General features: G+C 48.2%; 7 protein-coding genes and 1 long non-coding RNA gene across 37 annotated transcripts; 3 read left to right on the forward strand and 5 right to left on the reverse strand.

Annotated features, from left to right (window-relative positions):
* The first annotated feature begins 19668 nt into the window (after positions 1 to 19668).
* On the forward strand, positions 19669 to 49186 carry NUB1 (negative regulator of ubiquitin like proteins 1). Of its 3 annotated transcripts, none has more exons than XM_046669530.1 (15): positions 19669 to 19719; positions 22206 to 22323; positions 24396 to 24563; positions 25510 to 25568; positions 26562 to 26632; positions 29595 to 29777; positions 30452 to 30543; positions 32350 to 32456; positions 38182 to 38368; positions 39354 to 39461; positions 40217 to 40369; positions 44173 to 44319; positions 46533 to 46628; positions 47346 to 47523; positions 47762 to 49186. In XM_046669530.1, exons 2-15 carry the CDS (start codon positions 22207 to 22209, stop codon positions 47938 to 47940), a joined length of 1845 nt encoding a protein of 614 aa, XP_046525486.1. In that variant the 5' UTR covers positions 19669 to 19719; position 22206; the 3' UTR covers positions 47941 to 49186. The 3 variants fall into 3 exon arrangements, with proteins under 3 accessions (XP_046525486.1, XP_046525487.1, XP_046525489.1); XM_046669531.1 differs by lacking the exon at positions 19669 to 19719 and adding an exon at positions 19838 to 19953; XM_046669533.1 differs by lacking the exon at positions 19669 to 19719 and adding an exon at positions 19909 to 19928.
* A 2839-nt stretch (positions 49187 to 52025) lies between these two features.
* Positions 52026 to 76466, reverse strand: WDR86 (WD repeat domain 86). Of its 2 annotated transcripts, XM_046668843.1 has the most exons (7): positions 76199 to 76458; positions 75713 to 76001; positions 66841 to 66982; positions 62850 to 63270; positions 55815 to 55950; positions 52633 to 52736; positions 52026 to 52340 (listed from the first exon to the last, which is right to left on the reverse strand). In XM_046668843.1, the coding sequence occupies exons 2-7, from the start codon at positions 75936 to 75938 to the stop codon at positions 52170 to 52172; spliced, it is 1200 nt and encodes a 399-aa protein (XP_046524799.1). In that variant the 5' UTR covers positions 75939 to 76001; positions 76199 to 76458; the 3' UTR covers positions 52026 to 52169. The 2 variants fall into 2 exon arrangements, with proteins under 2 accessions (XP_046524799.1, XP_046524800.1); XM_046668844.1 differs by lacking the exon at positions 52026 to 52340 and having other exon boundaries at positions 52599 to 52736; positions 55815 to 56027; positions 76199 to 76466.
* A 17742-nt stretch (positions 76467 to 94208) lies between these two features.
* On the reverse strand, positions 94209 to 101776 carry CRYGN (crystallin gamma N). Its single transcript, XM_046670539.1, has 4 exons — positions 101756 to 101776; positions 99836 to 100084; positions 98032 to 98177; positions 94209 to 94369 (listed from the first exon to the last, which is right to left on the reverse strand). The coding sequence occupies exons 1-4, from the start codon at positions 101774 to 101776 to the stop codon at positions 94234 to 94236; spliced, it is 552 nt and encodes a 183-aa protein (XP_046526495.1). The 3' UTR covers positions 94209 to 94233.
* A 24254-nt stretch (positions 101777 to 126030) lies between these two features.
* On the reverse strand, positions 126031 to 170967 carry RHEB (Ras homolog, mTORC1 binding). 2 transcript variants are annotated; one of them, XM_046669602.1, is made up of 8 exons: positions 170533 to 170967; positions 146310 to 146381; positions 139533 to 139600; positions 133159 to 133241; positions 132460 to 132516; positions 132303 to 132350; positions 131428 to 131509; positions 126031 to 126532 (listed from the first exon to the last, which is right to left on the reverse strand). In XM_046669602.1, exons 1-8 carry the CDS (start codon positions 170582 to 170584, stop codon positions 126440 to 126442), a joined length of 555 nt encoding a protein of 184 aa, XP_046525558.1. In that variant the 5' UTR covers positions 170585 to 170967; the 3' UTR covers positions 126031 to 126439. The 2 variants fall into 2 exon arrangements, with proteins under 2 accessions (XP_046525558.1, XP_046525559.1); XM_046669603.1 differs by lacking the exon at positions 170533 to 170967 and adding an exon at positions 157948 to 157966.
* Positions 170968 to 187706: 16739 nt separating this feature from the next.
* Positions 187707 to 194162, reverse strand: LOC124243486 (uncharacterized). Its single transcript, XR_006889685.1, has 3 exons — positions 194102 to 194162; positions 193790 to 194001; positions 187707 to 192012 (listed from the first exon to the last, which is right to left on the reverse strand). It is a non-coding gene; the product is annotated as an uncharacterized LOC124243486 (long non-coding RNA).
* A 358-nt stretch (positions 194163 to 194520) lies between these two features.
* Positions 194521 to 480693, reverse strand: PRKAG2 (protein kinase AMP-activated non-catalytic subunit gamma 2). Of its 6 annotated transcripts, XM_046669514.1 has the most exons (17): positions 480575 to 480693; positions 479406 to 479922; positions 406890 to 406961; positions 399440 to 399719; positions 307925 to 308142; positions 266226 to 266295; positions 248708 to 248814; positions 225690 to 225771; positions 224530 to 224588; positions 216671 to 216716; positions 214902 to 214956; positions 213717 to 213843; positions 210802 to 210967; positions 210432 to 210469; positions 209090 to 209236; positions 198698 to 198791; positions 194521 to 195665 (listed from the first exon to the last, which is right to left on the reverse strand). In XM_046669514.1, the coding sequence occupies exons 2-17, from the start codon at positions 479517 to 479519 to the stop codon at positions 195634 to 195636; spliced, it is 1707 nt and encodes a 568-aa protein (XP_046525470.1). In that variant the 5' UTR covers positions 479520 to 479922; positions 480575 to 480693; the 3' UTR covers positions 194521 to 195633. The 6 variants fall into 6 exon arrangements, with proteins under 6 accessions (XP_046525470.1, XP_046525471.1, XP_046525469.1 ...); XM_046669515.1 differs by lacking the exon at positions 480575 to 480693 and having other exon boundaries at positions 248708 to 248811; positions 479406 to 480034; XM_046669513.1 differs by lacking the exon at positions 480575 to 480693 and having other exon boundaries at positions 479406 to 480033.
* LOC124243670 (uncharacterized) lies at positions 335153 to 365879 on the forward strand. Of its 21 annotated transcripts, none has more exons than XR_006889752.1 (8): positions 335153 to 335587; positions 339664 to 343038; positions 345819 to 347238; positions 347993 to 348173; positions 348468 to 348568; positions 349099 to 349203; positions 351046 to 351217; positions 352885 to 355046. XR_006889752.1 is itself a non-coding variant. In XM_046669519.1 (5 exons), exons 2-5 carry the CDS (start codon positions 348702 to 348704, stop codon positions 355034 to 355036), a joined length of 603 nt encoding a protein of 200 aa, XP_046525475.1. In that variant the 5' UTR covers positions 347529 to 348173; positions 348468 to 348701; the 3' UTR covers positions 355037 to 355046. The 21 variants fall into 21 exon arrangements, 1 of the variants encoding a protein (XP_046525475.1); XR_006889747.1 differs by lacking the exons at positions 351046 to 351217; positions 352885 to 355046 and adding exons at positions 361709 to 361900; positions 363421 to 365879 and having other exon boundaries at positions 335189 to 335587; positions 348468 to 348748; XR_006889746.1 differs by having other exon boundaries at positions 335190 to 335587; positions 348468 to 348748; positions 354874 to 355046.
* LOC124243421 (uncharacterized) lies at positions 479709 to 482630 on the forward strand. Its single transcript, XM_046668990.1, has 3 exons — positions 479709 to 479829; positions 479983 to 480789; positions 481481 to 482630. The coding sequence occupies exons 1-3, from the start codon at positions 479709 to 479711 to the stop codon at positions 481534 to 481536; spliced, it is 984 nt and encodes a 327-aa protein (XP_046524946.1). The 3' UTR covers positions 481537 to 482630.
* The last annotated feature ends 55170 nt before the right edge of the window (positions 482631 to 537800 follow it).

Consider the following 537800-nt stretch of genomic DNA (forward strand, 5'->3'; position numbering starts at 1 on the left):
CACAGCACCCTGGGCCGCCTGCTCGCAACCCGCACGCCCTGGCTGCATTGTGTCTTCTCAAGAAACCCAGCTGTCAAGAGGACAGATGAGTGAGCAAAAAGAGGCCAGGAGTGAGAGTGGCCAGTCTGACGTAATGAGAACATCCAAGGGCCATGCATTGAGTCTAGCATTTAGGATTGTCCCCTCGAAGACTCAGAGCTACCCTTGGTGCCACTGTCCCTGCCCCATAGGTAAAGATCTGTGCCCAGGAAAGGTGAGGCACCCTGCCCAAGGTCAGCTGGCTTGTCAGGCAGAGCTGGGCATCAACCCAGGTCTGTGGCCCAGCCCCGCTTTGGAGCCTCGTGCAGCGTTCTGATGCATATCAGGGACAATCGAACACTCCACACTTGCCTACATCTGCTTGTTGTCACACACACAGATTTCCTTGGAGTGACTGGCCATAAAATGGGAGAGCCATGAAGGGGTGGGACCCAAGGAAGGAGCAGAGGGTTTCCGCCGCTGCAGTCAGTCCAGGGAGGGTCAGCTCCAGGAGGGTGTCCAGAGGGGCAGCTCAGAGGAGGGATGGGCCTGTGGGTTCTTCCAGCACGTGGGACCAGCTGAGCAGAGCAAAGGTCCCAGGACTTAAGCCTTAAGAACTGCATTGAATTTATGGGACCGGACAGGACAGCCCCAGAAGGAACTAATCATCCATCATGCTCCCCTCACTGTCCACTGAACCGGAACTGTTTGGGACCAGGAGAGAGTGGTGCCAGAATGGGGAAGGTGTGGGCAGGACCAGGGCTCCCAGCCTGCCCCTCACGCGGTCCATCTCTCCCAACTCTGCACCACTCCACTGCGGGGCACCCCCTAGTTTGCTGTCCCATGCTGGGGGTGGGGGGAGGGGTGCTCTCGCCTCTCACCTGATCCTGGAGATTCCAGCCTCCACCTCGTGCCTCGGATTCCTGATCTAGAACCTGCGTTTGTTCAGCGTTTATGCTCATGACTTTGAGACTACGAATTTTTTTTTGGTTTCCTTATTTTATAAAGTTACCATTTGAGATATTTACAGATGAAACGATAGGCTGTCTGGGATTTGCTTTTAGAAATAAACAGGATGGTGGGGCATGGGTGGAGGTCTGCTTTTGTATGCCTTGAAAATTTTCCCCTGGAGATCCCGAGGCTGGGGCCTGAGATCCACACCTGGAGACCCGGCTGCTGGGTCCCCGACGCTGGGTGCGACCTGGGCACCCGTGGAGGGAGCGGCGGGAACGCGCGGGCTCTGGCGCCACCTGGCGGCCGTCGCGGGACTGACACCCTGTGGTGCTCCACGGCCTCTCCGGAGCACCCGCCGGGTAACCACCAACCGGGTGCTCCAAACCCGAGCCTGCCCCCCACGCCACGCCAGGCTCGGGCCCACTTTGTGCCGTCCTGACCCCTGGAAGCCGCTTCGGCACCTTAACCCTCCCAGGGCCCACCTCTGACCCTCACTCCCAACTCCCCATCGGAAGCCACGTGGCGCTGGCAGTGCTGGGTGTGAACGGCAGGAGACACTGGGTGACTGTGGGGTTCCATGTGCCACGCTTGCTCGGAGGCCCCCCTGAAGGTGGCGAATAGGCCCGGCCCACGCACACGGCACATCCAGTCAACTCCTTAGGGCCTCACTTTTTGTAATTTTACCAAAATTGCATACAAATAGTTATAGGAAATTTGTATGAAAAAGCAATTCCCACCACCCCACTTCCTGTTCTCCACGGTGATAGCTCTCAACTCTTCAGCTGATTCTCTTATGTATTTACCTCGTATCTCTCAACAGTAGATTTACATTCTTAGCGTTTCCATCTTCTGTGTTTTCTCCTGAGGATGGACGATGAGGATGGAGCTGCTCTTCACCCTTCACCCCCTTACACTTCCTGTCTCCTCATCCTCCCACTTATATCTTATTTGGGGTTGCATCAATTTTCAGAGTTTATGTTAATAAAATTAAGTAACTACTATTCACAGATGAGCCACAGTTATTTTTTCCTTTCTGCCACAACTTTCTATTTACTCTGGATTTAATAATTGTCTTGCATTTTCTTTTGTTTAGTCCTCCATACATTTATTAATAATTTATCACCGAATTCTTCTCCAATTGGGTAAATGTCCTTTTTTTAAGGTATGCTTTTTTCCCTGAGGAAGATTGGCCCTGAGCTAACATCTGTTGCCAATCTTCCTCTTCGCTTTTTTTTTTTCTCCCCAAAGCCCCAGTACATAGTTGTATATCAGAGCTGTAAGTCCTTCTACTTCTTCTATGTGGGATGCCGCCACAGCATGGCTTGATGAGCAGTGTGTAGGTCCGTGCCCAAGATCCGAACTGGTGAACCCCTTGCTGCCAAAGCAGAGCATGCAGACTTAATCACTATGCCACTGGGCCGGTCCCTAAATGTCCTTTTGATAAATTCAAATATGTTAAATCATTTATTAATTTTAGCATTAGAAGACTTCTTTCCCAGGGCCGCTGTCCTGCTTGGATGTAAACAGGTTCATATCTGCGTCTGTGGCTCAGCTGGCATCCTGGAGATGCCCTTCACTTCTCTCTTGGGTGTCAGCCTGTTTTCTCGACCCCTTTTCTTCTTGTCTCGTGCTCTATTCCCCCATTTTAACTGATTACATCCTCCAGTAGCTTCCCGAGAAAGCATGAGTGCGAGGTGCGCTCCCGAGACCTTGCACACCTCCGCGTCTGGTTTACCCCACCGCTCCATAGCTTAGCTGGGTAGAGAATTGTTTGGCACTCACTGTCCCGCAGAGTTTTGAAGGCGTTGCTGCGTCTAGTGTTGCTGATGAGGCGTCTGAAGCCATTCTGATCCGTGATCCTTCCTGCTGAATCTAGGTTTTTTTCCCCTTTGGAAGCTTTTAGAGTCTTCTCTTTATCTTTCATATCCTGAAAACTCATGACACTGTGCTTTTGCGTAGGTCTAATTTTACTTAGCACAGAACATTTAGGGCACCCTTTCAATATGCATTTCATCACCTTCAATCCTTAGAATTTAGGAGAGAAAATAAAAGTAGAGGATAAGTCCAGGATGTCCAAACTGGAGTTTTGGAAATAGGGAATAAAGACTATAACAGGAAGGAAGTTAATTTGTAAAATCACACAAACGATTTCCAGAACTGAATATCTCAAGTGTGCCGACTGGAAAGCCCTAGGGGGTGCTCAACCCATGAATGAAAAAAGGCCCAAGGCTAGGCACGTGCCAGTGACATTTCTTGGTTTGTATGTTTGAAGCTGCATTTAAATGTTGCATAGAAACCATCTGGACCTCAATATACAGTCCAGGCAATAAATGCTATGGCTGAATAGGGGAGAAATTGACGCTGTTTGGCTGCATGAAGATGTATCCAGGAAGGCTTCAGGGAGGAGGTGGAACTTGAGCTGGTTTGTGAGGGACAGGTGGACAGAGAGGAGGGCTAGACGTTCCACATCAGGGAAACTCTGAGCTTGTAATGAAGCTGTGGTGGGTATGTGTGTGTGTGCATGTGGGTGCGCGCATGTGCATGTGGGTGCACGCATGTGATTGTTCCCCGGTCAGGAGGCGGGGCTGGCTGGAGTATCAGATAAGGTTTCTTGCAGGCGAGGCGGGCCCCTATCTTGGAGGCTGGTCCTGATCCGGCTGTAGCGGAGCCCTGCTCCTTATCTGAGACTTCCCACAGAGAAAACAATGGCCTTGCTGTGTTCACCCTGAGCCCAGTCGCACCAAAGAGGCCCGGGCATCTGAGGCCTCCGGGTGAAGACCGATAAGCAGCTAAGTGTTCCTCTCGGGAGCTGAGGGGCGGTGGGTCCTGCTCGTGGAAGTTGCCTTGTGAGACTTCTCCACAACCCTCACTGCCGTCCCCATACAGTCAGATTCTTGGCACCGAGAGGGAGCTTAGTGTCACCCAGCCACCAAGCGGAAGCCAGATAGGAGACAGGATTTGCCCAAGGTCACATTGCTCATTAGTAACAGAGCTGGTTTAGAACCCAGAGCTCTTTTCTCCCACCCTGTGGTCACATCAGCAGAGGCAGCCTTTCATCCAAAGGTTGCCTGCCCTCACCTTCCTGGCCCTGGGGACATCAGAGTGTCCAGCTGGGGGAGGAGGGGACAGTGGGCGGCTGTTTGACTTCAGGATCTGCATTTAAGCTCACGATGAAGGTTTAAGTGCCAAGGGCGATTCCGTCCGCTCTGCACGTGTTCCAACCTGCCACCCCTCTGCGTGCTCACCACCGTGCTCCCCAGGTCGAGGTCAGGACGAGAGCCCCCAGCAGCCCTTGGCAAGCAGCCAACTCCTAGAGGAAACTGGAGCCAAATAAAACATGGGTTCGGTTCAGAAATGCCTCGGGCACTCAGTTTGCAGAAAGGTTGCTGGCAAGCAAGGGATGGTGGTGGCTCCCCTCTGAGGTTGGGGTCAGCTCCTTGAAGGCAGGGGCCGTATCCCCTCAGTGGCCAGCACAGTGCCTTATCTGTAGAACTTGGCAAGGACATTGGTGTAGAGTGGCCGCCTGCTATAGGTTGAACTGTGTCCCCTAAAGGATCCTGAAGTCCTCACCCCTAGTATCTGTGGATGTGGCCTTATTTGGAAACAGAGTGTTTGCAGATGATTAAGTTGGGATGAGGTCACTAGGGTTGGCCCTGATCCGATATGACAGGTGTCCTCATGCAAAGGAGGAAGTTGGACACAGAGAGAGAATGCCATGTGAAGACTGGACTTCTGCTACCACAAGCCATGGGACCCCCAGAAGCCAAGAGACAGGCCTGGAACAGGTCCTCCCTCGTGCCTTCAGAGGGAGCAGGGCCCTGCTGACACCTTGATCTCAGACTTCCAGCCCCTAGAACTGTGAGAGGAACAAATCTCTGCTGTTTAAGCCACTCAAGTTTGTGGTCTGCGTTAGGGCAGCCCCAGGACACTAAGGCATTGCCCCAAGCATCGCCTGATCTTTGCCTCCCGCCTGCTTGCTGATCTGTCTTCCCGTCTGTCTATGCCAGAGCTGTTTCTCAGCCCAGCCCTTAGGGAGCAGCGTCAGCGAGACGGGGGCCAGCATCCCCCTGGCCCACAAAATGCAAACGGGACCGGAGCTCTGGCCAGCCTCTCACACCTGTGGCTCCCAGAAGAGGGGCATCAGAAGAGGCCCAGAGGGACTGGCTCAGACAAGACACCACTCGCTGAGGGGGCCACAGCTGGTGGAAGAGGGCACGGGGCCCAGGGCCTGGGAAGCTTGGCTCTGTCACAGCAGTGGAGAGAGATCCTCCTAGCTGCCACCACTCAGGCTCCCACCTTTGAAAGGAAGGCCTGGTGCTTCTCAACAGCAGGCCCCGGGGCACACCCAGGTCAGGAGGGTATTTCTGGTTGTCACAAAAGCAGGAGCGCTTCTAGCATTGGCGGGCAGAGTGCCAAGTGCCTGTAGCAGACCAACGGGGAACCGGTCCTGGGGGAGTCCAACGACCACACCTCGGGAGTATGGGGCTGGGGGCATGGGGGTCCCGTCCTTCCTGGCTTGTGATTTGATCTCTAGCCACTTTCTTTTTTCGAGGGAGAACGAGTCATTCTTGCGCTCCCCAATCCCTGCTAATTTAACATCATTTGCATTTGCAGCATTTTAGGTTATTTAACTTGTAAATTTCCCTCAATAATTCCAGCTACATTACTTTCAGAGGCCTGATTGCAGTATTTAAATTTGTTAGTATTCCGCGCACCTCCCTCCGAGACGTGTGGGCGCAGCCGTCATCAGGGCAGCGGGGAAGCACCCGCGAGGCCCGGCGCCCTCCAGCCGCCGGTCCCGAGCCTCGGCTGGCTGGCACCCTCGGGAATTGCTCTGCTGCACAAAGGGGCTGCCACCGCGCCCCCGGCGGCCCGCGGCCCCTGTCCAGAATTGTCCATAAATGCGCAACTCCGCCCTCTACCCTCCTCCTCGGCTTAACACCCTCCCGGCGGACGCGCTCATCTTCCTCGTCTCAGTCACTCGTAGGAGATGTCACACGATCCCGCTTCTCAACTCCACGCGCTGAGGGGCTGGTTTTCCCCTTGGGTCCCCACCCCACCCCCAGAGTCACTGTCCACCTTCCTGGTCCTGCTCTGTGTTCCGGGGGCTGGTCCCTGGAGGCTGCAGCCGCAGCGGGAGCTCCGAGCGAGCGGAGGGGGAGGAGGTCTGAGGACGATGGTCCCTCCTCCCTTCTGGCTCTCCCTGGGCTCCACTCACACGATTGCCCTCCTTCAGGCCTGGCGGGTCGCAGTTCCCGCCATGGCTGCTCTTTTGGGGCGGCTTGTGGCCTTGACGCTGCCCACACCTCCGCAAGTTCCCCTCTGTTCCGGTTGTTGCGAAACGAACCGCCTGGAAACTTAGTTGGGATCATTTTACTGCGCTCCTGCGTTCTGTGGCTTAGGAATTCAGGCAGGCGAGGCAAAGAGGGGCGAGTGTCTCTGCTCCCCCACGTCCGGACCTCGGCGGAGGGACCGGCGGACTAGGTGATTGACGGCCCAGGGCTGGGGTCATTCGAGGCCCCTGGCTCACAGGTCTGACAGTTGAGACTGCTGTCACCAGAACGCCTGCACGTGGCCTCTTGGCGTGGTCGCTCTGCACGAGCTGACTGGCTTCCTCACAGCACGGTGGCCGCCTTCCAGGAGTGAGCGTCCCAGGAGAGCACGGTGGAAGGGCCTGCGTTTTTATGATCTCGCCTTGGAAGTCACATAGTGTCACCTCCACCATACGTTGCTGTTCAAGGCAGCTAGAACTGCTACTCAGCTGCCTCTGGAGACTGGCGGTAGAGCGCCTGGGCCGGATGAGTGTGCCTAGCCCCTCCTCCTTCAGTGACTAGCTCCCCAGCTGAGGTCCGGGGGAGCTGAGGCGAACTGGGGGCAGCTTCTCCATGTGCTAGTCCTGCAGGTTCCAGGGAGGCGGAAGGAGCGGGTGTGGCTTTGTGGGGGGGGGGGGGGGGGGGGGGGGGGGGAGGTGTGTGTGACTTTTGCCTGATAAAAGAGTTTCCGTAGGTTTATGAATATAGATATATTAAGATAGATGAAAACTTCAGACGCTGGGGAGATTCCTGAGTCCAACGGAGAGAGGATTAGTCCTGAAACCCAGAAAAAACTGCACTTCTGACTCGTCTGTAGCAGAGGAAGCTGGGGTGTGCCCTCTCCACATCCTTTCTGCGGAGTATACAGTGTACACATTCTTTTCCTTTTTTCATGGGAATGCTATGTTTGATAAAACTTGAATACTGCTATTTAACTGCAGTTTCAAAAATTGTTTTGGAACGTTTTAATTAAACAAGTGAGAAAGTATAGATTCTAGATTTTGGATGTATATAAAGGATACCTTGTTTTGTCATCTTTAAATTAAAATGAAAATTTGTGGAATCTGAAACAAAAAGCAATAAAGATGGGAGATGAAATCAATAGAAATTATTCTGAGTAAATTATTCTGAGAAGCAAATTGTAACAAAAAAATTTCATATCCCATAAAAAGCAGTAATTGATTCAGGGGAAGAGAGAAATTTTGAATAGAAGTAATGAATAGGTTTTTAGATTGTTTGCTAATCCAGTTAAAGACTCATGCGAGCACACTGGAAAAGGATGCAACTTGTTTGCTAATTTGACATGAGATGCTGACATTGACAAAGACAGAATAAAACTCGTAGATCTCCAACTCAGGGAGGCCCTTCATGACACCGTGACTAATAAATGTCACTCATCCAAAGAGTTTTTGAGATTAGTGACTGAGAAAAAAAACTTGAAATGCCCGGAAACCTTATAACTCATATGTGAAACTTGATAGAGATTTCCCCGAATGTGAAAATAATCCTTAAAATTTACAATAATTATTATCACCAGTGGGTTGTAAAGATGTGTTAGTTAGGGTACAATCAGGAGGTGGAAACCCCACAGCAATTTGAACAAGGAAGGTATAACATAAAGAATTAACTTGAACCAGGCACTGGAGTAATAAGGGATTGGCTAGGAAGAAGTCAAGAGGATTCCTAAAGAATTCAGGGACAGCAGATATGGGAGCAGCCATCACCCTGGGTGAGACAGGGCACGCACAGAAGAGGTCCCTCCGCAGGGCTGAGATCCAGACCTCAGTGGAGAGATCTTGGCCCTGACTCACTGCTCGCAAAGTCACCGAGGTGCCAGGTCAGCAGAACTTGCTGGAAATCTGTCCCCTGCTGTGTCAAAGGAGCCATCCACAGCGGGGGTGTCACGCCTCAGAACTTGCTGCAGAGCCACAGGAGAAAACACCAGGGGAACTTGTTCACGGGACAGCGCCTTATGGGCCCCAAACTCCAGTGAAGCCGCCCCCGGGGGTGCAAGGGAGCTCCAGGTTGCTGGGAATTGTTGCAGCTAGGTGCTGCAGAGGCCGCACGCGCTGCTGGAACTCTCACATGCTGCGAGCAGGAGCCAGGTGCTGCAGGATCCTCCTGTGCTCCAGGGGCCTGCCAGGAGGAACACCACGACCAGGAAGAGAAACCCTTCTCCCCGAGCGTCCCTCCAACGCCCTCTACCGACGAACCTTACCGTATAGCAGCTGGCACAAAACAGCTATTTCCAGGGTCCATTTTTATTACAGGAGAGCAGGCAAGAGAAGGGGTGTTAGGGGCTGAGATGCAATAAATTGATAATTGGCACAGAAGTTGAAAGAAACTTTTCTAAAATGATAAATCAGTAAATTTTTATCCACCATGCTAGAGGAAAGATTATCTTTCTGATTTCTCTAAGATTATTTGAAGAGTTACACAAAGAACGTGAAGTCAAAAACTGCAAGAAAAAAGTATTAGAGAGGTGTAGCAGTAGTTAATTAAGAAAAATATTTTATTTTTTGGATTTTATCGTTGCCATATTTTTCAGCTTTTAAAAATTTGTAACGTATTTTTCTCAGTATAAGGAAATATTTACTTTCATTCCTAGAATCATATTTGTAGTTATTGTGTTATTTTTCATAGAGGGGCTTCCCAAATTATATTAGCTTCAGGATCCCCAAGCCGGGAGCTGCCTCTGCTCATGGGACATCCTCCGTCCCAAACTTTTATGTGCTGCTTATCGTCTCAGTTTCCGTGTGAAACTTTCTTTGAATACTTTAGGCTAAACAGATACTCGCCCCCTTCTGGAACTACTCTCAGGACTTCTGACACAAGCTGTGTGGGATTTCCACCCCAAGTAGTTCTCCAATTCTCTCTGGACACCAACTGGGTCAATTCAATTCTGGCACTACCCACCCGAAGATGGGCTCTCACAGGCCAGGGGCTGGGCCACACCAGACCACTCCCCTCACTTCAGAGGCCGTCGAAAGTCTCGGTCATCACCTGTGCTTCTGACCAACAGCTGTAGATGGGGGGCTACCAAAACCCCCTCCTCTGGTTTAATAATTTGCTAGAATGAGTTACAGAACTCAGGAAAACAGCTTACTTCCTAGATTACCAGTTTATTACAAAGGGATACAACTCAGGACCGGTCGGATGGATGAGATGCACAGGGCAAGGTGTGTGGGAAGGGGCCTGGAACATCTGTGCCCTCTCCAGTGCCACCCTCCCAGCACCTCCACATGTTCAGCAACCTGGAAGCTCCCCGACCCCTTCAATTAAGGCTGTTCTTTTGGAGGCTTCATTACATAGGCAGGATTGATTAAATCACTGGGCATTAGTGATTAACTCTACCTCCAGCCCATCTTCCCTCCCTGGTGATGAGGGGGCTGAAATTTCCAACCCTCTAATCACATGGCTGGTTCTCCTGGAAACCAGCCCCCTCCTGAGGCTATCTAGGAGGCCCCAGTGCCCAGTCATCTCAGTAGCATACAAAAAGATGCTTATCATTTTGGAGATTTTAGGGTTTAGGATCTGGTACCATGAAATGGGAGCATAAACCAAGTATGTATTTCTTCTTTTCTTTTTCTTTTTTTTGGCTGAAGAAGATTAGCCCTGAGCTAATATCTGTGACAATCTTCCTCCACTTTACATGTGGGTTGCCACCACAGCATGGCTGACAAGTGGCGTAGGTCCACACCCAGGATCCAAACCCAAGAACCCAGGCAGCCGAAGTGGAGTGTGCCGAACTTAAGCACTACACCACGGGGCTGCCACCAAAATATGTATTTCTTAATATGTCTCAGGCACTTTTTTTTAATCTGTATGTTCATTTGGCATCTAGCCCATGCCACTGTCTATTTTTATTTAACTAAAATTCTCTCTAGCTTCCTTCAAAAGTGTCTCCTTTTCCTTGAATGATCAGAGAATTCTCTACCTCTGTCACAGCAGTGGTCACTTCCTACTTTGTACTATTGTTTGGATGGCAAACTCCTAGAGGCAAGAGGCCATGTCATATATATACATACACATATATTTGCACTTGATGCCTGGCAGCATTCGGTAAATGTTTGCATGAATTCAGATCCATCTGTGCCACCTCTTCTAGGTTATGAACTCCTTGAGGGCAGAGCCAGGGTTAAGGCTGGAGGAACTCAGAGAGGTCATCCAATCTAATGCCCGTGGACAGGTGGGAAGAACAAGGCCCATGGTGGCACAGGCCCTCAAGACCCTGGAGGGCAAAGCCACATGGGTGCCACGTTCAAGTCCAGTCCCTTTTCTACCCTTCTGTGTGTGTGTGTGTGTGTGTGTGTCTGAGTGTGTGTATGATAAAGGAGGAGGGTAGGATGGAGAGAGAAGGGGTGCCTGAACCCCTCTCCCTGGTGGCCGAGTCAGGCATGTTCGCCCCTCTCCCCACTCTTGGCACAGGAAAGTGTGTCGGGAGCACAGCCAAGAGGCTGCTCTTAAGCAACGGGAGTGGCTGGGGACGTGTAATCAAAGTCTCACAAAGGTCTGACAATCAGAAGAAGTCTAGGCCCAGGGTCCTGACACTGGTCTTAAAAGGGGAATTAATGAGTCAAAAGGAATGAACTCAAAACAAATTAATATTCTTCATTTTCCCTCAGATTGTTGTACCAATTTACACCCACACCAACAACCTATGAAGATGGGTACTTCCTAGTTCCTGCTGGCCTTGTCAGCCTTGGATATTGTCAAACCCATGCCAGCCTAATAACAGGGAATGACTTCTCATTGTGGTCACTTCTGTTTCTTGAGTTACTAGAGGTGGTGACTATCTTTTTAAATGTTTGTGGGTCATTTTGATTTTTCGTGTGTGAAATCCCGTGGTTGTTAGTCATTGCTGGGTTCCTCTTTTATTTAAGAACTTCTTTAAGCTTTTTAAAAGGGAGAAGTAGTGGGCAGACTCTCCTAGCTGATGGCAGCCCACCACTAGATCGTGGCAGATCACGCCTGCGCATAGTGGGTACTCGGTACGCTTGTGTCAAATGAAGGAGCGATCATCCAGGACTCCGCTTGTGAGGTGTGTATTGTGCTATTCTGTCCTGCTCTTTCCCCTCCCCACTGATTCTGGGCTTGGACTGAAATCTTCTCTTGCTTTTGTGGGGAGGGGAGCCAAGGTGGAGAGCGGACATGATATCCAATGAGAACAGGCGTCCAGAATCCTACTCAGCTCAAGTTTTCTAGTGAAGATCCTAGAAAATACGCCACGAAGGGTGGCTTGCAGAATATGGCACTTTCAGTTCTTGCCGGATGCTTCTCTTGAGCGGCGACCCAACTCAAATTCTGAATCTCACCACAAGAGGGAGCCCTAAACTCAGGATGATTCTGAAGTTTGGCAACACACTGTCTTCAGTGACCCCTCGCAATTTTCCATTTTCCACCTAAAATTTTTTTTCACCAGTTTAAATGGCTGCAAGGGATGCGACTCCCAGTTACTGTAGACGTTAATATATTTTAGAACAAAACTATTATGTGGCTCTTGGCTATGTATTCAGTGATATCTAAATACTGTAGCAATTTGATACCCCCATTTAGAAATACATAAATAAGTTCTTTAACCAGTCGTTTTTCTTCATAAATTTGTCTTCCCATCCACTTCTCTCATCTAGTTTTATCCTAATATGATATATGTTATGTTTGGGAGTCTTTTATGGATTATTCCTATCATACTTCTCAGCAACAAAAGTATAAATTGAAATTTAAGGAAATTTTATATCCTATAATCAGAAGTCTCCAGGTACTGAAAAGTTTCTTCTGGTCAGGGTATCACTGCCATTATTAGTAATGTATATTTGATTAAAGCAATATAAATATGTTGCCAGTTTTGGTAAATGGTAAACATAAAAAGTACGTTTTTATTGGAAATGCATCTCTTCATAAGGTAAATGAGGTTGTTTTATCTTCCAATCAGTTTATTTATCTCTGTGCTCAATAAGGCACATTATTAACATCAATTCCATTCCTTCTTTTTTTTATTGGTATAGATGCTGGTGGTGAGAAACTTTCACATAGATGAGTAAATCATGCTGACAATACGATCAATTCTTGCCATCCTGCCCTGGTTCTGTGTGGTCACGGTGGCATTAACATCCATGTCTTCCCCGGGCACTTAGGCTGCCAGCCTGTGGCCCTTCCCCACAGTGAGCTGCCTCATTTTGGGGAGAAATACTTCATACCACACAGTCAGTGCATGCTGTACTCATTAATTTGACAGTATGCAAAGAAACAGACCTCACAAAATGCTCAAACCCACTTTCCTGGGTAAAGTTTAGCTCAGCGGCCGCCATGGTTCCTTGCGCCGGTTGGTTCATGGGAATGTCTGTGCAGGCATCAGTCTTTTGCCTGAATCTCATTTCTGTTTTGATCCCCTATGCTGCCTCTACATGTCCTTGTTCCATAAATTAGCCTCTTTCTTAGCACCCACTAAAGTTTTCTTTTTCTCACTGGGAGACCAATCAGGCTGGTCACTTGTTGGAGCAATTTCACAAAATTCATTCTCCCTTTTTTTTTCTTTTTTTCCCCTGCTTTTTCTCCCCCAATCCCCCCAGTACATAGTTGTATATTTTTAGTTGTGGGTCCTCCTAGTTGTGGCATGTGGGATGCCCCCTCAACATGGCCTGATGAGCAGTGCCATATCCGCACCCAGGATCTAAACCTGCAAAACCCTGGGCCGCAGAAGGGGGAGCATGCGAACTTAACCACTCGGCCACGGGGCTGGCCCTCATTCTCCGTATTTCCACAAAAAGTGCACCTGTTGGTGTCAAAGCTCTGAACCATTGTCGAGTCAGCTGCACCACCATTTCATCTCTCTGTGCTCTGCTCTCCGAGCCTTACACTTTCTTAGTCATCCGTGCCTGTGCCTTCAATTTCCGAGTATGTATACAGATGTCTCATAGAGTTGCATCTCTAGCCAAGATCTCTCCTCTGTTATTCATATTCTTCCTAGACATCCCTCTTGGATGTCTCAAAGGCATCTCTAAACTTAAATCTAATATGTCCAAAATTGAACTTTTGAGTCCTTCCAAACCCCCTGCCTCCAAAGCACAAAAAAACAAAAAACAAGCTTGGTTCTCTTGTAAGGCCTCCTGTTCAGTGAATGGTGCTACTGTCTACCCAGCTGGAAATACAGGAGCAAGCTTGGCCCCTCTCTCCTCCCCACCTCCCATGGCCCATCCCAACCCCTGGAAGGTCTGATCTCTGGTTATCTCTTGGTTTGGCCTACTTTTCTGCATTCCTGCCACGCACACTAGTTCTTACCATCTCAGCAGCTTCCTGTTCCCAGGAACAATCCTTGCCATGCCCCTCAAGCCTTTGAATGTCCCTCCAACCCTGTCTGACACTATGTTCCCTTTGTTCTGTCTTTCCTCTGGTCACACTGTCTTACTCACCGTGCTCCCTCCGGCCACAGGCTGATCTCCTTGTCTGGAACGCACCTCCAGCCCTCTCTGCTTGGTTAACCTGCACTTACCCTTCAGACCTCTGCTCAAGCATGGCTTCCTTCCCCTGACCTCTTAGCAGGTCTGCTCATGCTATAGAGGCTGGAATGAAAGATGGTGGCTACTTGGCTCTCTTGCAGCTAGACATACCCATGGGAGACTTGGGCAGTAGACCCATGTTAAGTGGAAGTGTGCACAGGGAGATTGAAGCTTCTGGCAGGGCAGCACACACATGGAGTTCTTCTGGGGTGACCATGGTGGCATTTCTGTTGTCCAGTGTCATAGAGGCTAAGTGGCAGGTGACACTGGAAGCATTGTTTTCAGTGGAACAATTCTGTGATGGGATTGGGCATTTTCTTTGGTTGTGTCATTCCAGATTGCTTTATTTGTTCTAATCCTTGTTCTTTGACCCTCTTGAAGGTTCTAACAGTTACTAAATATACTTCAATAACCCCCTTCCTGTTTCCATCACCTAGAATGGATTCTGTGCTCTGCAACTAACTCCATTGGCACGAGAGTCATCAATGTCAAGATACTAATTAAAGCCAGGGGACTGGATAAAAACCTTTAATCAATGTCCTCTGAGTCCATGAATTCAGTTATATTGTCCACACGTGAAATGACACTAAGACACAATTTTAAAGTAGATAAAACTTGACTTCCCCATTCATCCAGGTGGTCATCAAATACTGTAAGTTATTTTCCCGTTCAAAGCATTTGCATCCAAATTTTTCTCTCTGTTAACTACTCTAAGCCAGGTTTGCATCTCTTTCTACCTGAGAAATTGCAATGACATGAGAGCCCTCTCTCCAGTCCTTCCTGCACCTTGTCATCAGATTGGTCTTACTTATGCCTGTTTCATCTTGCCACTCTTTTGCAGACAAAACAAACCAAACTTTCTGATCTCCTATAATATAAAGTCTAGATTTCTGTGGCTGTCACTCAGGAGTCGCTAGGATGGTCCCTCTCTGTCCTCTTGGACATCTCAGGGCTTGTTCTCTTCCTACCTCCTCTCCAGTCTGCTGGGCCTCTCCCACCTCGTTTACCTTCCACGTTGGGATTCTGAGGAAGTCTCTCATGGTCAGGGACAATCCCTTCCTGTCTGCTGCTGTCTTCAATCATGGGAAGGGCATACGTCAATAGGGATTTCTGTGCTCATGTCATGTGCCAGAAATAGATTCATCTTGAACCTTATGGAGCAATCAGAGGACAGAAACTTCTAGAAGAGCTCCTTAGGAATTATGGTAAATTAATCTGCTGTGTTCATCACTGTGCTAGGCACGGGTGGGAGAAATAGAAACTTAAGATATAGTCTATCTTCCCTCAAAGAGCTGATAATTTACTTGGGAAGATGAAAATTACACACACAAAGAGTCGCAAATAAAATAGTATAGAATCAAATCCAAAATCAGCCCTTATCATTGTTGCAAATTATTTCCCTATGTTTGCACCTTTTAATTTTTAAAACTAGAAGTGATATGTGTTTGTCTTCAAAATTAGAATACTCTGAAGTATATGGAGGGAAAGTGAAAGTCCTCATTTGCCCCCTTCTCAGTCCCTCTTAGTGAGCGTCATTCCAGCCTGTTCTCAGTGTTCTTGGAGATAAATATAGACATGTTTGTAAATGCACATACAAACACACAGGGTTTTAATGGGACTATACTAGACATATGGTTCTGCAACCTGCTTCTTACAATTTTATGCCTTCCCATGTCCTCATGCGTATAGATCTACCTCATTCTTTTTAATGGCTGAATAATATTCCATAGTAAGGACACACTACCACTTATTTAACCTTCCTTCTATTGATGGATATTTAGTATAGTTTCAATTTTTCCTTATTAAATTAGAGTCACATTGTATTAAAAATTATCTTGTGCAAATTCAACCATATGTTCTCAGCAAATAGCAAAAACAAACACAGGACCCATGAAGCAGCAAGAACAATGAGTAAGCATGAGTGGTTAAGAACACAGGCTCTGGAGCCAGACTGCTTGGGTTCACACCCTTCTCTGGCCCTTGCTAGCTATGTGATCTTGGGAAAATATTTAACATCTCTGCGCCTCACTTTCCTCATCTGGAAAATGGAGGTAACAATGGCGTCTATCTCATAGGGTCCTTATGAGGATTAAATGAATTAACACAAGCAACACGTTTAGAACAGTTCCTGACACATAGTGAGCGGTTAATAAATGTTAACTATCATTCTACTATCATTATTATTACTAACATATATCGAGCAGAAAGTATAGGGGAAAATTTATTAAATATGGCTAAAATTTATGAGTTGTTCAACATTACTTCAAAATTATTTTGGCTGAAAGAAGGGGATAGGATGTATCTACATTTTGGCATCTGCTGCTCAAGAGACACTGCAAAATATGGCAGACAGTCCGAGGAAGGCCATGACCCCTTTTCCTTGTGACTTTGCTTTTGAGCCAGGCAATGGTAAAATCACAAACAATCTTAATGGTCCCTATAAATCATGTGACTTGTGATAGAACAAAGTGTAATGGTATCTCGATGGACGCGTTTTCATGGACCCAGAGACCCTGGGCTAAGCCTGCCTGGTGCTTTGGTTCTCCCAGATTGTACCAGGCTTGCACCTGCTAATGCGGGGGCAGAGGTGACTCTTCTCAGCAAGGGCGAGGGTGTTGGTTGGTGGCCTAACCAGGAGGAGCAGAGACGGAAGTGAACAGGTAAACAAACCCTTGTTGCCAAGGGGGAAGTAAATATATCAGGTCTTGGGGCTGCCCCAGATCCTTCCAGTCTAGAGCTGTAGTCAAGTTTCCACGAGGTTCAGCTGCACCACTACGAGACCAGACACGTGGCTGAAGTTTCCACTGTTCCTATTCCCATTTGAACCCTCCATTATTTGAAATTCCTGCGTGAATCTGATCCTTGACCCCAAAGGGTCCAACTCAGACACAAGCAAACTGTTTCACGAAAAAGGAAATATAACCAGGAAGCAAACATGGGAAGGTGTTCACCCCGCTAGTATGAAACACATATTAACATCGCGAGAACTACAGAGTATCTCCTACTCACCCTGCTTGGTTTCTCTGTTCCTTCCACGGTCTTCTCATCCAGCTACGATGCTGAATAAAAGGACTATGTCTCCAAATGGGGTTATTAGTAAAATCGAAAACCTATCAGACTGAAAGTGTGAGTCATCATTCAAATTCCCCCAGAATTTCCTTTTATAACCACTCCCCAGAAATTCCTACTTATAAATAGAAAAATCAAGAATGAACTTTTTTCTTTTTAAATCCACTTCCCCATCTATAAAAAATTAGTTTACCGCACAGTTTAACCCAGTGCATGTATATTGTTCTGATCAAAGAACTGTAAATAAAGCTGAACTGCCAAACCTTGTTACTTTTCACTTTTCTGGCAAGAATTGGTAACAATCAGCATTAAATTTCACTGCCACGTGAAAGATGTTCAAAGATTTTCTGATTTTACTCCATCAGAAGTACAATCAGTTATGGAGAAGTTCCTGGAGTCTTTATCACCGCAAAACCCATAGCAACAAAAACACAAACACAGATTAGAAAGAATTTTTCACCTCAAGAAATGCAGTTGAAGCCACTAAATGTCAATGTTAGGAATAACAGAAAGGAGGCAGGTTAATAAAATACAGCAAGAATAATAAAAGTTGAATTATTGGGTCAAGGAGAACACGCATTTGGATTCTGATAGATACTGCCATATCGCCCTCCTCGGACGCGTGCACATTTAACCACCACGAGTAATGTACAGGGTGCCTATTTCCACACAGCCTTGCCGTCACAGTAGGTTATCAATTTTTTTTTCCAGTCTGATAGGTAAAAAGTGGTATCTTGGTATTTAATTTATATTTATCTCATTTTGAGTGACGTTAAGTAATTTTTCATAAGTTTATGAATCACTTATATTTCCTCTTCAGAGAATCATATTTTTATAGCCTTTGCCCAGTTTTCTATTTCAGTAGTTTTTTTTAAAAATCGAATTGTAAGAGCTCTTTATGTACTGAAGAGATTTGTCTTTGAAGAGATTGGCATGTCTTCCCCCGTTTTGCCATTTATCTTTTGCTCTGACTAAGAAGTTCATTTGGTCCAAGGTAAAGAGCTTTAATTTCAAAGATTTTCCAAGTGTTTGTGTACCGAAAGGAGGCTATCGAGATAGAAACTCTCATTTGGACAGACACAGAAATCAGCCAGCTCGTACGCACTGTGGGCTCCTGGGCGATGCCTGCAAGTCATGAGATGAGAAAAGTGGAACTGAAATTGCTCTGCTTAGTGTGTGCCGAGTCCTCCCGGGGATGGGCCGGGAACACTGGCAGACCTAGTGCCTTTGGGAACATGTCTCTCGTCCTTAAAATGGATTTAGGTGTATGTTCTGCCCAAGATTTACCAGCGGAGAATGGAACGGCACCAGGAGGAGGGGTCCTGCCTCACCTACCCTGGTAGAGGGCGTCCGAGGGCGTGAAAGCCCCTTTCATACTGTCTGCGGCAGGGCCCCGAGGTCTTATTCTAGACCCAATACATCCATTTTGGGAAATGTACTGCTGGTACTAATCGTGTCCCGGGGGTTGTCCTAGTGTAGTGAGAAGGACAAATCCTAGCGGAAGATTTTATCCATCAGGCCCTGGTGGGCAGCGTTACTGTTACTCCCGCAGAGACAGCACTCAGCAGCTTGAGCAGGTACCCCCAGGCACCGGTTGGAGCCGGCTGCCGCGTGCAGAACCTCTGTTCTCAGGCCTCGCCCCACGACAGCGCTAGAGCAGGTCCAAGGATGGGCTTTGGGATTTGGAAAGGATGGGCCGACAGTCTCAGGCGAGCAAACTCTCTGGGATCCGAGATGGACTCTTTCTGTCTTCCATTCCCGGGTCCGCCTGCCAAAGGCCGGTCTCCCCATCCCTCAAAGCTCCGCCAGAACCTGTGCTCAGCCACTGGGCTCCGCGCTCGTTCTCAGGGCAGTTCAGACTGCCTTTGGTTTTCATGCACACGAGTCTCACTTCTTCACCTAGACAGACAGACCCAGCCCAGACGGCAGGTTTGTTAGACTTTACCCAGCGCTGGGCGGAGTGCTGTGGAAGGAGGCGGATCTCCATAGATCTTGTAGACGCTGTGACGGATGCGAGGTAAGCAGGGCCAGCATCGGGGGAGAAGCGCGCGAGGGCAAGGGGCTGGGAAGTCGGGGAGAAGGAACCCAATTTCACCCTGAGGGGAGGCTGGTGGTGGGGTGATGGAGAGCGGGATAAAACCCCGGAGGTTTAGGGGGACAGCCGTGGTCCGGCCCAGACCGAGGGGCGGGTGTGGGAGCGGGACCCAGCTGTAGGAGGTCCGGACCTGCTCTCTGGGGGAAAGGGTCTTCCTGCCAGGTGCTTGGCCCCTTTCAAGGCTGTTGGAGAAACGAAGCCAGGCTCAGTTTCCTCCAAAGTCGGGCAAACTGGGCTGGACTAGTGGTTGGTCCCGCCTCGACACCGCCTCGAATCCCGCGGCCCGGGTCCCCGCAGCCGCCTGCCGGGGTCCTTCCCCAGCCCCGCCCCCCCGTCCTCCACAAGACCCCAGCCGCGGTCCATTCCCAGCCCCGCCCCCCGTCCCCTCAGACCCCAGCCAGGGTCCTCGCCAGCCCCGCCCCCCGTCCCCTCAGACCCCAGCCAGGGTCCTCGCCAGCCCTGCCCCACAACCCCACCACGTCTTAGCCCCGCCCCGTCCTCGCCCCACCCCTGCTCCGTCTTAGCCCCGCCCACACCCCAGTATCAGTCCCGCCCCGTCTTGGCCCCGCCCACACGCCTGCCCACCACACCGCCTTCTCCCCGCCCACGGCCCGCCCCCTGCTGGCCCCGCCCATAACCCTGTTTCCCCGTCGCGCGAGGGCGGTGCAGCGGCGGCGGGGGCGGGGCAGCCTCACCCGGAATGAAAACAAACGGTGGCCCCCGCCGCATCCGGGCACTCGGTGAGTCGCGACGGGCAGGAGCGGCGGTGGCGCAGGTGAGGAGACGGCGGCCGTGCGTCCAGTCCCCGAACCCGGGCTCACGACGCCGTCGGGCGCCCCAGTCCCCGGCACGACCCCGATGCCCCCCGGCCCGGGTCTGGCGCGGCTGCACTGGCGGGCGGTGGGCGCCCTGCAAGGAGGCTTGACTGGGCCGGGGGCGGCGGGCCGGGGCTTCGGGACACGCCGGCGGTTCATCAGGCCTTGGGTTTGCGCTGCGCTGGGCGGGGGAGGTGGGGTATTTTAAAAAGCTTGAGTATTGTTTGGGGGAGAGACAGAAATATATGTATATATTGAAATTAAGCCAATTAGCCAAGCGAAAAGCTTGAATCATAACACTGTTATTCCAGATATGCCATTTGGGATTTATTTGCAATCAAAGCCAGATTTTCTTTGCTATTTAAGGAGAAAACACGGTTGATTTTTCTCCAACCTTGACCAGCTGAGTCTATATTTCTCACCTCCTTCCTTTACTCTTGTTTTTTAATACAAGCGTCTTTTATTACTCTCCCAGAAAATTTAATGTATTTTGAATATATTTTTGTGTATATATATTTGAAAAGCTCTGGGTAAAGGTAGCCTAGATAATTCGTTACAGAAGTGAAAGTGAAATTTTTAAAGCGTGGTTCATAAGGTTTCACTTTCAGTTATGAGCTGTAATGGATTTTTTTCCTGTTGAGAAATAATTGACGTAGATCTCTGCGCTTTTTTTGGCTGTAATAAGGAACCTTGTATGGCAGGCAACTTTCAGTTCTCCAGTTAAAATTGAAGACTGATTTATTAAACTGTTTCCTTTTGGTTTGATTTAAAATACGTATTCTCGTTTATTCTGTTGTCTATAACTGAAGCTGTGTACTTTTCAAGACAGCAGTTTAATCTTTTTTTAAACATTGAGTCTTGCGTGATGTAGACCCTGCCCCCTGTAGGTTTGCTCCTGGGTGAGGCGTGGGCCCGGCGGCAGGTCTGTGAAGCCCTCTGGGCCTTGGGTCAGGCAGTGGCTCGGATGGGATCAGGGAGGGCAGGGCATTCAGCCTTCCAAATAGCGGTGCGTGGAATGATTCCCCGCCACTTCCCTCATATTTTATTTACAATTTCTGAAGATACATGAGAAGGGAACTAGCTTTGTGTAGTGGTTCTGTAAGTTCATTGGTTTGAAAAGCTAGTGCTCATAGTACTGATTTGCTTTTCTGTGTGAGAAGCTTTCGTTAGTACTTGGAAATCTGGAGTTCTTCCATGCCTCGCCTGGATGCACACAACCCCCTCCTTGATGTGTTTGTTGTTTCTTGCCCTTTCTCCTCCCTCTCCTGATTACCCTCTTTCTCGCCACGAAACTGATACAGAATGAACTTCCTTTTAAAATTCTTACTTGTAGAATACACTTAAATTATCAAACTTGACTTAAAAAACAGGTGAATTGGGTTGGGGGAGTGGGGTGGAATACAGGCCCTGCATAGAAAAAGGAAAGTTAGTTATCCAGGTTGTATTAACCCTTGTTTTTTCACCCTTTAGAACTTGTCTTCATCATTCAGAAGCTGATAACTTTTTACTTTTCTCACTACTTGTCTGGTCGGGCTGTACTACTCTTGTCAGCTGTTTCACGTCTCTAGCAGCCTCACCCGCCCCTTTGAATGGCTATGCTAGTGAGAGATGAGGAGAGAATTCCGTGGCTGGCGGGTATTCTTTGGGAGAGAGTAGTTACATACTCAGGACACACAAGCAGCAAAGGACTGCGCGGCAATGCAGAGTCTGATGTTGTCGGCAGCAGTCCCAGTGCTGGTTGTGGTGCTGCCTCATTTTGTGACCTTGGCTGAGTCGTTTGACAAACCTGGGGCCTGGGTGTTCTCACCTGTAAATGATGATCCAACCAGCGCCAGTGTTAGATTTGAATAGTATACATAGATCTGCCATTGTGCTGTTATCACAAAATACCACGCAAAACTTTTCTAGTAGTGTAAATGTTTTTAATTTTAAAAATTCAGATATAGAGAATATTTATTATTGATTGTTCACAGTTGAAGCTAGCGTTTCTTTATGTTAGCCTGCCAAGGTGGGTGGTGTTTTGTGTTAAACTAGCCAAAATACAAGAGAATTTCTAAGCTCTATGTTGACTTGCTTATAAAAGTTGACTACTTTAAGGATTCACCTTTTCTTTACCTTTTCTCTTAGATCAGAGAATAATAGCAGGTTAAGATATAGAAAAGTGTAATAAACTTTGCTACATACCAGCACTTTAAATATCTTTTTATGTAATACATAATATATAATTGAATAAATAATAAATATTTCAATATATATAGAAATATATATTTTAGAGAAGACTGGAGGTAGCTAAAATGTAATCTAAAAGTAATTTAGATTAAATTGGAGAACGAGCAGTGGAGGGGAGCTCAGCTTACTCTACAAGGCACATCAACGTGTTAGGTACGTTATAAAACACTTTGAAACGTGGGGTGGGGTGTCACTGATGGACTGTTTTGCTTTTAAGAATGGCGCAAAAGGAATATCTCCAAGCAAAATTGACCCAGTTTTTAAGGGAAGACAGAATTCAACTTTGGAAACCTCCATATACAGATGAAAATAAAGAAGTTGGTTTGGCGTTGAAGGTATTTTTCTTTTAAGACATAAATAATTAGCAGTGTTATATGTCTCCTTGGGAAATAAGATTCTGCAGTCACCGGAAATTGCCAGGCACAACCACGTAAACTTTCAGCATAACCAAAAAGCATTAGTAATAAGCAGGTACCCACTATTTACTGGGAGTTACAAGCTTATTTTTGTTTAGTAAGATTTTATGCATATGAGAATGTTATCTAATTTCTCAGGTATATACTGTTTTTAATACCTTCACAGTGTTGCGTAAAATTGTTAATCTGGGAATTAATTTTGGCCAGCTCGTGAGGCCAGTGAGTGGGTGTGCCGTGTGTGTGAGGGAGTGCCTGGGCAGCTCTCAGTGCTCCTTACTAGCATGGTCTGCTGTAACACGAGTGCCCCCCTGCCCCAGCTTTTTTTACGCTATGGCTATTTGTTCATTTTTTTCAAGATATATCTTTCTAATAATTAGTCCTCAGTTTTTTACAGCATCATAAGAAATGGCATTATTGTACGTAACTGAAATTTCTAGAAATTAACATTTGCCTGCTTTTTTAAGTAGAGAAACATTAGTCTTTTTGATAGACATCTGTTATATGGGAAGTACCCTAGCATGTACTTCTCTGCTTTCTCAGTCTGAGTATCCAGAGATAAATGATGTGACATTTATCAGGGACTAAGGATTGTCATGAGGGCATCACATTGTCCTGTGTTGTGGCACAATGATGCACTTGGGAGGTGACATACTGTATTAGGGTCTTAGAATTTCGCATCCTGTGTTCCTGACAGGCCTCACTTTTTAGTTTTTCCTACTCACCTTCTGACCTTTCTTCCTTTTTTTTTTTGCTTGTTATAATCTCTTTGGCTCAGAAACTAGATATGGCATAATAAGAAAGCTATTTCGTCTTTGTCCCCACTTCCTGGCACAGAGCTCCTAAAACCCTTGGAATTTCCCCAGTGGTGAGGGTGATAGGAGCATCTTTTGTTCTAATGAGGCAGTTCTTGGCAGTGGCTTCAGAATGGGGCTAGTCGCCAAAAAGATCAAACTCTTATTAGAAGCTTGAAACTTTCAGCCCTACCCTCCAGCCTTGGGGAGGGAAGAGGGCTGGAGCTTGAGTTAATCACCACTGGCCAGGGATTTAATTAGTCATGTCTACATAGTGGAACCTCCATAAACATCTGAAATGATGGGTTTCGGGGAGCTTCCAGGTTAGCAAACACATCTATATGCTGGGAGGGTGGTGCACGCCAACTTCACAGGGACAGAAGCTCCTGCACTCCGGACCCTTCCACACTCCACCTTCGATACCTCTTCATTGAGATGTTCATTTGTACCCTTTATAATAGACTGTAATCGTATGTATAGCATTTTCCTGAGTTGTGTTGAGTCGTTCTAGCATTTATTATTTTACAGCCAGTACCAGTGATTCAGAATTTTCCATTAAGGAAGTTATTTAAAGTCTAACCTGACGTGTTCTCACAAGTTAGAAAAATTAGAATGTTTTCTCTATTTTTTTTTTCTTATTTTCCCCTCCAATGTAGTTGATCAGTTCACTATTCTTTTTTTTTTTTTTTTTTTGAGGAAGATTGTCACTGAGCTAACATCTATGCCAGTCTTCCTCCACTTTATGTGGGATGCCACCACAGCATGGCTTGACAAGCAGTGCTAGGTCCGCACCCGGGATCTGAACCTGTGAACCCCGGGCCACTGAAGCAGAGTGCACAAACTTAACCACTACACCACTGGGCCAGCCCCTAGTTCATTATTCTTTAAAATAATTTTTTATGTATTGCAGTCACATAGGTCAAGCCCATCTTTCTTTTCCCTGTAGAATAATCCCAATTATTTTCACTTTTTCTCTTGCATCTGTTTTCCTGTCTTTTATTTGTTTCTATTTTTCCCTGGATCCTCTCTCCCCTCTATGCCCCTCCTGATGGTGAGCCGTCTGGATTTCGCTGTAATAGGGGTGACCGCCACTCACTGGAGTTCTCTGCTGTGGAGTCCTGCATGTGCTCTTCTGTATTTTGCCCCCTTTTTGTTGAGTTGGTACTACATTGATCTGTGTTTTCTGATTTTTCTTCATAGGATCTTGCTAAGAAGTACTCTGACAAGCTAGAATGTTGTGAAAATGAAGTAGAAAAGATAATGGAAGAAATACGTTGCAAAGCAATCGAGCGTGGCACAGGAAATGAACATTATAAAACGACAGGAATTGCTACAATTGAGGTATTTTTACCTCCACGAGTAAGAAAAGTGAGTAATTTCCCCAAATTTATGTAAGGCCTAATGTTTAGTTAATTTAGTGATGTGGTCAAATAAATTATGATTTTTCCTTAAAGCTACAATCCAAAGTTAAAGTTCTTTTAAGTTATTTTACATGTTGAACATTATCAACCGAAAAGTTAATTTTGTGGATTCTTAAACTGGAATATTTACAAGGTAGATTTGCGCCTCTTAGACCTCCAAAACTTTACAAAGCTGTGCGTCACATTTTTACCTTAAAAGAGTTTCAGTGAACATTTAGAAATATCGGGGAATGAGAGAGTACTTGAAGTTTTCTAAAACGGCGTGCAGCGGGAATGGAATTCGTCCCTTTTTCTGTGCTGGCGGAGGTCAGAGGCAGTGTGCATGTTCAGGCCTCTGCTTTGCCGTTAGCAGGGCCCTGGGAAACCAGACCGCCAGTCAGAGCGCAGTGTGATGGGTGAGTGTGGAGGGAGCAGTTTGCCTGGGCTCACAGGCCTCCTGGTGATCCCACGTTTCCTCCTAAGCCCAGCCAGAGGAGAATGAAGAGGCCCCAAAACCATGTCCCCCTTCTCCCTGCTCAGTGGGCATAGTGAAGAGGATGTCTCTTGCGCGCTGAGAGGGCCCCAGTGCTGGAGGTGGTGGGCCGGGTCGTTGCGTAGCATAGGCCGGTTCCACTGAATAAAGGCTTATGACAAACCCCTCTGAGCAGAGGCTGAAGCCCTTTTCTGGGACCTCACTGCGCTCCCGTGACTGCATGTGGCAGGTTATGTTCAATGATTTCTCCACCAGGCATGTGCAGTCTTAGTCCTTGAGCACAGAGAGACCTAAGTATTTACGTCATTTGATATCAACCTTTCTGATTTTATAGACAGGGTAATGACACTGTCTTTTGACTTTTGACACAAAAGTGTCAAATTCAAGTACATTTTATTTTATTTGTCTTATTTTTAAATAGGATAGAAAAAACCGGTTGGAGACCCGATTGCACATCACTGGCAGGGAACTGAGGTCTAAGTAAGTATCTGTGCCCTCCGCCCCGGGTGCCCTCGGCCCTGACGTTGGCCCCGTCGTCCTCCGTGGCTGTCCTGTGAGACAGAGGGCAGGTATTACTAGCCTCGTTTTGGGGAAGGGAAAACTGAGACGTGTTGAGGCTCACACTGGTAGTTAAGGGCAAAGTGAGAACTCAAGACTTGCACCACTCTTCTCCGTTTCCTGGTGTACTTGAGATCAGATGGGAACTGCGTGTCCACCACCTAACGGGAACTTGATACGTGTTTGAATCAATGCGTGAGTGATATAAATAGGAGACAGCCTGGCCTTCCCCAGATCAGTAGCTTTGACTTTTATTCCCTAGTGTACTAATAACGTGCTATGACATTCAGCAAAATGTTTTAGCGAATTTCTGGCTGTTGGCCCATCTGTAGAAAGAAAACATACCTGCCTGTCCCATACTAGTGAAATTCTAACTTTTGAGGCCTGGTTGGTTATTTTATCCACTTACACATTTTTAAATGGTAAGTGTTGTGAGTACCTCCAGGGCTAGACAGCCCACGTTTCTGAAGCTGATTTTCCTCATATTCTTCTTTGGTCTACATCAGGGCTGTTAGGGATGGATTCAGGAACGATTGTTCATTCAACACACGTGAGCAGAAGGTTGTACGGAACAGCCCCCTATTGTGGGCTCCTCCAAGGAGACCGCAGAAGGCATAGGAAATGGCTTTTCTCCTGACGTGCGGCTAGGGCCTTCCTGTCCACACGGGTACACCACGCCACTGGTCTCCACTTCATGAGGAAACAAGTAGTAAAACAGATAGTTTAAAAAAGGACATTGTCTCTTACACCATTTCAAACAACCGTCTGGTAAGCTTACTTTATTGTGGAGTGATGTTTGTGAGTCAGTAAATTGAAATACAGAGGGTTTCTGAGTAAAATGTATAAAATGGCTATCATGATTAACGAACAGTGACAAATTTGATTACCTACAGTTTTCATTGGTTTATTTTACAGAATAGCTGAAACCTTTGGATTTCAAGAAAGTTATATCAAAATTGTCATAAATAAGAAACAACTTCAACTAGGTATGTTATGGCAAAGTATGCAGAATTTTTAAATCAAGCTAATATAGAAATAATGACTTTGCATCTTTTTTTCCTCACTCTTCCTTTGTTCACAGATTTTAGTGGCTTTATTGCATATATAATCCAAAATCAGTTATTTTAGGGTTTAATAAAATAAAAATATAAAACAGAAAACAACTTTTCTAATAAATATTTTCTGTTTTGTGCTGGTAGGGGAGAAAGACACTCACTATAGGTCTGATAAAATGTGGCAGAATGGAAGTGTAGATGTGCTGAGTGAAACAGGAGTTCCAGTAAATTCTCCCTGAGGGAGAAGAGCTAATGCTGAGTGAGGACAGCAGGGAAGGCTGCTGTGGGAAGTGTTCCAGACCGAGAGAGCCTCATGTAGGAGCCCAGTGATGTGAATTTGAGGAATTGAAAATGGTCCAGTATGGCTAAGTGTGGAAACTGAGGAGAGGGTAGCGCTTTTTAAGGATGGAGGGCCAGACAGAGGCCACATTGTAAAGATTATAGCAGTGGTTCTCAGCCAGGGGCAATTTTGCCACCCAGGGGACATTTGGCAATGTCTGGAGACATTTTTGAGTGTTGTGGCTTGGTGGCAGGGCTAGGGGGGAGGTTGTGCTCCTGTCACTTAGTGGTTAGAGGCCAGGGGTGCTGCTGAACATCACGGAAGGCACAGAACAGCCCCCACAACAAAGACTTCCCCAGCCCACAGTGTCAGCAGTGCTGCTGTTGAGAAACCCCGGACTCTGTGAGCCTTATTCAGTATCAGAGCCTCTCTCCTAAGAGAAGTGGAGAGCCATTCTTGCTGGGGAGTGACACACAATGTGTCTGTGTTTTAAAGATCACTTGGCTGCTGTGGGGGAATGGATTTGAAGGAGGCATGAAAGGACTTGGGAGACCAGTTAGTTATTGCGGCAATTCAGGCAAATACTATAGTCTAATCAGTTTCCAGTAGGTTGGGGTGGCCTGGAGAATCAAGTTCACATCCAGCTGAGTGTAATGCAGCCTTCACAGCCTAGCCCTAGTCTTCCTTTGCAGCATCACCTCTAGCCGTTTCCCATTGTCTGTTATAGATGTCAGAGATATCTTTTCACTGTCATCTAATCTCTTGTTAATTCTGTTTGTGGTATCCTTCATTGAGCAGAAATACTTGATTTTGATGTTATCATATCCCTCAATTTTTCACTTCATCATTTGTGTTTTAGGAAGTTCTTTCCCTAACCACAGAGCCACATGCATAGGCTTCTGTGTTTTCTTCCTTTAGCTTAATCTGTATGAGTTCTTCAGTCTGTCCAGAGTCCCCCTTTATATATAAGGATCTGGCTTTATTTTTCATCCAATACCTCACTAAACTTGCTCTTTCCACAGTGCTATTTGGTGCCCCCTTTACGTATATATTCTTTCCGTTTACTTGTAGGTTTTTTCCTGGGCCAGAACCATAGAGTTGTGTTTTTTTAATTGAGATATAATTGACATATACTATTATATTTCAGGTATACAACATATGATTGAATATTTGTATATATTGCGAAACGATCACCACAATAAGTCTAGTTAACATTCATCACCATACATAGTTACAAAGTTGTTTTTTTCTTGTTATGAGAACTTTTAAGATCTACTCTCTTAGCAGCGTTCAAATATACAATACAATATTATTAACTACAGTCATATGCTGCGTAACAGCATTTCCGTCAATGATGGACTGCATATGCGATGGTGGTCCCATAAGATTAGTATCATATAGCCTAGGTGTGTAGTAAGCTGTACCATCTAGGTTTGTGTAAGTACACACTATGATGTTCATACAATGGCAGAATTGCCTAATGACTTGTTTCTCAGAACGTGTCCCCATCATTAAGTGACACGTGACTGTATAGTCACCATGCTGTGTATAATGTGCCCAGGACTTCTTATTTTTTATTTTTATATTTTATTTTATTTTTATTTTATAAATGAAAGTTTGCACCTTTTGACTGCCTTCACCCATAGAGTGTTTTATTTCTGTGGTTTTGTTATAGTTTTAAAATCTAGTAAGGCGAGTCCCTCTCTTGGCTCTTCTTTATCAAGGTGACTTGGCTGTTGGTGGGCCTTTATTTTTCTATATAAATGTTAGAATGATTTTCAAGTTTCTAAAAAAAAAATCAAACTAGAGTTTTCCAGAAATGTGTTCAAATTTGTACATTTATAATTCATAATACTGTTTTGCTATTTTTAAATCTGTTTGCATGGGTATTTACCCTTTTTCATTTTGGTTGTTGTCTGCATCTTTGACTTAATTTTTGTTAGGTTTGTATATTTGATTAATATTTTCACAGAGCCACCTGTTGATTTTGTTAATATTCTCTTTCATTGATTTCTGCCCTTATCTTTATTTCCATTTCATGCTTGAGGAAACTGGGTCCTAGAAGATAAGTAGTTTACTCAGGGCCACAGAGTTGAAAAGGGCGAGAACCCGAGGCCTTTGCTTTGAACTGTTACAGTAAGCTACCCGTCCCAGTGCCCTGCTGCACTGTGGCTTCTCGTCCACTGCTGTGAATGGGGCGTACTGTTTCTCGAGCTAGAGGGTAGGAAAATTCATGGATTATACTTTCTCATTTTCCTTTTATATTGCCTAGCACAGAGCTCTCCTTGTAGTAGATTCTCAAATATTTATTGCTTTGATTTGAGCTCTCCTGGTAGTAGATTCTCAAATATTTATTGCTTTGATTTGATCTTACAACGAGAATAAAGAAAACTGGAAAGGATAAATGTAGTCAGCTCTGTGTTCCACTGGCTGATTTTATCCACTGGTTAGCAGTAACAGTTACACAAGCGGATTTAAATGTATTCTTACTTTGTGGCATGGTGGTTCGTAAGTGCTAATACAGGTTTAAGAGTTCCATTTAACGTGGAGAATGGACTGTTACCCAGTAAATTTAGTAGCTTTTTTTATAATATGCATTTCTGATTTTTACAGGGAGAACACTTGAGGAACAAGGAGTGACACACAATGTCAAAGCTATGGTGCTCGAACTAAAACAGTCTGAAGAGGATACAAGAAAAAATGTCCAGGTTGAAGAAGACGAGCAAAATGAAGCCAAACTAAAAGAAAAAAGAATTCAGAGGACTAAGAGAGGACTGGAGATCCTGGCAGAGAGAGGTACACAGAGCTTTGAGCTTTCAGCTCACTCCAGGACTTAAGGTAGCAGCTGATCACGCCGTCGGGGGTGGGGGGGGGTGTCACATTTCTCATTGGCTTTCCTTCCCCAGCAGTCTAACTTTTTTTTTCCTTTTATTTATTTATTTATTTTAAATATTGGCACCTGAGCTAACAACTGTTGCCAATCTTCTTTTGTTTTTTTTTCCTTCCCAAAGCCCCCCAGTACATAAGTTGTATATGGTAGTTGTGAGTGCCTCTGGTTGTGCTATGTGGGATGCTGCCTCAGCATGGCCTGATGTGTGGTGCCATGTCCGCGCCCAGGATCCAAACCAGTAGAACTGTGGGCTGCTGAAGCAGAGTGTGCGAACTTAACCACTAGGCCACGGGGCTGGCCCTGTGTTTAACATTTTTAATGTCACCATCACTACTTTTTTTTTCTTCTTTTTCTTCTTCTTCTCCCCAAAGCCCCCCAGTACATAGTTGTATATTCTAGTTGTGAGTGCCCCTGGTTGTGCTATGTGGCACATCACCTCATCATGGCCTGATGAGCTGTGCCATGTCCGCGCCGAGGATCCAAACAGGCAAAACCCTGGGTCGCCAAAGCGGAGTGTGCAAACTTAACCACCCTACTTTTTGACATTGAATTAATGGAGTTCCTTTTGGTTTTGTTGCAGCTGAGATGGTGGTGGATCCAGAAACTACACCATACTTAGACATAGCTAACCAGACGGGCAGATCCATCAGAATACCTCCATCTGAAAGAAAAGTAAGTACTGTAAGAAATGTATGGCTTGTTCTTTGATTTGCTCTCAGAACAGAGGTTGTTTTCTGGTTATTTTATCTTGGAACATCGTAAGAGATTAGAAACAGTTTTTTGGGTTATTTTCCTTTTAAAGATTTTATTTTTCCTTTTTCTCCCCAAAGCCCCCCAGTACATAGTTGTATCTTTTTAGTTGTGGGTCCCTCTAGTTGTGGCATGTGTGACGCCACCTCAGCATGGCTTGATGAGTGGTGCCATGTCTGCATCCAGGATCCGAACCAGCAAAACCCTGGGCTGCCGAAGCAGAGCACACGAACTTAACCACTCGACCACGGGGCGGGCCCCAGAAACAGTTTTCTGTCTCCAGCTCATACACAGAGAGTGTAGCCACACAGTGGGAAGTTTATACAGCAGGCTCAGCTGGTGATTTTAGTGCCGTGGTACAAGATGGCACCACCCCACTGTCCTGTGGCAGTGACTGAACATTCCCAAGTGATGTGACGCTCTGCCTTCAGCATGAGTGGCTTCCTGCGGGAGTGGCTGTTTGGCGTGGTTTATTTTACTAGAGGGACATGTCCCCTAAAGATGGATCAGAACAGGCGCTGGGGGAACCATGTAGTTTGGGAAAAGGATGACAGGTGGTTCTGCTCTCTCTCCCCTGGCTCCGCATTCCCCCTCGTCCTGTTCTAGAATTTGGAAAAGGTAGGAGGTGGTTTTACCTTTGAATATGTCTAGGGGGTCTTTATAGAAGCACTTTACATCTTGGACCCTGAGATCAATCTCTGAGCTGGAGCCCAGTAGCTTCTTAAAATGAAAAGCTCTAATGACTATGGGTCAAGTTAATTTTAATTTTTCTGTCTTTAAAGGACAGTTTTGAGTAGGTTCCACTATATGAATTACTCTAAGGATTGAAGTTAAGTTTTAATAAGAGAATTTTGTAGCTATCAGTGGATTGATGTTTGTTTTTTTAAATGTTGGCGATTGTTTGCCCACTGCTCTCTTTTATTAAATGATGACATCCAGATCTTTTTGGAAAACTTTACAAAATGGAATTATATAAAAATTCAAATCTAGGGGGCTGGCTTGGTGGCATAGTGGTTAAGTTCACGTGCTGTGCTTCTGTGGCCCAGGATTTGCAGGTTTGGATCCCAGGTGCAGACCCACACACCACTCATCAAGCCATGCTGTGGTGGCCTCCCGCATACACAATAGAGGAAGATTGGCACCAATGTTAGCTCAGGGACAATCTTCCTCAAGCAAAAAGAGGAAGATTGGCAACAGCTGTTAGCTCAGGGCCAGTCTTCCTCACACAAAAAAAAATCTAATTTAAAAATATTAATGAACTTTAAAAAATTTTGAATCAGTTTTTAAAAATTATTTTGGAAATACTAAAGTTGACAAATACTTTAGAAAAAACTTGATTAAGAGTAGAAAGTAAAATGAATGCTCTTTTCAAAAAGGATACAAAGAATATAAGCATTACTGGCTGCTTTTTTTTTTTTAGTATGTTTAGTTTTACAGAATGCTAGAAATAGGTCCAAATCAGCAGACACTGAAATAACCTGGCGAAAACAGGGACAGGAGCTGGTTATGACCATGTCAGCACATTAAGCAGAGCGCTTGCTTTCCGTGTTTAGGTGAAATAAAGCTTTAATTATGTTTTTCTCAATTTTGGCTTTTAGATTTAGTTGTGACCTTATACTTTATTTCTTTTTTTTTTACTTTGATTTCTTTAGACTTAATATGTTTTTAATATGATTTGTTTTATTATAGTTTATAGTGATGTTTTTTTAAATCCTTATTTTTTCCTAGGCCCTTGTGTTAGCTATGGGATATCATGAGAAGGGCAGAGCTTTCCTGAAAAGAAAAGAATATGGAATAGCCTTGCCATGTTTGTTGGACGCTGACAGATATTTCTGGTAGGCACTTTTGTACTTGGTGAATACCAGTTTTAAGGAAGATGGCCCAAATTATACAAAGCACCCTCCCTCCCAACCCCCATACACTTCAGACTTCAGGTTTTCACTCAAGATGCTTAATGTAAAAGAGTAGTTACGGCGTAGACCAATTTGTGAGCTGTGTCTTCCCTTCATGTTTCTAATTGATCTCTCTTCCCCGGAAAGAATTTTATAAACATATGTGCTTATTTTTTTACAAGCATGTAGAATATCACGTCTGTTTTTGTAATGTGTTGTCAGACTGAACTATCCATCATAAAGTCCCCATCAGCTTTTCACTTAAAGGTTTTGGGGTGGACATTGCTGATCATTCTCGAAATCCATTGTTTCGTTAGCAGCTGCAAAATGGAGCTACTTTATTATTCCCTCTGCATTTATTGCTGGAATTCTTTTGAAAAGAATTCTTTTTCCTCATCAGCTCTTTGCTTATACTGAGGTGCAGTCTGCACAGAGAGACAGAATAAAATGCTTGGTTCTTTCTCCTTATTTTCTTACTTTCGGAATAAATGAATTGCTTCCTTGGCATCCTCCCAAGATGACATCACCAGTGAGGTTTCCTTTTCTTTTTTTTTTAAAGTATCAGTACGAGCTCATGGATTTTAACACATTTGACGTACTTCAAAACCCAGTGCTTAAATTGGCCATCTTCAGCCAGCAGGCAGGTCCTGCGTCCTTCTGACCTACTGCTAGTAGGCTCTGGTCTCTGGTGGCAAAAAGTGTTCCAGACTCATCTTGGACATTTCCTGCCCCAGCCCAGCAGTCCGCAGTTTCCCAGGGACTCCTGGTTCCTCTTCATGGGAAATGGCACAGGGAGCCTAAAATCCAGGCAATGAAATATTTGAAGAAGAGACATGATGTTTGCAAATAGTCAAAAGGAAACAACTTTGGTGTTATTTTTTTTTCCATTTCGGTAAATTCCTGAGGTATACTTCAAGAAGATAAATACAAATGTTGACAGTTTGATGACTGTATTGGCAGCTCCCTTGGATTTCAAGTAAACTAACTTAATCAAAAAGGGGCATTTATTGTCTCAAATATCTGGGAGGAGGGGGCAAAGCTGGAAGTAACTAGAACAAGGGCTTGGTGCCCTAGGGTTTTCTTACTCTGCCGCTTTGTTTCTGCTTCTTGCTGAATGTCGGTTTCATTCTCTGCTGCAGACAGCGCAGGCTGTGAGTTAGGTCCTTAAAATTCAGGTAAATTTCTCATTCCCTTCATAATTGTTTCTAATTTTTTATTTATAGTAAACTTTAAACATATGTAAAAAGACACTAATATAATGAATTCCCATATACTTATAATCGTGATTCTGCACTTATCAAGATATGGTTATGCTGGTTCATCTGTATGAGCCGTTCTCAGTTTTTTTTACTCTGGACAAATCCTCGAAATCATTTTCAGGTCTCAGGGAACCCCTGAATAGAAATAACTGTATCTTCAGTTCATGGTATGTTAATGTTCAGTAAGTAGTAGATATAATAATCCATTAATAATTGTCAGTACCTTTTTAAGTAGCAAGTGACATTTTTTCTGAGGATCTGTTTATTCAGGCCAACTTAGTTGTGTAAGTTTTATGTGAGTGCCCTCTCTTTGTCAGGATATCAGCTCTAAGGCAATCAGTAGTGGAGGGGGAAGAAACTTCAGTGGTTCTATTTCCTTTCCTACTTGATGTTTTTCTACTTTCTCCAAGTGGCTACAAGTTCAAGCACAACTTTCTGTTACACATCGAGGGGTATGGTATGGAGTATGACCAGGAGTAGTTTCTTTCCCTATTTAAAACTGAAAATGGGAGTTCTGCTTTTGGCCAAGAAGGAGTAACAAGGTCTGGATTTACTCTCTTACCTGAAACAACCAGAAAACTGGGCAAAATGTATGAAAATGTCGGTTATCTGACAATGCAGGACAGTTTCCCCTGATGTGGGGAAACAAACGAGGGGAGCCCTGTGATGGCCTCAGCTCACTGCCTGGAGAGAGCTTCCAGGCTGCGGTGCAGGGAGGAGAAACCCACGCAGAACCTCATGCCTCCCCTGAGCTGAAGAGACAGAGATAGGAATCTAGGGAGGCTGAAGCAGTGAGAGGGGTGCCCTGCCTGAGGGAGTGCATCGGAGAGTTTCAGGGGGTCCCCTGTGGCCCCTGAGTGATGATCAGCACAGGCATGGGGAAATCACCACCTGAGAGAAAAGAACAATCTTCAGAGTTCCCAGAGAGTCAAGAATAATTTCTGTTCCCACCAGCCAGAGTGGAAAACTTTGTGATCACAGGGCATTGGAAAGAGAATTCAAAAGGACATTGCCTCAGTAGTAAGACAAAATTAGTCCTAAAGGCTGCTCTGGTCCCACCTAACAAAGCTTAAGGGTAAGCCTTAAAAGGATCACACAGTTTTCAAGTAACACATTTTTAACTGCTTCCCAGAGCTCACCTGTATTTATAGCAATACAAAAATATCCAACATCCAATTAAAAATTAACAGGCATGCAAAAAAGCAAGAAAATATAACACATAATGAGGAGACAAATCAGTCAACAGAAACAGATCCAGAAGTGACACAGAAGATAAAATTAGTAGACAAGGACGTTAAGACAGTTCTAATGACCATGTTCTATATAGTCAAGAAGGTAGAGGAAGGGTGGAGTGTATATTTTTTTTTAATTAAAGATTTAATTTTTTTCCTTTTTCTCCCCAAAGCCCCCTGGTACATAGTTGTATATTCTTAGTTGTGGGTCCTTCTAGTTGTGGCACGTGGGACGCCGCCTCAGTGTGGCTTGATGAGCAGTGCCATGTCCACGCCCAGGATTCGAACTGACGAAACACTGGGCTGCCTGCAGCCAAGCGTGTGAACTTAACCACTCGGCCATGGGGCCGGCCCCGGGTGGAGCATGTTAAATAGAGACATGGAAGGTACACAAAAGACCCCACTGGAATTGAAGAGACGAACAATACAATGTCCAAGATGAAAAGCACACTGGGTGGGTGGGATTAACTGCAGATTAGACATAGCAGAAGAAAAGATTAATAAATGTGAAGACAAAGCAATAGAAATGATCCAACGTGAAACAGAAAAAAGACCCCCAAAAATGAAGAGAACATCCACAAGCTGTGGGACAACTTCAGACAGCCTAATATAAGTGTAATTGGAGTCCCTGAAAAAGGCAGGTGGGACAGAAAAAGTATCTGAAGAGGTAATGGCCAAAATTTTTCCCAGTTTGAGGAAAACTGTAAACCCCTAGATACAAGACCCTTAATGAACCTCGGAGTACAAGAAATATGGAAAAAAGAATACCAGGCACATTATCATACAATTCCTTAAAGCCAGTAATAAAACTAAAAATGACTTTTTAGCCACGCTTTCTTAAAAAGGAAAAAGGGGGGCCGGCCCCATGGCCAAGTGGTTAAGTTCACATGCTCTGCTTTGGCAGCCCAGGGTTTCACCGGTTTGCATCCTGCGCATGGACATGGTACCACTCATCATGCCATGCTGAGGCGGCGTTTCACATACCACAACTAGAAGAACCCACAACTAAAAGTATACAACTATGTACCTGGGGGCTTTGGGGAGAAAAAGGAAAAATAAAATCTTTAAAAAAAAAAAAGGAAATACTTAAGCTTAGCTTATCTTTCTTGAAATTAGTATCTTTATTTTATGTAAAGCTTTAAAACTCGTGAGGCAAATCTAATAAATTTCTGTTAAATGACTTAAGCCCAAATGGGATTTAATTTTTCTAAGGCTAGGTTGAGTAGCTTTTATTTAAATAAATGTACATTAATTAATGTTTTTAACTGAAAACTTATTGACTGTTGAATATTAAAGCTACTAAAACCATAAACCAAAGTAATATTAATAAAACAATACTCAAAGACACAATTTTATAAAAGGCTTTAAAAAAACCTTTTTTTCTGAGTGACATGATCAGCTTCAAATATAGCCCTAACAGTTTCAAATTATTATATACGAGTATTGATTTTGTAATCTCTCTTATAGGCCTATGTATGAATAAAAGTGTTATTTTTAAAACTAAAAGAATAAAACGTACCTCTTTAGCATGAGACCTGTGATTGGTTTTGGGGTTTTTTTTGCCTCACAAGTACTCAATTCTGGGTCAAACTTGTACCCATGATTTTATTTTTAACTGAAACGAGGCAATTTCTGGCCTGTTCTTGATGCTAACTGAACATGAATGAGCCTATTCACACATCTGAGACATTGAAAACTGTGGCAGATGTCCCTGCTTTCCTGTGAATGGCACGGTAGTCTTCTCTCACAGAAACAGGTGTCTAGCGATAGGTCAGTGAGCCTCACTTTGAGTGTGAGATCAGACCACAGTCCACAAGCTGCTTCCTCTTCCCTCGAAGTCAGGTTCTCAGGCTGAGCAAAAGATTCGGAGAAAGTGCTGCTACCCAGTCAGACACTGGTGTGTGTGCATGTGTGTCAAATATGGTGTATGTGTCATAAAACATTCACAAAGAAGAAAAATGTTGAAAGAGACAACAAATAAATATGAAAGTCCTTCTCTGATGTGTTTTCTTGTGCCCCGTGGATTGTCTCGTGCGAGCCCTGGAGTGCAGCCCTTCCACTCAGTGGACTGCTGCTGTAAGCGTCCGTGACACCACCAGATTTCTTTCGGTTTTTCTTTTTTTTCCCAAGCAGATTTTGATGGGCAAGATGGGAAGCTTGAGGGCATGTAGATTTTGTAATTTTATACAAGAGCAGTCTTATGTTTAGTAGAATGCCAATGAAGACAAACAGATGAGACCTTTAAAGTTTGTTAATGTATAAAATGCCTGGTTCCAAATGTTTTCCTTGCTTATTGAAGAGAGAGTTCAAACTTGAGACCTCTATTTGCATTATGAATTTCTAACAATCACAATTTAAAATCAAAATAAATAATGATGTTGACCATCTTTGTCAACATCCTGTTACCTTGTCTGTCTTTCCCTTTCTCTGGGCAGGGATTCAGCCTGCTGCCACAGCTACCAGGTAGCATTTAGCCTGCACTTTGGCCCCCATATCAGCTAGGCATTTAGAGTCTGGCATTTTCTGGATTGTTTTTCTTGCCTGCTTGAATGTAACTGGACATGAATGTCTTGTCAGAGTCCTCATCATTTAAGGCATTCATAGTAAGTAGTGATTTTTTTTGGGCGTATCTTTAAAGCATTGGTTTTCAACTTTGGCTATTCATTAAAATAACCTGGGGAGATTTTAGAAATACAAGGTCCAGGACCCACCTCCAGAGGTTTCTGTTAGAATTGATCCAAATGGGTCCCAGCATCAGTATTTCAAAAAAAAAAGAAAAGAAAAAGAAAAATTCCTCACATCCAGGTGATTCTAATTTGCAGTCGAGGTTGGAAACCACTGCTTTAAAGCATGGTCTCCCTCTGTTCGCTGAGGGGTTCTGATGCTGTGGCCCCGATTTCTATTTCCTCCTGAGCCTCTTTCCCGAAATAGCGGGGTGGGGGGTGTGTTTGTGTCCTGAGGCATATGATGTTAAACTGCTATCCCTGAGCCCTAACTGCTTTTTCCCCTGAATCTGAAGGATTCAGATTATAAATATGGCTCCCTTCATAAACATTGGTATCCCTGTTTAAGAGCAGTCTTTGGAAATACGCCAAAAACTGGAAAGGAATTCCAGTAATTCACAAAAAGCCTTTTAATGCTGCTTTTCAGTAATGTCATTTCCTTTCTCTCCACCAGTGAGTGTTGCCCAGAACTACTGGATACGGTAGATAACTATGCAGTGCTCCAGCTGGATATAGTGTGGTGTTACTTCCGCTTGGGACAACTGGAATGCCTTGATGATGCAGAAAAAAAATTAAACTTGGCCCAGAAATGCTTTAAAAATTGTTATGGAGAAAATCATCAGAGACTAGTCCACATAAAAGTATGTTACTGTAATTTGTTTTATGTATTATTGAGCCCATTTCTAGAATTTTAGTTTATTCCTGTTAAAGTATTTAGACTGCTGCCAAAAGTTGATTTTTTATAGTAGTATGTAATGTGCTCTTTTAAAGCTATATGTATATTTATTTTTTATATATATGTTTTATATATATATATATATATATATATATATATTTTTTTTTTTTTGGTGGGGAAGATTGTCCCTGAGCTAACACCTGTGCCAAACTTTATATGTGGGACGCCACCACATCATGGCTTGGTGAGCAGTGCTTGGTCCATACCCGGGATCCGAACCTGTTAACCCTAGTCTGCCAAAGCGGAGCACATGTACTTAGCCACTATGCCACCAGGCCAGCCCCTTTTTAAGCTGTATTTTAACAGGATTGTTAAACGTTTTATAAGTTGGGCTGTTACTTTGGTCTCTGCAGGGTTTAGCACAGAGGAACACTGCTCTCTAGTCCTAGAACCCCACTGATCAGTCTGACTGAGAGAGCTGGTGACTGTGTTTGTAGAGTCTAATAAAAGATTTAAATGTGGAGAACAGATATTGTGAACAGTAACAGTTCACATGAATGAGTCACAGCTCAAGAACCGTGATTTGAATAAGGATTTTTCTAAGGTGATTTCCACAAGTCATCAGAATTCTGCCTGGGAATTGCAAGGCAACACACGATACTCCTGCTTTGGGTTTTTGCATACTTTCCTCTATTTTGCATACTTCCCTCAAAAGGGCCACTGTCCTGGGGGTCTGGAGAGAGGTTTCTGACATTGTTTCTTCTCTGTGGGACAGGGATGTCATTCTACCCTGAGATCTTCACTTTTGCCGTCAGCAATAGTGAAGATATACACATTTTAGTAATGCCATTTTGCCCTTGGGGAGATGAAGGGAATTACAGGTGTGAGTAGTCAAGACCTATAATTAGAAATAAGACAGTTTTATCCCTTTTTTCCCCCAATAATTTTAGGGAAATTGTGGAAAAGAGAAGATACTGTTTTTAAGACTTTACTTGCTTCAGGGTATCCGAAATTATCTCAGTGGGAATGGTGAAGTGGCTTGTGACTATCTCAGTAAGGTAAGCAAATGCACACTCCAAAGTTGTAACCATTTGCACCTACTTTTTTTTTAAATCCCCAGAAGTTAAGTATTTTATAAACTCAGTAGTTAGTGACTTGTGAGGAACATGCCTCTCTCGCCCATTCCCTCTCCTGCACATGTACCATAAACGTATCTGTATTTGTTAGGGTTACAGGCAAGATGCTCAGAAAGGCAGGGACTTTGATTGACTGCAAGTTTCCCTGTCCCTCATCTAGTCGGCTAGAGGTGAGCGGGCCAGGGCAGGGGAGCCTCATGTGGCAGCCAAGGCAGCGCCTGTCAGTGCCTCTTCCAGTCAGCAGAGGGGGCAGGAGAGTCCAGGGTAAGCCTCTTCAGAGAGGAGACCCAGAAGTTGCGCCTGTCACTTCTGCGTGCCATTGGCCTAGACTTAACCACCTGGCTACACCCAGCTCAAGGGAGGGTGATAAATGCCGTGTGCACAGCTCAACCCTGGGGGATTTTACTAAAAAAAGGAGGAGATAACGGACACCAGCCCCTCCCGCAATGCTCAGCCTATTTTCTCATGTTATATTACATAAAGTCATGTGAGCAGAGAAAGTGGTGGCCGTTTGTGTTCGTACGAGTTGGTAATAGGTCACATTTAGAGTTTTTATCTAAAATCTGGCATGCCCTAATTCACATTGAGTACTGTCTAATTTTCCTTTGCCTTTAGCTTGGTGTTAAGCTTTAATGTTGCTATAGTTGCATGATTCTTATATTTTTCCCTGTCTATAGGCACATCAACTCTTTAAAGAGCTATATATCGATCCAACAAAAGTTGACAATTTGTTGCAGTTGGGATTTACTGCCCAGGAAGCCCGGCTTGGCCTGAGGGCATGTGACGGGAATGTGGATCACGCAGCCGCCCACATTACCAACCGCAGAGAGGTACCTTACCGTGGGCTCGGCGGCGCTTGTCAGCCTGTGCCTTTGAGTAGGTGTGCAATTTGAGGCAGAGCAGGCCTGTTTCTGAAGGGCCGTAGCTCTCGGATATGAAAGAACAGAAAAAGATAATTCCATAGTAGGTATTGACAACAAGGAACTCTCTATCACCTCAGACCGGGAAGTCAGGAGAAACTTGTCCCTTTTGATTGAGTCAGTTTTCAGACAGCACAATTTCCTTAGTTTTATTTCTTGCTATGGTGACAAGTAGTTTATAAGTTATCCAAGCAGTCTGCTTTCTCTTTTTTTTTACTATAGTATATTTCTAGAAACTGTTTTATAGGGGGTGTGTTTTCCCATAGGGCCATTGTTATAATTTGGGATGGCATTCTTGCCTAGAAACATGTCACATCATAGGAACAATTAACATTATATTATGAAAGTACAGGGACGAAACTATAGTCATTTAAAACAATTAGAAATAAGGGTTGGGGAGTGGGTGACATAGGGGAAGGGGATGAAGACGTACAGACTTCCAGTTATAAAATTAGTAAGTCGTGGGGATATAATGTACAGCACAGGGAATATAGTTGGTAATATTGTAATCACTTTGTATGGTGACTGATGGTAACTCGTCACAGTGATCATTTCATAACATATATAAATATCAGATCACGATGATGTGCGCCTGAAACTAATAGGACATTGTATGTCAGTTATACGTCAATAAAAAAATAAACATTTAGAAATAAGTACAGTAAAAAAACTTTACAATTTTGGAGTTAGAAGGAATCTTACCATGTCTAATATGCCTAGTTTTACAAAAGAGAAAACCGGGGCTCAGAGTTTTCTGGGGTCATGGGTCAAATCAGTGGTAAAATCTAAACTAAGACTGGTTTTCTCATGCACTTTCTATATTGCATATTCCATTGGAGAATAGCATTCTGATGAGTTTTTACAAAGGGTTCTGAAAAGCCAAGAGATTTATAAAGTGGTGAAAGGTACCACTTCACTTCCTAAATAGCAAAAATAAATGTTTTTAAAAAAATAGTGGAGTCGTATCAGACGTGCATTTAATGAATTAAGCTATAAGCCCTTGGGAAAAATAAAGGAAAAACAACTGTATATATAGTGCAGTTGACCCTGCTCACTCTTCACTCAGTGGGTGTGTGTTAGTTAGGATGCTTTTGGTTGAAAGCAACAAAACGCCCAATTCACACTGGCTGAAACACACAGGAAAAAGGGCGGGGGAGGAATTTACTGGCCTACCTACTTGTAAAGAGCCCAGAGGTGGGATGGATCTCAGGTGAGTTGATTCACTGGCTTCACCCTGTCCCTGAGTTCCTGGTGTCTGTCCGTCTGTCCCCTCTGTGTTATCACTGTCATCCCATCACACTAAGAATATGGGTCCTGGAATCCTCAGAGAAATCCTGAGCTGCTCGCTGACTGGCCCCCCTTGAGCCAGCCACTGTGGCCAAGGGAATGCCGAGACCTGATTCGACTGGTCGGCCCAGACACAGGGAGCCGGGTCAGCCTCCTGCACCTCAGGGAGGGCAGACCAGGGCCGTGTCCCATGGAGCATAAGCTCCCAGGAGTCTGCTGCCCTCTCAGTGCCCAGGCTCTGGGTTTGGGCCTCTCAACTGACCTGAGGGTAATGTGTAATTCCTAGAAGCTTGTCGTTTTTGTACATTGTGGCCCTGAGTGCAGACCAGATTCACATCTGGCCACAGAAACGGAGACTCAAGAAACCGAGATCACTTGCAGTGCTGGCGTCCTAAGAGGCTGCGAACCACAGCGTGGCAGCTGCTTCCTCAGGTTTTCACCGCTCATTTTGCCCATACGTAGCCGTTCACCCTGAGTTTAGGACATAATTCTCTCACGTAAGGTTTGATTCTACTGTACCCATGAAATACTTCAATGCAGTACTCACTGTCATTTCTTTGGCCTGTTGTATTTTTCTAATTCTTTCTAGTATAAAGAAAAGTATCAGAAAGTACTTTAATTTCCTCATGTTTATCTACATGACTAAAAGAAAACTGACTTAGACATTTGTAATTAAAGAAAAAGCATTCTTTGGGACTCCAGCGTGTCAGATCTGAATTAGAGAATGCCTGAAGCCTGTGACTGCTGGATGGCAGGGTCTTTCTCTGCTTGAATGTTTTGCATGTTTCTTAGCCTTTTGAAATATAAATGGAAGAAGCTGGAATTGAAAGCAGAGGATGGGCGGGGTAAAGGCATTTTACATGGGGTGCATGTGTGAATAAAAGTCGAAATGCGAGTGACACAGAATAATTTTGCTGGCCTGTGTGGCTGGAGTAGGTGAGGGCAGCTTGGAGGTGTGGGGGCCAGGGAGTTGGAGGCCTGCCTGTGAGAATAAGGCACTGGGCCCGCTTGGATCGAGGACGGGGCCGCTGTGGGTTTGGAGTAGGTGAGTGAGATGACCAAGCCTGTTGCCTGTGCAGAAGGGGTTGGCGGGGGGAGACTGGCCTAGGAGGCAGTTAGAGGATGTCAAGGAGGTAGAGACAAGGAGAAAGGCCTGTTGCAGATGAAGTGGCGGTGAAGGGCACTGGCTGGCAGAGCCACGATGCCATGGTCAGTCCGGGTTGCTCACTGGTAGGTTCTCCCATGTTGTGCACAGGAAGTTACGGTATAAGGAGCCCACAGCCCTGGAAAGGCTTTGGACAGTTACTCTGTTCTACCTAGTCCTGCTGCTGGCTCGGCATGTTTGGTTCCACGGAGACGATGGAAACTCACCTTTTCTTCCTAAGAGATGAGGCCACGTTCCTGCTATCAGAGTGCAGAAGGGGCACTTGTTATTTGGGCTGAGCCATGGAGGTAGGAATAGATATGGCAAAGGAGAAAAAGCTGTTTTCTTCACTCTTCTCACTGTGTCAGGGCAAGGACTGACCATCTCCGGAACTGTGCAGAAGCCCTTGTCCCAGCTCTGTCGGTGATGACTTTGGCCAGGTCATTTAACTTTCTTGAGAGATTTCTGTCTTCTCATTGGCAAAATGATGAGGTTGGATTAAATTAATGGTTTTTAAACTTGTTTTAGTGTAGTTGTTTTTTAAGCAGCAAAATTCCTTTTTTTAAATATTTGTTTTCAAAATAAATTCAGAACTCTCCTGGCTGGGGCTGGGATGGGAGAGGAGAGGAGACTAGAGCCGTCCACACCCCATCTCAGGCTCTTAGGGCACCACCAGACAGCCCCGAGACTCAGGCTTGAGAACCATGGGATTAAATGACCTTTGTCACCTGATGTTGAGCATTCTGGGAGTTTTAAACAGACTAATAGGCCCTAGAAGGCCCCTAAGTCTTTGCTTCCAGAGTGTGGTCAGTGGATCAGCAGCCTTCCCATCACCCAGGACCTACACACACACATTCAGAGTCACATTTTAGCAAGCTCCCAGGTGATTCATCAAAGGCCGAGAAGCCCTCCAACCCACGCAGGAAGCTCTTCGCCGTCCCTGGAAGAGGGCCCGTCCGCCTCCCTCTGGGACAGGCAGCCATGAGCTTGCTGGTGCTGATTGGCCTGTGCTGGGGCCGGGTGATGGTAAGTGTGAGGTGTTCCCTTCTCCACCTGGACTGAGGTCTCCAGCTCCCGCTGGTCTGACCCGGAGCAGCACCCCTGGTCTCTGCCCTGGGAGCCCTCATGCGCTTACTGGGGGAGACAGGTAGAGAGAGGCTCCCCTCTCTTCCTTTGTTTTTCACTTTGCCTGGCAACCCTGGGAATCCTTCAGAGCACAGATTGAGAAGGCTTTCTACACACTCTCAATTCCTAACTCAGTGACTTTGCTTTTTTCCTAAAGGAATTGGCCCAAATAAGGAAAGAGGAAAAAGAGAAGAAAAGACGCCGCCTAGAGAACATAAACTCTTTGAAAGGAATGGGCTACTCCACCCATGCAGCCAGGCAGGCTCTCCATCAGGCCAGCGGGAACCTGGACGAAGCGCTGAAGGTAACGGCTCCCTGCCGGGCCTCTTGGCCTGCCCTGAGCACCTGCCTCGGGCCCAGGGCCCCCCTTCGGTGAAGCTGCCCTCCAGAGGGTGTCCCTCCCTGGTGCACAGAGCCCCGCTCCTTGAATGAGGGCCTTCTTCCTCATTCCTGGTTTGGATCTAAGGGCCAGAGCTCTCTTGTTCTCCACCCAGTGACAGAGCTAGAATGATGGGCCCCACCTCGTGCCTGTCCACAAGCCAGCAGAGCCCGCAGGCAGAAGTTTGTGTGAGGTTTCTGTTTGCAATAGGAGTTTAACAGTAACATGGAAGAAGAAAATGGTGATTAAAGCTTTAGTATAACTTTCTCAAGTTAAAATGTTTTATTTGAATATCTAGTTTTATTTTATTTAGTCAGTAGTAGTACATATTGGCAAAGGGGCTTTTTAAAGAAATCCTCAGGGGACGGCCCCGTGGCCGAATGGTTAAGTTTGCGTGCTCTGCTTTGGCGGCCCAGGGTTGTGCCGGTTCGGATTCTGGGTGCAGACGTGGCACTGCTCATCAAACCATGCTGAGGCAGCGTCCCACATGCCACAACTAGAAGGACCCACAACTGAAAATACACAACTGTGTGCCAGGGGGCTTTGGGGAGAAAAAGGAAAAAATAAAATCTTAAAAAAAAAAAAAAATCCTCAGAAGTGACTAACCGGTTGGGATCCAGATGAGAAGGAACTGTACTTGGGTCCACTCCTTTCCAGTTTTTGTTCAAGCAGCAAATGGAATACTTAGTGGGGCAGGGGCCATGCTGAATCTCAGCAGGTGACTTGGGAGACACAACTTCCCGCAGGGAGACCCCCACACAGCCCTGTGGGGAGCAGGGCCTCCAGCTGAGTGGGGGACTCAGGAGCGGGTGGCAGATGGAGAGAAGCTCTTAGGCAGAGAGGCAGGGGCAGCGGGAAGGGCAGGAGTGAGCAGGACCTTGGGGAGCTGCCGGGGTTGTTGAGGCAGGGGCAGTGGGACGGGGCAGAGAATGGCCAGAGATGGGGCTGGACAGCTAGGCCAGGCCAGGTGGGCGGGGGTCATTTTGTTTGTTCTGCTGAGGAGTTCACGCTGGATCCTCCAGCCAGTGGGGGCTGCCCTACCTTTGCCTTTTATCCTCAAGACCTCCCATCCTGTTCCTTGGAAGTCCCCACAAGTCAGCACTTTTTATTTTTTTATTTTAAGGAAGATTAGCCCTGAGCTAACATCTGCTGCCAACCCTCTTTTTGCTGAGGAAGACTGGCCCTGAACTAACATCCGTTGCCCATCTTCCTCTACTTTATATGTGGGACGCCTGCCACAGCATGGCTTGCCAAGCAGTGCCATGTCCACACCCAGGATCCAAACCAGTGAACCCTGGGCCGCCAAAGCGGAACTTGCGAACTTAACCGCTGCGCCACCAGGCTGGCCCCAGCATTTTAAAATATATGTCCTTTTTGTTGTTGTTGGGGGATGAGGAAGATTATCCCTGAGCTAACATCTGTGCCACTCTTTCTCTATTTTGTATGTGGGACACCACCACAGTGTGGCTTGATGAGCAGTGTGTATGTCTGCGCCCAGGATCCGAACCTGCAAACCCTGGGCTACCAAAGTGGAATGTGTGAACCCAACCGCTATGCCACTGGGCTGGTCCCTGTATTTTTTAATTATAAAAATAGTACATAAATACATTCAACCAACATAGTAGTATTTAGTGTTTAAAGGGAGATGCCCTAAAAGGGTACTTTAAAGTTAACAGTAGGTACTGTGTGACAGAAATCAAAGGGCAAAAGAACTCCACTCTTCTTGACCTTTTAAATCCAGAGCATGACGCCTGCCAGAGAGAAATGACATTGGGCACTCTGCACTGCATAAGAAACCTTTCTGTGTCTAGCCTTTTGTGACCTGGTCCCCATTTTCTTGGAATCCTTCTGCCCTCGCTCTCATCCCTTCCTGCTTCCTCAGAAGCCGTCTTTGTGCCTGGCTCATCTTCACCCTTCAAACCTCAGCTTGGCTGTGACCTTTGGCAGGAAGCCTTCTCTGAACACCAGCCTCCTGGGCCCTAGCCTGGGTCCGGGTCCCTTTTCTCTGCTGCCCTAGCACCTTTTGCATAGTTCCCCAGTGTCCTACACTCATCTGTTTGCCTAGCACACACTGGGCGCTCAGTCTCTAAGTCAGCAGATGTTGGTGCTGAGTAAAGGGGATTCCTGTGTGTTTTTAGATTCTTGTCAGTAATCCTCAGATGTGGTGGTTAAATGATTCGGATCCTCAAACCAACAACTGTCAAGAAAGTCCTTCCCAGGAAAGTATCAACCAAGTAAGTGAAATGCACTGGCGCCCTCTCCACATGTGCAGCCTTGCGTGGGCTTGGGTGGGGAGACAAGGTTGGTGACATGACAGGGCTGAGTCCTTGGCTCCCTGGGTGCCTGGTGTGGCCCAGGCCTGGCCGTGGGGCCTCCGAGGCCCACACCGGTTGCAGCGGTGGGAGCAGAGCAGGAGGATTTCCTTCAAGAGTAGGAAGGAGGAGGAAGCAGCTGGAAGGTGTTGTTTCTTCAGGCTTTCCTCCTCTTTCATAGTCCACCACTTCAGGTACCCGTACTGGTTCTGTCAGCCCGTTTCTCCACCTGTGACCCAAAAGGATGTCACTGGTGACTCTGTCCACGTTTGCCCCCCTTCACATTAGTACACCTGGTGCGTGGTGGCCACTTAACTGATGGTACTGGTCACGAAGTTTGTATAGCACTTTGCTCTTGGCCCATGAGCTTACTGCCTTTCTAAGACGACTGGGCACTGACATAGTAGGCACAAGTCTTCCTCCATCCTGTCCAGGTCGCCTCATATGCCTGCTGGGGCTAAAGAGCGGTGTGTGTAAGAAGGCAGCGGTACATGCATGCCGGGGGTTTTAAAAACATACTCCCTCTAAGATAAGGCTGTCCAGCTGGGCATGCGGGGGACAGGCGTGTTGGACGTGTGTCAGCTCCGTGTAGCTGAAGTCCTTTGGCAGTGACCGCCACCTCCCTGTGTCCTCCCCTAGCTGGTGTACATGGGCTTTGAAGCGGTAGCGGCCGAAGCTGCCCTGAGGGTGTTCAGGGGAAACGTCCAGCTGGCAGCTCAGACCCTTGCCCACAATGGAGGAAGTCTTCCTCCCGACCTCCAGTTTTCGGCGGAAGATTCTTCATCAACGCCGTCCACGTCCCCTTCCGATTCTGCAGGTGGGTCTGAGGTGTCTGAATTCTGACCGAGAGCAGAGCATTCTGCTAAACCCGAAGCTGACCGGTGGGGGACGTGACTTCGCTTAGGCTGAAATGGGGACTGCGAAGGGCGGGCTCGGACAGTGTGGCCAGGGCAGGCACAGCCGAGGCTGACGCGGATCAGTGCTGTGTTTCTGTGGCTTTTTCTCCTTTTTCCGTTCTGTTCCCTGAACTCACTCATTACTCTCCTTTACTGCAGCTGCCTCTAGTGCCTCAACAGATGAAGATATGGAGACAGAGGCCGTCAATGAAATATTGGAAGATATTCCAGAACATGAAGAAGATTATCTTGACTCAACTCTGGAAGATGAAGAAATTCTTATTGCAGAGTACTTATGCTATGTAGAAAATATAAAGTCAGCAACCAAGAAAAACTAAATAATGAACAGAAAGAAGTACTAAGTTTCTGCTTATAAATCCTATCATTATGAAAAGCCTAATGCAGATCTTCTTTTTTTCTTCCTTTTTACCTGATTTTGCCCCAGTGCTGCTTGGGGCGGGCAGGGAACGGAGATGGACGAGGTCCTGAGAGGAGACGTCGGGTGGGAGCAGTGCTGGTCTCTAGGGGCCATCTGGGGGAAGGAGCCTTCTCTGGCCTGCTCTTGCTGCTTCCTGGCTGCCTTCAGATTCTGCGGCCCTAACTGTGCCCTCCCTGCTTGGATTTTCCACCCAGAAACGGGAAGGGCAGTTAGGTCTGAAAATAGGGTGGCCACTGGGGAAGGTCTCCAGGAAGAGAATGGAGAGGGAAGGCTCCCAATCTGGGTCCCCCTCTTTATCTTGCCCAGCTCTCCTGCCCCCCTGAGCCCACTGCTGATCGTTTCCTTCTTTCCATGATGCAGCTCTGCCTTCCTGCTTCACCTCTCTGCCCTGTCCCTGAAATGTCCTTTAAGTCTTCAGCCATTCCAAGCGTTCAGTGGGCCTCCCAGTGAGGCATCGGCTACAGCAGCCATACCAGATGGCGGCAGGCACCTTTAGCCTGAAACATCAGTGTTTTATGCTCTTAGTTTAGTGAAATGTGCACTCGAAATTCAGAATTTATATGTGCTCAGAATTCTTCTTTACAAAAATAAAATCTTTTATTAAATGGGAAAGTTAAATGCTAACCAAAGCAACTTATTTTTAATTAGCATTTTCAGACGCTATGCTGTCATATTAAACTCACTGCTGGCTAAGATACCTATCAGAGATTAAGATATATTTTCTCCAGATTTTTGTGGGGCTTTTTTGGTATATCTGTATTACAGAAGACTATTTCTAAAGGTATGTAGTTAGCCTCTTAATGGCTCAAATAACGGTTCTCATCGCACCACGCATTCCTCTGTAGATGTGCATTAAATGAACACCCATTCCAGACCAGGACACAGCTGGCAGCAGCCAGGTGCTGAATGAGTCAAGTGCCAGATGTTCCTGACACTTGCTGCCTTTCCAGGAGTCGCTGGAAGCTCCTGTGACTGAGGGAGGTGGTCACGTTGTTGCTGTCGAGGGACTGGCTGAAAGCCTTCGACGTCCTCACTAATCGTTTTCGTAAAGCTTGGACAGCAGTCCAGGGTGAATGGGTGGAAATCTTTTGTTGTCATTCTTTTAAGATGGATGATACAGACAGAAATAAACGGTGGAAAATATATTCAAAAGTTGTCAGCCTAACTTTGCAGTAAGTTATTCAGACTCCTCAGCGTTCGCCATGGTGAACATGCCTGGGTGGTCTAGAGGCCCACGTGGAGTTGAGACGCTGGCTTCCTTGGGTTCTCTGAGGAAATCCATGCATCGCCAGTTCTGTCAGGAGAAGGTAAGATCTGAAAAGCTGGCTGGGCGGGGGCAGGGAAGACCCAGCAAGGAGGGAGAGCGGGGGTCCTGCTCCCGGTGTGGGAAGTGGCTGACGGTGAGACGATGAGGGGGGTCTCTCAGCCTCGTTTGAGACCTTGTCAGACTCAGGTTTGGGGCCTGACTTGCGGTTTTTGGCTAACAAGTGACTGTCTGGGCTTGGGCCAGGCGTGGCTTCTAGCTTCCCATGTGCTTTTTAATGATCAGAAGCAAAGCCATGCCAGCAGGTTCCTGACTGTGCTCCATTTTCTCATGAAGAGATGCAGAGAAGCCAGTTCAGAGTTGGGGACAGTTCCGGTGTCCACTATCCATAGGCAGGGCCGCCCGCCTCGACGAGCTGGGAGCCGGCCGTGGTCCTACCTCTGCCTCTAGCTGGAAACTAGACAGGCAGAGGCTGTCACTCTCTGCTCTGGAGGGTAAGAAGAGAAGCAAAGGACATTTGTGACAAAATGCTGACAAACAGAAGGGAGTGAGGTGAGGCTGGGAAAATCAGAGGGGCCTTGGAGTGGCTCTCCTTGGAGAAGAGAACGTTCCAGACCTGGGACAAGTGAGGAGGTAACAGTGGGGTAGGACTGCCTGAGTGTGCCATATTCATAGGGTTCCGGGGGCTGTTCCAGACACACCAGAGGGTGTTTTTAGGGGAGGGGAATAAGGTTGAAGAAATTGCTGAGTCCAAGGACAGAGCACCCTGAGAGGCAGGCCAGGGGTCTAGATCTGAGTGGCAGAACACCAAGGCGCTGGAAAGTTCCAGGGAGGAGTGAGCTACAGATATCTGTAAGGTACGCGTGGTCAACCGGAGGCCTGGGAGCCTATGGCCGAAACGTGCTGCGCTCCATCGCGTCTGGTGCCGATGATGTTTCCCATGAAATTCTGCCTGCTTTTGGCTCGAGTGACACTGCTGTGTCCTGTCCCTGTTTTCCAGTCCATATGTCCTATAAGTACTTCCTGTCCCTTCTTCCCTAGCCAACAGAATGCCTTTGAAAATGTATTCTTGCCTTTGATAAATACAAACTTATTGGTCTGCTTTGTAGTCTCAACATCTAGCAAAGGCTTCTGTGTTGCTGAAATAAAAATTACCCAAAGGTATGCTGCTATATAAATGCTAAAGAGTGGTTTACCATTTCCTACTCTTTCTTTGGGGGGAGGCAGGCTGAAGATGAACGCAGCAGCCTGGTGTGGGTCCCGCACCCAGTGGCTGTTGCTCTGGGCATATTGTAACTTGTGTGTGTTTTCTTCTTTGTTGTGGTTGGAGGAGATGGGGGACCTAAGATGACATATGAGCAAGAACTGTTGAGGCAGGAATGCAGCATCAGCTGTCAGCGTCAATGGCGTCTGGTTACTCAAGTTGCCTCTGTCAGCAAAGCAGTCTGAGAAGGTGACTCTGTGCCTGCCCTCCCTGAAATGAGCATCAGCTTCCTGGGAAGCCCTTTTGGGGTGGGTGGGCCCTGGAGAAGAACCACTTGGAAGTGAGTGCTCCCAGCCCTGGCAGGCAGCCCATGTGGAACCCCACACCTGTACTGTGTGTTTGAGGCCCACCCAAAGAATGCTGAGTGGTGCGGTCTCTGCAGCTGCTTCTCCCCAGCAAGCCTGTTTTCCTGGGGAAGCCTGGGTTCCCAGGGTTTGGGGGTGTGGCCTAGAGCACAATCACAAAGGTCTGCATCCCTTCTTATCATCTCTGGTGCCAATACTGTACCTGTTCATCTCATCATGTACCTGAGGGGGAGCGATCCACCCATTAGGCTCGCCCTGGGCTCGGGGGCAGGCGCAACCTGCCCTGCAGCACATCTTGCTGATGAAACCTTTTGCATTAAGGCAATGGAGCGGCCACTTCTCTGAATCAAGGGCCCCCTCTGCACGGGGAGGTTTCTGTCCTTGGTGAGCTGCTGAGCTCTAAGGGCAGACACTATCTTCTGCAGTTTCTCCTCCTGCACCAGAGGCCAGCCAGGGCCTGGCACAGAGGGCACTGTGGACGCTGGCACCAGCCAAGGGCTGGAAGAGCACCCCCTTCAGGTAATGAGAGGAGTTACTGGGGCCGCTCCAGAGCTTGAGAGCCCGCAGCCATTAAGCTCCTCCTGACAAACACTCCAGCTGCTCTCGAGGGCAGGGCTGGGCTGACTCCTGTGTATGGGGCTAGGTGGCTACTGCTCTGGCCTTTCAACTCCAGACGTCAGAGAGGAGGCCCTCCTCCACTCATGCAGAAATGGGAGCTCCAAAGCAGGGGTAATGCATCTGCGCTGTCACCTAGACAGGCTGAAGAGCTGGTTCCTTGTTCCCCGGCCTCTTTCATGGCCCTCCCCACACGACTGACACTGGGGGGGCCATCAGGCCACAGCCCCTCGCTTTCATCCACGAGAAGAGGCAGGCCCAGGCCAGCTGTGAGGCCCCTGGTTCCTGGAATCCCTCCTCCCTCTGAGACTCAGTTTGCAGAACAAAAGACATATTCCAGAGCACTTTTAACGATGTGTATTTCGGGACAATTTGCCAAAATAACGACAATCTGCAGCTCAGCAGCTTTTTGAAGAAACGTCCCTGTTTTTTGTCAGCAGGAAACGCTTGTCTTCCGGGGACCTCGGGCGGTCGAGGCTGTGGGGCTGGACACCCTGAGAGCCGGGAGGGTCCCAGTGGGCCGGTGAGCAGGCCTGAGACAGGGTCGCTCTGGGGGTTCTCTGGCTGAAGAGGTTGGGGATGCAGAGGGGCGGGGTCGCAGCCTGGGCCGCCCCTCCCGCTCCGGCCATCCGGGCGGGCAGGGCGTGCTCCCTCCGGAGTCTGCCCGTCCGTCGGTGGGGTCAGGCCGGCTGCAGGGGCGCGGCGGCGGCGCAGCCCACCTTGTTGCTGAAGAGGCGCGAGAGGCTGCGCTTGGGGGCGGCGGGGCGCGGCGGGGCGCGCGGGAGCCCGCGCACGTCCCAGAGGCGCAGCGCGCCGTCGTGCGAGGCCGTGTAGAGCACCTGGCCGTGCACCTGCGGCGCGGAGCGGGGGCCGCGCTGCAGGGGACGCCGAGCTCTCCCCCGCCCCCAGCGCGTCACAGCAGCTGTCCCCAGTCCCAGGATTGGTACGCACAAGCCCTGCTCTGCCTCCAGCGGTCGCAGGCCCCGGGCATCGGCGTGAACATCCACTCCCTAGGCGTCTCACCCCAGAGACCTCGGGCTCGGGGAGGAGGCCCCGCCCCGCCCCTCCCCTCGAGGCAGACGGGCTCGCGCTCGCACACCCGACAAGCTCCCAGGGGCCCAGCGGACAGGCGGGAGCGCTTACCTGGATGCAGTTGATGATGAAGGCGTGCCCGCGGAACACCCTCTGTAGCGCTCCGGACTGGGCGTCGAAGGCGCGCGCGCGGGCGTCCCCGCTGCCTGTGAACACTGTGGACACACGGCGCCACTGGGCCTCCAGACCAGAGCCCTCTACCTTCTCCAGGACACCACAGGCCGGCGGGCACGGAGGGGCAAGGTGGAAGAGTGACCTGGGACGCCTCCGAGGCGGTCAACTCGCCTCACTGGGGCGTCATAAGGCTCAAATGGGAAATGGCAGGAGCCCCTTGAAAGGAGGGCGGCGGCACCCTCATTGTCTTACTACATTCTCGTGAGCTCAGGGTGACGAGTACAGGCGGCCCTGCGTAGCCGCAGCTGAGCTTTCACTGGGCTTCAGGGCTGCCTGCCCTGCCCTTCCAGGTGCTTCCATCCCTCCTGAGTACCGCCTGGGCCCAGGTTCCCACTCTCAGGCCGTATGGTATAAGCCTTTGAAGCTTGGCTTCTCTGCCGGTGTTTCTGGCAGCTCTGAAGCCGCTTTGGGGGGGGGGGGGGGGGGGTGATCCCTTCCCCCACCATCTTAGCAGCCTAGGGGGCAAGGGCCAACCAGAAACCCAGTCCTCCCAGCCCTCAGTAATGAACTTGGCCCTCCAAACAAAACCAGAGCCCCTGGGGCTCTGGGGCTCATCAGGCGCCCTGCCCAACCTCTCACAGCAGCAGGGCCCCAGATTCTGCCTCCCTTGGGCTTCTTCCTACTTTATAACTTAGTCCACGAGTTCTCAAACTCCAGTGTGCACACAACCACCAGGAGGGTTGTTCAGACACACAGTGCTGGGCCCACCTGAATTTCTGTGGAGGAGTCCGGGCTGGAGCCTGAGAACTGCCATTTCTAGTCAGTTCCAGGCAATGCTGGAGCCACTGCTCAGGGGCCACACTGAGAACACTGACCAGGGCCCTCCCTTGTGCACTTATGGTCTTGGCAGGTTTTCCCCGAAACCAGCCCTGACACTAGGGTTTGCATGCAAACAGTTACTTGGTTCGGCATTCCAGGAAGTGGGGAGAGAGACAGGAAGGAAGGACACCCATACAGGACATTGTTAGGCGGTGACTGCTGGGGGCCCTTGGGAGAAAGTGCAGACCACATCTTAGAGTTGTCAGAACCGGGAAGAAGGACACAGAGCTATTTATCAATCGACTCCCCTTAACCACTGGTTGAGGGCCTCTCTTATGGGTGTCAACTCCCAGCCCTCCTTTGACCTGCCCCTCCCAGGAAAAGGCCCTCGGGCAGGGGATCTCAGCTGCTGCAGCAAGAAGCACTCCTGAGCAGGGGACCCACAACATCTGCCACACCCACCCAGCAGCCTGAGCAGGAACAGCTGACACCCTCTGGGGCACCCTAGCCTCGGGGGATCTACTACTTATCCCCTTTCCTGCATCACCTGCCTACTCCCAGCCGGTCTGCAGAGCTACAGGTGAATGCGGCCCAGGAGAGGAAGTGTCATGTCAGGCCTCTTCAGCACCTTTCCTGCCTTCCCCTCACCAACTCTGTGTGGCTGCTGGGCATCTCGTGGGTGGGAAGCAGATCAGGAGTTAAGTTGGATCATCCTGTGGCCCTTGGCAAAGACCAAGAACCCAGTTCCTTACTAGCGGGCAGCAGGTAGGGTCTGTGGGATTCGCTGCAGTGGCAGGTTCCATCCCGGCTGCTGCCAAGGGGAGGCAGCCGAGGCAACATTCTTCTTTCTAGAGGTCTGCAACTTGGGAGCAGAGCCGTAATCACACTTACAGGTTTGGACACAGGAAGAAGGAAAAAATAACTTTCCTGTGTCAGACGCCTAAATCCCAAGGGCGTCTCAGGCTCTACTTTCAGAGATGCACACTCTCCCTTCATCTAACACCTGTGCCGTGAAGCCAACCTGGATTTCCCACTGCGACGACTCTGCCCCTCGTCTGCTCCCCCGCTCTAGCACTACAGATGACTCTCCGGCTCAGTTCCGGGTGGAGCCAGCTTCCTGCTGCTGTCAGGGTGTGTGTGTATGTGTGTGAAAGAGAGAGAGAGAGAGAACAGGGGGGAAGGGAGGGCTGATGGCAAAACAACATTGAGGATCATCCTGGGAAAGACGTTCAGGGCCCTGGGAGCCCCAGTGCCATGGAGGGGTGGCGAGGTTGGGGGGTTTGCTTCCCCGGAACAGTGTCTGTCTTCTGGGAGTCTCTAGGGTGTAAACATGTGGCAGACCAGCTGGACAGAGCCAGCGAAGCCCAGATGTGAGACAATTTGAGACCTGTGGGACAGCTTCTTGCCTCCCCAATAAATCATTCTGCTCTTCTTTCTTTCTAAAATAATCCTGATTAATCCTGGCTGCAATGTCCCCAGGTAAGAGATTGTATTATTATCTCTTGCAGGCAGTAGTCAGATGTATGCAGAAGTCTTTGGGTAGGGCTTCCAGGAAAGATCTTTAAAAGGCCTACTTAGCTAGGACATGCGTCCTTTTGCCCTTCCCTCCTCTTCTTCCTGCCTGCCTAAAAGATGCTATGATGGCTGGAGCTCTAGCAGCTTTCCTGAACCATGAGGCCCCGTTAAAGATAGAAGATATCTGCTGAGGATGATGGAGCAAAGTGATGGAAGGAAGCTGGGAGCCTGATAACTTTGTGGAGCCATCCATTCCAGCCTAGACTGCCAGTCTCTGAAATTCTTCTACCTGAGAGAAAAATAAACCACTCTCTCATTTAAACTACTGTTATCTGGGTTTTTTTCCTCCTATCTGTAGTCAAACCTAATGCCAGGTGAAGCCAAATCCACGTGGACTTCAAGTCTGGATGGAGTAAGTGACATCACTGTCTTACTTTGAGAACTAGAATGTGGCCCTGAGACATGCTCTTGACCTTAGGACCAGTGAACATTCAGGTCACTGCACATTCTTATGGGGCCAAGGTGGGGAGGAGCCCTCACACCCTTATTTGCCCTTCTTTGTAAATAACTGGAGGAACGTGTGCATGAAGGAGGCACAGCCACTGCCCCTGGGCCCTGACCTGCTGGGATGGCAGCGAGGCTCAAGGAGGGACTGGTCGAGTAAGAAGTAGAAAAGCAGAGCGGCCCTTTGCGGGGAGGATTTGGTGGGGGGCGAGGAGTGAAGGGGACAGGCAGCGACGGCGGGGCAGGGCAGGGTGGGGAGGGCCAGGAGCAGGGTCACTTACAGGTGCCCGCATGGTACTTGAGGGCGCTCACGCTGTGTCTGTGGGCCGCAAACGTGCGCACGCGCTCCCCGGTGTCTGCCAGCCAGCACTTGACCGTCCTGTCGGCGCTGCCCGAGTACACGTGCCGGTTCGCGAGCTGGGGGGCGGGGAGAGGGTCGGCACCAGACGTGGGTACGGCCGCAACCGGGCAGCTGGGCAGCTCCCCAAACCTCTCTGTGTGACGGGGAGGGGCATGGGCGGGGCTCAGGGGAGAAGCGGTGGATGAGCCCAACACGTCCCCCTGCGGCCCCCCACCCCCCAGCCCCCGCTGCCCATCCCTTCTCCGCAGGGCAGCGTGGGGTCAGGCAGAGCCGGCTGGACTGTCACCATGCTCTTGGCCAAGTCAGACTCTGCTCCTCAGCTACTTCACCTGTAGTTAAGGATCAGGCCAGCCACTTCCTCAGGGGAGACAGATCCCACCCGATGGCGTTCAGCACCACAGGAGCAAGGACCCCGGGGGCTGGCCGGATGGTGCTCAGCACCACAGAAACAAAGACCCCCGGGGCTGGCCAGCACTGACATCATTGCTGTCAGGTGTCTTTGGCAGCGCCCTACTCAAGAGGAGCTTGGCGGCCGGGAAGGCAACCGTGAATCCACCTACAGCCACCGCGAGACTGCACCAGTTGGTCCCTCGTGTTGTCCCGCCTGAAAAAAGGGCTTCCAGGGCAGGGCTTTCATGCTAGACTTCTGCTTGTGGAAGGGCAGAAAGAAGAAAGTTCTAGAAGTAAGCTGACTGGCTGTGGTATGTGTGAGGGCCCATCATGGGGTCCTGCGCCTGCCCCTGGGCTGCCCTGGTAGGGAGGGAGGAGGGCCCTGGGGACAGGCTCCCCTACTTCCCGCTCACCCAGCCAGCTGGAGGGGCGTTCACACCCTGCTGGGTGTCACAGGAGGTAAGGATAGGGCCCGGGGGAGAGAGAAGGGATTTGGGGGGCACCCCTCACAGGAGCGTCCCCGCCAAGATGGACAGTGTACTAGCCCGAGGGAAGAGCAAAGACTATTAGAGTAATTCCGCCAATTTCCCTAGAGAAACACCCTGCAGCCACGACAGCTCCCAGCCAGCACCTCTGGCTGGTGGAGGAGAAGACGAGAACCACAGGCCAGGCGGGGTGCGGTCCTCAGCTGCAGTTAGCTGGCTGATGACACAGGGCCTCCCTCTCTGCAGGGCCCGGGAAGACAAGGGCAGACTAGAAGCCTCAGAGAGAGCCATCTGTGACACTGCTGGGCCCCGGGGCCGCTGGAGGCTTAGAAAAGATGAGGCCCTTCTCCCAGGGGCAGCAGGTGGTGGGCCTAGAACCAGTCCAGGCTGTCCATCAGCATCCTTAATGCCCTCCTAGCTCAAGTACACACCTGCCCATCACAGTCACACTCTGAGCCACTTCCCACTGCAGTTCCTGTGGCTGACTCACTTTCCCCATAATATTTACCAGTTTAAATCCAAGAACAGGGCTACAATTAGCCCAGCTCATCTTTCCACCCCAGCCACAGCACAGGCCGAACTTGGCCTTGAGCTAATCCCTCTGGCAGAGGGGTGCAATCTTGAGGAACAGGTGCAGCCTCCTTGAGGCAGAGGCTGGGGGTGGTCTCCTGGGGATGGAGTGGGAGCCAGGCACGCCTGCCACCTCTCAGGCTCTGCCCTAATGTCCCACCAGGTTTATGACCAGCCCAGCCAGCAGGGCCTGGCTTCTGGCCTCTCTCGTTGGCAGTCCACTCCCCTGGGACAGGGACGCGTGTGACATCCACACACCTGAGGGGCTCCAGCAGGGTCCAGACCTCACTCAGTCCTCTCACCATCTGCACCACCCTCCAGGAGCTTGGTCCCCGGACATCGACGAGGGCAGGGGCAGAAAAGCCAGCAGGGCTTCCCAAGCCTGCTCCGCACTCCCCTACTCCACTCTCAGCCTTCCCAGCCCCTCCAGCCCAGTGCCCGGATGTGGCCTGGCTTCTCCAGGCTCACCTGTGTCCTCACACCTTCCTCCCCAGGTTTCTGACAAGTCCTGTTCTGCCCAGAAAGCTCTCCCACACTGATCCCCCCTCACGCTTCATGAGCAAGCCACCCCCCGGGTCTGCTCCTCATGCTGCCCCCAGCACTGTGTCTGCATCCTGCCCGCCAGGCTGACCGCTGTTGGCCCCAGTGTCTCCTGGCCGTGCCCCACCGTCATTCCTGGAGGCAGCCCCAGGCGTCCAGTGACCACGATTCCAAACCACCCGTTGAGAAGCGTGGACCTGTAACAAGGGGAGCGGGTGTGTGCGAGGCCAAGACCCCACTCCGGGGGCCACCCAAGCCACGCGGTCCCACAGCCCCGCCTCCACGCCGAGCATCCATGGTCGCCTCCTGCTCCCCCCGCGGCATGTCCTGGTGACGCAGGGCATGTCACACTGTGTTTAAAAAGTGAACAAGCAGCACACTTTCGAAGTACAAGCCCTGAGCCCGGAGGCTGAGGCACCGCTCCAAGCATGCTGTCCTTGGCCGGCTGAGGCCTCTGTTCGCTTTGGCCTGTTTCCTGGAGGGACGCCCATGGGGAGCAGCAGGGCGGCCAGGGAGGCCAGGGGAGGCCCAAGGCAGATGGGGAAAGCAGGACAGACCCCAACGGGAGCACATCACAAAGGCCAGTCCTGCAGGACGCCCTGCAGTCAAGGCAGCTCTGAGGGGACGGGGCTCCTGGGCCAGCTCCCTGCAGCGTGACCCATCCAGGCGCACGCCGGATAAGGCGGGCGGCCTGACTGTGCTGCCGAGGCCCCTGGGATGCGGGTCTCTCCCCTGTTCAGCTCAGCTCACGGCAGCCCATGCACCAGGGCAGGGAGGAGAAGCAGCTGGGCTGGGCTGTGAGCAGGGCTGGGCGCTGGACATTCTGGCTCCTGAGCCCAACTGTGGCAAGAGGCTCCCCCACTCCGGCATGGCACGGCCGGTCACACCCTTACACGCCGCTGGTTACAGGCACAGGCTACATGTTCGGTCCTGGGTTCAAATCCTGTCTCTGCCCCTTACCAGCTGTAACACTTTGGGCAAGCTGCTTACCCTCTCTGAGCCCCCATCTTCTCAAGTACAAAATGAAAAAAATCATCTCCCTAGAAGTGGCCATGAGGATAAATGCGATAATGCACACAGCCTGGTCCAACATGGGAGCTAGTACCTCCCCCTAAAATGCAACAGCAATCTCTGCCCCCCGCCCCTCGGGGTCTGGCAGGACAGTGCTTTTGCAGGAAAAGAATGGTGCCCCCCGACGACGCCGCAGAGAACAAGCGCTCCCCGCTGCCCTCGGGCTGCCCCCAGACCTGGCAGCTCCTCCCCTTCTCTCTGGCTGTATTCAAAATGTTTATTTCTTTAAAAAGATATGAAGTCAATATGACACAATGCTGATATCTCATTTCACAAGTGGGTACATAGCTGTCTGTTTTACTGTTTGCGTTAAAATGTTTCAGAACTAAAATTTTCTCTTTCTTCACAAGGAGCAGCCAGTTGAGCCCCGACCTTGGGAGCTCCTCTCAAGAGAGGGGAGGGAGCAGCCCCCTCGGTGGTCAGTGGGCTTGACTTTGAGTTTCTTACTTGGAAGCTGGACCACCCTTTTCAGAGGAGGCCTGTGCACTCCTGGCTCTGCCCCGACCTGGCTCCTGGAACCCTCTGGGGTTGGCGTGTTCAACCCTGGATACACGTCCCATAATGAACGGGAAAGGCAGAGGCCCCTCAGGGCTTGGCTGATTTCTCAGGCCTCGTCTCTGCTCCTACAAGGCCCAGAGTGGGCCGCATGCCTGCAAGGAGGCGGGGGAATGCTTCAGTGGGGACCTCATCCATGTGGGGCCGACAGGTTCAGAAGCAAGGCATAAGAGGCTGTGTAACTCTGTACAGTTTCCTCGTTTCTTCCCCGACCTCTGAAAAGGCAGCCCACAAATTTATCTCAACACACGGTGGGCCTGACCCGTCCAGCACGAACAGTGGAAATACCACAGCTCCACGGAACAGGCTCCCCTCAGGAGCGAGTCGATACCCCACACTCATCCTAACAGGAAAGTGCACCTCTCAATCTGCAAGCACGAGTGCTTCCTCAGCAAAACAACACCAGGAGCCAGGCTGCTGGGCTCCCAAAACCATCCAGGGGGTCCAGGATGCTCCTGGGGTCCCCAACACCCGGGAACCCTGCCCGTCTGCAGTACGTCTGGCAAGGCGCCGTGCTGGGAGGGGTGGGAGTTCTGTGTGGTCCCTTAGAAGACATCATCTCCATGTCGCAGGTGCATGGCCCTGGGTGTGACACGCAGGAGAAGGGACAGAGAACGGGAACTGACGTGAACCCGAGGGTCGCCTCCTATTTGGAGAAGGTGAAGGAGATGGGTGCCTCGACTCCGCGGCTGCGCTTCCCACTCAGACTGGAGATGACAGCAAGGCTGCAGTGAGGGACCCACACAGCAAGGGTCTCAGAGGCTGGGCCGAGAGACTGTCAGGTGGCCCTGAAAGGTCCTGAGTGCCAGGGTGAGGCGGGGAGCAGTCCCGCTCACAGAGGCAGATCAGGAGAGGCGGGCAAGGCGCCTTTGCAGCCCCGCGACAGGGAGAGGAGGGAATCCTGAAAGCAGGCGACACCAACGCAGAGACACCCGTGCATCGACGCACGGGCATTTCCCAAGTCACCGTACAACCAGACTTCACACAGGGGAAGCGACAGGAAACAAGACACGGAGACTCGTTTATCTAGTGTCCGAACCACAGGAAGTGTTCCCCAGCACTCCCTAGGGCCGTGGCATGCAAGGCAGGGTCACATACACCACCTGCCGGGCATTGTGCAGGTCCGCTGTGGAACTGCTTCTCTGGAAGGTGCCAGGCGTCCACTGTGGCGATGGTGACCCTGGCGCTCTGTCAGGCAGGACCCTACCCCCAACGGCTCTCGAAAATGGGGGCTTCTCTACCTCAATTCCACCTCGGGGTGAAGCGGGCTGTGAATTAATACCTAACTAACTAACCAACGAACCAAATAACTGGACGTTCACTGAATCACGCGCTGGCTGTGCGAGCGCGAGGCTGCCTTTGTGCCAGGCCCTCAGACACTGTCAGGACCGGCCTCCACGAAGGCGCCCAGTTCCTCCGACGGGAAGCGCTCTCCCTGCTCCCAGCTCCGACCCCAGGGGCCTCCACACACTCCACTGTGCCCGTCTGCACCTGGCCCCACGCCACCACCCAGCAAGGCCCTCTCCCCATGTACCCCCCACACCCTTCACTCCCTAACTGGGACCTAGCCTGGTTTGTGCTTACGGGAGCAAGACTGACTCCACCCTTGGAGCACCCCACCCTGGAGCACCCAACCCTGGGAGTTAGCCTTGCCCTGTGGTCCTGCAGTCTCCTGAGCACTCTGCAGAGTGCCAAGCCCCCACCAGCACTTTACTCCCCCATCACTCATTCACTTCCCGTTGCTGTGCCAGGCACTGGGCTCCATGGCCTGGGGCTGACCTAGCAGAGGAGACAGACTCGCTCTTGGCTGGTACCAGAAGCTCTGAGCCAGCTGGCTGCCCAGAGACTCGCTCCACCCTTCTTCACTGACCCCAAGCCTGTCCTGCCATGCTGTACCCAGGACACCATCCCCACTGCTCCCTGCACATCTCTGCCCATCATGCACAATGCTGCTTCCCAGGTACCTGCTGGGGTCCTCTCTCTGCCCTCCAGCCACTTCAAACCCTGGAAATTAGAAACCATATGACGGACTTCCAACTAGGTCCCCTACCCCATCATAATGTCCTCAAGCAGGATCTGAGTTAGAAAAATGCCAATTATACATCCGAAAAAGCATGGCAGGGACCCAGCTGCTCTGTGGTTCACCAGGGGTCAGAGGTCATTCCGCCCAGGGAAAATAGAGCCCTTCCTTACTCCATTGTTCCCAGGGTCCCAGGGCTGCCCTTGACCCCCAGAACCCAAAACAGGCCTCCTGGTCTCGCTCTCCAGGGGACCACTGTACTCGGCTTCCTGTTGGCTCGAGCCCACCCCCAGTGCTTCATTTGTGGCTTCTCAGGTGCCACCCAGGGCTGCACCCCAACCCGCCCATGTCAGGCGTGGAAACTGGCCTGGGGAAAGGAAGAAGCTGGCCAAACCCCGGCCAGGAACCCGCAGATCCCAATACCTAGACAGAGGGAGGGACCGTATCCAGCAGACACTGCCAGCCAAGCATGGGCAGCACAGCGCTGAGATGCAAAACAGCAGCAACGGCACAGGCTAACGGGCGTGAGCACACGCCAGGCAGCAGGCCCCACGCCTGTCTGCTGTTAATTCACTAAATCCTCGCAACCACCCAGGGGCGGGCACAGCTTCACCTCTGCAATCCCTAATCCAAACTTTGAGGCCGCACGTGTTTCAGCATCTTGTGGATTTTAGGAACACACTCATGTTTCCGCAGCACAGGGAGGCATACTCCCAGGACGTGGGATGAACTGAATCACAGCAAGCCTCGTATGTGTTCAGGTCAGGCTTTGCTGCCAAATAAGTTTCAGTGCCAAGCCTAAGAAAAAAACTCTTCATGTTTTGCAACTCTCGGATTTAGGAATTATGGACTAGGGGTTGTGGGTAGACATAACCTCACTTTACACGTAAGGAAACCGAAATTCATACACTGACAACAGCCCTAACCCTGGTATCTGTGAATGTGACCATATTAGAAGACAAGGTCTCTAAAAAGGTAATTAAGTTAAAATGAGGTCATTAGGGTGGAACCTAATCCAGTATGACTGGTGTCCTCAGAAGAGGAAATCTGGATGCAGAGGGAAGAGCATATGAGGACAGAGGGAGAAGACAGCTGTCTACCAGCCATTGAAAGAAGCCTCAGGAGAAACCAACCCTGCCCACACCTTAGTCTTGGACTTCCAGCCTCCAGACCTGTGAGACAACCCGTCTCTGTGGTTGCAGCCCCCGTGCCTGTGGTCCTTTGTTACACAGCCTGAGCTGACTAGTACACTGGTGTAGGGCAGCAGCTCAGAGATGACCCCGGGGCTTCCCTAGCAAAAAGGCAGGGGCCGGGCAGTTCTCACCTCCAGACAGATGACAGAGCCCTGGTGCTCCTGGAATACCCGCAGCTGCTCCCCACTCAGGATGTCCCAGGCTCGGATGGTGGCATCAGTGCTGCCGGTGAAGGCCGTGTGGCTGGGCGTGTCCAGCACCAGGCAGAGCACAGCGCCTGTGTGGCCCCGCAGCGTCTGGTGGCAGCAGCCACTGGCCACCTGCCACACCTTGGCCGTGCCATCTGTGCTGCCCGTCACCAGGAGCCCCCCAGCCACGGCCTCCTCTGCACAGGGAGCCCCAGGGAGGTCCCAGGGAGCAGAGTAGGCTAGAGTCAGCACACAGTTGCGGTGGCCCCGGAACTCCCGGGACACCTGCCCCTTGTCCACACTCCAGGCACGAGCTGTCCGGTCATAGGAGCTGCTGAAGAGCTGGTTGTTGGCGACCAGGATTCTGGTGGCAAGAGGGGAAAGGTCAGGGTCAGCCCATACAGTGTTGCCCTGCAGACTATCACAGGATCCCTTTGGCTGGGGTCTCATGTGTTCAATGAGCCCAGGTGATGGGAAGCACAAACTGTTCCCAGGGAACGGGAGATATGAATCTGAGAAAACCACAGGGCTGGGGAATCCAAGCCCTTTGAATCAAGGGTGACAGTGGGGGTACCAAGAGAGACCCCCTGGAAATGTCAGGGACCCCAGAGAGAGCCTCAGCCTCTGGGCTTCCACCACCCACAGAATGAAGCCCAGACTCAAGGCGTCCTCGGTCACTGCCATCCACACCTCCACCCGCCCCTGTGTGCACAGCTGCCCAGGCCATAGATCAGCTGCCTCAACGCAGCAGCTGGAAGAGGCTCCCCTCTCTCCACTCGTGAGTGGAGAGCCAGCCACACTCACCTTGCGTCCAGTTCAAGGCACTCATTCCTGAACAGCACCCAGAATTGCCCCCAGTCACCCTCCTGTCTGAACCCCTCCACATGCTGGGCCCGTGGTCCACTCGGACCCTCGCCTCAGCAAGGACCAAGGCTCCAATGCTCCCACCCAACACCTCGCCCGGAGCAGCTACTCCACAGCTACGGAAGCAGGGGCAAAGGGAGGAGGGAGAGAGGGGAGGGGAACAGGCAGGGAGACGGACCCTCCCGCTTTGCCCAGAACTGAAAGGTTTCTGTGGACGCAGGACTTGCAGTTTGAAAACTGGGCAAAACGAGACACGCTGCCACCCCAGGGTCAGGTCAGACTCAAGAGACTGGGCAGGGCACTTCCTACTGTTCAGCCTTGGAGGAGCTGGCCAGCCCTTGCTGTCGCTCTCACAACACTGGTCCCAGGATCATGCCCATGGGTGACCTCCCTAAAGGTGGGGCCCACGGGAGGCACAGTCAGATAAATCACCGTGCAGCTGGGGTGGGCATCTGCTGTCAGCTCACACAGCAGAACCTTAACTGGGCTGAGGTCTGTTGGCGACACTCCAGCTCCAGGTCACAGCCCCGGGCAGAGAGGTTCTGTCCACACCATGGGGAAGGAGAGGCCTCCCCAAGAGTAAATAATCATGATTCTTACCATTTTGATAAATAAGAACTTCTCCCCAGAAAACACACATTTGTCTTTAGTATAGAACTTTGCATGTAACTTCAAAGGGTCTGTTAATACACCCTTGTGAAGAAGCCCTGAGCCCCAGGAGACCACCAAGGGCACAAAGGGAGCTGGAATGGGGGCATGTCATTGGTGTGGGGACAGAGGGATCAGGAACCCCCATCTCAGTGTCAGAGGCACCTCGTGCTCCCTCTTTGAAAAGGTCTGGCCTGCGAGGCTGACGTGGATGGGAGGAGAGACAGCCGCTCACAAAAACAGACCTTCCGCCTGCACACGGCCCTCGCCTCTCTCAGGGCGGGCCCTGCTTCCCACAGGTAACTAAGGAAACAGACAGCACTAAACACGACCACGCCATTCCTGATGGGCTTCTTCCCTAACACCCACAGGCATGGTTTTCACGACACGCGCATTTCTAAAGGAAAGGACGACCTGACGCCACGTGGCAGGGGTAGGTGATGTTCTGGGGGTATGAGTCCTGCCAGGTGTGGCCTGGCATGAGAAGGCAGGGACACGAGGCCTGGTTGGCACCCCAAGAAGTTCACACACCTGGCCCAGCTCTGAAAATACGGGAAAAAGTGAAGTCCATGTCCTCATCTCAGGGATATCACACATTTGTGAGCAGTTACTTAATAATGCAAATATCCACCCAGAGCTGTGGGTTTGGAATAGCTGACTGCTCAAAAGTCATGTGTGCTTGCATATGTGTGTGAACATGTGTGTGTGTATACGTATTTGTGTGTGAGAGCGTGTGTGTGTGTGAATGTGTTTGTACACATATGTGTGAACATGTGTGCATGTTGTGTGTGCACTTGGGAGAGAGTCTAAACCCGGCACAGCATTCTTTCTAGCCTTAATTGTCCAGATTTCCTGGTGAGGAGCAGCAGACAGTTCCCAGTTCAACCTGAGGGCAAGGTGGTCACCTGAGATGGGGCTGTCCCCTGGAGCCACTCATGGCTGCACAAAAGGAGACTCCCCCACGCACACACTTCTCCTCAATCACAAACGTCTGTCTCAAGAAAGAGTGCTGGGAAGAGGCAAGCAGGAGCTGCGGGGCCGAGGCCTGGTTCTAGCCCCTTCTCTCCCACCTCCGTTAGCGTGGCCCTGGTCTCGCAGGTCTCCAGGCCTCACCTGCTCTGGCTAAGGGGGGCGGGGGTGCCAGGGAGATAAAAGCTCAGCTGCTGGAAGGTGGGGGTGGGGCCGGAGCTCCACTGGGGTCCCTACCCGGGTCCCTCCAGACTTGCTTCTCCACTCAGAACACCCTGAATCAACACAACGATGTCTGCTGGTCTACGTCTATCTTGCTACTCAGGGATGTTACCTAGCTCCTGCCCTGCTGGTGCATCATCCCGACTGCAGGCCACCGGTACCGCGAGCAGTTAATGATCGGCCTGGCCCACCCCTTCCCGCCACGGTGCGCTGGACCACGAGCCCAGTGGGTTCCGCCCCAACCCAGGCATGCGCAAAGCTGGCCAAGTGCCCACCCCGACACAGGCATGCGCAAAGCTGGCCAAGTGCGCGCCCCGACCCAGGCATGCGCAAAGCTGGACAACTGCCCACCCCGACAGGCATGCGCAAAGCTGGCCAAGTGCGCGCCCCGACCCACGCATGCGCAAAGCCCACGCCGGCCGCGTCCCTCTGGCCAACGCCCTTCCCTCTCCATCCGTCCTAGCCCAGCCCAGCCTTCTGACCCCCTCCAAACGGCCGCCTGCGCTGGGCCCCTTCTTTACTTGGTTAACATCCCAGGCAGGTGCCCCTCCAGGTCATTGCGGCCACGAGGGCCCAAGGTCGGGTGCCCAGACTCCTGCTTATACGGGGCATTCCCTCAGGAGTTTGAGAGGCCACCACAAGTTACATAAATAGTGTCAAATTGATCTGGTCAGCAAAGGAATTTCCATGGCTCAGCTCAGACCCAAATTCAATAAGGAAAGGAAAAATTCAAACCTCCTCGAGAGGCAGGGGGGTGAAATATTTTCAACAGCAACATAGAAAGGACAGGTTTAAAAATACCCTCGACTCCATCTGCAAAACCTCCATTTTGCTCCTCCTCCAAGCCCTGCCACCATCCGGTACCAATTAAGTCATTTCCTCTGGAATTTGTTCCCATCAGTAGGAGCTGTGGCCTCCAATGCCTTTCCCTGTGCCTAGCAGGGGGCAGTTGTGCTGCCAGGGCCCCCTGGTAGGTGGGGGGGCATCCAGGCACAAGTCAGTGTGTCAGTGGTGCTTCCCTGCCCCCACCTCCACCTCCCAAACCCCCGCACCTGCAGCCCTGGGCAGTTAACAGCAGTCCCGCCTGGGGCCACGTGTCTCCTGGGCCCTCCATTGCTATGGCTCCTGATGACTTCTCCATGCATCCACATGTGGACTTCCCCAGAGAAGCGAAGTTCCTCCAGGGCAGGGGCCCCACGGTCTACATCTCTGCCCCCCAGGCCACACTGACCTGTTCACAATGGATGTGTGTCCTTGGAACACCTGCAGGCACTGCCCCGTCAGCACATCCCACTTCCTGATGGTGCAGTCAGCGCTGCACGTGAAGGCGGCTTCATCCTCCAGCTGGCAGAAGGTCACGTAGCTTTTGTGTCCTGCAGGCGAGGGGAGACGTGAGCATGCCAGGGCATGCCAGCCATTGTTTTTTTTTCTGGGAAGAATGTTTGAGATGGGGGAGGGGGGTGAGGGAAGAAAGCAGAGGGCAGGGAGTGTTTGAGGTGAGTCCTTTGGACATGATGATTTTACTCTGGGACAGAGTCTCAGGAACCATGGGGTGCCGAGAGCAATTCAGGGGGCACTCAGTCTGCCCCTGAATCCTTTTGCTCCCTCATCTTCCAGTCTCTTCTTCCTCCCTCCTCTGCTGCCCTCCGCCTTCTTCAATGTCTCCTTTTTAGTCTTCAAACTTGTAAGCTATTTGTATTCACTCAAGTCATTCAACAAACCCAGTGCTATGGTGACAAGAAGTATAGAGGCCAAGGGTGTGGTCTTTGGAGCCAGAAGGTCTGGGCCAGCATCCTGATGCTGCTACTGACTGTGGAAGGCAAGCCACTTCACCTGCCCCGGGCCTCGATTTCCTCACCTGAGATGGGGGAGTAAGGATGCCTATGTCATGGGGCTGTTGTGCAGACTGAGTAAATGCCAGGTGCTATCTGTTCTTCTTACATTTGGGGAGAGACACTGTGGCAGGCAGAATAATGCCCCAAAGATATCAGGTCCTAATTCCTGGAACCAAGAAGTGTTACCTCACTTGGAAAAAGACACATTTGCAGATGTAATTAAATTAAGGATCTTGAGATGGGGAGATTATCCTGGATTCTCAGGATGGGCCCTAAACGCAATCACAAATGTTCTTTTAAGGAGGCTGAGGGAGATCTGAGGAGGCAGAGAGAGATTTGAAGGTGCTGGCCCTGAAGACTGGAGTGATGCGGCCACAAGCCAAGGAGCCCTGGCAGCCACTTGCAGCTGACAGAGGCAACCAGATTCTTCCCTACAGGTTTCAGAGGGAGCACAGCCCTACTGACACCTCGATAGCGGCCTAGTGACACTGATTTTGGACTTCTGGCCTCCAGAACTGTGCAAGAATAAACTCTTCTTGTTTTATGGCATCCACTGTGATCACTGGTCACAGCAGCCACAGGAAATGAACACAGATCAGAGATGATTAAGACATGTTCCCTGCCTTCAAAGAGAGCAGCCAGCCCAGCAGGAGAGACAGTCAGCTGAGCGTGACATGCACTGGGACAGAGTGTGCCAGGGGTCAACAGAGCAGAAGCCTGGATGTTGCAGAGCAGGAAGGGTCCACAGGTACCCGTGGGGCGAGGATGGGAGAAGAGCATTCTGGGACAGCAGAGGGCACTCACCAAAAAAGGAGGAGCCCCAAGGCCAGAATTCAGGTGTGTGGCAGAAATGGTGGATGTGGCAGAGACGCCGTGAGCGTGGCGGTCTAGGATGGCGGGAGGCCACACAGAGTCTGGGCTCGCGGCCGAGCGCACCTGATCATCCCTCTTACCAGTGCGCCTGTCAGATCTCACCCAGCCCGGGGATCAGTGTTCATGTCTGGGGCATTAATAAGCAGCCCTGTGCAGGGGCCGGCCCCAAAGCCAAGTGCTTAAGTTCCCGCACTCCACTTCTGCAGCCCGGGGTTCACAGGTTTGGATCCTGGGCGCAGCCCTACACACTGCTCATCAAGCCATGCTGTGGTGGCATCCACACAGAGGAACTAGAATGACGTACAGCTAGGATATGCAACGATGTACTGGGGTTTGGGGGAGAAAAAAAAAAGGAAGATTGGCAACAGATGTTAGTTCAGGGCCAATCTTCCTCACACACACACACAAAAAAAGCAGCCCTGGGAGCTCTGGTGAGATCACAGTAGGGCCTGGCCTCTGGGCAAGATCTTTCACCTCAGATAACAACTTTTAACAGCACACAGAAGCTGAGTATATTTGAGGGGAATTCAGGGACCAGAAAAATCGACAGAATCAAAGGCATGTTAGACCCAAAAGCCATTTCACAGATGAGCAGACTGTTGCACTCAAATACCCACAGCTTTGGGGGATGTTGTGTTACGTTAAGGTTTCAGTTGAACTTTGAACTCCGTCTAGATGTCTAGGGTCAGGGAGAATGGGGTTTAGAGTCTCCTGGGCAGTTTCAAGCTGAGCCACACTTTTTCAGCTCTAGGTTTAAGCTTAGTTACTCAGAAGAAGGCAACTTCCTGGGTTCTAAGAAACAGAATTTTTAAAAAAAATTAACAAAGAAATGTTTTCCACTCTTCTCGGACAGCATATACCAGCCTCTAGGAAAACGTCTCTCCGAATAAAGTAAACACTTAGAGACACTGCAGTTTATGTTTCCTTAAAATACACATCCATTTAAAAGTAGAGGGCAAAATGTGTTTGGCAAAACACAGCCCAGCTTTCTGCCAACCCCAAAGAGTTTATAAAGCATTTCAAGATTGTCAACAAACTTTCCCTGAGAGCATGTCTATCTGCTGTGGGGAAGGCTCAACCCCATCTGGGAAGGAACCACCTGGCTTCCTCAGCCGGAGCTGGCCCTGCGCGGGCATCGCGTCCTGCCATCCTGAGGATCTCTACGGGCCCGGCGTGGCTGGGCGCTAGGCGAGGCCAGGAGAGGCCACCTCAGGGGCGTCATCCCCATTCCACTTGCTTCCGTCCCATCTCAAGAGCATCCGACAGCAGAAAGGCAAAACGCCAAGCGTAAGTGCAAATTAAGCCAAGAAAAGCACTGGAAACCAAGGGTGGTTAGGAAACCCTGACACTTCCACTCGGTGCAACCATAGCCATTAAACCAGGGATGCTGAAGACCGTGAGATGTGGGACCGCAGTGATGACAAAAAAAAGGATACATAGATCAATGAGAATCAGTAACAATATAAATGTATATACACAAAGTCTTGAAGAAAAGGAGTGAAAATGAAAAGATGGCTTTTTCCATGTAAAATAACCTCCCCTCTGCAGCTGGGCCAAGCTGCCCCTCTGCCCTCTTGGGGGCGTGGCCCCAGCTGGCTGAGGCTCCCTGCAGCGGTCAAGGCTCTCCCGAGGACAGGCCCCTTCCTCTGCACACCAGACACCCACCCACATCTGAAAACCCACGCTGACTCGGAGCCCTGCCAGCAGAGGGGCCCTGGAGGCTGCAGAGCGCTGACCGTAATCCAGACCAGACAACAGGGCTCCACGGCCGCTGGGCCTGCAGGGTCACCCAGGGAGCAAAGGCCCCTGCCCCGACCCCGGGGATGGAGGAGGGAGGGCCCATCACGTCTCCAGGGACAACAGCGCCTCGACCACGAGCTTCGGAATTGCGCAGAATAAGCAAAAAAGCCAAAGTAAAAATAAATATTTTTGAAGGGATGAAGAATGCAGATAAGATGCAGTTATTATGTTCTAAAGAACACACTGAGGCTCAGAGGTTCCTGCCAAGGTAGTCGGCCCTCCCGCCTCCCTGCCCGCACACTCTCGGGCTGGCTGCAAGTTTAAAGTCAAAGGGCCCCCTCCCCATACAGGAGGCCTGCGGGGGCACAGATGGGCTGGAGTGGGCACCAGCCTCAGGGCGCCGGCCGAGCTGGAACATGCCTTGGACTCAGCATGCAAAGCGACGTCTCCTTTCCTTCTGCTGTCCCTAGCGAGTCTTCCCTCTGTCCCTCAGCTCTTCTCCAGCTCACTCTCTGCCGTTTCCCCTAGCCCCTGTGTCAAGATCACCACCACCCCTGTGGGCTCCGTGGTCCCCCCGCTGCCAGCAGGGTTCAGACAGTTGGGAGCCCAGCAGGAGCCTCGCATGACCTGCAGGAGCAGGTCCGGCTACACTGGCCGTGCCTGGTGCATCTCCCTGGAGGAAGCCCGTCTCTGGGCTGCAGTAACCACTCCCACTCTCCCTCCTTCAGGCCTGGGAGTGGCGAGAGTCTGGCTGGTACCGGCCACCAGCACTGTGGGTCCCCTATACTCTGCCCACATTTTGCAAGTGTCCTTTATTAAACTCTCCTTGAGTTACTCTTTTGAAGGCACCATTTTGTTTCCTTCTGGGACCCTGCCTGCTAGAGCTGCCTCGTGATGCGTTCTCTGAGCAAGCCAGAGTGGCAGCTCCCACTCCAGAGCATGGAGGGTGTGGCTGAAATGGACAAGGTCTGACAAAGCCACTTAAGACTCAGCCCCGGCCACCTGGCCCCAGGCTCCCTGCCAGGGCAGGTTGAGGCTTTTGTCACTGGTGCTGCCACAGGGCCTGTCCTTCCAGCCCAGCTTCTCTTGCCCCATGACCTTCACCAAACCACTCTCCTGCCTCCATCCCCATCCTCCTCAATCTGCCCCCACAGGGGAGACCACCCCCAGACAGTGGTCTCTGGAGAGCTGAAGAATGAATTACCAGTGTGGGCTTCCTTCAAATCCGTACTTAAAACAAACTGCATTTTGATGGAATTCTTCCTTGACGGGGACAAAGCTAATAATGATTTGTTTATGTCTGAGAGCCTTCCCTGAGCTCCCACAGGCCCTTTAAAATATGTATGAGATGATTAGCAACCCCACTTCTGGGTATAGACCCAAAAGAATTGAAAGCAGGGCCTGGAGAGAGATTTGCACACCCATGTTCATAGCAGCAGCATTCACGATAGTCAAGAAGGGGAAGCAACCCAAGTGTCCATCGGCAGATGAACAGATTAAAAAAATGCAGCATATCCCCACAATGGAATAGCATTCAGCCTTCAAAAAAAAGGTTTCTGACACACACTACAACATGGACAAACCTTGGGGACATTGTGCTAAGTGAAATGAGCTAGTCACAAAAAGATAAACACTGTATGATCCCACTTATACTAGGTACCTAGAATAGTCAGATTCGTAGAGGCAGAAAGGAGAACGGTGGCTGCCAGGGGCTGGGGGAGGGAGAATGGGGTTCTTGTTCATTGGGGACAGAGTTTCAGTTTTACAAGATGAAGAAGTCTGGAGATGGATGGTGGTGATGGCTGCACAACATTATGAATGTTTAATCTCTCTGAACTGTACACTTAAGAATGGTTAAGATGGTAAACTTTGTGTTTTTCATTACAATTAAAAACTGTCCAGTTCCAGGCCCACCTGGGCCAAGAGGTGAACCTGACTACCCCAGCCCACAGCTCCTGCTTATCTGGAGGTGGAGCGCACACAGCCCCTCCGCTGAGCACTCGTTCTCTCAGTCCAATCTGCAGACTCCCTGGGGCAGGCGCCGAGACTCCCGCATCTTCCAGTCCCACACAGGCAGCCAGCACAGTCCACCCAGCAGGCAGGGAGGGGGAAAGGGCTCCGGACCAGGAGGGAGGAGCGCAGCCTCCACCCAGGGCCTGCTCTGCCCGTGTAAATGCAGGAGGGTGGCTAGCCCTCCAGAGCCTCAGTTTCCTCATCTACAAAATGGGCATTTTAGGGTTGTGAGAAACAAACGAGGAAGAGCTTTAGAGCTGGCACGATATGGTGCCAACGAGATGCTGCTCCTCAACTCGGGCTTGTTGACGTTGGCATGAAGGACAAGACAACTAACGCAATGAGCCCAGAGCTGCTTATTAACTGGCTGAATCCCACCACAACCTCATAAGGCTAGGTTACTATTGTTATCACCCCAATTCACAGAAAAAGAAACTGAGGTATGGGGGCCAGCCCCGTGGCTGAGTGGTTAAGTTCACGCGCTCCGCTTCGGTGGCCCAGGGTTTCGCCCGCCAATCACAGACATGGCACTATTCATCAAGCCACGCTGAGGCGGCGTCCCACATGCCACAACTAGAAGGGCTCACAACTAAAAATATGCAACTATGTACCGGGGGGCTTTGGGGAAAAAAAGGAAAAATAAAATCTTAAAAAAGAAAAAAAGAAACTGAGGCACAAGAATTTAAGTAGCGGAATTCAAGCCCAAGCAGTCTGGCTCCAGGGCCCAGGATCTTGACCATTAATGGCCTCTCCCGCTCCCTGGTGGGGTCATGCCATTGGGCTGGTATCACCAGGCTTCCAATAAAGAGGAGTGTGCAGTTTGTCCACACAGAACCAAAAACCACCACTGGGGCTGGCCCCATGGCTTAATGGTTAAGTTCGCATGCTCTGCTTTGGCATCCCAGGGTTCACGGGTTCTGATCAGCCATGTGGCCTTGGGCAAGCACAGCTCCCTGCAGTGTCGTCCTGGTGAGAGCAGGAGCCACACAGTGAGTTAGAAGCCCTCTCGGCCCAAACTGCTGTGTGACCTTGGACAAGTTCTGTAACTGCACTGACCTGCTGTGTGACCTTGGACAAGTCCTTTAGCTGCACTGACCTGCTGTGTGACCTTGGACAAGTCCTGTAACTGCACTGACCTGCTGTGTGACCTTGGACAAGTCCTGTAGCTGCACTACGTGCCTTGGGGGATGTTGACACCACCACCTACCTCACAGGTACCTAGAAACACTTAAGATGCTCTGTGTGTTGGTAAATAAATCCCCATGCTCATCTATAAACCAGTGTCAAAGGGAGGCCGGCCCCGTGGCCGAGTGGTTAAGTTTGCACACTCTGCTTCAGCAGCCCAGGGTTTCACTGGTTCGGATCCTGGGCGCAGACATGGCACTGTTTGTCAAGCCTTGCTGAGGCAGCATCCCACATGCCACAACTAGGAGGACCCACAACTGAAAATACATAACTATGTACCAGGGGGCTTTGGGGAGAAAAAGGAAAAATAAAATCTTTAAAAAAAAACAAAACCAGTGTCAATTCTATCTAGCTCACAGTCCTGAGGATTAATAACATGACAAGTATTTCGAGGGCTATTTATAAAACAAAGGGTACTAAACAAATGTTAAGACATATTATTAATATTGAGCTGATAGAAAAAATCCTATAGGGTGGGGGAGCTGGCAAGACCCTGCTTTCCTTGGGGGCCACATGAGGACTGTCGCACATCCAAAATGACTCTTTTGCAAGTCACGTCTATTAGCGCGATTCCAGCATAAGGAAAGGTTACTTGTGTCCCCTCTGTCCTTGAAAATTTTTGAAGTGCCAACTGTTTTAACAGCAGAAACAATCCTAGTAGAAACAGGCAGCAGTTTTTTCAGTTCGATGGCTTTCCTGTTGAGTGGCCTGGCCCTCTAGGGCACCAGAGGATCAGGCACAGATTCACTAGGAAGCAGGTGTTGGTATCCTGAGGGGACAAGCAGCTGTGAGGACCACCAAAGTGGATGTGAAGGGCAGCTGCCAGGCAGAGCTGGGTGGGGATGGCGGGGCAGAGCTGGGCAGGAGGGTGGGCCCTGGAGGCTGGTCCCAGGCTCCAGAGCTGCCCTGCAGGCCGAGCCAGGGTGCTCACCAGGCCAGAGCCACCCTTGGAAAGGCTGGAGCTTAACTGGGGAGGAAACTCACCTGCAAACTGGGCTCCCACCATGGGCCCCAGCCCAGGGGCTCCCCAGGCCAGCTATGCATCAGATCCACCTGAAATGCCAATTCTAGAATTTCCTGTTAGAAATGCCAATTCTAGAGTCCTACCCCATGGGAAACCGGGTCCTGGAAATGCACATATCTGAAAGCCCTCCAGGCTCAGGTTTGGAAAGCAATACAAGTTAGATTCAAGATCCCTAGCAGATCTCAGATCTTCCAGCCCTGGCTGAGTGTCTGTCAGTGTGTGTGACTTTTTTTGCAGGGGGAGAGAATTAAACGTGTCAGTTTGTGGTCAACTCTCCGTTATCCACACCAACTTCCAATTAACTGGCAATCCAAAACGCATCCCTACCCGGCTTTGAAATATCTACCATAACTGCTTTTATCTAAAACCAATAGTGTCGGGATCGGCCAACACTGAAGCTAATCTGTACTCCCTGTGCCTACGAGAGCTGGAAGGCCTGGGGGAGGCCACCCAGGATTTGCTGATTACGTGGAAAAAGCAGACAGAGATAAATAACTGCACAGTGTTGAAAGCCCTGTGCTCCATCCAGGGGCTGTCCTGCTGCTCAGGCCACAGCAGGGGCAGAGCTGGAGGGACCTCAGTCCTGCAGTGCAGACACGTGACAGCGACCCGGGGTAAGAAATACACCCGCTTCTGACACGTAAGAATAGGGCTGCATTTGTAAAACTGCTTTATAAATACGCACGCACACCTACTACGTGTGCCTCCTGCTATTTCACAGTTTCCAAATCTGATAAATTGATGTAACAATCCCCTTTAGAGAAGCCTCAACCAATCTCATCCCCACACCCCTTCATTTTACAGGGGATGAAATGAAGCAGCAGAGAGCCGGGCTGGGTGGTCCGAGGTGGGAGGAGGGTTCAAATTTCAACTCTACCCCCCACGGGTTGTGTGACCCTGGGAAACTTACTTCCTGCCTCAGTTTCCCCGTCTGCACGAGTGGGATAACATTAGTGTGAGGACTGTACACGGTAGTGCTCAGCACGGCGGCACCCAACAAGCCCACTTAAAAAGCCCCCGTTGTTACCACAGTGGCCCAGAGAGAGGAAATGTCCGGCCAAAGGTCACACGGCCAGTGAGTGACAAGGGAAGGCGCTGCTTAGCTGAAGTGGTCTGAGTGCCATGTTTTTGTTCAAACGGTTGTAATGGAAATGATTTCATGCAGCTCGCTGACAAGTGATCTTCGCCTCGCCGTGGCGGATGCCCCTCGGCCCCCTGACCCCAATCGCAGCCCGCTCTGCACCCCGCCCCACGCGCTCGGCTGGTCGGAGGCCAGGCCGGGGGAGCGCTCTTCCATGAGTGCCCCGGGGGCGGCGGGGGCTGGAATTTTGGGGAGCAGTCTTCGGGCGGAAAAGCCGAAGTCTGAGGCAGGAGAGCGGGCGGAACAGAGGACAGAGCAGGAGGGTGGGGAGGGCGCGGCGCAGAGTGTCTACCTTGCAGGAGGGCGCAGCACTGGCCGTCCGCGGTGCTCCAGAGCCGGGCTGTGCCGTCCTCGCTGCCCGTCAGCAGGCGCTGTCCGTCCGGGCTCAGGCTGAGCCAGTTGATGCCCCCGCGGTGGTCGGCGCAGACCCTCAAGGCAGACCCTCCGCCCCCCATCCCGCCGGTCGAGCTGAGGACCAGGAAGAAGCTGCGCCCCGCTAGGGAGGGGTACCCCGGCATCCGCGCGGCTGCTCCCTGCGGCTGTGTCCCGCGGCCATCGCAGGGGGCCGGGACGCCAGGCGCCTGCAGGAACACGGGGCACGGCGGGGGTGAGGTGAGGGACCCTCGCTCCCGCGCTGCCTACCGGACCTCCCGGCCTACTGACCCAGCGGAGGCTGCGCTGCGGGGGGCGGCCCACTGGGGACCCCCTCCAATGGGGCAGCCCCACGGGCGCAGACTGCCCCCTTTCCCCGCGCCCCCTCGTAAGACCCGCACCCCACCTGTGCAGACCCGTCCCTCGGGGCTCGGGCGAGCCGGGCAGAGACGCGCTGGGAAGCCCGGGTCTCTTCGTGGGGCGCAGGCGGTGGGGAGAACCAGGGAAGGCGAGCGCCCCGCACCTCGCGCTCCGCGCGCTCCCCAGCCAGCGCTGCGCGCTCCGGGTTGTGGAGTGTCGAACAATACGGTCCCGCCTGGCTCCTCCTCAGAGACCACCCCTCAACCTGTCCCCTCCCACTTTTCCGGCCTGCGCTCCAGCCCCACCCAGCACTCCCGCAGCCACCTCCCCCCCCCCCCCGCCCCCTGTCCCTTGGGACCGACCTCGGCCAGCTGTCCCCGCGCCCGCCCCAGGGATGCGGAGGTCGGCTCCACGTGCGACCCTCCCAGCTGCCTCGGCTGCGCCTCTGAGCTCCAGCCCTCTGCCACCCCCGCGGGACCAAAGACCGGGACAAGGGAGGAGGAGGTGGACACAAGGGTCTGGGTGGGGGAGACGTGCAAGCCCGGGAACTCACTCCGGTCGGCGGCTGCGCGCCACCACCGGGCAAGTCTGCTCCTTCCAGGCTCCCAGACCTAAAGACCCTGCCAGAGGGGCTCTCGGGGGACTTGGAGGCAGTCCCCCTCGTCGGAAAGCGCCCCTACTCCGCCCTCGCTGAGAAATCACGCGCACATCCCGATTTCTACATAAGTCCAGCCAGGGGACGGGGAGGAGAGTGGGGGTGGGGAGCGAGCCCGGGCGGAGAGGGGCGGTGGGGCTTCCGGGAAAGGTCAGGTTCACCTCCTCGAGAGGCCGTAGGGTCCTAGGCGCCGGGCTCCCTCCGCTCTCTTTCTGGGGGCGTGGACCCCGCCCACCGCACCAGCATCTTTCGGCCTCCAACCCCACCCCCGCGCCCCCTCCGCTCGGCCTGAGCCTCTGACTGTCCGCTGAGGTCTCTGCGGGAATCCCACACCCCCGGCTGCGAGCCCTCCCGGAGCGCCCGGCTGCTGGTTCCCATTAGAGCAGTTCCGGTGCCTACTTCGCGGGGGGCGCGGAGGGGTGACCCCCCACACACTCAGATCCTCTAGGTCCTAAAGGTAGCAGGATTTCCCGAACCCTCCAGGGCTCTTTCTAGAAGCTGGTCGGGCAACCTTGGATTCCTTTGTGTGTTTGGGGCTGGGGAGAGGGGAGCAGGGTGACTTTAGAAAGCCAAACCTCATCACGACGACAGGACCTTCTCCCAATGATCGACCATGTCCAGACTCTGAAGGAAAACCCATAGTGGGGTCCCACAGGGCGCTGGGCTGTTTATTACCCAAGTGGCCTAACTAAAGAAATCCATTCTTTCCCCAAACTTGTGAATCAGCTTGCAACTCAGCTTAAGGGGCAGACCTTACTTCATAGGCAGTGGGGGCCAGTGAGGGGTTTGGTGGGTCCCTTAGAGTGGGATTTAGAATCGTTGGAAGACTGGTGGAGGTGAGTTGAGAGGAGGCAGGAGGGGGCTGTGGTGATCCAGCAGGAGAGAGGAAGGCAGAAAGGGGAGACATATTCCAGAGAGGGATTCTTCAGAAATTGCATGTGTGCAGGGAGGGAAGTAGGACTCTGGGAGTCTGCACTGTGCTGAGAGACTGGAAGGTGATGGCTGTTGACACGTTTTCAGAGATGCTCCTACAAGCTGATCATGAGTTCATTTTAAGACCTGTGAACTTCAAGGTGCCATTGCAACATCCAAGTGTAAAGACTGATGGGCAGGTGGCAATACAGATGTGGCCTCCAGGTGAGGCGTGGCCAGGTAGAGGGAGTAAGAATCACAGGCGTTCCCTGGAGCAGCAGCCCTCAGGAATGTGCATCTGAGGAGTGAGAAGACAGAGGAAGAGCTTACATAGAGAAGAGCCAGAGGAGACCCAACCGTTCTGGATGAAGAGGAGAGGGTGTTTAAGAAGTGGGGGATAGCCAAGGCAGGGTGAGATGACCATGGCCACACCCTCAAGGAGCCTGCCTACTAGTGTGCGATACAAGACAACCACATTAGGAGGAAAGTTGCCTTCCAAGGGGGCACACAATATTAGTGAGCAAGATGGGATCATACCTTCTGTTTCCTCCATCCAGCCACCCACACAAACCCTGCTCCTCCATTCTCAGCTCCAGCACACAGAGGGGGTTCAGGAGTGCTGGTGCCATCAACTCATCAATATCAACAAGCCTACCACCCAGTACTACTCACCTCCACCAACTTCCTCTTTCCAAGTTGATTTATCTTTTGTTCTTTTTGCCCTCCCTCCTTTATTCCTCTCCTCTCTCTCACGTTGGTTTGGCACAGTGGTCCCCTGGCAGAGAGTGTGTGTGCAACAGGGTAGGGTGTGTGGATGTGCAGTGAAGACACCATCCTGAACCAGTTTTTCTTCCTTTTTCTCTTACAGGTTGCGAATTACAGACTCTGCGGTGGTGAACTTTGCCCAGTTCTACCAGGAGTGCAAGAAGGCGAGAAAGTTGAAAAACAACGCCCAATTCCCTTGAAACTAGAGTCTCCCGCCCCCTCCATCTTGAGAAACAGAGTGCTAGAGATATGGGACCCAAGCTAGGTTGGCCAGCAAAACTGTGAAATCAGCAAAAACTGGCCTCCCTCCCCCACGTCATGCCCATAACCCTGTTACAGAGCCCGTCCAGAGGGCCCAGAACAGTTAGGGTGCACAAGTCTCTCCTGTATCAAATCACTGTGTAAACTTAAGTCACCAGAAGACGTCCTGGTGGGCGGGGGAGGGATGGTTAGGTTTTAAGAAGAAACAGGAAAGGGGCGATGTTTAACCAGTGAGGTTGTGGGGGACATGGACAGAAGGAGACCGTTTTGTGCCATGGGTGCTCATACCGCATGCCACACAAATAGCCACAATTCCACCTGCTGGAAAGAACGACCCCACTGGAGCCTCTGTGTGGGGCCTCAAGAAAGGCAGGCGGGTGCTGGGTTTCTGTTTGGGGTGACGAAAAAGTTCTGTAACTAGATAGTGGTAATAGTGGCATAACACTGTGATTGTACCTAATGCCACCAAATTGTACACTTTAAAGTGATTACAGTGGTAAGTTTTATGTTATGTGTATTTACCGTACACATAACATAACATATTGTTGCACAAAACATATTGTGCCATTAAAAAAAGAAGGCTTTATAGGCTCAATACTATTACTACTACTGGTAATGTTTGGAGGACAATTATCAGAGAATTAAAATTATTGTTTGGAGAGTAATACATGACCATATGCCCTTAGAACCCTGTATATACACGTGTCCCAGACTGTCAGTGTTGTCGGGGTCCACAGAGGATGGGATCAGCATTAGATGTCAGAGAGAGTCCCCTAGTCTCTGAGCAAGGGTCTGGAGCCAGGCTGAGCTGGACCACTGGGCTCAGGTGAGCCCCACTCCCCACATTCTCTCATTCATAGGATGACATTCTCTCAATCTGCGCCAAGGGATCACTGTTCATTCCAATCAGGGTCAAGATTTAAGAGGAAGCGGGCTTAGAAAATCACATCTCCTTCTCATGCCAAGAAAGTCTCCTTTGTTCTGGCCACTCCTGGCCGTTGCCTCTACTGCTGTTCCCCGAAGTCAGGAGTCACGCCCTCTGAGCAAGAGAGTTGCCACTCAGAGACTGGCCCTGGGGCACAGAGGAGGTCCAGAGTGTGGACATGCTTATGGCTCTCCGAGGTCACCCCACATCTGCGACTGGAATGTCTGGGCCTTTCCTGGGTGTCTGACCAGGGCAGTGTTAAAGACATGGCTATTCTATAATATGAAAACCAGCTGGTAAACATCCCATCCTCCTAAATTTTTACTTTATCGCCCCAACAGACTCTTCCTAGCAGCTTCAGAGAAATGTCAGAGACTAACTAGACAAAGAAAAAGGAGTTTTTTAAACAGCTTTCAGAATGTGCTAGCTTTGACTTACTTCCATGTCTGGCCAAGATGGAGTAATAGGGATTGGATTAACCCTCCTGCCTCCTACCTTAAACAACCAAAAACAAACACACAAAATATATGAAGCAATAGTTTGCAAGACATTGGACAACAGGCAATGAAGGAGAGTAATTCCTGAGAGACGGAGGGAAAAACAAGGTGAGCCTTGCAGTTGGGCCAGCTCACTGCTCTGAGAGCATTTCCAGACCACAGAGCAGGGAGGGGGAACCCAAGTGGAGCCCAACGGACTCCCTGAGTTGAGGAAATAGCTGAGTGTTCAGGAAGAACAAAGTGCCTGGAGTTGGCAGGATAGAGTATCGGAGAGGAGAGACCCCTGGAGATCCACGGAAGGTCCCTCTCCGGTATGCAGCTGGAGACTGATCAACACATGCATGTGAGGAAACTACTCAAGAGGGGAGAAGGAGTAGAGGTAACTGCCCCCCCCCCCCCCGACACAGGCTGAGAGTAGTGCAGGCAAGGACACGAAAACCGTTACTATAACTGTAGCCCATGTGCTCAAAAGGTGATATAGAAGAACGGAAGACATCAAAGGGTCCCAACTGAATTTTACAGATGAAAACAATGTCTGGCATTCAACAAAAACAACACAGAATGGGATTAACAGCAGATTAGGCAGGACAGAATAAAATCGTAGTAAACTTGAAGACAGCAGTAGAAACTATCCAAAATGAAAAACAGAGAAAAAGGAATTTTCCAAGTGAAAAGAGCATCATTGAGCTGTGGGATAACTTCAAGCAGCCTAATATATAAGTAATTAAAGTCCTTGAAGAAGAGAAAAGAAAGTAACGGAAAAAATATTTGAAGAAATAATGGCTGAAAGTTTCCAAATTTGGTGACAATTACAAATCCACAGACCCAAGTAACTCACCAAGCACAAGCACAGGAAACACAAAAGACACAAGCTCCACCAAGAATATGTAAGCTGAATAGTCCTGCAACTATTCTAAAAATTGAATTTGTAGTTAAAATCTTTCCACAAAGAAAACTCAAGGCCCAGATGTCTTTAGTGAGTAATTTTACCAAACATTTAAGGAAGAAATAATGCCAGTTCTCCACAAATTCTTCTAGAAAATTGAAGAGGAGGGAATATTTCTCAATTCATTCCATGAGGCTAGTATTACTCTGATACCAAAATCAAAGCCATTATAAGAAAAGAAAATTTTACGCCAATATTTGTTATGAGCATAGATGAAAAATTCTAAACAAAACTTAAGCAACTGAGTTCAACAATATATAAAAACCACAAAACGTCACGACAAACGAGATTTATCCCAGGAATTCAAGGTTGGTTTAACATTCAAAAATCAATGTTTGGCATGAGAGAGACACATACATCAATGGAAAAGAGTTGAGACCCCAGAAATAAACCCATACATCTGTGGTCAATTCATTTTCAACAATGGTGCCAAGACAATTTAATGAGAGAAAGATAAATGTTTTCAAAAACTGATGCTGGGACAACATGCAAAAGAATGAATTTAGACCCCCTATCTCACACCACATAGAGAAATTAACTCAAAATGGCTCAAAGAACTAAATGTAAGAGGTAAAATTATAAAACTCTTGAAGGGGGCTGGTCCAGTGGCCGAGCGGTTAAGTTCGCGTGCTCCGCTGCAGGCAGCCCAGTGTTTCGTTGGTTCGAATCCTGGGTGTGGACATGGCACTGCTCATCAAACCAGGCTGAGGCAGCGTCCCACATGCCACAACTAGAAGGAGCCACAATGAAGAATATACAACTATGTACTCTGGGGCTTTGGGGAGAAAAAGGAAAAAAAAAATAATAAAAAAATAAAAGTCTTAAAAAAAATAAAACAAAAGCTCTTGAAGAAAACATAGGTATAAATTTTCATGACATTGGATTAGGCAATAATTTCTTAGATATGACACCTAAAGCATAAGCAAACAAATGAAACAGAAAAATTGGACTTCATTAAAATTAAAAACTTTTGTGCTTAAAGTACACTTTCAAGAGAGTGAAAAACCAATCACAGAATGGGAGAAAATATTTGTAAATCATATCTCTGATAAGATTTTAGTACCCAGAATTATTTGAAAAACTCTGATAAGATTTTAGTATCCAGAATATATTTTAAAAACTCAACAATAAAAAGACAACCCAATTTAAAAATGGGCAAAGGGGGCTGGCCCCGTGGCCAAGCAGTTAAGTTCGCACGCTCCGCCGCAGGCAGCCCAGTGTTTCGTTGGTTTGAATCCTGGGCGCGGACATGGCGCTGCTCATCAAACCACGCTGAGGCAGCGTCCCACATGCCGCAACTAGAAGGACCCACAACGAAGAATATACAACTATGTACCAGGGGGCTTTGGGGAGAAAAAGGAAAAAAAAATAAAATCTTTAAAATGGAGCTCTTTCTGTCAAAAAATAAAAAATAAAAAAATAAAAATGGGCAAAGGATTTGAATAGACATTTCTTCAAGAAGATTACAAATAACCAATTAGCACATGAAAAGATGCCCTACATCACTAGTCCTTATAGAAATGCAAATTAAACCCACAATGAGATACCAGGACACACCTATTAGAATGGCTAAAATGAACAAGTCTGGTCCTTCCAAGAATTCTTGCTGGCAAGAATATGGAACATCTAGAACTTTCACATACATTTGGTGAGAATATAAAATGGTATAATCACTTCGGAAAACAGTTTGGCAGATTCTCAAAGAGTTAAACATACACCTACCATATGACTCATCCATTCCTGTCTCTCCAAGAGAAATGAAACGCTGTGTCCATATGAAGACTTACACATGAATAACACCCTTATTTTCAATAGTCACACCCTGGAAAGAACCCAAACATCCTGTCAAGAGTGTCGCTTGCCTACTCCATGGTATTGCTGCCTTGGCATCCAGTTTGTTGGCCAAGTGGCCTGCAGGGACCATCCTTGGGCTGCTGTTCCAGGGGTGCCTCCTTCCGTCAGGGTCCTGGTCTGATCCCTTCTACCCTCTCCACCCCTAGCACAGGGTCCCTCCCCTTACCCTACAGAGAGATACTTCACAACTCCTCTTGAAGTGCAATTACTGAGTTTCCATTTGCTGTTAAGGAAAAAAAAACGCTTTTTCCCCACGTTCCAGATTTCAGCCTTAACGAGGCAGAGGGAGGCGTATTTGGTTCACAGAGCTCTTCCCCAGCGTCCTGACTTTTCACTGTGCCAGCAGCGGCCATCTTTGGTTGTGGTTTCAGGCCAACTCTGCTACCTCCTCTTGCAAGCAATTACCTAAAACTAACCCACCTACCCTTTGTAATCTACCGTTTGGCTGCCCAATGCTCGCGTGCAAACACCCTTCTTCCCATGGTTACAGTTCCAAAAATGCCCCTGCTCTACAGTGACTACCCCATGTGACCCACACATGCACAGAGACAGGCCTCTCTTCACCTTCCTGAGTCTACAAATCAAGGGGGTCTTTAGCAGGTTGCTTTCCGATTTAACTTCTGGAGATCTCTGTTAATCACCAACAGCCCGAGATCTTGGAAGGTGAGAGTGCTCCCTGGGAACTGAGCCCCACTCCTGCCCTGAGACCCACTATAAGGGCCCTACCCGCTGTTCCTCCCACAGTGAGTGCTCCCAGTTCCCAGGGCTCCTTCACCCTCTCTGAGCTCCAAGACCCATTTCCATCACCAACACTCCCATTAGCATTTCATGACAGCCAGTAAGGCCATTTTAAGGTTTCTGGAACTTCCATCACCGATTTATTCCTGTGGCAAGGGTGAGGGAAGGGAGTTGAGCAGGTCCTCTCAGGGTACATTCCCAGGGGATGGGTGGGGTGGGTACACGTGGATGGATCCAACTCAGCATTCCTGTCTCCCACCCTTACAACTAATTCCTCTGTATTATGCAAGGGTTTCTAGCCTTTCCTTGTCATTTCAATGCATCAAGTTTGCATCAGCCAGCCCAGCAAAATGTTAGAACACAGACAGCAGTCCCCAAGCCAGCACGTCAAACACGGGATTGTCTTATCAATATCTTCAATCAGATGCAGAATCGTGTTCTTCTCTCTTGGTCAAGTACCCTCAAAATCCATTCCCATGTTCTCCAGAATTCTAATAATGTAAATTAGTGAACTCTTGAAATTTCTCTGGGTGTTTCTTTCCTTACTGCATCTCTGTCTCTAGTCTAAGCCATACAAGCTGAAATCCTGTTATTAGGCAAGCAGCCATGAGGGGCGGGGCGTGGAGGAAACTGCCAACTTTCTCCTTCAAGGGAGAAGCATCTTCCTCAGCTGAGTGGGAAGTGGTTCAAAGGATTTGATGGATTGGGGATTCTCTGAGTCCTCCAAATCCTCCCCAATATCCCCATTCCAGTGGTCGGGGGTTTCATTCTTTTCTTGTTAGTGCTTTAAATTTCACATAAAAGCTCTCTAGGAAGTTTGCGGATATAATTGGTGTTTTATTCAGCAACTTATAGAATGAGTCTCCAAACTTTGTTTCCAATGAAATTTTAGCCTTGAGATGAACTTTATAAGATTTAATCTTGATGCAGATCCAAATATCCAGTGTTGTAGAAACAAACATCCACGGTGGCGTCTCCACTCTGCATCCTTTTTGAATAGTTTCATAACAGCAACTGTACAAATAGCCCTCCAAAACTTTGCCTCAGTGGGCACCTGGTCCTGGCTGGCCACAGAGGGCAACTTGACTAGTCACTTTGTCACTCTCTACCACTGGCGGCTCTTTCTATCTATATTTGCTGCCTCGGGCTGCTGCAACAGTGTACCACAAACTGAATGGTGTTGACAACAGAAAGGTGTTGTCTCACAGTTCTAGAGGCTGGAAGTCCAAGATTAAGGTGTCAGTAGAGTTGGTTCCTTCTGAGGGCTATGAGGAAGAATACATTCCAGGCCTCTGTCGTTGCTTCTGGTGGTTTGCTGGCTTGTAGAAACATCACCACAATCTCTGCCTTCATCTTCAAGTGGCCTTCTCCCTGTGTGTGTGTCTGTGTCCAAATTGACGTTTCTTATAAGGACACCAGTCATGTTGGATTTGGGACTCACCCTACTCCACTATGACCTTGCTATGGATGAAATTGTGTCTCCCCAAATTCATCTGTTGAGGCCCTAACCTCCAATGAGACTGTATTTGGAGATGGGGTCTTTAGGAGGTAAGTAAGGTTAAACGAGGTCGTAAGGGCAGGGTCCGAATTGATAGGATTGGTGGCTTTATAAGAAGAGGAAGAGACAGAGAGCCTGCTCTTTCACGGCCGTGTGAGGACACAGCAAGAAGGCAGGGCCATCTATCAGGAACCGAATTGGCAGCACCTTGATCTTGGATTTCCCAGCCTACGGAAGGTGAGAAAACAACCTTCTACTGTTTAAGCACACAGTCTGTTATTCTGTTATGGCAGCCTGAGCAGACTAACATAGACCTCGTCCTAACTTAGCTAATCACATCTGCAAGCACCCAAAGAAGGCCACACTCTGAGATGCTGGGGCTCAGAACTTCAACATACACATTTGGAGGGGACACAATTTAACACCATTCATCCTAGAATATCAACAGGAGTTTAACTACTGTTAAATTACAAAGATAATTATCTTTGACAGTAAGTTTTAAGGACTCAGTGAACTGCAGGAGTTTGTTGGGGAGCAAATGATGTTGTGATGGTACCTGAGTGAAGGATAGGCTGGCAATTGGAGATTCAAGAAGCACCACGCACCTGAGGGTCATACTCTCAATGCCACGGGTCACAGACAAGCCCTCAGGGCACGGAGGAGGGCATGATACCCAAGCTGGTGAACGTGAGGTCAGAGCGGTCTCTCCTCAACCACGTGGTGCCCCAAGTACTGCTGGTCAGTAGATTGGGGCACATCAGACGATGCCAAGAGGCCACAGACGATACTGAATCAAATATTTTCTCTCCTTTCTATGCAGACATCACACGATTAGCCCACTTTCCACTGGGGAGAAAAGATGCTCTAAAGAGTTATAGAACCTTTGCTGTGCTCTTTACCCTTATGTCTCAAATTTGGACAAACTGGGAAGAGGATGGCTCCTTTGCATAAATAAACTGTTTGATGATAGACTGTGGATTGAAAAAAAATTCCATCTGTCTTAGTACTGTGCTTCCAACTGCAAGTTCCTAACAGTTCACCAGACAATGAAGTACAGGGCTTGGCAGACATTAGGAACTACCTGTTTGCTTGCTTTTTTGTTATCAGTTAGGAATGCTCTCAGTTGCAAGTAATAGAAAACCTGACTGAGAGTGACGAAACAAATAGGGGTTCATTCCTCTGACATAACAAGCAAGTGAGTGCTGACTTTGGCTTAGCAGCTCAGTGAGCTTGGAGGAAGCATTTCCTTGATTCTCTCTGCTTTTCTCTCATGATTACAAGAAGGCTGCCTGAGTTCCTGGTATCACATCTTTACTCAAGGCAGGAAGCCAGGGGAAAGGGCCTATTTATCAAGAAAGTAAAAGCTTTTTGAGAAGTCCTTCTAACAGCCTTCAGCTTTCATCTCATGGGCCAGGGCTGTGTCCCATGGCTGTGTCTGGGCACAGGAGGCTGGAAAGAGAGGAGTAGTAGGCTCTCCCAGGCGCGTTACTGAAGGCAGGCAAGCGGAGACAACTGGGCTTCGTTAGCTGGTCCACAATGTCCACCACGCCTCCTTAGTTCTTTGTTTGTTCACACCATGAGGTAGTGTAGTGTTTTCCAAACTGGAGAATTGTGACCCACTGGGGCTTGTGAAGTTAATTTAGTGGGTTTCTGACCAGCACTGTTTTCAAGTAAAATAAGATAGAAAATATTGATGTTCAGCTGTCTGCTGAGGGTAAGGTGTGTGCTGTGACGGCATTTTCACTTGTGTGTATAATGCCCCGTGGGCAAGTCTGGGAAAGCTCTGCTGTGGGCCCCGGGCAGGGGTCGGTGCAGGCGCTGGTGGCGGCTGGCCGGGGGCACTTTGTGTGTCTTTTGCCACTTATGGGGCAACTGTGGGCAAGTTACAATAACATTTTAAGTCTATTTCTTCAACAAGAATAACATCCCCCCTTCATTCTACGTACAAATGGTTTAACACAGCGTTTGGGGCATGCTAAATGTTCAATAAATGTTAGCTGAGATGTTGTTATTGGTATTTACTGATAACCAAGTCTTACCAGGCCCTGATTTAACAGCCCGATTAGATTCGTTTAGAATTAGCTAAAGGTTCCTACGTACATAAGTGATGTGAAAATCTTCTGCCCCACAGAAAGTTTACTTTGGCACAGTGCCACTGGCCTAGCCCTGTGGGATGTTATTAGCAGAAATCCTAGGAAACTGGCTATTTTCTTTGCAGGAGGGATATGCTGGGGATGCAGTTCGTGAAGTCAGCGTGGGTCCCCAGGATCCAGGGAAGAATGTTCTCTCTGGCCCGAGTCCCAGGAATTGCTGTGCGCCTCCTGGGAGGCTGGTTTCTTTTTATCTTTTGGCCTCTGCCTCGGGAACCCATCCTGCTCCTCCGCTTGCTTTGGCCCAATCGGGAGCCCTTCTCAAAGTCACGTAGCGAAGAATCAGGACTTTGTGCTGCGTGTAATATTATGGATGCTCACCTTCCCCTGGCCTCACCTTTCTTTCTTCCACCTTTTTCCAAATCCCAAAGATTTCTTCATATACTTTTTAAATTTTATTTTTGAGTAAGATGGACGCTCCCTGGCCTTGGCGTCCAGCCCCCCCATGAGGTGTAAAGTGTGGCACTCGAGCGCCCCCTCCCTGTGTGGAGGGCTGCTTCCATCTCTGGAGGCCCCTCTCTCCATGGCCGGCGGTCTCATACCGTGGGCAGCGCCCACTCCTGCTGCCCTCTCCAGCCATGTGGTTCGGGAAGCCTACCCGCCTAGGGCAGCCTGGGCACAGCTGAGAAGTGGACACATTGCCCTGCTCCCCATGCCTGGCGCCCGGGGCAGCCTCCCCAATCCTCTACGGGAAAGGAACCCAGGAGACAACCATCTCAGCCCCAAACTGTGGGCTGTCCGCCCTGGGTGTTGGGGGATGGGCAGGGCGCATGGACAGGGTGTGGTTCGGTCTTCCTGTCCACTCCTCTAACTTTGATCTCCCAACCCGAGCAGTCCTACACAATGGCCAGAACATCTGGTAGAACACAGACCCTCCCACGTGGTGGCTGGCTCACCCTGCCCCTGCCCCACCCCCGCCCAGAGTGTTCAGTCCTGGGGGACTCGGGACAGGCATGGACCAGGAGGAAGATTATCACCTCTGACTGCTCAGCCTGCTCCCCTCACACACCCTGAGCAAGGGGCTGGTCTCAGCTTCCAGCATGGCCGTCTCCAAACCCGCAGGGCCCTCTGGGGATGCACCCACAGTCCCCCGCCCGGCTCCTCTCACACGGAGCTGATGCCAAGGAGCAAAGTCAGTTGGACGCCTCAGAATGTTTTCAATCCTTGATTCCAAAGAGGGGCTTAGCCATAGGCTGCAGGGAGGCCAAGAGCCTGTTCACAAGGATGCTCATTTTACAGGTCCAGGCTTCATACCACGCAACGCCAGTTACTCCCTCCAGCGTCACTGGGCTGCCCCGAGACATTTGTGTGGCTGAGCTGGGTTGGGGCTCAGCAAGTCAGGGTTCAGCCCCATCCTCACCCTGTGGAAGGATGTCGCCTTGTGCCCTTTCCTCCGCTGTCTGGGCACAGCATTCGGTGGGGAACCAAATGAGATCAATGAGAAAGCCACAGATTCTTCAGATAAGGGGAGGTGCCATCAGATAAGACCCATAGGGTCTCCAGGATCCAGGAGGGTCTTCCAAACCCAAATGACCTCCCAGCAGCCCTCAGCACCCCAGCGACAAGGAGTTAAATTTTTGTTTTTATTGTAGGAAAATATACAGAAATAAGACTGACCATCCGAACCACTTTTTGGCACACAGTGCAGCGGCATCGAGCTCATTCACATTGTTGTGCAACCATCACCACCATTATCTCCAGAACTTTTTCATCTTCCCAAACTGAAACTGTGGAGCTGAATTTTTTAAATGTTCTCATTCAATAGGTTTTTATTGAAAATCTGCTGTGGTTTCTGAGGGGAACAAAGATATGGAAGGCACTGAAGGGATTCCTCCCGGTGGGGTGAAGGCGAAGACACAGCAGAGAATGTAGGGAGCCCCCAAGGGCCAGGGGGGCAGCTGGGCTCACCTGGAGGGGGCAGGGGCAGGGAGCTCCCCCCAGGAGGAAAAGGGCCTGCCATCTGCTGGTGGGGACACACACACACACACACACACACGTGCAGGCGTTTCAAAGGGCATGTTTTCCCTGTGTTGGACTGGGCCGGATAACCAGTGTGTGTGGTTCCCAGGCGTCAGCGGGCCGGCGGGCAGGAGGACGCAGGGCTGAAGACAGAGGGATGGCTCAGCGAAAGCCCCTACTCTCCAAACCACAGAGGGAAGACGGAAATCTGTGAGGCATGTGGGATTCTTCAGAAGGTGCTGGCCCGCGGTCCACAGACCCCCTGGCCCAACTTCAGACAAATTACAAGCCTGCCCACAAACACTTTGGTGGGAATCTTGTTTTTCTTCTTTCAGACAGAAAGCAGATTTGCTGACAGATTAGGGAACATGGGGCTGGGGTGAGGGAGAGGTCACACAGGAGCACAAGCCTATCGGTGAAGCATTAAATCACCAGTTAATGAGGTGCCGCTACTCCTCAGTGGCCGCTGGGAGCGAGGACAAGTTCAAGAGAAACCTCTGGAACGCTTGTAAGGGCTGCAAGGCCTGGCTCCTCCCCTGGCTACTGGGGAGCTGGACTGAGCTCCTGGCCCGTGGCAGGTGGGGGGGTGGGGGCCTTCCTTCATCAGCCATTCTCGTGTAATCCCAAGGAAAGCGTGCTGTTATGCTCACTGTACAGCTGGGGAAACTGAGGCATGGAGCAGTGACTTGTCCGAGGTCACTTCCTAGTGAGTACTAGAGAGAGGAGCAGGGTGGAGCCGAGTCGGAATGCAGACCCCGAACTCCCCAGGCAATGCAGCCATTCCTGCTCCCCCAGCGCTCCAGGTGTCTTGGAGCTCCTGACCGACTACTAATAAGTCATCTTCACACGGCTCTGTGGAGGCTCAGGATTGCCCACCCCAAAATGTGTCTCTTCGCCTTGCCCTGATTATATTTAAGAACAAAAGACTTTGAGAGAAACTTTGACCTTCCCCCTGACTACATAAAAGAAATTTAAAATAAAGGCCTATCCCCGGGACAAGGCATCACCATAGCTAACTCTAACAGTAGACTTCAAGGGTCCTTGCTAAGCCCACTCTTATCAAAGTTCTGTCTACCAAACATTTGCTTTTCCATTTCCATATGAATTGCCTTCCTCCCCTTTGAAGTCCCAACCACCACCTTTGTCTTTAGCTGAGGATGGTATTTAAGGTGAGAGCTTCTGCCATTTTGGAGATTTGCTCAGTTTTCCTGAGTCTCTCCCATGTATACATGTTAGAAAGCTTTGTTTAATTTTCTCCTGTTTTTCTGTCTCTTGTCAATTTAATTTGTAGCCCAGCCAGAAGGACCTAGAGTGGGTAGAGGAAATGTCTTCCCTAGCAGCCGCTTCTCATGGGTTACTGGTTTGGCTTGCTCAACTGTATACCGTTGGAACAACAGATATGCCTGCATTCATTTCACAGAGCAGGAAACTGAGGCCTGAGGCTGTTTGTTTGTGTTATAGGCAGAAATGTGCTCCCACCCCAAAATTCATATGTTGAAGTCCTAACCTTTAGAACCTCAGAATGTGACTGCGTGTGGAAGCAGGGTCTTTAAAGGTGTAATTAAGTTAAAATGAGGGAGCTGGGATGTCATCTAACTCATGTTAGACTCTACTCACGTTAGACTCTAATCTAACATGACGGGGGTCCTTATAAGAAGGGGTGAGGACAGACATATGTAGAGGGAAGACCATGTGAGGATACAGGGAGAAGATGGCCGTCCACGTACCAATGAGAGAGGCCTCAGGGGAAATCCTGCCGACACCCTGATCTTGGACTTCTGGCCTCTGGAACTGTGAGAGAATAAACTTCTGTCGTCTAAGCCCCGAGTCGTGGTGTTTGTTAGAGCAGCCCGAGCTGACTAATACACTTTGCTCTCAGTTCACACTGATGTGAGTGGAAAAGGCAGGTCTGGCTTCTCCCTACGATCCTTGATCCAGGGTAAGGGCGCCTGGATCCCTTCCTCATAGGTCACAGGGAGTTTGAATGAGGTGGTACAGCGGACAATGCTTTGAGCAAGCAATTGCTACTGGGTGGGGTACTATTATTTTAATCACTGTAAAATATACCTATACATGCAAATGTGTGGTGCAGTGTAGGAGAGAGGTTGGGAGCAAAGGGATCAGCTAGACCTCGGTTTGAATCCTGACTGCTGTGTGACCTTGGACAAGCTGCTTAACCTGTCTGTGTCTAGCTCTCCTCATTTGTAGTGGTGATAATCAGCGTATCACAATCTTGGTGTTATTGTACATAATAAGTAAAATTACATAGATTCCACTAGTACGGAGCCTGGCATAAAGTCAGTGCATAAAATAAATGCTTAATGGTATCATCCTCAACCACAGGCAAGGGGTGTGAGATCTTAGAGGCCCGAAGCCAGCTGGACCTGCTGATCCCCCTTTCTCAGACCTGGCATGGAGGTTTGAGGGGCCGTGGGTCACGAAAGACCAGCTGCGCAGGGACAGGGTCCTGGCCTTGGGCAGGGCCTCCCACATGTGGGGACAGCGTGGCTGAGCTCACACAGGAAGCTCTCCATTCCTGAACAGACTGGCAGAGAAAAGGAAAACAAGAGCACAACTTTAAACTAACGCTCTTGCCGACTCAGACACAGTGACGGTACGTTTAAACGTCAGTTTGCTCCGGGCTTAGAGATTTGAACAGGTTTGCTGTTGGTTTTGTGGCGGTTTCTTTCAGTTCTTGCTCCGAACCTTCTCGTGGAGGAGGGTTTGGATGGAGGGAGCCGCTGCACCTGGCAGTCCTCAGATCCCGCAGGCTTCCAGAGCACCCTTCCCTGGGTCGGACTGAGGGGCAGTGGGGGTACAGGGCAACCTTTGTGGCCCCCATTTACAAGTGGCAGAAGAGCAGCCAGCACAGCTCCAGCAGTGTAGACAGTCGCCCAGTGGTGTAATTTCTCTGCTTGGGAGGGTCCCACAGCAGACTCACGGGGCCCCACACCTCTGCCTCTCAGCTCGTGGCGGTGGCCATAGTCCAGGGTGAACTGGGGAGCCCTTGATGATTCACCTTTCCCCTTCCTCTCCTTCCTCTCTCAATGGGGGATGAGAGGGTGGGGGTGGGAGGTACCTGGGAACTGGGGCAACTGTCACCTTGCCTTCCACTGGGACAGCCACCCTATTCTCTTCCACACTCAGGCCCTGCTGCAGAACCCAGCTCCTGAGATTTTTGTTTTTGTTTTTGTTTGTTTTCTTTCAGGGGCCCACTTTTCCCTCCCTAAACTCCAGGTTCCATTCCTACCACACCCAGCCTGTCTGCCAGCCTCAGTTCCAGTTTACATATCAATTCCAAGTTCAGGCACTTTCCCATGAGGGTCTTGAGGGAGTGGCCAGTGGAACTGGGTCTTCCCCAGTCAGGACACCCTCACCTACTCGGAAAAGCACAGCTAGAAGTGCGGTGAGGCGGGGGTGGGAGATGGCGTGGACAGGCAGAGGCCAGCGGTGGGGGCAGGGGACCCCAGGATCGCAGAGCATGGGGGTCTGGAAAGCTGGACCATGAGCTTTACCCAATGGTCAGAAGTGGCGGGTGAATCACACCGTCCCAGCTTCTGATGCCTCTTCCAGCCTGGGGCCTTGGTCTGCGCCCAGGCGGGAGGAACACTGCTGGGCTCCTCATCTCCATGAACCCCGTCCAGGTGTCCAGTGCCCTTGCGTTCCCAGGAGCCCGGCCCACAGGGGAGGACAGCAGCCAAGGTCTCCTCCCCGAGGAGCACATCCATCCACTTCTGAAAAGCCAGGGTCAGTCCAGGCGGCTCTGCAGTTTAGGATTCTGGTGAGGGCTGTGGGCAGGGGCGGGAGCTACCCGGGCCAGCCCCGGTGTCCAGCAGGTTCTCGTCCTCTTTCACTGGGTAGGGGAGGCTGGACACTGGGTGGGGAGATGCTGGGGACCAGGACTCTCTTATTCCCAGAAATCCTACCACCTCCCAGGACAGGCACCCCCCTCCCTCTCCCCCTGGGGCAGTGTCCCCCAATCCAGCCCACCCTCAAAAGGGTGGACCCAGTGTCCTGGAGAAGGCCCAGGCCACCAAGAATTCAGTGGACTCACCCGTGGGGGTGAAGGGAGCCTGGGCCCTGGGTCTGCCCAGGCCTGGGAGCGGCTGGGGTTTGGTTCCTTCCAGCCCTGAAAGCTCCTTCCACGTCTCCTTCCCCGCTCCCCGCGGACTCACCTGTCCACGCAACAACCCCCTTGTCTGCTAAGCCCCCTGCCCACTTCTCTCTCCTTACAGGACACAAGGGGTGGATGTGTCCCTGGGGTCCAGCCCATCCTTTCAGAGCGACCTCCCTTATGAACCCGGAGGCCAACATCAGCTGCCGATGCAGACTCCCCAACCCTGGGGCAGGCTTCTGGCTGCGGAGCAGACCACATGGCCCGCAGCCCCATGTTGCTGAGTCAGGGAGAGGCACAGCCCAGAGGGAGCAGACTCGTCAGTCCCCCGCCCCCGCCCCCATCACTTCTCCTTGTCCTTGTCCCTCCCCCCATCACTTCTTCCCTCCCATTCTCCCCTAAGTGGCCGGGGTGGGGGGGTGCAGGGTCACAGGAAGTGCCCTGACACCACCAGGACCTTGCTCTTGGACCCGAGGCAGTCACTCCCCCTTGGGGCACGTGTAAAATTAAAGAGTTGGACTTCATGACTTAAAGGCCCCTTCCAGCCCTAATGTTGCCCCAGTGGGTGCCTCACCGTGCCCTCCTCCACTCTTCCCGGTCCCCTCAGCTCTGCCCTGGAGAGTCCTGCCAGCCTCCTGCCCAGGGCCTGGGGTGCCCCCACCCGGCTGCCCCGCGGTCAGGAAGGGGCAGAGAAATCACGCAGGCCGGCTCAGCTCTCCGCTTTTATGACCTTTATTCCCCACGGCCCCCTGTCCGGGGAGGGGTGGGAGGGGACCGCCCTCTCCAGGCCAGACACGGGCTGCCCGGCTAGAAGAAGTTGACCACCCTGCGCAGGGACTGGACGCGAGCGCTGGGGGCCTCCCAGTCGGAGAAGCTGCGGAAGTCGCCGCGCTCCACCAGGTACATGCGGCCGCGGTAGCTGGGCTCCTCGTACAGGACCCACCTAGGGCCAGGAGGCCAGAAGGTCAGACGGCCAGTGCTGAGCAGCGCAGGCCCCCTACCCTACCCCGGCCGCAGACCCACTTCACTCTCGGGAGCACCGGTGGCACTCAGCCCTGTTCTTGGCTTATTTCCTCCCCCGCTGCCTGCCCTCCTTTCACTGCCCCGAGTGTTAGGGTCAGTGTTGAGTGCCCGAGGGTGCACAGGAAAAGCTCACATTTTAAACTGACCAGTCCAGAATGTTCATCGCAAGGAATGATTCCAGGATGCAGGTCTGCCCTTATCGCTTCCCCCCCCCCCCACTCTTTCCTGCTCCTGGAAGGGGCTGTTTGCATAGACGCCTGGCAAGGAGCTGGCACAGAATGGGACCAATTACTATTGAGTCATTCAGCGCATGCTCTCGAGTTCACGCGTGTGCCTGCACTTTTCCAGGCCCTGGAGAGTCCAAAGTAAGTCCACTCACATGTTGCCCCTCCACCACCCAGGGGCAGCAGGTGAAGGATGCCCCGGTAATCAAGAAGCTTTCTCTCTAGATGGGGCGTTGGGGAGGATAAAGGGGGACCAGAAGAGTCCGTCTCCCCCTAGGGAGGGAGTGTGGTCCAGGGAGAGACCTTCAGACAGCTGGGGAGCATCACTGTTCCAACCCTGTCATTCTACCACCCCTGAGACAAGCACGGAGCTGTGAGGAGGGACCAGAAAAAGGTCCACGGGGCTCACTGCCCACTGGAGGCGGGGTCTGGAGCCTGTGCTGAGGGGCTAGAGGCGTGGGGGAGGGGGCACACAGGCTGGCCTCTCTGGAGCAGGACTCAAAGCCAATTCGTCCACACCCACTGTTGGTCAAGGCCGCCCAGCCTCTCCGCCTCACTGACCTCTCTTTCACTTTCACCACTGATGGAAAACAGCTTTTCTCCATCAGTCGTGGAGGGGGCTGGTGGCCTTGGGCAGCAAAGTGGGCTCAGTCTCTGGGACCACACACCCAGAGCCAGTTGCTGGGGTCCCTCTGGCTCAGGCCGAGGGTTGCTCTGACCCTGTCTTTGCCCTGAACCCCTACCTTGTCCCTACCAGTTCTTGCCCACTGGCCCCAAAGCACTCTGCGGCTGAGGGAGCTTTTTCCCCATGGGACATGGACTCAGAATCTATGATCCCATCCAGCTCAGGGCCCAGAGAAGGGGAGTGATTGCCCAAAGCCACATAGCCCACTGAGTCTACCCCCACTCTCCGCTCTCCTGCCACTGTGGGTCCTCTCTTCCCCATCCTAACCCCACATCTGGTATGTGGCAGTCTGTGTGAGGGTCAGGGCTCAGGCATGAAGAGAGAGAGGCTGAGCATGTGAACGAGCAGGCAGCGCCTGCCGGGAGCTCAGGGCGGGCCTGGTTCAGCCCAGCCTTCCCACGTCCACAGAGCACCCATGCCAACAGCACACCCTCGCGCCCTCTCCCCTCCTACCTCCCATGCTTATGGCTCCTCCCATGTCCCCAACCCGCTCCCCATGCCCACGGCCTTCCCATGCCCACAACTGTGGTGAGGCTTGAGGCACCTCTAAGGGAGCGGGCCCATCACTCCCTCTCTCACAGAGCTGGGAAATACCCCAAGCAGTGTCATGGGCTGCCCCAGAGCATGTGTGGGTGTCCCCAAAAGGAAGAAGAGGAAGGGACTGGCTGAGCCTCCACTGGAAAGCTTCATCCTCTCCTGGCCCCTGCTTCCTGCTGCCACTGTTGGGGAGAAGGCAGAAAGAGGAAGGGAGGAGGGGCATGGCTTGGCCACATCAGCATGAGGACCGCGCCCTTGAGGGGGGCCAGGAGGGAGAATGCAATGCTGGCACATTTCCCTCCAAGTCCCTCCAGGACATGGACCTGTGGGGACAGGTCATTCCTGAGCTGACACGGGCCCTAGAAGAAAATGACTCTAGGCATATGGGAGGTGGTGGGGAGACCCGCCGTGTGCCCCCCCACCCAGACTCCAGGAAAGGCCTTGAAGGAGGTCCTGTCCGGACCAGGGGAATCTGTCTGGCAGCTTTTCTTTGCCAAGGGCTTGAAATTTTTTTTACAAGTTAAAGTCACAGGAGACAAAGGATGAGGGCTCCACGGGGAGTCGAGCAGAACCCCTGGTCTAAATGTGGGGTCCACCACGGGCAGCCTCCACGTGGGCCCCTTACCCCTCTGAGCCTCTGTCTCCTCATAGGTAAGGTGCACCCCATACAGTCAAAACTCTTAGCTCCTGCCTTTCCCTTTGCTTCTAAACAAGCCCTGGAGGCCCCTGGGGTGGGTGCAGGGGGATTCCATTAAGGGTCTCAGGACACCTTCCATGCAAAGGTATGACTGTGGCCTCCTGAGACACAATCTAACCAGGGGTTTTCCAGGTAAATTCTTGTTTTGGGATTCTACCCCCAGATTCCTAGGTGCCATCAACTTAGGGCAAACATGGGATTTCAGAAAGGCGGGGCAAGGCAGATGTGAGAAAAAGAACCCTGGAGAGAACCAGAGGGACAGAGAAATGGCAGGAAGTGAGCAGAGTTCCCCTGGGACTCTGGAAAGGAAGAGAGACCCCTGGGTGAGGGGGCTGGGTGCAGCAGCCAACTTCAGGCCACCCAGGGGAAGGTGGGGTACAGCTCTTCCTCTGGTTCAGCCACTGTGTTCATTCAGTCCCTCCCATGACCGCTCGCTTGCATCCCTCGTGACATTCCCAGATCCTGTACCTCAGACACACAGACAGCAAATGGACCCCTTAGCTGCTGCAACAGGAGCTGGGCTCCTGAAACCCACGTGGGGGCTCTCGTCCTGGGGGGATGGGGCTGAGGTCTGGGGAGCCTCTAGATCAGGGACAATCTGACTTGAAGCAAAGGCCTGGCTGCACTCCCAGCTGTGCCGCTCACAAGGGCTCAGGTAACTTTCTGAGCCTCAGCTTGCTCCTCTGTAAAATGGGGCAACACGCTCCACCCAGCCAGATGGACGGGAGGATGAAGAGATGGCCAACTTGAGTGTGCACAGGGGCTATGAAGCTGTGCACAACGGATGTGCATAATGGGCGTAGAGACTGCCCTTAGCTGACGGAAGGAATCGAGTGTGCAGGAGCCAAGAGAAGCATAGGCAAGCGCAGTGCTGCTGGCTCTGTTGGAGCAGTGCAGACCAGCCCCTCCGGCCCAGGCACCTGTTTTTCTTGAACTGGGGGACCTTGAGCCTTAGCCCTCAGGCACTCCGTCCATCAGAAGTGAGCCACTGAGATTGATGTCCCTCCCCCTGGGAGGCCAGCATGGCGGGGGCTTGCCCGCTTGGCAGGAAAGGTCCAGCTCAGGGGTCGGCTTTGCTGGGTAAGTAAGGGGTGGGCAGGGCCGCCCTCCTCAGAGCAGGCGTCCTCCGGCTCAAGAAAATCCAGTGCAGTCCATGAGATCAGGCCAGTCACAGAGCTGCTGGGCTGCAGTGTCCTCCCACCTCTGCTGCGGCCCTGGAGCGCATCTCCCTCAGGGCTGCCTCTGGGGCCCTGCGTCCCCTCCATGGGCTTCCTGGGCCATGGAGGAAGACAGCCGACTGCTTGAATGGGGCAGAGGAGGCAGCTGAGGGAGGGAAAGGGCCTCTGGGGCAGGGGCCACGCTGCCCTCTCTGGGGTCTGACCCATCCCAGCAGCCTCCCCACACCCGGCTGTGCGGGGCCCCACTGGGCCGCTACTCACGCTCCGTCCCCGTACACCTTGATGGCGTTGACACAGTTCTTGGCCCAGCCCCGACTCTGCAGGAAGGGGCAGTCGTCCTGGAACTCCAGGCACTGGCCAGTGAAGTTGCAGCCCTCAAAGATTTCTAGGCGGAAGTGCTCCCCGTGCTGCAGGCGAGACGAGGAAGGAAAGGAGGCAAATGGCCTGAGTCTCCCGCCCAGTCCGCAGAAGCCCGTGTGCCTGTGCGCAGGAACTCAGGTCACCCAGGGCGCTGGGCCCCCAACCCCACACAAGCACTTCCACCCAGCACCTCTGCTTGTTCCTGCACATGAGACTTGGTTGGATACAAGGGTTCTATTACTTTAAGAAGCTCCAGAGTTTCTGAAATGGTGCAATCTCCTCTTTCTTCAACTGAAGAATCCAAGGGTCAGAGAGGGCCAAAATTCCCCAGGGGACAGCGGCTGTGCTCAGACCAGGGCCAGCCCTGGGTCACTGGGCTCCCTCCAGGACCCCTACCCAGCCACACCAACACATTCCTCTGTCCTTCACCGCCACACCCCCGCCCCAGGCCTAGAAGCCATGGCCAAGACTTCAAATGATAATATTTTACAAACTGTAATAGAACCTTTTATTAAAATATGAAGCCAAAAATCTAAAACAATACAGATCTCGTTTGCTGAAATGCCAGCTGGCTCACTGGGATGAGGACACGTATCTCCCTATAAGATTCCCCGTGTTTCCAAAAGACAGCGGAGGGCCAGCTCCCAACTGGCCCTGGCACCGGCAGGGGTTGGGTCTGCGTCACAGCTGGCCCCAAGGATAGTTCGTACGAGAACAGCATCTGAAAGATACCTAGGATATGTTTCATGTTCATAGCATTATGCAAGATCCAGGGCCAGTCACGTTAATTCCTTTTTCCAAATGTCCGTGGCCTGGTGAAGATACTAAGAAAGCATTCTTACAATCTGAGATGCCAAAGCCCAGCTGCTTTTGCACCCCGTGTAGAAAAGAGAGGGGGCCCCACACAGGAGGCCTCTTCCCTGGGGTCCCTCAGATGTTCACCAGCACCCCTTGGCCCTGCGTCCAGGGCGGTCCTTCTGCAGACCCTTGGCTGAGCCTCTGCTGGGAGCTGCTCACTCTGCTTCAGAAATCAGCCATTTCCCTCCTGGCCGTCTGGGTCTCAGAGAATGTCAGGGAGGGCTTGTGACTTGGGAGAATCCTAAGGAATGGGAATGCCAGCTCTCAACTCCCACCATGGGGCAACTAGACACACATTGTTCTCTGCCATGGAGAGCGACACCCCTCATTTGCTCTCCCTACACATACTGGGCCACCCTGTGCGATGGCAGCCCCCCAGATTCCCAAGGACTGGCGGCGACCTAAGCGTCCATATCACAGCATCGAAGTCTGAAAAGCACTACAAGACAAGCTGCACGGCGGGGACACCAGGCCCCCAGCAGCCTTTCTTTCGCTAAATGCTCCCCCATCCGGTTGCAAATCCAAACTTCTAATATTTCCAACAGCGTTTTAAGTGGAAAAATCAGCAAGACTTTGGGATCAGAAGTTGAAAGTGGTTTCCTGATCCATACCTGAAAACGTAGGCGTGAAAATTTCCAGGGGCTCTCCAGTTTGGTCCCCACGCCATCCCACACCCACAGGAGGGGCTGGGTCGGTGGGGAGACACCTCTCTGTCTTACAGATCCCACGGCCTCATCAGATCTGACAGCTGGGAGGGCCAGGCTCCCTGATTACCTGCGCCTTGTCTGATCAGGACTGACCCTCGGTCTCTCCAGCAGAAAGCCCCCAGGTGGAGCGGCCCACTCACCATTCCCACAGGCCGACAGGAGCCCATGTGGTCATTATGGCCGTTCCAGCGGAAGAAGTCAGGGTAGTCGCCGTGCTCCAGGACAAACTGCTGGCCCCGGAAGTCGGGGTGGTCGAAGCAGACCCAGGCTCCACTCTCCACGTGGATGGAGTTGACCCGGTTCATAAAGCCTCGGTCCTGGAAGTTGTCACAGTCCCCAAAGACCTCCAGCTTCCGCCCCGTGAAGTGGGTGCCCTCATAGAGAGTGATCTAGAAAGGTGGGTGAGAGGGTGTGGGGGCAGGGACTTCTCTCCCTCAGTTTTGGGAGGGAAGCCTGAGGCCCAACACCCTCCATTGAACCCCGACTCCCAGGCCACTGAAGCCCAGACCTGCTGCGCATGCAGTAGGTGCCTAACACTGTTTGTTGACTGGGTGAAAGAATGCACGGATGGTGGACTGAGGTCAGCCATCCTGAGGGCTGGAGGTTGAGCAGATTTCAGAAGATGTATGGGGACAAGGAGGACAAAGTCCCCTTTGTCCAGGGGCCCATTTGAAAACAGGCTCTTTTCATGCTCCCACTGCATTTTAAAACTCGATTTTTGTTTAATGTTAAAACATTAACATCCAAGGAAATGTTACATTTCACCCACAACCCCACCATCATAACCCAATATTTAGTTTTCAGGAAGCCAGGTTCCTGGGATTGGGCCCCTTAACGGGAGAGACTGAGTCCACCAGAGCCAAGTCAGGGCCTGGCTTGGGATTAATGGCTTAAAAGAGGGCCTTTTCAGTGTAACCCGTCCCCTTGTTTATTAGGCCACTCCTTTGGGTGGCAGGCATGTGTCAGATGTGGAGCTTTACCAACCCAGCAGTCAGTTCAGAAGCTGTCCTATGGTGATGCAGCAGTGACAGGTTCTCCTTGGCCCCAAACTAAACAACATAAACCACATCAACCCCCAAACTCACTTTCTGCCATGGAATCCACAATTCCAACCATTCCATCACTCTTTGGGTTTCAAGAATCGTGCTCCTGGAACAACTCTGGCTAAGTACAAATAACGTTGCCTGGGGCCTCGTCATTTGTGTTGTCACCCATGGCAGAGCTGCCCTCTTGGCCCCTTGGAGTGGAATCTTTGAGAGCCCAGCTCCCCCTTCCCTCTGCCTAGACCAAGGCACCCCTCGGGGGCCCAGGGGAGGGCGTGCGGACCAGGACGGCCTGGAGCCCTGGGGTTGTTTGTCACTGCAGCACAGCCTAGCCCATGCAGACTGAGCTAGCCGTGAATGTAGCCCCTGGAGACCAAAGGGGTCTCAGATCAGCTAGGAGAGGGAGCTAGAGACAGAGAGAAATTCCTGTCACGCTTCCTGCACAACACAGGTCTGGTGGGGAGCAACCCCTGCCGCCCCCTCCCTGGGGATATTCAGGAAGAACTCGTCCCCCACAGAATTTGAAGGGCCCTCAAATCTCAACATTTGGCAGAGAACCAGCCCCAAGCGCCCCTGAGGAGATCCTGAGGAAGGAGAAGCCCCCTTTAGACCAGCCTCAGGAAAAGAAGAGACAGCAGTGGGCCCAGGGCTGCAGGACAAGTCCAGGCTCTCCCACCCCAACCAAGGCAGCCCTCAGGCCTGATCACCCTCCCTGCTCCCGACCCTAGGGGCGGGGTTAGGGCCCCAGAGCCAGTGCTGGACGGCGTGGGAGGGGGAGGCCGGAGAGGCTCCTGGCCAGGGCCAGGCCGCCGCGTTTTGTTAGAGAAATTTAGCCAGCTTTGCTGCCGTGGGAAGGATGCAAAGGGCGAAGGAAGGGCTCATTGAGTAAGAGTTTGTCGCCCCTCCTGCCCCCGCCTCAATCCCGAGTACCAAGAGCAAGTGGGAGCCGGGTCTCGGGACCTGGCTCCAGGGCCCAGGCGGTTACCTTCAGGGCTGGGGCTGGGAGAGCGCACTCACCTTCCCCGAGCGCTGCGCCATGGTGCGCCCGCCCCGCGCGGCCCGGGGCCGTATATAGCGGGCGGGCCCTGCTGGGTCAGCGCCGCCCGGGACAAAAGATCTGCTGGGCCGGCGGCAGTGATGTGGGCGCGCTAAGCCCGCGGGGGCCGCCCGCCTGGGAACCCGGCCCCCGGCCCCCGGCCCTCGAGCCCCGCGTGCGCCCCGCGGTCTCTACCCGCGCGCGCACACACACATGCACACACACACACTCACGCACGGAGCTCCCGCAGCGCGCCCCTCCCCCTCCCCCATTCCGCAAGAGCCTTCGCTGACCTCCCCGGCTCCCGTTCTCAGCTCTCGCCTGGTCACCCAAACTCACATGGTTACCGAATTCTGTCTCGGGACCAAGGATGGAGCCGTGCTCCCGGGGGCAAAAAAGACAGCCCTCGACCGACCTCCTGCCTGCGCTCTGGTCTTAGGTCCCGGCCCCAAGTTCAACTTTCTGCGGTAACACCCCCGGCCCGCCCGCACATCGCTAAGCCCCAGTGGAGGCCCTCGCCTCCTGCCCCTGCTCCTGCCGTCCTGCTCCCGGGAATGCCTGTGTGTCCCTTTCCCATCATTGCTCACCCTTGATCCCCATCTGTCACCTGCCCCCACCCGAGCTGCCTGAGCTGGTGGGTCACAGTGCTCTGCACCCAGACCACCCTGGACGACAAGGGCCGGTGTACAGCAACATGCCGCTCCACTGCGGCGTGAGACTTCCTGAGGGCACAGAAATTCTTGGCACGGAACAGAGGCTCAGAGTTTGTGGAATGAACTGAGTCAACACTGAGCCCACAAGATGTGCAGCCCCCAGATTGCTGGGGAGATGAGACTGTACACCCGCGGTTAGCTGGGCTGGGGGCCAGCTCTGAGATCAAAGGAGAGAGCGCTGTCTGCGCATGGGTGCCCCAGGGGCTTCAAGAGGAGGGGCCAGTGAGGAGGAGGGGGCAGTGGGACCTGGGGGATGGGGTGGAGGGGGCTGGGGGGTGGTCTGAGCTGCCTCTCTACTCCAAGGAAAGTATGTTTTTATCACCACCTCACAAATGAAACGCTTCAGGCCTAAGAAAAGGAGGTCATGCAGTACTTGGGGCACAGGGGTGACCTTGCCCCTGCTGTGGGAGGCCGTCCAAGGAGGACAGGACATACACTGCAACCTGCACGTCACCCTGGCACCCAAGGACCTCCCAGGGGGCCTGGCCTGGCTGTTGCCCACAGGCATCCACACTGGCCAAACCCCGCATTCCAGTGTTTGCCTCTGGACAGGGGCCCTGCTGGGGAAATATAATTAAAAACAAAATCCCCCAACCTGGAAAGTCTGTCCACAAATGTAGAAGAGGAAGAAAATGGTTGCATGGCCAGAATGCCACTGCAGTCTAAGAGATTGCCAGGAAGAGACAGCTCGGCCTCTGCATAGCCAGGCAGGTGCGCTTGCTTGTTACCTACATGTTCTAAAGATAAAATTGCTAATTTCCTCATCTTTCTGCCCAAGATAGGCTTTGCAATTCAGAGTAAGGTGACAGCTGAAGTTAAGCCCTTCTCCTCCCAGGAACCTGGGAGATGGGGCATCATCTTTGACGATCATGTTTCAAAGAGATGGCCCCCAGTCCTGGAGGAAACATTCCCGGTTGCTAGATTGGCAAGAGGCTTATTTAACCATTAAAAAGATGTACACACCATCACAATCCCTGACTTCAAAACATACTACAAAGCTACAGTAATCAAAACAGCATGGTACTGGTACAAAAACCGGTGCACAGATCAATGGAACAGAATTGAAAGCCCAGAAATAAAACCACACATCTATGGACAGCTAATCTTCAACAAAGGAGCTGAGGGCATACAATGGAAAAAAGAAAGTCTCTTCAACAAATGGTGCTGGGAAAACTGGAAAGCCACATGTAAAAGAATGAAAATTGACCACTCTTTTTCACCATTCACCAAAATAAACTCAAAATGGATCAAAGACCTAAAGCTGAGACCTGAAACCATAAGGCTTCTAGAAGAAAATGTAGGCAGTACACTCTTTGACATCAGTATTAAAAGGATCTTTTCGGACAACATGTCTTCTCAGACACAGGAAACAATAGAAAGAATAAACAAATGGGACTTCATCAGACTAAAGAGCTTCTTCAAGGCAAATGAAAACAGGATTGAAACAAAAAAACAACCCACTAACTGGGAAAAAATATTTGCAAGTAATACATCCAACAAAGGCTTAATGTCCATAATATATAAAGAACTCACACAACTCAACAACAAAAAATTAAACAACCCGATCAAAAAATGGGCAGGAGACATGAACAGATATTTCTCCAAAGAAGATATACGGATGGCCAATAGGCACATGAAAAGATGTTCATCATCGCTGATCATCATGGAAATGCAAATCAAAACTATGCTAAGATATCACCTTACACCCATTAGAATGACAAAAATAACTAAAACAAATAGTAACAAATGTTGGAGAGGTTTTGGAGAAAAAGGAACCCTCATACACTGCTGGTGGGAATGCAAACTGGTGCAGCCACTATGGAAAACAGTATGGAGATTCCTCAAAAAATTAAAAATAGAACTACCATATGATCCAGCTATTCCACTACTGGGTATCTATCCAAAGAGCTTGAAGTCAGCAATTCCAAAAGTCCTGTGCACCCCAATGTTTACTGCAGCATTATTTACAATCGCCAAGACACGGAAGCAACCTAAGTGCCCATCAACAGATGATTGGATAAAGAAGATGTGGTATATACATACAATGGAATACTACTCAGCCGTAAAAAAGAACAAAATCGTCCCATTTGCAATGGATGGACCTTGAGGGAATTATGTTAAGTGAAATAAGCCAGATAGAAAAGGACAATCTCTGTATGACTCCACTCATATGAGGACTTTAAACCTGTGGACAAAGAGAACAGATTAGTGGCTACCAGGGGAAAGGTGGGGTGGGGGGTGGGCACAAAGGGTGAAGTGGTGCACCTACAACACGAATGACAAACATTAATGGACAACTGAAATTTCACAAGATTGTAACCTATCATTAACTCAATAAAAAATTAAAAAAAAAAAAAAGATGTACACACATGTGAGAAGGACAGAGAAAGAAATTCTGCAAGAAAAAGGAGAGGGGGAATTCTCTTCCCTTATTTTCAACTGGAAAATTAAGCCTCAATTTTTTTTACACACAGACTTTATTTTTTAGAGCAGTTTTAGGTTCGTAGCAAAATTGAGCTAAAAGCACAGAAAGTTCCCATATATCCCCCCACCCCTACCCCACCGCATCAACATCCCCCAGCAGCACCAGCGTGGTACATTTGTTAACAGTTGATGAATCAACACTGACACATCGTTATCACCTGAAGTCCATGGTTTACAGTGGGGTTCACTCTTCGTGGTGTATTTTTATGGGTTTTTGACAAATGTATAATGACATGTATCCATCATTACAGTATCATACAGTGTGGTTTCTCCGCCCTAAAAATCCTCTGTGCTCCGTCATCCCTCCCTGGCGGCCACTGATCCTTTTACTGTCTCCACAGTGTTGCCTTTCCAAAATGTCATCCAGTGGAATCATACAGTGTGCTGCCTTTTCAGATAGGCTTCTTTCACTTAGTAATGTGCGTTTAGGTTTCCTCCATGTCTTTTCATGGCTTGACAGCTCATTTCTCTTTAGTGCTGAATTATATGCCACTATCTGGGTGTTTATCCATCTATTGACTGAAGGACATCTTTGTTGCTTCCAAGTTTTGACAATTATGAATAAAACTGCTATAAACATCCGTATGCAGGTTTTTGCGTGGACGTAAATTTTCAACTCCTTGGGGTAAATACCAGCGAGAGATTCTGGATCACATGGTAAAAGTATATTTAGTTTTATAAGAAATCCCCAGACTGTCTTCCAGAGTGGCTGCACCATTTTGCACCCCCACCAGCAATGGATGAGAGTTCCTGTTGCTCCACTTCCTCGCCAGCATCTGGCGTTGTCAGTATTTTGGATTTTTGCCATTCTAATAGGTGTGTAGTGGGGTCTGGCTGTTTTAAGAACATCTTCTTTTTAACTTGTATTTCCCTTACAGCACCAGGGCTAGAGCCCACAGACAATGCACACAGGTGATGTGGGCAGAACTCAAAACAGAAGCAGGGATTTGGGGTGTTTTCTGCAAAATATACATGAAAAACAACCAGCCGCAAGCCTCTTTAAAAGAATCGGTAAAAATGAACGGGTGGATAAGATTTCTGCCACTTTAACCTCGATTCCCATTCCCAATGCAACATCTCAATTCTCACCCAGGGTTTTCACTATAAGGAGGTCAGGTCTGCCAAGACTCATACGACATATTTGTGCCCAAGAAGAACCCCTGCCCCAAATAGCTACACACATATGCATATGCAAGGCTGGCAAAACCTCAGCATTAGAGAGTCATTTCTTTGAGTGAAGCATCTTCAATACTGCACTGTTAAAATGTACCTTGAAATAGGGGAGATCCTAAGCCATATAGGACTGCTAATTGGGGACAGAATGCTAGGAGAATGGGCTCAGAATAGATGTGGTGACAGTGGTAGAAGGAGCAGGGCTGAGGATGCTGTCTTCATCTTAAGAAAATCTCAATAACACGCAACCCTAAGCTGCTAGCAGCGGCTCAGTGTGAGAGTTGCAAAGCGTGCGCTGACCCAGGGCCCAACTGTCTGCCTCCCCCCTCCCACCTCTTGTTTGTGTCAAGCCTCTCCCCTTTTTGGGTAATTTAGAGCATAGAGAAGCCTAAAGAATAATAGAAGGAACAGCCACACCCATTCCCCAGGTTTGTCAGATCTTAACATGCGCCATGTTTCTGTCAGGTTGATCTTTTCCTTTAAAGAAAGAAGTCACTGGAAGCCTTCTCTCTCTAGAAATACTCACTATCCTGATTTTTGTGTTTATTATTTCTTTGAAAGTTTTCATATCCTAACTGCCTATTTGCATACCAAGAAATAATATACATTTTTATGATGTGGCAACATTGTATATATACATGTGTGTATATATATGTATATATATCCTCCTTCAATTTGTCATTTCGTTGTTAGTGACCTCAGTTTCTGAAAAGGTGAATGAATAACTTAGTAAATTTCCTCAGAAAACTAAGTAAAATCTTCCATCTATTTAGCCAGTAAATCGCATGCTAGGGAAGTTCGGTGTGTATTAAAACCACTCAAAGTACACTATGTGTTAACGGGTGAAACCGTCCGACAGTTCCTCATCGTGTGTTGCAGGACACCAAGTATCGCTGGGCCCTGCTTACGGAAGGCCTGCCCCTCCTCCATCATTCTGACACATGGAAACACCCTCAAATTTCCAAATGCCCCCAAGGGCCAAGCCTGCCGCCTTTGGGGTCCACGCCTCTATGTTACATTGCTGGGTGAAGCCTGAGCTCACCTTCAACTTCTCGGGATGCAGCAGGAGCTTTCCAGGGGGCCTACTGACCAGCAGATGCACCCACGGCAGATTTGTCCAGCTGCTCAACATCTGTCCGTATGTGCCTTGTCCATTTGGGTGTGCTGCTCTGCTGTAACTGCTTGTTCATATCCTTTGCCCATTTTTTCTGAGTCTTTCCTTATTGATGTGTGTGTGTGTCTGTTAACCTGTTATCTGTTCCTTTGTGTTGTGTGTGCATTGTAAAGACCTTTTCTCAGTTTGCATGTAGGACCACTAGCCTGGAACCCATTTTTGTTAGTTTCTTGGATTGGGAGTTTCCAGAGCACTGAATAGTCTTTGGGCACCATGCTCCCCTCCAAACTGAGGCCAGGCGCTTCTGACTCCCAAGGGGGGCCATGGGCAGCATCCTCTCTCTGGAGCGCAGCCTACTGGCCAAACATGGAATGACATGGAAGTCGGTGTCTGCCCTCAGGTGTGTGCTTATCGCGCAGCAAGATGGATAAAGACAGGTCAAGGTGGCCATGCTCCTACCCTCGGGAATTACAACCCAGCTGTGAAAGCAGTCATGAAATAATGAAGGAGCATTTAGAAGTGAGGGTTAAGGGGGATAGCACAAACAGCAAATGCTCCCCCTGCCCCACCCCGCCAAATCAAAGGACATAGATTATCGAAGACTTTACCCCTCTGGACAGGAGATGTTTGAGGTGCAACATGGTAGAAGGTCAGAATCTGGGTAGGGGGCTCAGAAGAGGAGGCATTAGGGGGACAGTGGAGGTGGGACCACAGGAAGGTGTCATTAGAATACAACAGACCCTTTCATGAAGTCCTGGCAGCTTGGGGTCACTTCTGCTCTCTTACAATTCTCTAACTTCTGTGACACCAACACTCTGGGTTTCCCAGCTTCCTCTGTTCAGTCTCCTTTCCAGGTTCCTCTCCCTCCTGCGTGTTGAAGTCCCTGGACCGTGCCCTTCAGTCCCCCGCCCCCTGCAATCCTACCCACCATGTGGCTTCGAGCACCCCACATCCCTGCCTCCCCCACACCCTCCTGAACCGCAGAGCCACGTGTCCAATGAGATGGACACTGCCACCTCCAACCCAACTGCTCCTCCCTCACATGTGTGCTTCTTTGTGGTCACCGTCATCCTCCCGCTCAATTACTCGGCCAAAGTCAGGTGTCATAGCTGCCTCCAGCCCCATCACACGCTCCCCAGGTTCTGTCCATCCCCCACCTCTGTCTCCAATCCCGCCGCCCGGTTCCCGTCGCCATCGCTGCTCGCCTCAACCTGGCAGGAGCCTCCCACCGGGGTTCCTGGCATCTGTCCTGGTCCCTCTGGCCCATCCTCCACTCAACAGCCACACTGGCCTCTCTCTAAATTATGAGTCACTTCAGGCAGACAGTCAACACCAGTGGATCTGCCTCCCCGTTTAAGAAACAAAAATCACAGACGGTAGGGGCTTCCGGGTCCCTCCCTGATCTGAGTAATCTTTTACAACCTAAAGCCTGATCCCGTCTTCCTGCCTAAAGTCCCTGCGAGGCTCCCATTGTCCTTCATGTAAAGTAGGGTCTGGACACACAGGTCCCTGAGGGCAAGCCCCTCCTTAAATTCTGTGCCCGGGGAATCCACTCACCTCATCAGAGGCCCGGTCCTGGCGTGAAGTCCAAGCTCCGGAACTGGGCTCCCCGGGGCTAATGATCTGGTCCCCATTTAGCTCTCCAGCCTCATCCAGGTTCATCTGTAAACACTCCTCTCTCTACGCTCTCTGCTTCAGCTTGGAACACCCCTGAGCGGGGCTCACCCAGAGGCACCCCCAGGTCTCAGCTTGGGTGTCGCTCCCTAGTGCTCAGGACTCTGCCAGTGATCTGTCTCTCATCTCTGTAGGGTCAGCCGCAGAGGGTAGGGGATGGGCCCCTCTCCATCACTGTATCCTCAGTGCTGAGCACAGAGGAGCTGCTGGTAGAGAGGAGGTGATCGAAGGATCTCACAAGTGGTGGGACCAGCCTGGTGGCCTAGCTGCTAAGTTCAGGGTGCTCCACTTTGGCCGCCGGGTTCCATTCCCTCGGGTTCCAGGCACAGACCTACACGGCTCTGTTAGCAGCCATGCTGTGCTGGCAGCCCACATACTAAAAAACAGAGGAAGACTGGCACGGATGTTAGCTCAGGGCAAATCTTCCTCAGCCAAAAAAGAAAAATAAAAACGATTTCACAAATGAATACAAAGTTGGAAACACTCGCATACAAAAGCTCAGAGATGGGAGAGCTGTGACGGGTGAGACGTGGATGTGCGGGGCCCAAGCACGTCCAGCCCCTAATATTGCTGCCTAATTACTGCCGCAGCTGTTAGTCTCGCTTGATCCTCGAGTTCACTGAGGTCCCGCAGGAAAAGGGTAACGGGAGGGAAGCGGCTCCCGCTTGACGGGGCTGGCAGGGCGGGGAGTGAGCTGTGGCGCCTGGAGAGCCCCTCCTGCGCCCAGGGGCCCGGCAGACGCTTCTCCAGCCGTGTGCTTCCTCCCTGGGCTGCGTTCCCCAGGCGCGGCCCTCCCCGTCCTCACCGCTGCCTCCCGGCACCAGGACAGGGGAGTCCATCCTGGTCGGCTCGGGGAGCACATTGGGGGAATGAACGAACGAGCGCAGGAAGGCGGACCTGGCTTGAGGCCGGTGGCAGTGGATGCTCCGCGCGGGCGCGCGCTGGTCCCAAGCTGAGCCTCGAAAGCGCGGGCGGCGGGAGGCCGCGCCCTCGGCGGAACCCGCGCCCTTCCGAGGGGGCTGTCTGCGGGCGCAGGGGCGAGACACCCCCGGTCCGCTCCGCGTCAGCCCCCCGCCCGGGTCCCCGCTCTGCGCCGTCCATGCCCACTTCCAGGAGGCGAGAACACGGCTCCCTCCCAGAAGAGGGGCCCGAGGTCTAGGGGGCGGGGGTGTCGGATTAGGGTGGGGCGGGAAAGGGTGGATGTGCAAAGGCTGCACGCCCGCGTCCTGGAAGAAGCCCCTGCCCGGGTCTTCCGCCCACCTGGGCAGCGCCGCCTGCGCGAGGGGAAGACGCGGAAGCCTGGCCCCTAGTGGCGGGTACGAGAACTACACACCCTCCCTTCCCGGGGCCGTTGCCGGGGGCCGCTAGAGGGAGCACTTAGAATGCTAATAAATTCAATGCAGACGGTAATAATGTCTCGCAGCGTGTATATAGCCAGGCACCAAGTAGGACTTAACATATATTATGTCATTTAATTCTCTCGACAACCTTAAGAGGTAATATTATCACCCCATTCTATGGATGTGGAAAGTGAGGCACAGACTGAATCAGTAACTTGCCCAAGGTCACACACACAGCAAGTAAGCAGTCGAGCTGGGATCTGAATGCAGAATCGGTGCTCTTAACCCCTAAGATATTATAATTCTTCACATTCTTTCAGCATTTGCAATTCTACCAGGAAGCCCAGCTTGTCTCTTCCTGCTCTTGTTCTGGTTTCCCGTCTTTACCTCAGCCCTCAACATTCCCGGTCTAATGACTCAGAGGGGAAACGCATGCCCAGCCTTTAAAAAACGGCCCTGCAAATGCAAATTAAAAGCACAATGAGACCTCACCATTCATCCATTAGAATGGTAGAAGTTTAAAATACTGACACTAACAAGTGTTGGTGAGGATGCAGGACGCAGGGCGCAGGGTAGTGGACTCTCATGAGCTCCAGGTGGGAACAAAAAATGGCACAGCCACACTTAGCATGCGACGTGATGCTCACCCAAAAGAAATGAAAACTTAGGCCAAAGGCTTGCACAGGACGCTCAGAGCAGCTTTTTTCTGACACCCCCAACCTGGAGGCAGCCCAGGCCTCCTTCAGCAGCTGAATGACAAATGAACGGTAGTTCACCCGTACAGTGGAACACCACCCAGCGGTAAAAAGGAACAAACTACTGAAACACACGACAGCACAGAAAACTCTCAAAAACCTCACGCCGAGCGAGGGAGGCAGACGCAAAGACTGAAACTTGGGGGACTCTGTTTACCTGAAACTCCAGCAGCACAGAATGAGCCTCCAGGGACGACGGCAGGTCGGCAGGTGCCTGGGTCCAGAGGTGGCAGTGGCAGCAATGGGGATTTTAAGATGGGACACAAGGGAACTGTTTAGGGTGATGGAAAATTTCTATATTTTGATTATAGCGGTACATACCCAAGTGCATAAATTTGTCAAAACTCATCAAAATGGGTGCATTTTAGTGTGTGTAAATTACACCTAAAAAAGTAACAGTCCTTTAAAAATTCCCCTTTCACCCCAACGCTGCAAACCTCACTTTTTTATTTTTGCTCCTCACCTGCCACATAAACAGTCCACTCCCTCTGGCTCCAGTAACCCCCAGTCAAGGAAACTGTCCTCTCCAGGAGCACCTGCCCTTTGGACCGAGGGGTGGTGCTGCGTCCCCACGATGAGCCCCCTCCACGCAGCAGGGACACCAGTGATTCTCTGGACACTTACACCTGCAGCCCCCCTCCCACCCTGGAAAGTTGATGTTGTCACCCACCTCTCCCTTCTACAGCCTCTCCCTAGGAGGAATCAGCCAGGCCCGCCAGCCCCCATGCTGAGGACTCCAGCCCAGACTGCTCTGCTGAGCTCCACAGCTGATGACCTGACTGCCTCCTGGATGTCTCTGTGCACCCAGATGCCATCAGCCTCTCAAGGTGGAGATGTTCAAAGACTGACCCACCTTCTTCCTCTGAAACCTGCTCCACGCCCCACCCAGGGTCTCAAGTCAGGAACCTGGGGGCCACCCTGACCTCTCCTTCTCCCTCTGCATCTCCTGTCCCTGAGACCTACTAACTGAGCCCCTCAAGAGTTCAGGTTCCTTCTCTTTCCTCTGCTCCCAGGGCCCAGGCCCTGCCATACCTGGCAGCCTGCCTGTTCTGCTCCCCGCCTGGCCTCCTCCCCTCCCAGCTCGGCCCCTTCCCAGGCCAGAGGGAGATCTCCAGAGCTGAAGCCTTCCTGGCGGCCCCTGTCCTCAGGAGGAGGAGGCCAAGGCAGCCAGCTGGCACAGAGGGAGGCTGGACCAGTGTGGGAATGAGAGCGCCTCTAGTCTGGTCCTCAACCACAAAACCAGAGTGAGGCTGAACCAGCCTCTCCAGGCCGTGCAGATGAAACATGTGGAGTGGGAGCTGGGGACCAGGGCCCACAGCAGGAGGAAGGGGGCACAGGCCCCGGGGACCGACTCCAAATCAAGTTAGGACACCTGCTAAGTTGATGGGAGGAAAGAAAGAACACAGTGGACCTAGGATTTGGGCATTTGACTTCATGAAATTGCAAAGTGTTCCATCCACAGCACGCGTCCTCAGCCCTAGGGTTCTCACTTGGTGCAATTAGAATCAGCCTGTAGACGGTGCCTGCGGGTGACAAAGTAAGTTCGCGCACACTCTCTTCTCACAGCATGAGGACAGTTGTTACTATTTCCATTCTATAGAGGGAGAAAAGAGTGCAGAGAAGTTACACGACTAAGTCTGTGCTGCTTGTAAATGATGAAATTGTTTTCATTATTCTTCATTTTTAGGTACTTAAAACATATTTTTACCCCAGAGGCAGAAATCATAAAAGAAAGATTGACAACTACATAAAAATGCCAGGAAAAAATATAAAGACAAACAATAAACTAAGAAAATATTTGCATCATTTTGGGTAAGCAACCATCAAGAGACTTATATAGACTTTTTTCAAATAAATATTTTAAAAGATAAGTATGACCATGGAAAATGGCCTAGAGACATGCATATATAATTCACAAAATAATAAATACAGTCAAAAACACGTGAAAAAGTTCAACTTGACTAATAACTAAAGAAATGTAAATTAAAACAATGATTATCAGTTTTCACCGGTCAAAGTGACAGTTTAAAAAATTATTCTCATTCATTGTGGGGCAGGCCGGGTGGCATAGCAGTCAAGTTCACGTGCTCTGCTTTGACAGCCCTGGGCTTCACGGGTTCAGATCCTGGGTGTGGACACACACACCACTCATCAAGCTGTGCTGTGGCGGTGTCCTACATAGAGGAAGATTGGCAGATGTTAGCTCAGGGACAATCTTCCTCACACACACACACACACACACACAAAATTATTCTCATTCATTGTTAGTGGAAATGTACATTGCAATCTTCCTGGAAGGCAATTTATTTTATATATCAATACTCTTAGAAACGTGCCTGTAGACTGACCCAAAAATCCACTCCTGGGAATTTATCTTAAGGGAATAATTGAGTTGGTAGGATGAGTGACAACGAGGTTCCACAGAGTCTCTGGTTCAGTCAGTGCATGCAGCAGACAACCAGAAACAGTGCTCTGGTGTCCAGAGAAGGGAGCTCAGAGATGGATGGGGTGGTCAGAGAAGGCTTCCTGGAGGAGGAGGAGCTTGGACAGGGCAGGATTCACAGAGGCAGTAGAAATGGAGGACATTCCAGGCTGGGAACAATGCACCTCGCCTGGGGGCTTCTGGTACAGCGAGGAGCCAGTTTGAGCTGGTGGACGGAGGAGCTCTGGGGAAACTGAATCTGCCATAGGGAGGTTCTCTTGTAGATGGAGGGGCGTGTGGCGTGGGGGCTGCATGCCGCAGAGCCTGTGGGCGGTGCAGACACTCAGGACCCTGCGGACCTGGCTCCCCCTCCCCGTCTCTCCTTCATTGCTGTTCCTCCCTGACCCTTAGTGCTGGCCAGGGTGGCACCCACAAGTGTGTGGGGTGATGGGGCACATTCAACAGGATTCGTGTAGGCTGGGTGTCACACAGGGCGCCTGGCCTGTCTTGTAGGAATTTGTTTTATGGCCACTGCCTGCCACCTGAGGGGAGAAGCCTTGGTCCCTTCTGGTAGGTTGGTACGATGGATGTCACCCAGGGGATGTCCTGGTCACTCAGGATAGGAAAGGGCTGGTGGCTGCTCTGCCCTGGGCAGGGGGTGGCTTGTGCTGTGTCATCCTCCACTGTCCCCCTGGAGCAGGGCTCCTGGGTGTCCCGAGTTTCCACAGGCCTGGGCCCACCGAGTCACAGGGACCCAGTTTGGTGCCAGTCCCTGAGCCTCAGTTGCCTAATCTGGGAAGGGGGAATCCAACCCCTCATCCACAGACCTACTGTGGGGGCTCAGCAGCAGGTGAGGGGGAGCAGTGGGGGCCGCGGCAGCCATTTCTTTTTCTTTTCTCTTCTCTTCTTTTTTTCCTTTTTTCTGGTGTTTAATAAGTTCTTGTTTAATTAGTGACCACTCATAACAAACCTACCATCTCGCTAGAGTTCTGTACAATTTTTCCATTTTACAGACGAGCAAGCTGAGTCCCAGAAGGGCAGAGTGACAGGTCACAAGAAAGAGAGTGCTGAGTGCTCCTGTCCTGAGCGTTCAGCTGAGAGTGCGTGGCACAGGCTGGCCTTCGTTGGGCAGACAGGGCAGCTGGCTGCAGGGGGAGAGACCCCAGGGTTCCCTGGGCAGGCCTCCTTCCCAGGGGCCAGTGAGGCCCAGGCCCAGCCCCGCTGGCCGGGGTAGCCGGTAAGCCCAGAGCAGCGTTACAAGCAGCAAGTGGCTCTGGAGGGAGGACCAGCTTTGTCACTCCCAGGTCCTGGAACGCCAAGGGGGAACTGTGCCTTCTATTGGCTTTTCCTGTCACGTGCCCCGTGGGCATGAGGATGGGCAGCTCCCGTGTGTCTTTGCTGTTTGTCACCTCCCAGCAGTGCTGGATTCTTTTCTCCTCCTGTCCTCTTTCCACATATTGGCCCTTTCCCGGTTTGGGCATCAAGTTATGCTGGTTTCATAAAAGATGATGGGGAGTGTCTGTCTATTTCTGTTCTCTGGAAGAGTTTATGCCTTGGAGGTTTTGCTAGAACTGGCCTTTAAAACAGTCTAGGCCCAGCGCTTTTCATGTGGTTACGGTTTCGACTGCAGAGTCAATCTCTTTAACAGTTATAGTCTATTTGGGCGTTCTATTTTTTCTTGAGTCGATGTTGGTAATTTATATTCTTCTATTCTATTGACCATTCCATTTACATTTTCAGATTTACTGGCATGTAGACGCTCATAGTTTATGTTGAAAAATTTGAACTCTGTTTTACCTGCCGTTGTACCCTCTTTCCATTGCTGACATTCAGGTCTGAGTTTATTGAACACGTGCGAGCGGCCCTCAGTCCCTCCGGTACTTGGTGAGTCTGGCTTTCCCTCTTCCCGTTGGCTCTTCTCTAACCTGCTTCCTGTTCTGCCTCAGGGAGCCCTCATCCGAGCCGGGGAGACCCTGAGGTGCTGTGCGCACTGGGCCCGCAGGTGGGCCTCTCCCAGCTTCCCAAGACTGAAATGTGTTCCCATTATGGGCAGAGCTGGTGCCGCCCACTGTGTAATCAACAGTGTCTCTGGGCGGGGGCTTGTCAAGAATCTAACAGGGACAGTCAGATGCTCTCCTCAGAGGCTCCTCCTGTCTCCTTGGCCTCCCTCCCCTCATCCCCAATGGGTCAGCTGGGGTGCTCATCACCAGATGGATCTTTCCCCGACAGAGCTGGTCTCTGCCCTGATCAGGACCCTTCATCCCAGTGACTCATCACAGAGCGGCCAGCAGATAGAAGCGATGGAACTGCACCTGCCCAGGAAGGGCGGAAACCGCCCTGCTAACCTGGCGACCGACACTGTGGCTCCTCCCAGGTATTCCTGGGGCCTCGGGTTCAGCTGCTGGGCAGCTCCGGCGGGAATTCCAGAGACCTGTGGGGCTCAGCTCAGCCTCCCAGGAGGACGTGGCCCGAGGCCTCTGTGTGTGCATGTGTGTGGTGGGGTGTAGTGATGGTGTTTGTGGTGTGTGTTTTGTGTGGTGGGCACAGTGGGCTAATATTAGCAGGGACACAATTTCCACAGCAGCATCCCAAATAGGAGAGTCTTGTAGAGATCACTTTGGGAAATGATTTTTGCTTTTGGATCAAAAGTAGGCTGTGGCAGGAGCTCCGCCCCAGTGCGTGTAAAAGGCGCCCACTGACACAGGGTTTTCCTCCTCAAATCCATCCAGGGTGAATGTTGGGCCAGACATCTCTTTAAGCGAAGGAGAGTGTGAGCCCACTAGCCAGGCCCTCGGGAAGGGTGACATGTGAGCTGTTGGTGGCCAGGCACTCATAGGCCATGGTGGCAGGATGGAGGGCCCCTGCTCCAGGGCCCGTTGGGCCAGGAGGCCTGAGAAGACAATGCAGCCTGCAGCTGCAAGTGAAGCTGGGATCTGTGGAAACAGAGGGAGGGCCTCACCACATTGGGGCCTCAAATCCCATGGTGTCGTGGAGTGTGCACACTGGACCTGCGGTGACCTGGGGCATGGTACACTGAGTCTGTCCCTTCCCACCTTCCTGGAGATGGTTAGCACGCAGAGCCCCGGGCAGCGCTGCACCCAACGGTGTCACGAGCTCCTCCCTTTCCTAGGGAGTACCCCGCTTTCAGATTGCCCTCCACCCTGACCCCAGAAAACCCGAGGAGGAATCTTGGAAGGTGAGGGAGGAGAGCACAGGAAACCTTCAGTCACTGGCCACACACACAGGTTCTTTACCTGCCATACAAGAGAGAGCCCAAAATAAAAACAGGAACGCCAGGCTGATGGCAAGGAAAGAGCTTTACTGAAAGACAGCCAGACGAGGAGATGGGAGTTCATTAGAACTCAGATCCGCCTCCTCAAAGGATAAAAGGTAGGGGTTTTTGTTAGGGGTTTTAGGAAGGGGAGGGGGAGCCTGTGGCCTCGCAGGTCAGCGCTTTCCCACCAGCCTGCGTTTGGCCTTGTGAGGGTGCTTGCAGGAAGGAGGGTGGAGAGATAAGCGAATCGAAGGTGGCTGTCCTTGGTTGTCCACCTCCATGGTGGATGGTGGATGCCGGTGCCAGGAAGCAGAGGAGTTGGGGTCTGGGAAGCTTCAGCTTCTTGGTATTCTCTGGACATCAGTTTCCCAGTAATAAAACTTCAAAGGACCCGTAACCAGCCAAAATGTTAGCATGAGGCCCCCTGGGCGCTAACAATTTCTAACTTCTATTTGCCTTGTGAAGTTCAGGGATACAAAGGTCAAAAAACTCTGATATTTACATATGAATGGAACTTAGAGCAGCAGGGGCAGGGGATGAGGGTTTTGGTTTGAACCCCATATATGCTGGTTCAGTGTAGGGGAACTGCTATCAGGGCTGGAATCACTTCTAGTGAACAGTGCAGAGACTGCAAGCACCGTGGCAGCCGGCCAGCCCCCACGAGCCGCTCACCTGCACCTCCATGTGCACCCCGGGGACAGAGGCAGGGTTTTGGGAACCAACAGGCCCATAGGAGCTGTAGAGGGTCAAGAAATGTGGAAAAAGAAGAAATCAGTCCAGATGTCTGAGTCTTTCTCGGACTCTAGGGGACGACAGAGCAAACCCGACCTCAGAGTCCCAGGTCAACTGCTCTCAACTAATTCCTGCAGGGACCATGGCTGCGGCAGAGCACCTTGACACCTGGCCACAGCACTTAAAACAGATGTATAATTTGGAGTTAAATCACAGAAACAAGTGGCTGCAGGTGCTACCCGTTTAAGAAAAAGTGTTTGGAAAAACCACCTTAAAATTGAAAAAAAAATTTTGGCTAAAAATTTGGAAATTTTAGTTTTTGCAGTGGAACACCTGACTCCAGCTTGAGAAACATGCATAATTGGAAACAACCAATTTTGTTCAAATGCTTCTTCATTTTGCAGATGCAAAAACAAAGGTGAACCCCAGAAATGTGACTGTCGACCCTGTGGTGGAGCAAGGGTGCGAACACGGCCCCCGTCCGCCCAGCAGTCAGCTCCAGATCTTTTCTTTATGCCAGGGGCTGCTTCTTCCTGAGAGATTGTATATAACTACATACAATTGAGGCAGTGGGGCCCCCAGTCCAGCAACATCAGCACCACCTTGAACTTGTCAGAAATGCAAATTCTAGAGCTCTTCTCCAGACAGATTGCATCTGAATCTGCACTAAGCAGCCCCCCGAGTGTGGAGGGCAGCTCACACATCTGCACACGTGTGTGGGCATGTACGCATTCACATATGTGGATCATCTGGGGATTATGGTCAACTCAGAAAACAGATTCTAGTCTTCGTCCTCACACAGATTTTCCAGGTGACCCTTGGCAAGTGCAGCAGACTAAATGTTTGTGTCCTCCCAAATTCCTATGTTGACATCCCAGCCCCCATGTGATGGAATTAGACGTGGTGGGGCCTTTGGGAGTGCTTAGGTCATGACGGGGGAGCCCTCACAGGTGAAGTTAGTGCCTTCATCAAGGAGACCCCAGAGAGCTCTTCTGCCTCTTCCACCGCGTGAAGACCACGTCTGTGAACCCGGAAGTGGCCCTCACCCGACACTGAATCTGCCAGGGCCTTGGATCTTGGAGTCCCCAGCCTCTAGACCGAGAAGTAAGTTTCTTGGTCAGAGGCCACACAGTCTATGGTATTCTGTTAGAGCAGCCTGGCTGGGCTGAGACCGCAGCTCCCAGCTTCTTTGAGCGTCGGTTTCCTCCGTCATAAACCTGCAAGTTCTGGCCACGCGTCATTTACGTTCCTTGCACTGAGGATCCAACTTGCTCAGGTTTGCCAGGGACGGTCCTGGTTATAAAAGTGAAAGTCCCACACTGCAAGACTCCCCTTGTGTTAGTTTCCCGGGGCGGCCAGAACAAAAGCACCACAATCGGGGTGGTTTAAAACGACAGAAATTTATTGTGTCACAGTTCCGGAGGCCGGAGGCTGAAATCCCGGTGGCAGCTCCTTCCGGGAGGCTCAGAGGGAGATCTGCTCCATGCCTCTCAGCTGCTGCAGGCCCTTGCTGTTCCTCAGCGTGCAGATGCCTCATTTCCGTCCCTGCTCTGTCCTCACGTGGCCTTCTTCCCTGTGTATGTCAGTCTCTGTGTCCAAATTTCCTCTTCCATTAGAGATACCAGTCACATGATTAGGGCCACCCTACTCTAGTATGACCTCATCTTGATTTGATTACGTCTGTAAAGACCCTGTTTCCAAATAAGGGCACATCACAGGTCCAGGGGCTCAGGACTTCAGCCTGTAACAGCCCCTCAGTCCCAGGCAAACCCGGGTGGTTGTCACCCTCCCACACTCTGAAGCCCGGCGCTCGCGTCAGTCCTGCCGGTGCCTCCCCTCATTCTTAGGCGTCAGCACCTGAGTCAGTGCTTCCTGGAATGCGGCCCCAGAACCACTGGCACCAGCAGCCCTGCAACTTGTTGGAAAAGCAGATGTCTTGGGCTCCATCTTGGACCCAGGGAATCAGAAACTCTAGGGCTGAGGCCGTAAGGCCTGTGTGTGTCTTACCAAGCCCTCCAGGTGACTCTGAGGCACAAGGAAGTTTGAGACCCTCCGGGCGGAGGTGGAGCCGCCTCCCTGAGGCGTCACAGGGGAGTCAGAGGCTGCCCTAGAGCTGTTCCAGCCATTGTACAACTTCACACAGCGCTCCAGTCACAGGCACAGAGAAGGTCGCGCCTCAGGATGGTTTCTGTTCACACGTTAGAGCCGAGAAATTTAACCTTTGCAGCTGCTCCAGTGGTCACCACCACACTGGGCTTCTGCTGAAGCCTTTTCGGGTAAAGTTCAGGACGTAACCTCACAGAGATGCCACATGTCAAAGCCAGAGATTCCTGTGTTGATTTACTTGGATTCCTTGCTAGTCTGATGACAGGGGCAGGAGGAGGGAAAACATGATAAAGCACAAGCTAGGAAGCCAACAGCTCAGCTGGAAGGAGGCTCTCCTTAGGAGCAGGCGGCCGTGTGGGGGTTTCGTTCTCCGAGTAATAAATCAAGAGGCGCGGCTCCCGGGCCTTTCCTGGGCAGCAGCAGAACTGGGAAAAAGGTCTTGATTGCTGACGCCACAGTGTCTCCAGAATCTTATGCTATTTCTTGAGAAACTTCATGCCTTAGAAATATAAGCCAACACTGTTTCCTGAGTTGTAACAGGATGTGGGAGCTGGAGGGACCTTCGGAGTCTGTCTTCAAGGATGAACTGAGGCCCCCGTGCAGAAGCTGAGGGAACAAGCAAGAATCGAGACAAGAAGGTGTAAGGCAGTTGCCCAAAGATACACATTAGCCGTAGAGTTGGGAGCAGAGCTGCTGTTCTGAGTCTAGTCTGATGCTCTATCTGTCCGGGGTTCCTTGGGCGTACCAGGGTGTCTGGCTCAGGGGCTGTGTTCACACGTAGTGTAGTGCTAACAACAAGAGACTGAGTTGGGAGACCTCCCTGGGCCTCAGGTCCCTCTTCTGAAAACAGATGTTAAGTTAGCTCTCAGTTTCTTTCCAGTTCTTCCAGAGCAGACCTCCCTGGTCATTCTGTTACTCCCTAGGAAGCTATCCAAGGTGCAGAAAGGTAATAAGGATGGCTAACACAAAACTTCTGCTTAGTATAAAACTTGCCCCTCTTGGGGGAGGCGAAGGAGATAGAGGATGGTTCCGAAATCTTCTGAGGAAGGCTTCAGAAGGCATCCTGGTTTCCTGGGTACAGGCTTCACGGTAGCCCGTCAGTATGCATGACAGTCATGGTCAACGGCAGTCCCCATGGCAGCCGGGGGCCTTCTGCAAGCTGCACTCCTCCCGGATCCCCCACATGTGGCGCCCCAGCGCGCACAACAGACACGGCTGCAGCCTGCAGGAGCCAGAGACATTTTCTTGGGAGTCCAGGTGTCTCCAAGAATCGTTAAGCCTTGTTTCCATTTAGATGATAATCCGAAAGGCAGCCTCATATCCTGGGTCATCTGAATAACTTCCTGCTAATGGAGTCCTGCAGCCATCGGAGTTGGAGGCCGTCTGCACTGACAATGGCAGAGAGCACTGCGCAGCGGCACTCCATCCTTATTCTGGGCCGCTAAAGGGTGAATTCAAGCAGGAAGGCCACCTCAGGGCACTGTCTGAACGGTGGGGAATTTCAGCAGGACAAACTCAGAGGAACGCGCCAAGAGGGCCGCCCCAGGGGAAGCTCATCTACTCAACCGTCAACAGACGAGCACCAACCGTGGAAGGATGCCATGAGGACAGCGCAGCCAGCACCTCCAAGAACCCAGCAAGGCTGGTGGATGGTGTCAAAAGAAGTGTCGACCCGTTCAGAGCTGTGGAAATGAATTAAACACTCGCAACAACTCTGGGAGTGTTTGTTTAAGCAAACCTCTGAATTTCAGCACTAGTTCCCAGCATTTTCTCTTGCCCTATTGCCAGCCCCTCCCCAGCGCCACGCTGGCCTAATAAACAGCAGCTGCGAAGCCCCTGGAAGGGTCTCCTGGGGTTGGTGCTCTTACAAAGCCCCATGCTCAGAGAACTATCATACTTGCCACATCTGGCAGTTCTCTGGAAAACTCCACCTGCAAGGCTTGTCTTCATTCGACCTGCCTTTTCCTTTCCGGCATTTGTCAAAAGCATTCAGTGGCAATTTATTTGACATTGGAGGAAACAATAAGCCAACAAAAAAGTTTTTTTTTTTTTTGAGGAAGATTAGCCCTGAGCTAACATCTGCTGCCAATCCTCCTCTTTTTGCTGAGGAAGACTGGCCCTGAACTAACATCCGTGCCCATCTTCCTCTACTTTACATGTGGGATGCCTGCCACAGCATGGCTTGCCAAGTGGTGCCATGTCCACACCAGGGATCCAAACCAGCGAACCCCGGGCTGCCGAAGCGGAACGTGTGCACTTAACCGTTGTGCCACCGGGCCGGCCTTTTTTTTTTTTTAAAGATTTTATTTTACTTTTTCCTTTTTCTCCCCAAAGCCCCCCCCCCGTACATAGTTGTATATTCTTCGTTGTGGATCCTTCTAGCTGTGGCATGTGGGACGCTGCCTCAGCGTGGTCTGATGAGCAGTGCCATGTCCACGCCCAGGATTCGAACCAACGAAACACTGGGCCGCCTGCAGCGGAGCGCGTGAACTTAACCACTTGGTCACAGGGCCAGCCCCCGCCTTTTTTTTTTTTTTTTTTTAACACAATAAGCTGGAAAATGAGATGTCCAAGGGGGCTCTGAAAAGGCAAGATACTCTTGGGAACCCAAGGGCCACGTACGTAGGGCTGTGCTTGCTGGTGAAAGACCTGGACAAGTCGGGTCGAAAAAGTGCCCAGAGGAGGACTGTCCACTGAGAACACAGCATCAATCAGACTGTCCCTCCTGAAAACGAGGGAGAAACGAAGACATTCCCAGATAAACAGAAACTGAGAGAATTCGCAGCCGGCAGACCTGCCCTGCAGGAACAGGCGTCCTCCGGGCCGGGACAGAAGGACATGCTAGAGCCCAGCGAAGACTGAAGAAGGCCAGGAAGGTAACTACAAAAGTAACTCTCAGAATTTCTTGGTTGTTAACTTTTTCTCCTATTTGATTTAAAAGGCAACTAAAGCAGCAACAGATTGGTTAATTTTATACAATATACAAAATGTAATTATATGACAATATCACAAATGACAGGGTGGGGATGAAGCTATATTTAGAAGGCAAGTTTTTGTAGAGTTGAAGCTGGCGTTAATCTGAACTGGACTGTTATAAATTAAGATGTTAATCGTAATTCCTAGGGCAATCACCAGAAAAACAACTAAAGAAACCATATATAACAGCAGAGGCTGGAGGGAAGACAGCTTTGAGCTCCTGGAGCCACTGAGGCCAGGCTGCCTGGAGCAGGGCCTCGGGGCAGATGAGGCTGAGAGGTAAGCTAGGCTAGATCATGCTGGGTCTCGAGGGCAGAAAGTTTGGGTTTTGGCACAATTATTACTAAAGGATTTTAAGCAAGGGAGTAACACAAAACAACTGATGTTTTAAACAAGTTGACTTTGGCTGCAGCGTAAAGGGTTTGGAGGGCGCGCTATTGCAATAGATCTGAACGCGGTGGAGACAGGGAATGGACAAAGCACAAGCTGGATTTCTGAAGGCGGGGCTCTTATCATTTGCTGATGGATCGGATGGAAGGCTTCCAAGTTCCTATCTTTGGTTTCTAGTGGATAATGGTGTGTCCTTTCTTGCAACAGGATCTAGGGGAGGAGCAGGTTTTTGAGGTAAATCAAGACTTCATGGGGCCAGCCCCTTGGCCAAGTGGTTAAGTTTGTGCCCTCCACTTTGGAGGCCCATGGTTCCCCAGTTCTGATCCTGAGCGTGCACCTACATACTTCTCATCAAGCCATGCTGTGGCGGCATCCCACACAGAAGAACTAGAATGACCTACAACTAGGATACACAACTATGTATTGGGAATTTTGGTGGGGGGGGGTCAAAACAACAGAGGAAGATTGGCAACAGGCGTTAGCTCAGGGCCACTCTTCCTCACCAAAAAGCAAAAAAAAAAAAAAAAAAAATCAATTTTGGGCATAATAAATTCGAGATGCCTATGAGACATCTAAGACAAGATAAGCCTGGAACCCACAAAGGTCCGGGTGGGAGACATAAATTTTGGTCTTTGGGAAACATGGTGGTGAGAGCTCTGGGACTGGATAAAGTGAAGGAAGAGTGTGTAGATACAAAAAGGGCCCACTGAGAGGCCAACAGAGAAGGAAACAGCCACAGTGGGCTGGGAGGAAAAGCAGATCGTGGTGTCATGGAAACAGAGAAGATTTTCAAAAAGAAGCAATTAGCTGGGAGCAACGCTACTGAAGGGACAAGAAAGAAACCACAGAAAACCTAGTGGATTTGGTGACAAGGAGGTGATGAGCAATTCAGGAAGAGCACTGTCAGGGACACGGTGGGGAGACATGGCGGACTAGAGAGGGCTGAGAAAGGATGGATAATTTAGTTTTAGCACAATTTCATCACATTAATTTTAATTTGCAACGTGATCTTATAATTGTATTTATTATGAGCCGCAGAGTAGTTTTGAATATACATCCAGCTTTATATTTGCACTTCTTGCACTTCAGCCACTCTAAGACTGCATTTATGCACCACCAAGGAAAACACTACCTTTTCCAATACAATGCTTTATCACTGACTGTAAGACTCGTTTCAATTAAGAAATGTTAAAATTTAAAAAAAGTGTTAGAAGCAGTGAAATACAGTATTAAATAAAAAATTTAAGCCAAACCTGGCAGTTGCAAGACTTTCTTCAGCAGCTCTAACACATGAGTACAGCAGACACAGAGTGAATTTGGTTATCGACCTTAGTCAACCAGTAACACCTCTAAGACAGTTTCCTCATCTGTAAATAGTGGGGCACTGTCTTCCCAGGGTGAATGGGAAGCAAACCAGCACATTAGCGTGCAGCAGGTACCACTAACCACCTCCCATCATCATCTCCAGGTAATGAGCTCCCCGTCACTGGAAGTCCCGAGCTGCAAGACCACATTTGGACCATGTGACAAACAATCCCTCTAGCAAGCGAATCAACTGTCTTGTGGATGGGAGCTCCGCACTGGGGAGCCGGACTGGACCGACCGCAGGGTAGCTGCAAGGCTCAAGGTTGGAGGAAGCTCTACAAGATTTCTAGCAGATTTCTGTTCTGTTCTTGGCACTTAGAACAGTGCTGAGCACACAGTAGGTGCTCAGAAAACATCTGAATGAATAGGTGAACTGCACTGAGTGAAGGAACATGATGCTGCCTCCAACAGGAGATCCAGTGCTTAGAGGTCCACTCTGTGAGAGCTGAACGTAAGTGTCCAGCACGAATATGCTGCTGAAAGTTTCCATGTACGCAGAAAGAACTTCAGATGGAAAAGGCTGACTGGATCCAGATTTAATGTGGTCCCATATGCTGAGTTCTAATGCATGATATTAAGCCTAAGAATAAACCCTGTTAATAAGTAACAATACTACATTGTCAAAATTTATTTTTAAGAAGTGAGCAGTTGGTGGAGGTCTTCTAAGATTCAAATTTCATCTTGGAATGTCAAGACAAAAACAGTTAAAAGATCTAAAATAATGGCATATTCTAAAAACACAATTTTTCATTAAAAAAATCAGTTACAAGGCAAAATTGTATTTTATTAACAGAGTCAATAACATTCCCTTAAAATGTTGGAAACAGCCCTGTGAAATGTTAACTTGGAAGGGGCATCATTTAAAAACATCACTCACCTTGAACTCTGACCTCCAGTTGAGGTGGCGGCCACCACGCAGTCCAGCCGCCTCCCTCCTCACTGCTGCTGCCTGCAGAGCGGGGACACGGCCTGTGCCGGAAGGAGGTGCACGGAGCTCTACACAGAACGCTTCACGCTGGAGGTTTGGGGATGGTGACAGGCAGATCTGTTTTCTAAATCAGATCCTGTCTGACATGGACATCAAGCTAGGCACGAGGAGGGACACGAAGGGTTTCCTTTTTTTTTTAAAGATTTTATTTTTCCTTTTTCTCCCCAAAGTCCCCTGATACATAGTTGTGTATCTTTTAGTTGTGGCTCCTTCTAGTTGCAGCATGTGGGATGCTGCCTCACTGTGGCTTGATGAGCAGTGCCATGTCCGTGACCAGGATTCGAACCGGCAAAACCCTGGGCTACTGAAGCAGAGCGCGTGAACTTAGCCACTCACAGCCACAGGGCCGGCCCCACGGAAGCACTTCTTAAGGTTTCCTTTTCTTCGAGTAGCCTAATTGGCAAGCAGGGAACAAGGCAGCTCTAAGGAACCCCGCCACCTGGCCCACATGAAACATCCAGTGGAGGCCAGGCCTCCGGGGGTGGAGGCAGAGCTTCAGTCAACAGAGAGCCATCCCAATTCTGGCACTCTACTCTCCCCAACTGCCCGCCCACTGCTGTCCGGCGGCCCCCTCGCGGCCTGGAGCCCCTGCGGTCAGCAGTCCCTGCGGGCTCTGCTCGCCTCTGCCTGCAGCCACAGCCTCCACCAGTTCCAGGAACCCAATGCTGAGCCTTCCTAGAGGCCGAGAAAGAAACCCTCAGGAGGACAAGCTTTCTTTCTTTCAAAGCCACACTGAGCAGCACCAGGGAGTAAGGTTTGCAGCTATTTTATTTACAAGTATACATTGAACACAATGAAATAAACACTGATATATCCAAGCCTAGTTAATAGTAGTGTAACAATATGTATCATTTTGATGATTACATTATTTTAAACAACAAACTACACTGAAAAATTAATGCCAATAAAATTCTTGGTCATAATATTATTAAGAAATACAATATATAAATTGAAAATATGATTGCTTAAAATTTGAAAATGGAAGTGAACTCATTTGGACAGAGTCAGAGTTTAACATAATCTGAAGGGGTAGGAGGGGACGGCGGGAAAGCGCTCTGACCCAAATGAAATCTTTCAGGTTAACAGAAGAGAAATGCAGCCGAGTCTACCGGGAAGGACGCCGGGCAGCCTGCTCCTTCAGTGGACAGGCTCTGCAGAGCTACATCACTGAGCAGGAAGACTTCCCTTGGGAAGCAGCCCCATCAATTTTCTCTGCCTCCAAAATTATCCTTCTAAAAACATCAACAGCAGTCTGAAAAACAAGGAGAAGACCAGTCAGCCTCTCGGCCCACGGGCAACCCTACTAGCCCTTCACAAGGAGGAGTCACTGTCATTTGGGGCAAGAAATCGTCTCTTAGGCCAAATGTCGGTTCCTATACTTTAAATGCAGTCATTGTGGTAGTCAAAAAATGCTCTTGTTCCCCAAAGCCTTGGAGGCCAGTGCCTAGACCCTGTCATTACCAATAACCGCCCTCCTCCCTCACCCCAAGGTCAAGCACCCACCAGACCCATCTTCCTTCTGTCTCTGGATATCCCGAATGCGACAACTCCTAACCCCACAGGGACCTGCTTCCTTGATCCGACTACATTTTCCCTGTCCCTCAGCCATGTCTTGTCCTCACTTTCCTCCCTGACCAGCACAGACTGCACAGCCCACCATCACAGTCCGTGGACTCGGACTCTCTTCTCTGCTGACTGTCCGCCTGCTGGGGTCGGCAACCTCACAGCCAACGCAGCCCAGGGAAACCCATGCTGCGCCGGGGCTCACCTGACCTCCAGGACCCTGAGTCCAAAGGGGAGCCTCGGTGCCGCCAGCAGCCCAACTCCATGTCCCTGGTCCAGAGACTCCTCCAGATGAAATTTCACACCTTCTCCTTTCGCTTCAGATTTCTAAAACCTCTCCCCTGCTCTCACACCAGCTGACAGCTGGGTTACAGTTCACCGGGAGAGCAGAAGCAGTGCTCACAAGGGAACGCCACATCCTCTGCGCACCAGACCGAGCGTCCCCTGCCTCTGGGCCCTCTACCCTGGCTCCTTCTCTCCCGCTGGCGTGAACGAAGCGCTCCTAAGCAAGCCAACACCAGCCCCAGGTCCTAGACTCTTGTCCAGCTAATCAAGGCCACTGGCTTCAGCGAGTCTCCCTCCTATTGCTGCAGTTTCAATGACTTGACAATTTTTACTCCTGAGCACTTTGTTACCAACAAAATTGACTAAACTTTACTTAGGACAGTTTACTTTAAAATAGTGGATTTTTAGTAAGTAATACAAATTACAAACAAATTATACTTGAAAACTTTTCAATAAAAAATTTGAGCAGCTCACACAGATTGGTCTCTGATCACATGACTACTGATGCTGTGTGTGTGTGTGTGTGTGTGTGTGTGTGTGTGTGTGTGTGTCCACTACATACACAAATTCTCTCTCCCCCAGTAAAACGGACACATAGTAGTAGCCTTCTAGTATGTGTGTGGATTAGAATCACTCATAGCTCTTCCAGAAGGGCCTCTTCTAAGGGACTAGAATTACTCGTTTCTTCCCACCTGACAGGGAGAAACTCCCTAGGCTCAGGACGCCCCTCACTTCCAGCACACGCAAAGACCAAATGGGCAGGAGTATGACAAGAGCCGCGACAGGGAGCTGAGAAGTACCTAGACATGCCTTTAAGGTACTGATCAGGACTGCTGCTTTCCAAGGACATCTTCATCACCGCTGGACTTACCTAGTTTGGTACAAGAATCTTTTTGCCGTAAAGGATTCATATTACGTCTGTCCAGGTATCTGTCGATCTGATAATGATGCCAGAGCAGACCGAGACAACCATCAGTTGGCTCATCTGGTCTTTGGGCTTGTCTGGCTTAAGATGTTTGAGGCTACCATACAAGACTCCTGCCTTCTTTTAGGCTTTTGGCTAATATCAGACAAATTTGCTAAATTTATCAAAACCTAAAAGAATTACACTAATTGAAATTTTTTCATTTTAACTTTAAGCCTTCGGTGGAATTCATCTTTTATCTGGGTATTCAAAAAGCCCTTTACTACCTGCTAAGGGAAACTAAAAGATTAAAGAATAAACCTACGTAGAAGCATATGAAAACCTTAAGCTAAGGGAAGTATCACACAAACTAGATAGAGAAAAGGCCTGCGTGCCAGTTCAACCAGGAGTTTAGTAACATACCTTAAGCAAACCGTACAGGTCACTCTCACCAGAGAAAGTAACCTGAGGCAACCTCGCCTTCCTAAGCAAGTCCTCTTAACGAGAGTGGAGGTGGGGTCCAAAGCCATCCACGCCTTCGAGGTGGCAGCAAGGATAACACAGTAACTGCCAGACACACATAGCACAGTAACACGCCCCCGCGCCCGCCACGAAGAGTGAGCAACACTGCTGAGGCTGACTTACAACGCCAAATAGAATGAGCGCTTTAGGACCCTCAGACCTTCACCCAGGAGAAGCAGAGTGAAGCTAGCAAACAGACCCAAAGAGAGCTTGGGGCCATTCAACTGCATTTCTCCACCTCCAATTTTTATTATGCAAATTTTCAAGCATACAGACAAATGGAAAGAACTGAACAATAATCAACCTGCCCCGCTATCTGGATTCAGCAAGTGTTAACCTCGTTGTTGTATCAGCTGGCTCACTCTCTCTGTCCATCCACCCACACACCCCATGAGAAAGTAAGCTGCATGGGGCCAGCCTGGTGGCGCAGTGGTTAAGTGCGCACGTTCCACTTCGGCGGCCCAGGGTTTGCTGGTTCGGATCCTGGGTGCGGACATGGCACCTCTTGGGAAGGCCATGCTGTGGCAGGCGTCCTACATATAAAGTAGAGGAAGATGGGTCTTCCTCAACAAAAAGAGGAGGACTGGCAGTAGTTAGCTCAGGGCTAATCTTCCTCAAAAAAAAGAAAGTAAGCTGCAGACATTATGAAACTTGGCCCCTAAATACTTTGGTTTGCATTTCCTAAGAGTAAGGATATTCTCTTCATAATCCCAGTACGATCATTGCACCTAAAAAAATTAACACTTTCCCTAATATATCCAGAGTATAATAAAATCTCCCCAACTGATCAAAAATGGCTTTTACACGAGGGTTTTTAGAACCAGATTCCAATTAAGGTTCACACACAGACTCTTAATCCAGAACAGTCTCTCCCCAAGAGCACTTTAATCTCTACTGCACTTGGGTCACGCACAAGGCCCGTGTTTGCATCCACTAGACAGCCTGAGGCAGAGGAGAGAGGACCCAATGTGGGTTAAATTTAAAACTTAATTCTCTTTCCTATACTATATAAAGTATAGAGTGATCTTAGAAAAGTCATTTTACCTCTTAACTCCTCAACTCTAAAATGAGACGTTCAACTAGATGATCTTAAGGATAGGTTAGATACCCAATCAGGGTTTGATTTCATTCAATTAAAACCACAAGTCTCTTACTCTCTTCTTTTTTTTTTTTTCCCAAAGATTTTATTTTTCCTTTTTCTCCTCAAAGCCCCCCGGTACATAGTTGTGTGTTCTTAGTTGTGGGTCCTTCTAGTTGTGGCATGTGGGACGCCGCCTCAGCACGGCTTGATGAGTGGCGCCATGTCCATGCCCAGGATTTGAACCGGTGAAACCCCAGGCTGCGAAAGCGGAGCACGCGAACTCAACCACTCGGCCACAGGGCCAGCCCCTCTTAATTCTTATGATCTGAATTCTCACCACCTGCACTCAGGAACTGAACAGATTCAGATAAATCCCTTGCTGTTTGGAACTCGGGAACCAATCACACAGATTTAATATCCCTCGTTGTCTGAACAGAGACGAAGAGGGTTGACTCTGAAGGGACGGCTGGGCTGACTGAGCACCACCAGCTACAAGAACTCTGTGCGGGACACCATGGAGGCCACGAAGGCCAACCACGCTGTCCTGGATCTTAGAGTGAATAAAGGGAGACGAGAGAAAAGAAACTATTGTTAATTTTGGCTGGGTGAATCAAGCAGCGGGGGTCACTGAGAAGGGGAAATTTAAGAGAACCTTGAGGGCTAGGGGTCTTAGTAATGGGAAGGAGTGGCAGAACGGGGAACGAGGAGCACCAGGCTGACTGTGCGCTAGCTCTCCTCACCCCGAACAAGCCAGCCGTTCACCCTCACTGAGCTGTTGCCTCACAGTAATGAAAACCGATCAATCTTTTGATTGATTTGAGGATCAAACAACATAACATGTTGAAAATACGTTAAAAACTAGAAAACACCATATGAATTTAAGTACTTAATTAGAGAAAGGCTATTTTAAGCCAGAGAAGAACATGAGTAAAGGCGAGGCATTTTCAAAGTGCCCACTGTGTTTAAGGAAGTGGCAGTAGTTTGGCGCGATTGTGAAGTACAGGATGTAGTGAGAGAAGAAACGAGAAAAGCGCAAGTCATCACTGCACTCAATATCATGCTAAAGGCTTCGAGCCTTGTTCTGCAGACAATGGGCAACTCACTGACAGTCTGAGTAGAGGGTGACATCATCCGAGCCGTAGCTTTAGAAAGTTAATGGCAGCCAAGAGAAGTGTACTGGGGAGGAAACGGAGGCTGGAGACGAGCTTGGATGCTACGGGTCTAAACTCAAGCCATGGAAGGAAAAGGAAAGAGGAGCTACGGAAGCCTTCTGAAGTGGAAGTGACATCCTTCCTGGCACAGGCCTTGAAAGGAATATTTGCAGGACTGAAATTGGTAATAAATGCCTGTAAAATCGTTCTTAATAGTTTTTATGTTAAAAACAACACATATATCTAACTCAGTTTCTCTTACAGAAAAAAGCGGGGAGGTGCAGACAGAAAATTATCGCCACGGTAATTTAAGATCATTCTTGCTTCTTTCCTGTGTCTGGACTTATTTCTGTATCCGTCTTTAATATAAAACAAAAATAACAATATATGTTCATAAAGGTAGTATTTCCTTTACTATTAACTTCTGTTTATCTCACAAATATTCTAGGTCCCATCCTAAGTAGAACACTGACTGAATTAAAACATAAATACAATCTTCCTAAAGCAATGCAAAGACTAACATTAGAAATGGTGGAAGGATAAAGATTAACCAGGAGTGATAGGAGGTGAAACGCTGATTAAGAGGAACACATGCCTATGACTGACGGAAGGCAGGCTGAAGAGTTTTAAAGAATAAGTACCTGATTTTCTTTAGCAGAAGATTCCAAAAAAGCTGCATTCCAAGATTCCGCTAATGCTTTCCCTTCTTCATAACTGATCACCCTAAAGGAAAAATAAAATTCTAAATAAAGTACTTTTCTCTGTATTATATAAAACATCTATAATTGATTTATGAAACAGGCTCCACTTTTATCAATTTTTCCCTTACGAAGCAGAAGCAAGCTCTGCTCAGTATTACCATCCACTATGCAACACAGAGGAGCATCTTAACTACGCCCGACTTGGGGAATAGAACACACACTGCCTATGGGGTTACCCATGCTCCAGCAAGCTCTTACAGTTCAGAGAATATAACTGTATTTCCTAGTACTCCAGTATCTGTAACAATAGACTATTTTACACCTAGGTTGTAAGCACCCAAGGACAGGGGCAATTCTGAAGGGGCCACAGTCCAATTCTGTTGTGCACAGGCTGCAGGCATTCAGCCAGCAAGTGCCTTCCTCTCTAGACATCATGGGGATAGGCCTTGCCCACCTGGTTCATCACTCTAACCCTAACCTCAGTCCTCAAAAAAACGATTTGTTGAGTAAATGAGTGTTACTGTTGTCTTTTTACAGTCTGCTTTACGCAAAATGGTAGAAGAATCTAAAGATAATTTTCTACAGTATTTGCTCGCTCTTTTCTACAGGAAACATTTATCAACATATGTGGGATTTATACTGCAGTTTTATTTCTCCTATGTACAATCACTGCCACATTCCTGAACACAGAAACACAGATATGCTACAGCTAAAAATATTCTTGCTGTAAGAACAGTAATTAAAAATGGAACTTCAGTGACTAAATCATCTTAGCCTTGATTTTATAAATCAGTCATTATTTAGAAGCTACATACCTTTCCATATGTAGGTCTTTCTTATTCCCAACCAACATAATAGGTATTCTATTAATATGAGGAGAAAAAAGGAAGTAAAGTAGTCAGTGTGGAGTTTACTGTCCAGGAGCTACTATTACAACAGACGTATCTACCGAGATAAAGTACGGCTACTTACTGCACTTTCCCCACCATATCCAACAATTTGCCATGGATAACTTTAATCACTTCAAAACTACAAAACAAAAGCATGAAATCAGATATCCATTTTAGTGTTGATGTTTTTAGATGTTTATAGTGGGAAAAATATAAAATGTCACAGAGTCACCATTTTAACATAAAATAAACTGAACACAAGGAATTGCTCTATTTTTTCCCACCAATCTTTTTCACATGAGCATTATCTGACACTCAGTAATCCTTACTGAGAGTATTCAAAACGAAATAGGTAAGGTATTTAAATAGGAAAGCCTAACACTGGGCTGACAAACCATATAAACACAAATTCTAACCTCTGAATAAACATGTGTAGAACATTCCTTAGCTAGAGGGCCCCAGCAGTCAGCCCGTGTTCCACATTAATATGGTGAAAACACACAAAAAGCAAATCAATTTATGTATTTCTCATCCCGATTAGTAGAAAGCTCAGATCGTGTTCAATCATTATCTATCTAGGCAGCTTCAAGTAAGAAATACGGAGTTTTTATTCCATGAGTGTAAGAGAACATCTATCAGGGTAATTTTTCCCCATAACTACCTGTTTGCTCCACAAGACCACCACTAAAAAACATTTAGCCTAATAACCAAGTCTAACTGTTACTAACACCAATTCCAGCCTAACCCTTTAAAAGGAGCACGTGGCAGGAGTGAGGCTCACCTTTTGATTGATGTAACAGAATACACAAGAATATAACCATTAATATCTATGGAGTATGTCTGAGGAAAGATGGAATATTCATCCTGTGGAAGAAAAAATAATAACAGTTGAGTAAACTCTTCATATATCATAACAAGCAATCTTTACCCAAGGTTTTTCACATAGCACCTGGTCAAAGAAATCAAAGTAAACAAAAAGTGGGTTACAATATCATTCTAGAAACATAGCCTACAAACTTAAGATTTATGTAAGACTGGCTGAGGGGTGATAATGTGCTATAAAGCCAATATTTAAAAATGACTGGCTATTTTAAGACTTTTGGGAGACATTCCTGGGAGAAGAGAATGGAATGAATGGAAAGGTGACCGGCTCTGTGATCCTGTATCAAGGGGAAAGCACTACTACGTTTCTTTTATGGATGCAAAGTCCACAATGTCTTAAGACTTCACAGGAAATTCACAAGTGCTACTGGTTTATTCCATTAATCTGCATTTTCATATTCGAAATGTCATATTATCACTTGACCTATTTTCTGCACGTGAGTCACAACGGCCTGAGCACCAGTCTACTGGTCGTCAGTAGGCTGCCACCGGCACTTGAGAGAGAGGAAGGGGAGAGAAGAGAATCAAAACACTAGGCTTGATCAGTGTACTCAGACTTCTGAGGATCAAATGAGTTATTTAATGAGCAACTTTAGGGATTAAAAACAAAGGTACACATTATGCAACAGCGTATAGCTACTACTCAGTTTTATAAAGCTTTACAAAACTCTGCTTTAGATACAGAATTATTAAAGCATAGGAAAGGTTCTAAGGTCAATGTAGTTTTCATTAGCACATGCCACTGTCCGGAACAAACATTTCATTCTCAGTTGAAATACAATTGTCAATATACTACATATCCCAAGCACTAGAGAAAAATAATGGCAATCACCATTATATCAAGTAACTGTCTCTGTTAACTTTGTAATTCCATGGTATGGTAACAACTAATGTTCACAAGGCCCTGAATTACTACCCTATGGCAAAAAACCGTAAAAAAAAAAAAAAATCAAAGAAAAATTAACTTTTACTGTAAACTCTCTGATATCATAAACAGTAGTCACTAATCAGAAAGCAGCGCTTCTGCATCACAGAGCTTACTACACACGCTAAATAAAACTGTTTTCATTATTAGTACAACTTTCATTACGTCAAATTCATTTTAGTGTTGATTTATGAAAACAAATTGTTAACAGAATGACAGATTTTTTCACCCAGATTAAAAAAAAAAATTCCTGGGGCCGGCCCGGTGGTGCAGCAGTTATGTTCACACGTTCTGCTTCGGCAGCCCGGGGTTCACCAGTTTGGATCCCGGGTGCCGACCTATGCACCGCTTGTCAAGCTGTGCTGTGGCAGGCATCCCACATATAAAATAGGGCAAGATGGGCACAGATGTTAGCTCAGGGCCAGTCTTCCTCAGCAAAAAGAGGAGACTGGCAGCAGATGTTAGCTCAGGGCTAGCCTTCCTCCAAAAAAAATCCAAATGATTTTAAGTCACCAGCAGATCCAAAGTTCAAATTACTTTTTCCCTGAAAGGAAGATGTGGAAATAAAGAACAGAATAAGCATATTCTAGAAGCATGGTGCAAAAAACCTAGTTAGAAAGCAGAATGAAGGAAAAAGACCGCCCACTATAACAGCAACCAAAAACGACAAAATTCCTATAAATAAACTTAAGAAAATAAAAGTGCACGATCCATCTGAAGAAAACCTTAAAATACTCCCAAGAAATAAAAGACTTAAATACATGGAAGAGTGTGCCACGGTCTTCAGCAAGAATATGCAGAATCATAAGGCTATCCATTGATCGATCCTAAATTAATATATAATTGTAACATGATCCTGATAAAAAGTATACTTTCTGAGAAAGAATAGCAATTTCAGAGGCAACTGGGTGGAACCCATAAAGCTATGGCAATCAAAATAGTACAGCACCGGCTCATGAATGGAGCAAACCAGAAAATCTATACAGACCCAAATAAATATGGGAATTAGGTACATGATAATACTGACACTTCAAATCAGTAAGTATAAAAAGTAACCCTCAACAAAATGTATAGGGAACAAATGCAGAGCCATCTGGGGCTAAGTTGGATCTCTAACTCACACCTCAGCAAAAATGTATTCCAGAGGAATCAAAGATTTAAAGATGAAAATTGAAACTATGTGCATAGTAGATGGGAGAATTTTTTAAAAATAGTATCAGTTAAAAAGAGATTAAGTAAATTCAACCAAATGAAAAAGTTCTTTACGGCTGAAAACCTTTCAAAAACGATAAACCAATGACAAATTGAAAGCAAACAATACCTTGCAGCTCAGATCATATACAAAATACTAATTTTCTTCACATATTAAAAGATCTCTCAAATCAATAAGCAAAGACCAACAACTCAATAGAAAAAGGGAAAAGTACATGAATAGACAGGATAAATCACAGAAAAAGAATTATGAATGTCCTCAAACATAGGAAAATATGATCAAACTCCTTCATAAGAAGAAATACACTTATTAAAATGATACTGGGACTATTTTTCACCCAGCAGATTGGCAAATACCAAGAAATGTGGACGGATGGCAGTTAGACTGTTGGTGATGAACACAATGTAGTCTAAACAGCAGCTGAAATATAATGATGCACACCTGAACTTCCTATGTTATAAACCATTGTGACTTCAAAAAAAAAAAGGTTTTCAAACACACAAAAAAGCTGGTTACACATTATGTTGGCGAGTGTGTAGGGGAACAGGCACTCCCATTCCCAGCTGGTGAGAGTGTGAACTGTGACCCTGGCTCCAGCATCCACCATGCAGATTTTCTTACATACATGCCATCTGTCTAAAATGACTAAGATACTGATGCAGCGCTGTTGGTGGTAGCAAGACCGGAAACCCCCTAATTGTTGATCGATGGTTAAATTATGATATATCCAAACAATGGGATGGTATGCAGCCATAGGGAGAAAAAAGAGGCTGCAGGTACTGATGTGGAATAATCTCCAAGATGGAAATATAGAGATACATTACTTTTTGTGTTAAAAAGAAAAGAATAAAACTACATTGCATGTTCATGTAGAAAGTATCTTGGAACCGCATCCTAGAGCTCGGCAACAAGGGCTGCTGTCGGGGGGACCTGGGGCAGCCAGCGTGGAGAAGACTTACAGTTCACTACTTACCTTTTGTGCTAGTTTACTTCTGTAACAAGTGCACTTAGTACTGTTTTCTAGAAATAAGCTTAAGTAATACTTGTTTTTTTTTAAAGGGAAATTTGACATTATAAAATTGACCATCACTGACTCTACTTAAATTAGGCCCAAATATAATATTTCATTCAAACTAAAAATAATCAACTTGTATTTAACTATGCTCACCATCATCTCTAGCTGGGCACTTAAATCAGCTATAATATAAGCTCCTAAGCAAACAGTACTTGCTATCATATATTGCTATACAGCAAGTTCTTATGTGCAATTTTACTCCCAAAATGTGTAAGTTAGTGAACAAATTTACTATATACAGCTTTCAAAGAATCTGTCCTTTAATCACCTTCCCCTAGTACTAGCAGTCTTAACCCCACACCCAGCCCACATGAATTCAATTTAAAAACCGCTCTTGGAGCAGTAAATGCTACGTGCCGTCTCATCCAGTTTCTACAGAGTGAGGGTAGAACCACAGCAGGAGGAAAGGCCTGTGTCACACCATCATGGATGGCAAATACTAGCATAACTTTTTATTTTATGATCTCTCAGCTCTGGATGTAGCTTTTAACAACTATTAGCTGCAATGAAAACAACTTATTCAAAGTAGCTAAATTTGGATATACTTTGTGCAAAAATTCTCTAAATATTCTTATTTGGCAGTAACAGAACCCAAAGGAGCAAGGCAAGCAGAGCTGGTAACTGACCTTGCTCCTGCCATCCCTCACACCGTAAGCTCACTCCCTGAGATCTCTGATCCTTTTGGGGTCATTCTTTGTATCACTCTATCATTAAAACATTTAAAGACGTGAGATGCCCAAGTGTGCCTTTATGTTTTAGAGTAAAACATAACCTCAGAGGAATATATCTTTTATTTTGATAAGGAGAGTCAACATAAAGAAATTTTCTCTCCAGAGAAACGTTTTCAAGGACAGCTCTCCTCCAAGTATTAAGACACCTGCACGACACCCACTCACACTGTCAGCATCGAGTGAGTGTGGCCTCTAGGCACCGCTCTAGCCTCAGCAGCATCAAAGAGCTACAAATAAGGATCAAATCTTCTGTAAGCTCATAAATCGACTCTAAAGCATACAACAATCCTGTGAAGGTAGGTACCACAATTATCGCCAGTTTACAGATGAAGATCTGAGGCACAGAATGGTTCATGACTTTCTCAAGGTCACTTGGTTAGTAAGAAGAGCCAGGATTCAAACACAGGCAGCAGGACTGCAGAGGCCATACTCCAACTATGACATCTTGGTTCTCCTTCTGGTCCACTTTAAATGTATTTCTAGAGTAACATTACATGGAAGTGATTTACCAATTTACATCCTTACCCGCACTTTCCATGAGCTTCATGAAAATTCAAAACAGAGATATAAGGGCAAACTGAAATATTGATAACGTCACAGTCCCACCATAAATGGTGTGTGGTCATATTTCTCTGCCTAGAACACTCTCAGTTTATACCTGCTGTCTCAGTGAATCAATATACTGAGTGCCCCCTCCACTCTTAAAAATGTCTTATTTTAGGTAATAAATTACATAGTCGCCATAACTATAAAAGAAGAATACAAACCCTAAGAATGCAACGCAAGGTCCCATCCCAGAGGCTCCTCTACACTAATTTCTCAGAGAAGCTAGGTCCTCTATGCCATCACTCTCTCACGGAGACTTCTACTGCTCTCCTTGTTCCAATAAGCTGCAAACTCCCATTACACCATGGACAGGTTCCCTGTAGAGTAAAAGCCTAGGAGGACTCTGCTCTAAGAAAACCATCATGAGGCCTGATGACGAAGGCTTATTATATCCACCACCAGGTGGGAGTGTATATGGTCAGTGAGAGTTATGTTCCATCTTTGTGACATACACATTTGATTTATTTTATTTGAAGCTTCCAGAATAGAAACTCCAGGGTTTCTCCAGTGCTGAAACAACTTAACACAGCTACATTCTTGCTTCACTATAGGGTTACACTTTCCCTCCACGCTCACTTCAAAACATAAAGCAGAGGGAGCTCATTCCAAACCCTTGAGAGAGGCCACATCATTCCGGTCTATCCCAATCTCCCCAGGTTCCAGGAAAAAAGCCTCCATTTAACGTGGCAGACTAGATTATACTACATTCGCCCTCCTCTTAGTCTGATCCTTTGTTGAGCATAAGACGCAAGGTGAGGAGTTAGACGTTCCAGCTTCTTTGCACTCCCCATCCTCCAGTGAACTGCAATAGATGCAGCCTAACAGAATGGTTCCTAGTAAAAGCTGGGCTGGCTGCCATGGTGACAGGGAAGTTAAGCTGTCAAAGGATTTTCTTTGTTCCCTTCAAGTTCTCTCAATTTCTTTCATCCTTTGATTCCAGTCAATTCCCCTAGAGACCCATTACCCACATCGCTGCTACATTAACCTGTGAATATCTTTTTTGGGGGTTACTTAAGCTCTGGCAATTACTGACTGTCTAGCAAATCAAATTGACACTTCTTACTCTAGCAATCATATAACCATGTATAAACAAGGTCATTTCTGCCCTAAATCTTTCTCCTGCCTTTTCCCTAGAAAAGATTTACTTTTGCTCTTAATGTAGGAGAATATATATTACAAATAGAGGAAGAGCATTAATATGATTCCCTGTACAGAATTAAGTTTAGAAAACAGGAAACCACTATCCCTGTCATAAACATAAACTTTCACAATTTTTTTTTTAAAGATTTTTAATTTTTCCTTTTTCTCCCCAAAGCCCGGCGGTACACAGTTGTGTATTTTAGTTGTAGGTGCTTCTAGTTGTGGCATGTGGGACGCCCCCTCAGCATGGCCTGATGAGTGGTGCCATGTTTGCACCCAGGATTTGAACCGGTGAAACCCTGGGTCACCGAAGCCGAGCACGTGAACTTAACCACTCGGCCATGGGGCTGGCCCCAACACAACATTATGAATATATTTAAAACAACTCTACAGCAGAAAACAAGTTAATTATTTGAAAAACTGCCATGAAAGTCTTACAAGGACAAAGCAAACAGCCTATTAATATTCCATCCTACACAAATCACAAGGGGTTTTCCTGGTGTTGCTGTTGTGTGTAAGCATCAATGCCAGGGCCAGGACTGTCAGAGACGCTGTACGAGATTCTGATACAGGAGATACTTACTTGCCCAGCTGTGTCTACAAGTTGAAGATGATATTCTTGTCCATTCACTGTGATCAATTTTGTGAAAGCTACAGAGAAAAAGGGAATTAAATACCAGTTAGCTAAAAAAATTAACCTTAGATCACTTAAAGCTTGAACAATGACAACCAATTAAGCAGAGTCCCTAATAATCTCATAAAAAGGTCCCACCAAACAAAAAAGAAGAAATCTCTAGTTTACAGATTCTTCCCTACTTCCACAATTTAACTAAGAAACACTGGCTGGCTGACTAAAATCAAGGTTGGGTAAACCCTGAATCTTTTTCAAAGAAAGTGAAATTAGGCACCAATTCATATCCTATAAAAGTAATCTGAATGTTTCATCTGCTGATAGTTCTTTCTCTTGTGCAAAGTGAAATATAATACAGAAAGCTTGAGGTCTAGAAGGAACCAAAATGCACAAAAATTTTCATTAATTTATAGGAATTCTAGTTTCAGAGCACAAAAAGCTAGTATTAATTCAAGTACTAAGAACTTTCAGTATGTAAAAAAATTAACAATTTTATTGATGGATAAAACAGCAATGGAACAGATGTTCTGTGTGAAGCCATCATTCCCACTTAGCTTAAGGATCCAAGAAATTTGTGAAAAAAAGAAAAAAAAAACCAGACTCAAATAACTTCCGGAAAAGTCAATTCAGAATTCTAAAGAAAAAGACTTCTAACAGACATAGACAAAAGAGGAGAGAACTACTAATAGTAATGGAATATTAAAAAGTAACCACCTGGAACCCTGACAACTACACAGAACAGATTTCTTCTGCATACTCGGTCCCAGCCATCTCGATTCACGATGACTCCTCAGACCTGGCCAGCCATTCGACTTGATGACAGCCAGGCAGCAGAACCCATCCCTTGCACAGTGGAGAGAAGACCCACTTGTGCCCACTTGGTCCCACTGCCCAAAGAGAAGGCAAAAACAGACAGAGGAAATGATGAGGGAAAACTCTAAGTGACAAGGAGGACAGAGAGGGGATCTTATCTGAATGTTGAGCCCCACAGGGAGAGAAAGGACGGGTGAAAGAGAAGCAGTCATCAAAGAGAATCATACCAGCACCACACTCTCCTAATGCCAGCAGGGGTGCTGGAGTCAGGCGAATACAAATTAGACCAGACCACTCAGGCCATCTGCCACACTTTCTATCATTCTTGTGCTCTTTCTGGAAATTATCACTTTAAGGAAAAGTTAAACCAGATGAAAACTGAATCAGAATATTTCAAGATAGCAAGTACCCAATAAAACCTATTTTATCAATTCTAAGAAAAAATTCTATCGTATTTTTTTTCACATTGTAACCTCTCTGATCTTGGGATGCATCTTGCACCAACTGTGCTTTTTGATCACCGTCAGCCAGGGGGCAGTCAGGACGTTCCTGTGGGAAAACCTGCCACTGACACCTTAGGAAAGATCAAAAAGTGCATTTTAGATTTGATGAAAATTATGTAAGAAACATTGGTGAGCAATAATGCCAGTAAGGTTCAATTAGAACTAAGTAATTGTGGTTATGAAGTATAATGTAATTATTACGAAAAGATTATTGAGATAAAATGTCATTCATTCATCCAAGAACTATTTCTTGAGAGCCTAATATCACCACCTAGCACTGTTCCAGGTGCTCAAGATACTGCTGCAGTCCCTGACGTCAGTGAACTTACAGCCCGGTAACGGAAAGAAGACGCATTCAGACAGACACACACACACTGTCAGGTATCTTCTCTGGGAGAAGCATCGAGGCAGAGGGTAAACATTAAGTGAAAAAGCTCAGTGAGAAAAAGCAAGAAAGTCAATGCAGCTGCGGCAGAGAGAGAACGGGGGTAGGTAATCAGGTTGGGGAGGAGACACGTCTTACAGGACATGGTAAGTTACTCAGATTTTTATTCTGAATGTGATGGGAAACAAAGGGTTTTGACCAGGGGAGTAACCTGATCTGATTCATATTCTAAAAAGATCACTCTGGCTAGGCCATAAATAATAGAAATGGGCCAAAACGGATAAGGGACATTCGTGGGAGCCCACGATATAGTGGCTATTTGGACTATCACGACCTGAAGAAGATGACGGTGACCTGGACTAGAGGGGCAGAGATGGAGGTGTGAGACACGGTGGAATTCTGGGTGTATTTCAAAGGTAGACCCAAAAAGATTTTCTGATTGACTGGAAGTAGGGTGTGAAGAACGGAGAACTGGACGACTCCATCATTTCTGACTTGCGCAACCAGATGCATGAGTTGCCATTTACCACCACAGGAAAGGAGCACTGGGGACGGAGAGGAAGGGAACTGAGAGCTGGGTTTAGATGTATGCCGTCCGGGAGCCTATTAAATACTAAAAGAGAAATAAAGTCAGCTGAATAAAAAAGCCCAGAGTTCAGGGGAGAAGCAGGGGCTGGGGTACCAGGAGACAAGCAAATTCCTGAAGAGAGAACACCACTAGAGAGCAAGTGCAGAGAAAGCCTGAGCCTGCGGTCGAAGCCCAGGGCACCTACACTGCCAGGTCAGAAAATGAAGACGATGAAGGCAAGGAGACCGGCGAGGTGCTGGCCAGTGAGGTTAGAGTAAAAAGGCAGGAGATGTAATTGTACATAAGATATAAAAGAAAGAAAATAGGAATACACGTTTTCGTATATCCTTGCACATAAAATGAATCTAACTCCTCCTATACACAGCAGTAATATGAAACTGAAGACCTTCCATCTGTCATGGGAAAAGTGCCTCTTCTTGTTACTAGAAAAAAGAAGTGTAATAAGAGCTATGTCTGTGAGTCCCAGAGACAAGGAACAAATGTGGCTCCCCTGCGCTCACAAGCTCACGTAGAAACGGAACCCTGGCCTTCTCCTACCGCTTTCCTTGAAGCCTCTTCTTCTCTTTCACAATCACTGGAGAAATCAATCTAATTTCCAACCTAAAATCCTGAAATTACTCTGAGCAGACTACTAGTTATTAGTGCAACCTACTAACAAGCAAAGTAATACAGATTTCCAAAATCTGGCATTCACAAAGTCAGATTTGTGTTACTAAACTGTTACTGAGAACATCTAATCCATACCCTACGGAGAAGTCCACCCACCAGGCCACGCTGGATAATGCCGCAAAATTCCTATCAGAGTGTCCCAGTTTTCTGCGAGGAGCTTTATTAATTTGTCCACAGTACTGAGATGGCAGAAGGTGTAAACTGCCGCTATTCTTCTTTTCAATTATAAACTACCACTGGTTAAACTTCATCAGATCAAGTTTGTATTGAGTAGCTAGATCAACACTACAGCAGATAAGAAAGCACATCCGTACAAGCAGTACTTTTGGTCTAAAAATTTCCCCAAACTAGAAAATACATAGTTTTATTCTTCCATAACCCTATTTTTCATATTTTTTATTTCATTTTATTTTTTGGGGGGAAGATTAGCCCTGAGCTAACATCTGCTGCCAATTCTCCTCTTTTTGCTGAGGAAGACTGGCCCTGAGCTAACATCTGTGCCCATCTTCCTCTACTTTATATGTGGGATGCCTACCACAGCATGGCTTGCCAAGGGGTGCCACGTCTGCACCCGGGATCCGAACCGGCAAACCTCAGGCCGCCAAAGCGGAACATGCACACTTAACAGCGGCGCCACTGGGCCGGCCCCAATATAGCCCTATTTTAAAACACGACACAGTCGCAGAATTTTTGCTTTTGCAGTGATACTTCACAGAGATGTGTCACCAGTGAATGTCTGCTACATATAAACAACCTGTTCTATATTATAATGTGTAAAAGAACTACTGGGTTATTTCCTGGGGCTGGCCCCGTGGCTGAGTGGTTAAGTTCGCGCACTCCGCTGCAGGCGGCCCAGTGTTTCCTCGGTTCGAATCCTGGGCGTGGACACGGCACTGCTCATCAGACCACGCTGAGGCGGCATCCCACATGCTACAACTAGAAGGACCCACAACTAAGAATATACAACTATGTACCGGGGGGCTTTGGGGAGAAAAAGGAAAAAATAAAATCTTAAAAAAGAACTACTGGGTTATTTCCTGATTTACAGAGTACTGTGTTTTTCAAAGCCATCAAATCATCCATCATTTATGTTGCTAGCCACAAGTTCATGATTGGTTCCATTTCTCTCTAATTCCCTGCTATCACTCAACAATGTTTTCCTACTAAAAAGCGGGAAAGGGTAGAGCAAGGGTTTCAGCCTTGTGGTAGACCGTCAGAGCATGGTAAAAAGAATTGGTGTCTGAATACTCCTCATGAAAGGATTCACATAATCTGACATTCATTTCCGCTATTGCCTAGAGACTTTAATACTTTGAAATTATTTTTGAGATGAAAAAGAAATCTTTATTATTAAACACTATTAGATAGGAAAATATTAAAAGCACGATTAAAGATGATGCTGACAGCCTTTAAGGTAGGGTCATATCATTCTGTTTCTCAGATAACATCAAGTTAAGAAAGTTGGGCTTTCACCTGATCCAATATTCATATATAGAGAAAACGTATTTATATACAACACTATGGCTTTCCTTACAACTCAATTTTTTTTTTTTAAAGATTGGCACCTGAGCTAACAACTGTTGCCAATCTTTTTTTTTTTCCCCTGCTTTTTCTCCCCAAATCCCCCCAGCACATAGCTGTATATATTTTAATTGTGGGTCCTTCTAGTTGTGGCATGTGGGACGCTGCCTCAACGTGGCCTGACGAGCGGTGCCATGTCTGTGCCCAGGATCCGAACCAGGGAAACCCTGGGCCGCCGATGTGGAGCATGCAAACTTAACCACTCGGCCATAGGGCTGGCCCCAATGACTCAATTTTAAATGGCACAAAGATACACACTTACAAAAACTGCTTTTATGAGCAGGGTTTACAATGAAAACTATCTTCTATCATTAATAAAATTCCCAAACAAGCCTTATCTCTTAGGATACAAAATTCGAAATTGCTATGTATACCAAATATTAAGGCCAAGATCACACTTTCCTTATGTTCTTATTCCACTGGTGAGACAACCAAACTTGTTCACCTAGCATTCAAATTAATCTGCTCCTCACATGGGCATACTATTCTGTAAGTGACAGCTTCACAAGTCAACTCAGGATGTCGTCAGGACTCTTCCTTCCCGATACCAGCAGAGGTTAATTTCAAACATGGGTTCTCCGAGAGTTGGTTTAGCAACCAACCAGTTTCCTTCCCTGCCACCAGCATAGTGGGACACAAAGGACAGATGAATATTTTAAGCCAGAGGTAGACAAACTTTTCCTGTAAAGGGCCAGACAGTAAATATTTTAGGCTGTGTGGGCCTTATGGTCTCTGTTGCAACTATTCCATAACTCTGCTAGTGCAGAGAAAAAGCTGCCATAGACAATATGTAAATGAATGAGCATGGCTTTTGTTCTGATTAAACTTTATTTATGGATGTTGAAATGTGAATTTCATATAACTTTCACATGTCATCTTCTTTTTACTTTTTCCAAATATTAATTAAAAATCATTGTTAGGGGGCCAGCCCAGTGGTGCAGCAGTTAAGTTCACATGTTCCACTTTGGTGGCCTGGGGTTTGCCGGTTTGGATCTTGGGTGCGGACCTATGCAACCGTCTGTCAAGCCATGCTGTGGCAGGCGTCTCACGTATAAAGCAGAGGAAGACGGGCACGGATGTTAGCTCAGGGCCAGTCTTCCTCAGCAAAAAGAGGAGAATTGGCAGCAGATGTTAGCTCAGGGCTAATCTTCCTTAAAAAAAAGAAAACCATCCTTAGCTTGTGGGCTGTAAGAAAGGAAGTGGGTCTTTTTGCCTGTGGGCAGTAGTCTGTTAACCCCCCTGTTACAAGTCTCTCTTTAAGATTCTCTTGCAAACTTTGGGCAGATGAAGTTTATCAATCTAGTTGTTAACTGGGCTGTTAAGTCAGCTTTATATCTAATATGCCAATCAGGTTTTGATGAGTGCCATGTTTAAATCTGTATGTTCCTGGTGACAAATCCTAGGCAAGTCCTGGTGTCAAGAATGTGAGACTGGTTCCAGGGCTACCTAGGGTTCTAAGATGGTATAAAACATGACCAGCTTCCAACAAACCACGTTCCCTGGATGGAAGTGTTTCAGATTCTCTTCTGTGATCCCTAGAATCAAGACTTGTCTTATGGTCCTGGGAACCTTCAGGAAGATGACAAAACTGTGGATCAAAATTGGACAAGGTTAAGGTTGTGGCTGGTTTGCTCTTCGGTGCTTCTTTCTGCACACAGCCTGAAATGCCAACAGGCTTTGGAGCCAACTTTGTTTTAATGCTGCACCTGCTCTCTCCAATCCCAGAATAGCTCATTTCCCACAGCCTTCTTTCAAGTCTTTAGGACTGGAAGGGGTTGGGGGGGGCTGGTGCTTCTACAAGAGTAAGGTACAAAGGATGTGAAGTGTTCTCATCCTTCTTCTTTTCAAGCTTGGAATCTCTAAAAAGGGCTACTGTTGAGAGGAAGGAAGAAAAAAGACTGTATTCTCTGTTCTGTTTTCCTAAAGCAGAGTCTGGAATATGAGGTTCCCTCGTAGGACTGATTCCTATGGAACTGAATAACAGCTTCTAGATGGCGGGATCCAGACACTGAATAAAAAATCACTCAGTATACAGTGGGTAAAGCATTTGGAAGCTTTTCTTGGACCCTGGTTGCAGACCTATAGGTTCACCGAATACTTCCTGCAATCACAGCTCCAGGAATACACAATGGCTGTTTGTATGCAGAGGCAGGCTTCTCAGTTTATAAAGCCTTGAAAACAATACTTACTGTTTTCTATGGTTGGATCGTAGGAGTCAACAAATTGGCCTTCAACAAACTGAATCGTCAACGAGGATTTCCCTATAAAAGAGAGCAAGAGCTCAGTATGTATTGGCGTATTAAGGTAAAAGATTTTAATTCTGCCATTTTACCAAAAAAACCCACTCAAACAGATGAAGAAACTGAAGGTACTGGGACCAGAAAACATTCCTTTAACTAGCATTTGGGTAATTTCAAAAAAAGGAAATACATTTCATTAATTTGCTTTATATGAGAGGAATTTAAGCATTCAAACTATTACGATTAAACACTTGTGACATTAACAAATATTCCTAACCGACAAGCACATCACATATTCCATGAGGTAAACAAACTCTTAAGTAAGATCTAAGCTAACCTAATTTCCTCTGGTGTCCTTGAAATCTGGCTAATAACGTTAATATGGAAATTAATAAAACATGATTAGTTTCTTTGGGCTCTTTCACATATAGCTGTTAGAAGTGTCACCAAGTACAGCTTTTAAAAAGGGTAATCTGAAAATATGTAACAAAAACCTTTCTTTCAAAAACCCCTATCCTGTCTCAATCATTCAGCATCAAAGGCCTAGCACTGTCTGGTGCACAGAAGACAATTAAGAAATGTGTGGATTTCACAAAATCACCAGTAATAATTGGACTTGTATGTTAACAAATCAAGAACTAGAGCCCTAAGTTCTCACCCTTCTTTGTTACCTAAAATTTCTACTAGAGGATTTTGAACAGGGTAGCCTGTGAAGACAGTGCAAGATACAGTCCAGATTATTTTATCACCAGGAAACAGGAAGTGGTGCCTCCCTAATTGCTCCCCAAACCCTTCCTTCTCTCGCACGTGCTCAGAGTATTATGAAACACATGCTCCATATGCTTGCCGCGTCTCGCTGAGCTTCCATCTCAGAGAGCTGCAGGGGGAGCCCAGGAGAGAGGTTTGGAGGCACAAGTCTCTGCTCCTGGGGTCTCAGCTGTGCTTGCCTTCCTCCAAACCATGAAGAGGCACAGTTCAGAGGCGACACAATGTTGCACCAGAGGCAGGCCCCATATACTTAGAAAATAACAAACAGGCTTAAAAGAGGGTGCTGCTGAGAGACAACTAGAAAACCTCCAGGTTAGCAGGCCTATTTACTCAACACAACACACAGTTTAGTGTCTCTAGAATTATTAAAAACTGAAATCACTCTCTATAAAGCAGCCTACAAGAGCTTTTAAAAATTAAATATTACTTCCCTGTTTACAATCCTCATTGCAATTAGAACAGATTCCCAACTCGTAACCATGGCCCTGAATCCCAGGCCTGCCCTGCTCAGGCCGTGCTCTGCCCATCTCCCTAACCCCATCTGCTACCACACCCAGGGCTCCAGTCACATCCCTAAGGACCTGCCAAGTTCCTGGCAGGCTTAGTGCCTTTGTTCTAGCCATCCCCCTAGACCTTTGAATGCATGACTCACTTTTGTCATTATTCTGGTCTGAGCTCAAATGTCCCTTCTTCAGAGAAGTCTTCGCTAAGACCTCCCCATCGAAGGTGGCGCCTGCTCCCTAACAGTCACTCTATCACAGCCAGCCTGTTTTATTTCCTTTTAGTCCTTGAAGTTATCTGAAATTACCTTCATTCATTAACTAGTCTACCAAGACCAGTACAGTGTCTGACATACTGTAGCACTTGCGTTTCTGAACAAACGAAAGAAATTAAAGCTCAGCCCTCCAAAGAACACTCTCATCCATCCAGACACTACCGAAGCTCTCACTTTCATACACGTGAGTAGGAAACACAATCCAAGTTCAACAGGCATTAGGAAACAATGATCTAGCATTCAGTGGTACCTAATCACAGGCCTGCCTGTGATACAGGGGTGCAGCGGCAGGCCAGGAACTCCACGTATTTCAAACGGACTGTGTTCAAAAGAAACCACATTGTATAGGCTAGCTCATAAAGAAGCATTTAGCTCAAAACATAGCAAAACTATTGTATGTCATGAAAATAGCAAGAAAAAAACTTCTCTTTTATAAGTTAGCAAAACTGAGAAACTTAAATGAATAGTAAAACTCTTATTTACATTGAATGCTATTGCTTGACCCAAAAGAAGTTTAACTGGGAAGAAAGAAAAGAAACTTCTTTAGGGCTTCTGAAGAGTACTTTCAGGTACACTGGTGGGCTTTTGATACCCTTATGTAGGATAAGGGGGGATTTTTTGGCTTGCAAATGGAAGGAAGGGAAGGAAGAAAGCAGAAGATAATTTTTTATAAAGTTACAAAGCAAAAGGAAGGAGTTAGAAAGAAAAAAGGAAAGAAGAGGGTTAAATATGATATACGTGATAAGCTCCCCCAAGAGGGAGGAAAGTGGCAGAAACACGGGATCAGACAGGGGTCTGCACTGGCCCCAGGTAAGTCTCAGCAGCCTTCCCTGCAGGAGGGAAGGCAGAGAAGACTCAGCAGTGACCACACGACATTCAGGAAGCCGCACCAAACTGAAAAGAACATCAGACACGTTCACAAGACAGCATGAGATAAAGTACAAAAACGGAGTTACGGATAACAAGTGGACCACATTTTAAAAATACAATTATTGGCACATATCTGAAGAAGAGTTCCTCATTCGTATCATAAAGGGCATGAATTATTTGACGGGTTAAAGTAACATTTAATTTGAAAACACAAGTAATCATTCTGGCAAAAGCAGACAATATAGTTCAACGCAAATCACAGTGCAGGTTGACAGCAAACTATTGTCTTCACCGGTGAACTGGGACACAGGAATTTAAAACCCCAGTCCTTAGGGAGCAAGCTGGATTTCTCAATCACACTGGTCCCGGGAGAAAGGGATTATTCATTAGCAGAAGTGGGACTGAAGAAAAGCTAGGTGTCCTTTGGGTCTCTCCTCTAAGGGAAGATCATTAATTATTTAAATTAATTTTTAAGAATTAAATTAATTCTTAAGAAGGGACAGGAAGGCTACAACTGCTGACATGACACAGAGGTTTTCTGTTGTTTCCACTAAAAAGTAGAATTATTAGACAACTAGTGTTGAAATCTTTACTAGTCAGCACTAAACGATAATTAATCTTGGTAAATAAATCCCACTGCTCATAACGTCCTCAGTTCTGGTTCTAGTCATTTCTGGCTTTAAAGGACGTCCTGGTCCTCTAAAAGCAGCAAGTGGGCTCTTTGGGTCAAGTTCTGCATGCAAGTTGCTTGCAGCTACAAAAAGGACTGTTTATCTACAGTCAACTGTTTACTTACCACCTTTGAAACGATTCCCTCATTATGAATCATGCATTTACCACCTCGTCCTCTGTTCCAATCAAATTCAGATTCTCAAACACTATTTTCTGAGGATATCTCACCAACAATCATGATCTCAGAAGGCTCATAACCTTGTCCAACTTGAGCAGACTCTCCAGCTCCAGATCAACTCTTTGGAGAAATGTTATATGAAAACAACACAGGAGTGATCTGAACGGAACTGAAAAGCAGCACATAACCAGATGTGTGTTTATCAACTTACAAAGAGACACAACCCAATCATTTTATGACATAACATAGTACTATAAAAGGTTTGAAAAGAACATATCCCAATATCCCACAATCAACTTCCAAAAACTCTTCCTCCAAACTAAAAACCACCTTAACTTTAAAAATCATACAAACTATTTTTTAGAAGTTTCTTCTAAACTTTTACCAGGTAAAATAGCATTGACATATTTTCTTGCAATGATAATACGACACAGTAAGTTTTCCACCCGGTATTTTCACTATAGAATATATCCTTTCAAAGCTGTTGACCGAATCTCTCACACTTTGTGATTACTGAAAAACAGGTACTGTTTACACAAAATATTTTAATAGTTTTCAAATTAATCTTGAACTAGTTTTCATGCTTATTCTTCTGAAAAGATACCTCCGTGTAGCAGAGCCGCACCCGCTCGCAGCAGCCCTCTCTGGGACAGGCGAGGCGTGATGTGCTCGCTGCGACAGGGGGTGAGGAGCAGGCTTCAGTCTATCAACCGGTGTCTCAACTTCCTCAGCACGAGGGCCGTCAGGACCAGCGTCATGCATCAGGGATACAAGCCACTCCCAGCACTGCTTTCACTTTCACCTCAAACTCTTCACATCACCTCATGGGACTTCAATGTCCGTGTACACAAGCCTCAAAGCTCACTGATCTTGCCACCAATAATCATCTCCACGCCACTTCAGTGACCCACCTCACCATGAGCACCATGAGCACACCATGAAACGCTGGCTGACAGCACCTCCCACATCCTCCCAGTGCCCTCACTGGGGACTCCTACCCAGCCCATCTCTGGAATATTTTCAAACCAGGGGTTGTAACCCACCAGGTCATGAAATCAATACACTGCGCTATGACCACCACTGTTTTTAAAGAAACAGGAACACCAGACTGGATTGCAAATAATAAAGTTACGAAACTTTGACTCTCCAAATCTCCACGACGCTGCACTTCCTTCCCTATCAGTGTAAGCCCCAAGATAAATCACTGTCCACTAGTCTTTTGTCAGAACCCTCCAATTTTCTTTCTCTGGGCCGTCTGAAAAATCCTATCATCTTAATCTACTCATCTACCTTTGGTGAGGCTGTTGAGCTGAGCTGCAGAAAAACTCCACAACTTGGGCTGGCAACCGCTCTCAAGCTTTGGTCTTTTTCCCGGTTGTCCTATCTCTTTAGGAATCCTCTCTGAGGCTCCCTTTCCTCCATAAGCAGTAGTGAAAGTGTGGTCCCAGCAGCATCACTGGGTAGTTTATTACAAATGCAAATTCTTGAGCCCCATCTAAACCTACTGGATGGGAGTATTAACAAGCCCCTCCCCCCAATTCTGCTACACACTGAAGTTTAAGAACCACTGCGCTCAGACAACAAGATCAGATTTAACTGATCACCCTAAATTACCTATCTCCTCCAGTATCCAGGATGTTCCCAAATTTTCTAGTGCTTTCCGAAAGCTGAGAGCATAAGCATTTAAAGAACATCTAAGATGGGCCAGGCACTGGGATACAGCCATGATTATGAGGTGGTGTCTAACCTCAGAGGTCACCTGCTGTGACCACCTCTACCTTCCACTCAGCCTTGGCTCAGCCTCCATGCATATCAGACAATGTGAACAGAGCCCCTGGGTTGTGCAATGCAGCCCCATCTGCCTGGCCCTCTTTACATTATCACCACGCATCAAAGGAAGAGGTCACACACCCTTCTCTTAAAAGCTCTTCTAGCAGCCCCTTGAGCTCTAGATCCCATTCCCTCCTGGTCTCCTCTAGACCCTCCTGCTCCTGAAATAGTCAGGAACACATTCTTAAGTCTTCTCTACCAGTTTACTCCATTCCATGTGGTTTACTAACAGTGCCTCCGAAACATTTAAATATATTTAAAAATGCAATACCAATCATACTGACTTATGTTCCCCGTTTGCTCTCAGCGCTATACAAAGATGTTGGGTGCTACCTGCTTGACCACGATGATGAGCATACTCTATAGAAAATGGTCTCAGCCACTCAGAGCTCAACTCCACTAACCCAAGTCAAACGCATTCACGAGGATGCATGTGAGCTGGATGTGTTCCACAGGAATCTGACCATAATACCTCACAAAAAGTGTGCAGACTCTGGTTTGAGGAGCCTTCAAGGAAAAGGTCGGGTAAACTGAGGGTAAAGCTACGGAGGCAACTGAGGAAAAAACGCAGCTTTTCACTTTACAAGAGAAGTCTGCAGGGTAGAACCACTGTGAGAAACACGCTGTGCCCCCGGATGACCATGTCTACAGGGTCTAAAGGCTGCCACTGCCACAAAGCAGTGATGAGCTTTGTCCTCCCCCGGCTCCCCCAGAGCCCTCGCTCTACGCGCACTTCACCCCCACTTCTGCTTTCATCAGTGACAGCAGAACTGCTTGACTATTCACTTTGTAAACGAAGGACATCAGCTCCCAACGTGTCAAACCGCCTTTCTTCCTCCCAGTTCTACCTTCTAACAGCTGTATTTTTACAGTGCCAAGCTCGGTAACAGGTCATTCTGCTCCAAATCCCGAGCTTTTGGAGCACTGACTGTGGATTAGCTCATTTCTTTATTCAAATACCTATTAAGCAGCTATTCTGTGCCAGGCACATTTCTAGGCAGTGGGATCTACCAGTGAACAAACAGAAACTCCTTCTTTGGCATGTAAATTCTAATGGAGAGAAACACATTTAAAAAAAAAGCACAACAAACGTGGTAATTTGGAGAAAATCTGCGTGTGTATGTATCCCCTGTAACCACAAGAATTTAACAATGATTTTTTAAACTAATGAACCAATGGATGTAACCAACGATGATGAGCAGCTATTAAGCCCACAAAAAGAGAAATAACCAGACATTATGGGTCTTCCTGATGCAAACACAGGCCACCATACAATTGTAAGGGGAGAGGCAGGGGAGAAGAGAAAGCAACTACCTAAATCCGATCAAACTGCTAGATCTAACTACCAATTTACAGGAAATACAGGGAATAAAGGGACATGTTAAACACTATGGGGGTGCAAAGGCAAAACCCAGAATCTGAGTAACACTTCAGGCCCCTATAAATCAGAATTTCCAGGGGTAGGACTCACGCTTCAATATTTTCAGAATTCCTCCAGTGATTCCAAAGCACAGCAAGTTTGAAAACCAGTGTTCTAAAGCAGTGCTTCCCCAACGCTAGACAATACACAGTTCAGCTGGGGCTCTCGTTCAAGGGCAGACTGTGAATCCATCCGATCTGGAGGAGGGTGTGGGATTTTCCATTTCTACCAAGGTCCCTGGTGATGCTCATCTCCAAACCAAGTCCTAAAGTCTAGAACACTGGTTCTTAAACTTAGCTGCACTCTGGAATCACCCAGGAAATTCCAAAAACTCCTGCCTGAGTCTCACTCCAGTAATTCTGATTTAATTAGTACAGCCCGGGCACGGGGATTTTTTAAAAAGCTTCCCAGGTGATTCTAACGTGCTACATGTTTGAGAACCACTGCCTTAAAGCCAAGGTCAAGGATGGCAGACTAAAGAGATGAAAGAACCTCTATTCTTGAGTTAACTGACTACTCAACCTCTAGTCTTCCATTTATGTGAGTCAATACCTTTCCTTACTGTTTAAGATTGTATGAGTTAAATTAATTTGCGGTCAAGAGCAACCTAACTGATTACAATATTAATTGTATTATCATAACAGAACTGAAAAATTTCTATCTTCTCATCAGGATCACTCAAATCACTCCTCTTCTATCCGGTAAATTTGTATTTTACAGTGACAGGAGCCTTCTCTGCTCTAAGGAACTTTACACATCACTTGACTCTATACACACTCTTACTTTACAGAAGCTAGAAGTAAAATTCCTCAAGACACTTAGGTCTTGAGGAAACAGGCATCAGTGATGCCTTCTAGTAAACGACTTGAGTGACGCTCATAAGATGCCAAGGCAGAAAGTTAAAGAAAGCCGCTGACAAGCACTGGTGCCATGTTTTTTTTGTGTTTGGGGAATGGGGACAAATGAGACAGGACACAGTCACTGATTCCCTACCAGGAACCAAGCAAGCCCACAGGGGATCCTTGACAGGGGCCAGATGAAGGCTAGTAAAAAAAAAAACCCAAAAGAGGGGGCTGCCAGTGGCATAGTGGTTGGGTTTGTGTGCTCTGCTTTGGCAGCCCGGGGTTTGCGGGTTCAGATCCCGGGTGTGGACCTACACACTGCTTATCAAACCATACTGTGGTGGCGTCCCATATTCAAATCAGAGGAAGACTGGCAATGGATGTTGGCTCAGGGCCAATCTTCCTCACAAAAAAACCCAAAAAGATCCAAAAGAAAAGAGAGAGTAAAGGTGGGAGGAGGGCAGAGGAAGTAAGACGAAAACAACTCAGGTATGAACCTGCAATCCCAAATTCCCAACCACAAAAAGAACTCTATTACTAAGGGAAAAAAAGACATCGAAATAACTGGAATAGGTGAAATTAATTTTATAAAGACGTGCCAAAGACTTTTAACAAAATAACAAAATGTTAAGTTTCCAAACATTATTGAAGGCATCACTTCTACTTTTAAAAACTTAAGAAAAAACAGGTGAAACGCAACCAAGTGAATATGAAAAAACTGTTTCATTAACATTCTAATAGAGTGTTTTAAAAAACCTAAGTAACATCTTTTGAAATAAGTTCCTACTATGTGACATAAAACATAGATCAGCATTCATTTCAAACGAGCGATGGGATAACTGTGGTAATCTCTACAGGTCAAAAAGAAAAAGTATCCCCCGCACAGTAACCGTCTTTTCCCATTTCTAGGATTCCACTGATTCCAAGACATACCATCTGTTACTGGCGGCTTGGGGGACAGAGTTTGGTGACAGTGCACAAGCTGATTGAAACTACAATACACCCTGGCTTCAGAAATATTAAAACATGAAAACAACACAAGCATCATAGAATGAAGGAAATGTAGTAATTAGTAGGAACAGGATAGTGGGTAAAAGTTCAGGATCTGAACTCAGATTATGGTGTGTCTTTGGAGAAGTTAACCCCTCTGTGCCTCGGAATCCTCCTGCGTGCGGTGACTACGTGAAATCATAAATATAAAGCACAGCCCCTAGCACCAATCACGTGTTCCACAAACGGTTATGAGTTCTAGTACAGCACTCCAATAACGCTGCTCCCAGATTACAATCCACACAGTACGCTCTGAGTCCGCACACACAGACTGAGACTCTAGTCCATGAGTCACTCTGAAAAAGATGTCAGTACAAACGATCTGACTGCCGTCTACAAGGACCCTATCATCTTCACAAGGAGAAAGACACTCACGTGAAAAGTTAAGCACCTCCCAACCAAGAATTTGAAAGTTAAAAAAAAAAAAAAAAAAAGCCAAAGATTTTCCACTTTATCCTGCAATAAAAGCCACTGGAGGTTCTCCAATCAGGAGAGGGACATGAGAAGATGAAACATTAGGAAGATCAGGATGAAATTCTGAAAAATGGACTAGAAATTAAAATGGGGCATTTTAACCTGCTTCAAAATAGATGTTTATAAATACATGGACAAGGAAAGCAGATTAGTGGTTACAAGAGGGGAAGGAGGGTGTGGCGGGGGTGAGCATAAGGGGTAAAGGGGCACATACGTATGGTGACTGACAATAATGTACAACTGAAATTTCACAATGTTATAAACTATTACGACCTCAATAAAAAAAAAAAAAGGTGTTTACTACAAACCCGGAAAAGAAAAAATTGGAAAAACTAATCTGTAAGGAAAAAAAATTCAGACTATTTTAAGAACATGTATGTACTAGATTTCAAGATTTAGCAGGAGTCTGCAGTAATCACTGCAGTGTGTGGTACCGGCATAAGGGTAGATACAAAGATTAAAGGAATAAAATACAGACTCCAGAAACAGACCTACACATACATATGGTCAACTGATTTCCAATAAAAGTGCAAAGGCAGTTTAAGGGAGAAAGGATACTCTTTTTCAACAAATGGTGCTGAAACAACTGGATAGCAATACTAAAAAAACAGAGAGAGAATCTGACCACATCTTATGTGCACCCCGAAAAAAAGTATAGGATCAAAATGGATCACAGATCAAAATGTAAAATCATTTTAAACTATGAAACTTCTGGAAGAAAACACAGGAGAAAAATCTTTGTGACCCTGAGTTAGGGAAGATTTCTTAGGTATAAGACCAAAAGCGCAAACCATAAAGAAAAAAATGATATATTGGACTTCATCAAAATTAAAAGCTGCTCTGCAGAAGATTCTTAAGGGAATGAAAAGGCAAGTGACAGACCTGGAGAAAATAGGTGCAAAATACATTGTCTGACAAAGGACATGTATCCATGATATATAACAAACTCAAAATGTAACAAAAACCAAATAACCCAATTAAGAAAATAAGCAAAAGATTTAAACATTCTAACAAAATATTCAGAGGCAAATAAGCACAGGAAACGAGGCTTAACATCATTATTCATTAGGGAAATGCAAATAAAATTACGAGATAAACATACCTGACTAAAATAAAAAATACTGACAACACTAGCCCTGGAGAGGATGTGGAGGAAGTGATATTCACCCATTTTTGGTGAGGATGCAAATGGAACAGCTGCTTTGGAAGAACAGTTTCTTAAAAATTAAACATACACTTACCATCTGACCCAGCAATCTCATTCCCAGGTATTCACACAAGAGAAATGAAAATATGGTCACACAAAAACTCGTATGCACATATTTATAGTGGCTTTATTCATAATTGCCCCAAAGTGGAGACAGACCAAATGTCCTTCAACAAGTGATCGGATAAACAAACTATGTTAAATTCACACAAAGGAATACCACTTAGCAATAAAAAGGAATGAACTACTGATACACACAACGGCATGGCTAAGTCTCAACTGCGTTACGCTAAGTGAGGTGGCCGGATGCAAAAAACGGCATGACGTCTCATTCCATTTATATAGCATTCTAGAAAAGACAAAACTACAGGGACAGAAAACAGAACGGGGCTAATGGGTGACTAGAGAAGGCACACAGGCATTTTGGGATTGATGGAGCTGTTCTGCGTCCTGACTGTGGCTGTGGTCACACGACTGTGTGTGTTTGTCAAACTCACTAAGCCATACAGCAAGAGGATGTATTTCACTGGATGTAAATTACACCTCTAGTCAAGAAAAAAGAATCTTGACCTTTACCTCATACACAAAAATTAATTAGAAATGGACCATAGATCTAAATTTAAGAGCTAAAACTATAAAACTTTGAGAAGAGAACATGAGAAAATCTTCATAATCTTTGGGTAGGCAAAGATTCCTTACGCGACAGAGTGAATAAATGATAAACAAAAAAACTGATAAAGAACTGTTATTCTGAATATATAACTCAAAAAGAACCCAATAACATAGACAAAAAACATGAACAGACACTCCACGAAAGATAGACGAACGACCAATAGGTATACAGAAAGATGCTCAACATCACTAGTCACTGGAAAAATTCAAATAAAACCATGGCCTACCACAACAGTACGGCAAAAGTTAAAAAGATTGACAATACCAAGTACCAGTGAGGATGGAACTCGTCCATTGCTGGTGAAATTGTAAAACAGTACAAACGCTCTGGGAAACAGTTTTGTAGTTTCTCACAAAATTATATACTTAACACATATGTGACTCAACAACCCCATTCCTAGGTGTTTATCAAAGAGAAATGACTGCATGTCCACACAGACATAACAAATGCTCACTGGAGCTTTATTTTAAGTAGTGAAATACTGAAAACAACCAACAGGTGATTGGAGACAGAAATTATGGCCCATCCATACAAGAGAACACTATTCAGCAATAAAAAGAAAGAATCTACTGGGTCAGCTTTGTGGTGCAGCAGTTAAGTTCACACGTTCTGCTTCGGCAGCCCAGGGTTCACTGGTTCGGATCCCGGGTGTGGACAGGGCACTGCTTGTCAAGCCATGCTGTGGCAGGCATCCCACATATAAAGTAGAGGAAGATGGGCACAGATGTTAGCTCAGGGCCAGTCTTCCTCAGCAAAAAGAGGAGGATTGGTGGCAGATGTTAGCTCAGGGCTAATCTTCCTCAAAAAAAAAATAAAGAAACTACTTACACATATGACAACCAAATGACTCTCAAAAACACCATGTTTCCTGAAAGAAGCCAGACAAAAAAGAGTATTTACTGTATGATTCTATTTATGTGAAATTTTACAAGAAAAACTAATCCACAGTGATGGAAACCAGATGGGTGCTTACTGGCAGAGCAGGTGAGGTGTGAGGGAACTTTTTGGGATGATGAAAATGTCTTCTATTTTGATTGGAGTGGTGGTTACACAGGTGAACAAATCTATCAAAACTCATCTAACTTCACTCTTAAAATGAATACTTCACTATAGGTAAACTATACCACAACAAAAGTTGACTTAAAAAAAGGTATAAAAAAGGGGAAGACAAGACACTATTTCTTACTAAGTAGAGTGGGATGGTGATTATTAGCTCCGTGACTGCAGGCAGTTTTCCCGAACCCGTTTCTTCCTTTGTAAAATGGAGACGATAACAGTATCAGATACAGGTGGCAGTGAGGGTTAGATGAAAATACATGTAGCATATCCTGCATGCACTAAGTCCTCAACAAATGTCATTATTATTAGTACTACTATTAGCAACTGCTCTTCAAACAAAAATAATCAGCTTAGAAGAAAAACACATTCTAATAATTATATCTAATAAATTAATCTGAAATCTAAGAAAATGACAGAGTAACAACTACTTCAGCTAACGCCTCTAAATAACACCATAAGAAAACCAATAAACAGAAAAGTGCACATATGCCCAGCTAAAGCAGAAAATTACTGACTGTTCAGTTACCCACTGCGGATAACAAATCACCTCAAAACTCAGGGGCTGAAACCAGCAGCCATCTCCTCTGTTCACAACTCTTCCATCGAGGCTGGGCTCAGCTGGGTCCTCTGTTGGCCTTGTAGTCACTCCTCGGCTGCCCTAGCTGGGGGGCGCGGGGGGGCTAGGCTCAGCTGGGACAGCTGGACCTTCTCTCTTCCCACGTGTCCTCTCCTAAGGCCTCTCCTGCATGCTACCCGGGGCTCCAGAAAACAAAAAGCAGAGGCTGCCGACTCTTTAAGGCGTAAAGCCTGGCACAGGCACGCCACCATCTCCGCAGCATTCTGCTGGTTCGAGAGTGCCACAGGGCCAGGGCAGGACTCCCAGGAAGGTGCTTCTCTGGGATCCACCAACAGAGCTGACGTCAATAAAACAGACCAGGTTTGCAAAATGCACAATCACCTGGGGTGGTAAGAGGACTGCAACCTGAAGACACCATTGTTAGAAGGGCTAGGAGGAACTGGAGGAAGCTCTTAGTGTGTTCCTTACACGAGACATGATGCTAATCACAGGATTAAAGTACTGCACCCACTTCAGTAAAAAAAAAATGCGTAGTTCCATCAAGAGTAGCAGTAGTCGCTGTCACTTTTTTGACGGGCGGGGTCATACATACATATATCAGGGTCACCAAGGAAGCCTCTTGAAAAAATACACTTAGCTCACCATTCTCACTTCAAAAGGGGCGCATAAGGAGTTCCTGTGTGTTCTGCAGAAGTGCTCGCGGCGGTTCTGCTACGAGTACCCATCCCCACGTCTCCCTCACATACAGAGTCAGATGAGGGCATGTGATGCAGAGAATCCAAATTTTAATTATTCACCAGAACCTACAAGTGAGATACTGTTTTAAGGGTTTACAAAACATTTTCACACGAATTATCTCACTTGTCCTATGAGTTAAGCAGGGTTGACATCATCTTATTCTTTCTCACACCCCCTTCCCAATTTTTTAAAAATAGATGCTAGGAGAGAAAAAAATTAAGGTGTAATTATCATTATGACAAAGACAAGACAGAGAATAACCAAGTAAAACTAGTTCACAAAATTATTACTCATTCAAATACTTACTGGGTGCTTATTATTGCTAAGTATGCTATCAGATATACTCCACTGAGGAGAATAAGAGAAATAAGTTTATATTACAGTATGAAGATTCGAGTTACATAAATAATTTTATTAACCGTCAGGTTATTAAACTAAAAGGAGAAAAACTAAGTACTGCCAAGAAAGGCCATGGAACTGTTAGCCTAAATATTTTAAAAATAGAATATTCATCTCTATAGGATGATTTAGAGGGAACACCGAGTTGGATGGCAGGGGGACAGACCCGAATACGTGCAGGAAATTAATGTGTGGCAACAATGAAGAATGAATTTTGCTAGATTTGTGGCCCAAATTTGGAAGAAGGCTGGGTGTCAGGGTGGGAAAGAGTTAGAGAAAAGCAAATGAGATAAATTCTCAAATTATAACACGATCTTTAACATATTAAAGAGCGTGAAGTTTAAGACTGATCAAAACAAGTAATAACAAAAACTAGGAAAATGAAATGAGACATAAAATAAAGCACATTCATTGGTCTGCATGAACGGTTATTAATAATGATTATTCTTCAAAAGTTCTTAAAAAACCTGCATTGACTGAATTTACGAACACCAATTCATTCCTCACTATACCTGTGCTGTCCAATAGCGCACAGCCAGTAGCCATGGTGGATACTGAACATTCGAAACGTGGTTAGTCCTAACCGAGATGTGTCATATATAGTGTAAAACAGACACAAGATTGTGAAAACTTAGCATGAAAAAAAGTAAGAACATCAACAATATCCAATACATATTGAAATAATAACATTTTGGACATACTGGGCTAAATTAAATATATTATTAAATTAATTTCACCTGTTTCTTTTTACTTGTTTAATGTGGCTACTGGGCAATTTAAAATTCCAGATGTGGCTTACATCATATTTCTATTGGACAATGCTGCCCTATACCACAGGTTAAGGGAAGAGGAACACCTTCTTGTATAAACTTAGCTGCTTATCAGAGAGACTGCCATGGAGGTCTAAGCAACGGAAGGTTTGTTCATTCTGTATACAGTCCCATTTTTTTTAGGATAATGCTTACCCAGAAACGCGGTCAGATTAAGAACACTATTTAAAACCTATTCACACATTTTGGTAGCAGTTATACAGAATGAAAAGGTCTAGAGATGGAGCCCACCCCCACCCCCAAAAGCAGGAAAGACAGAAATCCTTGTAGTTGGACTCCAATCCTCAGCGCCTGGTGGAGCGAGCAGCATGAGTGTGTGGGGCCAAGTGGATCTTGCAATTTCCTCTGTTTCCAAGGCAACAGGGAAACCACCGAGCAGTATGAGGGTATGCTGGGGCATACGCTCAGGTGACATGAGGACCCAGGAGCAGCAGAACCCTCAGAATCCCAGTTGCAGGCGCAGCCACCCGTCTCTTGAACCATGGGAATGGTGCGGGTCCCTGGTAGGGCCTTGCAGTCAGCAAGCAAGCATGTGGATCTGGTAGGTGTGCAAATGAATCTTGTCCATCCCCAAATCCTGGTCCCGTTCTACCATTTCTCATTTTAACCAGTGGCACCATTACCCACTCAGGCACTCATGCTAACAACCTGAAGGTTTATCCTTAACATCTCCCACATCACAGTCTTGTCAATTCTTCCTCTGATTATGTCTCAAACCTTTCTCCTCTTCATCCCGCCTGCGCTACCCTAGTCCGTGATACTTTGGCTGGTGAACTTCAATGCATGGCTGGTTTTCCCAGTGCAATTCCCTGCCTGCCCTCATCCACTTCACAGAGCAGTGAGACGGATCTTCTTGAGGACATAAAACAGGATTGGCACACTACAGACCAGGGAACAAATTTGGCCCACAGTCTGTTTTTGTTCAGCCTATGAGCTAAGAATGGTTTTCACATCTTTAAATGGTTGAAAAAAAAAATCAATATTTCATGACATGTGGCTTAGATGAAATCTTAATGTCAGTGTCCATAAATAAAGTTTTATCGGCACACAGCCACATATACTTGTTTATGTATTGTCTATAGCTACTTGTGTGCTACAAAAGGCAGAAGTGAGTGGTTGCAACAGAGGGCACGTGGCCTACAAAGCCTCAGCTATTTACTATCTGGGCTTTCACAGAAAAAGTTTGCTAATCCTCGTCTAGAAGATGATCTCATTTATTGCTTAAAACTCTGCACTGACTTTCCACTGTTTCGAGAGAAAGTCTAAAACTTTCAAGAGGGCATACACACACCAATAAATGCTTTAAAAACACCAACTATTATAGTAGCAGTAACTGTTTTCTGTGGTTCCCTCGCTAGACTGAAGTTCCCTGAGGGCAGGGATCAGGCTGCCCTAGCCTTTGTGACTAAGCACACAACGACGACGGGCATAGTAGGGACTTAGTTTATTCAAACATTTAATGAATACCTGTTTGAATAACATGTGACACTTACCCACAAACACTGTCCTCTTCAATCAGTCATCTTAGCAATTCAATCTTTTGGGGGACAGAAATCCTCTGGACAGCTAATAAAACCTCTGAACCCTTTCCCGAGAAAAATATGCACACAATCTCGGAGAAAGCTCATGAACTCTACGTTAAGAACCACTATGCTGAGCTGGCAATGCTCCTCAACACGTGACACCCAGAACCGAAGAGAACGCTCTACCTGTGGTTCAGAGCTCCGCTGGCTCACGATAAGAACACGGTCAACTCAAATGCCTAGAAAATTAACCCAGTCTCTCAAGCTGTATGCACACAGACTTTTTTCTGAAATGTAAACACAAGACTTTACATTTGTGGCCTGCATTTTTGTGGTCCTTCTTTCCTCCAGGAGCCACCTCAGTGATGTTCTGGTCTGAATTCTTTGCACAGCTCTCTTATCTCAGTATCAGGAACCCCTGCCCCTGCTGTAGTCCAGGCCATACAGGCCAGGTCAGAACTTCACCATGCTACATCTAGTTATTTCCTAGCAGACGGACTGGAAATTCCATAGTGTTTTCCCACTTTCACTCCAGCCAATGGAGTGTCATACTTACCTTGGTGTGTACAGTCTGCCAAGGTCATTTTGAACCCTCCTCCATTTTGATGTTAGCTGCCATGGTTGAATTTTGCTATTTAGGTTTTTATTCAGTCACTCATACAAGTCATTATCAAGAATAAAGAGAACACGTATTTTAAAATATTCTCTTTAAAAGAAATTCCAAACGTGATTTAGATTTGAAAACAAGCAAAATATCAGCCAGATGCATTTATATCTAAGACATACAAATCTTAGAAAAGCATTTTCTTTTCATAAAACTATATTATAACTGTGAAAGTCAGGATTTTCATCTCTATGTTCACAAACTATTTACCATGCTATCATGGAGTTAACATTCTACCTTTAATGTTGCAAATATCAGGATCAGGTATCTTGCTAAAATACCAATTTCTGTTTCAAAAGTTCCTAAGAATTCTTTCTGCAAGCAAGCAAGTACAACAAAAAGAGAAATGGGGGAAGGGGAGCAGGGAGGTAGCGGGGAACTCAATCACTTTCTCCTTCTGACACCACATAACAACCAACCAAGGATGTGGAGGCGTTAATTGTATCAGGTCCTTAACCCGCCCTGCTTTCTTTCACCTGCCCACGAAGTGAAAGACGAGGTTTCTAGCACTTTCGTTCTACAGTAATACCAACTCAGACTTCAAATTCTGACATCCTACGTGGAACTCTTTTATCAGAAGCCTAATATATACATTTAAGAATAGTAAAATACTAAAATAGTATCCAGAACCTCAGTGTTTGAGACGTTAAATTATATTTCTAAATCAATCAAGCAATTCACGTTCAAGGTACCCAGAAGTTTGCATTCTGACAGTTAGCAGTTTAAGCCAGACTGAGTACTCTATCAACTGTTAAGACTTAATGTGGTACTTCGTAATCAACTAGAATGAAGAATAAAGGGTTCTCTCAAGTGTGATCACTAAATATTTCGTAATGCTTTAACTTGCACAATCCTGCCCAAGGTCAGTTCTGATTTATTCAAATAACTAAGCACAATCCACTCACAGACAATGTCGTAAAGCTATTCTAGATTCTAAACTAAGGAAAGTGTTGCAGATTTTTGACTTCATAATCACAGGTAGAGGTGGCTGTTTCTCATTTTGTGATAAAGTAGGCTTTTATTTATGTAAACCCCCCCTTCATCATGATACCTGTAGGTGAAAACCACATTATTTGTATATAGGTCCTGGCATGCTGCCACCCTTGCCAATTTTTATTAATCTTTGGGAACCTCACTCACTATTTCACTAGGTCAAAAAACAACTCACCCCAAATGGCACCAAAATCAGGCCAAGTCAACTGGCATTTCGATCCCCTACCTCTCCCTGCTTTAGGAACTCACTGCTTATTACTCAGAAGGAAGGACTCCCTACTGTTCCTGCAGGGCCCTGCATAATGCGGCTCCTGACTACCTTTCCAACTTCCTTTCCTACTCCCCGCTCAGGATGTTCCAGCCACCCCCGCTTCCTTCCGTTCGCACGCTTGCCAAGTTCTTTCCTGCCTCGCCATCCCTGTCTCTTACAACGCTACAGGGCCTCCCCTGGAAGGCTGCTCTAAGACTGCAGTAACCACATCCCCTTGAACAGTATCTAGGATGCGGCCACTCTGGTTGCAATTCTGCATAACAGCGAGCAGCAGTCTAGCAAGATTCTGCATACCATAGTTCAGTGGTTATCAAAGGGCAGACTGTGAAAATCCAGGGGTCCCCTGAGAGCTTTTCAGGGGGTTCATCAGGTCAAAACTATTTTCAAAACAATACTAAGATATTTGCTTTTTTCATCATGTTCACATCAGCACTAATTTGCAAAAGCAACAGTAGGTAAACTACTAGCTTGGTATCCCTTAGCACGGATCAAGACAGTGGTTACAAACTGTGGTGAAAAGTCATTGTATTCTTCATCACGAGGAACCCACAGTAAAAAAAAAAAAAAAAAGCCATTTTCATTTAACAGTGTCCTTGAAGCAGTAAGAATGATTAATTGTATTAAATCTGACCCTTAAGTACTTGTCTTCTTGGTATTCGGCATGACACAATGGGCTGGACACGCACAGCGCTCCTGCTGCACACTGAAGGACGACGGCTGGCTCGAGGAGCAGCATGTGCGCAGCTGTTTGGGAAGCGCTCTGAAGCAGCACTGTCATCACAGAACACCACTTTTACTTGCAAGAATGACCAACAAACTATCATTATTTCAAATGTGGATATCTGACAGACATTTTCTTGGAAATGAGATTGTCACTTCAAGAAAAACTGGCAGGACCTTCCCAATGATCAAATTCAAACTCTGAAGAGGGAATTAACACTTCGGAAAACCTGCATTACTCATGGAGAGCTTAACAGCTTCCCAATATTTAAATTGTTGAAACTGGTGGTGATATTAAAAAATGTGATTTTAAAAAAGTATTTGTATATTGAAATGTCAAAATGTGGAAGAATCTGTGTAACAGTGAACTAATATGTATTTTCCAAATGACCGATGTATGAAGTTATAAAATGAGGCGCGCGTAGAAGATCCATTCAAAGTGCAAAGCAAATCAATGGAGTTACATGTAACAGCAGACAAAATTCATCCATGATTTCAGACTGCACGTCACAATAACCTCTAAGAAACAACCACCTATGGAGTTTTGGCGAGTATCAAAGAATATCCACAATTATCTGAAAAAGTTATTCAAATACTCCTCCCTTTCCCAACTATGTATCTGTGCAAGGCCAGATTTCCTTCATATTCGTACTTCATTAGAGTAACGTACTGCAACGGAATGAATTCAGAAGCGGATATCAGTATTCAGTTGTTTTTTAGACCAGACATTTAAAGATACTTGCAAAACTGCAAAAGATCCTATGAAAACCCAGTTGCTTTTTTTTTTTTTTTTGGCAGAAATTGATAAGCTAGTCCTAAAATTCACAAGGAAATGCAAGGGATGCAGAATAGCCAAAACAATCTTGAAAAGTCAGAGGACTCACACTTCCCTATTTTGAAACTTTCTACAAAGCTACAGTAATCAAGACACTGTGATACTGGCATAAAGATAGACAGAGAGATCAAAGGAAGCAAGTCCAGAAATAAACCCTTATATTTATAGTTACTTGGTTTTTGACAATTCACTGAGGAAAGAACAGTCTTTCAACAAAACATGCTGGGATAACTTGCTATCTACATGCAAAAGAACGAAGGTGTGGGGCTGGCCCAGTGGTGTAGTGGTTAAGTTCACACTCTCTGCTTTGGGGGCCTGGGGTTCACAGGTTTGGATCTCAGCCATGGACCTAGCACCGCCTGTCAAGCCATGCTGTGGCAGCGTCCCACATAAAATAGAGGAAGACTGGCAGAGATGTTAGCTCAGTGACAATCTTCCTCAAGCAAACAGATGATTGGCAACAGAATTAGCTCAGAGCCAATCTTCCTCACACACAAAAAAAGAATGAAGTTGCACCCCTATCTCCCACCATATACAAAAAGTAACTCTGAATAGATCATAGATACAACTGTAAAAGTATAAAATGTTCAGAAGAAAATATAGTAGTAAATCTACATGTCCTTGGATTACACAATGGTTTCCTAGGTATGACACTAAAAAACACAAGTGACAAAAGAGAAAACAGATAAAATGGACTTTGTCAAAATTTAAAACTTTTTGTTTCAAAGGATACCATGAAGAAATGAAAAGACAACCCACAGAATGGAAGAAAGTACTTGCAAATCATGTAAGATAGCACTTCACACCCATAAAGATAGCTAAAATCAGACACAATAACAAATATTGGTGAGGATGTGGAGAAACTGAAGCCAATTTCAACTGTTGATAGGGATACAAAATGGTGCAGCTGCTTTGGAAAACAGATTGACAGTTCCTCAAAATGTTAAACATAAAGTTACCATATGACCCAGCAATTCCACTCCTAGGAATACACCCAAGAAAAATGAAAACATGTCTACACAAAAACTTGACCAAGAATGTTCATAACAGCTTTATCCATAAGTCAAAACGTAGAAACAACCCACATGTCCATCAATTGACAAATGTGTACATAAAATGTGGCATATTCAAATAACAAAATATTATTTGGTAACAAAAAGGAATGAATTACTGATACATGCTACAACATGGATGAATCTTGAAAATATTTATGCTAACTGAAAGATGCCAGTCACATAGGATCAAGTGTGTCTGATTCCATTTATATGAAATGTCCAGAATAGGGAAATCCATAGAAACAGAAAGCAGTTAAGTGGGTGCCAGGGCCTGAGGTGAGGGAAGGATGGGGAGTCCCAGCCAGTGGGTACAGAGTTCCTTTTTAGAGTGATGAAGGTAAGTATGGATAGATATAAGCCACAAGAACGTCAAAATAACATTTGGCACTAGAAAGTCATAATCACAAATGCGGGCTCTGATTATTCTCGTGTACAGAACAATAAATGACGCTGAAAACAAGTTAATTTCAAGCTTCAACACAAGGTGACCATTACAGGACTACCCCCACCCACAAGTACACAACCTCAAAATGTTACTAAGCACCTGAACACAGTTTCACATACTAATAAATTTTATATATGGCAAACAATGTTTTACCTTTAAATTTTCAATGAAATGCCTCAGAAAGGGACAGGATAATTTAAAAATAGACACTAAATCAGAATACAACGAGACTGTATTGTATTGGGAACAAATTTAATGACATCTTTACCTATTAAGTATCCAAGTCAAAGGATGCATCTTCCTTACTACCTAAAACATTCTCACAAGGTACTAAGTTGAGTTACTTCTGCTGGACGGCCTTTTACCAAGCCACAGAGCGGCTTCGTTTTCTCGCTTACGATCTTTCACATCCCTGTGATCCTGTCCCTCCTGTTAACCTCAGAGACTTACACACAACAAATAACCTTTTGATTATGGTCTAATGGTAAACTAGATTATCAAAGCTCTCTGTAGAGGATTCCAGTAAGAGACGTGCCAGATTTTATTTGAACATAGTTAGCTGGCACCACAATTTTAACTTGGTTAAGTTTAGTTACCTTTGTACTAGAAACAACGGATGGAAGGGAGCTGGTACAGTGGCCATCACTGAAACAATGAATACCAGGCACTCCCTGAAAGCCAGCCTGCCCTACAGGTGACGTGTCCTTAAAAGCTTAACATTGTAAATAAGAGGAAAGTACTTCAGGAGAAAAGCTGTATAAATTACCTGAGAATTACATTTTCCTCACTGGTAGTTTTATCAATGTTTTAAAAAAATACAAAACTTGAAAGCCAAGCAGTAAAACAATCATAGCATTTAATAGTTTTATCTGAAGGCAAACTTTTACAATAAAGTTTGTGATTTGGCAGTGTCACTGACAAGTACTCTCCTAGTCAAACTGGCAGAAGATATTTAATCCAGAGAACATTCTAAGAAAGGTGTGGTTTCTAGCTGAGCCTAACATGCCACAACAGCTTAGCATCACAGCTTAACACAACCCAGAAACGCATACGCTCAAATTTCTCTAGTACAGCACCATGTGCAAGCAAACGTGTCAGTAAACTCCTAGAAGTCTCAATCCCGAATAATACTCTGAAGGGTGGCTAATACACGCAATCAGGAAATTACTCGCTTTTTTGATGCTGGCAAAACAAAAGACTCCACAAATTAAAAAGTGTCTGGTTCATAACAAAGATAGACAACTTTAAAATCAAATGCAAATATTGAGAGTAATGCAACTGCTCCAAAATACCTTTTACTTTAATCATCCCTACACTTGAACACATATATGGAGAAAATGGAAGCTACAGTAACATGACATACGGAGGGTATAGCAAATAGGGACTAGAACTTACTCTGTATTCCACTGGAGGCTAATTTAGCACAGTATTTTAACAGGAGTTTAAAGTTTAAACGTTTGTGAAGACAAGGTTAAAAGTGACCTGTCACATCAGGGCTTTAGGAGAAGGATGATTAGAAGAAAAATAAAACAGAATAGATTTCAACTGGACATAAGGACCTTCTTTAGCAAAACAGTGATAAAACACTAGATTTGCTTACTGAAAACTAGAATCACTATCTCAAGAATTTCAAGGGGTAAATAAACGAGGATCTGTGGGACATTCTTTTGAGTTGAAATCGGGTCACCCAGGTACATGTCACCTGTAACTGGATTATTCAGAGACTAGCTTCAATTAGTGGGCACTCTGTATCTGACAGAGCTCACTCGAGAGCACGACACGTCATAGTCCCACGGTTCAAAATGCAAAGGAGGAACTAAAGAACCGAGAAGCAAGGGCTTGGTGATTCAGGCTGCCAATAAAGGCTGGATGCCGGGTTCCATACGGGCATCTGGGGAGTGGACTGTTAGTGACTTTAAAAGCCTCAATCTGATGCATGGTTACTTTATGGCTGCAGTTGCTCAGGCTGTCACCTGTCCTTCCCCAACAGGTACCTACGATCTGGCACTGTACCATACAAGAGTTACCCCTATGACTCTCGGCACCATCTCTGCACAAGCGTCTCTCAGTCTGATTTGCTCCCCATTCTTAGGATTTCCACCCCCACACCCCCGCCTGAGCACTTTGACAGAGATGATAAAAGGATGAGTAAGCATGCTGCCGCTGATCTTGGTCAAAGAGCACAGAGACCCTGGCACACGCGGCGGAAAACCGGGGTGAGGAAGCAGCACAGAAAGCGAGGGGGAGTTCACCGGCTGCGCGGCACGCAGCTCCGAGCTTTCCTCCGGCAAGTGCTGTTCCTCCTCCCGCGACCACCACGGACACCGAGCCCTCGCGCTCGCCTCCTCCCCGCGCTCGGGTGGCCAAGCGCACATGTTCCTTAGACAGTTACTTCTTACAGACACCAGGGAAACAGAAGCGTAATTCCCCCGGGCTTCCAGGTGTCAGAGGCGACAAAGCCTCACCCGGAAGCTGGTTAAGTTCAACGGGTCAGCTTTCCCACTCGTTTTCTGGGATCCTGTCCACCCCACCCCACCCCAGACCGCCCCAGCCGAGCAAAACGGCAACTGCCGGGAACGGTTTCAAATATATGTCAACCTTTGGGGGAGGGAAAAAAAAACACACACAACTTTTGAATTACTCCAACAGCCTGGTTACAAGTACCTGACCTTATTTTTTTCCCGAGGAAAAATAGGACACCGAGATATGAGAAATTCCTTTCTCTCTGCCTTCCTATTTCGGCCGCTGGCAGCATCCAGCGGCTTCCGAAGAGGGCTCTTTGGGGTTTCTTCGGTGGGAAACTTGCCCTCAGCAGCCAAACGTCCTGTAGGTCCCTGTTTTTCTGTAAAATGCTGAACTTTGCCACGGAGAGAGAACAGCCAAGGCGCTGTTCCCTTTGTTAAAACCCCACGGACTTGACTGAATCTGCGGCGGAAAGGCTGCTGGCAAGGACCACGCCAGCCAGCCGCGAAGAGGCGCAGAGACAGGTGCGGTTCCCTCCGCGGCGCCCGCAGAGCGCAGCGCCTCCACTGCCGCCCCGCCCGCCCGGACCCGGGGCTCCCCGCGCGCCCGCGGCCTCCCGGCCCGGCCTCCCCGCTCCCCGGCCGCCCTCCCCGCCGCCCGCGGGCCCGGCCGCGCCGCCGCCTCCGCTCAAAATGGAGGTGGCGGCGGCGGGCGGCCGGTTACGAAACGCGCGGCCGCCACATGGCCGCGCCGGCCCCAAACTTGGCCGGGCCCGCGGCGTCCCGGCGCCCAGGAGAGGCCGGGCCCGGCACGAAGAGGCCGCGCGGCGCCTGCCACTCACCCACAGACCGGTAGCCCAGGATCGCGATCTTCCGGGACTTGGACTGCGGCATCTTGGCGGCCTCCTCAGCCCCGGGCCAACCACATCAACCGCGGCGGCGGCGGCGGCTCCTGTGCTGCGATCGGCGGCTGCCGCGCCGGGGCAGAGCGGCATCCAGGGGCGGGGCGGGCGGGCGCGGCTGCCTGGGCTCTTCGCTCGCGCGCCCAACCGCCCGGAACCGCCGTGCGGCCCCGCCCCCAAACACGCCCACGTGACCGCCCGCCGCCACCGAAGACCGGCGGACCGCGTCAGCGCCGCCCCCCCAGCCGCGACTGCCGCCCCCACCTCCGAAACGCACGGAGGCGCGACGGGCGGCGTTTTACTTCAAAGGAAAAAAGAGGGGACGCCGAGATGCCCCAGGAAAAGTCACGACTGAAACTCGCTGCGTCATGACCCACCCACCGTCTTCCGCCGCTTTTTAATTACGCCAATCCTCCCCGAGCGCTGATTGGGCAGCTCCCGCCCGCCCGCGCGATGACGCGACGGAAACTCCGTCTCTCATTGGGGGCGGTGAGGAGGCGGAGCCGGAGGCGGGGCTGCTCGCCCGGGAGCTAAAAATAAAATCCGGCTGCGACCGCGCGGTTGGGCGCCAGTGAGGTTTGAAGGCTTGGAACGTCTCAGGGTTCGGGGGCGGGCGGGTGGGCGGGGCGGAGAGAGGCTGGCTCCCCAGTGATTGGTTATAGCAGTGATTGTGAGGGGCGGGGCGAGCTGTGGAAGGCGCGGTGATTGGCGGAACGCTGAGCGGTTGGTAGTCTGGCGCCCGCTGAGCCCGTAAAAGGCGCGAGGCGCGTGGCTGTTGCCGGCTGGGCTGTGGGTTGGCTGGTTCTTTTTTAGTTTATTTATTTATTTTTAAACCCCTTTGCTATATTGGCGTTGGGGAGTCTGGGTTTGAGGATGTAGGTGGTAACTAAGCGTCATCCATGAGTATCAGACAGTGGGAAGAATGGAATATGCATTAATTAAAAATGTTACGCATTTCATTAAAAAATGTGCTCCTTCCCAGTTCTCGTCTCAACTCTGCAGCTTGGGGACCCAGCACACCCCACAGGAAACAGGGCAAGTCAACACGTCTTTAGTGTCAGCAGTTGCGTGGCTAATTCGGTAGACAAGCACCAGCCGTCGTGGGCTGGAACACTCCGAACCGTCCTTGGGGCAGGGGTATTTAAGTCTGCTGGGCTCGCCCTCGGGTGTGGGCCGACCTCTCCAGGAAGGGGACAAGGGTGCATTTCCCACAAAAGGCGCACTGACAACCCTTTTCCCCAGTGGTGCTGGGGGAGAGATATTGCTGCGGCACCCATGTTAGAGTGCAGCAAGGGACGGCAGCCCCGGAGGCCCCGGTTGTGCAAAAGGAAGGTAAAAGCCCAGGCCTGAGCAATGAGGACGTGACTGGGAGATTTCCAGCCAGGGAGACTTTTCCATCGTGGTGGATATCCTTACCCTTGGTGGTTGCTAAAGAAGCAGATACCTCGCTACCCCTATGAGCGTCCTCTGTTGTCCTCGGGCGGTTTGACAGTCACCTGCGTGGTTGATTGGGACAGCTGCACGGCCCTTCGCCTTTCCCAATGAGCACAGAGAAGGAGCCCCTGGGAAGCTGAGGGGCAGGGTCGGGTTCCTGGGTGTGAAGATTCGGAGGTGACTGTCCCATGAATATGCCTTGTTGAGTTAGAACAGTGGCGCTAAGGCAGAATCATGCCACCGTGAGGCTGAAGGACACCTAGGAGAGGGGGATGCGTGCGCGTTCATATCCCGGGGGTCTACAGATTGAAGCGCCAGACGATCAGCTGGAAGTGAGAAATGTCTGTGAAGCTCTGTGTTTTATCTTAATGGATTTTTGCATTCTACTCTATAATTAGTTGAAGTATTTTAAAACTTCAGGTCTTAAAATGGACCCTCAAGAAAAATGTATCATTTTTGTCCTGTGGATCTGGATGCCGCCTACCACAGTATTTTGAACTGATGGCACTCGACTCCCTGGTGGGTTGTGAAATCAGCTTAGTGAGTGTTACGTTGTTTTTTTTTTTAATAGAAGAACAGAATAGAAAATAGTACCCTGTGCATAGTAAGGGGAAGTATGGTTTCATGACACTTTTGTTGGGTGTATAGTCTATACCTATAGATGTGCTATGTATGTATTGTGTACTTGTTACCGCCTACAAACATAGGTTCCCTACCTGCCACACAAGATGGGCCAGATATCAGGAACACCAGGTTTATGGCAAGGAAAGCGTTTTTATTTTGGATGATATCAGTGGGAAGATAAGAGCGAGCCCTCAAACTCATCTCGTTTTGTCTCGTCTCCCTGAAAGAGGGGAGGCGTGGAGTTTTAAAGGTTGCAAGGAATGTTTCTCTTTGTAGGGATGGGTTGGGAGGGAGCTGCTGTGGCCTTGGGTGCTTCCGCACCAGCCTGTGTGTGGCCTTGGGAGGCTGCTTACAGGGAGGATAAGGGAATTTGCAGGTGGGCAACCTTGGCTGTTTGTCTCCATGGTGGATAGTGGATTCTGGAGCCAGGAAGCCAGGGAGTAAGCAGGGAATGAGTGCTTTGGTTTTAACTCATATATGCTGGGTTTAATGTAGGGGAACTGATATCAGGGCTGGCATCATACTGAGTTCCATTGTAAAATGTATTTATTAATGTGGGTTGCCTCAAAAAGCTTGAAACCAGGGGCCGCCCGGTGGTGCAGCAGTTAAGTGCACACATTCTGCTTCCGGGGCCCGGGGTTCGCCAGTTTGGATCCCGGGTGCGGACACGGCACTGCTTGGCAAGCCATGCTGTGGTAGGCATCCCACATATGAAGTACAGGAAGATGGGCATAGATGTTAGCTCAGGGCCAGTCTTCCTCAGCAAAAAGAGGATGATGGGCAGCGGTTAGCTCAGGGCTAATCTTCCTCAAAAAAAAAAAAGTTTGAAAGCACTGCCTTAACCTGGGAATATTAGGAATCCAGATTAAGGAGCACAGTTGTAAAGGACAAATTCATTCAAGAAATGTTCTAATTGTCTTAAAACCCTTTAAGCTCAGACACAGGGGTTTTGAAGATTCCTTTATTCCAGAATGGGGAGAATTTGTTTGGCTTAAGAAATGACTCCGATTACCTAAAATACTTGGGATTGAGGCTGTGAATTCACACAGAAACGACTGCAATCGATACGGGAACGTGGTTGGGAGAAACTGGCTCGCTTCTGAATTCAAGTAAGTCCACTGATTGGGTTCACTTCTTACCCTTTTAAGCAGCTGGAGCTTCTGCCACCAGTCAGTTTCTCTCTGCAGGTTCTGCTTGTTCAGGACTGCTCTGTCTTGTGGCTCCTGCATGCTCCCTTCTCTTGGTGGGTCCTTCCACTATGTTCTGTTTCCTTGGGAACTAAGAATTCCGTCTCTTCTGTTTAAATTCCAGAGACAAAACGTGATTGGTTCAGCTAATTACCGTCATCCCTGAGTGAGGAGCTCATGCTGAACCTGTAGATTGGCCAGTAAGCCTCGAATGGCCTGACCCTCCTGTGTTGCTAGGTGTGGCAGTTAATGGCAGTTACTTGCAGCTTGAACTGTTCGCTACTGCGGGATTATTGTTAACTTTCTGAGAGCATTTCCAAGTCCAATGACATCTGATTTCTAGTCCTAACATTTTTTTAATTCCTGAAGGTAATATACAAAATTTCTTTTTTTTTATACCATTGCGTTAGACTAAAAGAGAAGCATGAAAGCCACTGCTATGCTTGTTTTTACTAAGAGGACATTTGTGAAATTCTTTTCCCTTCTTACATGTGAAGGGGTAACCCTAAATGAAAGTAGCCATGAAGGCGTGTAGTTGTTGTTGTAGTTGTTTTGCTTCTTAAATATTTGGTGAAGGAAGACTGGAAAAGAACTGGATTCATCTTAATCTTGGCATAAGCCGAATTAGACTCAGCTGTTCTCTCTCACATAGGGTATTATACAAAACCAAACAATGCAGATTTGGGGAAACATGTCAAGGTCATTTCATTGGCTGGTCTTGTGGATGGCAGAGCAGCTTCCTTGACAGGGCCTTGATAGGCCTGAACTCAGCATCCTAGCAGGAGGCCATCCTGGGGAAGGCAAGTCCCCAGCTTACACTGGGGTGAAAAAAGATCCTCTTCTCTCTGAAGCCAGGGACCTGCCCGGCCCAAACCCTGAGACAGAGAGTTGCATGGAGTGCTCCCAGAAGAGGGAAGTGCAGTAAGCCAGCCCGGAGTCCACAGAGGTAGGCCACACGTCAGGGGGGAAGTTGGCTCAGCAAAGAGTTCTGAGGCTATGTCTAGGCCTACGCGGTGGTTGTAAATTGTTCTTAACTGTTAGGGGTTGAATATGTCCCCCAAAAAGATATGTTGAAGTCCTAACCCTCTCAGAAATCTTATTTGCAAGTAAGGCTGTTGCAGATATAATTAGTTAAGGTCATACTGGAGTAAGGTGGGCCCTTAATCCAGTATGACTGGTGTCCTCGTAAGGAGAGAAGAGACACAGATGCACACACACAGAGGGAAGACAACCATGTGAAGATAGAGGCAGAGATTGGAGTGATGCTGCCACAAGCCAAGGAGCCCCTGGGGCTCCCAGAAGCTGAATTAGGCAAGGAAGGATCCTCCCCTAGAGACTTCAGAGGGAGCATGGCCCTGCTGACACCTTAATTTTGGACTTCTGGCCTCCAGAACTGTGAGACAGTACGTTTATGTTGTTTTAAGCCGTCTACTGTGTGGTACTTTGTTATAGCAGTCCTGGAAAACCAATCCATCAGCTATCCTCAAATCGTCAATAGAGTTTCATTAAAAGTTTGAATCTAGAGGGCCGGCCCCATGGCCAAGTGGTTAAGTTTGCGTGCTCTGCTTCGGCGGCCCAGGGTTTCACCAGTTTGGATCCTGGGTGCGGACATGGCACTGTTCATGGGGCCATGCTGAGGCGGCGTCCCACACAGCACACCCAGAAGGTCCCACAACTAGAATACATAACTATGTCCTGGGGGTCTTTGGGGAGAAGAAGAAGAAGGAAAAAAGATTGGTAACGGGTGGTAGCTCAGGTGCCAATCTTTGAAAAACAAAAAATTAAATTACAAAAAAAAAGTTTGAATCTAGTTTCTGCTGGGCTATGGATGAAATTGGCCTTCTCCCCAATTCTCCAAGACAGAGTACCCCTAGTAGGAGCTTTCCCCAGCAGAGGGCTGCAGTGCCCAGCAGAGAAAGTCTCCTGAGGGTCCTTGGTAGTCGCCTGGCAAGAGGGCTAGAGCAGAACACCCGTTCCTACCTTCTCCCGAGCCTGTGCACAGTGCCTGGGAGGTGCTCAGGGGGAGCCAGCAGGCTATTTCCTTGCAATAAAACAGGTGATGGCTTCTGCCAGTAAGGCTTGCATTACATGTGCTCTTCAAATGGGCCTTAGATGTGCAATTTAGGCACGTGTTCATAAACCAAGGGAAGTTCTAATTACCCTTAGAGGGACAATTCCCTATTGGTTCCTCCTCCTGTGTGAAGAGTTCTCAGTGTCGGATTTTATCCAGCATGTTGGCATCCAGGGAGTGTCTTCCATTGGTGTGCAGGAAAGAAAATAGAACTTCTGTTTTATCATTTTTATTTTAAAAATAAAATAATTGAGCTTTGCAAGTATGTAATACATGGATTGACCATGGCACCCTCATGGCCTGTGTGACGGATGGTGGTATGTCCTGACTGGTACAAGAGGTGTCCTGGTGGGACTTCCTCAACAGGGAGGAGTTGGCTGTGTTGCCCTCAATGGTTAGCATTCAGATATTATAATATGTTGCTTTTCACATGAGTTGTTCTGAGGAATTACAGAATATATTATTCAAGTCCTGCTAAACTAAATTAAATCGCACAAAATGGTTGCGAGTGTCAAAAGATTTCCATCAAAGAAACCATGAATTAACAATGAGAATAAAACACAGTATACGCTAAGACAAATGGCAGAGTCTCTGCCTCTTCCTTGTATGAGTTCTCTCCCAGCCACATTAAAGGGAAACATGGTAATCTAATCATACCTGACAAGAAAATGACCAGAAAGTTTTACAAAAAAGCAAAAATTGCCAAGAGGAGCATTTAAAATACGGATTCACATCCACTCTCGTTAATGATGACTAAGTATAATTACCCCTTGAGATCAGCTGATGACATGGGCAGCATCCCTTAACAAATAGTGAGATGTTTAAAAACTAAGCATCCCAAATACGAAGGCAGACTTTCAAATTTTTCTGCAACTTTTTTTTGGTTTGGAACTTTCAAGCATGTATAAAAGTAGAGAGATTAGAACAATGAGCCCCAGGCCCATCACCTGCTTCAGTATATTTCTCAAGACAGGGACAATCCTGTTTCGTCTGTGAACTACCCACTTCCCCACCCACCCATGGATTATTTTGAAGCAAATCCTGGACATCATACCATTTCATACGTAAATATTTCAATATTTTCTCGGAAAGATGACTTTTCAAAAATATAACATGCCATTTTTACACTGAAAACAAACACAACCCATTGAGGAATCCTTAGTACCACCAAATATCCGGACAATTCAAATATCTCTTAATGCTTCCTAATTTTCCTTAACAATTTGTTTTTTCAAATCTGAATCCAAATAAAATCCATATAATGCAGTTGGTTGCTATTATGTCTTGTCTTTTTTAAAAATAAAGTTTATTTTTTAGAACAGTTTTAGATGTACAGAAAAATGGTGGAGATAGCGTAGAGAGTTCCCATGTGCCCTGCGCCCAGTTGCCCTCATTGTAACATCTACATTAGTGCGGTACGTTTGTTAGAATTAATTAACCAACACTGATGCATTATTGTTAACTAAAGTCCATGCATTATTCAGATTTCCTTAGTTTTCCCCTAATGTCATTTTTGCATTTCAGGACCCATCCACGATCCCACGTTGCATTTAGTTGCCATGTCTCCTTGGTGAGACCTTTTCTTAGATATTTCTCGTTTTTGGTGACCTTGACAGTTTTGAGGAGTGCTGGTCAGGTGTTTGGTAGACTGTTCCTCAACTGGGATTTGTCTGATGTTTTTCTCAGGATTAGACTGGGATTATGGGTTTTGGGGAGGAAGAACACAGAGGTAAAGCGCCATTCTCATCACGTCATATAAGGGTGCACACTGTCAACATGACATCACTGTTGATGTTGACCTTGACCACCTGGCTGAGGGTATGTTTGTCAGGCTTCTCCACTGGAAAGTGACTCTTTTTCTCTCCTTTCCACCCTGTCCTCTTTGGAAGGAAGTCCCTGTGTGCAGCCCTCACAGACTGGGAGTCAGGCTGGATCCTGGTTTCCTTTAGCCTGAAGAATTTCCTTTCTTGTAGTCTCCTGGCAACAAATTCAGCTTTATTTATCTGAAAGTCGCCTTTATTTCATTTCCTTAACTTTGTATTTTGAAATAATTATAGATTAAGGGGCAGTTTCAAAAGCAGCACAGAGAGGGCTTGTGTACCATTCTCCAGAGGATAACATCTTACGTAAATATACTGCAATATCAAAACCGAGAAGTTGACATTCGTACAATCCACAGACCTCATTGACATTTCACCAGTTTTACATGCACTTGTTTGTGTGTGTGTGTGTGTGTGTGTGTGTAGTTCTATTCAATTTTATTACATGTGTAGATTTGTGTAACCAAAACCACAATCAAAATACAGAGCTATCCCATCACCACAAAGATATTCCTCATACTATCCTTTTATTTCTATTTTTTGTGCTGGATAGAGAATTTTAGGTAGACAGCGGGGTGTGTGTGTGTGTGTGTGTGTGTGTGTTAATTCTTTAAAGATGTTCCATTTCCTTTTGGCCGCTATTTTTTTCTGATGAGAAATCAGCTATTATCTTGCGATTTCCTTTATGTAATGTGTTTTCTCCCCATCTGTATGCTTTTAAGATTTTCTCTTTATTTTTGGTGTTCAGAGTTTGACTATGTGTTCATGTGTAGTTTTCTTTGCTTTTATGCAGTTTAAAGTTTACTGAGCTTTGGGGCTGGCCCGGTGGTGCAGCGGTTAAGTGCCCACGTTCTGCTTCGGTGGCCTGGGGTTCGCCGGTTCGGATCCTGGGTGCTGACATGGCACCGCTTGGCACACCATGCTGTGGTAGGCATCCCACGTATAAAGTAGAGAAAGATGGGCACAATGTTAGCTCAGGGCCAGTCTTCCTCAGCAAAAACAGGAGGATTGGCAGTGGTTAGCTCAGGACTAATCTTCCTCAAAAAAAAAAAAAGTTTACTGAGCTTCTTAGATTTGTGAGTTACTGTTTTTGATCCAATTTGGAGAACTTCCCAGCCAATATTTCTTCACGTATTTTTTCTGCCCCATGCTCTCTTTCCTCTCATTCTGGAACTCCAATTTCACACGTTTTAGGCAGTTTGATAGCTTTCTCCCAGTCTCTGAACCTCTGCTTATTCTTTTCCCTATTTTTCCCCTTTCTAGTTTAGTGGGGTTTTAAAAAATTTGGATAACATTTTTCAGTTCTAGAATTTCCATCTGGTTCTTTTTTATCGTTTCTGTCTCCTGAAATTCTCCCATCTCTACCCCACATGCTCATATTTTCTGTAGGTTTTTAAATATACTTATCATAGTTATTTAAAAGTCTTTGCTAATTGTAGCGTCTGGGTGATTTACAGGTCTGCTTTTATTGAATGACTTTTCTCTTGATTACAGGGCATAGTCTTTGTTTTTTTCACGTCTAGTAATTTATAGTGGACATTATGGATGATATGTTGTAAAAATTCTGGATTCTGTATGTTCTTCTGAAAACTGCTGAGCTTTGTTTTGAGTTAATATTTGTTTGTGCTGAAAGGTCTGGATCGAAGTTCTCTTTTTTTCGCACATGAATATCCACCATTTGTTGAAAAGACTCTCCTTTCTCCACCACATCGCCTTTGCATCGTTGTCAAAATTCAGTTGCTCATGTATGTGTGGGTCTGTTTCTGGACACTCTTCTGTTCTGTTGGTGTGTTTGTCTGTTCTTATGTCAACTCTATACAGTCTTGACTTCTGTGGCTTTATAATAAATCTTGAAATCAGGTGGTTTTATCTCTCCAACTTTGTTCTTCTTTCCCAAAGTGGTTGTGGCTAATCTAAGTCCTTTGCATTTTCATATGAATTTTAAATCCATTTGTCACTATCTACAAAAATGCCCGCTGGGATTTTTTTTTTCCCCAAGGAAGATTAGCCCTGGGCTAACATCTGCTGCCAATCCTCCTCTTTTTTCTGAGGAAGACTGGCCCTGAGCTAACATCCGTGCCCATCTTCCTCTACTTTACATGTGGGATGCCTACCACAGCATGGCTTTGCCAAGCGGTGTCATGTCCACACCTGGGATCCAAACTGGTGAACCCTGGACCACTGAAGCAGGACGTGTGCACTTAACCGCTGCGCCACAGGGCCGGCAGCCCCCTGCTGGGATTTTTGATGGACGTCGTTTTGAATCTATAAAGCAATTTTAGGAGGAATTATATTTTAGCAATGTTGAGTCTTCTGACCCATGAGCAAGGCATATTACTCCATTTATTCAAGTCTTCATTAATTTCTCAGCAATATTTTAGTACTTTTCAGTGTACAGGCTATGCATATCTTTTATCACTTTACTCTAAGTATTTTATATTTTGATGCTATTATACATGGGATTAAAAATTTTTCAATTTTTGTTTGCTTGTTGCTAGTATATAGAAATACAATTGATTTTTGATTATTGATCTCCTATCCTAAAACTTTGCTAAATTCTCTTATCAGTTTTAGTAGATTTTTTATAGAGTCCATTGGTTTTTCTACATAGATATTCATGTAGTTTTCACTTCTTACTTTTCATTTTGGACGCTTTTCATATTACTGTCTTGCCTTATTGCACTATGATGCTGCATAGAAGTGGCGAGAACGGACATCCTTGTCTCGTCCTTGATCTTCGGCGGTTAAGCAGTCCAAATTTCACCATTAAGTGTGGTGTTTATTTGACTGATGACAAGATACAGTTGGTTCAGACTCTGAGATTTTTGCAAGGGATATGTGTATCTTAAATCATTCGGAAAAGAGAAACATTGACCAGTATGCCAGTTTCATTCTAGAAATGGCCTATCACCAAGGCAAGGACTTCAGTTTCAAATGAGTACCCCTAGGTTTGAATTCCTGCTCTGCTTCCTAAAATCTGCACAGCCTTGGACAAGCTACCCCACCTTCCTGTGTCTCACAAGCCCACCAAGCGGGCCAGGTGAGCTGGCACGGCGGGTACTCAGCCTATGTCCCCCACGACTGCTGCGAGGGCCGAGGGCCGGCTGAGCTAACACGGTGCGGAGCCTCAGCCCGTTGTCGCGTCCGCTTGCCTCCCCTCTTTTCTCTTCTGGGCTTGGATTAAATGCTCGATTCTGTCCACACTGTAGGACACTGAATATGAAGTTTCCTCTTAACCTTGTTTTCGAATTATTCTGTGATATTTACTTTTCCCTGAATTCTTTCATAATAGTAGTTCATTTCCTGTTACTTGTTCTTTAATGTGGTTTTTGTTAAAGATTTTATTTCCAAGGAAAGGGCAACTTTCCTTTGATTTTGATGGAAGAAAGATTAGCTACATAAATCTTTTGAAATTAAAGCAAGTCAACCAAAACAGAAACATCAAAGGAGTATCAATGCTTCTCTGAACTAAAAGGGTTCCCAGCCCAGAACCTCTAAAGTGGGGAGGGCTCTTACTGCTTGACCTCGAAGGAGGTAGCCCAGAAGAAAAGAAAACCAACTGCAGTAGTTGAGAGGCGAGGGCAGAGCAGCCAGCTGGGGAGGAACCAGTGAGGAGTGTTCGAGGCAGCTCTTGGCTGGAGGAAGAAAGTGGTCTGACCTGAGCATGCCCTACAGAGGTCTCCCTGGGCTGGGCAGAGCCAGGCTTGGTTTGTAAGTCTCCTTTGTCAGTTGGATGCCAGCATGACCAAGGTCAGGGTCAAACAGAAAACTTACAAAACAGGTTGGATGTTAAAAAATATAGTGACGTGCCCTGATAAACTCTAAGAAAGAAGCCAGCTTGAGTTTATTGTGTATAAGAAAATTTGGCTATTAATTTCTTTCCACAAGGATTACAGTTTTTAAGATTAATGCAAGCATAAAATTAGCCTACCATCAATAGTTGAAGAAAATTTGTCATTCAGTATGCCATATACTAAATAGTGAAAATATTCTAACAGGAAAATTTTAGGAATAAACTTTGCACCCTGGTTGAACAATGGATTGCCTTATAGAATTTAGTTAGCAATGTATAAATTCTAAACGGAAATATCCCGTCCTGGTTTGGAATATAGCTTTATCTCAGTGTTTGCTGAGATGCAGAAGCTCGTTAGCAACCTGCCAGCTAATATTAGATAAAGGTCATTACATTAGCACTGTCTGTGTGGATGGTTTTATTTCCAACTCTACTGAGCAGATCAGGCAAGGTGCTCGCTGGTTAACTATATAGCTGTTTTCTGGGGCGCTCTTGGAAGACTTTTCCCGCTGATAGGACCCTTCTAGAGATTTCTTCCTCCTAGGTTGGCATGTTCTGTGCCACATGACTGCAAGTCTGGCCACTGCTGGCTGGGCCAGGATGAGCTGACTGTGGCCTGCTCAACCCTCTGCTCCAAAGGGTGACCTAGATGGTGATTGGTGGTGGTTGGTGGTGGTGGTGATCGGCCCCGTCAATCCTGTCCTCGTGGAGTTTGAATGTGAGATGTGGAAAGTCAGCAGTCGGAGGCAGGGCAGAAGCTGGAAGACGCACAGGGAGACAGGACCCATGAGCGGCAGAAGAGACAAAGCAGAGAGGGGCGCAACAGGATAGAAACAGTGGGTGCTGCTGCTCCTCTTGGGGCGACCGAGAACCCAAGTGGAGAAACAGCACTCCACCAGGTTCCCGCGGGGCCAGCCGTGCAGGCTTGCCATCTCTCTTTCCCTCACCTCTCAGTGTAACCTGTCATGAAGGTAACTGACCCATAGCTTTTTCTCAGGAGCCAGGACACCAGGCAAGGCCTTTGCTTATGTAACCGACTGGTTCTCAGCAGTGGCTCCCGGTGTCGTTGAAGGAGCTTGGTGCAGTGTTGGCCTTGGCCGTTGTTGGTATTTAGCCAGAACACATACAAAGGGAGAGGCAGATAGGCCAACCAGTAATACAGCCAAAAAAAATATTAAAGGGTAGGATAACTAAATTCTGTGAATTTGGAGGATATGTCTTAGAATTTATGATAATTCGTTACTTTTCAAATTTTGGATTGTATAGGTAGATTTCCATTAAACGAGAATTGTCGATTATAACAATTATCAACATTTTGTAATTTTAGTTTTGCAGTTTTTTTCACTCATGAGCCCCCTTCCCCATTTAAGTAATGGTGCTGCAAACAGGGTGAAGAGCTAGCAGAGGCAGTCCAGATTACTCGCTGCTCCTGGCTGGGTCCAAACAAGCACAGGCTCACTGCAGATCGGGTTTCATCTGAAGGCACCTGTCTTAGTCTGTTGGGGCTGCTGTAACAAAGTGCCATAGACTGGGTGCTTATAAACACCTGAAACTTATGTCTCACGGTCCTGGAGGCTGGAAGTCTGAGATCAGGGTGCCAGCAGGGTTGGGTGAGGGCTTCTTCCAGGTTGCAGATTTCTTATTGTATTCTCACATGGTGGAAGAAATAAAAAATCTCTTGGAATTGCATTATTCAGAGGTAACTGCTATTGGTACTTTGGTATAATGTGCTCTGGACTTTTTTCTTTTTTTGCTGGGGAAGATTCACTGTGAGTTAAGATGTGTTGCTAGTCTTCCTATTTTTTTTTTTTTTTCCACAAAGCCCCAGTACATAGTTGTATATTTTTGTTGTGAGTTCTTCTGCTTCTTCTATGTGAGCTGCTGCCACAGCATGGCTACTGACAGATGAGTGGTGTGGTTCCACACCTGGGAACCTAAGCCCAGCTGCCGAACAGAGTGTGCTGAATTTTAACCATTATGCCATTAGGGCTGGCTCTAGACTTTTTTCTAATCATATATCTATATATTTATAGACTACAAACATGAAGTCATACTATTCATACCATTTTATGCCATTTTTCTTTGGCAAATATGCATCTGTCTACAGCATAGTTTTGACTGTCTACCTAGTGTGCCATTGTATCACTGTATCATGATGTGTGATAATAGCAATTGGTGGAGCTTTTACTTGCTTCCAACTGCCTTATATGCACTATCTCAACGAATCCTCATGCCAACTCTATGAGGATAAGTATGATTTGGTATCCCCATTTAATAAACAGAAAACTGAGGTTTACGGCTGTCGACCTGCTCTAGGTTGCATGTCCGTCCAGTGGAGACGGGAATGCGGGGTGTCCGATCCCAGCACCCCCACTTTCAGCAACTGTGCTCGTGTGCTTCCTATTTTGGGCGCTCTGGTGGCCTCCAGAGATCCACACGCCAATCCTAGTTTGGTATAAATGTAATTTTTTTTTTTTTAAAGATTTTATTTTTTCCTTTTTATCCCCAAAGCCCCCCGGTACATAATTGTGTATTCTTCGTTGTGGGTTCCTCTAGTTGTGGCATGTGGGACGCTGCCTCAGCGTGGTCTGACGAGCAGTGCCATGTCCGCACCCAGGATTCGAACCGACGAAACACTGGGCCGCCTGCAGCGGAGCGCGCGAACTTAAACACTCGGCCACGGGGCCAGCCCCCTAAATGTAATTTTTTATTTAACCAGATGAACATGTATTTCATAGAACAAGTTTTTAAAGTAAAGGCCACAAAATTTTATGCCTTTCCCATTGATATTTAATAAACTCAAATTACAATTTATGCTAATTCCATTCTTGGTGAGATTGCTGTGTTAATTCCCTCCACTTCCCCTCTGTGGTCAAACCTCCCCAGACTCAGGACACTATGTGGTCCCAAGGCTGCTCTGTCTCACAGATGCCTTTGGCTGAGTTCCTCAGCTGCTGACAGGGTCTCTTCCCTCCCAGGCTTAGCCAAGAGAGGAAGAGCTGCCTAGGAGACAAGAAGGACACAGTGCCTCTCCTCTCCTGCCCACTTTAGGACCTCTGCCCCACCCCACCCCAGCCCCTACATACTTTTCCCCATGCCAGAAAGTCAGAAATTAAAGAACATGCCTACATACATTGTGTAAGATCTGCTCTGCCCCTATTGTCCCTACTAGGAGAGCAGTCATTTCCCACGTGTGGAAGAGCACAGCACCTTCCTCAAAAGGCTGTTTCTAGCAACTGCTAGCTGGGTGTAACTTGAACCCAATACAATACTACTTCTGGAAGCAGAGTGAGTTCATAAATGGGTAAAGGGCTGACTTCCAACATTAATAGATTGTGATGATAAATGAGGTTGGCAGCTATTTTCCAATTTGGTTAAGATTATCTCTGAGAAATGCTCAATTTAATCCAGATTTCCTAGGATGATGCTCTGATGGCGTTCTCATTTAGGCTTCTAAATGTGTGATGTCAGTTGGTAGAAACCTAGGAAACGTACTTAGAAGGGGGACAAATTGATTCTAGTCTTCTGCAGGATCAGTATACACTTAAAAAGTTTGAGGTCAGGGCCAGCACTGTGGCCTGGTGGTTAAGTTTGGTGTGCTCCACTTCCACAGCCTGGGGTTCGGTTCCCGGGCACAGACCTAAACCACTCATAGGTGGCCATGCTGTGGTGGTGACCCACATACGGAATAGAGGAAGATTGGCATAGATGTTAGCTCAGGGAAAATCTTCATGTAAAAAGAGGAAGATTGGCAACAGGTGTTAGCTCAGGGCGAATCTTTCTCAGGCAGAAAAACATAAAAGTTCGAGGTCTTTAAATAGGAGCACAAGGAACCCTAGGAAGATGTAAATGCTTTTGAAGAGACACAAGAACAGATATTTAAAGAGAATCAACTTCCAGATTTTCAACTTAAATATGTACTATTTCCTAGATGGATCTCCCTGGGAATATACCTGAGTTCATGGTGGCTCCTTGCCCACTTTACAAAAGAAATGTAGACCCTTCACCAGTGCTGGATCTCACCAGGTTGCATTGTTCCAGGTGCACAAAACCCTGAGGCACCAAATAAAGGGGGAAACTCCTTTAGTGATTAATGGAAACATCACAAACCCTTCGTGCTTCCTATATTCTTCCTTTTTATACATGTTTATATCAAGGTTGAAGCCTGGTGTTAGAAGTGAAGTATTTTATCCTGAGCTGAGATATTCAGAAATAGGATAGAGAGGGGTGATGAGAATGACAGTTTTCATTTATTTCCCTCTTCCATCCCTGGGCTGTTGTCAATATATATAATTTTTGAGGGAGAGTTTCATAAGAGCAAAGCAAAGAGAGCATTGATAAGAAACAATATGTGTAAAAAACAGCTTTGAAAAAAACCAAACTTATCAGAACACAATTCTTTTCAACTGCTCTCAATACTCATCTCTCAGCTATATCAGTAACGAGAAGGAAAGGAACTTTAAGTGGCCAAAGCAGTATGATAGTTAAGCTGATTCTATTAAATATAGCTGAAAAAATTTCTTAAACCACCAAAATTTTTAACATACACTGGATAAAACCCAAGGATAAAACTTTCATATTTTTTTCACAGCTTGTGTGCATTGTTCAAAAATGATAGTTAAAACCAATTTTATCAAATCATCATGAAATATTTATATCTATTTTAATCAGTCATTTTTATTTCATCTTTTAAAATGTTTAAAATTTCCTACCTCCAAAGACCAAAAAAGAGAAGTATATGCCAGCTGCTGGACCAGTTAGTGTTGGCATTATGTAGTCATACTTTTTTCTCTTTCACTGAATATATAGGAAAATTTGGATCATGATATCTAACAAAATAAAGTTATTTCTTTTTTAATATATGATTCTTATTATTTTCAAATAAACGAAAGATGGAAATAGATGGTTTAAAATAAGACTCAAGATTCTGCAATGCTAAATGTTTGTGTTTATGCCAGACTGGAGCATCAGTGGAAATTTCAGAAGCTTTTTGACACTGTATTTCTTGTTTTTAAGTGTTTGTTTGCTTTTTGTCTTTTATGGCATCATGTCAGGAAGCACACAACGTCTGGTTGTCTTGTAACAGGCAGTAGAAACCCCGTCAATAAGATGTTCTTGCCAAAAAGTTAAAGCTGAGTCTGATCAACCCCCAGGTGTGACCACAGGGATAGAGGAACACGCTCAATGACGCCCTGCGGAAACATCAGCAATCCAGAACGTGGGAAGATCTATAGGACACGTGTCCCGATTTCTTCAGCAAATAAGTGACATGGAAAAGGGAGGGGGGAGGTAGAGAACTCTTATAGATTAAAAGAGACCTGAGAGAGAAATCAACCAAATCCAACATGTAGATCTTGTGTAGGTTCTGATCTGAACACAGCAAATGTGTTACACCAGGGATGTCTGAAAATGGACAGTGTTACGTGATATTAAGAGATTTTTGTTAATTTTGTTCAGTTGGGATAATGGCATGATAGTTAAATTTTTTAAAGAGCCCCTATCTCTTTGAGCTAGTGATGAAATATGCAAAAATTCCAAATAGTAGAAGGGGACAAATGGAATAAGAAATGGAGTAGAAGGAGAAAAAAAGAGAGAAAAAGTCATGCGAATAGAAAACACAAAATAAACACAAAATACAAATATAGTAGTAGTTATAACAAATGGACCTAAATATTCTAAAGACAAAAATGGAGAGAATGGATTTTTAAAAAAATCAGATGGATTTTTTATCCATGATTATGGATTTAATCATCATCCATATGATGATTACAAGAGACACATCTAAAACATACAGAAAAATTGCAAGTAAAAATTGGAAAAGAATATACCAAATACTGACCAAAAGAAAATTTGTGAAGCTGTATTGATATAAAACAAAATAGGTTTTACTTATTTATTTATTTTTAATTTTTATTTTTTGCTTGAGGAAGATTGTTCCTGAGCTAACATTTGTGCCAATCTTCCTCTGTTTTATATGTGGGATGCTGCCATAGCTTGGCTTAATGAGCAGTGTGTAGGTCCATGCCCAGGATCCCCACCTGTGAACCCTGGGCCACTGAAGGAGAGCACATGAACTTAACCACTACACCACCGGGCTGGCCCCACAAAACAGGTTTTAAAGCAAAACCATTACTATGGATAGACAGTCTCTAAAAGATTATAAAAGGTTTAATTCACCAGGAACATATCACAATTCTAAACTTTTATGCAACCAACAACATTCTATTCATGCAAAATATATTCAGCAAAACTTGATAGAACTACAAAGCAGAAATAGAAATCATGCAGGACACTTTAATACCTTTCAATAACTGATAGGTGAAATAGTTTTTAAAAGTAAGGACAGGAAATATTTGAACAGCAGAATTAACAAACTTGTTTAATGCCAACCTATGGGACATTGCTCTCAACAAATGAAAAGAAATACATATTCTTTTCAAGCATGTATAAGCCATTTATGAAAAGTGACCATGTAGTGGGTCATAAAGCAAGTCTGAACAAATTTCTAAGAATTCTCATATCGACCACATTCTCTGACCATAATGCAATTAAGTTGAAATCAATAACAAAAACAGAGAGAACCCCCGTGCATTTGGGAAACAGGAAATATACTTCTACATAATTCATGAGTCAAAAAGAAATCAGAAAACAAATTAGAAAAAATTTAAACTGAATGATAATAAAAATCCTACAAATAAACACTGCAAATCGAAGCTTATAGGATACCATCAAAAGGACATTTTTAACCTTAAATGCTTATATTAGAACAACAGTAAAAGGCTGAACATTAATGAGCTTAGGATAACAACAGGATAAATTCAAGGAAAGCAGAAGGAAGAAAAAGTAAAGAGCTGAAATTAAAGAGACAGAAAACAAAAAATTCAATATTATCAACAAAGTAAAATGTTGGTTTTGGAAAGGACCAATAAAATTGACAAGTGTCTAGCTGGGCAGTAGGTCTAGAAAAGTCATTGGTCCAGATTGAAGCAGGAGGCTAGCAAGGCCCAGGACGGATGTCTCCAAGAAGGAAACAGATGGGTTACCTCGTGTTTTTGAACTTGGCGTGAGGAGATGAGCATTTCTTGTGGAGAGTTTGAAGATGAATTAATGGTAGATGACGAAAAAGTAGGCAAATGAAGTGACGGCTGCGGCCAGCCAAGGACGTGTGTGGGGTCATCCAGGGATGGGACTGTTTCAGGAGGAGAGGGGCACAGGGTCTGGGGTGTCTGGGCATGGACATTGGTATCCAGGCTGGACGAGGAGCGCAGGGAAGTGGGAGGGCAGACCAGGAGGGACTGTGGCGCTGTGGGCTGGCTGCCTCCTGTGGGCTCACAGGGACCCGAGCAAGGGGCTGGGAGAAGTGATGGAGGAGGAGGAGGAGGGCCCCCGTGGCCCGGGTCACTGTGTTCTTTCACTCAGTGACCCCCACTTGAAAATGAGGGAGGACTGGCTGCTGATGGAGCTGCTGGAGGGGAGGCCGCTCGCGTCACTTCTCTTCCCTGCACGCTGGCTCCTCCTCTCGCTTACGCTATCCTTTCAGTTTCACAAACAGAGGTGGGCAGCGGTCTTTCTCCAAGGCAATTTGCAAATAATAGAAGTAGTATACACTGTTCTCTTTTAAAAACTGTTTATACTTCTTAAACAAACCTATTAAAAAAAACACTTGGGTCAACTAATTTATAGCATAAAAAATAGAACTTTCAGGTGCATAGGTATAATGAACAAATTGACATTATTCATCACCAACTGTTGTGTTAAGATGTCTGAAATCTTTAATATGGCTACTTCTGAGCGACAACTTTCCTGTCAATTGCTAATAATAGTAGCCTGCCCTATTTCTGATGAATGCATTTCAAGGTACCAGAAAATAAATCTCTGTCGCCATTTGAAAGCAATCTCAAGTGTTTTTTTTTAATCTTAGTATGTCTTTCCTATCACTTATTTTAATTTTAATATGTCTAAGTTAAGATAAAGTTACTTAAAAGGAAATAGACTATTTACTTTTGTAAAAATTTTTTTGTAAAGCTTTAAAAACTTTTTGTTATGGAACATTTCAAACATGTACTCAGTACCTAGCTTTTTCATGCTAATCAAACTGTTTTTTGGGAGTTTCTGAAAATTGTTCCAGCTAGCAAAAAGAGAAAAGGGGCAAAGAAAGAAGGTACCCAGGAATTCTCAAAATATCATGGGGTGGCTGCTTCTGGATTATAGGAGGGTCAGGAATGAGCTCCTCGAGTCCTCTGCTCCTTCCATGGAGTTGTCAGGCGCTGTCTCTACCCTCACACCTTTCTGGTCTTTCCTATTCCTGACGCCAGTCTCATTTTTCTCTCTGAGCAGGTGTTGGTGTCCTTTTCTGCATTCTCCTCACGAGGGAAGGGAGCTCCCTTCACACAGGGTCTGTTGTATTGTTCTGTGCTCTCGATCATAACATGAAGGCCCCTCTCTCCTCTGACCTCGGGCACGCTCTGGGGGTCCACAGGCATCCACATCCTTTCTCTGATAAGGAAGTGCCCTTTGTGAGAGCGAGGGAGCAACGCCCTCACCCCCAGAAGCCTTGCCTCTGCGTCTCCTTCCAGGAGCCCTGTGTCTGTCCTTGAATGTCAAGGCTGAAGGCGGAGAAGAGGGCTGCCTCTGAATTTGTAGATGATGCTCCATATTCTGTGGCGTCCGTTGAACTTTATCCAGCAAACCGGCAAGTTAGAGGGAAACGCTTCGTGCGACGGGAGCATTTCACCAGCCCCACGGTCTAGGAGGTGTACTGACCTTTACCAACCACTCATCAAACATCGGAGACATTCATGAGGCACCTACCAGGTGCCAGAGACCTGCCAGGGCGAGAGTATGGAGATGACTAGGATGTTGTTACCTTCCTCCAGGGACCCAGGTGGCCACCGTGTCAACGATGACAAGGCCTGATGCTGACATTTGTATAGTCCTTTAGAGGTATGGAGTGCCCTTCCATCTAATGGTGTGTGTACACACATATACTTATCCCTCTCAAGAGCCTTACAGAGGGGAAAACCCAGGCTAAGAAAGGTGAGTGGTTTTACAGCTGTTTCCTGGTAGCACAGGGCAGTGCCGAGAAGCAGATCTTCTGACTGGAGATGCTGGGTGGTTGCCCGGGCCGCTCTCTGCTGTGCAGGAAGGAGGCAGGAGGGACCGAGGACGTGAAGCACAGAGGAGGCAGGCATCTGTCTGTGGGGTGGGGGAGTCACGGGGGCCTCACAGCGGCACTCATATCTGACTTGGGCCTTGAGAGAGGAGGCGGGGACCAGCTCAGGTTGCTGGGCAGGCGTGGAGGGGCGGTGCTTTCAGGAAGGTGGGGGAGGGGCTCAGGGGCTGAGGACACGGCCTGGGACGCCCCTTGGGGCAGCTGTGAAGGGCCTCATCCCCCACCAGGGATGTCAGGCTTGGCCCTGTAGGCAGGGGGGCCATTGATGGTTTCTGAGCAGCAAAAGATGACTAGATTTTTGGTTTAATCATGCAATTTAACGACTCTGATGAATGTAAGTTGGAAGGGTCACCTTTTGGGGCTTATCAGTCTGAATCCATTGGAAAGCTTTGTCAGAAATGCTGCCATTTTATGATGTCTTTTCAAGGAGCGGGGAGCAGAGAAAGGATTAAAAAGCTCATGGAAGCTTCAGACGTTTCCAGTGTCTCTGCTCTGTGTATGAAGACAGTGGGTCCCACGTTGGTGGAGGTGCCTGGTGGGCGGGAAAGCCCTGGCCCTGGAACTCAGGGGCTGGGGCTGCTGAGAGAGGTCAAGGTTCAGCTGAGTGCAACCTCTCCCCTCCCCAGGTCGGGCAGGGAAAGGCCCTGCAGCCAGCAGGCAGCTGGCCCCACAGCCAGGGCGGCCTTGTCTCCCAGGAAGCATATTGGAAGGGTTGCCAAAGCAAGGACGGCCTCGGGCGCACATGCTGAAAGGTGGGAGAGATGCTCGCCCTCCTCAGATCTTCGCGGGCCGGGAAGGCCTCGGCCTCATGGGCAGTAATTTGAGGTTCCTACTTGGTCTTTGTAGCTGAGGCCATGTCCTGAGCAGCACAGGGCTCGGCTTTGGGCCTTTTCTCCCTCACAGGCCGTGGAGGCACACTCTACAGGAGGAACAACGGCAGGGAAGGCGCCTGTTCCTAAGACCTGCGAGGAGCACAGCGGGGGTGGAGTTGCGCCCCTGGGGGCGGCTAGGAAGCATTCTCCCTTAAGGGCCCACCAGGACCAGGGGCGTGCTGGAGGGAGCACGGTGCCCCAATGGCCGTGTTTACCTCGGTCTCTCAGATTCACCATGGTGCTGACCACTCTCCTGTCTACTGACGGCCCAGGAGCTGCGAGAGAGGACGAGATGTTGAGTTGCTGACATCGAGTAGGAGCAGCCATGAGGCCAATTCTCCATCTCCAACACACCAGAAGCCGGTGCCCCTTAGGGCTCTGGTCTCAAACGAAATTTGCCACGCAGGCCATCCAGGGAGGCAACGCACACTGAAGTCAGAGCGGTTCCTGTGGGTGTTTGGATGCTGACATGTGAGCTCTGGTGGGGAGAGGTCAGCAGCACTTCACATGCAGAGATGTCTAGAGAGAACTGGGTACCTGACTTTTTTCCCAACCACCCTGCCAGAAAGAACCTTGATATGCTTTGAGCTGAATGATAGTTTTAGTATGTCCTTGCTACATTTTTTTTTTAAAGATTTTATTTTTCCTTTTTCTCCTCAAAGCCCTCTCGTACAGTTGTATTTTTTAGTTGTGGGTTTTTCTAGTTGTGGCATGTGGGACCCCGCCTCAGCATGGCCTGATGAGGGGTGCCATGTCCGCACCCAGGATCTGAACGGGTGAAACCCTGGTCTGCTGAAGCGGAGCACGCGAACCTAACCACTCGGCCACGGGGCCAGCCCCCTAAAAGTAAATTTTAATGCAGTGCGTTTAGTCCAAGAAATAAGGTGGGGCTGTCCACAGTGAGAGGGAATTTTAGGGGTTTCACGTGAAGGTGTTTTACGCATGCTCTATATGGAGACTGACAGCTATGCCAGCTTTGCAGGTAATTTTATGTGAAAAACAATTTTGGAGCCTGTTTTAGATTTCTTTTTGAAAATAAAATAACTGAGTAAAATTTACTTTCCAGGTATATCCCTATGGGGAGGAATTTTCTCCTGAGTGCTATTCTGCAAAGCAAAATTCCCTTTTTGGCGAAAATGCTTTGGAAGAAATTGTGACAAGGGTCACATGGACCTACAGAATTCACCTGTGGGTTATTTCCATCGCCCCCTTGCCCAGAAAGGCTGTCTGCTGAATTTTTCTTTTAAAGACAGGTGGATTCAGTTAGGAAGTAACAAATGTAACCAAAAGACCCAGAACATTCTAATTGCGTAGGACAGGGTTTCTAACCTCAACACTGACATCGTGAGCTGGATCCTCTTAGTCGTAGGGGCCTCCACCCACCAGATGCCAGCAGCACACAGCCCTCCTTCCCACCCCCAGTGGTGACAACCAAAAATGTCTCCACTTTGCCAAGTGTCCCCTAAGGTCAAAGTCTCCCCTGGTTGAGAACCACGGGTTTGAGAAGGCTGTATCTGCTCAGGCAGGTGGCTCTCTAAGAAAATGTTATAAGAAACATCAATAAATGTTTACATTTTTCTTAGAGATTAGAATACAAAACAGAATGGACACTACATTCCTGCAACAGACACGATGTTTCTGACATGCTCTTGCTCTCATATTCATCATTAGTTCACAACAACCCTTTGAGGGACTGCCAGTTCCTCTTGGTGCAAGGGCCAGAGTCCCTGCTGGGGGCACAACAGCACCGCGTGAGCCCTCCGCCCGGGGTCCGGGCGAGCCTTTCGGTGATGAGCGCGCTGCAGACACCCGTGGCTCGCCCAGCAAGGGTTTCAACGCGGGTTTCTCTCTTGATAACACTTTTTCCCTTAGAATCCTTCCTGCACCTGGCCTCCTTTAAGCGCCACTTCTCCTGATTCCTAGAAGGGCACTGAGAAGCACATTCACTATAACCCAGCCTTTAGCATTTGCTGAGAACAAATGCTAACTCTTAGATGGGAACAAAAGGATAATGAACCGTTTTTGGTTGTCTGATGACTAGATGAGGCTGCTCCACTCAAACCAACGTGCGTTAACACACGTCCGCACGACTCTAAACCCTTAAAAAGTACTTAGGGAGGGTCGGAGGCCTGCAGGATGTGCGCATGCCTCGTGGGAAGAGGAAATGCTAATAAATTTCTAAGTGGCCCCAAACTGCTGAAGCAGAAGATAGACAGCACGTCACCTGCACATCCCGTAGTCTCTGCCCACTTGTGTGTTCTTCACAGACAAGGGGCAGACTGAGTATAGATGCTTTGAGCTTCAGAACTGCGTTGTTTCAGTAGCTTTGTGACTTTCTTCCTTTCTCCCAAGCGTTACCATTAGCCTAAGTCACAACCGCTCTTGTTTCTATGGGGAAAACATATACTTAAGGCTCTTCCGCTCATATCCGGCCTCCTAGCAAACAAAAAAATTGACACCTAAGCACAAGAAAATCTGCATGGCAACTTTTAATTAAATACGTTCTATTTAATAGTGGAGAGATATAGGGGCTGACCTGGTGGCGTAGTGGCTAAATTTGGGCACCTTGCTCTGGTGGCCCAGGGTTCACCAGTTTGGATGCTGGGTGTGGACCACTGCTTGTCAAGTCATGCTGTGGCAGGTGTCCCACATATAAAGTAGAGGAAGATGGGCACGGATGTTATCTCAGGGCCAGTCTTCCTTAGCAAAGAGGAAGATTGGCAGTGGATGTTAGCTCAGGACTAATCTTCCTCAAAAAAAAAAAAAAGAAAAAGAACGGAGAGTAAAACAGTTTATGAATAAAATCATTAAGGTTTTTTTCTGATTAGAAAAAAGGATATGAGAATTCATGTTCTCCTTTATTCAGGGAGAAATATCTAAGTGGGAAACTGCATGCAGAATTTTAATTATGTGCTGAAATACATGATATTTTAAAGAACTTCTTTAACAAAATGGTAGATAGTAGGATTTATTTTAATTTTTCAATCTGCAAAAAAAAAACCCCCAAAAACAAAAAAACCAAACTATACTTATATATATACAGTGTCAACATTTTCAGAGCACTTACATCAGGAAACATTGTGTTTCTCTCCAACTATGACAATACTGCATATGCCACAACGAAATGTACAGAAACAATCGCATCAGCAGTCACACAAACATTGTGATTTTACATTTCAATACACAAGAAAAAAATAGAGAAAAATAGACATCTTCCCCGCACTTTGCTTCCTCGTAACCGCGGCTGTCCCCAGTCCGCAGAGCAGTTTCCACACAGGCTTCCAGAAACCTCATCTTTTAAAGCCGCACAGTGGCTCTTTGAGAAGTCATATCCTTCACAGATCCAAACTTAAATAATGAGAAATCTGCCATTTTAAAATAACAACCGATGGTTTATGAATGGGTATGGTGACGTCTACTCACCAAAAGATGTGTAAAAAACTGCATGAAAGTAAAAATAAATAAAGCTGTTGTAAAGCAGTCTTGCTTACACTCTAGTTCAGAACACAAACATAAAACTGTCATTAAAATTTTATAAAGTAATTATTTATATTCAAATTACGACTGTTCGACAAATCTAATGAAAACAAACTGATTTGGTAAAGGGTCAAAGACTTTTCGCTCCAGCAGTGTCACTCACACCAGGACGCTCTGTGGCGAAGGGCAGTAGTGATGACATATCGCTGTGTTCCGACATAAGGCACTAGATCTGAATATGCCATACACTCGCCTTATGTCATATACCTGTCACATTACCAGTGAGTTCTTTGAAATGAAAACTAATAAAATTTCAGGACACAGTGCACTTTAATGACATACAGCATTTGAAATATTTCAGACAAAGGTCTGAAAATAGCCTTTTGATGCAAGCCTGAATCTTCAAACACATAAAATCTTTCTTTTTTTATGCTTAGTTTCAACATTACTGGAAAAAATACCCATCACTAAACGTTGATATACATTCATAGCCATTTCAGTCTCTCCTCTCGCGGTCAGTGTTCATGAGGCAAAGCGTGACCCAGAATCTTTGTTCAAGTTTTCCCACCAGGGCTTCTCCATTCACAGCGGTCATTCGGTTTCTGTCTCCTTTTGTTTGGCACCTGTCAGTAGATGGAAAATGAAAGTTTCAAAGCAACATAAAAATATGTTACAGCTGTGCACGTCCTCCATCACAGCAGCAGTGGTTCTGCCCTGCGGCGGCTCCACCCGCGCCCTGCAGGGCCTTACGAGGCCGTTCTGGAGCTGCAGGAGCTGGAGAAGTGGGGTGAGCAGGTGGGCTCGAGTTCCGCCCCCCCCACCTACCGTTACTGCAGCTCGCTTTTAGTCCATATGACACACTGTAGCTCCAAATACCCAAGACTGACTTTGGAAAAGGGTTCTGATAAAATTTTTATAAAAGAAATATGTACTTATGCTTTAGTGAAGGTGCAAAGTATTTCTGTTGTACATACTTACAAAAATGTAAAAAAGGGCATTATAACATGTTTAAGGATAACTGTGCACAGCACCAACCCATATCTGGCCAGGATATTTCAAAATGGGTTGGTAGGGAGAGCTACTATTGTTCTCATCACAGCAGGTTCCCTCCTATTTTCTCATCTGACTCTAGAAGACACTAGACTTTTGAAAGAGATTACCAATCTACAGAAATAAAGGGCTAAAAACCTGTAACTACTGCCATCACACTGCTTACTCCCTGGTTTCATGTGTAGATACCGAGGTTCGTTTGGACAGTCGGACAATGAACTACTGCTAAAAACTTTGTGAAAAAATGTTATATTGAATCAGTGTCTGTAATGAGGAATTGTGCCCACTATCTGGTAAAAAGAATAACCACTGGTGCCTTTTATTCACATTCATAGTGGATGCTTTCTAAAAGTGCCTCTTACTGATTATTCGATAAACACCCACCCAACAGGGCTCGTCCTGGGTCCGGTGTCTTAGTGCACACAAACAGCTTTCACTCACACTTTTGGTTTCAACTCAAAGTATCTGGAGGGACACGGCCTGTCTCAGCCGCTCATTCTACAGCTGAAGGGATGGAGGCTCGATGAGGTGAGCGGCTTGCTCACACTCAGCTGCTGGGGATAACGGCAACTGGGCTAACCAGACTGGCCCCCTGGTTTGATGCTTATACCGTGCTGTCTCCCACGTGCAGGGGCATCTGCACTGCTGCTGCCAGACGGAGGCAGTCCTGCATTCCAGCAGAGTTCTGCTCCAAATGTCCACTTGTAATCCAGTTATTAGGAACACACAACATTGTCCCAAGTAGTGTTACACACATTCTACTATAGAGAATTCTAATTCAACTGTTGCTGTCTTTCTAACGTTCCTTCTACGGTAACGCGCATTTCAAATCCAGCTCTGGGACACGTTTCCTCCCTGCAGAGGAGCATTAACGGCTTAGAACTTTTGAAATAGCAAATTTAGATGGAAATTTAAACCCATCCAGCCCAACATTCCCATTCTCATGGTTTGCGACACCAAGGCACAGAGAGGATAAGAACTTTACTCTGCGTTGGCGATGCACAAAGAATCTTGGCTGTAGACACAGAAGAGAGCTGAGATTCCGCCTGACTCTGCCGGGCAAACTGTGTGCCTTGGCCCATGCCAGCCGCCTGGAAAAGGGGGGTCTTTTTTTGAGGGTGCCAAGATATGTGCCTGTGGGGATGCGTCTGCCCAGAGATGAGGCCTTTTCCTAACGTGGACAAAGGGACTGGAGAGTCGTATATAAAACATAACCCACTCTCTGGATTGGTCCTGCTCCTTTCCTGACGTTGTGTGAGGTTTGTCCACCATCAAATATAGCTATGTGTGCTCGCTGTCAATGCTGTGTAGCATTCCACTGGATGAATACAATGCAATCTGCCCATTCTTCTGCTCAAAGATATTTGGGTTATTTCCAGGTTTTGGTTATTACAAATAATGCTCTGAACAATCTCACATCCATTTAGTCATTTTATCAATATTTCGTGATTATAAAGCTTGCCGTGAGTTTCAGGTTCTCTACTACATTTGGCAATGACTGCCCCAGGTCCTGTCTCTACGGTTTCGGCTTCTGCAGACATGGGGTGGGGCTCCCCAGTGTGCATTCCAAGCACTCCCGGGAGCTGCCGCTGCCCTGCGGCCCCTGTGAGGCAGCGCTCTGGGATCACGCCGGTGGTGTCCTCACTTCGGGGACGTGATATGCTTCTCGCTGGTGGTGGGGATTCTTTCAGGCTGGGTATCTAAGTTACAGGCCAACTGCAAAAACTAGTCTTAGCTAGTCTGACTGATTTTTGAACCAGAGAAAAATCAATACCGTAGTACACGTGCACTTTAATGTTTAACTTCTAAGAGTTCAAAGTGCACGTCCCTTAGTCCCCCCTCTTGGCCTCCGTCTGAGGCCCGAGGCTGGGCTGTGTGTACTTAATGGGGCGGAGGGCAGAGCGGGAAGGGGAAAGAGGGACGGCTGGTGGTTGTGGGGCCCCTTCAGCCCACCCTACTATTAAATGTGTGATACAGGAGAAACACCAGCTCCTCTTTTCCACTCCTGCCCTCGCTGCACGCTCCCTGACTGTGACCTGAGGGCTTGCTCAGACGGAATCTGGCAGAAAATGAGTTTAGTCACCAACACTGTTTGGTAGTTAATGTAATTTCCATACACTATTAATGGAAAAAAGTTTGTGTTTAGGTCTTTTGTTTTATATACTCAAAACACTAGTAAGTTTTTTTTTTTAAAAAAAAAGGGTCGATGAAGACTTCAATGGATAGAACCCAAAGAACTTCCCTCCTATGTTTTCCATTGAGTAATACTGAAAATAAAGCAAAACGGAAGAGAGTGTAGCCTTTCAATGGAAAAGGTTCTGATGAGCACGGCAGTGAAGCCCCGATCATGCAGGCACCGCGGGGTGTTGAAAGGATGTTCCTGAGTCAGAATACTTGCTATAAACTCTTCTCTGTCACCCAAGTAGAACAGTAAAACTTCAAAACCACAATGAAAGTGAAAATGGTTTACAAGGGAACACACAGAAAGCCGCCATCTGTGGGGGGCGGGGGTGGAGAAGCCACCACCTGCTGTGCCCACTCCCCCCGCCCCCCCCCCCCCCCCCCCCTTCACTTCAGGGCAAAGGTCAGAAATGGGCATTCCTACCTGCCGGTGTGAGTATCAGGGCTTGTAGAATATCTGACAGGGAAATGATACCCACAATACTATCTGATTCGTTTACTACCACCAGCCGATGGACCTGCAAACAAGAGAAAAGGGGGCCACATGTCAAAGTCTAAATAAAAAAGTTTTAAAATGGATGTTAGAAAAAACATCTGTCATATACTATACAATGCACATATCCCACAAATGAGAGGAAGTAACAGAGCAGAACCAAATAAAGGTCTTTGGCTCTCATGTTGAAATGCAACGCTGATTTGCTTGCCTACTTTTAAGAAAAACCAGCCAGCTATGCCCTGAGTTTTCAAATTTCAAAATATTAATATAAGAAAGATATAACTCAAAACGTGAAGTACAATGTAGCTAGAATAGTCTCTTAAATAGTTTTCAGTTTTTTAAAGTTGTATCTTACTGTCTAATAACTATCAGATCTATTTTACACGGGAAAGAAGTCCAAATGAGCACTGAAACTAAACAGCTCACTGGTCTTAGACTGTTTATTTCTTATTGTCTTTTCTCTACAAAGTGCATATGTTAATATTCAGAAGATAAATGAAATATTATAATAAGGTGAAATAGATTACATTCATGTCTCATTTTCTACTTGAAAGTCTTTTATAAATGAATGGATAACGTTCTGAGGCATCACTCTAACGAGGCATCCTTACACGCGAAAGGACTAAGAAAGTGTCAGCTTCTTTGATTTAAAAGCTGCAGGACTGAGGCCTGAGGCCCCCACACACGCTCGGCTACCTTGGAGACCATCTTCTTCATACTGAACAGTCAACCCCACTGCAGGTACAAAACGGGGGACACAGGAAGGAGATGGAAAGAGGGGTAAATTGTTTTTATTTTTGTCCCTAATGATACTGTATTGGTGATGCTTTTGACATCACAGCTTGCTTTAGGTTGAAAAAAATCACTTTGTCATCTTTCTCATGCCAATCAACAAATTTCTTTTAAAAGTTTCTCTAAAAAAACTTAGGTTCTTCAATAATCCTGACATAATGACACAGTTATTTATTAAAATTATAAGTTAAAATGATGGTTTACATCCAGGATCACAGAATGCTTTATATTCTAAACTAGACACACTTTATTGTTAACACTCAATAACAATAATTAAATAACTATCTTTTGAACTACTGAAGGTCGACGGGAAACCATCTTCCCTAGAGAACCATGAGACAGAAAGGACCACCAAATATTTTCTCGTCATCTCTCGCTGAGCCTGAACTTATGAATGTTCCTTGTCTGAGGTATCTAAAGGCTGCTGTGATATTTATGTCATATAAATAAACCAACGCTGATACCATATACCCTTCTCCTAACATTATGTTGAAGCTAAAGCTGGTCTTCGCCCCCCAGTGAGGAGTCATCTGGTGAAAGAAACTATTTTTTAAATTTTTTATTTTTCTGAGGAAGATTGGCCCTAAGCTAGCACCTGCTGCCAATCTTCCTCTTTTTGCTGAGCCAGATTGGCCCTGAACTAACATCCATGCCCATCTTCCTCTATTTTATATGTGGGATGCCTGCCACAGCATGGCTTCATGAGTGCTATACCCAGAATCCAAACCGGCAAATCCCAGGCCACTGAAGCAGAGGGTGCAAATTTAACTGCTGCGCCACCAGGCTGGCCCCAAAAGGAATTATTTTAATGAGGAAAAAGATCAAGATCTATAACTTAAGAAATTGTTTAATTACATCTTTATTTTCCTCAATGACTTATTTCATATTTCAATGAAATTTCTGTTGCTCACCAGATGAACTTAAACAACAAACCAATCACTTCCTTCTTCTACGAGAGCGCCTGGGACCACAGAGAGCCGCTGGCACTCTGCATGTTCCTCACGTCAGCCAGGACTCCATCACCCAGAAACAGCAGCTCTTATACTGTGGTGTGAGTCTGTCTAGCCTCTTTTATATGCATATGAATCATACTATATGTAGTAACTGACCTTTTCCCTGAGCAATATATTGTTAATGGTTTTCCATATCAACATGATTTTTAATTGTTAAAAAAGATTCCAGAGGAGAGTGATGTCAGCATCATGGTGGAGTGAGCTCTTCCCTTAGACTCTCCCCTCTAAGACACAACAGAAAGGACACTCGTAAACCAACAGAGAACATTCACACAACACAACAAACGTCTGAGAGACCCAGGCAGCCACATGTATGAAGGTGGAGGTGCAGGACCCCCCGGGAGGAAGTGGAAGGAGGTAAGGGGATCTCCTCTCCCTCCCCAGCAGCAACCTAGGGTGTGGGACTGCACACAGCTCTGAGAAGAGAAGGGGGAGGTGGAAGCTCTCTGTGGGAATGCCTTCGCTCCCCGAACTGCCTCCTAGATGTGGATAAGCTCCACATAGATGAGGCTAAGTTACTGTGGGGGTGTCTGCATCAAGCCAGCACCCTAGGAGGGCAGATAACGAGGGCAGAGCGAGAATGTCCCCGGGATCACACACATGAAAGAAAGCGCCTCTCCCTCCACCCAGTGCAACAGCTTGGCCAGTTGGCCAGAGCAAGGGAGCCCTGCCAGGGCACAAGCACATGTGTTAGTAAAGCAGCAGCTGCCAGCGGGCAATGGCAGACAGGCCTCTGTCAGCAGAGATGCCAAAGGACAGGCACAGATGCCAGGGTTCACAGCACGCTCAGAATACACTGCTCCTGACCCCTCCCAGTGGCAGCAGGTGGAATCCATGACCAGACATTACCACTATGCAAAGGCACAAATCTACCCCATCAAAGAGTATGAAGGAATATACAAACACCAGAAGGAAAACGACAAGCACCCAGAAATCAAATCCTGAAGGCACAGAAATTTACTATCTAAATGACAAAGAATTGAAATAGCTATCATAAAAAAAACTCAATGAATTAAAAGAAAATTCAGAAAGCTAGTTCAATGAAATCAGGAATAAAATTAATGAACAGAGGGAATTCTTCACAAAAGAGACTGAAACTTTAAAAAAAAACCAATCGAAAAAGTTGGAGGTTAAAATCATAATGAATGAGATCAAGAAAAATCTGGAGTTCCTTGAATAACAGAGCTGATATTATGGAGGACAGAATTAGCAATTTAGAGCAGAGAAATATAGAACTGTTTCAGATGGAGAAGGAGAGAGAACTAAAACTAAGACGAAATGAAGAAATTCTCCAAGAAATATCTGACTCAATTAGGAAAGGCAGCATAAGGATTATAGGTATTCCAGAGGGAAACTAGAGGGAGAAAGGAGCAGAGAGCTTGTTCAAAGAAATAATAGCTGAGAATTTCCCAAACCCGGGGAAGGAGCTGGAATCACAAGTAAAAGAAGCTAACAGAACTCCTGATTACATCAATGTAAAAAGACCTTCTCTGGGGCATATATTAGTTAAACTGGCAAAAGCCAATGACAAAGAAAAAATATTAAGGACAGCAAGGCAGAAGAAAATAACCTAGAAAGGAACCCCTATCAGGCTTTCAGCAGATTTCTCAGCAAAAACCTTACAGGCTAGGAGAGAGTGGAATGACATATTCAAAATTCTGGAAGACAAAAACTTTCAGCCAAGATTACTCCATCCAGCAAAAATATCCCTCAGATATGATAGAGAAATAAAAACTTTCCCAGATAAACAAAAGCTGAGGGAATTCATCACCACAAGACACACCCTACAAGAAATAATCAACAAGGCCCTTATACCTGAAAAAAAAAAAGGTTTACAAAGCCTTGTGCAAGGAGATAAATAAGGAGACAAAAGAAAAAAATTTCAGCTCTCTATCGCAACGTTATCAAACAATTATAACATTAAAGATAAAAGGTGGGGGGGCCAGCCTGGTAGCACAGTGGTTAAGTTTGGCGTGCTCTGCTTTGGTGGCCTGGGGATCACAGATTCAGATCCTGGGTGTGGACCTAGCACCACTTGTCAAGCCATGCTGTGGTAGCATCCCACATAAAAAAACAGAGAGAGACTGGCCCAGACGTCAGCTTAGGGCCAATGTTCCTCACAAAAGTTAATTAAATAAATAAAAATTATTTTAAAAAATTAAGGAAAACATCAAAATTAGTTATAATCTCGTCATTTTAATCACAAACTCACACAACACAAAATGGAGTAAGTTGTGACAACAGTAACTCCGAAGGGGAAGAGGAAACGAAGGGAACCTGCTTACACTAAAGGAGATGAGAGGCTATCAGAAAATGGACTATCTCATCTACGAGATCTTTTATACAAACCTCAAGGTTACCACTAAAAGAAAATCACAACAGAGACACAAATGGTAAAGTAAAGAGAAAACTGAGAAAACCATCATAGAGAACTACCAAAGTGAAGTGGCATTCTGAAACATATAGGAGGAGAAACCAGGGAAATACAGAACGACCAGAAAACAAGTAATAAAACGGCAGCATTAAGCCCTTATCTATCAATAATAACTCTAAACGTAAATGGACTGAATTCTCCAATCAAAAGACACAGAGTGGCTGGATTAAAAACAAGACCCAATAACATGCTGCCTCCAGGAAACACATCTCAGCTCTAAAGACAAACATAGGCTCAGAGTGCAGGGATGGAAGACAATACTCCAAGCAAAAGGCAAACAACAGAAAGCAGGTGTTGTCATACTTATACCAGACAAAGTAGACTTCAAGATAAAAAAGGCCATGAGAGACAAAGGGGGTAGTATATAATGATAAAAGGGACACTCCACCAAGAAGTGGAATATAAATATCTGTGCACCCAACACAGGAGCACCAAAGTACATAAAGGAACTATTAACAAACCTAAAAGGAGATATTAACAACAACACAATAACAGTAGGGGACCTGAACACCCCACTTACATCAATGGATAGATCATGCAGACAGAAGACAGCCAACAAGAAAATAGTGGAATTAAATGAAAAACTAGACCAGATAGACTTAATAGATATATACAGAACACTCCATCCAAAAACAGCAGAATATACATTCTTCTCAAGTGCACATGGAACATTCTCAAAGATAGACCATAAGTTAGGAAACGAGGCAAGCCTCAATAAAGTTAAGAAGATTGAAATCATATTGAGCATCTTTCCCAACCATTAAGCTATGAAACTAGAAATAAACTACAGGAAAAAAGCTCAGAAAGTGACCAATATGTGGAGACTAAACAACATGCTACTGACCAACCAATGGATCACTGAAGAAGTTAAAGGAGAAATCAAAAAACAGCTGGAGACAAATGAAAATGAAAACATACCACACCAACTCATACGGGATGCAGCAAAAGCAGTCCTAAGAGGCAAATTTATAGCAATATGGGCCCACCTGAACAAACAAAGAAAAAGCTCAAATAAGCAATCTTAAACTACACCTAACAGAACTAGAAAGAGAACAAAGCCCAAAGTCACCAGATGGAGGGAAATTATAAAAATTAGAGCAGAAATAATTTAAATTGAAACAAAAAATACCAGTAGAAAGGATCAATGAAACTAACAGGTTCTTTGAGAAGATAAACAAAATTGATAAACTCTTAGTCAGACTCACTAAGAAAAAAAGAGAGTGGGCTCAAATAAAAGAAATTATAAATAAAAGAGGAGAAATTACAACAGATACCACAGAAATACAAGGGATTATAAGAGAATAGTATGAAAAACTATACGGCAACAAACTGGACAATCTAGAAGAAATGGATAAACTTTGAGACTCATACAACCTCCCAAAACTGAATCAAGACAAAACAGAGAATCTGAATAGACCAATCACAAGTAAAGACATAGAAACAGTAATCAAAAACCTCCGAAAAAATAAAAGTCCAGGATTCTCTGGAGAATTCTACCAAACATCCAAAGAAGATTTAATACCCATCCTTCTCAAACTATTCCAAAAGATTGAAGACGACGAGTGCTTCCTAACACATTTCACGGGGCCAACATCACCCTGATCCCAAAGCCAGACAAGGACAACTAAAAGAAGAAAAATTACAAGCCAATATCGCTGATGAACATAGATGCAAAAATCCTCAATCAAATATTGACAAACTGAATACAGCAATACATTAAAAAGATCACACAGGGGCCGGCCCTGTGGCCAGGGGTTAAGTTTGCGTGCTCCACTTTGGTGGCACAGGGTTTTGCTGGTTCGGATCCTGGGTGCGGACATGGCACTGCTCATCAGGCCATGTTGAGGTGGCGTCCCACATGCCACGACTAGGAGGACCCACAACTAAAACAAACAACTATGTACTGGGGGGATTTGGGAGAAAAAGCCAAAAAAAAAAAAAGATGACTGACAACAGTTGTTAGCTCAGGTGTCAATCTTTAAAAAAAAAAAAAAGATCATATAGCATGATAAGTAGGGTTTATACCAGGGACATAAGCATGTATCAACATCCACAAACTAATCAATGTGATACACCACATTAACAAAATGAGGAATAAAAACCACATGATCATCTCAATAGACTCAGAGAAAGCGTCTGACAAGATCCAACATCCACTTATGACAAAAACACTCAATAAAATGGGTATAGAAGGAAAGTACCTCAATATAATAAAGGCCATATATGATGATGGCCTTTATTATACAAACGGCCAACATCATACTCAATGGGGAAAAACTGAGAGCCATCCCTCTGAGAACAGGAACAAGACAAAGGTGCCTGATCTTGCCATTCTTATTCAACACAGTACTAGAAGTTTTCGCCAGAGCAACTAGGCAAGAAAAAGAAATAAAGGGTATCCAAACTGGCAGCGAAGAAGTGAAACTCTTGCTGTTTGCAGACAACATGATTTTATATACAGAAAACCCTAAAGAATCCGTCAGAAAACTATTAGAAACAATTAACAACTACAGCAAAGTTGCAGGGTACAAAATCAACTTACAAAAATGAGTTGCATTTCTATACTTTCATAACTAACAGAAAGAGAACTCAAGAGTACAATCCCATTTAAAATTGCAACAAAAAGAATAAAATGTCTAGGAATAAATTTAACAAAGGTGAGGGGCAGGCCTTGGTGGCATAGTGGTTAAGTTCGTGTGCTCCACTTTGGCTGCCCAGGGTTCGCAGGTTCAGATCCCAGGCGTGGACCTATGCACTGCTCATCAAACCATGCTGTGGCAGTGTCCATATACAAAATAGAGAAGATTGTCGTAGATTAGCAACAATCTTCCTCAAGCAAGAAGAGGAAGATTGGTAACAGGATGTTAGCTTAGGACATTCCTCAACAAAAAAAAAGAAAAAAAAATTAACCAAGGAGGTGAAAGAGCTATACAATGAAAACTATAAGACATTATTGAAAGAAATCAATGACATAAAGAAATGGAAAGATATTCCAAGCACATGGATTGCAAGAATAAATATAGTTAAATTGTCCATACTACCTAAGGCAATTTACAGATTCAATGCAATCCCAAGTAGAATCCCAATGACATTCTTCACAGAAATAGGACAAAGAATCCTAAAATTCATATGGGGCAACAAAAGACCCTGAATAGCTAAAGCAATCCTGAGAAAAGAGAACAAAGCTGGAGGCATCACAATCCCTGACTTCAAAATATACCATAAAGCTATAGTAATCAAAACAGCATGGTACTGGTACAAAACGACACACAGATCAATGGAACAGAACTGAAAGCCCAGAAGTAAAACCACACATCTACAGACAGCTAATCTTCAACAAAGGAACTAAGAACATACAGTGGAGAAAGGAAAGTCTCTTCAATAAGTGGTGTTGGAAAAGCTGGACAACCACATGCAAAAGAACGAAAATAGACCATTATCTTTTGCCATACACAAAAATTACCTCAAAATGGATTAAAGACTTTAAGGTAAGATGTGAAACCATAAAACTCCTAGAAGAAAATATAGCCAGTATATTCTTTGACATTGGTCTTAGAAGGATCTTTTCAAATACCATGTCTACTCGGGCAAGCGAAACAGAAGAAAAAATAAACAAATGGGACCTCATCAGACTAAAGAGCTTCAGCAAGGCAAAGGAAACCAGGGACAAAACGAACAGACAGCCAAACAAGTGCGAGAAAACATTTGCAAATCCTATCTCTGACAAGGGGTTAATCTCTAAAATATATGAAGAACTCAACAACAAAAAAACAAACAATCCAACTAAAAAATGGGCAGAGAATATGAATAGACATTTTTCCAAAGAAGATATACAGATGGCCAACAGGCACATGAAAAGATCACTGATCAACATCACTGATCAACATCATTGATCATCAGGGAAAAGCAAATCAAAACTATAATGAGTTATCCTCTTACCCCCATTAGAACAGCTGTAATCACCAAGACAAAAAATAACAAATGTTGGAGAGGATGTGGAGAAAAGGGAACCCTCATACACTGCTGGTGGGAATGCAAACTGTACAGCTACTATGGAAAACAGTATGGAGATTTCTCAAAAAATTAAAAACAGAAACACCATACGACTCAGCTATCCCACTACTGGGTATTTATCCAAAGAACTTGAAGTCAACAATTCAAAGAGACTTATGCATCCTTCTGTTCACTGCAGCACTATTCACGATAGCCAACACATGGGAGCAACCCAAGTACCCACTGACTGATGAATGGATAAAGAAGATGTGTTGTATATATACAATGGAATACTACTCAGCCATAAAAAATGGCAAAACCATCCCATTCACAACAACATGGATGGACCTTGAGGGAATTATGTTACGTGAAATAAGTCAGAGAAAGACAAACACCGTATGATTTCACTCATGTGGAAGATAAACTAACACATGGATAAAGAGAACAGATTAGTGGTTACCAGAGGGGAAGGGGCTTTCGGGGTGGGCATAAGGGGTAAAGGAGCACATTTATATGATGACTAACAAATAATAATGTACAACTGAAATTTCATAATGTTATAAACTATTATGACCTCAATAAAATAAAAAAATAAAGGATCCCATCATACAGATGTCCACTGTTCTTATTAATAACTAGGGAGGGATGCCTTACCTATGTCTGCTTATGATCTTCAAAAGGCACACAATTCTAAGGACATTAATAAAAAGTTAAGACATATTCTTAAGGCAATTAAAAACTGTTTGGAAAACAAGCAGCGATGAGATGTTAAATTTAAGTAGAAAAAGAAAAGAGTTCATATTGAGATTCTAAGAGACATGTTAAGAGCCATGACAGCTGAAGCCGGGGGAGTGTCCTCAGCGAGGCTGCAGCAGGGGGAACACACAGCGAGGAAAGCAGGGCTAGGTGACTTCTAGCGACGGCTCCTGAAAGGGAGCACTCGCTCTGATGCAACACACCACCTTCGTGTGTCACTTTCAGACAGTCACGGTTGCCCGTTATTAGCCTAAAAAATTATCAAGTACTTTTCTTCTGGGACTGGATTCTTGCATTTATAATAAAAAACATCAAAATGACTTATCATTATGAATTAATTTTGCCTAATTAGGTGTTGCTCCAGAATGAACACGGTTGCATCCTTCAGTCCCAGAATGAAACAGGGTAACATTCCTATCCCCTCTAACAGGAAAGGGGAGAAACGATTTGGGGGATGGACATACTGAATTGGATACACTATAAAATGATGCTGCTTATCTTTTTTTTTTTTTTTTAAGATTTTATTTTTTCCTTTTTCTCCCCAAAGCCCCCTGGTACATAGTTGTATATTCTTTGTTGTGGGTCCTTCTAGTTGTGGCATGTGGGACGCTGCCTCAGCGTGGTCTGATGAGCAGTGCCATGTCCGCACCCAGGATTCGAACCAACGAAACACTGGGCCGCCTGCAGCGGAGCGCGCGAACTTAACCGCTCGGCCACGAGGCCAGCCCCGATGCTGCTTATCTTTTATTTAGAGTGTTATGCAGAGTAGACTTGAAAACGCTACGGGCAGTAAAGTGCAAGGCACATGAGTGCTGAGGGTCAAGGGACAAAGTTACTCGACCATCCTCTATTTATCCAAATCAGGAAAGAGGGAGAGAGACTGGTGGGAAGAGAGAAAATTAATTTAAAAAAGAGATCAGAACACATTTTATTGATTTATCATTCACTTTGTTAAAACCAGATAATTGTACATTTTTAACTTTAAATTTGTAAATACCCTAATGGCCTTAAAGCTCCTGGGACTTCCGTTTTCTCAAGTATAGGTTTTTTAAACCATGGAAGTATCTTACCAGTTTATTTGATTCAACTATGTATCAGGACTTAATCAATTCAGTTCAGTGAACATTTATTACAGATGGCCTACTAGGCGCCAAGTCACGTGCTAGGTTCTGGAATAAGGGAACCGTGCCATCTGACTGAAGTTGAAGGCTGCTTCATGGGCCATTCCCGTGATTCAGAATTCCCGAGGCACTACTGACTGGTTAGTGCCTGTTGCAGTGCGGCTTTGGCGGGAAAGGGAAGGAGGGCAGGAGGAGGGGACAGCCATCTCACCTCAGCTCTTACTATTCTATCCACAATGGTCTCCAGCACTTCCAGCTTACTGCACTTCACAACACCTTCGAAATACTGTGAGCGGTGCTGAAGGGCCTGGGTCACTGTGATATCTAAGTTATTGTACGTTTTTTCAGCAGCAAGGTTCTGTAATAAGGTAACAGAACGAATTATATGCTTTCATGTCAATTCACATTAATGACCAAAATTAGTAAGTTTAAAGCAACTTGATTTTTAAAAACGTTCATGTTTATCTTAACTTAGTAACACCATACCAGCTTGCAACATGCCATGAGTACTGTTATTTCATCATCTTAATAATAATAATTAAAGCTCGCAAAGCGTACCTTAATTATGAAGCACCCTTGTTAAATTTTGACTGTACGTCCTACTGAAGATTCCCCCACTCTTACCCTATGAGGCTCTATACCCTGAGTGAACAATCGTGTAAGAGGTGGCCTAACATTTGTAAAGGGTGAGAAGTGCCACAGAGCTAGGGAACCTGAATGAATGGTCTCTCCCCACGTTTCTGGGGGACCCATCAGAATCAACCAATTATGGACGAAGAACAGGCCATATAAGCCCCAAAGATCCAAACGGCTTCTCAGGGCGCTGATTAACCTGAGAGGGTCCCACTCAATCAAATTCCAATAGGCAGATTTTTTGGTGTCTATTATGTTAAACAGAGTAAGATGAAACAAAAGGGTCCGAGACAGCCGCAAAAGAATATTTAATGCTGGGGTCAATAATATGGCAGAAAATGGTGTGCACATTTGGGGCTATTAAAGTTGCAGTTCCTTTTCTTAAAAATAATGTAAAACTCTAAGGAAGTGCCTTTAAAATGAATGAGAAAAAAGGGCATCAAGTGGAAAGCTGTAGCACCAAAATCTACCAAGTAGATTTAAACCTGGGACTAAAACAGAGGACTTCACATAACTCTATCGAACACATTTGCCGTCTTCTTTAGAACAGCTGTTCCCATTTGCAAACAACGGCATGTGGACGACAAGGGTCCAGAAACTCATGTGTCCACCAAGCACATGAATGTTGGCGGAAGGAATAATGCCTCCCACATAGAAATATGATCATTTACAATAGAATACATGCTGTAGTGATGATAAACTACACATGTACTGAAAGGACAAAGAATTATAAAACGCTACCAAATATTATTCATTGCCAAACTGATGAATATTAAATCTATGAGGAGTCTATGGAATTCTCTGATAAGATCCTCATCCTCAAAAAAGCTAGGAACTATTACATTAGGAAAAAACAGAAAAAATTAATGTTTTTAAGCACATTCTAGATGATAAGGTTTAACAAAATTAAAAATACTTACAATTACATCAAATTTGGAATAAATATCTACAACTTTTCCTAAAAATGAAAATATATGTTAGAAAAATGTCTTAGAAACAAAAAACAATAAAATCAATCTTAACTAGATAATTACTAGGAATTGAATATTGCTAAATAAAATTAACTTGTCTATTTTTAAATGGAAACGAAACAGTATCTTAAAGGAAAATGTGAAAATAAGCCAGTTTAAAATTCTTATTATCCTGAGTGTTCCCTCGTGCTGAATTTATTCACCATATCTAAATTTTCATTTCCTCCATTATCTGATAGGCTGAGTCATTTAACAATAATTTTACTCTAATGAGACAAACAGTCGTTTCTGTTCAACTGGGATGGCCAAACACACAGACCTGACTCGTCCACTACAGGCAAGGCCGACACCCGTCTTTCCACAAAGACATTCAGGGCCTTAATGATGGGCGTGTCCGGGTGTATGAAGGCGATGTTGTGGTAGGTCCCGATTCCAAGTACATCCAGGTTCTGCTTCATGAAGGCGGGCTTTGGCATATCAGACATCTAAACCGCAAGATAAACACAGATGCTCTAGAGCCAGAAGGGACCTTTTCAATGTTCACATGTCCACACTTGAATGAAAAACTATGTGCAACAAACTAGTCTTTTCTAACGATCTACCTGGACGTCTGAACTAAGATGAAAATGTTACACAGAAGAATTGTGTCTCTTGTTCAGATCAGTTTGTATGTCAACGCTTATATTTAACCACTTAGTAAAATACTGCAAAGCACTAACATTGCTAACATTTCCCCTTCTCTCCACCTACTGAAAAAGTGGACAGAAGGGAACAACAGGTCTGTTTGGAAATTAAGACCCATAAGCCACCAAGAATCCTTTATTCTTAATTATTCACGTTAAATTCCTGGGCCTGCTGTCATCATTAAGTAACATTTATTAAGAACCCACATATTTCCAAACCCAAAGCCTCTGAGCGGCTAAGCTAGTCCCCACCCATCCCACCTCCACACCCTGAATTCTCCACTGGAGGACTCCAATTTTTGTCTACTAGGAACAAAGAACAAGCCAACTGAACAGAATTAAAAGAAACTTTACAAGTGAACTTTTCTTTTCACGGGCTGTTTTAGAGGAGGAGGGAGAAGTCAGAAGAGAGAAGTCTAGGATCACGTTTGACTAAAACACAGTAAGGTCTACGGTTTCAAAATCCACCTTTTATAAAGGGTATAGTTGATTCCATCCTCCTGGTGTACCTTATAATTATCAGGAAAAGATGAACAATTAGAAGAAACAAAATGTTCAAGTCAAAGAGTTCATCAATATTCAAATCATGAGAATCCTAGAAATTTAGAGAAAAAAAGAGAGACCTATTAGGTCACCTCGCCCACGTCGATGCAGGACAACCCGTTCCACACTGCACGCTCAGGCCAACTGTCCCCTGTCTCCAGGGTAACGCCACTCGTTCTCAGAAAACGATCTCAATTCAGTAAAAATCAGGTTCTGAAATTTATTTAAAATTCTGTGTTTTTTATCTGAAAACCTCTGGCTGAATATTCCAATAGCATGATTCTAATTACCATATTGGCCCAAATAGAAGGCAGTACTGGCAGAAGCAACCTCCCCTACTTTCTATAGAAGAGAAAGATGCCAAAGGCCCGACAAACTGTCACTCCTCCTGCGGCAGTGGCCGTGGAAATGGGCTGGAACTCCACCGCGTACCACCTGGGGGACTGTGCACGCTTCGCCCTCCGAGCCAGGTGCCTCTGCACAGAGGAGCTAAACACTGCCCGAGAGGGCCGGGCAGGGGGACCCCGCGGAGGCTGGCTGGGTCAGATGCTGCTCCACCACTACCAGCAGTGACAAAGTTACTCAACCTCGCCTAGTCTCTTCACTGATAAACGGGATCCATCAAAGTACCTACCTGAGAGGGCGGTGGCGAGGGTTAGCTTATCGTGTGAAGTGCTTAGGACAGTGCTGGACACAGCGTGAACGCCAAACAGTATTTCGCTCTCATGATTAACGTGATTTCAAAATTATTACTCTAAGGGGTAAATGGGCTTAGAGCCTGGCACACGGGCGCCCTGAATACACAGCCCCGCCCTGGGTCCTACTAGGCCTCGTACTGAGGCAACTGCATGCGCAGCAAAAGCCGACCCAGAGCTTGTGCACGAGAGACGCGAAGTCCGAACAACAATACCCGTCCATCGCTAATTCTCCTTCCCTGGATTGTCTCTTTACCAAACTTCATGCTTTTTTGAAAATTGTACTTCTCCTTCCTACCTTTTGCTTAGCATTTATTTAAACATGAAGAGTGTTATTTTCACATGTAAACTATTAAAATATAGGACTGGTCTGATGGACAAGGTATTCTTCCCCATCACTAAACCCTCTGTGCTTCTGTCCAGCAGAGTGAGGCCGCGTCCCGGGAGCAGCCGCCCTGGCTCCTCGGCATCACGCTGCACGCTAGTTTACCTCCTTATTTGAAGCTGTGGAGAAGGAAAGCGGAAAGCTAATTTGATGTAGGTTTTTAATGTCTATTATATTCTTAAAAAAAAAACTTCAAATGATCTCTTCTGAACCATGAATGAGGCCTCCTACTGGTTCTAGTTGGCCAATTACTTATAACCTCAAATTCAGTGCATGTAATTAAAAGGAAACAATTAAAGATCTCTGTAAACACTCTGGTCCTTCTGAGCCTCACTACTGCTGACCAAGAGGTTCCACGTTTTGGATGATTATGAAGCCATCTCATTCCAAATGCAGCTGAGAAAACCTACAGATAAATATAGCCTAATTTGGACCAACATGGTATAGTCTCTAGCCAAAATTTTATTTGCTTTGGGTTTTCTATCACTGCTGCAGTTAATAAGAAGATAATCCTGGGGACAGTATTTTTCGAATCTATGTTTCTAAAAGCATGATATCAAAGCATCATAGGGTAATTTGCTATCTATATTGGCTCAATTCATCTTCTGTAGTAGTTTCTTAATCAGACTGACTTGCAAATTGCTTTATTTCTGCACATGTTTTAGGTGATAAAATATTCTAATTTACATAGAGAATTCCAAGTGTTTTTACTATTTTGATACTTGCACTGAAAGGTGACTGCTTTTCAGTTGGAATCAACTTTAAGAAAGTACAATTCAAACAGCAGCAGGTTGAGAAACTGAAGTTTAGAAATGGAGACCTCAAAATTAACAGTTTCCTCTACTGAGGTAAGAGGAGCCAATTTACTTGAAGTAAATTAGTTAAAGTAGATGCAACTATGTCTTTAGAAACACTAAAAACTACTTACAAAAAGCTGGAGGAACTTGAGGATTCTTTTGTGGGTAAGTATATAAAGTGCATTCCCACTGATAGGGTCAATAACTGGCAATCTGTGGATTTTATTTTTGATCAACGAGTATACAGCATCGAAGAGGCTGTGGGAAAAGCCATTAAAGTTGTTAGGAGGCTTTAAGGAAAAATTAGAAAACTTTGGACCACCCCTGCTTTAAAAGAATTTTCAGTGTTTTATATCAAAATAACAAAGGTTGATTGACTTGAAACAGCGTTTTAGAAAAGTTTTAAATTGGAGATCTCAGCAAATTTTTTAACTTTTCACAATCTTTGTTAATAAATCTCAAATATAAGTGTGAGCTACAAATCTCTAGGAGAGTTTTTTTAATAGTGCTTTAATAGTTTAATGCTTTTATTTGAGGAATGACAGAAGCTAACCCCTGGGAAAGCTAACAGATGACAACACGAGCAGAAGAGGGGACCGGTGGCGTAGCCCCCTGGATGGGCCACTCTGACTTGATGCAGCCTGCTGGCGGCTTCCTTGCTTGGCTAGCCCACCTCTGGCCTCTGCTGTGACCACCAGCAAGGAGGCATGGTGGGGGTATCTGTTTGTTAGGACTTGGAAATGAAATAACGTAAATCGATACTCCACTTTTTCTCGCTAGTGCTCTAGAGTTCTAAGAATGCTTTCTCATTAAGGTGGAAATGTATCAGAACCATCCCAGAAGGCCTGGATCAAAACAGACGCGCTAGAAGACTACTGAGAGGAGAGCCCACTCTTATGACCACCTCTGGACACATGTCCAATAAAGACTGACTTTTCAACTTCAGGGTATGTCAGAACCACTGGGGAGTTGTTTCAATGCACAGTCCTGGGCTCTACCCTCCAAGGACTGATTTAATAGGTTGGGGGTGGAGCCCAGGAACCTGCAACTTTAACAAGCTCCCCAGGTGGTTTCTGTGGCAGGTAATCTGGACTTTAAAACTGCTTAGTATGACCATCTTCCTAGTCCACCACCAATCCTTTGGACCAGCAATGGCTGTGATTTCTATTGTCTCTAAATTGACTGAATCTAGTATTTGGAATTAAGGAGGCTGGCCCCTATCTAGATAAAAAATATCTATCAATCAATCATGGTAACAAAACAGATGAATCTGAATGAATGAATGTTTTCAAAGGAGAAAAATCTTACAAGTTTACCTTGCATCTGGAGATATATTCACTAAAGGCTTAAATGTTTCTTGTAAATAAAGCTCTGTATTTATAGAAAGAAAATATGCAATTAGTAACGCATTTGCTGTTCACAATTATTACATAAATTAAAATACACTTCAATTTACAGATAATAATTAGAAGGATTAAAAACCCAAATCAAATATATTTAATTTACTGAAAACTGTTGTGTCAATTATAGTTATGGCTATTTTAAACAACTTCCAAACTGTTTTCAGGATGTTGCCTTTGTGGAAAAATTAGATATTTAAAAACAGTACTACAACAGATGTTGTAAAAATCAGAAGAGAAGTCAAAAAGTCTGATAAAAGAGCAATAGCAGCAGAGGTCACTAGAACGCTGCCAAGTTACTATCGCCCTCAAGAGATGAAGCATTTATGAAATCCTTCAAAACTAGTTTTCCTAAGTTAAAAGATAAAATAAAAGTTATAATAAACTTTGTTCTTTAAATGTTCTTAAGTTCTATTTTACCAAACTAATGCTCAAAGTCTGCATCTTGGGCATCTTTCTACTACGTGGAAATTATCTTATTAAAGATTATCTGTAATTACTTGGCTTTGCTGAAGTTTCTATACAGAAGGAATTCAAGAATATCTTGACATTGTTATTATTACTACTGAATACCATGTAACCTCAAAATGTAAATATACTTAAATTTTGGTCTAACATTACTCATACAGCAGAATGTGATAAGAAGTACCTGTCTTGGTGTTAAGTTATATATTCACTTCACAATAGGCAGTGCTAAAATATGGACCCCATGTTGACTGACTTTGTTTGACTTGATAAAGCCGTCATAAATCAAACACATCACTCAATAAAACTTCCAAATCACACGGAAGGAAAAGAGCCCCCACCCCCTTAGAGAATTCCAGCAGATGTCCAGATGGTGCAGCCAGTCACAAAGGCTGCTTATCATACCAAGCAGATTACGGGAAGTACAAAGCTAACCTTCAATTTTAAAGTAAAATTTTCCTTCAAATGGTCCCTCCATTTCTATCCAGGCTCTTCCCTGAGCTCCCCTCAGTCTCAGACTGAGCTCTTCAGGGATCCCGTCCAGGCTTGGACCCCTGATATCCCTACTGGCATGCCCTCTGCCCCCTCTCCACCACGCCAGCGTGACAGGTCTCACTAGGACAGAACAATTTCACAATCGTAAAATTAGAATTTAAAAAATGGCTCCATTTCAGAAAAGGGTATTGTGATGATAAAGGATGAACTTCAATGTTACAAACAAAAGAAAGCAATCTTGAAGTCATTTTCATGTTATTTGATCCAAATCATCTACTTTAAGGTTCACTTGTTTTATGTTTCTCCATAATTTGTAAAGAAATAATTATTAAATTTCAATAAGAACAGATCCTTGCTTTTGCTAATCTTAGGCATTCCTTTGGTGCATTTCTCATCCAAAAGCGAGTTTGGGGGGAATCCTTAGTAGTGAACGTGGCTTCACTGCGGGGTGGAGACTGGGGCACTGGTCAGCCTACTCATCTTTATCTTCCCAGGCTTTGCAGACAGACCTGTTCCAGGCTGTCTATAAATGTCTATTGACAGAACGGATAATGTTTATAGTGGTATGGCATACTATCAAAAGTAAGAGAGAAAGAAATGTTTTAATGAACGTATTTATTATTAACCAGAAAGAAAAGGATCTGCGAAATTAAAACCTATTTTATAAACTAAGTAGAACTTTCCCCCCTGATATTAAAAGATTTTTAACACCCAATAGTGCTTACCCCTCCATGTTTCAATCTTATGTTCCTCTAATTCATAAATCTGTACCTGAAAATAAGAAAAATTCTTTTTTACAAATATTAACACATACAATAAGAAAAAAAGAAATTCTTTTATAACTGCTGCTGAGTCCCATAATTCAGCAGATGGAAACAGTCAAGATAATTCAGAATATTGGAAATATATGTGAGAAATATAAAATGCTCTACATTTCTTTGAAGATAAATGTTTTTATAAACTTGAAATATAATAAACCAGTATAATACTATATTTTCATTAATTTAATTTGAAAATTTCTGATACACTTAAATTTTAAAACATACACACGGACATATATACTCTTTCCTTGGTTTTGAGGATACAGAAGATTCTTAGCATCTTGAATTTAAAAAAGGGCCACTGGTTAAATCATGTGCTAAAATTCAGTCTTTAGGTCAGTTTGTGCTGGACCATAACAAGCAGTCCTCTCAGAGCAGAAAGGGTCAAGCGCCTGGAAGGGCCAACAGTCACAGAGCAGAAAGGGTCAACCACCTGGAAGGGCCAACAGTGTGCGGTAACACAAAGCCATTTGGGAGCCGCTCAGCTTTGTTTCAAATCTCAACACCAGCCTTGCCTCTTCTCAGCTGCTATTCTTGTCCAAATTACCTAACCTCTCTAACCATCTCTCCCTTCCTCAACAACTGCATCAAAAGGCCCTCCAAATTCAGCTTCTGTGAGGAGAACATGAGAGACATGAGAGTTCATGGGTTCAGATCCCGGGCACAGACCTACACACCACTCATCAAGCCATGCTGTGGCAATGTCCTACATACAAAATGGAGGAAGACTGGCACAGACGTTAGCTCAGGGTCAATCTTCCTCACCAAAAAACCAAAACAAAACAAAAAAATTACACCTTAGGTCAGCATTCTCCTGGGACTTGTGGGGGACATCAGCAATAAGAAAACCTGGCCTCCTCTTGAAGCTTAAAATCCAGCTGGCAGGAACATTATGACAGTCTATGTAAAAACGTCACTGACAACTCCAGAAAGAATATATATCAGCTCATATCTAAAAGGTTATCTCTGCAGGGATGCAGAGAAAGAAGAGATGAACAGGGGTCAGGCAAGGAAAATGGGGTGGAGGCAGATTCCAGCCTGGCCCTGCACCACGGGAGGGCTTTAGGGAAACGGTGAAGGCCCGGAGAGGAAACAGACTTCCTCGCGTTCATGGAACACGGACAGGAGACCAGCGTGCTGGAGGACAGGAGTGATGGCTGGGTCAATGACATGGCCTGATGCTGACTTAAGCACCCGATGCGACGGCGGGCTCCAAGTCTGGGAGAGAAGGTTGGGCCAGCGCTGACAGGTGTGAGCTGTGGACGATGGGAGAGAAAGCTCAGAGAAGGTGACTTTCATGGCACTGGGGCCAGATGCCAAACCAAGTCTCAGGTGGTAAGTGAGGTCTAACGCAACGACTGTGGGAATACAAGAGCAACTGGAAGGAAGAACCAAAGGTTTAGACATTAATCAAATAAAGGAAATGGAGATGAATGAAGAAATAAAAAGCCCCCCAATTTTGATGCTAGGTGACTGAATGATAATCTCCACAACAGAGAATAAAGCCTGACTGAGGGTAAGGGAAGATGAGGATATGGTTTTAACAAAGTCTAAAGTAGAACACACTGGTCTAAGTGTCCCTAGGAAGTTCTGAGATGAAGCCAGTGCTTAGCCGAGTGGAGGGTTCTCTGCTCTCTGTCTGTACAACCCCTTAGCTCTTTAACTACAGTCACCATCATGGACATGATTCAACTAACACAAGGGTCTATTATGAACCAGGAGTGTTTGGCCCTGGCACGATGGGAATGGTGTGTATGTGTGTGCGTAAGGTACAAAGATGAGTAAGATACAGTCTCCACCTCAAAGAACTCAAAATCTAGCAAGAAACTGAGATACCCCTACAACACCATTTCTCAGCCATGGCACTACTGGCATTTTAGGTTGGATGTTTCCTTGTTGTAGGGACCATTCTGTGCACTGTAAGATGTTTAGCAGCATCCCTGGCCTCCACCCACTAGACACCAGTAGAACCACCCCACCCTTCCTCCAACTATGACCAAAAATGTCTCCAGACACTGTCAAATGTCTCCTGGGGGGCAAAAATCACTCCCAGTTGAGAAACACTGCCTTACAACTAATCAGAATACAATATGAAAAGTGTCATAAGGTTATTAATGGGGGAGCACTGAAATAGTGACTAATTCTGCCCGAGGGAGACTAATATAGGGAACTCTCCATCTCTACGGTGATACTCGAGTGGGACTCTGAAAGACTAGAATCTCAATGGGCGGGGACTAAGGATGGGAAGGAGAATGTGAAAGTGAAGTTAAAGAAGTGGATTAAGATTTCCAAAGAAGAGACGCCACACAGAAGAGCAGAGAGCCCCAGGCCAAGCCTTTGAAAATACCTACAATGAATTAGGAGGAGGAAGAAAGAGAAACTTAATGGATCCGGTTAGAAGGAGAGGAGAAACAACAAGTATCACCAATACCGAGCGTGAACAATATTCTACCAGGCTCTGTCGAAAGGTGGAGAGGAAGCAACCACTGGCTCTTGAGTACAAAATTTAATGGTTAGGAAAAAAGGTATCTAGTGTCTGTATTTGTGTAAATACAGTGGTTGATAAGAAAAGTAGCAGCCTTGGTTCTCATTATAAAGAGCAGTTCTTTCCAAAACACACATGAAAATTATTGTTTAAAAGTTTCATTTCCATTTTGTAGAAAATCAACCATAGAAAATTTTAGAAAGAAGTTTAAGCTCCCATTATCACTGAAAATTCAATAGGAATGGGGTTTGAAAATAAGACTGGCAGGGGCCGGCCCTGTGGCCGAGTGGTTAAGTTCATGCACTCTGCTTCGGTGGCGCAGGGTTTCGTTGGTTCGGATCCTGGGCGTGGACATGGCACCGCTCATCAGGCCACACTGAGGCAGCGTCCCACATGCCACAACCAGAATGACTCACAACTAAAATATACAACTATGTACTGAGGCGATTCAGGGAGAAAAATCAGGAAAAAAAAAAAGAACAGAAAATAAGACTGGCACTCACTGAAGGAAGAATTAGCAAATTTAAGATAGATAATAGAAACTATCCAATCTGAAGAAAAATTACACTAAAGATTGAAAAATGAACAAAGTCTCAGAGACACGTGGCACACCATCAAGTGGTCTACACACACGTCACTGAAGTCCCTGCTGGGGGGAGAGAAGGAATCAGACAGAAAAAGTACTTGAAGAAACAGCAGCCAGAAACTTCCCAAATTAGGTGAAAAGACAACTTAGAAGATCATGGAAACTCAACATTCTTGGAGTAGGAGAAATACAAAGAAAACCACACCTAGGCATATCCCAGTTACCACTGAAATCCAATGTCAAGAGAAAATCGTGAACCAGAAAGAAATGGCGCATTACGTAGAGGAGAAAGGATAGAAACTTCTATTGACTTCTTATCAGAAGCACTGGGAAGCCAAAAGACAACGAAAGTACATCCTTAAAGTGCTAAAGAAAAAAAAACACCTTAACTCAATTTCTGTAAAACAGCAAAACTGCCCTTGAAAAATGAAGATGAAATAATGACACTGGCAGGGGAACAAAAAACTGAGATGATTCATTACCAAGAGAACTGGACTACACAATGCTGACAGGAGTTCTTCAGACTAAGGGACATAACACCAGACGGCAACTCAGATCCACAAAAGAATGAGAAATGAAGAATGAACCTATGAAGGTTAACATAAAAAACTGTAAATATCTTTTCCTCTTACTCTTCATTTTGTTTAAAACAACAATGATAGGGGCAGATTAAATGAAACAATATTTTATGCAAAAAATTCAATATTAACTCTAAATAGATAGCGCTAAGTGGAAACTGATACTGAAATCCATACAGCAACCACAAGAAAACACTGCAAAGAGGCATGCCTAAAATATCAAAAGAGCTCTATCAGCCATGATGGAGTAGATAAGACCACACTTAGTCTCCTGCTGAAAAAACTAGACAGTGGGAAAAAACATGTGAGACAACTGTTTTCAGACAGACAACAGGCAGGACAGGACTGTTATCCTAAGAGAAGGGAAGCCAACAAACGGAGCCCCACAATCGCCTCCTCTCTCTGGAGGCACTTTCTGGACCGTGGCGCAGTCAGCCGGCCCTGAGCAGAGCACAACAGTCTCACTGAGTTGTGGAGACAGAAGTCAAAGTCTGGGCGACTGAGCCAAACGGAATTTGCAGGGCAGAGCACCAGACAAGAGCGAGGTGTTCAGAAAAAGAAAAGAAGGCTGCACAGAGATCTCCTTTAGTTTTTAACTGAATACGAAGCTGGGCAAGCACGGAGTGCAACCACATGGGGCCAGGCAAAGACTTACACGGAAAGACATCTGTGTTCTGAGCAGGCAGAGTGGAAAGTACTTGCTGAACAACCAGGGAATTCCATGGAGATTCCAGAAGTCAAGCAACTAAACCAGTCAGAGTAAAGAGTAACATCCTAACAAAGCTTAAAAATCAGCCCCCCAATAAGCACATGAAAAGACACTCAACATCATTAGCCATCAGGGAAATGTGAATCAAAATCACAAGATATACCACCTTACACCCACTAGAATGGCTATAATCAAAAAGATGGACAGTAACAAGTGTTGATGAGGATGGGAAGACACTGGAACCCTCATACACTGCTGGTGGGAATGTAAAATGGTGCAGCTGCTGTGGAAAAGTCTGGCAGTTACTCAAACAGTTAACATAAGTTACTATATGACTCAAATTCCACTCGCAGGTCTATACCCAAGAGACACGAAGACTTATCTCCACAGGAACACTTGTACACAAATGTTCATAGCAGCATTATTTACAACAGCCCAAAAGTGAAAACCATTCAGATGTTCATCAACTGATGAATGGATAAGTAAAATGTGGTATATCCATAAAAGGAAATGTCATTTGGCAATGAAAAGAAATGAAGTACTGATACATGCCACCACATGGAGGGACCTGGAAAACATTACACTAAAGAAGCCAGTCACTGAGGACCACACGTTGTAGGATTCTATTTCTATGAGATGTCCAAAATAGGCAAATCTAGAGAGACAGAAAGCAGATTAGTGGTTCCCAGGGTTGGAGGTGATGGGGGGTTGGGACGAGGGTCCCAGCTAAGGGGGGTGGAGTTTCTTTTTGAGGTAATCAGAATGTTCTAAAATTGGTTGTGGCAATGGCTGCACAAGTCTGTGAACATACTAAAAGCCACTGAATTGTATCCAACATAGAGTATGTGAATTATATCTCAATATATGTGTTTTAAAAAGCCTCAAAAGGATCCAGCTGATCTGCAAAGTCCATTACCAGCCTGCCAAAACAAACTCCAATACTCTTTAAAGGAACACAATACAGATATTCAACTACATAACATTAACAATGTCTAGCATCCATTAGAAATTATTAGATTTGTAAGAAGCAGGAAAATGTGAAGCAGGAAAAAAGTCAGTCAATAGAATCAGACCCAGGATTCTGGGCCTACTGACAGAGATGATGGGATCAGCAGAGAACTGTAAAACAACTAATATGATATATTCAAGGATTTAAAAGAAAACATGAACATAAGGAGAGAAATAGAAAATATAAAAAAGAATCAAATGGAACTTCTAGAGCAGAAAATACAACATCTGAAAGGAAAAAAAATTAATAGTAGATTAGATACTGTGGAGGAAAAGAACAGTGAAGTTGAAGACATAGAAATAAAATATATCCAAAATGAAGCAGAGAGAAAAAATACAGGCAAAAACCCCACAAAAGTCTCAGCTGAGTAACTGGAGTCCCCAGAAGGGGAGCAGGGGACAGAAAAATATTGGAAGAAATAATATTTAAGAGAACGGAGAAAAAGAATATGATAATCTCAATAGATAAAGAGAAACCACTTCACACAATTCAACAACCATTCATGATAAAAACTTCTGGCAAACCTAGAAAAGAAGGAACATCCTCAACACAATAAGGGGCATCTATGAGAAAACTATAGCTAACCTCATACTTAACCGTGAAATACTGAATGCTTTCCCTCTAAGATGGGAAACAAGGCAAGGAGGTCTGCTCTCCTGACTTAAACACTGTACTTAAACACTAGCCAAGGAAATAAACCAAGAAAAAGAAATACCACCTTCTCAGATTGCAAGGCTCTGCCAATTCTCCCCAAATTGATCTACAAACTCCCAATAATACCAGCAGGTATTTTTTCTTTTAGTCATTAAGAGACCATGGTATTGGCACAGAGATAGATAAGCAAAACAGTGGAGCAGAAGAGATCCAGCACGGACCCACACTTAAGGCATTAAAACAATTCTGTAACTAAAAAGAAAGTCCTTTCAATAAATGGTGTGGGTATAACTGTCTTTATTCACAGGCAACGTTACATACAGAGAAAAAGTCCTAACAAACGTACAAAAAAGGCTACTGGAATAAGTGAATTTTACAGCATAAATGGTCAATATATAAAAATCAATTGTGTTTTTACATACTAATGATAAATTCTTAGAAAATAAAATGAGCCATAGCTTTCACAACAGCATTTTTCTGTTCATAACTAGAAAATGAGGTGAAATGTGGAGGAAAAAATGTGTCCTCAAGTAGTAAGAAACACTTTGGGCTGTATATTTAGACATAACTGTTTTCTAAATTTTGATTTAACTAACTACTGCTGAGATTTGTCATAAGAGGTTAGTGCTGATTTTGCTGGTCCAAAAGCAGAGATGCGACTATTATAAGGAAAACCAATATTCACCTGCATTGGTAGTATTTAAGAAATCAGATAGATCATGTGAAATAAATATGGAATACTTACAAAATCTTTGCTAAAATGTACTTCTAAGAATATGTCTTATGAAGAAACTCATTTTTCCATTTTAGGTAGGAATTGAATTATTGGGCAATACTGACCATTATATGTAAAAACAGTTATGAATTGGATTGTCTCTTACCTTTTAGATACCCCAAATAGTACTAGTTAAAGAAACAGAGTATACAATTCTGTCCTTCCCCACCCTTGCCAAAAGAACAAAAACAAAATAACCCAAAAAGCCCACAAAAGCCAAAATAAAAGCCAAACAAGCTGGCAGAATAAAAACAATCAGTGATGGGAAAGGCCGTGTGCAGCTTCCAAACTCTGCTCTGAAAAACAGACCAGGGACCAGGAGCTCTGCCACTTCAGTTAGCCAGCAGCAGTCTTCTCCTAACCAGCAGAAAAATGTCAAAACTGAATTTCTTCAATTTTAAGTTTTATTTCTTGAAAACCACAGAGTCCATTCAGTCCTTGCTATAAAATATTGGGGTAATAACTGCATGAAGCTGCACCCACATCAACGGGCCAGTGAAGACAAGGCCCAGGGCATCCTCATTTGCATAGGGAGGCCTCTCTGGTGATGGCGCCCGGACGAGAGTGGTGCAAGGGGCCTCCTCCGCTCACGGGTCCAGGCAGAGTCTCAGCACTGCAGCAGGCCCACAGTGCCATACAGATGACAAATTTAGCGAAGCTTATAGAACATCTACGCAATAAATTAGCACACAGAATTCCACACACTCGAGGGTTTCTGAGAGCTCAGTAAGTAAGGTATTGCCTTTTATTTTTCCTGAGACTGCCTTCTTCAAGCTTCAAATATAGGACTAATTTACACCGGGGTTCTCTGCACATTACAGATATTTGGCAAAATCAACCACCAGCACTGCTAACCCCTCCTACCAAAAAAGAAAAAACCACAAAAATCTTAAATTACACACAGCCCTACACACATACATAGAAATACGCAGCTCCAATTACTGACATAAGGGTTTCTGTCACTTACCATGGGTGATTTATAGTATCTATGTAGTATATTTATGAAATCTGTAATTGTTAGCATTCCTGGAACAAAGAATTATATGTTAAATATGCAACTATGAAAACTTATAAGAAAAATTTCAAATGACGAGCAAACCAGAAATACCCACTAGAAAAGCTCGAAAATATACTTTTAAAATATCAAGCAGTTTAATATATTATTTAAAACTACTAATCTGTTAATTAACTACACCAAACTAAGATAGGCAAATTTAGCTGAAATTGAACCTGACAGCAAGTACAATGGAATTAGTCAGAGTATTTGGCAATTCAATGCGAGAAAACTTACTGATTGTTATAAAACATCACACAAAACTTGCAGCTAAATGTAAATAACTTGAAATACTTTAAAATAATAAAGCATTCCATAAGCTTTAGAAATATGATACTTCTGGGGCACCTGGATTGTTTCCTGAGAAGCATTCTAAAAACAGCGGTTTCAGTAGTCACTATTCATTACGTGTCTACTATGAACCAGACACCAGGGCTACAAAGATGAAGAAGATGTGACCCTGCGCCCCGAGGAAGTTGTAAACTAGAGGGGGAGGCAAACGTAAACTGGTAACTTCAAAATAACGTGAGCCATACTGAGGGAGACGATATTCACTGTCTACTAGAAGTTACAAGATGAAAAATTATGGAGTTTAGGTATTGTGAGTTACACGACATCTTTAATAGTGTAACAAGGATTTAGCAAAGCCGTCAATCACACTGACATCATCTCATCTGCCCTGTCAAACAGGTGTTCAGCAGAGAGGAGGCAGGGACAGAGCACAGGCATGTACGTGTGAGCAGAGGGCACCGACAGAGCGCTGTCTGGCGCAGCCTCCGCAGCAGAACCGTCCTGGGCTCGCAGGAACGGCAGAGGCACAGAAGATCCTTCAGAGAGCCAGAGGGGATAAATCGAAAGAAACAGTAAATAAATATAAAAAGGAAACTCAATAAAGGCTCATAAGTGTTTTGAATTTACTAGCGGCCCCACCTCTGCCAGGATGAAAAGAATGTTCTTTATTTTGGTAACATGTTTACTAGGCTGAATTCCAAACCAGCACCTATTAAAATACCTTGGCTTTCTGCTTGTAAGCTTTCTCCTTCCAGATTTTTCCCCGGGCCCACAATGCTTACCTACAAAACTCTGCTTTTTACTCTCCCACAGCGGCGCTGCACGGACACCATTGGCTACTAAGGCAAAGAAGGCCTTTTTAACCTGGAGGCAAATAAGAGAAACAGAACATACTTTTAAAGTCCTTATATCAGGGAGAAAAATTCCTTCAACTAAAATATTCAACCAAATCTTACCAGTTATCTTCAATGTTAAATTTTGTAAGTTTGATAAATTAAAATACATTAATCTGTTAACATAAGCAAAAGTGTTTTTGTATTATATTTAAAGGCATATGGGAATTGGAGATTATTTTTTGAAACTGAAATAATGCAATTAACTTCAAAAACTTTTTTCTTAATGTATCTAAAGACTCTTGTACAGAAACTTTATATAATTAAAACCATATATATTGGGCCAGCCCCGGTGGCCTAGTGGTTAAGTTCAGCGTGCTGCACTTTGGCAGCCTGGGTTTGGTTTCCGGCTGTGGACCTGCACTGTGGGCCTGTTATGGGTCAGGCCCTGTTCAGAGTACGTTTATACATGGTGTCTCACTGAACCCTCATGACGAACACGCCTCTACCATGACTGGTAAAGAAGGCATCAGAGGTGATGATTTATTAAAAGCCAGAAGCTCAGGGCTGAAAATGATCCTCTAAACACAGAGAGCAAATAAACACAGGGACAATGGTTCAACTTTATTCACAACTGAAGAACTTAAAATTAAAGCAAATTTAAAGTATCATGTATAGCTGCTAAATAAATGAATATTTTAAAATTATAGCACCTAATGCAAGTGCTATGGTAAAACGACTGGTGGCACCATAAATCGTTAGGATATTTTTTGAGCCACAGGCTTGTAACAACAACCACAAAAATATTCATACCGTGTGTGCACTAGCTTTTTCCCTGTTGAATTACTTACTCACACTAAAATTTCAGGAGCAGGATGCTTGAATCAACGGTGCTCAATTTCTAATATTCAAAGTGGCCCCATTTCTAATATTGAAATTGGAAAAATATCCACCACCAACAAAAGAAAACTTGTTAAATCTTGGCATACCAATGAGAAACAATTATCAGATAGTATAACTATGAAGACTATGTTGAAGTAAAAAAGAAAAAAAAGGCTTATGGCAGTGAAAAATGCAGATTATACAATTATACATTATAATTATAAACTATGTGTTTGAATGGAAAAGATCAAAAACAAATAAGCAAAAAATTAAACTGTATATTAATGAGCCAGGACAGTGAGAGTTATTTCTTTAAATTTTTTTTTTAATGCTGTGGCATAGTTTTCCTTTTAACTAAGAAAGATGGGGCCGGCTCCGTGGCCGAGTGGTTAAGTTTGCGTGCTCCACTGCGGTGGCCCAGGGTTCCGATCCTGGGCGCGGACATGGCCCCGCTCGTCAGGCCACGCTGAGGCGGCGTCCCACATCCCACAACAGGAAGGACCTGCAACTAAGATATACAACTATGTACGGGGGGGGGGGGGGGGTGGGGGGGGGGGCGGCCGTTTGGGAGATAAAGCAAGAAAAAAAAAAAGAAAAAGAAAGATTGGCAACAGTTGTTAGCTCAGGTGCCAATCTTTAAGAAAAAAAAGAAAGAAAAAGGTTATCTTCTCAGCCACTATATTCTAAAACCCCTTGTTAACTTAATGAAATTATTAATGAACTTAATGTTAACTTAACGAATAATGAAAAGAAATGAGAGGATTACAGGAACCTAGAGCTTCAAAGCAGACTAGGAATAAGAAATCGGCACCTGTTTACGCCCTTACAGTGACACATTTTGCCTTTATTTAGGATGACTCACGTAGATGCCTGGTTCACCCACAAAGGAGTACAGGGACGGCTGGAGGGTAAGGCAGATCTCATCAATTATCTTCTACACTCAGTGGAGTCCAGCACTGTGTCCTGAACATAGCAGGGATCCTATCTACGGGCTGAATGGATTAGTAGAGAACTGGGAAGAGGAGGTGACTAGAGCCAGTCTGCTGACACGGGAGAGAAACACTCCCTAATCAGCACCTATAAATCGATAAAATGTTTTTTGAACCACAGCTTGTGTCAAGAATCATAAAAATATTCATGCTGTTTGTGTAACTAAACGGCACCCAGGGACGATGTGCCAGTGTGAATGGTCTGCTCTTTCTACCTGGATGATGCTCCGGGAATCCTTGACTGTGGACCTAGAAGTACTATAAAAAATTATGGAGAGGGGAGAAGATCCAAGATGGCGCCGTGAGTAGTCCTCTTTGTCTCTCGCCCTTCGAGTCTACAATTATTTGGACACTTATCGCTTGACAAAGGATATCCAGACAGCATCTCAGGATGTCTGAGACACCCACGCGACTATACATCGGAAGGCGGATGGACTTTCCTCTGGGAGGATGTGGAAATAGGTGAAAACTCTCTGACCCCGACGGGCAGCCTAGTACCCGCAAGCGGCTTTCTTCCAACGGACGCCCCCAGAGGATCCACACACATCTAGGGCAGGAGCGAGAACACAACAGAGGAGCGACGGTGGAAACAGGTGACCAGAACCCTACCTAAACCCCCCGCAATTACTCCTAAACGCAGAGGGAAACTTTGGAGTTGCACACCTGAGCCCGCGGGGAGAGTCTCTCCCCGCCATTGGCGGGGAGACCCAGCCTGGTGCTCGGGGCGCCCGGAGGGTCCCAGAGAGAGACACGGAGGGCACGGAGGTCTCCCAGCTGCCGTTGCCCGCCCCGTGGGACTAGGGATTGCCGGAGATCTCGGAGAGGACCGGGGCTGGGGGAACTTTCAAAGGCCGGTTCTGCGACCCGGAGGGGAAGCGCCGGAGCTCCGCCCGGGCAGCAGACAAAACTCTCTGTCTGCCCTTAGCAGAGGGGCCACGCTGAGCATTCACGGCTCCGGGAGAGGCCCGGAGAGAATCCCAGAGGGCGGGGCGACCCCCTAGCTGCCGTTGCCCGCCCCGTGAGGCTAGGGATTGCCGGAGATCTCGGAGAGGACTGGGGCTGGAGAGAGTTCCAGAGACCCAGCTTAGTAGCCTAGGGGGAAACCCTACAGGCTCACAGCAGCCTTAGGGAAAGCCTCTGCACAGCACCAGTAGAAGGCACCCAGCCGCCAGCCACAAGGCTGGAAGACCCCAGGGCAAAAGCAGCATAGCTAGGTGTACTAACCACAGACTGTAGAAGATGCCAATAGCTCTCCTGCGACCCATAGAGGACAAGTGAGATTTGGTGGGTGCCGACAGCAACGGAGCGACAAATATAAGTGATCCCACCCCTGGCCGCTGGAAAAACCCATAACACCGTTGCAGACCCCAAGGAGAGAGCACATCTAGGCGGGCTGCAACAGTAGGCACCTGCAGCCTGAAGCCCCCCTGTGACGGCCCCCACGGCAGAGGAGGGAATCCAAAGGGCCACTGTGGCTACGAAGAGGGGCCCAGGCCCAGTTAGCAACTACGGACAGGGTTCCTGGTTGGTGAAGTATAAACAGCTGCTCCCCCCACCGCAGCAGCTGAAACAAGTGAAAGGAGCAACTAAACTCTATCTCCATGCGGAGGCACAAATCAACAACATCAAGCAATATGAAAAAATACATTAAATCTCCAGAACAGAAAGAAAGTAACAAATACACAGAAAACAATCCCAAAGAAAATGAGATATATAACCTAAATGATGATGACTTCAAAACAGCCATCATTAAGATTCTCAATGAGTTAAGAGAGAATTCTGACCGACAACTCAACGAGTTCAGGAGGTATGTCACAAAAGAGTTTGATACGATAAAGAAGAACCAAACAGAAATATTGGAAATGAAGAACACAATAGAGGAGATTAAGAAAAATCTAGATGCTCTGAACAGTAGGGCCGATAATATGGAGGAAAGAATTAGCAATTTGGAAGATGGCAATATAGAATTGTTGCAGGCAGAGGAGGAGAGAGAAGCAAGACTTAAAAGAAATGAAGAAACTCTCCGAGAATTATCAGACACAATTAGGAGATGCAACGTAAGGATTATAGGTATACCAGAGGGAGAAGAGAAGGAGAAAGGGGCAGAAAACCTATTCAAAGAAATAATGGCTGAGAACTTCCCAAATCTGGTGAGGGAGATGGATCTTCAGGTGACAGAAGCCAATAGATCTCCAAACTTTATCAATGCAAGAAGACCAACTCCACGGCATATAGTAGTGAAGCTAGCAAAAGTCAACGACAAGGAGAAAATATTAAGGACAGCCAGACAAAAGAAACTAACCTACAAAGGAACCCCCATCAGGCTATCAGCAGATTTCTCAGCAGAAACTTTACAGGCTAGAAGAGAGTGGAATGATATATTCAAAAATCTGAAGGACAAAAATCTACAGCCGAGAATTCTCTACCCAGCGAAAATATCCTTCAAATACGATGGAGAAATAAAAACTTTCCCAGATAAACAAAAATTAAGGGAGTTCATTGCCACAAAACCTCCTCTTCAGGAAATCCTCAGGAAAACCCTCATTCCTGAAAAATCCAAAAAAGGAAAGGGGCTACAAAACCAAGAGCAGAGGAGATAAGTAGAAGGACAACAACAGAGAGTAGCAGCTCTACATCAGAACAGATTAAACCATGGGACGAGAAACAAAGGAAACTGAAGAAAACCGGAAAACAAGACACAAAATGGTAGTGGTAGGCCCCCACGTCTCAATAATCACTCTAAATGTAAATGGATTGAACTCCCCAATCAAAAGACACAGAGTGGCAGGATGGATCAAAGAACAAGATCCAACAATATGCTGCCTCCAGGAAACACACCTCAGCCCCAAAGACAAACACAGACTCAGAGTGAAGGGATGGAGAACAATACTCCAAGCTAATAATGAACAAAAGAAAGCAGGTGTCGCTATACTAATATCAGACAAGGTAGATTTCAAAGCAAAACAGATAAAGAAAGATAAAGAGGGACAGTATATAATGATAAAAGGGACTCTCCACCAAGAAGACATAACACTTATAAATATATACGCACCCAACACAGGAGAACCAAAATTTGTAAAGCAACTCTTAATAGAACTAAAAGAAGACATCAACAACAATACAATAATAGTAGGGGACCTCAACACACCATTAACACCAATGGACAGAACATCCAGACAGAAAATCAACAAGGAAATAATAGAATTAAATGAAAAATTAGACCAGATGGACTTAATAGATATATATAGAACACTTCATCCAAAAACAGCAGGTTACACATTCTTCTCAAGTGCACATGGAACATTCTCAAGGATTGACCATATTTTGGGAACCAAAGCAAACATCAATAAATACAAGAGAGTTGAAATAATATCAAGCATCTTTTCTGATCATAACGCTATTAAACTAGAAATCAACTACAAGAAAAAAGCAGAGAAAGGTGCAAAAATGTGGAGACTAAACAACACGCTTCTCAACAAACAATGGATCATTGAAGAAATTAAAGAAGAAATCAAATATTATCTGGAGACAAATGAAAATGAGAACACGACATACCAAATCATTTGGGATGCAGCAAAAGCAGTCCTAAGAGGGAAATTCATTGCAATACAGGCTCACCTCACTAAACAAGAAAAAGCTCACGTAAGCAACCTCAAACGACACCTAACGGAACTAGAAAAAGAAGAACAAACAAAGCCCAGAGTCAGTAGAAGGAGGGAAATAATAAAAATAAGAGCAGAAATAAACGATATTGAAACAAAAAAGACAATAGAAAGGATCAACGAAACAAAGAGTTGGTTCTTCGAAAGAATTAACAAAATTGACAAACCCCTAGCCAGACTCACCAAGAAAAGAAGAGAGAAAGCGCAAATTAATAAAATCAGGAATGACAGAGGAGAAATCACAACAGATACCAATGAAATACAAGAGATCATAAGAGAATACTATGAAAAACTATATGCCAACAAATTGAACAACCTGGAAGAAATGGACAAATTCCTAGACTCCTACAATCTCCCCAAACTGAATCAGGAAGAAATGGAGAATCTGAATAGACCAATCACAAGTAAGGAAATAGAAACGGTAATCAAAAACCTCCCCAAAAACAAGAGTCCAGGACCAGAAGGCTTCTCTGGAGAATTCTACCAAACATTCAAAGAAGACTTAATACCTATTCTCCTCAAACTGTTCCAGAAAATTGAGAAAGATGGAGAACTCCCTAACACATTCTATGAAGCCAACATCACTCTGATCCCCAAACCTGACAAGGACAACACAAAGAAGGAGAACTACAGGCCGATATCACTGATGAACATAGATGCAAAAATCCTCAACAAAATTTTGGCAAACCGATTACAGCAATACATCAAAAAGATTATACACCATGATCAAGTGGGATTTATACCAGGGACACAGGGATGGTTCAACATCCGCAAGTCAATCAACGTGATACACTACATCAACAAAATGAAAAACAAAAACCACATGATCATCTCAATAGATGCAGAGAAAGCATTCGACAAGATCCAACACCCATTTATGATAAAAACCCTCAGTAAAATGGGTATAGAAGGAAAGTACCTCAACATAATAAAGGCCATATATGATAGACCCACAGCCAACATCATACTCAATGGACAAAAGCTGAAAGCCATCCCTCTGAGGACAGGAACAAGACAAGGGTGCCCACTTTCACCACTCCTATTCAACATAGTACTGGAGGTGCTGGCCAGAGCAATTCGGCAGGAAAAAGAAATAAAAGGAATCCAAATAGGTAACGAAGAAGTAAAACTCTCGTTGTTTGCAGACGACATGATCCTATACATAGAAAACCCCAAAGAATCCACAGAAAAACTATTAGAAATAATCAACAACTACAGCAAAGTAGCAGGGTATAAAATTAACGTGCATAAATCAGTAGCATTTCTATACACTAACAATAAACTAACAGAAAAAGAACTCAAGAACTCTATCCCATTCACAATCGCAACGAAAAGAATAAAATACCTTGGGATAAACTTAACCAAGGAAGTGAAGGATCTATACAATGAAAACTACAAGACTTTCTTGAAAGAAATAGGCGATGACATAAAGAGATGGAAAAACATTCCTTGCACATGGATTGGAAGAATAAACATAGTTAAAATGTCCATACTACCTAAAGCAATATACAGATTCAATGCTATCCCAATCAGAATCCCAAGAACATTCTTCACAGAAATTGAACAAACAATCCTAAAATTCATATGGGGGAACAAAAGACCGCGAAGTGCTAAAGCAATCCTGAGCAAGAAAAACAAAGCCGGCGGAATCACAATCCCCGATTTCAAAACATACTACAAAGCTACAGTGATCAAAACAGCATGGTACTGGTACAAAAACAGGTCCACAGATCAATGGAACAGAATTGAAAGCCCAGAGATAAAACCACACATCTATGGACAGCTAATCTTCGACAAAGGAGCAGAGGGCCTACAATGGAGAAAAGAAAGTCTCTTCAACAAATGGTGCTGGGAAAACTGGACAGCCACATGCAAAAGATTGAAAATTGACCATTCTTTTTCACCACACACCAAAATAAACTCAAAATGGATCAAAGACCTAAATATTAGGCCTGAGACAATAAGTCTTTTGGAAGAGAATATAGGCAGTACACTCTTTGACATCAGTTTCAAAAGAATCTTTTCGGACACTGTAACTCCTCAGTTGAGGGAAACAATAGAAAGAATAAACAAATGGGACTTCATCAGACTAAAGAGCTTCTTCAAGGCAAGGGAAAACAGGATTGAAACAAAAAAACAGCTCACTAATTGGGAAAAAATATTTACAAGCCACTTATCCGACAAAGGGTTAATCTCCATAATATACAAAGAACTCACACTGCTTAACAACAAAAAAACAAACCACCCGATCAAAAAATGGGCAGAGGACATGAACAGACATTTCTCAAAAGAAGATATGAATATGGCCAATAGACACATGAAAAGATGTTCATCATCGCTAATCATCAGGGAAATGCAAATCAAAACTACACTAAGATATCACCTTACCCCCGTTAGATTGGCAAAAACATCCAAAACCAAGAACGACAAATGTTGGAGAGGTTGTGGAGAAAGAGGAACCCTCATACACTGTTGGTGGGAATGCAAACTGGTACAGCCACTATGGAAAACAGTATGGAGATTTCTCAAAAAGTTAAAAATAGAAATACCCTATGACCCAGCCATCCCATTACTGGGTATCTATCCTAAGAACCTGATATCAGATATCTCAAGAGTCCGTTGCACCCCTATGTTCATCGCAGCATTATTTACAATAGCCAAGACGTGGAACCAGCCTACATGCCCAGAAACTGATGATTGGATAAGGAAGATGTGGTATATATACACAATGGAATACTACTCAGCCAAAAAAAAAGACGAAATTGGCCCATTCACAACAACGTGGATGGACCTCGAGGGCATTATGTTAAGCGAAATAAGTCAGTCAGAGAAAGACGAACTCTATATGACTCCACTCATAGGTGGAAATTAGTATAATGAGAAGGAGATCTGATCGGTGGTTACCAGGGAAAAGGGGGGGTGGGGGGAGGGTACGGAAGGGGAAGTGGTGTACCCACAACATGACTAACAAAAATGTACAACTGAAATCTCACAAGGTTGTAATCTATCATAACATTAATAAAAAAAAAAAATAAAAAAAAATTATGGAGAAGTCACAGATACACAGATTTTAAAACGAATACCTGCTTAACTTGTTTTTCTAAACTTGCTGGAATAGGAAGGGAGTGGGGGCATTTTTTAAAACCACAAATTGCGTATTGTTTTCTCCAAAATAACAGATTTAAGAGAGAAAACCAGTGTTAAAATCATTCATCAGGATCATTCATAAAACTGTAAGTGATCACAGCTGTTGAAAAGCCATTCCAGAAAGCTCCGAGTTTGGCCACAATGAAAGAGCTGAGAACAACTATACAAGCTGGACAAAACACACAGCTCAGTACTTGAAAGCACCGAGTGCAGCACACAGGAAGGATTCAAACAGCCGCAGCCCCCGAGAGAGAAGCAGCCCAGGAACTGAGCTCCAGGGGCACCTGCAGTTTTTCTGAGGGCATTTCCCAAATCATCTTCAAATAGGGAAACTTCAACAGAAAACTGTAATCTACCAAAAAGACTCAAATAAAACCCAGGCAGGATGAATACAAATAAAACCACGTCTAAGCACATCATAGACAAGACGCTGAAAATGGAATCAAAGAGAAAATCAGCCAGAGAAGAAAAGACATGTTAACTTTCTAGGTGCAAGAATCAGACCGAGGGTGACAGGAACGTCAGCACGGGTTAATTCTAACACTCAAATACAATGACTGTTCTTTCAGAAACAGAAAGAGCCCCTGCCGTCCCACGATAACCTCTCCCACCAATCTGCTACCTAAAAGCTCTCAAACAGCCCTGAATGCTGCAAAGCTGCTCACCGAGTCCGCAGACCGCTGTAAACCTAACACAAGGGGAGGCCGGCCTGCACTGACACTGACGCTGACCCTGGAGGCGGCAGGGGCGAGGCCGGCTCGGGGCGTTCAGATGACCCACGCGTGCCAGCGGGTCAGCACCAGGGAGCTGGTGAGAAAACTCCCAATGAAGCAGCCCAATGGCCAAGAATGGGATGAATTTACTGTGAAAAGTGCCATCACTTCTGCAAGAGAAGAGAAAACCATCGAACATGACGGAAAATACTTGGAGTTCATCTCCTCTTCCTTTCAACAGGTGAAGTTTCGAGACCGACTAAACTCCAACTTTTTGTTGGTTCTGCTACTGAGCCCTCTCTCAGCCTCGACATTCTCGGTTATAAAATGAGACCGGCAGGTAATGCTTTCCCCAGAGGGTACTGCGTGATTAAATGGCCTGTATGTGAAGATATGCAGCCTGGCATCAGCACTAAGAGCCAAAAAGAATAACTGCTTTAATCTTGCATCCTGTACTGACGCAACCAGAAGCAGACAGAGGAAGATTTACTGCTTTAATTTCACAACCACATGAACCACTGGCACGCCCACACATCATGGAGGGAGTCACAACTCCACCCTCCAAAGATGCAATATCACACTCTAAAGCGGACGAGATGCACTCACAGCGCCTTAAGAACGTTCCAGAATGTCCCCAGCTCAGGAACCGTGCCCACTGCTCTGGTGGTTCGGCTGCACCTCCCTCCCAAGAATGATGCCTTCAAAAACCTGGCTTTCTTAACAACACGTGTCTGGGGTCGTTTGCGGAGCAACTTAAAACTCTATATAGAAAATTTTCACAACTACAGAAGGCACAGGGTGTTACCAATTAACCCATAATTAGGATAAAAACAGGACTGGCATGTAGTTCTAAGCTGCAGGAAAAAGCTCTCAGGGGTCTTGAGTACCTTTAAAAACTTGTCTTTTCAACTGAGATGCAATTTGCTCTGTTATCAATTTTAAAATTGACTTTTTAATAGAATTTTCAAACAACCAAATGTTATAATTAGATAAGTGAAGATGGAAAACAAAATTTTAATACAGAAATGGTTTTCAAAATAGTAAGCAGGCCTCAGTTGCTCTGAGAGACTCTCGCAATCTGACGGCAAGCGGCACATCTGGGCTCCAAAAAATGGAGATCTGGTTCCTCTGACGCTTCGCTGTTCTCTACACAGTTTTACCCTGATTTTCAGTAATTAAGTTGATTGCAGGACTTTTAAAATTAGTGCTGATGAACAGCTAAAGCTCTTTATAACTATGCAATTTGGTTTCTTTCTCAATTTTTACATCAGAGCTTGTCAAATGGGCGCAACTCCTGACGGCATCTCTCCCGTCTTTGATGGCTCTCCACTGTGTGAAGAAGGGTCCACCGTCTGGGCACCTTGTCCCAGCCCCTCCATAATCCAGCCCCAGCCTGCCCTCTGCAGCTCAGGCAGACACGCTGAACTCATCTTCCATTTTTCTGCCTCTGTGTCACAATGTTCCTTCTACTTCAAATGAACTTACCTTCAACTCTACCTATTAAAACCCAATTCAGCTTTAACTTTTAACCCCACAACAAACCTACCCATGGCACTCCAATCACGTTGAGATTCCCTCCTCTGCTCCCACAGTACCTAAGTTATCCCCTTTCTGTTAACTTCTGGAGTCCCCTTTGTGATTCCTTAGGTTTAAAAACGGCAGAGGAAAAACATTTCTGACAACTTTTCCTCTTGAAAAGTTACCCCCAAACTACAGGGAGTATAAACTGGAAACAGAATGACCTATGAGAGACACAGGACCAAAGCAGATGGAGAGAGGGTACTGAGTAACAAAGAAGAGCCTCGTGTGGGGAGGGGTTGGGGGGTCAGGTGTTGAGAAGCAGACCGATCTCTCCCTGGACACAGAAGACCCAAGGCTGGAGGCTCTGGACGCTCTGGGAGGGGTGGGAACAGGGTACAAAAACAAACAGGAAGATTGTTTCAAATCAGGTCATAACCAGAGCCACCCACCAACAGCATCAACAGATTATTTTCTGGAGAAACCACTCAAGAAATACAACAGACAGATAGGAATGTGTGGGGGCTTCCCGTGAAAAAGATGGCAGTCCTACCCCTCTTCAGTGAAACCACAAAGCAAGAAGCCCATCTGTGAACACAGTGTATCTGCTCAAAGCGCTGGTGCTCACTCTTAATTACGAGCACGAAGCCAAGACTCACCAGCCACTCGACAAAATCTTGACTGTTGAATTTACCCAAGTTCTAGTTTTAGATGTATCTTATTAGAAGGGTTAAGAAAACAGAAAACCTCCCCAAAAGTAGAACAAAAAGGCAAAGAGAGAGAGACACAGGAGAAGAATATTAAAGGATCAACCAGGGGGCCCAAGATCTGCTGAGTGAAGTTTCAGAAGAAAGAAAACAGTAAATTACTGAAGAAATAACATGGAGAACACAGACCCGAGCAACGTGTGCATCAGGTTCATGTGCCAAGCTCAAAGAGTGAGAGAAGACCACAAGGAGGCACATTAGCATGAAATCCTGAAGTACGAGATTTAGAGAAAACCCCAAAGGTTTCAGAGGGGAAAAAAAATCACATATAAAAGACGGAGATTAATAAAAAAACAAATCGCAACAGATTTCTCTTCAGCTACACTGGAAGCCGGAAGCAATGGAACAATGCCTTCAAAATTCTAAATAAAAAGTATTTTCATTATGGAATTCTATACATAGTAGTCTACAAATTGAGTAGAAAGGATACAGATATTTAAAATTTCAAGTAATCACCTCCCATGCATCTTTTCTGGGGAAGTGTTATGGACTGAATGTTTGTGGTCCCCTAAAATTCATGTGTTGGATCCCTAACCCCAAATATGATGGTATTTGGAGGTGGGGCCTTTGGGAGGTGATTAGGTTTAGATGAGGTCATGAGAGTGGGACCCCCACAGTAGGATTAGTGTTCTTCTAAGAAGAGGAAAACACCGGAGCTCACTGGCTCCCTGCTGTGAGGACACGGTGGGAGGAGGGCAGCCGTCTGCAAGCCAGGAAGCGGGCCCTCACTGGGGAACTGAATTGGTGGGCACGTTGATCTTGGACTTCCAGCCTCCAGAACTGTGAGAAATAAATTCCTGTTATTTATGCACCCAGTCTGTAGTGTTTTGTTATAGCAGCCGAGTGGGCTAGGACAGGAAGCTGGCGGGGAATGTGCCCCACCAAAAAGGAGGGCACAAATCAAAGCAGAAAAGGTGTAGAAAAACAGAAGCTCCAATGAAGGAGAGGGTGGAGGTAGTTTCTGGGATAACCAAATGAAGACCCAGGTGACAGTGACGAGCAGGTTAGAGTGACGTGTCAGGGTCGAGCAGGAAGATGGAGAACCCAGCGGCAGTGGCTCTAAGGGTAGCTAAAAACCTATCCAACAAGGCTGACTGAAAATTCTATCAAGAAGTTAGAAGGTGTGAAAAGACTTAGATGGTCAAAGAAAATAAAACAGAAGAATTCTAAACTCCAGGAATAACACTGAACTGTAGAAACAAGGAAATGTATCCGCAGTGTCCACTGGGCTCACCAGTGACTGACAATGACACAGTCAAAACAACGAAGGCAGGCCAGGAAGGTCTTAACTGTAAACTGAGAAAGTTACACTGGGAAGACGAGGGGACGGCGGAAGCAATACAAGGAGCAAAAACAGCCATCGACCGAACTAGGAGGTAAAAAATGCATAAAATTAATGAACTGAGGTAAGATGGCAGTATATCTAGATTTAACAGCTGACCTGGTTGTTTCTGAGGAGTATGACAAGGGCATAACGAACAGGGACAAGAGGTTTCTATTGTAAGCTTTTCTGTACCACTTGACATTCAAAACTACTCATGTGTCTGTCTTTGGTCAATAGTCCGTGGAGCTGGTGTGTCCCCTCCCCAGCGTAAGCCTGTCTGCTCATCTGCACATCTGCCACTTCTTAGCACAGCGTTTCGCCTCCAGTTTTATTCTTTTCTGGAATACTGATATGCTATCATTTCCTTTGTTCTGGATACCATCTACTTATTAATTGGTCCTAAGAATAATTTAGCTTGTTGAGTAATCTTTCTAGATATTGATTATTATTGGCCACCCCTCCTGGTTTCAAGTCATCTGTGTAAATTAGATGATGCCAGCAACAAAATCAATATTCGAGTCATTGTTCCAATTGTTGGTGAGCTTAGAGTAAAAGAATCCTATGGCATCCCACCAGTTTCTTGGCTTAGGTTCCCTAGAAAGCAGAGCCTGGCTTGCGCATTGTTTCTGTGGGAATGTGACCCCTGGAGGAGTGGAGGACAGGAGTGAAACAGGTGAGCAGGTGAGCCAGCATGTGGATGGGTGACTGAGATGACCACAAGTAGGGGCAGACTGACTTGACTCCACCAGGATCTCCTGAGGACCATCCACCCTGAGGGTGCAAGGTGGAGGCGTTTATCCACCAGCTTCCGTCCTCTGTTGGTTAAGGAGGCTGAAGTATGCCACGGTGGTCCGAGGCGAGGTGCCCCCTGACTGCAACTGCAGGAGGCGAGTGTGGCTGGAGTAACAGGTGGCAGGAGAAGATTTTAAAACAGCCACAACAGGTATCCAATACAACTAGAAACCTTGCTCCAGACTGAGATTTAATCAATATCCTTTTAAGGTCCATAACGAGCCATTAATTCACTCGCTGAGCTGCCAAACTCTACTTCTGTATCTTATCCATCAGGATATCACACAAGGCTCTGTCAAGGGTCTGGCTGAAACCCCGATATGCCTGTCATGGAATTACCACATCTATGGAAAGTCCAAAAAGGAAATCAGCTTCATCTTCTGTGACTTTTTTTGGGCCAATTTATGATAGGCTCCTAGAGATTACTGCTTCTTTTATTTTCATTAATAATTCATTCAAACATCTTACCTGAGAGTGACACCACATTCCACACCCAGTTTTTTGAGGAATTTACATCTTTCCTTTCCTCTCTAGCCTGGGTCATCAGACTAATATCCACAATTCCTCCAACATCACTAACAGTTTGGTGGTCTGCTTTCTGCATCCCCTCATTACCCTCGAGTGGGATTCACCTGGATCAGAAGGCACAGTGGCTCAGCCCACAGGCACCCTCCCATAATCTTGATAGCTATCTTGGGCTGTAATGTCCTCTAATCACCACTTATTCTACCTTTTCAACATTTTGAAATCACTTTCCCGTGATAATGAATAAGTACAAACGGAGCCACAGAGACCCACCCGCTCATGATCGGACCGAAGCTCGGGTCTTGAGCAAAAGGCCTGGCCCTTCTCTTTTCCTTCTAAGACAGGCAAGCACCACGCTGCCTCTACCTGCGGATCTTCATCCAACCCCCAGCTGAGACGACCCTGGGCAGCCTTCCTACTCATGCCCTTCTTCGAGCTTATTTTCAGTTCTATGCTCTTCACTCTATATTTTCTTCCTGTTCTTCCAAAAACTCGTGCTTGGTGAACAGCCACTTATTTGGATACTTGCCTGTTTCCTCTTCTTGCCATTATTAAAAATCACATTGACTGGAATAATTTGAGCAACAAAATAAAGTAGTAATGGATTATAAGCCACTGGAATAAATATATTGACAAATCTATACTGATATAGATGATTAAATAAATAAATAATTGGGGGGAAGAGACGAATGTCCCTTGCAGAGGAATCCTAGTTAACTTATAGAGCCACTCTGCCCTCGAGGAGGTGGAGCCTAACTGCCACCCCCTAAGTGTGGGCTGTGCAAGTGACTTCCTTCTAAAGAGGACAGTACAGAACGAGGGAAAAAGAGTAATTCTCCAGTGGAGAAACTGACAGACACGACCTCAGCCAGGTGATCGAGATTAAGGCCAACAGCGATGAGTCATGTGACAGTACGCACCCATGACATGGTGTGATGAGAACAGCACTTTACCTCTGTGCTCTTCCTTCCAAAGCCTTCCAGAATCCGAGCCTGACTGTGAGAAGAACATGAGACAAATTCCAATAGGGGGCATCCTACAAAATCCCTGCCCAGTATTCCTCAAAACGGTCAAGGTCACCAAAAGCAAGGAGAATGAGAAACGTGACAGCCAAGAGGAGCCTAAGGAGATGTGACGACTATATGTAACAGAATAACCCAGCTGGGGTCCTCAAACAGAAAAAGGACATTAGGTAAAAAGCACGGAACTTCAGGTAATAATTCTGTATCAATGCTGGTTTGTTCACTGTGACAAATGTACACCCTACTGATGTAAGTTGGCAAAAATGGACGAAACCGGGTGTGGGCTATGTGGGAACTCTCTGTACTACCTTCACAACTTTTCTATAAATCTGAAACTACTCTAAGACAAAGAGTTTATTGAAAATAGTTATCATTTGTAGGGTGTTGCTAAAAGAATCCTACTGCCATGGTGGGAAGACCTACATGATTCTTAATGCTTCCCCCAAACTCACTCCCGGGAAGTGATGATTCCATTGTGAAACTTTATTTATTTCTGAGCCTCTCTCAACTCCTGAGGTGTCACCACCTAGAGTCTGAAGACATTAAGTCACACCCGCCTTTCTCTGAACTACTGGGCTTCTCTGGAGGGAACGGGGTGTGCCCCCCTCCTCTGCTGCGCCAGGTGCTAAGTCACTGTCTCTCAGCTCCAAATTCTCCCTTCTAACTCTGCTTTGTGATGCTGGGAGCTGTGGACCACATTCCGGCTCTGCCACTGGCTCTACGGCAGCCTCTGGCAGAAAGGAGGCCGGCAGGGGCCTGCAAAGCTAGCCTGCGAAGGAGTTGCTTCTACCTGTTTGCTACCTGGATTAGCTCTCAAGGGTGGCCATAACAAAGTACCACAAACAGGGAGCATAAACACCAGAAATTTATCAGAAGCCTGAAGTCTGAGCTGGAGGTGTTGGCAGGGTTGTTTCCTCTCCTGTGTGCTAAAATCTGTCCAGCCTCTCACCTGGCTGCTGGTGGTTTCTGGCAATCTGTGCAATTCCTCAGCTTGCAGAAGCATCAAATTGCTCTCTGCCTTCATCCTCACTTGGTTTTCTCCCTCTGTGCAGGATTCTGTGCCCCTATTTCCCCTTTCTAGGACACCAGTCATACTGGATTAGGACCCACACATCTTTTTTTTTTCATTATTATTAACTGAACACCATACTTTATTCAGATTTGCTCAGTTTTCCCCTGATGTCCTTTTTCTGTACCAGGAGCCCATGTTACATTTAGCCATGATGTCTCTTTAGGGTCCTCTTGGTTGTACAGTTTCTCAGACTTTCCTTGTTTTTTAATGACCCTGACAGCTGTGAGGAGGATGGGTGAGGCATACTGTAGGTTGTCCCTCTGTTGGGATTTGTCTCATGTTTTTTCATGACTAAACTGGGGCTGTGTGTTTTGGGGAGGAAGCCCACAGAGGTAAGCAGCTGTTCTCGTCACGCCATATCAAGGGTTGACGCTGACCTTGCTCACCTCGCTGAGGCAGGGTTTGTCAGGTTTGTCAGGTTTCTCTGCTGTGAGCTGCTCTTCTCTCTTCCCCCTTTCTATGTGGTACTCTATGGAAGGCAGTCACTGTGCAGCCCACACGCAGGCATGAGGAGTCAGGCTCCACCTCCTAAGGGTAGAGTATCTGCATGGATCATTTGGATTCTTCTGCATGGGACATTAGTCTGTTCTCCCTCACTTTTATTCAGTCACTCCTTTGTATCAGCATGGACTCAGGGTATTTTATACTTTGGGTTGTAATCCAGCACTACTTTATTTATTTTGTTGCCAAGCAACTCTTCGTCACTGTAGCTTCTCTTTACTACCTTTCAGACCAGACTTGGACAAGCGGCACAGGCGGGGTGTAAAAGGTCTCATTATACCAAGTTGCCAGCCTTGTTTTCCTTTCTAGAATGAAGGGAAGAAAGCAAGATTCTCCCAACTCACGGTGGGGGGTGTGGGCTGAAGACCCCAGTTTGACCGCCAGCCTCGCCTGCCTCCGCCTCAGCCTTCACCAAGCAGCTGGGAGTCGGGGGCCTCTGGTGGGCTTGGTACGGCCCTGGGGAAGGCTTTAATCTCCCTTTTCCCAAAGAGAAGCTGCTCCCATGGATCCCAGGCTTGAGGCTGAAGTGAGCAAGTGCTTTAAGAACTCCACGTTCAGCTGGCTGCCGGTTGCAGCAGGGCCCGTTCTGGAAGACTTTGTGTCCCAAGCCCAGGAGCAAGAAGGGGCTACTGCACCAGCACCCTGGTGCCTTCACACGCCCATCTGCTCTTCCCACCTGAGCAGACCAGCACTTCTTTCTCTTCCACCCCCAGCTAACTCCCCAGCTCTGCCTATGCAGCTTAGACCCGGGCTGGAGTTCACTTACGCCGTGTGGTCTTCCTGCACCTAACCCACCCCGTGCCCCTGGCCTGCAGTGCCCTTCCCCACTCAACCCCCTCGAGCCCTAGTCTCTACTGCTCACAGTCCTGACTGATGTCCTGGTTTCTTGTGGTGGGCTTCATCACCCCATGGGCTGAGCTCCTTGTGGGCTCATGAGGACCCACACTTCTTAATTAATTATATCTGCAACGACTATTTCCAAAGAAGGTCATATTCTGTGGTACTGAGGGTTAGGAACTCAACGCAGGAACTTTGGTGGGGGGGGAGGGGGAGGGGACACAGTTCAGACCACAGCAGTCCCTGTGGGCTTCACCCTAGCACTGATGCTCCACTGGGCACCCGTTTCCTTCCAGTCCGTCATTTTCCTGATATGTGCAGAACGAGCCTCACCCACGCCCTCGCTCTTACCCAGAGACAGCCCCAGCTCGAAGGCATCCTCTTCAGAAGGCACCAGAGGCCCCTGTGGCCTCCATGATACCTCCCAGCAGGGGTTTTCACACCTTAGAGGACATCAGAATCTCTAGAAGGACTTAACTTGGTAAGACATGAAGCAGCGAGCCTCACCCCTACTTTCTGATTCAGTGGGTCCGAGATGGCCTGAGAATCTGCATTTCCCATAATGCAGATGATGTGGAATGCTGCTGGTCTGGGAGCCACACTTTGAGAATACCACCTTAGAGGTCGTATTTACCCTTTCCGTTATCTAGTTAACTGATATCCAACTAACATCACTTATGTTAATTTTCTGTTCCATGGCTAGTGTGGCTTCTGTGTCCTGACTGGCCCCTGACCGATACAGAAAGTGGCACCAGACGGGGTTCTGGGAATAGAGGGTTTGGGACTGGGTTCACGTCCTTGTCCTGAACACAGTGCTGAGCTCTTGGTCAGTGGGAAAGCAGATCCCGGTGGCCCTGGGCAGGCAGTAGCATCAAGAGGGAACGAGTCACTGTGACTGTGGTGTCACCACCACCCCTGTCCCCAGGGGTGCCGGGATCCAGGTGGCTGCTGCTCTGGCCATTATGGCAGCAAGAGGACCACAGGACTTGGTGCGGGCGTCGTCCTGCAAGCACGCTGGGCTTGTACAGAGCAGAAACAACAAGCTCAGGTCACGGTCTCTGGTCACAGCTGGAGAACCCGAGAGGCTCTAGGGCAGCCCTAAAAAGCCCTTTATCTTGTAGCTACAGGGCTGATATTTCCAAAATCAGACACAAAATGTAATTCTGACGGATGCAGAACTTCACCATCACTGAATTCACAGCCTCACAACGTCTCTGACATCAAAACTGGGACCTTAATTAGGAAGGAGTGTGACCCTAGGACCCAGCACAGGGACATCAGTTGGACTAGACAAAGCTGAGATTCCTGAGTCCTGGAGTTACTTGAGCCTCCCTCGGCAGTACAAACAGCTGGCTCTGCAGTGTCAGAATCACCTTTCTTCCCCTGGAAGCCGAGTAACAAGCTTTCCTGGGCAGATGCTCTACACCAGCATCATTCTCCAGACAACCACAGCTGCTCTGCTGCCACTGGACCTGTGACTGCGGACTCCAGTATGCTCCAGAGGGGAACGGCTTATGCATGGGAAGAATGGTAAGGTTTTGCTGTTTCACACCTGCAGAAATCTGGGAAGTAAGCGTGAGAACAGCTTCTAATAATGTTGGACCAAGAAGGTGGACTTTAACAGCAGATCTGGCAGAATTTATTGATATAGGGGGGCTTACCAGAAAAGTGGATTTAATGTTTAGTGTATGTAGCTGGAAGAGGCTATAAAGCTCTCTGGGTTGACTGCCTGAAATACAGGGCATTGCTGAGTCCGTGTTTAACGAGGTTGAGATGCCAGAACTTCTGTGGCATAATGAAGAGTGAATCCACAGGCTCAGGGCAGATTCATCACGTGGGGCCCCAGAGATACTCCCCGAAAGGGCCCAGAGGTCACGCCCCCACCCAGCCATTGAGAACTGTACGAGGAGGGGGAACCCCTCCACCCTTGAAAAGCTCCATGCTGGCTGTGCACTGCAGGCCAGACACCAGGGCAATAGATGGCGCCCAGGACGGTTCACTGAGTCCAGTGGACGTCGGGCCCTGTGGTGGCCAGGCAGGTGCTGGTGCTGACCTGCCTGAGTTAGGGTGAGCACGTGTGCGGTGATGAGCATGCTGTGACCCACGGGTGGTGTGGCGGTGGCTAGCTGATTACAGGGTCCCTAGGAATGACACAGATGCAATGCCTTCTGAAAGGCTTACACTTGACCTATATAATAAGAAAAACTCTAAATCTAGGGGCCAAAACCCTGACTCAAGTCATCAGATGGAGTTGAGTCCTCTCAGCCAGTGTCCAGACCCCGGCTGGCTCACAGACCCAGGCCCCCCCTCAGAGGGAGGCCAGGTCCCTGAGGAAGCGGTCTCCAGCTCTACCCCTGCACACACTGTTACTCCCCCACTTACCAGAACGGCCATGCACTGGGAGGAGCAAATGCAGGCTCTTCAGGGTTACTAGACCTTCGCTCTGAAAGGATGCCAATACTAGAACTCAAAATGCCATGTGGTCACTAGTGAAATGGGGGACTTATGGTCTTCAGGTGACAGGTGGAGTCCTGGCCTAAGGTGAACCAGCAGGGGCTCAGGAGCTCTGCAGACCACGCTGTGGTTACTTCCTCAGTTCCTGAATGTGTAACTGAAAATGATATCCCGACGACTGGCAGGACCCCTACGCTGGCTCTCAGACCCACGGGGGAGGGGCACTGTGGTAAGAAGGACCAAGAAGGAAGCCTCTGGAACTTCCTCTTGCTGCCAGGCTAGCCAATCAGATGCAGGCGATCATCCTGGGGGAAGTGCAGAGATGAGGAGAGGCAGAGGAGGTTTACACCACGTCCCAGGTAAGCCGCCTGTCTGGCATGTGACTGCGTGTCCTGGAATTACTGTAAACACTATCACGCGGTGACTCTCAGTGCAGCGGTTGTTCCAGATGTGGATCTTGGGGGACCTGCTGCTGCTGCCCGGACACATCCCTTCTCTCCCCACCACTTTACAAGGACCGTGAGCAGCCGTGTGCTTGGACCGGCACAGCACCAATGTGCCTCAAGGCTACCTTGCCCTCTTGCTCTCTGACTTAACGCCTTAATTACCTGCAAATGGTTGACTTTGGTCCCCAGACCAGTTATGACTCTGATACTTTGTACCCTCAGAATAACTAGGTCTTAATACGTATTGTTCTGCAACTTGCTTTTTTAACTTAAAAAATAAATATATTCTTGACAAACATTTTTTTCATTCTTCTTAAATGCTCCATGGTATTCTACTGCACGCCTCTACAGAAGCGCTCTAAGTAGTCTCTTAGTGGGGACACTCAGGTTGTTTCCGGTACGCTGCCACCCCTGTACTGCCTTCCCTGCTCGCCTTCTTTGCTCTGGAGACGTATCAACGACTACTACCGTCTGTGTCTAGAAGACACTCCCTTCACCCCTTTCACCCGCATCTTCAGCTTTGCTGTAACCAGCGCCAAAAGATCCCCCGCTCCCGCTTAGCTCCCTCAAAGCCGAGAGCCTCTGGGGATTTGTGGCTTCCAGGAGAGGATGCACGCACAGCTCCCATCAATTAGGGAAATGACATTTACAGGATTAGGGACCTCTGACAACCCATAAAGCGTCACATTTTCCATGTATTACTCACTTTGGCTGGACTCTAAATTCAGAAGACAGTCTATTTCACAGCAAGGGAAATGCTGAGGAAGTGAGAGCCGACACAGGTTGTACCTCCTGTCGCTTTGCTGTTGGTGGAAAACGAATGGCCAGGAGGTCTGGTGCTTGGAAAAGGAAGCCTCCGGCGGGGTGGGAGCACGGGCTGCTCTGGTAGTTCTTTATTGGGGGAATTGAGAACTTCTATTTGTTTTGCTACTGAAATCTGCAGTTACAGTGGCAGAATGTATTTCCTAGAAGTGACTGTCTGCCGCTTTCCCTTCTGTAAGACTACGGGATGCTTCCCTGTCCTCAGTGTCAGAGAACAAGAGAATCTTAAGTTTTTAGAAGGGATCTTGAAGGCTACCTGGTCCGAAGTGAACTTAGCAAAGTCACAGGATATCTGGTCAGTTCGCTAAAATCAGTTGTACTTCTATATGCTAACAAAAAACAAGTGGAAAATGAAATTAAGAACAAAACCATTTTTACATTTCTGAGAACCCTGTGCAGCAGGCACTGAATGCAGCAAAGTGGCCCCAAGAGCCCAGGCGCCTCTGAAGGAGAGCCGCAGGGGCAGTGCTGGGAGCCCCAGAGTGCGCTGGGGCGGGGCGGGGCGGGTCCCAGAGCGCCGGCAGAGCTGGCCCAGCCTGGGCAAGTCTGAAAGGGACTGGGACGGACTCGAAAGGGCACCTGACCCCCCGAGTTCCACTGAGGAGCCAGCGGGGGCGCCCTCCACGGATCTCTGCCCAAGACCCCCCCTCTGCCCATCCAGGTCCCCCAGGCCCGGCGGGCTCTCCCAGGACTGCACTCGAATGAAGCCCGACTGCCCAGGAATCCCAGGCTCCACGGCTACTGCTGGGACCACACCTTAACACCATCCCACTTGGCAAAGATGTATATATAAATACAGACGCTAAATGCATACGTGTAGATACGTGTATACACACATTTTATTATCTAAGTTGGATGTAATTTGATCGTTACATTAAGGTATTATTTAGGACTTTTCATTTATGATTATAAGTCACATTGGTATAAAATGAGCTGCAGTAAGCTCAATCTTAGTACCAAAATGATCAGGTTCAAATTTTCTGCTAAAAAGAGACCAATTAAGTTCTCTCTCAAGAGCTTACCCACGCTAGTAATTTTTTCTTTTTACCCAGTCTTATTTCAAATTTCTTTATATATATTCTACTAAACAACTAAGAAAAAAGATCAGGATCTCCCAAAGGAGCCGCTACAGTCTAACAGTTAACGACTAAGGCTCCATCACCCATGGTATAGACCTGTGCTCAAGTTCCGGACCCCGTCGCTCCCCAGTTCTGTGGATTCAGCTCTTAAATTCGACAACGTGTGGATTAGGCTTTGCGATTTAAGTTCTTTCACTCTAGAATTTGAGTTTCCTTATTTATAGAAAAAGGACATAACAGTACATTCCTTAAAAGGCTGCCACAAAGACTGAAAATTCAGATGAAACCTCAGCACAGTGCCCGACAGGCACAAAGGACTCAACAATGTCTGCTGGTGTTGCTGGATTCACACTACCTTATAAAAGCAGCCATCCAAACAGTACACCAAAGACTCAGGAAAACTGGGCACACTTACTTGTAATGTAGTATCAAAGACAACGAGCTTTGAACTGGTTGGAACGATGTCGTAACACTTGTGCGACCTCATGAATCGCATGTAAACGCCACTTTCTGAGTCTTCTGCTAAAAAGGAAAGAAAAAAGGCAAGTATCAGTAATAATAAAGAACTTCCTTAATTAGATGAAGAGTATGTATGAAAAACCTACTGCTAAGAGACTCAATGGAATACAAGAAATGTTTTCCCTGTGGGAACAAGAAGGTAAGGCTGTTTACTCGTGCTAATCCTATTCAACGCTGTACTGGAAGTCCTTGATGCAATGAGGCAAGAAAAAAAGGCAGGCACACAGATCGAAAAGGAAAAAGCAAAAATGTCTTTACTTGAAGACTATATAATTTTCTACCTAGAAAATAGAAAAGAATCTACAAAAATGTTTCCAGATCTAAGAAAAGAAAATGAGGTTATTAGCAAGGTCATAGAATGCAGAGTTAATAAAAAATGAAAAACATGCCACTGAATTTCTATATACTAGCAATGAACAATTGGAAATTAAAGAAATTTTTAAAGGTGCCATTCACATACATCTGAAACGAAGATATGGATCTACACAAGGAGACAGCACTGAAAAACGTCACTACACGGACACACAAACAAAACGCGTGTTTTATAATTTAAATCTCTGTAAAAGTTAATTGACAACTGAGAAAAGGAATGACAATGCATTGTGGAGCTTCTAGCATATTTATATATAAACTGCACGACACCACCATCCAACTAATGACGCAGAAACCTAGGTGTCAACCTTGTCATATGGTCTCCTTCACCCTACCAATTTATCTCGATGCACTGTAGAGTTCATACCCCAATCCATCCACTTCTCTCCACCTCCATGGCCACCACCCCAGATCCGATAAACGCCCTAACTTCCTGACAGGTCTCTCTGCTTCCAATCTCCCTGTCTTCAGCCAAGGTCCACACTGCACCCAGAATGGTTTTGCCAGGTGCAGATCTAATCATGACACCCCCGGTTTGAACACACTTCAATCGCTTCTAATTCCTTTAGAAAAAGGACAAAATCCTGGACGTAGCCTACAAGAGCCTATCCTGAAAGGTCTGGCCCCCACTCACCTCCCCAATTATGTGCCCCCACCCCAGTATTTCCTCCAGCCACCAAGTCTTAATCCTCCTGAATGCTACGCTCCCTTCCACAGGGCCTTCAACTACTGTTTCCTCTGCCTGGAGTACTTTTTCCATCTCTTCTTGGCCCACTTAACTCCTCCACTAGACCTCAGCTCAAGGACATGAGAAGTTGTGGAACCAAACTTTGAACCCAGATGCCTCTTGATTGCAAAGCTGTGCTTTTAGCTGGGACAATAGCCCTTCTGTCCGTGCCTGCAGTGACTAACTCCTGTCTTCTGGCTCAGCTCAAGGCATACACCTCCAAGAGACTTCTCTGACAGCTCCACTCAGCCCACACTCATCTGTACACTTGGAGAAGATTTAGACTACCTGGCAAACGTCTGAGAAGAAATAATTACTTTATTGTATATACTCATTAGCAAAGTAAGCGTTAAACAGCATAATACCAAGTTCCTTGACTGTGGAGAGGAGCCCTTGTCAGTCTCTGTTTCCTCTGTGGCAAACACTCAGTATACGCTGATGAGTTTGCCAATTTCTTGATAAACCATGCGAGCCACTCCCAAATTTGTTTTCAATTCTGACCTCTCTTCAGGGTACTATAATTCATAATTCCATCATTCCTGTCAACTTCTGGACAGTTCCCTTCTCAAATATCTCCTGTCTGCTTGTGGAATAAAGTCGGACCCCGTCGTCTGGCATTCGTGAGCCCCGCGGCCTGGCCTCTCTGTGACCCTAGGTTCTCACAGCCTGTTCTCATGTCCAGGCAGCTCCCTGCTGAGTCCCTGACTGCCTCTAACCTCACAGCCTTGCAGCGGTTCATTCTGCTTTAATTTAAACATCCTTCTCTATTTTTTCTTGTCCAATTTCAACCCAACCTCAAATGCCATCTTACCACAAAAAAAGTGAACATTTGAGTGCTCGCTGTGGAGCAGACATTTTTGTATTGTAATACGAGGTATTACAATAAATTACCTCATTTAAATTATGTAACAGCCTTGAGGGGTATGCCTTAATTTCTTCACTTTACATATGAGCAAACGGAAGCTAGGAGAAGCCAAGTAAGGACAAGTTAGGAGGTGCCCAAGGCGGGATTTAAATCAGAGGCCAAGACCCCCACACTTCTCCTCAGGAAACTCTGCCGCTTCATTTGCTCATGAACACACGGGTCCCACAGACACCTGTGGAGTGCTACTGTCTGCCAGGCACTGTCCCCGGTGTGAGACACACAGGTGAACATGAGAGACCCAGTCTCTGCCCCCCAGGCTCACACATGGCGGAGAATGAGGGCACCTGGACGTGTACAACTCGACAGGAGTAGTGGATCACATATGATCACAGATGTGGGCGACAGCCCGGAGAAAGGGAAGGAAGGAAGTTTAAAATGACTTCTTCCTCTGATTACAGACAGCATCCTGCCTCTCGTTCTCATCAGCCATCACTTCATATCTCATTCATCGTGATTTGTGTAGCTCTAATATTCTTTCCCTTCTTGGATGACAATTTCTTTAAAGGATCAGGATCTTACCCATCTACTATATTAATAATTCAGTCAATAACTATTCATTGCATATGGTCTTAGTGTGGGTTCTCCCAAAGCTGACCCTGAGGCCTGCAGAAGTGAGACGGGGGAAGAAAAAGTCAAAAAAGATCGTCAATAAGGAGGTTACAGCTTTGTGTAATGAGAGCTGAGGCTGCCAAGGACATAAAACTCATTGTAAGGACCACTCCTGCCCTCTCTGGTTAGGGGTGACCCTGGGGCATGACTTCTGGTGTTTCTGCCCTGCACTCACAGCGCAGAGATGCTGACATCAGAGAACCTGGATGCAGGCGAGGCAAAGACAGCATCAGCTACCAACAGCTTCCCTGTGCCAGAGGCTGGGAGTTTCTGCAGGGGCAACGAATGTGCCGCTGCCTCACAGATACTAGAACCAGTGCAGAGAGACGTCACTGTCATCACACCACCATGAGTGCCGCCACAGGACAAGAATCAGCCTACGAATGAATGTCAGTGTCAGGCACTGAATGGATGGCTGAAATTTAAGTTAGTGTGATTCCATTTTTCTCGAAACATTTATCTGTCGGAAAATACGAGTCTTACATAGGAAAGAACTGAACACAGAAAGATCTTATAATAGCTGCCTAGAAAGTTCGGATCCATTTCTGCATCACTGCTCCCACGTGGCCAAGGATGATGTCTGCCATGCTGGTAAATGTCTCGTTTCCTTGTATGTCTGTCTGATGTTTTTCTCACGATTAGACAGGGGTTATGGGTTTTGAGGAGGATCCATAAAATAAAAACTTGACCAAACAAAGCAAAATGTTAAATATGTAAAACAAGTTATAATAAAATGTATTTTGATTTGTTATAAGGATAGATTATTATTGCTGTAATAAAACAACATTAATAGCGAAAGTTATTATTAAAAGTTACCATTTTAAGTTAGGAAAATAAAGTAAAATATTATAGAATGCCACTGCTTTTCCACATTTAGTATAAACTTCCTGATTACCGATGGCACTATTTGCATTATTTACATCATGATGAAGACTCGAATGGCACCTGAAGGAGGAAATGTATTGAAATAGAAAATAAGAGTAATTTGGAGTTAAATGAAAAAAAAACAAACATATTCAACAATATCAGGTTGTTTGGAATGCATTATTAAAATTCCTGCAAAGGCAAAAAGTTCAAACTCTCATTATTCAAAAGGTAATTGGAGTTAAGATATTATCACAATGTTCCATCCTTGCTTCTGTTATTTTCTATGTCACTGGCAGCAGCATAATTACAGAGTACTTCCTGGCACTTGGGGTAGTGGTCCACGAAAGGAATGTGTCTGCAGGATGATGTTAAACCTCACTAGCCTTCCCATCTTCCGCTGACCTGACATCACTGTCGGAGGGAGCTGCTGAAGAGCACTACCAGGAAAAAGTGTGTCAGAGGGTTTAATTTGCGAAGGCTAACAAAACAATCCGAAAAACACGACGTCTATGTTTAAATGCATACAATTAAGCCCAGTGACCAGAAAAGCGTGGAAGTACGCGTTTCTCTTTCTGAAAGTAGGCTGACCACATGCCACCCTCGACGAGTCCTCACCACTGCACAACACAGCCCCATCCCTCAGGGCCTGCAGCTATCTCACCCCAACCCGCCACCCCCCCCAGGAATCCGACACTCAGGACAGCATTGATACTTCCTTTCCAAAGGAGGTTTTGAACTTTGGGAACGTGCTCCCTGTTTCCGCCTTTGCTCTGTGCGAGCTAGTCTCTCTTCGAGAACAGCGCCTCCCCGCCCCACTTGGGCCTACTGAAATCCTACCTCCTCTTTGGCAGTGGGTTGACTAGTGGCCCCTAAAAGATATGTCTACCTAGAATGTCAGAAGGAGACCTCAGCTGGAACAAGGGTCTTTGCCGACCTAATTAAAGTGAGGATTCTGAGACGAGATCAGCCTGGATTAAGGCGGGCGCTAAATCCAACATCAGTGTCCTTATAAAAGAGAGACGCGGAGAAGACACAGGCACAGACAGAGGCGTGTGAAGACAGAGAGTAGAGTGACGCGGCCACAAGCCAAGGAACACCAAGGACTGCAGACAACACTAGAAGCTACGAGAGAGGGAGGAACAGATTCCCCTCAGAGCCTCCAGAAGGATCAGACCTGCTGACACCCTGATTTCAGACTTCCGGCCCCCAGACTGTGAGAGAATCAAGTCCTGTTGTTCTAAGCCACAGGGGTTGTGGTAATTTGTTACAGCAGCCTCAGGACACTAACACACCTTCCCAGTTCAGTTCAAAGGCCACTTCCTCCTGTAACATCTCCTTAGGACCTTTGAGTCAGAAGTAATTGCTCCAGTTTTGGCATTCCCATTAGGGCTTTGTGAGTAATTCTCTTTCCGAGTCATTGTATGCCTTGCACTAAAGTTATAGGTCTGCCCTTCCTTTAGACTGTGGCTTTCTGAGGCAGTGGACAGGCACCCGATCGGAGGACGAGCTCACGCCCGCTAAACCACAGTCACATAAGACACGTAAGTACAATGCAGAGGACCAAGTACAAATCTGAGATAACTCCCTTCCATTGCTGTCCTCAGAGAGAAGAATGATAACAAAGCACACAAGTTTAAAAGAATACTGGTGAAGCTAGATTTAACAAGCAGTACAGAAACTTTATATACCTTTACAAGCTTGAAGGGCTGGAAAGGGATATTTTTAGTTAGAGAAATAAGTTACCCATGGAAGCACCCCTTGTAGTTTTTTTTCTTAAAAGAGAAACAGCATTGATCTAAACTTTAAAAATATTTCCAAGATATTTTTATATTGAAGCTATTTTCTTTATTGGACAAAAAAATGTAATTGAAATTGGATAAAATTGCAGAAGATCTTAAAATGTTCACATTATTATATAGAGCAAAACAACCTGACAAATTCACACTTCACAGATAATCACTAGTCATAAATTACTTTTTCTAAAACCTATTTACATAGAATTTAACTTAGAAAGAATCTGTAAAAAGTGTGCCAGAATATGGTGTGATTCTCTGGTATTTCTATTTAAATGTATGAACATGAAGAGGACAGCCTGTCACTGATAATTTGCTAGTCTAAGAAAGACTAAAGCAGGGAGACAAACAGAACACACAGCAAGACAGGGTGGCAGGGCAGGTCCTGGCAGGCCGGCTTCGAGGGTCTCACAGGGGCCGAGGGACGCGGCTCACTCACTCACGCGAAGTGAAGGAAGGAGAGGCTGGTTTCAACGACCTTCCCTTCCCGGAGTCTCTAAGAAGGCCGCTACACCGGCAGCACCACACAGAATCCCGCTTGCTCTGGGCCAAACGCCCCAGTGAACCACTCTAACCAGAGACATGTCACATCAGAGAACATAATCAAAGCCTGTGTGTTGAGAGGAGAGTAACTGCTCACTCTGATCACTCCCGTCCGTGTGCTGTCACAACTAAGTCAACTATCGACATCTTCCGTGGCAAACGCAAACCACCAGCTAGTCACCGAGTTTAATCTAACAGAGCTGTGGGGCCCAGGGGGCTTACAGGACTGATGGACTGGGTGCAAGCCTCATAGGGACCAGTGGCTTCTCCTCAGGGGATGGTTTTTCAAGTACTGTCCGGCCACCACTTCCAGGGGATCTGCTGGGCCAAAGCAGGCACCGAGAGCGGAAAGAAACATGCCCGCCACGGAGCCGGACGCCCACCTTTTTTACTGACCAGGACTGAACACAGTATTTTAAGTCATCTCACAGGTCACAGTAATAGCTTCAGACCATGTCTTAAAGAGCTGAGTGCGTAAGCATTAAAGGCGGTTTAAAACAAAATTTATACATTGCCCCAAACTTCACTAAAAAACCCCCCCAAAAACAAAAAAAACCCTGATTCCTTATTCCCAATCCTCACAATTTTAACTTAATATACAGATATTTCGTTGTAATTCCATAAGGAAAAGATTATCAACACGTTATTTTAAAATTTATCTTTTATTATTCTACGTTTTTCATATAGTATCGTTTCTGTTTAGAAAACCATTTAAAACAGCTGAGCAAGAAATAAGCAAAAAAGGGGAACGTGAAGTTATAAGCATAAGGAAAAGATTAAACTCAAGTTTTTCTAAAGTGCTTAGAAACACAAAGTTAACAAAGTCAAAGTTTAAATAATTTTACAAGACTTGTAAGGGAGCAGAATAAATGAAGTGCATTAGAATTTTCTCCTTTCCAAGCTTTTTGCATTCTGTTTCATGTGTGCTGGGGGCGAAAGTCTCCGCTGAAGAGGAAACGGCACATGCTCTGCTAAGGGGGGAGGCAGGCAAAGAGTTATTAGTAAAGAAGGAAAAGTGTGCATAAGGAAAGGCACATAGTTTCCCCAAGTAGACAGTTCAAAATTAGTTGCAATAACCCCCTAAGGAATGTCACAGAGCAGTGACCTTGAAATTATATGTGATTCCCACCAGAGTTTTCAAATGGCTGCAGGTTTAATTCCAGGAACCACACGACTGAAGCATCTACCACAGCCAATCTGTTTTTCAGGAAACAGAACCCAATAACTAAGCTGAAGCAACAGCGAGGACCAGGGTCAGCTGACAGGGACCAGGGCCCAAGCACCAGAGAGGTCAGCAGAGCAAGAACCACCTTGATGATGAGAATGCCAGGAACCACACGGCTGCCGCCCCAGCCAGCTTATGTCAGATAGGCTGTCAGCAACTTCAAGAAATTTCCTTCTTCCTCTAGTTTATCAGGGATTTTGTTAAAGGAGCATATTTTGAATTCTACAAATTGCTATTTCAATATCTCTTGTGACTGGAGGTTTTTCTCCTTTGCTCTGCTGACACTATTTCCTTAGCGGACTTCTTAATCAACTGCAGTCTTCTTGCATTTCTAGGACAAAGCCTTGCTGGGTCACAACAGCGCATGGATCACTTTGCTGATGTTTATGTAGGAGTTCTGCCCATGTTTGAAACGCCAGGTGAACCATTTGTTTTCTTCTTTGTGTGCGATCCTCTGGCTTTGATGTCAGGACCAAGCTAGCTTCACAGAATGAGCTGGAAAGCTGCCATCCTTTCTGTGCCCTAAAATAATTCAAAGAACCCAGGCATTACTGTTCCTTGAAGGTTTTACAGGATTCACCCATCAACAGGCCTCTTCTGCAGGAACAGAGGAAGGGTGAACTTTTAACTACTTTTTTAAAAAAACAGCTTTTTTGAGACATAATTCACATCCGTATAGTTCATCCATTTAAAGTGTACAATTCAATTAACTACTTTTTAATTTCTTTTATGGTGATTGATGAAAGGGATAATTAACCAGGGAAATACAAATTGATAAAATTTATCCAAAAGTGATTGAAAAGATTTTTAAATTTATCAATACAGTTTTATATATTCAGGTTTCCTGTAATGTTATTTTCTAAATCTCTGCACTTATAATTAAGAAGCCCTGGGTCCGGCCCCATGGCTGAGTGGTTACTTCCGTGGCCCAGGGTTTCACCAGTTCGGATCCTGGGTGCAGACATGGCACCGCTCGTCAGGCCATGTTGAGGCGGCGTTCCACATGCCACAACTAGAAGGACCCACAACTTGAATATACAACTATGTACTTGGGGGATTTCAGGAGAAAAAGAAAATAAAAATAAAAAGATTGGCAATAATTGTTAGCGCAGGTGCTAATCTTAAAAAAAAAAGAAACCCTTCCTATTTCTAATGTTTTGTATTTTCACTAATTTTTTTCTTGAACAGACTTGACAAAAGTTTATCCACTTTATTGGTCTTTTCCAAGAAGTACGCTTTTCTTTCAATTGAACAAGACTACTTTTTGTATTTGGTTTCAATGAGTGCCGTCATTTCAGTAGGGTTTTAAGAGGGAAGAGAGAGAAATGAATATATACAGCAAACCATCTTGAATCCCAAGTGGGGCAGCCTAGTTCCATCAGTTCACTCAGGTGAATTGAGACCGCGCCTCCCCAGGTCCCCATAAGCGCACTGCAGTTCGAGACCTGCACGGAATGCTGTTCTGGCTCATACTGACACGTGATGGTCTGCCAGAGCTTAAATGTATGTCCGCAAATACGAGGACACCTTTGGGGTTTAGCAATACAACGGATCCCCCTGCTGCGGGCCCTCTGGCTATCTCTAACACGACACATCGTTGTTCTTCCAATATGTGTACGCACTGTCAGGCATGCCAATTCCAAATCAAAATATGAGACAATGATTTACAGAGTGAAGCACTAACAACAGAAGATGTCTCCATAAGCTCACGGGCCTCATTCCTCCCTCGGCTCTGTCCGGCAGCACCCCAGGCTTCTCGAGCGGGCACTCCAGGTGCTCCGAGCTCACACGGAGCAAGCGCAGAAGAAAGAACAGGGCTGATCTGGACCAAACCTAGATCAGGACTGCCATCACCTTCTGGGTGACCTCGACCAAATCACTTAATCTCCGCAGCCGGAATTTCTTCATTTATAAAATGGAGACAATCTAATCTCCCCTGCAGGGTGATTCTGAGGAATGGGGATAAATCAACTCAAATAGCCAATCGCAAATGCTGCCACCTGGGTAGTACAGACAATACACACACGGGGAAAGTCTGACCGCACAGGCACTGAAGCCATCGCCAGATAACAGTGGCTGCTGGGTGACGTGCTCACGGCGACCCCGATTGTTAAATTTCGCTCGGTGCCTTTTCTGTCCTTTCTAGGGTCACCATCACAGTTCTGTTTATGGAGCCTGCACTACACAGCAGACTCTGAAGTCAACGCCGTGCCCATGTTGTCTAATCCACACAGAATCCTATTAGCTAGGTACTATTATTATTTCCTAGTTACACATGAACAAACTGAAGCTTGAAATAACTTGTTTAAGGTCTCACAGACATTAAGGAGAAGAAACGGGACTCCAATCTGGGTCTGACTCATGCTCTTAACTACTAGGACACTAATTACACATGCACTTAAAGGGGGGCCCACATATATAAATGCTTCAAAGCTAGAGAAATCAATGCAAAAAGGGAGCGCCTGACAAGGGCATAAATAAACATGAGAATGTGGATGTGTGCACTCTTGAGATCTTCATGGAACAATTAAACATTCATTTCAAAGAAAATGCCGTACATGATCTATAAAATAATTTATTGTTAGCAACTTAGTGCTAGTCACCAATGACCAAAGTACAACTGAAGACAAAATGAATCGGGTAACGACCAGAAACCTCGGGGACGTTACATAAACTCTGACACACAGGAAACAGCTCAAAGTGGGACAGGAGCAGCAAACGAAACATTAAAAAGTGACTAAAATTTAACCAAAAGGTTCCCAAATTAATTTCCTCCCCCAAAATGACTCTCCCCTTGTATTATCAGACACAAGCTAGGCTTCTCGTCCCCTAACATCAGCACAAATGCAATCAGAGTCACAAAAGAAAGACGTAAGACTTCTCCGATACCAGATTATGCCAGCGAGCCGTCACATTTCTGACCACCGTTACCGCCTTCGAGCTGGTCAACTACTAGATGTACCACATTCGGACTTCCTATTTAGGTGGACAGGCCCTTGTACCTCTGGGGGCCACAGTCGAGTCGTCTTCCTTCCGCCCATTCCTCTAGCTTGTCATCGCGCGTGGATCAGTACACGTTAAATTGGCAAATGGATTTCCTCTCATCGCCTTAAACGGAAATGCCTTATTGCTTCACAAGAAATAACATCAACCACTGAAAGTACACTAAGTCTGTGTGCCAAAGTTAAAGCTCCAAAAAAAGAGCTCATTTATGTAAGAAATGTTTACTGAAAACTAAGTCTCATTCACATAATATCTCTGAGACCTGGTAAATATTAAGTTTTCAGTCCCTATCCTCAGAGAGCTTACAGTTCAATGGCAGAGAAACATGAGTAAACGCATTTCTCCCCACCAGCCCCTATCAACTGCGAGGGACCGTGAGATAACATGTGGAGGCCTGTCTGAGGCTTCCAGAAAGGCTTCCCCGAGGGAGTGACATTTAGGCTGAGATCTTAAGAAAACCGGCAGGTGGTCATGAGGAGAGGGAAGAACACTCCGGGGAGAGGGAACAGCCGGTGTGAAGGCTAGAAGGCGCAGAGGAACAAGGGGCAGTTCGAGGAACTTAAAGGAGGCCAGTACAGCTGGAGGGAAACGCAAGATGAGGCAGGCGGAGGGAAGAGCAGGTAGGGCACATCAGACAACAGGTTGAGGTATTTGGACTCCAGCCTAAAGGCACAGGAAAATCATGGGAGGCTTTTAAGCATGTTAGTGACATGATTAGAGAGATGTTTTTATAAAATGTCCGTAATTACAGCGCGGACAGTTGACTGGAGGGGGCCGGAGCAGATGCTGGGAGACATCCGGCTACTTGAAAAGTTCAATAGAAAGATGACGATGGCCTCGCCTGATGGCACAGGTGACAAATAGAGGTAATATGCAGGAAGTGAAATCGAGAGGATTTGATTACTCGGACACGGCAGAGAGAGCTACAGCTAAACATTATTCTTGTCAAAAAAAGAAAAAAAAGTAGGTGAACGTGGTGTCACTTACTGAATGAGGCTGGCTAAAAAAAAGGGGGGAGGGTGGCAGGAGACTTGAACAGAGTGACCGTGAAATGAATCAGCAGAGACACAGAGCAGGCAACAAAATACTTCAGGAGAGATCCGGCTGGAGGCATCCGTTTGGGCCTCAGCAGTTCTTAAAGCATCCTGGTAATTGGATACACAGGATTGAAACACCGGGCAACTGGTATCGCGGTAAGGAAAGCCATGGAAGGGAGCAAGACTGCTGAGGATGAGAACAGAGAACAAGAAGAGAAGTGGGCCTGGGACAGAGCCAGGAGGCAGTCCACCAGCTAACGTGCAAGAAGGAAGAGGCAGCGTAGTATGTGAATGAGATGTCACGCAACCTGCTACTAAAAAAAAAAAAAGGAAAAGGAAAGAGAAAGAACCATCAAGGAAACGCACAGCAGGAGTGGTGCGAGAGGAATGCAGGAGTGGTGTGCAGCAGAGGGATCAGAGGTCATCTCTGTTCACTGCTACCAAGGGTTCAAAGCAGAAGAGGGCTGCTGAGGGTCCCCCGGGGTCTGCAAAATGGCGCCACTGGGCCCCCCTGAGGAGCCGGGGGTAGCGGTGGAGGCAGGCGGAAGGATGAAGATGAGGTGAGAAACGCCGAGGGCTCCGAATAAAGGATGATGGCACACTGCTCAGAGCGGGCTCTGAGCGCCCAGGGACTGTCCACACCCCGGTTCCCTCGCCTTCCCAGACACGTCCCCCGAGCTAAGTTGCTTAGCCTCTTACTCTCTTGACTTCCTCCTCTGTAAAAGAGGGATGATACCAATATCTACCTCTTCAGGTTGTTTTGAGGATTAGATGAGATAAATGTAAAAGGACTTAGAACAGCACCTTAACAGACTTGATATGCCAGTGACTATAATCGAGGAAAAGGGATATAAACACTCTTCCATCTTTTTCAAGTAAACTCCAAATGCTTTGTAGTATCCACAGCTTTCCTACTTTAAAGTTCACAGGTATTCTGGTATAGCAACCTGTCAGGGGTTGTTCCCACCCCAGGCAGAGCTGCAGGAGGGAACCACTCCGGCCACTGCATGGTCATCTCAAGCACCAGTCTGGACTCCGGTCAGTCGACTGGTGCACTCAGAGCTGAGTGCCCACCAAGAGGCAGACAAAGCTGGTCCTGAGGGAGAAGGTCCCGGAGATCCCCCCATGGCGGAGATGGCCAGGGGGCAGCCTTGGCTCCTGATGACCTTCTAGTGACTTGCGAAGCCTGAGGACAAGCCCCACGTTTGGACGTCCCCGAGTTCTCTTCTGCACTCTCTTCTTGGTTGAAAGTAGTCAGGATCTTTCCACTGCAGCTAACAAACCTCCTCAGTCTCTAAGACCACTGCTCTACTCACCAAATCTAAGACACCGTAAAATGGGAAGCTACAGGCTGACTTCAGAGACATTAAAACGTGTACCTAAAATCTATTAAATATGGCAAGCTTTTAAACATGAGGCCATGTAGAAAAGAAAAATTTTAATTGTAAGTATTTTATAAAATTATGACCAGTTTTATAATCAAGAAACAATAAATCTCCTGCCTAAGAGGAGTATGCCAACCCAGCAGAGAGGGCGGAGTCCAGTCTGGACGACAGGTGCTCCGAGCCTGCCAATACCACAAGACCCGAAGATGGGCAACCGGGCTGTGAGCACCAATCTGTCACCACCAGGGGTCAGTACCCCTCACATTACTGTCAATAAACGTCAATAAAAGTGGACTCAGCTGAGCCGCACTGAGAAGCTGCTCTAAAAGCTGAGTAAGGAGGGAACACTTTACTAGGTTACCACAGATACACACAAGGACCATTCTCCCTTAAGGAAATCAGAGCAGTTTCTCTTCTTCATTACCCAACCCCCTCCGAGCCTTTTCATACATTCTCCGCCCAAACGTCCTACCCCGGTGAAACCGGAATGCCGCAGACATACGGTGTCCATCCCGTGCTCCGGCCCTCTGGAGAGCCACAGACCGCTACCTACGATTTTTGCACCCCTGACAAGAACCAATCTTTGCTCACTTCAGGGCAATATCCCCCAGCTGAGAATGAATGGAGTTGGAGTAAACACAAATTTTTGGATTTTTTTGTTGGTTTTTACAGAGTGGTTGCTGGTTGCTTTAGATCTTATTTTTGAGCTAGAAGGAAAAGTACAAGTTAACCACGTGCTGGCCTTATTTTACAGAGAAAACCCACAATCACAACAACAACAAGACAGGCAAGTGAAGGCCCAAGAGACTACGGATTATCCAAGCATACAGCTACTTCGTTACAGAGCGGGGCCTAAAGTTTGGAGATTCTCGACTGACAAATAATGCTTTCCCTCCTACAAAAAGTGGCCCCTATTTCTTATGTATTTTTGATCAGTGTGGACTAGGCTGACCAGTCTTTCTATAAAAATAAGTCTGGAGTTGAGTTCTGAAAAGATTATACTTTGGAGAAAGCCTTGCAGGGGAAGAGGAAGAGCCAGGACAGAAAAGCTGGCCTGGGAAAAAGGAGGCAGATGGCGAGGGAAGAGAGCGGAGAAGCCGACTTGACAGGCCCCTAAGAAGTGGGATGAACCAACCACAGGAGGTCACTGAAAACCTGAAATACCTGAAGAGCCCAGCCAGCTTCAAAGACAGGAGGGAAGCTAGGAGATAACACGGAGTGTCAGGGGCTGCAGAACCCTGGAATTAGCGCCAGAATTATAGATATTAATCACGACTAAATCGCTGAATAGTTATCTACTTCAAAAAGCAGTCACAGGTTGTGTTTAGGTGCTTACAAAGTACTTGTGCTTGGTCATGCCATTAAATCAGTTCAAGACAGTTAATCCTGATTGAAAACAAACATAGCCATGACTGATATAATAAGAAATCTGAAAAGCAAACACATCAAGTGATTGCTCTGGGCTAGACACTGCTCTCACCGCTTTGCATATCCTGACTCCTTTCCTCCTCCCAACGTTCCCACAGAGTAACTTCAACAGTCAGCGTGCCCACTGAGACACCGAATCACTGCCCAGCACCTACGAGGTGCCAGCCACCCCGGGCACTGGGAAGAGAACTATGAACTGTGGGAGAAGCACAGAAGGGGATTTAGGCGACAACCTCAAAGACAGGGTGAGAGGTGGGTTGAGCTGTGAAATATCAGCAAGATTGGTAGGGTGGAGAAAGGGAGCAAGACGTCTTACCATCAAAACGCCTCATACCCTAAGGCCCAGAGACTGGGAGGGACCACGAGGGACACACCAGCAGGGGTCTGGCAACTATGCCGGTGGGCCAAATTCGACCTGTTTAAATCACCTTGTACTGGAACACAGCCTTGCCTGTCGATTTGGTCTCAGCTGCTTTCTGGCCCTGCTGTGGCGCCGGCAAGGTGAGCAGTCCCGACAGACACCGAGACCTCGACCCTCTGGCCCTTTACAGAAAAGTGTGCCGACAGCTGTTCCGGAGCCTTGTTATTCAGAGGGGGCTGTGAAGCTGCAGCAGCACCTGGGAGCCCGGCAGAAATGCAGGCCCTCAGGTCTCATCCCAGCTCCAGAGAACGAGAATCTGCCTTTTAAAGAGCTCTCTGGCGATTCTCATGCACAGAGAGCCCTCCAATCACTAGCGCGCATGGCGGGAGGAGGCGGTGGGGCTGCAGATGAAGAGAAACCTGCACTTAATCCTATATATAGACAGGACAGTGGGGAAGATCTGCCCGTAACGGAGCATGCCGTCACTCCACGCTCTAGAAAGGTCTCTCTGTCTGAGTGTGACGGTAAGAAGAGCCGATGGCAGAAAGCGGGTGGGCAGCGGGTGTCAGAACCCAGGCAAAAGAGGACCTGAACCATGCAGGGCAGATGGTGGTACAGCATTTCCTTTCTCCCCAGAAGCAAACGACATTTTAAGAGATTACTCCAACTTCACCAGTGCCTCCAAATTTTTCTAAGAAATACAGTATCAGTTATTACTAGGAAAAAGAAAACACTTGATAACAAAAATATTAGTAATCATGTGTTTCCCTGTGTTCCCAAAGCATCTGCTTCTAGGTGATGCCTCCAGACCGCAATGCATACATTAGGACGTCAACTGGGTGAGAAGCAAGTTCAAAGATTAAACGAGAATCTATGCAGCAGCTAGCTAGCTATTATGCGGGCTGCGGACGCATCAGTTCACAGGATATTTAAAGGTGCAATGTCTCACTGCCAGGACTTTTTTTTTCTCCCCAGATAAATGAAAGATTCTGCTTGATATTCAGCTTTTCTGCATTTTGGATGAATAAGCAATCTAAAGTTCAAAAGAAACAAAAGCAGCATTTTAGACAACCACGTCAACACTATTCCTTCTTCCAGCTCGGCTAGCAGCTTCCAAGCAATTGCTTAGCACTCTGCCTCCTTAAAATTCTAGAAAAGTTTGACAGGGTTATTTGCGGGATTCAGTGCACTTTACAGGAATGACAGCGACACAGATAAAAATAGATGGGTGACAATGGGAAATTCCCTTTCTTAGAGGCTTAGCTTTAATACTTCACATTCATTCGATTGGCAGAAACAATGCAAAAGAAATAAGGCCTGTATATTTGCTTTGAGAAATGCAGCATAACTAAATTAATAAATCTCAAGTAAGAAAAAAACCCACCAAATTTATGTTGAGAATAATCTCTATGTTAAAATTCATTAATAAAAGCCTTAAAAAGTGCATGAATTCAGTACAACGTTAATGGCACTTAAAAAATATTACCTATCATTTACAGAGTACTTTCTACCGCTTTACACTGTACTAAATACCATACACGGAATATCTCATTTAATGCTCAAAACACCCATATTAGCTCCATTTTACAAATGGGGAAACTAAGGCACAGAGAGGTTAAATAACTTGTCCAAGATCACACAGCTAATTAAGAAGTGAAGCTAAGATTTGAAACTGGGTCTATGCTCTTAACCATAAGGTACCTCTCTAACAGCATCTGCTCTATACTTTCCTCTTGCCCCCACGTGAATCTGAAAAAAGTTTAAATGCAATAGACTCTCATTGTTACTAATGTCAGGGACAAAGAAAAACCCTATGATTTAGACATTCAAAGTCTTAATGGAAAGGGGGGGCACACCACATTGCCCTGTGGACAGTGGCCAAAATTTGACCTGTAAGATAATTAAACCGAGGAATAATAAGGTGGATTCAATTTAAGATACTGGATTATTTTTCAGTAGGATAAAATTCAAATTAAGCCCCAGTAAAATTCTGAAATTTATCATGTAACTGCTTGTTAATAATAAATATGGATGCAGACTTTTAATAATTACTATGAAGGCATTATCTTCTAGCTAACATGTTTGTAAAATAAACATAGGCACTGGCCTGACACCATCGGGTTAACGTTCTCACACTGGCTGTGCATGCTTATTTAAGCAACTGCCTGACTGTAAACGAACAGAAGTATTACAGGAAAGTTGGCACAAGGCACAGCATCCACATGGCACATTCTTTGTCCCAGGAGCTTTATTCTATCAACACTCTTGGAAAAAAGAGAATCACTAAATAAATAATGGAAGTACGTAAGATAGTGTGGAGGTCTTTTAAATTCCTCAAATTGTCAAGTATCTTAAATACAGTTCATTTTCGACTCTGAGCTCACCATATTCCATTTAAAACACAAATTTTGTCAAAGAACAAGCTCATCTCCTTCAAATTTTAATAGTTTCAAAATAAGATCCAGGTAAAAGCTCACTGTATTCCACCTTAAACATTAATTTAGCCAAAGAACAAACTCATCCCCTTCACATTTTAACATCTTCCAAATAAGATCCAGGTAAGTAAGAAGAAAGCAGGGCAGGAGAAAGGAAAACCGAGTGGGAGAAGAGGCGTAGAAATGATGGAGTGACAGGGTCACCTGAACTCAGAACCAATCCACCAAGCCACTTCTGGTTCTCCTCTTTAACTTTCCCTATTAAAACAAGGAGACACACCCTGCCGGTCGTATTTTCACAAATACTGGTAAGGGAACCGGCTTGTGTTATCTAAAAGTATGGACTGTGAACACAATTTGGGGGTTACCTCTACGCGGGTGGTGGGATCACAATCACCACTGCATGACACCTTGCTGTCATTCGAGTTCGGCTAGTAAGGACAAAAGGGCCGACCATCCGTGCCGACGGCCGGGTTGCGGGGCTCCCCTCTGAACCCGGCTAGATCTCACCCTCCGGAAGGCACCGGCGGGCCCCTGCAGACATGCCCCGCCGGCTCGGCGTCTCCATCCCCGGCCCCGGCCGGGCGCGCTGCCCGAAGCCGGGCGGCGGGGTCCCGCGGCCTCCGGGGCGTGGAACCCGGCTGTCCCCGCGCCCCGGCCCCTCGGCGCAGCGACGAAGGCGCGTTCCGGCGGGGGGCACTCACCTTCTTCCTCCAACTCGAATTTCTCCAGCATGCCGGCTTCCGCAGGTCCCGGGGCCGCCACCAGCGCCGCCTGAGGAGGAGGAGGACAGGGATCAGCATGCGCTCGGCGGCGCAGCCGGCCGGGGCGGGGCGGGGCGGGGTGCGGGGTGCGGGCGCGCGGGGGCGGGGGCGGCCGGGAGGGGACTGGGAGCGCGGGCGGGTGTGGGGGCGGGCCTGCCGCCCGGCCAGCGCCCCGGCCTCGCTCGGCGCCCGGCCGCCGGGAGGAGGGGCCTCGCGGGACTGCGGAGGGCGGGGCGGGGGCGGCGCGGCCCAGCCCGCGGGCACGGAACAGCCCGGGCGGCGCGACCCGGCCCACCGCCGTCCTGGGCCGCAGGTGGTGCGGGCGGCGGTCCGGGCCCTCCGCCCCCCCCCGAGTGGACCGGGCCCCCCCCCCCCCCCCCGCCGTGGGCGGCTTGGTATGGACCGGCGAGGAGGAAGCGTGGGAAGAGGCCCCCGAGGAACCAGGGGCTGGCTCGCGAGAGGGCGGCTGGGGCGCCCCCCTCTGGCTACAGCCCTCCTTCCCGCCAGGGCCGCCGAGCGGCCATTAGTGGAGGCCCGTTTTCTCATCCTCGACTCGTCCTCCGCCCCCACCGCACACATCCACTCACCTTCCCCGCCAGCCCCGGCCAGCGCGTCCCTGCAGGTCTAACCTGCGCAGGTGTGGTCTGGGGCCAGCCCAGGGTGGGGCCCAAGGGGGGCGCCGCGGGGTGGGGGCAGGGCGCCAGGGAGAGGGGCTGGGGGCTGCCGGACCCCAGAGGGAGATGGCCCCGCAGACCACCGGGGTGATTGCTGGCTCTTCTTTTTTATATTTCAGATTAAACTGCTCATCCCCTTCCCCTGTTAAAAATAAATTGTTCCGTGGGTTACACGTATTGTAGATGTTGCTATCAGTGTTACCCAGCCCCGGATTTCTTAATTTGCTTCCTCTCTTCGCAGCCCGTTCTCTTCTTTGGGTGAGCCGCTGCCAAAAGCTCACATAAATCTAAATCTGGCCCTGGCCACTCTTGACACTCTGGATCTGGGTATCTGAGACTCTCCTGTCGCCAACCCAGGTTGGCAGGCTGCGAGGCTGGCGGCCGAGGGCTGCCTGAAAGAGCAGGGCAGCCGGAGAGGGGACGGGCACCCCATTCGGTGAGGCGCTCCTGTGTGACAACCAATTTCTGCCCCACCTACAGGGGTCTTTGGCTCACTGCAGAACGCACACACCCTGATAACGAGATTAGCTTTCTAGCGCTGATCAGGGCTATAAAGGGACCCCAACCTCTTGAAAGGAACTTGGTTCCATCACTCTTGCAAGCCTAGCCTGGAAGAACAAGTGCTGAAATCTCTTTTGAGCTTTCTATTTGCTCTGGCATCTCAGGTGGGCCAATCCTAAATCTTAAACTTTTCCTTAAAGGGGGCGGGAGCAGGGGGAAAGAAGAATAAACTAATTTTGTAAGATGTTTCATGGTAAAAACCTATAGCTATGTCATGCTTAACAGCAAAAGACTGAATGCTTTCCCTCTAAATCCAGGAACAAAGCAAGAATGTCTGCTTCCACTCCATTTTTATTCAACATAGTCCTGGAAATTCCAACCATGCAATAAGGCAAGAAAAAGAAATAAAAGGCATGCACATTGCAAAGGAAGAAATAAAACTATCCCTATTTGCAGATGACATGGTTGTCTGCATAGAAAGTCCCAAGGAATCTACCAAAAAGAACCCCCCAAACAAAACAAAAACCCTAAAACTAGAACTAGTGAGTTCAGGAAGGTCATAGGATACAAGATCAACACACAAAAATCAATCACATTTCTATATACTGACAATGAACATGTGGAAACTGGTATTAAAAACAATACTATTTGCAATCACTGCAAAGAAAATTAAATAATTAGGTATACACTTAGAAAACATGTACAAGATCTGTATGCTGAAAATTACAAAATGTGAATGAAATGAAAGAAGACCTAAATAAATGGAGAGGCATCCCATGTTCATGGATTGGAAGAGCCAACACAGTAAAGATGTCAGTTCTCCCTCAAATTGATGTCTAGGTTTAATGCAATTCCCATAAAGATCCTGATAAGGTTTTTTGTAGACAAGATAAGCTTATTCTAAAATTTATATGGAAAGGCACAAGCTCTAGAAGAGCTAAAACAGTCTTGAAAAAGAAGAATGAAGTGTGAGGGATCACCCTACTCCACATTAAATCTCACTGTAGAGCTACAGTAATCAAGACTGGTATTGGCAGAGGAATAGACACAATGTTCAACAGAAACAGAGAATCTAGAAATAGACCCACACAAATGTGTCAAATCAGTGTTTGATAAAGGTGCAAAAGCAACGGTGCTATAGCAATTGGACATCGAAATGAAAAAAATAAACCTCAACCTTAGCCTCACACCTTATACAAAAATGAGCTTACACTGAATCATGGACTTAAAAATAAAATGTAAAACTAAGAAACTTCTAGAAAAAATAGGAGAAAATCTTCAGGACCTATTCCTAGGCAAAGAGCATCAAAAGCATGATCCATAAAAGAAAAAATTAACAAATTGGACCTCATTAAAATTAAAAGCACTTGCTCTGTGACAGACCTTGTTAAAAGGATGACAAGACAAACTACAGAGTGGGAGAAAATACTCGCAAACCACACAGCCAACAAATGACTAGTATCTGGACTACATCTGAACTCTCAAAAATCCACAGTAGAAAAAGAAAACAATCCAGTTAGAACGTGGGCAAAAGACATGAAGAGACAGTGCACTGAAAAAGATATACAGAATGCAAACAAGGACGTGAAAAGACATTCAGCATTATTAGTCATTAAAGAAATGCAAATTAAAACCACAATAAGCTATTATTACATACCTATTAAAATGGCCAAAATAAAAATAGTGACGACACCAAATGCTGGGGAGGATGCAGAGAAACAGTATCACTTCTGCATTGCTGTGGGGATGCAAAGTCCTTACACCACTCTGGAAAACAATTTGGCAGTTTCTTAGGAAACTAAACATGCAACTGCCACATAACACATCAATTGCACTCTTGGGCATTTCTCCCAGGGAAACGAAAACTTATGTTTACACAAAAACCTGTCTATGAACGTTCATAGCAGCTTCCTTTGCAATAGCCCAAACTGGAAATAGCAGATGTCATTCAACAGGTGAAAGGTTAAACAAACTATGTTACATCTATACCATGGAATACTACTCAGCAATAAAAAGAGATGAACTGTTAAAATATATAACCACTTACATGAATGTGCAGGGAATTATGCTGAGTGAAAAAAGCCAATCTCAAAAGCTTACATACTGTATGATTCTATTTACATAACATTTTTGAAATGACAGAATTAGAGAAATGGAGAACAGATTCGTGGATGCCAGGGGTGGGGGTGGGGGAACAGAGGTACCTGTGGCTATAAAAGGGCAACATAAGGAATCCTTGTGGTGATGGAAATGTTCTGTATCTTGGCTGTGTCAATGTTAATATCCTGCTTTTGTGATGTCACTCTATATTTTTCCCCCATGAGTCAAGTCAAGCTGATTTAATTTTGTGGAGGAAATGACAATTTGGGTTAAATAAAAAAAAAATTTTATTGAGATATAAGTCACATACCATAAAATATGATTTTCAGTATATTTACAAAGTTGTGCAACCATCTGTGTTTACAACATTTTCATCATCCCAAAGAGAAACCTTGTACTTGTTAGCAGTCACTGCCTATTACTCCCTTAATCCTCACTTCTAGCCCGAGGCAACCACTAATCTACTTTCTGTCACCATAGATCTGCCTATTCTGGACATTTCATATAAATGGAATCATATAATATGTGGTCTTTTGTCTTTGGCTTCTTTCACTCAGCATAATGTTTTCAAGGTTCATCCATGTAACATGTATCAGCACTTCATTTCTTTTCATTGCTGACTAATATTCCATTGTACGGATACACCACATTTTGTATTTCTATTCATCAGTTAATGGATAGTTAGATGGTTTCCACCTTTTGGCTACTGTGAATATTGCTGCTATAAACATTCATGTACAAGTGTTTGTGTGGACATATTTTTTCATTTCTCTTGGGTATAGACCCAGGAATGGAATTTCTGAGTCATATGGTAACTCTATATTTAACATTTTGAGAAAATGCGAAACTGTTTACCACAGTGGCTGCACCTTTTCACCAGCACCACATGAGGATCCCAATTTCTCCTGTACTATAGTTTGCAAGATGTTACCACGGGGGAAACTAGATAAACGGCATGCAGGATCTCTCTGTATTATCTCTTTTACAACTGTATGTGAATCTACAATGATCTTGAAATGAAAAGTTTAATTTTAAAAAAAGTATGGTGGTACATAGTGGAAGTGTCAATCATCCTAATTTTTGAAAAGTCTACACTTTATTGCAGTAATTTTCGCATAATTTTAAGAAGAAATCTCTAATGGATGTTTACTAGGATCACTGTCAATTTCACCTGTAATGTTTTTTTGGGAGGCAAAAATGAGCAGCAAGTGGGAGTATGTATTTCTGGAGGCTGTGAACTCTGCAAAAGTAGTCCTCAGACTAAAAAGTCCTGTACCCACTACTGTAGAAGTTGGCAGAGAAAATAGAAATGGAAGCAAACTAATGTGAGTCTCTTAGGTTTTACTTCCCTTGATAAAGGGTGTGCTGGAGTAGATGAAAATAGAAATGTTTCTATATAATATGAGAGTGAGGCTGAATTTATTCCATAGGTTGTTTTCACTTAGTGAGACATCTCGTTTTCTTTCTTAGAAAGGAGCACAGTCACAGGACACTAGAAAAAGGTGGATGAAATTGTTCTCTGTCACACCCTAGGCTGATTTCAGGAATTTGAAGGCCTGCAAAGCTTTTTAGGCATGCACATAAATGTTGACAGGGTCAGATGAGTGATGGATTAGTTATTAGAAATAACTTAAAGTTGGTGGTTGTTGGTTGCCCTTTGATGGTGATGTTTTCTTAAAGTCTCAACAGACTTCTATGCCAGACTTAATTTTAGCTATTTCAGGCGGGCGGGGAAGCCCGGAGAAGAGGGGAGCAGGGGGAAGGGCTCGGGCAATGCTCTTTGTGCACAGAGAAGGGCTTGCATTTATGATGCTAGCTCATCCCTCTGGAGGACAAAACTGACAAAGCACGATAGAAAGGCACTGGGTTGTCCTCGCTGGGCCTCATGCAGATCCACAATAGCTCTACCTGTCTACCGTCGGCTTCTGCAGCCACTCTGGGCTACTGGGCTTCAATGGGGCGGGAGGGAGCGGAAAGCTCTGAGTTGAACTTTATTGAGAGACTGCCTGAAAAATATGGAGCCGTTACAAGTGTGACTTTTTTGGTTGGTGAAAAATGCTAAATTATTAAGGTTTGTCTTACATAATTACGCCCAGGTGCAGCAAAATACAGGATTTTGAATGTAATTTGAATTCCCTATCAGAAGGGAAAACTTAAGACTGAAAACTTAATCAGAAAACAACTGCCAAAAAAACTCTCCTTTATGCACTGAGGTCGGATATGAGTTCACTTTGCTTTTTTTTTGGTAATCTTAAATAGCTACTGCAAGAAATAAATCAACCTTAAATACTGGATAAGTAGCTCCTGAATAATTTAGCATATTGAAACCCAAAGCTTTGATGTTTCTCCCTGCTGTCTTCTCTGAGCTCTGGCTCTGCTCTGCAAAGGCCTCTGTGCGGAAGAAGAGGCAGGATGGGGACCTCCCACCCGTGCCAGGGCCGGGACAGGAGCTGCGGGCACCGTCTCCTTCTTTCTCTGCACTCTCTAATCAGCCTTCACCCTACCCCTGTGCTGACTTCCAAGCCTCATCGCAAGCTCATGGCTCTCCTAAGCTCCAGACCGCCTCCTGCTCATCCCTATTTGAATTTTCTACAGACAATTCAAACTCATCCACCTAGAGCAGTGCCTGAGTCCTCTGGCTTTGTCTTAGTGTCCTTTGAGGCGGCCTCACTTGTCTCCATCTCTGCTACAACTCCTTAGTCAGGCTGCCCCATCTCACGCTTGGTTGTTGGACCCGCTCCAGTTCCTCCTGTTGTGCCCTTTTCTAGTCCATTCTCTACCCTGGAGCCAGAGTGACCTTTTAAAAACACAGACTTGTTCTTGTTACTCCCCGTTTAGAACCGTTCGGTGACTCTTGGGAAGCTTTAGGAATGTCGTGCAGACTCCTCAGCGCACAGCAGGTGCTTGATCATCTTACTGCTTCACCCTCGCTTGCCAGTTCCCTCTGCGTCCCTCCCCGAGCCTTGATGCATTGTTCCCGGAATATACTCTGCTCACTGGGCTAAGGGTTTGAACATTCTGGCCTCTCCTCCTGCTTCCTCTGCCACTTGGCTAGTTCCCACTCATTCCTTTAAGAAGGAGTCTTAAGAAGAAGGCTCAGTCTTCACCAGAAAGCCTTTCCTGATTCCTGACCTCTTCTCGCAACTTCCCTGGGTAATTGCTTCTCTTCACCGGCAGACTTCTATGAGGCACTTAACGCAGGGTTGTGATTTACTTTTCTGTCTCCTCTAAGTCCCACAAACACTTTGGAGGGGAAGAATGACTCTGTTTGATCATCTTTGTACTGCCTGTGCCTGACACATAGTAGGCAGTCTAAAAATATTTCAGTGAAATGAATTGCTCGTTATTAGCAAATCAATTAAGAATGTGGTTGGTAAACATTGATTTTAATAGCAGAGATGGGTTCAGAGATGATTTCACTCCATTTACTCAGGCCTCTCCTGGACCTCATTCCTATTTAGAAACGATTATACCCACTTTCCCTTGGGCGTTGGAACTGACATTTTGAAGAGAAAAGAAAGTGTGCTAAGAAGTAACAGCAGCAAACATTTTTATTTGAATAGACTCTCTCCAAGGACTAGAAGCTGTTGACAGACTTCACATCTTGGTTTGGATATTGGCAGAGGGCTTTGCCAGCTCCTGCTGCCACCCTACAATTTTTGTTTCTGTTAAGTGAAAACAATTGATTTTTTAACATGGTGTAGAAATTTGATAAAAACTAAGAAATATAAGATATTTAACATCTTACCTATTAATTCTTCTGATGGATTTTCATCAGTATATTTGGGGAAAAGGTTTTGTCCGTTTTGATACTTTTTCAAATAACAAGTTTGGGTGCTGAAAATAAATTTAGTTCCTTTCCTAACATTTATTTATGATTTCCTTTAAAGAACGTTTATTTCACAGTATCTTTTCAGAGTGGCAAACAATTTCTACAGTTCAACAAGTCAGCTGAAAATCTGTTTCAAAGGCAGTGTTATTAAATAAGAGATGAAGAAAATGGACTAAATGAAAAAAGTCCTTTTTATCTGGATTCTTTCTGTTAAATTATAAGTTCCCCAAAAAAGTAGACAATGTTAAGATTTTGAAGACAGTCACTCAGCAAATATTTAATATCTGCTACGAGCCAGGCACCATGGTAGTGAATCAATAAAACCTGGTAGGACTAGAAATGCACAAACATGTGAAGTAGGAACCCTACACAGACATAGGTTAGTTTGTTACTCCTCAAATTCCGGTTCTCTGGAGCTCATCTGTCAGGGTCTGAAATATGTATTTCACTAGCCTTTCACAAGTACATCCATATTTGTTTTTATTTTTTGCTAATCAAAATATTTTATTACTAGGTTTGTGTTTAGCGTGACTTACTGGGAGCTAAACACATTTCTATTTTGTTGACAACTCATAGTACCATAATACTCTGCAAACAAAAAAATATGTATTGTTCAACAAGTTCAATTAACCTTTCAATTCTTAATGCTTCAAGCCACAAACTTTGAAATGTGCTGTATTTCTATTATAAAGCAACACAAAAAATGACGTAAAGTGACAAGGAAGTCTTTCTTCACTGTTCTCTACTCCCCTCCCCTACAATTGGCCTACTCATTGACCCTTTCCAGACAGACCACTGTTAATAGCTTTTCAGCCCTTTTTATCTCGTCATTTCTGGAAACTCTGGCCATGAATTGGCGAAAAGTTACAGAAATGATTGAGACAGATGACTTCCACTTTTGTTCTGCTCTGATCTACATAAAGTGATCAAGAGGAAGTGTAACAGTCAAGCTGAAATAAAGGGACCTGTTAATGCCTCCCTTGCGTCTTCTGCGCTTGGCTCCGGGGACTTCTGTGGTCTTTATTCACTCTCTGCCGTGCTACGTAGCTCATCAGGATGGATTCGGGTGAACTGGGGACACAGGCAATTCAATGCAGACGTAAGGCTTGCATACGTCAAAATGTAAATCTTTTAAGAAAGATTTTTATTGTCTCTTTTTTATTGTGATATAATTTAGCTACAACAAACTGTGTCCATTTTAAGTGTACGATTTGATGAGTCAACATGAAACTGCCACTACAATCAAGATACAAAGCATTTTTATGACTCCAAAAAGTTTCCTCCTGCCCCTTGGTGTTTCATTCCTCTTTCCATCTGCGGTCTCAGGCAACCAGTGATCTACTTTTTGTTACTACAGATGTTTTCCAGAATTTTACATACATGGAAGCACACGGTATACAGTCTTTTGCACCTGGATTATTTCACTTAGCATAATGATTTTTAGATTCGTTCACTTCATTTTTATTGCTGAGTAGTATTCCATTGTATGGGTATGCCACATTTTGTCTAACCATTCACCTGTTGAGGGACATTTGGGATGTTTCCATTTTTGACCATTGTGAATAAAGCTGCTATAAACATACACAATCACTTCTTTGTGTGAACACGTTTCCACTTCTCTTGGATAAATATGAAAGAACAGAATGACTGGGTCATATGGTAGGTGTATGTTGAACATGACAAACAGCCAGTTTTGCATACTGGCTGTACCATTCTACATTTCAACCAGCAACGTATGAGAGCTCCAGTCACTTGACACCCTCATTAAATCTTGGCATGGTCTTTTTTTTTCAGTTATTCTAGTGGATGTGTGATGCTTTCTCATTGTGGTTTTAATTCACATTTCCTGAGGACTAACGATATCTTTTTATGTGTTTATTGGCCATTCGTATATCTTCTCTTACAGAGTGACCGTACAAATCTTTTGCTCATTTGATTGGATTTCTTTTGTTCTTACTGAGGTGTATGAATGTAGCAGGCAGACTCTGAGATGGGCCCTGATGATCCCCATGTTTTTGTGTAATTCCCTCTCCCTGAGTGTGAGCTGGACCGAGGGACGTGCTTCTAACCAGCAGAATACAGCAGAGGTGTTGGGACATCACTTCCAGGATTAAGCTACATAAGATTGTCGCTCTGTCTTACTAGCAGACTCTCCCCGCTGCTGGACCACGTGAGCCTGGAAACAGTCATTCCCCAGTCAAGCCTTTAGCTCTGACCCTTGGTCATACACACGTAAACATTTTATCCCATTCTGTGGTTTGCCTTTTCATATTCCTAACCATGTGTTTCAAAGAGCAAAATTTTGATAAGATCCGATTTATCCTTTCATGGTTTCATGCATTTTGTGTCCTATCTAAGAAATCTTTGCCTCCCCCAAGACTGAAGATTTTCTCCAATGTTTCCTTCTATATGTTTTATATTTTGACTTTTACATTTAGGTCTATGATCCATTTTGGTTTAATTTTTCATTATGATATATGGTAAGGATTTAGGTTTATTTTTTCCATACTGACTCCAGTTGTTCCACATCACTTGTTAAAAAGGCTTTATTTTTAGGGGCTGGCTCTACGGTTTGGTGGTTAACTTCGGCACACTCTGCTTCTGGGGTCTGGGTTCACGGGTTCAGATCCTGGGTGCGGACCTACAGCACTCGTCAGCCATGCTGTGGCAGTGATCCAAATGCAAAGCAGAGGAAAACTGGCACACATGTTAGCTCAGGGAGAATCTTCCTCAGCAAAAAAAAAAAAAAGAAAAGAAAAAAAGATTTTATCTTTCCCCATTGAACTGCCTTGGCACCTTCATCTAAAATCAATTGACCATATATGTGGGCTCCATCTCTGGACTCTCCATTCTGTTTATTGATCTATATCTATACTTCCATCCACTAGCCCTAGTGGTCTAATGGTTAAGATTTGGCGTTCTCACTGCCGTGGCCCAGGTTTGTTTCCCAGTCAGGGAACCACACCACCCATCTGTTGGTTGTCAGACTGTGGTGGCTGCATGTTGCTGTGATGCTGAAAGCTATGCCACTGGGATTTCAAATGCGAGCAGGATCTCCCATGGCGGACATGTTTCAGTGGCACTTCCAGACTAAGACAGACTAGGAAGAAGGACCTGGCCACCCACTTCCAAAATAAATGGCCATGAAAACCCTATGAATAGCAGTGGAGCATGTCTGATATAGTGCTGGAAGGGGAGAGGATGGCACGAAGAGACCGGGCAGGGTTCTGCTCTCCTGTACACAGGGGCACTAGAGTCAGAATTGACTGGACAGCATTAACAACACATACTTTCAGCATGACCATCCTGTCTTGATGATCGCAGCTGTTTAGTAAGTCTTGAAATCAGGTAGCAAACATTGTCCAACTTTGTCCTTCCTTTTAAAAATTGCTTTGCCTCTTCTAAGTCCTTTGTATCTCCATTTACACTTTACAATAATAAAAAAAAAGCCTACTGGCATTTTGGTTGGGATTGCATTTGATCTGCAGATCAGTTTGGGAAGAAGTCACATCTGAACAGTACTGAGTCTTCTAATTCATGACTGTGTGATATCTTTCTGTTTATTTGCGTCTTCGATTTCTCTCAGCAATCTTTTGTAGTTTTCAGTGTAGAGGTCTTACATATCTTTTTGTTAAGTTTATTCCTAAGCATCTTATGTTTTTTGATGCTCTTGTAAATGAAATTGCTTTTAAAATTTCATTTTCCAATTGTTTGCTGCTAGCATATAAAGATACAATTGATTTTTGTACATTAGCTTTGTATCCTGTGACCTTGATAAATTGACTTGTAAGTTCTAGTGGCTGTTTTGTTGATTGCTTAGGATTTTCTACATAAGTAATCACGTCATCTAGTGCCTCTTACCTTTAGTTCTTTACTTTCTAGTTCCCTGATACTGTATAATTTTACCTATACTTATGTGTTTAGTGTATTGTATGTATGCTCTGATTCTTATCTAAATACTTACTTTATCCCTTGATTCAGAAAAGATGGTATTTCTGATAGTCTAGATGATATTATATATGTAATATATAAAAATATATATGTAATATTATGTATTACAGAAGTAATAACATGCATGAATATATGTGTGTGTGTATATATAGATATACGCATATATATTTACACACACACGCACACATATATTCCCCACTTTAGACTCAGTTGCAGACCCCTTATTAGCAATGTGTACCCCTCAGTGTGTGGCACATTGTACTAAGTTGTAGTGGATACTGTAGGCTGACTACTTGGCATCCATTACTCTTCCGCCACCTTCTTACCTAGAATAACCCCCTAATTTTGTCACAGTATATGCCCTTTCCTTACACCATTAGGATGGTGACAGTCTTTCTCAAGCTATCCTGGACTAAAGGGAAGGACTTACGGTTGGGGAGAGCCAGCGCCCACATGCATGTCCCTGCCCCATCCTTTATTCTTGCCACAGACATCATGTAGCCCTGATTGTTACTGAGGACCAGCTTTCAGACGAAGCCAGTGCTGAGAGAGAGAGAAAGACCTTGGGTCCTTGGTGACATCATTGAGCAGGCCTGTATCTCACCTTGCCTGGGGCCTGACCCACCTCTGGACCTGCAATACTAGACAATAAGTGTCTTTACCCTTCAAGCCAGTTTGATTTGGAGTTTTCTGTTACTTTGAAGCCAAAAACATCCTAAGCGATATTTGGGTATTATGTCAGATACAGGCCCTGCCCTCAGAAGGTGATATTCTAATTAGGCAACGGTTATATTCTAATTGTGGGAACTATATTTCTGCATATGTAACACTGTAAAAAATTACAAAGTAGTTTAAATAAAAAGAAAACTGTAGCAACTGCTTAGTGTACACAAATGCTAAGGAATACTTTGAGAGGAAGGCTTCCTTTAACAGATGTATTGAGGCCGATCTTCAAGGAAGCCAAGGAAAGAAGGGCATTTCAGATGACGGCCTGGCAGAGGAAACGCTCTGAAGGTAAAGACACTTGCAGGCAAATGGCCTTCATCTGAGAGCTGAATGTTCTTGGAGAGAAGTTACAGAAAGACTGATAGAGACCACGGGGAGCTACAGCAATGGAATTCGATTTCAGAGGGTAGGATAGAAGAAGGGAATGTAAATTTCCTCCAGCTGTTTTTGGCAATGTGAAAAGATTTTAACATCCGTGTAGAGTGGAAAGGGATGGTTATGGGAGAGCCTGGAATCAGCGAGGATAGTTAAAATGTCTTTACAATGAGTGTAAAAATTATGTGAGCATGTCTGAGAAGTATCGCAGGGATGAAAATGGTTTGGACTTGGTATTTCAGTGGATTAGGAAATAAATAGAAAAGAGACTAGAATATCAGGGAAAATTGACAGGATGAGCCTATGCGAGGTGAGAAGAAAGGAGAAATGCTGTGATAAATCTGTTAAACGTCAGATGTACCTTTTGGTATGTACCTAGAGTGGCTGTGAGCGTGTGAGCATCTGCAGGAAGGGAGGAGTGGGCGGTGTGCACCGTGTTGGGGAAGAATGACAGAGGTCCTTGACTCATCAGCAACGCTTCCCAAACGTCAGCCAGGCGCCATTTTGATGATTTCTGTCATATCCCCTTAGGACTTGTATACTCATTGAAGTTAACTTTTAAAAGAAACTAGTCTCTGGGCAACAATTCCATGAAATCATACATTTGGATGTTCTAGATATATTTTTTCCTGATACACAAATATGTAGCTATTAAAATGTTCATCCTTACGCCACCTAAAATCATCTCGCATCCCATAGCGGTACTCACTCTACACTTTGGGAAAACTGGTCTAGGAGACAAAAGGAGTTGGCGCCAAGAGCCAGAAGCCGAGGGCTGGCGTCACCTGGGCAAAGGGAAGAGACTTCTGGCAAGGAGCCGGGGCCTCTCATTGCAGCAACAGACAGGCCAACAGGATGAGAGGAGACAGCGCATTTAACAAGGGGTGGCCCAGGAACCAGCACTGCACGTCTACTATGACTGGAATGCGAGAACCCGGGCTGCCAGAAACGCAAGTCTACGCCAGTGTTCTGAAAACTGTAAACGGCGGCCCACTCATGGGTCATGAAAGCAGTTTAATGGGTCAAGAGTAGTTTAGTTTAAAATAAAATATCATAGAAATATCAATTTGCACTGCAGGTTGTTGAGGGTAATTCTTGTTTCAAGAAAGCTGTCTTACTTATATATACATGTATGTGAGTAGAGGGTCAATATTTTTTTTGTATCATACTTATAGACTAGATAGTAAAGAAAGAGCGTATAACTTCTGATGACTCTTGGTTGAAAGATTTGGTCGTCCAAACGGGACATTAGTTACAGAAGTGTTGCTTGTCACTAAGCATGATCAAGTTTCCCTTCACCAGAGAGAAAGTAGACAGTGTCTGCAAGGACTGAGTTAACCTGAGGGAAGAAAGATTTCAATTCACTCATTTTTTTTTTTTTCCTTTTTCTCCCCAAAGCCCCCCGGTACACAGTTGTATATTCTTCATTGTGGGTCCTTCTAGTTGTGGCATGTGGGATGCTGCCTCAGCGTGGTTTGATGAGCAGTGCCATGTCCGCGCCCAGGATTCGAACCAATGAAACACTGGGCCGCCTGCAGCAGAGTGTGCGAACTTAACCACTCGGCCACGGGGCCAGCCCCTCAACTCACTCATTTTTAAGTCGCAAGTAATATAGTGAAAAATTAGTCTATACCAAACTTCCTTGACATTTTGGTTGGTGCTTTTTAAAGGTATATTCAGATATATAGGTCTACACATCTGGGAGGAATTGCAAGCGTGCACACACACACACACACACACAGACACACGGGAGTGGCAAAGAATAATGATTACTTAGTATTCCTACTTTTTTTTTTCAAATATCAAAAATGTAGAAGAAAAATAGCCACGGTTTGTTATTTTCCTGCTGAGAAGTGGGTGGTTAAGAAACCTTTCCCCCCAGGGAACGGTGTGTGTGTTAAGATTGGGACCAGACGAGGGGATGAGGTTATCGTCACACATCCTATGAAACTCAGTGGTCCCTGTCTCTTGTGTTCCTGAAGATCGGTGGATTACATACAGTGATGCTTTACAACAGCAGTGCACGCCTACGGGCTGTCCAGCAGTTCTCAAAGTGTGGTCAGAGGACTCCTGACGGGCCTTCAGGGGGTCCACAAGGTTGAAACAGTCCACGATAACATGAAGGCGTTATTTGCTTTTTTCCCACCACTGGCTGTATGTGCCCCATCAAAGTCAACACACCGGAAAACTCCAGCACCTTTGCTCAAGTCAAGGCAGTGACAAATAAGACTAACCTTCCATTCTGGGGGAAAAAAGCCAGTTTCACTTAAGAGTGCCCTTGACAGTGCAGTAAAATTTATTGATTTTATTAAGTCTCAGCCCTTGAGTACCTGTCTTCTTAATATTCTGAGTGATGAAACAGTAAGTTCACATAAAACCCTTCTGCTTCATGCATTCTTGAAGAAGGCCACTCACGTGGTGGAGCTGCTTTTCTAATGGGACATTGAAAAACTGTGGTTATTCAGACTTGGGTATTTTACAGACATTTGTTTCCAAAATGAACAAAGTGAGCTTGTCACTTCAAGGAAAACCACTGACCAAATACGGTTGCCAATGATAAAATTTGAGGTTTCAAGCAAAAATTACAATTTTGGAAAAGCTCCATCTGCCACAATGAGCTTGACAGCTTCCCAATACTTAGACTTCTCTGGGGGACATTGGCGGCATTATTAATAAATGTGATTGTGCTTTTTGGATATTGTGGAATGAAAGGTGTCAGCACTTAGAAAATCTGCATAAGTCAGTGACCCAACATTTTCCAAGCTACCAATGCATGATATGACGAAATCATGCATGGGTTAAAGGTCCACTCAAAGTACAAGATGGATGAAGTTTAATGTAACAGGATAGACTATTAAACAGACTACGGAAGTTCACTATAATGGTTTCAGATTCCACATTGCAACTAATCTTTAAGAAACTACTACTTGTCAAGAAGACATCCACAATTTTCTGAAGAGGCTATTAAAATACTCCTCCCATTTCCAACTACATGTCTGTGAAAGGCTGGATTTTCTTCAGGTAGAAAAAATTCTTTTTAAAATCCTTTTTCTCTGGATTAAATGCCCTTAGATATGTTAGGTAGGCATTTCTTTCCATTTTTATTGAGAAACTCCCTTTGATTATTAAAAGAGAAAATCATCATCATAGTAGAGACAAGTACCCCTACAATTCAAATTTATATTACCTTTTGTAAACCAAGAAGTCCTGTCATGTCAGTCACTGTTTTTTGTGTGTGTGTGTGTGAGGAAGGTTGGCCCTGAGCTAACATCTGTTGCCAATCTTCCTCTTTTTGTTTGATGAAGACTGTCACTGAGCTAACATCTGCGTCAATCTTACTCTATTTTATGTGGGATGCCGACACAGCATGACTTGGTGAGGGTGCTACGTCTGTGCCCAGATCCGAACCTGCGAACCCTGGGCCACTGAAGTGGAGCACGCGAACTTAACCACTGCGCCACTAGCCTGGCCCATCACTCACTGTTTTTTCAGTGTTAGAAAAATTACTATGGAATTTGCTTTTTCGAAAAAAAAAGATACTAGCTCTTTGCCTAAATGCTTTTCAACACATATATTTTAAAGCGCAAGGCATTTTAAGCTATTTCAGTGTTGACTAATATAGGTTGAATGACCTTCAGTTTGAAAACAGGATAAAAATGGTCCTTACAAAGTGAGTTCTCGAGAGTTAACAGAGCATGCAGAACTTAGTCACTCCCACCCTCCAATATGACAACACTACATAACCTCAGGATCCTAATCACAATTAGGAAGACCCAACAGATGAACTGACAGCAATTTGGAAATTCTTTTTTAATCTTACACGCTTCTTTTAGTATACTTCCTACTGTGGGATGAGCCAAATCAGTGTGATCTTTTCATATATTTGTAGAAATGTATATTATATATATAACATATATAATAAAATATATTACATATGTAATACATAATATACTACATAGTATGTATTTATATAACTTATCATAGATATAAATATATATTTATAATGATGGAAATCTGTCAAATTTCTATTCCTAAAAAGAGATTGAACCCTATTTAAGTTGATAAATGCCCTCATATATGATATAAGTTTACCTGTCTAAAAAATAATTATTATTAGATATTTTAAACCATGATGTTTTCAAAATGAGAAGAATTTCTATGTTTTATAAGCACTGGGTTCTTCTTGATCTATTTTTGGACAAACCAATCATTTTGAAATAGTCACACGATGTCCGTTAGCAGACAACAGATATGACAACTCAAGGGAATGACTTTGCCCCTATTTAACTTTATCTTCAAAGAACTATGTCTACATGATGTTAAATGGTGATAAGCAAGGACAAGACTTGCATCAAAACTGCGGCCTGGCCCCCAGATGCAATCACTTGTCATTTAGCGTTTTCCCTCTCTAACTCATATCGCTAAACAACAAGCTTCTGTGTTATCAGTTTTAGTCATTTCTGCTTTCTTCCTTTGCAGAAGATCAAGATGACCACCCTCAGTGGCACCTTCCCCATCACTCTTGCTCCCATTATCCACATATAGTTATGACCTTTCTTATGTCAATATTCAAGGTTTAACATTATTATGACTATGCAAATATTATTCACACCTGAGCCAGACTGTATAATGTACTACAATTACTTTTGCTTTTTACGCATTTTGATGTTTTTGGAGAGTTTAATTTTCTAAGTGCCCTTCACAAAATCATCCCCAAACTCTGCCAAAGCTAGAAATTCCCCCTCAGTATCATCAGACACATCAGGTGACCTGCGGGCTTTGTTCTTTCCTTGGAGACATTGTCCCAGGCTCTCCAGGTTCCAGTCGAAATCTGGACCCTCTGCAAGGTGGTCCCACAGCTGAATCCCTTCCCCATCAGCCTGGGCACGTCCCTCTGCAGCCCTCCTGACACCTGGGTCTTAGTGCCCACCCTTATCATGAGGGACCAGATGCTTCAGTAACTTCCTGAGGAAAGGTACGTGGGGAGGCAATTTTTTTGAGAACTTGCACATCTGAGAATGGCTTTCAATTTTAAGCCCTGCCAAATTACGAATTTTGAAATCATTTCCCCTCCATTTTCAAAGCATTGCCCCATTGCCTTCTAACTTTTGCTGTTCTGAAGTCTGACGCCATTTTGATTCACAATCCTTTTTTTAACAAAGTAAACTTTGTTTCTACCTCCGCTCTGGAAGCTTTTAGGACCGTGTCTTTATCCGTGCTGTTTGGGAATTTCATGATGCTGTGTCTTGGTGTGTGTCTTTCTTCTCTTCCTTTCTTTTTCTTTTGGTTCATTTTGTGCTGGGCCTCAGCCTGGAACTCATGCCCTTCACTGATGGGCGATGACCTTGTCTGCCTCTGATTCTCTTCCTGTCTTCCTCGTTCTTCCTCTCTGGACTCCCAGTATGTAGAGGTTGAACCTCCTAGACCAATGCTCTCATTTTCTTTCTTTTTAAAATCAATTTTCATCTTTGACTTTTGTCCACTTTCTGGAAGAGGTGTTCAACTTTATCTTCCGGTGCATGAACGTGTGAATACACATGTGTATCTGTTCGCATATTTTTACATTCCTGGAACTCTTGATCTTGGAATGCTCCTTTTTTATAGGCTCCTCCTCTTATTTCCTGGCTGCATCACCTTTTGCTCCCTTTCTTGCTTCCTCGGAGTCTCTTTTTTCTGTTGGCTTTTGTTCTGTATTTCATCACAGAGGGTTTCCTCCAATGCCTGGCTGTCCAGGTGCATACTTAATAGAGGTGCCCTCCATAGCCAGGCTGGCGGGTCTATATGCGTGGATGGGAATTATTGACGGGTAGGCTTCACTGTAGTGAAATCAAAACGGCAAGCCCAAAGTTTCAGGGTCTGCAGGTCTTTTCTCTAAAGAGAAACTCTCCGTTCTCCTGCCTGGGTGGCAGGTAATGGGGACAGCCCAGCTGCCAACATTTTGAGAACCCGGCAGGGCTACAGGAGCTGGGGAGCCCACTGTCTGAACACAGGCTTTTACTCTCTCTGTTTTCAGAACCCATCCCCCTGGGCAAGCATTCAGAAAGCAAACTTATCTCCTTGCCGAGGGGAGGGGCAGGGATCTCTGAACTTCAGAGGGCCCCGGGGCCTTCAAGCCACAGCTCCTATGCCCCATCTCAGCTGAAAGTGAGATTTTCAAGAGTAATAACTGAAAACAGAAGCGGCCATCAAAAGAAGCCTTTAAATACAGCAATGAAGTCTTTATGGAAGGAAAAGAAAGCCAACAAAGGGAACTTGACAGAATCACAGAGGCTGCACAGTGTGGCTGTAAAAACCCTTCAAAAGTGGCTTGAAGTTACCTGCTTATTTACCTAAGGCCACTGTCAACGCCTTTTTACTGCCTTGGTTTCAAAACCTGTGGCTTAGTCTTAGTATTCTGTTCTGTTTTATAACTTTCCTAAAAAGAATGCAACTTGAAAATTCAATTTTGATTAGGATTGTTCTCCTGTGGTGGTCCTAAATCGTGTTTCAAGTTTGTGGGTTTTTTTTAAACAATCAATTACAAGATTTTTTAAAAAAGTTTCATTATCTCCAACAACTCAGGACCTCTCCTCTCTCCCTCCCCTCACCTGTATCAGCTCCTTGTCACAGTGTTACGGTGGCTGGTGAAGGCGCCTCACAAATGAGGTGACACAGGCTCGGCGGCAGGGGAACAGGGGCGGCACAGACATTGCTGAGATGGAGGAAACTCAGCATTTTAGGTTTTAGAAGCAGAACAATTATCTAGAGTTGGACGAAACGGAATTCCCTTCAGGTGTCTGCAGTGTGAGGGGCAGGCAGCTGTGCCTCATCGTTTTTTCTCCCAAACCCTTCCTGCCCTCGGGGGGATATCAGAGAGTGACAGAGACAGCGAACTGCGGCAGATAAGGTGGGAGGAGAAGGCTCAGAGAAACTCAGGACACGTTACTGCTGTTGTTTGAATTCACTCTTGAGAAGGAAATTATTTCCAAATTTAACCTGAGAAGAGTTGCCCAAATTACAGGGGTCACTCAGGAAATACGTGAATGGGTAATTATATTTTTTATTTTTCCACTTATGTGTGGTTTCCTTGGGCATTCTTCAGAAAAGAACAACAATGGTCTTATACTTGTAAAGGACCCCAGAGAAGAGAAGTGAGAGGGCCCCATTCTGGCACTGCCACCTGGGAGTTATCAGGCCCGTGAGTCCTTGCCGGGCACTGCTCTCTCCAGTTTCCTCTTTAAAATAACCCATTAGACACTAGCCGACTCCTCCCCAGGGTGATTAGCTGTCGTTAGTGATCACTCCTCACGCTGCATGCTAAGGCGTGCCTCCTGGAACTGTGTGTGCAGAGCTGCTCTGTGGGGAAGAAACGCAACAGAGCTACAGCAAGGCAGCCTCTCTTGCCCTTGCCCTCGAACTGACTCTGAGGGGTGGGCGGCAGGGGCGAGGTGCGTGGATTCTGGAGCAGACCACCTGGGCTCAATGAGCAAGGTCTTAAACTCCAGCACCCGCCACACAATTTGCCAGGCCCGGAGAAAATGAAAACGAGGGGCCCCTTGTTCAAAAATTAAGAATTTCAAAATGATGACAACAACAGAGCATTAAACCAAGAGCGGGCCCTTCCAAGGACAGGGCCAGTGCAACTGCATAGGTCACACATCCATGACGCTGTCCGTGCCTCACTTTGCTCATCTCTGAAATGGGGATCAACATACTGCCCATCTCAGAGGGCTGTAAGGAACATGTGAGTTAATTACTCATAAAGCACTCATACCAGCATCTAGCAAGGGCTCAAGAAATTATCATTACACCCCCGCAGAGCCTATACCTCAAGTCAGACCATCTCAAACATACTATCCAAATTTGGCGAAAATCCATCCAGTTAGTTCTCTGTGATATGGTAATAGTCAAACAGATAAAACTAACTTTATAAATGTGATTAACAGCAACACGGCCAATGATGACGTACTTTTTTGAACCCTGGGATTTTTATCAGTGAATTAACTATGATGACTGAAAACTCAGTCTCAACCTAAAATCTTAGCACTGCTGTATTGTGCTTCATTTTTGTGGTTAAGTTTAAAAAATTACAAGTACATCATTGTTTATCATGGCCACAGAGAAATATAAATGTGCTTGCCTGATGAGTCAAGAAAAATTGGAAAAAAGTAAAAGTTTAAAAAGGATGACAATACAAAATATGCTTCTTGACAATGAGAAGAACCACAGTTTATTCTTCATACGCAAGTATCTTAACCCCACAATATATTTAGCTAAGCGTACATCTCTGAAGGACTGGATCCTTTTATTAGGATCTGAGTAAAGGGATGCTAATGTCTTGGAGAGCATGTCTGAATAAAGTCAACATCTGTCTTCTCTTTTGTTGTTTCCTGATTTTGGAATGGGAGATAACTCCATTGGACAGGATCAGTACTCTGATTCAAGTAACATCATAGAATTCAAAAGCCAAGCAGCGGTAAAAATCTCAAAAGGGTGTTCATCCTTTAATTTAATTCCTTCCTTTAATTAAGATTTCAAAGACTATTCTCAAAGTCAAAACATGTGCCCAGAGCACAGACAAAATGAAGAAAGAAATAGTGTCGCTGAGAATAGGGTGGATTTTGGCCTCCAAGCTCACAGCCTTCTGCCCTCCACAGTCCTGGTTCTGACTCCTGGCTCTGCCACGTGCTGGCTGTGTGTTCAGTACATTGGTCTCTGAGCCTCATGCCCGTGTGTGCTGTGAGCCTGGCAGAGCTCTCTGCTCAGGCTGGGTGCCAATAAATGGTAGCTGTTCTTAATTCAGGGGTGCCATCTGGTAAAGTGAAAAGAACATGCGTTTCAAAGGTAGGTCGCCATTCAAATCATGTCTCTACCATTTACTAGTCATAAAATCTCAAGCAGATTACTTAATTTTTCTAAACCTGATGTTTTTTTCTAAAATTTTTTTATTGAGGTAAAATTGGTATATAACATTATATAAGTTTCAGGTATACAACACTATAATTCGATGTTTGTAGACTCTACCAAGTGATCGCCACAAGAAGTCTAGTTACCATCCCTCACCATGCAATTGCCTGCCCTCACCCGTGCTGCCCACCCCTTGCAATCCCTTCCCCTCTGGTAACCACCGATCTGTACTCTGTATCTACGAGTTTTGTTTGTTCGTTTGTTTTGTTTTTCAGATTCCACATATAAGTGAAATCACACATTTGACTTTTTCTATCTAACATATTTCACTTAGCAGAAGACTCTCAAGGTCCATCCATGTTGTTGCAAAGGCAAGATTTCCTTATTTTTTATGCCTGAGTGGTATTCCATCATATACGTATATACCTCTCTCTCACATCTGTTTTTTTTTTAAAGATTGGCACCTGAACTAACAACTGTTGCCAATCTTTTTTTTTTTCCCCTCTCCCCAAAGCCCTGCGGTACATAGTTGTATATTTTAGTTGTGAGTGCCTCTGGTTGTGCTATGTGGGAGACTGCCTCAGCATGGCCTCACGAGTGGTGCCATGTCCCTGCCTAGGATCTGAAGCACTGAAACCCCAGGCCACCGAAGTGGAGCACATGCACTTAACCACTTGACCACGGGGCTGGCCCCCTTTTGTTTTTTAAAGATTGGCATCTGAGCTAATATCTATTGCCAATCTTCTTTTTTCTTCTTTTTCTTCGTTTCCCCAAAGCCCCCCAGTGCACAGTTGTATATTCTAGTTGTAGGTCCTTCTGGTTGTGCTATGTGGGATGCCAGCTCAGGGGGGCCTGATGAGTGGTGCCATGTCTGTGCCCAGGATCCGAACTGGTGAAACCCTGGGCCGCCAAAGCGAAGTGTATGAACTTAACCACTCAGGCACGGGGCCGGCCCCCATATCTTCTTTATCCATGCAGCCACCGATAGATACTAAGGTGTTTCCGTATCCTGGCTATTGTAAATAATGCTGCAAAGAACATATAGGGACATACATCTTTTCAAATTCGCGTTTCTGTATTCTTCAGATTAATACCCGAAGTGAAATAGCTGGATCAAATGGCAGTTCTATTTTCAATTTTTTGAGGAACCTCCATACTGTTTTCCATGGTGGCTGCACCAATTTACATTCCCACCAACAGTGCACAAAGAGTTCCTTGTTCTCCACATCCTCACCAACGCTTGTTATTTCTTGTCTTTTTGAGAACAGCATTCTAACTGGTGTGAGGTGATCTCTCATTGTGGTTTTGATTTCTGCTTCCCTGATGATTAGTGATGATGAAGATCTTTTCATGTGCCTGTTGCCCGTCTGTATTTTCTTCCGTGGAAAAATGTCTATTTAGATCCTCTGCCGACTTTAAAATTTTTTTGAGTTCTTTACATATTTCAGATATCAACCTCTTTCTGGATACATGATTTGCAAATATTTTCTCCCATTCAGTTGGTCTCCTTTTTCTTTTGTTGATGGTTTCCTTCACTGTGCGGAAGCTTTTTAGTTTCATGTAGTCCCGCTTGTTTATTTTTGCTTTTGCCACTTTTGCTTTTGGAGTGAGATCCAAAAATTCAATGCCAAGACCAAGGTTAAGAGCGTATTGCCTATGTTTTCTTCTAGGAGTTTTATGGTTTCAGGTCTTACATTCAAGTCTTTAATCCATTTTGAGTTAATTTTAGTGTGTGTTATAAGACAGTGATCTAGTTTCATTTTTTTGCATGTGGCTGTCCAGTTTTCCCAACACTAATTGAAGAGACTGTCCTTTTCCCATTGTATATTCTTGGATCCTTTGTCATAAATTAATCAGCCATATATATGTGGGTTTCTATCTGGGCTCTCTATTCTGTTCTATTGATCCGTGTGTCTGTTTTATGACAATATCATACTGTTTTGATTACTATAGTTTTGTAGCATAGTTTGAAATCAGGGAGTGTGATACCTCCAGCTTTGTTCTTTCTCAAGATTGATTTGAATGTTGGGGTCTTTTGTGGTTCCACACAAATTTTAGAATTATTTGTTCTAGTTCTGTGAAAAATGCCATTGGAATTTTGATAGAATTGCACTGACTCTGTAGATTGGTTTTGGTAGTATGGACATTTAACAATATTAATTCTTCCTCTTTCCATTTACCTGTGTCTTCAACTTCTTTCATAAATATCACATAGTTTTCAGTATATAGGTCTTTCATCTCCTTGCTTAAATGTATTCCTAGGTATTTTATTCTTTTTGATGCAATTGTAAATGGCATTGTTTTCTTAATTTCTGATAGTTATTAGTGTACAGAAACACAACAGATTTCTGTATATTGATGTTGTATCCTGCAACTTTACTGAATTCATTTATTAGTTATAACAGTTTTTTGAAGGAGTCTTTAGGATTTTCTATATATAGCATCACGTCATCTGCAAATAGTGACAGTTTTACTTCTTCCTTCCTAATTTGGATGCCTTTCATTTCTTTTTCTTGCCTAATTGCTGTGGCTAGGACTTTCAATACTATGTTGAATAAAAATGGCAAGAGTGAGGAATCCTTGTCTTGTTCCCAATCTTAGAGGAAAAGCTTTCAGCTTTTCACCATTGAGGATGATGTTAGCTGTGGGTTTGTTATATATGGCCTTTATTATGCTGACATACCTTCCCTCTATACCCATTTCATTGAGAGCTTTTATCATAAACGGATGTTGAATTTTGTCAAATGCTTTTTCTGCATCTATTGAGATAATCATATGATTCTTATCCCTCATTGCGTTAATGTGGTGTATCATGTTGATTGATCTGTGGATGTTGAACCCTCTTTGTACATAAACCTTGATTCTTAACCTGCAAAATGGAGATAATAATATCTGCCTCCTGTGCAGGGCTGGCATGAGAATTAATTGAAATAGTGTATGCCTGGCCCATAAAAGGCATCAACAAGTGGGTTTTAACAGAGTCCCTAATTTCATAATCTACAAACCAGGCAGGAGAGACTAACTGTTTTGTTTTGTGAGGGTAGGAAGTCAAAGAACCTACCTTGCCATAAGAAATCAAACGTGTTGAATGCTTGTAAAGAAAGAAGAATAAACTACGTTATGCAAAGAATGGTGGACAACTTTGTTCCACAGATCCCCAGTGCCTATCGTTGTTCTATGCATTCTCCAAATCCATTGAAGATCACTTTAAGACTGGAAATGACATTTTCATAAATTATTTGCCACCAAATGTGCCTGATCTGATTCAGTATCAGGCTGAGAATACATGTAGAAACCCCATAAAACAGGATTATCCCAAACACATTAATGAGGAACATGTTATAAGATGATTTTAATTAACCTATAGCTAGTACCACTAAACATCTAGAACAGTGCGTGTTATAATCATTCCACCAAAGTTATTTCTGGTGTAGATGAAAATAAGGAGCTGGTTTATATATATATTTTTCTTTTTTCTCCCCAAAGCCCAGGTGCCTGGTTGTATATCTTAGTTGTAAGTCTTCCTAGTTCTTCTACGTGAGCCGCTGCCACAGCACGGCAAGTGACAGATGGGTGATGTGGTTCCACAACCAGGAAGTGAAGCTGGGCTGCTGCAGCGGCGAGAGCACTAACCTTCAACCACTGGGCCAATGGGGCTGGCTCTGGTTTATAGTATTTTGACTGCTGCCCATTTGTATTAAAGGACCAAGATGGAAACAAGGCATAGAATCTCCAAATTAGTGACTGCTGATGATCTTCTGGGTCAATTCAGAATTTAATTCAATAAGACTGGAGGAGAAGAGAACGAGATATAATTGACAGTTACAGAATTTCTGGTGCCGTCTTGAGCTGCATGAAGGTCCTGCTTGACTAAGTAGTGAGAAGATTTGGTGACTAAGCAATCAACCCTGGTCCAAACTAATCTGTTACAGTGCTGTTTGAATGGAAATAAAATTTGACCTTATTCTCTGCATGCAACTATTCAACAAAATATACTTGTAAATACAACTTGACCTTCTCACATTTGGTCTTGGTGGTTTATTTGAAAAGCAATCTCTTTACCTATAATTTTGTTTTGAATAGACATTTTATTATGTGTGTTTGTTTTATCCAGGCAATATATTCCCTGCTCTACTGCTGTTTCTGCCTCCTCCCTCTATTTCTCAGAAAAAAAAATGACTTTGCTTTGTTGGGGGGGTCTGTGGTGTGCACACCCCCTTCCATTTAAGTCAGGCCAACAAGCTAAATGCTGACTACACGCTAAGTTCCTGGAGCTATTGCTTCTAAAAGCCTTTTATATTTGCTTTTCCCACAGTATAAAAAGGGCAATGGACAAGTATTTATGTTGACTCTCAGGCTTTCCCTCTCACATCACACAGATACCTTTACATTAGGGGTCCTTGCATGGTCACTGAGTAGACGCATGCAGACCTAATGCATGAGTTAAATGCAGTCCACAGTTTATGCCTAGTGGGAAATAGACTTGTTCTCTCATTATCCATTTGTAAGATTGAATAAGTGGGCAGGCAGAGTGAAAACACAGCCCCATCTACGGAACCGTGTCCTGAGAGCAGGAAGGATCACAGATTCCTGAGCCGCTGAGACCAAGCCTCTATTCCGAAGATAATTTCTTTGATTACTTCAGCATGTAGTGCTATAAACAGCCTCTTGGGGGGCATCCTAGGAAAACTCCTGAATGAGTTAAGTACATATTCTCTACTAGCTATGTTCTAACACATCAAACGCAGCTAACGGAAAATTATGTCTGCAGTTCATTCTTAAATTCTGGAAAAGAATAAACCATGTTGACATTACATCCCAGTTCTAGTACCATTGGATATGGGTGGCAAACATAAGTTGGTATTTGGGGATTCCCCCAACCAAGCTTTCATTGCCACACAGAATAAAAGTGGGAGGCCAGATTCAAGTCCAGGAACGAGGACAGATCTTAGGAAGGGAGATCTCGTTCCTTCCCTTCTCCTGCTCATCTGACCCCTCAAACTGACAGCTGAGTCTCAGGCAGGCAACAGTTCAAAACCCTTATGGCCTCCAGGTACTGCAGTATTATATACTCAGTTTCTTAAAAGAATCCGATCGCTACTGAGTAAATCTATTGAAAGTGCCCTATTTTTCACGCAAATATCAATCTGATCTCTATCTGATGGTCGGTATGTTATAGTGCTCTCCAGGCTTTATATAATATTTGTTGTTTACTGCGTTGGTCCTGGCGGTGTGCTACATAACTTGAATAGTATAAAGTAATAGTTATTACTGTATGAACACCAAATTTTATGAAAACGAGACTTGTTTAAAAATGACATTCTCCTGACAACAAAACGACGTAAATTGAAGACAAGGACCTGGTTACAATATTAAGTGAAAAGCTAAGTTGCTAAACAGTCTATTCCATAGTCTGGACTTGCTATATGTCCATTTCCATCTCTGTGTGTAAAGGAACAACAAAGGCCCAGCAAAAACACCCCAGCACAATTGAACCGTCTTGAAGTGGCAGAATTGCAGGAAGCTTTTATTTTCTTCTTTATGCTTTTCTTTTTATAATCAGAGGAATTTTTTTTTTTTTTAAAGATTGGCACCTGAGCTAACATCTGTTGCCAATCTTCTTCTTTTCCCTTCTCCTCCCCAAAGCCCCCCAGCACATAGTTGTATATTCTAGTTGCAGGTCCCTCTGGTTGTGCTGTGTGGGACGCCGCCTCAGCACGGCCTGATGAGCAGTGCTGTGTCTGCACCCAGGATCCAAACTGTTGAAACCCTGGGCTGCAGAAGTGGAGTGTGTGAACTTAACCACCCGGCCACGGGGCTGGCCCCCAGAGGAATGTTATTTTAAAAAAAATTCTAATTGTGGTAAAATACACATAACATAAAATTTACCTTCTTAATCATTTTTAAGTGCACAGTTCAGTAGAGTTAAGTACATTTACATTGTTGTGCATCAATCTCCATAACTTTTCCATCTTGGAGGAAACCTTTTTTTTTTCCTGAGGAAGATTTAGCCCTGAGCTGACATTTGTTGCCAATCTTCCCCTCTTTTTTTTTTCTTGAGGAAATTAGCCCTGAGCTAACATCTGTGCCAATTGTCCTCCACTTTATATGTGGGTCACTGCCACAGCATGGCTGACGAGTGGTGTAGGTCCATGCCTGGGATCCAAACCCATGAACCTGGGCTGCTGAAGTGCAGCACACCAAACTTAATCACTATGCCACAGGGCTGGCCCCCGAGGAAAGCTATTTTTAAAAGAGATAATCAAATACTTCTCCAGATGTATCTAATTTTTAAAATTACATGCAAAGTAAATGGAATGGCTTAACCAGACTAAACCAAGATAACTGAATAGCCTTACCAATTTGTGAATAAACACATTACAAGCAATGGGCTTTTAATTTGTTTTGGATACAGTGTGTGGATAGGAAATCACTGGCAGAGATGTAGAAATCATATTACAATTTCCTCTGAGAGCTTTTTATTGAACCACTGGCCTCAATTTCCCTTTTTCCGAATAAAATATACCTCTTCTTTAATCATGCTCAAATGAGCTGATGTCATCCTTAGGACTCAAAACAAAGATGATTCAGGGTTCTGAGCCGAGCCTCAAAAATAGTGGAAAAATGTGTTACAATACACAACTCCCTGACACAGGTCTGCTCAAGCACTGCTGGAGAGTTTGGGTGGTCACTCATTAACAGGTTATGCGCTCCATTCTCAAAGAGATGCCGAAGGAGGCTTGTTCTAAACTTTTCCACCATTCCAACTGCTAATTTCTACTGAGTCATTAAGGGAACACTGTTAATACTGGTGTTACGGTTTGTGTCACTGTTGTACCAATGGTACTTCGCTAGCTAAAGTTAATGCTTTTCTAGGTGTTATGAGTTAGGGGACAATCCTGGTTCTGAGCTGGAGGAATTCCCATCTAAATGCAAATCAAGACAAGCCCGTCTAGAATGCATGAGCAGGTACAGTAATTTTTCCACCATTTACTGTTCAGATCCCAAAATGCACTTTCATACAACTGGATTGGTAAGGAAATGTCCCTTATTAGGACGAAACTATGTTGTCTTCACCGCACCAGCAGTTATACAGGTAAAGGTGTTCAGAGTCTTGATTTCTTTGACTTAATATATGGTAAATAAAGTGGACAAAGAGAATAATTTTTCTAACTTCTGTTTCTCTACCCTAGACTTATATATCCAGGCCCCTGATGGCTCTCTATGATGTCCCCAGAGAATCAAAGAAAGTGTGCCCAAAATGGAACTTATCTTTCCTATCTACTTCTTTCAGATCTACTTTTCCCTTTCTAATTTAATGACAGTGCCAGTGCCATCCATCCTGTCATGCTAGAAAGTGGAGAGTCACCCTGGAGTCCTCCTTCCACATGCCGCGTATCTGGGCATCACCAAGCCCGGCCTATTTTGTCTCTTACGTACTTTTATAATTAATTCCTTCCTCTAAGTCTCCACTTCTGTGGCCTTAATTCAGCCCTCCGCCATCTCTCCCTGGACTGTCATAGTACTTTCTTCACTGGTCTGCTCACTTAGTCTGTCCCATGAAGTCCGGCCTCTAGCCCATCACTGGAGTAATCCTTCTATTAAAATGTATGTCCGACCAACTCACTCTCTAAACCACCGTCAGGGTAGGCAATGAAAAGTTTATGATGCTCACCTGTGCCGCTTACAGCAAATCTGCATCTTTCTTTACTAAAGGAGATTAAGGGGAAGAGTCAGGGCCTTTCCATCTTAAAGTCATATTGCTCCAAATTTCCTCGATCCAGTCCAAAAGCAGACTGTATAATTTTGTAACGCCCTGAAGGTGAGGAGAACACTCGTCCTCCAGGCCCAACTCCACAAGACTATCTACCGGTTTGCCAACTTTACAGCCAGTCTGATTCCTGGACCTCCTTGGGGGCAGGAGTGATGACTAACGCCACTTGCGCTCTCCCGTGGAACCTTCTCCGTGTCTTCAGTGGGAGAAAGCTCTACCACCTGTCTCCTGCCTTTCTGGGGACGAGTCTCACTCTGTCGCTTGGCATGGGATGTCCTAAGAGTTAACTGGATGGCAGTAAAGGGAAGCTCTGGCACAGATCAGTCAGGGGCTGGGACATTTTTTTCTCAAAAAGGCCAGATAGTAAATATTTTAGGCTTTGCAGGCCACCCAGTCTCTGTTACGACTACTCCTCTCTGCTGTTATAGCATGAAAGCAGCCACAGACGATGCATAAATGAATGGGGGTGGCTTTACTTTACTTACAAAAAGAGGCAAGGGGCCAGATCTGGCCCATGGGCCTTAGTGTGCCAAACCCTGAATTACACACACGAGCTCGGATGCTGAGTTGTGTGCAGTGGATAGGCTGAGGAGCCCGTACTTCTCTGGAGGCAGTATAAAACCACGCCAGGAACATGGATCTTGGAGCGCAATTGCCTTACTTTAAATCTTGACTTAGTGATCGCTAGCTACGGAGCCTTTACACACATTACCTCACTTGATCCTCACCACAATCCTGTGAGGGAAACACTATCTTCCCAGAACAGAGGTGTGGGGAAAGAGGGGTCGCAGGTTCAGGACTTTCCAGCTCCTTTCGTCAGCATGTTCACATGCTCAAGTCACGCCCATCTTTGAAAAGAAATGCCCTCTGGATCCCCCTCGAGCTACAGCCCTCACTGCCATCTCCTCTTCACACCAAGCTTCTTGATAAAGCTGTCTACATTCTCCATCCACACTTTGTCACCTCACACTCACTCAGTGAGCCTCTGTAAACTGGCTGCTGCCCCTTGCTTACAGAAATCGGGGATAAGGACGGTTTCTTCAACAAGAGATACGTTTAGTCAAGCCCTGTTACCTATTTAAGTGGCGTCCTTCACAATGCCTGCCCCAGTGCAGGAAAAAGACAATCACAATGCAGCCCACCGCCTGGTAGAGGTACTGTTTCTAGATTATTGCAATAAACTCCCGTGGACATCCCCACTCCATGTGACTCCATATTTTAACCATCACCTCTCCCAGGTGAAGGCAGGGTTGCTCTCCTAGGGTGGGAAAGTTCAAGAGGGATCCTAAAGCGGCCACTGTCATGATTAAGGGAGGCAGCTTTAACCACAGGAAGGGTTGGCTCTATCAACCGAGACAGCAAAATAACCCACTATTGGAAATTTACATTTTTGACCCCACATTTGTATCCTGTGATCACAACAATGCCAAGTGCATGGCCATGGGACCTGTGAATCTTCAGAAGCAGACCCCTCAGCTGTTAGGTTGTGACCCGTGAGTGAAGAGGTGAAGGGTGCTCCTCAACGAGTTAGCTCCAAGGTTCTGATTCTGCAGGATTTACCTCTTGCTGGGAGACTCCTGGGGGCAGGAATTATCTCAACTGTCTTTGAGGACACAGTGCTTAGCATAGTGGTGGCAAATGACAAGGTCTTAAGAAAAAAACATTGAACAAATGAGTTCCCTCCTGAGTCCCTGGGGAGATGACAGTGGCAGGGCATTTATCAAGTTAAAAAAAAATATTGAGGGGCTGGCCCCGTGGCAGAGTGGTTAAGTTCTCGCACTCCGCTGCAGGCAGCACAGTGTTTCGTTGGTTCGAATCCTGGGCGCGGACATGGCACTGCTCATCAAGCCACGCTGAGGCAGTGTCCCACATGCCACAACTAGAAGGACCCACAACGAAGAATATACAACTATGTACGGGGGGGCTTTGGGGAGAAAAAGGAAAAAATAAAATCTTAAAAAAAAAAAAAAATCTTGAGATTATTAGATCCAACATTCTTTCCTGGGAGCTCAGCTATCCTGGGGAAGAGAATAAAGAAGAATCCCAAAGACCCAGGCCACTACTCAGAAAAATGGGCCAAGCTCTTAGCCAAGTATATCTCTCTTCTTTGGGCTCTGCCTTCTTTCTGCTTATTGAGCCATGATTCCAACAGTGCAGGAACACAGGAAGAATGCCAATTATAATACCTTTTTTCGACAGCCAGAAGAATAGATATCCTCTGCTTGTCTCTTCAACACGCAGGCAACACTTGCCTAAGCTCCAGCTCTCATGATAACCAATCCCATTACGAATCAGTTCTCTCTGTAAGTTCCTACTCCTTGACCCAATGTGAATTTTTTCCCAAACTATTTTTAAAATATCTAATCTGTTGTGAGTAACAGACTATGGAACTGTTAGTTTGCCATTTCTGGGCAGATAGTTTCAACATCAAGACCTTATTAGGTTGTAACTTGATAAAGTGATAGACAGGAACATAAAAACAAAGTAGTGCATATAAAATATTTAACTACTCCTTAATGTCAAGTGATCTGAAATATTTTTAGATTTTTACAGTGCTTCTCTATCTTAAATTTTAAAAAGACTAATTATTCCAAATATCAGTCTTGAAAGACTAGTTAGTGATTTTCTTCTAAATATTCATACTACGAAAACTAAGAGTCCTAGAGGTTGATTCAGTGGCAAGATGGTCAGTTTTTTAGAAGAACCCAAAGCTCCTGTGTTTATTATCTATTGCTCAATTGAGTTATGTTACCTCCCCACATGCATCATGAAACAAGTATTAGTTATCTATTGATACGCAATGAATCACCCCAAAACTCAGCAGCTTAAAACAATAATAATTTACTATCCGTTATGGACTGAATTGTGCCCCTACCCCCAAAGTCGTCTGTTGAAGCCCTAACTCCCCAGTGTGACTGTCTCTGGAGATGGGGCCTTTAAAGAGGGAAGTGAGGTTAAACGAGGCTGTTCAGGTGAGACCTAACCCAACAGGACTGGTGTCCTTATAAGAAGAGGAAGAGGCAGCAGGGGTATGTGTGCATGGAGCAAAGACCAGGCAATGACGCCATGAGAAAGCAGCCGTCTGCAGGTGAGCAGAGAGGCCTCAGGAGAGACCAAACCTGCCAACGTTTTGGACTTCTAGACTCCAGAACTGCAAGAAATAAATGTCTGTTGTTTAAACCACCCAGTCTTCGGTATTTTGTTATGGCAGCCGTAGCAGACGAATACATTGTGTCTCATGGTTTCTGGGGGTAAGGGATTCACAAGCAGTTCAGCTGGGTGGTCTTGGCATAGGATCTCTCATCAGATGTCTCAGTCAGGAAGTGGCTGGGCTGCAGTCTCATCTGAAGGCTTGACCAGAGCTGGACAATCCCCTTCCATGATGGCTCCCCACGGCTGGGAAGTGGGTGACGGTTGTTGGCTGGAGGCCTTAGTTCCTCTACCCCTGGGCCAAGTGAAACCTTTTTCATTCAGCCCCAAACAACCAGCCTGAACCCTATTCTTTATGTACATATTAAATATATTATAGGAAGAAATATGATAGCCCTTATTTTCACCTATCAGAATTTTGGTATTATAAATAAAAAAATAGAGAATAAGTCCATGTATTAGAGGTTGTGATGTACTACTCAGATCCCCTTTCAGGAATGAAGATGTCCCCCCAGCTATTGGGAACATTGCCAACCAACAACCCTCAACTATTAGCTAGGATTGCCATTGGTTGAAGAGAGTGGTCTTGCCCAAGGTCAAGCCCCTTTCCAGGATAGCTGTCATGTAATGGCTGGCTGATGCGAGGGTATAAAAGCCTGGCTGCTTTACCCAAATTTGGGACAACTCTGAGGAGCCACCTAAGCTTTAGTGCTCCCTGTGGGTCTGCCAGACCATCATTGAGACTGCACTGCATCGTGACTTCTCCCTCTGCCCCTTCTGCCTCCTGCCTTTCTCCCACAGGTATGGATCCTAAGAGCACTTTCTAATAAACATCCTGCACACTGATCTCTTTCTTAGAGCCTATTTCCCAGGCAACATGAACTGCAACAGTCTACTTTACGGGAAATTGCTCTCAGAGAGGTTAACTATCTGAATTAGACTCCTTAAGTACAGAAGAATAAACCCCTAGACTCTAGGACCTCATGTGTTCAACTGCAGACCCAGCCATTGAAACCAAGTGATACGACACATTACGGTAGGTTGCAAAACTGGACCACACCCTCCATCTCTGCCTGTCATATTGCAGAGGCCCATGCCCTATGCAATATGACTTTGTCACCTTTGCTTCATTCTGCTGGCCAAAGCAAGTTATAAGCCCAACCAAGATTCAAGAGAGAGACGATAGATTCTGCCTTGGATAGGAGGGGCTAGAGTGGCCAGTTCTGAACCCACACCTCAAGAGGCCTTCCATGTACTTCCGTCTCTCTTGGAACCCCGTCGCTGCCATGTGAATAAGCCTGGGCTCCCTGCTGGAGAAGGAGAGACTACGTGGAACAGAGACAAGTTGTTCCAGCTGAGGTCACTCTGGTCCAGCCAGTCTCCAAATGGCCTAGTAGGTGATCATAGATGTGTAAGCACAGCCAAGACCAGTAGAATGCCCAACCCAAACTGCTGACCCACAAAATTGTGAGCTAAATAAACAGTTGTCTTAAGTCTTGGGGAGGTTTGTTACACGGCAACAGAAAAACTGATCCAGTACCCAATCCTGTCGGATACAGGAATCAACCAGGCAAGAGAAGAAGAGAATGGAGACTCCAGGCTGCAGCTGATGCCCTGGGTTCCCTGTCACTGGCTCTGGGACAGCAAGCTGCTGCAGGAGCTGCTGCTAATAGCTCAACCTGCAACCTTCTTACAGGATTGTCCTTGAGTGACAGCTGGAGTGCATTTCCCTTATCCTGGGGCCCATAACTAAGTACTGGGGCACAAAAGCCCAGCTTTTTTTTTTTTTTAATTTTTTTTAATTAAGATTATGATAGTTAACAACCTTGTGAAATTACAGTTGTACGTCATTATTAGTTTATTAGTCATGTTGTAGGTACATCACTTCACCCCTAGTGCCCTCCCCCCACTCCCCTTTTCCCCTGGTAACCACCGATCAGTTCTCTTTGTCCATATGTTAACTACCACCTATGAGTGGAGTCATACAGAGTTCGTCTTTCTCTGTCTGGCTTATTTCACTCAACATAATACCCTCAAGGTCTATCCATGTTGTTGTGAATGGGATGACTTTGTCCTTTTTTATGGCTGAGTAGTATTCCATTGTATATATATACACCATATCTTCTTTATCCAATCATCAGTTGCTGGGCACTTAGGTTGGTTCCATGACTTGGCTGTTGTGAATAATGCTGCAATGAAGGTAGGGGTGCGTGGAGCTTCTGAAATTGCTGATTTCAGGTTCTTAGGATAGATACCCAGTAGTGGGATGAAAGCTCAGCTTCTTTGCCTTCGGGGGGGCAAATTCTGGTGTAGTTTACACTTCAGAGCTCCCCTGTCATCAGGCTGAGGCTAGATGTCATCCAAAACCACATCCTCACTTTGCTTCTTCCCTTCCCTAATATCTTACAGCTTTCTGAGAGGACTCTGCAATAAGTAAACAAACCTGCACCTGAAATCTCGTCTCAGGCTCTGATGCTAGGGACTCTGACCCAAGACAGAGGTCAAAAGTGAAATTCGCAGAAGAAAAAGAGGGAGAGCATGGAGGGACTGTTATGGAAAGGAAATTGGAAAAGTATTGATCATTCTAATACCTTCACTTCAAGTTTTCAACCCAATGGAAGACGATTATTCCATTGGTCCAAGACAAATGCCTGTATCACATGCTTCGACCTCCTAAGGAATGCACCCACTTCCTTTACAAGACCAGAATGTAATGCTTTTTTCCCTTCTATCTTTTTATTTATTTATTTCTTTTTATTGCAGTAACATTGGATTATAACATTATATAACTTTCAGGTGTACATCATAGTATATTTTGAATTCTGTGTAGTTTACATCATGTTTACCACCCAACGACTAATTATAATCCATCACCACACACATGTGCCTAATCACCCCTTTCACCCTCCGCCCTACCCCTTTCCCCTCTGGTAACCATTAATCTAATTCCTGTTGCTATGTGTTTGTTTGTCATTGTTTTTATCTTCTACTTATGAGTGAGATCATACAGTATTTGACTTTCTCCCTCTGACTTATTTCACTCAGCATAATACCCTCAAGGTCCAACCATGTTGTCACAAATGGCCGGATTTCATCATTTCTCATGGTTCAGTGGTATTTCATTGTGTAAATATGCCACATCTTCTTTATCCATTTGTCCCTCGATGGGCACCTAGGTTGCTTCCAAGTCTTGGCTATTGTGAACAATGCTGCGATGAACATAGGAGTGCATGTATATTTATGCATTAGTGTTTTCAAGTTCTTTGGCTAAATACCCAGCAGTGGAATAGCTGGATCATATGCTAGATCTATTCTTTATCTTCTGAGGAAACTCCATACTGCTTTCCATAGTGGCTGCACCAGTTTGCACTCCCACCAGCAGTGTAGGAGGGTTCCCTTCTCTCCACATCCTCTCCAACACTTACTGTTTTCTGTCTTGTTAATTATAGCCTTTCTGACGGAAGTGAGGTGATGTCTCATTGTAGTTTTGATTTGCATTTCCCTGATAGCTAATGATGTTGAGCATCTTTTCATGTGCCTTTGGCCATTCATATATTTTCTTTGGAGAAATCTCTGTTTGGATATTTTGCCCATTTTTTAATTGGGTTGTTGGTTTTTTTGTTGTTGAGATGTATTAGTTCTTTGTATATTTTGGATATTAATTCCTTATCTGATATATGGTTTGCAAATATCTTCTCTCAAGTGTTAGGTTGTCTTTTCGTTTTGTTGATGGTTTCCTGTGCAGAAGCTCTTTAGTTTGATATAGTCCCATTTGTTTATTTTTTCTATTATTTCCCTTGCCCGGTCAGACACAGTATTTGAAAAAATGCTGCTAAGACCGATGTCAAAGAGCGTACCGCCTATGTTCTCTTCTAGAAGTTTCATGGTTTCAGGTCTTACATTCAAGTCTCTAACCTATTTTGAGTTGATTTTTGTGCATGGTGTAAGACAATGGTCAGCTTTCATTCTTTTGCATGTGGCTGTCCAGTTTTCCCAACACCATTTATTGAAGAGACTCTCCTTTCTCCATTGTATGCTCTTGGCTCCCTTGTAGAATATTAGCTGTCCATGTGTGGGTTTATTTCTGGGCTCTCGATTCTGCTCCATTGGTCTGTGTGTCTGTTTTTGTACCAGTACTATGCTGTTTCGGTTACTTTTTCCCCCTTCTATCTTAACTGCTCCCTTCCTACTAACTTTTTTTCCCATTAGTGTTTAAATCTATTCCCATTTAAAGGAAGAAACTATCACCTCCATTCTACCAGCTATGGCCCCATCTCCTCCCCTTCAAAGTCAGGATTCTCGAAATAGTTATCTACACTAGAGATCTCCACTTCCTTACCTCCTAATCATTCAAACCGCATTACATGGTTTCTGCTCTTGACCATGCCATTGAAAGTCTTCCTGCCAAGATTATCAGTGACCTCAGTTCTTACATTTCCCGGCCAGTCTGCTGCATTTGACGTCGCTGATCACGCCCTCCAAATGCATAAAACACAATGAAACCCATTCCTTTTGCTTCTGTGGTACTGTGTTTGCCTGGTTTTCTGCCTGCTTTCTAGGCAATTTAGACTCCTTTTCCTCTGTTTGTCCCTTAAAGGTCCACGTTTTTCTGGTTCTCTTCTCACCTACCATACATTTCTCTGGATTATTTCATCTACTATCATGGCATAAATTACCATTTATAGTCTGATGACTTTCAAATCTGAATTTCTAGCTTCAGACTCACATACTCAGTTGCCCTTTGGACCCCTCGACTTGAATGTCCATGGGCATCTTATTATGCCACCATCACCTGAACACACACATGTACACACCCCACACGCACTCACACACATGCATGCTCACCTACAAGCCTGCTCCTCTTCCTTGTCTGTTCCCTACCCCAGCAAATGCAACTACCATCCATCCAGTCTCCCAAGGCAAAACCTTTGGAATCACCCTTGATTCTTCCCTCTTTCCCCTTCGGCTAATCAATCACTACATTCCAAATTCCTTTCAATTCGACCTCTTAAATAGCTCTTTACTTTTTAACACTAATCCACTCCTTTCCACCTTTGGCTGCAACCAGGCCCAGATCATTTCACACCACATCTCATCTGAGTTCCTATTCCACCCAAATCCAACCTAATTCCACACCCAGCCAGAGGGATCATCCTAAAATGCAAAGCTGATTATTGCTTTCTGCTGCTGAAGAAAATTTCCACTTCCTTCCTCTGGGATTTGCTCTTCCATTCACTAAGACTGGACTGGGTGTTTCACTCATAATAACTACACAGGTTCTATCAAACTCTATGGCAATTATCTACCTGTCTATACCACCAAAACAGACAACAGCTCCTTCCTTTGCTCAATTAGTTATTAGCTATTTATTGAAACCCTCCCATGCATAATGTGCTGCTAATCGAGCAGTGAGTAGAACAAACATTGTCCCTGCCTCATGAGAGTGACTCACATATTTGTCATCCTGTCACCCCTGCTGAGCAGAGTTTCTGGCACATAGTGGTTACTTAATAAGCATTGGCTGAGTAAATAAATGATAAAATGAATGCTGTCTACTAAAGACTCATTAATTACCCTCACCCCCTTTCCAATTTTAGAATAACATTCATGGGAACAAATTTTATAAAAGTGGTCTTCATGGTCAATGTTTACAGAAAGGGTCTTTTTACTCCAAAAGGCAGGGATAAATTATATCTAAATATTTTCAGGGTGACAGAAGTCTTCAAGCAGCTCACATTCCTCCATGAAGATTATGCTGGTAGCCAAATTAATGAAATCAGCCAAGCTCTTAAGGAACTTAGCACATAAATTAAAGATATTCAACACATCCAATTATAAAGAAACATACTTTATATGAATTGAAATTACCACCGGCCCCGCAGCGAAGGGCTGCTGAAAGCAGAAGAGACCTGGGTCAAAGGATGGCTGTAGAGCTATGAGAGCATCTGGTGGGAGGCAGCCCCTGGGGGGTTTGGGGGGTAAAACTCACAAGTAGGATGAAGGCCCTGTTTAATGTCAGGTAGCCAATGGGGATGTTGTCTTTCAATTTTGAAACATTATATCAAAACAGAAGTGGGAGCCTTGGGTGATCACCCTGGTTTTCTGAAGCTCAAACTATATAAATATTGTAGTCTTGACTGGATCATTTCTTTTTTAAATTGCAATATACACAACATAAAATTTAACATTGTAACCATTTTTAAGAGCACAATTCTTGGGGCTGGCCTGGTGGCCAAGTGGTTAAGTTTGTGTGCTCCGCTTTGGCGGCTCAGGGTTTCGCCGGTTCAGATCCTGGGTGCAGACATGGCACTACTCATCAGGCCACGCTGAGGCAGCATCCTACATGCCACAACTAGAAGGACCCACAACTAAAATATACAACTATGTACCAGGGGGCTTTGGGGAGAAAAAGCCAAAAAAAAAAAAAAGAAGAAGATTGGCAACAGTTGTTACCTCAGGTGCCAATCTTTAAACAAAAAAAAAAAGAGTACAATTCAGTGGTATTAAGTACATTCATATCATTGCGCAACCATCACCACCATTATCTCCAGAACTTTTATCATTTTCCCGAACTGAAACTCTGTGCTCATTAAACAATGATTCTCCATTCCTCCCCACCCACCCCCTGGAACCCAGCATTCTACTTTCTGTCTCTATGAATCTGACTACTCTAGGGACCTCAAATAAGTGGAAACATAAAGTATTTGTCTTTTTTATTAACAGCTTATTTCATTTGGCATAAATGTCCTCAGGGTTCATTTATGTGACATTTATTCATTTATTCTGACATATGCTACAATGTAGCCTATGTAGCATATGTCAGAATTGTAGCATATGTCAGAATTTCCTTCCTTTTTAAGGCTGAATAATATTCCATTGCATGGAATGATCACATCTTGTTTATCCGCCCATGACATTTGGATCCATGTTGAAATCTCACTCTCCTGTCACACGCAGTGTCCATCATGTATGTGGAATCACAGGCCTTGACCAGGGCCTATGATACATGCCCATGGCTGAGTGTGGGATATAGTGAGAACACTTTCTATCTGGCCCCATAACCACCTTAGAAAGCCTGGAAGGACCCACACTTGTTGGCCCTGACCAAGAGCTTCACACATGCATGAAGTATAAATGGTTAAGAACATCACTTTCCAGCCCCAAGCATGGGGAAACACAGCCCGTGTGCACTCTCCAGATTCTCCTTTATTTAAACTGGGAAAGCCTGTGGGCTTGTCTTGAGCACAAAACTTCTGCAACTGTGGAAAAACTTCGTGTCTGTGTTTGTCACCATCACTTCAAATGATCTGAAGTCGAAATAACCGTTTTCTCTTCAAATCAGTGTCTCTTCTGAAATGGGGTACCTCTGTTAACTATCACTAGTCAATGAGAAGAAGCCAATACTTTGAGACTTTGACATCTCCCATATCCATTTAAGCGTCTGCTGGTCATTTTCCTCTTTGCTCTCTTCTCTGGTCCTCCCTCTGCTCCATGCGCACACAGGGTCTGTCTGTCCCAGATCTCCCAGCCCACTGGCCTCTGGCAAGGTTTGCCACCAGGCTGGAGGGCAGGAGGAGGAGATGCCAGGATTTCTATCCCTCTGCCTCAAATGGCATCTCTGGCCAGTGGCTGCTTCTCCTCCACAGCTCCAGCTCCTGCCAGGCAGACATGTGTGGTTCCATCTCCCATCTGATGGGCCCTGGTATCATCACACCTTCTCTCACTGTCCCTCTGACACTAGGGGAGTAGTGGCCTCCCGCTTTTGATAATCTTTGGGTCGCCTCATCATACTATTTTTGGATTTTTTAAAATTCCATTATCTCTATAACTGACTCTCTTTGTTAAAAGCCAAGGAGAACAGAAACCTCTCTAGATCTTTACTCTTTCACACCCAAGAATACAGATGACCTTTTTCCTAGGCCCACAGCTCTGTGGGGCCAAGCCCTGCACCATTCCATGTCTGGACCCCTCACCCGCTTCTTAGCGGCCTTCCTGCCTGCAGTCCATCTCACAGTCTGCTCCAGATCCCAACAGCCTCAGGGGCAGGCCCCACACCACTGCTCCTATGCCATCTACCTCTTCCTTCTCATGTTACATCTCACACTCATTCCCACCCCACGTCACGGCTCATTTTCTTTTCTAGAAAGCTCTCTCTTCACCTCTCTCCTTATTTAAACCCTACCAATTACTCAAGGCTCAGCTCAGTCGGTGCCACTGCATCGAAGCCTTCACTGCCCTCATCAGATAACAGCACTTCCCCTTTCTCACCTCCTATAGGGTTGATTATTTGTTCCCCTCCTTACCACCACCCAACGTACTCTCTGCTTTTACTTAACGGTTTCGTCTGAGTGTAACTCTGTTCCCAGAAAGACTGTAAGCCCTAGAGGGCAGAAATAGTACCTTGCATTTTATCCCTCAGCACTTGAAGGAAAACTCTGCTAAGCATACATCTAATAAAATAATCATTGAATGAACAAGAAGAGTAATAGTATGTTCTCTGCATGACAAACACATCTTTCTCCTCAAAGACAACAACTGTTATGTTGGACTGTGTTCCCCAAAAAGCCATGTTGAAGTCCTAACCTCTGATCCCCGTGGATGTGACCTTATTTGGAAATAAGGTCTTCTCAGATGTAATCAAGCTAAGATGAAGTCATATTGAATTAGGTTGGGCCCTAACCCAGTATGACTCATGTCCTTATAAGAAGAGGAAAATCTGGACACGAACAGATACAGAGGGAAGACAGCCATGAGAAGAAGTAGGCAGAGACTGGAATGATGATGCTACAAATGAAGAAAAGCCTGGGGCTCCCAGGAGCTGGAGGAGACAGGAAGGATGCTCCTCCTTAGAGACTTCAGAGGGAGCACGATCCTGCCAAAACCTTGATTTCAGACTTCCAGCCTCCAGAACGGTGAGACAATAGCTTCTTGTTGTTTTAAGCCACTCAGTTTGTGCCACTTTGTCATAGCAGCCCCAGGAAACTAATACAACAACTGAATAAAACAGTTACATCCATATAGACAGACTTGAGTGACATGTTCTTAGATCCTTGCTGGGCACAGGAGTAGCGCTGAGTGTCTGCGGTAGCTAACGTGAACCAGGCAGGCAATGACGCATAGAGTCTCCACACTTGGTCTCCCACTGTGTTGAAATGTAGAGCGCTTAAGCGTGGTAGCTAAGCCAGCTTCCTCCACTAATATCCACTAATCCTAATCCTTGGAAGGATGCAAAGACATCTGTTTCACCAAACCACTCCACTTTGAAAGGCTCGTCTTTCCAGGAATGCTTCCCAAGTCAAATGGTGTCAAACTTTAAGTCTTAAAACTCTAGAATAAAATTTCGAGTTTTTAAGACTTTTTTGCTTTGCCTATGACTTTTTACTTTAGTATCCTAATCAAGGGAAATGCAAGTAAAGCTTTTAATGACTTATTTTTAAAAAGAAACCAAAGGAACAAAAAATGTTTTCTGGTCGTGTTCCAGATGTTAGTACTCTTTATTTGGTTTCCATTTGCCCCCTGTGCCCTCAGCATTTTTCCCCCAGCCTGTGATTTATGATAAAATATACCAGAAATGTCAGGAGTACACAGCCTTGGCTTCAGCTGTGAAAGATCAGACTCAGCCCTCCCCCCGGCGCCCAGCGGCCCGGCCTGGGAGCAGGCCCAGACTTACGGTTCTGGAGGGAGCGTAGTGTGTCGGCGATGCTGACGGAGGCCTGGCTGAGCTCTGGAAGGAGGACGGGCAGAACCTCTGGCCTGTGTCCGGAGGGGAAGAGGAGGCATAGATGCGATTTTCCAGTCGCTCAGGCTCATGCTGATAGGATTCAAGAGGAAAAGTGTGCTGCTTGGCCACTTGGGTGGGTGTCGACGGAGAGGAGGAGAGGCCTGAGGCTGCGGAGGGAACCACAGAGCACTCTTAAGAGTCGGGCTGAGACGGAGGAAGGCAGAGAACGGCTCTTCCATTGCCAACTGTGAAAAAATCTCAAATGGCAAGAATCTAAATTGTTAAACTCTGGATGCTGGGGACAAACTTTTATAAGCCTATTTCTAATCCCTTAGAATCAGCTGTGTCCAGAAATCCCCTCGTCATCCAACTTCAGTGGTGGGCAGCGTCCCCTTGCTGTGAGGGGGGAGATGCTCACACAGTTCAGAAGGTGTCTGGGTGAAAGACTTCACACACACACACCCCCCAGAGGCCGTTTTCCTCCACTGAGTCGAATACCGATTGATCTGCCCTCCTCCCCTGCAAAGCACGGTACCAAGAGCACATGAGTGGAACCATATTACTTGAGATAAGACATGAGAAAGTTCATAACGTATTCAACAGAGACAAGGCTGATGTGGCAGAAGTCACATGACAACGTACACTAAGAACCAGAGGAGACATTACTGTCAAAATGCTATTACTGTCAAAACGTGCAACATAAATACTGCCACTGTGAGTTCACAATAGTGAGAAATCACCATGAAGATGAATGCCAGAGGAAACCACAGGGAAGGAGCGGGACTGGGGAGGGGCCTTTTGAAGTGAGGATTTAGATGGACAGGAACCAAGAGGAAGTGGATAGGGAGTGGTGGCCAAAGAAGTGCAGGGACAGCGGGCACATGAATCTGCCAGGAGTAAGAGGCTGTCCACGTCAACAGGGTCTGTGCAATTCAGGGGCCGGCCTCAGGCAGGCGGTCATCACTCACGTCTAGCTGATGATGCCAAAGGATCATCGTTATGCGTCAGACTGTGGCCCCCAAAGAGGCATGCTGAAGCCCTAACCCTCAGCTCCTGTGAATGCGACCTTTTTGGTAACAGGGTCTTTGTGGATGTCATCGAGATGAGGTCATACTGGAGTAGGCTGGGCTCTTAACCCAATGTGACTAGTGTCCTTGTAAGAGGAGACGCAGAAACAGACAGACACCCAGAGGAGAAGGCATGTGATGAGGGAGGCAGGGACTAGAGGGATGCAGAAGAGCCAAGGAATGCCCAGCGTTGCCAGCAACCATCAGAGGCCAGAAGAAGCCAGGAAGGACCCTACCCAGAGTCTCAGAGGGAGTGCGGCCCTGCTGACACCTTGGTTTCAGACTCGCAGCCTTTGTAACGGTGAGAGAACAAACCTCGCTCAGTTTGTGGTACTTTGTTACAGCAGCTCTAGGAAAATACTATAATGTTGCCTGATATCGATTCATTTTCCAAGGGAAGCAGAATTAGGATTTGGGTCTAGTCTCTTACACTTATAAATTATAAAAATAAAATTAAACTAAATACTAAATAAAAATTAGTAACTAAATGAAATTTTTGTTTTTAAATTTGTTACTTAAAAATTTCAAATTATGCACGTCAAAGCAAAGATGTCAGCAGCCACAGCCCTGGGGCGCCTTCCGCTACCGCTGACCCAGACTAGATGGGTCAGCCTACAGAGCCGTAAGCCCGGATCTCCTTCTCCAGGCTCCTCTGCCACCTTCCAGGCTCCTCTCCACACAGCCCTGCACACATGTGTGTTCTCTCTTCTGCTTCCATCCTCACTCCCCAGAGTGGCCTCCCATTCCTCAGGGGTCAGTTCATCCAGTCTCCCTTCTCCTGATCCACGGCCCTGTGAGCCCCCTCCCCTGGACTCATAAAGCGCATTCCGTCTGCACTGTGTGTTGCCAGTTAGCGACAAGCTGTTTAACACTAAAACCAAACACACAGGATGTAAGTCTTCTGTCCTCAACAAAACCCACCAACCTTTTTGGGGTCAGGGACCCTGCCCACACTCTTCTGGTCCCTACAGCACCAGCACTGTCCTAAGCGAGGGGAAGGTGGTTGGTAAATGCCCGCCACCCACCAGGCAGGAGAGGGAAGGGAGCAGGGAAGGGCTGAGGCTCAAACTTAGTCTGAATCCTCTCCCTCCCCGCGGCCAGAGAGTACGTGTAGGGGTACACATCTCCTGGGCGGGAGCTCTGCAAGTAACCAGCGAAAGGAGGAGCACCATTTTCCAGGGAACCCCTTATCCCCTGAAGCCACACCAAGTGGGAATCCTGGCAGCCAGGCCCCAGACTGCCCTCTGGGAGGCAGCTAGAGCTGAAAGCAGAAGGAGATGGAACGTTCCATCACTGGGGTTTTTGTAGGTCTCAAAACTTAAGACGTGAAAGGCCTCCAACGGCAAAGTCCCAAACTCTTGAAAACAAAAGTTCTCCCCCAAAGGTCTTGAGAAGCAGGGCCCGCTTTGCAGTGGGGCTGGGAGTGAGAAGAGGAACGAGAGTGAGGACCCAGGGCAGGAGGAGGTCCCATGGTTTAGCAGCTCTTCACGGGAGACGGGGGCGTTCTGGCAGGCAGGGTGACGTGACACAGGCCCGGGCCTCCTCCAGGCTGGGCTCCAGCATCGCGGCACCAGTGCTCCACAGTGAGGCCCACAGGGCGGCGAGGAATGAGCAGGCCAGCCAAGGCCCAGAGGGGCCGCCCAGGCCTCTCAGCGGGCTTCACTGGGACGGGAGAAGGAAGCTCCTGTGCTGTTTTGTTTGTGGATCCCAGGCACCTCTCGGGCCTCAGGCCCCCAGGGGCAGTGGCATGTCCTTTGGCCGTTCTTCCAGTGACAGAGTCCTCAGCAGGCACACCAGCCTGGCTCCTCATGGTGCGGCCCAGAACAGGCTAGTTCCCAGAGTCACAGTCAGCGGGACGTTGTGTGGTCTGTGCCCCCAACTCCCACCCCGGCCATGGGACACGGAGGCCAGTCCTGTGTGCCTCCCTGGGGCCTGCCCTGCTTTCAGGGCGAGTGCTGGAGACCCGACGGAGGGGCAGGACAGAGCAGGATGGGGTGGGGGCAGTTCAGGCTCAAAAGCCTGTGCCACCAACCACATCCTAGCCACCTGAGAGCCCCTCAGGCAGATCCCCTGGCGGGCGGGGGGGGGGGGGGGGGCCCAGAGATCTCAGCACCCCTCAGTCGGCAGTGAAAAGCAGCCACATCTATCCTAACGCCAAGTACAACCCAACCAGCCCCTCCACCTTGCCTGTGACTTGACTCCCAGACCTAGCTCAGGCCTCCAGGCTCAGACCACGCCCATGCAGGCATTTTCAGAGGCCCAGGGCAAACGCGCCCCTCTGTGAGGCATTTGAGCATTATCTCTCAAAACTACAAATGCACTCGTTCCTTGACCCAACAATCCCGCTTCTGGGAATTCCTGCCGCAGACATATTTCTACAATTGCTAAATGGAGGGGTGTGGGGTCATTTGTTACCACGGTGCTTGTAAAAACAGAGACTGGAGACACAGATGGTCATCACAGGAAGAGGTCACACAAATTACGGCATGTCCGCACAGACAGCCATGACTCCTACAGGAACATGACAGTTCATTGTTCCAGTCATCTCTGAGATAGAGGGGTAGGTGATAAGGCAAACTGCACAGCCATCTGTATAGAACAATATGACGTATAGTTTCAAACAGGGAAAAGAAAAAAATAGATAAATATACCCACATATATTCTGCCTGTGTGCATAAACCTAGAGCATCTCTGGAAGGATCTGGAAACAGTGGCTGTGTCTGGTGAGGGGAACAATGGCAGGGAAGACTTTGTATACCTTCTATTTTTCCATTTTTATATCACGTGAATGTATTATCTATGCAGAAAATTGCTGTTTTCAGCCACTGTTCCGCTTTTGAGCCAGGAGCCTGGCTGCCACTGCATTTAAGCGTCTCCCGCCTCCTGCCCTGCTCCGGGCCGCCCCCACCAGCTCTGTGGAGGTCTGTCTCCTGGACTACACGACTAGACAAGAAGCCCTGGAGGGCAGGCCTGGCGTTCCTGGGCTCGCTGTTGTCCGCAGAGTGCACGCTCCCTCCCCCATTTCTATGTCACGGTCTCTCTCTGCCAGAGGCTGCTCCACGGACAACATTTTTCAGGGACAAAGCCAGCCGGCATTGCGTAAGGAACATTCGTAGCTGGTGGAACCGCTTGCTAGTTCTTTGGGTACAGAACGTTTGTTTCTCAAGTGTAAATAATAAAGAGAATGTGACTCAGCAGCCTGCCACCCAAGAGGGCCCTTTAAGGCACAGATGGCACCTTCTGCTCCTCCTGTGGCTTGTCCTCTGCAGGCTGTCCCCGCGGGAACACTGCAGCAGTCCTGACCCAATCCCCACTGAGGGCAGGAGAGAAGCTGGACGCAGAAGACGCGCAGCACTAGACAGAACCTCACGGACGTGCTCGGATGAGGAGAAGGGAAAGCGGGCTTTTCACCTGCAGTGGGAACAGTTCATTTCTGGTGGGATGGAGCGATTCTCCACACCCCCCGAGAAAGCTCCTCTCATGGAAACCTTCCAAGTTCAAAAGATGCTTCCATCTTTCCACCTGGCTTTCCTGCCTCCTCCCTGCTCCCTTCCCAGAGTGGGTGATTCTTGTGGGGAAAACAGAGTGACCCTCTGGACTGTAGGGGGAGACGGGAAAGTTGTGGGGGTAGGGGACAGGTAAAGTGGCATGCGGATTAGGAATATGTATGTAGCTCAGGGACACACAGAAAGAACCATCCAAGAACCCAAACCATGCCCCTCTTTCCACTGACCCCTGCAATACCTTTCAGAGGGGCAGAGTCTTGCGACAACAACATCCTGTTTGCATAATGCCTCACTGTTTACAAAGAGCTCTTGTACGCTCCTGCTCCTTGTGCTCCTCAAGGCCACCCCTGTGTGTGTGTGGGGGGGTACATTTATCACCCCACTATACAGACGAGGAAATTGGTGATTAGAGAAGTTCCTTATCAATGATCCTTTAGAGAGTAAACAGCAGAGGTCGCACCTGAATCCAGCGTCCTGACTCCAAATCCCAAACTCTGTCTGCCATGATTACACTGGGATGTTGCCAAGAGAAAGAACACACAGACTTAACACACATTCTGGGTGTGAGAATTACTCTTCCAGAAAGTGGGGTTCCCCAGGCCGACAGGAAGGAGAGCTTGGAAAGCACTGAGTGCCTGCAGGGAAGTAAGAGGTGCCGTGGGAGGGAAAGGGGTGCAGGGCAGAGAGGGGGCGCTGCTGACATGGGGTGGCCTTGGGTAGGCAAGGATGGGCTGCCTGCAAAGGGACTGTCTCGTCTGTGCCCGCCAGAAAGAGAGGAGACGATGATCAACAGAGAGGAGACTCTTTCTCACATTTATGCCATTTTACCAGTGGGGGGAAACTGTCCTACGAACAGAAAGTGGGGCAGGTAAGAATGATATTCCTAAACTTTTTTCTTTTTCTGAATAATGGTGTCACAAATCATAAGTCAGGAGGAAGATGGGGCAATGGTGACACGATCCCCCATTACTTTTACATAGACCAATTTATTTTTCAAATTGCCAAACTCTGATCCTTCAAGAAAACCATGTGTCTGATCAACCAGCTGCTATGGGCCAAGCATGTGCAGCTGTGGAGGAGGGAGCATGTTAAGAAGGATCAGACGAATCCTGCTTTTCAGCCTGTTTGGGGACAATGGGACAAAACAAAACGAAAAACCCAAACCAACAATACCATGCGGTATAAGCCCTGACAGTCGAATGCCTGTAACCCCCAAGCAGGGGGAGTCTGGGAAGAGGAGAGCCCTGGGCTGGAGGGTGGGAAAGCTCCGCAGACACACCAGGAAAGAGCTGGGCCTCGGCTTCAGAAAATGAAACAGATCTGCCTCCAATTCAGGCCACTTCCTGATGGGCCCAGACAGGACCGGACTGTGGCAACAGTAACCCAGAAGGACAGACAGGTTTCCCCTGTTTCGTTTCTTCTGAGAAGGCTTTCCCTCCTCCTTCTGCTTCTTAGCGGCTCTGTTTAGGACTGCTGTCGGCCTCCGAGAGCCAACAATGCCTTTGATTCTCTGGGGCAGCGGCCAGGACAAGTGAATAGGCCCAGTGAGTGAACAGAAACAGCTCCTGGCAGCCACACAAGACACCAGGCAGCCATGAGCCGGTGACTTCACAAGGCCGGCCGTACTGGCGTGAGCTACATCTGGAGAGACGGGAGAGGAGAAAGGAGAACACGGTGTCACTGGAAAAGAAGTGAGCAGGGCCCTGCAGAAGGACAGCAACGCGGGCTGGGAAGTAGGAGGCCCAAGTTCAAGGCCTGGTCTACCCCTAACTAGCCACAGGCCTTGAGCAAATCGATCCCTTGCCTTGGTAAAAATAAAGCCGGTAGACAGATGCCATGGTGCGCACACACGCTCCTTTCCTCCCCACCACCCCAGGGCAGGAGCAGCCTTTTTCATGCAGATGGTCTGGAACAACAAGAAAGAAGAAAAAAATCTGTTTTGTTTCTGATCGCAAAACGTCCTTGCTGACTGCTGTTCCAAGAGGATGGGGTGAGAAGAGCAAATATTCCCTTTGCACTGGATGAGGTTTGCTTATATGCAATTTTAAAAACAACTAACTACTCATCATGGCGCTGAGGGCCTTGGTGCTGTTCCTAACTTTGGAGGGATGGTGACGAGGGTCTTGGGGGATGGTGGCTCAGAAAGGGTGGGTTAAACAAAAGCACACAGCCAGGGAGAGGCAGCGTCCTCGCTGCTAAGGAACCATGCCACGAAGAGGGATGTTAAAAGGGACAGAAAGGGGCTGGCCCAGTGGTGCAGCAGTTAAGTTCGCACGCTCCACTTCGGTGGCCTGGGGTTCATTGGTGCAGATACTGGGCACAGACCTACACACCGTTTATCAGGCCATGCTGTGGCAGGCGTCCCACATATAAAGTAGAGGAAGATGGGCATGGATGTTAGCTCAGGGCTAGTCTTCTTCAGCAAAAAAAAGGGGAGGATTGGCAGTGGATGTTAGCTCAGGGTTAATCTTCCTCAAAAATAAATTAATTAATTAAATAAAGAGACAGAAAGCCCTGGGCAGTACAAGAAACACAGTGGAGTGTGCACACAATGGGTCCCTGTAGGGTGCGAGGCAGAACCGTCCAGCATGTGGTGTTCTGCTTGGGGTGCCTTTTCAAGGAGTAAGTTAGCTGCTTTTAACCGTTCATTTCTCAGCTTTCCCTCTGGCCTGGTTATCTCTGCTCCTTCCTGCACTGCCACCTCCTGCTCTCCACTTTTTGCCCCCTCTGCCAGCTCAGTGTCCCAGGGACTGACCCTCACATGCTCAGTAGCCAGCTCCCTGGCCTCCGGCTTCAGAATGGGTGGGGCAGTGGAAGGCACCTGCAGGAGCTTGGGAGCCAGAGAAGAAAGGGCGGGTAAGGAACTAAATTCTCCGCCCTCCCCTCACCTGCTGCCCTCCTGCCGTGCCTCCACAGTGACATCACCTCTTTCCCTGCCCCTTCAGGCCTGGGCAGTAATGGCCTCCTGCTCATGCTTGTCCCTGGGTTTAGGCCTTAATGTTTCCACCCTCTGGCTCCTGAAACCCCGCCCACACTCTGGAAGTAGCCCCTTGGGAATCCCAGCCCAGCATGCCTTCCCTTCCCCACTTGGACTGATACAGCCTCTGCCCCCAAACTGGAGCTGGAAGGGCCTGGGCTCCCGGCCAGCACACCTGGCGTTGACCCTGGGTCCACCCCTCAGACGAGGCGGCAGCAGCTCAGAACCTCGGTTTGGTATTTGAAAACTGAGCTGCCCCGGGCTGTTTGTAGTGATTGAGAAGTAAAAAGGAAAGTGCCCTAGAACCCTAAATAGCTTAGCCTGCACTCGATAAATGGTAGCTACTATTAATAGTAGAGGAGATCTTAGGGAGAAAGACTCTGCTGGCCAGAAACCTGAGCACACTCAGCTGTCTCCAGCTGCCACCTTACTTAGGGGAGCAGAGGTCACTTCTTGCAACTCCAAACCGGTGGTCCCTCCACTATGGCTCAGTGAGGAGGTGAGAAATGCCAGCTTACTCCTCTTTGGCAAGCTGGAGGTCTGACTGGGCAGGCCTGGCCACTGCCATTGCACATTTCATCCAAGTCATGGTCAGCCCAAGCTGCAGTCTGGAAGCCATTCTTGGGGGGAGGGGTGCAGGCCAGGTCAAGGCCAGTCACCGGTTTTCCATCGAGATTGATGATTTAAGAAACTTAACAGAGCCTCAGGCAACAAAGGGAAGTTCCAAGGGCGGCTCATTATTAATTAAATGGTGTTTCCCCTGAAGGTGGGCATCACATCCCATCAATATTTAAGCCAAGGAGACACACACTGCCCTGCAACCCACTGGTCAGCTGTGGGGTTTGCCAGGAAGCAAGAACGCCCTGCATGGAGGCCTTGCCCGTGTGACAGTGACACACTCCCGCCTCTGCCTTCAATCATTTAATTCTCTTTCCCTTCAGCTCAATTAGAGTTGCCAGGTCATTCTTCAAGACCATTTCTCCATCACCTGCTTTGGTGAGATGCATTCGAGAATGACCATGGCTCATTCAGCCTGCCCATTTTACAACCCACAGAATACAGACTGGAAGAAGGCTATGCTCTGGGGTGCCCCACCGGGACCACGCTCAGCACCTCTGAGAACCACTGCGGTAGGTATTTGGGCTCAGGATCCCTTTGCACTCTTAAAAAATGTTATTTGTGTTAACATGTAATAAGTTTATTATTGTTATTTATAAATAAATTAATATTTTACCATTTTGTCAGTTTTAATTTTCAATATGGTGGCTATCGATACATATCCCTCACATAAACAAAAGCTCTTTGGGGTCCTCATTTTTTTGAAGTAATTTCTCACCAGTATATTTTTTTAAAACATAAAAGGGCGGGGTGGTATTTATTTAATACTTTTTTGCAAGTGTGTTTAACGTCTGGCTTAACAGAAGATGCTAGATTCTTGTATCTGTTTCTGCATTCAATCTGTTCAACATGCTGGTTTTAGTTGAAGTATATGAAAAGAAATCCAGCCTTCCTCAGTGGTCTGGGATGTCACTGGGTGCAAACATAATTTGGAAAAGGGAAGACTTCAAGACCCCTGAAAGAGTGTTGGGGCCTCAGGGGAACTAGGATCTCACTCTGAGAACATAGCGCCTTCCTCAGCGGCCTCCCAGGGCCCCCTTCCCCCTAGGAGGTGTCAGCACCCTCAGCTGAGGACACACGACTAATCACAGGCCACCTCTTAGCGGTCACTTCATGCGATGTTTGCTTCCCTTCACACAATTGCATCCTGATACCCTCAAGGATAAGGACCACGTCTCAGTGACCAGCAGCACCAAGGACAATTCTAATCATATTTACTACTCGTTGTTTGATTACTTGCCCTAGAGGTGTTTGCCTTTTAACAGGGGACAGAGGCACAACCAAAGATGATACATGATAGAATTTGAGGCATAGTTCAGAGAAAGCGGCATTTCTGTTCAGGGCCCTTCAAGCTCTCTCAAATCACACTATCACTGCATGAAAATTAAGGACTTAAATTTGACTGACTTTGGTGAGCAGGTTTCGACGGAATACTTTCAGTGCAGTGTTTCCCCCAAAAAAGTGGAGTCCCACGATCACACAGGTTTAGGAAGCTCTGCTCAGAAGCGCTCTCACCTTCTCCTTCCTTTAAAGATTCACCAGATTGTTGGTATATTCTGGGTCTGAGAAGGCCAGCATCACACGAGCCTCTGTGTTTTGCCTGAACTTATCGGCGCTTTGGATGCATTTTGATGTGCACCGTCTCTTAATTTCTCAGAAACTCTGTGGTGTTTTGGAGGCCACTCTTAAGAAATTCTGGCACAGCTGACTCGCAACCAATTGTGATGTCTGTGTCCTAAACTGGCCCCAAGAAAAGAATCCTGAGGGGTTTCTCAAGTACACAGAATCCCTGAGGGGCGGCCTGCGGTAATTCAAGAAGCAGGCTAGAACCCTGTGGCTGACATCTGGTTGCTCAGCATCACTTCTGCAGCCCTGGCTGAAGGGAAACTTCCTTACACGAAATATATCCAATCAGGGCTCTTTTTATGATCGTTACAAATCCACCACCAACATCCAGAAGCCATAACTTTGGTCTGATGATTTCACCAATTTAGTTAAAAAGTGTCCAGTGACGAATCCTGAGCCAAGAGCTACTGCAATGCAACTTTACAACCTCCTTTCATCAAGAGTGTAAAACCAGTGTCACTTTCAAGAGCCCTGATCCAGAAACCACGGAGAGCAAATCTAACAGACATGGACAATGGCAGCAAGAATCAGAAGAGGAGCAAGCGAATTCGGGTGGTCATTATCCCGAAAAGTTAATTTTTTCCCCCTTGGGTCATTTTTCTATGACTTTGTTTTCTTTCTTCAAATATATGAATGGCACTTAGTGTTTTATTACACAAGTGGGGTTTATTTGTTCATTAAATCTCAAAATATACTTTGTTTGCATTAAATGTTTGCTATACTCTTCTGATCTCCTAAGAATTAGCGACTAGGGGCAGGTAAGGTGACACAGCTGGCTCACACAGTGCTTAGCATCTAGTTGACACCAACTCTGTGTTTGATGAATATATGTTGTCTTAAAGTGGGTCAACTTTGTATCACATCTTCTGGAATTTTCTTTTAACGGGTCACCAACTGTGCTGCAGATAAAGAGCGTCCCCGTAGAAGAGAGGTTACTCGAGAAAGCAGGAGGACCTAGCCTACTAAACCAGTTTGTTCCATTGACTGTATATTGATGGGACAGTGCCCTTTAATAATAAAATTAAATAATTATTGACGGCCCCCTCCCCCACAAAGTTCCTGTCAGAGACTCCTGGGATACTGGGCTCTTGAGTACGTTCATCGGTTCTAGCCAGATGGGGATGGCAGGCTCCATTCTCCTCTGTGGGGTCCGATCCTTGTGTAAAGGTGTACTGCTGACAACCCAACACACACCAGTGTGTCCCACCCAGGGCTGACGTCTATGCGACTGAAGGTGCAGATCCAGTTCCCCAGGGGCTGGTCAGCAGATCTTGTTCTAGGGTCACAAAGAACACCCTTAGGCCTCACCAGCCTCGGTCCAAGCATTCACTCAGGCATGGGGGGAGGAGGGGACAAGAAATGAGGGTGTGGCTCAGTCCACATTGGCAAGGAGGTGGCTGGACCTGCACCAGGCCATGTTCTGGGAGGCTAGCCTGCAGGCACACCCGGCCAGCTGACCTGCACCTGCACCTTGTTTGTGAATTCCAAGAAGACCACAGGCTCACCACCTTGTCCACCCAGTGCGCTGAATTGCCTAGTCCATGCTGGTTGGAATGAAAGTTAGCCTGGAGCTGTCCACTGACTCAAAGGGCAGGACAGAAGGAAGGGTACCGGTAATAACTTGAGGTGGGACTCCAGGAGAAAACTCCTTTGCCTCACTTCTCCCCATGTGTCCTGGTAGAGGAGTCTAAGGGAGCTTGGGGAACACCAAAGGCAGTGTCAGCTTACGTCAAAGGAAGAGGAAGCCGCATCATCAGCACACTGGGGTCAAAACCTGAGACGCTGGTGAATCCTAGGGGCAGGCTTGACCTGAGCTCTGAGCCTTGATGGTAGGTTTCTAGATCTTTCTTGATTTTAAGAACCAATCATGTCCAGTGGCAGCTGGACTTTCTGGGGCTTGCACTCTACTTGGGGGGAAACTAGACTTCTCTGGCCTCACGGGGTGCAAACACAGGCAGCCATTCTCCTTTGCTCATGGGGAGTTTGCCCAATCCATTCCTGCTATGCGTGTGGTCCAGGTTTGTCCCAATGCAGCCGTGATCTGCTCTGAGGCTCTGGCTAGAATACCCCTGAGGAGTCCCCATATCCTTTCTACTGAACTTCGGATAACTCTCTGCCTCCATTTTCCATGGGAAGGTTTGCTCAAAACCCTTGGTCTGGGCAGGCCCCAGTCTCTATCCCTACTGAGTTAACCCAACGTGCTGGGCCGAGAGCGTCTGGCCCCAAGGGTCAGTTGAGCTGCTGTCAGCTCACAGTTCTCAAACTCAGCCAGGCATAGGATCGCCCGGGAGCTCTGAGGATACATATCCCCAGGTTCTAAAGAGTCTATTGGGGGGGTCTCAGGAGAAGCCTGGGAATCTGGGTTTTCTAACATTCCCTAGGTGATCCAGGGGCCAGACAAGTTTTAAATCATTGATTGAATGCAACCTCCTCATTTTACAGATGAGAAACTTCTAAAGTAATTCTAGGGCCTATTCTTTGTGGCCACGCAGCCCCAGGGCCTCAGCACTCCTCCTCACAGCTCCCTTCTTTGAGAGCAAATTCCCTTCTTTCTGAGTCCCAAGTCCCCTGACTGGTCTCTGATGGAAATGACTCTTCCTGTAGCCAATGATAGTGTCACACAGATGCTCCCTGAATTATGCCTCATCCCTGGACACCAGGTGTTCATACAGCTGCCAGCCAGCTCTCCCCAGGGTCCCTGCTCCTATTCAGCTGGCTGCTTTGAGACCTTGCTGCAAATGCTCCAGAATCATCCATCTCCTAAAAAACACTCTCCTGGTGTCCTCCCCACCCCACCCGCCCCGCCAGGGCCCCATCTCTCAGGCGTAGAGTTTCTTGACTTTCATCTCACGATTGGCTAGGATATCTTTATAATCCAAGGGCTCTGGCTCTGGCCGTACTTGAGTTTCCTCTTCATTAGTGTGTTAATTTGCAGTGAGGTTTTGGGCTGCAAGTTTTGCTTATGGACTCTCAGAAGCTGTTTTACAATTTTTTATAACTGAAACAATTCAAAATACGTTGTAGCATGTTGGAAGTCATCTTGGGAGTCAAAGCATTATGGTGATGTGAGGGGTGAAAAACTCTATTCAAAAAACAAACTTCTTCTAGGACATTTTCTAAGGTTCTTATTCTTCTAGAAGGAATCCAGGAATAAAAGCAGATTTAGAGGGCTTTGTACACCCAACAGCATTCTGTATCCAGCCGTTAAGTAGTTGGCTCTAGCATATCGATACTCGCATGGGTACACTGGCAAAAGAAAACAAAACGGTGGTGGGGGAAGGCAATGGGCATTTCTCAGGCCAACTTGAGATCAGTGTGGCCCCTGCAGCTGCATCTGCCTCAGCCTTTAGCAGAGCAGTTGTCCTCTTCATGCTCCTCTGGAGTCTGAGTTCTGCTTCACGGACCCAAATACAACCCTCGATACCTCAATAGAGCAGAAGATAAGAGCATGTGTGCCTTTTAATCTTGAAGTTAAAAGGCAATCCTCGGGAAAGGGAGGAGAGAGAAAACCCTCAGCTGCTTTCTAAGAGGGAGAGGTTCCAGAACAATCCATTTCCCATATAAAATGGTTTCTGAAAAATGATTTGCTAATGATTTGCCAACGAAGGGGAAATCGCTACGCCAGTGCACTCTGATGATGGCCTTTGTGGAATCGCAAAAGCAATGGTCTCATCTGGTGCTGTAATGATTAATTCAGCTGAACATGACTGAATCAGGACAGCCCTCACCGTGGGTGGAATCACGGTGAGTGACCTTAGCAGACAAATATCCATGACCTCATGTTACAGTGGAGGAGACGCAAGCCCTGGGGGGTGAAGTGTCAGGCTCAAGGGCAACGTCTAGGTCAGAAGCCGGCCACGCACTGCAATGACTTGGGTCTTCAGATCCCCAGTCGTGTGCTGTCCCTGTACCACGAGAGGTTTCAGATGCTGACCTCCCAGCCATGGAGTATCGGGGAGGAGACCAGCTGTGTAGGTGAGAAGAGCGAGCACGTGTTCAGAGGGGAGGACACCAGGTGCCCAGAGTCAGAGGTGGGAGGGTGGGACCCTTGGAGTACCCTGTGCACCCCACACCACTGCACCCAGGCTCTTGCTGGTCTGTCCTAGGCTCCTCTCCCCACACCCACCAGCCCCCCAATAACCCCTGTAGGCTGCACAGGATGGAGACGTAGTGGAAGGCCATGACTCGGACGTGCTGGATTGGGGAGAGGAGACGCCGAGGCGACTCTAGGTTCCTTCCTGGGTCAGTGTGGTGACTGTCATTTCCTGAGAAGACACAGGGAAGGACACTAATTCAGTAGGAGACCACAGAGCTTCATACTCGCTAGCCGATGCCGAGGTGCCGGGTGGGCAGGGGAAAGGCTTTCTGTCACTGGCCACAGGTGGGGCCTGAATATTTCTGGGCAGGAGCCCCTCCCTGTGTCCTACCCTGCTCAGATGTGTCCTTAGGTCAGGACTCGATTTCCACTCAAGTTCAGACAAGTCTTCTAACCTTGATCTCTCGGGAGATGGCTGTTTATAACACAGCATTGTTCAGGCAAATTGCTCCGGCAAAGCCAGCCTGTCCAGCGCATGCAGACTGGCTATGACGTAAATCAGGAGAGCCGGTGTGAGGGTACACTTGGAATGAACCCTGCTGAGATGGGACTACAGGGGGGTCAAGACCGAGGAACTCCGTGCCGGGCCTCCCATCTCTGTGCCCGGGACACGGACGTGCTGTGGCTCTCCTTGCTCTGTCTCCAGCCCCTCTTAGCATTCCTGGTCGTCCACCACCTGTGTATTATTCTAGCTACTGGGGAACTCGCCCAGAAACTGGGAAGGACAGGACTTTTTATTTTTGTGAGGAAGATTGGCTCTGAGCTAACATCTGTGCCAATCTTCCTCTATTTTGTATGTGGGATGCCACCAAGCATGGCTTGATGAGCAGTGTGTAGGTCCGTGCCCGGGATCCAAACCCATGAAGCCTCGGCTGCTGAAGCGGAGCGTGAGAACTTAAATACTATGCAACTGGGCTGGCCCCCAGACATGATTCTTAAACATTTTTGGATCCCAGGACCCTTTGATAATCTGATGAAATCAATAAATGAAGCACGAACACACAAATTACTCTCTTTTCTGAAATAACCTCAGGGCAGTTCTAATTCCCCAAAAGCCAGGTTTTACGAACTAGAGTTCCAAGGGTCTCACATTTTCACAGTTCCTTATTCTTACAGAGTAGTCAGACTCTCGCTGTTTCAGCTTCTAACAGTAGCCATGTCCGCTCTACAGTCTGAACCCCAAACTCATAAATCTCTGCGGGACCCTCAGTAGGAGAAAACAGGGCCTGAAGATGAGGTGGAAAACCAGCGTGATAACCAAATCAAGAGGAGGCAGAAAGCACGCGTAACTAGGACCTGTCACACCGAAGTTCCTGGAGCATGCTTTTTAAAATCTGAAACTGTGCCTTGAGCTTTTTCTATACTTTCTGCAATTTGGGCTATTTCAACCTGCTCAGAATCCCTGAGAATGGCTCCTCCGCTTGCACAGACTGCAGGGGCCCGCTGCTCGTGAAACGTGGCCCCTCCGGCTGTGCTCGATGCCCCCACCCCGGAATGGTTTCTGGGCTGTTCTGCCTCACCCTGGAGGGGCTGCCAGATCCCCCTACCTCCCTGCTCTGGACTTACTATGGGTGAGGAGGGGCTGTGGGCGATCTAGGAAGGGCTCTGAGCTACTGTCCCCTCCCCAAGGTGTGTCCTGGGTCACTTCCAGATGTGCAGCTCTCCGACACGTCAGGAACACACTATTCTACCTGGCACGGTGGCACGTGGGCCCTGGGAGCACAGATTCCAAACCTTCACTTTGGAAAGCTACATTCATCAAAGCAGGAGCAGGCAGCGGAGGCAGGAGCTGGGGAGACAGGCTGTGGGTGGGTGTGATTCCCGCCCAGCTCCACCCTCCTGCTGGGTCTCCCAGCAGGCCTAGTGGTGGCTGACAGCCAGACTCGGGCATTCCCTTCCTGGGGTGCTGGCTGCAGCCGGCTGCCACGGGACTCCGATCAGGGCTCTCCTGTGGGTCTGTTGACTCAACACATCACCTGACACCACCCGCCAGGCCCTCTGGGTGTGAGGTGCCGGTGAGACGGGACGGGGTGTGCGCGAGGCCAGGGAGGCCTCGGGCCGGGAAGGCATCCAGGCCGTGCCTCTGCCACCAGCGCTGGTTTCCATGGTGCTGCTCTGAGCTCTCAGCTCTCCTCATTCACCTCACGAACTGTGAGTTCCATTACTTACAGGTCCCAGGGATTCATGGGTAGACTCTCTATGGAGGAGGGAGAGGGGAGGAAGGAGAGCCACCGAGGGAAGGGAACTGAGCACCTCACGGTGGAAACACGTGGACTGGCTACGTCCTTTTAGAGACACCCCAGAACCTCAAACCCGGGATGCGCCTCTGCCCTCAACAACAACACAACAACAGTTTCGGGAGTTCAGGGCCATAATAAAAGATCACAGCATCACGCTTGAATTTTCCCTCGTGCTTTTAGGAGAGGGAACAACCGTACCGGGGGACCTGGGAAAGGGACCATCCTTCAGGAGAGCCTAGACTTCCCTCCCTCCCAGCCTCTGACCTACAACTACCACCTCTGTCAGAGCATGTTTTGGGGGTAGGGGGAAGGCTCCCGTGTTTGCATGCTTTTAGGGTTTGGAAGGCCCCCTGCCCCCTTCCACATACCTCACGTTCTCCATCAATCTCTCTGCTGACTGTCTCCCCTTCTCATGCTGTTTTCACCTGCAAGGTTCCATCCCTGTTAATCGTGGCCAATCTGCTGAAGGCTGGCCCTGATGACAACTGCTCGATGTATGACACCAAGGAGGAGCAGCCACTGGGAGGTGCAGTGAGGGGACGGAAGCACAGGGGCGGGACCCCCGGATTCAGGGGTACCCAGTTAGCACACTCCGCCTCTATGGAATTTCCTCCCTGGTGTCCCCTCACTGGGCTTCTAGAATCGTTGTGAGAAACGAGAGCAGGACACTGTGCTCAGGGGAGCGGGCTTCCTTTCATCAACCTTTGGACGCTCTCCACGCCTTCAGCATCTACTGTTGCTTAAGTTTATCTGTTGTAAAGTGCTGGTTTCTAGAGTTAATTATTCCTCTTTTTCATGCACCTTCCAACATTATTAAATTAGAGTACGCTGAAGTTACTTCTTTACACATCCTGTCTCCTCCACTAAGCACGAGCCGTAGTGAATCCTATTTGTCGCTGTGCCCCCCGCATGCACGTGCCTGGCACACACTCCTCGCTCAATAAACATCACCTTGGTGACACGGCACACCTTTGTTCAACCAATGCCCAACAAGCATGGTCCATAAAAGAACAAATGGATCAATTGGATTTCATCAAAATTTAAAACTGAAGCTGTTTAAAGGATACTGTTAAGAAAACGAAAAAAGGCAAGTGACAGGGAGAAAATATTTGCAAAACACATACGTGATAAAGGACGCAATATCCAGAGATAAACAATTCTCAAAACTCAAAAATAAGAGAATAATTCAATAAAAAAAAGTAGACAGAAGATTTAAACACATACTTCACCAAAGAAGATATACTGATGACAAGCACATTAAAAGATGCTCAACATCATTAATCATTAGGGATATGCACACATTAAAACTAGAATGAGAAACCACTATGCACCTATTAAGGTAGCTAAGAGTTTTTTTAAACTGACAACACCAAATGCTGGTGAGGATGTGGAGCAACAGGAACTCTCATTCATTGCTGGTGGGGATGCAAAATGGTACAGCCAGTTTGGAAAATAGTTTGACAGTTTCTTCCTAAGGTAAATAAACATTTACCATATAACCCCACAAAGCCATTTGTAGGAGAAATGAAAACTTATATTCATAAAAAACTTGATGCAAATGTTTATAGTGGCTTTATTCATAGTTGCTCAAAACTGGGAACAACTCAACTTTCCTTCAACTGCTGAATCAATAAACAAACTGGTGCATCCACACAATGGGCCATCATCAGTAATAAAAAGGAAAGGGCCATGGACATATGCAGCAATGTGGACGAATCTCAAATGCATTTTGCTAAGTGAAAGAAGTTGGATCCAAAAGGCTATATATTTTTCCATTTATATGACATTCTGGAAAAAGCAAAACTATAGAGGACAGAAAGTTGATAGGTTGCCAGAGGCTGAGGGTGGGGGAAGAAGCTGATTATAAAGGGGCATGAGGGAATTTTTTGGGGGGATGAACTATTCCATATCTTGATGGTGGTGGTGATTATACAACTATTTGTATGTTTGTCAAAAATTCAGAGAACTGTACATTAAAAAGGGTGAATTTTGCTGTATGTAATCTATATGCCAATAAACCTGTTAAAAAAAATTCTTTAACATGTGTTTGAGGGGGACTGTCTGTGCGGCCTGGGCTGATGGGGGGACGCATTCCCTGGTCCTTGACGTGCCATTTCCCTGGGTCTTGAAAGATGGATAGGTAGGGCTCTGATCGAGACACGGGTAGGGCTCTGATGGAGACTCCTAAGCATTACAAGAGAAGCGCTGCCTTGGCCCTGGGGCCCAAGACCCACTCAACTACAAATAGCAGCTGTAATCTCCCAGTCATCTGAGGAGACAGCATGGAGCCACCGCTACTGAGCAGGGGAAAAGGAGTGAGAGCCTGGCTCTGGGAGCACTCAAGGCTCAGGCACCTTCCTCCCCTCCTGAGGACAGTCAGCCACGCTTGCCAGCCTGTGCCCTCCAGGCAGTTGGGAAGGGAGAGCTGTTGGAGAGAGTTCAAAGGTCAGGCTGGGGACAGGGAAGAAGGTCCCTGCAGAGAGGGCAGGCAGAAGCAGGCCCCGTGAGGCCCTGACACGCAGGCTACCCAACCTCACATTCCACTCGTCTGGGCAGACACAGCTGAGTGGAGCCCAGAACAGCACCCATGGTCTCTGACAAATCAGTGAGTCATGGTCTTCTCCATGGGCTCTTAGCGTAGGTCCGAGCACCCAGAAAAGCCCTATGACATCCAGCTGTCCAGGAGCAGTGCAGGAGGCCTGAGCCCAGGCCACGAGGAGACCAGGGGCCCTCCCAGGGGCGCACGGGGGTTCCAGAGCAAAGGAGCAAAGGCGAGGCCCTCCCCAAGTGGCTGTTGTCCCAGAGCGGCTTCTGCAGGAGTGGAAATGCCCCGTCCCTCCTCCCAGGCTCACCCCTCTCCTGGGGAGCTGGTCCTCATCTTTGCCCGCTCTCTCCACAGCAGCCACTCCAGGCCTCGCAGAGGGTTCTGGGCAACTGCATCACCGTCAGGGCTTTCTTGGTTTTAAAACATTGTGGTAAAATACAGTGTGCTATTTTGTTTTTTAGAAACTCATATGCTGAGTACATGAATACTTATACATGTTAGTAAATACGTTCTAAATAAGCTAATTTGATGATCAGAACTCTTTTTTAAAAAGTTATTGTTAATCGTGGTAAAACACACAGAACATAAAATTCACCACCTTAACCATTTTTAAGTGTTTAGTTCAGTGGCCTTAGTACATTCACATTCTCGTGCAGCCATCACCACCCTCCCACTCCAGAACCTTCTTACCTCCCCACGCTGAAACTGCCCCATTAAGTACTAACTCTCCATTCTCCTTTCCCTCCGCCCTTCTACTTTCCGTCTCTCTGAATCTGGCTACTCTAGGAACTCATGTCAGCGGAATCACACAGTATCTGTCCTTTTGTGGCTGGCTTATTTCACTTAGCATAATATCCTCAAGGTTCACCCAGGTTGTAGCCCGTGTAGAACCTATTCCTTTTGAAGGCTGAGTAATATTCCATTGGATGGCTAGACTGCAGGGTGCTTTCTTTTAAAATTCCCTCCCTGCTCTGCTATTGCTTTGTTTCTCCTCCTAGGTCTCCAGCTGCCCTTTCCTGTGGCAGCAGCGGCCTCCTTGCAGCCCCACAGCCCAGCTTCCAAATTCCCCCTCACGCGGGACTCAAGGGGCTGAACAAGGCGTTGGGGTGCTTGATGCACCCACTGCTCCTAAAGTTTCCCTGGGGACGGCCTCACTGGCCCTCTTGGTCAGAATCCATCCCTCTTAGCCTACACCGATGCCCGTCCCTTCTTCTGGGCTCTGGGTGTCTGTGGGATGCTAGGCCACGGTCACAGGACCCTAAACGAGTCGCCAGGCCCGCGGTCGGAGGGAGTCCAGGGAGGCGTCACACATTCCTTGCTTCCCTGCAGCCAAGTTTCCGACGTGCTATCTGAGAAGCCCTGCCAAGGGTAATGTGACATTTACATGACACCTGGCGAGGCTGCTGGCAGTGACATAAATGGAGGAGGGAGGGTGGGGGGTGTGTCCCTTGGGCACAGAGCCTGCACTGGGCACAGTCCGATGACTCAGGTTGTGTAAATTAAGGCAGCGGTCACCTGTTCTTCCATGTCACAGAATTACAGAGCCGGTCACCTCTGCCTTCGGGGCTTTTCAGCCTTCCTTTCCTGCACTCCTCCCACAAGAAGCTGTTTGAGAAAATACCTATCAACTTCCTGGGGAAGACAAGGCAAGCGCCATAGTGTGAATTATCTTGAGAGACTCCCAGAGAGGACATTCCGTTCCCAGCAGGCACCTGTGATGGGCCATCCTGTGGATTCGCTCAGGCCTATGTGCCCTGTGGGTTCCCCGAGAGCCAGCGTGGAGCTGGACACTGTGCTGGGGGCTGCAAGGGCATAGGTAGGAGACACGGCCCCCGCCCATTCAACTTATTCTGCAAGGACTCCAGTAGCAAAGTCTAGCTCTGTGGCCAACTAGGGCTGCGCACTTAGAATCTGAGCCTCAGTCTGGAGTCAGTGAAATGGACAGATCAAATGTGAACTCTTGCATGCGACACCTCCACCGGCTAGCTCCCAAAGTGTGCTGAAAGCTGGATCTCTTCATGGCGGTCTGAGCAGAAGCTGTAAAGGCTGGCACAGGCCCAGCCCTTAGCCCAGCGTGCAGGGTACCCCTGGCATGGAAACCTTCAAACCGGCCCCACTCGGGGGCTTTGGTCCCCTGTAGACAGGTGGAAACTGTAGACACTGCATCTGCCAGACTCTCAGCACAGCAATAGCAGTCAGGCATTCACCCAGTGGAGGAGGAAGGCCCACCCTGTGCACACACCACCCTAGCCCTTCAGGGCCCTGAGGACGTGAGTTTGATGTCGGCACAAGGGCCCAGTGTGGCCTGCAGTTTCCCAGCACACCTCTGAAAGCCCAGGGGTCTGGCCGTATATTGGGGTCTCTTCCCCAGCCCCTGCCAGGGCTCTGCAGGCCTTCATTCTATTTCAGCAGGAAATACCTCCTCCTCCTCTTCCTCCTCCTCCTCCCACTTCCTCTGTTCATTACCATTCAGAGTGTGGCTCTGACAAGCCTCAGATGCAGCTAATGCTGCTTTCAGAGAAAACTAAAGCCTTCCTGGGGCCTTTTCATTGCCACGTGTGGCCACCTGCAGTGTTGGGGAGGATGCAGGGTCCCACAGCCAGGCTCTGGACAGTGTGACACCATGGGACCTTATTGTGGATGTGGCAAGGTGGCTGCTCTGGTGACCTGGGGCAGGTGTAAAGTGGGGGGCTTTTTGGGGACAAAGCTAGGCTTTCTTGGCTGCTCTGGTCATCTGCTCTGCAGGTCTGGGCTTCCTGCCGGGTGTCACACAGCCCTGAATGTTGTCATCTCTCCTTTGACTCAGAACAAGGATCTCTTTTCCTTGCCTAAATATCGTATGGCCAAGAAGAAACCATCACCACCAATTACAAAAGGTTACAAGAGGTTCCCCCTCAAACTCCCACCCACCATCATCCCCTTTCAAAAACTCAGGCTTCTTCAGAGACGCAGTGAGCACCCCTGTGAAAACCCACCTCTGCCAGAGCCCTGTAATTCAGTCAGCCTACAGTGTAAAGGACTGCCAAGTGTAAACGGTCACTGGTAGAATTTCAGTGAGTGAAGGAAATAACCTATAAGTCAGCAGCCTTTCCGGAAACTCTGGGTAGTAGCCTAAATGCTCTGATGACATTTGAGGCCACCCCTTCTCTGACCTCGATGGCACCCCCCCCACGCCCTGAGTTGTCTTCCCTCGACAGCTGGGATGTTAGCGGTGAAAGTAACCCACGTTTTAGTAGGAGATCTTGAGAAACCAACCCAGTGAGGGCACGGCTGCCGTTAGTATTTCTGGGCAGGGGGGCAGCCTGGTGACTAGTGAAAATCCCACATGCAGGTTGTTGCCTTCCTCCCCTGGGTGAGGCCACTGCTGGCCGAGTCCCAACAGACCTGAGGGAGATGCCACCCTGCCGGCCCGACGCCTGTGGGGTTACGGTCAAGGTTATGGTCTCAGCCCCCTGCTGAGAAAGAGGCCGTAGGGTTACCATGGGGAGGGGAGTATGGTGGGGGCAGGTGGCACCTGAGATCCACTCGGAAGGCATTCCTCCTCAACCTTTATCAGGGGGAGCCTGGCATAAAGAACTTCCCCTTTCCTGCTGCAGATGCTTATCTTTTGATTAAGAAATGGCACAGGGGCCTTTCAGAGTATTTCTGCTTTGAAATAATCAGTCAATCAATAAGATGATAAGAATTTACGGGGCACCTTCTGCACAGGGAAGTGTTTGGAGGGGATGAGCCATGCATCCTGTGCTGGGAAAATGGAACTGGGCCCAGGAGACAGAATGAAATGCAGGCGCCCATGAAGCGGCAGTGCAAGGAGGCATATGGTTAAGTATGCAGAAATCCCTTCTGGAAAAAGAAGAGAAGTTCACAAATAAACAAAAGTGAGATAAGGCACGGAGCCTGGCGTGCAGCAAAGAGCTGCAGGCCTTCCAGGTGGGAGTGGCTCTTGGAAGGGGCTGATCTTTGAGAAAGATCAGAATGCGATAAACTGGGGGAAGTTAGGGAAGCAAGAGGGTGGTGGCAGGAGACAGCGGCCTGCTGCTGTAGATGGTCACAAATCAGTAGCCCCCAATTGTACTACGGTAAGCCTCAACAGACCAGGAAGCCTCACAGAGGGGAGGCCTGCCAATATTTGCTGCATCCAAGATTAGTGAAATAGTCTCACGGAAATCTTGCAGTGCAGTTCCGAGCAATGTGGCCTTGGTCTTAATATTTAGTAGGAAAGAAGTCATTGAACAAGTCATCGCAAAATGTTCTCTTCCTCCACAAGGGGAATATGAAGGGACTTTTAGCAGCCCCCGCTCTGACACCCCAATATTTGATGTTGAATAAATCGGGAAGAAGCACGTTATCTGCCAGGCTCTGTTCTGGGTGCTGGAGACAGTGGGCAGAGAAGAGGTCAGCCCTTGTGGAGCTGGGTTTATGATCCTGGCTACTTGGAGTGTGGTCTGAGGACCTGCAGCCTGGCATTGCCAGGAGCTTGTCAGACATGCAGACTCCCAGGCTCCACCCCAGGACCACAGAATCTGAATCTGCCCTTTAAGGAGATCCTTCAGTGACTCACATGCACGTTAGAGCGAGAACTCGGCTCCGGGCTGGTGGCTCAGAACTTGGGCGAGGACCAAAATCACCTGGAAGGCTTGCCAAGCTGCAGGTTTCTGGGCCCCACCCCCAAGAGATGGGGATTAGCTGTTGGGATGGAGGCCTAGGATGCTGCATTTCTAACACGTTCCCAAGTGACGAGCTGGTCTGGGACCCGCTCTGAGAGCCACGTGTTCTAAGGGCGACCCTGGGTATCAGGGGGAGCTGGGGACTCACCTGGCCCCATGCCCGAGAGGCCTGATGGCGGCTTCCCCGTGGGGCCAGGCCACAGTCCCTAACTCACCACACCCATTCCCTCCATTCAGGAAGACTCTGGCTTTGTGCCCAGCCCCGGCTGTCCCTCAGTGCTTGTCCTGCCCATTTAGAGACCAAACATCTCCGCAGAAGCCACGCAGTCTGCCTGGGAATGGGAAAAGGGATCACACAGGACGCCCCGGTGTTTCACGCAGGTGAGGCCACAAAGAATTAAGAGGCAGCCTTGGTGTGCCAACCAAGTCACAAATGCACTTAAAAGCACCCATCAGAGCGCCAGTCCTTTTCTCCCTTATCTGTCAGGGCTTAGTCGTGCCTCCTCCCGCCCCCCCAGCCCTCAGGGGCTGCTGCCCAGGGAGGCAGCCTCATGGGAGCAAGCAGGCAGCATGGGCTCGGGGCAGTCACCAGGCCAAGAGTGGCTCTGAACAGAAATGCTGAATTATCCAAACTCCCCTCCACAGTCTGCAGCTGTGCTGTCCAGGAGCCAGTCACCAGGCACATGTAGCTGTTTATATTTAAAATTAAATGAAATTAAAACTTCAGTTCCTCATTGCTGTTATGGGTTGAATTGTGTCCCCCAAAAGGATATGTTGAAGCCCCAACTCCCCCCTCCCTCCCCTGCCAAGACCTATGAATGTGACCTTATTTGGAGACAGGGTCTTTACAGAGGTAATCAAGTTAAAATGAGGTCATTAGAGTGGCCCTAATCCAAAATGTCCTTATAAGAAGAGGGAAATCTGGACACAGACACACAGCGGAGGGGCCACGGGAGGACGGAGGCGGGGAGCGCAGGATGCAGCAGCAAGCCGAGAATGGCTGATGGCCGCCAGAAGCTGGGAGACAGGCCAGGAACAGATTCTCCCTCAGAGCCTACAGTAGGAGCCAACTTCTGACACCTTGATTTCAGACTTCTAGGCTCCAGAACCCCAAGAGAGAAATGTCTGTCGTTTTCACGCCCCAGTTTGTAGTGCTGTGTTACAGCAGCCCAAGGAAATAATACAGCTGCACTGTCCGTATTTCTGGTGCTTGATAGCCGCACGTGGCTAGTGGCTACCATGCTGGCTGGCATAGATACAGAACACTTGCGTCTTTGCACAAAGTTCACTGGACAGTGCCGTTCTATAGTTTGCCTTCATAAGCAAGAAGCAAAGATTCACAGTTTGATTTTCAGAAAACGTCAACAACTTTTGTGGGTTGGCCCAATCTTCCGTATTCTGCACATCCCTAGTCCCAGTCCTTCCAAAGGGACAGGGATCCTCACTGTCAAGGGGAAATCAAAGGGCACTTATGGGCACGCAGCGCAGAACGATGTTTCACTAAACGACAGGCTGCATATACAACGGTGCTGCCATAAGATCCGCACCACATAGCCTAGATGTGTAGTAGGCATGATGTTTGCACAATGATGAAATTGCCCAACGACACATTTCCCAGAACTTGTCCCGTGTTAAGCGGTGCATGACGGTATTGGCTCTTGCTCTCTGAGACGAGAAAGTAGACCTTGACATTTAGGCTGGAGTCTTCATAAACGCTGACAGCAGATGGCTAGGATGCAGGTCCACACGGAACCTGAGACTCAGATTCACAGAACGGGTCCATTCCAGCAGCCTTGCCAGGTGTGGTTCCACCTGCTGGTCTAACTTGTCTCTTACGCATGTTTGTCTTCCCTCTCATCTGCTCCTGAGCCCGTCAGGGGCACACCCTATCTAGTGTGTGACTAGACAAATGTAACTTTGAACTTTAACAGTCACCTGTTAACACTTTATTCCTTGGGATGGAGGCATTCATAGTCCCAAGCATCCCAAGTTAAAGTATCCAAATTATTAATAAGCTACTAAGACTGTAGCATGAATTGATGATTGGGTGAAGGCCTGGTGTGCACAGCCCCCAGAGCAGTGAAGTTGACTTGGGGAGCAGGGTGATGATAAGGAGGGGAGGGTCAGAGCCCAGAGGTCTCCTGGGAGAGGCCCAAGGTCAGGACTGCAGGCCAGCGCCTATGGCCAGAAGCTTGGTGTTACAGCCAGAGAAGGAGAACAAAGGAAGGTTGAGGCGGAACTGTCAATGGCACAAGTTTGCCTCCAAGCATTCTTACACGCCCTCGTCACTGCTCAGATCTCCCTGGACCGGTTTACTCTCTTTAGCCAAGCTTCCTAGTGCAGCACACACCAGCCTGCCCGAAGAGAAAAGGGAAGGCCTGGCAGAAAGGCACCCCCACACGTCCTCCCTTCTAGCATCTCACATTGCCGGTTCTCTTTAATGCCATTCGAGTTCTCTGACTTACTCATCAGTGGTGCCAGAAGTGAAGAAGGGAAAAAGAAAAAGCGGCCCTTCTCCACTACAGAGAATAATGCTCTGCAAAGAGATTGCTCCCAGCAAGAAAAACTGTTTGCAGAACTCCTCTGGCTGTTTTTCCAACGTGTCTCCAACTTATTTTACCAATGGGCAAATAAATTGGTGGATAGCAGCAATTCTGCTCTCAGCTCTGGCCTGAGGTCTTGACGGCTCCCCCACTCTCTTCAGTTGGTGTTACTGAGGAAATGAACATGGACAGCTCCCCTCCTCCCATATCTTCTTGCTGCTCGTGTTTTTAAATATGTTTTATCAGAGCATAACACAGAAAAGTGCACAAATCACACAAAAGTTGTGACTCAGTGAACCACATAAAGCGAGTGCATCATGTGAGCAGTTCTCAGATAAGGAACAGGACTTCACCACGCCCGACCCCAGGAGCCCCCTCCGGGCACCATCCACCTCCTAAGATGATCACCGTCAGGATTCTAACATCACAGATGAGTTTTGCCTGCTTTTGTATTTTATACGAATGGAGCCAGACAGTTTGTATCTTTTGCATCAGGCTTCTCTTGCTCATATCGTTTGTGAGGTTCCTCCATATTTGCCTCATGCAGCTGCAGACTGCTTCTTCACATTGCCGCAGAATATTCCATCATGTAAACTTACTGCAGGGTATTTATCATTTCTGCTGCTGATGGGCAGCTGGTAGTTTCCACGTTGGGGCGATGATGCACGATGCTGTCTGAACATCCTAGACACGGTTCACCAAGAAGCACGTAGGCTTCCTTTGGGTTGCTGCTTGCTTTAATTTGACGTGTTTATTCAGCACAAAAATCTCACGGGAGAGGAGGGGAGGGGAGGAGTCTAATGTCGGAGCATTTGTGGAACATCTGCAATGTGCTGGGCCTCCACATCTCATCTGATGGAATCTACACACCACCTAGGAGGGATGTATTCATCCCTCTCTCTCTGTCCCGGGATGCCAAGGGGTGTAGAGAGCCAGCAGTTGCTGCTTAGGGAAACACAGGAGGAGTAAGGCTGGGAGGCGGTGGACCAGATTTCCAACCCAAGTCTGACCAACCCCAAATCTGTATTTAGCAGACAGAGCATGTCCCAGAAGTTAGTGCCCAACAGTCCAACCCCGGCAGCTCAGCCACAGGAAACGAAAACCCTGAGCTGAATGAGGTGTCTTTGCAGTATCAGATACTATCTACTGTAAGGTACACCGTGGCTGAATTTACCAGCCAAATGCTGAACACATTTTTGATGACCAGCAGTTCAATGAGAATTTCTCAATCTTCTGATAAAATGTAAATGCAACCAGGCTGTACTTGGAGCTGCCCTGAACAGAGGCCTGGCTGGTGTCTGAAATACCTGATGCAATGTTCCTTATCAAGCTGCTTTGGAAACCCCTCTGATGTCAGAGTCGGCTGAGGATGTCAGGCTCCTGTTTCATTCCTGCTGATAAGAGGAAAAACCCATTTCCTTTTGAGCCACACCAAGAAAACAAAGGATTGTTTGTTTGTTCCCCTTTCTTAATCTGGTCACAAAACACACACACACACACACACACAAGAATCGGAGGTTAATCCTGCCGGGAAAGTTGGTGGGAGAGCACTAAGCCCCAAACAGGATTACCCCAGCAGGCTGAACACAGAGCCAGCATCCGTCTGCCAACATCCATCCATCACATAAAGCCGGCCTTGGGGACCATTGGGTGCAGTTCCTGCCGTAGCAGGACTGTCTGTGACAGACGCTCCTCGGGGAGGCACGGTGGAGGGGCTGTATGCACGGGTACGTAATAAGACATTAGGAATGCCTGTGGGATTGCTTTTTGGCTTGTTTGTGCTGTGCTATCATTGGGTTAGGCAGTGTCTCTCTGTTCAGGAGGGACTGGGAGGAAGTTGTCCATAACTGCTACCCTCAGCTGGTCTGGAAGCCTGACTTAGGAGCCACATGTCCCTGTCAGGCCGGCTCCTGATTTGCTTTCTTATGTAAGGGGACATGGGACCTGGCCATGTCTGGCGAACTGAGCAGCTATGGGCAGCAGCAGTAAGGGAAACCAGGACTTTTCCGAGAGAAGGGGATGTGAGAGTCAGGCGTGGTCAATTATCACTAGGGCCCAGAGAGGAAACAATTCTATTTGTCCAAAAGATCAGGTCCCAGAGCTCCCATCTAAGATTAGGGTGTGTTTCAGTCTCTCCACCTGAGTGCCCGGGCTCCGCCCTACAGGCCAGCAAGAGCCACAGGTCTGCTTCTCTCCTGGCGCGCTGCAAGTTGGCATCACGACCTTAGGGGTCTCAAGGACAGGGCTGGCCTCCAAGTGGCCCTTCTTGGCCAACACCACCTTACAGTGGCCTTTTACTTGACATCCCTACACACCACGACCTCGCCCTTCTAACTCCCGGGATCAGAGTTGTTGGAGGTGGGATTTCGAGCCTGGAGCCTGAGTTTGCTGGGGCTGCTTCTCAGAGTCCAGAGGAAACGACGACAACGTGGAGCCACCTGGTACCCAGTGAGGCAGGTCAGAAATAGGTGGCCTCCTTCCCCGGAGTGGAAGGTTAGACACCAGCTATTTACGCAGCCTCCATGTGACCCGGCGCAGCAGGTCCTCCTCAGAGGGAAAGCCAGCCCACAGGGCTTGGGTTGGGCCAGGGGAGCCGCTGCTAATGGACGGCTTCAAGCTCACCAAGCCTTGCGCAAGGCCGCATCTCTCCATGCCAAGTAAGGTCCACCCCAACGCTGAGCCTTTCTTCGGCCACCCCAGGGGACACGACCAACAGAGCACAACTACAAACGACTAAGGACTACCTGTGCCCTCAGCAGGGGTGACCAGGGACAGGGCGTGACTCAGCCATCTCCCCAGCAGTCACACCTTGGGCCACCTCACCTTTCTGCAACCACAGCTATAACGGCAGGGTTATGATGGCACAGGGCGCCTGACTCCATAGGAGACCTTGGGGCCTGGTGGCAAACTTGCCCTTGCCACCGAATCCCACCTGGCCTGTGATAGCTGGTTTCCCACCCAAGGTGTATGAGAACTACGGAGAAAGCCAGAGAGGCCCAGGGGACACAGCCTGCAGGAGACCCAGGCAAGCTGCAGGCTTGGTCACAGCCAATTACAGTGATGCTGCCGAGTCATGAAAAGAAGGCTAATTATAGTGAGTGCAGTATTTTGCTGCCCGGGAAGTCAGGGATGCACGGGGTATCCTCTAGGAAGATGCCACTGGAACGGCACAGTTGAAGGATAAGTTTCAGCTCTTTTGCAAACTCATTGATGAGAAAGAACATATTCCCCAGCCCTCTTATAAAGTGATGATTCTGTTTTAGGCATTGTTTGGCTGATTTACAAATAGTAGCTTATTTACTCTCACAGCACCCCTTGGGAGGATGGGATTTGTGGCCCCTTACAGATGAGGAAATTGAGGCACAGGGAGATACGTGACTTGTCCAAGGCCACACAGGTGGTGGGTATCAGAGCTGTGGTCAACCCATGCAGTCTGGCTCCCGAGTCCAGTTCCTGGGCACCGGCCTCTCCTCCCTCTTGGCCCTGGAGCACCAGAGGAGAAACTGAGCTTTACGTGTAGGTGGTAATGACTAGTTACAAGTGAGGCTGTGGAAAACCTGCTTGCAGCCCTGGACCAGCAAGTCAGGCTGCAGCCTCGCCCTGCCTTTAACCAAGTCAGATTCTCAAAGAGTCCACCTCCACTAGTCTCCCCAGGCCACGAAACAGGGGTACCGTCCATGAGGGACAGTGATATACCGCAAAGGTGAGTCCTGGGAAGACACCAGGCTCTCCAACCCAGGTGATCGAGGGAGGCCAGAGTGCACGCAACGGCCACTGACCTGCTTCAATGAGACGCATCCTCGGAACGCAAACTGGTTCCGTAATGTCATAGCCAAAGTCTTCCTGACTTGCTTCCAAGGAATGATTCAAAAGAAACATGCAAACCTGTTTGACTGTCTCCAGGCCTGAGAGTTAGATGTGGTAGTGACAGCAGCTTAAAAAATGCTCCATACAGGCTGCCTCCAGAATATGTTCTGACAATGGCTTCTACTTCTCAGACCTGACCCTGAGGCCACCTCAGCCTGGGGGGAGCCTGCCGACCTGGCCAGGGAGTGGAAGGAACCAGGCACTGGAATACACACCTCAAAGGTGCCTACCTCAGGGGAAGCTGGCTCCTGTCTGGCCCAGCTGGCATCAGCCTCAGGTCTGGGGAGGAGCTCCGTCCTGATCTGTGGGGGTCCAGCCTCACTGAGCCCTGCCTTCTCTCCCTTTCGGAAGGAAAAACTCAGAGAGGGGCCAAAAGTTGTTCACTCACTCACCCCAGGCCATTTAGCACCTGGTCAGAGGACAACCTCATGCACCTGGGTGACAACTGGGTCATGTCACTAAAACCCCGTGCCCCTCTCTCAGAAGCTTCCCGAACTTGAGGTGCTGTTGTCTGGGCTAGACAGCAGTTTGCTGGCAGGAGAACGGAAGGCACTGGCTTCTCACTCAACAAATGCGCTGTAGACTGTGATGAGGCAGGGCCTTGGTGGCTGCCAGGCCACAGGGCAGCATTGTTGAGGTGTGGCTGCTATGTTTCCCTCATCCTGACCAGCAGCCAGAGCAGCCTCTGCTGCTTTACAGAACCAATAGTGACCTTCTGAGAAACTCATTCACGCCCCCTAGCCTGGGTCAGCTTCCCAAGGGTCTCTGAAGATCAGAGGGATCAGCTTGTGGCCTCGAGGGAAGAAAAATGGAAACACATACGGCAAAAGCTCTCTTCCGGCTGCAATCACCTGCTCGCTGGGCGGCGATGGTGAGCAGGTGATCCAGTTCTCTAACCACCGCAGCCATCTGGTCACCCCCACCCCCCAATCCCGGCCATTCAGCCCCGTGAAAGGAGCCTGTGGGGAGCCAGGTGGGGCCCTTGGAGAGATCCTGCTCCCCTACGGTGGCAAATACAGGACACACAAAGGATCGAGCTGGGCTCAGCTGAGCCTGCAGATCCAGCGCCTCCCAGGGGGCCGCCAGGGGCCAACACGAAGCAGGAAGTAAAGGCGGCACTGGTCCAGAAGGCTGACATTGAACACGGTCGATATTTAGCCAGAAAACTCTTACCCAACCCCAAGACGGTGGGGTAAGGACACGTAGGGACAATGTCCAGAGCATTGGCAGCGGCAAGGCACCGTAAACGCACCGTTGTATGTGACTCTAGCCACCACTTGTCACAGGGCATGGTGATGCCTTTGTTGTAAGGTGGGGAAACCAAAGTAGGGAGAGATGGAGTTACCTGATACTGCCCAAGGTCACTTGGCTGAGCCGCACTTGAACCCAGGACTGTCTGGCTCCAAGGCTCACATAGTTTTCCCCCTTACTTTCCATGTAGCCAGTTACTGTTAAGTATTGTAAAGGAAAAGTATAATGAATATTATTGTGACTTTTTTTTTTTTTTACCAGGCTCAGAGAGGCCTAATTAATGAACTCAGAGTTGTAGTAACCACTGGCGTCAGGTTTTGCCTCAGCAAAAACTGTTCAATGAGGCATCCCATTGCCTCTCTGTCCTCCTATGCCAACCTGAGGCCTTTTTGCCATGGAGAAAAGTGGAGGAAATAGAAAATGGAGAATATAAATATCTTCTAAGGGGCATAAAAGTTGTTTTAATTCTGTGACCCTCTCCTTTAACAAAGGAGTGAATTCGTAGTGCTGGATTTTAAGGTCCCGAGTCAGCAAGGTGAACAGCCTGGGCCAGGGGTTCATGGTGCCCCTGGTGTTACCTCGAGCAGCAGCTAGCACCATCTCAGCACAGAGTTAGCTTTGGCCGATGCTGCGTCCGTGAGAAAAGCCTGTTCACACTGAATACGTTGTCCTCTTTTCACACCAGTGTCACCCAGGTAATGCTGGCAATGACTAGAAGAATAGTGAAATGTCTGGACAGCACGGCAAATTTGATAGAGAAACTGAGTATAAAAATGCAACTGGCCAAGTACAGGACGGTGACAGCTCAGAACTACATCCACGGAAAGTCCTGAGCGATGCAGATAATTCAAGTTCCAAACAAGCTACAGCGCGCTGGTGGTCGGATGGCCAGTGGAGCCTTGGGCTGTGCCCATTAAACCGAGCACCCAACAGGAGAGCTGGCAACAGCACTTGACCGCTCTGACTGGAGCCCAGCAGGCAAGCTACACTCAATTCTGGGCGCGGGGGACCAGGACACGGGACATGGAGTGCTGGGGACTTGATGACCACTTCACTTTTCAGAAGGGCTTTCAGGAGGAAAAGCATTAACATTGGAGCCCTAAAGAGCAGTCGAGAGTCTAGAAGGATGAACCAAGAGCAGAGAGTAGAGATGATAAAGACGTTTTCACATCAATTTCCCAGTTACAGCAGCCACTGAAGTGGAAGGGACCACTTCTGTGCCTCTCCGCGGAGCCCAGGCTCAGCTGTGCACGTGGAGATACGACAAAGGCAGGCGGACTTTCAGGAGGTGTCTCAGACGCAGACTCTAAACCCACCTCTGGGTCCTAGACTTTCCCACCCCAGCTCTGCCCAGACTGATTCCGTCTCAGCCCCTTCTAGCTGCCTGCGCCTTGCCCTTACACCCCAGGCTCATATCTGCACTCCATCCCCTCCACTGCTAGGCCTGTCCCCACTGTCCCCCTCACACAATAGCCTCCCGTGACCCCCTACGCACAGCTCAGCTACCCTCTATTCCCTGCACACAGAGGCTGCACCCACCAATGAAAGAAGAGCTGGTTCCCGGCCCCTCTCTCTCTTGAAGCCCTGAAACAGGCAGCCCCATCACAATTAGAAGAAATCTCAAGGTACCAGGGCCCCCGGGCCCCACTGATCCCGCCCTGGCGCCTGTCGACACTCCCTTCCCACCGCCGTCACCCTCACCAGGCCCAGCGGGCCCTGACTGTGACAGCCGGGCTTCCACCTGGGCCTCTGCACCTGCTGCCCTCTCTTCCCCAGCTCTCCTCACCCTCCCCGGCTCTGGCCAGACTCTCCCAGACCCACCACCCTCTCCCACTCTCCTGCTTTGTTCTCCTCATTCCACTGGCTGCTGCCCGACTTAATACACAAGTGGATACATAACAACAGTGAATCCACTGGGCCTCCTCCCACCAGCATGAGCTCCACGAGGCCAGGAGCTTTGTTTTCCATACCTCTGTGCCAGCAGAGCCCGACCGGTGCTGGGCGGAGAGCACTGACAGTGAGACGCACAGCAGTGAGGTAACAGGCGTGGGGGTAACAGTGACAGAAGGAGGAGTAACAGTGACAAGAGTACTAGTGATAGCAACAGGAGTACAAGTGACAGTGACAGGAGTACTAGTGACAGTGACAGGAGTAAAAGTGACAGGAGTACTAGTGATAGCAAGAGGAGTACAAGTGACAGTGACAGGAGTACAAGTGACAGGAGTGACAGTGACAGGAGTAAAAGTGACAGGAGTACTAGTGACAGTGACAGTACTAGTGACAGGAGTAATAGTAATAGGAATAATTACTGAGCACTATGGTATATTCACTTCAGAAAACATTTTAGTTGATATTCAATGGGTTAACGTATTTAAACACTCTAAGTCTATTCACTTAATCCTCAAAACCGATGAGGTAGATTTTATATATGATGAAACTGAGCACAGCAAGGGCAACCTGCAGACAGTTAACAAATCTTTGTTGAACGAAAGAGTAAGTGAACAAGCTACCCAGCACTAGAAATGTTTGAACGGAAACAGAAGACTACTTATCAGGGTGACTGAGAGATTATAACATCAGATGCAGTTTTCACGAGAGCCCTGGCCGGCCTGTGGGGTCTCTCCCACAATCTAGAAACCTTCAGACCCGAGGATTCTTCCTCGCCACAGCCCAGTGGTGGCCCAGGGAATATGTGACACAGGCTGAGCGCTGGAGGAGCGCCACTGGCTGTGTTTGGTGCAGTCGCCCCAGGAGCCCACCTTCCCTGAGGGGACCCAGAGCTGGTAGCAGCCTTGAGACTTCCTGGTGCTGCCTCCTGGTGTGACGCTCACCCCCACCCAGCAGCTGGGCTGCCTCTCAGGTGACGAGCAGCTGAGAAGATCCAGTGTCAGGGTGTGACTGGCCACCCGGGACTCGGCCTTCTTCCCGCAGCCTGCCTGTCACGTGGTGCAATGTCACCAGGCTGCTCAGTGCATCCCCCACCCTCACGTGTCCTCGCCCTGCCCCGTGTGTCCCCACTGCTCTGCCAGCCCTGCGGTGAATGAACAAGAAGGGGCCTGCGTGCCTGAGCCTGGGCCCCCCATGCCGCTGGCTCTGGGAGTCAAAGGAGGCAGCCACAGAGGGATCTCCCCTCTCTCCCTGGAACTGATCCTATTCTCAGGCCTCACAAGGCTGCAAATGGCTGCCATGCGGATGGCCCTGCAAGGTCCCTCGATCTGGTCCACTGAGAGAGAGAAAGTCCCCAACCCCTATTAATGAAACAAACAAACTGCCCTTGGATCTAACGAGCTGACACCCCCAGAACCAACCCTAGCGCTGGGGGTAGGAGGTGTCCACTGGCCTAACTAAGGGGACAGTTCCCAGGGCTGCCAGCTGCACAAGGGGAGCCTGGGCAAAACTAGGCTCCTATCACCACAAAAGGGGGTGAACGCTGGGTAACAGACACTAGTGTCAACCACACACTGAGGTGCCGGCATGTTTGCTGAGGGAAGACGTGACAATCTCTCCTACCTCGATCTTTTCTTTTATGGAGACGTATGCACAGCTTGATAACTCCAAGGAGAAAAATGCTCTACTCATGCAAATTCATTCCATTTGTATTTGCATTTTCCATCACTCATTTGGGTACAGGATATTTTCAGCAGACTCCCAGCACCCAAAGCAAATTATATTTATGGGGCATCCTTGTGCACTCAGAGAAAGGGGCCATGCCACGGAGCGGAGGGGTGCAAGCTGGTTTGGGTGTCATCATTTTAAGAGCATTTTTTTTTTTTAAAGATTGGCACCTGAGCTAACATCTGTTGCTAATCTTCTTTTCTTCTTCTTCTCCCCAAAGCCCCCCTAGTATATAGTTGTATGTTCTAGTTGTGAGCGCCTCTGGTTGTGTGGGTGTTGTCTTGATTCCCTCTGCAAACACTCTTCAGCCTGGTGGATGGATCTTCCTTTAGAGCTGAAGCAGTTTCCAATTTCTCCTTTCTTGGGCTCGATAATCAAGTCGAGGCAGGATAACAGAACGTGTAGAACATGGAGAAGGAAGACACAAGGGCAAAAATCCCAGAAGGTAAGGGGATCAGTGAAGACAGAATTCTGAGCCTGACATCTTAGAAATCAGACATGCTAGTTTGCAAACCTAATTGCCCTAAATGCCCTAAACTGTCTTCTGGGAGCGGGGGAACTGCAGACTTTGTCATCTTTTGCTCTGATCGCCCCACACCCAGCAGGCAGACTCTGTTCTTTAATTCTGGTCTTATAGGACACACCCCTGACTGCAAGCCCGGCTATGAATCTGCAGCTTTTTCAAGTACACAGTGCCAGGTCTCTTGCATGTGTGTAACGCAGTACTGTGATCTTACTTTTTAGTATGGAAAATTTTAAACACATATAAAAGTAGAACAGAATCATAAACCTCCATTTTGCCATCACCCAGCTTCAGCGACCATCAACTCATGAAGACAGTGTGTAAGTGTTGTCACACTAATGTCTGTGTCACTTAAAAGTCTTGTTAAAAATGCAAATTCATGGACCCCATCTCAGACCAAGTATATTACAATTTGGGGGGTAAAGTCCAAGAATCTGCACTTTTCCCAAAATTCCCCCAAAGGATTATCATGGACAGTGAAGTGTGGGATCGACTGCTAGGGGAGAGCCCTGGGAGTGGGTCCCCACTCTGCCATTTACCAGCTGGGCAACTTGAACACATTTCTTGTACTTTCTCAGCCCATGTCTCCATCCGGATACAGATATTACAAGGCTACTGAGGGACAGACAAGACAGCATAAGAGAAGTGCCCAACACACAGCAAATGCTCATGAAACACCCAATGCTCTCATTGACCTGCTTCACTTAGGTTTGGTTTCCAAGGCCTAAGGAAAATGTACCCCAAGATGGACATGTTATAAGGGCTTCCAGAGGGAGCCCTGCCATTTTGTGGTGTTAGGTAGAGCTGTGTGCATTTCCGCTTAGGGCCAGTGACCAGTAGAAAAACAAACAACATACAAGCCAGGGAGTTCACATCTTGCTATTAGCCCTCAGGGGTCAGATACGGCTCTAAATGTGAGGTTCCCTCATCCCTTTTTAAGAACACGCAGAGACCAGAGGAGGATGAGTGTGGAAGCTCTCACTGGCAGACATGAAGGGAGCTTGCCAAGGGAATGGATAGAGACTTTCCTCTGGTGCGTGTCACCCTGGGCAGTCATTAAAGGGGCAGGGCTGGGCAGAGCAAGCCCACCTGTCCAGATGGGAACTGAATCCCCTAGTCCTGGTCTCACCAGCTCAGGGCGCGAACGCCAGAGCCCAGCAGTCACAAACCTTGTTCCTCAGCACGGAGCTCAACCCAGCCTTGCACAGAATTGCTGCATAATAACCGCTTATAAAGGCAGATGGGGGACATGTTTCCCCATCACGTCGATGTGGAAACTGGGGCTTAGACATAATCAAGCTTATAATGGGCCTCCGCAGAAATTCATTTCGCAAAGCAGAGGGATTAATGAAATTCTACCAGTTAGTGGTCTGAATTTCTCTAAGGAAAAGTTTCTAAAACCCAGAGCAGAAAACACGTAGGCCTGAGGCAAGCAGCTGACTAAGAGATCGGAACATCTCCGGGGCAGATGAGGATACACTGACCTGGGGGATGGGGCAGTTGGCCACCTTTAGCTTCTAGAACCGTTTAGGGAAATGGGTGTTGACAGTAAGCAAGAGCAGCAGCAACTTGGCCCACAAGAATGTGGGGAAACAGCAGAAGGAAGGAGGCTGCAGGTCACTAGGAGACCTGGACTGACCACAGAGGTCCTGAGCAGACCCCACACCTGCTGCAGAGAAGCAGGTGCACAGCAGGACCCCTGTTTCCAGACACCGGGCCTGTCTGAAGGTGCTCGGGCTACCAACAAAATACCACGGACGGAGGCGCTTAAACTACAGAAATTTATCTTCCCACAGTTCTCGAGGGTGGAAGTCCAAGATCAAGTTCCCAGTGTGGTCAAGTTCTGGTGAGCTCTCTCCTCCTGGCTTACAGATGGCTGCCTTCTCCCTCTGTCTTCATAAGGTGGAGAAAGAAATCTCGTCTCCTCCTCTTTTTATAAGGCCACCAATCCTACTGGATTAGGTCCCCACCCTTATGACCTCATTTAACCTTAATTACCTCCTAAAAGCTCTATCTCCAAACATAGTCCCATGGAGGGTTGGGGCTTTAACGTAAGAATTTGGGGTGAGTGGAGGGACACAGTTCGGTCCACAGCAGCAGCAGAGGTCCCTTGGTGTGCCCATAGCCTGGCAGTGGGTGGCAGCCTCTGTGTCCAGCGCTGTGTGGGAGTCCACTGTCCCTGCTCTGGAAGTGACTTTGGGCACTTCTCGGGAATACCCAGCCTGGTTCTTTGCACCCTGGGGATTCTGTGAGCTACTTGATACATTTTTTTTCTTTCTATTCAAACCAGCTAAAACTAATTTCTGGGCCTGTGGCTAAGACTCTAACTGATGCCAGGCCGTGGATGCCTCCCCTTTCCACGGAGTCCAAAGCTGACTCCTCTGAATTTCCTGATGGATTCTCTAGGTCTCGCTGGCCACATCTGAAAGCAGGCCTGGCCCGCCTCGCCGTGCTATTTGAGAGCTCGCATCCTCTCTCTTTTCAGCAGCAGCCTTTTGGGTCGGAAAGGGCTGCCCGTCTCACTGTCTTCCGGAGCTCCGAGCCTGCCGTGTGACTGCGTGGTTTCTCATCCACAGCGGATTTCTACTCTCTCTGTGCTCACTTATCGATCCCTTGACCAATATTCATTAAGGCCCTATTAAGCGAGCTCAGGGAAATGGAAGCATTGAAGGAGAAACATGAAATGTCTCTCCCTCCCACAGGTTGCTCAGAGACAAGACATACCTTATGAAAACTAAGCAACAGACGTCGTGTTAAGTGCCAGACAGCAAAGTCCCACAGCATGAGGAGGCCTCCGCAGCCCCCTGGCCCATGGCGGGGGGTCGCTGCATTCACCTGCTGTGCTCACTCCTGGCGCAATTGCTTGAACAAGTTACCGCCTTGGGCAGGAGGGATGTAAGGACTATGGGGGTCACGAAAATGCACTGCTCAGACCTCCTGCAGCGGCGAGCGTGCACCGGCCTGCACCACAGCCGCCCCCACTCGCTCCCTCTTCACACAGAGGCCATGCCCCTCCAGCCCCGGGTTGCTCCCGCCCACAACTGAGTGCGTGGGCGCGTGTGGAGGCCTATTCCTGCAGGACATGGCACCTGAAGGAGCAAGGCCCCATCTACCCGGTGGGAACATTCTCAGAACCATGCTGCCATCTGAGGCTCTCCCCGGCCACTCTGCCCCCAGGTGTCAGGCCTGCATCCAGCCCGGAGGCGCCCCCACCCCCGCCTGCTCCTGCTCCCTCTGCCAACAGGACGCAGGCTCATTCCCAACACTATCACTCCTGTCTTGCTGAGCAGAACCCACTTGGGCCTGGGGCCCTGTTTGTCCTCACCAAGGAACTGGACAGAGGCCTGCCTCAGTCTCTGCACTTCACTGGCTCCCTTGCCCACCTTGCCTGTGAGACAGCTGGCACGTCCTGGGGGGGACTACTGGAGAGGTCATACCTTCAGTCTGTGCCTTACCCCGGACTCCTCCCTGCTGTCTGGACTGGCTCTGCCTGGGGCACTTAGGGGATAGTCCCAGCCCAGCCCCGCTCCGCCCAAGCTCTGGCCCTAGGTCAGCCGGCTTTGCTGACAACCTGGGAGTTGAGACAGGCCTGGCCACTGACCCTGGCCCTGGGTGAGCGCTGCTGAGGCGGGGCGCCTCCATTCCAGGGTGGGGGGTGTTCTTTCTTCTTCTTCTTCTCCCAGGACATGGACACAGAAACTGCTCTAGCTGCTGGCAGCCACCTGTGACCACTAGGAAAGGTAGCAGAAGACGAAACGGACATTCAGAGAAAGAACACAGCCCCTCCCTGGACTTCCTGTCCCGAGACAAATATTATTATTGTTCAAGCCAGTTCGAGTTAGACTTTCTGTTGCTCGCAGATCCCAAGCACCCTACAGAGGAGATGCTATCTAATACAACAACATCGTGGCCTGTCAGGGTGAGCCGAGGCCACTAGCTGAGGAGTCTGGTCTGCAGGCAACTGAAGCTTTGTGTGTGTGACACAAACTGTGTTCTTACTGCTATTTGTGGAAAACAATTTTCTTAAAATAGATAGAACAGACCTTGACACCCTGAAGACTAGCACTCAGAGTCGTCTGTTTTGAAAACAAGGCACCGTCAAGCTCTAGAAGATGCACACTGGTAAGAAGGGGCCGGGAGTCCAAGTCCAGAGGGGGACAGAGGGGGAACAGACATGGGTAGAGGGAGACAGAGGGGGACAGAAACGGGCACAGGAGGGCAGAGGGGGACAAGGGGATAGAGTTGGGCAGAGGGGGACAGAAACGGGCACAGGAGGGCAGAGGGGGACAAGGGGATAGAGTTGGGCAGAGGGGGACAGAGGGGGACAGAAACGGGCACAGGAGGGCAGAGGGGGACAAGGGGATGGGGAAAGAGGGGGATAAAAGGGGACAGAGATGGGCAGAAGGGGACAGAGAAGGCTAGAGATGAGCAGGGTGGGTAGAGGGGGAAAAAGAGGGATGGAGGGAGGCAGAGGGGGACAGAGACGGGCAGAAGGGGACAGAGCTAGTCTCCAACCCTGTCTTTCCTGAGGCAACCTGACGTGGTGAGGCAGGGGCTTGTGGACCCAGGGCTCATCCCCCGGGCCACCTCTGATTCCCAGGCAGCTGTGGTGGACACTCCCCCATGCAGACAGGGGCTTCCCTGAAGCCACAGGTGTCCATTCAGCCCCCAGCTCAGCCTGGCCCTGAAGCACAGCGGCATTAACACCCTGGGGTGATCCTCTACCAGCCTGGACCTACCCCATAACCACAGTAATGCACCCATGGGGCCCCTCCCTCTTCCCACACCCTCCCTGCTAGCCAGGGTCACCTTCCAAATAATTAAAAGCACCCCCGCCCCTCAGCCCTGAGTCTCGGTTTCTGGCTCTGTTTCCCAGAGTAAGAGAAGTGGTATCTGGTTTTTACTGTCCAAGCACAGGATCCATTCATTCAGGAGACACAACTGGAAACATACCACAGTGGACACGTGAATTGTGTGGAGAACAGACAGCTCCACGAGCACCAGGATGACTCCCAGGTCCTTGCAACTGTTCAGGCCCGGGGCAGCAGCCGAGGGAGGTGCATGTCCCTGTGTGCCCACAGGACGGGCCCTTGCCAGTCCCTTGACTCCTCAGCTCAGCCCAGTCCCAGTCCCCTTCCCGAGCCTGCGCTTCCCCCTTTCTCTCCTTCCTCAGCATCGCCCACTGTGGACATAGGCGCCAGAGCCCTGTGCTGCTCACATCCCATCAGTCCCGCGTCCTGCAGAGCCCGCATCTGTCTGATGGGGCCCTCTCCCCTCTCCATGCTCGAAAATGCCCCCTTCCTATTTCCGACACTGTCTCATCCGTCTTTCTGGAACTGCTTTCCATTTAGGACTGAGGCTCAAAACCCACGACAGGACCGGGACCAGAGGCCAGCAGAATGATGCAGTAGCCGGCCGGCCCTGTGGCTGAGTGACCTCAGACCTGGCTCCCGTGAGCACTCCCTCTCGTCCAGGACCCAGAGTAACTGCCAGCTCCCGCAGGAGTGGTGCCACCACTGTGCTGCACGCTCCAGGTCCCCTTGGCTGCTGGACCTGTGATAGCAGGGGCACGCACTTGGAACCATATGGGGACATCAAGAATGTTCTGCCCTAGGGGCTGGGGAGCAGCAAGGTGGGCGTCTCTAAGATCCGAGCATAAATTTAGTTTGTCTGAAAGGGACGTATGTTTTGCCTTTGCGTATTCACAACCACAGGCCAGTGCCCCGTCATGCATTTACAGACTATTGAGTTTGCTTTCAAATTGCTTTCGTGGATGTTGTCTGTCCTGACCATTCGACTGTGACTCATGTACCCCTGGTCCCCATGGCGACCCTGTGCAAACACCACGCTCTAGCCCAGACCTAGAATTCCTCCCCCTCATCTGCCGGTCCAAGCCCTGCTGCCCTTTCAAGGCCCAGCTCAAGGGCCACCTCCTCCTTGCAACCTTCCTTGACTACTCCTTCCCACCTGTCACCCTCGCAGAATTCCTCAAGCACTGGCTGGAGCCCTTAGTGAGAGAGCTGGCTGCTGTTTCCTGCATGTTAATATTACCTACGTTGCAAAATCCTGCTGGAACAGCTCCTACAGGTAGGTGTAATGCCTAATACTATTTTGTATTTAATACCTATTTTAACACCTATCTTCAGATCTGACAGGGCCAAGAGAGCAGAGAGGTCTCCCTTGTCACTTGGCTATCTTATAGAAGTCTGGCTTCCCCTGGTACCCTCCTCCTGTGGAGCCAAGTTCAGGGACACTAGTGGGTTATCCCCAAACTTTGAGGGTTCCCGATTTCTTGGCTGCTTGGGGAAAGACTGAAAAGTTTAAAAACATGACACTGAGTGAAAGAAGCCCATCACAGAGGCCACATATCCAAGGGTTCCATTTACATGAAATGTCCAGAATAGGCAAATTCACGGAGACAGAAGTGAGCACTGGTTGCCAGAGGCTGCGAGAGTGGGGGATGGTGGGAGGAAACGGGGGGTGATGGCTAAAGGGTACAGGGTTTCTTCAGTGGGGATGAAAATATTCTGAAATTGATGGTGATGATGGATTCATAACTGTGCAGATACTAAAAACCACGGAATTGTACGCTTTAACTGAGTGAACTGTATGGGATGTGAGTTATATCTCAAGTTACATGTATTTCTTGAAAGGAGTGCAAAAGAGGAGATTGGGAGCATCAGGCTGGTGTGGACATGTGGAGGGGAGGCCAGGGCGAGGCCAGGTGGCTCCAGGTCTCACAGGGTGCACTGAGATGAAAGATCTAACCAGAGGGAAGATAAGATCTTGTTGGCTCAGGGCCACATTCCATAGAACAGATTAGAAATATTCAAATCTCCAGAGTTACTGAAGCTTCTTGAACCCAAGCTGGCGGACAAATGACTTGGAATCCACAGCAGGACGCATTTCCTGGAACGGAAGGAGCCCTGGCTTCTTTCATTTATTCATTCAAGCAAGGATCTCAGGGCTGAAGACATGGAGACCAAAGGGTCTTGCAGGCTAGTGGTGGAGACAGACCAGGACACTGGTGACAAGGATTCCTGACAGTAAGCCCTTGTGCAGGAGCACTACAGGTGGCTTGAAGGAATGGAAAGGGGGGGGGGGGCACGGTGGCTGCAGGGAGAGGGCCCAGAAAACCCCCCTGGGGGAGGGACTTCCAAAGGAGGGGGTGACTCAGGCAGGACCCCCTAGGATGACCCAGGATCCCCGAGCTCACACAGCAGGTTTAGAGCTGGGCGGAGTAGTGGAGGCAGCCTGGAGCACAGGCTACAGAGAGGCGGGAGGCAGGAGCCATGGGCTGAGCCAGGACAGGGAGGGGCGTCTCCACTGTCAGGCCCTAGGGCGCTCACAGATCCAGGTGAGGGTGGGTTCTGATCAGGCAGCCGCGCCCTCAGGCACACATCCTTGCCCCTGGGCTAGCGCCACAGCCATGCATCACAGTGCAGTTCTGAAACCAGGATGTGGGGGACCCGAGCTCTCATTTAGGTGAGAATAGACATGGGACAGCCTCCGTGGAGGGCAATTTGGCCACAGCTATCAAAACAGAAAGACAGGGGCTGGCCCTGTGACTGAGGGGTTAAGTTTGTGTGCTCTGCTTCAGCGGCCCAGGGTTTCACTGGTTCAGATCCTGGGCATGGACACGGCACTGCTTGTCAGGCCATGCTGAGGCAGCGTCCCACCTAGCACAACCAGAAGGACCTCCAACTAGAGTATACAACTATGTAGTGGGGGGCTTTGGGGAGAAGAAGAAGAAAAAAACAAGAAGATTGGCAACAGATGTTAGCTCAGGTGCCAATCTTAAAAATAAAAACCAGAAAAACATTCTTTGAGCCAACAATTTTACTCCTAGGAGTTTATATCACAGATATATTGACACATACGCACAAAAAGTGTGTAAAACGATATTTGTTGCAACTTTTTTTGTGTTAGCAAAGGACTGAGAACAGCTCCATTAATAGAGGACGGGTTCAGTGATTCATAGACTGGCTCTATAACGGAGTACTATACAACCACGAAGATGATCAAGGCATCTTCTCCCACACTACCAGGAAATGACTGCCAGCAGAAACTGCTAAGCGGTTAAAAAGCAAGTTGTAGAACAGTATGTATGATATGATTCCATCTGTACACAAAACTAAAAAGCTTGTACATGCGTAGGTTATCTCGGAAAGGAAACGCAGTAACTGCAGCCTCTGAGAGACCGGGGTCCCGGGTGGAAGAAGGTCTGACTTTTTACCACATACCTTTTCATACATTTTGAATGTTCTAACATGCACGTGTATTACCTATTCAGTTGCATATGTATTTAAACAAAACAATACTATGTTAGGGACTGAAGCTGATCTGTGAAATTCCAACATTTTCAGCTCCTTGGCATTGTGCAAATCACATAACCTGAGCCCCAGATGCCTCATCTGTAAAACAGGTGCAACGATATTTCACTTTCTTGGAAGCAGGAGGCTGGGCCGAGGGCCTTTTAGATTCCTTCCCACTGTACATCCCCTGTGGACGTAGCACAAAGATTGAGCATCCTAGCCAAGGGGCCTGGGACTGTCCTTGGCATGAATCCTCTGAGCAACTCTAAGCGCTCCTCCCTACCTGTGGCTGGGGGCCTACGAGACCAACGCTGGGCGCTGGGCACAGCTGTGCTTGTAGGACTGTCTGAAAATTCCTCCGTCGTCTTCCACCTGCCCCGCCCCTCCCACCCCACCAATCTTCTCCTCCCTGATGCAAGGACACAGCGCCCTTGGGTTCCTTTCCTCCCCTCGGCATCCAGACCTGCTCCTGCAAAAGGATCTATTCTCAGTCACTCTCCCCAGGGCTCCTGTTGGGGGCTTATCTCTCACTGTGGAAAGAAGGGCTTTGCTCTGATAAAGGAAGGAGAGTCACTGAGGGCAGAGAAGGGAAGGCAGAACTCCCCCTATTCTGAAACCAGTGGGTTCTGGGGGGACAAAGTGAGGCAGCAGCTGTGACGCTGGAGGGGGTCTGTGCGGGCAGGGGACTCGAGAGCGGGCGCTTCTGCCTCCCCGTCAGCCGACAGCTCGGCACCCATCCGGCTCCTGGGCTGTCACATCAGCCGGCACTTTCTTATTATGGATGTGCTGCTCACACACCCCAAAGCTGATTAGATAGATGCAGGCCCGCAGGTCCTGATTGAATGACCTTCCCCACTTCCCCAAATGCCTCTGAGTCCTCTAACTGGCTCCCCACTTCTGAGCTCCGTCAGCCCCACCCCAGCCCCTCCCTGCCGCTCCCTGAGGTCTCCCCTCCAGAAACGGGAAACCGAGGACTCCAGACAGGAAAGGCTTTGCCCTCCACTGAGCGGGAGCTAGCGATCTACGCTGGAGCCTGGAGCCGTCAGCTCTTTCTCCTCCATAAGTTCCTGCTGGGATGGGTGGGCCACGGCGATGCCTTGCGTCTCTGGGGTTAGTGTCAGTTCAGATTCAGGGTCCAGTCATCTCTGAAGAGGCTAATTATTACCTTTTCCCAACGCAGTCACCATGGTAAAGGCCGTGGGGAAAGGTCCCTTTGGAGAGGGCTGGGGGAAAGAGTAACAACACACACTTTCAGTATTGTAACGGGTCCTTCCTCATGGGGACCCAGCCTCCCCTTCATTTGAGGGGCCCTAGGTCTGTAAACTGGCCCCAGGCTGGGAACTGACTCTGCTTTTATGATCCGAGTTAGACTTCTGTTCACTTGACCAAGAACTCTTCTGCTTATGCAGATCAAGTAAGAACTCAGTAGGCTTCCCATCTCTCTCACTTCTAGGAACACCGATCAGCTAGCCGACACTGTAAGTCTGTGCGGTCAGACCATTCTCACTGTGGCTTTGACTGCCGTCCCTGCCATCACCACGCCCAGCTTGTCTTTGGTGACGAAGTGCTGCTTCTTGGCCCTGCCATCCAGGGATCCGGTTATCCCCATCACCCTTAGGATTTCCAGTTCGGTGGCTGAGGTTCCCGCTCTAACTTCTGACCTACTGAGAAGAGCGACCACAGAGCTCTTCAAGGATTCTGGGCTCCCCTCACAAATTATCTGTCACAGTCGTGGTGAAAGGTGTGTCCTCTGGATGCTCCCGACAGAGGGGTGAGAAGGTCACTCCTGATAACCTACACTAGCGTTCCAATCTCGTAAGCCTTTGGGAACCTGCCTCTCTCGCACCCCAGGGCACGTCTGGCTTTTCGTCTCCATTTAGTGTGGGCACCTTTGGGTCCATGTTTCAGCCAAATAAACCAAACACACCATTCGTGCTCTTTCTAGCCCCCAGAGCCCTTTCTCCCTCCTCTTGGCAAGCCCAGGAGTGAGTGTCTCCACAGTGAGTCAGCCCTGTCCTGATCCTGGAGACACTGGACCCAGGGAAGGAGGTGACTCCTGCGGCTGTGCTGTTCATAGCCCCCTGGGCCTGGAAGACTCAAAAGACCAGTCAAAAGGCAGGGCTGGTCCTCACTCACCTGCAGCAAATGCCAGGCATGTCTCCAAGTCCCACTGCCTCCCTCCCTGAAAGCCTCCCGGGCTTCTTGGACCCTCTCTAAGGACCCTGTGCCCCCAGGCCACCACCCAGGCCACGCCCAGTGTTGCAGCCCCCTGCACATTTCCTAATCCAGTCACTCCTCCTCACCCACTTCCGGTGCCTCCCTCTGTGATAAGCTAATTGTGCTTAGCTGTTAAGAGCCGATTGGTACAGGCTTGAAGAGGCACAGAGGCCTCTGCGAGGGATGCTGTGACAGAGGGTGATGCCAGGACCTAAAAGCTCTGGCATGCGACTGAGCGGAAAGTTGTACCTTTAGGAAATCAGACTGTGGGTAGGGGGTGCGCACTGTGTCCTCGTCACGTGGCAGGTGGCTGCTCCTTCAGAGCCCCACAGGCCTGACACCCCAGCAATAACTCAGACGAGGCCTCCAGGCTCCCAGCACCTCCCCATTACACACAGCCATGGCGTCATGATGCCTCTCGGCCAACAGGCGTGCGGTGCAGCCCTGGAGGGGCATGGCAGCCGTGGGGCCATTCATTTCACCGTACGCGGAGTGGGTGCCACAACCAGGCCTAGGCTGAGAGGAACGAGGCCCATTACTGCCTCGAAGGGCTCACGATCCAGGCAGGGAGAGATGACCATGTCCACTGACAGGTGAACAGATAAGCAAAATGTGGTATCTACACATAACAGAATTCTGTCTTAAAACGGAAGGAAATTCTGATGCATGCCACAGCAGGGATGAACCCTGAGGACATTATGCTAAGGGAAGTAAGCTAGACACAAAGAGACAAACACTGTATGGTTCCAGTTAGGTGAGGTACGAGCTAGTCAGAGTCAGAGACAGAAAGTAGAATAGGTCCTGCCAGGGGCTGGGGGAGGGGAGGAATGGGGACAGAGTTTTAGTTTTGCAAGATGAAGAGAGTTCTGGAGATGGATAGTGGTGATGATTGCCCAGTCATGTGAATAGTTTATGCCACTGAACTGTACACTTAAAAATGGTTAGAATGGTAAATTTTATGTTGTGTATATTTTACCAAAATATAAAAAATGCAAAAGAAGGAGTGGGCATATCACACTACGAGTCGCCATGTGTGGCTCACAGGCAGTGAGGGGTCCCGTGGAGCAGAGAGGGGGCTCCTTAGGGAGGTCCCAGCCCAGGGACCCATGGTGCCCCTGCCTGCCCTTTGCCCGTGCACAAAGGGCTGCATCCTGCACCGCTGGCTCCGACCACCCGACGTTTCAGCTCGCTTCTTGTTCTTGCCTACATCTCCGTTCTGTTTCAGAGAGCACCTCAGCAAGTCTCCCATCCAACCTGTAAAAACCCGTCCTCGGGGGCTGGTCCCGTGGCTGAGTGGTTACGTTCGCACACTCCGCTGCAGGCGGCCCAGTGTTTCGTTGGTTCGAATCCTGGGCGCGGACATGGCACTGCTCATCAAACCACGCTGAGGCAGCGTCCCACATGCCACAACTAGAAGGACCCACAGTGAAGAATACACAACTACGTACCAGGGGGCTTTGCGGAGAAAAAGGAAAAAAATAAAATCTTAAAAAAAAAAACCCAAAACTTAAAAAAAAAAAAAAAACCCGTCCTCGGCTGGAACATCCTGGGCGATAACCACTAACACAGCTGAAGGCCTACTGTGTACGGGGCAGGGTGCTCAGGGCGGCACAGTGAGTCTTCACAGCCACCTTTGGAGGACTGCCACCCACCCTGAGCCCGCTTCGGCTGGGCCCTGTCCACACGGGGCACCCCCTGCCCGAAGCCACCATCTCTACACGTTGTCCTCCTTAGAGGCCCGCGAGAGGGCCTTGTGGATGCTGGCCATGTCAGATTTTGCCCAGCTTTCAAACATTTCAAAGCGCTATCTTACTTTTAAGATTTTTTAAACGGAATAAAAGGCATTAAAAATACATATATTTTCATGGGGGAGTATTTCTCCTCCCCTGGAGCTGAGTTCTGTCTTCCTAGGGGATGCCAGAGAACGAGGGAATCCTGCATCAGTGCGACAGGCCTTCACACCGCGGGAGACGTCCCCACCCCTCCCCGGGTTCACCCCTGTCCACGCCAACATTTCCAAGTCTTTCAACTCCTTTTCATATGACAGGATTTTGAATTCACGTACCACCCTGCTAATTAAGTATTTGACCTTGAAAAATATTTACGATCCCATAGAAGAATTAAGATTTAAGATTAAGAAACTGAATAAGCCCAAATGAAATGACTGTTTATAATTCAGTATTAAATTCTGTGGCTCAGACTATAAAGGAGATGACAACACGAGGTCAAAAGCAGGGGAGATGGGCCCGTCCCTGTGGGCCTGAGAACGCTCGCAGGCAGACTTGCCATCCACTTTGGTCCGCCCCGCTTCAGGTAGGTGGCTAAAAAGGCCCCTAGCAGCCACACTGGTGCCCCTCGAAACCCTTCTGGGGACCTGCGGCTGAGCAGACCGGCCTGCCCCCGCCCCCGTTCGATGTTCTTTGATTTTTTTATCCTGGGATGAAGGTGATCTATTTTTAGTGTGAGGCTGCTGGAAGTGAGGAGTTGCTATAGCGACAGCTGGTGGTTACACACTAGGTCCTGCTACAGTTCCCAGTCAGAAACAAACCCCAAACGCTGAGCCCCAGGAAGAAGGCTGCCTTAGAGAGCGCAGCTCCTCCCCGCCCCCCGGGGGTCCCCGCCTGCTGTCCTCATCGTGTGCTATTCCGGGCTGCGCCTGAGTCCTTGCTGGTGGGGAAGTGGATCAGGATGTGGCATGCTGGGCACTGCCCCAGAGGAACCTGGGGGGGGGCCTCGTCACCTCAATTACCAGGTGAGGAAAAACACCTGCATTTGTGCAGAGCTGGATGACGGGCAGGAGGAGGCTGGTTGTGCAGTGAAGGCTCCAGGTTAGGGAGCACGTGGAAATGAAGACACTCGCTTACAGACTCGCCGGGGAGGCAGGGTGCGCACAGCTGATGCCGCAATATCTACCCAGGCTGCACATCTGCTCCCCTAGCGCCAGCAGCCCTGGGCTGTATCCAACAGAAACACACATAAATGGACAAGATCACCACAGCAGCGCCCTGTCAGAGCCCCCACCTGGAGACCGCCCAGTGCCCACTCGCTGGTGGGTGGATGGAGGAGTTGTGGTCCATGCGGGTGGTGGAGCAATGATCCAGCAACGAAAGTGAATGAATGTTAGTAACAACACTGGCATGGCTGCATCTCCTGATGTTCCAGTGAAAGAAGCCGGACAAAAAATAGACCTTGTATAGACCTGTCATATAAAGTTCGAAGCCAGACAATGCTAATCCTGGGGGGAGGGAACTGCGGGGGTGTGGGGGAGGCTTCTGGGGGGCTGCGGATGCTGTTCCTTGATCCGCGTGTCGGTTCTATGAGCATGTTCAAACTGCGCAAATTCACCGCCTATGATCTGAACACGTTTCTGGATGCTTCTACTTTAGTAAAATTTACATTGACAAGGTTTTAAAAGTTAGTACCGCATTGTTAGTCAAGTGTCGACAAGGTGGAGCCGAAAGGTGTTTGTCCAGGAGGAGTTTGAAGCAGATCCATTGGGGGTGTGCCGGGACCTCCCAGGAGGAGCGGACCTGAGCCCCATATGGCAGCAACAAGTCCAGAGGCAGGAGCGCCTGGACCTGGCCATCAGCACAGGGTGGACTCCAAGTGACCACCACCAGCCCGGGGAGCCCCACTGTGGGGGGCGATCCTGGAGATGGGAGGCGGGTGTAGCAGCATATCCCTGAGCAGGGAGACCCTGGAAGGGCTCTGGAAGGCGAGGGTAATCACCCCCCAGGCTTAGTGCACCTTGGGGGGCCCGGCCCACAGGTGGCAGTCTCAGGACATGGTGATTTGTCTTCCTGTGGTACCATCTGGGCATCTCCTCCGGGTGACTAGCCACAGCTGCTCAGAGGTCACCTCTAGGCTCAGCCACTTCCGTTGTCCCTTTCGATCACTTTTGGCTACTCTGTGGCCAGGCTGAGTCACCCAGGAATGAGAAGCAGGGAGGACAGAGGGGACTTGGGACTCAATATCCTCTGTGACTCACAAGCAGCCTACGGTAGCGGCTGGAGTGGGATGAAGAATGCGGTAAAGGGAATGCCTTTCGTGTTACTGCAGGAGACGGGCGGGGGAAGCAGCGCACAGTTATGCATATTCATTAGAGGGAAGCCATGGAAAGAGTGTCCAGGCTCCCCAAGGGCCCAGCGCTGCCTGGAAAGGGGCTAGACACGTGTGACTGACACATCTCTTGGCCTCTCTGGGCTTCAGTTCCCCTGTCTGTAAAGAGGGAACACTACCCTCACCATCTACTCTACCTGCTTTAATATCTCAGAAGCCATGCCATGGGACATCATCGTTGACAGCTCACAGTGATGTCCCAACCACCCAGGCCAGCACTCAAGGTCCCCACCGCGTTCCAGCTCCCAGCCCCTTCCCACACTGGCCTTCTTCTGCTCCTCAGATGACTCGCTCCTGCTCCTGGTCGGCTGCTGCACAGCCTCTGGCCTCTGACATCTGTCTCTCAAGGCCAGCGACATGGGCCCACACATGGCAGGTGCTGGGAGACATCAGCTTAGGAGACACTCTGGCTCAGAGCGACGAGGCTGCCCACAGACAAGGGGCAGGGAGAGGAGAGGCTAGAAACCCCGGAGGCCCTCTCTCGGGGACGATAAGGGAGGCTGCAGCGGAGGCCCCGGCAGGACTCTGCCCGCGCCCGCGTAGGACCAGCTCCCCTCTGGCGAAGCCTCTAGCTCTCCTTCCCGGAGCCCCTCTCCCAACACCCTCCCTGCTCACACCCCTTCTGGGAGTCCCAGTTCCTTTGGCTCACTCTTCAGCCTGGCATTCTAGGTTTTCTAAAACTCGTCCCATCCTCTCTTTCTGGGCTTTTCTTTGACTGCCCCCCATGTCTCCACCAATCCAGCCTCACCCTGAGGGCCAGCGCAGACACCATCCCACCATGCCTGTCACCAGGGCCTTCTCTTTGGGCAGGAGTTCCTCACCCTCCAACCAAACCACAGGCTGCTAGGAGCCATATCTTACATCTTCACACCATTTTCAGCACCAGCATAACACACCTGCAAAGAAATGCACTTATCAGACAGATTCATTGCTGGTTTCTGGCTTACCCAATGACGTGCAGCCAGATACGCATCACAGAAAGGAATGTGTCAACACCTGGTTGGTACAGAGTCCAGACTGCACCGTCTGCTTCCAAGAGCGACTCAGTGGCCCAGAGGCCAGTGTGAAGTTTGCCTGCGTGCCTTTAGCTGAAATACCATCCCTCTCACTCTGCGGTAGAATCTTCTCAAACTAAAGCCATATTTTAAAACCCACAGAAAGGGATACAGCAATTTCAAACAAATGACCTATTAGTATAAAGCATCCATAGGTCTTTTTTCTTTTTTTTAGAACTTAGAATATCAGTTTTCTTAAAGTGAGTCTGCTTGTAGTGAAGCGGACACACAGCTCTAGGGAACACGGAGGTGGACAAAGGTGAACAGGATGACCTCAGAGACAGGTCCCTCATCCCAGCCTCAGTAGCCCTCACCCACCCGTGCCTCAGTATCCTCAGTCTGATGGGGCCACATCTACAAACGAGGAGAGACTCACAGATCACTTGCTCAGTCCTCAAGTAATTCTTAAGTGCTTCGTATGGATCAAGTTCCATGTTAGGCTGTATCAGTTAGGATTAAGTTTGTCCTCATTTAACAAAAACAGTGGCTTAAGCAAGATAGAGGTTCATTCTCCTTCACACAAAATATGCCTGATAGGTAGGCAGTCCAGAGCTCCTATGGCAGCTTCGCAATGTGAATTCAGGCCCCTATCTGTATTCTTTACTAAATTCAGTGTGTGCCTTCCATCTGCAGCAGTCACCTTAGGGTCCAAGATGGCTGCTAAGCTCCAGCCATCATATCTACATTTCTAAATTCAAGGCAGGGGAAAGGAAAAAGGGACCAAGGGGGATTCAACTTTACCCTCTTTTAAGAGGCTTTACCATAAGTCTAAACGACATCCCCATTTATAGCCCACTGAATAACATTGTCACAAGCCCTATCGAGCCATATACACTGCCACACAATGAAAACCAGGGTCCTGTTATTGAGGAAAATGGGGAACATGAATCTGGGTAATGACCAGAGACCTGTCACAGGCAGAGAGAATGAGGCACAGTGTCCACACTTGAATCTAACGAGACAGTCCAACCAGACTAACCAGACTCTGTGCTGAGTTATCGTTTTACTGTGAAAATGAGGGAGCCCAGGGCAGGTCCTGGAGAGCTCAGGAAAGATTCTGCGGAAAACATCTCAGAGGGTGGTGGAGCTAGAGGAGGAGGGCGGCAGTGGGGGTGTCAAGCAAGGAGAAAAGCACACCCAGCTCCATTCTATCTAGCTCATCTTCTGAAGACAACCGTGGAGCCAGAAGGGACCCTCCTGGCCACGTGACCCCGAGAAGTCCCTCTCGGAGCCTCCTGCCTGGCTTCTCTTGTATCAGCCTGGAAGAAGAGCAAACCCCCCAGGGGCTGCTGTTATCTGGGTGCTCAGTACTCTCAACAAACCCAAACAATGCAGAGGTGGATCAGGGCCTGCCAAAAGCTGCACAGTGGAAACTTCCAGAAGGGTAGGCTGCAAGGGTTCCATTGTTCGTTGTTTGGGAGAAAAACCTGCTTTTCTGGATGGAACTGCTCTTTTCCATCTGCTGCTGATAAACCAGCCACCGGTCAGGCAGATCCAACAGCATGTGGACCCACCTCAGGTGAAGGCCACACAGGTTCCAGCAGGGAAGTGGGGAGCAGAGGCGGTCAGTCCGGGAGTAATGGCCATAGCATTTCCCCGAATGTCCATGAGGGACACTGCACTGAGTGGTGCCCACCGAGGACCATCGCCTGAGACACCTGTGCGGTTTCCCTGAGCTCTGGGCAACTCCTCTGATGTGCCAGGTCCAGGCCTGCCCCAGACCTTCGCCCACTGCTTCTCCTGCCTGGGCCCCCTTCTGCTCTCCTCCACCCCTCTCCCCTCCCCACTGGTTGGTGATCTCCCTTGATATGGCCCAGTCTTGCCCAGAGCAGCTTCTGCTTCCCCAACTCCCATCCTCCACATTGAAATCACAGTCTTCTGACAAAATCTCATTTTACCCTTTAACTTTTATCATATTTCAATCATAGTTTATCATACATTTTAATTACCTATTATGCACATTTGCTCAATGTCTAAATGGTGCATCACTGTATCCCCAGCACCCAGACCCATACCCCACAGTAGGAGGCTAATAGATGTGTTCAGTGAATGCGTTATCGCAGAGGACGCTGGGGACTGAGCAGGAAGCAGGAACTGAAAGAGTCTGTGATGTTCAAGTCTGAGGTCGAGGCAGGGCAGAGCGCACAGGCAGGGCTGAGGGGTCCGCGAGTGGAGCTCTGGCTCGAAGGAAGCACCTTTCGCGTCAGAACATCTCTCCTGCACCTCCCGAGGGCCCACAGGGCGATGCCAGGTCCTCAATGGGCCCTTGTGTTGGCCTGGCCATACCTTCCTGTCACTTTCATCCAGAAATAAGGCCACGATGAGGTGGGTCTCAGACTCCATGCAAAAGCGGCCATAATGCATCCCTGGCAGGTATGTGTTTTCAGAACCCTCTTGTCACCCACCCACTAGCCACACTACGAGCCAGCATGTGGCTGTTTCCTGGAATAGCGTTAATGACGATGGGAGGGAAGGGCGCCTGTGCGCTCGTCTGCGGACACTCACATGGCATTTTCTGCACCCTGGAGGTGGGATGGAGGACCTGAAGGAAACCTGTCAGTACAGATGGCCCTTTACCTTGCTCCTCAGGCCTGGATAGATGGTGTCCTTTAAATGGAAGGAGGTTGGTCTCATCTTGGCTGAGGAACGCATCCCTGAAGTGAAGGAACCCTCAGAGGAGCCTGAGCCACTGGGCGTGTGAGGCCCCAGAGTCCAGGGCGTCTGGACGTGGGGACACCAGCCCTCCTCCCAGACTGTCTTGCTGGAGGCTCAGCTCTCAAGGAAGGCAGACTGACCCTCAGCGGAGTTGAAACACTTAGAAGTTAGAGGTAAGGAGGACAAGTGAGGACTAAGGAGTAACATCTTCTATTAACTCTATTTTCTTAGGTTCTCTGTTCTGGATGTTCTGGCACCTGGGGCCTCGCTGACTGGGAGAGGCCGCCCTTCCGAGGGGTAGCCAGTCCTTAGAGAGAGCGTGCCTTTCATGCAAACAAGCCAATCCAGAGCCCAGACGGAACCACCTCCTCTATCTGGCTGTTCCACTCCAGGAGCACTACTCCTCTGTCCTAATCAGGCCAGGTACGCGACAACTAGAGACAGCCCTACGCCCCAGAGCCTGCTGAAATGATCCGCACTAGCTGTCAGCCCGCTGTCTCCGCCTGGCCTGGCCTCTCCCATGGGAACCACAGGGAGGGCGCCTCCCCTCGCTCCTCCTCCTCACCCACCCTGTGCTTCCCCGTATGGGCTCCCTTTTTCGGGGAACTGTGAGGGACACTCTCTGCTCAATGGCAGTCGTCTACAGATCTGCTGGCCTCGCTGCACCTGAATAAGAATAAAACCCACACTTTAAAATACATCTCCCTATCCTCTTCGGGGCACTTCCCCTTCTCTTTCTTCACTCTGTACTGGCAGACATTAAAAGGTTTCCCAATACGTATACACAATAAGTTATCTGCCAACAGAAATGCTTTAAGGAAGATACGCATTTCATTCTCACTAACAATTTCTCATAAGCCCTTGGCGAAGCACATCCTCGCTGAGACGATCTCCCAAGGGCGTCCCCCTCGGGGGCGCTGAGGACCGAGACAGTCTATGCGGCCCGGAGCCTGAAGCCCAGAATTCAGAGTCAGGGGTATTGTTCTCTGGTTGTTTCTGCCTTGTCTCTCCAGCAGAGCTGAAGGTCTCCAGGAGGGGACTATCAGGGATTCAGATTACAGCCACGAGGCCACAGGAAGGCTGACGGGGGCTAAGCCGAGCCCGAGTAGTTTCGTCACTTATCTGCTGTTCATTTATGAAATCACCAGTGTTAGCTGATTTGTGTTGCCTCTTTCAGCCCCAAGTGGGGCTTGCAAAGCATTTTAGTTCTTGATAAAACTCCCTTCTGAGTCTGCCTTGAATGCTCCACCTCTTCCTTCTAGGTGGTGCTCTTGGCCCTGGAGCCCAGGACCTGGAGCCCGGGCACCTGCCCTCATGGCGTGGGTTATCTGTGAGCACATTGCACTGCATGGCTCCAGCCCCATTCACGCTGGACTCCACAGGCTCACACGGGTCTGATCAGCTGGGAGGGGACACACTCCCTCGTGGGGGCTTACACCTGCACCACCACTGTCATGACATATGCATGGAGGTCAGAAGGGCCAGGGCCTGGGTCAAGGGGCGCAGAGGGACAAGAAGTTTCCTGGCCCTCAGGGAACATCCCCGTTGATTTGTTCTCGAGAGTATTTGGACCTCACATATTTTCTCTTTGAAATTATTAAAGACAAGTTATTCCCCGAGGACAGAATTCACCTTGATCTTTAACTGTACCAGGTTCTTGTCTTGTCCAGCGGTGGGAAGCCCGCAGGATGCTTTCCTAGGTACCGAAGCTCATGTCCTGGGCCAGGGCCTGTCTGGGCAGGTCTGGAGGTCAGAGCCACAGGGGTCGTCAGACCCAGCCAGGCTTCCAGCCCTGAGCCTGGGCCACCGAGCCATGGTGGCTTCTCCATGATTGTCCAGAGTCCCCACGTTTAAATCTACCCCTTTCTTGAATCTTCTTTCTCCTTTATTTCTCTACTCATTCTGCTCTGCAATCTTGTCCTATTGTCTTTCCACACTTTCAGACACCTGTTGTCCCAGAATCATTTGTCCAGTGTCAAGGGTCTCTGCTCAGAACCGGGGCTCCCCAGAGGAAAGCAGGCCCCAAACCACCCTTCTCACACGCGGCCTCATCTCTCACAGCCCAAGAGTGCTCCGGGCACGAGCACCACTTCACCGACTGTCTCATCCCTCAGGCCTATTGCTAGAACGTTCCTTATCTCTTCTGCTGGGAGCAGAAAGGGAAGGAGCATCCATAGTGACAGCCCCAGCTAGCAGTGTCTCCTTCAATCGCCACCTCAACCCTGGAGGCACCAGTGCACAGATGTGAAACCGAGGTCCGGAGCGGGTGAGTGAGCTGTCCGAGGAAACGCACACCCTGAGCCGCTCTGACTCTGGGATGACCTGCTGAGCGACCCAGGGAGCCCTCAGTGAGAGCATGAATCCGGGAGCGCTTAACTAAGGTTTTCCCAGGAAGCCCTCGTCTGGGGCCATTCCTTCCACCTGTTGTCTACCAGGGGCCCTGGTCCAGGGGCCGCCAAGCAGTGTCTGGTGAGGGCTACGTGGAGGAAAGCAGAGCAGAGGAATGACGAGCCCTCCCTGCACAGCCTCGCGTGGGCCAGGCTGGAGGCGGCGCGGCCGCAATCGGTTTCCAGCTGGGAGGAGCATTCCTAAAGTTCGTGCTGCTCAAGGAGCACCATAAACTCTCTTCTCTAATCCCCAACGCCTCCCCCACTGATGGTTACAGAGTCTGAAAGGCCCCCATACAGCCCCTCCTGCACCTCCAGGAGTCTCCTGTGAGCACAAACTCAGCAGGGAGAATGGGGGCCAGGGCTGGGAGGTCAGTGGGCACCACGCCTGGGAGAGGCAGGGCAGGGGCATGGGCTTGAGTCCCAGGGCTGCCCTCACTGTGCTGGGGCCATGGGTAAGGCCCCCACCCTGGAGCCTGTCCGTGCTCTTCTCAAGACCCCCAGGGGCTTCATCTCATTCAGGTACATTCCCAAGTCCTCCCCATGCACACAGGACGATGAATAAACTGCTGTGTCTGCCCTCCCCACTGCGTCTCCAACCACGCATTTCGCTCTGTGTCCTGCTGTCCAGCTACACTGGCCTCTCGGTGTCCTGGAAACACACCAAGGGTCTCCACCTCAGGGCCTGGGCCTCCCATCTGTCTGCAAGGACCTGAGCACAGGCACCTGTGTGGCCCACTCTCTCCTGTCACTCAAGCCCTGGCAGAGGAGCCGTCCTGGCCAGCTAGCTGCCCTCGTCCTGCCTCCTCCCCCACCGCGCTCTCCACTGCCCAGCATCGCAGAGGAAAACTCGCCTCTCTGTGGAAAAGCCAGGCACAAAAGACAAATGCCATGTGATTCCACCCGTCTGAGGTACCTAGAGCAGCCACTTCACAGACAGAAGCAGAAGAGGGCTGCCAGGGGCCAGCGAGGACGACAGAACGGAGACCTGCTGTTTAATGGGTGCAGAGTTTCCGCTGAGGGTGATGGAAAGTTCTGGAGATGGATGGTGGTGATGGTTGTACAACAATGTAAATGCACGTAATGCCACTGAACTGTACAATTAAAATTGGATAAGACGGTAAGCCTTACGTTCTGTATATTTTACCACAATTTAAAAAACCACCTCAGGTGTCTGCCTCACCAGGCCCCGCGCCCCTGAGGGTGGACTGGCGTCTTGCTCTATCCTGTGCCCCCAGTGCTGGCACAGAGTGGAAGGCCAGACGCTGGTGGGGTTGGGCTCTGTTGAACCTAAAGATGGGTACATTACACCTTTCTCCCTACTTCTCTATATGCTCTAAAATTCTCATTATAAAAAGCTAAATACATATATTTGAACAAGCGACTGAATGAACATTGAGATCTTTTGAGGCAACCCCTATCAGGATGCCAAGAGCCAGGTGGGCAGCCAGAAGCAGCAAGCAGAAGCATGAGGGCAATGGCGGGGACAGGACGGGGGAGGCTGCACGGACAACAGACTTCACTCTCCAGCCTTGCCCGCTGCTTGAGGCCAAGAGCGACCGATGCCTCCTGCAGTGTCACTCCCAGCCGAGGGCTCCGCTTGCATTAACAGGGGACCAGAGAGCTGGGGCAGGCAGTGTTGGGGTGACGTGTGGACCTGGGCACAAGGAACTCTGGAGTTTTGTTCCAGAAGAGGTTGTACGCTCACCCCAAGAAGGGCTAACAGGAAGAGCAGGCTCAGCGTAAAGCCAAGACTCGTCATTGGTTCTGGTCTCCAGTGTCACTTAAGACTCGGGCAGCACGGGGACAGAGTGCCAGCTTCCTGTCTCCAGTGCTGCCTTCAGAGGGATCTCTTGAGACTTCAGACAGTTTTTATTTAATTTCTCCCCTCCAACTGCAGAGGGTAGAAAAGTTGCCACAGTCAATTCTCTTTTATCTGATTAGCATAATCCTTTTCTAATCTTCCTTTCACATTTTTATTATCATTGCCACACGCTCTTGGTCGACATAATCTGGATCTCTGTTGGCCAAAGAAATGGAAAGAAACGGCTTAAGTCAAAATTATCGCTCATCTATCACATGGAGCATGAGAACCTGCGTGGGATGTGCACCCTCAGTTTTGCAGCAGGACGGGCAGGCGCTGAACTGAGGCCGAAAGGGACAAGCTCCCGATGAATTAGAACTCCCGCGGGATTTTATCACAAGGCTCGAAGTGTTCAGAATTCCACTGACAGCCACGTATTCCATACAGAAGTGCCATCCACAGGCAAATACAAACGGACTTAGTAACTGCTGATCTGTTTGCTATGCCTCGATTCTCTCTTTTGATTATTCTGGCTGATCAGGAGGCTGTAGGGACAGCTGTGTGTGTGTGTGTGTGTGTGTAACAAAGATGCATCTCGACCTGAGGAACTGCAGGGAAACCAACCAACAGCATCAAGTGCCTCTTGTCCCGTGAGGAATGGCTCCACCTTGAGTGGAGCAGAGGGCGCAGCGAGTGGTTCCTGAAAAGATGGACAGCCCCAGAGGCAGCAGAAGAGCCTCAGAAAGCTTTACTCGGGGGGGAAAACAGGAGAAGTAAAAGACAGTTTCACCACCCCTCCTGGAAACTCTCTTCAGAGGAAGAAGAGGCCCCCTCTAAGATTCTTTTGGCTACAGGAATAACTATAGGAGGGACAGGAAGTATCTGAAAGGGAATTTAAAAAACAGAACCCTGACTCACCCTGGCTCACTAGGGAACCAGGAACCACCCTGGAACGCTACCTTTTCCACCCACCCCATAATCAGCCATGCTGAGTGAGAAGCTGTGATGCAGCAGACGTTAGGGTTAGAACAGCAGACCGAATGCTCCTTCAGGGAGAAGGTCGCTGTCCCTGAGAAGCCAGGAGATCACAGAAGAGGCACACGGGATGGCTTTAGAGAGAGGGATGGTTAAACTGGGTCTTGAAAGGTGGGTATGGTTCAGATAGGTAGGGAGCAGGAGGGGATGCTCAGTCAACACGCCCTGTTTTTCTTCTTTTGGTGTATCCACCCAGCATGTCTGAGGGGCCAGCACCGGCCATCTGGCCTTGCTCTTGGCTCCTCTCCCAGTGAGACTCTGACAGAGGAAAATCAGGACACACCATCAACATGACTACCTGGGCTCTGGCCACCTCGAGGGGCCTTAGCCTGCTTCCCAGATCATACAGGAAGCTTGTGGAGACAGCAAGGACCCTGTGGTCAGAGCTGGCATTTGCACGTGAGCACATACAAAACTTGGTCGACATGCAAATATTATTTCCAATCTCAGAAGCACAGGAGACGGGATGACAGCCAGATTTTAAACACAAGGGGAAAAACCACTGTCTGGCAAATAACAGGCTTTAATACTGGGCCCACCCTGCCCCATTAGCAAAACCAGACTTTTAGTTAAATCATAGGTTCAGATTTAATTCTACAGTAAATGAGTGTTTATTACTTTGTTATTTAAAATATAAGCCTTCTGTTTAAACCACATCTATGAATCAAGCCCAGGATGTTTGTCATTCCTGCCCTGGTTGGGGCAAGGCACTGTGTTCCCATGGAAATTCACCTTTGCATCCGATTAGACACCACCTTCTGGTTCCTTCACGAGATTGAAACTCCTGAATCCCAGAGCTGCTGTTCCCGTCACTTGCAGTCCCCAGTCATCAGCGGCACATGGGGTCCACGAGCGGCTGTCCTAAAGTAACTGGTTAAGTTGGATGTGGCAAGAGATGCAGGCAAGTCTTATATATACCTTTTTCTCTTCTCACTATTCCAGTTTTCACATCCTTCCCAGATGTTTTGCCAAAGTCATTCCCCACTACACATAATGACTACTTTTTGCCACTTACCATGTCACATTGCACTCAAGGGACCCAATTTAATGTACCCGTCAGCTTCCCCATCTTTACCACCACTGGGCTATGTGAGTGGGGCCTGTTGTCCCATCTTACAATGGGGTGTTCAGGGACAGCCCAGGTCAGACAGGCAGTCGCGACCAGAAAGTGAACTCCAATTCTTAATAAAATGAAGTCACGATTGAATTTTAAGTGGGTAGGACTCAGCCAGGCCCCCCAGGAAGCTCAGAATGCTTTGGAATCTACCTGTCTGACTCCAGCCAGACAGGGGCAACACCCACCCCAAATCCACAGGTCACCAGAAATACTGAATCGCAGATGCTTTACCACATATGACAGCCACACTGGTCCCAACCCCTGCAAGTGGAGAAGCTGTTGAAGGTCCTGGAAGCCAGGGAGACCACAAAGCAAGATTTTCCCCCAGGGGACACAAACCAGGCAGGTGTCTTTCCCTCTCTGCTTAACCCTCGATCTGTCCGATTACTCAGCCACAGGTGAAGGGGGCTGAGCAAGTCCTTCTTCCAACACTGGTTTTCTCTCCACACATGCACATTTCATTTTTAACACCTGAGAAGAACAATTCCAATCCATTCTTCCTATTTCCCAAGCCGCTAGTTTTGCCTAAATGAATGACAATCCAATTGATCACTAACCTAATTAGGCCAGGTAGGGCAAGGGAGAGAAAAGAGCCTCAGAAAAAGTAATGTTGGACAGTTCATGATAGCAGCATTACCACCAATAAGGAGACGCTCGCCAATCTATTTACTGCCTAACAATTACATCCACAGTTAAAATGGAGAGGCTGCACACAGCTATTGCTTAGGAGGCTGCATGCACATGCACAGACGCACACGCACACACACATACACACACACACACCATGGGGTTTCCCTCCTATGGCATGAACCCGCAGAGAACTGGCAAAGGGCAGTGTCCTACCAAAAAGGCCATGGGGCTCCGACTGGCGCCTCTCGGTGCTTCGGTTTGGGTCCTTGTGTTTCTTGTTCCCCCTGAGACTGCCGAAGCGCTTCATGAGTAGCTGTGGCCACAGGAGCAGTGACAGGTGGACATACCAGAACCTGCAGAACCAGTGTCAGTCCCAGGTGGCAGGGAGCCGGGAGAGGTGCAGCATCAGCCGGCAGGTGCGGGGCGCCCAGCAGCCTCGGCCACCAAGAGCTTAGAGATAGAGCGCGTGCTCAAGCGACAGCCTGTGAGCCAGGCGTCCTCGTAGGGGGCCCTGGCACTAACGCAGGGTGGGTCCCTCTCGGAGCCAGCAGCCACGGGACACGCAGGGCAATCCCACAGCAGTCCCGCCTCTGATTGAGAGCCTAGCAGTTCTCACAGTCTGCAGCTCCAGCCGCAGCGCTGGAGCAGTCCACTGTCCTTATGCAGACAAGAAGCTGCCGGAAGCGCCGGCAGAACCTCACTGTGGGTTTGTTTATATAGTTAAGGTCAGCCTCACACTCAGACACTCCAGGGCTTTTTCCTCCTTGAAATTAAAAAAGGAGGGAAGACGAAATAGGCAAGGGGAGCGCCGGCCCGCCAGTCATGTGCGGATCTGCAGATGTCTCTTTAAAAAGACTGTAAAAGGAAACCACCCTGTACAGACAATTCTTGGCACCAATTGGCCAGAGCACATTCCCATTATGACATGACATCACACAACTATTTTGATTCATGTGTTCCAGGGCTCCACGGGGTCAGAAGGCTCCTGCTGCCTCTGGGTGGAGAAACCACAACTCCCTGGGCTAGAAACTGCTGAATCTGTTTCAGCTCAGGGTGCCTCGCAATGAAAGAAGCAAGACCACCTGTAAGGAGGGGATATAGGGTCCCCCAGAGTTCCATGGAAGGGTCTTCAGCAAATGCACAGTTTGAGCCCTGGACTTGCTGGGAATTGCAGAATGACAGAGTCCAAGAGATTTTAGAGGATCTAGTCCATTTTATTTCAGATGGGGAAACTGAGGCTCAGGAAGGGGATGTGACTTGCCCAAGGTTCTGTACCTAATGGTAGAACCAGGACTTGAATTCTAATCTCCTTGATTCCTAAGCCAAACCCCTGGTCTAATTAAAACAAACAAACAAACAAACAAACCAAAAACCAGAAACTTTTTATAGTTTCTATGTGTTTTGCAACTAACAAAAAAAATTTAAAAACACTAAGTAGGGAAAAAATTTTCAAATTTTCTTTGCTGATATCTTCACTAGCCTAAAAGGAAGTTACAGGATTGGCTACTAACTAGCTTTGTGACCTTGAGAAAGTTAACTTCTGTCTCTGGGCCTCAGTTTCCCCCTCTGTGAACCGAGATAAGACTTGACCATACTGGCACTCAAGTCTACTTCCAGAAGTCTGAACTCTAACGGCCATTCAGTATGCCCTTCCTCTCCTGCTTGGACTCATGGATAGATGCAGTGATCCAACATTATGCCAGGACGCATGGATGAAAAAACAAAATAGGTCTTGCCCTCAAGGAATTTGCAAACGACTTGGAGAGACAAAGATAAACTGTTCAATGATACTAACTGGATAAAAAAAACTGTATGTGATCAATGGCAAGAGGCCAGAGTGGACAACGAGTGTCATCAGCACAAATGGATGGAGGGGTGACCGCATGGCCCCACTTGGAAAGGAGCGCTTACATTGGCCTTGAGGATTGGGGGGTCTAAGAAAAGGAGAAAGGCCAACACAGCACCTGTGGAGGAACCGAGCCTTCCAAAATGAGGAGCAAACCCCCGCTCCAGCTGGGCCCCCAATATACTAGTGGATTATCTCTGTTAAGTATGGTGGCCCAAACTTACTGTGATGAAACCCTGAAAAAGACTAAAGAGGTAGGTTTTGGAATTTCACATTTAGATTTCTTTTTTTTTTTTTCAATTTAGCTCTTAAGAGAAGTTGAAAGGTTCTCCTGATTTAAAAATAAAATAAAACAAAGCAAAACTTCTTGAGGAAAGGACAGCCAGACAAGTGTCCCAGTAAGAAAGGAGCATATTGGTTAAAAGGAAAATGGAAAGTCTTTGTCTAAGCCAATGTAATATTCTTGTACTATATGATAAACTATGTAGAAAGAGATAACATTTCCAAGTTAGCGACTACAAGTGGATGAGTTTAAATTCATGTGGAAAATAAACAGCGACTTAGGCATGCCTGATGGTTCTGTGCTTAGTTTATACGGTCTTCACTCATCAAGTATTTATTCAGCCTCCACCAGATGCACAGGACGTGTTGATGGAGGGGATCGGGGCTCTGAATAATTCAAAGACATTCTTGTCCTCTAAGAACTAGATTTTAATTAGTAAAATAATAAATGCCATTTGTTGAGTGCCTATCATAGGCCACTGAGCATACTGGTCACCTCACAAGTATTATTTTATTTCCTCCCTCCCACACACCTGTAGGACAGGTATTATTAACATGATTTTATTTAAAGATGAATAACTGAGAGAAGTAGCTTGACCAGGATCACACAGCTAACAAATTGGTAGAACAGGGACTTGAATCTGATTGTCTGATCCCAAAACTCCCATCTTCCCACCGTACCCCACGTTATCACCACACGCACAGAAGAACTCAACAGTAAGGCCAGAGTCTGGGCAATGCCCTAGGTTGAATCCTACAGGATGTTTGAGGACCACTGGGGACTGGAATGATTTGGGAAGGAAAGTTTCTCTCTCCATTCTCACTTGTCATTTTTGATCTTCAGGCTGGGAATTTAAAGGCAAAAAGAGAGAAGAACCTGATTTCTGTCTCAGTCCACCTTGCGACACAGATCAGTGGAGCAGGGAGTCTATGACGAGCCAACTTGACAAATGGGCGCACTGTGCTGTAGACACCAGGCAGACCTGCCTGCCTGCCCTGAGGACACGTCCAGGCTGCTGAGCACAGAAGCAGGGAGAACATTCTTGTTTCCTCTGCCCTGCAGGGCCGGAACTGACTGTTGCTGCCCAGCTCTGGGCTCCAGACTCTGAATTCACTCAATAGGAACACTTGGTGCTTTTGCAGAGGGACATAAGGATACGGCAACTTAGGCAGAGTGAAGAAAAGAATTACCCAGATCGTTCGGGGGACCTGTTCTATTACTGAGAAGGTAACAGAATATTCTGAAAAGAGATGGTGGAGTTGGCCTGATTCAGCAAAAAGTTGGTTTTGGCTCAACACAGTTATCGGTCCCACAGGATGGGTTCTGGAAAGCTTTCGATGGAAGGAATAGGGGAGCAGGGTTAAGTGCAGCTTTAAGAAAAGCTACAGGACAACCTTGATGGTAGACACAAATCTCCAAAGAGACTCCAATTACACCAACAGCTACTTTTGACCTCACTCAAAATGCTCCTCCCAGGGCCAGCTTTACCCAAGAGCGGAGAAAAAGGCTGCTGGTGACACTGGACTTCAGAAGTGTAGAAGCACTGACGGCTGAGTAATGTTTACGGACAGCTCTCTGGAGGCGGGGAGAGGCAGCACTGGCTCGTAGGGTCTGCCACTTACTGTGGCGTAAATACTCCAACCTTGGCCCATTTCAAGGTAACAACGTGGCACAGACAGGCTTGCAAATTTCCTGAAAATTTAACAATTGGCTCTCTTACCGCTGGGATCTTCCTGTTTGACTCACACATGCCTGAAATTCCTTAAACTGGGACAACACTTTTTATTCCGCAATTAGAGATGGATGCTGATGCAGGGAGAGGTGACACGTGCACACTGCAGGTTAAAGACCGAGGACCCGTTCTTCAGCACGTCTGACTGATGGGGCTGGGGGGCGATGACCACTCACAGGACCACCAACCATTCCCTTCCTCAGTTTCCACCATTTGACGGTCCCAAACAAACGAGAGGCGGAACTCCCTCACGCAACTGTGACTCAGCTGCCGGAACACGCTCTGATGGAATGCCTTCCACACCCAGGAATGCTTTTCAAGGGGAGGGCTGAAAAAAAAGGGAACTAATGGCTCCCGAGATGGAACTGTATTTTAAAATGTATTTTAAAAGGGCCAGGGCCTCTCTGGATCAGACTTTACAGAGCACTCTCTTGGTTGGGGCTACAGCTGGGAAGTCTGGAAGAGGACCAGGTGGCAGGGCAGCAGACGCCTTCTGTGTCAGTGCTTTTCCCCAGGCTGAGGGGACAAGGCTGCCCAGGTCACCACTTTGATGCGAGTTCTACAAGGTTTGGGGAGGGTGGAATTATGGGTAATTCTAATCGTGTTCTTTATGTTCTTGTGGTTGTTGCAGTTCTAGTTTTTCAACTATAAACCTACACTTGACAACTGGAAAAACACAGTGGCATTGAAGAGCACTTCCTGGAGACGTTTTGTGCTGTGAACTTGCTTCAGTGTTTGGTTTTGTGTGTTTCTTTTTCCAGCCAGATGGACAGCTCCCTCAGAGCTGGGGAGGGGGGTCTCGCGCGATGGGAGAGAGAGCGCCAGTACTTAGTGATCCAGTTCATAGAGGCGGCTCTTGAGCAGGAAGCTCGGTGCTCTGTGCTCTCTGGTCACCTTGGGGGTAGCATATCCTGTCCTGGGGGTGTGTTAGCCTGCCCCCCGGAGCCAAGGGAGACAGTGCTGATGGCTCCCCTGCACTGTGCAGGCTCTAGCCTGGGTCAGCAAAAGCTCGGTACTTACCCTGAGGTGGCATCCACTCAGCAGGACAATGGGGAATGGGTCCAGGTACCCAAATGTTTGGATTTTACAGGGTGCGTTGGTCTCTACACATCTGGATGCTGCCAACCACTCAAAAGCCAGAGTGTCTATCAACATCACTGGCACTGCTGGGGGCAGGAGAGGTGGGGAAGTCAAGGGGACTGCAGATGGCAAGCAGAACAGGCGCTCGCTCACCTCTGCTTCAGGACCCCCAGGATGGAAAGCGCTCACTCCCTCCGTGCGGCAAGCTCTGCGTTTCCATGCCACGAGCAGTAATGAGTTCTCATACTTCTGAGGTGTAAGACCTCTCTGGAGCCCCAGTTGACCCCAAAATGTGGGTAAACCAGTTCAAACGTTGGAAGTTCTCAGCCGGAGATCCGGGTAGCCTTGTTCCCACCGTCTGGGGACAGTGCTGAGACATAGGTGTCTGTTGTCCCCATAACCTGGTCCTATTCCAGGCTTCCGGTTGTAGCCCCAACTAGGACTTGTCATCTCTCTGTGGTAGACACCACAGTTGATGCCCAACCTCCATTTGTCACCCACCCTACCCTGTACATGTAACTGCACAGCAATAGGAGGCCCTGAGAGCTGAGGGGGTCCTTGTGGGGCCAAGCAGGTCATGGAGACAGTCCCGCCCTCCTCCATCAGAAGCCCAGGCTAGGCAGAAGCCCAGGCATGGAAGACCCACGGGGGCAACGCTCCTTGAAGCCCAGCCCACCTCTGAATTTCCAAATAATTTTAGAAAGGCCAAAAACCTTATCATTGAAGCCACTGTGGGCACTGTGTTAGGTGCAGCTGCAGACAATTCACTAACATGGTCATGAGGGGCCTGAACGAGGGAGAAGCAGTGCAGACCGTCCTCACCACAGGCACTTCATCCACCCATAAGGTGGGTACTTCTCACCACTCCCCCCACCCCCCGTCCAGCCCCTTGCATCTGGGGCTTGCAGGGCTGAGGAGGCCTGTGGGCTCCACGCGGATAGAAGCAGTCAGCAGGGCAGGGCCTGGCTGCCATGAGAGGCCTCCATCCGAGCTAACCAGCCTTCCACCTGTACCGAGCTTATAGGCTCCCCCCAGAGCACATCCCTCAATTCTTCTCAGCCCTGCTGTGAGGGAGGGAGGCCAGCCCTCACTATTCCATCTAGGAAATAAAAAGAAACAGAGGTGCACAGAAGTGACATGACCTGCGACATGACCTGCCCAAGATCCATGAGAGGCCAGCGGTAGGGCTGGGGTTAGACGCAGGGCCCTAGTCCAGTGGCATTTAGGACCTCAGGTGGCCTCTTCTCTGTCGGGATGTTGGAAAAGTAGATGAAGACACCTCAACTGAAAATTCACCCCAAAACCTTTGAGGGTCACAGGACAGCACCTGAAAGGCACCCAGATCCCTGAAAGGCTGTGAGCCGAACTCCATCCATTCTGTAAGGGGCAGCGGGCCCCTCGCGGCAGGAGCACAGCGCCTTAGCACACATCTGCAAGCACTCTCCTGCGGCTTGCAAAATCCTGTGTCATATTTCATGGAAAGTTCTAAAGGTCACCGTGGCACTTGACTCTGAGTGAGATTGCCAGGTCACCTCATCGGGCCTTCCGTGTTCCTTCCCCAGAGCTGTTTATGAGGCTGCGGCTCCGATGAGTGACACCTCCCCCTGCCTCGGGCACCCACACCCACCCCTCCACGTTCCGGCACACTCACAGTCACGCACAGCCTCGTGGCTCCCCAGGAACTGGAGTTTAGAGACTCTGAGTGACAAGAGGGTGATTTTTTTGGCAAAGACAAACCACCTCAGCTTGAACAGTTCAACTCATACCAGTGACGTTTAAACCCAGTGAGCAGAGGGGTATCTTAATTTTAAAAACGCAGAGGAGGACAGAAAAAGTGAAACCAATGGCAATAATTATTTTTAGCATGCCAAGGTATGAAATCCCTGCATATTCTTTAAATCTTAAAGGGCCATCCTATGCCCCTGGGGGCCCCTAGTGGGGGCCTTACTTAACCCCTTCTCATGGTCCCTGCGGTCCCTGGGGCCTCCATGCCAGGCCAAGGGCTCTGAAGGCACCAAAAACAAGAGTTGACAAGATCTGCTCCTCTCTCCAGCTTTCAGAGTGGCCCCGGGGGTGGACCCTGGGCACAGGGGCCACAAAGCAACGGCTTTCAAAAACTAGATTCCCAAGGTTCTGGAAGGCACGCAACTGGATTTTCTGTTTAGTTCTCTAACTTATGTCTTAGAAAGGCGGAAGTGATATAGGAATGTGCAAAACCCTTGGCAAAGGTTAAGACCTCCATAACTCACAGGCTCGGCGGAAAGCCAGAGTGTGGTCCAGCTGGGCCCTCACCTCCCAGGCAGCCAAGCACGGTTTCCAGTTCCTGGATCCCGGGGCTCCTCCAGGAGGACCCCAATGCTTTTGCACTTCCTTCATTTGGGGACCACTAGTTGAGAATATGAGGCTTGAGCTGAAGTCTGCCTTTGACCTGTTTCTCCTGAAGAATGAAATACATTATCAAACAAGATGATTCACCGGAAGGTCTCAAATACTTAGGTCAAACACAGCACCTGGAAGCAATGCGGGTTCACTTATGGGCATGCAATTTCGAGCCATTTAGTTTATTCTTCACATTTCTCCCATAAAACAGATCCTAATACAGGCTGAGCCCATTTCATGGGGGCGTTTAAGGAAATCAAATGAGATAAAACAGCAAAAAGATCCTGTAAGCTGCAGAGCATTTTACAAGCGGACGCATCGTCTGAATCTTAAAGCAGCCATGCAAGACCTCCCCTGGGTCAGGCCTCATGTGCCTTGAGGACATCGTGGGGAAAACCGCAGCAAAGCCTCAGTTACTGGAAGGCGCCTCCTCTCCTCCATGCTGACCCAGAGCTGGTGCCCTGGGCTCCACATCGAGGACTGCGCTGGATGCACCCCCCTGGCCTGCCGGGCAGGGACTCAGATGCCCTGGAGCATCATGTATGTGCAGCTCTTGCTCCGGATCTCAGAAGTCAGAAGTAATCAGATAAAACCCTGCTCGTTAGCCAAAACACTCAAAGCCCGAGCATTTTATTTCTTGAATGAGGAGCCAATGGTCTTTCCTATGAATAATTTACTGTTTTTCACCACACACACAGAGACCACTGGCTTCTTAGCAGGCAGTTGCGATGGGAGGAGAGGTGGGTGCTGTTCACATTAAGAACCCTGACTGCCACAGAGCACGTAGCCCGTACCAGGAGGGAGGCAGGAAGTGTGAAAAGACTCAGCATGTGGTCAGGTGGGTGGAAGTCCTTTATGACAGAGCTCAACCTTCACATCTCAGTGGTGCTGGACACGTCGATGCGCATCGCAGGGCAATCTAGCAAGGACCTGAAATCATCTCTACAGAGCGAAATTATATTTAGTGTCTTTTGAATGAGAAAACCGCAAACTGTATAATGCATCTAGCCCTTAAAAAGATGCATGTTTTGGTGCTTAATGCCTTCAGTTTCAGATATCTAGAAACTTATGTGGCTGGTTCATTTCCTGACAGTGATAAAATATAAGAATGGTAATCGATAATTCAGGTTGTTTACTAATTCGGACTGGCTTTATCCCAAATTAATCGGATGTTACTATACTCAGTGACATCACTCACTTCAAATTCTTTTCTGTGTAGGCATCACTCTCTCGGGGGCACTACTGCCCCTAAGCAGGGTGAAAATGGGCTCTTGGGGAGGGGGAGACACTCTTTGTACATAAAGAGCACAGATATAGACACACAGTAGATAAATAACATGCAGTATATCTGCTTTATTAAAATTGCAAGGTGGTGATTAGAAAAAAATGTCTAAGAAGGCTCCTTAGAGGGTGATAAAAAGGATGATTAATTAAAAAAACATTTCCCAGGAAATTGGGGAAAATGTGGGGAAGTGAGAATTCATCATCCATGATAACAGGAAGTCAATGTACAAGGCTTAACAGTGATGAGCCATAAGACAGTTGAATATGTATATAATTTAAAAAGGTCCCTTTTGGGTTTTGGTGGAGTGGGGCAGGGGACTACTGCCTTTCAATATGTATCATTTTGTATTGTTTGATTTTTTTTTTTAACTGTGTGACTGAACTACTTCACTGAAAACTAAAACGTAAAGAGGAGAAAACAAAACACACCAAAAAACCAAGTAAATAGTGATGAGTGTCAATAACAGAAAAAAATCAGCAAAGTACATTCTCAATAAATTGCTTTAGCAAAAGCCAAGAAAAAGAAAATTAAAAATGTAGAGAAACACTCTCATAGTGAGCAGCATGAAGAAAGAGCTCCTCCTGGCCGGCCACCTGGCTGTCATCTCCTTTCTCTGCTCCGGACGCAGAAGGTCAGCGGGAGTACTCACCCCAGCCTTCCCTCAGTGAGGACCATAAGAGAATTCACTAATTCACCAACATTCTAGAACCCAGCTTTCTGGCCCTTACGCGGCTTGGGGCTGGTCTAGGGTCTTTGGAGGATCCGAGGGTAAGGAAGGAGGTGGGAGGTTCTCCTCTCAGAGGTCTACGAGCCGGAAGAGGAGCCACAGAGGAAATGCTGAGAAGAAACCAGGTTCACCACAGCCAGGCAAGAGAACTTCTTGATGGTCAGAAGATGAAACTCAGCAACAGATGTTCCAGAGAATTTGCTGGCTCTCCTCTCCCTTCACTAGGGGCTTTCATGATTTGGGGAGTGACAATGAGGCAGACCCCTTGTCCACCAGCCTGTCCTGCTGTCTCATTCTCCAGGAGACAATCATTCCTCAGAATCAACGGTACATGGTCACTCGTGCCCACCTCCCTATGCCCCATCCTTCATTCCAACAAGTCTAAGTGTCTACATGACCCAAGTAGTAAGGAGAAACACATTAAGGTATTTTTGGTCATCAAAACCCTGCTGTCATCAAAATTAATAATTTTTGTACATCAAAGTCACTACGAAGAGAGTGAAAAGACAACCCACAGAAAGGGAGAAAATATTTGCAAATTAGATATCCAAAAAGTGTCTAGTACCCAGAATATATAAGGAATTCCTGCAATTCAATAACAAAAAGACGACCCAATTAAGAACTGGGCTTGAATAGACATTTCTCCAAAGAAGATATACAAATGACCAACAAGAGCATGAAAAGATGCTCAATGTCATTATGGAGAGCACATCAAACCACAGTGAGATACCACTTCACAGCAACTGGGATGGCGATAACAATAATAGTAATAATAAAATGGGAGATTATAAGTGTCGGTGAGGATGTAGAGAAACTAGAATCCTCATACCTTGCTGGTGGGATTGTAAAATGGTGCAGCCACGGTGGAAAACAATTTGGTCATTTCTCAACAAGTTAAACATAGAGTTAACAAATGACCCAGAAGTCCTGCTTCTAGACACATACCCTGAAGAACTGAAAACAAGTATTCCAACAAAAACTTGTACATGAATGTCCATGGCAGCACAAGTCACAATAGCCAAAAGGTGGAAACAACCCAAATGTCCAGCAACAGATGGATAAACAACGGATAAACAAAATGTGGTATATCCACACAATGGAATATTATTCAGCCATAAAAAGGAATGAAGCAGTGACACACACTACAACAGGGATAAACCTTCAAAACAGTATGCTGAGTGAAAGAAGACAGACATAGAAGGTCACATTTTGTATGATTCCATTTATATGAAATATTCAGAATAGGCAAATCCATAGAGACAGAAAACAGATTAGGGCTGGGGGGAGGGGGAATGGGGAGTGATGGCTAATGGGTACGAGGTTTCCGTTTGGGGGCGATGAAAAAGTTCTGGAACTAGATGGTGAAGGTTGCACAACAATGGGAATGTACTTAATGCCACCGAACTGTACACTTCAAAATGGTTAACATGGTAAATTATACATTATGTGTATTTTACCACAAAAAAAAGAGTTAAATTAAACCATACAGATACTAGAGGAAAAAATAGGTGAATTCTACAATCTGGATTTAGGGGAAGTCTTTCTTCTGATGCCTAAATGCTCACGGCCACTGTGGAAGGGCCATTTTCATGACTCCTGAGAATTGTCTACTCATATCTTCTGCCATATTGGCTCAAAGATACCATCTCTGTATTTTCTTATAGCTACACAGTTCTCCACTGTGTGGATGAACCTTCTTTATTTTATCCAGTTACTCTCCTATATATAAGCATATTTCCAATACGTCTGCTGAAAGGACCAGGAAGCCATGACACTGCAGGAGCAATGAACACAAGCAGCACCTAGATCTTATTTCTAAAAACTGTTCGACACTAAAAGTAACAAGGGCTCTTCGGAGACATGGCTGATCCCAGGGCCGGGGCAGGGAAAGGACGAGATGAGGCTGGAACACTTTGTTGTATCAGATCATAAGGAAGTGCCCACAACATGATGGGTGCAGTCACAGGACACAGGGACCAGCCTGGAGGGGCTCCTGCTGGCCAAGCCTAGGACAATTTGAGCATCAAAATATGAAAAGGACAAACCAAACCCATTGAATAAAATATGAACCCCTGAGTCCATCCATCCATCCATCCACACGTACACATATAGGGAGAAAAGGAAAATTTCTTTCTTAGTAGAATTCCAACTGACCAATGTAGAATTAGTGATAAAATCAGAAAATCACCCTTTGGCAACCACCATGGTAGTAATTCAGGCAAGAACAACCGACTGACGCTAAAACTAGCAAGTGAAAGTTTGAGGAGAAGAGATTTACATAATTCCAAAGCAGCTCCCATGAACTATTCACTGCTTACAACGGGAAGTAGTAACTTGATTAGAGTGGAGAACTTCACCGTGGCTGACACCTCCCTTAACCAGGCGTCGGTCAGTATTTCCTGGAATGGGTCAGAGTGACATCCTGTCCTCCTGCTGTGACGCCAAGACAGGCCGTCAGACTGTGTGGGACTCCTGCCAGTGGGGCAAACCTGAATCCAATCAAGAGGAAACGTCAGGCAGCCCCACAGTGGAGGCAGTCTACACAATAAGTGGCCTGTGTAGTCTTGAAAAACAACGAGGTCACGAAGACAAGACTGAGGGCTACTGAAGATGGAGACCGAGGAGAAAGGACAGCCAAACGCAACGTATAAATGTGTGATCAGGGATTTCCTCTTCCAAAAAATGATCTTACTGAGATCATCGGTGAGACGTGAATGAAGTCTGAAGCTCAGCTGATACTATTGTATGAATGTTCATTTCCTGATTCTTAAAATTAAACTGTTAGGAGAACGTCCTTGTTTTTATGGAATACACACTGAAGTATTTAGGGGTAAAGGGACATTACGTCTGCAACTTATTCTTGATGGTTCAGATTTCATATACACACACAAATACGTATTGAGAGAGAGAGGGTATAAACAAATGTGGCAAAATGTTAACACTGGGGAATCTGGATGGTAGGTTTATGAGAATTCTTTTCCGTGAGTTTGAACTTGTCAAAATAAAATGTTATTTTTAAAAAGGAATTAAGAAATAAAGCGGTCAGGGCAAGAAGGTAGCACTTATTAGAATCTCCTTTTACTGTGTCCTGTGCTAGACTCCCACCCCAGCAGGCCCTTAGAGGGCTGGAGAGCTCTACGATCCGCAGGGAAGGGGATTCTTCTGGAGATGTGTCCTCGGCTTCTCCCGAAGGATAACTGCCTCAGCCTGCAGCCCAGCCCAGGCTGGCGCCCACGCGGGCTCCCTGCAGGGACATCTGCGTGACAGCCACCAGAGGGCGCTCTCCCAGGGGACCACACGGGGTGCCAGGCCACATAACTCTGCAAAGCGTTGGCTGAACTTTTCAGGAAACTTGGATGCCACACATACTTTTCCTTTCTTTGTGGGCAGACAAGATGACTCACGTTTTTCTGAAGTCTGCTCAGCCCCGAGATTCAGACCTCACCAGCTGCCCCGATCCAGAAGGCTCCAGTGGCGGCGGGCAAGTGCCGAGCCAGGCGGCACAGGGGAGGTCCCGGGAGGGCGCAGCGCTCTCAGCCCCGGAGCCCCGCCGTGGAGCACCCGCAGGCCAGGCGGAATCCTATTTAGCCCGGCACAGGGTAAAATTCACGGAACTCTGGGTTCTGGCAGCATCTGGGGACAGACCCAGAGCCGTTAGGGTAACTTGCGGTGAGCAGCCTAGGGAGGGCACGGCACCTGCTCTCGTCCCCCACGTTCCCGCCTCCACGCCGCCTCCCCTCCCCCTCAGTGTCCTTCCCCAGCACTACCTAGTGCCCACCTGTCCCCCAGGCGCGCCCCAAGCCCGCCTCCTTCGTTTCTTCCTTCCTTCCAACGGCCCCTCCCATATAGGAGAGGGGAGCACAGGCCGGAAGTGAGGGGCGACACCTGCGGCTCTCTGGGAGGGGAGCTCTTGCAGGTGCCCCCAGAGGCAGAGTTAAGATGGAAAGTGGGTGCAGGACGCCTCCTAGGGAACGCTCGTGGGGTCTACATCAGAGGCGAGGAAAGGAAGGAGACAGGACAGGGCCCCACACGAACGAAGCTGAGGGGCAATGCAGACCCGGTGAGGCCGCCATAGAGAATTCCCGAGCTGGGATGACCCCTCAGAGCTGTCCTGAGTGGGGTGAGGGGGCCGATCCTTTGTATCATGCACTGACTGGTTGCCGGGTACAGGCCGGCTCAGGAAGGGGCATGAGCCTGTGCCAGGTGGCTCTGTCGGTGGCATAGCCAGAGGCCCAGGGACCGAGTCCCTCATCCCTGAAGGAGAATTCAGGAGGCACAGCACAGTGTCCATCACTAGGGTGTTTCAAACAGAGCGCCTAGCGATGGGACAAGTTTGGCATCTTCAAGGACCAGGAGTGGAGGAAGCCAGGCTGGGACGTGATGAGATGAGGTCAGGGACAGCCAAGGGCCAGACCGTGGAAGAAGTGGCAAGACTCCAGAGTTTAACTTAAGCGTATTGGGGAGGCAATGAGGGTTGAAAACGGGATGAGATGATTGGATTTATGTTTTAAATCTGGGGCGCTTGATCTTGTCAGCCACCTGCTTTTATAAATAAAGATTTATTGGAACACAGTTTACATTTTGTCTGTGGCTGAGTAGTTGCAACAGAGACCAGGTGGCCCACAAAGCCTAAAATATTTACCATCCGGCCTTTTACAGAAAAAACTTACAGACCCTTATTTTAAAAGGCTCTCTCCTTGCATTGTCTCCCAGACAGTCAGATGGTTCCCACGGGGTCTGAGGCCCCTCGAGACACCCCTCCCCCGACAGTTCTCACCCCCATGTTCACACCATTCAGTTTAATGGTTGTGTATACATTCTTTTGCATTAGTAATATATGTAAATATTTAATCTGTCTATGCCAAGCGGCCACTCCAGGTGGCTGTCGGGGCCTCCCGGGCAGGAGTGGGCTACCTCGAGGACTGGACTGATAGTGCTCGGTATCTCTGCCAGTGTCGGAACAGCATGGCCAGCCCCCATCCTAAGGTTGGCCCTGCCTAACCTCGTGATGAGGATCCTGAGTCTGCTGCTCAGCATCTCAGCACTACACTGTGTTCATCAGGGAAGGAGAGCCACACAGATGAGTCCAGAAGACGAGTGGATGTATATGAGAAGAAAACGTGTGAGAGAAAAGAAAATCAGGAACAGGAGGCCAGAGGGAGGGGTGAGAGGGGCAGGCTGGAGTTTTGGAGAGAGTGAAAAGTGTGATGTCTGGACGGGAGAAGCAAGCGGCTGTCTGTCCTGCAGAGGGGCTGGGAAGGGAAGGTTTTGAGGTGTTTTGTAGGATGAAATTCCCCTGCTGGCCACTGACCCTCAGCTTCTTGGAAAGGCTTCAGGTGTTTCTTTCAGGGGAAGCTTCTAGGAGAGGAAACAGGCTCCACTCTATTCCGGCTGTGTCCTTGTCCTCTCCCTGCCTGTCTCCCATCACCCGTCTGCTCTCCTCCTCTCACGATCTCTTCCTCCCATCACGCCCCAGGAAGGCTCGTGATCCCCACACCCCCACCGCCCTCTCTGCCTCTCGTTCATCAGCACCAGCTACGCAGGGCCCCGGGCCTCCTCTGAGAGGGAAGAGCAAACCCACCCGTGTGCAGGGCATGCAAATGATGCTCAACAAGCATTCATTAAACACAGGAATCCACAAATGAGGAAGCAGAAGGCTGGACCAGATATCAGGGATGTCCTAGAGCCAGTTCCTTCTAATGGAAGCGCCACCAAAGTTTCACTAGGAACCTCTCTGCATCCTGTCACCAGTGCTGGGGGCGCACCTGGACGGACCTGTCACCGCATCCCAGGTACCAAGCACGGCCCCCAGTGCATGCATCACTCAGCAGTGTTCACCAGGGGGCTGGTACCCTGCTGTTGGTTCTCACTCCCACTCCTCATGGGTCTCCTGCTCTGCTGGGCACACAGGGGGCTGAGCCTGCAGCTGTGAATCCCAGGCTCTCTTCTCAGCTGGCTTCTGGCTGGGGGGGAGGGAGAGGCCACGGGCAGCATCTTTGGCTGTGGCTGCAGCCCCTCTGGCTCCTGATCCTGCCAGACAGACCAACCATGGCTCCTGGTTCCAGCTTCCACAGTCACCCCTGGGTGCCCCCATCCTCCGTGCTGCCCTCCTCCCTTTGCCCCTCCCACCCAGGGAGGGAGAGGGCTTGCCACCAGTCTCTGGTTGACCTCCCTGACTCTTACTTGTCTTTTCAGCCCCTCTCTCACCTTTATAACCATATAGTCATTACGTTCCATCTGTTTTAAATTCTTAGAGTGGTTCCGTCCTGCTGGTAGGATCCTGACTGACAGGTGACGTGAGTACCTCTTTAAGAGAAGACTGGGGAGGTGTCAGCACAGAGGGGCTGCAGAGTAACCGGCCTCGAATGCTGGGGACGCAAATCCCTGAGTCTGACCCCACTGCATCTTTCTTTAGGTGCAGTCAGCCCTGTAGACACTCTCAGGCTGGTGGGCTCCTGGAGTGGGGTGGTCTGCAGGCCAGCCGAGGCAGGCATGCCCTTGGCCTATGAATGGAAGACTGGGAGGCGCTGAATTAAAGTCTTTAGAAGCCTGAGTTCATTCCTCCACGCACAGTACAAAACCTTTGGCATTTTATGAGAAAACAGACTTTTATTTGAAAAATAAACTCAAGTTGCCAGGAGAGAAAAGAAGAGCTGTCTATGACCCAATACAGAGATGGTGTGAAAGGACCAGGAGTTTTACAAGTTAAATAAACTTCTCTGGAAGGCTCATTTGAATTTCAAACGGCTCTCAGAACATCCTCTGATCCAGAGCCACAGACGAAGGAGCTGGGTTTACAGAACTGAGATGTTTACAAAACTAACCTACTCTCGGCTCACAGTCATCCGTGGTGGAATCTTAGTATTTAATTTAACTACAAACAGAAAGTTAAATGTAACTGGGTGTTCAGAGAACCCATGACCTCGGCCACAGTTGTGAGCCGGTCTTAGAAACAGTTCCAACGTCAACCATTCCACATCTCTGGCAAAGACCCAGATCTTCCTTCCACCCCACTGATTCTCTGTGCCCTAAAAGTTCCCAGCCAGACACGCTTCGCAGGCGTTCCAAACCCATCCTGCTGTTTGTGACCATCTAGGGCGGTGTTTTTCCCAGTGCAGTCATGCCCCCTACCCCTGCCCCACCACCAAACCAACGGTGTGGGTCAGATACAACGTGCTTTCAAAACAAACAAGAGCCGAATAGAAACAGAATATATACGCCAGAGTACATAATGTTTCACGAGAAATGGGTATGTGTGTATGTGCTGGATCACGACACAAAACGTATTTCTTGACACAAAATGTATTTCTTACCACGGGCTGCAGTCAAAAAAGCTTTAAACCCCTGCTGAGATGAAGCTACACTTGACGAGGCCTCATCTTACTGCCCCGGGGCTGATACAAACTCCCTGGGCCCCAGGGTATGCCTCCACCTTTTTCTTCCTGCTTGTCCTACAGACACCAGGTCACGACCTAGGGCAGCCCTTAGTGGAATCAGGGTCGGTGGCTGGCCAGGTCAGCGATTTTCAACACCTGTTTTCCAGCAGGACAAAGATAATGTCCCAGTGCCCAGCGGGGCTGACCTCTATCAGCAGCGGTCACTCGGTGTGGACAGCTGCCCAAGTAGGACAAGATGCCATTTCTTGCTCAGGGAGGCCAGCTGGAAACGCCACCCTCTCTCACCGCTGAGAGCCATCACCACGTGGTCGCGGGCTTCTGGGAAGACAACCGCTTCCAAAAAGTATCTGTCGCACCTGGTTTTGATGCTAGAAACCCCTTCTCAGTTGTACACCGAATGTGTCAACTACCCCTGAACCTTGGCCAGAACCTTCCCTGAAAGGTGGTTTTGGTCTGAGGGTGGCGGGAAAAGCATAAGAGCCCGCCAGCTCTCAGGGCCAGGAGCCAACGAGAGGAAGACGACAGAAGGAGCCCCTTCACAGTGCGACAAGGGCCAGCCCTTTGCTTGCAGGTGACAAGAGCCTTCCATCCTCCATCCAAACACACGTGCATGTCCAGGTGCATTCTCAGCCCAGAGCCCAGGGAGGGCTTCCGGACTGGCTGCCCTTCCCAGGTGGGCACCGTCAGAGGCCTGGGGGCTCGTGTTGCTCAAGGCTCTGACTGGCTCTGGGGGACCCTGGGAGAGTGTGGGGATGTAACAGGCAAGCACATGAAACACTGAACACCTGATTTCCCCAGGACAGAAGGGAACAGACGTGTCTCACCAGCGAACACAGGCTGTGCAGGTGCTCAAAGTGACAGTCCTGTGTCAGGGCTCTGGCAGGCTGCCCCAGGCAGGTAAGCTTTCTGGAGAAGGCAGGGCTTGAGGAGGTCTCAAAGGAGGCGGGAGACCATCAGAATTGAACTCCAGGTCCCTTCCAGTGGCCCCAGCTGGTCCTACCACTTCCATGTTTACCATGTCTCTCTGCACAGTAGCCAGACTGATCCCTCCAGAGTGTAAGCCATTCCCTCAGCAACACCTTCCAATGGCTTCTGGATCACTCCATGAAAACCTGGAATCCTGTCCTGGGCTGCACGGCCCTACTCCACCTCTCTGATGTCAGCACCCTTCCCCTCCCCCTCGGTTCTAGCCACACCGACCTGCTCCCTGAAGCCTCAGAGCCTGCCCCTGCCTCAGGACATTGGCATTGCTCTTCCCTCTGCCAGGCATGCGCTGCCCCACACATCCACCTGGCAGCTTCCTGGCTCCATCCTATCCCTGCTCCATGCCTCCTCATCAGCTTTCCTGATGGTCCCACATAAAGCAGCACCAGACCCTTATCCCTCATTTTAATTTGTACCATGCAACATTTTTGTGCACGTGATACATTTGTCTTCTCTTCTCCCCTCCCTAGAACGTGATCCCCACGAGGGCCGGGCCTCACTTGTCCACGGCTGTACCCCAGCGCGTGGCACACAGCAGGGTCTCCTTAAATACTGACGGAACAAACGTATACGATGTGCGAGAGAGTCTCTAAGAGGCCTGGTGGGGCTGGTCAGGCGGGAGATGGACCCGTCTACTTTGCAACAGCAGCTCTTCTGTTTGGGAGGTGCATTTGAAGGTGGCATCCCAGGCTGGAGAAACCAGGCATGGACAGGGTCCTGCGTCCTTCCCCTGGGCAGGGCCAGCCTGCCGCCGGCATGAGGCTCAGCACGTGAGGCTGTATCGCCCCCTAGTGGCCACTCGGCCACAAAGCCAGAGAAGCCCCAGGAGTTTGGGGAGCCCGGCAGCCCTGTTCAGGGGCCCCAGGGCTACTCTCCATCCCCCATCTTTCTGTGAGAATCAGATTCAAACGAACGTTCAGCATAGGAGGTGAAAAGTGGACACACACTAAGCCCATCTTGTCTTGCCTGAGAACGTTAACACGGATCCTTCCTCCTGCTCTGGGGTTCCAGGTCCACCCGCTGACCCAGGCCTTGGGCTCTAGTGAGGACCCCCAGCCACCCCTTCAGAGACTCTGGAGTCAAGGACTAGGGGGAATGTCTCAAAATAACATTTTTGAAAAAAGGAAGCTAAGCGGAAGCAGTGGCACAGAGAGAACACAGAAAAAGTGAGTTTACCGAAGGCAGAGCTCAGACCCCACTCAGACCCCACTCAGACCCCACGGAAAGCCGGCCCAAGAAGCTCGCCTCTTTGCTGCACAGAGAAAAGCTGGGCTGACCCCCGTGAGGCGGCCTCTGCTAATCTGCCTGGAGGCCTCCGACGGCTCCTTCGCTGGCTCAGTCACGGTCACCTCATCAGAGGAGACGTCCCTCACCATCCTAGTCCTACATGAAGCAGTGCCTGCTCCGTCTGGGCTTTGACCCACTTTGTATTCCCTTCACAGCACGACGGGGGGCCGGTGGGGGCGGTCTTTAAAATTTCTTCTTTTTAGTCTGCACCTGGCGGACTCCTTGCATTTTCTTGGTGAGGTACAGGTGCCTGGTTCACCCTGAGGCCAGCGGCCCTGAAGCCAGCACTTGTCCACATGCGACAGGGTAATTCCAGCTGAATCAGACCAACTACAGCACGGGCCCTGGAGCTGGCCCTGGGTAAAACCAGGTTCTCTTAGGAAGAAAGAGGGGGAGCGGCTCTCGGATGGGTTATCAGAGTCCGCCATACACTCCGTAAGGAGCAAACTGTGAGCCCGAATAAACGTAACTGACTTGGGGGAGGAAGGGCCAAGGGGCAGGGGTGGCAGAGAGAAAGAGGAAGGTGCTGTGCACGGTGGCGAGGGCGGTGGGCCCTGCCTGTGTCTCCTGAGCTGGAGATGCCTCTGCAACAGGCAGGAGGCATTTCTAAGACTGTGCCTAGCGGATGAAGAAGGCGTAGCTGTCGGACGGTATTTACACAGAGGAAGACCCACACTGTAAGATATGTATGGATGTGTAAGGAGCAAACAGGCAGGCACTGGAAAGATGGTACAGGTAGCTCTTCAGGGCCCCAGAGGAGCCACCGCTGTGAGACAGGAGTGCTAATTCAGTGAGGTCAGAGGGGCAGATCGAGTCTGCTCAGGAGCAAAATCCAGGGTGCCACTTCCTTGGGAAAGGAACAATGACAAACTTTGCTTAGCACCCACTGCATTCAAAGCAGACTAGCTCATGCACACTGACTGTCACTCTCAAGCAATGTGACCTGGAACAAGTCACCTGCCTCGTGTCAGGGATAAACAGCTGCCTTGCAGGGTTGCCGTGAGGCAAATGCATGCTCTGAGCTTGCAAAGTTGAACTTGAGCCCCCACTAAGAGCTAAATGCTGAGGGGCTGCAGGAAGGCAGGACCCTCGTGCTACCTTAAGAAATTTGCTTTATGGCACAAACAGGATGGTCACGTACATACTGAGCAGTACAACTCACCGAATAATCCAGAGGGGGCCAGATGGCTGACTCGGGGTGATGGCAGTTCTGGGAGGACAGACAGCCTCATCAGGGTCATGAGGACAAATGGAAGGTGTCTCTCAAAGCAAAAACCCAGCAGTCCAATGGAGAACAAGAGCCAGAGCCGGACTCCAGCGCGTGCCCCTGGCCCATCACGACCCGCCCGTGCACCTGTCAGTCCCCTCACCGGCTCCTTGCCTCTCAGCCTACAAATGCACTCAGGTCTCCCCTATCTTGAAGCAAACAAGCCAGTCCAAAACTCCCATTAACTTCAACCCATCCACTCGCTCCCACTTTCCTTTCCTTTGTCAGGATAGACTCAGTTATGCCACAGTAAGAAATGAGCCCCCAATTCTCAATAGTTTGACTGAAAAAGGGTTTTTCTCTTGCTCAACTCACAGTCCCGCACAAGGAAGGCACCCGGCCCTGGCTGCCCCCCACCAGGGCGACAGACCTGGGCTGCTTGCATCCTGCATCCTCATCACCTCGGCTCTCTTCCCTCCAGCCAGGTAGATGCAGAGTAAAGAACTCACATCAGCTCTTAACTATCTCGGGCAGGAAGTGACGTCCTGTGCTCTGCGCCCTGGCCCCCCCCCCCACCACTTTGGTTGAAGCCTCATCACCTGGTCCCAACCCAGCTGCAGGGAAGGGCTGGGAGGGGCAGAGGAGCAGGTGGCTATTGATGAGCACCAGGATTCCACCATACCCTCCTTCACCTTCCCTTCTGACCCAAACACCTGAAAGAAGGCTGGTGTCCCCAGTTCCTTGCTCCCACCCAACCCTCAGGCCACTAATGCACTTTCTTTGCCTTCCCAGCTCCTGAAACTGCTTTCTCGAAAATTACCAATGCTTCCACGGTGGGGCCACGAGGAACTGGAAGCAGCCAAGATGGCTTCACGTTTTCCTTCCGGACTGGAAAGAGCCGGGGGCATCTGAGTCATGTGGAAGCTTCCCTCGCTGGAAGTACTCTTGGGATGCAAAGATCATGGGCCAAACTGGCTTATGAATCTCGGTTTCCTATCTATTAATTGGTGTCACTTTCCTGTGCAAGGTCACTATATCGGTTTTCTGCAGCTACTCGTGAGAAAGTACCACAAACTGGGTACATCAGAAACGTACTCCTTCTCAGTCTGGAGGCCAGAAGTCTGAAACCGAGGGGCCAGCAGGGCTGCGCTCCCTCTGAATCCTTCCTTGCTCTTCCGGCTTCTGATGGTTGCTGGCAACCGTCGGCGCTCCTCAGCTCGTGGACGCATCACTCTGGTCTCTGCCTTTGTTGTCACATGGCCTTCTCTCTGTGTGTGTCTGTCTTCACACCGCATCTTCTTATCAACCAGTCATACTGGATTAGGGTCCACCCTATTCTAGCATGACTTTATCTTAACTAAATACATCTGCAATGGCTTTATTTCCAAATACGGTCATATTCAGAAATACTAAAGGGTAGGACTTCAACATATCTTTTTTTGAGGCAACACATTTAAACCCATAACAGTTATAAGGATTAAATAAAACTGTATATTTTTATAACCTACCTAACAGTGCCTGAAATGAATTACCTATCTCGCCTAATTCCCCAACTAGCCCTGGCCTGATAACTTGAGTGTAACTCCTTGCTCTGGGCCCCCTGCGTTCCTGACCCAGCCCTGACGCTGACTGCAGCACAGCGCGACCCCACAAGTGCCTTCCTAACCCGGCCGGCCGGTCCAGCCGCTGGTTCTTTTGAACGTGTGTGTGTGCAGAGCTACAGGGTATCAACACGCCTCCAGGAGCTGGAATGAACAGCAGTTTCAGGCTCAACTTCACCTCCTTTCCTGCGACAGCATGTGAAGAGCAGGACACGGGAGCACCAAACAGAATAGTCGGCCCACACCAGTCTCCAGAAAGAACACAGGGAGCCTCAGGGTGAAGGTGGGGAAGCCGCCGGGCGGTGGGGCAGAGTCTTTGTTCCTCCAGCATCACTTCTGGCAAACTTCGTCTCCTTTTAATGGGGGGGAAGGGGGTTGCCGGGGGGCTTGCAAGACTTGTCAAAAGGAGAAATCCTGGAGCAAACGATGGTGAGTGGGAAGCTGGGGGGCAGTGTCGGGTGGCAGGGGAGGCCACAGGATATTCAGTTCCCAGACGCCTGCCTCCTCCTCCTCCCAGTCGCAGGACTGCTCCCCCTCAGGTGTCTGCATTTGATTCTCTTCCAAACCAGGCCTCTGCCGATCCACTGAGTCAGGGCGGCAGCTCACGAAGGCCTGTCTGCAGGCATCCCAGAGGAGGGAGCAGAGCCAGGTCCCTTCCGTGTCTGCACTGGGACTCTGCCGGCCTCAGACTAAGCCTCTGAGCTTAAACCGTTCAGAGGGGAGAGAAAGGGCCCACGATCCCCTAAGAACCTTCCGCTACCGTTTGTGAAAGGTGTTGGAGGAGCCGGTGTTCAGCGGGTAGTGCGCCAGGGTGGCCGGGCCAGTTAACAAGGTTGTGATACTTTTGCATCAGTCAGTGAACAGCCACAGACCAGAGACCACCCTGCCCCTCCTGGGATGTCCACCAACCCCACCCTACAGCAAAAACGGTTACCCCAGAAGGGAACCCCTGGGACAAGGGTGCCTCTGGTACTAAGGCCAGAACCCCATCTGTCCCCAGAGGTCAGCTGTTGGGCCTTACTGGCTGGTAAGTCTTTTGAATATCATCCCAAGTTAGATAGCCATTGAGGGGTGTGAGGAAAAGGGACAGAAGCGACATTAGTGCCAACGCCTCGGTGCTGGTTTGCGACTTCTCCATGTCAACACCTCAGAGCTGCTTCAGGACAAGCAGCGTGTGTTCCAGCTCCTCGCTAGCCCCACTTTGCTCACTGGGACTCAAAGAGAAAGGAAAAGAAGATCCAGGTTGAAAAAGTATTCTGTTAAGTTTTTAATGCTTCACTCTACATTAGGAGTTGAAGCAGGAGAACCACGACTCCCCACGACCCTCACCATGTGATGGCGAGATCGCCTCAGGACCCTCCTGAAACAGCACACGGCGGAGGGAAGCGGGAGGAGCCGAAACCAGGTGCTGAGCACCCAGACGCCGACGCGCCCCGCACCCTGGAGAAGCCAGGGGCGTCCCGTGCAGAGGTGGGTCTGCGCTCAGAGCCCGCCCCAAACTTCCAAAGCTGATTTACAATTAATGAGAAAAGCAGCTTCTTTATGGTGATTTAGCATTTCTACTATTACATCTTGGCTTTTAACCCAAAACATTATTGGCCCAAAGAGATCTCTTTACAGAAAGAAAACCATCCTCAAAAGACAAATCACCAAGAATAGTCTAAAGACTGGATGATGGCTCTGGAGGCAGTTCTCAAAGACGAACAAAAATGTGAAGAATTCCTGTTCCTTATTGTTGAAGGAAGAACAAAGTGTCCAGAGTTGGCATTCAGACTTCCTTGTGTCAAGACGACCAGCTTTCCTAGGTCCTGCCAGGCCCGAGGAGTCCAGGCGGAGGGGAAGCAGGCCTCACTCTCTTTCGAATCTCCCATCACCACCCGCTACAAATCGTGCCAACACGGTGCGAACGTGAACTGCCTGACCACCTTGTCAAATTCCCGGGACAACTCCACCAGGAAGTGACCAGGACCTGATTTACCTGGAGGCTGGTGGTTATTTGAGGCTCAGTGGCTAGGGCTTCAGATATCCAATTTCATAATCCGAAAATCATTCTTGGGGATCAAGCCAAAGTAAGGTCTTTGTTTCCGATGGAAATGTAAATAATCCTGAGAGAAACATCTCAGGAACAAAACGCGCACTTTTTTTTTTTTCTTTTTTTTCCTCCCAGAAGGTTTGGATAGGAGCCTGGGAGATAAAATCTTGAATCCAAAGAAGAAAGAGGAATTCTTCTAGAAATGTCAGGGAGGTGAGATCTGGGCTTTCTAAGTTAAAATGACTAACATCAAAGTTCTCACCGGGTGAGAGAATCGACCTAATGCTACAATTCCCTGTCAAGCAAGGGAAGCGGTTTATAGACCCTGCGTAAACGAATCTCACCCGGGTTCAAAAGCATATTCGAGAGAGTTAAAGTTTATGTCCTCATAATTCAGAGTCTACCTTGTTCCACAAAGGATTTAAGGCACTTTACCAGGAGATAGAGAATACACCTGGATACCATAAAAGCAGGCCGGCCGAAGTGGTGAGACCCCCCTGCCGCCCCGCCCCCACCGTGGGGCATGTGGCCTGGACCAGGATGCTCTCCTGTCTGCAGATGGTCGAAACCATCTACCTGGGCTGGAGGCTGGGAGCTAACGGCAGAGTCCATGCCCCTGGGGCCAGTTGAGTGCCTTGCTCTGGCTGCGGCAGAGAAACTGGATCTAAGGCCTCCCCAGCAATTCCTATGCTGAATTTACTTCCAGGAGAAAGCGTGCCCCTTTGCCAGCAGGAGACAGGAATCCTGGAGAAAGATCACGGAGACCCCGCGCTCCAGAGAAACCCTCCCACCTGTGGCCACAGCTGCCAGAAGGTGGTGGGAAAGAATGAGCTACGCGGATGGGACCGAGTAGGATCTGTGCTGGTCCGTGCAGGTATGGGTCCTGTAGGAGCCTGAGATGAAGAATGAAAAGGGCTTGTCAGAAGGCCACTAAGAAACCACAGGCGGGGCTGGCAGCCCAGAGAGCAACCGCGGTCTGGAGGGTTGGCGGGCTCTTCCCTCACCCAGGCAGGGTGGATGCGATATCAAGCTCCCCAGGAGGTAGAGGGCGGGCCCTGATGATGGACGGACATCCGCCAACACCGGGAGCAGCTGGAGGCTGCGAGCAGCCAAGGATCTGGTTTTGGTGGCAGGCTCTCTTTCGTGTGGAGGCCAGGGGAAAGCTCTCCGCTGGCAGAACTCCCTGCCTGTGGCTGGAGAGGGAGCATCTGTCTTCACGCTCACGTTTTGGAAGTGATGATCTGTATGGGGTCCACTTTGGTTCGTCCTTCCTTTACTTTCTCTGATTTTTGTCATGCTTATCCGACCCATTGACACTTCCTGGTGAGCACAGGTGATGCCTTGTACTCAGAAGCAGCAGTGGCCTGAGTTTGAGAAAGCCTGGAAGTCACTGACGAATGTAAAAGATGTGTGGGATGCCTTCGAGGTGACAGGCACCGTTCTAGACACAGAGAAAAGAGCCCGGAACAAAAGTCCCCTCGCAGAGAGCTGACATTCTGGTGGGAAAGACGGACAAGTAAACAGATAATATTTCCTGTGGAGAAAACGCAAGGTAATGCGGCAGATTGCTTCTCCTTCACACAGGCGCTGAAGGACCCCTTGAACGAGGGGGGTCCTCTCAGGAGGTCCTGAGGTTGAGAGGGGAGGGTGGGAGCTGGGGGTGGGGTTGTAGCCCCCAAACACAGTGATGCTCCTTTAAATGTATCCTCTATCCCTTTCCCACTGTCCTACTCAGCACAGTCATGGGGCTTCAGGCTTTGGTTTCACGCTCCAAAACTCTCCCAAATCCTCTTTCTGGACCTTCGCTCAGCTGACTCTGATCCCATCATGCCTCTGTGCGCCTCTCCCTACACAGTCCTCTGCCTGTCGCACAGAAACCCATCCAGCTCTTCTCCACCCAGCTCAACGCACAGAAGCTGTGAGGACCACGCCCGCAAACTTCCAGGGCCAGCAGGAAGGGCCATGAAGATCGGCATCACATTTATAAACATAGTTTCTGCACTCTTTACAAAGGCCTGACACCCCGAGTTTAAGATATTCACCCATTTTGGGGGCCATTTTTAAAAACATTGAAAGCCTTGTTCCATGTGGAAATTATTTTGGTGTAAGGAATGAGCAAGGAACCACCTCTATGTTTCTTTTTCCTAAACGGCTAGCTAGTTGTCCTATCACTAGCTTATATGTTGCTAAAATCCACTCCTTTAAAGCAAAGTCTTAGCATCTGGGTTAAAAGTGGATTCAGGAGTTAGACCACCTGAGTTCAAGTCTTGGTTCTACCACTTACCAGCTGTGTGGGCTTTGCACAATGACGTACCCACTCTGTGCCTCAGTTTTTGCTTTGATGAAAACGGTAAAAATACTACTTCATGGAGTTTTTATGAAGATTAGAACAATGACCACATACAATGCATTTAGAATGTACATAGTAGGCATTTATAATTATGATCAATGATTAGGGAGCAAAGTTTAGTAATGTGAAATTAAATCCTTCTTGAGGTCCTGCCTTGTTGACTATGCAAGATTGATTTTGCTTTTTAAAAGATTTCAATCTGATTATTTGCAGTTCACGCACATCCTGCCATGCACTTTCCTTTCCTCACCTCCAAAGGCAAGATCATCCCCTATCAAGTTGTAAAAAATCTTTTGGAGATAAAGATGAACCATTTTCTGGAAGCTTCTATGCCACATGGCCACTTATGACTTCTTGAGATACTAGACAAGGTCTAAACATTTTAGTCTCTGTGGGCCATATGGTCTCTGATGCAAGTGCTTGATCCTGCTGCTGCAGTGTGAAAGCAGCTGTAGATGAGAGAAACAAATGGGCCAGACTAAATTCTGATACAGCTTAATTTACAAAAATGGGTGGTAGACTGGATTTTTTCCCCTGGGCTGTAGTTTGCCAACCACCATACGAAAGGAAGAGGCAAAAAAGAGGGTTTCTGTTTTGGTTGGGGTGATTGACCCTGATCATCAAAGGGAAGTAGGTTTGCTACCACACAGAGAGGCTGGAAGGAGGCTGATGAAAACCCCAGAGTCCCTAAGACATTGAATCAACGTGCCACTGGACCAGTTGACCAGAGGTAAATATTAGTGAAAGACTGGTACCCTCCATACAGGCAGGCCCTCCAAGAGATAAGATCCTTCCAGAACAAGGGTCTGGTTCACTTCCCTGGGCAAAGAGCACCAGCCAGACTAGGTGCTTGCTGGTCCCAAGACCAGACGTAGCATCTGGAACTGCGGGCTCCATCTGTATCTCTTTCTCAATCTTAGAGCATCTGAAGGTCAAACTATCTCCTTTTTCTTTTTTATCTCCCCTTTGAAAAAGATCGTGATGACAATTTCTATCTTTCCTCTTTCTTTCCCTCTAATAACACACGACAGTGTGTTGGTCAAGCTTGGTATAGATCCATGTCACCTGGGGAGCTTGTTGCACCTTTAGATTCCACAGCCATCATGTAGGCCATAAGTCATGGATAGAAAGACAGGATGCAGACAGAACTGGAGGAGAAATGGGCATTGTCTTGAGACTGAGGACTCGGAAAACAGTCCATTGCAGCGACATCTTTAGTTGTGATGGTTGGACACGATGCTGGGTGGCCTCCCACTGGGGAAGCAGCGAGTACACTTACAACTGTATGTAGGGACTCAGCTTGATGAGGGCATCTTTGTAAAAATGGGATGTTGTGTGTGTGCATGCACGCTGGGCAGTGGGGGGGGGGGGGGGAGGAGAGTGTTATAGGTGTCTGTGGGTTGCCAACTGGGCCTCTTCTCTGGGAACTTCCTGCCCACATCCTGGGTGAGTTCTCAGTTATTCTGCTTTGGCTGCCTGGCCCTGCACCCCACCCCCCAATAACTGATGGTTCGATTAGCCCAATAACTGGGCTAATCAGATATCCTATAATGAGGAATTTAAAATGGTAAGTGGAGAGACACAAAGACTAGGAATTCTCTGGGTCTCTCGGAAAGATCTGCGAATTCTTGCTGCCAAGGCCCCCAGAGCCAGCCTGGATCCTTCCCTTTCTGGGTCCTGAGCTCTTCTCTGAATTCCATAAACACCCCCAAATCCTTCCAATAAACTGTCTTCCTTGTTTTAAACAAAGTGGTATGACAGTAAAAGGATGGGGACCAAAAATGGATTCAGAAATAAGGCTCAAAATGCAGCCCTCAATGCCCTGCATAAGAATTTGGTTCTAAGATTTCTAGCAGGCAGTGCGGGCAGGGAAAAGTGGCCCATTACATGATTAGTGTCCATTACAGAGAAAAACGATCCAGTTGCTCAGAACTACAGCTATTCTGGGTACCAAGAGCGGACAGGAAATTCTCTCGGGGGCCTTGTGTAACAAACAATGTCTTCATGACGTCCTTCCAATGGACACAGCGAGTTTCACGGGCTGAGTCTTATAAACCCCTCCACATAGGCTCATGGCATTACTCTCAAGCTCAATTTTGTGAAATCAGTTCTGGGGTGGCAGGGAGCAATACACAGTCTGGGCACCTTGATCCAGGAATAGAGTCAAGTATGAGGAAGCAGATAGGTTGTATACCCTCCAAACAAGCCTCATGCCAAGCACAGGTGAGGACTCCAGCGGTGAGGAGCCTGGACGACCCTCCCAGCGCAGCAGTGCACGCAACCACTGGATGCAGACCTGGACCTCCCCCCCTCGTCAACCGCAGGGCTGGCTCCCATTTGGAGAAAGCCAAGGACCTGGGCTTGGTGGTTCAAGGGCAGGAGCACGGGCAGTTGTCCTGGGACCAGGCCTACCCTGGTCTGAGCAGCCCCTCCCAGAGAGCTTCTCTGAAGAAGTCAAGCTGCCCCCTCAACCTAATCAATCCTTGTCTTTATGAGCTGCCACAGCCATTCCACAGCCTTCCTGAGCCCAGTCTGCATCTGCCTAGCCAGATGGTGGAGAAGGGCCTTAACAAGCTCTGCCTACTCCAGCATCTTCCAAGACAGACCTTTCAAACTGGGTATTTTCTGGCCAAGGATATTGAAAGCCCTTTTAAAATACTGAACCGAAAAAAAGCAACTGGGACTCCTGCCGCCCAGAGAGCTGAAAGTGTGGCCCAAGTTCACTACCCAACATCCCACCTGCAGGCTCTCCCAGACCTCGCAGCCCCCGTATCTTGGCTGCTCCTTCCTGCCTTCAGAAACCACCCTGGTCTTAACAGGCTGACCACCCTTTGCCCGCAAGTCCTCGACCTCTCTGCCAGTATTGTGAACTGCAGATCTTGGCTTTGCCTGTATAACCTGTGTACTGGGTTGGAGAGAGCCCCCCCAAAATTCATGCCTTTCCAAGAACCTCAGGATGTGACCTTATTTGGAAAGAGGGTCATTGCAGATGTAATTAACTGAGTTAAGATGAGGTCATCCTGGAGTAGGGTGGGCCCTTAATCCAATACGACAGTTGTCCTTATAAGAAGAGGAGAGAAACACACAGACACAGACACAGAAGGGTGAACACCATGTGACGATGGAGGTGGAGGCAGAGATCGGAGTGATGCTTTTACAAGCCAAGGGACACCAAGGACTGCCAGCAACACCAGAAGCTGAGAGAAAGGCCTGGAACACACTCTGCTCTAGACTCTTCATGGGGAGCACGGCCCTACTGACATCTTGATTTTGGGTTTCTGGCCTCCCAAACTGTGAGAGGATAAATTTCTGCTGTTTAAGCCATGCAGTGTGGGGTACTTTGTTACGGCGGCCCCAGGAGACTGATACAACAACCTGGTTCTGTTGTCACCAGCACAAGCATGACACCACCTTTGTAGAAACAGGACACCCTGATGCAGGTCTGGTCCCACGTTCCTTCTCTTAGAGCCAGTGCATGATGGAGTATTGGAGAATTTCAGGATTTCTGTCAGAGAAACTGGAGAAGCTCTCGAGGGCATTAGGAAGTCAGTGCCAGGACATACTCCGTATCGGGCTTCATATATAGTTCCCAACTGTTATGTCACCCAATGTCTGTGTGAGGACCACTTTGTCATATGACATTTGTGCGTTTAGGTTCACTCATCGTAGGGGATGGCTTTAGGGGTATTAGAAACAGTGGCCCATACCACCAAAAGAATTTAAGGGAAGAAGAGAGCCGCCCCTTTCATTATAAGTCCTAGAGACTGAAATTGCACCCTGGGGCCTAGCCTTGCAGATCACGTATAGCTCTAACCCACAGGTGTTGAGTGCAAACACAGCCTAGAAATACAGGAAGACAACTCCAACCTCTGTTACCCAGGCAAGTCTGTTTTCCAAACCATAGTCTTCCCGAATGGGAACTTTGCAGGTCATCAGCAAGAAGTGGAAAGAGTAGAGAGATGCACTAAGACACAGGAAAGGCCGAGCCAGCCCTGGTGGTTTAGTGGTTAAGAATCAGGGCTTTTACCACCATGGCCTGGGTTCATTTCCCAGCTGAGGAACCACACCACCCATCTGTCGGTTGTTGGCCTGTGGTGGCAGCTCACACAGAGAATTAAACTAACAACTAGGATACACAACCGTGCACTGAAGCTTAAAAAAACAAAAAAAGACATAGGAAAGGAGAAAATAAACTTTACGGTTTGGGTTTACCTTGTGTATTTCCAGCTATGATCAATGGCGCTGAGTGGAGAATATTTTATCCTTAGGCCACAAATACTCATGAGCCTTACGAACACACATTTCCTTCCCCTGTTTCTCTAGCAAATCAACCCCAGTTTCCCAGGGCCCAAAACAGAAAGTCAGGATTTGCCAGAAACAGGTGCCTTCAAATTCCCCAAATCTCAAGCCACGGGCCCTGGGGCCACGTTGGTTGGACCAGAGTGAGGTCTGGGCCTTAGCTTCACGCTGCTACTGTTTTTTAGAGAGGGCTGGAGGCCAATGTTTCATGTGGCCATCCTTACAAGTCATACTGTGAGCATCCAGATGTTTACAGGTAACCCCCAGGCCATGCCATACCAGACGCATTAGTGTAGGAAAAAGTGACAGGTGGAAACCGACACTGTTCTGGACGGAGATTTGTTCTCGGAGGATAGACACAGATATGTGGACTCAGCACCAAGTCCCTAACAGCCCCCCGGCCTGCTCCAGTGCCCTGCAGGTGGCAGTGCGGCCAAGTGGCCGTAGGAAGGTCCCCAGCAGGCCGGCACCCACCTGAAACAATAGCATCAATGTCTTACTTTTTCTGGAGCGGGAGAAGAACCTGATGCCCCCGGGCGAGGTAGACGGGTTGGAGTTGGGGGAAGACTCTTTGGACGAGGAGCGAAAGATCCCGCTGAAGCTCATGCGGCGAGGGGAGCGCGGCGGGGACTCCTGGTAGGAGAACGGGAACACAGTTTTGGGAGAGCCGGGGCTGGTCTTGGGCCTCACGGGAGCAGACACGGGGCTGGAGGGCCGGTGCTGGGGGCCCCTGGAGAAGAACCCTTTGGAGGGGCTGCCCGAGCTGAAGGGGCTGTCCGCCTGCAGAGAGACAGATAAATGATGAGGTCACTCTGAGTCCAGGCACTCAGACCTCAGACCTGTCACTATCCTACCTGTTCTCTGTCACCGAGCTGCTCCTCCACGGCACCCTGTCTGAGAAACAGTCCTAAGCTCTTCTACAAACAGAGGTGGCCACCAGTGGTCTGGGGGAAGCACCTGACCCAAGGATGGCCATCCACAGTCCACAGGCTGGTCAGCACCGCCCAGAGGCCCATGGACCCCCGTCCAGCTGTCTGGAAGGGGCCTCCTGGAGGTGGGGAGGAGGACAGGAAAGGCAGTGGCGATGGTTCCAAACGACACACCTTCCCCTTTATCACGTCTGTGAGTCTGTCTCCAGGCCCTCACGTCTTGAGACCTCACATTTGTCCTTCTTAAGGTCTGACTATGCTAGAATAATGTTCTCTTGCCCTTCTTTGGAGGAAGAAACACAAATCACCAGGATCTGAAACACGGTGGGCCTGGGGCTCCATCCTGAGGGGACCCTGGTGCTAGGAGGTGATGAATTTTTCACCTCCAAGCTGCTTGGGCACTGGAATGACCAGGGCTGCTGACAGAGGTCTGGAAGAAAGTTAACAAGCTGAAAACCTCTGAGGCTTATTTATTGACGACTTGAAATTGTAGTTATGGTTTGAAAAGTGATTGGACTTGGTAACTTTAAGCCAAGGCCCCAACTCATAGACTTCGAGGAATATTGAACGTACCTTGGTGGTGTAGGAGCCTGAGGGCCTGGGTGTGACCCCAGCTCACCCTTCCCTGGGCCATCCCAGGTGTTACTCAGTCTTGCTAAGCCTCGGTCTCCTCTTGAGTAAAATGAGGAGTCAGCCGGCCACTCAGGGCCATCTGAAAGGACATGAGCACAGAACCCGATGGGTAGAAATTTTCCTCTGTACTTTACACTGCTGCCGTCTAACTGGTTAACCTGCAACCTAGGAGCTGGAAGGACCTCAGGGCTGACCCAGTTCTGCAGCAGGAAACAAGCGACTTGTCCACAGGGCTCTGGGGCAAGGATGAGGCCTGGGGAATCGTCCAGCACACTGAGACTCTAGGATGCCGCAGGGCTGGTAACCACAGGCGTGCTGAGAACATGGGCAAGAGCACCCCCTCAGAGTCGGCACCTGGGTCCACACTGGCCTCTGTCCGCTTGGGGTGCCTGCAGGACCCAGGACCCCTGTGAGTTCTTCCACCACCAGGGGGAGCCCCCAAACCAGGCTTGCAATTCCTTAAAGGACGCAATGCTCTCTCCGGGTGCCACCTTCAGCGCCGTCAACCACAAGTCCACTTCTCCCTGAGACTCTCCCCGGGATGCTGACGGGCCAGTGGGGCTGTAGGGAGGTGCACAGCCCTTCTCTGAGTGGGCCTCTGCACCGGGGGGCGTGCACTACAACAGCCATATGACTCCAGCTCACCTCCTTAAAGAGAAGTTCAAGGTTTTCTTTTTCTAACAATTTAATAGAAAAGCATTTAGCCTGTCTGTCTCTAGACTATTCAGTTTTGCCACCATCCCACCAACCTGTGGGACTTGAGCTTTCCGAAGCTTTTCCGAATCCTGAGCTAATTAACACGGAGAAGCTCTTCAAGTGGTGGGCTACGTGTGCCTGTGCACACAGGGTGGGAGGTGGCAGGAACAACACATACAAGGAATAGAGATGACCTACAGCGGGGTGGTACAATCAGGGATTCTGGACACAGAGACCAGAGTTTGAATCCTGGCTCAGTTTCCAGCAGTGTGGACGAGTGACTTAAGCTTCAGTGTCCTCATCTATCCAGTGGGGATACCAGGCCGATTCACAGCGTTGTGAAGGTGACAGGAGAAACCACAGTGAAGCACCTGGCACAGTTCCCGGCACACAATAAGTACCTCACACATATTTAGTCAGCTCTCATCATGAACTTGGTACGAATAGATCCTTGGTATTTATGGAACATCAGAGAGGCAGGGCTGAATACAGATGCCACGTGTGGTGCAAAAACCTCATCCTTCTTTCAGGGGAAAGCACGAAGGCTCTTCAACAAGGGAATGGCACTGTCAGATCTATTTGGGGTAGACCATTCTGGTAGCCTCTCACCGTCACTCACTGAGGGCCACTGAGCCCAAAGCGAGAAGGTGCTGGCTGGCGGCAGAGTGAAGGTCACAAAGCTGGTAAGTGATGGAGTGAGACCTCAGGGCCCATGGCCTCAACCCTCACACCACATCCCTCCTGAGAGCAGCAGAAACAGCTGGGAGGGGAGGCAGCCTGGAAGACGTGAAATGGAAGAGGAGGCAGGATCAGGTTCGAGGGCAGAGGCAGAGAGTCAAGCTGGGAACCGCCTGAGAGGTTAACCTACAGACGGCCTCCTTGCTTACTTGCTCGTCGTGCTGCACGTGAGCTGTGCTGGGGGAGGAGGGAGGAGAGCTGAGCAAATGCTGACGTTCGGTTCTGTGGCGGGAACGAGGACGGAGGGAAGGTTAGGGTCCCCACGAGGTCAGGGAGAATGGCAGGCAAGACAGCTGCCTTGAGAATGAAGCAGACAGAGAAAGTTTCCAGGGGGTGAAGCTGAATCAGAGACGCCCCTGAAAGCTGATGGCCTGTGGACAGGCCGGTTGGCAGAGGCGGCCCAGAGCCGGGAAAGAGGCAATGGAGCAGGAAAGCCCAGACAGAGAGCCCTTCACTCAGGTCACAGGGAACGCTGAGCCAAATGCCACCAGAAAGGGCCTTGGGGTCAGTTGGAACCTTATTTGATGGGCAAGGGGGGGAGCCCTAAGAGTCTCCTGACTGGGATTCCTTTCTGTACTCAGAATCCCAGGCCAACTGAGTCAGGCACTCAGCCGTCAAGCCTGAGGAGGGAGCCCCAGAAAGCAGAACTTCCCCGAAAATGGCCCAACAACGGTGGCTGTGGCTGGCTCAGCCTTCGCCACGGGGAACCGCGCCAGCTAATCTTGCTCCCAGACAATGAGAAAATGAGCCGGCGAGTGGAGGACGCCCTCTCCCTCCCCCAGTCTGGGGGCGGGTGGGTGACACAGATGATGGGCACCAATCAGAGCTGCCAGGGACAGGGTCTCGCTCATGCCTTAATGCCTTTTAGCAAGCCGCAATAACACAATACTTTGACCAATGTAATTGGATGATTCCCTGGGTTTGGATGAACAAAAGGGGCCCGGAGGTTCCCAAGCATGTGCCCGGCTCTGTGGGAGCTAACGGGGAGCGGGCACTCCAGCTGTCTGCTCCCAGCAGAGCTCCGCAGACAGGGCCATTTGTCACGCTGCTGCTAGAGGACAGCTCAGGTGAGGGCCAGGCTGGTGGTGCTCGGATCTTAGCTGTGTCTTAAGGATGCAGAAAAGAGAAGAAGAAAGTTGCATGTATGTGACAGAGTGAAGAGTCCAGTAGGGCCAGCTTCAGAAGTGACTGACAGAACTGGACATTGGGCCTCTCCTCGGAGCTTGAGGGATGTGGACATGGACGAAGGTCACAGATGAAGGGCACCAGGAAGAGGAGCCTGAGTAAGAAGAAATCTCGAGATGAGGGTCGTTGGGTCAGGGAGACCTTCCCTTGGAGCCCGATCCCCGCTGGGGAGGTGGGGGGAGCGCTGGGATGTGGAGCCGAGGGAGTCTCATTCAGGGGCCCAGTGAGCTGATGGCAGGGCAGCTCCAGCCTGAGGCCATGTGTGGTCCAGACAGAAAGGACTGGTATTCTCGGGAGAGGAGCCAGGAGGAACACGGAGAGCAGAGTTCTTCTACAGAGCCAGCCTGGACAGAAAAGCCCGCGTCATGTCTAAAGCCCAGCCAAGTGCAACATCCCAGGGTTCAGGTACGTGGATGCACGTGCACCTCTTCACGGTGCCCTAAAGTGGCTGTGCTGTCCTGAGGTCACACCTGCATTCCCAGACCTCCCTTGAGCATGTGCCCTGTGCCAGGCCCCATCCTATGTCTGCCACAGAAACAAGCTCACTGAATGCTTCTATGGAGAGGTGAGCACTGGCTTCACCCCAGGTTTGCCAGTGGGGAGAAGGTTCAGAGAGAATGTCTTATTCCGGGTTACATGGAAGGTAAATCATCGGGAAAGACGAACAGAGATGATGAGCTCCCAGTCCCAGGATCACGGGATGCAGACAGGAAAACCCCTGGTCATTTATGGGGGGTGGGGTGCCCGGGCACTCCGTAGACTGCCCCAGCTGCCAGGCCATGCTGGCTGACCCGGGGATTGCAATGGTGTTGAACGATCCCGAAGATATTGACTGGCACTGACCTTGCTCCAGATGTTGGCCTGGGGGCCACACACCAGAGCTGTGCAGTCAAAGTGACCAGAAGCTCCTGCACGAAGACGTGTTACGTGACAAAGAGCTGCCAGCTCTGGGAGAGGGACATCAGACAGCGGGGTGAGGTGGAGACCTGGGAAACCCTGGATCAAATGATGTTCGGGACTGCTGGGTTGGTGTCCTCAAGTAAAGAAAACCTATCATGGGAAGTTCAGATGTAGCCATGCACTTAACGCTGTGTGGGCACCTAGAATGCCAAGCGTCCAACTCATACTTAGCTTGGCAGCCAGCCAAGATTTTCAGTCACCACTACCCAAGAACACAGAGTTCCCTAAGGAGACGGAGATCTTGGTCACAGGGTGCAAAGATGCGGAGACACGCCAGGACAGGCAGGAAACACTGATGTGGTACCTGTCCAGCTGAGGATGCTTCCCTGCATGGCCTGTCCCACTGGCCGCAGTTCCAAGTGTCCAGACGCAGGGCAACATACTGGGCTAAGCATCAAGCCACCAGGACTCGGAGCCGGCTCAAGCATGAAGCCATGATGTGACCACGGGAAAGTCTTTTCACCATCGTGAAGTCCAGTTTCTTCATTTTAAAAATAAATGTATGTGCTGCATGAGACCCCAGGACCTTTACACAAGTCTAGGAAGGAAGTCTCAGTAATGATGGAGATTAACGTTTCCCATCAACCTGGTGGGACGGGAGATGTGGAGTTAGATTTAAGTTAGTTTACACCAAAGTAAGAAATGTGATCACATCTTTAACATCCAACTTCACAGTTGCAAGTTCACACCCATCCACGCTTGTGGAAGTGGAAGTGATCCAGACGCCCTCACATGGGGTATGTCATAAATCCACCAAGGCTCCTGGGGGCAGAGTGTCACGCCCTGCACTGCCTCTGTTCTGCCGTTCCCAGCTGTCCCTCCTCGGGTCCAGCAGCAGCTCCTGCAGCGCCCCCTCCTATTTCCTGTTCTTACCGCCTCTCTCTCGCCTCCCATCATCACGTCCTCAGAAAGGGCTAGACGTCGGGACAACCTAAACCACGCTCTCCTTCGTGGGCGTGCTTACATTTTGAGTGGAATTTGGCAGGTGAGGAGGGAAGCCCTTCCAAGGCAGTTTGGGAATTATTCTCGGTGGACAGTCGCCTGACTGCTATCAAAAGGCCGGCTATGTCGCTATAATTCAAGATCGCGTCTAACGGAAAGTAGAACTGCCGAGGTTCCAGGTCAGGAGGAGGTAACTAACGCCTGTCCTCTGCGGGAGGGCAGGGGCGGGAGTGGGGAGGCCAAGGAAAGGTCACGAGCAACGAGGTCCCAAGCACCCCCCGCCTCCACTGTTCACCACGCAAACAGCCTCCGTCGAGGCCCTGTCTCCAGAGGCCACAAGATGAGGGACCACTGCCCTCCCAGGTAACCAGGCGCTCCGGCCCTCTGTCTCCTGCAGTCTGTGCCACACACTGCGCTGTCAGCCTGTCCAGAACATTCGCTGCCATCTGCGGAGTCTGGTCTCCTCTCCCAGCCAGACCAACAGGCGGGCGAGTCCACATTCCCAACAGCATCATTACGATGTCCTGCAACGTCCTGAGGACACGCTGGGGGCGCAGGAACCCTCGCGGTCCTTTTCTCCCCAGAAAGGACTCGACTCATTTGTGAGGAAGACTTCACTCTGGAATCCCCTGGGGGCCACCACCGGGGGCTGGAGGGAGGTGGCCAGGTGAAGCCCCAGCCCTCGTCGGGTATGTTTACCGCATTTGCAATTCCTCTTAGGTGTTCGCTTAAAGAAAGGCCTGCACAGAGTCTACCACTTGGGGAACCCTGAGCCTGTCAGGAGGGTGACCCAGCCCTGCGCCCACCGGCTCCCTCAAGTCCCCCTGGACATGGGGCCTGAAGACATTTGCAGGCTGGGCCACAGGAACTGCTCATCAGGCTGCCCGTTCAGGGCAGGGAGCTGAGGCCAACCGAGCCCCACAGGCCTGAGCCAACTTGTTGATTCAGTTGTGTACAATTCAAAATGCTTCATGACTAGACCAGCTTTTTCCAGCTTTGGAACTCCTGCCCCCACCGTAGCTCGCAGCTCCAGGCCCCAGACTTCAGCGTGGCTCTGCATCTCTGCTCCGGGACACTGCTCCCCGGCACCCCTATGGCTAGGCCCCTTCCTGAAGCCACCCACCAGGGCCATGGGTAACGGGGGACTTGCCACCAAGCTCTCTGCCCCACCCTCCCTCTCGACAGCAGGCTGCCCTGACCTCCCCTTCCTCGCCATGGCCACCCCAGCCCTCACGGGATGCGCACTCCTTCTCGGCTGCCTGACCCTACACAGCCACCAGCCTTGGTGAGACACCGCTTCCTAAGGAGGACAGACTGCCTGGGAGAGGGCAGGATGTGGGCTAAAGACAGGAAAGGAAAAGTGAGAAGGAGGATGAAAGGGAACGAGGGGCTCAGGAAGGGGCGAGGGTGGGGGCAGAACGAGGTGAAGGAGAGGAGAGGCGTGGCAGGAGAAGGAGGCCCCGTGTGCCACAGGACAAGCTGAAAGCCACCAATGGCCTCCAAGCCTCGATGTTACTGACGCTTTCAGCCTCCACTCTGTGCTAATTAGCGCCTCGGGTACTTGACTCATTGTTGATCTTCCATTACCCCTGCCCACTTTGCGGAGTCAGGCCAGCCACAGTGGGGCCCAGAGGGAGAAGAGAAAGGAGTGAAGCCCAGGAGGCTGTCAAATTGGACAGCTGGGCAGGTGTGAGGGACATGGCCACAGGAGGTGAGCCATCCCAGGTGGGCTCAGCTGCAGCCAGGCACGAGGGTGGACGTGCAGGTGGGGGCGCGGGTGGATATGTGTCTGGGGTCTTGCTGAGGGTGTCCTTCCCCCTTGGCACCTCGGGTGAGCCATGAGAAGCTGGGAGAAAGGTGGCCTTACCTTACGAGAAGAGTGCTTTTCTGAACTCTCCAGGTCTCCATCCAGGAGCGGCATGGCAAAGGAACTCAGGTCCTAGGAAGGAAGAGAGCATGCGGTCAATGACAGTGGCCCTCAGGTGCTCATCTGGCCTCGTCCAGGGGCTGCACATGGCTCCACCTGTGTTATCATCACCCCCTTCCTGAGTCCTCCTTATAAACACCAACCACTAGGGGGGGACATAGATGACAGGGTAGAAGGATGGGGTGGAGACGTGCTAGCCCCCCCTCAGAGATCCTGACCACCCCCTACATTCCCTTCCAGAATGTGAAACCACTCCCTCCTGTCACCCAGGAAAGCAGCAAGGGAGAGGAGCCCGTGACTAAGGGCAGGGAGGGAAAAAGCCTAGGGGAAAGCCAGAGCGGAGGGGGAGCCCCATCTCGGTGCTTTCGGGAGTGGCCAGTGGGCAGGACTTCATCTCATGACAAACGGGGGACCTTGCGGAAGTGGTCCAAGGATGTGCGCCTTCCTGAGAAAGATGACAGGGGCCGCATGGGGGGGGGGGGGGGGGGGGGGGGGCTGTGGAAAAACAGTCAGTAAAGACAGATGACACAGCGGCCGAGGGGAATGTCTGGGGGCGGGGTAGCTGGCCACAGACTCGTCACGTCTAAAATGGAGGCATCATTTTACCCCCAGCCCTGCTCCCCCTTTCTCCTGTATCTGCCTAAACCCCTCCACAGCCCAGGCAGAAACCCCACCTGGGCAGTCCTCAACCCGGAGCACAGGAGAACCGACATCCTCAACCTTTTTTTTTTTTTTCTTTTTCCCTTTTTTATCGCGGTAAAATACACATAACATAAAATTTACCATCTTAACTATTTTAAGTGCACAGTTCAGTAGTGTCACGCACATTCACATGGTTGTGCAACCAACCTCCAGATCTCTTTTCATCTTCCCAAACAGAAACTCTGTCCCCATTCAACTATGCCCCACTCCCCCACCCCCAGCCCCGGCACCTCCATTCTACTTTCTGTCTTTGAATCTGTCGACTCTAGGGACCTCATATGAGTGCAATCACACGGTATTTGTCCTTTGGTGACTGACTTATTTCACTTAGCATAATGTCCTCAAGCTTCATCCATGTTGTAGCGTGGGTCAGAACCTCCTTCCTCTTCAAGGCTGAATAATGTTCCAGTGTATGGATAGCCCACATTGTCTTTATCCATTCATCCATCAGGAGACAACTGGGTGGCTTCCACCTTTTGAATATTGTGACTAATGCTGCTATAAACATAGTGTTATGAGTTGAATTGTGTCCCCCTCAAAATTCATAAGTTGAAGTTCTAAGACCCCCGTACTGCAGAATGTGACTGCATTTGGTAAAAAGGTCTTTGAAGAGGTAATTAAGGTAAAATGAGGTCCCATGGTGGGCCAGCCCCATGGCGTAGGGGTTAAGTTCAGCATGTTCTGCTTTGGCAGCCCGGGTTTGGATCTCAGGTGCGGACCTACACCACTTGTCAGCCTTGCTGTGATGGCAACACACATATAAACTGGAGGAAGACTGGCAGAGATGTTAGCTCAGGGCTAATCTTCCTCAAACAAAAAGGAGGAAGATTGGCAATAGGTGTTAGCTTAGGGCTAATCTTCCTCAGCAAAAAAAGAAAAGAAAAGAGAAGAGGTCATATGGGTGAGGCCCTAATCCAATAAGGCTGGTGTCCTTATAACAAGAGAAGATTAGGACACAGACATGGAAGGAAGACAATATGAAGGCACAGAGAGAAGAGACCATCTACGAAGTCTCTGAAGAAACCAACCCTGCCAACACCTTGATCCTGGACTTCCAGCCTCCAGAACTGTGAGAAAATAAATTCCCGTGGTTTAAGGCCCCTAGTCTGTGGTCCTTTGTTACGGCCCCAGCAAAGTAACACAAGCGTACAAACATCTCTGAGACTATTCTCCAACTGCTCCAAGCCCTTCCCTCCCTCTGGGCTTTGCAGCTCTTCCTGCCCTCCACCCTCAGCCCCCCAACCCCAGTTCACAGGGGGAACTCCTATTGTCATGAAAAGCCCAATTCAAATATTCTCTCTGGCCCGGACCACCCTCAGGCGGAATTAATTCTTCTCTGATCTGTGTACCCACAGTACCTTCATTACAGACTTACACACTCTATTGGGATCATTTATCAGTCTATTGCTCTAAGTAGACTTTGAATCCATCCAGGGCAAGGGGAAAGCTATTCATCTTGCTGTTCTGTGCCTGCATCTGCCCGGCGTGCAGCAGGTGCGCAAAAGGGCTTGGATCAGCTCCTGGACAAAGCACCCCTTCCCCCAGCAGCAAGCGTGGGGGGATGCGGCGACTGTGCCGACGGACTGGCAGACGGCAGGCCCCCCCTGCTGCAGGTCACTGAGGAGTGAGGAGGAACTGGGTGTGGGCGCTGATCTCCCAGTTTAATGAGAACATTCCTCTCTGGTTTCAAATAATCATCACCCTCTAACATTTGCTCAGCATGGCGGTCTCCACGCACGAAGGTCTTTTCACAAACACTCATTTGTTCCTCATGGAACCATCACGCTCCAGCAACCGAGGCCCACACGGTGAATGACTCAGGCCCAGACTGCCCCGAAGAGCCGAGAGTGGGACGCGGGCTGGCTCCTGTCACAGGCCGCCTGCCGCCCCCCGGCCACCAGGACGGAGCTGCAGCAGGTCCCGTGCAGCTGTTTCCCACCAGAGAGAGCTCAGGAAGGTAGCAAACCTACCGACCCCTCGGCACTGGCGCGTGCTCAGTCAAGCATCCCTACAGGGAAGTCCCTTGGCCAGAGCAGTGGCCTTGCTGGAAGGCTCCTCCAGCCCACATTCCACAGTCCATGATTCTAATCTCAGCTCTCGGCTCCCAGAGCTTACCAAGAAACAGCGCGCACCTTGGAGGCCAGGGGTGGGCAAGCTAACTGCAGCTGTGGCCACGAGACTCAGCTGGCAGAGCCACTGGGACCCGCCTCTGAGCCCAGCTGACGTTCCAGAAGGCCCAGGCTCCCGGAACTCACCCTGTTATGCAATTTCTAAATTTTAAACTCCCACCAGAGCTTCACGCGTTCCTCACCACCTTGTCCACTCCTCGCCCCATCCCTGGACTTCCTCATTCCGCCACCAGCCAGTCAGGCCCTTCCTGGGTGCTCAGCGGGTGTTTCACTGGGAATATTGAGGCGCCAAGAAAAGTTTCAGACCTGGTTTCTGCCCAGAGATAGCTTCATGGTCTGGGGTTGCCATCAGCTGCACACACCCTGTGTTGCACCTTGACCACACACTCTGGAGATGAGTAGCAGGGTCCTTGGGGAAAGGGAATTTTCAGGATTTGGGCTGATAAAGTCACCTGCCAAGAAAGCATCAGGACAAAAGAGAAAAGCCCCAGGTTTGAGAAAATTCCCGAGATGTGAGCCGACCTAAAAAGTAGTTCCTTTAGTCCCCATCCCTATTCTTATTCAGAAATTCAGGCAAAAGCCAAAAGTCTACCACAAAAAAGTAAAGTATCAGCAACAGCGCTGTCATTAATCTGCCATTGGTATGTCCTTCTTAAATCTTCCAAACGTTGCCTCATTTGGTCCTTAGAGCAGCCAATACAAGCAGGAAAGGCAAGTGGTATCATCCCAGGCTATAGATGAAGATACTGAGGGTCAGAGAGGTTAAGCCACTTGCCCAAGGCCAGACAACCAGACACTAGCAAGCAGGGCCTATAACCAAGGTCCACCCACTCCCAGCTCAGCCTCTTTCTATTAAATTCCACCACCTCCTTGGGGTGGCTCAGCGCCAGCAACAAAAACCAACTTGGTGTCAGAGGCTGTGAAAATATAGAGCTCTTCCACACAAAACGAGTATCGTTGGCACAGTGAGACCTCAGGGCAAGAGGAAGAATGGATGAGGATTTGTACAGCTCAATGATTCATTCCCAAGGCAGCTTACCATACTAACTTTCTCTTTAAGGTCTACCTTTTTTTTTTTTTTTTTTGAGGAAGATTAGCCCTGTGCTAACATCCACCGCCAATCCTCCTCTTTTTGCTGAGGAAGATTGGCCCTGAGCGAACATCTGTGCCCATCTTCCTCTATTTTATATGTGGGACACCTGCCACAGCATGGATTAATAAGCGGTGTATAGGTCCACACCTGGGATCCAAATTGGCAAACCCTTGGCCTCAGGAGTGGATCATGTGAACTGAAACACTACACTACTGGGCCGGCCTCTTGCTCTTTTTTTTTCGTTTGAGGGTTGCCGCCAGGGCATGGCCACTGACAGATGAGTGGTGTAGGTCCGAGTGCTTGGGAACCAAACCTGGGCTGCCAAAGCAGAGTACACCGAACTTAATCCTAAGGTTTACTTCTTAACTGAAAGGCATTCACGCTGATGCTGCAAAGAACAGAAAAGTATCAAGTATCCAGCACCAAATGCAATCACTGCACCTTCTGGCATGTCTACGCTCTGTATAGTTCAGGGTCTTATTTACAGCTCCCCTAGGCCCCACCCCCACCACTTATCCCAACATTTCTCCATAAGAGAATGAACTTTATACTGTCTACAGCCAACTGACTTGTGAGTTCTTGAAGGACGGGGGCTATTTTACTCTTGCTTTACCCTCGACGGGAGGTGCTAAGTGAGCGTGTATGGATGAGCTAGAGTTCTGCCCTTTCTGCATCTCTGATGCTTTGTCTCACAGAACTCCTTTGTTGACGCAGCTGGGACACCCCAGAAAGAGGGCTGAGGAAAGTCACATACGGGACAAAAAGAACAGCTGCCAGCGGTAGGGCCCCGGCTGCACCTGAGGGCCAACGAGGGGTCTTAAATGTCAGGGTCACGACAGAACATTCCTGTGAAGTTAACAGGGGTTTGATTCCTATCGAGGAAGGAACACATCCAGGATGGTTTTCATTCTCCGCTCTCGCTGTGCAGACCCGAGGACACACAGCGCCAGCCACACCTGGAGCTACTCTGGGCTGCGGAACAGCTGCCCGAGTGTCCTGTCTAGGCACACACTGTCCAGCATCCCCCGCAGGCAGGAACACGGCCGTTCACAAGACAGAGCCGGGAGGCCGAGCTCCAGCCCGGCTCCATGGGTTACCATCTGGGGGATCCCGGGCTCGTCTGAACGCAGGTTCCCGTCTGTCAGATGAGAGGGTTTGACTCGATAATTTGGAAGATGCCGTTTAGCCCACACATTCTGTTTTCACCTGTGGAACTCGACAGCAGGTGGACCAGGAGCATTTTGACAGAGGACTGCTGGTGAGAATAAACTGCATCTTCTCATCTTCTGTGATTAGTCACAAAAGTAATTTTCTCCTTTTCTCAAACTACCAGATAATCCCCACTGCTCTCGAAGCTCAGGGCTTTGGGCAGGGTCTCCGTGAGCAGGGGCCACAGCAGCGGGCGAGGGCGGCCCGTTTCCTCGGGGACCCCTCACCGGTGAGGCGGGGACGCCGGCGCATCTGGCTGCCTTAACGTGCACCTCCACCCGCTTCTTAAGGGCTAGCCTCTGGCTCCTCAATCTCTAAGGTCTCTCAAGCTTCAGCACCTGGGTCGTCAGGACAATTGCAGGTACGTCCCCGCAGAGGGAGGCACTGGGCGATTCTGGAAAAGCCGGGTCCTCAGAACCACAGGTACCGGGTCACTCAGGTCCCCACATGGAACCCCCACCCGCCTCCCCTCCGCCCTGTCACGAACTCAGGTGAACTGCTCGCACGATTCACCTCGTCTGCACCTCGTGGCTGGAAGGTCGCCTCCCGAGGTGTGGGCCTTGCGAGCCCCTCAGGTGGGGGCACAAATGAGGTGTCCCCCGACTGCCTGGCGTGACGCACTCTCTCAAAACCGCCAAACGGATGGTTCTCGGTACCGGGGGGCAGGGGGGACCAGAGCCCAGTCAAACGGAGCCTCTGATGACCATCCACGTTCTATAACCGCCTCCAACAAACAAGAGCCAACCTGGACCACCGGAGCTGGGCACCGGGGGAGGGACGCGGCCACGTCACAGAAAGCCTAAGCTTAACTCTCGGAGAAGCTCTGGACGTCTCATGAATTCCACAGAAACCATGATGGCATCATGGTTTCTGACTGCCATCTGAGAGGCTTCTTGACGTAAAAAAGAAAAGAAAACCATTGTTTTTCCCTCCTGCGGCCGCCTTCCCCGCTTCCCATCCACCTGGTGGTCCCACTGATTCCCACAGGTGGCTCAGATGCCCCACGGCCAAGGGTGCCTGATGACCGTCTCTCACGCTTCACGTAGGCCTGGAATCAGGTTGAGAAGGTTCTGCAGAGACTCTCACCATTAGAGAGCGGTCCCCATCCGTCTCCCAAGCAGAAGGACGGGAGGAGGAGTAGCCGGTGGATGCAGCTCTGAAGAGGGATTACGAGGTGTGGGCTCCCCCTCGAGACTCTGCTCTCGTCTTGCTAAAAGGCAGCTGGGCCCTGCCCGCCTTAGGCAGCCTCTGCTTGACCAGAGCTACAGGGAAGCTTGGAAGGTGCCTGCGGTCTCCTGGCTTTGCAGTGGAGGACGCGGTGCAGAGGGAAGGGGCCTCGGCCCTGGCCTCCAGGGACCTGCACTCTGGGGGGCCTGAGGGCCCCTCATCCAATTCCCAGGGCCCTCTCTCAAGCCCCCCAAGTGACCTCTCAAAGGCAAATGTCCCGAGGCAGGCCCGGTGGTGCAGCAGTTAAGTGTGCATGTTCTGCTTCTCGGCGGCCCGGGGTTCACCAGTTTGGATCCGGGGTATGGACATGGCACCACTTGGCAAGCCATGCTGTGGCAGGCGTCCCATGCATAAAGTAGAGGAATATGGGCACGGATGTTAGCTCATGGCCAGTCTTCCTCAGCAAAAAGAGGAGGATTGGCAGCAGTTAGCTCAGGGCTAATGTTCCTTAAAAAAAAAAAAGGCAGATGTCCCCAGGCCAGGTTGAGTCCAGCCTCTGCTAACCACTCAGGGTTAGGAACTTTAATCAACCCAGCTTCTTGTCTTCTTCCAGCCCGAGTTCCCCCCAGAAGGGAGTGGGAGGGCCAGGGTGGTGGAGGCTACAGGGGGTCTGGGTCAGCTGATGGTCAGTGAGGAGGGCGGCAAGTGCCTAGGGAGGGCCCAGGAGACACAGGGAGGAGCCAAGCCCACGGTCTACTGCAGCCCTCTCCCCACAGACCACCAACAGGCGTCTTCCAGCTCCCTTCAACAGGCACAGCCTTGTTGCGGGTCGCTGCCTCAATCCAGAACAATCCAAATCTCCACAGGCAGGACTTTAGACCCAAGCCAGGTGGCGGAAGGAGGGAGATGTTACAGAAGAGGGAGCTTCTGCCTCCAGACCTCAGCATCAACTCCTGCCTGAGTTTCTACTTGCTGGCCTGCCCCATGGATCTAGGACTTGCTAGCCCCACAAATGCATGAGCCAATTCCTTAAAACAAATCCCTTAATACGTATATATTATATAATAATGTATTTATATGCTAATTATACATTATGTATACTTAACATATTAGCAACGTAATAATATACATTAAGGATATATAACATATATGGATATTAATTTAAAAATTTTTTCCCTTTATTTATTTATTTTTTGAGGAGATTAGCCCTGAGCTATCATCTGCTGCCAATCCTCCTGTTTCCGCTGAGGAAGATTGGCCCTGAGCTAACATCTGTGCCCATCTTCCTCCATTTTATATGTAGGATGCCTACCACAGCATGGCTCTGTAAGCAGTGCATAGGTCCGCGCCCGGGATCTGAACCAGCGAACCCCTGGTTGCTGAAGCAGAGAGTGTGAACTTAACTGGTGCGCCACCAGGCCAACCCTGTATACTAATATTACATATTAATATTCATATATGTATATTACAGATTCATATAGGATCTCTCTCTCTCTCGCCTCTTGGTTCAGTTTCTTAGGAGAACCCCAACTGACATGGAGTCCTGGACCTCCTCCCCCTGCGCTGACCTTGGACGAGAGTCTAGGGGCAGGAAGATGGCAGTTTACGGGCTCTCAGCTGCCCCGGGAAGGTGAGTGGGGCCCACTCGGTTGGCAGGGGCCTCTGCACAGACAGCAGAGCCTCGACTTTGCCAAGGGCCACATAAAATCCCCAAAGGAAATGACTGGATGAGAGGATACAGATGGATGTGAAAGGTCGTCCATATGGGCGTGCTCAGTGAAAAACAGGAACCAGCCTCAACAGGCCCATTTTCACTGTCATGGAAGAACGTTTCCAGTACATAAAGGAGAACAGCAGGCTTAGAAAAGTCCCACAGTCACAGTATGGCCTCATTTCTTGGAGCCTCGCTTGTGAACGGGGGCAGTCACTCTTACGTCACTTGTTGGTAAGTGTCACGTGAGTTTCTGCCCGGCATCCGTGTGATAACTAAGGCCTTTCTCCCTCTGACCACCCACAGTCAGTTGACAGCAAGGACCACGTCCTATTCACCTGAGTGACTCACTCCTCCTCAGCACCAGGCACTCGGCCGGACTCAAATGAAAGTTTGTCTTTCCCAAACAAAATGAATACTGGCAAAGGTGCTAATGTGCTCATTCACAGCAAAGTATAAATGACAGAGGGCAGCTCAGAGGGCAGTAAACACAAGGACCTTATGACAAGGGCATGACGTCCTAGTGGGACATCTTGGGTCACTTAGGCCTTCTGAAGGCAAGGACAGACTGAGTGAGCCATCTGTGAGAGGACAGATGGCCCTTAATTTCTAGGGTTGTTTTCAACTCTGACATTCTACAATTTTACTAAGACAAACCTTAAGATAGGGTCTGAAAAGACCAAGTCTGGGTTTCTGGAGAGGGTTAATTTACCCACAAATAAAATGCCAAACCACCAACCAAGACTGGTAGTCTTGGTGTTGAACCCTCTGAGGGTGCCCCACACTGCCTGGCCAGCTGGACGACTCTGGTCATTGGTGCTCCCACACTTGAATGTCCTCTTCATGAAGGAAAAAACCAACCACGAGGGAGAATGGAGGTGCTGCTGGGTCTTCCCCACAGACCCAATGGCCACGGTCAGACTCGTGGCCTTAGACAGCCGGCCTCCCCACCTGCCCTGCCCAATGCCCCACAGGCAGTGCTGGCACCGCAGGGAAAAAACAGGCGGTTTGGGTCTATGCTTGAAGACAAACTGCAGGAGGGAACACCACAAATTAGAATAAAATTGGGCACCCAGGGAACATTTTTATAAGGTCACAGCGCTGTGGGCTGGCTCCAAGACACACCCTCCCCTACGCAGGAGGATCTTGTCCAAGAGCCAGGGCTTGGAGACCTCATTTCTGCTCCCAGCCACCCACCCACTGTGGCTCTGGGACTCGGCCCAAGAGCTGAAGTCTGCAATGGTTTCCGCTCAGAATTTTCAGAATATCAAATGTCCATATTTATAAACCCATATACCAAAGGAGTGTTCCCAAACCCTTTCCACAGGTGCCCAAGGCTTCTTCCATCCCCACCTGTGTCTTCCATCTGCTCTCTGTGCCAGCACGTTATGGACTGAAGCAGCAAACACTGGGGTCTTGAGAAGCATGTGTCTCCTGCACTGAGCACAGGGAGGAGAGCTGCCTTCCTCGGCTCGCTCACCCTCATGTCACCCCGGGTGAGCTGGCTGCTCCACCAGCATTTGGCCACAGTTTTCAAACCAAAAGTCCTAACCTACCGGTGGATCATGAAGTCGATTTAGTGGATTACACAACCACTAAAATGTGAATTAGAATAAAATAAGGACGCATCTCACTGTTTCACAAAATTTTTGTTTCAATTTTTCACACAAGCATACACAAGTGCACATCTCACTGCCTTGTGGACAAAACAGTCCGAACGATTCTGCACTGCATGAACGACGAAGCAGTACACGGAGATTTCAGGGAGCAGAGAGAAGCTGACCCTCTGTCCCTCTAGAGGTCACGAGCGTGGAGAATGATGAGCACCACCTGTTCTCCTCCGTCCTGGCTGAAGCCCTCTGACCTCTCTTTGTCCTTTGTACCCAGAAATATGCATGGAGTAAGAGAGAGAGAATCACGTCTCTTCGCTGTCATGGGGAGGTGGGCAATTCCTTAGCCGCTCCTCCGACCCCATCTCTCCCTCCCCTTGCCCTCTGAGCAGTGGGCACCGCTGCTCTGACCCACTGTGGGCAGTTGGCTCCTGCCAAGCCCAGCAGCCCCAGGTCACCCCTAGACCCACAACAGTAGTTATACCCTCGGGGGTCACCACCCAGCCAGAGCCCTACAGAGTGCTACCTGTCAGTACCTGTGCCCACCGGGCCCAGGTGCAGACCTCCTGGTCTCCTGATGCCTAAACCCATGGAATCACACAGTCATAGGATGTTACAGTTGGAAAAAATCTTCCAAATCAATCCCTTTCTATTCCAGGTGTGGTAACAGGTGTCCAGAGAGATTCGAGCAAGTTGCTCAAAGCCACGTAGCAGAGCTGTGACCCAGCCAGAACCAAATCCTGCTGTTGCAACTTCTAGCCAAGTTCTCTTTCTATCACACCATGCTCTTTCTAGCTTATGTCTCCATCACATAAGATGGTAACAACAACTCTCTTACAGAGGCACAGTGCTGATGGAGGCCCCCAGTACAGGGCTGGCTGCACAGTACATGTCAATGGAAATTAGTATACAAGGCTATCCTCTAATGTATGTTCTGTTGGCTTCTTGGCGTCCAGTGACAAAGCTCTTGTTCCAAATGGCCTTTCCTTGACATTCGTCAGCTTTATGTGAATTTGTTACTTCCCAGGAACCCTCCATGCTTGTGATCATGGCCAGGAGGGTAAGCAGCTGCTCTGAGAACCTTCCAGAACCACAGAAACCTTAGTGTCCTACTGCCAATTGAAGGATGATGGGCGCTCTGCATAGTGGGGCTCCAGGTGCTTCCTGCTAAGGTCTAATGCAGCAGGCACTGGAGACCAGCGGGTCCAAGAGACGGTGTCTGCCCACTTCCGCTTCCTTCCAGGGCATGACCTGCCGAGGGCCAGGTTGGGCACTCCGTGTGGGAAATCGGAGTTCTCAGGTAGAAGAGAGATGCACCGGGAGCACCTCATGCCCTCCTACAGAGCCCGGTGGCCACTGAAGCTTCCGGGGCCCCCATGCTTGGCCAGAGTCCCCACAGGGCAGGTTATTGACACTCAAAATGGTCAAGTGGCTAGCTCTTTTTAAAAATTTATTCTTTGGTCCTTTTTACTAATTTAGCTCCTGTTGTTAAAAAGGAAGCCGAACTGAGCCTATGCCCTCTCTGTGGTAGGCCTGGGAACAGATTTCTGCCCCCACTCACTGTGTCAGTTAGAAACTCACTCCCCATCTCCATTATGTTCTAGGCCATCCCTCCTCCCAGCACCAAGATGACAGGACTCCTTTCCATGTGCCCAGGTTAGGCCCCACAGCCAGGATGGTCACACTGCCCCTGGTAGGTGCACCCTGGAGTCAGGCCCCAGAGGCGGCAGTAAGTCACAGCTGCCAGGGGTTGAGGGGAGAGAGGCATGACCAGGCAGTGGCCGGGGGTTTTAGGGCAGTGAAACTACTCTGATACTGTCATGGTGGGTACACGTCACTACACATTTGTCAAAGCCCATAGAATGTACAACACCAAGAGTGAACCCAACATAAACTGTGGACTTCAGTTCACAATAATGTGTTCATACAGGCACATCAATTGTAACAAATGTACCAACTAACGCAAGACATTAACAACAGAGGATACTGGCGGGTAGGGGAAGGCCATATATTGGGACTCTCTGTACTTTCTGCTCAATTGTTTATAAATCTAAAACTGCCCCCCAAAAAGTCAATTAACTAAAAAAAAACAGTAATAACCACAAACAGTTAGACATGGCCACCCAATTACCCCTCATACCGTGTTCACCCATCTACCCTTTGTCGTTACTACAGGAGACAGAAGGGAGCCTGCAGTCTAGCTGAGGGGCCTGACTGAAGCTCCCCCAAAAGGCCTGTGGTCATCAGTCCACATGGGGACAGAGGCTGGAGCGGTCACTTTATTGCGTGTCCACGGCTCCCCATCCTTCCAGAACACAGGGAAGCAGGTGCAACACCCACACCCAGATTCAGGGTCTTGAGGCTGAGGGCATTTTGTCCAGGGCTTGGCCTTCAGGCAGAGAAGATAAAAAAGTCCAGAGGTGAAAGAACCAGCCGGGGTCGGGCAGCAAGAGGGCTGGGAGGAAAGTCTGAGAACCCGGACCCAATCTCTCAGCCAAGCTGGCCAGTGTGGACCACGTATTGAGGGCTCTGGCCTTCCCACTCCAGATGGAAGCGGGTGCTGGCCAGAGTCACGAGGCAGCCTCAGAAGAGGGTACAAGTCTCAGGGCCCAGCTGGAGAGAGAGTGGGCACAGAGTAGCTTGGGGTTCCTGGTCGGGGACCCATGGCTACAAACCACAGCACTAATGAATCCAAACAGGGAATTTGCTATGTTTTTAAATTTTTTATGTTTCTTTTTTTGTGGCCAACAAACCCATTCCATTCCGGATGGGCTCATTATATAAGGAGGGGAGGGGAGAAAAATGCTGGACACCAGCCCAAAGTCACCAGAAGAGCAGAAACTTCTGGATCAGCTGCTGCTCCAGCAGGGAGTCTGGTACAAAACACAGAGGTTGTTTGTGGTTTTGTTTTTTCAGGGAAGGGGAAAAAAAAGGCTGCTTCTCATATCCTAGGGATTGGGTTAAAAGTCATCATCTCCTAGGAGGACCTGTCACCGAGATGTCCTTGTGTGCAGGATGTGTCCCTGGGCCTCCATTTGGGCCAGGATGGGGCTAGGAAGAAACAGCTCCCTGCGGGTGTCCTCGGCATTTCTCATCTACTCCCTGCTACAGTGCTTTGGGACCTTTCTTTCTCACTGAAAAAGCACAGAAGATTCTGGGTCAGGTCCTGTGGGGATATTCCTAGAGCCAGAGGACCCCTTGGGACTGTCTGTCCCTTGGCAATGACAGCCCTCTCGTTCTCACTCCTGGTCACCATCAGCGTTTCCTGGAAGCCTCTGGACCATGTATCTTTGCCCTTTGAGCCTACGAGGTCCTGGGGACACCTCCCCCTACTTGGAAACATAGAGCTTTACGTCTCAGGTCCTTGTGCCCGAAGTGAGCAGACTCTGACCATCCAGGTGCCGGACATTTCCTAAAGGTCTGTCCTACACTGATCTGGGAGAGAAGCACATCCTTGGGGAGGTCCATGGAGAAGAAAGGGAAACCCCACAGGCGGTGCGGGAGGAACCGGAGCTGCCAGGGACACTCCCAGCTGCCCACGTGGTCCCCTCTTGGTGTGCACACTGCCCCATTTTCATGGTTTAAGGACAGAATGAAAGGATCGCGTAGGCCGCTTCTCCCTTGACCGTCTGTGTGCCTCGCTTGGAGGAAAGAATTACCACTGACTGAAACCCTCCGAGGTCCCTCCACCTGTGCGAGAAGTGGCCACACCCCTTGCCTGGCATTTGACTCCTCCTAGGACACAGCCTGATCTCACCCTCTGCTTTCTCCTGCCACACTCTTCTGCCTGTGCGCTGTCACACAGCACACCCTCCATCCCTCCCCATCTTCAGATTGGGGGCTCCCGACCCCCACAAGTTCAAGGTTATTATGTACAAACGATTTTAAAGGTAGCACTTAGGAAGGCAGAATTCCTCTACCGTGACAATTGACAATTGAAAATCTTTTGATTGAATGGAATTTTACATCAGGGGTTCTCACATTGGAGTTTAAGGATCCACTGTCAGGACCAGAAAGTTCTTTCACCTCCTGCGTCACACAGTTTGAGAAGGAGCGCTGGCTGACGCCACGTTCTCCTATTGGGACTGACCTCCCCTTTTTCTTATCCCCGTATCGCCTACTCACCCTTCAAGAACTAGCTACAGTCCCACAAGTTTACGAAGCCTTTTCTAACGAGTCCAGTTGGAAATGATCCCTCACTCCAGTGCCTATTAATACTTGGGAGTTTAAAATAAACTCACTCAAGACTTGTCCATTCACCATTTATATATAAATTTTATCTCCATATACAGTCATGGGCCACATAACGACACCGACGACGGCCTGCATCTATGACAGGGGTCCCGTAAATTAGTACCATATGGCCTAGGTGTGTGGTAGACTGTGCCACCTAGTTTGTGTAAGGACACACTAGGACGTTCACACGATGATGAAATCGCTTAACGATGCGTTTCTCAGAACGTGTCCCCATCGTTAAGCAACACGTGACTGGAGATTGTGCGCACTCTGAGGGCAACAGCTATGTCATCCAACTAATTTTTTTGAGTACGTGGATAAGAAGTAAATTCACAGGATTCAAAAGCCAAAACAAAACAACATATAATTGGACGTTGGCCTCTTCCACCCTCACCCCCATCCACGCCGTGCCCCCAAAGTAAGAACTTGTAGTTGCAAATCCAGTTAGAGTTACTTTTTGCAAATGCATACATCGAGTATTTTCCCTCTTTTTCCTACAAAGGGATCCTGTCATATATATTCTGCTCCATACCTTGCTTATCGCTTTACCTATCTGGGAGATCTTGCAATATCAGCACATTGGGATTCTTTGAATATCTGCGGCCTATTCCCTTGTATGGAACATTCTAGTTTAACCAGTTCCTGTGATGAGAATTTTGTCCATCTTCATATTTCCAGGACACGTTCCCAGAAGTATGACCGCCGCTCAGATGGCAACGCATTTACAATTTCTGACAGATGCTGGAACATGTCCTCTTGGAACGGGACCGTTTTGCTCTCCTAACTGTGGGGCAGGAGCGGATCTGTTTCCCCCACAACCTCACCAATACATGACGCTGCCAAACTTCTGGATTTTGCTGGATCAGTGAGAAATGGTATCTGTGTAACCTACATCTGCACCTGTTTATCTAATCTTCGGTGTGCCATCACAGCACAGAGTAAGGACTGCGTGGGACAGTGTTTCTGCAACTGCAGGTAGGACCCAGGTCCCGAAATCAATTCGGTCCAAACAGGCTTTGTTGTCGTTGTTAATAAAATAGAACAGAACTTGAGGAAATCTGTTTTACGGTGTGTCCATCCAACCCGCCCATGATGTGTAGCTCCTCGGCACGGCTCACGGTCACAGTCCGCAGGCCACTGGTGAGGTGGCCTGAAGCACAGTGTGCACGTTGGCTGTGTGGTAGTTTGCTGCCAAGAAGGCCACCATTCATGTCTTCATGTCTCCCATTGAGAAGTTGAGTCTTTCTTCCATCCCTCAAGTTTGGGCTGTTGAGGTCAACAGAAACACAGCAGAAGTGACACTGTGTGACTTCCGAGTTAGGTGGTGAGACTTCCTCCTGGATCTCTTGGAATCTTTCCTGGGAGAAACCAGCCATGTGTTAAGAATCCCACGGCCCTGAGACCACCACGCCACGGGGAAGCTCAAGCTAGCGACACAGAGAGGCAGCACGGAGACGGAGCTGTGCCACCAGCCCAGGCGCCGGACGCAGGGTAGAGAAGCCTGAGAACTCCGGCCTCAGCCACCATCTGACTGACAGCATAGGAGGAACCCAGATGAGAAGTGCTGGGCTGAGCCAGGCAACCCTGAGACCCGTAATGATCCCAACTCATGTTTCTAACTTTTGGGTTAGTCTGTGCTGTAGCAAGAGATGTGATGTAGCAGAAACGGATGTAATCTTGTGACAGTTACTTAATTTTTCTGTGTCTCAGTTTTCTAATCTCTAAAATGGGAATCATAGGAGTGCCTATCAGATTATGAGCGAACATATACAGATGAACACCTAACACATCTGAGCTAACACATCAAGAGATTACAGTGAGGCATGACGATCACTGGGAAAACGCTAACTGTTACTTCAAGATACTTGACTGACTTTATGGGCGAGATGCCACCATTTAGGGGCAAGCCCAGAGGTGAGCCATAGAATCATCTCTCAGAGCTTCCATTAGAAAGAAGCAGATTCCACTAAACCCTCAAACCTGCCAAGATCCATCCCAAACTTACAGGTAAAGGGCAGGATGGAGGGACTCTGAACCCTTAGTGACAAAGTTAGGGACAAGGAAAAGTCCCTAAAACTGAGAAAGCCTTTGGGGTGTTCTCCAGGTGAGCTCCTAACCTGCTCAAGGGCTGACTTCCTCATTTATTCCAAAAAAAATGAAAAACAAAAAAAGGCGGGGGGTGATGCAGGTTGGGGACTTCTGGTGTAGGGTGGGAGATAACAAAAATAGCAATGAATGCTCTTGCAGTGTTGCCAGTCTTTGGAAAAGTGGAAAGGAAACTGCACACTTGCTCGTGACTGCATAAGCAATGAGGACAGCGAGTCTCTGCTTTTAGCTGGAATTTCAACTCTGTAACACTGACTATCTAGCGCTGATCAGAAGGCTGGCATCAGGAAGGACTAAATGCAAAAATTATTTATTAACAAATGCTTGTTAGACAATCTTTCAAAACTCAGATGAATAGAAGGAACCAGGAATCTTGGGGGGGATTTAAAAAATATGTTAGAGCCACTGATGAATTTATTCACTCAAACTCTCTTAAGTAGCCACCGTGTGTCTGGAATGGTGCTGGATAGAGGGCATTCACAGGAAAGACACAGACCCGCCCTCAGTCTCAAGACGGGGCTGGAGGAGGGGACAGATTGCAAAGGGACACAGGGACCTTTTGGGGTGATGGAAATGTCCCATATCAAGATTGTGGTGGTGGTCACATGACCGTCCATTTATCACAACCTGTCTAAGTGTACACTTAAAATTGGTGAATTTTATTGTCTGTAAATTATGTCAGTGAAGCTGACCAAAAAGTGACCGGTCAACCACCACCCATCCCTGTACCCATAGGGGAGAAGAAAGAAAAACCAGCAATCTACAGAACACGGAGCAGATGTCCATGTCATCAGCCCTGGAATACGGAATGTGCTTTTTCACTCAGTGGGAGTGGAACCTTCAGGAAGCAGCTGTGCTGTGCATGATAACTATCCTTTATTCTCTAGCAAAAGTCTCTGGCTTCAGTTGCCTTCTTGGTGCCGGATCACCCTGTTACACCTGTCAGGGAGGGCACGTCTGCCCCTTCTTCCCCACCCAGGATCCGAAAGGCCAGTGTTTCACCTTCCAGAACCCAGGTTAGATGCACAGTTGCTACAGATCTAGGAGGAAAGATATGTTGGATACCAAAAGCCCAATTTCTCCCAAAGATAAATCCCCAACAGTGTGAGATGTCACAAACCTACAGAGGTGCTTAAATTGCCGATCCAAAGGCCCCTTACTTGGGTCAAGGCAATATTTAAAAGATAACTGGGAGAGAGAACTCATTAAACACACCCCTTCTCTGAATTGGTAGGTTGTTGGATTAGCTGATCTCAGAAGAGGCCCTGAAGGCCTAGGAGAGAGAAGAGAGAAATGCGGATGGGGTGGAGATGGTCAGACAGAAAAAGTGCTTGGGTGAGGCCAGTCCGGGGAGGACTGGAGTGGGGGCCCTAGACATAAAGGAAGGCCCTAGGGGTGGGGAAGGGGATGCCTAGCGGCACTCAGGGGCTGAGGCCGTGATCCCCCACCACCTCTCCATAAACCGCCCCTTTCCCTCCAGCCACCTAGCAAGTGCAGGGATCACCGAGCACCAAGAACATGGTGGATATGAATGTGATGAAGAACGTGGACCACAGCTAGCTTATCCCAACCCTACATCCTCCCTCATTGGCACTCCAGATTCTGTCAAAGGGGTGGTCCTGAGACCCTAAGGAGCCTCCACTGTCAGAGGCTAGGCAACGTCAGGTTTATTTCACTGTTAAGTGCATGCGACAGCACTGCAGTTTTCCGACAGCATTCCAGACAAGGCAGGGCTGGCAGCTCTCAGTCGAGACCCTGGATTAACCAGAGTACCTAGGCATTTGAGATTACTGAAAAATACTCCCTGAATTTTTTTTTTTTCAACAGCACAATCATTTCCTTATCTTTTTCCATGAGTGAAATTAGAGAAAGATGATTTGAGGGGAAACTGCTGGACTTGATGCCTAGTTTGACCTTGGGCAAGAAGGTATAGAGTCTTCTTTTTAGGTAAATGAGCAGAGGGGAAAAGGTTGACTCCAGTTCATTGCACTCTAAGGACAAATTCTTCTCTCCTGCAAAGCCAGTCCTCAGTGCATATGAGACGCTGCTGAGAACCCAGAAGATTCCCATTCAGTGCGTTGGGGTGGGACCCAGGAAGGTCCATTTTCAGAAGCCCCTGGGAGACGCCGGTGCAGGTGAAATAGGCCACACTTGGAGAAACACTTGGGGCTCTGGTTCACTGGCTGAAGTCTTTCCTCCCCACTTAGGAGACAGTGGAGGGAAGAGGTGCTCCTCTCCCAAGCAGGGACTGGGGAAGGAGGGAGAGGTGAAGAGGAAAACCAAACAGGCAAGAGTGACCCTCCCTCCTCTCCCAGGCTCGGCGGCGCGGTCTCTCCTCAGGGATGAAGCTTGCAAGTGCAGCAGCCAAGGCCCGGTGCCCTCTCTCTGGGCAGCCGGGAGGAAGAGCATGTCCTTCTGGGGAGAGCTGTCAAACAGCTGCCAGTGAGACCACCGAGGGGTCAGGCATAGCCTGGAGGAGTGTCCTGAGACTCTCCCGAGGGACTTGGAAAAGAGGGGTTCCCAGGCCCCTGAGCAGGGCCTCAAAGCCCCCTTACCTGACCCCCAGGACTGACAGGAGCATGCGCCTCCTCTCCATCTCCAGGACCCATCCTTCTTTCCAGTGTTCCCCCCGGATTTGTGTTGGAAGACCAACTGGTAAGCGCATTTCAAGGCTCTGTGATTTGAGCAGATAAGTGTGGATGACTCAGAGCGAGTGGGTGGTGACAGATGCCTGCAGCAAGCTCTGAGCCAGGCCTGGCCGGTTCTGGGTAAATGCCTGGCTTGGGTCTTGGCCTAACATGAAGGGCGAATCCCACCAGGGGCCAGAAAGCTCTGGGAATCCGAGTGGACAACCCGTTCAGAAAGGACGAATCCCCAGCCCAGTCCAGCCTCTTCCACCGCCACCCAGCCCCAAGTGGGTACAGGGTCAGCAGCAGGGGCATCGGGACGCCCGTGGGACTCCAAAGGAGTGGTTGCCACCCTGCCCGTGTGTTTGGGGGTCTGTGCAGGGGCCGTGCCATGCTCTCTGGCCAGCGTCTGGGTACTGGAAGCTTCCCTTTCTTCTCTGTCTTTTGGGTCTCAAAAGCACGAATTCCTGCTCTCTTCTAAAATGCAGACACCCCTCCAAGTACACCCCTCCAAGGACACAAGCAGACTCCCTATCAGGTCAGTCCTGAGTCTGAAATAGGAAAGCTCACCTGGCTTCTGAGATGTCAAGTACTCTTCACAGGGGAGAGGTTCCGTTACCCAGGAAACTCACCTTGTTTCCTGCCAAAGCTGGGTGGGGAAGTATTAGGTAGTACTAATGGCAGTTAAAGGATTATAGTTAACTTAGTTTTTCAATGAGTAGACATCACCCTTCTGATCCTTATTGGTGAAAATATTCCTCGAAATGTCTTCACAGGTCTCCCGGCTCTGCTAAGAGGCACTGGGTGGGCAGGTTCCACCTGTAGGACGGCTCTGGTCTGTGTAAGGCAGATCTTCCACCTCCACCAGCCCCAGAGCTGCAGGCGGGGCAGAGTGGCGGGAAGTGTCCCAGGGTCTCATCTGGAGGGAGCCTTTTTGCCTTAATGCATGAGACCTCATGTTTTGTCATCTCTTTTTCTTCCCAAGAGAGTCCTGCACCCAACATGGCTCATGGAAGATTCTGGTGCTGGCCATGGTTAACTGGAGTGTTGTGCACTGTCCCCACACTCAGTGACTCCAGGGGAGCATTCTGATTGTTTCCTTAGGATCTTTTCCCCAACACAGGTCTCCCTTCCACCTTGGAAGTCCCAGAACACCCCAAATGCCCACAAGGGTCAGCCCCAGTTTTACTTCCGGTCGTGAAAGTATGACTCCGAATGTGACTCAGTCAATGCAGCTTGCACATCAAGGAGAATGTCTGTATTTAAGGTCAAAAAACATGAGCTGTTTGGGTTATGGGAAAAGAACCAGCCCCACAGAGCTTTCTGAGGCTTGGTGCTTCATCTCTCTCCTTAGCTCATGATTCTGTGTCTGGTTCTCTCTCCAAAAGCAGTGAAACCCTATCCTAGGAGCTCCCAAACCACAGGCGCCCTAGACCCAAAAGAAAAGGAGGAACGCACTGGGAGAGAGCGCGGACCCCCGACTCTGCAGCCCTCTGCTCTACCCAACCTGGGCTGCCAGGACCCCCACCAAGTTGGCCCCCCCGACACTGCGGTGGGGTAATTGCGGGCGCTGCCTGCAGACGATGGGGCTGGCTGTGCTCCGACTGCCTCGCCGGGTGTCTGTTCTCTTATTTACTGGAATCTGTACAGCGCAGCCCTAACTCACGGGTGACTAACGAGCTGAAGTCATTATTACTAGGCAGATGGCAGACTCCCCTAAAAGCAGACATCAAACAATAAAATGCCACCACATACCTCGCCTGCAAAGTAAAATCAAAACAAAAATCCAAGTCTGGTTTTGTTTCTCTTCTCCTTTCTTCCCCCCACCCCCATCCCCGCCCCCCCATGCTGTATCTTAGCATGAAAGATGCCAAAGGCAATCAGGAAAGGAATTTATGATCCGGGGAAGATAATGCAAACATGCCACCGTGACCTTCAGGAGCCGGCTGTAGCAGGGGAACCACATGCAGAAAGCAGACAACCGGCCCGAGACAGCAAACTGCCCACACGGGCCAGGCAGGGCAGGAGGGAGCAGCCAGACATGACCACCACCAGGGACAGGTGGGGAACTGGCCAGGCTGGAGCAGCAGGGGAACTAGATGGACCCACCAGAACCCAAAGCCCTCCCGCCTGGACTTCCTGATGATTAATCAGAAGGATAAGACTTACAGAATCATATCAGAAAACTCAGTCCCTTCCAGGCACTGCTTTGAGAGGTATTCTGCTGGGCTCAGCTGGGGCCCTCCACACTGAACACTCACCTAAAGGGAGGGGCCTGCTGTTTACTGAGCATCTATTATGTGCCCAGAACTGGTCACACCAACCCTGTGAGGCCTTATTGTTATCCCCATTTTTAGAAGAAAAATCAAGCTCAGAAAGATGAAATAATTCGCCCGTGGTCCCAAGCTAGTAAAGGGTAGGAGACAGACTCCAACTCCAGTCTGACTCCCGAGCCCAGTGCTGAGAAGCTCTGGGGTCAAGCGGGGAACATCGCTGGGTTCTTGGGCGTCAGGTGCTTGAGATTCGATTATACCCTTCTGGTAACTTAGACTTTGGTAATTGAGGTGAGAGCTCTGCAGTCTGTCATTAAACCCCTTTAGGGCTCTAGGGCCTTAAGTCAGGCTCATGGGAAAGAAGTTTGGTCCAGGCAGACAAAAGGTTTCTGGAGCACAGAGAGTTCACCCCCCGTGTGAGAACGTGAGCCCCTGGGGCAGCGCTGAGCTTTCCAGGAGCCACTTACCTGTGGGTCCTGCCTAGGCTTCTTGCTAAGTCACCGTGCCATGACGACAGCTAGGATACAAGTTTCTCACTGCCAGGCACTTGCCACACGCCCGTACAGCGCAGTGGGAGGGACAACTTCGGAGTCAGGAGCCTGCGTGTGAACCCTAGTTAGCCACTGACCAGCTACACAATCTTGGTAAATGATTCAAGTTCACAGGGCCTCAATTTCCTCATGTGTAAAATGAGGCAAACCTCCCAGGATTGTCATGAGAATTAAAATAATTAACAGCCATGAGCATGTCAAGCATAGTGTCTGGTGCCTACTACACAGTCAATAAATATAACCAAAATATAAACAGCTAATAGCAGTTTAAAAGGTGATATGGAGACAGACCCTTCTAAGAAACGAAAACCTGAGCCGACCATGGGGAGTTATCAATTAGATCAATCTACAAGAACTAACTGAATGCAACTTCATACAGAATAATGCATAAGACAAAAGTATTGGCATTAACCTGTACTAGCCCACAGGCTGAGTATGAGGAAATGCTAAAGGGGTTTGCTAGAAGGGGATGGGGCAAGACCAGTCCATGCGGGCATCTTGTGGGAGGAGATACTGGAATACTTCTAAAGGAAGAAAAAGGTCTATAGATTGAAAGAGTAGTTGAGGAGGCTGGAAAAATCCAAGAAGGATTCCATTAGTTAACAACCGAGCTGAATGAGAACCCAAAATTTGTACCTCCATTTTCAGGGGTCGATACCCGGCTATCTAGGACCATTAATTGATGAGGTCAAGACAAGCGTGTTATTCATCTTGGAACGGCCAGCGCCTGGCACATGGGACTCAAGAGCTTATTTCAGTAAAGAGCTGATTTTAACACGGGCCTGGGGACCAGACCTGAGAGAAGCCCATGGCCTGGGATGCTGACTGGCCCACCATTCTCAGTCTACCGCCTCCCTCCACCCCACCCCACACCTCAATAAAGACCAGGTTGAGCTTCAGGCTACCTGGCTTTACTTCCCAGCTCAACCCTTGTGACTTCAGGCAAGATGACACGATTAAGTGCCTTAAATATCCTAGATTTTCAATTATCTTTGATGAATGAATTTAACTCTTCTATAAAAAGGAGTTTACACCTGTCTCATAGGTCTAATGTTGGGCTGAAAAAACAAATGAAAAGCCCCACCTTAGATTTATCCAGCCCTTGGAAGTTTCCCTGCAAAATGGGGCAGCAGCTGGCAAGATGAGAAGTCCTAGACCCAACAGGCCAAGTTTCCACGCCTCTCCGGGTCAGTCAGCCAACTGGGCTGTTCTCAGAGTCAGAAGTCAGCCTGCTGAGGGTCCATGGAGCCCGCGGGGCCCTGGTTCAACCTCGCTGCATCTGTTCACCGTATACCCAGGAAGCCCCACCGGCTGAGCCCTCCGTCCCGCGCCCTCTGCTCCCACAGTCCTCTTACCAGCCGCACCTCACAGCCTCTGGAAGGCTCCCCTCGCCAGGTGCTGGGCTCTGCCCTGCTCTCAGGCGTAAGCTCCCAGTGGCACCACTCTGTCTGTGTCGTTCCTGTTGTCCCCCCGGCACAGAGGGCTGCCCGCTGAGCCCCAGCCCCTCCACACAGTCCTCTCCCAGCTGCTCCCAACCCCCGGTGCTGTCTTCAGCACTTAGAATTGGCCAGAAGCCAGTGCTCAAGTCTCTTCTAGCCCCCGAGCCTTGAATTGTCTAATATTCTTTTCTCCCCACCTAGATTGTACATTCAGAAGCACAGAGTCAAGCCTCATTCTTCCCCAGGTCCCTCCCAAATACCAGGACTCAAATACCAGCAATCATGGACTCTAAGCTGAGTTCTCTTCACACACCACTAGTGCAGCCCCTGGCTTATGGGAGGGGATTGAAGGGCAAACAAAACAAAAACAAAAACTAAAAAACTGAAGCGGCTTGCTCCTAGCCCCCTGCATAGTGTCAGCAGTGGTGGAGGCAGGGGCCCGCGGAGTCTCCGACTCCAGCCCCTTCCAGCCCGCAGCTCTACTTGTTGCCCCGCAGGCTCCTTCCACAGTGAGGGCTTCTGGTTCTCGGCTGCCACCCTCCTCCTCCCCACCTGAGAGCAGACAAGCCTCCACTCTGTCACGGGGGAGGACGTCTCCCACCTTCCCTTCTCTCCCTTCCTCCTCTCCCCTTCTCTTCCTATTTTCTGTTTCTTCAATGTATCCCCATAAGTGAAAAGCAACAAGTACTCTTGCTAGATAGAGCTCACCCTCTTCCGGCAGGAGAGCAGCCGACTCGTGTATGTGGTCAAGAGCCTTCCCAGGGACGACACAGGCCATGCCCAGAGGCCCCCACATCATCCCCAACCTTCTCTGTTTGGGACAAATTTAATAAATGATGACTCAGGGAAAGGGAGAGAAGGTCGACACTGCTAAGATTTCAGCGAGGGAACTTGAAGGCAGGGTCGAAGGTGGGGAGGACACCCCACACTCAGCAGCCGGCAGCTCCCGCTCCCCGAGAGCTGGGCGGGGGAGGAGGGACTGAACTCAGAGAAGGAACAGAGATGAACACGCCCACACACACACACACACACACACACACACACACACACCACGTTCACTAGTTATTCTCTTTAAATCACCAAGAAAAAGTTATGTAAGAAGAAAACATACAGCGCCGAGGTCGGGAAGGAACATTCGGTTCTGCCTGGGGGTGTTTAATTTACTAAGAGGCTCCTGGAGAACAAAGCGACAATTCAGCATCAGTCTTGCGTACAGAGGAGACAAAGCATCATAAGGGGAAAAGCCGCACACACGGGGACGTGCAATCACCACGCATCCAGAAATCCTGCTCAGAAGGTCTGCTTACTCAGCCCAAGCGGTGCTGGAGGTCTCCTCTTCCCGGGTGCTAATCAGAGGCGCAGGGCTGTGAAATGCTGGCTGACAAGATGCAAGTGATGGGAGACACACAGCGCTCCCAGCTCTGAAAAATCCTGCTGCCTCGCTGGCTCCAAAGGTCCATGAGAGAAGGGGTTTCCCAGCCCCTTCAGCACAGGCGATTTCTAGGGCTCGGCTGCTCTCTGAGCTGCTGCCACTGCACGTCTGCAACAGATGGGGACCGGGGCTGGGTGTGTTCCCAGGCCCCAAAGCAGCACAACAAGAGGACAGCAGACAGCATGAGCTGGCCTGAGACAGCGCAGGCAACAGTCTTGTTAGCTAGAGCTGGTGTGCTGCTTAAAACACAGGCAGAGCACGGGCAGATTCCCTCATTGACGGGACTGCAGCAAACCGTCATTACCACCTGTGTCAGGGGCTGCTGGGGAGGCAACTCCTTACTACACAGGCAAGGGAGCAGGAGGGAGGGCCCAGCGAGGTCTTTTAAAAAGACAGGCAGCAGGACGAATGAAGGCAGGAGAGGCCCATGATGCAGCAGATAATGGCATCTGGGCTCACTGGGGGTCCTCTGGCCAGCACAGCCCCCTGCACTGTCCCCATTTCCCTTCAGGGAGAGGCTGCTTATCTTCAGAGGAAAACAGCACGGTGGCGTCAGAAACCTCAACTCCCTGGGGATCCCTGCCCTGGGAATCTGGACAATGCAGTCTTCTCCCTGGCAAGAATGATGGCTAAGGCCTTCCAAAAGGTTCTGCTGGTGACATTCCCATTTGAATCCCTGGGCCCCCAACTCTGACCAGACAACCTGCACACTTGCAGAAGGCAGCATGGTTCCTGCCTGTATTAACCCCGTCTCATTTTCTGTGATTCTGATGCTTTCATATCTGTGGCCTCACTGAACCTGGGGGACTGCCCCTCTCAGGGTCAGCCAATCCCTAGATATGGTAAACTGCTCACCTGGAAGCATGCCTTTCATATGCAAACCAGCCGATCAGAGCCCATAGCCCCTCACCTCCTCCAGCCGGGTCACACACTCTGGGCCACTGTCCCCCTGCCCTAATCACCTCAGCGCAGGTGCCAGACAACTGGGACAGCCCCTGCACCCAGAGCCCACTGAAATGATTCAAACCAGGCAATCCTAAGCCTGCTTTCCCTGCCTCGCCTGTTCCTTCCCGTAGAAACCACAACCAAGGCTCTTGCCCACATCTTCCCCTGGCTCCTTCTGCCTCCTGACCCATCCCGGGGCTGCCCCGTGTGGTCTGGTGTGGTGTGCTGAGCCGCCTGTTTCCAAGGATCCATGTGTCTAATAAACTTCTTCCTCGTGACAGTCATCTCGGCGTCTGCATGTCTTACCACACCTGACTAAAACAAATCCTGGGTGCCCTTAACACCTTGCCCTCGGGGGTGTGCAAGCTGGTTGGGAAGAAAACGGATTTGAATCGTGAGGAGAAAATGAGAGTCCCCATTTCAGACCCTGCGATGTTAACCCTTAAATAAAACTTACTAATGATTCCAACTTTTCGCCAGCAGAGGGGTTGCTTTGACAGACAGTGAGCGACCCACCCCTGAAGGTATTCAAGCAGAAGAGGATTCCTCTTTGAAGACTCTATTCTTTGATACAATTTAGATGGCAAATTTGTGGTTCAGGTGAGGGTGAGAGATGTGAAAGGTAGGGAGAGATGGATGTGGATGAGGTAAGCAGGAGGGCTTCACGGAGAGGAGACAACAGAACGTTGCACGGCTATCCACCAAAGTCACAAACAAAAAGGCAACACAGTAAGGGTCTGGGGCTCTGAGGACCTCTACGGGGGCTGGAAGTCTGTACCTTCCTTAAGGTCACTTTCAGCCCAGGTAGGTAAGAGGCAGTCCTCATCCACCCTATGATCCACTCTGAGACCTGAGAGATCAGAGGCATGGGCCTGGTAGCAAGATCTCTCTGGACAGTAGGAAGCCTGAGGCCTGGCCTTGGTTCTGGCCCCAAGCAGCTGATTCCCCGAGAAAGTCACCTTAAGCTGGAACTCTGTTGTCTTGGCTGTAGAATGTGCAGTATGTTACCTGAAACACCTCCAGGTCCTCTCCAACCTAACTGCGAACATTCTGTGACAACAGCCGGGTCCAAGTCCTGGCTCAGTCATTTCTCTGAACCTCAGTTATTCCTCAGAGAAAAGAAGCTGAGTGAAAATATTTGCTCTGTGCATCTCCCAGGGCTGCTGTTGGGATAATGGACGAGCAAGCATTTGGACAAAAATAAGCATCAGCTTGGGATGTGCAAGATTATTCTAGAACCAGAGGGCACTGCTGGCGTAAACTTGAGGCTTAGCAAAAAGCTGGTACCATTTAGGGATGAGCGAAGGGACACCATCCTACAGCCAACCCCCAGGCACTGGTACCAGTGGTCCTCCAGAGAACCAGCCAATCACAATATTTTCTCCTGCTGGTTCTGGAACTAGCCTTGCTGGGTTAGCTGGGCTTGTTTTATTTTCTGCATGCTTTATTCCAAAGTATACAAACAAGCCTGAGGAAAAAAGCCTAATTGGTTTTGCTTGGAATAGCTGGAAATGCCAGGGAAATGGGCTGCACCATCCAAAGTGTTCAAAGGTTTCCTACACTTGGAGACAAGCGCCTGGGTGTGACTTATGGGGTGCGGTGACTTTCTGCAGCTCTGACTGCCAGCAGCTCCACGTCTCGGGTACCTGGCACTATCCACTAGAGACTGAGGAGCGTACACCACTCTGCTCCAGCTCACAAGCTACCAACCACAATTAGGGTCATTGTTTCCACCTGCATTTACGCTCGCTTCCAAAATCTCCACGCACTCCTGGGTTCACGCTGCCTCTTCAGGCTCTGAGCTCTTCCATCCACTCTCCTTAGAGGGTGCAGCTCAGCTCTCTTGAAGGAGAAGCCCCAGGAGATCAAAGATATTAGTAAAGTCGGAAGACCATTGTTGGCCCAACCTGCCATCTCTGGGATATTCCTGCCTGTGCCACCTCCTTTCTGATTCACAGCTCCCCAGTTTACCTTCCTAAACACTGCTTTCTGAGCATTACTCTTAGCACCCTCACTAGACCACAAAAGACAAAGCGAAACCAAAATAAAACAAAACCCAAAACACTAGCTCCATACTACCTACAGAACAAATGCAAAATCTTCAGCGAGGCATTCCAGGCCCGTAGGAGCCTGGCCCCAGCCATCCCACCTTTCACCTCTTGGGCTTGCAAAAAGCTGTCACCCAGAGTCCTCAGGGTCCCTCAGCACCCCATGCCTGCATACGACTGACTGCAGTTTTGCATCGCAAGTCCACATGGGTTCCCCTCCACCCCTAATAAGGCTTCTCTGGCATCTGTAGGTTACTACTTGGCCTCTCTCCTGGAATTGACTTCTTGGCATTTGCATATGCTATCTCAACCCACACACCAGGTAAATGGGTAAAATACTACCTGTTTCATCGATAAGGACATTGCTGCTCAGAGAGGCTGAGTCGCCAAGGTTACGGACACATCAGTGGCCACGCTGGGTTTCAAACACAGGTGTGTTCCCTCCAAAGCCTGACTGTTCCAACAGGTTCACCCCCCCACCCCCTCTTATTTATTTAATTTTGCTAATTTGTATCTTCTGGTTTTTCTGTGGCACAGGCTTGTTTATTACTTGTGTATTAAAAATAAGAGGAGATGCTCAGGCTCTCAGAGTTGGTAATTCCCCTTTTAGGGGTCCATGCCGAAGAAAATCCAAGATGCAAACAAAGGTTTATGCACAGAGATAGTCTCTGCAGCAATGGGCAAGGCTCAGGTGCCACCCAAGTGGGCCAGAGCGGGATTACTGTCCAGGGAGCTCGGACAGAGCCGTGCATCGTGGAGTTAGGGAGTCACAGCAAACCAGAACAGTGACTTCAAGGAATGCAAATGATGAGGGAAATGTGGCAGGAAATCTCAAACTATACACAGTATTATCTTGGCTGCATAAGTGACAGAAGACTAGAAACACCCAGCACACGTGATTGAAAGAATGCCCCTCACCCCAGCCCCCTTGTAACAAACCTGGGTTAGATTTCTTATCTAGCACAACCCTTTACCAAATCCCATACCATCTTCAGCCATGAGTGAAAAGTCAAATGCTGCGTGCCAAGCTTGTCCCTGTGAATGCAGCCACAGCCCTGACAGCACAGGGCCCCACGGCCCCACGGCCCCATCAGCCATGGTGCCAGGCCCATGTGTCACATCACTCGTGGAAACTTGCAGACTGACAGCAGCTGCTCAGTAAAGCATTATCCTCCTTCCTTTTATAGGTGGTCCCTGCTGACCCTGTGCTCACAGTCAGCAATCCTGGGACTGCCAGATCTGTGCACAGGAAAGCCAGAGGCCGAGGCAGAGAGTTGGTGAGACACCAAAACAAGACAGGTGCCCTGGGCCCAGCGCTTGGCTCCTGGTTGCACTGGCTGCACTTCCATTTCACTTGGAAGCCGAGCAGCCTGGAAGAGCAGGCATGGATGGTGATGGCACAGCGTTGGCTTGGGCGTCCATTGGGAACAGCATCTGAGATTACCGGGCTGAGCATGAGCGCTGATGGTGTGGCACTTTACTTTGGAACCTCATTTCTACAAACAGCTCGAGGCCAGTGCTCCTGCATCCATCAACTCTGTGCAATACATTGGGGCAATTGAGTAGCTTCTAAAATACCCTAATTGGGAATCAACAGGTCAAAGAGGGCTACTCAGCACCTCGAACATCGTTATTGAAATCTATACCAGAGGGCTCATTAATCAGCTCAGGAAATGTGAGAACTCCCTTTCATTGGCAAAATGAGTGGTGTCCAAGTAAGTGCCAGTTCAGGAGGATGGCACAGGCGGCAGAACCCTTGAATAAACCAGCTAGGGGATCCGGCCAGCTCGGCAGCCCATCCACCCTGCAGCCCTCGAGGCCAGGATACCCTCTGGGCCCACATCCTCCGTCTCAGAGGACCTGCTGCTGAACTCGGCTTCCGGGTTGGCCAGTCCCATCCTAAGAATACCCTTGGGTTCTGCTCAGAGGGAATCTGCCAAAGGGCAGCAGCGAGACCTCCTCCGAGCTACAAAAGTGGGTTTACCTGCCGCCTCAAATCATCTGTAGGGGTTTGGCAAGCTCCGGTCCAAGATTTCCTTTCATTGTAACATACCACACGGTACTGAGGCTGTTGGGGTGGGGGGAGCGAGGGGGACACAGAGCCTCATCCACCTCCGGTCCTGGAGGCCACTGATATTTACCAAAGTACCCAGATGTGTGCTGAACAGCCAAATTGGCTTAGATTCATTTGCTGCTCGGCACTCACGGGAAACCTCCATCCTGGTAGAACTAGTTGTTCTAGATGTCCTGGATTGCAAAGACATTTGGAATCATTAAGATCTCATGCCCTGATTTCAATGGAGAGGAACCACAAGCGCAGCAAACTCCCCCAAAGGGTAACAGTTTCTCATCTTTCACAGTCACGTTCTGGACCCTCGAAGGTCTTAAGAGACGTAGGCTACTGCCTGGAGCCCGCATGGGGAGACCGCTCCCGGGTCACCAACTCCTCCGTCGTGAGTGTGGAACAGGGTCCAGCCCCCCATCCAAAGAAGTGCCGTGTGCACTGACTGTATACGTACACGTGGCAGCATTTTTGTTTGGGGCATGTCACCTGCCAATCACAGAGTTACTGCCATCAAATAAGCTAACACGTAAATCAGCTCTAAATCACATGCCACCATTGGGCAGTGACTCCCCAGAGGCCACACAGCTGGGCAATTAGAGGGCCAGGCCCAGGACCCAGGTGCTCTTGATTTTGACCCCTGCACCTGACAAGGAAGGGCTTCACCCTGCCTGCTGGAGAGCCAGCTGGGCTGTGCAGGTGGCCCTAAAGCGACCTCTCCCCTAACTTCACTCCCACAAGCCCAGGGTGTGCACGGTGCAGAGAACAGAGGAGAGAAGGGGAAGCATTCGCCATTCGTGCCGGCAGCCAAGAAGACACGCATAAAGGAGCACTGGTGGATTTGGCGTGAATAAGACACATTATTGCTTAGGTATTTGCCTGTCAAAGCCAAGTGGGCCTCTCCTCCTCTTGGGGTCCTCTCTGACCCTGCCCCCAGCCCCGCCATCACAAGGACTCTCCTGCCCCAACAGCCACAGGTTCCTTTGTTTTCTATCCTGCTAACGTTTAGGTCCCACCTCACAGTTGCACAGTCCCTAACTGAACACGTCATCTGGGTTCATTGGCCAATCCAGGGGCAGCCTCCCCAGACCCGAGAAGCCGGAGCCCGGCACCTGACAGTGCATTCACCTTCAACGAGAACAGCCTGGCACTCAGGAAGCCCCCATTCTGCTTGTTCATCTTGTAGTTCAACAAAACAAGACAGCTTCTCCCTTAACACGACACTCCCGCCCTCCGTGGTCCACCACAGCTCTCGCTTTCTCTCCCGGTGGTCCCTCTCCCAGCAACAGATGTTCATGAAACCACCAACTATGGGACACAAGAGAAACAGAACATGGAGACCCCCAACCTCATAGACTTTGGTTCTGGCTGGGAGAAAAGTTGTGGAGACAAGAAACAAGCAGGCTGAGGGTCAGTGTAGTACAGACAGCAGCCACCATGGAAGTTTCTAGAAGGAAGTGACTGCTTTGGAAGAAAGTTGTAAAAAAGAGCTTTATGAAAGGAGCAAGATTGAGGCTGAGAGTTTGAGAGAGAAGCAGGACCAGATGAAAAAAAAAAAGAGGCACTGGAGGGTCCTCGCATTCTGTACGGCTCCCGAGTACATGCTTGCCTTTGGTCCCTGGCACACTGCCAAGGCTCTGGAAGGCTCTAGAAGGCTCTGGAAGGCTCACAGCTACTAGATCTTCCATTTAAGCAGGAAGCCAGCTTAGCTGAGCTTGGTTAGTGGGGCAGGTGCTTCAGTTCTGAATGTCTGTGACCTAAAACTGCCTCAAAGGCACAGCTGAACAGAAGGTTCTGGGCCACCCAGGCGGTGGACGGCCAGGCTGTTGTTGCTCAACACACACCAGTCTTCCCAATTTAATTGAAACCAACCCAAATCACACTGGGGCACAAAAAGGTTTTTTTTCTCCAGACTGCCCTCTGTAACAGTGCCCCTCAGCATGTCCTCTCTCAGACAAACTGCATCCATCTCCCTGTGCCTGCCGCGAGGCATCAAAGTCCTCGCTCATCCTTCAAACTGATGCCGCTTTCCCCAGGGTTCCAATTCCAGCCTTGCCATTAACCAGCCCCGTGACCTTGGATAAGTCATTGAACCCCTCTGTGCCTCAGTTTCCGCATCTGTAAGAGGAGATTAATAACAACTGTACCCACGCCACAAGGCTGCTGTGAGGATTAAATGAGTATGGATGTGTATCTATTGAGAGAGGCACACACACACACACACGTGCACACGTACACACATGTGTTCTAAATATACAGAGAGAACACTGCCCGGCACACAGCGTGCACCGGCTAAGTGTCAGTGCTGACTCTTCTGGAGGTGAACAGGGCCCAGGAGCTGATGGGAACCAGCAACCTGGGAGGCAGCACAGTCCATCTGAATGACGTGTGACCCTGGCATAAAGAAGCCCCATGTGGGCAGCTCACGCTATGACAACTGCCATCGAAGAGGGCCACAGAGACTCTGAACCTTAAGGCAAAGTAGGACAAAGCGGAAGGTAAACAACAGAAAGTTCCAGAAACACACACCTGCAGTCAGCCCTGGGGTAGGGCTGGGGCAGAACTGGAAGCCCCTGGCATGAGAAGGGGCAGCGGGCCTGGGGAGGGCCTGGGTAACACTGTCGCCTCCTTTAGTCCACCCACCGCCCTTTAGCGAGCCTTCTTGGTAAAGGTCCCCCACAGCGGAAAAGGAGCTGGAGGCAGGCCGGCCGGGGGAAGCTTCAGGGCCACCAAGCAAACCAGGCGCCGGGCGCAGTACGTGCCCACATGGGCCAGACAGTGCCGCTGGGGCTCAGAGCTGGCGCTCAGTGGGACTTTGAAAGGCAGCGGGCCAGAGGGGGAGGCGGAGTCGTGAGGCCATGGGGGCAGGACAGGTTGTCTGCAGCCCTGTGAGGGACGCGGACGCCAAGGCCACCGGGCTCTGTGGTGCTGGCGGGCAAGCACACCCTGCAGGCTCTGAGTGGGGGCCAGAGAGCAAGCCCAGTAAGATACTACTGGCGCTCCGGTCAGTGTGGGGTACCCGTGGGGCAGGGGGAGCCGCACCCCGCAGTCAAGCTCCCTTCTGTCTCACAAATGGCCGTTGGGGTGGGGGGAATGATGAATCCACAACAGAAAAATGGCGCCCAGCATGGGGCATCACTGTGAACATTGAAGTGTCCTTAGGATACCACACAGCAATCTGATTTTGGGCTCCCACGGCCCCCTTGCCCTCCCCACGGCCACGGCAGGAGGTACACGGCCTCCTCCACTGCAGAACCTGCCCCCTGGCCTTGGTCACGGCAGCCGGGCAGAAGCCCGAGCCTGAGCTGGCTGCACGGGGTGGGGGTGCAGGTCAACCCCCACATGGCCAGGCGTGGCCCCCCACACGCACCTGCCTGTGGACCCTCCCCATGAAGCTCCAGAAGAACAGGAAGGTTCGAGTACCCAGGCTTAATGCCTACTTGGATTCACATCATTGACTTTCTCTGAAAACTGAATAAACACTAAAACTTAAGCCGAAACTTTTTTTTTTATTGAGTTAATGATAGGTTACAATCTTGTGAAATTTCAGTTGTACATTAATGTTTGTCAGTCGTGTTGTAGGTGCACCACTTCACCCTTTGTGCCCACCCCCCACCCCACCTTTCCCCTGGTATCCACTAAACTGCTCTTAGTCCATAATTTTAAATTCCTCATATGAGTGGCGTCATACACAAATTATCCTTCTCTCGCTGGCTTATTTCACTTAACATAATTCCCTCAAGGTCCATCCATGTTATTGCAAATGGAATGATTTTGTTCTGTTTTACAGCTGAGTAGTATTCCATTGTATATATGTACCACATCTTCTTTATCCATTCGTCTGTTGCTGGGCACTTAGGTTGTTAAGCTGAAACTTTTGAAGCATTTTAACAATTTTAAAAGAAGTCTCTCAGAATATATTACACGGTTCCTTGCTGTTACGGGTTGAACTGTGTCCCCCTCAAGAAAAGACATGTTGGAGTCCTAACCCCAGCACCTCAGGATGTGACCTTATTTGGAAATACAGTCTTTACAGAAGTAATCAAGCTAAAAACGGGGCCATTAGGGTGGGCCCTAATCCAGAAGGACTGGTGTCCCTATACAACGGGAAATCTGGACGCAGACACAGACATGTAGAGACGGGGAAGACAGCCATCCAGCGGGGCAGACAGGCTGCAACAGATCCTCCCTGGAGCCGGGGTGGGGGGACACCCACAGACCTTTGATCCCAGAGCCCTGCCACAAGACACCTCTGTGGTTCCAAGCCCCCCAGTTTGGGCTACTTTGTTACAGCAGCCCCAGGAAACAAATATACATGCTTTTTCCCCTTTCGTTTTATAATAGCTTTATTAAGATAGAATTCACATACCATATGATTCACCCATTGAAAGTACACTTTTAAATTGTTTTTAGTACATTCTCAGAGCTATGCAACCGTCACCACAGCCAATTTTAGAACATTTTCATCACCCTCCAAAGAGAGCCCATCCTTATTAGCGGTCACTTCCCACCCCCCTGGCCTCTCTCCAGCCCCTGGCAACCGCTGATCTACTTTCTGTGTCTGTGGATTTGCCTGTTCTGGATGTTTCCTATAAATGGAATCACCATGTGGGGTCTTTCGTGAATGGCTTCCTTACCTTCTTAACCAGAATATAACCTAGTTATTTAAACATGAGTTAGTGTTATATGGGGGGAAACCCACTGGCTTTAGGATCAGAGTTTGAATCTGTTCCCCCCCCTCTAGCTCTGTGACCTTAAGAGAATTACTTAACCTGCCTGACCCGGAGCTCCTCCATCTGTAAAGGGACTAACGGCCGCCTCACAGGGCCGTGCAGTGATTCAGTGACAACATGTGTGCGGGCCGGGCATCGCTGATTTGATTAACTGTTAGTCCTCTTCTCATGCCTTGAAGACTAGCTGCCACTCAGGAAAGCTGTCATTTAACACAGAGATGGTGTCGGGGATGCTGAGGCAGGTGGGGCCCAGTGGTCCTTCCACTGAATTCCCCAAACTGCTGAGCTCTCCAGGCAGTTGATGAAAAGCAGTTTTATATCAGGTAGCCCAGGGCTGGGTTCTGTAAATTAAACATCCAGCACACAAATAATTACTGTTTCCATTGGATTCTTTCGGCCCCTTCCTCGCTATCAGCTGCCCCTTTACGCTGAGTCAGCTGCTAAACACCTTCTCGTTTTCAGAGACTTCTCATGGCGGCCCTGTCTAGGAAGGAGCCACGGGGAGCCGTCAGGGGGCCTGACCACCATCCACAAGCCTGTGACCAGCCAGCTCATCATCCAATCACCAATTAATGTGGGGGAACCTACCACAACTGCCGTGGCAAGGGAACTCATCGCTGTCTCCCCACCACCTGGTTGGCCTGGCTGACGAGGCAGAGGACAGTGACTTAGGGAGGGCCCAGCATCATGACTGGGCTTAGTGACCAAGACATGGACACCAGAAGGCTGCGAAGACTGCAGCAGCAGGTCGGAGAGCCAGGGGAAGAGGTGGGCTGCTGGGAAGCTCTATAATACGAATCACGCGGGTGGATTTGGCCTCCGTTTATGAGCACTCACCATGTGAGAGAGGCGCTGGGGTGGGCACAGACCCCTCTTCCATGTACGCTCAGGGACAGGAAAGCAGAACGTGAGGAGATGGAATCTTGGACTATCAGACTGTCAGGTGCCCCACTTCCCGGAAACTCAGCAACATCTGGGGCTGGGGAGGGAGGAGGGAAGAAATGACACCCTCAGGCTGATCCTCTGTTCCTCCACCAGGGCTGAGCCCAGAGCCACTCCAGATAGAGGGGAGCCAGAAGGGAGGTCAAGTCCACTCCTGGCTACGTCATTCGTCTGATGGCTCTTAACCTGGAGGGACCATCAGAATCCCTGGGAGCACTCTTACAAAACACAGACGCCCAGACTCCCCTCGAGAACTACTGAATCAAAGTTTCTGGGGCTCAGAACGGGAAGACTGAAATGCACCCTAATTCAGAACCACTGGCATAGTCCTGCACCTCACTGTGAAGACAGGGAGACAAACACAGTGAGAAAATGACACGCTCGGGGTCCCTGGGTTGTTCACAGCTTGAAGTGTGGAATCAAAACAGAAGGTGCCTTTGAGAAGGGAAATGGGAAATCGGGAATCTGAGCTCTCCCTTTAAGAAGGAATCAGGTTTTCATTTAAAGCAAAATAAGAAACAATTCCTCAGACTTCGGCGATTCAAGGGCAGTGCAGTCAAGTGCCCTCTGTCCAGGATATTTATAATATTCTACAACTGAGAAAGCCTCTTTGCTGGAAGCTTCACAACCGGCTGAGGCCAAAGGTCCCAGTGCAGGCTGCATTTTGTTCCATTTGCTCGCCCCTCTATGTGTCCTCCTGCCTGTCGCCTGGCGTCCAAATCCTAAGATGATACGTGCCTGGTCTGTGCTGCTGTGTCAGCATCAAGGTGTGTGAAATACGTCGCAGAGAACCAGAGAACCAGAGAACCAGAGAACCGTGTGAAGTCCTAAGACGCGGCTGATGGTAGAGACAGTGAGGACTCACCAATGGAGCCGGTGGTCTCTACATCGCAAAGAGACTGTAAGGAGATCAGAGCGGCCTCCCTGTGGGGCCCCTCCCTCTAGGAGGATTACACGCCCCACCACTGACATCAGACCTGGCCACGTGGCTGGCTTTTCCCAGAGGTGATGTGCGCCACTTCCCAGGGGACCAGTCGGGAGCTGTACTGAGATCTGACACCCCCTCTTATCCCACTGACAGCGCAGACTCAGGAAAGGGCTGCTCCTTCAGCCTGGGCTCCCCAAACTGGGCCTGGAGCAGAGACACAGCTGCCCGAGTGGATACACAGACTGGGAGAGAAGAAACCTGTCACTGCTCACCGCTGCAATCGGGGGCCATTTCTCACCTAGCACAGCCTGGCTGATACTCACTATTTTTCTGCCTCCCTTTCCCTCTTTCTTCTGTGTCATTCTCTAGCCCTATATAAGCTCAGTCTGGCTTACTGTGGTTAAAAAGGTGGCTACTTGGCCTCCTCGCCCACCAGGCTATTTGAGTCAAGTTTAGATTGAAGGGGCCTTGGAGAGTGAGCCCTGAACCCAAATACAACACAACGCAACAAATCAGCAAATCAACAGTTTATTTCATATTATTCTCTACTTATTAATGCTTTGAGTGTATGTTTTGTATCCTCAACGGTATCTTAAAAAAAATGTCATGAGAGTCTTTCTGTAAACACTCATAACCTTTAACGTAGAGCCAGACACCCAACACGTGCTTCCTCTTGGCTGGATCTAATTCAGCAAACACACGCTGGACATCTGTTGTGTACCAGGCACACAGGTGACAAGGGCACAGGGATGCAGGGCAAAGCCTCGGCCCTCAGGCAAGTCCCAGTCTGGGGGGAAGGACACATTCGAGACAGTGATTTTTGTCAGAAAGGCGCAAGCCTGCTGTCTCCGCAGGAAGCTTCTGGCCAGTCTCTCTGAGGTCCTCCTCGGGCCCACCCCTCCCTGTTCCTCCCACACTCTCGCCTGGGGACTTGTTCGTGTATCCTTTCCTAGAACAAACGGGTCGGGTAAGGGCATACCCAGAATTACGGACACTGGAGCTTCAAATCTACGTCACTGGTTGCCAGGCCAAACGTCCTGTCCCCCGCCCCCCAGGGACTCCTTCACTCCCTTTCCTGCCCCCAACTGCCTCCAAATAAAAATGAGTAACCAAGCAGCCAGAAGGGCCTCAGACAGCAGCTAGGGTGACCAATTAGTCTTGGTTTGCCCAGGACCATCCTGGTTTTAAAACAGAAAGTCCCACGTTCCAAGAAACCCCTCAGTCCCAGGAGAACCCGGACAGCTGGGCACCCTAACAGAGAGAGGATCTCCCTGCTCCCGGGCGGTCATGTGCTCATGCGTGTGTCTGTCCCCGGCTGCCCCGCCTGAGCCTCCCACACCCAGCCTCGCCTCCTCTCTGACTCCTCTGACTTCAAACTCCACGAATTTCATCCATTTCCTCTTTCCATTTTCCAGCTCTTTGGTAACTGAGGAAATTCTCTCCCACTTTTCCCTTCCTCTCTCTGTTTTATTTATTTGGTAAAAATCTACCCTAATCATTGAATGAGAGCCATGGATGTGTGTTTATCATGAAAAAGTTATTACATAAGTGAAAACAAAAGGTTTGAAGCAAAATTAAAAATAACTACCAGGGTCCTCACGTCCCCAAATATATTGAGAATGTGTAGCAGGCCCCTTTAGAATTTCTATAACATTCTTCATTTATTTCTTTTTCCTCCTCCAACCAAACATGCTCTTGGTAAAATACCACTTTGGAGACAAACAAAACAGCGCTGCAATTCCATTTTGTCTCTTGCTCTTTCATTACTGTATTCGCTCACCCATTCATTCAGCAGAATGTTTTCCTAACGTTGCAAATGTACATTACAACAGAGATCGCAGCCATGGAAGACCGTGGTCAAGTCAAAGCCACCCCAATTTCCCGTCGGCCAACAGAAATCAGAATCAGAGACAAGTGAAGGTGGAGAGCTGAAACCAGAGAAACAGAGAGAGCAGGGGCACAGCGGACAACACTACAGTCACGTCGCACATTTGGCTCCAACAGAAACCCTAATACCTGGTCTTGGAGTTTCCACCTTAACTGATCTGGGGTGCAGCCGGGTACCGGGAGTTTTAATGGCCCTCAGGCGAGTCTAATGTGCAGCCAAGGTTGAGAACCACCGCAGCTGACCAAACAATGAAGTCACAATGGGTTACAGGACACTCGTCTCCCATAAAGAGAAAACAGTTCCTGGGTAGAAGCACAGCTCTTCTAAACACACGTGCCGATGGAAATTTCTTGAGATGGCCTCACGTACAACCTGGATTACCGCAGCCTCTTCTGGCCTGGCTTCTGATGCCAGACCCTGCACATCCCTGGGGGCACTCTGCAAGGACCACAGGGCACCTATCCTGGTGCAGCATTTCCCCAGGTGTCACTCGGGGCCTGTGCTGGGTTCCAGCTCCGGAGCAGATGTGGTGAACTCTGCCTCACACTGCTTCACTCTCCCTTCTCATCCTGTCTAAAAAAATGCCAGAGTAGTGATCTGGGTCCACACAAGCCTGGAGTTTGAGCTCACACTGGGATGCAGGAGGCATCTGCAGTGGCTCAGGGCCTCCGGTCACCACCTGTTCATTCAACAAGCAGTAATGAGCCCCTGCCACCTAGGAGGCGCTCTGGCCGCAGGCCAGCCCTGGGATGAGTGCAGCTCCTTGTCTGTGGGTCTCCATGCTCTTGTGGAAGATCTGCATCTCCTTCCCCTGGAGCCTCGAGACAGGCCCCCAGGGACAGAGCGGCAGGTTGGGGGTCTCGAGAGGGGATGGGGCTGAATATCAAATCCTGGCCCAACAAGTAGGCTGGGGCCCTCCTTGAAAGCAGGGCCGACATTCGATTCATCTCGGTACATTCACGACGGAGCACAGGTCCCGAGGAACAGCAGATGCTCAGCAAATATTGGTTGAAAGAGAGGATGAATAACACGTGAAAAAAAAAGAACGACATACAAAGCCCATCTCGTGGAGGTGACAATGCTAGAAAGTCTGATAAAGCACAGATGAGAGAAAGAAGGGAATTCTGCAGATTTAGGAAACTTACAAACTGACAGTGGCCTTGTCACCTCTCTTTCTTCCTCCTTTAAGGTTTGGCCTCAAGAAGACATTGATATGAAACTGCCAATACATGAGTTCACTTGGTGTGTTCTGATGTGTTCTGAGGATTCTTGGATATGACACCAAAATCACAGGCAACCAAAGGAAAAATAGATAAATTGGACTTCATCTAAATTTATTTTTTTTGGAGGAAGATTAGCCCTGAGCTAACATCTGCTGCCAATCCTCCTCTTTTTGCTGAGGAAGACTGGCCCTGAGCTAACATCTGTGCCCATCTTCCTCTATTTATACGTGGGATGCCTACCACAGCATGGCGTGCCAAGCAGTGCCTAGGTCCGCACCTGGGATCTGAACCAGTGAACCTCAGGCCGCCAAAGCGGAACATGTGAATTTAACCACCGAGCTACCAGGCCAGCCCCTCATCTAAATTAAAAACTTGCATGCTTCAAAATATGCCACCAAAAAAGTGAAAAGACAACCCACAGAATGGAAGAAAAATATTTGCAAATCATATATCTGATAAGGGACTTGTATCCAAAATATATACAGAACTTTTAAACTCAATCATAAAAAAGACAACCCGATGTAAAAACAGGCAAAGGATATAAATGGACATTTCTCCAGGGAAGATTTACAAATGGCCAAAAAAAACATGAAAAGATGCTCGACAACGCTAGCCATTAGGGAAATGCAAATCAAAACCACAGTGAGCTACCACTTCACACCCACTAGGGGGCTCAAATGAACAGACAGACAATAGCAAGTGTTGATGAGGACCAGGAGAAGTTGGCCCCCTCATACACTGCTGGTGGAAATGTAACATGGTAAGCCCATTTGGAAAACTGTCTGGCAGCTCCTCAAAAGTTAAACACAGAGTTACTATCTGAGCAGCAATTCTATTTCTGGGTATAAACCCAAGAGAAATGAAAACATACATCCACACAGAAACTTGTACGTGAATGTTTATAGCAGCGTTATTCCTAACAGCCAAAGGGTGGAAACAACCCAAAGGTCCTTTGATGAACAGATGAACAAAATAAGGCATATTCATACAATGGAATACTGTTCAGCCATAAAAAGGAATGAAGTACTCATACGTGCTACAACATGGGTGAACTGAAACATTACAATAAATGAAAGAAGCCAGTCACAAAAGACCACATATGGCACGATTCCATTTACATGAGCGTCCGGAACAGGGAAATCTACAGAGACAGAGAGCCCGTTTCGTGGTTGCTTAGGGCTCAGGGATGGGGACAGACTGGTGACAGCTACAGGGGAAGGGATTTCTTTTGGAGGTGATGAAAATATTCTAGAATTGACTGTAGTAATGGTTGCACCTATCTGTGAATATTCTAAAAACCAGTGAATTGCACACTTTAAATGGTAACTGTTGCTAGGTGAATTATACCTCAAAAAGGCTGTTTAAAAAAATAGAAGGTGTACCAAGGCCAGGAAAAAACATCAGCAACCACACTGAGACCCACTTCTCACCTGTCAGACTGGAAAAATGAAGAAGTACGTCTACGCAGTCTGTCAGCGAGCCTATGGGAAAGGAGCAACCGCTCTCACGCACGGCTGCTGGAAGACATATTGGTACGACCCTCCTGGAGGGGTCTCTGGGGGTACTCACCAAAAGCACATATGCGTGCCTGTGAGCACATGCGTTCCCTGCAGACGGCACACACGTCTGCATCAGGTCCAGGCTGCACGTGCTTAGGCACCCTCCTTACTGTGGACGTCGTGTTGTCTACCTGTACTGGCCAACAGACCACCCACGGGGCTCGGTTCAGTCGTGCTCAAGAGAAGACCAATCAGCACATCACCAACTCAGCCAAGGTCACTGATACCACTCAAGGACACACTGAATGAACAGATCAACATAGCCCTGGTCATGCAGAGAGCAAAGGAAAATCAGGAAAGCAAAATGTGCCTAAAGAGGAAGGGTTGGGAGGATGTTTGGGGAGATGGGCTGTGACTGTGGGAGAGGCAGTGAGAGGATTTTCCTTCCCTTAAGGTCAGAGACTGTGTCTTTTCCTTACTTCATCATGCAGATTCTTTCAGGAACAAGTCTTCCAGCAACGAGAGCTGCATGTGCAAAGGCCCTGAGGCAGGAGAAGGCCAGGCCTGTCCATGGCAGAGCACAGTGGCCAGTGTGGCTGAAGTAACTGATGAAGTCAGAAAAGCAGTGAAACCATACTCTTCTGGATCTTTTAGGCCAATGTAAGGACTAGGTCTTCTACTCTGAAAATGACAGGGAGCCACTGGAAGGCTCCAGTGGGGGATGACAGGATCCGATATGTTTTAACATGATCTCTCTGGCTGTTCTGTTGAGAGCAGACTGCTGGGAGCAAAGATGGAAGCTGGGAGACTGGTGAGGAGGCTACTGTTACAGTCCAGGTGACAGCTGGTGGAGGCTGGGGCAGGTGGAGGCAGTGGAGACGGTAAGAAATGCTGCATCATTCGAGCCCAATACTCCCCCTTAAGACGGGGACCAGGAGGAGAGCATCATGGGCCTGCTAAGCATAACAGATATCGCCAGAACTCCCTTTACAACTCAGCTCCCTAGTTCAATGGCCATCAAATTCTTCTGCATAAAAGTTAGGAGTTTTCTGGGTGCTCCCCTCTATTCCCTACACAAATTTTAATTCCCACATGACCTTTGGACACCATCTGCTGATGGTGGGACAGTCTCTGGAGCCTCTTGCTGGTCTCCAACGGTGGTGAACTGAGCAGAAAACCTCTCTTTCCTCAGCTCAGGGGCACCTGCCCATCTCACCTGCCAGAACCCCACCTAGGTCATCGCCACAGCCCCACGAGGCTGGTGTGAGTCAGGTCCTCCAATGCATTCCTTCTGCTCCGGGACCTGCAGCAGACTGGATTTCCGTCTCCCTTTTCCTGCGAGTGGAGACGACAAAGTCACACAGGCTTCCGCTTGCATCGTGCGGTGCTGGCAGGCAGGAGGTTTTCAGGCTGAAACCCCATGTCTAAACAGCATGGATGGAGAAGACCAGGGGAACACCAAGCGTTTCCTCTACTTCCTAGGACTCAGACATGCTGGGGTGGGGGGCCTAGAAGACATCTTGGGAGGCCCAGACGCTGGAGGTGTGCCTTAGGGGCAGCGCTGGAGCAGTCCTGACCCCAGGGCAGTACCTTCCCCATCATGTGTGTCTTGCCCCCTTGGATTAGGGACCACCCTGCTCCAGTGTGACCTCATCTTAACTAATTACATCTGCAACAACCCTATTTCCAAATAAGGCCCCATTCTGAGGTCCTGGGGTTAGGACTTCATCTACTTTTGGAGACAAGCAGGACCCAAGGTGATCAGGCTAACACCCCAGACCCTATGCTTTTGGTTTTCATCCAGTGAGATGTGGTGAAAATGGACATCACAGACAGCTTCCTGTAGCACAAGTCCTGTCTTTTGGTCATTCCTTTCCTTAACCCTGATTTCCCCTTCACCTTGTGTGTATGTGTCCTCTCCCATGAGTCTGAGGGGACCCCTTCAGTGCCTACCCGCAGCACCAGCATGATACCACGGTGTCACCACAGGCTGACACACTGGGCTGAACCCAAAGGCCAGGGATAGTGAGGACCCCCAGGCACTTTGGTTCAGAAGCAAGAGAAGGTGGCAGTGGGGACCTTGCCTGAGGCATCTTCTCTGACCCTTCCCAATGATGCTCAAGACCTCGCCTGGGAACCAACCAGGGGTCAAGTCCCTCCATGCCAGTCCCTTCTCCCTGTCCCTAGGAAAGCTGGGCCCAGTGCTGGCTCCTCCCCCTCTGGGGTAACCCAGGCCTCTTGCTCCCCTTTGCTGGGAGGGAGCCCTTTGGTGCTGCGTGTGTGGTGAGGAGGCTGGAGGAAGCCCCAGGCTGCCCCCGTCCCTGCAGCCCCAGGTGGGGCACAGAGGGCATGTGCCAGGGTCTCCAGGGCTGGAGAACAGACACATGGGCTGTGTCGTTCAGCCCCGGGGCCCTGCCCAGCCTGGCGCTCCCCTAGGCAGGCGGGGCGCTGTGTCCTGGGGGTGAGCTCCCCCTTCTCTGGGCAGGCTTGCTGGCTTCCCGCTGTAGGTCCCGTGCCCAGTTCCCTTACGACCAGGGAGACTGGGGATGCTCAGGTCTTGGATCACTCACAGCCGTGGAAACCGCACGGGAAACGAGCGGAGCAGATTCTTGGATGTGAAAGGGCCCAGCTCAGCCCATTTGCTAAGGTGTCCCCAAATAAGGGTCACCACGAAACAAGGTCACCCCGCAACAAGGGCCACCTGACCCAACAGCCAGCGCTTATTTGTGGCAGCTCTTCTTTTAAATTCCTCTTGAACCTCCTGTGCTCTGCGCCCAGTGCTGCCCTGGGCGCCCCTCCACAGCCTTGTCTTTCCCCTAAGAAAGACACATTCTGTGACATAAGTGTGACACCTGCGACTCCCAAGCGAGGGCTGTGTGTGAAAGCCTTGTGGGGGGCCAGCAGCTCTCCTCCCCTCCCCGGTCCCAAGAGAGAGCAAACCCCTTAGGCCTAGGGTTGAGATACTAAACTGTTTTTTACCTAAGACGAAAGTTAAATTTCTTCAAATAATATCACAAATATTTTGAAATAGCCTTCAGTTCCACGTCGGGGCCAATTCAGGGCTGATGGGGAGGGAAAGGGAACAGTGGACAGGAGGAAACAATCACGGAGGGAAAACGATGGCGGCTGATCGCAAGTGGCAAGGACGTGGCTCCTGACAGCCACGTGCCATTTACACCCCAACGGTTTTCCCAAAGTATTTATAGGGCCTCACAATAGAAGCAGAGAAATAGTTAATGATATACAGAAATAGTCATATCAAATTAGCATATATAGAAATAGCTAAATATTTTTTTAAAGATTAGATGCCGCGCTGGGAAAGGGGGCATCCCAAAGTTGAGAGGGAGGAAAAGAGAAGCGGAGAGTTGAGAAGGTTCTGAGGGCTAAATGCGGCTCTTTCTTCACCTCAGGGGCAGTGAGCTTTTAATCATTAACACCTTTATCTTCTCCCCTTAAGATGCTAATGATCAATTAATCACTACTTCTGGCTAACTTCCCTTTATCCTCCTGCCTTCTAAAGGTCCCCACTGAGTGTGCCCGACCAGGGAGGGACTGTTTTCTGGGCTAGAGGAGCCAGGCGGGGGCTAAGCGAATCCAGAGGATACTTGCCTGTGAACCCCGAGCCCTTGTTCCCCACCCCCTGCAACAAAACCAACAGGGCACTTAATGGGGGCTACTGGCGAGCTTCCCCTGGCAAAGTGGAGATGGGAGAAGAGACGTTCGTGAGGTCAGGGCTAGTACAGAATTTAGGGCTGGAGTCTCTGAAGGCTCAGGGCTCTGGGAATGCGGACAGACCAAGGCCTGCGGGCACAAGGAGAGCAAATACCATAACCTGAATTTCATCTTTCTGTTCCCTTTCCCTTCAGGCAGTTCCTCTACTTCTAGAAGCAACGATGGGGCAGTAGACCCAGACCAGAGCAGGAAGCCTGCAGGCCAACTCTCGTCTCGACGGCGTGCTGGGCTGGGGTCAGTGGGGCCACAGCATTGCACAACCCGCGGGCATCGTTTTCTAGGTGGCAAAGGGCCTGGTGTCCCCTGGACTTGGGTGACACAGCGGCTCTGCCAGGCTCGGCTGGGCTATCCTCCGTCTGTCCTCCGTCTGTCCCCTCTGTGCATTTGGTGTGAGCAGCCCCAGGCTGTCCCGCTGGTCTCAGGCAAGCACGTTTCCCGGACACGTCCACCTGACTTCACCGGAGGCAAGGTCACCAAGAAAAAGAGCAGGTTCTTCCGGTGCCAAGCCTGCAGACTTGCAGCCGCCAGAGACACTAATCAGGCCATTTCCTAATCTTCTAGGAGCGGAACATGCTGTGCTTAAATGCCCCCCGCCCAGTGCTCCTGGACCAAAATCTACCTAGAAAAACATTTTTTTTTTTTTTACGAATCAAAAAAGTAGTAATTTTCTCAGTCATGAGCCGATTACAGAGACTGACCAGAAGAAAGGAAGAAAATATAAAGGAAAAATCAAACAATACTTGACAGAGAGAGCGCAGCACGGCAAAGCCACGGGACTGGAATCCTCACCCTGGTTTGCAGCTAAGGAGCTGTCTGCAGCCCTGCACACAGAGAGCCTGCCCAGAGCTCTTCCGGCCTTAGTTTCCCCACCTAGAAAATGATGGTTGTCCATGAGTCTGTTACTTCTATTTCTCATTCAGCAAACTTGTATTCTGTGTCTACGATTCATAAGAATAAATAATGTTTACAATTCCAAAAGCTTTAGGCACACTCTACTCATGTCTTACATTCTAACCCTGCTTTGTGGTTCACCTACATGATTTCGCCCTTCAACAAGGGAACAAGGGTGTAAAAGAAACGCAGCCTCCTGCCTTGGTAACACTAGGGAAGGAAGGCGATGGAAGACTTAGTCTGAAGTGATCGGCACTCCTGGCTGGAGCTCTGTCCAGGACCCGAGGTGCTGAGCCCCAGGCTGTCACATCTGCAATGTCACTGAGCACCGGGAGCAGCTGTCTTCCAGGGAGAGCCCTGCACGGAGCCTGTGCAGGGAATGGGCCTTTCGCGTGACACCATGTGGCAGAGGCGGCTGTGCAGGGTGCTCTCTGGACCTCTGGGAGTCTGCACATGGGCTGAGGATTCTTGGATAACTGGGGGGGGGGGGGGGGTTCAAGAGGGAGACTTGACCTCCCCCTAATAAGGTACGAGGGGTGAGGTGCCTACCCTCTCTGAGCTTCAGGTTCCTCTTCTGTCAAATGTGAATATTAAGTTAGTTAAAGAAATGCAAACGAATGTATGATTGACAGATTTCAGGTCAGAGCTATGAGTAGGGCCCCTAAACCCAGAGGAGAGAGTGAGTGCATGGGCAGTGTGGGGTGAGCCACGAGGCTGGGTGCAATGATGCGGGGCAGGGAGGGAGAGGATGAAGTCCAGCTTACATGAGCTATTAAAAAAAATGCTTAAAGCTCACTTATAAGCACTTTACATGCAAATTTCCTTTTTTTTTTTTTTGAGGAAGATTAGCCCTGAGCTAACATCTGCTGCCAATCCTCCTCTTTTTGCTGAGGAAGACTAGCCCTGAGCTAACATCCATGCCTATCTTCCCCTACTTTATAAGTGGGCTGCCTACCACAGCATGACTTGCCGAGCGGTGCCATTTCCACACCTGGGATCCGAACCAGCAAACCCTGGGCCGCCAAAGCAGAACGTATGCACTTAACTGCTGCGCCACCGGGCCAGCCCCCAAATTTCCTTTTTAAGCAAGTGCTTGATCTTCAGAATTCAGATGGAGGCACACCTCTAGCAGAGAGAACAGGTAAACTGTGGGATTTCCCTGGAGGTCCAGTTCTTGAGAGTGCTGCCGAACAGGCCCCATCTCAGTTTACAAGCCTGGGTGCATCTGTGCAGGTTTACAAGCCACTACACCAGGCATTTAAAATATCTACACACATGTGTGCAAACGCTTTCACATGCATGCAAACACACAGGTGTCTATCCCCACATGTGTGCACAGACACGTGCATGAACGCATGTATGCGAAGCCAAGGCGTACCTACAAATTTTGAATCAAGCCCATGCAGACACATGCGGGGCACACAGACAGAATTGATGGGCCGTGTGTCTAGAACCTAGAATAAATCATAAAGTTGGCATATGAAAGCGAAGGGGACCCCGCCGCAGGGCTACGTTTCGCTTCGTAAGCTGTGAAACTCATAGACATCAGACAGCTCATGCCAGTTCTGTGGTTTCTGAAAGGAATCGGTGGGCCTGCCATTCCTAAGGACCATGGCATTGAAAGGTCGTCAGAGGAAGGCTGAGCTATCACGTGGCTGGAGCTGTTGCTATGTTTTTCAAATGTGTTGCCCTGTTGTTGCTTTCCCAAAAATTTAATAAATTATGTCACCAAAAACATAATAATTGCTGGAGCAAAGCTGAAGTGATATCTTGCTGGTGTGCTTCCAAAGAGAATGAGTCGATTTCTCCTCCTCCCAGGGTCGGGGATCACGCAGCCTCTCTCTGTCCACACTGGGGTGGGGCCTCCCAAGGAAGTTTAGACTGGAACTTGAGACCACTAATCACCAAACCAATTAACAAAATAAATTCATTGGGAATCAGCAGACTCAAAGTCAGAGAGACTTGGCCCCAATTCAAACATCTGGACCAAAGCTGACGCCCTCTTTGGTGAAAAGCAGATGGAAATTCACCCTCTGCACATCTCCCACCTGTGACGAGTCATGACCCAAGGTGCCGGTGCCCTCAGAGCGGGGCCACGGAGCCTGAGGAGGAGACCCGAGTCTCCGGCCTTGGGAGGCTCACGGCGGCATCGAGAGCAGACAGTGAAGGGAGCCACACGAGCACACCAGTCTGTAGCCGTGGCCCGACGTCTGGCCATGGACAGAGCAGCTGGGAAGCTGTTCAACAGTTCAGGTTCCAAGGCCTCGACCTGGACATCCTGACTCTTGGTTGGGGTTTGGAGGGTGGGGCTGAGGTAGAGGGAGGCCAGGGAAGAAGCAAGCGCAGAAAGAAATCCTTCCATGTCCCGGGTCTCTTCGAAGGGCTGGAGAGCACTGGTCTCACACTCTGTGGGATGGAGAAGCAAAGGGTGGCGGGGCCGTGGGGAAAGAGCGGATCCAGGAGGTAAGGCAGCACCTCAGAGACCAGCACTCTGGTCTGCTGGTCTCCTGGTGGCCTCTGGGCTTCGGCTCAGTGTTCTGTAAAATGGGAAGATTATACTAGGTTACCTCATCTCTGACCTCACTCTGGCTCTCAGCGCCTGTCATTCTGTGAAGTCAGTGGGTTGGAGGTCACGTGGGCTTCCCCAGGTGATGAAGGGGACCTACGATTGGAAGGATGGGAGGATCTGACTGGGCAGAGGCAGAAGAACAAGAGTCAGAAGACCCTCCCACCAAGGTGAGGCTGCCTACCGGAGCAGTGCTTCTCAAACGCTGGCCCCCCACTAGATCACGAAATATTTTCAGTGGGCCATACCCCACCGGTTTTTTAAAAATGAAATAAAACAGAGTAGAAAATATCACAGTGCCTGGCACAAAGCAAGCACTCTATAGGTGTAAGCCATTATTATTATTTCTCCTGTGGGTCATGGCCCAAAGCTGGGAATACACTTACTTTTACTGTGGATTGTCTCTATTTCCGCACTAGAAGGCAAGCTCCGGGAGGTAGGGATTTTGACGGTTTAGTCAGCTGGCAGCCCCAGCATCTGAATCAGTGCCTGGCCCCAGGTAAATGCCAGCAAGGACCTGTTGCACAAATGAATCGGCAGCGTTTCATGAAAAGGAAAGTTCAGTCACCAGGGTTCACTGGAGGTGAGAGGGAAGCAAAAATGGAAGGGTGGGGAGGGACATTTTTAGACTTCTGCCCCCTCCCCGCCCTTCCTCACACAACATACCAAGTTACCAGACACTGAGCGGGGAGGGACTTGCCAGAACACTGTGGTGGGGGAAAGGACCACCTCAGAGGTTGGAGTCCTTCCAAAACCCCCAAGGCAGGACCCTCGAGCTCATCTGCTCCTCGGAACCACAGCACCCCCAGAGTCTGCTGCTCAGGGCCCCGCTCCCTTCATCCTGGGGCTGCGCTCTCCCACGAACCATGTGCACCAGCGCAAAGAAGAGAGTTGTCATCCCATCAGAGGGTTCGCAGGGTCCCTTAGAGAGGCGAGCCAGCTCAGGTCACAGAGCAGTGAAGCCCCCTGAGCTGATCTCGCGGGGCTCCTGAGGGACACAATTCCCCCGAATGCTTAAGTATTTGTTTCTGCAGTTTAGAGGGAGCCACATTGGTTTTCCATTTCTGCTAGTCTTAGGATGTTTCTATTAAGAATAGATTTAAGTTAAAAAATGGTACTTAGATAGGATAAAAGTTGTGCTGGTGTGAATGACTGCAATGGGACCACCCTATCCCACAATGCTCCTCTCTCTCCCTGGGAGGCAAGTAATTTAGGACACTAGGGGGAGAGGGCATTTCAGCCCAGGCATGGACGCATGCATGTCTATCCGTATGTGTGTATGGACGTGTGTGTGTGTATGTTGTGCATCTGTGTATGTGTGCGCACGTGTAGCTAAGTGAGTATTCTTCCAGTTATCTTTGTAAAACAACTTCTACTCTCATAGTCACCACAGGATTCAATAAATAGCATGTTCTACTGCATTGCATATTTGCATTTTCCCACAGTTTGATCCGAGGGTATTTCCACAGCTGTCTGTGAAGCGTGGTCAGAGGTGAGGAGAGCCCCCTGAAGCCCACACTTGGGAATGGGATCCAGTTGTTTTGCAGGGGAATTTGTGTTTTAGTAACACACACGAGTCCCCATCTGCGTATTAAATTGTTCTCAGCAAAATCACCAAGGTTCTCCATAATAAAAGTGGGCGTGGGGGTAAAAGGTTGGAGAGGAGATGCCTGTGAGCGAAGAGAGTAGGGTGGAATGGTTCTGGAGTCTCCCAGTGAAAACACAGGGACCCTGCAGGGAGACTGTGGCCCTAAACTGGGCCCCTGGCTATCTAGTGTTGTGCTGGGCTCACAGCAGCATCCCACACAGCAGACACCAGCTCCACTGTGCAGACGAGCTGGGACTGGCAGAAACATGCCTCCTTGGCAAAGCTCCAAAGGGAGCCCCTCAGCTGCTGGTAACTTCCCTCTGGACGAGGGTCAAGTGTGGTTCACTGGCCGGGTGAGCGGCCCACCAAGGTGAAGACGTGAATTAGGCAAGTCGGTCTTAGGTGACTTTCCCTCCATTACCAGCTGGGTTCCTTTTTTCGAGTCACACGCTTACAGGATGATGGCCTCCTGGTGCTTCTGCCCAGCCTCTCAGTCTAGGAGCTGATCCTTCTGAGGGCTTTGAAGCCTAAGGACCTCGCAGGAGCCCTCTGCTCAGGCTATGCCCCCTAGATGGGTACCTTCTCATCTCAGCCCCCTGTCCTGGGGCTTTGCTCATCCTCTGAAGAGTCAGACCCCTTTTTCTTCCAAAGTGACAGTGAGCTAATCTGGTAAACCAAGTGGGAAAGTACCGAGTGCTGTGTGGGGGCTGGCCCAACCCTCCTCTCACCCGCCCAGGCCCCTTTCTCCTGCCTGGGCACGAGAGTCCTTTTAAACAGCTCTTCCTTCTAGACACAATGTTCCCTTCCTCTGGGGTTCCAGGTCAAGATAAAAGGAGATACACGCCTCTGATGTTGGCACCTGGAAGAGAGCAGTTTAGGCACTTGGCACAGCTCGCACAGGCTCACTGGAGACTACTGGGAGCATCTCCATAGAGTGACATCACTGTGACATCTGCCCTGGAAGAGAATTTACACCACAGCAATCAGCCTGCACCACTTTTCTAGAGTCAGTTTACCAGCAGCCTACTCAGCCCAGCGGCCCTCAGGGCGTGCTGCGTGGGGTTCACCTCCCCTCCCGTCCCAGGCTACAAAGCCAAACTGCAACAACGGGGCTGAGGAAAGCACAGTCTGTGTGCTGACCAGATGAAACTCTGGACAAACACTTGACATTTTTTGATGTATCTCGAAATGAGAAAACAAGACTAAGGATAATAAACAACTGTAAAGACGAAGTTCAAATTCAGCCTGCACGTGTCATCTCGTTTGTTCTTCACGCCCCATGAGCATCTGTCACAGGTGAGGAGGGGGTGGGGCTGGCAGAGCCCCACAGAGCTGCCTAGCAGGTCCAGGGCCCAGGTTTCCTGCTCCCACGGGGCCTCCTCCCAATGGATCTGGATCTGTCTCTGAATCAAAACTGACGGCTGCCTAGGAAGCTGTCTGTGACCCCTGCTGGAAGCAAGGAGAGCAATGAGCGCGCTGTGGGTAGGAGCAAGCATGGGCACACCGCAGCCGCCCGGGCATGCTTGCTGTCAGCCTGCAGAGGCCAACTGCTGCTAAAGGATTTCCCGACGCGTCTCTGGAGGCAGTTCTGGCAGTTCCGAGCTCTCCGCACTCTCTCCCATACTCGCTTGGCACCCAGGCAGTGCTGGCAACGCACCGTATTCCCTGAATGAACCTGTCTGCAAGGGTCCAAGTGATCTCAGGATATGAGAAGATGATGAGGAAGCTCAGGGTCAAGGCACTGCATGCCCCAGTTTCTCCATGAGTATATTTGTTTCTGTCTGGAGGGACAGGCGAGCAAAAGCTGGAGGGTGAAAAGAAACACGAAACCTCTTTGTATTCATTTCTCGGGGCTGCCATAACAGCGCACCACAAACTGGGCAGCTTCAAACAATAGAAATTGATTCCCTCCCAGTTCTGAAGGCCAAAAGTCCAAAATCAAGGTGTCAGCAGAGCTCCCTCCGACACCAGGTGGAGAGAATCCTCCCTCGCCTTCTCCAGCTTTTGGCGGTCCCCAGCAATCCCTGGCTTGTGGCTGCATCCCTCCAGCCTCTGCCTCCGTCCCCACATGGCCTCTCCTCCCTGTGTGTCTGTCTCTCCTCGTCTCACAAGGACACCAGTCATGGAAGGGGGTCCACCCTGCTCATCGTAACCAGTTCCACCCGCAAAGACCCTGTTTCCAAATAAGGCTACATTCTGAGGTACTAGGGGTTAGGACTTCAACATGGCTTTTTGAGGGACGATTCCCCCGTAACACCTGCTTTGCTGGGTGTGGCTAGTCCAGGGAATTCCCCCACACTCTTCCCCCAGCACTCTGCCATTTTCCAGAGGATACTGTGCCTGTCACAGTGAGGGGCACCCCCGGGCTGCAGGGTGCCCAGCACGGGGACCATGGGCGATGGAGGGGAGTAGGCAGGCCCTGGGTGGGCAGTACCAGTGAAGCTGAGACCTCATGCCACTTGCAGACCAAGGGGGCCCTGGACACAGGCAGCTGGGTGTATGGAGAAGGAGGCAGGATTTGATTGTCCCTTCTGGGCACTCTGAATAATCACCCTGGAACAGAGTGTGTAAACTAGGCATGTCCAGGACAAACCAGATGTGCTCCCCTTACCTAGGGAGTGTCTTGAGCGTTTAATTGAAAGACACCCCTCTGCAAGATTTCTCCTGGAAGAAGGGATCAAATTTGCTTGTTTATTTAAATTGCAAAGTAAGTGATCAGCGAACACGATATTATTCTATCTTAGAAAGGAATGAAATGCCCATCAGGCAAAATGTTGCTTGTCCTGAGCTCTGCCTTGGAACAACCCGATGTGGAGGACATTCCCTCCTTGTAAGCAGGGAAACTGAGGCTCAGAGAAGCAATCGGGTAAGCTAGCCCAAGCTCACAGCCAGCAGAAGCATCCTGAGCTGGATTTGAACTCAGATGGTTCAGATTCCAAAACCCTTAAGTTTTCACAAGCTCCTTCACACCCACCCTACCTCCATCATCCTGCGTCCACAAAAAGTGCCCCTTCCCCCACAACTGTCCGTCCACCTTGCCCGGTTGTCTCTAGCGAAGCACAGAGGGGCGATCAATTTGAGTCCGTGAATTTAACTCAATGTCTACTTTGATGCCAAGGAGGAAAGGGAAGACACATAAGATCGGACCCCTGCATTCTCGGTTGCTGACAATCTCCCTGGAGGCCAAGTTTGACAGCAATGAATCAGAAGTCCTCCAGGAGCTGCTGCCATCTGACCTCAGGCCAGTTTCTCAGCCTCCAAGGCCGTGACCTTCACCTGCGTCCCCCCAAGAAACGAGGGGGCGCCAGACCAACTCCACATCCCTCCAGCAATGATGGCCGGAAATGCTGTTAAATGCTTTCTCTTCTCTGTGCCTGAGCGTCTTATTCTGAGAAACAAGTGACTTACATTCTTTCTCCTAAGACAACTGTCGTCTAATGGATTTTTAATGGCCTAGCAGGGAAATAACACAAAACAAACACACACAAAGCAAAGAAAAAGAAACTCAGCGAATGCCAGAGTTCTGCTTGGTTATGACAATAAACCGGTGCCTCTTCCTGTGAAAGGTCAACCCACTACTTTCCGGAGCTGGAGTGAGTTTTCCTGCTGTCATCACGCACTTGGGCATTTTGCTAAAAACAAGTTTTCCCCGTTTGAGGCCGGCAAGTTTGGGGCTTCTGGCAAACAAGTTGCTTCTGCTTTTGCCAAGCAGCTTCCCCTTTTCTGGAAACTGCTGGTCCCCCCTGTGTCAGCAGCCTCTGCCAATGGCAGCTGCTCGCCGCGCCCCCTGTCCCGGGGCCAGGCTCTGAGATGTGCATCACAACAGTGCAGTTGTGGGCGAGCTGTTTTTTCTGATGTTGATGTTATGTTTCTCTCCACAGTCGGCTACAAATGGAAATTTCCGTATTCCCCTGTTCAGCAAAAATTACAAGCTTTTGGTTTCATCCTCGCTGTCAAACCATTAACCCTTGAAACCCCGTGGAACCTAAAGGAACAGCCTGGAGCATGTTCCTGGGGCTCAGGGCTGCGGACATTAGGAGGCCTCAGGTGCCAAGAGTACAAGAAGTGAACGCTTCTGAAAAAAGGGTTGAAAGCCTTACTTTTCCAGATCCCCCTCCACATCTCATGTCCAATAACACTCTGTATTATTATCTTCTACGAACAGAGTGCCTCTTCAATCTCATTATCTCTAAAACCCACTCACTGGTCCGACCACTCGGCTTTCCCAGGGGTGGAGACAGGCAGGGAGCCAGGGCCACCTCCCCAGGCCAGGGGCTCACCTCCACAGCCCGGCCCGCAGCACGAGGGCGGGCAGCAGCTGCAGGCAGCAGGGCAGCTCTGAGGAGCCTGCCCGTGAGCCCCACACGGGGCAAGACAGAAGGAGGGGCCAGGCCCTGTCTGTCTCCCGTGCCTCCCCCTCCCGTGTCTAGAAGAATACCTGCCTCAAAGGACACTGCCAGTAAAACTGCTGAACGATGAGTAGACAGACGGACGCCTCGGAACCCAAGCATCTGCACGAAGCCTGCAGACCGTGAGGGGTCAGGTCAGACTGAACTGAAGCTCCTAAAAGATGGAGGCCCTGGGGGGTGGGAGTGGCTCCAGCTCTCAAGAATACAAACCTCATGAGAGTAGGAGCCTGGCGTCCTTCACTGCCGCGTGCCCAGGGCCAGCCCTGGGCTCGTGGGCAGCAGGCCATCCTCAGTTATGGGATGCACTAGGTATGGCTGAGGCTTGGGATCCCGAGAACATAAAGGGGTGAAGAGCTTTGCCCCAGGAGTGCAGACTCCAACCCTGGAGACCTGAGGCTCCCACAGGAATGCCATCGCCTCAGAAGTGCTCCCGTCCCACAGAAATGGGGGAGCAGGTGGGGAGAATGCTACACACGACAATCGGAGGGAAACGGTCCATATCCTGAGCTCCCTTCCCAGGAAGCCAGGGCCCCGGGGCCCTTCCTTTTTTCCATCTCAGACCCCACACGTGCCCGGCTCAGCATCAGTCAGCAGGGAGGAGGGAGGTGACGTGGGGACGAGGGACGCTGCTCCTCTCAGCAGCCCAGGAATGCAGGGACTATCTGGACCATTAGTTCCAGCTCTGAACTAAATTTGAGTCCAGGAGGGGCATCTCCAGAATCAGTCCTGGGTCACTTTCTTGTGTGTCCCTCCCAGAGCTCACGCCCGGGGTGTGCTGATATGACAACTTTTTCTCTTCAACTTGGTAAAAATAGGGCACGACTGTGAGGAGGCCGACCAGGGCTGGATGCGCGCAGCGCACGGCCCCCGGGCCCTGCATCTCAGCAGAGGGGAAGCAAGAGCTGCAGCTGGCGCCTTGCAGCCGAGTCCAGAAACGGGAAGAGAAACACCTGGTTTCGGCAAAGGGGAAAAATCACAATCACAGGGTTGGCAACAAAATAATTTGCATTTTTGAAACCTGGCTATTTAAAAATGGTTCTTAGATACTTTTTTTCCATATGATAATTTCAAGAATTTTATATTGTGGACGAGTCAGATATTAGGTTGAACTCTATGAGATTATCATTTTTAGGTGAAAAAAATGGTGCAATACTGGATATTTCATATGATTCAATCTAATATCATCAACTGCCTGTCATGGCTGAGGCAACAGGACACAAAGATGAGAATGTGACCCAAACCAAGATCTTCTCACTCCCAGTCCAGGCTCTTCCTACTCGACTGTGTGGCTTCCCGCCCCCAAAAGACGACAGAATCCAGGCCCTCCCCTCGTGTCACAGACATGGAAACCGGGGCCTCGAGGCTGGGCCTGGCAACCTGCCTGAGGACGCTTGGATAATTAGCCACAAACCCAAAGCCAAAATCCACTTCTTTTTGCCCCAGTTCACTTTTTGTTCCACGACATCCCCATGCTGTGCCCAGCTTGGATGATAAAGAAGAGGCCTCCTGTCCCCCCACCCCCCAGCCACTGTCATTTATTTCTCCAAAGATCAGATTAAAAACGAACCTCGAAGGAACTTGATTCAAGCTGCAAATTCCAGAAAATCGAAACTGGTACTTGCTCTGTTTCCTAGTCTATATCTGTCTGTCTACACCTACAAATCCCACCGTGGGCAGTGGGAGGTGCCCACCAAGGAGCCAGCAGGAAGATCAGGTGTGTGTGGGATGCGCCATCAGGGAAGGGGGGCGGGGGGGAGAGAGAAAGCGAGGCAGAAGTAAAAAGGGCTGGGAATGGGCCCAGCTCCACGCCCCCACCCAACACACGGCCCCGCGGAGATGTGCTTGTTTGCTTGCTTAAATAGAATTGATCGAGTCCCAGTGATACTTATTTACGCCCTGTCTTCATTACCAAAAGGATGCTGCAATGCGGTAAGATCAAATATGATACAGGAAGGAAAATCGGCAGCCACAGAAAAACCAAGCAGAGCAGGTCTGGAGTGAGGCTGCACCCACCGCTGTGAGGCCTGTGCCCTTGCAGATACAGGCCACACATTTTGCTCTTCAGGCTTCTCCAAAACTGGAGCCAGCAAATGAAAGAAGATGATATGTTAATAACTATAAGTCATTCAAGTTTGCGCCATGCCAGGGGCTTTACGTGATGCCATTTAATTCTCAGACCAGCCCTCAGGTAGGCATCCTCATTGCTATTTTACAAATGATGCAACTTAGGTTCAGTGATGCTGAGGAGCTCGTCTAGTTCAAGACGCAGCAGGTGGGAATCCCAGGTCCCCGGAGCCCCGTCTCGTCATCACTGTCTTCACAAGGCCATCGTCTGAGGAAGGGACTCAGGGAGCACCCACGGGTGACAGGCAACATCTCTCCTACAATGTCCATGGCTTCTGGGCAGGCACTTCTAAGTGCCCCTTCACCCCATTAGGACTCAGAGGGGGAACCGGAAGAAATCTCGCAGGGGAAAGAGCACTGAGTTTGGAGACAACCACACCTCCTTCAAATGTTGGCCTTGCCTATCACCAGTTGCACCCCTTGGGCAAGTCATTCAGTCTATCTGAGCCTCAGTTTCCCCAAGTATAAAAATAGGGGCAATAATATGAACCAGGCAGAACTGACGAGGAGTTAAATGACAAACTACATGAAAGAGGCTGTCACGGTGCCGAGCTCCCAACACAGTAAATGTCTACTTCATCCAAAGGTGACCTAATGGTCTGAGAAACAATCAGATCAGCCTCAAAGCACCAGAGACAGTGACCCCACAGGAACTCAGCTGGCTGGTGCCTCCTGCCTGGTGTGACAACCACAGGGAAGAGAATTGGGTCAGAAGGCAGGTTTTTCAAGCCTGGTAAAATCCAGCTCTAAAGAAACAAAACAAAAGAGGAGAAGAGATACAAGGCAAGGAGACAGAGGAAAAAGAAACAAGAAAAAAGAAACACAAAGGAGGAGAGAAAATGGAGCCACAGAGGAAAAAAAGTGAAAATGGATGACAAGAGAAACTACTGGTTTGCAGCCAACAGTCTTAAGTATGTGTCTATTTCTCTCAGCTTTACATAAAAGGTGGTACTCTTTTAGGGATCCAAAGACACTAACCAGTATAATTTTTGGAAAGCAACATTAGAAAAAAGCCTATAACCCATCAACTCTCAATCAGCCAAGAACAGATCATTGCTGTAAAAGAACGTTTGCTGAGGATGAAGAGTCATTGGAGGGCTGCACAGGTGAGTAAGTCAGGGCCTGGCCTGGCCAAGGGGCAGGGAAGTTACCGCTTCATACGCAAGATGACCCGAGGGCTCAGAGGAGGGAAAGGTCATTTCTTTTGGCCAGGTGACATTCAGGACCCTTCTTTTGCTGGCTGGCTCCCTGCAGACCACTGAGGCACACAGAGCTCACAGAGACCTCAGAGAGCTCAGTGCTGGGGGTCCACCTGCCGCAGGGCAGCTGTGCCCACAGTGGACCCATCAGCAGCTGGAGGTCCAACATAAAGACTTCAGGTTTGTGCGTCTATAATCAGCCCATAACAATGGCTGGAGGTAAACACCCTCGGCCCTTCCACACACATCCTCCGGGTGACCTTTGCCTCCCGGCACCATCGGGCTGACGGGCACGGCAGTTCAGCACAGGGGCTCAAGCTTGGAGCCTGGCCTCTGTTGTGCAGATTTCCCATCTGTACAGTGGGGACAGTAACAGCATCGACCCACACAGCTCAAGAAGCTAATGCGCACACTCGGGGCATGCTGGCTCAGCATAGTAGCTATTTTTATTAGCGACTGTTTCTCTTCCTTTCCCTTCAAGGCTGACCTTGAGAATCATTTGAGCCAAGTGCCACCTTGGTGGGGCAGTGGGGGGCGGGCACTACCATTTCTTCTACCTTCAATACAACTCTGACCTTTGGTTCCTGTTGCTAGGAAGGAATGGGATAGAGGAGACAAACACTAGTAAGTTTGGCTGTTCTCTAAAGGGTCCAGGGTGCTGGATGCTGAGGGCCCCTCTTCCTGCAAGACTGGGGCACAAACGGCAGGACTGTTTCTCCAGCCATCCCTGGCCCCCATCAGTCAAGTTCTCAGATCATAGGAAGCTCGGAGAGCCAGGGGCCTCTGACGGGGGCTAGATGCTGGCCAGTGTCTCTCGCGTCTGTCACATAACAGATGTGGGGAAAAGCAGGCCCCTGAGGCCTCCAGCAGGGAGCAGGTACTGCGTTTATGGGGAAGGTGCCAGCAGCTCTGGTACCAACATACACTCACTTAGGCAACAGTGACCAACGGGCCGCTCCTGGGCGGCACTCGGTGGGGAATGCAGAACACTGCAGCAGGACCAAGCCCGGCAGTCATCTCGTCCTTCCCGACCGCCGCGACAGGAAGAGCTGAGGGCAGAAAAGGGAGAGAAAGGGAGCGGAAAAGGGAGAGAAAGAGATCCTACCCTTTGAAATGTGTGATTCTCTAAAGAAAAGAAGACAGAGGTGGCAGCACGGATCCTGGTCTCCGGCTTCAAGACAGCGCTCAGCCCTTCTCAAAAACCTTCACGCAGACCCAGCTGGAGGAGGCACGCTTCACCTGACCGGGAGGCAGCTGGGAGGGCTTCCAGCAGCGAGGCCCACGAGGTGGAGGTGGGTTGCCCTTCCTGTCCACACCCGCCGGAGGCTTCACACCCAGAACCTGGCCGGCCGAGTGGATGCGCGGTCCGCCAGCAGCACCCAGCACTGTCAGAGCTGAGGAGCACTTCTCTTCTGTACCTGCTCAGCCGCTAACCAGCTTAGTGGTCTTACCTCCCCCAACCCAACATCCCACCTGTTCAGCCAGATCCCACTCGGCAGGTGTGATGCACAGATGTGAAAACCTCCCAGCCTCCTGCTTTTTGATTCCAATGGCCTTCTCAGAACCGTGGGTGGAAGATGCCGTTTGGTGAAGGAATCCTCCTGTTTCTTCAGGATCTGTATTGAACCCTCTGGGCCTTCCAAACTGACGCCGTCCAACCTTCTTTTGTTTGGGGGAGAATGGTAAGCTAACCCACCAGGGATGCGCCCACAGCTCTGTCCAGGGGTCAGTGTGTGGAATGTGACAAATAACCAACCCCTGTGCCCACTTAGACAGAAGTTGCCTCGTGATATCAGAAGGAAATCTGAGGTACAGGACTTGCCCAGGTCAGCAAAGCTGGGGATGCAGGATTGGAGCCCATCTTCTGCTACACAGTCCAAGATTCTTTCCACTGTGGCCCACTGCCCCTGCCTGCTGGGACTGTGGGCTGGGGGACAGGAGGTAGCTGGGCACCTGCCCTTTCGGCAGGTCTCACAAAACCATGGAATGGCAGACCTGGAAGCGCCCTGCCAGCCCCCATGCGGCTCTATCATCCCAGCAGACGCTTTTATCCCTCCCTTAATTAAGAACGATTCATTAGCAGCCGGTGAGGCACCCCTAGCCTGGAGAGGCAGGCACGGCAGAAAGGGGGCACAAGCTCTCAAGAAAGGCTCCCCGAGCGAGGCGGGCAAAGATACAGGCCAGAAAGTATCTCGCCTTCATTCTTCGTGACAGAGACCACTGGAACTTGCTGAAACACACTTTATTCCTCCCATGATTCCTCCACTCCCTGCGGCGCCTCCACTCGGCTCCTCCTTACACGCCCCTGCCCGGCTCTGTCACCGCCTCTCCTCCACTTACTCCTTGTGGTGTGTTCTAGTCCATTCCCATACTAGTGGGGTTAAAAAGAGAAGCACAGACTCTGCTCACAGTGCCCAAGGCCTGAGTGTGGTCGGTGCTGTTGGTCTAACCTCACATGGGAAGGAACCAGAAGTCACAGAGGGAGAACAACCCGCCCCACCCCAGGCCCACCTGAGGGCTGGAAGGAATATGACTTGGGGTCCCCAAGTACCCCCCAAGAGCCCCAGAACACTCACTTTCTGGAGTCAGGGTGCAAAATCCCAGGACAGCCCTATTAAATGGCAAATGCCCCAAGGGGACGAGGACAAAACATGGTAACCTGATAAACTGATTCCCCAAAATGCCAGCGGCTTATTACCTTCTCCTAGACTGGAAGACTCCCACCCAATGGAGCACACAGCCCCCCAGAGCCCAGCCTGTCTCCTGTGCCAGCGACTCTACTGGGGCCCTGCCAGCCACGGGGCAGAGGGAGGTGGAGGCAGGCGAGACTCCAGGGGCCCTGCAGGGCCAGTGTCCGCTTCCAGGTGCAGCCTGCCAGGTCTGACTTCCACACCCACCACCCCGGCCCTCAGCAGCCTCACCCCAGACTTGACCTTCAAGTTCCTGGCAAAGGCCATTTCTAACCACCTTCAGTTAAGGGCTCAACTTCCCAGGCCCGAGGCTCCCACTGGCTTTCACTCTGGGCTCAGGGCCTTGGCCTTTTGGACTATCTCACTGTAACCAAGAAGATTTGTGAAATAAATTTGTACATGTACTTAGCCAAAGCATTACAAGGGAGAAAAATGAAGTCACATTTGAATTTACAATTGAAGAGTCACCTCCATTGAAAAGAATAAAACGATCTTCCTGGTGGGGCCATCCCAGAAAACCTAGAGCACAATGGTGGCTGAGTGGTCTTCCCCACGGGCCCCTTTCCAGGGAGAGGAAACCAACATTCCTAGAGTACCACCTTCTTGCTTTTTTTCCACGTATCTCATTTCATTCTCCCCCAAGCCCTCGAGGTGGAGACTATTATCCACATTTTACAGGTGAGAAAACTGAGGCTCAGAAAACATCAGTAAACTGCCCAAGAGACAGGGGAGCAAATGGTGGCACTAGAATTGCAAGCTTGGTCTTTAACGCCCAAACTCACGCCCTTCCACCACACTGCCCTTCTACAGAGCAGATGAAAACCATCACGTTTTCCTGCTACACAAAGGATTCTGTTCTGGAGAGTGTAGTATGAATGGCCACTAGGTCCACATCCATCCACTGGATGGGTGGAGCTCCCCACCTCCTACGGTTCCTTAAGGTGGTGAGGCTGAGAGGCTGGCGCCTAGCCTTGGCCCAATTGCCCCCTCCTTCTTGCTTGGGCTCGGCATCCCATGTCACTCTAGGTGCCAGACCAGTTTCCAGTCAAAGGATTATTATGCCATCGAAAATACCTCCTGGCATATTCATGATGCCCTTACCAGTCAATTAGCCTGAGCAAAAAGCCCAAAAAACTTTCTCAGGTAGGAGATGAAGGAAAAAAACAACTGATACAAAAATGTCCCTAAAAATTGCCCTTTTATTGAACCAACAAGACACAGTTTGTCTGAAAATTTTCTTGCAATATCTGGTTCCCAGAAGACTTGTAAATAATCGATTCACTCAGATTTCTTGGAATTAGTTCACTGAGCTAAGTCAGCATTTGGATCCTCAAAGACAGTCCGCATTTTTTCTTTCCCACTGTGTTAGCTGAGTTTCTGCATTTCCTCACCATCATCGTCAACGTCAATGTCAGGGTTGGCCGTGTGGGAGGTGAGTTCCCTGCGGCTGGGACACGAAAGGTGGAGATGCATGCCATCCTCAAAAGAGTGTATGGTCTAATTAAGGAGACAACTCTGGTCTCCTTTGCCTCAATCTGGGACAACTCTGAAAGGCCACCCCAGTTCCAGAATGTTCCAGGGGGTCAGCTGAGGGCTTTGTTGTGACTGTTTCACAGTCCAACTTCTTTCTCTGCCCCATCCAGCTTTCTTTCCTTCCTCTGCCACTAAAAGACCAAAACTGGAGGCATAGCATCATTAGCTAAGAATAATTTTTAAGTGAAGTTAACAAAGATCATTTGAAGTATAGATCATCATTAAACAAAGAATATACCCAGTATGTCCATTTGACTTTAAGTTGTAGTACATTATGGTAGTAAATTCTATGCCTACAGGCCAAGCCCACATAAATTTGCATTGGGCCTTCCCTGAAAACTGATGTTGTCACATCTAAAGACGGAGGGAGATGGATGGACGATGGACAGACATGCAAGCCTGGAGCCTGGGTCTGCGCTGAGAGGACTCGATGCTCGCTCACTGCTGCCCACAGCTCTTGTCTTAGAGCCACCGAGAAACAGAACTGCTTGGAAATCATTTTCTGATCTAACCCAAGTTGTAGACATCTCTGGCAGGGAGTCACAGCAGGCCAGGCAGTGGGACTGCAGCTCCCCAGAAGCCTCGCCTCAGCTGCAGCCACGGATGCCCGCCTGCCGGAAAGGGTTTCCTCTCTTCCCACATTCCTCGAGGAGAAAACCCAAGCTTTCCTCCCTGCTTTGCCAATGGCCAACCCCGTGACCTCTGGCGAGTCACTCATCCTCTGGAGGCTGCCTCCTCATATGAAGTGGTCCATGGCGAGCTTCCACCCTCTCTGGCTGCCAGGGGCCACCACTCGCGTTCTGGGCCACTTCTGCATCTGGTGGGGAAGTCACCTGGCTGAGGTCCTCCCTTAGACCAGTTTGGTACCACTGCCCAGATTTCCCTCTGTCTTTGAGCCAAGAATATTCTATTACCTGTGCCCTAAAGTCATTTTAGAAATTTCAAAATATACTGAACAAGCAAAGAAGAGTGATGAAGAGTCACTTCTCTGTCCTCCTGACCCTGGCTTCTCCCCACAGGCAAACAGCTCCTCGGAACTGAACGCATCCTAGTGATGAAACGGGAGGTGGGGGCAACACTGCCGAACACCCAGCTTTGGAAGGACCGGGCTCCACCTCCACTGCACGCTTCTCCTCTCACCCGCCCTCATGGTCCCACGAAACCACCTGTCCCTGGGAGAAGGCCCCGTCTTCACACAACTGTGGTGCTTGAGCCAATAGGGACCTCAGATTGCAATCCACTTTTTCATATACATAATACATATTACATATAATATGTGCTTATATAATATATATATGTGTACATATAATATGTGTATTATATATATGGCTACTCATACAATTAATAACAATATATTATTAAATAATGTTAATTATATATCAATCTGCTTAAGATCTTAATATATTAATTATATTACAATTAATATTTAATTAATATATTATAGTTGGTGTTAATTACATCACTATATAATTATATGTGTTTATATATAAATATATAATATAATGTATATAACATAATTAAATATAAATTATATTATGTAATAATTATGCTATATGTGACATATTAGATATATACTTGAGAAAGGATAGATGTTTCTTGTTCTAAGTCACTACGTTTGCGAGTGTTTTGACAGCAGCAAAGGTGAGCTGAGATGGTGGTGGGAGCCTCCAAGCCTGTGAGTGCAGGGCCACACCCATCTTGGTTGAGTCTACTCTGAGCCTCCCATGGTGCCTGACACACGAAAGCTTTCGGTAAATGTCTGCTAACTCAGTCAGAAGAAGCCCACAGGTATCTGACAGAAGAGCCAGCACAGAACTTCCCAATTCCCGGTTTAGTCTTTATTCTAACATTCAGTTATTTAAAAAAGAAAAAATGAGAAAGAACTAGAGAATAAAACCTGTGAAATTATAGAAGGTGGATTATTTATTTTCAAGATGAGAAGGGTAACCCCAAGGGCAAACCACTGGAAAGCAGCTCACAGACCTGGCAATTCGTCTTCCATGTGCCCATCACGTGGGTGGCATCTGTCCTGCCCAGTAGTCCTGCCTCCCACGCCTGGGCTGCCTGGACCGTCCGCGGGGCATCAAAGGCCCAGGGCTGGAGCAGGGCAGAGCAGAGCCATCGAAAACCCAATTAAACACAACAGAAAGTTCTGGCAGGTTGGACTAGAACGGTTGTGAGCCACAGATGGCCTAAACTTCTTTTTCTATGGTAAGGATAGTGACAGTGACAACAAGAGTAATGGTATTTCACAGCGTTATATTAAAGAGAGATGGCTCATATAAAAGTACGCGCCTGGCACATAGCAAGTGCTGCATCAGTATGAGCTAAATCTGATGACAACCATGCCATTCCAGATGGCATCTGGTCATCAATAATAGTGATCAGCCAGAGCCACCATGAATGAAACTACCTGTCAAGCAGCGTCCAAATTGCGAGGAGGAAAAAAGCTCTCTTGGTGCTTATTACACAGTATGCCGCGGACAAGAATGGGGCCTGTGAGGACAGCTTCAAGCCCATGATCCAACGGCTATTTCACGGCCGATGCTGCCAGGCCAGGTGGAACAAGGCAAGGGTTTCCAGTTAGCCCACAGACAGATGGCTGCCTGGAAGCTGCTTGCCAGTCTTATGGAAGCTGAGCGGGGGACTGGGCCGGGCTGCCCGCTCTCTCGGCCCCCATCTCCACCCATGCCCGCAGGACCGAGTCTGGGCAGGTGGTTATGCAGAAGGGACAGAGCAGGGCCAAGAGGAGGTGCTCCGACAGGCACAGCAGCCTGGGTCCTGGAGCCGCCGCACCAGCCTCCTTGCGCTCAGTTTTCTCACAGACCCTGCCTCGGCCCCACCAGCTAGATTTCCCGCAGGGAGAAGAGGGGGATGCGAGGAAAAACCCAGATCTTGGGGAAACGCAGACAACGAGCTGAGGACGGTGGAAAGCATGACGGCTCCATGGGCCTTGGCCCACCATCGTGGGGCAGTGCTGGGAGTCCGGCTGCCTCATTCTGAAGCCCCTGCTCACACGGCCCTACAGAAAGCAGCAGCAGCCTTTTCACCGCTGCCCGAACCCAGCTTTGAAGGCAGGGGCCCTGGTGCATTAGGTCTGGGGGCCGCCACAACACAGCACCACAAACGGCATGGCTTCGAACAACAGCAATGTATTCTCACAGTTCTGGAGACCAGAAGTCTGAAGTCAAGGTGTTGGCAGAGCCACGCTCACTCCGAAACCCCCAGGGGAGGCTGCTTCCTTGTCTCTTCCGGCCTCTGGTGGCCCAGGCATTCCTTGCTTTGTGGCAGAGTCACTCCGATCTCAGCCTCCCTCTGCATGATCTCTGTCTCTCTATCCAAACTTCCCTCTTACGAGGACCCCAGTTCTATTGGATTAGGAGCCCAGCCTGATCTCATCTCAGTTTGGCTAATTACATCTGCAAAGACCCTATTTCCAAACAAGGTCACATTCACAGGTACCAGAGGTTAGGACTTCAAAGCATCTTTTTGGAGACACAATACAACTCATAACCCTGTTCACCTTTATATCCCCAACACAGTGCCTCAGAAACAGACATAAACGAATTGGCCGGATTCCTAGTCCCGGCTCCAACCCTCCCTACCTGTAAAGATGGTGCTCAGCAATTCCCCACCTCTCCACTTGTTATCTACAAACTGAGACCAGGACGCCTCACTTCCTAAAATTCTCCCCTGGCCCCGCAGCATCCTTCCTCCTGCCCTCCCCTGGACAAATGGAGGTCACTCCAGTGCTACCCTGAACTGGCTCTGCACAAAGGGCTGAATCCCCGCCGTGCTCCCAGCAGGAGGCTGGCAGAGCTGCAGGGCTTCCCACAGCTGGGACCTGGCCTCTGCCTCATGGAAAAAAGGCCAAACTCCTGGGGTCACCAGAAGCAAATTGGTCTTCGTTGTACATTCATCAGCAACTTCGCTGCCAGGTCAGAGTATATCAAAACACAGAGGCCTGGCAGAGGCCCTGAAGCCCGGATGATATCTGATTGGTCTGTGACAAGCCATGAGCTGGCAGAGAAGGGCTTCCCGTCAACAGGAAGGAAAGGATGGAGATCAAATTATTTTCAAAGTAGGCGGTGGAAGAGGTGAGTGAGATTCCAATTAACCATTCGGATGCAGGGCTAACCACTGGCTTATGAGATGCCCTCCTCCCCTGGAGGGGAAGCACACCTGACGGCATTCAACCATTTCCCCTGGTCCAGGTCACACACCGTGCAATGGGCACAGTGGGGTCTCTCTAAGAATTCCCTGTGGTTAAGCCTCAGGGACACAGCTTAAGTCTCATGTGGCTGCTCTGCCCGTCCTACAGCAAGGCCATGGTCAATTAACCAAGCAACTTAAGGACTCGGTTTCAACTCGCTGCTCAGCCCTTCATCAGCCTTTGCTCTACATTTTAAGAGACCTTGGCAACATTTTGACACCTGGTTCAGTGTCATGGGGTTATGAGGATGGGTTGGTCCCCCATCCTGACAGAAGTGGGAGACACATGGTACTTCATATGAGCGGCTCAGACTCGCTGTTCTGGGTCAAAGGGAGGGTGGCTGAAGGAGAACGGGGGAAAGAGGGCTGGATTCTAACCCAGATCTTTGGGGTGTCTGCTGCCCTGTGCAGTAACCTGAGTAGCCCCAACACAAGTGAAACGGTGCCCAGAAACAGGAACGTCGCTGGCCGTGTGCTGAAAAAATCAAAATGGGAAAACAGGGAATGTAAAAAAGAATAGCCAGTCAAGCAACAGCATCATTGCAGAGCACATTTATTTGTCCGAATGGTTGTAGAGGATAAAAACTGATTTAGAAGTTATGTGAATGAAGTCTGAGCAGGAGAGAAGGCCCTGGCAAGTCAGAAGTGCTTCCAAGGTCTGTCTTCAGTCAATGGAGCATTCGGCACAAAGTGCAACCCCCAAGCGGAGATGAGCAGCAGAACACAGCTCTGCTAGGCTGCACTGGAGGAGGGCAGTTGAAAGAAAACAGGTGAGGAGGGAGACTTGTAAAGCGCTGAGTCCATAACAAGTTTGTGATTGTGGAAAGACACAACATTGAACACACAAACTATACTGGGCTGCTGCTTCTGTCCGGTCCCTCAGTCCTAGAGATGTCCTTTTGGTGAAATAATGATCCAGGATGTAGACAGCTGCATTTACCATTAGGCTGCTATGCAGTATTCAGAGCTGGGTTTACACAAGGATCTTGAACCCTCTACAGACAGGTACGAGGACAGAGCAGGAGTAAGGCAGCCCAGGCTAGACGGGAATAAAGTGCACAGTTCACTTCCACTGTGTTGTCGCGCCACGGAATGGAGGAAGTGCTTGTTCTCAGCTGGACCATCTGTAAAGTGGGGATAAGAGGACGAGAGAGAGGATCCAGCCCTGGCCTACACCCCAAGTCACTGAACGTGTGATTCTGCAAATCCATGCGTTTTGTGCACGCGCTGCTTATGTCACCACATCAGCCGGTCCACGGAGGTCTCTGCTCTCTGCAGGGTAGAGTCTTCAAGGAAGGGGACTCCTGTATCTGTCTCTGACCTGCCCGTTCTCTCCACAGGACTCTGCTTATCCGGCATTCAGCCAACACACTAGGCCCACACTTTAGGAAGCCCAGTCTCCGGGCAGCCACACGCAGACCCTGCGAGCTGTCGAGGGGCATCCAGGCCTCGTTGATAAGCCCTAGAGCCACAGGACAGTTCTGGGGGCCCCATCACCAAGTAGCTTGAAACCTGAAGGGCTGAACATCATACTCAGGGTCCTATAAGAGCCTATGCTTACGGCACCCAAGATGCACCAAGCTGTGAAGGGCTGAGTCAAGAAGCATTCCAGTGTGGTCCAACAGGCTGGCCCGCACTGGGTTACCCTGGCCAGGAGATGTGGGCATTCATCTTCACTGGAAGCCAGAAATATCCTGCCTTTGTTCAACACTCAGTAGCCAAGGATATCTCTTCTCAATGACAGCTGAAAAAGTGCAGCCGATAGATAGATGGATAGATGCATAGATACACAGATAGCTGGCTGGATGGGTAGATTGATAAAAAGAATAACTCAAGGAGGCAGAAGAAATGGATCAGCATTACACTGCAGAAGTTGAAAATCAATTGCTTCTAAACTCCTATGGACATAAGAACTACCTGGAGAGCTTATCAGAAACGCAGAGCTATGGGTCCCACTCCTCAGAGCTTCTGATTCAGTAGGTCTAGGCTAAGACCTGGGGTTTCATATTTTAAGCAAACACTGGGTGATTCTACTTAAGCTGGTCCAGGAGCCACACGTTGAACGACACTCCCCTAAACCCTAACCCAAAAAATCTTGTTCTGGGTGGTGCAAAGTGACCAAGGTCAAGGCCAAGGTCAAAACTGACATCCCCACTGAGCGGCATGGCACCCCCTTTCCCCTTGCTGAGGCTTCAGTCCACGGAGTTTTAGTGGTGTGACAGGCTGAGCTCTGTCGTCACTTGGTGGTCCAGCCCCCGGGGGCAGAAGGGCAGCTCCCATTACCACCCGCGTCGAGGCGTCAGAGTGCCGAGCAGGGCGGATTTGTTTGGAAAGGGGCCACTAGTAGCAGGCCTGTCACCAACGTGGAGGGAGCCATGGCCTCAAGCAGCGTGAGGGTTCCCTCTGGAGACACCACAGGCAAAAACATCACTAGCAACAGGCCCGCCCAAGCCAACCTTCTGTGCCTGGCCAGCTGCTCTTGGCTCTATTTTTAGTTTGTCTCCAGTGACTATGAAGGATTTCTGGAGTGCCTCTCCCAAGACGGCCAGGGACACGTGCATCCTGTCAGCAGTAAATATGGGGCCACTGCCTCAAGTCTGAACACCTCGAGGCCTGCCTCAGTGTCCCCACAGGCTCCTGCTTGGATTCCTCTCTCTGAAGCCCTCCCTTCCCCTTTGGCCTCCTGCTGTCATTGGCTTGTAAACAGTTCCAAAGACCGGCCAACAGTCATCAATTAAAATGCGTCTGAGATAGACAGATTTCAGATTTAATAGAGAAGCTGCTTTTTCTCAGACAAAAAAAGGAGAAAAGAGCACGCTTGCTCCCAGCAACAGCTTCCCCGGCAGAGTTCTGGCAACACGCCCCCAGCAGAGCTGGGCTTCCAATGAGTCATTTCCAGAGCCATTCCCACCCCCCTCCTTGCTGTTCCTGCTTTGCATAAGCCGTGAGGGCTCAGAGAAGAGAACTAAGGCAGGCATCAGCTCACCACGACTCTAGACACAACGCCCACCTTGCGGCTTCTAAAGGCCCAGTGCAACTCCACAAGGAATGTGCGCTCAGTCTTTCTTCCTCCTCTTCACACTCTCACACCTTCTCTTTCCCCTGACAAGATCCGGGGGAGTTTCCCCATGAAGGTGATCCAAATGGCCTAAGGAGAGGCCCAGATCAAGCAAGGCTGTGTCCTCTGTCAGGCCCCAGGGCCATTCTCCCATCCCACCTGGTCGTCACTTTAGTTAGTAATTCTAAGTCTCCATTACCTGCTATAACCCACAGGTCCTAGGGTGTCCCCTAAATGGATTCCTCCTTCTTGGTGTCTCAGGGCACAGCAGGTGCTATTGGTAGGATGGCCAGGTGAACATGGTTAAAGACATGAGCCTGAGAAGGAGGTTTGCAATGATGTCCCCAACATCCTAGGTCACAGCTCTGTTCATGCATCACAGACAGGGGTGGACACTGAGGCCAGCCGTATCCGAAAGGAACTCATTTCAGTGACGAGACAAGCTACTTGGACACAGGAGGCCTCGTCACTGCAAGTGCCACTGGACACCGCCAAATGACCCACCCACAGGACTGCTAGGGCTACAGGGTCTTTCAGGAGCCACTCCTTAGAATCCCAGACGTCCTTGGAAATGGCATTCTCTGGACACCCGTGATCACCTGGCACTGGGGGATGAGGAAGTGGATGCCACCCCCTGCGATTTGCTGTGACTGAGCTCATCATTTTCTCCCAAGTACTGGCTCCTTACCCCAAATATCTCCAAACCGCAGGTCTACTCAGCTCCCGTGTCCCTCACCATTCATCAGATGCTGAAGCTCGCCGGTCTGCCTTCTGACCTCTCACCTCTCCCCTTCATTTGCTTTCTCTTATCATTATTGCTGTTCAGCCCTCAACCCTTACTTTGGATTTTTACCAGAGCATTTGAATCGGTTTCCTTGACACTAGTCCCTCTTTCCATGACTCCACTTTGCACACTGCTACGGGGCTAATTCTCACGAACCATTGTTCTTATCACCTTTAACTGCTCCTTAGTTTAGAATCTCCCCCAAATGGTCGGTGAGACAATGACTTGGGTTCAGTACTTTATCCCAGGGAGTGGGGGAGTGAGGCAGACAAGCCAGCAGGGGTACACTGACGAACAGAGCACCACTGCGGGCAAGTGGGGCTGGACCCTGCTGGGACCCTTTGAGGCATCCTGCAGAACACACATCATAACTGCCCCACTGCAGGATGGGAAAGGCTGGGGGTTGCCCCTCAGGGCATAAAACCAATCCCAGCACTTCCAGCCCTGCACACTCGGGCTGAGCAAACTGCCAGGGTGCTGGAGGACTCCTTCAGGAACGATAAAGACACAGTGAGAAGCTGTGGGGTGGAGCCGGGCTGTCTGGCAGGACTGCAGTGAACTCTGGGTGGGCCCTGGGCACGTGGGGCAGAGCACCAGCAGCAACTCGGGCAGCTTCTCCCTGGGCCTGCCTGCCAGGTAGGGCTGCCAGATAAGATACGGGATGCCCAGGTAAACTTGGATTTCAGACAAACAGAGGATAATTTTTTAGTATAAATTGATCCCAAATAGCTCATGGGACATTCATATACTAAAATGTTGTTCATTCTAAAAATTCTAACCTAACTGGGCATTTGGTATTTTTATTTGCTAAATCTGGCAACCCTATTTCAAGGCCCTCCTTGATCTGGCCTCAATCCAGTTCTGATGACCCTGATTCTCAAACCCTTTCCTCCATGAGAAGGGCTCTTCTCTGTACCTGGAAGCAGTCATCCAAACCCCTCACTCCCAACTTCTCACACGGGTCTCTGTCCTGCCTACCATCTCTGGGCATAAGGTTGCTCTGAACACATCTGTCTTCTCTCCCTTCTCTCCTCCCAAAAGCAGGTACTGTCTGCACCGGTCATCTTATGCCCTTGGGTCGTCTGCAGCAAATGCAACCCCTGTGAGGATGGAGCCAGAGCCCCCCATTCACCCTGGATCTCACCATCAACGACAGCGCCACACACATGTGGTGGAAAAAGTGAGTGAACACTGCTTTCGGTAACGGCTGGATCATGCCAAGAACATTGTCTAAAGCAGCCCAGGTCACACCAGCAGCAGGAAGGGTGGTCAGAGGACCCCAACTATATAGTGGCTGTTCCACTTTCACAGCCTGGCCTCTCAGTCCTTTTCTGGGTCCTGGATTGGGTCCTACACTACCACTAGCATCACCCTGGAGCGCCACTCCCCCCCTCCCCATTTGGGACCAGCCTCACCAACCGGCCTCGATACAATGTGGCCTGCACACCGGACAGTGTCATTTTCTTTTCTCTCTCTCTCTCTTCTTAAAATTAGGTGTTCTGATGTAGATGTAATAGCCATTTATATAACACTTTAAATTTGTAAGAGCTTTCCGTGATCTGTTTTCTTTCAACGTCCCTGTAAGGTAGGCAAAGTGGAATTATTATCTCTGACAAAAGGGAGAAACTGAGCAGTTCAATGGCTCACTCAAGTGATCAGTGCTAAAGGAAGGTTTGAGGTACCAAATAAAAATTTACAAACATGGTCAAAAATGTCTCACGTTAGCAATATAAACAGGAACATCTCATTTTCAAATAGAATGCTTATTCCTGCATATGTGGGTCACCACTCTGGGACCACACAGCAGCCAGGGGTCCAGTCACCTGCTCCCTGAGCGTCCCCCTGCCAGGGAGGGCTGGCCACCGGGTCCCAACTTCAACCTCCTCCCTGAAGTACCCCTCAGATGTCTGGGGCTCTACTCTTCCTCATCCAAGTGTTACACACGGGCACAAACACAGGACGAAAGTCCCTAACCGGGTTTGCTGTGGAAAGCGAGTAGCCAGCTGCCCCACCCCAGTCCCCCCGCTGCTGTCAGGGAGGATTAGCTTTAATGAGGTGACAGCCCTGGAGGGTGGGACACACTGTGCACTCCCACCCTACGCCCAAAACCAGTCATCCAGGAGAAGAAAATCACATTTTCCATGGAGCCCTCTACTCTGTGTGTGCGTGTGTGTGGTCTGTGTGTGTGTGTGTGTCTGTGAGCGCTGTGTTTGGACAAACATTTACTATGTTGGTGGAGGTCGGGGGTCTGACCTAGTTGAGTTTTCTTCGGGTGCAGGTAAGGGCAGAACGCACATCCCCCCACCGGCCCCCACCCCAAGGGGAGGCTAAGGGAGGCTGTGGCGGGCGACGATAAGAGGCTGCCGGCTAGCTGGGCAGGCAAACCGTAGGGTGGGCGCTCCACCTCGCCCGCCGCTTCCTCCAGCTGGACAAAGTCAAGCGCAGACCAATCGGTGTCGCCAAAGTCCGGGCCAGGTGCTGGTTTGGCCGGGGCTGACATTCCCAGCCGCCCCAAATGCGCTAGGGAGCCCCGAGCCCCAAAATGCCCGAAATGTGCTCCCGGGGGGCAGGCAAACGGAACGGCTGCAAAGGAGACCCCCGCCCCAGGCCCAAAGTCATCGCGGGGGAAATTGGGGAAGAGGTAGGTTCGTTTGACAACGCAGCTACACAGCCAACCCCAGCCACACCGCCTGCTGTCCCCACCCACTGCCCCTCCCCTCCCAGCCATCCCCCGCAGCCGCGCGCGGCTCCACCTCCCCAGAGCGCAGTCCACACGGTCCTTTTTCAACAAAACAACGCGACGCGCCGCCCCCGGCACCCGCACCAGGCGGGATCCGAGGCTACGCCCAGGCGGCCAGCAGCCGCGCCCGGCCCGGGAGCGCGCCCCTCAGCCTCGCGCCCCAGCCCCCACCGCAGACGGTCGCTGGGCCCCGGCGGCACGCGGGTGGGGAGAGACGAAGCCCGGGCTCCGCGGCCCAGCCCCTCCACCGTTCCCCCGAGCGGCCCGAAGTGACAGGAGGGGCACGCACGGCGCGCGAGGCGTCCCGCGTTAACCGCTTCCGCGCCGGGTGGGCGGCGGCGCGAGGGTGGGGGCAGGGCCGGCGCGCGGGGACTCACCGGAATGTGCACTCGCAGCGAACGCCGCCTCTGGCTGGGAGTTTTCTTGCCGCTGCCCCCGCCGGGGCTGGAAACATCTTTCTTCTTTTTGGTGTCCATGGCCGCGCTTCCCATAACTTTAACCAGAAGTTAATTCCGGGTGACTCGTTCCTGGAATTCGGTCCTCTCTTTCCTTGCCCGGCCACTGCTTCTGGCCTCGAGCCGCGCGCTCTTTATTACTGTCTTTCCACCCTGAAGACGCCGCGTGGGGATTTCCGCGGGGAGGGTGAAGCAGGTACCTCGAGTCGCCGCCACCCGGGAGGGATGGCGGTCACCGTGGACGCCAAATTCAGGTGTCCTCTTCCTCCTCCGGGCTCATCGGAGGCAAAATCAAAGCCAAAGGCTGTCCTGGTTCTCGTCTCTCGCCGGGTTACGCGTGGCAGAGGTCTCCTGCTGGGTGACAAAGTTTTCTTCCTTTTGCAAGGCGAAGCAACATTTTCCACTGTCTCGGCTCCTCCCACAGACTCCCAGAGGCAATCTGAAAGGCAGGTGCAATTAAAAACAGTAATTTGGAAAACAACCTATGCCTGTGCCTAAGAAGAAAATCTGGCGAGAGTGAGACAGTTTGCATATAAAGATAATTCTCGGCTGCAGAATAAACCAGCCCTGAGCCTGGAACTAAGTCCGTCCTCCTCTCTGGGCGAGAGGGAGGGAAGAGGGGAAGAGGAGGTGCAAACGCCAATACTCTTCGCAACTGGGCTAGAGCTCGGCTGCCAGCAGAAGTTCTGGCGGCGGCTCGCGCGGCTCTGCCAGCTGGAGCCCCGCGGGAGAGGAGGGCAGGGCGCCCGCTCTGTCCCACCGCGCCGCGGTCCCGGGGACAGCGACGGGACAGCGAGGGGCCGGGCCTGGCACCGACGCAGGCTGGGGAGCGCGGGCGGTGCAAGGCGGCGTGCATCGAACAGGAAGTGCACGGCGTGCAGCGCCGCTCTCCCGCTCCCCCCGCCGCCTAACGCCGCCCCCGGGTCGCCGCGTACTGTCGCCTGCCTGGCGGGCGGGGGGGCCCCCCCTCCCCTGTGGCCGCGGCGGCGCCGGGTTCGCTGGGAGCTGATTTCTGATCCCGCTGGTCCCCCAGTGTCTCTGTTTATGCCTGGCTCCCTGAAACACGCACACGCGCCGTGGTCCCCGCAGACCTGGCGCGGCGGAAGCATCGGGTTCGGAGGGATGCGCATTGACCCGCACGTGCTTCCCGGAAAACCGCGGCGCCGGGTCGCTCCCCGCCGGCTTGCGGACCTGAATGAGCACAGAGGGCGGTCTGTGTCGTTGGGGCAGTGCGGGTTTTCACCCCCCCAGCCCCGCCCCACCTGGCTGTTTTCACGTTCGACAACAGTTGCGCAATGCATCCGCGGTAAGTGTCTGGGCGCAGTATCAGCACAGCCCCCCCGCCCCGGAAAACGCGGGGTTCCCAAGACTGCGGAAAGAAATGGGTCAGAGAGAGGGCTCGAGACGCCAGGCGAGGCCCCCACGTGCAGCCACGGTCTTAGAGAGCCACCGCGTTGCCAACCTGGCACCGCCCGTAGCCGCGGGCTCATTGGGGGGGGGGGTTTCAGGGGTGGCGGGGACCCCCCCAGGTGCGCCCCAGGGTGGCGCTGCCTTGGCCGCGGATTGGAAGTAGGATGAGTGTTGGGTCGGGAGTCGCTTCCTCTTCTGCTCTAGGTTCTGAGGACGTGGTGGCCCCAAAAGTCGCTCCAGTGCCCTGAATGCTGACGTCAGCCCCGCTGTTCCCCGTAATCTGTATTACGGGAGGCCGCCCAGAGAAAGAACGCGACACAAGTCGCTTTGGGCACGCCAAGGGGGCCGGCGAGGAGATGGACAGAGGTCTCTCCTCACAGGAGGGGTTCGCCTGCTGAAGGGACACCGCTTACGTGGTGCCTCCCCTCAGCGAGAAGCAAGCCTATTTCAGCCACCCTTCCCGTTTCCCTTTCCCACCCAAGTTTCATCATCGGGTGTAAAATCCCCTGCAGGCTGGATGGTTGCTTGGTTCGTAGGGGTGAGTTCGGGTGCCTTTGTCTTCCTTCTCCTTCTCCCCTGGTCGCCAGTTCAGAATGAAGCCAGATTGGAAAATCGTCCCCGTCCTGGAACAGTGCTGGCTTGACAGAAAGGTCCCGAGGCTCTAGAGGGGACCACCGTCGGAGTTCAAACACCAAGTGGCCATCCCAGCCCCGCCCGTGTGGAATTTCTCGCTTTGACCTTCTTCTGACCAGCTGCCTGCAAGAGACAGGAGACTGCATTATTCCAGTAACTGCTGGAAACATTGGTTGGAAGTAGAAAAGAGTGTGCCTTTAGCCTAATGTGATGGAGTTTGGAGGCCCCGGGGAGCCCACCGTTACCCACTCAAAATTACTCCCCAGCTGTCATTTCAGTTTCATCTCTTTATCTTAAAATGTTAACCCCTTTTACAATGATAATTTCCCAGGGATGCAGATCACTCCATTTGATGAGAACTGGTTTTGGAAAGGGAAGAGGGAGAGATGAGAAGGGAGCAAGGTGACAAAGGGAAAGTCAGGAAGTGCGGCGAGGAGGGGATTTGAGGAGGGGATTCCGTGTGAGGAGCCCTGTGTTATTTCTTTTCCCAAGCGCTTGGCCTTGGCCAGTGCTGGTTGATGGGCCCTATTTAGCAAGTATTATAATATGTACTTTTGTCAGTTGATTTGTGTAAAATATGCCCAATCATTCATTAATAAAATTAATTTGTTCTCTGAGTTTATTTTGTTGGAGTGCAGACTTTAGTGCCTGGAAATCCTAAATTAATACATTTTACCATATTGCCTGCATTTTATGAGCTTTTTTTTTTCGTTCCACATGTTAATTTTTCTGAAACCTGGTTGTTTCTTATAGATGGTATCCGAAGAGGCTTACCAGCCATTTTTTCCTTCTGATATTAGTAAATTAATTATATATCTTCCAATCATGGAGTCTTAGACTGAAGGGAGCCCAGTGATTATTTTGTTTTGGGGTGCCGTCTGAAATCCCATCTTCACTTCCTCCTTGCTGCATGTAGTTATTTTAGCCAGTATCTAAATGTGACATGCCCTGCCATTGACTCCTTCTCAATGCCCTGACCTATGACCTCCCTCTAAAAAGAATGCCATAAAGTCTATACTGAACAAAATACCAAAATTCTAGATAAAGGCAGCATTCTGATTTGCCTTTTGGCTCAGGCTCCAATGTTGGTCAGCTCAGCACTGTTACTGATCCTGTCTTTATGTAAAATTCTGATTTTTTTGGTATAAAATAAAGCTTATATATATTTTTTGTTTTTCAAGATAAAGCAGAGGTTCTTAGTGGTCACCAAATATCTATGCACTCGCCTACCTTTTCCAGCAGCCTGGCAGTTAGAGTAGGAATATGTCATTGATTCTGGCCAATGACATGTGAGTGGAAGCAGTGTGTATTACCTCCAGGCCAAGCAGTGAAGTGTTGGTGTGTCTCCCCGGCTTTCCTTTTCTCATGCTGCCAGGATCCTGGAGACCACGTGCTCCAGATGGCTGACAGTGAGATGGGGCGGGCAACTCAACCCGTGTTGGAATTGGTTGAGTTGGGTTAAGCTACTGAGATTTTGATAATTATTTGTTACCACGGCATAGCCTTGCCTGTAAGAAAATATTGCTTGAAATATTATTTATCTTGATGACTAATTTTTGGCCACCCCCTTAACTTTTACACTTAGAGCGAGTGGCTCATTTGCCTCACCCTGGTGCCACCCTGTCCTTCTGACGGATGGAAAGATGAGGAGGAAAGGTTGGCCGGGACTTCAGGCTGTCCTGGGAACCACCTCGCATGCTCCAGGAACACTGCTTGAGTCCCAGCACTGCCCCTGAGGTGCTGTGTTACCGTGAGCAAGTCACTTCATTCCCCCTGTCTTAAGAGGAGTGGGATGGTCCTTAGAAGATTTCTACGGCCTCTGTAATGGGGACGTGTATTTTGTCCTGATTGTATTCTGTATGTCTTTGTTAATTTTATTGCTTTAGGAATCCCTTTTTTATTGAACTCTACAAAAGTATCATTGCACAATGAATTGGAAATTAAAAACAAACAAACAGAAGGCCCCTGGTCCTTGAGCACAGATGGTTTAGGACAGTGCTGCTCATGGGAGGGAGGCGTACTAAAGACGTTTCCATTTGGGGCATCCTTTCTCTAGGCTGATCGTAGTGAAAGTTGCCGATACACAGCGCCTAGTACATCCCAGTGCTGGCACGTTGTCACGTCCAGATTTTAGCCTATCTATGGGGGAAGATGTTACTAACCCCACATTACACCACACGTGTGCTGGCGTAACTGCTGTACCACCCCTAACACCTCGGCCTAACATCACCTGCACATTTGATGTTCCCATTTCTGAGTGCTGCCACCCCAGGGCTGCAGGTCATCACACTGGCCTGCCACGACAGTGTCACCTCTCCCCCAGCCAGGGCAATGTTCCATTCAGAGAAGATAATTTAAAATGCTGCACGGAGGACCTGCAACCTAGTTGAGAAGTGAAACACAGAGTACAAGTGTTAACGGAGAGAAACCGCTGCTGGAGAGCTTCTGAAGGGGCTACCCCATGTTCAATTTCACTTAACCTAGTTTTCCTGCTTACTCGTCCCTGCCCCCACTCTGCGTTTTTTGTTTTTTCCATTTTGTCTATTAATATCTCATATAAATGAAAATGACTTTGGAAACCATGAGTCATCTTTGTAGAACATTGACAACTTAGACAGTCTTCATACTGGTGATGTAGTCTTAAAGTCCAGCCTTGCCCCGTACACTTGGAATGCCACAGTCAGAAGGAATCCTGGTGACCATTTAGTTCAAGGGTCTGTAGACAGATGTCTGTGTCTGATGAATTCCTATACTAAGTGGTAATGTGTTCCACTGTCAGAAAGAAGAAAGGAATTAACTTTTTGTCACCCATTAGATGCCAGGTATATTAGGTAGTTCATAGTAATTATTTTACCTAATTTCTATTAAAATCCCCTAAGAGAACTCTCATAGACATTTTACAGCCTAGGGAAACAGCTAGCCGTTAGAGCTTTCATATCCATTTAACCTCTATCCGTTGATCCTAATTTGCCGTGCCCTCTGAAAACACATTTAAAAATGTGGCCCCCTCCCCTTTTGAAAGCTTTGCACAAGGCTAACAATACTATTTAGGAAACCCCTTCATGGTGACCTTGGACAGGCTGTTCAACATCCTGGCTGCCTCGGTGTCTCTACCTGTGACGTGAAACTGGGGTGACAGCAGTGGTTTGTATAGTCAGGAGACCAGGGACTCATTTCTGTGCAAAAAGCTACTCTTGAAAAATGAAACAACAAAGTCTGGGCCTGAGGACTCTGTAAATGCTTTGGTAACTCATTGGATACCAAGCTAAGGGGGTGTTATCTAATCATGAAAGCCAGAGCTAAGAGTCACATTCCGGTTTTTGTTTTCCTTATGATTGCGTAACCTTGTGATAGCTTTTGCTCCCTGGTGCAAATGGAGCCGTTAATATTGATCCGAGCATAGAAGTGGAGGCAGATGCTCAGGACCAGCGGGGAGGGCTGTCGACACAGCCCCTCTCCTGATGGCTCTTTCCTGGGTCCCTTTTGGTGAGCTGGGGGACCTGTGCAAGCCACCTCCTTTATCTGTGTTTCAGATTGCTCTTCATCCCCAAAGCTACTTAACCATAAGGCCGTCTTGATTGTGAAGTCCGAGAAGTACTTTGGATTAAGGTAAAGGTAAACTTGCTGGCAGTATTCTCCCAAGGGACAGATTCACCGTTCACATCTTTTCTCTGTTTGATAGCCCGGTGTCTTGACCAGCTCTGTGCCTAAACGCACTCGGCAGTTCTGAAGAATGACAGCTTCAGCAAGCAGGATATGTGTGACTACACAGCACTGTGCAGTGGGGAGCTGTCTGTTTGCTAAATAAAAAATAGGTAATCCCAGCAATTATGCTCGCTTCCCTGACTAAGGTTAGTAGTCACGTAAACAGCATTAGTTGGGAATAAAGTCTTTGGTTCTGCCAACGGCTGCCTTCATAATTATTTCACACAGTGTCTCCTGTGACTCTCGTCCCGGTGATCCGGCATTACCTCTCGTTGGGGTAGAGGGTGTGGGCTCCTTCGGCTGCAGAATTTGACTAAAGGTGTGTGTGTGTCTTGCTTCTCGACTGAGTTCTGAGCTATGAACACACTATAAGCATGCAGATTAACCCTGGGAAATTTGGAATTCCACTCTTGTCGGAATGTGGCTCATGTTCAGTACAACTTGGAAGGTCTGCTCAGACTGATTTCTGACCTCTCACTCACCCATTTATTTGGGACATGATTAAATAATACAAGTTAACTGTAATAATTTCCTGAGCAAATAAAATTACTTTGGTAATCATGCTGGCCCCAAAGTTCACATATTGCAGCACAAATCTGAAGGGGACTGGTCTGGGAGGCTGCATCTGAAGCCCTGGCTCACCGGCACCGTTGTCACCATCCATTCGTGTGACTTGCTGCTGCTATCCAGACCAGCCTCTAGAATGCCAATCACAGCTTTTCAACAAGACTCCAGAAACAATATATTTGCAATCCCTTGGGATTGGCAATGTTTGGAGAGCAGAGTGCCAGGTCATGACCTGGATTTTCAGGTGCATGAGGGCTTAGACCTGTTGACCTCTGAGCCCCGTTGGAGACACGCGGTTATCACCCTGACTCTCAGAAAAGGCTGTGTCCCTCCCGGAAGGGCCCAGCCACACCCAGAGTTAAACCCAGGCACGACCTTGCTGGCGTCTAGTTGTGTCCTTGGACCTTAGCACTTTATACCGTAATCAATAAATGCCCATTTGGTGCACTGACAGAGCCCAGAGATGCTCTGTTCAAGGACTCTGGACGTGCAGGGAGCCTCTCAAGGGCATAGTGGTTTTTGACAACGCTCCTTATGCGACAGGGTTGTGGGTCAAAAGGTATTTTGTAAAATGTTCCTAAGTATAACTGCTAAGAGTTGCCTGAGGTCTTGGGAGAGGGTGGGGAGAGAGAAACTTTCCAAGTACAGCTCTGTGCCCAGGGCTTGCGTAAGGTCATTTTAGACCATTGCAACACACACTCTGACAGCACCATTGTACAAAAGGTCTTGCCGTGTTTTTTTCCTATCCCCACTCATTGTGGCTTTTTACCCTCTAGGTCAAAAAATAAAGCATAATTACAAAGTTCATTGTTCCTCGCCCAGCCCCAGAGGACATTTTCCTGTGGTTGTGGCTTATTCACCCATGATGCAGGGGCTCCCAGCATCATATGGAGAGGGATGGACAAGTCTCTCGGGGCAACCCAAAGGGACTTGTGTGCAGCACGGGTGAGTGTGGGGCTCACTGCTGATACAGAGCACTCGCCAAGACCCCAGGGCTCACACTGGTCAACACCGAGGCCCGCAAATGGTCCATAACCCCTGTGGTTAGGATGCAAGGGGAACAGCTGTTTCGAGCCAAGCTTCTGGGAGAGTCTACATCTCGATAGGATCTTTGGTTCCAAGTCTTTTCTTTATCTCTGTAGGTTGAAGAAGCTGACGTAATTTGTTCGCCAAGAGCTGATACAGCTGGAGAATTGTCCTTATAACCACTCCCTCGTAAGAGACTGATTTTTCAGCCCCTCTGTTGGTTTGCTCTTTTGCGCAGGGGTGTTTCGTGTGGTCGGCTGCCTCCGCTCTTGGATCCACTCTCTGTCCCTCCCTGCTGTGTTGCCTGGAAATGCAGTCCTGGGATCTTTAGCTGACTGATCCCGTCTCCTGTCAGGCCAGGTCTGGCCAGTGGGAGGCAGTGGGGGAGACGGGAGTGTTGGGGGAGGAAGCAGGCCAGGAGATTCTTCCTCCCTGGTTTTGCCGTGGGCAGCATCTAGGGCAGTGCTTCTTTCCTCTGACCAGACCCTCCCTCCGCAGGACCAGCTTCTCCGGGCCACCTGACTACGGCTCTAGAGTCCTCTGGACACTTGGGCAGAAATCTGGAGGATGTGAGGGAGTGACCCGGTGGGCAGGTGGGGGAGGAGGATTCTAGGAGAGGTCAGGGGGGCAGCTTGGCCAGAGTGGCAAGAGGACAGGTGGGCTCAGTGTCTGGGGACTTCCTTATCTGGGTGAGATGGGATGGTGCTGGAGAACGCCAACTAGAAGAATGACAAGGTCCAATTTAAGTTTGGAAGGACCAGCCTGGCTGCTATGTGAAAGGTTCTAAAGGATAGAGGGGAGTTAGGGAGAGAACCAAGAGACAGTGGATCCAGGGACCACCAGACAGAAGGGCCTCAGGAGGGGAGGAGCGGTGTGCTGTGGATGACAAGAGGACTCGGAGATGGCCATGGGGTCTGGCGACACGGAGCCCACCAGCAGCCTTGATAGGGGCTGAGGATGGTGGGAGCTGCAGCCCAGGGCAGTGGGCTCGAGAGAGATGGAGCAGTGGAAGTGGCACAGGGTGGACAGCTATTTCCAGGAGCTCCGCTGTGCAGGGGAGCAGAGACACAGGGTGGGGAGAAAGCAGCAGGGGTCAGGAGAGGGCTGCTTTATGTTTTAAGAAGGGGATGTTACAGCGCATTTGTGCTAATGACATGACCCTGTCACTGTCAGGGGAGGGAATCGATGATACAGAAAAGAGAAGGGAAACTGCAGGCAGGGAGCGTGGGGGTTCTTTCCTGAGCGGTTCTGGTTTCCTTGTGAAAAGAAAGCAATGCCACCAGCTGATAGAGGAAGAGGTGTGGGAGGTTTGAGGAGAGAGAAAGGTGTGAAAGCATCCTGTAGGGGAGTGGGAGGGTGGCACACATGCGGACGCTTCCCCACACAGATGGAAGCTCGTGGCAGGCGATGTTCTGCCCTTCTCTTAACTCAGCAACACATCTTAGAGGCTGTGCAAATCAGCTTACCCTGTGTTCTTGGGAACATTACTCAATTTATTATGATTATGATTTATTATTTATTACATTATATTTATTAAAGCTGTCCTCGACCGATGAAAGTGTAGGCTGTTTCTGGTACTGAAATGCTCGGGTCTACATCATGTCACGCATTTTGGAGTGTTCCGAAGGGCGCGTGCTTAAGAGCAAGGTTCTGGGGCCTGCCCCGCCTGAGTGGTTAAGTTCACGTGCTCCACTTCGGCAGCCCAGGGTTTTGCCTGTTCGAATCCTGAGTGTGGACGTGGCACTGCTCATCAAGCCACGCTGAGGCGGCATCCCACATGACACAACTAGAAGAACCCACAATTAAAAATACACAACTATGTACCCGGGGGCGTTGGGAGAAAAAGGAAAACTAAAATCTTTAAAAAAAAAAAAAAGAGCAAAGTGCTGGAGCAAATCCATTTCACCAGATGGTCATTTGTTCTTAGAGGCCCATTGGTTTGCACTCCCCTCAACAGTGCGTTCACACACTTATCTCTCTAAACCCTCACCAAAGCAATGTGTTTTCTAACTCTTTTTCAGTCTGTTAGGTGAAAATGGTGTCTCACTGTGCATTTTTCGTCCTATGAATAACGACGAACACCTTTTGCACATTTGTAATTTCCTTTATTCCTTCTGTGAATTATCTATTGTGCTTTTTGCCCATTCTCCTGTTGGGTGGTAGGTCTTTTTCTTATCTATTTATAGGAGCTCTTTATATATTGAAAAAATCAGCACCTCATCAGTGCTGTGGGTTGCAAATATTTCGTTTCAGTTTGTCTTTTGACTTTGTTTATCCTGCCTTTTTTCATGCAGGATTTTTCCCATCTAATATAGTTTATCTTATTAATTTGTTTTTGTGGCTACTAGGGTTTTCTGTTATATTTAGAGAAATGCGGCGGGAGGAGCGTGGGCTCTGGAGTCAGACCTGCCTCCACCACTCTCTGGTGGTGTCTCTGCAGGCATGTTGTGTAACCATGTTGTAAACACGGGGACAGGAAAACCCAGGAGTGTAAGCACCTGCGCGTGGGAGAGGCTCAGTAAACGTTAGTTCCTTTCTTGATACCAGTCCCAACAGCAGAGCACGCAGCAGTAGCATGGTCCGTGCTGTTTGCTTTCCAAAATTCCTCTGGAAAATTGCAAACAGTCCATAATTTCCTGGGCACATGCCCTGTGGCCTTCTGGAGTCCATCCAGTCTGCACCCAGAGGTAACGTTCACCCCAGAGGAGACGGCATTTCCTAGAAGTGCTGTCGTGAAGCTGCCATGGGTCCAGGGGCATCCGAGGGCTGACACCTCAGAGATGGAGTGGTATTTCTCACAGAGTGGTCCTCAGGTACTTGCTTCAGAATGACCTGGGAGTTTCCTGGGCTCCTCCCCCAGGAAAGTATTTTGGAAACCAGAGACAAAACGGCTGCACACTTTGCCTTTCCTGCCGAGAGAACTGCAGGCACTGTGCCTGCCTGTCCCGCGCCAGAAGGTGCGTGGCTGTGGAGGATGACCTTGGAGAAGGGGCCCTGTCCCACAGGATGGCCAGACAGGAGAGCACGGCTGCTTCCCACACAGCTGGCAACTGAGCTGACCTCCCAGCTGTGTGGGCCCCAAGCCTGTCTGAGTTCATTCCCCCAGCGGGGAGAATGTGGGGAGGGGATGTGAACACACTTCCCCTTTCCATCGGATGTACATAATAGCTGCGCCGGACCTTCACTGAAGACAGATGAGATGCAAATGTGGGTTTAAGGGTGGTTGATTTTATGAGAGTCTTTCTAGAGTGACTTTTAGATTGTTGAATGACAGGAAATGAGTTCGAGACCTAGAAATGGGGTAGTCCCTAAGGGCCCAGTGGAAGGAGGGATTTTTATTAAGGCAGAAGAGGGGTCATGCAGGATTTTGGAAGGTATGATGGGCTTTGGACTGGGGACTCCAGAGGGGGAGGCAGGGAGAGTGTTACTTGTGGTAGGGTTGCAAGAAGGAGGGCGCCAGACCCCAGTAGAGAATGCTGTTTCTACCTAGAACTGCTCTCTGAAACCCCGACAAAGAGAACCCAATTTTATTAGGGCCAGAGCTGAGTGTGGCTAACCAACTTGGAGATTTGATCATTTGAAACATAGAAAAGACGTGTGTTAATATCCCCAGAGAGAAATTCCTGTTTGATCGTAAAATCAAGAAGAGTTGTCTTTCTCTTGCACTCTTGGATGTTTCATTCTTTGTGGGCCCTGGAACTGACCCTCATGTCTTTTTCACCAGTGGCCAGAACACAGAGCATCAAAGCTGTAACCCACCCACACACATGGTGTCCATTAATTGCTTTATCTTCCTCTTTGAGGAACTTGCCTCCCCCACTGGTAGTGGCTGCCCCTCTCAGTCAGTGTTCTGTTGCCACAGAACACTCATGTTGGCTCAGCCAATCATAACCACCCTCACTTGGGGGCTTGGTCCTAGGCAGCCAATCAGAGCCCTTCCCTGGGATTCTAACTGGAGCTGCCTGAGCCCTTTCCATCCTGAGCTCCAGGCTGGAAGACTTCCTCCTGGAACTGCCTCCCCCAGAAGGACAGTAGCCTGAGAGTTTGAGGGATGGAGAGAACATGGAAGCCTTGGTCCCCCTTGTCCCTAAGACCAGTTCTTCCTCTTCCTCTTCCTCTTCCTGTGAGCCAATAACATTCCCACCTTTTCTTAAGATGGGGTTGGATTTCTGTCTCTTGCAAGGCAAGAGTTCTCACTGATAAACTTGTTTTTAATTAATTTAATCTTGTTGTATTTTTGGCTCCCCTGTAGGTTATTCTTTCTAGAACAAGGTGGGGAGGAAAAGACAAAAAGGAGGAGAGAAGCCAAGAAGGAAAGGAAGGCTGTGTAAGCAGAGTTTGTTAATTAATATGAGTGCCTGTATGTCACTGTGACAGCCTGACTCCTGTGCCCCTTGCCACCCCCATCACATTCCTTGCTGTGGTCAGGTAGCCCTGGCCCTCGTGATCTCCCGGAGGGCCTGCAGCACCAGGGTGTGTATCTCAAAGCCCATTCTGAGTATCTGTGGGAATTTAAGCCTCGGCCAGTCGGGAGACCTGCCCTCCCGTGTGGATGGGCAGCTCCCTGACTCCACGCAGTGTGTGTGGCATGCCAGGGCTGTTTTCTGAGGCTCAGTGCAAGCAGAGGTGTTGGATGTTGTTGTTACTCTGGGGATTCAGATGAGTATCTCCAATGGGTGTTCACGGAACTGGACTGCATCAATCTTCTCCTCTAGGAAGAGAATTTTTCTCTTTGTAACTGAAGAAAGCCTGAGTAAAGCTTGCTGATGACTGGGATTATCGATGTCCATTAGGAATTTTTCAAGTTACCTGAGCAAGAAAAAAACAGTGATTTCAGAAGCCAAGAGCCAGCATCATCAAGTGTACGCTGGTCATTTACTTTGACAGGCATAATTCAGTCCTTTTTATTTTTGGTTAAACTCCCACGGCGCCGTAACCAGATCACTCCAGGCGGGGAGGATGGGCTGAGTAGTGAGGAGAAAACAAGGTTGTTGGATTGATACAACTGGTCATATTTCTAGTTCAAAGAATTGCTAAGATCTCATGTAAAAGAGCCCACTTTCCTTCTGGTTTATTCTTACCATGTCCTCATTTTTCTTTTTTTTTGACCCTAGTATCTCTTTCTGTTTTTAAATTCAGATTCACAAAATGGCTGGTCCTAGGGCCACATGAGATCACAAAATACCTGCCTTGCATTCTACCAGGTAGAGCAAGGTAACAGGGCACAGACAGTGATGTTACAGTATCCACTGGGAAGATCTACATTTATTCTAATCGTTTTCCCGTGGCTCAAAATATTTTGGAACTCTTTTTTTAAAAAAATTTAGGGCCAGTTCCTGAGGTACAAAAGGCAAAAATATCAATGTCAATAAACTTATGATGGAATATTTATGAAAGTACCCAGCAAAAGCCGTGGTATAGAAGAGGCACATAAAGGATCCACTGGAAATTTCTGCTGCAGGTCAAGGTGAAATTCCTTCATCAGTCTCTGCCCATTTCACCAGCCTGTGAATTTTGCTCTATGTGACCCTTTTAATGAAAAATTGGATCTATTTTAGGCTGAAATACTAGCATCCAGGGATTACTCAGTTCATCTCTCTCTCTCTTATTATATGAAGAAATGGACAACTTCAGAGGCTCCCATTTCCTCCCATATCTGTGTCAGTTGGGCCCTTGGGGAGGTCGATGCCAACATGGCATTAGACATGCAAGAGATACAATGGGGAAACATCTGTGAAGGATAGGGGGCTGAACAGGAGCAGGCAGGGAGAGCCTCAGACCACTGTCCAGGTCAGACACTGGAGGAAAGACAGCAGGAAGGAAGGAGGGTGGGAAAAGCCTCCGACCAGCATAGCTCTGAGAAGGTCTTGTCCAGACTAACCAGGAGTCACCAAGCGAAAGTCGTCAGTCAGAGGAATACTGTGAAAGGCAGGAATGGCAGGTCCAGGACCCCACATGTTCTGTCATTGCATGGGGACAGCCCAGGGAAAGTGTGGCCTCAGTGCACATGCCCCAGAGAACCCAAATGGGAAGCTCTGGGGCTGTCAGTCCAGGATGCCTCTGCAGCGGGGACTTTGGAAGGAGATCTGGGTGTCACCTCCATGGCCACTGCATCCCCCCTTGCACCACACAGATCCGTGTTTCTGTGCGTGTTTGGGGAGCAGCTCCCCGTGGTTCCTCGGGCCTCTCATCCCGAGGGGAGACTTGGAAGAGGGAGGATGGGTTTAGCTATAAGCCCTATTGTTGCAGCTGGTCTTGGGGCCACGTGGGTGCTCATTCCCCTCCCTTCCCCACCGGATCCGTTCTAAATGGCTTACCTGATGGTGTGACCCAAATCTCGTCCTGAGAGCCCTGAGCCCTTGATAATCACACCCTTCTAAGGCCAGGGTTACAGGGTTCACAGTCACTCTGGGCCAGCTGTGAGGGAAGAGCCACATGGATCCCTGGGTTCTACTCATTCCCCTCCTCCTCCTCCACCCATTGCACCAAAACACCCTACCTCCTGCTGATGATCAACGTCAACTAACGCTGCCAAGATGGTGACTCCCCTTCTCACCCACTGGGTCCTGGACACGAGGAGTCAGAAGGGTCCAGTGGCAGCTGTAGCTTGTAGTTCACTGGGATCTTGGCTGTGTCCCTTGGCAAGAGTGTGCCCCCTTTTAGCACCTGGACTTTTAGCTCTGCAGAGTGCAGAGTTGCAGGGACAGGAAGCAGAGAGCCTGCCACTGGGTCACTGGAGCCATGGTAACTGGGCCACTCGTGCTTCCATTCCATGGTCCAGCTGTCCGCGTGTTCTTCCTACGGGAGATGCGGTGTTATGGAGAGGTGTCTGATTTAATACATCTGAGGGATGTTCCTTCCCTGCCCTGCACAGAATTGCTTCAGAGCTTCAGTGGATGCTCTTCACTTCACCACCTCAGCTCTCTATGTGGCTGGCTACTTCTGGATGGTGTGATGGGTGATAAGACCAATGGATCCTACAGTCGTGGTCCCACCCCTGCACCTTCTTAGCTGTAAAGTGGGTCCTCTGCTGGATGCTGTGTTGTGTGGGTTCCATGCCTGTGGGATAGGCTTCCCATCAGCCCTCAGACGGTGGTACGAGCTGAGGCTCTGTGGGCAGGAAAGGCAGATCCATACCAGGAATCTGATGAACCACTGACCCTTCCAAGTTGTAAAGGGCTTAACGTAGCCACCAAGCAGAGGGTTGGTCTCCTGAAGGAATAGCACCATATTAGAGTCAGTGTTGATCCCAGTTGCTGACTGGTTGGAAATTCAGAAGTGGCAGTTGCTAGGTAAGTCCTTGGTAAGTGGGAGTACATGCTGTTGGGCCCATGTGCCTACTTCTCTGCCACTCTGGCTGCTTCATTCATGTGCCCATCTGTCAGTCCCAGGGTGGCTGGTGACAGAGGCCAGCTGCCATCAACCAGTCAGTCATTTTGTATAGTGGGCTGTTCGGTGCCTCTTCCATGGTGGGTGCTGTCTGGTGGACACTAATGTGCGATGCACACATCTTCACACCTTGTGCCCATTCCCATATTTCTATCCATATGCCTCTACCCCAGACTTCCTTGTCTCTGACCTTCTAGTCCTTTTTCTTCCAGACTCCTGACCAGCTTGCTGGACCACTGGCCATTGTCCAGGTATCTGTGCATATTGTCACCTTAGTCTACCTCTCCTTCCACACAACATGGGTGAACAGCTGCCCTGCTCACTGCCTGCCCATTGGGAAGAGCTGTCTCCACTGTTATTCAGGGCCATCCCTGTTGATGACTGTAAAGCAGCTGCCAAACATTTTCAGATTACTCCCTCAGTGGCCGTCTGTCAATCAAGCTTGGACTTTTTCTCTCCTCCTTACACTCGTCATATGGGATACCTGCCTCCCGCTTATGGCCATGGGTGTGAGCTGGGGATGGAGTGCTGGAGGAACCATGGTGGGTGATGTGGGGTCGGGAATGACTGCTTGTGCAGCTTCCTCACGCCTTCTGATTTTGCTCGGGCTCGATCCCTGAGGCGCCATGTCCATCTCACGGTGGACTGCTGCTGGCCCATAGATCATAGCGGGCAGTTCTAGATGTGCCCCTGGACGCGCCAAGGCCAAGGGTTCTCTCCACTGGGGCCCAGTAACACACCAGAATCTGTTTCTCAAAAGGAACACAGTTCTCTGCTGCAGTTGGCATGGCCTTGCTCCAGACTCCCAGGGCCTGCCTTGGGATTCTCCCCTAGCTGGCTGTGACCTCCATGCCACATGTCCTCCCACTGTTGACACCACCAACACTGCAGCAGGTCCTCAGGGAGGAGACCCTAGGGGCTGCCTCCATAGTTGTCGCAACATCAACCCCCTCCCAGACCTCCCACCCCACCTGCCTCGGCTCCCCTCCTGCCTCGTTCCCTGGTTCTTCTCGGTAGTATCTCCCCCAAGAGTCAGGCAGGCTGCACTCCGTGGCCCAGAAGCACTCCGTGTGGGTTGAATTGTGTCCACCAAAGAGACATGCTGAAGACTTACCCCCAGCACCTGTGGCTGTGACCTTATCTGGAAATAGGGTCTTTGCAGATGTAATCAAGGTAAGATGAGGTCGTTGGTGCAGGCCCTAATCTGATATGACTGATGTCCTTACGAGAATAGAAGAGACATAGGGACAGACACACATGGAGAGGAGAACACCACGTGAAGACACAGACACAAGGAGAAGGCCCCGAGAGGACGGAGGCAGAAATTGGAGTGATGTGTCTACAAGCCAAAGAACACCAAGGATGGCTGGCAACACCAGAGGCTGGGAGACAGGAGAGAACAGAACCTTCCAAGGGGTGGCCCGGCCGACCCCTCGATCTCAGACTCTGGCCTCCTGCACTGTGAAAGAAGACCTTGCTGTCCCCAGCCGCCCGGCTTGTGGCCCTTTGTTCCGGCAGCCCTGGAAACTACCACACACGCCTTTCTCCACTGCCCCTCTGCACCTTTGTCCTGTGTCCTCTCCCGCCTGGAGTGTCCCCTCCGCTCTCCCCTACTTACCCACGGCTTCCCTCCCACTCCTTCAGGGCCTCACCTGAATCCTGCTCAGGCCCTCACTCATTTGCGCCACTTAGCACTTAATCAAAACTGCCTGCTTCATTTATTTTTATATCTCACTTTGCTCCATAAAAGGATTTTAGGCAACTACTGCTCCCTACTGTTTGCTGAAAGATTTCTTTCTATTTTTTCAAGACTGACTTGATGGTCTCAGATGGCAGAGCCAGCACGTGGCAGGCCTCAACACACCATCTTTAGGGCTTGCAGGGAGAGGCAAGCAGACTTCTGGGCGAGGCCTCATGAACACCCAGCTATCCGGGACCCAACCACGTCCAACTCCGTTATGTAGTCTTGACTCCCAGGAGACACTGGGTCTCAAAGGCCTTTGGCTCTTTGTGATTTGACGTGCCACAGTGTCACACAACTACAGCAAAGGCTATGAGAATGACAGTCTGTTGGGGATTTGGGCCGAGCCCCAAATTTAAGCCCACCCAAGCCCAAACTCCCCAAGTTCTTTTTTTTTTTTTTTGAGGAAGATCAGCTCTGAGCTAACTACTGCCAATCCTTCTCTTTTTGCTGAGGATGACTGGCTCTGAGCTAATATCCGTGCCCATCTTCCTCTACTTTATATGTGGGACGCCTACCACAGCATGGCTTTTGCCAAGCGGTGCCATGTCCGCACCTGGGATCCGAACTGGCAAACCCTGGGCCACTGGGAAGCCAAACGTGCAAACTTAACCACTGCGCGACCGGGCCGGCCCCCCCCCCTCAAGTTCTTTAATAGCTCTTAGTAGAAAAAAAAATTAAATTCTAGAGCTTGCCACATGATAGTTAATGCACGGAAAGGGGACAGGAGGACCCATTCCAAATGTAAATCACAGGCAATTTGCATTCAGCATTTCAACAGCCACATTTAGTACCCGTTTTATCTTCAATTTTAATTAAGGCAGAGAGTGGCTCATCCCGGATCACAGCCAGAGAATTAGCGCCTTCTCGTGACACACCACCTAATCTAGCAGAACGGCTTCACACGTGACGGCTGCCGGGAGCCCAGCTGTGCTCCTGGGCTCCGCACTGCCTCCCGGAGGCCTTATTCTGACCTGTGATGTGACAGTTGGGTAGTAATCATGATCTTCATCACAGGATTCCAGAGCATCAGACCTGGGGGACCTTTAGAGGGTCGCCCCTTCTCAGTGAGGAAGCCTGTGAGCCACTCCGAGCCCCGGCCCTTGCTGCCAGCTCTAAGTTGACACACTGCCTCCGGCCTCTCCTCCCAGCAGGTTGGGTCTGGATTCCAGCCCCTACCTCCAGCCCCCCCAGCACTGACCACTACACCTGCCTCAGTTTCCTCATCAGACCGTGGGCATCCGCCTCACCTGCCCTTTATTCTGAGACTTGAAGGAGGGAGACTATGTCACAGCAGTTTGTAAAATGGGAAGCCCTCTTTAAATGCAAGTGTTTTTATTGTCATTGTTACATCCCACAAACCAGAGAAGCCTGTGGAATGAAGGACGCAAGTTCCTTCATGAGGACGGCACGCTTTGCTTTGTCGTGCCTGCTGGGATGGGCGTGTCAGAGGCCCATGGGCGGGAGTAAAGTCAGCTGGAGCAGAGGGGCTTACGGTGTGGAGCAGGACAGGGGGCTCTGTCCTGGGGCATCTGGGTCCCGTGTGACCCTGTAGTACAGAGCCTGCAGCAGACGTCACTGCCCTAATCGAACGCTGCCAGGTCGGCCTCCCTGTCCAGTTTCGTTCCCTCTCATGCAGGAAGGGGTCTTTGGGGCTCCTCCACTTCAAGCAACTTGAAGGTTTGCTGGCAGGACCCCCGGACCTGACCTCTGTCTCCTTCCTGCCTGTCAGTAACAGATGGGTGCCCCTTTCCCATGAGGCAGGGGGCACGCAGGCCCCCGCCCATTTCACCATCAGTGGCCTTTCCAGGGAGAGCGAAAGTGGCCAGGCCCTCAGGCCGGTCCCAGCAACTGCCTCCCAGCCCAGGGGAAGCTGTGTCTTGAAAAGCCCCAGAAGCCATTTTCTGAAACAGAGAAAAAAAATCACCATTCATCCCAACGAAGATCCGCCTGCAGAATTAGGGGTGCTGCCTTCAGTCAGCGAGACAGACCTGGGCAACCTCAGCGAGTTCAGACGAGAGCGCACGGCTTCCTGTGGTGCCGGGCGCGATGGACTGCCCCCTAATCCCGTTTCTCATCCTCATTTTAATGGCTCTGTTATATTTGAACCTTTTATTGTATGAGATCTCAGATGTTTTTCTTCTAAGGAGAAGAGGTACAAATCATGCATTTTATTTACGGCTCTGCAGTGAAGGTCAAAATCAGAGTGTTTGAAATTGGGAGGATTGTAAAGGGAAAAATACCGGTGAAACAGGCTGATATTTGCACCATGCTTTGCCCTCTTCTTGGTTTCAATGATCTTGTAGCTCAAAGGGAGACAAAAGCTCATGGACTAGTTAATGATTCAGCCAGAGGCATTTATTGACCAGGTAATTTCCATGTGGCCAGCATGTCCCATGTTCTCTAGAGGACACGAAGAAGAAAGTGCAGCCCCATGGCACACGGAGGAGATAAGGCGGGCCCTTCCGATAGAATGCAGCCAGTCCCTAACTCATCGGCAGTTACAGCACTGTTTCGTGCCTGCCGTGGGACAGCTGTTGCATGAGGTGCTTCCAATCCACCTCTGACCTTTAACACATTCTTTGGTGGCAGGTATCTCACTATTTCACAGATAAAGAAATGGAGACTCAGAGATTAAATAACATGGTCACGATCACACAGCAACGAGTGGCCGAGCCAGAACTTCAGCTGGGTCTGCTGGCCCCAGAGCAGATGCCCAGAACCGTGGAGCTGCAGGGGAGAGCAGCCAGGCTGAGGGGGTCTCACTTTAAATTACGACCACAAGCTTAAGGAGCCCCCGGTCCCTTGTTCCTCCCACGGCCCTAGAGGACCCTTCCAGCTCCCTCCTCCCACACTCCCCCCTACCCTCACTCCCAGCTAATAACCTTTTATCCCATTTCTCGGATACAGGACAATCAGAGGGGAACCCACACCAGGTCCCACCCCCTCCCGCCCCCTACCAGCCATGACACCCAGAAACTACTCTCTCACCCACTAACAGAGGCATTAACGCCCGTTAAGGCTCCCCTTGAAAGACACTCTCCCCTCCTCATCAGATTCCACCCCCTCCTCTACTGAAGGCAGTTATTCCCTCTCTTTCCCGCTCCAACAGCGTTTCTTTCTCACGCGCAGTGATTCCTAATCTTGCCCACACACTGGAATCACCTGGTGAGCTTTTTCTAAAAAAAAACAGAACGGAGTCCTGTCGCCAAGATTCTGACTTAGTTGGCCTGGAGTTCTACCCTGGCCTCTGGAGACCTAAGGCTGCCCCGCTGATTCCAACGTGCAGCCTCGGCCAAGAGCAGCCTTTCCAGGCCCACGCCACCAGACATGCTGCTCTGTCCAGCCCGCCCTCTCCCACCGCTGCCCACCTCTCTGCTCTCCTTTACAACCAAACTCCTGCAAAGAGCTGGCCGGCTTTCCTGTCTCTCCTTTTCCCCTGATTTTTCTCTCTAGATCCTCCTCCAACTGCCGTTCGAGCCAAGCTCCACTGAAATGCTGTGCCTGCCTCATTGCTGAACCACTGGTCGGTCCTCAGTCCTCATCTTACCCGTCTCCTAGCGCCACGGACCAGTTGATCTCTCCCTCTTTCTCAAAGCACTTCCTTAGCTTGCTGACATCACGCTGTGCTTTCCTTCTGCCTGGCTGGCTGTTTTTCTGTCTCCATTATTATGTCTCTGGTCTGGACCTCTTTCCATGAACTCCAGACTGGTATATCCACATGTCTACTTGACATCTCCTCTTGGGTCTCAGAGACGTCTCAAACTGAACACATCCCAGACTCAAGTCCTGCTCTTCCACCCCCACCCCAAAGCTGTTCCTCCTCACATCTGCCCCTCTCACCATGGCCTTGCCAGCCTTCCTGTCACTCAAGCCCAAAACCGAGTTGATTGCTTGCTTTCTTCCTACATACTTCCAGGCCCATGAGCAAATCCAGGTGGTCCTACTGTCAAAGCGTATCCAGAACCCAGGCTTCTCACCACCTCCTCAGTGCCAGTCTGGTCCAAATTTCATCATCTGTCCCCTGGTAACTGGTTTCTACTTCCACCTCCACCCCTGTCGTCTAGTCTCAAGGCAACGGTCAGTGATCCTCTGCCAGAAAGCCTCCAAAGGCTCTGCATCTCCCTGTTGTGAAGGCTTATGTCCCTGTAATCATCCACGAGGCCTTTATGATGTGCCTTCCATTCCTCTCTGGACTCGTCTTCCACACTCATCCCCTCCTTGCCTCCACTCCAGCCAGCTGTTCTCCTGGCTGTCGCTACATCATGCCAGAGTCCTTCCTACCTCAGGGCCTTTACACTGGCTACTCTCCCTGCCTGCCTGGAATGTTCTTTTTCTAGATATCTCAATGTTCTACTTTCTTCTTTCCTCCAACTCTCCACATTCAAATGCCACTTAGTGAGTCCTTCCCAGACCACCCTTTCTAAAGTTGAAAGCCCCGTTCCTGGCACTCACTATCTCCCTTCTTTGCTCATTTTTATCCTTGGCACAAGTCACCTCCCAATATTCTACACTATTTACTTACATACGGTGTTTGTTGTCTGCTCCCACATGAGATGTTAAGCCCATGAGGACAGAGATGTTTGTCTATTTTGTTCAGTGTCCAAAATCCAATATAGTGCCTGGTGCTTAGTAGATGCTCAACAAGTGTTTGTTGAATGAATGAATGTGGTGCAGACCAAGAGCTATGGGGGACTGAGAAGGAGGAAGAACCCTGGGTTAAGTTCCACAACTCTTATTACTAATATTTGGTGCTGGGAGTGCCTCATGAAGAAGACTAGAGCTGAGCCTTGAAGGAAGGATAAAATTAAATAATAATAATAATAATAATAATCGTTGGGATAAACTATAAGACGTGAAATCTTAAAAACTACTTCTTCAGAGCTGTACTCAGGTAGAGTTAGGGGCAAACCCTGGAGAAGCCAAACCCAAGGTAGGGAGGGTCAGGAAGTCGGGCTGTGAAATAGGAGTATCAGTGATGGGAGTTGAAGTCGAGTCCATGGGGGAGGGACACGGGCTCCCGGGACATCTGGGCACTGCAGCCAATTGTTAGGCCCCTGTCATAAGCCAACTTCGGTAGCAAGTTCCCTCCATTTCTTTTTTTTTTTTTTTAGGATTGGCACCTGGGCTAACAACTGTTGCCAACTTTTTTTTTTTTTTTCTGCTTTATTTCTCAAATCCCCCCGGTACATAGTTGTATATCTTAGTTGCAGGTCCTTCTAGTTGTGGGATGTGGGACGCTGCCTCAACGTGGCCTGACGAGCGGTGCCATGTCCACACCCAGGATCCGAACCCTGGGCCACCGCAGCGGAGTGCGCGAACTTAACCACTCGGCCACGGAGCCGGCCCCTCCCTCCATTTCTTCCCTTGGCCCCAATCAAGAAGATGCAGAGTGACTACAGTGAGGGTTATGACTCGTGTCAGACTGAAGTGCTTCTCATGGATGTACTGTGTTGAAGGAAAACCTTCTGTAGGGGAAGAAACAAAAGACGTGCAGATCAACGGTTAGTGACTGGGCCATTCTCCTTCCCAGTCACGACATGATAATTTCGCATCGCCATGACAACTGCTCCGTTCCACACTAAGGGGAGTTTAAGTCCGTCAGATGCAGACACGCTGCATGCACCTTTCAGCCTCCGCCTGAGATATTGAAATCACGGGTTTTGCTGTCAGGATCCCAAGCAGAAAGCCACAGCTCCCCCTTCAGGAAAGCGGGTGCATGTGGGTGTTTTCACACTCCTGCTGAACAACCTCTAAAACTCAGCTTAGACTGTGTCCCTCATCGCTTCCACCCTCCTGTCTACTCTCCCTAACCCCTCACATCTGGCCCACTTGCTTCTGCCAAATTCACTGACTTACAATTCTCTAAATGCGCTGGGGAAGAGAACAGTATATATATAGGCAAAGAAACAAGGGATGAAACAGCATGGAATGTTCTGGAAACTGCAGCAAGTTCCATTTGGACTGGAGCACGTGGAGACTTCAGGGGGCAGGATGGGGAGGAAGGACTTTGGGGTCCTGCAGACACTGGGCTGACCCAGCTGGCTCACTCACCAGGTGATGTTTTGGGCAATTTCTGTAACCACCTAAACTTTGCCTTCCTCATCTGTAAACGGAGACAGCAACACTGCCTTGCAGATCCGTGCCCAGAACCGAGTGAGGTCGAGTGTGTGGCAGTGCCTAGCACAGAAGCAGACAGCAGGTGCCCCAAACATGAGGGAGGTGGGATGATGGGGGACGTCCTTATGCTCCATGCTCAGGAGCTGGGTTTTGTCCGGTGGGTGGCAGGAGTCAGGGAGAGATTTAAAGCTGAGGAAGAGTTGGTGCTGCTATTAATTCCATTTTACAGATGACAAAACTAAGGCACAGAAAGGGTTGGTAACTTGCCCAGGCCACAGAGTTAGTGGGTGGTAGAGCTGGGTTTAAATCTAAGCTCTTCAGCACTTAGCGATCATTCTTCCTCCACTGAACAGAGAGGGAGAGGAGAGGCCGGAAGGGCCGAGGGATGTCAGGGACGTGGAAGAACTGATTGCTACCCAGAAAAAAAACTGCACTCGGCTTTGCTTCCAACATAGCAGTTAAGCTGCTGAGAAAGGAACGTCAGTGAAGAGGCATTCGTCCACACGTCTTCCTTAACAAGGATAGACCCGCGGCTCTCTCTAGAGCCGGCGACGCGACTCCCAATGCCCAATGCTCGTGAAAAGGCCTGTGTAAAGCCCGCCCGCGCACCGGGCCAGCCGGGGGCCTGTGGAGCCGGGAAGAGGAAGAACTGGTTTCCATCAGCCGCTTGCAATCCTCGAGCGCAAAGGAGACGTCCCGGCGCGAGGACTGCAGATTGCCCGCTCGCACGCGTACAACAGAGGAGCGTGCCCGAGAAAGCCCAACGCCTGGGTCACGCACCAGGCTGGAAGGCGAGCGTGTCCTCAGCAGCCACCCGTGACTGTGGCGACCCTCTGAGTCAGGGTCCACTGCGCGTATTTCAACCAGAGGGTATTTACTTAGAGCATCAGAGCCAGCACGGCCCCCGCACAGCTGCACGGCTGGCAAGCCCACGAAGCCCGCCTGGCTGCTTCCGCTCCCAGGGCTGGGGGTCCGATGGGAGGGGAGGGGATTTGAGGTGGTTCTGCCAAAAGCCCCCAAGCCAGGGCCACCTGTCACTCGGCCATCAAAGGAGGGCCATTCAGTGGGAGTGGAGCCAAGGAGGTGACGCAGCTTCTCCCAGGGACACCCCAGGAAGCACAGAAAGAAAGAAGAGGGTTACCCTCTGGCGCCCTCCGCCTCCCCTTCCCCCCTCCCCCCTCGCGTACCTCCGGCCTCTGATCCCTTTCCAGTGCCTCCATTGGCTAACCAGCGCGTAGCTGGGCCTCAAGGGAGCCTGGGAAATGTAGTCCCTACAACGAGGGCAGCGCCGGGAGGGCAGGGATGGGTCCGAGAGCAAAAGGTGGTCGAGGGACACGCCCTCAATCCACCTGGAATGGCCCTAGGTTATCTGGAATAATCTAATTTCAAATATACTGCCCTGTTGTCCCCATACTTAAGCTCCTGAGAGCTTAAATATTGGTCCCCATTGTGCACCAAAATCAGATGTGCCTTCCTGACGCACAGCTTTCGTGCTTCCCCCACTCAGTGGGACTGACCCTGAAGTCTGTCTACAGAGTATTCATCTGAACACAACCCAGCCTTCTCCCCTGAATAAAAAAAATCCATAGCAAAACAGAAGTCAAATGTTATTTCCTTAACATAATAAAAAATACCTAACAAAGTCATTAAAACAAAAGAGGTATTCTCATTAAATTTCAATGGACCGGAAATTATAAATATTGGAAAGGAGACAAGAATTTGTTTGATGATATCATCACCTACCTAGAAAACAAATTAAAATCAACTGAAAAATGCTTAGAACTAGTAAGGTAGTTCCATAAAATGACTAACTGGAAAATACTTAAAACTTAATGCTTTTCTTATATAATCATAATAGCCAGGGAGAAATTAAAGGAAGAAGGGTGAGATTCACAAAAATCAACATGCAGCTCCTATATAGAGAAAATGGCAAAACCTCTGTGTGAGACGAAGAACACTGGAATGAATGGAGAAGCAGTGGCCTTTTGGAGAAGGAGACAGTGTGGTAAAGCTGCCATTACTTCCCAAAGGACAACAGAAGGTGAACAGAATCAAATCCTATCACCCCCACAGGGTTCTTAAGAATTGGAATGTGTACTTTTGAAGTGTCTCCAGAACAATAAACAGAGGCAAAAAGCCATGAATGGTTTTGGGGGGAAAATGCAGAATGAGGGGGGCTTTCTTTAGCAGCCTATATGTATCACACAGAGTAATAGTAAAAAAAGATGTGGCAGTGGGACAACAGGAAACATGCAGGACAATGAAACCCCAAATGATCATGTAACCGATGATGATTGTGACGTTTTAAACCATGGACGGTTGTTTATATAATTCATATAATAATGTGGTTGCCAGGGTCACACTGGCTGCTATCATTAAACTGCTTTCTCAGGCTAACACTGCTTCTCCAATTCCTTCCAAAGTGGATTATGGGAATGGGAAGGAAGGAAAGAACATGAAACCTCTGGGTCCCAGGAAGATGAAATCGACATCCTGGCGGGAACTCGTGCTCTTTTCTTCCATTAAAATTAGCCTGCAGAAAGGCCGCTGGAAAGTCATTATCAGCTCTGTGTGAACAGCATTACCGCCTCCTGGAAGGGTTTGCATTATTTTAATAAGGCTGAACCTGTAATGTGAAGAATCTGTGTTAAAGGAGACAGAACACTTTCGGGGGGTAGGGTCTTTGCCCCTATGCTCCATGCCGGCCTCTTTGCTTAACTGCAGTATTCCAAAGATGGGCTCACAGAGGTCCTCTCAGGCCAACACTACAAACACCTCAGCAGACAGTAGTATAAGTCTGCAAAAAAGCAACATTTTAAGAAAGAATTTTAAATACACATTTCCCAGAAATTGACTCTAATATTTCAGATCTGCTTCGGGGAAAACTGCTATGAAGCTTTGAGTAGCGAACAGCCATCATTTAGGTGACCGTCGAGGACCTTCTAACATGAGATCACTGGTCTCCACATTTAGCGCTTTAAAAACTGTGGCACCGCGACCTTCTCTCTTTCAACCACCTCTGCATATCAAAGCTCGCGAATTGGGTCAGGTATAAAATGTAGGGCTCTTCACCTTGAAAAGCCCACGGAGATATGTGATATGGAAGCAAATACCTAAGAATCAGTTAAAAAACAATTTTGAGTAGTTGTTCTCTAGAGAAAGTTGGGAGCAGACAGCTTTTTAATTTTTTTACTGTCTTTGTCCAATTTTTAAGTCTTTACCCTACTTGACTTTTTAACCAACTTGACTCTTGAAACTATATTTGTGTATAATTATGGGAAAAATAAAAACTAAATGAGACCCGCACAGTGCCTCATTTTCCCACTTCTGGCCTCCCACCTCCCAGTTTTCGGCTACCTAGGGTCACTGTCACCAGCAGACAGCAGTGCCTGGCTCTTTGCTTTGCTGTCCTGGATTCCCTCTGACCACAGTGACACAGGCACTAAAAGCTGAAGGAGCGCCCCGGATTGTGCGGCCAAGGATGGAAGACTGGATGTTGGTTCTTCCCTATTCTGCCATTGGGCTCAGTGATAAAACTACACTTCATCATTAAAATGATGAGTAAAAATGGGAACGGAAATCAAACCTTCAAAGAATTCTAACGCTGGGGTTCGGCGTTAGCCGTGCTGGTAGGGAGGATGTTGCCTTGTTTTTTGAAGCTGAGCCTTCTCCCAGCTCCTGAAAGTTCATCACATCGCAGTGACGGCCCCGTTTCCCAACCTGGAGACCGTCTGCAAGAATCAGGCCCCTGGAAGGCTGCACCCTCTTAGTTTCCTGTGTCAGATTTAGCCAGGAAGAGCCAAATGGGCATGATGCCTGACATCAGCAAATCTATGTCAATGCCTAAGCTCTGAGGCAGAGAAATTCAAGTTCAATATATTGGGAATCGGCCAACTAATTTCCAATAACCTTTAGAAAGTCATCCGAGATACAGCGAGGCCCAGGATTGATCACACTTATGGATCCCTTTACCCGCTCCTCGAAATTAGTACAAGAAGGTGAAATTAGTTTAATACAAATCAGCACGCCTATGTCCATCAGGCTTCTCCAGATTGATACATATGGACAGAGATTTATTTTAAGGAATTGGCTCGTGTGATGGTGGGCACTGCAAGCCTGAAACCCCGCAGGGCAGGCTGACAGGCTGGAACTCAGGCAGAAGCTGGGGCTCTGTCTGATTGCCACGCCCCTCTTGTGTCCCATACAATGTCCCCAACACATGGCGTAGGCCCTGTCCATTTGTCAGCTGTCCTAGGTCTGATCTGCAGAGCCACTGGCATCCTCCCTCCGTGTGCGTCTGGCATTTGTTTCCAGCCCCACATGCTGGCTGAGAGGCACTCCCACCCTCCAGGAAGCTGTGTTCCAACTGGCCAGACCACTTCCCTTCCCCTGGTACATATCGCAACTCTGTGCCCCAACCCGAGGCAGAGACAGGCAGCACATATAAGGAAGCACTCCAAGAGGGGCTTGGGGTGAAGGCCCGTTGGGACACTAGTGGCCTCCTTTTGGCTTCCTTCAGAAGCAGAGCTCGAGGCAAGAACTTGCATCCAAGTAAGGCGTTGGGGAGTGAGCTGTAAAAGCAGGATTGAGATAACAAGAAGGAGACACAGAAAAAGAAGAAAAACCAACAAACGGTATGTTATCAAGGTCACTGCAAAGGGCACCTGATTCTGCTGGAACTTCTGAAAGGCAGAAAACCTCCCAGAACTGTTCTCCTGAAGGAGATGAGGCTGGAGCCTGTGTGGTCAGCCGCAGCCACTGTTGGTTGAAGGCCGCATAAGGGCCAGTGCAATCTGAGCCTGGGCGGGGGCAGCTGTGGCATCCAACAGGGACCTGGGGGCATGAGCCACGCAGACCAGAGGCCCTACACCTACATGCAGCCTTCAAGCTACGAGGAGCTCGGGGTCGGGCGGGTGGGCTGCATGCCGGGTGCTGAGGCCTCGTCTGCTCCACGGAGAAATGTTTGAAGGAACAGAGGCTGTTTAGGCTCGAGGAGAAAGGACTGGGCATGTGACAAATGGCTTCACGTACCCGAAGGGCAGTCCTCGTTAGAGACAATGGTGGAAGGAGGGTTGGGGAGCCAGGAGTAGCAGATTCTGCACCAGGCCTTGGTCCAGCCCTCCCCGGGAGGTTGCCACGAAATATTTACTCACCAGACCAGCAACAAGATAAAGGGAAAGAGCACACTCTGTGATGGTTGCCTTCGCCTGCTTCTGAATTCCCTGTGCAGAGCATTTGTCAGCTGGCCTGGACCTCAGCAGACATTCCTTCTTCCTAGTTATTTGGGTTTCTAACTAAAGTAGGCCATGAAGCCTGCTCCTTTTCACCTCTCCGAGCCCAACCCTAAATCCTGATTGTACCGGGACCAGAGGCAGCAGGAGGTGGTCAGGAAACGCACAGGCTCAGAGCCAGACTTCACGGCCTGGGCTGGAACCTTAGCTCGACCGTCGAACTAATCGTATGACCGCGGCAAATTTCTCAGTGTCTCATTCGTTAAGCAGAGATGATAACAGTACCTACCGCACAGGGTTGTGGGGAGGAATAAATGAGTTAGTTCACATAAAGCACTTACGACAGCATCCAGTGTAGTAAGCATGCAAAAATGTTAGTTATGATTATTAGTACTACTCTGCAGCAGGATGAAAGGAAAAGAGACGGGGGGGTGGGGAGGAAGGGGAAAGAGGAGAGGGAAAAGGGGAGGAGGAGGGGGAGGAAAAGGAAGGGGAGGAGGGAGAAGGGGAGGAGGGAGATGGGGAGGAGGGGGGGAGGAAGGCAGGCGAGACTACATCAGGCGTTGCTTTTGCTGCCTAGCAATACCACCCACCATCAAGAGTGGTCACATTCCACATTTTGAGAAGTCTGATTATTGTTTTACCTCCTTGGGAAAAGCAAGATGGTGGATAGGAGAAAATCTGAAAACTACCTCTTACCTGGGCCCCTACGCCATGGAGAAGGGAACAGGCTTCTTCTATGATGTTCCAGGGTGTTAAACTGGGCCAATAGGGGAAAATATTTGTTCTCAGTGTAATTATAAACTGTCTACATTAAAGTTGTTCTCAAGGAATGACGAGTAGTCAGGCTCAGGGCTCCCCCACGGCCCCTCCCACCTGCTGGGAAATCAAGGATGGGTGCTGTCTGGGCTAGACCTGGCCCGGGTCGCGACACTTCCTCCCACACTTGTAAGACAGAACGTGGGAAGCAGGACAGAGAGAAGCCCATTCTGCATAGAGCCGTGAGACTATTTTTGTACGTAACACTGTAAAATGTGTATTGACAGTGAACTTGTTCCGGGTGGTCAGAGGCATTTTTTAAATATTATCGTATTTGATCGTCACGTCAGCCCCGGGATGCAGGTGTTGTCTGTTAGTGAGGCTCACTTCTTCCCCAGTCCTCTGGGCTACTGAGGACGGATCCTCCTTAAGCGCCAGGGCCTCGGGCCTTATCCCCCTTCCTCCTTTTGAAGGAAGCAGGTTACCTGACAGGTGAGCACAGCTCCTTCTGCCTCCCCTTCCCTGTGGGAGCCAGCTGACAAGACAGAACATTCTTCCTGCTCTGCTCCTCCGTGCCAGAAGTTCTGCTGGGCAGGCGCCCTGCAAGAGAGACCTTGGCTGTCCAGCACGGTCTGTGAGGACGCGGCCAACTCTTCCTAATCCTGGGGCTTGGTATTAGCAACGCTGGGCCTACAGACCAAAAGCCAGGCCTTCCAGACAGGTATATCCTGTGATCTGTTTCTACCCACAGAACACTTCTGACACCAAATGTGTGAGTTCTCTCCGCACCAACCAATTCTCCAACTCTCCAGATACCAGCTGGGTGTCCTACAGTCCAATTCAATTCTGACACTAACTGCTCAGAGTTAATGCAGTTAACGAGACTGCCCCCACTTCAGACACCAGCGGTAAGTCCCAAGCTGCCCCTTACTTCTGACTGACTGGCTATAAAGTCAAGGGGTTCCCACAAGCCCCTCCTTGGGTTTAATAATTTGCTAAAATGGCTCACAGAACTCAACAAAACACTTTACTTACACTCACCAGTTTATTATAAAGGATACAACTTAGGAGTAGTCAAATGCAAATGGAAGAGATGCATAGGGTGAGAATAATGTGTTTGGGGGGGCGTAGCACGGAGTTTCCACACCTTCTCCAGACAGGCCATCCTCTCAGTGCTTCGATGTACTCACCAACCCACGAGCTCCCTGAATCTCGCTGTTTAAAGGTTTTTTATGGAAGTTTCATTGTGTAGGCGTGATTGATTAACTCATTGGTCATTGGTGATTGATTCAATCTCCAGCCTGGAGGTAGGAAGGTAGGGCTGAAAGTTCCAACCGTTTAATCATGCCGTGTAGTCTTTCTGATGACCAGCCCCCATCCCGAAGCTATGTAGGGCCCCCACCCACCAGTCATCTCTTGGGCATACAAAAGGTGGGAGAAGGGACCCTGAGCCAATGGATGCAGGTGGCCTCTAGAAGGCAGGAAAGAGAAAGAAACAAATTCTCCCCTTGAGCTTCCAGAGGGAATGCCGCCCTGCCAGCATCTTGATTTTAGCTCCATAAAACTCATTTTAGAGTTCTGACCTCCAGAACAGCTAGATAATATGGTTTGTGTTGTTTGAAGCCACCACCTTTGTCATAATTTATTACAGCAGCAATAGGAAACTGACACACTCTCCGTCCATGTCTTTTACTTAGATGATTTACCTGTTGAAGAACTTTGGCCATTTGACCTGTGATGTTTCCTAAGTGAGGATTTTGCTGACTACGTACTTATGGTGCCGCTCTCCATTTTCCTCCATCTTCTGTACGTCCTGCAAATTGGCAGCTGAGTCCAGCAGCTTGATCAGACTCAGATTTCATTCCTTTGGCAAAAACGGTAAGTGATGTACTTTTGTTCAGGAGGTATTGGTTTTTGCTCTATTTTGATTTAGCAGCTGTTGATGCCCAGTGCTCAGATCCATTCATTCATTTGTAGTTGCAAACTGGTGGTATTCTTCCTACAGTTAACAACATTTTGTTAGCGGTGATAATTTACAGGGGATCCATCCTTCATCTACTATTTGGTTGTCCAGGGATATTGTTCCCGTAGGAAACACAGGATAAATGCTCAATTCTTTGCTTTTGTTTACTCAATTTTCAAGATAATGAATTGATTGCCTGTCATCCTCAGAAGGTAATCAGTTCTTATTTAAGTATCATTATGAATTTATGGACTTAAACAAATTTGATGTGTTTCAATCCAGTACAATTCTCATCTTTATTGAGTCTAAAATTGTCCCATCTTCCCCCAGTAGGAACTCCTGAGTCATTTTGACATGACCTTAATAGTCATTGGTAGTTCTTTGCTATTTGATATCTCAAGATGTCCCAGACTCTTCTAGTACATATCCTATCTCCAATCCAGAATCAGCCATTTCTTCTAGAATCTCTGGTTTCTTTTAATGGAGAATGGTATTTAAGACTACAATCTAGAGGCTATGGACGATCATTGCATTCTGGTTGGTCATTGTTTCCAGAGTTTGGTCTCTATATATGTATTTATGGAGATATCTGTCTATTTATCCATCATCTATCCATCTGTCTATCTTGAGTTCATACAGAATTTTTCAATTCAAATTGAGAACAACAAGATTTTTACTTAACTGCTTCTGTATTCCATCTGTAACTTCCTTCTTCCACACCGAGAATCTTGGTTCTCCATGATATGGAGAATAATAGAATTAAAATGTCCTGTAACTTCTCATTTGCTTTATCCCACATTACACGTACTACAGTCTCAGAACAACAATACTAAAACTATCACACTAATTATGATTATTGAAGACACTTACAAAGTTTGTCTGCATATGCTATCTGTATTTGTTATGATTACACTATGACTATATTGTCAGATCAAATAGTCATCACATTCTGTAATCTCTCCTTTTTAACTCTCACTTTTCTTAGTTGTGTGAGCAACTATATGTTTAATACCCACCACCAGTCCTTAAGTTGATGATTGCAGACATTTAGTTGTCTGAAGCTCGTTCTTCAGTAGATTCCTTGGGAAGAGCTCAAGGGAACAGTATTTCTGGGGTTCTTCCATGCTGACAAGAATGTGTGCTCTTCATACTTAAAAGTATTTTTTGCTCAATATAAAGTCCATGGTTCCTATCTCTCCTTGAATACCTCAGCTATGTTATTCTTGTGGCATAAAGCATTGCTGTTGGAAAATCTGACAATAATTCAATATTCTTTATAAGTCACTTTCTCCTTATTATCTATATACTCAAGGTTTATTTTTTCTTTTCCCTTAAAGTCTTGCAATTTTACTAGAATATGCTTTGGTATTGATGTTTATGGGTCAATATTCCCAGGTACACTGTGTTCTCTTTCAATATGTTGTTTTAAATCTTTGTTATTTCAGAAACATTTTCTTAAATTACAGTTTTTAGTATTTGTTCCGATCCCTTGCTTTTGTTTTTTTGTTCAAGGACTCCTGTTATTCGTGTGTTGGATCTTCTTTGTCTGTCTGCAATATTTTTCACGCTCTCAAATACTTTTACCTTTTTCTTTATCTTTTCGGATTTTTTAAAATTTCCCTTCTATTTTTCTTATCATTATCTGTTGCATTTATTTGTTTTTGTGTTTCTTCTTGTTTAGTCTTCATTTCCAAGATGGTTCTTTCATGTTTCCAGTTTTTTTAATTTCTGTCAACTTGATTCTGAGATTTTCTAGTTTTGATTTATGTTGTTCTTTTTCATTTTGTGTCATTTTCTTAATGTCTTTTAGCTTTTTTTGGAATATCTTCTAAGACCACCTCCAAGAGTCCAGCTAGCTGGTATACGACAAATATAATCCTCTACCCTTGAGTGTGGGCAGGACCTGTGAATATAAGGGATATTATTCCCATGATTAGGTTACATTATATGGCAAAGATGAGAGGATTTTTCAGCTATAATTAAGATTCCTAATCAGTTGGCTTTAAGTTAATCAAGAGGGAGAGTATCCTAGGTGGGCCCAACCTAATCAGGAGACTCATTTAAATGAGAGTCTAAAGGTCAGAGACCAAAAAGTCAGAGAGATTCAAAGTAGCAAAGACACTCTCTCATTGGTCTTGAAAAACCAAACTGCCATGTTGTGGAGAGGACCATCTAGCTGGGAACAATAAGTGGCCTCTAGGAGCTGACGTCTTAGTTCTGCAACCACAAGGAATTGAGTCCTGCCAACAACAAGTGAGCTCAGAGAAGACCCCTGAGCCTCAGATAAGATCACAGCCCCAGCCAACACCTTGATTTCAGCCTCACGAGACCCCAAGCAGAGGACCCAGCTAAGCTGTGCTTGGACTCCCAGCCCACGGAAACTGCAAGATAATAAACATGTTTTACGCTGCTAAGTTTTGGCAATTTGTTATGCAGCAATAGAAAATGCACCCAGTCCATTGCCGTGTTCAGTGAGCACTTCTTTGCAGAGTGTGTCCATTTTTTGTAAGGATGCTGTTCTACTCCTTCCGTTTCTTTTCTAAATAATAACTTTGCATGAGATTTGACCTGTATATTTTTCTGCTGTTAATTATCATTTGAAGTTAGTTTTCCTGAACTTTTATACGAAGTTTTATTCTAACTGCTTTTTAACTTAGAGATCCTTCTGTTGTTTTCTTGTAGCAGCTTGCTTGATGACATTTATTGGCTTGGTTCTCAGCTATCTGGATGTTCCCTCTTTTCTTCACTTCTGTTATGCCTTTTCTCCTCAATCTTGATTTTACTCCAAGCAATTTCCCCTTTGTGTGAGTCCCTATCCAGGAAGGGAGCCCTGGGGGGGCCAGTTTCAAGAGCTCATAAGCTTGGACGATCCAGTCCTCTGAGGCTTTACTGCAGGAGCCTCACATTCTCTATGGAAATGGGCAAAACCTCTCCAAGTTTCAGCCACTGTCCACAAATTGGCCTGCCGGCTTGTACCTGTTGTTCTGTCAGATGCCCTGTCCCTTCGCTGCATTCCCCAACACAGATGCTAAATCATTTAATGGCCTTTTATTTGTTAGACTGGCCAAGCCTGCAGCTTTGTTAACCAACCCTGAATGCATGGAGCTGAAGCAACCTGCTTCCACGTTGATCACAACCACAAGTGGAGTCACACTGATGCACATGTCACATTGATTTCTCCGGCCTCCCTGGACCGATATGAATCTAGGTGACTTTGGCCCACATCCCAGGAGACTCCATGGGCAGCTCCTCAGCTGCATCCTATCTGTTGTCCTACCTGGTGTGACGCATGTCCCTCTTCCACTGGGGTGTCCCAATCCTTCTGTGACTCCCTCCTTGGCAGGCGCCTGGTCCACTGGCTGCCATGTACGTGTGAGGCTGAAAGAACAGCCACAGCCCCAATCCCTGCTCCCTTTTGCTCTCATTTGCATCTCCAGTTTGAAGCACTGGCCGGTTGTACACCGGCGGTTAGTAGTGGCTATGACGTGGGCTCTCACATATCCGAGTCTGCTCCTGTGCTGGTCATCCGAAGGTGCATCTGTTTGTCAATCAGTAAGACCTGTAAAAATCACCATGCAGGTGCAAGACCTGTGCTAGGAGCGTGGGGAATCCAAAGAAACATCGCCTTTCATCAAACCTGAGACATAGCTGCTTGCACACCATTGCTTTATTTACTGCCACACAAGAAACACCCTGACAGTTAAACTGTGATACGTATCGATTTTAAGATGTATCCCGATTTCAGAGTTGTTAAAATGCCAAAAGAGGTGTGTCTTAGAATTGATGAAATACTGGATGAGGCACCGTGTCTCCTTTTAAAGAGCTATAATCTTACTGGAGAGAAAATGCATACACACACGCACACACACACTCACGCTAACAACTGGAGGCAGTGCCTGACTGACTGTCAACAGAGTTGTAGAGCTGAGACTGGAAGTGGTTGTTATTGGTTGGATCTTGAACCAAGACATTGGATGGAAGCAATGTCATCTAGGTGTTGTCGTCGAGGGCCACTGAGGGGAGGAGAAATGTTAACACAGGGAGAGCAAGCATGCAAAGAAAAAAGAGGTCTAGATGGAGAAATGGGAAATGAGAAAGCAGGAAAGGCAACCTTATTCCAGATTGCAGTCATCCCTAAGGAGTTCGGATGTTGTTCCTTATGCATGTGGAGCTATAGAAAGTTTTAGAGCAGAGGAGGAGCACACCAAGCAGTATTTTGGGAATATTAATCTCGTGGTAACTGTGTGTCACACTGGGCATATGGTATATGGAAGGAATAGATTGCAGGCAGGGACCCTGTGTAAGAGACAATGTCAGAAGTCCAGGTATGCAGCAAATAGAATAGTGGTGTGAAATGAAAAGGAAGGGACAAAGGGAAATTTGTACAGAAAAAGTAAACAGCTAGACTTGTTTGGTAAGAGGGAAGAGTCAGGACTATACCCGGTCTTTGAGTGTGGAGAGCTGAAGATGCGCTGCCAGAGGAAGCGACCCCTGAGGCCCTGTTTGCCCCCACAAGCCTTCTTGATCGCAGCAGAAGAAAGCCCCGGGCTCACTAGGTGACCAGGCGCCCACGGGCACTCCAGCCTGAAATCAAATTACGGTTGCCATAGTTCTCTGTTCTAGAAAGTGGTTCTAGTGAAACTGACATCTTCGGTGATACTATACTGGAACTAAAAGTGCATCCTTTTATTATAAGTAGCTGAGACATTTCACAAACAGTCGCATTTGGTTTCTCAACCAACCTCCCTGGGTAGTAAAGCGAGGGCAGGTTTTACTGTACGTGCATCCAGACATCCAGTGCCCTTTATAAAAATCATGTAGGTCAGAAGCCGGCCTGGGAAGAAATCCAAGGTCGCCTGATTCAACGTTTGCATCTCCACGTGTGTGTTTGCTCAGGACCTTGCCACCTTCAACAAAACAGAACAGAGTACTATGTAAACATCAGGCACCCTGTAAATGCTGGGTAGCGACCCAGGAGAGGCAGTTTATTCAGAGGAGGTGAGTTACTCTTGTTGACAGGGTCTATACCCATCCCTAGCACAAGGCAAGGCGTGGGCTGGACGTGCTTGGACAGAGCTGGCCGCCAGCCATGGCAGTGATGCCCGTGGCCGTGCACAGTCCCAGCATTTACCTTGTCAGTTTTTGAGGCTCCCAGAGGTAGCTCTTCTTCTCGAAGTCAAGGTCCGGGGAAAACACTGTGCAAGCAGAGTTCTTTCTTCTTGTTCTTCCAAGAGAACTGTCTATGCAAAAAGTAAGTCCAGTCCCATAGTACCTGTTCATAGTGGACTTTGTCCATCAGTGAACCGAGTGTTGAGGCCCTTCCATCTAGCAGAGCCCAGGCCCTGGTCTAGAGGGCAGAGATGCTGCAGAAACAAATCTAAGTCTTTGAACTCAAGAAGCATCGTTCCAGTAGAGGGAGAGGGACTGAAGTAAGTAAACACAAAGAAGATCGTTTCAGACACTGCCAGATGCTATGAAGAAGACCACATAGCAGTGTGGCCCTGAGGGACTGCTTCATCTGCAGTCGTCAGGGAGGGCCTCTCTGAAGACACCTGAACCATGAGGAGGAGGGAGCCAGCAACGACCTGAGGGGAGCATTCGAAGCAGAGTGAAGTCCAAATACTCAAGCCCTGGGGTTGGAACCAGCTTAGCCTAGTCAGGAGACAGAGAAAAAACCATTATGGTAGTGGGGAGGGCAGGAAGTGGCAGCACATGGCCTGACATCCTTCATAAAGAGTTTGCCTTTTACTACAAGAGGATTGAGAGCAGCCAAATCCGACTTTTTTTGGTGAGGAAGATTGGCCCTGAGCTAACATCCGTTGCCAATCTTCCTCTTTTTGCTTGAGAAGGATTGTCCCTGAGTTAACATCTGTGCCAATATTCCTCTATTTTGTGTACGGGATGCTGCCACAGCGTGGTTTGATGAGCAGTGTGTAGATCCACGCCCAGAATCTGAATCCACAAACCCTGGGCCACCAAAGAGAGAGCATGAACTTAACCACTCTGCCACCAGGTCGGCACCCCAAATCTTATTTTTTCTGTAAAACTAGCAGCTGTGTGTGGGTGCCCTATATGTGAAGGATAAGGGCAGAAGCGGGAATATAGGAAATGGTGGAGGTGCGAGGTGACAGTCCAGGTGAGGGCTGATGGTCCGGGTGGAGGATGATGTTCAGGAGAGGGATGATAGTCCAAGAGAGGGGTGATGGTCCCCATTAAGGATGCTGCTTCACTTGAGGAATAATGGTGGCCTGGATTAAAATTTTAGCATTACAGATGGTAGAGCTAGGATATGAGAGAACTTGGTGAGTTTGGGCTGAGAAATTGCACAGGTCTCATTTACTGAGTGGGGGGCAGACTTAGGGGAGCAGATTCAGGGGCATTCAGCTGTCCTCTTTTGGCCATGTTAAATTTGAGTCACCTTTTGACATCCAAGTGGTGACTCAAAGCTGACGGTCAGATAGTCCTGTGCGGGGCTCAGATACCGGGTTTGGAATATTTCAAGTTAGACGTTTCAGAATCACGGTCCAGAGACGGTGGACGAAGTCACGAGCTGGCCAGGATTGCTGTGTTAGTTTCCGGTGGCCGCCATAACAAAGTGCCACAAACCGGGCAGCTTAGAACAACAGAAATGTATTCACTCGCAGTTCTGGAGGCAGAAGTCTGAAATCCAGGTGTCATCACGCCTGTGCTCCCTCTAGAAACTCTACGGGAGGGTCCTTCCTGGCCTCCTCCAGCTTCTGGGCAATCTTTTGTGTCACTGGTGTTCCTTGGCTTCCAGCTGCATCACTCTCAGTTTCTGCCTCTGTCATCAAATGGCCTTCTCCTTGTGTCTGTCTGCATCCAGATCTCCCTCTCCTTGCGAGGACACCAGTCATTGGATTAGGGCCCGCCCCACTCCAGTATGACCTCATCTTAATTGACTACATCTGCAAAGACCCTTTCTCCAAATAAGGCCACATTCACGGATTCCAGGTGGATGTTAATTTTGTGGGGACACTATGCAACCCAGTACAGTTACCTAGGGAAAGAGTGTAGCTAGAGAAGAAACCTGTTGAGTCCAGAATCTCGGGGTCCCAATGTTGAGAGGCCAGAGAAGGGAGGGAGCTGCTGAGTGTGGAGGGAAGAGAGAACGCAGGCGAGAGCTGCGTCTCACAATCTGGAGAAGCGTTGTTCTAATGAAGGAATGGTAGACCATGTCACACGCTGCTAGAGATGGAGGACAAGGGACCTTTTGGCTTTGGAAACGTGGAAATAATGGGCAACGTTAAAAAGACTTTTCAGTGAAAGGGTAGGACAAAAGCATGATTGGATTAGGCTGAAGACAGAGTGGGGGCAGTGAAAAAAATACAAACAGCATCTTTTTCTATGGAGACATCTTTTTCTATGAGACTTGGAAGTGAAGTACAGAAAAGGGGTCAAGGGCCGTTGAAAAGATGTGTGAAATTGCAGGATGTTTGTCTGAAGATAGCGTGCAGCAGAGTTTAGCAGGAGGGAGAAGTTGACCATGTAGGACAGAAGGGGATGCCATCAGGAGTAAAGTCCTTCAGTACGTGAGGGGCCGGAATTCCGTAGACTTGAGATGGCTTCAGACAGGAGTGGGAACAGGCCAATCATTGTAACTGGAGGGAGGTCATGCACCTGGGTACACATGCAGGGACATCGGTGGGCCTGGCGTTGGGAAGATGAGGGGTTCTCATTTGACTACGTATATTTCATCTATCGATTTTGGTGAGAGTTGAGAAGGGGGAAAGGACGTTGCAGGTTTTAGAAGAGCGCGGTTGTGAGGTAGACGATGGGAGAGAGGGAAGTAGATGCAGCAGCAACAGCCAGGAAGAGGTCAGGCCATGCCCGTTCGAGATCGATGTGCAAGGAGTATGTTCAGCAGTCTGTCTAGGGATGTCTAGCAACTGATGTGGGGTGAGGGGTGGTTGGGTTTGATCATAGATGAGGCCCTGCCAGAGCGAGAAGTGAACAAAGAAGTTTAGGGGGCTCCCGAAGGAGCAGTTGTAGTGAAATCAAGGCTTGGCGAGGCAGGAAATAGGATGCGGGATGCCTGGAAGTGGAAAGAGGCAGGGCTGTGGATCAGATGTCCCATTTGAGGGGGAGAGTTGTTGACACGGGAGTACAGAGCGAGTGAGCTGTGAGGAGAAAAGGTGGCGCTCAGTGTGCGAGTCTGAGGTCTCGGAAGTGGGACAAAGTCTAGTGTTGGGCCACTGAGCGGGTGGAGCTGAGGAGGCGAAGGAACCAGGAGGCCAGGGCAGCATGTGGAAATCCATTGGGCATTGTGTTAGTGCAAGAAAAAATATGGCTTATTTAATTTTTTCCCTCCTAAACGGTGGGAAATAAAAGGAAAAGGAAAGAAAGCCGACATTCATTGCCAAGACTTGAGGGGCCAGAGTGAGGACCAACCAGAAAGAGACCATCCCTCCAAAAGCTTGAAGTGCAATTTGAGATGGGAGTGAGATTAGGAGCGAAGGAGTTAGAAGTTAACAGAAGGAAATGGTTAACAGAAATGGGGGGCCCTATAATCCACTAATTGTCCTAATAAAACCAACGAGAATTTGCTCCCAGCTTAAAATTTCTGAGGCCCTGCCAACTCTTAATTTTAAGATGGAGCAAATTTTCACTTGTTTTATTTGATCATTAAGCTTGCCCTATAAAAACATCTCCTGGGATAAGATTTCCTCAAATGAATCAAGGCTTTTGCAAGAGGTGGATTTGTTAAATATTGAGCAATAAAGTATTTGTAGAAATTAGGGGTACAAGTGACAGATGTGTGTATCTTGGCAAAGAGGAGACTTCAGTCACAATTCCGTTCCCTGGTCTCCTTCTGGTGACTGTCCTTTGATTTCTTTCCATTGTAATCTTAGACTTTCCTTGATTGAGAACTTAGCTTAACATTTTTTTTTTTTTTTGCATTTTTCTCTTTTTCTACCTCTATGCAGTTGCCTACCAAATTCTCAGGTAATAATGGCTGCTGAGAAAGGGGAGAAATTAATGCCCACAGGGTTGAAAGGATTAGAAACCCCAGTAAAACCCCATAAGAACCCTCGTCTTCTCATTTTGCAAAGAGGGAACTGAGACAGAGAGATATTAAGTGACTTGCTCGGCCCCTTTCCCGTGCAGCTGGCAGCCTCATCACCAAGCTGGGATGGCACATGCCGGCACATTCATCAGCACCCCCGGTGTTTATCAGGAATGAGAGGAATTCGTAACACTGTGCTTGTACCCAGCCTTCGCTTTGCTGGCTGGTCACTCATTCATTTTTTTTCTCCAGGAAATCCTTGTTGAGGACTACTCTGTGCTAGGAGCTGGGGTTTCAAAGATGAGGGAACTCAAGGAGGTCACGGTCTAGGAGGGGCATGGAGAGGCAGCAAACAGTTATGCTGCTGAGTGGGAACGCCGTGAGAAAGGTACAGCGTGGTGTTCTGCAGCAGACCCGTTACCAAACCGGAGGGCGCGGGATGAAACCCGAGTGCTAACTAAGAGAGCAGTGCTTGTCACAGTCAGATGATGGAATGTTAATCCATCATTTGAAATAATGTTTCTGGAGGCATGGAAAAATGTGCACACTCCAATGCTCCATGAAAAAGGCAGCCTGAGACACTGAATCTAAGGTCTGATACCAACGGTGTTGTCTACAAACCCAAGTTCTGTCGTAGGTTATCTGATGTGCTGAATATCTTCTGTTTGCCTCCATATCCACTCTCCACCTTTCTCTGCCTCCTCTGTGCCCTGGAGGCTGACCTGTGTGGGCCCCTTGACCTCCGGCTTCTGGTTGGCTTCCGCCAGTGGAAGGCGCTTGGATGGAGGGAGGAGAGTGCAGTCTGGAATGTGCTCCACTGTGTCTCTCCCTGCAGGGTGGCCTCAGCTGGCAGGGTCCCCACCTACACACACAGCTCTCAGCTCCTGCCAGTTCTAACTGCTGCCCTGCACCTCTCCAGGCCTAGGGAGTAAAGGGGCCTTGCCGTTATCAACTCCAGAGGTCCTCACCATCTTCCAGAGCTTCCCCACATCCTGCCCACACCCTCATAAATGGGCCATGATTAATCTCTCCTCAAATGACCTGAATTGTGCCAACTGGTTGGTGAGATGTGGGTCATTTTTATTGTTCTCCCATGTGTTTTGCTAGTTTCCTATAATAGTCACCTTTTGGGGCATCTGGCCAATTCATGACTCCTCATTTTCTCTGAGGACCATCTCACCAATCACAAGGGTAGACCATAATTGATTGGGCTAGAGTGAAGACCACTGGGCCAGCCAGATGCTCTTTCTCAGAATGCCCAGTTAGGACATTGACAAAAAGATGGTGGATAGACGTCCTGGGGACAAAGAAAGAGGGATTAAAGGCAGAAAAAGGACAAGAGATGGCCCTGACCCTAAAGTTCTTGCAGACCTTGTTCTCGCCCCTTCCTACAAGCTGGCATCAAGCTGCCTTTGAGGTCCTTGACACCCAGCCCTACAGCCTTGCAATACCGCCCCTTCCACCCTCTTTTTAGCATAAGTCAGCTTGAACTAGTTTCTGTTGCTTGGAGCTGAATAACTCCTAAAGATTACAATCACGAATTACTTTCACAATTGGAAAATAACTACAAAAGATATATGTTTATTTTTGATAACTTTTTACTTTGAAGTAATTATAGACTCACAGGAAGTAACGAAAATAGTACAAAGAGTCTCGCGTACTCTTCACGCAGCGCCCCCCAGGGTGAATCCTGAGTAGCTGTAGGACAAGAGCAAAGGCAGGAAATGATGGCCAACGAGACTATAGACACTCGTTCACCATTTTTATACCTGCTTTCATTTGTGTGTGTGTGTGTGTGTGTACAGTACTATGCAATTATATTCTAAGAATAAGTCCATGTATCCACTTCCACAATCAATATACAGAACTGTCCTATCATCAAAAAAAGAGCCCTTTCAGCTGCCTGTTTGTATTTGCACCCATCCCCCATGCCATCCCCTCAAAACCACTTATCTCTTCTCTGTGTCTGTACTTCTATTTTGAGACTGCTGTGTAATGGACTTACACGCTCGCTAACGCTCTTACACGCTCTGGAGACTGACTTTTTCACTAAGCATAATGCCCTTGAGGTGCATCCAACCTGTTGTGCGTACCTTCTTGTTGCAGAGTAATATTCCGCTGTGTGAATCCTCCAGAGTTTGTTCAGCCGTTCACCCATAAGAGGACACTGGGTTGTCTCCAGGATTTTGCTATTATAAATTAAGCTACTAGGAGCCTTCACGTACAGGGTTTTATATGAACACGAATTTTATATCTCAGAGATAAATGCCCAAGAGTGATGGCTGGGTCATATGGTAGAGGCATGTTTGGTTTTCTAAGAAATTGCCAAACTATTTTCCAGATGGGTCATTTTGCATTGGCAATTGGTTGCAGCCATTTTGCATTCTCATCAGTGATGTATGAGAAATCCAGATTCTCTTTCCTCTGTTTCCCTTTTTTTGGCCTTCTTGTGGGTTACTTGAACTTTTTTAGAATTGCCTTTTAATTTGTCTCTAGTGTCTTTGAAGACAGAGACGGCCAAGGGAGATGCAGAGCAGGCGCAGGCAGTTGGGTGCGTCAGCCTGGAGAGCAGAGAAGAGCGTGGGTGTCAACATGCACGTTGGAGCCCTTGGTGTCCGGATGGTGTTTAAAATCCCAGGAAAGACGAGGCCACCTAAGGAGAGAGAAGAAGGTTGCAAACGGGCCCTGAGTGAGCCAAGCGCTCACGCCAGGAGCTGGGAGCTGGGAGCCAGCCAAGGAGCCCCAGGGTGAAGGGGAAACCCCCTCGGTGTTTGAAGAGAGACACACTTAGAACTTTTTCAACTTAATTAAGGTGACAGCATATACATTCTGCTCTGCCATCACTTTTACAGCTTGAGTATTGAGGATATTCTTCCTTGTCATCAAATATGATTTTACGATATAATTTTTAATGATTGTATGGTTTTTCATTGTATGGATATATTATAACTTACGTCTTTTAAAAGTTTCTCCTGGAACCTTGTCCAGAATCAAAATCAAACTGGTCCATACTGGTCTATACTTTGTGGCAACACCTTCTGCTTTTTGGAACTCAGGACTACAGTTGCTTGTCCTTAGTCCTGTCGCACTTTTGCTGTTTCCCACTTTCTTTGAAGCACACCATACATTCATCAAAGGCTTCTGTATACTTCCCTGGTCCTCTGCAATATAATTTGTCCAAATCTGACGGTGACGTGGTCTCCTCAAGAAAAGTTAACGTTGGCTGAGCCGAGCTCTGCACTAGATCCCCGGTATCTCATTAATCCTCACAGCATCCTCTTGCATGACCTTGAGAACAACCCGTGTGCTTGTTTTTGTCATCTCCACTTAGAGATGAGGACACAGTCTCAGAGGGAGGGTGCTCCTGTGAAAGCGGCTGGTCAGGGTATAAACCCCAGGTCTTCTGGCTCGCAGTCCAATGCAGAACGCGGCCTCCCTCCGGCTGGTGTTTGTCCCGCCCTGCATGGTTTGGAGACCATGATCCCTGACAGAATAGAAGCCGAATAAGAGTTCAGCAGCTCTGTGTTTTCATCTGTTCAATTTCACCATGTGTCCCGCTCAGGGGGCCTCTTTCTTGTTCCTGTTTCTCTGAGCATAACTAAAACCTATTTTAAAAAGTTGACCTAGCATCATTTGTGAGCACAGGGCGGCCATTAGCCTCCTTGACGAGGGTTCAGCCTCTGCCCTCCTTATTCTGTCCTATGACGAGTCTAGCAATAGTTGCGAATGTGGGTTTGCAGTTAGGCTGACCTGAGTTTGAGTCGTGGCAACGTACCAGCTCTTACTAGCCGTGTGAACTTGAGTGACTCCGTCTCTCTGTGCCTCAGTTTCCTCAGGTAGTACCAAGCCTCCTGTTTTCCATGCCCTATGTAGACGCTCCCACTCCACATCTGGGCTGGTCCTGTGACTGGCTTTATGAGTAGAAAGCGGCAGAAGTGATGCTGTGTCATTCCAGCTCTTGGCCATCAGGAGACCTGGTGGCCTCCTCCTTTGTGCTTTGGGGAGCTCTGAGCCATCGTGGAGGATGTCTGGCTGCCCGTTGGCGAACCCATGTGCAAAAGCTATGTGCAGGGGCATGGAGAAGAGGGAGAGGCCCACTCACCCCTGAATCCCCTCTTGGCCCGGCCCTCCAGCTGTTGCTGCCAGTAGCTGGAGGCTCCAGTGCAGGCCAGCCCCCAGGTGGAACAGAACGCCCAGCTGAGTCTAGTCAACCCACAGAATCATGACAGCTAATCGAATGGCTGTTGTTTTGAGCCACTGAGAAGTGGGATGGTTTGTACACAGCAGTAGATGCTCAAAGCACTGTTAAATGCAGGGGCCGGGGAGGGGGTGAACTAATGTAAGTACAGTATCCTGGAGCCGGGAGCGTCTTGCAGGCTCTGAGCCACTGCGAAGGTAACCCTCTCTCGTGAGCCACGCAGTCCTTCTCCGCAGGACCCTGGGAAGATGTGGCCTGCCTGCCTGTGCGGGGCACCGAGGTGGAGGGTCTGCACTGTTCAACCTCTCCCTGGGCCTCACAAAGCCTTTCTGCCTCCATCAGCCAGGTAAATTGTTCCATGTCCTGCAGGTCTGGGCAAAGGAGAGGGTGGAACGGGGACTCCTGATCCAGCTCAGCCAGAGCCACTCAAGGAGCAGTGACAGGAAAAGACTCACCTTGTCTTAGTCCACTTGGGCTGCTGTAACCGAATACCACAGGCTGCGTGGCTCATAGGCAAGAGACATTAATTTCTCACAGTTCTGTTGTAAATAATGGCCATAATAAACTCTTTTGAAACATAATCTTTGTTTAAATTTTAATATTTACTTAGGATAGATTTCTAGAAGTGGTCAAAATATTAAAAGATTTTAAGACTCTTGAAATAATAAAATGCATTTCAGAAACATTTTACTAATTGGCATTCCCACCAGCAGAATATAAGATTATTTAAACGACTGCACAATTTTTAACTATCCTCTTGTTTTTTCTTAACTGATACAAATCCATCGGGAGACCAGATTATAATATAATATGATATATGATATGATATATAAATTTACATACCTATGTAGGTAAACATATATTTGTTTATATACAAATGTATATACACACATACACATATAAATATCCTTCTCCAAATAATCTTAATGTTGTGGTCACCAATATAAATGCAAAAGACTTTTATCATCCCTCCTACAGGATAGTGACAAGGAAACTAATTCCTTTCTCCCTTGTTTAGGGGAAGAGAAAAAGAAATCAACATCTATGAAGCAAACTCTTGACCTGGTATGCTGTGAGTTCCTAAAAATCCATCAGTGAATGGTTCATTACTACTAGTACTTATTGCAATCTTAGAGCAACCGGCAAGTGATGGAAATAATATTACCCCAAATTTACAAAGGAAGGAAACTGAGACTTAATGAGGTTAATTAACTTTTCCAAGGCCGTGTAATTAGTAAGCGGTGGAACCAGAATTCACACCCATTGCCTGTCTTAGTTGAAAGTCTGTGCTTTCTTTACTGTGAACTATATACTACAAGGAGAGAGAGAGAGACACGCCAGCCATGAAGGGCCAGGTTGTCTTCATTCTTTCAAAGGATGACGTAGAGAGGGCTGGAGCCCGCTGTTTTCCAAGGCTGGCTCCTGGCTTCTCATTGCTTGCGTCCTGTGCAGAGACCCCTGACCCCCATAGGAAGCCCAGCCTCCAAACGTACCCAGACAGTGTCCCTCATCTCTGTCTGAATGTGTTTTAGAAAACCTCAGTCCTCCTCCTGTGTTCCTCTTTCATCTCACACCACTACCACACTCACAACACTTCTAACACCACATATAGGGGGAGGGGCGCAGGGGGCGGTCCCACACCAAGCAATTCTCTGTGACACCAGCTGGGTGTCCTACAAGTTAACTCAATTCCGACACACCTACCTGGGGATAGCATCAGATCCCACAGGCTAAGGACTTAGTCCCACAAGAGTGCCCCACGCCCACTTCAGATGCCAATCGCAAGTCCATGTTGTCACCTGTGCTTCTGACCAAGGGGCTATACGTCAGAGATTTCCACAACCCTCCTTGGGTTTGACAAATTTGCTAGAGTGACTTACAGAACCCAGAAAAAGGTTTTGCTTACTACATTACCAGTTTATTATAAAAGAATACAACCAACGAACAGCCCGATGGAAAAGACTCCTACGGCAAGGTGTGTGGGCAGGGGCGAGGAGCTCCCGTGCCGTCTCGGCTCCCGCTACTCTCTCAGCACTTCCACGTGTCCACCATCCCAGAAGCTCTCTGAACACCATACTTTTGGGATTTTTATGGAGGCTTCATCGTGTAGGCACGATCCATCATTAACTCTCCCTCTCTGAAGAATGGGGAGTGTGGCTGAAAATCCAAGTTTCTAATCACTGCTATCGACCAGGGAATTCCAAGGGATTTAAGAGCCCTGTGTCAGGAACCGGGGTCAAAGACCAAATGTTGGAATAAAAGATGCTCCTAGTTCTCTTACTGCTTGGGAAATTGCAAGGGTTTTAGGAACTCTGTGCCAGGAAATGGAGGCAGAGACCAATATACATATATATATTATCTCACAGGGCGTCAGCCTGACATGTGGGATAAAAGCCAGCTCTCAGGTCATAATAATTATATGACTGTGTAATAAAAACACTTTACTAGTGAATTGGGTAGTTGGCAGCTGTCTTCTGAGAATTCTGGAGGACCTTGACTTTTCCCTGTGTTAACCCTTCCTTTGAGGAGGCCCTTTGTTGTGCATCCTGGGATCTGCATCCAAGTCGCCAACAGATGAGTTGCAGGACGCACCTTCTTCTCTTCTTGAAAATTAAGATAAGCTAGGCCTGTGATTTTTCTCTTTTTCTTTCCTTTTTTTTTTCTCCCTCTCCTCCCTTTTACCCATTCTTCCTCAGGTGCGGCCAGTAAGTGTGTGCCCCTGGGAACCTGTCCCCTGGCGGGAAGGAAGCTGTGACGTGTGGCCTTGGCGCAGAGACCTTTCTGTGCTTCCCTCGCTACCCCAGGCTGCGCGGTAGTTCCCGTGACCCCTGACCTGTGACACTTCAGCTCACAGGCAGTTTCTCACATTTCTTCCTTGGTTTCTGTCGGTCACAGCTTCTCTCGCTATTCAGCGTGACAGTGATCCCTGAGTCGCTGTGTTTGGGGGAGGCAGGACCCATGTGACCGACCCTGAGCCAAACTCAAGTCTGAGACTGGGGGAGTGCAAGCTTCAGACCGGCTCCACGCCCTGCAGAAGGGCCCATTAAGGAGACCCCACGAGGGGCCAGCTGGTGGCAGAGCGATTAAGTTCGCACGTTCTGCTTCTCAGCCACCCGGGTTCGCCAGTTCGGATCCTGGGTGCAGACATGGCACCACCTGGCAAAAGCCATGCTGTGGTAGGCATCCCACATATAAAGTAGAGGAAGATGGGCATGGATGTTAGCTCGGGGCCAGTCTTCCTCAGCAAAAAGAGGAGGATTGGAAGCAGTTAGCTCAGGGCTAATCTTCCTCAAAAAAAAAAAGAAAAGAAAAAGGAGACCACACGACACGTCCCACATCACACTGCTCAGGCCAGGATGACACACTTCTCTAGTTTAGAACCATCCAGAGCCTTTCGACCCTGAACAAAGGCTGACTCTCCAATATTCTCTATCTATACTATTAATTTTTTTCCTCACCTATTTTTTAAATTGTGGTAAAATATGTACAACATGGAATCTGCCATTTTAACCATTTTAATTGTGCAGTTCAGTGGTGTTCAGTACATTACTGTGAGAACCATCGTTACCAGCCGTCTGCAGAACTTTTTCGTCTTCCCAAACTGCAACTCTGTCCCCATTAAACACTGACTCTCCATCCCCTCCCCCAGCCCCTGGCACCCACCATTCTGCTTTCTATCTCTGAATTTGATGACTCTAGGTACCTCATATGAGTGTCTTTTTTGTGACTGGTTTATTTTGCATGGCATGTCCTCAAGGTTCCTCCATGTTGTAGGAAGTGTCAGGATTCCCCTCCTTACGAAGGCTGAATAATACTCCATTTATATATAGACTGTATTTTGCTTATCCAGTCATCTGTCAGTGGACACTTAATTTAACAAACATGTCTTGAGTGCCAACGATGTAGCAGGCACAACTACTGAAGATAAGATTGCTATTGAGGGGTCAGCCCTGTGGTCAAGTAGTTAAGTTCACCTGCTCTGCTGCAGTGGCCCAGGGTTTCGCCAGTTCAGATGCTTGGTATGGACATGGCATCGCTCGTCAGGCCATGCTGAGACGGCATCCCACATAGCACAACCAGAAGGACCTACACCTACAATATACAACTATGTACTGGGGGGCTTTGGGGAGGAGAAGAAGAAGAAGAAAAAAAGGAAGATTGGCAACAGATGTTAGCTCAGGTGCCAATCTTAAAAAAAAATAAAAATAAAAAGATTGCTGTTGAGGTAGTCTAGGGGGGCCCTGCCCTCCCAGAGGTGAAGAGGCGCTAAATAGTAACGGCCAAAAGTAAGGGCAGTTCCTTCCCAGTTCACGAAGGCACCAACGAATAGACTATTCTTAATTTACCTATCCTCCACAATTTTTAATAAAACCATTGGCACTTCATTGAAAAATGAATAAATAGAAGAAATATTAATGGAAAAGCTTGCAAATCACCATTCACAGTTTAAATCTTTTTTTTTTAATTTTTATTGAGTTAATGATAGGTTACAACCTTGTGAAATTTCGGTTGTATGTTATTGTTTGTCAGTCATGTTGTAGGTGCACCCCTTCACCCTTTGTGCCCACCCCCACCCCATCTTTCCCCTGGTAGTCACTAATCTGTTCTCTTTGTCTACATTTTTAAATTCCTCATATGAGCGGAGTCATACAGAGATTGTCCTTCCCTCTCTGGCTTATTTCACTTAACATAATTCCCTCAAGGTCCATCCATGTTGTTGCAAATGGGACGATTTTGTTCTGTTTTACGGCTGAGTAGTATTGCATTGTATATATATACCACATCTTCTTTATCCAATCTTCTGTTGGTGGGCACTTAGGTTGCTTCCACGTCTTGGCTATTGTAAACAGTGCTGCAATAAACATTGGGGTGCATGGGACTCTTGGAATTGCTGACTTCAAGCTCTTTGGATAGATACCCAGTAGTGGAATAGCTGGGTCATATGGTAGTTCTATTTTTAATTTTTTGAGGAATCTCCATACTGTTTTCCATAGTGGCTGCACCAGTTTGCATTCCCACCAGCAGTGTATGAGGGTTCCTTTTTCTCCACATCCTCTCCAACATTTGTTACTATTAGTTTTAGATATTTTTGTCATTCTAATGGGTGTAAGGTGATATCTTAGTGTAGTTTTGATTTGCATTTCCCTGATGATCAGCGATGATGAACATCTTTTCATGTGTCTATTGGTCATCCGTATATCTTCTTTGGAGAAATGTCTGTTCATGTCTCCAGCCCATTGTTTGATCGGGTTGTTTGATTTTTTGTTATTGAGTTGACCATTCACAGTTTAAATCTTTGAGAGGGTGCTCCTAGTGGCAAATTCAAAGAACAGCCGTAAGACAGCCAGCCATTCTGTTACATAGTTTCTAACTGCAGTGATAGGAATAGCTATTGAGGATTTCTCTGTGTTCCACCGATAAGCGGCGAGAGTCCTGGTTTTCCGTGCTGTTCCAGGGAGCAGACCCGAGCCCCTGGCCAAGGTTCCCGAGGGTACCCTCCGTCCCCCCATGTCTGCCTGCCCTCTGTTGTCTCTTTTTCTCTGCCTGCCGTGTGCTCTTTACTCTGCAAACACCTCATCCAATTGCATTTTTTAAACACCGTTCAGTTTATCACTGCGTCCTGTGATGTGTCTTGGGAGATTTCTGAGCGTGTGGAAAGCACCCCGCCTCCGCCCGAGGGCGGACGGGAGCCTCCGACCATCCCTGGTCCTCCTTCAATCCGGCCAAGCTTCCCAGGATGCTGTTCGTCTTTACAGCCATTTCTACGTTTATACATCTGGCTGCTGACTGGTTCTAGATCGCCCTCTTGTGGACCGTCTATGAAATAAAACACAGCAGTTATTTCTAACAGATACGGTAAGGAATCAGATTATAAGAAATCGATTTCTGTGAAATACCTGAGCGGAATAGAAGCTTTAATTGTTTTTATTACGAAACATTATGAACTTATAAAAATGATACGGAGAGTAATAAAATACCCATGCACCCACACACCAGCTTTATCAAATCTTAACATTTTGCCCCATATTTACTTCAGATCTTTTAAAAAATAAAATAGATACGGTTGAGGGCCCCTGTGTCCTCTCTCTTTCTGCACATGCCCCCCACCAAGATAACCACTATTCTGAGTTTGTATGTATCACTCCTGTACATATTTGTATACTTCTGTACATATATGCGTATCAATATAATACAAAGTGTTGGTTTATATTTTTTAAACTCTATGAAGATGGTATCACACTGGACGTATTCTTTCATAATCTGCTTTTCTCCCTCACTATTATGCTGGTGACGTTTATCCTTGTGGCTCTGACTCATTCATTTTTCTCTTCTGTATCCTGTTGATTGTATGGATACCACAATATATTTACCAATTCTCTTATTCTGGGATATTTAGGTTGTTTTGAATTTTCCTCACAACAAACCACGCTGTGCTGAACATTCTTGCGCTCGCCTCCCTGTGTCTGAGTGTGAATTTCCCTGGGGGGTTCCCTAAGGGCAGATCGCTGGGCCCTCGTCTCTGGTTTCTTCCACTTTCCTGCATATCACCAAAGCTCTCGTGAAAGGATCGTACTGCTCCACATCCCGCCCACATCCAGCGCTCTCTATTTCCCTCTCTCTCATCTGCCCTGCCGTGGGCCTCCGGGTAGAGGGAGCAGTCTACACCATTAACTGAGCACCGCGTGATGAACCTGGGCGGGGATTTTCTCATTTGGTAACAACAACATCCTCATGAGGCAGGCAGGTGTTAGCACGCCTGTTCTACAGGGCGTCAGCGAGGTGCAGGCATCTGCCTGAGGCCACAAACGTAACAAGCAGCAGAGCCACACTGAAGCTGACAGCCTCACCTGTCTGACTCCGAGCTGCAAAGGTCCTTAAAGACTGGCACCGCGGGCCCCCGAGGGAGTTAGGGGGAAGACCCCTTGCTGCTGAAGACTCGCAGCCTGGTTCCTAGAGCCGAGAGAGAAAAGAACAAGAAAGGATAAGCCATTTAATTTTTAAAATTATGAAAATCATCATACATGCAAAATATATACTTAATGTTAATGTATAAACAAAGAAAAACAATCAGATGAACAGGTGGTAAGAAAGGAGTGAGAGGGGCCGGCCTGGTGGTGCAGTGGTTAAGTTCGCACGTTCTGCTTCTCCAGCTGGGGTTAGCCAGTTGGGATCCTGGGTGCGGACATGGCACCACTTGGCAAAAGCCATGCTGTGTTTGGCGTCCCACATATGAAGTAGAGGAAGACGGGCACCGATGTTAGCTCAGGGCCAGTCTTTCTCAGCAAAAAGAGGAGAGGATTGGAGGCAGATGTTAGCTCAGGGCTGATCTTCTTCTTCAAAAAAAAAAAAACCAGAAAGGAGTGAGAAAAACAGAAATTAAAGGCATCTAGACATCTAAGAAAAAAATACTTCACTGTTAGAAAATAGCACTGGAAAACCTTATTTTTTAAATCACGTATTAGTTTTCCTTTTAATTCCTAGGAATCAGTGGTCATTTTATGACAGTGCTGGAACCTAAACCTGCTTCACCCTGTGCTCGGAAGAGCTGACCTAAATAGTGTGTGGTGGGAGAGAAGAGCATAGAAACGAGAGAAGGTGGGGCACGTATCTGACTAGAAACAGAAGAAAAACAGATATAGGAGTCGGGTGGGAGAACGGAGAGGAAAAAGGAAGCCTGTTCTATAGCTGCTCTCTGCTCAGCCCCCAAAGGAGCTACGAACGCCTTCTGCGTCCCTGCGGAGCCGTCTGCTGTGCACTGTGGAGGTCTGACCAAGCCCTTCGGGGCATGTGGCTCTGCGCACTTTCTAAAGAAACTTCCCCCTTTTATTTTTAAGAGAAGAAGTTAAGTAATCCACATATCAACAGAGCCTGCTGTGTCATCTAATGCTGACATCTACTTGAATTAAAGGAGAAAAATGCTAGGGTGCTTGTGGGTTTTGTTTTTACCAAGACAAAAATATGTAGGCTCTATATATATTAGAGTTGTTCATGTTGACTTTACTTAGAAAGAAAATGACATCCACAATAGAGCAGTCCAAGCAAACCAGAAGTGAAAGTTAACCGTGCTGCAGGAAGTCAACAGGAAGCAGCAAGCGTGGGTATGGAAGAGAAACCACTTTTGAAAAAGCCCTTCAAGAGCAGAGCGGCGGAGGGAGGAGGTTTTCCGAGCGTGAGTCAAAGGCTATAAATCACCTATGTACTTTTTCTCCCAATTTTTTTGGGTGGTAAAACACCCATGACAAAGTTTATCATCTTAACCATTTTAAGTGTAGAGTTTAGGGGTCTAAAATACTTTCATAATGTACAACCGTCACCGCCATCCATCTCCGTAACTCTTGTCATCTCGTAAAACTGAATGACAACTCCTCATCTCCACCCCGCCCAGCCCCCGGCAGCCACCGTTCTACTTTCTCTCTGTATGATTTTCACTACTCTAAATATCTCATATGAGTGGAACCATACAGTATCTGTCTTTTTGTGACTGGCTTCTTTCACTTAGCATAACGTCCTCAGGTTCATCCGTGTTGTAGCGTGTGTCAGAATGTCCTTCCTTTTTAAGGCTGAATAAGAGTCCCTTGTGTGGATAGCCCACGTTTTGCCTATCCACTCAACTATCAATGGACACTTGGGTTACTTCCATGTTTTAGCTATTATGAGTATTGCTGCCCGAAAAGATTCTTATTTGGCGTGTGAACCAAGCTACCAACATCAAAAGCTCCAAATAAACTGTTTCTCATTAAATCATTAATGTTTTGAGGAACTAGCCTAGGGCCCTAGAATTTATGTATTTCTCATCTTTAAAACATCTTCAGCTGGCAGATGTTCTTGGTATCCCAAAACCCAAGATTTTAGGTCTTTTATTAATTAAAGACAAAACCCATCTTTCCCTCAAGAGGTCACTTGTTAACATCTACCAAAAACAATTTTGGAATTACTTCTCCAGGGGAACTGGCCTCATTTGGCCAAATCCGTTCATGGAATTTGAACCAATGTGCTGCACAATGTCTTATTCCCTGTTGAAGATGTGAGCCACTGTAGGATAGGGAGGGCACAGTCTTTTTCTGTGTCTCTGATGTAGCTTAGCACGGGTCTCAGTACAGTGTCTTTAGCTACTTCAACCCGAAGGTGCCTAAAGATGAAAAACCACAACATCTTCCCCCGACCCCCAAATATTCACATTTTGCCATTGCTTACAAACTCCTCAGTCTTGTACTAAGCATTGTAACCTTGAGTCAAATAAACAAAACACTGATTTTGAGGAGAAGCAGGCGGCACATGGTCTGTCAGATAAGGTGGTCCTCCTTGGGCATTAGACAAGGGAAGGCCTCTGCCTGACATTTACTACCAGATTCTTCCTCCTCCCCAACCCCACAGCCCCAGCCCTGGGCCCACAATAATCCCCCCCCTGCCCAACCCTAAGGCAGCAAATCATTAATTTCTTTTATTTTTTAATTTTTAATTTTTTATTTGATTGAGGTCATAATGGTTCACAACATTGTGAAATTTCAGGTGTACGTTATTATTTATCAGCTTAATTTCTAATGGGAACCTCTCGTATTACAACCCTGCTGGTGAGTTTCCTGAGACAACTGCCCACTTCCGTGGGAAAAGCTTACTACACGGTTACTGGGAGAAACGCTGCTTGTACCCGGAGATGATGGGATCTGAAATGACGGTGGCAATGGATTGTTTCGATGATTCGGAACCTGAGTGGGTAGGGACTGGATTCTTATGAAGGGTTTTTAAGACAAAGAAGAGCGTAGGTTAGCAAGTTTGACCAATAGCATGTGGAGGAACTTAGAGGTCAGAGCAGTGTGTTGGGGAGGTCTGTAGGCCTTTGTCACTGGAGCAAAGAATCAGACAGAACAGAATCTTTGGATAAATGAGGCCAATTGGGCTGGTTGGAGGAAGCAAGGCAGGATGAGACTAAGGTCACTTCATTAACTTCTAATTCCTTTTTTCCCTCCTCCATCCTTGTGTTTCCTTTTCCCCAGAAAAGATAATCACATTTGGCATCGCTTACCAATTCCTTTGTCTTCAGTGTTATATTATTTGAGAATTCATTTAGTGAATGTCTGCTAGCACCTATCACATGTCAGGTACACCGTCCGACACAGAGAAGGACGAGACTGGGGCTCTGCCCTCCAAGAGCTTACAATCCCCAACAACTCTTGGGATGGTTTGCAGTAATGGGCAGAGTTTATACTCAAGCGTTTTTGCCTGTTTTCTTTTAAGCTGCATTCCCTATTTCTGCTTCTCTGCCCTTTGGTTTAAGCATTGCTGTTTTTCCCTCAGGAGGCACAGGAACAGAAAGAAGACAGTTTTCCTGACTCTTAGTTTGAAGTTTTACTGTCTTAACAAAACAATGCCTTCCCGGCAAGTCTTTCCCTTTTCTGTTTCCACTTGAGAATAAAGCTCAGGGCTGCTGTGTTTCTCTTTGTAATTATTTAATTAGAATCAACTAGGATGAAACATGACTACTAATTTGAGAGAAAACATGTACTGTTTCAGCCTCCTAATTTCCTTTTATCCACAGGGAAAGCTCCAGGCGCTCCCCTCACTCCCACGGAGTTGGCCTCCATTCTTGCCCACGGCCTTGCTCTCTCCCGCATGTCCTCTCCCTCTGGAAGTTTTATCTTTCTCCCTCCAGCTCCTGCCAGCCCCCACCTGCGTCATGACTTCTTTCTATGCCTGCTGTTCTGTTTTGTACGTTATCGCTTCCCCTTATGAATCGATCCTGGAAACTGTACTCTCGACTCTTGGTCCAGTGTTCTTTCCTTGCTCCCAGGCTGTAGCAACTGAATTCACTTGTTATCGTGTGTCCTCCCCTAATTTCTCACGTGATTCTTTTATCTCCCTGGTAACCCTTAAGCAGCTCCTGGGCAGCATCCATGTCTTCTATGTCCTTTATATCTGCAGAAAAATATGGAACATCTAGCATGTTCTCAGTTTATACTTGTTTATTTTAACACTATTCACATTTTCTCTATCTTTATCGTTTTCTTTCATGTCTCTTATATTTGGGGTAGGCTGAACCCCTGTTCAAGAATATCCAAAGTACAATAGAACAACAAAACAAGAGTCTATTTCTTGCTCACTTAACTACCCAGGGTAAATATTATTCCAGGTTGCTTGCATGGTCATTCAGGAACCCGGCTCATGGGGCTCTGCCATCTTGAACATGTGGCTTCCATGGCTGTGTTGATTGCCATCACCCTAGGCAGAGCATGGAGGGACACTCCTGGGAAGCTTCTGGATCAGGCCTGGAAATGGTGCATATCATTTCTGCCCACATTCCATTGAAGAGCCCATAGTCATGGCCACATGCATCTGCACCAGACTCTGGACCATATGCCCAGCTAGCACGGGAGAAGAGGAGAAGGGATTAGGAGGGACAACTAGCATTCTCTTTCGCACTCTTCGTACTTTTCATTCCATCACTTTACTCCTTGCATTCTACCAAAGTATTCTTCTTGAACTCAGTTCTATTGAGCCGAAGCATCTGAGAAGACGTGTGTGCAATAGAGATGTGTATTGGCTTGCTACAGCTGCCGTAAGAAAGTGGTACACACTAGGTGGCTAAACAAAAAAAAAAAAATTGATTGTCTCGCATTTCTAGAGACTGGCAGTCTGAGACGAAGGTGTCAGCAGGATTGGTTTCTCCTGAGGCCTCTTTCCTTGGCTTGTAGAGGGCCTTCTCCCCACTGTGCCTTAACATGATCATCCTCCGTAGATGTTTGTGTCCTAATCTCTCCTTATAATGAAACGAGTCATATTGGATTAGGACCCACCCATAGACTTCATTTTAATTTAATCACCTCTTTAAAGATCCCATCTCCAAATACAGTCACATCTGAGGTACTGAGGGTTAGGACTCTGACATATGAATTTTGGGGAGACACAATTCAGCCCTTAACAAGATGACATCCAGAAGAATGAAACACAACTAGATCAGCAGGAAAAATGCTGTTGACTTCTCTTTCCCTCCTCCCTCTAGTCCTTTTTCCTACTGACCACCTTGCCGATATTCTCCTCAAAGTTCCCTTTATGATGATTGTCCACAAGGCCCATTTAAAGCGGCTTTGAAGGGAGGGCTGAGAGAAGGACACACAGTCTAATTTACCGAGGCCATTCCTCAGAAGAGGTGGCAGCTGGTCCTACCCCCAGGGAAGGCAAGGGGCCACACTGTACCTTGGGCTGCTTTGTGCCCTTTCCCAGTAGGTATAGAAGTGGATGTCCTACACTTCAATCACTCTGCTATTTTCAAGATTCGGGTCAGGATTCCTAGCTGTGCGCCGGAGTTCCAAGAATACAAAGACGAACAAGAGACAGTTTCTTCCCTCCTGGAGCCCAAAGGCTGGTGGGAAAGAAGGATCAGCAGTTACTGTTGGTTTTGCAGTAAATTGGCAGCAATCATTCAAATCCTAATGGCTCAACAAACGTTGTGTCGGACCTTTTCCAAGTGTCGCCTGAAAAGACTGTCTCTCAGTGTTATGACGTCGCCCTCCCTGATTGTGCACCAGTTCCCCTTTTCTACAAATGACAATGTCCCCAAGACTTCCCCAAACACTTCACCTGCACAGCCACCCTAGGAAGTCAACACCACTCTCCACCCTTAGAGATCAGTCAGCCGAGCTTCAGAGGGGGTTACGTCAGCCTTTTTCAAACAGAATGGAATCACATCGCTGTTCGCTGGCTCTGCAGATGGCTTCTTAGATGAGGAATTTTTTCCCTCAGATAATCTTAAGTGGAAGCTGAATATGTAATCAGATAAAGGCGGAGATGTTCTGGTTGAAGGAGGAACACTTTCTACTTTATGATCCACACCTGCTCCCAGGACCCAGAAGCACCCCGGAAAGCCCCAAGGGACCCAAAGAAGGTTGGAATGTAGCCTCTAGCTGGGTGGCCATGGACTAAGCAAAAACTATTATATTTCAGAGGTAACATTTTAATTGGATTTGTTCAGTTCGAGACGCTCCTTAGACAGTTGGATAAATTAGTTTGGAACTCAGAAGAGAGGTGGGACTTGGAGACATGAATTTGGGTGTCGGTGGCGCACAAATGGTGTCTTACTGTCTAGGGATCACTGAGGTCATCTAGGAGAAGGCGTGGAGAAAGGATAATAGAGGATCTCGGACTGAACCCCACAGCACTCCGATCCCAGAGGTTGAGGAGGTGAGGAAGATGCAGCAAGGAAGACTCAAGGAGAGTCTGCTTCAGGCAAGCCAAGTAGAGAGAATGTTTCAAAAAGGCGGAAGTGACAACCGTGCCAAATCTGCTGAGAGGCCCACAGACGAGGCCATAATAGTGGCTATTGACGTGCAGCTGTTCCTTGGTCCCTTTGACGAAAGCAGTCTAGTGAAGCGCGAGGGATGGGGACTGATGAGATTGATTCGTGGGGGGTGTAGTCTGAGTACCGTTAGATTATGCTGGGTAACAACTCACCCTTGAAATCTCGGGGGCTTAACACAACGAATGTCTATTTGATGCTTAAATTAAGCCTGCTGCGGGTCTGGAGTCTTCTAATTATGCCTTATAGTATCTACATTCTCTATCTTGTAGCTATGCCATCTAACATATTTCAAAGGTCACTGCAGGAAAAGAGAGAGAGAGATCGATCTTTTACTTACTCTTAAATCCCCTGGACCAGAACTAGTCCTTTGACCAGAGCTAGTGGTATGGCCCCATCTAACTGCAAAGGTCTGTAAGTCTTCCCAGGTACCCGGAGGAGAACCAGCCCTGGAGACCTCATGTAACTTTTACCGCAGGGAGTAACGGACGTGAGAGATGGAGAGAGTGACCATAGAGAGCTCTTCCAAGATTTTCCATGAGGACAGTGGCTGGAAGGGGACAAAGAGTCAAAAGAGAGTATTTTAAAGATGCTCATGGACAAGGTTCAGTAGAGAGGGAGAAACTAATGGTGCAGGAAGCCGAGATAAACGTAGATGTGAAGTCAGCACTTGAGCAGGCCAGAGGACGCGATTCTGAGCTGAAGAGGAAGTTTGCCTCCAGTAAGAACAGGGACCTTGCTTCTTTTTAAAAAAGAGAAGGCAGAGAGTGTGCGCACAGAGGTTGGTGGTTGGTAGAATAGGTGGTAAGGAAGAGATGAGGTGGTTCTCATCTATGTGCTTCTATGTTCTCAGGCATCACGAGCTGAGAATGAGGGTGGGAGGGAGGGGAAGTTGGAGGTTTGAGAAGACAGGTGAAGGTTGGCTGCCTAATTTCTGCCTACTTATGGCTTGGATGTCACAATTCCAAACCCCTCTTCTGCCTCACTTCAGACACTCTTGGCCTTGCCCAGTCTTGTCCTTGCTGCCGTAATGTGACTGGTTCTCTGATGGGGTCCGGCTGAGTTCTCCCTGATGCACATGATAGAGCTCATCTGGGATCACCTCTTGTCCCTCTTGTCTCCTGCCCCAGGGACTCCCCTTAGTACTACCAACACCCAGCTCAGAAACACGGGGGAGCTACAAACCTTCACCCAGAAGAGACAAGAGCTTGTAGAGAAGTACCTCCCCTTCTCCTCCCCGGACAAGCCTGATGCATAGT

This window comes from Equus quagga, chromosome 8, assembly GCF_021613505.1.
Source record: "Equus quagga isolate Etosha38 chromosome 8, UCLA_HA_Equagga_1.0, whole genome shotgun sequence".
NCBI lineage: Eukaryota > Metazoa > Chordata > Mammalia > Perissodactyla > Equidae > Equus > Equus quagga.

Coding starts and splice junctions, on each gene's coding strand:
- NUB1 (XM_046669530.1), top strand. CDS start 22,207: ATGGCGCAAAAGGAATATCTCCAAGCAAAATTGACCCAGTTTTTAAGG. Junction 24,564..25,509: donor TACCTCCACGAGTAAGAAAA/GTGAGTAATTTC, acceptor ATTTTTAAATAG/GATAGAAAAAACCGGTTGGA. Junction 47,524..47,761: donor GTCCCCTTCCGATTCTGCAG/GTGGGTCTGAGG, acceptor CCTTTACTGCAG/CTGCCTCTAGTGCCTCAACA.
- WDR86 (XM_046668843.1), bottom strand. CDS start 75,938: ATGCCGGGGTACCCCTCCCTAGCGGGGCGCAGCTTCTTCCTGGTCCTC. Junction 63,271..66,840: donor CACACATCCATTGTGAACAG/GTCAGTGTGGCC, acceptor TCTTGCCACCAG/AATCCTGGTCGCCAACAACC. Junction 52,737..55,814: donor CAAGTACCATGCGGGCACCT/GTAAGTGACCCT, acceptor GTGTGTCCACAG/TGTTCACAGGCAGCGGGGAC.
- CRYGN (XM_046670539.1), bottom strand. CDS start 101,776: ATGGCGCAGCGCTCGGGGAAG. Junction 100,085..101,755: donor TGGCGCAGCGCTCGGGGAAG/GTGAGTGCGCTC, acceptor CCACCTTTCTAG/ATCACTCTCTATGAGGGCAC. Junction 98,178..99,835: donor CCTGTCGGCCTGTGGGAATG/GTGAGTGGGCCG, acceptor TCTCGCCTGCAG/CACGGGGAGCACTTCCGCCT.
- RHEB (XM_046669602.1), bottom strand. CDS start 170,584: ATGCCGCAGTCCAAGTCCCGGAAGATCGCGATCCTGGGCTACCGGTCT. Junction 132,517..133,158: donor TCTGTTACATCAATCAAAAG/GTGAGCCTCACT, acceptor TTTGTTTTGTAG/TTTTGAAGTGATTAAAGTTA. Junction 131,510..132,302: donor AAAGACCTACATATGGAAAG/GTATGTAGCTTC, acceptor TTTTTCCTTTAG/GGTGATCAGTTATGAAGAAG.
- LOC124243670 (XM_046669519.1), top strand. CDS start 348,702: ATGGGGACATCAAGAATGTTCTGCCCTAGGGGCTGGGGAGCAGCAAG. Junction 348,749..349,098: donor AGGGGCTGGGGAGCAGCAAG/GTGGGCGTCTCT, acceptor TCACCCTCGCAG/AATTCCTCAAGCACTGGCTG. Junction 353,173..354,873: donor TGTCACAGTCGTGGTGAAAG/GTGTGTCCTCTG, acceptor GTTCTGTTTCAG/AGAGCACCTCAGCAAGTCTC.
- PRKAG2 (XM_046669514.1), bottom strand. CDS start 479,519: ATGGGAAGCGCGGCCATGGACACCAAAAAGAAGAAAGATGTTTCCAGC. Junction 225,772..248,707: donor TCTTTGATACTACATTACAA/GTAAGTGTGCCC, acceptor ATTTGCCTCCAG/GTTAAAAAGGCCTTCTTTGC. Junction 209,237..210,431: donor ATTCCAAATTTGATGTAATT/GTAAGTATTTTT, acceptor ACCTTATTACAG/AACCTTGCTGCTGAAAAAAC.
- LOC124243421 (XM_046668990.1), top strand. CDS start 479,709: ATGGCGGTCACCGTGGACGCCAAATTCAGGTGTCCTCTTCCTCCTCCG. Junction 479,830..479,982: donor CCGGGTTACGCGTGGCAGAG/GTCTCCTGCTGG, acceptor CCTGTGCCTAAG/AAGAAAATCTGGCGAGAGTG. Junction 480,790..481,480: donor AGTTGCGCAATGCATCCGCG/GTAAGTGTCTGG, acceptor CCTGGTCGCCAG/TTCAGAATGAAGCCAGATTG.